Source organism: Pantherophis guttatus, chromosome 5 (assembly GCF_059756535.1).
Source record: "Pantherophis guttatus breed Tessera chromosome 5, ASM5975653v1, whole genome shotgun sequence".
In the NCBI taxonomy this organism is placed as follows: domain Eukaryota; kingdom Metazoa; phylum Chordata; class Lepidosauria; order Squamata; family Colubridae; genus Pantherophis; species Pantherophis guttatus.
In genome coordinates, this window is record NC_142067.1 from 60,606,031 (window position 1) to 61,182,746 (window position 576,716).

General features: G+C 40.1%; 5 protein-coding genes, 2 long non-coding RNA genes and 2 pseudogenes across 22 annotated transcripts; 5 read left to right on the forward strand and 4 right to left on the reverse strand.

Moving 5' to 3' along the window:
- Positions 1-4,070: 4,070 nt before the first annotated feature.
- Positions 4,071-121,572, reverse strand: USP9X (ubiquitin specific peptidase 9 X-linked). Of its 6 annotated transcripts, none has more exons than XM_087895221.1 (47): positions 120,415-121,572; positions 117,363-117,420; positions 115,349-115,688; positions 86,329-86,582; positions 84,419-84,564; positions 83,806-83,885; positions 83,272-83,384; positions 81,530-81,748; positions 80,764-80,879; positions 78,010-78,261; positions 77,780-77,918; positions 77,011-77,163; positions 74,961-75,065; positions 72,648-72,854; positions 69,001-69,137; positions 66,809-66,942; positions 66,234-66,321; positions 65,088-65,430; positions 63,073-63,168; positions 62,254-62,465; positions 54,603-54,843; positions 54,259-54,408; positions 54,048-54,168; positions 50,750-50,880; positions 49,462-49,740; positions 47,817-47,942; positions 47,480-47,605; positions 45,198-45,364; positions 43,405-43,513; positions 41,209-41,355; positions 40,883-41,029; positions 39,963-40,185; positions 38,712-38,929; positions 35,790-35,980; positions 33,685-33,858; positions 32,919-33,060; positions 31,790-32,540; positions 31,071-31,194; positions 18,473-18,698; positions 16,951-17,080; positions 15,448-15,633; positions 14,406-14,626; positions 13,212-13,300; positions 10,414-10,570; positions 9,927-10,139; positions 8,590-8,685; positions 4,071-6,636 (listed from the first exon to the last, which is right to left on the reverse strand). In XM_087895221.1, the coding sequence occupies exons 4-47, from the start codon at positions 86,422-86,424 to the stop codon at positions 6,502-6,504; spliced, it is 7,656 nt and encodes a 2,551-aa protein (XP_087751347.1). In that variant the 5' UTR covers positions 86,425-86,582; positions 115,349-115,688; positions 117,363-117,420; positions 120,415-121,572; the 3' UTR covers positions 4,071-6,501. The 6 variants fall into 6 exon arrangements, with proteins under 6 accessions (XP_087751347.1, XP_060550059.1, XP_034279731.1 ...); XM_060694076.2 differs by having other exon boundaries at positions 84,419-84,576; positions 120,415-121,480; XM_034423840.3 differs by lacking the exon at positions 115,349-115,688 and having other exon boundaries at positions 120,415-121,513.
- Positions 38,829-43,370, forward strand: LOC132712474 (uncharacterized). The gene is made up of 3 exons (XR_009623125.2): positions 38,829-38,913; positions 39,693-39,734; positions 43,063-43,370. It is a non-coding gene; the product is annotated as an uncharacterized LOC132712474 (long non-coding RNA).
- Positions 86,784-92,467, reverse strand: LOC117669420 (uncharacterized). The gene has a single exon (XM_034423841.3). It carries the CDS (start codon positions 91,699-91,701, stop codon positions 90,787-90,789), a length of 915 nt encoding a protein of 304 aa, XP_034279732.2. The 5' UTR covers positions 91,702-92,467; the 3' UTR covers positions 86,784-90,786.
- A 13,670-nt stretch (positions 121,573-135,242) lies between the features above and the next one.
- Positions 135,243-150,588, reverse strand: LOC132712473 (uncharacterized). 3 transcript variants are annotated; one of them, XR_009623124.2, is made up of 3 exons: positions 150,384-150,588; positions 148,626-148,855; positions 135,243-135,945 (listed from the first exon to the last, which is right to left on the reverse strand). It is a non-coding gene; the product is annotated as an uncharacterized LOC132712473 (long non-coding RNA). The 3 variants fall into 3 exon arrangements; XR_015734491.1 differs by having other exon boundaries at positions 135,243-139,031; XR_015734492.1 differs by having other exon boundaries at positions 135,243-139,031; positions 150,425-150,561.
- A 27-nt stretch (positions 150,589-150,615) lies between these two features.
- On the forward strand, positions 150,616-249,854 carry MED14 (mediator complex subunit 14). 8 transcript variants are annotated; one of them, XM_034423832.2, is made up of 31 exons: positions 150,616-150,989; positions 151,795-151,821; positions 160,214-160,319; positions 165,717-165,890; positions 166,759-166,888; positions 167,631-167,759; positions 168,053-168,160; positions 179,901-180,033; positions 181,766-181,916; positions 182,453-182,564; positions 185,119-185,244; positions 194,122-194,200; positions 201,995-202,154; positions 203,917-204,111; positions 204,732-204,866; positions 206,109-206,185; positions 206,854-207,014; positions 207,098-207,244; positions 209,085-209,176; positions 212,489-212,641; positions 213,377-213,646; positions 222,172-222,306; positions 224,655-224,766; positions 225,097-225,228; positions 235,836-236,018; positions 242,352-242,587; positions 243,681-243,860; positions 244,345-244,452; positions 244,548-244,673; positions 246,887-247,076; positions 249,288-249,854. In XM_034423832.2, the coding sequence occupies exons 1-31, from the start codon at positions 150,808-150,810 to the stop codon at positions 249,359-249,361; spliced, it is 4,323 nt and encodes a 1,440-aa protein (XP_034279723.1). In that variant the 5' UTR covers positions 150,616-150,807; the 3' UTR covers positions 249,362-249,854. The 8 variants fall into 8 exon arrangements, with proteins under 8 accessions (XP_034279723.1, XP_034279724.1, XP_034279725.1 ...); XM_034423833.2 differs by having other exon boundaries at positions 224,658-224,766; XM_087895223.1 differs by having other exon boundaries at positions 150,621-151,132.
- LOC148113404 (uncharacterized) lies at positions 170,871-173,417 on the forward strand (annotated as a pseudogene). The gene has a single exon (XR_015734493.1). The product of XR_015734493.1 is annotated as an uncharacterized LOC148113404 (transcript).
- An 853-nt stretch (positions 249,855-250,707) lies between the features above and the next one.
- C5HXorf38 (chromosome 5 CXorf38 homolog) lies at positions 250,708-271,840 on the forward strand. Its single transcript, XM_087871547.1, is given in 8 exon segments — positions 250,708-250,752; positions 253,509-253,646; positions 253,648-253,699; positions 253,702-253,740; positions 262,576-262,580; positions 262,712-262,861; positions 271,677-271,773; positions 271,776-271,840. Coding segments are annotated over 8 exon segments (591 nt in total).
- Positions 271,841-276,961: 5,121 nt separating this feature from the next.
- On the reverse strand, positions 276,962-303,688 carry ATP6AP2 (ATPase H+ transporting accessory protein 2). Its single transcript, XM_034423831.3, has 9 exons — positions 303,404-303,688; positions 297,613-297,743; positions 297,163-297,291; positions 294,422-294,517; positions 294,127-294,264; positions 288,568-288,621; positions 287,668-287,817; positions 285,571-285,687; positions 276,962-280,132 (listed from the first exon to the last, which is right to left on the reverse strand). Exons 1-9 carry the CDS (start codon positions 303,450-303,452, stop codon positions 279,938-279,940), a joined length of 1,059 nt encoding a protein of 352 aa, XP_034279722.1. The 5' UTR covers positions 303,453-303,688; the 3' UTR covers positions 276,962-279,937.
- Positions 303,689-488,841: 185,153 nt separating this feature from the next.
- On the forward strand, positions 488,842-492,532 carry LOC148113406 (uncharacterized; annotated as a pseudogene).
- The last annotated feature ends 84,184 nt before the right edge of the window (positions 492,533-576,716 follow it).

The following is a 576,716-nucleotide window of genomic DNA, read 5'->3' on the forward strand; positions in this document are numbered from 1 at the left end:
GATCCAAAGTAGTACACCAAATACGTTGCAGACCCTTTAGCCCTCCAGATGTTTCTCTTGGCATTCTTCACTGAGCTAGTCCTGTCTCAAATTGCCATTGAATAAATTCTGGAGGATTATTACTTGCTACTTGCAAATTAGAAGTTACAATGTTCAAAACAGCAAAGTTTCAGTCTTTTTAGAACTATTGGTCAATAATATTGACAGCATTACCTGAACAATCTATTATAGCTGCAAGAGCCTATGTCTATTAGGAAAACAGAATATTTATTAAGACGCTAATAAATCTTGCTCATTTTTAAAAAAATGTATTTAAATACAAAAACAAAACATCAGAATTTAAATCATGTCAGGTAAAAAGGTTAAAAAAAAGACTGATTGAGAAAGCATGTAGCATTTATAAAAAAGAAAACACATTTCAATATTTAAAAATAAAAATATTGCAATATATTTTGAATAATTAGTCCCAAAGAAAGAAAAGGTTATCATACCTGTACTGAAATCATAGCCATGTTCATTGGATTTTAGTTCCAGCTCTTTACTTAAATTCCCCTATGTCCTTTGTAAGTGATAATATAAACTCTTGTAACAGGAAATCCAAGTTTACACCCACTGCACTATTAGCCCTTCTTTGGTGGGAAGACAAGTGGGTGCATGTGGATATGCAGACACTGGACCTTCCTGGATGCAGCGCCCATTTGTGAGGCGACTTCAGTGGAGGGAGAAAGCCCTGGATGCAGGATAGCACTTAGCAGTAGCAATAGCACTTAGAATAATATACCATTTCACAAAGCTTTACAGCTCCCCTCTCTAAGTGGTTTACAGAGTCAGCATATTGCCCCCAACAATCTGGGTCCTTATTTTACCCACCTTGGAAGGATGGAAGACTTGAGCCGGTGAGAATTGAATTGCTGAACTGCTGGCAGCTGGCAGTAGCCTGCAATACTGCATTCTAACCACTGTATCACCATAGCTCAATACAAAGAAAGCACTTCACTGAGCTAAGTGGTTTAGAACAGTTATTGTTCAAAAGTTACTATTTTAAGAAATCAGTCAAACAACCATAATACTGCACTGAATACGACACATTATTTTCTGAGATTCAAAAACAGACTTGAAATTATAAAAAAAGGTAAATTAACCAATATTGCATTATTATTCAGAGGTAAGCCAGTATAGAAAAAGAGGCATACAGAAAACACATGTGCAGGAACAATCAGAATCTTTTAGCAATTAAAGTAATTAAAAAAAGAAAAGAAATAACAAAGTACACCATGAATTTAGTGAACATTTAGCTGTTTACACTAAGAGCAATGGATGCATTTTAAAAAAGAACAAAAGGATGAACTACCAAAAAGATAGCATGTTTAGAAAAGCAAAACAATAAAAATGTCATCCAGTTTGTCCCAAAAATTAATTTAGTAAAATCTTGAAAATACATTATTTTTCTTTTTAAAGAGGTCAGAAAATTAATCCATATCAAATAAAACAAAACAAATATTTTTGGCATCATTGTGATGGGGGGGGGACAAAAGCTGTTTAATAAATTTTAGAATTATTATTGGATCAAGAAAAAGCAAAATGAATTAAAAGATCTATAGAAAATATATATAATTTGCTTGGCATACAATTTGACAATTGTGCTTGTGTCAGTTAACAGACATTCCCATGACTTCCTTTGGCAGAAGTTAGCAGCTTTCACTTTTCCGTTGTTAGTCTTATTTGGACTTTTTATTTTTGCCCCCTTCTCTCCCCCTCGCGTAATATTTCTAACTCAGAAACAATCTTGAAGATTGTTTGAAGGCCATTTGATTGACCTTGAAGACCATTTCAAAAAAAATTAGCTATTTTAAACAAACTGAATCAGAGGTATGTTTTGGATCACTGTCTTGCTGAAAATTCAACCTGTTTTCAGCTTTGCTGTGATTTGACCAAAGATGCATACATTTTTTGCACACAACTATAGTACTTTACCTTAATAAAAGAGTCTGACGTTGAAGGAGTAACTTGCCCAAGGCTATCTAGTGAGCTCTGATTTGTAGTTAGGCCTGTCCCAAATACATGTTTTGTAGTATTTATTTTTTTAGACACCTGGAAGCCATTGTGATTCAAATCTACTTCAATACATAATTTATGCAATGTTTTGATTTGGAAAAAAAGAGTAATTCAGTGTAAAATTCCTCACAAAATAGGAAGTATCAGAAATATCTTAATATAATGAACAATATTAATTCTGTAGCCATATTTAAATAATTAGACAAATAGAGAAAAGCCTAATTAATTTCAAAAATAGGAAGTTGAGAAACTAATAAAGACAGAACACATGTAGATTTTATCCATTTTGTTTCAAAATTTAAAATAAGGAAAAACTTTCTTCTTTTTAAATGGTTCAACCAGCCAAACAAAGTTGATAAGAGCCTACAGTCAAATGTATAACTAAAACAGGATTAATAGGTGGCAACTTGCTTCTATTTACAGTATTGGGATGGACTCCTTGGAAAAAAAAGAGTTGGATCTGGTAAACTAATTATAAAAGAAAATGGAAAACAGTACATTTCAGCTACCTCTTCCCCATTCCCCCAAATAGTTTCTTAGAGATAGAAGATAACTAAGTTGAACTGTGTCACACAGAGGAGAAAACTGTTCCAATTCAGATAAAGGATTCTTCTTGAGTTCAGGATAGACTGTTAGAAGAAACAGGAAGAGATAGAAGCTCTCTTCTGTCAACTTTTTTCATTCTTAGGAAAGAAATCATTGCAAAACTGCAAATGTTTCAGCCAAAACATTTGAATTTATGACTCAATAATATACAAATCACCACGTGGCATGAGTATCATGAAATGGTACACATACAAGTGTGAACCTGCCCTATCGTACTTTTCTTCAATTTGCCATAATCTCATTTGAGAGAAAAATGTTTGTACTTTTCTGAAGTATTTATTTCTTGCAGAAATTTCTGAGGGTTTTTTTTTTGGTAAAATAGTTTTTAAGAATGTGAATACTAGCACAACCTGTGCTAACAATATTCATAACGATCTATTTTATATAGCACATACATTTAGCCATATAACATTTGGTAATATTACTTTTTTTTAATAAATATTACATGGAGATCAGTGAGCATTAGGACTGTCAGAAAAACAAAACTGTATTTTAATCAAGCTCCAATGGAATACACAGGAGTGTTATTGGGATAGTTCTTCAGATTATTTCACCTAAGGAATATACTTTTCATCAAAGTGCAACTTCATTTAAGATTGCCTGTATAGCAGTGGCAAGATCATGTATTCTTCTATAAGAAAGTGTTCCAAAAGAGGGAAGAAAAACTATTTTATTCTTAACTCTACACTGACTATTTCAAATACTTACTGTTTTTAATTCACTTATGAACAAAGGACATTCAAAAGTTATCTCTATATATACACATTCTCTATATCATTATTTTGTATTAATTCTGTTTGAAAAGGAAAGCAAATCAATACATGCATTTCTAAAACTAATTCTCAAAACAAACTACATTATGCAATTTAAGGATTATGAAGTTTAAAATTCTATTTTGGATGTTTTTTACTTCTTGCTTGGTTTTCAGAGATCATTGCAATCATGCTTACCCTTATTTCCCACAACTGCTAAAGACTAGAATCTAGTTTTGTTTTGATTTTAATGAATGAGGCTCCTGTGACTTTTGGCATTCAAAAGATCTTTCAAAGTGAAAATACATTAAAAAACAGCAAGCTGGAGCCATGCATACTTATTTAATTAGGATAGAGTTTAGCAGTGAGAATACTAAAACAAAACATTTAGTATTCACTGAGCTCAGTGATAAAGAGTTATACACATATAGAATTGGTCCTATAAAAATGAAAGCTATTTTTATAAATACATTCTGGTAAGAAAATTGCTATTTTTTCTCTATAGCTGTTCAACTTACTTTTGTTTGAATCATAAAATTATTTTTAAAAAGGTAAGATTAACATTAGGTGAATGACTTTTATGGAAGACAGCAGTTTCTCCTTAGGTGTTAAAAAAAGAACAGAATTCAACAATAAAAGGAAAAGTAAAATCAAACATTTAGGCACTTTGAGGACTTGGCTTTAATGTGTGCCATCAATACTGAGGTAATAAAATTACAGTTTTGAAGCTACTGTTGCCATAACTGACAGAAGCATAAATTACTGCAAAGAACATTTTAAAAGGAACAAATCTAACATTTTGCCAAAAGCAAAAAGAATTCTCATGTTTCTGCTACCCATTGACTTCCAACCAGCCATACTCTCGTACAGTTTTCTGTAAGTTTACTAACAACCCTAAGCTGAACATTTGAAAACATGTTCCCCCATGGAGGGTAAAAAACATACAGCATTGTGAACATAAGTTCCACAATTGTGTCACACTTGCTTCTCCCCCTCCCCACCCCCAAGGCTGAAGCAATAACTACCTTGTTTTGGAAGGCAAAAAGAGTCTTTGAAATAACATCTAACAATAAATGCTGGACCAAGGGATTGCTTGAGGTTCTAACACAAAATCAGAGTATTATTTTGTTTAAGCTAGTACTAAATTTACCCAAACGGATGGGTAAAGCTTCAATCAAATGTTGTTAACCAATCCAAGAAAATGCTATTAAAACATAACAAGTATATTAGAGCAAACCTGGAAGGGTAACATAAATACTGTTACCTAGAATAAAAATGTGTTAAGACTCTAGTTACACTAAATCCAAAAGAAATCTGTGATTTCCTCATTTTACTTATTTCAACTATAAATCCTAAATTTGATAAGCAGCATTGTTTATATTAACTTAATAAAAATACCAGAAAGCTTGTGCTCGTTAAATATATATATACATATAAAACATACAAAAAGTACAAGATAGTCACATTAAGAAACTATGACAGGTTTCTTTTTTTATTCTTTGTAAAGGGTCAAATTTCTGTCCACCAAATCTCACTGTGACTTTTGTTCCAGAATTCAGTATACTGCACAGAATTCAACTACCTGTGCATTCTGTTTTTTTTTAAAAAAAAACACACACACATACCACAGGACAAAAATGATCTTCTTAAATCAAATTCTATTTGTGAATTCAGCAAAATAATTTCTATAAAATAAAACAGCAAATATTTAAATAGTATAGGGTGGGCTGTATCTGTTTGCAGGGGTATTTGGTTTTTTGACAGGTTCCAAAATAATTACACACATTCAAGTTACCAATTTTAATTTAAATACAGTATTTACTGATGAGTTCCTTGAAGTCTTAAAACAAATGTTTACTCTGGAACAGATACCTCGGGTTTATATTTGACTAACCAGTAGTTTATTTACTTTAATCAAACCCTGCTCCTAAGGTTAAGATTTCTCTTATAATGGATATAGAGCTAAGACAATTCTTGCTTTCAAGTAGAATTGTGCATGAGCAGAAAATCAGCAAGTTAACTTGGTGCAGTGGCACTCACAAGTATTGTGTGATTTTGTTGACTTCCACTTCACTGCAGTGCAGTATAAAGGAAAGTATTAGAAGTTTTATCAAATAAGCTCTATTGAAGAAACAAAACAAGCACACCAAATACAGTCTGTTATGCTCCAGGCATCCTGGCATAGCAAAATTTGCATATTTGTTTTAAATTTTTTTAATTTCTTATTACTGAAAACTAAGTGTATTTTTTACCCCATCCAGAGACAGAACTGTCAAACATCAGATGTGAGGAACCTATGTGCAACTGAAAGTCATCGGCCACTTTGCCCAACCCTCCCTTCCTGTTTTATAACCCAGGTGTCTGAAGAAAAGGGTTTAAACAGCAGTTGTCATTTTGGACAACTGAAATTTTCTTTCCTCACTGGCTACTCTAACTTGGTGTGAAGCCATGCTAAATGTTACAGCTTAACTATAGCTTCAGGTGATTAACTTAATACCAGAATGGAAAAGGCAATGGAAAAAGACCTAGAAACAAGGTATATCACCAATTTTCCACATTAACCAAAGAATTAAAAGGTTACCAGTCATTATGATGCTCATAGTAAAATGGACTCCAGTGGCAAAGAATTATATGAAAGTATTTTTTCTGGTTGACATGAAGAGGCTTACTTTTTGGGTGGGGCAAGGGTAAGGAGTTGAGTTGATCTAACTGCCATTAGGCAGGCAACACTGGTTGTAGAGCGCAGCAGATATATCAAGAAATTAATTGTTGTAGATCTGTGAGTCTCATTCAAGACAAAAAAAAAGTTTCTTGTTTAAGAATTAACAGTCAAACATTAATATACTATATACACCTTTGCCATTTACACATTAGCATCAGGCCATTTATTACAAAACACTATACACTTTCCACTGCAGGCAGGTTATATATTGACAGCAATTTTCTGCAGATAAGACAGTGAATAGACTCTTCACTCCATGTTGATTAGGAATAGTTTTTCTAAATATCAGCCAGACACAGAGAAAAGTTGGACTGTAAGGCCTGGGTGCACAGTCTTGATGGAGCAAGTTAATTATGTGCATTTTCACTATTCTTTTGTCTGAGGTGGTGAAACTTCTTCACTGCCTTCATAATTTTCTTGTGCTCGTTGGCCAGTTCGCTGAGGATTGTTCATATGGTGTGCTGCAGGACCTGTATATGGTTGTCCATGCACATGGTTATTCTGCAAGAAAGAAAATACATTTTAAGAACAATTATTCGACTTTCTTTACTTAAATAGCTGCTTGGTGGACTAGTTTGTAACAGTCTAGATTAAAACGTATCTGTTAACAACAATAAAACAAAAAATAATTTATAATGAAACCAAAATGTCAATTCACTTTTTAACTATATGCGAGAACTGAAGAAAAATAAAGATGCTATCCAATCAATATAAATGAATAGCTGGGGGAAAAGAAGGGAAGAATATTCAGAATTGAAATGGTGAGAATAGTAGCATTATTTATTAAAGAAATCAGTCATTAATTTTTTTGCCCCCAAGATACCATAGTCTTTGAGTCAAACATAGTAAAATAATTTACATCATATGTATTAACTAAATTAATTTAAAAATTTTGTATATAATAATGTAATATAATCTGGGATCAATTATAATCTAAAATTGAAATAAAAATTAGCTGTGCAAGTTTGGAAGAGAGAAAAGCAATCTCTTGAGAATAAACCATATATTTACAGATAAGGGAGGTGATGAATAAAACATGATCAATTTTGTGACAACTAGATCTACATCTAGAGACATTAGTAAAGAAAGCAAAATGAAGGCAAATAAGCAGGAACTAATACTAATCAATTTAACAAATAGGTTAATAAAGAGAAAACAAACAATGCAATTATTATAAGATAATTCATATCAAATAACATGATTTTACTTTTGCAGAGTATGGTATTTTAGCAGCATATAACATTTAAGAGATTAATTTTATACACTTGCATTTAATGTAATTTCTTTCCTTCATGCCTGTTAAGAAAACTGAAAATTCAAAATCCACCACACAAACTATTCTTGAACTATTTCAGATAACCTTGCAAATGAACTGTAGAATCAGATCAATGCTGACTGAAGCATAACCCTTACCCTGGGCCCAACTCTAGACTAAGACTAAGAAGACACAGGTCTACAGGCACCAAATTGAAAAACGCAGTAAAAAGGCGAAAAGAAATAAAGGCACACTCTTGAGCGTTTAGTATCATTTCCCAGTATAATAGGATGAAATGTTGGAGAAAAGAAAAAAAAATGTCTGGGGCTAAAAAATAAGTGTTAAATCTCAAAAACTTGAAGAAAAAAAAGAAGAGTGCCTTTTTGAAATTTCTAAGAAAACTGGAAGATGAGCCAAACCAGGAGGCGGCAGATTATGACTTTGTATTGTGGCCTATCAGCTCTGGCTGCCAAATCAGATGGAGGCGGTAGAGTGGGAGTCGAGACCAGCATCAAAGCAATCATAGCGAGGGGAAAGAGGGAATGGAGCTGTTAGAGATAGAGACAGAGGTGGAGTCTGGGCCATCCATCAGTCTCCAGATGGAGAGGCAACAGCCCCCAGTTCTGGAGGTGGCTGGTGAGGAAGAGGAGGAACAGCTAGGTCCGGTACCTGATGTGTGGATGCGTTGAAGGCAGAGGAGAGCAGCTGGGAGCTATGGGGCAGTCCTCAGGACCAAAGAGCCACTGCTGCTAGCTAAGCCCCACCCTAGCTCTGGGGATAAAAGACATGGGGCGGAGATGAATAGGTGTGGCAGACAACACTTTGCCTAGGCACCAAAGTATCTAGGGCTGACCCTGACATCATCACTATGTTTGGCAATCAGGACCTAACATATGTTTACCAGCAATTTCTGTAAACTACAGCTTATATAATCAAACCGATTTGAGAATGATAGACTAAAACTTTTGGAGTGTGCTAATTGTCTTCTATTATTAGCAGTCATTTTATGCAAAATGTACACATAGTTTTAGATATTTTGAGGCATTTAGGCTTGCTTTGTCAAATTGCCCTGCAAGCACCAACAAATGTTTGCACAGTGTCCAAAAGGCTGGCTGTGATTAGAAAGAAAGAGATGGAGCTGCCTTTCACTGATGCTATAGTGAAGTAACAAATTCTCTTTAAGATCCATCTTTGCTCACCTGTTGATACTGGGTGCCAGGTGAATGGGGGTACAATGGAGCATCTTCTGGTGGAGAAGACTCATGCTCATCAGGAGCATCTGGATCATCTGGTTCCTAGAAATGAAATCCACTCCATTAAAAAAATTGGCAAAATATTTTATCTGTTTTTTATTTAAAAATGATTATTTTGCTATACATTTGTTAAGCTTACACAGTACAGACATTTTAACTCATAGATCTAATAATTTTTAAATTACCAAATACAGAACCAAGTCATTCCATTTTTGTGCATGCATCACTCTCAAAGTGAGTTTTATATGTATGTACTTAACATCTTGGTACCCTCTTGCCACTAATCTATGACCCATAGAAACATCATTCTACTAGTGTTATGTTTTTGTCATCTACATTTTCTTCACTGTGAGGTTCTGTACTGTACTATAGAGTGCTCCTAATAAAGGTGAAAATAGAAAATGCTGCATATTCTGCCTCTCACTACATTTTCAGGGCTCTGTTCCACTGGAATTAAACCTGTTTGACTATGCTGACTTTTGCCCTATCGTCTATTCTAGCAAGAATATACAATACTCACTTATTTAGTGAGCTTCAAACAACTAGATATAATTCAATATTTATTGATTACTAATAAGTCAAAAAATGTTTGCTTAAATAGATTATTCTCACACTGACTATGCATATGCAGCACTGGAGTAACAAAGGGTCAGGTCAGAACTTCTAATGGTTGCTGAATTAGTTTTTCAGTGGAATATTAATGCACTGATCTTGGCTCTCAGTTTATGTTTTAAATAAAAGCGTGTGTTACAGGACCACTTGATGGTAAACTGGATTTTTATTGTGAAAAGAAAATAATCAAAGTTAAAAACTTTGAACTCTACTATGGCTTAATTTGTAGTATGGAGAAATCTTGATAAAATCGAAGAAATAAAAACCTGCAAATTTACAGAACAACTGGTGCTTAAAGTTAAGAGTAGAACTTGGAAAAGAATGGAAATATAAGATTTAGTGATCTCCCTTTTTATGTAGGATTTTTTCCTCAATATGTTGTACCAAGGGAAAACAGCATCTTGGTATAATGTAGTATTTAACATTAATATTTTCTATCCCATGTTAACATGCAAGTCATCAGCTCTTTTTCAAGATTTAACCCAATCAAAATAACTTAATTAACTTACTGCATAAACAAACTATAAATTTCCGGTTTTAAAAGCTCATATTAAAGTGTAATATCAAAGTCTCAATCCATATATCTATTATATAAGCTGTAATTTTATTAAGAATTTTGTGATAGATTATCTGTGTACCAATGAATTTCAAAATAACATTAGATTTCTCACCTCTTCGGGGCACAGTTCACAAGCCTTTGCTAGAGTCATTCTTGCACTGTGAGATCTCTCCAGAAAATAACCATTTGATGTTTCATTACTCTGTACTGGTGGAGACCAGTTATTGTATGTATACTGTGGGTTGCCAGTGTAAGGCCTACGTTCTAGCTCATCTCCAAGCCACTCTACTGCCCAGGTCCATTTCCTCTTCAAATCTCCATTACTCTGTAGAGATAAAATGAAGTCATTTCATATTTGAAGAATTATTCCAACTCTTCCATTCCGTTCAGCTTTTAATATAATGTATTGCTTGTGGCTCATGACTGAGAATTAAAGAAATACTAAAAATGGTCTTTCTATGGGGAGGCAGGATTTCACTAAAATAATAACTTGATTTAGCTAGTTTATTCTGCTGAGAATTCAGATGTGACCAAAAAAGCCTCCATCAATCCATGGTTTTTTTCAGTGAGCACCACACAAACAATATCGAAACAATTACCTGTAAAATTTGATACGCCACAGGACAGTTGCTGAAGAGAGCTACCATACATTTTATACACTGGTAAGCCCTTTTTTGATAATGGTTCTTGGATCGTTGAATGGTATCAAACAACCCATCACGATCATCTGGAATTCCTTTAAGTGCATTGTGAATCCTTAGGGAAGCCAAACAAATCAAAAGATCAGAATTTCACAAAGGCTGAAAATCTATATAACTGTCTGTTATAAAAAGGTAGTTTTGTTCCTTTCCAACTTCTCCTCAGAGCTAGATCCAGTGTTGTTATTTCACAAAGAAAGAACTGACATTCAGCAAAGGCAAATTTATGCTAATTTCTCTTTATAACAATTTTTTCATTAATACTCTGAGCTACAAAAGAAGGAAGGATTCATTAAAATCACCTTTCCTCACTCTTCTGGGATTTGTTTTAAAAAATAGCAACCAGCTTTGTAATTAAACATAGTGGATGAGTATCACTTTCTTAATATTAGCAGAAACTTCTCTTATATAATAAATAAAAGAGAACACAGAATATATTGGAAAATAATTGCAGAGGACCAATTTAAGAAGCAACAAAAATCATAATCCTTGTAACCTTTATGTCTGAAACTGTAACTAATGTTGATAGAATATCCACTTATCTATATTCATTAAGACATCTAAATAGCAGAACGTTAAATATCTATTATATAAATATCATTGTGCTGAAACAGTACATTATTAAAAATGAGAAGATGGAGCAATATAAGTTCTATATAGCTAGATTTAATGATATGTTAAAGTATTGAAATAATTATATCCTACTACTTTATGGATGTATAATTTAATTACTCTTTTGTATATTCTTTATTACTCTGTGTGCACAATTATTAGGCAAGTTAGTATTTTGACCATATCATCCTTTGTATGTCATCCTTTATATTTTCCACCTCCAAGCTGTATAAACTTAAGTGCTTGGTGGATATAAGCAAATCAGGTGATCTGTATTTGTGTAATGAGGGATGGTGTGGCCTAAGGAGATCAACACCTATATCAGTGTGTGCATAATTATTAGGCAGCTTCTTTTCCTCAGGCAAAATGGGCTAAAAAAGATATTTAACTGACTCTGAAAAGTCAATAATTGTAAAAAGTCTTCCAGAGGCACTCTTAAAATTGCTAAGATATTGGGGTGTGACCACAGAACCATCAAACGTTTTGTTGCAAATAGTCAACAGGGTCACAAGAAACATCTTGAGAAAAAAAGGCACATTAACTGCCAAAGATTTGAGAAGACTCAAATGTGAAATTACCAGGAATCCATTATTCTCCAGTGCTGTCATATTCCAGAACTGCAACCTACCTGGAGTGCCCAAAAGTACAAGGTCTTCAGTGCTCAGAGACATGGCCAAGGTAAGGAAGGCTGAAACCCAACCACCACTGAACAAGATACATACGTTGAAAGGGCAAGACTGGACCAAGAAGTATCTGAAGACAGATTTTTCAAAGGTTTTATGGACTGATGAGATGAGAGTGACTTTTGACGGACCAGATGGATGGGCCCGTGGCTGGATCAATAACAGGCCCAGAGCTCCACTTCGACTCAGACACCAGCAAGGTGGAGGTGGGGTACTGGTATAGGCTGGTATTATGAAAGATGAACTAGTTGGACCTTTTTGGGTTGAAGATGGACTCAAAATCAACTCCCAAACCTACTGCCAGTTTTTAGAAACACTTTCTTCAAGCAGTGGTACAGGAAAAAGTCTGCATCTTTCAAGACCAGCATGATTTTTATGCAGGACAATGCTCCACTGCATGCATCGAAGAACTCCACTGTGTAACTAGCCAGTAAAGGCCTTAAAGATGAAAGAATAATGAGTTGGCCCCCTTCCTCACTTGACCTAAACCCTATTGAGAACTTGTGGGCCCTTCTTAAACGGGAGATTTATGGTGAAGGAAAACAGTACACCTCTCTGAACAGTGTCTGGGAGGCTGTGGTTACTGCTGAACAAAAAGTTGATCATCAACAGATCAAGAAACTGACAGACTCCATGAATGGAAGGCTTATGACTGTTATTGAAAAGAAGGGTGGCTATATTGGTCACTGATTTTTTGTTTTGAAATGTCAGAAATGTTTATTTGTACATTTTGAGTTGTTTGTTTATTATTCTCAACTTAGATGCAAATAAACGAGTGAGATGGACATATTTCCCTTTTTCATTTAGTAGCATAATAATTCTGCACACTATTAGTTGTCCAATAATTGTGCCCACATATTCTCCTAAAAAATCCAAAACCTAACTTTTGCTTCCTTAAATATTCAGGTTTGAGGTTTATTAACATTTTGGATTGACCGAGAGTACTGTAGTTGTTCAATAATAAAATTAATCCTCCAAAATACAGGTTGCCTAATAATTATGCACAGTGTATATTAGCAATGCTATATTTTCAGTTTCACTTTGACACATCTTTAGTTATAATACTTTACCAATAAAATATTTAAATGTCAGGAAGAAGAAACAAATTTTGCCTTAGAAATATAATTATCCATTACCTCCCCCCGCCCCCTACAAATGCATACATAAATTTCAAATCTGTCATTCAAACTTGGACTGACTTTGAATAAATCCCAACCAATTATTAACTGGTCTTTTTCTGGGGCAATAGTGTGCCCCATCGTCACCTGAATATCTCTTGCTCAAATACATAATTTACATTGTTACAGAAGTAAAATTTGCATTTGTTAGGCAACTTAATAATTAATTTTAGGCTTCTAGTAGTTTTTCAAACAGAAGAAAAGACTAAGAATCTCAAATGCTAACCTGTGAGTCTGCCAAGAATCCTCAATTAGTAAGATTTGGAGAAGTAGATCCAAATAAGGTCGAAGTTCATATGTGTAAGAATAAGCAACCTTGAAAGGAAAATATTTACATACAACTTCTGATAATTCAAACGTATATCACAAATAATATGTATCATGAATTAGTATTATGAACCTTTTTAGGTCATAACAAACTATCGGCAAAAAGCCTTTAAATAAGATTTTATAATTAAATGATTAATTACTCTTCCTGTACATATGCCTATGAGTCTAGGTATGTATGTCCATGTGTAATCATTCCCCCCCCCCTCTCTGTGTGTGTGTGTGTGTGTGTAAAAATCACTGAACTTTATTAGAATAAAAATACTAAAAACACACAAGTATTTTCCAAAGTTTTATGCATTCCCACTAGATTAGTTCACATTAATATCAAATCAATTATCAAAAATTTGGGGAAGTCTATTTTTCCTTCTCCTATTCATATTCTAATTCTACTAATACATGACTACAGCTTCTGATTTTAGAAAGCCATTAAAATAAAATATAGAAGAGCCAACTTGTGAGTTTACTGTATTGTAATACCAAACCAAGAACTGCAGCTACATTGCAGCTAACTGTGGTTTTTCTTTTTCTTTTGACATTACAGTGAACGTACTAATTGCAAAGGGAAGGTCTCCATTATTTACAAATGTGTATTATATATAAAGATTCATTATTACAGCAATTTAGCTCATCTGCATGAAGACACCATAATGAAAAGTTGTATCATTTTAATGCATAACATATATGTCATAATTTCATTATACAAATTAAGTAAACCACTGTGGAAATATGGTCTATCTCATGTAAAATCATTTGTTAATTGAGTTTTGCCATATAGTGTGAATTAAACTGTCTGAAAACTATTTATGAATTGCTTCCCATGCACTGAAGTTGCTTCTTCAAGAGTAAAAATCGATCCTTAAAGTTCAGTGCGACAAAAGACATAAAGAAAACCAATTCCTGTGAGCTGGTTCACAAACTTCAATTCTGCTATTAATTACTTGTTTTAATATGCTGGAGCCATTTTGCTTGGAAATATATTTGAGATATGGGAGGCAAATATTTTATATGGATATGAATCAAACTGTACATATATCAGTAACAATGATATGACAAAGTCATTTCCATAGGATATCCTTTTTTTTGCTTTTACCTGCCAAAGTAATTCACTGAGAACTGTAGATGAAAACTGAGGATTTTCCCAACAGCAGAAACGAAGAAGTTTGATAGTCTCTTCTGAATTACTACAATCTTCTATAATTTTTTTCACATAACTGGTCCGCACAAACAAAATGTCTGCCACATTTTGCTGCAGTGCCATTATTGGTTGTGATAAATTAGGATCGCCATATGGATTGCTAAGTGGAGGATTACCTAAAATAAGTATGCAGTACTTTATTTTTTGCTCTTAATGATATATATTAATAACATCAAATTCTAAAACCCATGCTAACACACAAACATACATATCTCCTGTTTAACAGAAAACTCGTGTATAGACCTAGATCATGGATGGGCAATTAATTTTCCGAAGCAATTATTTGCAGGAACATCAGTTAGTTATGTAAAATGTCATTCCAGAATGTGGTGGGTTTTTTTAGTACTGCAATGCTCTCATATTGGAGCTAACTATTTGGTAATGTTACTTGACAACTGTATTAAAACAACAGTAAAAGGAAGTTTTATGTATCACTGGCATTGATTTCTATTTTACTAGCAAATTTAATAATAGGATTTTCTTTAAAAGTATAATTCAAATTATGATGAAATTAACACAAGGAAACTAGTGTTAAAGTAAAAGCTAGTACTTCTTCTAAAGACAGAATGCAGTCCACAATTCTAAGTGGAAGCATTCACCAAAAGTACGGTTGTACAATGCAATCAACTCTAGGAACTAAAATTTTCATTTTCTACTTCAAACTGATTCATGCTGTTTTTGAAGAAAGCATCTCAGAGCCTGATCACTCTTACCTCTTTATCAGTACAGAATATACATCACTCTATAAAAATATTGATATAATATATTCAGTAAGATCTAACAGTAATGAAATTTCTAATGCATAACAGCTGATTTAAATTTCTCATTAAATAAATTTCTCATTATTAAATCTATAAGAAACGTAGCAAAATTTATCCAAATCCCATCAGACAGGTTTCATACTAAATACATTCTTTTATAAACCGCAAAATAGTACCATTAATAGAAGACTGCATTCGTGATGCCACATTGCAACAGCGGATTAGTTGGGACACCACAGTGTATAGTTTGCCCAATTCAGCATATTGGTATTTGATTGGAGGACCTGGGCCTTCATCCAGTGCTACAAGCATAAATGTTGCAGGAACATTTAATTTTAAAAGTTGTGTTTTTTCTGCTACACCTAAATGGAAAGGGGATAAAAAGGAAAAATCATTAGGAATCTAATTATATTTTATCAAAATATTATCTACAAAAATTCATACATATCATAATTAAATCACCGGATCATGTCTGGGAAAAAAATGGAAATGTGAATATAACCAGATAGCAACACCTAGTTGACCCTAGTAGATTCCAAAAAAGCATGATCAAATCTAATTAGCATTTGAATGAGGACTACATGGAATCTGAAAACTATCAATTGAGAGTGTCATGTCAGGAAAACATCCCAGAAGAAATAAATTGCAAATTACTTCCATGCATATGTCAAAAAATTAGATACATCCACAAAAATTCAATCTCTTCAGTTACGCATCACAACCAGTAAATCATTCAAATCAGCAAACAAATCTTTCACATTCAATAAGATACAATAGAGTGTTCAGATGCAAAAGATCAGGTCCACATGTGAAGGTTCAAGTTTCTTTATTCCTTTCTCTCCAAGTTCCCTAACTTTTCTGCTTCGCCTTCATTAAAAGAAGTATCCAGTTAATATTTTATTTGCATTTTACCAAATGTGCTTGCATAAAAATTGAATAATAATACTACATCCTTGGTTTGGACTTGAATTATTAAGTTTCCATCAATCTTAGACTGTGAATCTAACTGCAGATTATGCACACATAATAATTTATTAAATTTATACACCACCAAACTTTCAGCGACTATGCGATTTACAATTCTTAAAACATAAAAAAATAAGACAGAAATCATAAAAACAGCTTAAGACAAAGATACAACGATGGCACAGGGAACAGAACTGAATATCTATTGTCCTCTCCAAAGGCTTGAGTGAAGAGCCAGGACTTTAAAGCCCTTTGAAATCCCAGAAGGGTAGGTGCCATTTAAATTTGGGAGGGGGGGGAAACCCTAATTCCAGAAGGTAGGCATTGTTATAGAGGAGGTGTGCTTCCAGGATCCTAATAGGTGGCATTGTTTATAATCAGTGCAACTTGGAGCGTGCCAGTTCTGACAGATCTTTTACTCCCTCAAGCCTTGGATTCAAATGTACATTGGTAATACATATTTCAAAGAAGCCTCCCAATTACTGTTTTTTTTTCACTGAAGAATTGGAGGGAATTTCTAGAAACTTAAAACCACAGCTTTCATTGTAAAAGAGTTTCTGCAACACCTAATGGGCTATATTAAAAATGGCATGAACCTTTAAATGAGATTGGATTTTTTCAAAGGGAAGGGAAACAGGGAATAATATGGCATAATCAAATGAAATTATCTGAACATTTAGTTTAATTGCTTTTAGAAAGAAACAGAAAATTACCTAAGTTGGCATACATCACGAACAAATTGAAATATTGCTGCAAATGGCGTCCATGCTCAGACACTTCCCTTCTAAGAAGATTCAGCACAGCTCTTAACAAATGGTCACTCAAACTTAAATTGTCATATGCCTATAAAAATGAGGTGAGTTAATTTTTTATTTACAGGCTAATTATATTAGAACATAAATTACAGTTTTATTAAATATTTTTAAGGGACCAACTGGACTAGGAACAAATCTCAAATCACAATGTACTGCTGTGAAGATCTAGTTTAATGTATCCACACTGTATGCATATAATGTAGACAAATAATAATAATTGTCTGACCAACTATAATCAAACAACATCTGATTATCTCAGGTCCTTAGCAAAGTCTTGATAGATTGATAAAAAGCCAAATTCAGTTTAAACATCTGGCTAAGTGGGCAACCAACCACAATAATGATAATAACATTCCACCTCTTTATCATTACACACACCCCAAATATATATTTGTATATTTGGTTAACTCAAGGCAGTCAACCTAGCTACAGATAGCCCTCGATGTACAACAAAATGAGGCCAAAATTTCCATGCTAAACAATGCAGTTGTTAAGTGAGTTAAGTTGTTAAGCAAATCGCTGCAGCTAAGTGAATTGTGCATTCATTACATAAATTTTGCCCCCCCCATTGACGTTATTTGTTGGGAGCTGGCTGGGAAGGTTATAAATGGTGATCACATGACCCGGGACAGTACAACTATGATAAAATACATTCCAACTGCCAAGTGCCCAAATTTTGATCATGTGACCACTGAGAAAATGCAACGGTCATAAATGTGAACAATATAAAGCCATTTTTTCCCAGTACCATTGTAACTTTGAACAGTCACTAAACAATCTGTTGTAAGTCAAGGACTACCTGTAATAGTCCTGCCTCCTATTTTCCCCACAACTTAAGTGATTATCTCTCCCTCTCCAAGCTAAATCAGCTAAATATTAAGCAGATATCAACTGCCAGTAATATTCAGGAAGTTAATATAGGTAATTCTTGACTTACAACCATCCAACAAATTTTGAGCCCAAAATTTCTGTTGCTAAGCAAGATATTTGTTAAGTGAGTTTTACCCAATTTTACGACCTTTCTTGCCACAGTTGTTAAGTGAATCACTGCAGTTGGTAAATTAATAATATGGTTGTTAAGTGAATCTGGCTTTGTCATTGACTTGCAAAAGGGGATCACATGACCCTGGGACAATGCAACCATCAAATATGAGTCAGTTGCCAAGCATCTGAATTTTAATCACATAACCATGGGGATGCTACAACAGTTGTAAGTGTGGAAAAACAGCCATAAATAACTTTTTTCAGTGCCATTGTAACTTCGAACGGTCACTAAATGAAGAGTTGTAACTCAAGGACTACCTATATAAGCAACATGAATTCATAAACAGTTAACCAACTACGATGCTTTGTATCAAAACAGGTTATTATACTATTGTATATAAACTAGTTTTTTTCATATTGCATTTTGGTTGCATACCTGACTAGAAGGTCCAGGTGAAGCAAAAGGAGAAGGACATGGTCCATCTTGTAATGAAAAGTGTGCAATAAATACTATCAATTTTGCAAATGCTCCTCTTACTTCAGCACTAGGGCATTCCAAAAGATATTCAGAGAAGCGATTTGAAACATTGAAAAGTACATTGTGTGCAAACCAAAAACGAACATTCTTGCTATGACGAAGGAGAATGCACAAAGCATCATACCTGAAAAAATATTTAAAAGATATCAATTTCCAGAATATTGAACTATACATATGAATTATAGTTAGTTGCTAATAATAAAAGTAATCAAAATTATTAAGGCATACTAAATATATCAAAGATATAGAATTAATATTATAGAAAATTTGTACTATCAAAGATTTCCTGCTTCTTTTCCTAAAATCCTTCAAATTTCCTTTGCTCCTTTCCCATTTTCTTGTGTTACATTCACTTTGCTAACTATGTTTTAACAATAACTAGAATCCCTACCTAACGAATTTTCTTCAGCATCTTCAAACTCTTGCTTGCATTAACTGTATTTATTGTTCTGTTTTAAGAAACCAAAACCAGAACCTCTGATGGCAGTTAGAACCAAATTCAAAAGAGCCACATTTCAATCTGTATATCATCAGATAAAGCTGTTCAAATGATAGGCAGATTATTTTGAAGTAGATAATATTCAAGTTGCTGATCATGTCAATTGATGATGACAAATTCTTCTTACTATCTTTGCTAATTGTTATGAAACTTTGGCTACATCCTGCTGGAATCATATGGCAATTAAAATATTAGTTTCTTTTGTTTACATCTATGAACCACTAGAGCAAATGGCAGACAGATAAGGGAAGATTCTTTATACAGTGTCATTCAGTGTGTCTCTTATCTGGCTTGTTAATAAAATGAGTCTCTCGGTTTAAGTGATAAAGGAAATTCTGTGCATACACTCTTTCAATGTCGTTTAGATGGAAGTACAGTTTCCTTATTCTATATATTTCTTAATCTATCTTTTACTTCAAATGTAATAAATATCTCCCAGCATTCACTGATAGCTGGGTTAAGTCTATACTCTGCAGTCAAATTTATTATAATTATGATCCAGATTTTAAAAAAAACATAAAACATAGTATTTAATGAATCATTTTATATTGTTTACACCTGATAAGCCACAAATATAACAAGCTCAGCAGACTCAAACAATTTATGGTTTATATAGAAAACAAATTTTGAACAAAGCACAGATTTTATATTATGATAATAGATGAGAATTTATGAATAGACAAATATTGGATTATTTAAACATAAATGGGATTATTAATGAGAAACCTGTTCCTTCACACAAAATAAAATGGATTAACAAAAAGAATTATACAACCCTGTGAAAAAATTAATGTACAAAGATTTGTTGAATGCACGAGGAGAGCTAAAATCAAAACAGGAGTTGAACTCCCAGGGATTACAATTGGATTGGTGGACCTATCTACAGATTCAATCAAAATATAAAAAAGTCAGAGATAGGAAAGTTATAATTGTTGATTTGCAGGAGTTAGATAAGATTTTGATGGGCCAGGAAAAAGGCATGATTTCTAAAAGTTATAAACTATTGATGAGGTTAGAGATTGGCGATGAGATAATAAAGGACACAATGATTGCCTGGGGGGAAAATTTTGGATACTCAATTCATCTGGAAAAATGGCAAGAGATTTGGTGGGGGAATATGAAACTAGTAGTTTCTACGGCATACAAAGAAAATATTTACAAGATGCTATATAGATGGCATCTCTCCCCCGATAGAATGGCTAAAATGTTCACTGGACAGTCTGCTGAATGCTGGAAGTGTGGGTTTGAGCGTGGCACTTACTATCACCAATGGTGGACGTGCCCAGAAGCAGTAAAATTTTGGGGAAAAATAAAAAAGTGGCTTAATGAGATTTTAGATCAAGAGATTGAATGGCGACCAGAGACATGCTTGCTCGGCTCCAAACCGGAAAATATTAAAAAAGATTCATGGTATCTTGCGCTACACATTATCACAGTAGCGAGATTAACATATGCTCAATTCTGGAAAAATAAAAATACCCCATCAGAGGAAGCAATTATAAAGAAGATTTTGGATTGTGCGGAAGCAGATAAATTGACGAAAAAACTGAAAGATAGAGACCAAACACAAACATTTTTATCTTGGGAAAAACTATATACTTGGCTATCAAAGAGAAAAATAAAACCCAAACCAGATTAGGAGTTGTATTTATTGAAAAATTTATATTATACAAGTAAAGTGAGGTCGGATAGACCTAAGTGATTTATAAATGTAAATTAGTTGCTCTATCTCCCTCGGAATATATTATAGATAAACTGTACCGAATATTAAGTTATTAAGGTACTACTTATAGGCATATATGTTATCTGTCTTATTGTTCTGTTTGTCATTTATATGGTGTGTTGTCTTCTTTTTTTATTGATAAATGTAAATAAAGATTATTTAAAAAAAAAGAATATTTCTGTGTATATACTGGTTGACACAAATTGAATGAAAAATAAGTAGGGGAACTATTTCAACAACCAAATTTAAATCAATCCTATATTATGCTATCAATCAAATACAAATAAAACAGATTTGAAATAAAAAATAGGGCTAAAAATAAAAAGAAACTAATACAAATTTTCAGATGTAGGGAGAAGTACATATAGAGGCATGGAACTGGATGATCGAGAAAGATATAATTAAACAATGGTCAGATAGAAGTAACAAATAGAAATCATGTTCTTTTCCAGTCAATTTATTCAGGTTAAGGCAGATAAAATAATCTGGCATTCCCATTGTTAAAGCACTTGCAGAGAAGCAAGCTTTCATTCATGGCCAAGAGGAAAGGGGTGAAACAGATGGACTGGGAAAGAATGCTCCAAAGCTGCCAATTCATGAAGCCCAGAAATGCAATGCAATAGCAAAAGAAGAGATAAGAGATTTTGACACCTAGCAACTTGTGAAATTCCCCTGCCACAGGAAAAGAAATAAAGATTTGACAAAGCTGTGGGAATCAAATCCAGAAAAAGTGTTTTTATTGTAAACCGCCCAGAATCACTTAGGCAAGATGGGTGGTGTAGAAATGAGATAGATACAATCATGTGAAAAAGAAAGTGCACCCTTTCTTTCTAACCATGAGTTATATGGTTTTAGTTATCATGCCTAGTCCTTAACAATATTAAAAATAGATAAAATACTGCCTCAATGAACAACTCATGACATATTACACCATGTCATCATTTACCTTACAAAAAGAAAGCCAAAATGGAGAAGCAATGTGTGAAAAACAAAGTACACCTTATAACTCAACAGCTTGTAGAATCACCTTTAGCAGCAATAACTTGAAATAATTGTTTCCCATATAACTTTCTCAGTCTCTCACATCATTGTGGAGGAATTTTGGCTCAGTCTTTACAATATTACTTCAGTTCACTGAGGATTGTGGGATTTGTTGATACACAGCTCTCCTGAAGTTCCACCACAGCATTTCAATCGGGTTGCAGTCTGGACTTTGACTGGGCAATTGCAACACCTTGATTCTTTTCTTTTTCAGCCATTCTGTTGTAGATTTGCTGGTGTGCTTGGGATCATTGTCCTGCTGCATGACCCAATGTCAGCCAAGCTTTAGCTGTCAGGCAGATGGTCTCACATTCTGGAATACTTTGGTATACAGAAGAGTTTATGATCAATTCAATGGCTGCAAAGTTCTCAGGTCCTGTGGCTGCAAAACAAGCCCAAATTATCCCCCCTCTACCACTATCCTTGATGGTTGATATGAGATGTCTGTGCAGATATGCTGTATTTGGTTTTTGTCAAACTTGGCATTCTGCATGAGAGCCAAACATCTCCACTTTGGTCTTGTCTGTCCAAGGGACAGTGTTCCAGAAGTCTTGTATTTTGTTCAGATGCAACTTTGCAAATCTAAGCCATGCTGCCATGTTCTTTTTAGAGAGAAGAGGCTTTCTCCTGGTCACTCTTCCAAACAAACCATACTTGTTCAGTCTTTTTCTAATTGTACTGTCATGAACTTCAACATTTAACATGATAACTGAAGTCTGTAAAGTCTGAGTAGTAACAATTGGATTTTTTTGCAATTTTTCTGAGCACTGCATGGTATGACCTTGGGGTGAATTTATTGGGACATCCATTCCTGGGAAGATTGGCAATTGTCTTGAATGTTTTCTACTTGTGAATAATCTTTCTCATGGTAGAATGATGGACTTCAAATTGTTTGGAAATGGTCTTATAACTTCCCCAAATTGATGGACAGCAGTAATTGCTTCTCTAAGATAATTGCTGTTGTCTTTCTTCTTTGGCACTGTGTTAACACACCTCAATGCTGGAGACCAACAAACTCCTAAAACTTTGGCTTTTATAGAGGTAGTCATATTTGCTGATGATCAATTGATCAAGGACACTAGATTAGCAGCACTTGGCTGCTACTTAGCTTCTTCATTCCTATAGAAGCAATAAAGATGTACTTCGTTTTTCACATATAGCTTTTCCATTTTGGTTTCTTTTTGTAAAATAAATGATAACATTGGGTAATATGTCATGTGTTGTTGTTCATATAAGGTTGTATTTACCTACTTTTAAGAATCACTAAGGACCAGACAATTTTTATTATGTTCTGATACATAAAACCATAGAACTCAAAGAGATGTACTTTCTTTTTCACATGACGATAGACAGACAGACAAGCAGGCAGGCAGGCAGGCAGGCAGACAGACCAATGACTCCACTTGAGAGTTTGGGCATTTACCTCAAGGGCACTGCTGAACTAATTGTATACATGTATACAACCTTAAATTAATTATATACATGCCCAAGGACTGGGCTGAAGATAGAATTGACCACAAAATAGTTGTCCCTCTATGGTAGTGAAGCTTTTGTGGCCCATCGTCTGCCAGTAGAGATAGCTGCAGAGTCAGAAGAGGAGGAGGTTGAGGGAGAGCCTGGGCCAGCTTCGGAGCCTTTGGAAGGCTCTGATAAGGAAACGGGATCAGAGACAGAGGCAGAGACAGGGCCTTTTGTCCTCCCCCAGGTGGATCAGCAGTCTTCAGGGGAGGAACAGATGGGGTCCATCTCAGATGCGCGTATGCGCAGAGAAAATGAGAGTTGAGCAAAGGAAAGCAGGGAGAGGCAGACACAGACGATAGCCAGCCCCTCCCTGGCTGGGAAATAAATAGGAGGGGTTTGGGAGTGGCTGGTTGTCACAGACAGCCGTTCGTTTCTAGTATACAAGCAATTCGGATTTCTTGGATAAATCCAGGTTTGCTGGGACTAATTACGTTTGCTTTTTTTTGTTTATCCCTGTGAATAAGAGACTGTGACTGCCCTGTTGTAAAAGGGGGTTTGTTTTACTCATCAGTAAACATCACTTCTTGTGAAGGCTGGGTCCGAATAGAAGCAGTCGGGTGGGTGAGCAATGAATAAACCATTGTGTCACTGTCCTTCACCAAGGCTGAATACATTTCAGGTAGTAAAACTAATTGCCAAGCCACACAGTTTACAAATTGCTAGAGGATTTTGTTATTACTGAATCCAAATGTTTAGAAATGCTTGAGGAAAATACACTGAATAGTCTTTATGAAAACAAAAAGATTAATTCAAGAGTAAAGTATATTGACACCAAATGGCACTATGCATAGATGTACAAAGGCAAGGACTTGTCAGTGTCCATAATTGTGCCACAGAACAAATGAGATACAATGTGCTGATAAAGTCATCACCCTGAGATCAGTTCCAGATGACTGGGGGTTTAGGGCCCCTGTTTGAAAGGGATACTGGAGTTTGCTTCATCGTTCTGCACTTATGAGCCCTTTACTCATTAAGTCAAATGGTAAGAGATATATACAAAAGTTCTTTACACACTGTGGAAGTATCTGTTTCTCACCTGGCCTATTAATATAATGAACGCCGTTTCTCCGGGGGCTGCGGAGTGGGTCAGGAGTGGGATGATCCAGTTGGTCTGGCCAGTCATTGAGTCGAATAGTTTTGGCCACGCCTCCTTGTGCCTCCGTCGCCTCCAGGTTTGTTTGACGAAGCGAGATCTAAAAGACAGCCTCTGCCAAGAGTTAGCAAGAAGTTGTGGAAGAGTCGCAGGTGGGAGGGGCTGACCCACTCTGCAGCCCCCGGAGAAACGGCGTTCACGGTAAGTCCAATGCCTCTTCTCCCAGAAAGCTGCGGAGTGGGTCAGGAGTGGGACATACCCAAGCTCATCAGCCCTACAGGTGGGAAGCCTGCGAACTAGGAGGCCTCGAGGCCCGGTGTACCTGTTGGAGTACTCTCCTGCCGAAAGAAGCCTCCGCAGATGCGAAGACATCCAAACGATAGTGCTTAATGAATGGAACAGGAGTAGTCCAGGTAGCTGCCCGGCAAATTTCCTCGAGGGAGGCCTGCGTGGCCCAAGCAGCGGTGGTAGCTGCACTGCGAGTGGAGTGAGCAGTGACACGCCTCAGAGAAGGAATAGACTGTGCTTCATATGCCTGGGCAATGCAAGCCCGGATCCAGCGACCTATGGTGGCCGAAGATACCTTAGATCCCAACGAGGCGGGTTGAAATGATACAAATAGTGCCTCAGAGCGTCTGGAAGTGGCAGTCCATGAGATGTAGATCTTAATAGCTCTGCGGACATCTAGTGTGTGCCATTTGTGTTCCAGTGGGTGAGCTGGTCTGGGGCAGAAATTTGGAAGAATAATTTCCTGTTCCCGATGGAATCGGGAGTTAATTTTTGGAACAAAGGACGGGTCCAATCAGAGGACCACTCTGTCCGTGTGGATGATACATAGGTCAGGCCGGATGGAGAGGGCCGCCAGCTCCGAAATGCGCCGGGCGGAAGTAATTGCCACCAAGAAGGCTACCTTTAGTGAAAGGTACCTGAGGCTCAATGTGCGTAAAGGCTTGAATGGTAGTTCGGTGCGGGCCTTTAGTACTTGTGGTAAGTCCCAGGAGGGATACCGGTGAACTACTGGGGGACGGAGATTCCGAACCCCACATAAAAACCTGTGAATGGATGGATGATGAGACAGCGGTGCTCCGTCCCTGGGTGACAGTACCGTGGAGAGCGTGGCAACATGGCGTTTAAGTGTGTTGAGCGCCAGTCCCTTACAGAAGCCATCGTGGAGGAACTCCAGGACTTGCGGAACAGAAGCTGAAAGGGAATTAATCTCGCGCGCAGAGCACCAAGAAATAAATACCTTCCAGGTGATATTGTAGAGTCTGATGGTGGACTGTCTCCTGTCCGCCTGCATGACTCGAATGACGTCCTCGGAATAGAGTGCCTCTCTCAGAAGGAGCCCCTCAATCGCCAGGCGGTCAGATTGAGCCATTGGGGCTCCAGGTGGTTGACTGCCCCCTGGCTGAGTGACACCCTCTCGGGTGGAAACCGCCAAGGACGCGCTATCGAGAGGGCCACTAGGTCCGAGAACCAAGGCCTCCTCGGCCAGTGGGGGGCGATGAGAATTATGTCCGCTTCCTCCGCTAGTATCTTGCATATCACTCATGGGATTAATGCTAGAGGTGGAAATGCATAGAGGAGCCCCGGTGGCCAGGGGCAATGGACAGCGTCTATGTCCTCCGCTCCCGGCGATGGGTAGCAAGTGATAAAACGTGGAAACTGAGCGTTCACTGATGTGGTGAACAGATCCACTTGAGGTTGTCCGAATCGGTGACAAGTGTCTTGGAAGAGACCGGAGTGGAGACGCCACTCCGACGGTTCCACCATGGTGCGACTGAGGAAGTTCGCCTGGAGGTTGTCCTTGCCGGCGATGTGATCCACCCTGAGGGAGAGGAGGTGAGCCTCCACCCACGTCCCGACCTTGAGAGCCTCCAGCATTAGTGTCCTGGACCTCGTCCCTCCTTGGCGATTTACGTGGGCTTTCGCCGCAACGTTGTCGGTAAGTATTAAAATATGGTGGCCCGGTATGGTTGGTTGGAAGGTCCGAAGGGCCATGTAAATTGCTCGAAGCTCTAGCAGATTGATGTTGTACTGCATCTCGTTGGGAGGACCAACGACCCTGAGCTACTTGCTCGTCCAGGTGCGCTCCCCATCCTTGGAGGCTGACATCTGTCATAATGACTATCGGACGAATGTCTGTGAATACACATCCCTTGTCCAGGGCTGGGGATATCCACCAGCGTAATGACCGGCGAACCGACAGAGGCACCCTCAGCTTGGTACGGGAAGCAGCAGTCTTGTTCCATTGATATGGTAGCAGGAGCCATTGGAGACTGCGTGCATGGAGCCGGGCCCAAGGCACGATATTTATGCAAGATTCCAGTTTCCCTAACAGTTTAGAGAGGGCGAGTTTGGACATCATTGGCTCCAGGAGGATTTGACCGATGAGTAGTCTGAGATTGTCTCTCCTCTCGTGAGAGAAGAACACTTGTCCCGCCTGGGTGTCGATTATTGCCCCAAGGTGTGTTAAGCGGGTTCGGGGTTCCAATTGGCTCTTGGGTAAGTTGACTAAGAACCCGTGTTCCCATAGGACCTGCAAGGTTAGTTGTAGGTCGGCTAGCGCCCATGGAAGGGTGGGGGCCTGAACTAATATGTCGTCCAGGTAGGCTTGAAGCCGTACTGGGACGGAGCGTAAGTGCGCCACCAGGGCCGCTAAGACCGTTGTGAAGCTGCGCGGTGCCGATGCCAGGCCGAATGGGAGGGCACAATATTGAAGGTGTCGCCCCACGTAGCTGAATCTGAGATAACGCTGGTGGGCCGGTGAGATAGGGATATGTAGGTAGGCCTCGGAGAGGTCTACGGAAGTTAGGAAGTCTCCCGCCCTGATCCCCTTTAGTATGGACTTCAGAGTGTTCATTTTGAACCTCCTGTAGACAAGGTGGGTATTTAGTGATTTTAAGTTGAGTATCGCTCTACAGCCCCCAGAGCGCTTCGGCACCACGAAAAGGATTGAGTAATATCCCTGTCTCCATTGGGCGGGGGGAACCTCCTCCACAGCCTTGATCTCTAAGAGATGTTGGACAGCAAGCTCCATGAGTCTGCACTTGTGAAGGGAGTTGGAGACAGGGCATGGTACAAAGCGGTTCGGGGGGCTGGAAAGGAATTCCAATGGGAGTCTGAATTCGATGGTATGGAGGACCCATTGGTCGGTCGTGATGCAGGCCACCTGTCCACAAAGAGGCTCAGCCTGCCTCCTATGGGGGGAGTGGGAATTGAGTCATTTCTGACGACAGAACTGGCGGTTGCCAGTTCCGCGAAATGGCCGTTTTGAAGGGGCGTATGACTTTGGCTTGTCCCGAAAGGAACCCCTGTCCTGTTGGCGAAAGGAGCCCTGGGAATAAGGGTGTTGGTTAGAGCGCTCCAGGGGAAAGTATCGGGCAGACTGCCTGCGGTAGTATGGGGTTGCCCTGCGATCCGCTCTTCTAGTGGCGGAAGGCAAAACCTTCTTCCTGTCCTTGTCCTCAACTAATAAAGGTTCGAGGGAGTCACCAAATAACTTAGACCCCATCTACGGGGCTGATGCGAGTCGCCATTTGGCTTTTAGGTCGGCTGGCCATTGGCACAACCATAATAGGCGTCGCGAGGTGACTGATGATGCCATTGCTCTAGATGCGTATTTGGCAGCGTTGAGAGTGGCATCGGAGGCAAATTGAGTGGCTGCAATGATTTTATTAAGGTCCTGGTGGACCCGGACCTCTTGGGCGGGTAAAGGTGATTGCAGCTGTTGCAGCCATAGTAGTGAGGAACAGGTGAAGAAAGAGGCCGCAGTTGCGGCCTGTATTGCCCAGGCTGAAGCCTGGTGTTTTTTCTTAAAGGACAGGTCAAATTTCCTGTCCCCAGGCTTAAGGCCCTCAGACGTGTCACCCGAGATATAGGGGGAAGGAGAGGAAAGGGCAACCATAGGGCCATCCACAGAGGGTACCTGTAGAATGGTGGTCAGCGAAGGATCCATATTGTAATTGCGACGGTCAGTGCCGCTGGGCGTAGGGAGAGATGACGGATTGGACCATTGTTTTCGGACCACGTCCGTGAACAGCTTGGGTGCCAGGATGAAAAACTGTTTGGCAACTGGTTTGGAAAAGATACCAAGGCCGGTTGAAGTTGAAGCAGAATCAGTAGTGGGATCCAAGAGGCCTGAGGTGACTTTCGTTTTGTGCAGCAGTGACTTGAAGAGTCCCTGAGGAAATAGGACCATGAAGGCTGGAACATCCGGGGGAGCACCTTGGTCATCTGAGAGATCATTATCTCTCTGTGGCTTGTCATCCAGGCCGAGGTCAGCGCTGCCCCTAGATCTCATTGGGGACCTATCAGGGGATCCAGTGAGGCTGGCAGAAGGCGAAACTCGGGTGCGTCGTGAATGAAGGCTTTCCGAACCCACAGAAGCTGAGCGGTGGTCCTGTAGGGTCGCTGCAATACCATGTGAGATGGCCCTAGCAATCAAATTTTGGACCACCTCAGGCAGATCTTACAATTCCAATGCGTTAGAACGCTGGGTAGGTGGTGGTGCAGGTAGTTCCTGAAGGGTAATTGCGCAAGCGAAGGGGTCCCCCTTATTCTGGTTCTTGGAAGGTGGAGAATCAGAACATTGCTGGTCAGGTCTCTCTGGGGACAAAGCTCTGGAGAACTCAAGGTTATCATTGGCGTCCTGGTCAATAGAACTAGAGCGGGCACTTGCAGTGGAAACCTCAAGATCAGCTCTCTCCCTTTCTGCTTGCAAATATTGTTGCTCCAGTGCCCTTTGGCGACGTTGGAGGTCTTTAATTTCAGTCTGCGATTGGGTAGATTTTTTGCCGGAAGCAGACTTGGAAGTGGCCTTGCGGCTAGTCTCAGTCTTGTTGTCAGATGAACGTTCCGCCATTGAGAAGCTGGCTAGAAGGACGAGGGCAATAGCCTGCGCTCCTGATGAACAATGGGCGGCTTCTCCAGGTATCTGGACACACCAGTACCAGAGGGGCTAATGAATGGTCTAAAGCAAACTGCAGTGGCAGAATTGTAATTAATTTTTTAAAAAAATGGCCGCCTGAGGTGGAGAGGTGGTAACAAAATGGCCGCCCCAAAAGAAGCAAAGTGGCTGCCCACGGTGAGTCTACTCACCGTGCCTTGAAATGGCCGCTCTGGAATTCGGCTTGACCGCCCAGTCTCGAAAGGCTACGTTGGCCGCCAACAACAGCAAGGTAAGAACCCCTTGAATATGGGGTGAACTCCATTGGTAGGAGTGCTACAGCCTTCGTGATCGCGCTAGTAAGAAATGGCCGCCGGAACGTCAATTCAAAATGGCGACCGTTGGCGCGATATTGGAGGCGCGATTATGGCCGCCGCTGGTGAAGTTCCAGTGGCTATCGGCTGAGGGAATGGCTGACGAATCGAATCGGCTGCTGGTGCTGCAAAAATAGCCGTCACTTAATTGCAAGCAGCGAAGTGATGGGAGCGCTAGCACCAATCAGCTGTGGAGCGGGTGGGCGGCGTTGGCAGCATTTTCAGCCTAAAACTGAAGTGGCCAGCTCGCACAGTGCAAAAATCTCAATCTTCAAATTTGAAGCAAAAATAACGTTGACAGTGTGTCAGGAGTGAGAAGACTCGAAATTCCGTCTGGTCAGATAACTGAGTCAAATAAAACTGGAGGCGATGGAGGCACGAGGAGGCGTGGCCAAAACTATTCGACTCAATGACTGGCCAGACCAACTGGATAATCCCACTCCTGACCCACTCCTCAGCCTTCTGGGAGAAAAGGGAAATTCTCTCTTAAGATGTAATTTATAGACAAGAAAAGCATCACTTATTCTATTTCTCTATCTTTTACTTCAAATATAATGAAAAACTATTAGTGTTCAGTGATAGATAGGTGCAATTATACTGTGCATCCTAGGAAACTATATTATGAATATTTTTCTTTTTGAATGGCATTTGTTGTTACTCACCTACTTTCTATTGTTTTAGCTCTCTGCAAATGCTCAGAAACATGCCCGCTAACAAGAGATCCTGAGTTAATATACAACTGACTAGGCAGTAGTTAAAATAATAGGGAAAACAGCCATTTATCCCACTAGACATATGTAAACAGTATATGTTCTAGCCACTAAGAAGAGGCATGTCAAGCACATGCTCTCTATATCTCTGGAACTTACTGGTCTATGTTGCAGAATACACATTTGATAGATGCTACTATGTAATGAACAGAAATATTCATTCTCTTATTGCCATTAGCCATAAAGGCTACTAGGTAATTCAAAGCCAGTGTATCACAGTCTGATTTGAGTGACAGGGCTGATGTAAAAACAAAGTTGAATACTAAGAGGTTCTGGAAAGGACAGAAAAAAAATCCTAATACATTATGCATTATTAGAAAAACATATATTAACCCTAACCTTACAAGTTTTTTTGGTTTTACTGTCCATTTTGTCCCCTTCTGTTTAATCATGTCCGATTCTGGACACGAGAAGTCCCTGCAGTTTTCCTGGCAAAGTTTTCAAGAAGCGATTTGCCATTGTCTTCTTCTTTTTACTAAAATGGTATTGACTGATTAGCAAAATACTAATACTAAAATACTATCATATGAGAACTACACTAAAACACTGAAGGTATAACTAATGAATACTTTTAAGTGAAAATTTACCAATCACTGGCAGGACCACGAACTATTTTCTTTGTGTGAAATCCTGTGGTAAACAGAAATCTAGCAGCAAGTTGAACACTTATCATTGTAATTTCTTCTGCTTCAGGCAGTAAATGATCTTGTCCTAAAAAGAAAATGTAGAACATTGTAATTGAACGTGTAAGCACTGAAATCTCAAAGGTCAGCCTGTCTCAAAATACTTCTTAAATCAATCAACTTCAAGTGTTTTTTTCAGCAATACTGCCTGATACCTAAAATATACTTTGTGCATGCATTTCAGTCAGTTTTGACTCCTGATGACTACCAAATTAGTCCCTGCAGTTTTCCTGGCAAAGATTTTCGGAAGTGGTTTGCCACTGATTCATTCCTAGAGCTGAGAGTGATTGGCCCAAGGTCACCCCACTGGCTTTGTGCCTAAAATGGGACTAGAACTCATGGTTTCCTGGTTTCTATATCTAACTGGCTCTCCAAGAACAATTAAGCATTTTACTTAGCCTTTTGTCTTCCAAGATGAACATGGAAGATAATGATCATAAGAAAGATATCCATAGTGTATTGAAAATAAATTTAGTAAACATTTTAAAATTAATCCCAAGGAAAAATGGTAAGATATACTGAAAATATTAAAAATTAAATCCAGGGATCTGAAAAACGTTAAATACTTTCTATTTTTATATAACAATGTAATTAATTTTCACTAGGAATATCCAAAAACTTACCCGGAGGGGGATTTAGGTAGACACTGTTACATGTCAGCAATTTTTTTACAAACTGAAAATATTCCAGGCTGTACTGCATTCGGTTATGCATGAATTGTACATTTTGTTTTCGTACACTCCGTTCAATTGCAGATGGCATTTTAATTTGATGGGGTTTAGTGGTCATTGCAAGTTCCGAAATATATTTTATAAGCTCATTGTCTTTCTCTACTGTGTCCATGCGTTCATAAAAAAGAATGTAAGCATTCCACCACCTCTTCTGACGTCTGTAGGACATCCGTTTCATCATATGATCAAATACTTCTCCCATGTATTCTCCACCAAAACACTGATTTTTCATTTCTTCATCATCATCCATTTTGCATTCAGTTACATCACCATCATCAAATTTATACCATCTGTTTTTCTCACCATCTCCTCCATTTCTTTGAATAATGTAAGAGTAATAATGTCCACCACTGGCTTGACCACTGTGCACCAATACACCCACTAGTCTGTATTTTGTACTTCCAGAATGTTCATTTTCTGATTGTTCATTCTGTATTAATTGGTTTTCAGGATTTACATCATCCCCTTCTAATTTAGCTACTCCTGCCACAGTATAAGGTTCCATATCCAACTCACGGGGAAACTCAAAATAATCATTGAACTTGATTGCACATTCCCTTTCCCAGTCATAGTCAAATCGTTTTAGCTGTATGGCGAGAACTGGAGGCAGTTTTTTAATCAGCAAGCGTTTCACTGTATCAACCTGGAAAATAAACAGTTATTTCTGTGAATTATCAAAAGCAACAAATTCTAAGTAAAACTATAATCATTTTTCTTGACCAAACTGCTATAATCAACTCTCTGCTCATATAAACACATTTTAAATAACATGATTAAGGAAGTGATGGCCATATATGGTACCTCTAAATTCATGATATGTACCAAACTTCGTAATTAAAAAAATGAAGATACTGGCCATCATCATTCTAAAAAATATTATAAAATTCTGACTAAAATATGAATAGTAGCTCTCAATTCTCTTACAAAATAAAAATCTACATTGTTCTATTACTGACCAATGACAGTTGCTACTGAAGTCAAACAAATCTAGAGCACTGTTCTAAAGGAAGGCCAAAATTACCTTCTTGTTGCATTTTTCACAGTGATATGCATTTGCACCTTCTAGTAAGTCTCCTTTGACATATTGTTCCAAGGAGTCAAGTAGATTTTGGTGATTTCTTATATCTACATTCAGTGTTGTAAAAGATTCTTCACATTCATATCTGTAAAGATAGAAAAATAATTTAATTTTGCTAAATGAATTATTGAATAAATATCTTTTATTATTAAGCAACATAATTTTAGGAATAAAATAAAATGTATACTGAAAACTTAAAATATATACTTAGAATAGAATAATTTAGTCTGACAACTGCAATTATAAATCAAAAGCTACCCACTGGATAAATGGCAGCATTGCATTGTTATTTTTTTTATGTAGAAAGGTTAATAAAAGTTGAAAAACGGTTAGAAGCTTTCATTTTGATTTTTTATTTAGAAACAAGGAAGCTCAAAGACAAACTATTACTGTACATATGGCTTTTCAATATGATTTTATCAATGGCAGAAAAGAATAGCTGTAAAAGCTTCTGTCTATATAGCCATATAAGATGTATGAACAAGTATCAACAAAATCAACCACTGGATCTGGACTAAACCTCAAATGATCAGCAGTATAGAACTCACATGAAAAATTAAATTCAAGGAATTAAAACATTCCAGTATTTTTATTAAAGTTACAGTGTGAGATATTTATATATCACCAGTTTTCAAAACATCATTTAGAATGCTAATACAAGAAGTATACATATTTTATACAATGGCCTATTAGATAACTAAACACATACCTATGAGGGCACCCTTGACAGATTTTCTGATCGGCAAAGGATCCTCCCAAAACTTTACTTAACATTGCTGGATGACCTAAGGCTTTTAAAGCTTCATCTAGACTATCCACCAAAGAATTAAAAAATTCTAAAGCATCATGTTGTTCTCGCAGATTTACAGGTTCACCCCAGAGTCTAGAATAAGAGAGATTTTTCTTTAATAAAATCAGATTTGGGGCAAGTAACATTGCATGGAAATAAATTTAATTGTTTACCCAACTTTACAAGTTTAAAAGATGCATGTTACAGGTACACAATGATCTTCAAATTATATACTGATTCATTTTCAAGGAGGACTAAATTACTGTCACCACCCAAATCAACCTGTTCATTTATGAGATAATGTGATCCTTAAAATAATTAAGGATATAGGACTTAGAGTGGTGACCCTTGACTTCATCCTTTTTTTTTCTTCCTAGAATGCTTCAAGAAAAATGCCAGTGTGTCCATGCTAGGTGTCAAAGGGTAATGTTTCTAGACATATTTCAGGAACAGGAGATGGATATTCTGAGAACTCCATTCCTGTTTCTATAGCTACCTATTTTAAAATATTTTAAAAGAGGAAAATTAAAAGATTTTTCCATTAAAAAAACAAAAGAATAAAACCTTCCTTATCTGACATTCTAAGTTTTTCCCTTTATAGTAAATCTGAAGTGAAAAACAATAAATATGTTGTTAAATTGTATATACAAAGGTACAAACTTAAGATCCTGTCCCTTTTCCAATAATGAACAGAATTTTCACTGTTTGCCTGGACATGAGAATCTGAGGTCACATAGGAACGAATAGAGGTAGTTATGGCTAAGTTATCCTCTTTGTTAAGCCTCTAAAGAATGATCAATTAAAAATGGTGGTGTCATTAACTATAATGCCTGACACAAATATGCTCATTGCTTATTTGGTATCCTTAAAAGGCTGTATCTAGTGAGATAATTATGTTCAAATAGGTAAAGTGACGTCTCATCTGGATTACTACAGTGTAGTAAATGATGCTGGTTATTCTGCACATTTAACACCGCTATTCTGTGACCTGCATTGTTTCCGGGTACAATTCAAGGTGCTGGTTATCCCCTTTAAAGTTCTTCATGGCTTAGGCCCAGGTTACTTTAGGGACCATCTCTCACCAGTTGTTTCTGCTCATCCGATCCTGTCAGGATGGGCATGCCTCAAATCCAATTGGCCAAAAAATGCCAATTGACAGAGCCTAAAAGACATGCCTTTTCTGTTATTAGTGCCCAACTTGTAGAACATTCTCCCTCTGTGGACTAGAATCGCCCCAACCCTGCTGGCCTTTTGTAAATCGCTAAAGATTTGATTATATCCCTAGGCAGGGATCTGTTTCTTTGTTGTGTTAGTGATTTGGTTTGTTGTTTCTTGTATTTTGAATTTTTATAATGTTTGTTATTATTTCTATTCTATTTTATTCCTGTTTGCCACCATGAGTCATTCATTTAGATGGGCAGCCATATAAATTGGATCAACAAATAAATAAAAATACAGCTCAGATATCTTTTATCCTTGAACATAAGATTGAATCTTTTCGAGAGAACTATAATTGAAAATAATACCTGTGATATTTCAAACAGTAGTTTTTAAGTAAATCAATTATTATTGGTTTGATTTATATTGCTCTCATTTTTATTTATCTTTATTTGAAACTTATTTTCTTTATTATATATTCGACAAGACTATAAAACTATAAAACAAAAGCCTGGATTAAATGGGAACATTGTGTTCCCAGTATTCTAAATTCAATCTTGTAATACTTATTTTTGTGCTTTCCATTAAACTTATAGGCAGAAACTTTATTTCCCACTCAAGGATCTTCATACCATGATGGAGCCATTTTGTTGTATCAACAATCTACACCAAGATTTTCTCTGAACTACCCAGTAACTTGTTTTACTTTGAGAAATTTTAGCTTGCTTTCTACATATGTTAGAAGGTTCACATAAAGCTATTATCAATTTAGAAATATAATTAAATTCTCTTAATGATTTATCAAGTGCATGCTGCTTGTAACATATCATAGAAGACATTTCAACAAACATTAATTTCTCATTTACCTGAACTGTTTCCAAAATCCTCTCGGCACATAGTATTGTAATCTAGAAGCTGCTAAGTGGCCAAATATGACCTGGAGATGTCTTAATACACCTATGTTGTACTCTTTTCTGTCTTCTGTTTTACTTAAAGTTGGTTTATCTTCATATGGATGGGGATAGCCAAATACTTCATCTCGTGGGTCAACATTGCTCTTAAAAAAGAATCATATATGTATACATGAAGACAACTGCAAAGTAGAGTTTGGTAGCTGGACTTATAATGAACTACCCTTTTGTCACAGGATGATGGAGCTGATGCTCAAGGGACAACTGTCACTCTTGAAGAGAAGGGAATGCCAAAACAATTTTTGCATTCCTTGCAGAGGTGCTTGCTTGTCAATTACATGAATGGACTTCAGATAAATTTGTCAATGCCAATGGTGTTCAAGTGGTGCGCCAATTGTTTTGATATTGCACCCAAGGCACCTATTACTATTGATACTACTTTGTTTTTTTGCCACAGTTGTTCTATTCCACCATCACCATTATCATTTCCACCCATTTTTTAAATACATATTTGGTCAATTCAGGGTGGGGAATATAACTAATACTCTTGTCTCCTATTTTCCCCACAACAATAATCATGTGAAGTGGGTTGGGCTGAGCGACTGTGACTGGCCCAAAGTCACCCAGCTGGATTTTCATATCTAAGGGAAACCTAGAACTCACAATTTCCTGGTTTCTAAATCAGCACCTATACAAAGCTGCTGATCTGCGTTTGTTTACCAATTATATATTAGCCATAAACATTTTAAAAATGATAATTTTTAAAACATAGATCAAACTTCCCTTCCTTCTTTATAAGGAATTTTCTCCCCTTTCTTTGGAAGGACTTATCACCCGGTGATCAGAAAGAGTCATCATTAATCTAACCATACACGTCTATCCACTATTTTGGGTAGACAAATCAATACAGCTGAGATTACACAAATATATAACCATAGTATTCCTCCAAAAAGCAGACTACAGCTTTGTGACAGCACTTTTTGAAACGCTGTGTAATCTAATGGTGTAACTGATGAGTCCATCTGTTTATCTTGAATGGGCTAATGAATTTTGAATGAATGAAAGGTAGACATGATATAAGTGTTAATCAGTGAAATCCCTACTCCTAGTACTATTCTTTACCAAGTTAATATTGATTATTTTAGGCCAGAGTTCAAAGTGATGCATTCTCTTTATCCAAGGGATAATGTGGTACCTATTTGACATAGCTCCTAGGTTGTACCATGATAATGGGTTGCTCATAAGGGCATTAACCCTTCATCAATTAAATAACCTGAGATGAATACATTCTGTGCCTCTTATATATAACCAAGTATAGTTTTTCTGCAACATTAAAAATACTAATTCAGAATGAATGCATGCATGTAGAAAATTATTTGCCCTATTAAATTTCTCATCTATTTAAGACAACAAATGCATTCCAGCTTCAAGTTGACAACTGAGACGCCAAAATAAAGTGGCATAATCCTATTGTTTTATGGCTATCTTGTTTTTTGTCCTATAAGTATAGCTTATATGGCTAATGCAAACATATTACGTTATTGAAAACAGCCTGATCCCATGAGTAATTATTAATGTTTTATATACAGATGAATAAAATTTATTTGACAACCATCGTTGGGGGTGGATGGGTGAATAGACATTGTGGACATAATGACAATGCAATCTCTTTCTTGTAAGTCTATTCATATATGTTCAGAAAAGAAATATTGCAATTTAAGGGTACTATATTCAACATGTGTACATTATGGACATCTTTGGATTCTATGCTTATGTACATAGCATGTGCCATATTGGATGTATAAGGCATATTCCTAACTTTGTATGTCTTATCAAGTTGATGCACTGAAATAATTTATTCACTCCTATCTTGTTTCAATATAATAAGTAATTCAAAATTCTGTTACTTGAAAGAGAAATGTTATTTTTTAATCCAACAAAGTTAGCACTTTACTGAAATCACCCCATGTAACAGCTCTACTATAATTTGCAAATAGGCAATGTATTCTTTTTTGCAGACAATAATAACCTCAGACAGAATGACAGATCAGAATACAATGAGAAGTACTGAGCTTCAGACTCATTCGCTAAAGTATTATTTGCCAAAATATTGATCCTTGAAATCAAGATCAAACAGTTGACTGACTTGAAAGGTAAATATAGTTTGCCATAAACGGTAATTAAACTTCTTCTCCTTTCAAGCAAAAATGTGGGAGGGGGATGACAAGGGTTCATAGCACATCACTGTACAGTCTCTTATGTCTTGTTATATTTTTCCATGACCAAAATCATGCTCCTTCATCACTCCAGTATCTTTCCCTTTTTATCTTTTTTAATAATCAGATTTATATCCATAAATATGTTGTGTCCATACTGTATTGAATGCCATTCAATAAGTTACATCATATTTTGAAACATTAACATAGCTTACAGTTCAGGAAATGCTTGCTCAAAGACAGTATCAGAAAATTATAAGTATCATTCAAGATGTCAAATTTAAAAAGCCACTGTTTGTAAAGAGAGAACATTGAAAGTATTTTAAAGAGCAGACAAATTGTTTGAGCATAATGAATTATAAGAAGAGTTTAAAAAGATAGGCCACATTTAATGTATTTGAGAAAGCGAGAAAACATCATCAAACTTGTGTAACATAGGATATTGTGTTTAAAATTGCTGATATTACTAAGAACTAACATAAAAGCATAGAATGCATTTTTTTAATTGTTGGTAGTTAAAAACGTATTGCGAAGCATATATATATATATATATTTATATATATATATATATTCAGAATAAAAGCCCTTAATAGTCAGACTTAAAGAACAAAGGAAGCACAGTTGGATACAGTATCATATATTAAGCAAACCGCAGTATTACCTCATCTTGTTTCTCATCTCCAGACATGTCATCATCTACATCACTGCCTGTTCCATCAATTGCAAGAATTCCATTCCTGATGGCAGGAATCATATATAATTGCTGAATGACAGAATTCATGTAACAAGTGGCTCCAGCATTTTTAAGCCCTACAAATCCCTTTGGTGGTCGTGGTCCAACAGGTGGCAGATATTCCCATTCTGTGAGTGCTTCACACGCTAGGACAAATTAAACATATTAGACCATTAACAGCTTATAACTCAAAATATACTAGTAGGCTAATTGCTAGCGCTCAAAACTATATTCATAAAATAAGTTTATTTCAAATACAATTCCATTTTACATTTGCATTTTACATGAAAATGTGTAAATTAGGAATTATATTCCTCAGCATCTTATTTCCTAAGTACAAATAGACAAAATAAAATCTATAGTCAAACGAAGCACAAAACTATATAGTAAGCCCCAGAGGTGGGTTCTACTTACCTTTACTACCGGTTTACAGCGGGGCTGTGCGCACGTGTTGTTCACGCGCTCTTCTGCGCATGCGCAGAAGCATTTTGATGATGTTGGGGTTGGTGGGCAGAGCCTCCCGCCGGTTTTACTACCGATTCTATAGAACCGGTGTGAACCGGGGACAACCCACCACTGGTAAGCCCTCTTTAAATAATTTATCTGCAAGTTATTTTAAGATGATTTAAGATGACTTGAAAAATTGCTAATTTGTAAAACAATACATTTTAGTTTGCCAAAACTGAATAAAGACTTGGGACAGGATCCCAAAATTAATGTTTCTAGGTTCCTCAAGCACAGGGAACTAATAATACTTTGATGTTTCCTTTTCCAACTGCAATTATTCAAGTCACTGCAACCAGTCACTGAAAGCCTTCGAAGAAGCTCTAATGTAACAGTTTAGAACTGAAGCCTCTAAGAATACAGTACCTTCCAGTCCTAACCAGATTTAATCTCTATTACTTTTAGGAAGTATGATTATACTACCTAGCAATCATCTCGGAAAAAAAGGTTAGTTCTGGATTTAAGCAAGAAACAGCATATTTTCTTTCTCATTCAACACTAACAATCTTCTGTATAATTTTTTAAAATGCTCAAAGACTACAATCCAGAGAAATGGGCCTAATATTCTGCTAACCCAACATTTTCCCCAAATAAATTATGAAAATATATAAAAGTATATGAAGTTGTCCACATTAAAATTCATAGAAAAATGTTAAAATATGAAACAATACGTACTAGTTATTGCAGTGCCTATATAGTACATTTCAGTCAAAGTATCTACTATTTGTTTGAGGTTACGGACACAGCCCACTGCTAAGGCTACTAACAGCTCAAATCCAGCATTAATGGTAGCTGGGGAACTACAGACTGGTATTGCCTGCTCAGCGGGTAATTCTCCATTTCTCATGTATTGCAAGTAAACATTTGATGCGGGAAAGATGAAATCATCTATTAATTCCTGAAAAATAGTAAATAAAATATATGTTATTAATTTAGGAACTATCCAGATCAAAAGTAACATCACTTAATGTCACACTGTCTTAGATTTTTAGAAGAGAGGATTACTTACCTGCAAGAAAGCAAGAAAACCTAAATTCCATAACTCCATTATGTAACCATAATGAATCATTCAGAAGACTGTAGATTATTTTAAAATTTATATGAAAAATGCCAGGGGGTTGTTAATAAACAGTTTATCAAACCTATTTAGCCACAGCTGAGAGGCCAGATAATAACAACAGTTACTTGAATATTTGCCCTAATTTTCAAAGAGCAAGGATTTACATGCCCTTAATTTGATCACAGATTTCTTGCCCCATTCATATTTCAGTTAGGATTCTAGCATGCTTAAGATGAAATGAGTTTTTTTTGTATAGTGCATTATGTTACATTTACTCCAGTTACATAAAGGACTCTTTATTCAATGACTTACCTTATTTAGAACTTTATAAAAATTGAGAAAGGATAAGTTTTTCCCTTCCTTCTCTCAACAGAAATTTTGCTGTGATTTAAATATAGATCTACATATTTTGAAAATTCCAACATTTAATCAATTTAAATTATGTTTTTTGTAAATATTAACATTCATTATAATTTGTATATTTTTCACTTTGCTACTTTATAATTTTAGAATATTTTGTACAGCAGTAACTTACTTTGATAAGATTAGCACCACCTTTTTCACAACCAATGTGGTATTTTTTTTCAGGAGTTTGGAATGCCAACAATTCTTTGGTAACTCCAAGATGACCTTCTAGAATAGTTTCCTCTACACCTGTTTCTCCTGTCCTTTTCACTTCATCCTAGGGAAGGAGAATACTCAGACATATGAATTTTCAAACAATATTTTTAGGGAAGCACATATCAGTTAATTTACTATAATTATTCCACTTTTTATTTTACATATTTGGATCCAAGGCAATTAACACTTAAATTTAAAACAAATTACAAGTGGTGACAAAATAGCAGGAAAACAACTTACCCTGATCCTTTTAAGCCAGTCAATTTCATTATTAAGCAGAACTTCAGCATTGGGCACATTAATATTACTATTGTAAGCATAATTTAGAAGATGTCTTAACAGAGTAAAGTAATCTCCTGAATGTTTAGCACGTTCTCGTGCAGTACTCTGAAAGAAAATATCAACATAGTTGAATATATACTTTCATTAATAGTCATAACACAGAATATTTCTTAAAGTCTATGTTCAGTTCAGACCTCCTGATAAGCAAGATTCCATTAAATAAACCTGCTCTCAAAAGTGTACACATACATAACACACATAGACACATGCTATATCATGAAAGTTTGCACTGTTAGAAATATTATAGATTTTCCTCTACTACCACATACTTTCTATCATATTCTAGATAGTTTTCAAATGTATCCTAACTCTTTGGAAATATTCTTTAGCATGTGATGCAGGAATATCTTGGTACATGAAAAAAATGTAGTTGTATAATTTCTGGATGTGACCTAAAGTTCCAATTCAAAGCACATTTCATGCTCTTACAAATATCTTGATTTATTGCTTTAAATAATGGAAGTAGTTTCTTTTGACTGTGCAATCCACCAGAGTTCAGTAAAACCATTATTTGGAAAACAGCCCACATGTATTCAACAAGCTTCTTTACCAGTACTTATTAGTAAAATAACCACTGGTAAAATTACCATTGTTAATAAATCATACTTCTAGGCTACTCTATTTTGCTTAGGTCAGATGACCCCTGCAATATTAAGTCACGTTATCATATTTTTTGAAGCCCGTTGACACTCTGCAGCATGTCCAGAAAAGAGCAACCAAGATCGAAAGTCGTCTGGCGGGAAATATGTACAAGTAGTTCTTGCTTAATGACTGCCTTAGTTAGCAATTGTACAACAGTGATGAAAAAGTAACTCTATGATCAAATCTTTTGCATATGTGTAAAGGAAAGCTGAAGATCATAAGCAGAGTAAGTTTCACTTAGCAATCACTTCTCTTAATGACCAAGTTGCTGATCCCAATTTAGTCACTAAATGAGGACTATCTGTAGGAGTTTGAAGTCCTTCAATATGTTTAATCTAGACAAAAGTGGGAGCACATAAAAATTGTTGTTTTGTCAATTTTTGTCAATTATCATGTAGAAAGTAGAGCCAAATTGTTTAGAGTTCTACAAAACAGAACAAGAAAAAAATGGATTTTAATTAAATGAAGATTTCAGCTGGACATGAGGAAATTGTTCTAATTCAGTGGTGGAACAAACTATTTCAGGAGGTAAACATCTGATAGGGATGTTGTAGTAGATTCCTGCACTAGATAGGATGTGGGAGTATTATAACTCCAAGGTCTCACCAACCTTTATATCTTATGATTCCTTGAGTCCTAGCTATCAGTAGCAATATATGAAATATGGTGGAGTGTAGTAACATTTGGAGTACAAGAAATGCTCTGCTCTACTATATGCTGTAGACAAAGCTTGCTCAAGAAAGCAAAATTAAATTTAAATAAAAAACAACAACAATGCAAAAGATGGCAGTCTGTAATTACTTGAAAAACTGTTAATTTTAGAAAAGCTTTTTCTATGATTTATGTGAATCAGTTCTGAAAATCACAGCCTCAGCTTTTAATACAAATGAATATAATGAAGCAGTCAAAATGCTCACTAGTAATAATACAGTAATTTTAGGATTTTATTTTCAAGTTGCATTTTATGTTCTACTTATTTTATACTAATATTACATCTTTAAACAATATCCTAATTAAAATATTTGAACAAGTATGTTAACATCAACATATTGAAGCTAGTGAAATCGACAAATTTCTAATATAACGAAAATTTGAATCTTCTTCAAACAGAAGTTTAATATTAAAGAGAAAAAGACTGAAGAGCTGCTCTAAGTAAAACTGTACCAGCATCACAGCAAATTACCCATAGATGTCTAATATATAATCATAATACAAGTTGCATGGAAGAACTGTCCATTTACAGGTTTATCATACAGTGTACATCTTCAGAAGATAGCAATTTACAAGGCAGAATGGCAGAAAATCTACCTTTTTTGAATAAAGCCTTTTCATGTATTGATTTGTTAATGTATATTGAGAAAAAATATGGAAGTATGGTAACAAAAATTAAATATGTATTATTTCCTATGATATTGGAATTATATCCAAATGATAAAGTTTAAAATGTCTTACCCCTAACACAGTAAATAAGAGAGTTATAAAAAAAAGAAGAGGTCGTTGTCCCATACAACATCGGGTAGCCATTAAGAAGAACTGCTCCTGTGCCATTTGCCGAACAGTTCTAAAAATTTCAACCAGAAAAAAGAGAGATTAATATACGTATTTTAAATAAATAATCTTAAAATTATATAAAGGATAATACACTATTACTTTCTCTTTTTTGTCCCTGGTGCAATCCATTATATCCTTTATATACTCAGCAAATATGATCTAGATCATTAGAGAAACCTCTGGAGCTGACTTTAAGAGAACATGGGAGGCTGCAATCATCCTCTCCCTTCTGGCAAAAGAAAACTGCTTCTACTGATGAAACATTCAAAGGAAATCTATCACAAGTGTTTATACCTATTCATACTCAAGAGCCCCATTTCTTCTTCTTTTTCACCACCATCAGCACTACTACCACCTGCCTATCCCAGGACGTTGGGAAGGATAAAACATTTGGCTGGCTGTGTGACTAATATAAAAAGTTATTAAATATCAGACATAAGGAAAGGAACATTGTCCACCTAAGCAGCATATACCGTATTTTCCGGCGTATAAGACGACTGGGCGCATAAGACGACCCCCAACTTTTCCTGTTAAAATATAGGGTTTGGGCTATACTCGCCGTATAAGACTACCCTTCTTCCAACGCACACCAAATAAAAATTAAAAAACATCAACTGGCTTACCCACAATGTAAAAACAGCTGTGCTAGACCCAAAATGGCCCCTGCAACAAGCAGGAACCTCACACAGCCACAAAAAGCTCCAAAAAACAACTTTCACACTTTACACACACAAAATTCCACATACAGCTTTGTGAGATTTTGTGTGTTTGTGTAGTTAGAGTGAAACACTACAGAAACACACTAAATCTCAGAAAGCTGCACAAATATTATTTTATTTTTATATGTAAACTAAATTTAAAACTTCCTAAACTTTAAATGGCTAGGTCTAAAAAAGAACAAATAAAAAAAACCCCAATTAACTATTTTTTTTAAAGCTCCCAAAGGGGAAAAAAACTTACCCAATAGAACAGGGGTCTCCAACTTTAAGACTTGTAGACTTCAACTCCCAGAATTCCTCAGCCAGTTTTGTTTTGCTAGCTGAGGAATTCTGGGAGTTGAAGTCCACAACTCCCTGCCTGCTTGATTGCAGGCAGGGAGTGGTTTGCTGATGGAATGGATTCAGGCAAGCGAAGCAAGGCAAGCGTTGCAACTAGCAGCTAAGTTAAGCAAGCTGGAGGGGGAAAACTTTTTTCCTTTTACATGGCTCTGGCATCCCAGCTGAGTTGCCTGATTAGCAGATCGTCAAAGCTTGGATCGCCAGAGCCATTTAAGGCTCGTCAGAGCCTTTCGGGCTGGTCTGCCTGGTTACAGGAGAACGACACCCGGCGTATAAGACGACACCTGACTTTTGAGAAGATTTTCATGTGTTAAAAAGTCATCTTATACGCGGGAAAATACGGTAAATAAAATTATATCACAACACTGCAGTAATACAATAAATAAAATGCAAATTACAGTCCAATAGTTGTACATTATTTACTATACTGTCCACCTGCAATTGCTTTTGGAGGCATGGGTGTCCAATGAGTTTGCTTTCATCAGCATCATGCCACAGCATTCTTTTGCACGTATATATGTGATATTACAAGGAAAGGAATTGGCACCATGTGATTTTTGTCATTCTGTCTGCCCTCAAGGATATTACTGACTGGGGAGCAGTTGATAAAACAAATGAAATATTAAAATCACTTACTTGCTGTGACAATGCAATAACAAATCAATGATAAATGTTTGCCATGCTTTTTCTTTACTTAATGCATCCAGTGCAGTTGGAATTAAAGCAAAGCAAAGTGTCATTGCTTCAAGTGCTTCACAGCAAACTTGTTCATCTTCTGAATCTGGTTCATTGCCTGCATTTGTCTATAAAATAAATCAGAAATAAGCAGCATAACATATATGATAAATATGAAGGATAATTGATCCTTCAATCTCAAGGAAATTACACAAACTACTTAACATCACAAACTTAATGGTATACTAAAATCAAATCTGAAAATAGAATTAAAGATTTGAAGAGTTTATAAAGCGTACTGTGAAACAATAATCTAACTATGCTGAATTGAAATAGATTTCACAGGAATTCAAATTACACACAAGGGATTGATGATGATGAAAATTGCACAAGGGAGGGAAGTAAATACAACCCTTGGTCATGATTGTCTATTTGTGATTATCTAAATCTAATTTTAGCACTTTGTCAAGAATCAAACATTTTGAGAAGAGGTTTTAATTAATTATCTGGACTTTGTGTTTATTAGATAAATCAGTTTCTCAAAGGTATACCTTTTTTCCAAAACCATTCACGTTCAGAGGAGAAATTGACAACACTCTATCCTTAAGATTTACTACAAAAATTCAAGCTACAGAATTTAGCCTAGATCCACCACAAGCAGTAGCCATACTTCTTTTCTGAAGTTATACAATTATATGATCAAATTATTATTTTAGTTTTACTAAAAAATAATAAACATTTAAGGCTGAATATATTTATTTTCAGATATAGCATAGGGTAAGATGATACAACAACAGATAAATATCTGCTTTTAATTAAAATTATTTTAATTAATATTTTAGAAAAGTAAAATATTTCACAGCATAAAAGAAATCCCACTGGAATACATGAATTTCACTTGAAATATGCATATAAATATAGATTTTATGTGCATCTACAGCAGACATGTCAAACTCAAGGTACGTGGGCCAGATCCGGCCTGCGATGGGTTTAGATCTGGCCCATGGGGTCGCCCTGGAAATGGTGAGAAGCAGCCCCGCTGCCTCAGTCCACCCCACCCTGGCACTCCCCCTGGGTGTGTGCACAGGAGGCGGTGAGCATGTGGGGGCTGGTGGTGCCCAGCAGCAGCTCGTTGGTCCTTCAGCCACTCATTGGGAGGTAGCAATGGCCAGCTGGATGAGCTGGGATGTCCAATAAGCCGCACTTAGCCCCGCCCCAAGTGCACCATACTCGTGCACCATCAATGTTAACCGGGCATCTGGATCCTCCTCCGGGTGTGTCTGCGCCTGGCCTTCTCTCTACTTGCGCTGTGGCATTCCATCGGCCCCACGCCTTAGTGCGTGGGGTGCACCGGTCCTTCTCCATGGGGTGGCTCATGCATCGCTGTGCGCCTGCCTCTCAGAGGGTGCGAGTTTTCTCTAGCATGACGGTGAGAGACCATCCCAGTGAATTGACACCATCCCAGAGAGATCCCAGAGTGAGTAGACCCCAGGCTTCCCACTCCCTGACGTGACCACTGTGAGTGCCACATTCCCCTCTCTGGCTTTGCCACGTGGTGGAGAGGGCAACCTGGAGCCGTCCCCCACCAACACTTGGCTTGTGCCACCCTGCACTCCCATCTCCCCATCCGCGGATTCCACTTTTGTCCCACGGGCCCAGTGGCAATAGTCTTGCAAAGACTACCGCCACTAGTAAGGATTGCTTATATGAAAAAGATAAATGAAGAACATGCCTCTTGGCCTTACAATTACAAGGTAATGACAGAGCACAATCATACCACTGACTCAATCTTTTTTATAAAGTTATACAATGGATATTACATTCCAAATCTAAAAAGTTGGTGGAAATTGCAAATAAAAAAAACCTGAAGGAATATAGTTACACAAATTAGATTTAACATAGGTTTAACAATCAGAAAAGATGTTTGGAGCCTGGAACATGGAAAGTACTACTTCAGACAAGAGATTCAATTAGTAAGCCCCCCTTTAGGCCTCGTGTCCAGGGGACTGCAGGGCTCCTCTGGTGGATAAGGCTTTGGCACTCACTCTGCTCTCTCCTTCCTCTGCTGGAGACCTCCAGATGCCCCTCCCAGCCTTGCCTCTGCCCCCCTTGCCGGTGCTCCTTGACGTGAGCAACAGTAGCAATGTCTACTATTTATAAATAGACCACATGAAGTTCAGTTTATTAGTATGATTCTTCCTATTAAAACCAATTAAAACAGAATGCTGGTTCAGCTTTCTTACCTTTTCATAAATTTTACTAATATCTTCATTTGAGCTGAATACCAGTTGTACTGATCCACATCCAGAAGCCCATACTATTTTTTGCACTGCTCTAATAACACAAATATCAGGAATAAACTTTGAAGCCTGAAAACCAAAACAGACAAATATAATAAGTAATTACCATTTCACACATTATAAGTATGTATTTAAAAGCGAATCCATGCTACAGCAGTCCATAGTCTTGCATCAGACTCACAGAAACACAATTTAGTTACTTAGCTTAATCATCTACCACAGCCACTCCCAGTCTTCAAGCCAGAGAGTTTGGAAGTGCTCAATATTTAATCATACTAACCTCGTCAGATATTTGCTGTGCAAGGCGTATTGCTACATTTCTTAACATGCACTCTGAAGTTGGATTGGGAATGTTCTGCAGAGCAGTTTGCAACACCACCGCCTGATCATGAGTCGCTTGGTTGATCTGCAACAATTTATTTTCAGTATTATTAAATGGATAATAATTCTGTCCAACAGTAAAAGTATATTCAGAACATTTTTTCCATTGGTTTTATGCAAATACAACCAAAAATATTAATATTTTCTCCTCAGGGTGCCGTCGGTCAGGCAATGTCGGCTGGCGACCCCCAGGGGAAGAGCCTTCTCTGTGGGGGCACCCGCCCTCTGGAATGAGCTACCGCCAGGGATACGACTGATCCCGGACCTCCGGACCTTTTGCCGGGCTCTGAAGACTTTTTTATTTCAGCAAGCTGGGCTGGCTTAAAATTTTTAAAAAAATTTTAATTGGCTAATTTTATGGGTAAGGGGTTTTAAATTGGGGGAAGCCAATACAGATTTAATTATGTTTTAAATTATTTTAATGTTTATATTGTATGTTTTTTAATCCTGGCTGTTCACCGCCCCGAGTCCTTCGGGAGAGGGGCGGTATAAAAATTTAATAAATGAATGAAAAATGAATAAATGAATATGAATGTTCAGTTATCCTTATGATAATGAAGTTTATTAAAATAGAACTGTACTGATAATTTCTCCATGACAAATTTCATCTCGTACAAACTTTTACTATCATATCTTATTATAAATCTTAATGCAACTGAAAAAGTCATTTCACTTTTTTCAGTGCTGTTGTAACTTTGAACGGTCACTAAATGAACTGCTGTTAAGTTGAGGACTTTCTGTACTTTCTTTCCTCCACAAATCCTGAGTTGTTGTCTGTCTGTCAGTCTGTCTATTTACAAGTCTATGATGTTCAATGCAAACAAGACATTAAGCAACTTTCAAAATAGTGCAAATTTTGGAATAAAACAAATGTAAATTTTATAGCATAAACCAAGCATGATATTAAGAAAACATTTCATATTCATCATCATTCCAAGAAATCACACTACTAGTAAGCAGCCAATCACTGGATATAAGGGTCGGAACCTATCATTTTATCAGTCCCTAACGGCTTTTAAATAACCAGATCTTAATGGTTTTCCTAAATGCCAGCATAGTTATTGATGATTTGAATGCAGGTCAGATTAAGCTTTATAAATGTTCACTTCTCACTTATGCTATTCTCTGTTTACTTATTTACTATCCTTCCACTGGCACCTTACCAACTGTGATCATTAAATGGCTCCAGATGGAGAAATGGACTTTATGTGATCGAAATGCCCAAACAATTATTTCAAATTTAAGATAACAGCCGGAAGCATTCATACAGAAAATAATGAATGCTAACAAAATGACAAAGGAGAGGAAATGAAGCCTAGTTTCCAGAAAGATAAATTTATTTGGTTTAAATGCCAATGGGAAAATTAAATGAGAACAGGATTTGCATAGATATTTTTTTAAAAAAGGATTGGAAGCTGTATCTTTAACTTTTTTCTTTATTTGTATTGTTTCTAACACTTTTTATTTTTCTATTTTTTAAATATATCCTTTTTGGTTGTTTAGTTATACAAAAATAAAAACTATACAAAAATAATTATGGTTACCGGTGACATTGGGCTTGTACCCTCTACAACTGGTTGACAAGCTTCTGCCACAGCTCTCACGTGGCCATAACCGATTGCAGTCAGCAATAGCTTTGCTATTTTTAAAGCATTTAGGTAGGCCCCCCTTCTTGTTTCCATATCTGCATTTGGCAAGAAATTATTTCTAGTCAGCATACTCAACACCAGAGGTAAGCCACCACTTTTTAAGAAATTGAACTGAAAGTCAGTAGCATCTTCTCCCAGAGGCAAATTGGCAGGCATTAACAAGGCATAAACTACCTGGAAAATATAGAGAAAAAAATACAAAAATGTCACTTTAATAAAACTGCTTTCAAAACTCAGACATTAGACAGCAGGATGGTATGATATATATAATTATTCATATTCATCAGAATAATCTGATAATTCATTAATATGATGATGATAATAATATCAAGATCCAAAAACTGAATTTGAAAGATTGTGATATAAACTGCCTGTGATTCGACACACTGGATGCAATACCAAAAAAATCTTGGACAGCACTTAGTAACTATATGATTGACAAAATTTCCATCTGTCAATTGCAAAAGGCAATGCTGCTTGATCTGCACATATACTACACTGATATACTACGACACACTAGTTGGAAAGAATTAATTGCATATGAAGATCAACATTGGCTAAAGAACTGGCAGCTGTGATTTCACATTTTTTATACATAGTAATAATAATTGTATTATATGTTTAAGGCCACTCAACTTCCAGAGACCCCAGGTTTCCCCTATGTTCCTTGTCTAAAAATCTCAAAATTAATAATGTAAGGAATACATAAGCCCCCCTCTCAAATGATATCTACAATTCCCCAAACCGGACTCCAGTGACATTTCATAACATAAGAAGAAAAACTTTTGGAAAAATGTAGTATAAAAATAATACACTTCTGGAAAATGTATCTCAAAATAATTACAAGCTTCTTTATTTCAGTTATTAAAACAATGCCTAAATACCAGCAACAATTTTTAAAAAAAATCAAGACTGGAGTGATACATGTCTTTTTTTTTCTTCCATTCAATTATGTCCAATTCTCAGAAATTGCCTGCAGTTTTCTTGGCAAGGTTTTTCAAGAAATGGTTTCCCATTTCTTCCTTCCTATGGTTGAGAGAAAGTGACTGGTTCAAGGCCACCCCAGCCAGCTTTATGGCCAAAGAGGGACTAAGACTTATGGTCTTCTGATTTCTATCTTGATGCTTTAACCACTAAACCAAACTGGCTCTACACTTAGCCAAAATATTAACTCTACACAAACCTCTGTAAGATATAGCACTTGTGAAGCAGAAGGTCCAAAGAACAGAGAATCAAGGGATGGACTAAGGCTGCTGTCACCAAGTTTTGCATGGTCTAAACAGATAGCTCTTAATTTCTCTATAGTAGTATTATCTGAAATACATAAAACAAAATTTAAAAATGTTTCTTCCCCTCAAATATTAAGAAAAACATATTGATTTCTCAAAACATCTTTAAAACTGAAATACACTGAAGTTACCTCAGAAATTAAACATCAAAAACATTTCTGGAACATGTTTTGACTTTATAACACACATTTTTCAGGACTACATGACTACAGTACTGGCCCAAGAACACCAGTTTTTAAAGATACTGCTATCAGATATAACAACTATGCTCATGCCAGAAAGTACTTTTCCCTTTTTGGATCTAAGTGCAAACCTCTACTATATAATGTGCTAATTTTGAACTTTAATGAGAATTAAGCAAGTAACATTGATTATTGTGGAGTAGTATGTTTAGCAGCATACAGTACATATGAAGTCTGCACACTCCTGTTAAAATATCAGGTTTTTGAAATATAAAAAGAAATCAGACAGAGACAAATCACTTCAGAATTTTTCGACCTTTAGTACAACATAGAAGCTGCACAATTCAATGGAAAAATAAACAAATCTTTCAGGGCAGAAAAATAAAAATAAAAAACTTAAAATAACATGTTTACAATAAATGTGCACATCTTCTTATAAATAGGAATATAGCTGTGTTCAGAATTAACCAATCACATTCAGACTTATATTAAACAGTAGTCAGTACACACCTGCCATCAATTAGTGTCTCTGATCAAGCCCATATAAAGTTCAGCTGTTTTAATAGGATTGTCCTGACATTTACTCAGTTGCCTCTTAGAGCAAAAGCCACGGTCTGCTAAGAGTTTACAAAGCATCAAAGGGATCTCATTGTTGGAAGGTATCAGTCACAAAAGAAGGGTACAAAAATTTCTAAGGTATTGGCTATAGCATGGAACACAATGAAGACAGTCATCAAGAACTGGAGAAAATATGGCACAACAGCGACATTACCAAGAACTGGATGTTCCTCAAAAATTCATGAAACAAACAAGAGGAAAACTGGTTTGAGATGTTGCCAAGATGCCTACAGCAACATTAAAGGAGCTGCAAAAATTTCTGGCAAGTACTGATTGCGTATTACATGTAACAACAATCTCCCAAATTCTTCATATGTCTGGGCTGTGGGATAGGATGGCAAGAAAGAAGCCTTTACTTACAATAAAAAACATCCAAGCCCAGCTATATTTTCCAAAACAAAATGTGTTACCTACATCAAACGTGTTATGGTCTGATGATTTTACTAGTGATTTAAATTGTGATTTAAATCAACTTGATTTAAATCAAATCCACCCTGCATAATTCCAAAAAATATGTTTGGCACAAAAACAACACTGCACATCAAAAGTACATTGTGCCCACAGTGAAGCATGGTGGTGGCAGCATTTTGCTTTGGGACTGCTTTTCTTCAGCTAGAACGGGGACTTTAATCAAGGTGGAAGGAATTATAAACAGTTCCAAATATCAGTCAATTTTGGCACAAAACCTTGAGGCCTCTGCTAAAATGAAGATGAATTTCACCTTTCAACATGACAATAACCCAAAGCATACTTCCAAATCAACAAAATAATGGCTTCATTAGAAGAGGAAGATCAAAGTTTTGGAATGGGCCAGTCAGAGCCCACACCTGAATCCAATTGAAAATCTGTGTGATGACCTTAAGAGGGCTGTGCACAAGAATGCACAAGAATGCCTTCAAGGAATTGAGAGGGACAAAACAGATCAAGAGATATCTAAAGCACCACTGGTGGAAGACAAGGGTGAACAATTGAATACAGGTAAGAGCTGCTATTAAGGCCTACCTCATGGCAATTCAGGTGGTGAAGCATTGAGTACTTATCTGCACCAATTGCATGTGCATGTATTGACCAGCGACCCTCTTTAAGGTGAGCCGTTTCCTCCTGGGAAAGGAGGATACAAAGGTCTATCTGAAGGGGTGCAGTAAGGAATTTGCTGATTTTCCGGAAGGCAAAATTGCTCAGCTTTGTTCCCAGTTAGATGCCAGCATGATTGCTGGTCCAGTGGAGGAACCTGGGGCAGGTTTTTGCCCAGTTACGTGGGAATGGTTTGATCCCATTGCTCCTGAGGAAGTAGGCAGGGAGTATAAGTGCAAGAACCTGTATTTTAGATCCATGCCCCTTGTGGCTTGTGAAAAATTCCCAGGAAGTGACATGTGGGTAGGTTCTGGTGGTGATTAATGCTTCCCTATAAGAAGGGGTGATGCCCCAGCATTTTAAGGAGCCCTTCGATACCATCAAACATATTATCCTTATTCTCCTTTCATGGGTTGGGAGTGGGGAGATCTGTGTTGTCTTGATTCACTTCTTTCTTTTGTGGCTGCTCTGAATTGGTGTTGATAGGAAGCAAGATATCCAGCCTTTGTTGCTTGCTTTATGGAGTCCCACAGGGCTAGATACTCTCTCTGCTTCTGTTTAACATCTACACGAAGCCCCTAAGTGAGATCATCCACCACTATGGACTGAGATATCATCAATATGCTGAAGACACCCAGTCTCAGCCCTTCTCCATGGAGCCTCCCTCCCTTTGGAACATCATCCCCACAGAGATTAAATTGCTTCCCATTTTGACACTCTTTCATAAAGTCCTGAAGACCTGGTTTTACCAACAGGCCTGAGGAATCCAAAGTGGGATGGAGCCTATCAAGTGGCTTATCTGATTGATTGTTGTGGCCAGGGGAGTGGGTGATTATTTTTATTGTTTGTATATTAGGTTTTAATTTTTGTAAGCCACCTACAGTCACTTGAGAGCAGGGGGGCAGCCATATAAATTTAAATAAATACATCAACAAATGCATAGAAAGCATTTGCAAGGAAGAGTAAGCAAAGTTTCCCAAGATGTGCCATGCTGATAGGTTCTTACCCCAAGACTGAATGCTATCATAAAATCAAAATGTGCTTTAACAAAATATTAGTTTAAAGGTGTGCACACTTATGCAACCATGTTTTTATGAGTATTTTTATTTTTCTCCCTCTGAAAGATTTCAGTTGGACAACTTATATGTTATATTAAAGATGGGGAAAAGATCTGAAGTGATTTATATTGGTCTGATATTTTTCCATCTCAAAAACATTGCATTTTAACAGGGGTGTATAGATTTTATATACATACTTTATGGTCTTTCCATTTGCAAATATATATTTCAATTGAAAATTACAGAACAAAAAAAATTACCTGGTGGCATTAATTTCATAAGGATACGTGCACCATCTCTAAGTGATGGCATATTTAGACTACTTCCTAGGTCTGCAACTTGCCAAAGAAATGAGATGTATCTAGGATGCAGTGACATAATCTACAATAAAAATAAAAACTTGTCATAAGATGCACATTTTAAATGTTTGCCTAGTATTATAAATTTAGATGCATGTGTTCTTTTACTTACAACTCCGGGCAAGCAACTTTCAACTTCTGGATTTGGACCATCACTATAATGATTGCCATGGTTACCAGGAGAACCCGTAGAAGAATCAGAGGAACTATCAGGGCTTGAAGGCATATTGGAACTTATCTGTGTAAGCTTTGCTGTAATTAACTGCAGACAGAGTAAAATGAAGATGTAAATTGATAAAACTACATCGTAGTGAAGCATGGCTATTTTTAAAAGCTTCTGAATGTATTAAACCACAAGTGTGCAAGTTTATTAATGCATAATTCTATCATTACAGATTATATTTATACCGTTATGGGCGCACATTTTACCAGTATACAATTTTTCTTAGTACTTACTGTTTTATCTTTCAGATTCAATTGTCCAATTAATTTCCTATCATCTACGGGATCTACTAGTTCGCCTCCAATAAATAATTCTACTTTGGTATGTGCACTGTTGGCTTTAATACGGTTGAGAATGCAACGTCTGACTGAACCAATGGTATCATTTGTATGAGACCAAACATCCAAATCTTCCACCTGCCGACCTTGGTTTGGAAAACGAACTACTAGAGAGATGTGCTTACCACGAAAAGCTCTGAAAATATAAGGAAATGAAATTCTAGTTAAAACTATCCTGGATATTTAAGGATGTTAATATGGTAAACACAGTTAATAAATATTTTTACTCATTTTTAAAACATTGACAATTTGCTAATAAGAAAGTGTGTTTACTTCTGAATTCTTCTGAAAGGGATGACTATTTATTTTATAAGTCAGATAAAAATAATATTTTCCTTGCATGTATCAAGTATAATAAACATGACATTTATAATTTTGTTGAGCTGCACATACAAACCATTATATTTAGATAATTGAGAAAATAAGTTGATTAGCATAATCCTAAGCATATGTATCCTATTGTAATAGCTATATAAAACTATTAAGTTGAATCATATTGTCAGGCCTGGAAGCCATCTTTTGCATTGGGCCTGCTACATTTACTGCTGTGGGAAACTGGGAGGGGGGATTGTATGGAGCAGTGGTGATATATAGTCATGATAACATTCCTTTCTCTGAGAGTCAAGGACATCTTGCCCTGCACCTGGAGTGGTGTGACTGAGAGGCATCTCCAGTTGGGATGGTGCTTTGATTGGACCATGTGATGGATATTTATTTATTTTATTTATTATTCATATTTCTATGCCGCCCACTCTCCGAGGACTCTGAGCAGCTTACACCAAAGACAGTATACTAAATAGCATATTGCCCCCAACAATCTGGGTCCTCATTTTACCCACCTCGGAAGGATGGAAGGCTGAGTCAACCTTGAGCCAGTGAGATTTGATCTGCTGATCTGCTGAACTAGCAGTCAGCTGAAGTAGTTGCAGTACTGAACTCTAACCACTGCACACTTCGGTTCGGATATGTGGGTGCTGGGCAGGGACTTGGACTTTCTTTTGGGTGGAGAAAACCTAGAAGCTTTCAGATTCAGGTTTTCCCAGATGTGCCAATATGACATCTCTAATAAAATGCAACTGGCAGCATGAAGACTCAGGGAAGATGGAGGAAGACAAAGCGGCCACGGAGGAAGCCACAGGGGCTGGTTCGGCGAATTATATCAAGACCATCTACTCCCCTTCCCAAGCCGTGGTGGAAGTGGAGACTGTAGAAAGGGAACGCCAGCTGGGTGCCCGGCCCAAAGAGCCAGCACCTGAGCAAGCCGCGCAGCCGGATCTAACCCTGTGGGATGAAGCTGTGGGAGCTGTGCCACTCCAAGAGATGATTTAATTTAATTTAATTTAATTTCCAATTTATATACCGCCCTTCTCCCTGAGGACTCAGGGCGGTGTACAGCCAAAATAAAAACATAGAATACAAATATTAAAAAACAGTTAAAAATATATATAAATTTTGGCCCGAAAGTTAAGAAATCACAGACTGATTAAAAGAATTTAAAAATTTCTTCTTAAGCCAACCCGGCTTGCTGGAAAAGATGGGTTTTAAGGGAACGACGGAAGGCATTGAGGTCATGGATTCTCCTTATCTCAGGGGGCAACTGATTCCAGAGGGTAGGAGCCCCCACAGAGAAGGCCCTCCCCCTGGGGGTCACCAGCCTACATTGTTTGGCTGATGGCACCCTGAGGAGGCCCTCTCTGTGGGAGCGCACGGGTCGATGGGAGGTCGTCGGTAGCAGCAGGTGGTCTCGCAGATAGCTAGGCCCTATGCCATGGAGCGCTTTAAAGGTGATAACCAATACCTTGAAGCGCACCCGGAAGACCACCAGGAGCCAGTGCAGCTCGCGCAGGCGCGGTGTTACATGGGAGCGCCATGTTGCTCCCATCACTACCCGCGTTGCTGCATTCTGGACCAGTTGGAGCCTCCGGGTGCTCTTCAAGGGGAGCCCCATGTAGAGAGCATTGCAGTAGTCAAGGCGAGAGGTGACGAGGGCGTGAGTGACTGTGCACAAGGTGACTGGGGCGATGCTGTCGGAACCGCGGATGGGAGGAAGCAGAGCGGAGCAGATCCCAAACTTCGAGTGGAGGGTACCGAGGCAAGCATGCCGCAAGCACTCCCAAGAATGGGGATTCCCGCTGCCGTCGTGCAGCCAGTCACTAGCCGGCCTCCCGGAGCAGTTTGGCCAACTCAGCATGGGCAGCACCACTCAACTCCTTGGGACCAATCAGCCCAAATGGGCCCTGGCTCAGCCTACGTTCACCTTCCCGAGCCAGAAAGCTGCAGCACCACTGAGCAGGATGTCTACCTCCTTTTACTTGGCATGTAACGGTTCATTCCATAGCCTCACACATCGGGCCTGATCTACTGGGGTGACAGCCCCCATGGGAATGGCAATGGCGCAGCAACAAAGCTCACTGAACTAGCCCGGCCCGGTGCTACAGGGGCCACAACTGGGGCTATTGGGACCAAGTACTCCACCCAGCAACCGGTCTTCAGACTGACTCCAATAGTCCAGATGCCTCCCGGATGGGCATTCTACCCTGGCCAGGGATGGGTGCAGTATCAGTGGACACCTGCCCTGATCCTGCAGTCCGGGCCCATCCATCAACCCATGCACTTTCAGCTACAGGTCATGGCCCCACAGCCGGTACTGGCCCAGCCACCACTGCAGCTCCAACAACCACACCCTCCCACGTTTCAGAACAACATTTGATGGAACCCCAGGAAGGCTAGCCTACTTCCTCAACTGAGACTGGGCTTACATCAACCAAATTGGGAATCAATACCCATCGGATCTGGAATTGATTTCAGCTATTGCAGATGGCATGAACGAAGGAGAAGCAGTGGAGTGGATAGCAGAACTTCATGACAAGGAAGCCCTCAAGCTGGAAGATGTTGACGAATTCATCCAACGGTTGTGTGGCCAGTTCGAGGACATGGCCCACGGACTAGAAGCTGAGGCCCAGATTAAGGCACTGATGCAAGCTGGCTGGCCTCCCAAGGAGCTAATTTGGGAGTTTTGAAGACTGGCTGGGAAACTGAGGGACTGGCCGGACCGCCTCCTCGTCCACCACTTCAAGGAGTCCCTCGACCCAGACCTTAAACAACTTGTGGCATCACAGGTGTACTGGAATGCATATAGGCATGATACAGCACAGCCGTAGCCATGGATCTGGAAATCCACCACCATTGAAAACCAACTGCAGAGAAACCAATGAGAAGACCCCTGGGTCACTGAACCCTGGTGAAACTGCTCAACGCACTGCAGCCCACACTGTCCAGGACTATCAAATGCTACAGGTGTGGTCAGCACAGGCACTGGGCTTTCGAATGCTTGGCTCCAGCCTCGGTTCCCCAAGCCTGGACTCCAGCCACACCCCAGGCAAGGAGGACCCTGCAGAAATTGCCTGATAAAGGAGAATTGCCAAACAGGCTGTGGAGATTCCACTCCTTCCCAACGAAGTCGAGGGAACTTCAGCCAGGGAAACCCCTCCAGGGTCCGCTGAAGGGAGCAGCGGGGACAACGACCCGATGGTAAATAAAGCCGTCCACCCCTTTACTATCAAAACCAGGATATTAACGCCAGAAACGGGGGTCCAAGGGGAAGTAAAAGCCATCATAGACATTGCTGCACCAGATGCCTAACCAGCCTCCCCATAGTTGAACAGGTAGGCATACTCACAAGACCCCTAGCACGCCCCATCTGCTTTGAACAGGTTGATGGGACACTAATCGGCGGGGCCCCTGCCACCCTAGTCACAGAACTTGTCAGGCTAGAAATGGGCCATCACTGAGAACTCATCCGATTTGTCATAGCTCCAAAAATGATTGAATCAATCATATTAGGGCTCGTGTGGCTAGACAAATGGGGACCGACCATCACGTGGGAGGACAGCTACAGAAAACTAAACATAGGCATCAGATCACTACCGCCCAGAAAACCAGACCCATGCCAAAATGCCACAAATCCCAACAGCACCAGCGAACCAGAAGCCACAGCCCCCACCACAGATGGACTGCCTGGCAGGTGTCAAGAGAGTATCAAGACCTGTCGGGAGTCTTTAGCAAGGAAGATTGCAACTTCCTCCCCGCCACTGCCCAACAGATTGTGCAATCGAATTCGTGCAGGGAGCCAAGCCGCTAAGCCAAAGATGTACTCCATGACTATCACTCAAAGAAATGGAGGAGCTGAGAAAGTACATTGATACCAATTTAGCACGGGGCTTCATCCAGCCTGCAAAACTCAGAGTAGCTGCCCACCCCAGTACTATTTAAAGAAAAAAAAAGATGGAGGGGGGGGGGATGAGGCTTTGCGTTGATTTTCATTGAATTAATGCATTTTGCATGGAGAATACCTACCCCCTCCTCCTCATGAAGGACATGCTAAGCAAGGTGTTCACAAAACTGTACTTGAGAGAAGCCTACTACTGCATCAGAATCAGAGAAGGAGATGAATGGAAGCCCCAGCAGTCTTCATGCAATTAATTAATGAAGTGCTGCATGAGCACCTATACAAAGGGGTCCTAATTTACCTGAATGACATTCTCATATTCAGCAAAACTCTCGATGAGCATGTAAAGCTAGTGCGGCAAGTGCTGAAAAAACTCCTCGTCGCAAAGTTCTACGCAAAACTGTCAAAATGTGAATTCCATCAAACCTCCCTAGATTATCTAGGCTACCGAATATCCAGTGTAGGGGTGGAAATGGACCCAGGAAAAGTGAAAGCAGTGCTAGACTGGCAGTCCACACACACCCGCAAATGACTTCAAAGCTTCCTGTGATTTACAAACTTTTACAGGCAATTTATACCAGCGTTCGCAGAGGTGGCCCTGCCCCTAACAGAACTGTTAAAAATGGGGTCTCCTCCTGCAACATGAAGCTGAGCCAACCGCTTGCTTGTTCAGTAGACTGTCTAAAAGCCTTTGAGAAATTAAAATGGCTCTTTGTCGAGGAACCGATCCTCCAGCATCCGGACCCAGAACAGCAGTTCATCATCCAAGCGGACACCAACAACATAGCTGTGGCAGCTGTGTTCCAACAGAAGGACTCACAAGGACAGCTCCTGCCCTGTGCCTATGTGTCCAAGAAGCTCACCAACACCGAAAGGAGGTGGGCCATTTGGAAGAAAGAAGCCTACGCAGTCTGCTGGGCCCTCCTCTCCTGAAGACATTTCCTGGAAGGAGGGAAGGTGCCCTTCAAGATCTGGACTAATCACAAAAACCTTGAAGCTCTAAAAAACCCCAGGAAACTATCTCCCAAACAAATCCGCTGAGCACAATACTTCAGACGGTTCAAATTTGAGCTGAAGTACATCCCGGCGGGGAAACATCTGCTAGCTGATACCCTGTTGAGAAAACCCAAATTCGATAGCCACATCATCATTCCCCCCTTGCAATCAGCCGCACAAGTCACCACCAGGGGCCAAGCCAGGCAACAACCCGATTGACAAAATGACAGCGAAACTGAAAGCAGCACTTCCAACTGCCATAGATTTTATTTATTTATTTATTTATTTATTTATTTATTTATTTATTTATTTATTTATTTATTTATTTATTTATTTGATTTATATGTCGCCCTTCTCTGGAGACTCAGGGTGGCTTACAATGCGTTAAGCAATAGCCTTCATACTTTTGTATATTTATACAAAGTCAATTTATTGCCCCCACAAACTGAGAGATGGAGTGGCTTGGAAGGGATTAAAACTGTATGTACCTGCCAGCTTGAGACTGGAAGTGCTACAGTGCAGCCACAACTCCTGACTGACTGGCCATTTCGGATTCTTGAAAACCCTATATCTAGCCAGGAAGCAATTTTGGTGGCCAAAAATGAAAGCTGATGTAGAAGACTATGTGAAAAGCTGTGCCACTTGTGCTGCCATGAAGATAAGACCAGGGAAACCTCCTGGGCTCCTCCAGCAAGTAGCTAGCCCCAGCAGATCTTGGGAGGAGATTGCAATGGACTTTATAGTCGAACTCCCAGAGAGTGAGGGAATTACAGTTATTTGGACAATAATCGACTTATTTTCAAAACAAGCCCACTTCACAGCCTGTTCGGGATTGCCATCAGCGAAAAAACTGGCGAAGATGTTCATCAAACTGATTTACCGACTGCACAGAATGCCCCGCCAGGTCATCTCAGATCACAGAGTCCAATTCACAGCTAAATTTTAGAGAGAGTTCCTGAGATCAGTCAGATCCACGCAACTACTTAGCTCAGCTTTCCATCCAAGTACAAATGGAGCTGCGGAATGAGTGAACGCAATGGTGGAACAATATACTGTATAAAATGCTACATGGATTATCAACAAGAGAACTGGGCGGACCTGCTGCCATTTGCAGAAGTGGCTTACAACAATGCCATGCACAGTAGCACCAGATTAACCCTCTTCCAGGTAACCAGTGGCATGGACTTTGTACCCATGTCCGAACCCCCCTCCTCCATGACCCTGAATGGAGTTGCTGATGAAGGGATGGAAGAATATTAAAAAACACTAGCGGAGGCCACTGAGGCATATAAAAAACAAGTGGACAAACACTTATCTCTTCAACCTCCCTTTTGTGTGGGAGATCGGGTTCACCGATCAACTGAATACATAAAACTAAAGCTGCCTAGTAAGAAGCTGGGACCTAAGTTTTTAGGTCCATTCCCAATAGTGAAAGTAATTAACCCAGTGACAGTTCAGCTTAACCTTCCCTTTAGGGAAAGTGCATCCTGTTTTTCACTGCAGTCTGCTGAAGCCAGCCATAGGGTTCAGATTAAGACCGCAGGCTCAACTGCCCCCCCAAGCCTATGGTGGTGCAAGGGGAAACCCATTACGAAGTTAAAAAGTTTTTAGACTCTAGATTATATAGAGGTTGACTGCAATATTCCAATTACAGTACATTGGAAGGGGTACCCTTTGTCTGAAGCTACTTGGGTTAAAAGCTGGGATGTGAAAGCAGACAGGCTAGTAAAACAATTCCATGATAAAATACTGATAAGCCAAAAGGTCCCCCTGGGGGGGGGGGGAAGAGTGCTGGTTAGTCTTTTGAATTAACCCCGTGTTACTCTTGTTGCAGGACACAATCTTCTGATGTGGGGGGAAGGGGGGAACGCCTGTCAGGCCTGGAATCCATCTTTTGCATTGGGCCTTCAGGCCTGCCACATTTACTGCTGTGGGAAACTGGGAGGGGGGATTGTATGGAGCAGCGGTGATATATAGTCATAATAACATTCCTTTCTCAGAGAGTCAAGGACATCTTGCCCTGCACCTGGAGGGCTGTGACTGGGAGACATCTCCAGTAGGGACGATGCTTTGATTGGACCATGTGATGGACATGTGGGTGTTGGGGAGGTACTTGGACTTTCTTTTGGTTGGAGAAAACCTGGAAGCTTTCAGATTTGTGTTTTCCCAGATGTGCCAATAGGACATCTCTAATAAAATGGAACTTTGAGGAACTTCAAGCCTCGGAGTCTTTTTTTCATTGGGGGTGTTACTTGAAACCCTGACATATATCTAATTAATAATCCAATCACTACACCCTAGGAAATTGACTTTTCCACAAACCTTGACATTGGTAGAATTGTTCGTTCTTCATGGTAATCACTGTCACATTCATTTATATACTCTCTTAAAACAGTCAACACTCGCACCATTCTTATTGCTTCTTGTCTTGCACAATTAATACTATCTTTATCTCCATCCAATACACATAAAGTATCATAGGATGCCTTCAAACGATCAAAACAGGACTGAATGAAGTCCTCATGGATAACTACCTGTATAAATGCGAAAAGAGCCATAATTTATCAATTATTCAAAAAAAAAAAAAAAAAAAAAAAAAGGAAAAGGAAAAGGAAATAACATGAAAAACAAACAGAAACCTTCAAAAAAATTACATGTCGAAGTGCAGGTTTTCCCAATTTTATAATTCCAAAAATTATTTTAAAAGTTCATTAACAAGCCAAACGTAATTTACTCTAGTGGTATAAGCACTGCCCCAAATATAAAAAGTATTAATTATAACTGTCAAGTAGTCTGACAGAACGTCAATACTTTATCCCAGTTAACAAAGATTAATGTCAAAATGGCAGGTCTTCACTAGTCGAACCCTTCTTGCCACAGAACATTACATTATTCTAAAATAATAAAAATTATGCACCACCCAAAGTAGGTAAATATATCTGCTTATGTCAGAGAACATTTGAGAGCGGGGGTATAATATATTATTAACCATGTCTATATTGTGAAAGCAATATTAAATACGTATTTATTGTGGTTTAGTCTTCACTGGACTCTTTGGTTGACTATTTACAAAAAAAAGGTTTTACTCTTTTGAAATTGCAACAAAACTTCCTAGAGAAAGAAGTTACTGTAATATTTTACCTGATTAACTTGTAATCTTGGACCAAGGTTAGTATAAATCTCCTTCAGCAGATCTATTGCTCGACTGGCAATATCATCATTCCCTTGAATTACAACCTAAACAACAACATAAAGCATATGTTAAGCTAAAATTGTACAATCTTTTGTACAATTAATTCTATTTAAAATTATCTAAAATAGCACATGCCCAACTTATGATTTTGGAAATGGAATGTTTTTAAAAACTTTGGAATATCCATACCGTTTTACCCATTCTTGAACTGGTATGGCATTTTTCAGATTTAATGCTCCAAACAATAGCAGTTTCTGTTATTCTAGGGATATTCTGGTTCTATTACAGGTTATTTCATCCAAAATAAGACAAACCAATTCTGGTTTTTAACTTCTAGAAAATGGCAGACCATATACAAAATGGCTGGAGTAGCATGATACAGAGAGCACTGTGGATTTTTCCAGAATATCCTAGTATATGATCATCTACACTACATCCAACATTCTCATAAGAAGCTACAAAGAAACTTTTAGAAAGCCAACTCATTACTTAAAAAGCTAATACCAAGTAAATACTGTAAACATGTTTAAATCTAGATCTTCTAGATTTGTTAATGGAATACTGTTTTTATTTGTTTACATTTTGGTTACGTTGCGATTTTCCAGGCAAGCACAGGTATGAATTTACTATTATCTTAAATAACCGTGGAAGAATTGTTAAGAATAATGGGCACACTTCAAATTTTCTTATTATAAAGATTTAGTCATTGCATCTTTTCTCTATAATTTGTAAATAATAAAATCTTCCTTTAATGGAGTACTCTGAAGAAGGGGTTGTCCATTATTCTCAAATGTCTTTAAAGAATTTATATCATTGTGACAAATTATTTCATCTGTGTGATATCACATATGAAATAATTTGTCACAATGATTTAATGGTCAACTGCCATTAAATCAACTATACTATTATATGACATAAATTACTTACGAAAATTACATACGAAGTTCATTAAGTCAGTCAAGGTTTTGCTATATAGTTGATAATGAGGGGTCCTTGGTGCTCTCTGAGCTTGCTTTTTTTCTTGCAGATGTTTCATTACCCCAACTAGGCAACATAATCAGTGCTAGCATCCCTCATTTCAACCCTGAGCTACAAATATTCTCCTTTATTGATTTATTTGATAAATTTGTTGAAAACAGCTGTACAAAATTTTATTATGCTGGTAGTAGTTGAAGAACATTTTCAACTAAAATTGGATAATTCATCAAATTAAAAAAACCTTATTTATATGCTCTTTAGGGGCCTTTTAGATCTATGACTTTTTAAAGTCTTAAAATAGTATGCAAGAGTTCCATACTATCTAGAAATAGATTCAGAAACGGAGTTAGTTAAGGACTGTATGATAAAGTGGGCACAAAATATTGAAGAACCAATAATGATGGAAACGTGGGAAAAAATATGGGTTAGAAATGTGAAGTTTACGCAAGCCCAAAATTTAAGAGAGAATTTTTATAAAATGATTTTATAGATGGCATCTAGATCCTAAAAAGCTAGCCTGTATGTATCCAAGTGTGCAACCTAAGTGTTGGAGATGTGAATGTGATGATGCTACGTATTATCATATATGGTGGACATGTAAAAAAATTAAGGCATTTTGGATAAAAATATGGTGGACTATTCAAAATATTCTTAAAAAGAAGATAAAGGAGGAGGGAAGGGGGGGAAGAGGGATGGGAAAAATGGTTGTAATACTTGTTAAAACTTTTTAATAAAAAAAAAAGAGTTCCATACTATCACAAAACATTAAGCTTTACATCTGAACATATGAGAAGTATAAAATAATGAAAGCACATTTAAAATACACAATGATGCTTCATTCCATATATATTCCATATATATGTAATTGTTGATTTGTCTACTTTACAAAAATAGTGTTTGCCATTTTTTCAATACCGTCAATACTATTAACAGAAAGTAAATGACAGTCTCAATTTGAATAGTTAAGAGTATATTTTTTACTTACTCTCCAAAGATAATCTAGTCCTATTAACTCCAAGTCATCCATCATATAGGCACGTCTCTTTGCTACTAACTTCCCTTCCCGGCAGTTCACAGCTTTGAAGAAACGTTCAAAACATTTCATTCCATTTTCTGTTAAGAGTGAAGGGTCCAATTGAAGAACATTGCTTTCAAAAAAGTCTTTATTAATGTCAGGGTCTAAGTCCGGTTCATCTCCCATTAGTTTAGAATACCATTTAAAACAGGCTTCACGATCACACAGGTAGACTGCATTTTCAGCTAAACATTTCCATATTTGTTTTGCCTGAGGAGCACAGAGCCATAATTGACCATCCTTCAGTAAAAATCTTGCAGAAAACAAAGGAACAAATCATTAGAAATATGTATTAATCCCATGAATACTTTAAAAATGAAGTTTACCACATTTACCTAAATTCCAAAAATTTGAAATTTCCAAGAGAGATAAAAGATAATTTAGCATTATTACATAATGTACACATCACATACTTTCACATTACTATTCTTAATGTATATTCATAAAAGGAAGTTACTGTATTTAATATTCTTTGACTACTATAAAAGATTAAGGGGATACATACAAGAAAATCTGGGCAGGTACATAAACTGAATTTCTGTGATCTTCATTTAAGATATTTCCTTACAAAACCTGACATGCTAAGTTTCTCTTTTATATTTACTAATCTCTTATCCTTAAAACTAGCTATTCAAATGTTTTTTGATCAATCAAGAGATATCAAGATCCATTTATTCAAAAAGGAACCCTACTTCATTTTCCATCCTTCTGGAGCAGCTTGGCTATGAAGTAATTGTTCTAACTGCAGGAACTCTAGTGAAAACAATGTACTTGAAATGGGTCCATCTGAAAGAGGTTACGGGTAGGTATAGCAATATTTTATTAAATGAATGGGAATTAGGATGACAGGATCAAAATTAAGAAGCAAGCAGTCTAATTTCTTGCTAAGGATCTTTCTGCAATAATGTCTACAAATCAAAATAAGCTTATACTACATATATTGCAATAAGAATATACAGTTCTTCACCTAAGTAAACAAATTTATTTTCTCTGCTTAAGGAACATTTATTTTATTCTAACACCCCCCCCCCCAACACAAGCTGTGCTTAAACCAACCGTAAAAAGTTCAACCGCTCTTGGACTTCTTGAACATGACTGTATCTACTTCCTGGTCTTACAGTTTGTGGATCATATTCTCCATGCTCTGCAATTTTTAAGAAGTAGATGTTATGATTTTATATATGTTTAATTATCAGTAAAATGAATTTTACATGTTCCTCTATAGCAGTGATGGCGAACCTTTTCCGACACGGAGAAACTCGTGCTTATCGGAGGCGCATTCCAGAAAAACCAAACTTTCGGGTTCTAGCGTGCATGCACGCCCGATGATCAGTTGGCCGGCGCACATGCACACACCAGTTTTTGGCACTGTCACGTGCACAGGCAGCTGATCATCGCACATACAGGCACGCCAGAAACCCGAAAGATAAACAGGCAAGGCCGCACGTGCTGGGTGACACGGCTTTGTGTGCCACTTTGGGCACACGTGCCATAGGTTTGCCATCGGTTCGCCATCAGGGCTCTATAGAGTAGGTGATCTCACATTTCTCAGATTAAAATACTAACTTCAGTAGCTAACAATGTTTAGGAGAGAATTTTAATGAGCTAAACAACTTTAAAATTTAACTCACCTTTAGCATACTGTCTCATGCTTTCCATATATGCTGAAAGATTTTCTGCAACTAAAGTTACTAGAGCATGATTGTGCTGAAGTTGATTGATTAAGTCATGACGATAAAATACATGGGGGCTTCGCTGAGTTTGACTGCAATTAAAAACATAAAGCCTATAGGTGAATATTTAATATGAATATTTTCATTCAATACTAATAACAAAGTAAATGACAGTCCAAGTGTTATTACATTTTTAAACTAAAATCCCATTCATAACTGAACATTCATACAGGAAGTCAATTTAAAATTCAATATATAACAGAATAAACATCAGGAGCTATAGCTTTATATTAAAGGCACTCTCTTTATAAAATTCGTCATGGAACAATTTTCATAGCTTAATGAATTGTTCAACAGTAGTACTCTCTATTGCATAATACAATCACTTGAAAATCTTCTGAACCTGTCAGGTCCCATATTGGGACGCTGTTGGGACGCTGCCATTTTGGTGGGGAGGGGACCTGGGTGCATTGTTTAGTTTATAGCCTTTTTCCTGATGCCTATTTTTCCTGTACTTTGATTTACCTTCGTGGGAATGTAAGGGGGGAGGGCCATCTGTTTTGTCTCAGCTCCGGAGCCTCCAGCAAGAGACACCTGAGAACAGCTTTTTATCACCTTCTCAGCCTGTGATTCTCAAAACAAGTTCGCATCTGTGGACTGGCTTATTCAACACCGGACTGATGGGAGAGGTTTCTAACTGCCTTAACCTAACAGAATTGCGGGGGAATCCTCAGATCCTACTTCCTTTGTCTTGCTATGTCTTTCCTTCAATAAAAGACTCCTTTTGAAATGCTAATTGTTTCAAGAGTTCTACTTTCTTGAACAGAGAGGAGAGGCAGGTCCTTACAGAACCATAGTTTGTCATCTAGAAAAAATTATTAACAAATTTAAAATCCAATATAAAAATGAATGCTGTTTTCTGGCAGAAGAAAGATGCAAATCTAATATAGCTGATAGCTCCTTAGAACCCTAGAATCACATCACAAAAATCCAGTGACAGAATATGAACAGGGTGACTTCAATCCATTTTTAGCTGTTTGGGGTAATTTTATGGATCAAACATCTTGACCATTCTTCTCTTCTGGTGAGTACAGATGGTTCTTGCTAAATGACCACTCATTCAGTGACTGTTCAAACAAGTGCTAGTTAAGTACAAGGATATAAGTCACAATATCCTACGATCACATGATTGTCATTTGTAACCTTCTTTGCTGGCTTCCAACAAAGTCAATGGGGAAGCCAGGAGGTCCTTAATAGCAACCATATGACATTTAATTTGATGATTGCATGGGCTTCGCTTAATGGAAACCAGAAATGCCAAAATTTCTATTACTAAGTGGTGTGGTCATGTGACATTGCACTGTGCTGCTTAGCAATGAAAATTCCTGTTCCTTGTTAAGTGAAGACTACCTATATGTTCTTTGTTCTCTGAAGATCAAAGGACTGAATTGTGACCCTAATCCTTGTAAAACTGCCAAATCATTTAATGAAGGTAAATAACTTCTTAATTACTACTCTTTCTCAATTTTTAAAATAATTTGTTATCAAAATAACTGACATGAATATTTATGGCAACTCAGCTTCAGTATTTCTATTAACCCATACCACATGCAATTTATACTCTAACAATTCACATCTTAATAACATACAAAGGTTTAAATGACCAATAGTGTCTTATTTCAAATTCCTTAGATCAGACTTCTCCAAAATGGTCAATATCAACTTCCACAAGTCAATGGGGTTATCCATTATTATTTTGTTATTATTATTTATATTATATTACTTAAAATATTATTTTCATACAATAAATGTGTGTGTGTGTGTGTGTGTCAGACTTTATTTTGCCCCATCAATTTTCAAAGGTCACATTCTTGTCATACCATTTGAAGGAGGCTAATAATTAGGTAATTCTGTGATATTTCTAAACTAATTACTTACTGATTTATTTTATTTAAATATTTATATGGCTGCCCAAGGTCACAACATATAAACCTTAGCTATTTAAATTTGTTGCATGAAGGGGTTATATGCATTCTACAGGAATACTTCCTATTACCACATAACTAAACAAATACAAATACATCATCATGTATTCATGCACTGTACTAGATTTTATTATAATTAACTATATAATTACCTTAACTTCTCACCTTAAGTTTTGTGGTGCTTCTCCAAACAAACTACAAATTTCCCTAATTTGTTTCAAGGCTGGAATGACCCATTTGTCATTTGTGCGGAGTTCTTCTATAAAACGATCTATCCACTGTATTTTTTGGGTATCTCTATCCTTCAGGAAAAGAAAAGGAAGCATAAACATGAAGGAAAGAGGATAAAGATAGGCCAAAAATGAGCTAGGAAAAAGTAAGATCATCCTGGGCAAAAGCAGAGAAAACCTATTCCTAAATAATATATGCCAACTATAAGTATAACATCAAGTTGCTTCCTTATCCAGCTTGTACATGGAAAACTTAACTTTTGTCAGAATCTGGGCCAGCTATTATTTCTGTCCCAAAGGAGCAATATTGAAATTTTATAACAATGCACCATTTATTTATGTAATATGGCCCTCCATCTCATATACGTGACTCTGGGTGAATAGCAATTAAAACAAAATAAAAACAGAATAAAATGAAACCAATAATTAAAAATGTAAATAACAGGTGCAAGCCATCATGTCTCTACGAGTAAAGCTGGATCCCTCTCAGAGCTCAATCCCAATTCTGTCTGCAAATTTGGACTGCTATGGAACACCATATAGGCTAGGATAGGATAATTTTATTTCTATACCGCCCCTCCCCCGAAGGACTCGGGGCAGTGTACAGCCAGGTAAAAACACAATACAGATACCACAATTTAAATTTAAAAATTATTAAAAGTATTACATTCAAGGCCAATTAGCTAAAAAAACCCAAAAATTTAAGAATTCCGAATTTAACTCAATTATGAAGCTAGCCCTGCCTGTCGGAAGAGCAGGGTCTTAAGAGCACAGCAGAAAACTCGGAGGTCAGAGATCTTGCGTATGTCCAAACATATGAGGGATATGTTTCCCATAAACCTATAATGAAAGAGCCACGGTGCCGCAATGGTTAGAATGCAGTACTGCAAGCTATTGCAGGCTACTTCTGCTGATCACCGGCTGTTTGCAGTTTGGCAGTTCGGATCTCACTGGCTCAAGGTTGACTAAGCCTTCCATCCTTCTGAGGTCTGTAAAATGAGGACCCAGATTGTTGGGGGCAATATGCTGACTCTGTAAACCGCTTAGAGAGGGCTGTAAGCACTGTGGTATATATCCTGTTTCCCCCAAAATAAGACATTCCCTGAAAATAAGCCCAAGAAGACTGGCAAGCTCAAAGCTAGATTGCCACTGAAACTATAGCACTCCAAAAGATTAAATAAAAACTATATTAGACCGCTGATTCAAGAGCAATCTTCCACTACATAGACACAAATGGAGGAATGAAAGAGCAGCCATTAGTTAGAAAGAGCCATCATGTACTATTTTATATCTCATATTGCCCACACTAATTGATGCTACATCTCTTGCAAAAACTGTTCTTATAATCATAGGGGCCTGCAAGGAAGGGGATGAGGAAAGGGCAGAGATTTCTGAATATTCTCTAAAAATCAGCATGTGTCATTGCCTGTTTCTATTGCTCTTAAATATTCTTCCTTGCTCCCAGATTCACCCCTTTCCAATACTGTCATGTATTATTTTCACCTCTACCTGTCAATTTTGCAGACCAATCTAGCATACTATATGCCTTGCGTATAAATTGGTGCCCTCTTCACAGCCACTTGTATACAACTCAGACATTCTAGCTTTTTCTGCAGCCTGCTTGCCTGCAGTTTGTATGAGAGGTGCACCCAAACACATCTATAGTAAGGTATCTGCAGAGTTCAGCAGACAACCCACACAACCAAGCTGCCAAAGGGTCTCTGGAAGTTTTAATCCTAAAGTGTAGGATAGAACTGTGACTCAAAAACCTATGAAGGAATAATAGTCCCGCTTCCTGGCAGGGTAGGGGTGGGGAGAGAGAAGGTAAGAGCCCTGGATACCAATCCCTAAGAGGATATTCATCGAAGAAATCCCAGAATACCATGTTTCCCTGAAAATAAGACCCGATCTTATATTTTTGTGCTCCAAAATAAGCACTAGGACTTATTTTCAGGGAAACATTATCAGGGTGATCAGACCAGCTGAGTGCTCCACACACACCCCCAGCACACGCACAAAAGGCGGCAAGTGCACAGGGACAAATCGTATCCAGCAGCAGCTGCAGCATGCACAGCACAGGTGAGCTGATTCCCTGTTCAAGCAGCAGACGGAGGCAGAGGTGTGGGAGAGGGGAAAGCAGACAATCTGGACACGCCACACAGGCCATGGGAAAGCTGAGAGTTGGGCCGGAGCGGGAAGCTCATCCTCGTGTGGTGGCACCGGCAATAGATGGGAGGCAGAGGCGGGGGAGGAAGGCAGGTGATCCTGACACACAGCGCAGGCCGCAGGCAAGCTGAGACTCTTGGCTTTCCCGCGGCCCGTATCTGGATCGCCTGCCTTCCCCCCAGCACCTCTGCCTCCATCTGCTGCTGGTGCCACTGGGCGAAGATGAGCCCACCCCGGCTCCGCCCTGACTCTCAGCCTTCCTGTGGCCCAAACAGCGCGTCCGGATCGTGTGCCTCCCCTCCGTCTCCTGCTTGGACAGGTGATCAACTCACCAGCACTGTGTGGGCTGCGGCTCCTGCCGTAACTATCAGCCCGTGAGCACTCGCCGCCTCCTTTGCTGGTCACACCCATCCTCCTTCACTAGGGCTTATTTTTGGCATAAAGTCGTGATGGCGAACTTTTTAGACACCGAGTGCCCAAACTGTGTGCGTGCACATGCCCAAATTGAAAGGTGTGCGCGCAAACGTACGCATACATGAACATACACATGGGCACAAATGTGCGCATGTGCAGCAGAGACCTGAAGACCAGCTGACTGGCAGGGCATCCCAACACCGGCAGCACAGCAAGATCTTTTTCTTTCATGAGTTTGTTTCGTCGTTTGCAGGGAAACAGAAGCTCATGAAAGAAATGCCATGGAGATCTGACCTGGGACCATGGTGTGAGTGCCAGCAGAGAGGGCTCTGCGTGCCACCTCTGGCATTCGTGCCATAGGTTTGCCATCACAGGCATAGGGCTTATATTAGGCGCACACTTAAAAATCAGGCTAGGGCTTATTTTGGGGATAGATCTTATTTTCGGGAAAACATGGTAGCTAATGTTTATTGGGCTGTTCCACTTCATAGTGAAGTGGAATTATTAATGGCTGGTTGCTGGATCCAGACTCCTGGTAGGGCCCTTTGCTCTCAAGTTTCACATCCACTCTTATATTGGGCATGAAAAATCTGCAAGCACTTTACAGCTATTGGGAATATGCAGTGGTAAAACCAGAGCTACCTTCTGCTGAAAATAGTGAAGCAACTCTTCCTTCCTGGCTGACCTAAACAACTTGCTATTTGCTACTCTCGATACATGTGCAATGAGGACAGAGTAAATACACTTGTCAATATTCCTGGTTACCCAGCTTGTGCACATAGAGCCAGAGTCCTATGAGGACACCCAGACAGATTGGGACCAAGTTGTCATAGTGTTCCAGCTTTGTCTGTGGAAGCACCCAGGAAGTGCAAACCTCTCTTGAATAACCCACCTACAATTTAAAAATTCCTGCTTTAGAGGATTGTGGGGGAAAAAACAACATAATTTTTAATGAAAGACTAGCAAGTTCATTTTAATAGCTAAATAACAATTCATCCTTACCTGTGAACAACTGTAATCTAAAATTTTAATGTGGGCACTGAGAGCCTGATCCATGATATCAACTGGAACATCATCACTATGTGCTAAATTCCATAGAAGATTTAGTACTTTGTGTGCCATCACACCATCTTTATCATCTTCTGCAAGACGTCGGATTAGCTCAAGTAGCTTTTCCCGTTGTTTTTTACTTGCATTTGTCCAACTTGCCTAAAAACCAAAGGGAAATCAATGGAAAGTTAAAAATACAGTCCTATAAATAGTAAGAAAACTTTAAGAAACTGTAATATTAAAACACAAATTAACATTATTTAGAATTTACATGTAACTATTTTAAATAACATATATAAATAAATATTTTCTTCAACCATACTGAGCAATTAATAGTAAGAATTAAGCTATTTTAAAATAATTTTCAAAGATTAAATCTGAGTGAAAGCCTCTTTTCCAGCTCTTCTAAATCAAAGCAAATTCATAGTCTTACAAATAGAATACCAATTTTTAATATCATTTTAATGTCCAATAACAATCAAATTTAGTGCCACTTATTAGTGAAACGTATTTGACTGCATAATTATTTTTACAATTTTTCAAGAAAATGCAAGAAACTCATTGGTTTTTTTACCCATTAAGAATTCAACAAATCTAAACTGTACTTAACTAACAGAAGAATAAAGTACTTCTTAAAAGACAACTGGTTTCCAGTGTGATTTCTTCATAAGTCAACTGTAAATTATCTGATTCTACTATATCATTTGAAATGTCAATATGTCTCTTATATCTGTAGTAAAATATCAATGAAATATAATTGCTACATTTTAACATACAATTTTAAATACTATAAACAACAAAGGGGAATTGACTAAAGGTAAAAGAAATTTCAGGAAGCTGAATCTGAAGTTTATTTACTATATTAAACTTAACAGAATAACAAAGTTGGAAGGGACCTTGGAGGTCTTCTAGTCCAACCTCCTGCTCAGGCAAGAAACCCTATAACAGTGATGGAGAACCTTTTCGGCACTGAGTGCCCAAACCAGAATGCAGGTGCATGTGCGCGTGCCAGAGCATCGGAAATCCAAAGACCAGCTGGCCATTGTACATGTCTTTTTTGGCCATTTTCAGACTGTTTTTTCGGCCATTTTTGGGCTGTTTTCAGGTACTCCAGCACCTGCGAAGACCAGCTGGCTGGTGCGCATGTGCGCACCGGAAACCAGAAGAACTGGCAATGGCGCGCATGCCCACAGAGAGGGCTCTGCATGCCACCTCTGGCACGTGTGCCATAGGTTCGCCATCACGGCCCTATACCATTTCAGACAATGGTTATCCAATCTCTTAAAAACCTCTAGTATTGGAGCACCCACAACTTCTGGAGGTAAGTTGTTCCACTGATTAATTGTTCTAACTTTCAGAAAATTTCTGCTTAGTTGTAGGTTGATTCTTTTCTTGATTAATTTCCATCCACTGCTTCTTGTTGTGGCTTTAGGTTCTTTGGAGAATAGGTCGATCCCCTCTTCTTTGTGGCAGCCCCTCAGATATTGGAACATTGCTATCATGTCACCCCTAGTACTTCTTTTCATTAAACTAATCATACCCAACTCCAGCAAACTTTCTTTATATGTGTTAGCCTCCAGTTCCCTGATCATCTTGGTAATTCTTCTCTGTATTCTTTCTAGAGTCTCAACATCTTTTTATATCATGGCGACCAAAACTGGATGCAGTATTCCAAGTGTGGTCTTACCAAGGCATTATAAAGTGGTACTAACACTTTACATGATCTTATTTATTTATTATTATTTATTATTGAATTTCTATACCGCCCTTCTCCCTGAGGACTCAGGGCGGTGTACAGCCAGAATTAAAAAACATGCAGTACAAATATTAAAAAAACAATTAAAAGATATATAAATTTGGCCCAATTAAAACTCACTACCAATTAAAACATTTAAAAATTTCTTCTTAAGCCAGCCCGGCTTGCTTGAAAAAATGGGTTTTAAGGGCACGACGGAAGGCACTGAGGTCTTGGATTCTCCTTATCTCTGGGGGCAGCTGATTCCAGAGGGTAGGTGCCCCCACAGAGAAGGCCCTCCCCCTTGATCCTATCCCTATGTTAATGCAACCTAGAACTGCATTGCCTTTTTTGGCAGCTGCAGCACACTGTTGGCTCATATTTAAGTAAATGTCCACTAGGACTCCAAGATCCCTCTTGCAGTTACTACTATTGAGCCAGGTACCACCTATTAACATCAACATAAATTGAAATTTGATTATATCCTACTTAAAGGAGTTCAATGAATAGCAAATTAATAGACTAATTACCTTAAAGCAATCAAACAAATGGTCAAGCTGTTCAGGAGAGAAATCCCAGGCCAATTTTGCAAGAAGATCATGTACATTTTTCACAATGGCTTCATGTTTTCCTGCCTTGAAGAGTAATATATAATAATGTTATTTGTAGAAAAAGGTACACCATGTTGCAACATTATTATCACAAAGTACCATTTTAAGGTAAACTGATTAAAAGTCAAGGATTGGTATGGTAATTTATGATGTACCTGCTGCTTTACAAAGCTATCGTCAAGAAGCTATAAAATAAATGAAGGGGGGAGGGAGAACATGAGAATCTTAATAATGCATGGTTTCTTCTACTATATGTATCTCAGCTTGAACAAAACAGCAACCAGCATCCTTTGAAGAATTTCAAATTATACCTAACTTCTGGGAGAAAGCTAGAGCATGAAATGTGATGATAGAAAACTAGTATTGCTTCATTATGTAACATCAAGCAGATGCTTGAATTTTTCCTAGAAAGTACCTTGGAAGCTGTTCAGGACAAAATGTGAGAACTGCTTCAAGCTTCATGAGACCTCTGGTTGAGAATGATAAAGCTGAATGAGTGAAGGTTATTAGAACAGATATAGGTAGTCCTTGACTTATGACCACAATTGAGCCTAAAATTTATGTTAAGTGAGACATTTGTTAAGCGAGTTCTGCCCCATTTTATGACCTTTCTTGCCACAGTTGTTAAGTGAATCACTGCAGTTGATAAGTTAGTAACATGGTTGTTAAGTGAATCTGGTTTCCTCATTGATTTTGCTTGTTAAAAGGTAATCACATGACCTTGGGACACAGCAATGGTCATAAGTATAAACTAGTTGCCAAGCATTTGAATTTTGATCATATGATCATGGTGCTGCTAGAAAGGTTGCAAGTGTGAAAAATGATCATAAGTCCCCTTTTTCAGTGCTGTTGTAATTTTAAATGGTCACTAAATGAATTGTTGTAAGTTGAGGACTACCTGTATGTTCTATAAATAAATGCAAAGAAAGAAGAATGAGATCAGAAAAGATTGGGAAAAGTTTAAATAGAATCTGTAAGCACACTTAGAGGTTCATGAAGATGCTAAAAGGTATAATTAGAGTGAGTGGAGTGAGAAAGATTAGTATTTGGATAATGAATTTCTGGATGGACATAAATTAATGAAAGTGACAAGACTGCAATGCTTAAGATCAGAGTAGGGGTGTGCAAGATCCAAAGTATGTATTTTGTTTAAAATTTTTATGAACAGTTTCAAAGCAGTCCCATTTCAGTAAAACAAAACATTTAGACTAAAACAAAATCTGGAGGGATCTCAGGGTGATTTTTTATGGGATGAATAGCAATAACATTTAGACTTATATACCGCTTTACAGCCCTCTCTAAGCAGTTTACAGAGTCAGCATATTGCCCCCAACAATTTGGGTCCTCATTTTACTGACCTCGGAAGGATGGAAGGCTGAGTCAACCTTAAGCCTGGTGAGATTTGAACTGCCAAATTGTAGTCAACTGGCAGTCAGCAGAAGTAGCCTGCAGTACTGAATTTTAACCACTGCGCCACTGGGGCTCATAAACAAAGAATAAAGAAAGGCTGCTTTCCGCCTGCCCCTAGAATTTCATATCCAACTTGCCTTGTCAATCCTTAATTTTGCCAGAACTTCCCTTCCCTCCTTCCCCTCAGGCATTGAGGATTTACTGCCCTATATACCACTATGTACCAGTTCCCTACTATAATTGTCCCAACAATAAGAAACATAACCTAAGCACATCTTCCACAGCCTCTTCTGATCTTCCCAGAGCCTGCCCTCCTAAACAAATGGTTGTAAATTGAGGACTACCTGTACTGAACAATTTGAACTAGAGCTACTACTAAAAATACTTGCAGTTTATTTGAAACTTGAAAAGTTAAATTTTTGCACCCTTGTAAAGGGATAGGAAAATGTTTTAGAGATGAAAGGATTAAATGTTTAACATTGCAGTACAACAGATAGACAAAACATGGCCACGCAAAATAGATATAGTCTCACTCAAGATGATAGTGTTTAACTCTTACCTGGGCAGCCCAAATGTTGTCAAGATCTTGCAAGGTTAAGGCCTTTTCTTTGATGACAAAACGAAGAATTTTCTCTAACTTTTCTACATACTGAGGTTGATGTAGACTATCTCTCAACACAATTGATAAAATGTTATTTTGCTGGATCCATTCCTAAGCAGAACATGAATGTATTGGATACAATTAAAATATATACACATTTCCCTTCGTTTTATTTTAGATGAGTGAAGCAATGCATATAAAACTCTTGGGGATGGGAACCACAATTTGAAAAAAGGAATACTAATAATATTCATCAACTTTTTCTTCCTAGAACAAGCATATTCAACTGGCTATTCCAGATTTCACAATGACTAGGCACAGTATAATTTTGCTATGTAAGCATGTAGCAAGATATAATGTGAATTAGATTAGCTCTATCCTTCTTGATATTCTGGAAGCCACTCGAGATCTGGTTATGTCACCAAGTCTGGGGGTCCAGGGAACTGGAGGCATATTTAGATGGTTCTATTATTGAAGTTTATTCATTCTCTTTCTCTCTACTTGGGTTTCTAGGTATTTTACTTTTAATTTTTGAATGCTGACTTTAATATTTTTAAATGTTTGCTTTTATATATGTAATTTCTTTATTTAATTATTGTACACTACACTAAGTGACTAGAGTCACTTCTCATGAAATGGGTAGTTATATAAATTTGATAAATAAAATAAGTAAATTGATGCATATTCTTTAAACAGCTTCCCACTAAATTAAAGCAAAAAAGCTTACTGCCATTCTTTCTGCTGTAAGCCATTCCTCCTCTTCAGGATTGCCATGTCGATGGGTGTAATATGACACACTAGATATCACTTTGTTAACTTCATTTAGTGCATTCATTTTTCCATTGAAAGATGAAATTTGTAATAACCTATGAAGAAATGTTAAAATATTATTTTAAGGGGAGCAGAACAAGATAACTCAACTCCTAAAAAGCATTAGCACAACTGAAGAGATCTTACCTAAGTATCATTTTTAATCTAAATATTTCTAAGTTTTTAACAGTTTCCTCTTGTCCTGGAACTCTTGAGGCTAAGTTCTTCAGAGATTTTATTATCATTGACAAAGCATCATTTTTGGCTTCATTCTTAGCTTCTTTCTTCAGTTCATCATCAGTTAAGTTCTCTAAAAACTGTGGGACCATTTCTATAATTGGAAGGAAGTATTTCTTCACTGTATGCAGTGTTAAAAACTCATAGCATTGTCCAAATGGTCTGAAAGAAAGATATCAACGTAAAGGAAAAGCTAGTTTGAAGTAGTAAGTTAAACAGCCATATTTATAATTCATTTCACAAAAATTAATCAAAGCAAAATTTACTATGACTGATTGAAAAATAAACTGTTTAAGCACTTTTAATGGACTGGATTGTTGTGTATGAAATATGAACTGTATTTACAACTTCAGGGTAAATCTGATTGATTACAATCTTAATACAGGTAACAACTACTGTTTGCCAACCAAAGTTTTAAAAAGTAAAACAGCAAGAAGCTCTGTATCTAATGGCAAGTGTTGGGTGGAGCCTAAAGAATGAAGTTAGGAAACAGGTGGGAAGCCATCTCTGATCTCTTCTGCAGAGGTAATCCACAATGTTTTTGCTAGGTAATGAAGAAATGTGGAAAGAAAATATAAGCATAGAGGCTAAACTGAGGTAATATGTGTATAACGTATAATCTCTGGAGGGGCAAGACATTATGTGAGGTGAAGTGGGTAGAACTCTGTGCTGGCACCATTTACTGCATCTATGGAGCAGATGATTTTTAAAGTGCTAGTTCTTATAATATTTCTACTAACTTTGTCCTTATCTTGTTACAACAACTTTGGTGCTGATATAAATCACCTGCTTAGAGTTAGTGGCAATAGAACCTCTACAATAAACTCCAAGTAACTTTGGAAAGTTTGAAACTGTAAACTTCATTTTAGGATATGTCAGGGCATTCAACACTGAATGAAACCTGAAATCAGTTGGTTATAGCACATTACACAAGTTCAAATCCATGGCTATATCTAGTCTGTTCCCAGGAAAGCATGGAAAAAACTAAGCAATTTTGGAACACAGGGAATCCAAGGCAAATGTCACTTAGGAGTTTTGGGGTGGCACAATCTTCCTCACAGTCAGAACATTTTGAAAAAAGTGTATCAAGGCTATATGACTAAGGAGCCTAAAAGTGAAATGAAAAAGAAAATGTAAATGCCATTAAATTTTTAATAATGCAAAACGAAGAGCAAAGAAATGGAGAAGGAAAGCCAGGACTGGACAAATCACAAACTCACCAATATGACAGAAAAGAAATGAGTGTATTTTTAACAAGACAGAACTATTTATATATATAAATATATAAACTCATATAAATTCATCACTGTGATGGGATGCATTCTATGGAAGAATGAAGTTATTCTTCCTTGCATCCATCTTATCACAGTGATGAGTTCAATAAATCTATTGTCACTCTGATGTTTACTTTTGGGGAAGGGGGAAAATAGAACTTTCAGCAATGATTTTGATACACATAATTAAGAAAATGTCATTTTCTCTAAGCAAGATAAATATTTTCTATCAAAATTATTCTATTAAGCTTAAATGAGTATTTAATTAGTGCTTATTTTTTGTGTAATAAAACTAATTTTTAAATATATCTTGAGAATTAATGTATAAGTTAAACTCTACACTACAGAAAGCTGTAAAAACCTTTGGATTATTGCAGCATGGTGTACATGGGGCTACCTTTGAAGAGTGTTTGGAAGCTACAACTGATCCAGAACACAGCAGCGCGGACAGTTTTGGTAGCCCATAGGGTAGCACATATAACACCACAGTTATGCAAACTGCACTGGCTGCTGATCTGCTTCCAGGTACAATTCAAGTTTATTACCTTTAAAGCCCTTTATGGCATTGGTCCAGGATATCTGTGGAATAGTCTTTCCCCAATGTGATTGGCCTGCCCCACTCGTGCTGGCAGAAGAGGCCTACTGCAGATCCCATCATTTTGGCTGGTGGGATCCAGAAGAAGAATCTTTTCTGCCGTGGCTCCTGACCTTTGGAACATCTTGCCACAGAAGGTAAATCCCCCTTTTTAGTCTTTAGGAAATGCCTTAAAACCTGGCTATGCTGGCTAGCATGGTGTCCTGAAGGAGAAGCTGTTAGCTAGAGATGGTTGGTACGTTAACAGAAGGCATCCCATCTCCCCTATAAACCCTTGTTCTTTAATCCATTTTTATATTTATAATTGTTGAATATTTTATTTATAAAATTTATAAAATATTTTTATTCAGTCACCTGAATCATAAGATGGGCAGCAAATAAATTTGATAAATTTATCCCGTTGCGAACCAGTGGTAAAGATAAGTAGAAGCCACCCCTGGAACAAACTGATATGAACTATCTCTAAATTACCTCTTTCGCAGTCAAAAACTATTTTTGACAGCATATGGGAATAGATAGAAAAACCAGATATTCTGATTTGTTAAGAGAAGAAATGTTTTCTACAGGGTCAAATCCACTATTGGATATAAACCACCGTCCGAGTTTACTTATTAACACTATGTATTCTCATGTTCTTATATTTCAGAACTGTGTAATCTTCTTTGCATTTTGAGAAGTGTGGAAAAGTGCATATAATAGTAACTTTATCATACAATATACAGAAAGATATTTGAATTAAAATGAGTTTCTGTTGTTCAGATGACAAATTCCAAACATTTCCTTAGAAGAACTTACTTGATGAGAGCTGCAATAATCTGAACGTTCAGTGCTGATCCACTCATAAAACGATCGTGTAGGATTTGAAATCCATTTAAGGTGCCAAACTTGTTGATGAGATCTACTAGCCAACCCTGCAAAAAATGTTTTCTCCTTTAAAAATAATTTCAACCACCAAGACATATATTTACTTCACAACATATTTGATTGAAATTAGATGCCAGTATCTTTAAATTATTGTTCTTTTACCTTTATCTAGTACTATCTTTTAAACTTCATTGAAATTTGAAAATTTGAAAAATTATATAATATGAAATTCAGTCTTTAATTATGACATTTTAAATGTCAGAATAAGTATTTTTTTTTGGTCAGAAACAAAGGTAGGAGGATTATCTTTAAAAATCTATTTATGTTAGGTTCCATAATCTAATTTAGCTAGAATAAATTTATAAATTGCACTGAGAATAACAAAAACTAATTCAAGTATTCAAGTGCTTTCTCCACAACTACTGTTATTCATTTTAATACTCTGAAAAAGTACTGTTTGCAGTACAAAGAGAAGCTGAATTATCAAAATTGTCAATGATATCATTACTTAAATATCAGACTGAAATCATATTCTAAAAACCCTCTGCATAGGCTTCTGTTGAAATAAGTGCAAAAATTCTAGTTTTTTTTGATTCAAATAACAAACCAAAAGAAATCCAGTTCCTGTAGTTTTCCCTTATCTCTGGAAATTACTTTTCAGAGATTTCATCTATAGTTCCAATTTCAATCAGCATACCTTTGGTGACCTTGGGTCTGGAGGACGAGCATAAAGTTCATCTTCAGCTAGCTGAGCTCCAGCAGGAACAGTTTCTGAGGGACGTGTACCATTATAAAGATGGAATTTGCAATGAGGATTTAAGGCCATTGCAAGAAGTTCAAGAAGAGGAAACCAATCTTGGGCCAGCTTTGCCACACAAAGTTCAACAAGGCGATGGGTGTTGTTAATGATACATCTCTATTTAAAAGAAAATGATTTTAGATATGCTGCCTTGTGTTCAAATTCTGCCACTAATCTTATTACAGTAATAAACACAATGTTACACTGCAGTGTGTTTTAGGTTTAAGCTAACAATTACCAAACAAGGGTCCCTGAGGAACTGCAAAATTTTTACAAGGGCCCTGTGACACACACCAAACATGGCAAATAAAACAGAACAGTCACTGCTCTTCTATTCACAATCACTGATCAAAAAATATTCCACTGCCTAGGTAGAAAATCGAAAAGAAAAATACCAGTGGATCAAGGGCAACCCTTTTTTTCCAATGACACTTCTCTCCCATCCAGCATAGACAGTACATGCATGATTTTTCTCTTTAATGGCACTGTTCCTGCATGTCATGGTCAACTCTGACTCAGAGGAGCCTGCTAAGTGAATTTCAGCCTGTGGAAGCTTTGAATATTCAATGACATGAGGTTGGTTCACTCAGCAATCACCAGGACCAGCTGTGCCGCCTCCCATAGGATGAGAAACCAGAAAGACCATCCAGACCCACAATACACTTTTTGCAATGGAGGAAACTTGACTTCTCTTATTGAGAAAACCTGCAATGGTACTCAGAACTCTGTGACCTGAGCTCATGCCTGTGGAAAATCCTCCTTGGGACCCCAACTAGCTGATTACCAACCTATGATAGGTATACTGTGCCCAATGATGCTTCTGTCTCCTGCTTTGGACTCCAATTACTGAAAACTTTACCGGCAAATTTCCAAAGATCTGGGGGACTGCTCAAAACTGATGTGAAAGCGAAATTCCGTTTGCCACTGCCTGTATTTGAACCATTTAAAGCAGACTTCCTCAACCTTTCCAGCTTTGCGGCCCAGTGGGAGGGGATGGTTCTGTGCAACTGGCGGCAAAGCATGCACGTACAGCTCCATTTGTGTGAGTGGCAGGTATGTGTACACACTGCTTGCGCAAATGGAGTGTGCGTGCATGTGCTCTCCTGCTGCTCATGCGAGTGGGGGTATATACTCTCTCCCACCACTTCCCCGGCCTGGTTCCAAATGGCTCAAGGGCCAGTAGTGGGCCACAGCCCAGGGGTTGGGACCCTTGTTTTAAAGCAAAGTCTGCAACCAAATTCCTTTATGTATATCTATGCATCTATTCTGGGTCAAGATCCTGCATTGCGCCTACCTGCTATCCTGTAAACTTCTTCCTCACTTTGGCACAGCTGTTCTCAACCAGTTCCTACTGTTCTCCCTGTCTTTCACACAGCCACCCAATGACTTTCTGTGCATGTTACATCCCATATTTTTCTTCGTACATTTTCACACCCCATATCGTCAACCCAATGACATGTATACAATTACTATCATGAGGAAGACTGCAAAAAGTTTAATATTAAAAGTATTTCCCTATTCAAAAAATTTGAGAACTATTGGTTTAGAAAGCCAGGGAGTTTGGGAAATTAAATCTCCTTTTTTTAGCACACTGGATTTGCTTATTATCATATATTTATGAGTAACTAACTCCAACTTACATGAATTTCAAATTTCCAGCCACTCACTGCCTCATCTGTAAGTATTTTTGTGAAAGAAATTGTTAACCCATCTCGGAAAAATCGCTGACATGCCTCACTTTTAACATCAAGTCCTATATAAAAAAACAATAAAATTATTGCTATGGAAATTCAATCCTCAAAACACCAATGACAACAGATCATTCAAAATCTTTTTTCAAGATTTAAAGCCGTTTGTAGCTTTAGGTATCTATCATACTTTATCAAAATTGAATAAAAGTGCTAGTTTCTTTAGTAAATCTAAAATATTTAACACCACAGGAAAAATCCGAAAACCTAGAAGAAAAAATAATCAGAACACTAATAGCTGGGGATGGAAGGTAGACTTATAAAAACTAAATGTTTTTGAGGGGTTACAAAAGAAACAGGAATACAAAGGCACTAAGGTAATGTCTGTTTAAGACTATTCCCAATTCATATAGGTAAACCATTTTAAAATGTAGCCAGAATTATTTATTATATCCATTTTTCTTAATGTTTTATTTTTCAGCTTACCCTTTTTACTAAGTTCAATAGCAGCTTCTAGAAGAACTTCTAACTCTCCCTTGGGCAACACAGGAACAACCCATCGAGGTCTAGGAAAACGTAAGAATATAATTCATTTTACATTACATCTAGGTTTTCCCCACTCATGTATCCCGAATACATGGGTCATAAATTCAGAAACACTTAGAAAAAATCTGCCATAATTTGATACTGTTCTTTGTAAACAATTCAAGTTTTACGTTCACTCCTTGTTTAGCAACTGAGTTTTGTTCCAACGAGCAGGTTGAATACATGACTGAGAGAAGATAGATGCTGTGAAGATCACTGGGTTTCTGTCATTTCATATAAATCAAGTTCTCATACAGCTACACCAGCATTACTCTTATTCCAGCATGCATTGTTGTCATGAATATAAAATTTAGTCATAAATGTACACATTGGTTGGAAAGTATTTTTTTTTACTTTTTGTCATATTTCAAATAATCAATAACCAAAGTAGTTGGAAAACAAAAAGTGGATGTATTTGTTTAAAAGCTACTGAAATAAATCCAAAATGCCAACAGAAGTTAACTGCACCACTGTTAGAATTTTTTAAAAATAAAATTTTTTTTAAAAAAAAAACCTGTTGATCATGTCATCCAATTTTGCCAAATCAGTGTGTGGAAATGCAGGCTCTTCATCTTCAAGTTGTGGTGGGGCATCACCTTGACCCTGTTCATCAGGGGGAGTAGCTGGGGAATTCTCATTTGAAGAATCAGGTGAAGAAGTCTGAAATGGAAACTATGGATTTCTATGAACTATTCAAATTCCATCGTTTTTGTTTATAGATTCATATGAACATTTAAACATGACTAAACATTGAGGTTCTGGAAAGGTTAGGAAGATAGATTACCGTTTTCTGTTTATTTAGGTTTTTATATTCAAGATTGCATTAAAACTTAACCATGTGGTAACATTTCCAACTGTGGTCAATGACAGGCCTGCTTGTTCTTCCTACAACCACATGAATACATTTACCACTCTCATTCCACTGCAACAAGTACACTGTTTATTTTCACTTCATTTATCCCAAGTTTGTTTTATAACTTCTGACTACTATAATGGTATCTAGATATATCATTTTTCTTTTTGACACAATACTAAATTTTTTATTTAAAACATTATTCCTTTCCAAAATCAATGAAATTTTAATATGATACCCTTTTCTAATATTGATTGCTGAAAAGTGTGATCATTTTAGGGTCTCTGTATTATCTAACAAATAAAATAGCACTCATGCTATTTACACAAAAGAAATCTTTGATAAAGCTTAGGTTCAGAATCTCATGTATCTAAATACTTTGCATGCCAAGCAAGCCTCCAGGTGAGCAAAAAATTATACCATCTACAACTGTTTCTCTCTTAAGCCCTGCTGATTGCCTCACTGCCTCTTGTATGATTTATACTGTTTATCTTAGCTCAATTTCTCTGTTGGTATATAGAAGCACACATATTGTCCGGAATGGTAACAATCTTCCCAGTCCACTAAATGCATTACTTTTACTGTAGGCTCATCAAAACATTAATACAGTTACCTTTCTTATAGAGCAAAACTGATTAGATTATACTGAACAGCTAAAATACACATCTATTCTCATTTTGGCATTGAACATAGTCATAGAAAACAAAAACATTTGATTAGCAAATCCAATCAGAACTTCTGGAGTCTTGTTTATTAGGCAGCTTAAATTGTGAATATTTTAAAAAAAGAAATTACATTATACAGTGTTTCCCCCAAAATAAGACTGGGTCTTATATTAATTTTTACGGATAGGTCTTATTTTGGGGGGAAATACAGTACTAAATGCCTCCGTCTGCTGATGATCTTAAATGGGGCTTATTTTTGGGGTAGGGCTTATATTACAAGCATCCTGAAAAATCATGCTAGGGCTTATTTTCTGGTTGGGTCTTATTTTTTGGGAAAACAGGGTAGATAGTGCTCCCTTACCAAAGTTTATCAGGTCTAGAACTCCATTGTTAAGTGACATGGTCATAATGATGTCACATAACCCCATGAATTTATGATAGCATTTCTAGCAGTCCCAGTTGCTGTCATTATTAGGCCAATCCTTGCAGGCATAGTGTCCCACAGATACACAATTACGATCTGTGATCTCTTCACAGCTTTCCCATTGACTTTGCTTGTCAGAAGCGAGCAGTGAAGGTTGAAAATGAAAATCATGTGATCACGGGACACTGCAACATTGTAACTATAACCCAATTGCCAAAGGCCCAAATCACTATATGACCCAGGAAAGCTACAATGGCCACAACTATTAGGACCTGTTGTTAAGTCCCACTCATTTAGCACTATGGTAATTTAGAACAGTTGCTGAATGGACATTAAGCAAGAATTATCTATATTTGCAACCAACAGTAGCCTCCGATTATCAATTCTGAATTTCATATAACAGCAAGAATTGTAAAATAACTAATTAGAACTCTGTTATATTCAGATGAAGTATGTATATTGCAAAGACATATTTAACATACCTGATTCTGCTGGATAGGAGGCTGGGACTGTCCATCAGGAGCCTGTCCCTGACTGTCATTCCCTCCTACTGGAGAGCCACGAGTCGTGGCTGTCATACTCGAAACAGGGCAGATTTTTGCAATTTTGTCTGCTTATGTAGTTGTTGAGAGAGAAAAACTTATAGTCGGCTTAATAAAGTTGAAGTACCAGCGTAGATCTGTTTTAAAAAGCTCCAACTCAAGAACAAGCCATCTTGCAGAGACCATTGCATAATCTGAAAGATAATTCAATATATCATGTTATTTTAAATATTATCCTGAAGATATAAAAATGTCATTTGAGGAAAAACATTCTCTGTTTCTTATAAATCCAACGAGAGTCCCAAATAAAAAAAGAAATATTATATTTCTCCAGAACTAAACAATTAGAATAAATGAATTTACTCCATAAGGTTCAATTTTATGACCCAACCATCTTTCTTTTCTCTTGTATCTGTTTTATATTTTAGGAAAACATAATTTGGCATTGTAAAAACAACACTGTATCATCACGGAACACTTAGAAATGTTAATCCATGGCCAACATTGGGCTACTTTTAATTAGTGGTTCCTTACTGATTCTCCTGATAAGGCTCCATTTCAATATGAAAGTAAAATATATGTGTCCAGCCAACCTCTGCTGATCTAAAATGTTAACGAGAACCAAATGGATGCAAGACCATCAGAAAATATTAGGACTGTATGGTAGACTCAGAAGTCAAAACGAAACAAAAAGACTCAGAACCAAGCAATAGCGAATCCTTTACATACTGTTGCCAAGACAATTCCACAGATGTGTCCAAAATATCATAGGAGACTACCTTAACTTGAAAGAGACTTTAACATGTAGAATACCGGTAGTCCTCAACTTATGACAAATCTCCCCAGGGCTACTTATGATCAAAGTTCCAACAACTGTCTCCTGGGTCATATAATCTCAATTCAGCACTTGGCAACTATACATGAAAGTCAGTTGACAAGATTTGAGCAATCTATATTCAACTATTAAACCAAATGGTTTAAGTTTACTAGAAGCATTTAAAATAGACACGAGACTGCGCTAAAACATATTCAAAATCTCTCCAGTGGCACAATCCTTTTTCTATACATGCTGCAAGATATCAACATGAGTATGCCACATTAGAATTATTTAATAAGTATTTTATTTGAATTGGTACACACCAATCCACAGAATGGCAAAAACTAATCATTCTGATGTTTACAACATATTTTGAGCTGTATTCACTCGTCCTACCATGTCAAAGCATTTTAATGAAGGCTACAGAACAAATTTAGGTGGATACAGACAAGTAGTCTTCTACTTACGACTGGCTACTTCACGAGTATTCAAAGTTATGACAGAAATTTCTGAAGGTACTTTACAATCCGGGTTCAAGGTTCTGACAACTGTGCACACCATGATCACACGACCGCACTTACAGGGCTCAGCAACCAGGCTGCATTTACAGCCATTTGTAGCATCCTGCAGAGATGTGACTACATTTTAGGACAGTTTTGCCCCAAACTGGCATGTACTTTCCATTTTGGGCAGAAAAACTGTGTCCATAGTGAACTACTGGTTTGCTTTGCATCTACCACATTTGTTTTATGGCTGCAAAAAAAGGTGATAATATCAGGTTGACCACATAGGTGACTCAATTTATGACCATCACAAGTTACAACAATGATGGGCTGGGTCCATTACAGCTGGAACTCAAATATTACCTATAGATGGTTTCAGTGTTTACTAATATAAACAATCCAAAATAGTCTAAAGACAAACTATAACATTTATATCAGAAAGACAAAACTGAAAGTAAATTGCTTGCTTATACCAGTGGTTCTTGTTAACAGTTCAACAACAGTCTGAATCTGTAACAGTTCTGAATGGGAAGTAGTTATGACTGGTGTTCAAAGTTCTGGCCAGAACAGTGCCCCTGCGATCACATGACTTCAATCCAGGAGCTTGGCAGATAGTTTGGATTTCTGACTGTCACAGCATCCCACAGATCCATGAATGCTAGCTGCAACCTTCCCTGCTGGCACAATCACAATTTCTCACAAGCAGAGGGAATATGGAAGCTGGCAGGAAGCCGTAATCATGTGAAATCCTCAATTAACAGTGTAATGGAGACTGCTGGAACTGTCATTCATTAAGCAGTGTGATCATGTGACATTGTACTTTATGACCATATCACTTAGCAATGGCAGTTTCAGTTCAAATTACCATCATTAATTGAGGACTATCTGTATTTTCTAAGATAAACTTCCTCCCCAAAATTACATAAGACTATTCTATTGTTTCAAATATTAGTAATTTTGGAGATTCAAGATTAAATTCAAAAGGTATTTGTTTTCCTTATATACGGTACATGCAATACAGGTAGTCCTCGACTTACAACCACAATTGAGCCCAACATTTTTGTTGCTAAGCAAGACAGTTGTTAAGTGAGTTTTCCATTTTACAACCTTTCTTGCCACAATTGTTAAGTGTATCACAGCAGTTATTAAATTGGTAACACACTTAAGTGAATTTGGCTTCCCCATTGACTTTGCTTATCAGAAGCTTGCAAAAGGTGATCACATGATCTCAGAACAGTGCAATTGTAATAAATACAGTACATGCCAACTGCCAAGCATCCAAATTTTGATCACGTGACCATCGGGATGCTACAATGATCATAAGTGTGAAAACTGGTCATAAAGTCACTTTTTTCAGTGCTGTTGTATCTTTGAATGGTCGTTAAAGGAATGGTTGTAAATTGAGGACTACTTGTATCAGGTTTTGGACTGGAACCAGAGAAACTCAGGATTTACCCATAGCAGTTCACTGGTGATTTTGAGCCATTTACTGTTTCTCAGCCCAACCCAGTGGTATTTGAGTTTGTGAACCTGTTTGAATTTTCAGCATTTCTGCATGAACTAATTCAAGGCAGCTTTTGACAACATCTCAAAGCTAAGACTTTGGGACACCCTGAGCAGATCCTCCAGATAAAGGTGAAATGCTTTAAACACTTGGGCATAGTATTTGCCTAATGCTTTAAATCAGGCCTGTCAAACTGGTAGCCCTTGGGCCAGCCCAGCTCCACAAAGGCAAAAAACATTATGATACGTCACAATACAGCCCATGATGCAATTGGGTTTGACACCCCCGTTTTAAACACTTGGGCATAGGCCTCAAGAAAATTAACTGTCCAGGTGCAAATTATCTCTCTTCTACTGCCCAAAAGAGCATACAAGCAATAATTACAGTTCATAGACAACAAGGGGCAAATTATATCCCAGCAGCAGTTACAGTTTACAGCTAAAACAGCTGCCCAACTATTATATGGTATACAATTTGGGCCATACATAAACTTGAAGGCTTATGAAGCCGTCCAATCAAATTTTCTCAAGATCTTGTTTGGCACCCCAAAATGCATCCCAATGAAGTACCGAGGCTTGAAGCCAATGTGCCAAGTATTAAGGCTCAAGCCTGGACCAGGATCCTTACCTCAGGTCTTAGAATCATGTTTGAGCCTATAGGCCTGATGCCTTTGCTGTCAGACAATTACCAATTCCATTGGCACTGTACCTGCATAGAACTCTGCTGTCTTGGCCTCTCTCCTGAATATGTAGAGCAATTAACCCTGATTTGGAGAAGGCCAAATCAATAGTAAAAGTGTGAATTAGAGACACATCAATAAAATGATATCACTGTGAAAGTAAAGCAAATAGCAATAGCACTTAGACTTATATACCGCTTCACACTGCTTTACAGAGTCAGCATATTGCCCCCAACAATCTGGGTCCTCATTTTACCCACCTCGGAAGGATGGAAGGCTAAGTCAACCTTGAGCCCGGTGAGACCCGAACTGCCAAACTGCTGGCAGCCAGTGATCAGCAGAAGTAGCCTGCAGTACTGCATTCTAATCACTGCGCCACTGCGGCTCACAGATGTGCCTTTTTTAGAACATGCACGTTTTGATGCCTTTCCATGAGCCCTACTGGAGGGAAGAATTCCCAGGACCCTTATTCACAGAGACTTTGCCTTTGTAGTTCTAGGGAAGCAGAAACTCCCAGCTACTTCTCATACGGTGCCCCTTGCACAATGCCTCAAGACTTGCTTTGATTACACCAATCATTTATAAATGTGTGGGCCATACAGATAAATTTTATGATTATTATTTTTTAAGGAACACTAACTCATTAGGTGGCCATTTTTTCACCAAGTCACATAACTGCAGTTTTTTTAAAATAAGACATGCTGTTTTATTATCCCATTGTTTTTCCCCTTCCCTAACAACTGATTGTTCTATTAAACCATTCTTTCTTTTAGTGTATTTTTTAAATTGTAAAGGATGGTCAAAGAACATAATAAAGATATTTGATTTGAACATTGAAAAATGCAGTTCTTTTGATGTATCTGTGAAGAGCCCTCCTGATGTCCAATGTGTGCCATCATTCTTCTAAGGGATGATTAGGTCCCAGACAAAAATCGGGCAAAATGATCTCCTGGGCCCTATGGAACCAGTTCATCTTGGGCAGAAAGGAGGGATTTAAACGCAGAACCACCCTGTCTGAATGGAAAATACAAAGATCCTCATGTACTGATAAGGCCGCTAATTCTGAGATCCTCCTGGCTGAAGTTATGGCCACGAAGAAGGCGACCTTAAGGGTCAAGTACCAGAGGCTAGAGGTCCTCAACGACTCAAATGGTGTGGAAGTAAGTGCCTGGAGCACTAAGGCCAGGTCCCACGTGGGATAACGATGCACCACCGGAGGCTTCAGGTTAGCAACCCCTTTGAGAAAGCTGCCGATCCTTGGATGGTGAGTGAGGGGTTGCAGATTCTCACAGGTCAATACTGTGGACAAAGCTGCCACCTGTCTCCTAAGGGTGTTGGGAAACAGACCCCTGTCCAATCCGATTTGCAGAAGGTCCAGTATCTCTGGGACCGATGCCACTAATAGGTCAATGTGTCCCTTAGAACACCATTGACAGAAAGCTGACCAAGTTGCATTGTAAATCCTATTTGTTGAGGGCCGTCTGGAAGCCTGGATGGTCTGAATCACTTTCCCAGAGAGCTTGTCTCTCCTTAGGAGGTTCCTCTCAAGTGCCAGATGGTCAACTGGAGCCACTGAGGCTCCGGATGGACCACGACCCCCTGGTTGAGGGAAATCTTGTCCCGGGGAATTCTCCAGGGACGGGAGACTGAGAGGCTGACCAGATCGGCATACCAGGGGAGTCTGGGGCAATGTGGGGTGAGAAAAAGAATCTCCGCCTTTTCCTCTAACACCTTCCTGATGACCCTTGGGATGAGGGGAATTGGAGGAAAACGTAGAGCAGATCCTGAGGCCAAGGACTGCAGAGAACATTGACCCCTTCCACCTCTGGTGTTGCGAACCTGGAAAAGAACCACGGCAACCGGGTGTTCATCGAGTGAGCAAATAAATCCACTATCGGGTGGCCTAATCTCTCACACAGTTTGTTGAAGAGATCCGTATGCAGGCACCACTCTGATTGGTCTATTGTCGTCCTGCTCAACCAATCTGCCTGTATATTTGTTATCCCAGATATACGCTCTGCTCTGATGGACAGCGTGTGTCTCTCCGCCCAGAGCCCTAACTTCTCCGTCTCTGTCGTGAGAGATTTGGAGTGTGTGCCCCCCTCCTGATTTATGTGAGCCTTGGCGGCCACATTGTCTGTTAAGATTAGAACATGGTGTCCTGCCACTGCTTCCTGGAAATGACGTAGGACCAGGTGGACTGCCCGGAGCTCTAGCCAATTTATATTGTTCTTGAGGTCTGCCAGAGACCACCGTCCCTGGACCACCTGGGATTGGCGCCCCAGCCAAAGAGGGTTGTGTCTGATGTTAAGAGTGATGCGTTGGGGCTCCTTGAAGGCGCATCCCTTCCTTATGGCTCATGATGTCCATCAGTGGAAGGAGCGGAGGATCTTCAGTGGCTGTTTCCGGCCCTCTGATGGGGCAGAAGAAACCACTGGAGCATCCTGGCATGCAGTGGTGCCCATGGCACGATCGTTATGCAAGAGATCATCCTCCCCAGGAGCTGTGAGAGGAGATCCAAAGATACTGACCGTAGACACCGGATCCGGTCCACTAAGGACTTTATACTTTCCTGGCGATCCGGAGAAAGGTATATTTCGCATGATTTGGAGTCTATCACTGTGCCCAAATGTAGAAGGTGGGTGGTGGGAACCAGATGGCTCTTTTCTGTATTTACAGAAAATCTGTGGTCTTGAAGAGTCCGTATTACGGTCTGGAGATGCTGTTCAACTCGAGATAGTGAGATTGACTCTCAAAATGTCAATTAGATAGCACTGTAACCTTACTGGAAGTGCTCTGATGTTTCCTGCCACTGCTGCCAACAACTTCGTGAAGGTCCTGGGGGCCGACGACAGACCAAATGGCAGGGCCCGGTATTGAAAGTAATGTCCTGTGTATGAGAACCGCAGGAACCTTAGATGGGAAGGACGAATGGGGACATGTAGGTAGGCTTCCTTGAGGTCTATCGATGTTAACAGGTCGCCTTCTCTATTGCAGCCCAAGATGGATTGAAGGGACTGCATCTTGAAGCGTTTGTACACCACATAAGCGTTGAGCTTTTTGAAATCTAAAATACCTCTCCAGCCCCCCAAACCCTTCTTCATGAGGAAGAGGATGGAATAAAACCCCAGTCCCTCCTGACCTTTGGGAACCGGTTCAATGCCGTGGATATCTAACAAATGTTGGATCTCGGCTTCCATCAAGTTTCTTTTTGCAATGTTCATGGAGACTGGACAATGGATGAAGCGGTTTGGAGGGTTGGAGAGGAATTCCACTGCGAGTCCCAGTCGCACTGTCTGTAGGACCCATGTGTCTGTTGCGGTCCTTTCCCATTGGCATGTAAAAAATTGCAGTCAATCACCAATGGGGAGGTTGGAATGGTAGTCATTTTCCTTGACAAAATGGCCTACTGCTGGACCCTCGAAAGGGCTGCTTGGCCGGAAGTTGCCTTCTCCCCGTCACGATAGGTAGATCTATCTGGAAACCTTTCGTGTCCCTGGGAATAGGACCACTGAAACTGTGGGGTGCTAGGACCAGAGTCGGCCGATCGAAATGGCTGCCTTTGGTAACAAGGCGAAGGCCTACGGTCCGCTCTCCTGGTCATGTAGAGCATGATCTTCCTTTTGTCCTTATTCACTATAAGGATAGGATCTAATGCCTCCCCAAATACATTGGCTCCTTTGTAGGGAGCTGAAGCCAACCTCCATTTGGAGTGCATGTCTCCCTGCCAGTGGCAGAGCCAAAGCAGGCGACGCAATGTAACAGAAGCCAGAGCTCTAGAGCAAATTTAGCCGTGTTGAGCGTAGCATCGGCCGAAAACTTAGTAGCTGCCATCAATTTGTTAACATCCTGATGCAGCCTGGTTTCTTCAGGAGGAAGCCTAGCTTGCATCTGGCAAAGCCAGATCAAGGAAGCTTGATTAAAGAAGGAAGCTGCTGTTGCTGATCTGATTGGCCAGGCAGCCGCCTGATGCGTCTTGCGGAGGACCAATTCCACTTTCTTATCCTCTGCCTTTAATCTCTCAGCAATGTCAGCGGGCAAGATGGCCAATGATGTAAGAGTTGCCACCGGAGCATCCATTGTTGGTAATTGGAGGAGCTCCTCAAGATCTGGGTCTACACTGTAAAGCCTCCCGTCATTCCCACTGGGGGCTCCGATGGAGCACTGCAAATCCGGCTGCACTCCCCAGCTGCACCCAAAAACTGGTGCAAGATAGAATGCCCTGATCTCCTAGCGCTGTTTGGAGAAGCAAAGCCAGCAAGCAACCAGATATGTTCCTGAGCGCAAAAGGGGTAGCGCCACTGCGCCTCACTCCAAACCGTGCCTCACAGCTGATTCAAAATGACGTGAGAATGGCGATTCCGGCTCTCCCAGGGCTGCGCGGCCAAATCAAAACTGAAAACTTCAGAGTATGACTGCACGAGCCGGACAGTGACCCTGGAGCCGCCCCCCAAGACTGGAGATTGAAAAGGGTGGTGGCAGTTGTGCCGGTGGACCGGTAAACCAGCTCACTCACTCACCAGCAGCGATAATGGTGGAGGAGCCGGCTTCTGCACTCACGGGGGGATCTCCGAAGAAAGAGTTGGCCCCAGATTTGCTGCCTCCAATCCAAGGTCTTCTGGGCAGTGGCGGTCTTGCCAGGGGCGACCAGCACACTCACCCGCAACGTGCAGATTGAATTTGGTGAGTAAAAGCCCTGAAACAACTGAAATCTTCCTCTGCCTGCTCCCCTGACTAGACTCTTATTTTGAAGAATCCAAGTGTGATCCTTGCTTAGAGCTGAATTACTGGAGCAAACTTTTCCACGTCTCTTGGCTGGACTGAGTTGGAAAACTGGAGCTCAGCCGAGCAGAGGAGGCGTGGCCAAGAAAGTTCTAGCAACTCAGTCTCTGGCAATAGGATGGAAGTCAACCCATGCTTGGATTCTCCAAGCAGCGCACTGGAGAATAGCTAATGTATTACCTATTTGTGGTTTATCTGAATGCAATAAGCATGCTATTTTGATTGGCTTTGTTGGAAAAACTACAATGTAAGAAGGCTACGAATTGTTTAGAACTATCCATAAACCTCAAATACAGTGACCTAAATGTAATCAGAGTTTGTTTATATATTGATAAAGTATTACAAAAACACTAAAAACAATATATCTTTTCATGTATTTATTGTATCTATTGAGCCAACACTGTCTTTGTTGAATAAAATATATACCTTAGATTTAGAAATCATTTAGCAACAATGACTTTGGCCAATGTTTCCTGTATATGTCAATCAAGCTTCTATAGGGTTTTAAAAATAACACAGCACTTTGTATCAGATCCGGAAGCGTATCTGTAATTTATGCAGCAACTTAACAACTGATGTGATATTATGTTAGTGAGATACTGCTGCCAATAATCTAGTCACCACATTCTGTACCAGCTGTAGCTTCCATGTTATTTCCAAAGGCAACACATTAGAATTGAGTGGGGACTGATGATCCAAATAAGGGGGTAATTGTCACATTAGCTGAAGCTGGCAAATGTCCCCCTGCTTTACAGAAATCGAGAATTTAGGAACGCTCTAAAGAAAATGGACCACCGTCATTCAGGGACAGTGAACCTATGATATGGTTTTTCTTTTTTCTCAGATTAGGTAATTAGACTTTCTCTCTAAATGTAATCTGCTGATAAATATTTTTCTTCATCAAAGATAACAAGCCTCTTCAGAAGCCCTTCTGTGGATTGCTATTTTTTTTCTTGATTTGCATAATCTGCTGCATAAAACTTCTCTATTAGCACCGAAATATAAAAGTCATACAATAACCTTTTATGTTTATTCTGCAGGTTAACTTTTGGATGCATATCACATCAACAAACCAGAGAGACATACCTTCCAAACCTAGGGCTTTTCAAACTTCTTAAAGTTTCAGTATCTTTTAATTTAAAAGTTACCCTGTTAACGAAGCTGTAATCAAGAGACAAAATTCTAGTGATAGAAAATTGGCTGTGATTAGTTGAACATCGAGCAGCTCCTACTCTCTCGTGACTCCCATTAAATTCTCAGTCAAAAGGGCACTGCCAGAGGATGCATTCATGGTATTAAATAAGCCTTAAAACATACTGGGTTATACAAAGCATCTATTACTACTTATTTATCATAAACAAAATAGTATTTTCACAATTTTAATCTTAAAATGGAAGAAGTTTAATGAATTCTTACACAGACTCCACATTAAGTTTGCAACTTTAAAGACACACAAGAAAATAAAAACCAAAATCAATAGAATGCAATTCTGCAATTCTAAAATAATTCACATGATTTTAATATATATTGGAAATTGATGATCAAATTCATTTTATTGTTCTTGCATTATTCCATAAGTCCACACAATTAATTTATAATGAAGAATATGATAGGAATTTCCTTTTAAAATGAAGCAACGTAAGTCAACAAATAAATAAAACTTTCAAAGTTACTGTCCGCTTTAAACACCATGAAATGACCTTGTTGGAATGACCTTTTTCATCCTTAGAGGATCCTGAAGTAGAATGAAAGAGCAGATATATTTGAATCATTCAAAGCAAAGATGCTATGCACCAATACTTTTAGAAAACAAAATAAAATCATAACATATATCCTCAACAACATTGTTCGGTAAAAGGTGTGTACAAAATAGAAAATGTGCTTCGTACCTTGGGACTAAACATCCCAAAATGTTCTAATAAAAGCTTTCAAAGTAGTGTTCCATCAGAATAGTAGTAGTGTTCCATTTGAAACATTTCGAAGTGTCTGTCCAAAGGAAACAATAAAAACTTAGGTCCAGATGCCCCTTTCTTGTTTTTCACCCCAGGGCCACAAGAGTACAATAATATCCTCAGTTGGTATACCCTCCCCCATAAATGTTTTTATATGTAGATTATAGACTTAATTTTATTTCATTGAAATACATCCAACAAATTTTGTACACATTTACTTACAAATCTAGAATTTAAAGAAATCTCATTTTTACGACCCTGTAACTCCTTAATTCGGGGTAGAGTTGGGGTGACCGGATGGAGCTGAATGTTTACTGGCCAGATGCCCTTCCTGATGCCAATGCAGAGTTTGCAGCAGATATTTTTTCTTTGCGCCTTAGGAGACAAACATCTGCCTCTACCTAGGATCGAACTCAACCTTTTGAGTGGGAGATGAGCATCTTCACAAGGTCACCAGTCACTCACAAATCTATATTTTCCACAAATCCTGATTAGTTATGCTAATTATTAGCATAAGAAAATAAAAAGCACCCTGCATAAAAATATTTCTTCATTCCCTTTGTCTAGCATATTTATTTTTAAGAAAACTTTTTAAGCATAGCATTCACCCATTTTTTTTCAAACTATATTTGACCTGGAAGCTAGTCCAAATATCTTTAGTGTTGAACAGTGATTTATTCAGCGGACAATATAAAAATATAATAAATTTCTTGTTTAATAATTGTCTTATTCCATCAAATACATGTAACAAACCTGAACTTGGGGGGACCTTAGATTTTTCTTTTAGAAATACCGATACTAATAAGTACCATTAATAGTTCCATTTATTTTCTAGAATCCATGCTTACACATACACACACATATATGAATTTTGGACATTTTCAATATTTAGTTAAATATTCCAAAATAAAAAGAAACAGCTTGAAAACGCACATTCAGAAAAGTACTCCCTGATTTCCCTTTTATGAGAAATACATACCATATTTCTACAATTCAATCTTTTGGGATGCTCTTACCTAAAATATTTACTAGAAAAATTTGAAATAAGTAAATCAATTTTAGAAAACTCATTTTTGAATCCAGCTATTTGGCCTAGAACTTTTTAAAAATAAAAATCATTGCTCATCTTTATCCAAAGTAGACCCTAATTGTAATTGAACATTTAATAAAAACTGCATATATAGGCACTCAAAAATAGTCTGATTTTGTCAAGTTGAAGAAAACATAAGGAAATAAAGTTGTTAGTTTAGACATGAAATATAAATCCAGGCATTCATCAACTTAATGGCCACTTGTTCAGCAGTTGTTCAAAATTACAATAGCACTGAACGAAGGAACTTACGACCCATCCCCGATATTATGGCTCTTGTAGCATCCCATGGTCACATGACCAATATTTGGTGCTTGGCAGATTGCCCACACTTACAACTTCAGAGAGGATTGCAACTCCTCACTGCGATCCCTTCTGTCTATATCTTTTTGGGCCCAGCCACCCTGCCTTGTGGAATGGCAAGCAAACCCAAAATTGCACAACTTGCCTAGCTTCTTTTTCTGCCAGTTCTGCTCGACCTTTGGACAACCCCAGTGCCTGAAACAGTGTCACTTCCTCTGCAGCCTCCTTTTCACTACTTATCTGCCTCCTTTATAGACCTAGCAATCTTTAGCATAGCTAAAGCTAGCACTGACTTTGAACGTTTTTTTACTGGGTCATTCCATGTCAAGTGGCCTGGGGCTCAGTGCTCAACTATCACAGATTTCGATGAAATTTGATGTGAACATGCACACACGTCTCCAGTGAACACTGGTAAAGTTTGCCAATGCAATACTTGTGGAGATACAGTCATTTGTTTGACTCCATATCGCAGCCTTCTACAGTATGACTCTGAGGTTTCAGCAACTTTGAGACATAATATCTCCAGCAATATTTTGTTGAGAGAAACAAAACTTGGCCTTCTTGTACAACTTGTTGTGCTCTATTAAACAAAATAATAAAAACATTCTCATGAGCGATTTCAAATAATTTTGAGCAAAGTTGGCTGAAAATGACTGCAGCGCGAAAAAATGGTAAAGTTTGGCTTCTTATATCTCTGGAAGGAAAGGTATGAGAAACGTGAAACTTTGTGTGTAGTAACCTAGCAACACAAGGTTGTTGAATATAAAATTTCATTCTCCTACTGTTTTCCAATAGTTCAGAAATTGAGTGTAAAGGTGACAGTTTTTGTATAAACGCCAAAAATTGGGTATTTTCAGCCCACTTTTACAAAAAAGACCTTCTGGAAACTCTTATTAAATCATTCTCATTAGAAAGAGCATGTTTCAAACCCCCTAAAAAAGTAGAGTTGGTGTTTCATTGCTGACATATAAAGCCCTAAAAATAGGGACAAAGTTGAGGACATTGCTATGGCAGTGTCACATGCATTCTATTATTGTTTCGTCTTGTTTGTTTTATATAGACATCATTACTACTATTATATTACGTTGGTCCATGGTGACATTGTCACTACCAGTTCAGGCACTTGACCCAGCAACCCCTTCGCCATAGGGGGCATGCCTGATAGCCATGCAATACCAGCCACGGGTGGGTTTCTTGGTTCAGGATCCCAAGCCTGTAGTTTGGTTTCTTCCTCGAGGTTCCAAAGCCTAAAGTGGGTATCTTATATAGTTCCCAAGCCAAAGTCCATATTGTTTGTATGGACTGCCAAATTCCAACGATTGCTTATTTATTATTGAATTTACGCACCACATTCTTTAGCGTTGCTTCTGGGAATTGATATTGTCGACCTGACAATGTAACTGAAAGCGCTGGAAACACGCAAATAAGATGTGGTTCTGGAACCCAACAAACATCTTGTCTTTCAAGCCAATACAATGAATGAGCAGGGCCTTTTCTCTACATATTTTGACTCTACTCAAAATAGGTCATCTTCATTCAGTTCTATTACGTCCTTTCTTTCAGTTTCATATATTTATTTTTTTTAATTAACCCCAACATTTACCATTTATTCCTTTTGTAACACAAGTTGCAATTTTTCCTATACCAGAGTTATCACTAGACCAGTCTATCTACCTACCTACCTACCTACCTACCTACCGTATCTTCCTATCTAGACCTCTACTAACCACCACAGTTCTAATCAATCATATTTTCACACAAAACATTTTAGAAATATTGAGAAGCTACATATTATTTCACCAGCCTTAATCACATACATACTACACATACTGTATTAACAATAAGGATATAGTAATAAATTTTGGCCAGTATGCCATAAGCATAATTAAACACCAGTATTACGCCAAGCAAATGCTCACTATGTTATGCAAATAGGATCTCTATTTCTACTTTTTAAGACAGCATACTATCCCCTATATTCCACCAACCAATATATAATGGGAATGGGTGCCTTAAACAGGGTATGTAATAAAATAAAAAGGGGTCAATAGGTGATGGATAAACATATACTGAATATAAAAATGACTGATCAGTTTGTTGAGGTAATTTGACTATATAGAAACAGGATCAACTCACAAAACAAATACATGAAAAAAATAGTTCAGAGAAAGGAAAAAACAAAAAACTTGTGGTTGGATAATGTTCATGAGAACCTCAGAAAGGGAGCAATGAAAAAATTTAAAAATAAAAGGTAGTGTAGGTAGTCATGGTGAAATTAAGGTGTGGTCCAGGCTGTGGCCCCTGCCCTCTGCAATATCCTCCTGTTGGAGATGAGATCCAACCCCTCACACTTCTGGCCTTTTGGCAGAGCCTGAAAATCTGCCCAGAGTCACAGTGAGATGGGTGGCATAAAAATTTAATAAATTTGCAAAAATAGAATGGTATGAAGAGATACAGTGAATCATATAAGCTATAGCTATGTATCATTTTGTTTTTCCTCTCTCTTGGTGTTTATTTCTTTGGCTTCCTATTTCTTACTCCTTTCCTGGGTTTGTGTAAGTTTAAATATCCTGAAAAACAATAGTATGATAGATGATGTATTGATGTACCTTATGTTAAAATTTAGCTTTTATTTAATACCTTTTTGCTTCTGTGCCCTGACTCTTTTTATTTTTTTTAATTAAGTCCTTGGCATATATTAGAACCTTGGATTCAGAAGTCAGTTTGAGGTAAGATGGGTGACATATACATTTTATAAATATACTCTTACAATAGCACATCAACAGCTACGAGGCAATCATAGCTACAAATAGAGCACTGAATTGTTGCCAACTATTAACCAACATTCAGTACAGTGGTGGGTTGTTCCCAGTTCACAAGAACTGGTAGTAAAAATTTGTAGTAGTTTGGAGAACCAGTAATAACATTGGCTGGCCACGCCCCCGGCCCAGTGCCCGGTCGCTGCTCACTTACCTCGCCCACCTCATCAGAGACTTTTTAAAAAAAAACTTTTAAAAGCATTTTTTCTACAACCTCTTCGGCTGAAATTCTAGCGTGGTCACTAACGGGTTAACTTCCTCCGATGCTGACGGATCGGGTCTAATAGCTGAGAAACTCCTCCTCCATCTCTGGCTCCCCAGCTTTTAGACTCGATCCGATTTCGTACGGACACGGATTGAGCTGCTTAGCTATAATTGCCTATATTCTGCCCTCTTTTACCTTTATTAGCCTCCTTTGGCTCTTATGCTCCAATCGACTTAACTCCCTAACGGAGCTTCCAGCGAGAAGGGCTTCAGCCCAAGACCGCTGAGGGCCACTTTGCAGCGGGTAGCAGGCCTCCCTTTGGACGTGCCTCCTCGGCAGCACGAAGTGTTCACGCCCGATCCTGCTGCCTACAGCAGAATTCGGCCCTGACCCTCCCAGCCAGGCTGGTTGCAGGCTCCCGTTTAAATTAATTCTCCTCGGCTGTTAGCGCTTCGGCAGAGCGCTATTTCGTTGGAGCCTCCCAGCGCTGCTGGTCTCCACAAGAAGGCGGCTTGCTTCGCCGGTGCACCGTCCCACTCCCTACAGCGCCACGCGCGTCTACGGCTTGCCCTTCACAGTCGTCGAGCGATCGAAGCCGCTGACGAGCCGGTTGACATTTCGGCGAGCAGGGGGCGATCGAAGGAAGCCACGTGGAGTCCCAACGCGGCGCGAGACGGCCTGCCAGACAGCGGCAATCAGGAGCTTGGCTCTTACGCCAGATTCGGAAGAGTGCCTGCGATTCCTCTTTCGTAAGTCTCCCTGGGCTTGTACTTGGATTCCGGGGTTCTTTAGCCTCCCCTTGTCCTCGTGGTTGGGCGCCATTTTAACGTCCTTCTTCTTGGCCTAGGACCTCACCTGTCCGCCATTTTGTTTCCAGTTTAGGTCCGTTTGGCCTATCCAAAGATGGCTTCCTCCAGGCAGACTAAGCCTAAGAAGCATGGCTGCCCAGACCTTGAACTGCCAGGGACTTCTTCTTCCTCAGGGCAGACTAAGAGATCAAAAAAATCCTCCAAAACTTCGGACAGATCTAAGGAGGAATTGAGGAATTTTAAAAGTAAAAAAAAAAAAAAAAGCCTGATGATTGCGTGGCTTAGCTGGGATCGTCAGAGGCTTTTAAAAGCATTTTTTCCTGCAACCTCTTTGGCTGAAGAGGTTCTAGGAAAAAAAATGCCTTTAAAAGCCTCTGACGATTCCAGCTGAGATGCCTGATTGCCAGAGGCTTTTAAAAGCAATTTTTTCTGCAATCTCTTAAAATTGTAGAAAAAATGCTTTTAAAAGTTAAAAAAAAAGTTGGCCAGTCACATTACCCCCCACCAAGCCACGCCCACAAAATAAGCCATGCCCACAGAACCGGTAGTAAAAATTTTTAGAACCCACCCGATTCAGTAGTGAATTTTTAACATAATTTCAAATAGAAGACACTGATATACATTCAACTTTTAAAAGTTATTAGCCAACTCAACTGCTTATTTACAGCAGGAACTCACATCCTGGTATTTTAACTGGAATAATCACTTTGAAATTCTTAGAGCTGCACTTTTGTTTATACAGTAATGATTCCCAAGAAAGCAGGCAATGTTCTCCAATCTGTCAATTCAGCCAGCTGTTGTTGGGTCATAGCCCCTCTGCATTGTGATACACTTCGAAGATGACTCAAAGGTGGATCCATGTGACTGTACCCCCCCCCTTTGAGAGAGGAAGTGGTTTCTTCAGCCTGGAATGCAGCAATGGTGCATCCCTTTTTTATTTAGCCAATGTTGGACCCATCCACTCTAGACACCCATTTTCAAACTTCCCTTTGCAGGAAAGGTTATGGAGAAGATGCTAAGATGGCAATTAGAGTGATTCTTCTATGGCAGTGATGGCTAACCTTTTTTCCACTGCATGCCAGGAGAGGGGAGTTTGGGGGGGGGGTCACGCACGCATGTGCCCACACCCATAATTCTCTGTGTCCTGCCACCACGCATTCATACATGACCCCCTCTGCTACCGCCATTCCTGGCACACAATGGCCCGGTAGGCCCATTTTTCTCTCTCACCTGGCTCCAGAGACTCTCTAGGAGCCTAGGGAGGGCGAAAATGGCCTTCCCCACCCCCCTGGAGGCCTGAAACGGCCCATTTGTTAACTTCCAGTGGGACCAGAAGGCCCGTTTTTGCTGTCCCCAATCTCCAGAGCTTCTCTAGGAGTCTGGGGAGGGCAAAAACGGCCTCCCCCCACCCCCACGGAGGCCGTCCAGAGGCCAGAAACGGCCTGTTTGCCAACTTCCGGAAGATAAGCAAGGGCTGGATGACTGATCTGTTCCTTCTATAGTCCACTATAAGATAAGTTCCTTGGTCTTATTGGTGTTAAGGACCAAATTAGTGACCATTCAAAGTTACAATAGCACTGAAAAAGTGATTTATGACCGCTTTTCATAATCATGACCTTTGTAGCATCCCCATGATCACGTGATTAAAATTCAGATGCCGGGCAACCGGTTCATAATTATGATGGTTGCAGTGTCCCGGGGTCATGTGATCCCCTTTTGTGACCTTCTGATGAGCAAAGTCAAAATCTAGGGAAGCGAGAGTCACTTAACATCTTATCAAGTGCAGTGATTTGCTTAACAACTGTGGCAAGAAAGGTAGTAAAATGCAGCAAAACTCACTTAACAAATGTCTCATTTAACCACAAAATTTTGGGCTCAATTGTGGTCGTAAGTCGAGGACTACCTGTCAACTCTGAAGCTGGCCTGACTGATGCCATCTTGGAGGTGATTAGGGATAGGGAGGGGAGAATAGAGGTAGTTTTTTGTAACCAAAACAAAATAGTTTCTCCTGAGAACCAAGGACATCCCCACAGGTAGCTGAAGAGAGGAATAAAGTGTCCAAGCAACCAGATACCACCTTGATTGGATCTTATGACTGTTAGGTGAAAATCCTGGGAACCTTTAGAGTCAGTTTTCACCAGTCTGTGCCAATACAATATATCCATTAAACCTGTTCTTTGAGGAACCTAGAGTTCTGTTTGCTATGGGTGTATTACTTGTACTGTAGTTCTGTATACAATTTCTTCAAATTTTACTTTATACATAATTAGTATTTGCTGGATATCTGTTGTCAATCATGTGATATAAAATGAAACTGGTCCCAGATAAAAAGTTCAGGAGCAAAATATGTTTTATTTGCCATCTCACCAGTTATTTATAAATGTATATACATCTCAAATACATACGATATTAACTTTGAAACAAAACTTTTATATTACTATACAGGTAGTCCTCAATTTATGACAACTGAGCCCAAAATTTATGTTGTTAAACGAAACACTTGTTAAGTTAATGTTTCCCATTTTACAAGCTTTCTTGCTTTCTTATAGTTGACTTTGCTTGTCAGATCATAAAATGTGATCACATGATCCTGGGATACTGCAACCATTATATGAGTCTGTTGCCAAGCATTTGAATTTTGATCACGTGACTATGGGGATGCTGCAACAGTCATAAGTGTGAAAACTGGTCATAAAGTCACTTTTTTCAGTGCTGTTGTAACTTTGAAGAGTCACTAAATGAACTCTTATAAGTGGAGCACTACCTGTATTAAAAATAGATGTGATTTTAGCACAGATACACAATAATATAATATATAATAACTTAACAACTGCGGTGATTCACTTAAAAACTGTGGCATATCTAATATACTAAAACAAAAAAAATGCCATTTGAACTTTACTAATCAAAAAAGTAAAGGCCTTTAAAGTAGTTTGCTCCCTTCAGTGGCAGTCTAATAAACTTAATTTAAAACCTGGTTTCACAAATATGCAACTAAAAAGAATCAATGTTGCTGTTTACAAAACATTGTAGCAATTTACTGTATATATAAAAATGTTTTATAATAATTTTTCTTTTAACAGAAAAGCTTATTGATCCCTTTTAATTTCATTGCTGTAATATCTACAACATATTTGAAAGTTAGTATTAGTATTGTGTTGTTATTGTAACACTATAGCATATAGTTTAACTTTATAAGTCTGCAATTATAACTTTAAAAATTTCAGTTTCAGCAACTCTAAATGAGCAAGCCTGCCATATTTACTTATTTATAAATCACTCTAAATTAATTTTCACATTCATAAAATTTGTATTGATTTTTAATTTAAAATTTATCTTACCTTAAACACCATTCATTTTGAATGGTCTCAAAAACTCAAGAATTGAAAATGTGTAAAAGGGCAGCTATAGTTTTAGTAAGAAAAAATGCTAATATTTGCAGTTTTATATCTTAGAAGAGAGGAATGTATGGGAAAAGGGTGATTGTATAAACTTTCCATAGCATAAAAAAGACAGGAAGAATCTTGTCTCTTAATTTTATAATATCAGAGTTTCTGTATGATAGGAGTTACAAGACACAAAAGCTAGGTTCAGTCATAATGTAGTCTATTTGATTTTGGTAACATGCTTTTGTATTTTCTTTTATATCACCAGACTCACATGCTGTGAATTCTTCTTCTTATACAATTCACAATCCAAATATTACTAAACATGTTTATGTCAAAGCAAATATGCACAATGATGCATATTATAGAAACATGCAAGAGCATTCAAACAAATCTTTGTTCAGGCTTTTGAAAAACTGCAACTGATGCAACGTGGAATAAAATAAGTTATGGCCATAAAAAGTTCAAAACTGGAAAAACTGAACTTCAGACATTTAGTCACTCTTTATGAGTATCCTGCTGGCATCAGATGGCCAATATGGAAACAATGCTAGACTGTCTAGACCTGGTCCAATCCACCAAGATTCTTACATTCTTTTTATTAATCTCTCAAGTGAAAACAGCAGCCAACTGACCCAGATCTCTGCTACAATTATGGCATTCAATCATAGAAAAGAACTGGTACTTTGTCCTTTTGCAAGCAATTATTCATATATTAACACATAGAGCATATATCAATAGTTGCATGAGCAGGATTCTTATATATAATCTACACCTAACAAAAAAAGTCGTACAAAAAAGATCTCGTTAAAAGGCAATTACAGATCTAATGATCACTCATTCAGTTACAGTGGTGCTTAAATAAATGATAGTTACATCTGGTCCACAAAGTTATAGTCCCATGATGGCGAACCTATGGCACAGGTAGCCATATCAGTGGGCATGTGAGCTCAGCTCTGCCAGCTGATTTTTGGGTCTTCTGGACCCACCAGAAGTAGGGAAACAGGCCCTTCCTGCCTCTGGAGGGCCTTGGGGGGTGGGGGTGGGGAAGGCCCGTTTTTTGCTGTCCCCAGCCTCCAGAGCCTCTCTAGGAACCTGGTGGAGGTGAAAACAACCTCCTCCCCCCTGGAGGCCCTTCGTAAGCCAAAAACAGCCTGTTTGCCAACTTCTGGTGGGACCAGAAGGCCTGTTTTTTGCTGTCTCCAGCCTCCAGAGCCTCTCTAGGAATCCAGGGAGGGCGAAAATGGCCTTTCCCACCCCACCCCGGAGGCCCTCTGGAGGCCAGAAACGGCTGTTTGCCAACTTCCGGTGGGCCTCTGGGGGCTGGGAGAGGGGAAGGCTGTTTTCGCCCTCCTGACTCCTAGAAAGGCTCTGGAGCCAGGTGAGAGAGAAAAACGGGCCTACAGGGCCATCACGTGCCAGGAGCAGGGGGGAGCGGGGTGTGTGTGTGTCACGCACACATGCGTGGGGACAGGGTGCATAGAATTATGGATGTGGGCACGCGCGGCCTCCCTCCCACCCACACCCTCCTGGCACCGATGGCAAAAAGGTTAGCCTTTAATTCCTCTCACCCCTTTATCTGTTCCCCATTTTTGCCCTTTTGACTGTCCCGCACTCCACTACGTCTGCCACCCATAGCTAGCCTTTGTCATGTTTTTTCTCTTGCTGCTAACAAGGCATGTCCAGCCTAACCCTTTGCAAGGGAGCTGCTGGCCACATCAAGACTTCTTCCTGAAGATGCATGTGAGTTGGGCAAAGTGCAACCATGTGCAGCTTTCTCACAAGGTTCTGAAACCTTCCAAAGCCTTGTGAAAATGCCACACACCATTTGAACAAGGTTGCATACAGCATCAGTAAAATAGCCTGGTGCAAATAGCAACTGTCTTGTGAAGGGCCAGATCAGGCATACCTTGTCAGCAGCAGAAAGAAGAAGACAGCAAAGGTCAGCTGCAAAAGAAGTAGCAGAATGCATGGTGGCTAAACTGATTAAATTTGCAACAAGATGAAATAAATACATTTTACATCTATTCTCAATTGCCAAAATATGAGTTTTTCCTTATTTATTAAATGCATTTATAGTGCCAGCTATAAGAAAATACACATCTAAAATTATAAGCATAAAATTTGCTTTTCTTGCAGGAATACTATTATTAAAACTGATCAAAGAAAACCTACTGAGATTCCCATATTTGGATCTTGTTTTCTGATTTTTCATCTGTGCAATTGTTGTAGTTGTTACAAATACTGTATTAAATAGTAATGAAATGGTATTTTGGAAGCATGATTAAATGTCACTGTCAATAGTAAATTAGCAAATACGCATCACCTTGGCATTACGATCTATATTTCGTGCTTTTGAACATTTATTGAAATAACTTAATGTTGTTTTATTAAAAATTATCCAGTTTTGATAAAATAAAAATGTCATATAAAACATTATTATTAAATAAAAAATGTTAAAAAATATTAAAGTAATGTAAGAGATAACAGTTCATTTCTAAATAAGAAATAAGAAACCAAGTATGAAACATTTGACTTATAATATCTAGGATCAACTCACAATTCAGTATACTTTACATTGGGCTTTCAGAAAGCTTTAGGAAATGCCAGTATATTTTTGCTTTTTCGTGAGAATGTTACAGAAACAGATCAATAGATAATGTGCATTCCCTGTCTAAAGTGAGAAAAATATTAAACATTCAAATAAGCCTTACATTAATTTATGCTGGCACCTTAAGAAAACATACTGTCATTGAGTGGATGCATCTCTATTCTACTTATTAAATCTTTCAATATTTTTACTTATTTTAAACATCAAATTTTTTAACATTCAACATTTTCCACATTATTATGCATAAAAAGTAGAAAATTTTGCATAACAAATGGCACTATTTTACATAAATTACAGGCAGCCTCCATAAGATTCAAGTTCAAATGAGCAAATTCTCAGCCATCACTACTACTCTTTCTCCCATGTGGAAGAAAAGATAGTCCTGATCATTATTTAAAAATTATCTGTCAGCTCACTAGGATGCCAAACAATAAACACATCTCCATTTTTCATATACTAGACAAAAGCTAAAAATATTTCCAAGAGTCAAAATATTACATCTCAAAAATTTCAAGAACATAATGGAAAACATTCCATTTGTTGTCAAGGTTGACCTCTAACTAAAAAGAAATTAATTTTCTCATAACAGGTACATAAGATTACTGAGAAGAATATTTACAGGAGGGAGAGTCCCTACTAGTAGGAGAGGAGGAGAGAGAAAGGCTAAACAAGGAAATTACAATTGAAGAACTAAGAGTGGCAATTTCAAAACTTAAAAATAACAAAACACCAGGCCCGGATGGTCTCCCAGGAGAAATTTACAAAAAATTTGACGAATAATAACACCAAAACTATTGGAGATATGTAATGAGGCTCTATTGGAAGCAAAAATACCAGATTCGTGGAGGGAAGCATATATCACACTACTTCTGAAAGAAGGTAGAGACCAAAAACAAATTAAAAATTACAGACCGATCTCCCTTTTAAACATAGATTATAAAATTTTCATGATCATAATTGCGGAAAGACTGAAAAGAATATTAAATTCCATTATACACCTGGATCAGAACGGCTTCTTACCTGATAGACAAATAAGGAATAACATAAGAATAGTTGTGGATGCTCTCGAATATTATGAAGTCCACCCAGAGAAGCAAATGGCTCTTGTATTTTTAGATGCCCGAAATGCTTTTGATAACCTTAATTGGAAATTTTTGATTGAACAAATTAAAATAATGAAATTCGGAACCAATATTGAGAAAATGGTAGAAATAATTTATAAATTACAAAGGGCGAGAATAATAATAAATGGGGATATGACAAATTCATTTCAAATTAAGAAAGGTGTAAGACAAGGATGCCCGTTATCACCTCTGCTATTCATCTTGACACTAGAAACACTATTAAATAGAATTAGGAAAAACAGCAAAATAAAAGGATTAAAGATTAGGGGAGAGGAGTATAAGACCCAGGCTTTTGCGGACGACGTAGTACTCATCATAGAGGAACCGTTAGAAACAGGCCAGAGAATTTTGGGAGGAAATAGGAAGGTATGGGGAGGTAGCCGGACTTAAATTGAATAAAGGGAAAACTAAATTGTTAGTCAAAAATTTAACAGAAACGCAAAAGAAAGAATTCGAGATTAGACCCGACAAATAGTAAAAAAAATTAAATATTTAGGGATATGGATATCAGCTAGATGTTCAGCTCTGAAAGAAGATAAGTACACACCTCTGGTTAAAAGAATAAAACAGGATTTGGAAAAATGGGAGAAAGTGCAATTATCACTCTTGGGCAGGATAGCATCGATAAAGATGAATATCCTGCCCAAGTTACTATACCTATTCCAAACGATACCTGTCATCTTAGACAAAAAATTTTTCACAGAAATCAACAAAATTATTAGGAAATTCATTTGGGCCAGGAAAAAAACGAAGAATTAATTTGCGATCACTACAAGACAACAGAAGCAGGGGAGATTTCGGACTCCCAGCGTGGGAAGTATATTATAAAGCGGCCATCCTAGTATGGATAAGGGAATGGGTTAATTTAAGAAACAAAAGAATCCTAATTTTGGAAGGGCATGATCTACAAAAAGGGTGGCACGTCGTCTTGTGGGACAAAAAGAAAAAGATAAAAATGTATTTCCATAGGCACAGGATAAGAGAAGTATTAATACAAGTATGGGAGGAAATTAGAAGAAAATAAATGAAAATCCCGAATTGGCTATCGACAATGGAAGCCATGATATACCCAGAGATTAATAAAATGATTAGTTACAAAGAGCTTCTAGATAATCAAGGAAATCTTATAAGTAATCAATCGCTAGGCAAACAGGGAATACATATTGACTGGTGGCCATACTTACAGATTCAATCTATGTACAAAAAAGGAAGAATTTGGCATTGAGATGGAAACAAACAGATTAGACAAATTACTAATAGGCCCAGAAAAAAAAGTACTATCTAGATTATACAATTATTTATTAGAATTCGATAGGGCGGAAGAGGTAGTAAAAGAGCCAATGATATCGTGGGCCAAAAATATAATATAATATAATATAATGATATAATATAAATTTGGACGAATGGGAGATGATTTGGAATAGTAACTATAAATTAACAAAAGCGACAACATACAAAGAAAACCAATATAAAATGCTATACAGATGGCACCTAGCGCCTGCGAGATTAGCAAAAATCTATCCAAATGTAAGCCCCAAATGTTGAAAGTGTGGATGTCATCAAGGTACCTTCTTTCACATGTGGTGGTCCTGTCCCGAAGCGATGAAGTATTGGAGAAAAATTCAAAATTGGCTACAAGAATCAACCAATGAAAAAATCGAATTGATACTTGAAACATTTCTCCTGGGAATACTAAAGATGAAATATTGAGGGAAAAAAAAGATATCTAATCATACATAAACTCACTGCAGCAAGAATAGCTTACACCCAATATTGGAAAGGAAAGGACACACTACCAGAGGAACATATTATTCAGAAGGTTCTAGAATGTGCCGAAATGAACAAATAGTTCACTTAGAATTAAATGAGAAAGAAGACTCAGAATATTATACGGTGTGGGATGATTGGTACAGGTGGATTGATAATAGAATAAAGAATAGATAAAAGTTAATATAAATCTTAAAATGCATATGTAAATTACGTTATATTACGAAAAGTAAAAGAAGAATCAATCTAACCTGACTAGAAAAATAACACTGTCTGACTGATTGTACTGTATTGTATTATAATAAATTTCAATAAATTTTTTTAAAAAAAAAGATTACTGAGAAAGTAACAGTTCTGAAATTGGGCCTGATTACCAGTTTGGATATTCCATACTCTAAACAAACAAACCAACAGACCAGTTTGGAAGATAATGTAGGATTGTGCTAGTACAAAATTATGAAGGATTTTTCAATCTGAATAATTCTCTAAAGTAAATGACACAATCAATTCCAATGTAGTAACTATCCAACGGACAAGATCAGAAAGGGAGAGAGCAAATGAACCATCATATTAAAATTATAAACTGGAGAATAAGAACAATAATTAATAAATTAAATGGAGTAGTGTTTAAAGTGTGGGAGTATAATCAGAATACCCAAGTTTATCCTCTGCTAGGAAAGCTCACTATACAACAATGGGCTAAACATCCACTTTACAAAGTTGTTATGGGGAAAATTTTGTAGAATGAGAGCTATTAGAGCTCCTGGAAGAAATGAGTTTTAAAACTGAATGGCAATTTAATCCCTAGTAACAGTTTTCTGCCTGTATGAATCTGAAAACAACTTTTTTAAGTTTAAAAAATATTTTAAAAACTTCTATCAGGATTGAAATATAGAGCACTAGTATAGCATTCACTGTTGTCTAGAACATGTTACTACAAAATGAAACAAAAATATGTGCATATGAATCAAAACTACCCATAATTCTTTATATTTGAGTAGTGCAATCCTATTTTCAGGGCAAGTCAGTTGCGGAGCAGGAGTACTTGACCCAAAATTACAGTATATCACAGAAGTGAGTACACCTCCTCACCTTTTGTAAATATTTAAGTATATCTTTTCATGTTTTTTTTTTTTTTTTTTTTTAATTTGATTTATATGCCGCCCTTCTCCGGAGACTCAGGGCGGCTTACAATGCGTTAAGCAATAGCCTTCATCCTTTTGTATATTTATACAAAGTCAGCTTATTGCCCCCACAAACTGGGTCCTCATGTGACAACACTGAAGAAATGACACTTGGCTACAATGTAAAGTAGTAAGTATACAGTTTGTATAACAGTGTAAATGTGCTGTCCCCTCAAAATAATGCAACACACAGCCATTAATGTCTAAACTGCTGGCAACAAAAGTGAGTACACCCCTAAGTGATAATGTCCAAATGGGGCCCAAAGTGTCAATATTTTGTGTGGCCACCATTATTTTCCAGCACTGCCTTAACTTTCTTGGTCATAGAGTTCACTAGAGCTTCATAGGTTGCCACTGGAGTCCTCTTCCACTCCTGGTGGATGTTAAGAGACCTTGTGCACCTCCACCTTCCGTTTCAGGATGCCTCACAGATAATAGGGTTTAGGTCTACAGACATGCTTGGCCAGGCAATCACCTTTACCCTCAGCTTCTTTAGCAAGGCAGTGGTCGTTTTGGAGGTGTGTTTGGGGTCATATCATGTTGGAATACTGCCCTGCGGCCCAGTCTCCGAAGGGAGGGGCTCATGCTCTGCTTCAGTATGTCACAGTACATGTTGGCATTCATGGTTCCCTCAATAAACTGTAGCTCCCCAGTGCCGGCAGCCCTCATGCAGCCCCAGACCATGACATTCCCACCACAATTGACTGTAGGCAAGACACACTTGTCTTTGTACTCCTCACCTGGTTGCCGCCACACACACTTGACACCATCTGAACTAAATAAGTTTATCTTGGTCTCATTGGACCACAGATCATGGTTCCAGAAATCCATGTCCTTAGTCTGCTTGTCTGCAGCAAACCGTTTGCGGGCTTTCTTGTGCATCATCTTTAGAAGGGGCTTCCTTCTGGGACAACAGCCCTGCAGACCAATTTGATTCAGCATGCGGCATATGGGCTGAGCACTGACAGGCTCACCCCTCACCCCCTCAACCTCTGCAGCAATGCAGGCAGCACTCATGCGTCTATTTCCCAAAGCCAACCTCTGGATATGACACTGAGCACGAGCACTCAACTTCTTTGGTCGACCATGGCAAGGCCTGTTCTGAGTGGAACCTGTCCTGTTAAACCGCTGAATGGTTTTGGCCACCATGCTGCAGCTCAGTTTCAGGGTCTTGGCAATCTTCTTATAGCCTAGGCCATCTTTATGTAGAGCAACTATTTATTTTTTCAGATTTTCAGGGAGTTCATTGTCATGAGGTGCCATGTTGAACTTCCAATGATCAGTATGAGAACGTGAGAGTGATAACACCAAATTTAACACACCTGCTCCCCTTCACATCTGGGACCTTGTACCACTAACGAGTCACACAACACCAGGGAGGGAAAATGGCTGCTTGGGCCCCTACTTTGAACATTATCACTTAGGGGTGTACTTACTTTTGTTGCCAGCAGTTTAGACATTAATGGCTGTGTGTTGCATTATTTTGAGGGGACAGCACATTTACACTGTTATACAAGCTGTATACTTACTACTTTACATTGTAGCCAAGTGTCATTTCTTCAGTGTTGTCACATGAAAAGATATACTTAAATATTTACAAAAGGTGAGGAGGTGTACTCACTTCTGTGATATACTGTATATCCAAGGTTTTTTTTTAACCATTTCGCATCTCTTCTAGCATAAGAACAAAATCTAACACCATCTAAATCAGTAGTGCAAAAGTAACAACTTAGACCAGTGGTGGGCCGACACTCATGTGCAGCTTGACTTGCATGAGCAGCAGACCAGTCTGCACGCAACTCAACTTTTGCAAGTTGAGTTGCGTGCACGCTGGCCCACTACTTGCAAAAGTCAAGCTGTGCATGCAAGCGTACGCACCAGTCCACCACTCGCAGGGCCCAGAGCCTTGATAGCACAGTGGTCTAAGCACCCTGTTATTAACACAGCTGCCTGCAATTACTGCTGGTTCGAATCTCTCCAAGGCTCAAGGTTGACTCAGCCTTCCATCCTTTCTAAGGTAGGTAAATTGAGGACCCAGTTTGTGGGGGCAATAAGCTGACTTTGTATAAATATAAAAAAAAAAATTTATTAAATATAAATAAAAAAAAAATAGGCCACTGCCTGGTAGTGGACTGTGGCCTGGAGGTTGGGGATCCTTGATTTAGATCACTAATCTGTTTAACTGTGGCAACGCATATATCATAGACAGTTAATATACAGACAGCTAACAATAAAGTTTACAAGGCATGTAAATATCTGAAAAAAATCTAAACACAAATCAATACCTGCATTATTAAAGGCAGATAAAATTAATAATTAAATATTGTATGAAATTTGACCAAAACATCTTGAGTAGACTGAAAGAAGACTTGGAAACACAGGGGAAAAAAACTTTCAATAGATTTGAAAGATAAATATAACATAAATGCTATTACCGGACTTTTTAACCAACTGTCTGTACAAGTAGTCCTTGATTTATGAACACAATTGAGCCCAAAATTTCTGTTGATATGCAAAAGAGTTGAGTGAATTTTGCCCCATTTTATAACCTTTGTTGCCACAATTGTTAAGTGAATCATTGCGGTTTTTAAGTTAGTAACATGGTTAAGTGAATCTGGATTCCCCATTAACTTTTCTTGTCAGGTCGCAAAAGGTGATCATATGATCCCATGACACTGAAACTGTCATAAATATATGCCAGTTGCCAAGTGTCTTAATTTTAATCACCTGACCACGGGGATGCTACAGTGGCCATAAATGTGAGGAATGGTCATAAGTCACTTTTTTCAGTGCCACTGTAACTTGTAACAGTAACTAAATGGTTGTAATCAAGGACTACCCCTACTACCTGTAACATTGAAACAATAGAGCAATGGCAATTTGTTCTATTTTGGCTTAACATGGGTCTGCAACCTTAAACGCTCAAAGAGCCATTTGGACCAGTTTCCCACAGAAAACACCAGGAGCCACAAAGCCTGGGTTGGTGTGGCCAACTCAACATCACTACCAGTCACATGACCCCCAGCCACGCCTACCAAGGTTTTGTGGCTCCCCATGTTTTCTGTGGGAAATGGGTCTCTCTCCCCCACTCCCTCCCATTTCTGTTTTTCTATCTTTCCTCTCCCTCTCTTCTTCCTTTCTCTCCCCTTCTCTCTCATGTTTCCCTCTTTTCCCTCTCATTCTCTCCCTCCAGCTCTCTCATTTCTTTCCCCCTCCCCCTTCTCTCATTTGTTTCTCTTTTGCCTCTCATTCTCCCTGCATTTTTCTCATTTCTCTTTTCCTCCCCTTTTCTCTCTCATTTCTCTCCTCTCTCTCCTTCTCTCTCCCATTTCTCTCTCCCCTTCTCTCTCATTCTCTCCTGCCATTCTTTTCTCATTTCTCTCTCTCTTTCTCCCTTCTCTCATCTCTCTCTCTCTCGCACATACAAGCTGGATACCCTCCTGGGCCGGGATCACGGTGGCGACTCCTCCCGCTGCTGCCACTGCGTGCTCAGGTGTATAGCCAGCCGCGCAGGAGAGCCGGAGCTCTTGCTTTTCTGCATCCGGCGGCGGCAGCTGCTCCTCCCCGTTCCCCTCCTTCCTGAGCCAACACGAAGGGGACTGCGATTGGCACTAAGCTGCCTGCGAAGGATGTGGAATCTCAAAAAACAGCTGGCTGCAGGCAGTGTGGAGAAAACGCTAGGGGTGCTTCAGTTGCGCGGCTCTGCAGAGAGGCTCGCGTCTTCTTGGGGCGGAGACCAGGTCGTGCAACTGGGTCAGCAGGGAGCTGCAGGAGAGGGGTCAAAGAGTCACATGCAGATCTGGAGCCGCAGGTTGATGACACCTGGCTTAACATATTCTAGGAACCCTATGATTATAGTCTGTATTTTAGTAATACCAGTATGTACAAAAATATACACGTGTCCTAGAAATAATTTTTAAGGTAAATAATAACTTAGTACAATGTGTGAACCTCTAAAAAAAGTTGCTAATAGAAAAGGTTATGTAAACATTACTCAAGCAGACAAATCTTTGCCAACATGGGATATAAATCTAATAATAATAACTTCTCAAGTAATCACAGAATGAAAATAAAAAAAGATCTCTCAATTTGCCCACCATCACAGGAGCTATTTATTTGGAGATACTTATTTTAACTTTTTAAACACAGGCCACTCCCAGTATTGTTAGATAATGGGTAGAAATGGTAAAAACACAAGTCTGGTGTATAGCAAATAAAATATTGGACTAAAAATAATTTATTATGCCAAAAAATTCTATATCACTTATAAAAGGTGGTACAAAAGTCAAAAGCTGGGAAAGGCATGGCAGAAGTCAAAAGCTGCCATGGCAGAAGAGGAGAGAATATTTTGCACTATCCTATGTACATCAATAGCACTACTGTTACCCTTACAATGATAAAACAATGCAACCAAAATGTGGACATTTATTTCAAAATCTAGGTGCAAGCTCCTGTAGAAGACAGACAATATGAAGTTATTTACATTTATATAACTATGGGTCACAATGTAGATAACTGCAAAATAAATCTACAGACAGAACACCAGATCATAAAGTATAGTTCAGCAATTTTTACCTGCTGCCATTTACCATAAAAGAAATATATACATATATATGTACAGCATAATATATATATACATAATATATATATACAGCATAATCAGTATGACCTGAAATGTTATAGAACAAAGTGTGTAACGCATGTAAGAATATTATTGCTAAAGATAGGCAATTACTAACATATATAAATTCAATTCTTCATAAATTCAGATCTGCATGCAGTAATAGGTACTTCATAATTTTAGAAATACAAGTAGTCCTCAACTTACAACAGTTTAGTGACAGTTCAAAGTTACAACAGCATTGAAAAAAAGTGATTTATGATCATTTTTTCACACTTACAACCATTGTATAAATGCCACAATAATCCCCGTGGTCACTTGATCAGAATTCAGATGCTTGGCAGCTAATTCATATTTATGATGGTTGCAGTGCCCTGCAGTCATGTGATCACCTTTTGCAACATTCTGACAAAGTCAATGAGAAAGCCAGATTTACTTAACAACTGTATTACTTAACATCTGCAAGTGATTCACTTAATAACTGTGGCAAGTAGGTCGTAAAATAGGACAAAGCTCACTTAACAAATGTCTCACTTAGCAAAAGAAATTTTGGGCCCAATTGTGGTCATAAATCTGGGACTAGGTTGAGGACTATTTGTACTAAGTAACTGTTTACTAAGTAGTTACTATTATTTCATGCAGATCTGAAATTATAAAGAATTCTTTGCCCAAAGAAATAAAATTTATTCAAGTGCAGAGTGTGGAAAAAGGAAAAATATTAATGGGTTTGATGTTGTTCCATTACCAAAAGAATGGTTTAATTTAAACAATGTATATTGCCACAATCCAAACTTAATATATATCATTAAAAAACTTACTTTCAGCTATGGTGTTTTGAATCCACGTCACAATTAGCCCGAGTCCCACTGGTCTCAACTAGAGAAATGGTAATTGCAAAAACTGAATACATATACACAACTACAATAATAGGACAAAACAGATACAGTATGAAAAATCAAACTGATACAGGGTATAAATAATGGAGACATGCTATTTTTATAAAGAGGTTTTTTTTTTAGAAAACACTAAGACTGCATGGACTCCAGAGTTTTACATCTAAACCTATATCATATGAACTAATCATATGAATTTGAGAAGCACTCCAAAGACAAAAATACAAAAGAAAACAAAATATTCATTCCTATTAAGTGTTATGCTTGAAAATCATATATAAAAAGAATTTTTACGAAGGCACTTCAAACACAGTACATTCTTTCAAGACTTTAAAATATCACTCTCCAATGTATTTATTACCAGTGAAGTGCTTTTAATTCTTCAAATAATTTTAATTTAGTGTTACTTTTTTGAAACAAAATCTGCTACATTTTTTAAACTTTAACTGCCCAACTCCCACCTCTCACACAAAAGAACAATTGCTATATATACTCTTGACTATAAATACCATGATAATCACCTGGCACAATTTATTTCCCCAATTATGTTTGGTATGCCTATCTTTGGCGTTTTCAAATGAATATTTAAGGTAATTAACACATTTACCTAAAAGTAACATGACCCTAATTTAAGATATCTCGTCCTCAAATATTAGAATCCCCCTCCACATTTGTTCTTGGGTGAATCCAAGATGATCCTGTTTTAAAGGTAAGTTAGTTTGGTCTTTCAGTTAAATAAAGTGAAAATCTTCTATATCTTTTCCCCCAGCTCATCCTTCCTTTTCATATTGAGCATTACTATAAAATAATTGCTTTTGTAAAAGTATTTCAAGAAACTTATTTTAAAACTTTAATTTTTATTTGATTTCAAAAAATAAATTATAGATTCTTCATTAAGAAATATTCAAATACATTGAATGTGAGCAAGCTAAAAGTGAACTAATGACAGAGCCACTTGAAGTTTTGTGGGTTTCCTTTATCACCTATATTTACGAAAGGCATGGAGAAGGAAATCAAGTAAACCAAAAGACACTATAATTTTGCTTTTACAGAACATCCTATGCAATATTATAAGCAACTGCCATTGATTTCAATGATATACTTCTAAGCAAATATAGTACTTTAACTCTTAGATTAATGTGGTTTCCCTGTTTAAATACAAAACTTGCTAGTAATTTGTTTTATAAATATATGAAAAAATAGGATGGCAACTTATTCCTGATTTTATTATATAATTGCATTAAAAGTAATTCATAAATTTCAGTTATATGCCATTCTTAGGTCCAGATATGGCAGAAATATTTTGGTATAAGGGTGTTTGCATTTGTCCAATTTTCCTTTCAATTATTAAAAAATAAAAACACAATATATACCTCGACAATGTAAGGAAGTATTAAAACTGTCACAACCCATTTCAAAATTGTTCATTTTCTGAAATGGAACACGTTTTAATATCCCTACAACTTTTATAGTACTGATGAATTCAATTCTGACAAAAGATTTATTGTAGCACACAACTCAAATGTAATATAGGAAAACAGAAAACCAATTAATACATATATGCTAGCATACATTGCACTAGGACTAGTTATAGCTACATAAAAAAACGAACAGACATAAAATGTAACTAGGCCATGTCTGATTATGCACTAAATAGAAACCACACCCCCTGATTTCACATTTCTATCAACACATAAGTCCATCCAAACAATCTGTACCAGAAGCATAGTTTAAAATATGTTGTGCAAAATTAGGATACTGACAGAACAGCCCAGCACTGAAAAGATTTCGAAGTACCTTAGAAAGCTTAATATGAGAATAATCTACCATTACTATAATCTACCACATACATATTTATTAGTGGTTCACTGAGTTACATTAGGCTTGATTTAGCAGTCCTCACAGAATTACAGCTATGTTTTTTCTATTCATACTTAATACCTATTCTGGACTGTGTACCAAACTTATTAGTTTGTTAATATTAGTTTGTTATAGCCACAAGCAGACTGTGTTAAAATCAATGGGAGTTCTTCCACCAATTCTTTAAAAGATAAAATTCCACTTACAAATTTCAAGTATCTTACAAAAGTAGTCTTGTGTGCTCAGGAAAATCAATTTTAAAGCCAATTTGCTGTAAAGATACCTATGAGATTCTGAATTTCTCAGTTTAGTCTCTTACCCTATCTTGTAGATTCATCAGTTTCATATATAAAAAAATTCCAGACAATACTTACAATGTAGATTCTGTCCAATAAAAATTATAAAACTCACATATTCAAAGAAGCAATCTACGCTCAATGTAAACTTAACGGAGAACAGATACTGGTAAATCCTATAATATCGCAGCTTTACTGGAAACGGTGTGTGCAGCCATGACACAGCCCACCTGCACCCATGACAATAATGTTTACAACGAAGGCGAAACCGCTGGGCCGCAACATTCGAGACCGGATTTAGAAAGAAAGAAGAGAGCTTGTGCAGAGCCTTATTTCCTGGGGTGGACTAGGCCCACACGATTCCAATCACTCCACCTCAATAATGGCGTTTGCTATGAAGTGGAACGAGAATCAAAAGGAACTGAACGCCGGGAAGGTCTACCGGGTATTCCTTCTACTCTCTTCGCCAATTATCTTCGCTATTTAAGGAAGGGCCAGGCCAACAGCCGGCCAGCTCTGCAGGTTGTCTCTCTTTCTTCCTGGAACTGCGGACATAGTGTGTGCGCGCCCCATTCTCCTGCAAGGCCCAGTTCAGGCCGGGCAGAAAGAATGAGGACTGAGTCGTCAGCCATTTTCCCTCCATACTCCACGACACTGACACACGCACGAACAGACATTACTCACTCCAAGATACGCTAACTCACGAACGAAGAGATAAGATCCACAGCGAAAGTCTCCCCTCATGGAATTTACCCCCTTGCTTACCCACCGAATGACCCTTCCTTTCCCCGAAGGACCAGCCCCTTTTCCCACTCGCTTACCCCCACACAGCGTCGCCTTTTCCTGCTGCTACTCTTGGTTCTAATGCCGAGGCCCGCTCTGCTCCCGGGCGCCGCTGCCGATGCAGGGAGGAGGAGGCTGCGGCGGGTGTGGCCGAAGAGTTTCTCATCCCAGGCGGCACAAGCCGCCGCCGCAGCAACCAACGGGGCTGCGTCTCATCCCTAGGAAAATCAGAGTGGCGGTGGCTGCTAGAGAAGCCGGCTTTCCTACGCCGGGTTTTGCACGAAGCTGTCCCGTGTCACTTTCCTGACTGCGTGCGACCTTTTCTAGTATTCTTTTAGTTTTGCGTCACTATCTTTTCGGGACCGCCACAGTGCCGGTGTTGCGTTGCGTCTTTCTCGTCCTGTAGCTCCGTTAGGCTGAGCTAGGCCTCCGGGCTCTTCTACCTCATCCGCGGAAATCGGATACCTTCAATCCCTGGAGAAGGGAATAGAATAAGAGAAAGGAAGGGGGGGACTGGACTGGCAAGGCCAGCAGAGAGAAACCTACGAGACTGCCTTAAGAAGAGGAAAAAGAAATCTGTACTGCGTCTAAGAGCAAAGTCGCGACGGAGACGGCAGCACCAGCAAAGACTAAGCGTCTGAGTCCCGGGCAATATGGCGGCTCTAGGAGGGCTCGGCTCACAGCATATGCAGCGCAGACTCCGACTCAACGCAACGGCGCCGGCCCCGCCACCCAAACAGCGTTTGCGGCGGCCAGCGTGACTCCCTCCCTTTCCTGATTGTCAGTCAGTCAATCACTCCCACAGCCCCGTTCCGTGCCCAAAGCAGAGCGAGGACCATCAGCACTCGCTCACGCCTTGCTTTATGTGAGGCTAGGGTCGCCGCCGCGCAGTGGCAGGGTCTGCTTGGTGTGCCGTGTGTAGCCGGTGGGGGAGGGGCCAAGGCCTGACGGCTTTGGTGGCTGGGCTGGATGTCGACGGCGGCCGAGCGGGGCCCGAGTTAACGAGGCCAGGCCGCGATCTCTGAGGCGGGTGGCTGTCCGGCCGTTTCGGTTGAGCTCCGTTTCGACTCCATTGTGACCCGCAGTGTGAAGAGCCCGGATAATGACGTCACCTTTCGTCTTTGGGAAGGGAGAAGAGGAGAGGGGCGGAATTGGTCCTCCCTTTCCTTTCCCCTCCGTCCCAGGGGCCAGCCAAAGGCTGACGCGCGGCTAGGGGCGGGGACGAGGGCTTGGCAGCCAAGCTGCTGAAGAACAAGGCAGATAGCATTAGCTTCCAGGGCTTCGTAGGAAGGCCTTAGCCTATTTTCCCTTGAAACTTTAGCTTTTTGTCAGTTTGAGAAGCACGCATTGTGCATTGTTACTATCAAGAGACGAACTATCTTGTACTCATCTTTGATCTGGAATAAAATCTGGGGAAAGGTATTGAAGACGACTAAACAAATGCTATAGAAATGAGAAGAGTCGGGGTCTTAATCAAATACTTTGGAAAATTGAGAAAACACATTGCTATGGTGTTGAGAAAATTAACCATTTTGGTCAACTGGCATAATGCAGAAATATTACAACTAAATATGTATGTGGTCTTTAGGAGTAAATCACTCAGAGTGGAGCATGATTTATTGCATAGTTTCTGAAATTTCAAGATAAAATCTGCTGTACACTGGCTGTAATCAGGCAAAACATTACAGCTACCAACTATGATTTGCAAACCATTATGGCCAAGCCAAAACCAGACTATCATGCTACTTTATACGGTGGTGTTTTGATTTGGTAAATTCTAAGAACACAATTATTGATGTATGATTCAAAAGGATGCATGAACAGCCAGCCATATTGATTCTCTTCAGTACTAAAGGTCAAGGTTGATTCATCCTTCCGGTGGGTAAAATGAGGATCCAGATTGTTGGGGGCAATATGCTGATTCTGTAAATCGCTTAGAGAAGGCTGTAAAGCACTGTGAAGCAGTATATAAGTCTAAGTGCTATTGCTATTAGCGTTAGAATGACAAGTTTCAGCATATATCTATTCCATCATTTTTCTAATCGTTTCATATGACTATGATTTCATTTGTTGGCTTTCTGAAATAAAAGACCATAAACTGATAGAAGGGTGGTAATTTAGCAGACATGCACGAAGCCTAGGGTTTATAATCAGTAATTTTATCCCAGTTTCAATTCGAAACTATAAAAAAAATACAAATCATAATTAAGAAACATAAGCAAGCATTGTTCCATATTCTATGATTATCATTGAAAGTACTCATGGTTCTCCGGGCGATAATGTTACATCAAAAACTAAGCAGCATCAGGTTTGGGCTGGATTAAACCTGTTGGCTAACTTGGGAAGTTGCAAAAACATCTCGCCGGAAGGCAAAAGCAAATCATATTAATGCTGCTATAAAGTAAACTGCATTGGCATATCCATGAACCATCTAGGAGCTAAGACTGAGAATGGAACACCTTTTAAAGAAATGTACATCAAGAACATTGGAACATTTTTTTCTTTTGATTTTTGCTTAGAATTATATTTACTTTTAATGACTATATCACGTTTTCAACACACTGCATGCATTCAATAGGAGTAAACTTGTTGCTGATTTTCATTTGTAGTCCATGTTTCATGCATCTCACTGCAGCATCCAACAATAGTCAGCCAGCATTGATGGATTCCAGTTGCCCTGATACCATTTTTCCATTGTCACAATGTCCTGATGAAACTTTTTTTTTTTGTAAATATTTTTTATTTATTTTTTCAAATTTAAACATAAAAACATAACTTTCAAGAGCAAAAATCTCGATCCGGTCATAGATGGTTACCACACTTACATTCCTTTCACAAGCTCAATTCACAATTTCCATTACATCTTTTATAAATAAACAAAAGAAAAAAAAGATTAAAAAAGAAATTCAAAACTTAAGAAAAAACCAATTTTACCTCAAATTTAACATTTTCATCTATATAAATCCATTATATCTATCCAAAATTAGTTTCAAATTCACTTTCACTCATTTTTACATCTGCATAACAATTCTAAACATATCTTCTTTACCTTATATCTTATACAAGTCATATCAAAATAATTTTTACAATATTCTAACCTCTTGTTAAGTGTTTACAATTTTATCACCATTTATTCTTAGTTTCAATTCAATACCACTCCATTTTTATTATATTTTATAAAACAACATTTTGTCTAATTTTAATCCTTTGACCCTTATCCTCAAATCAGTTTACCTTAGTTTTTTTTTTCTCCCAGTTTACATATTACACAGATTTCTCACAAAGGCATATTTTATTTACTCCAATTTCTAATATATCTTCCACTATATCTCCCTCTAATATTTAACTATCTTCCAGCTTGTTCTATTTGATTAATTCTCAGCTTGATCCCCTCCAAAACACCAACTATTTAGTTGATTTCAGAATAGTTCCTCAATCTCCTCCAACTCTCCTCCTATTTGTTTGACTGTTTCCAGCATTTTGTGGGCTGATTTGCAGCATAGTCTCCTCCTTAACTCCCTCCAATGTTTGTCTGATTTCCAGCATAGTCTCCTCCAACTCTCCTCCTATTTGTTTGGCTGTTTCCAGCATTTTATGGGCTGATTTCCAGCATAGTCTCCTCCTTAACTCCCTCCATTGTTTGGCTGACTACCAGCATAGTCTCCTCCAACTCTCCTCCTATTTGTTTGGCTGTTTCCAGCATTTTGAATTAATTTCCAACGTATTTCCACCGAGTCTCAAACTCTTATCTAGTTGGTATCCATCCCACACATTTTAACTGTAATATAATTATCTGTTTTATATCATTTTTCCATCCTGCTCTTTCAATTTAAATCTCAGTATATTTCATAATGGTCATCATTTCCAACTTGTATTACCTTAATTCAAGACTAATCACTAGCTTCTGTGTATCTTGTATTTTGTTCAATCAATCCTTATTCATCAGTTTAACATTTGTTTGCAAATTAAAATTAAAACATATTACATCAAACAGTACATTTTCTTAAAATTTTCCTGCCTCAAAATATATTCTTATTATTTTTATCCCCTTGATATCATCCACTATTTTAATAGCCACCTCTTATTTTCTATTTTTATTATTTCACAATAATGATGTAATGAATAATGAAATAATGATGAAACTTTTCACCATGTTTGTCACTGACTGCACCTAGATTTTCATGAAAAAAGTCCAAGTGTGAAGTCCAATATGTTACAGAAAATTAATCTTCTGTAACATATTGTACTTCATGGTCTTGTATGCTGTAAGAAGTTTGTCAAATAACTAAACTTAGTTTGATGATCTAATTTTCAACAATATCCTTGAATAATTTCCAGATGATTTTCTCTGGCCCCAGTAACTGATCTTTCAACTATTTGTCATTGACATATCTGATCTACAGATCAACAAAAATGCCTTCCTTAATCTTGGCATCAGTTTTTCTTGGAAATAGCTATCTCAACCTTCTTCATTCGTCATTTTTACAAAAATTTTCACCAGTCCGAGTTTTATGCGAAGCGGAGGCAAAAATATCTTTGCTGGATCAATGAATTGTTCATGTGCATGTTTATCTGTCCTAGAATCAAATTCTTTCATGGTGGTCATTTGTTTTTAAGTGTAATGTGACAATCTCGCATGACTATCCCTTTCACATATGTGTAAGAACTATATTTGGTATAGTTGCTGCATTCTAAGTAGAAGACCCATTACTTTTAGATATATTCCATTTGTATTTGATGGTAGTGGATGAGCTTCAATTACAGTTCCATGTTTCTTTAATGTGTGCAGCATGGCCAACAGGTATTGAAAAGTATAAGTTATTGCATTCTAAAATACTACAATGGGATTATAGATCTATTCTACTTATGGGAGATTGGAATGGAGTAATAGATCCTAAAATAGATAAGAAAAGCTTGGCAAAATCATGTGTCAAACTACCACAGTTTTTTTTTTATTTGAAAGAAGATTTGGAATTGAAAGATATTTGGAGAGTGCATAACCCAAAAGAATTGGATTTTACTTTTTTTTCAGACAGACACAGATCCTTTTCCAGGATTGATTTTATTTTACTTACAGTCGATTTACTCTCAAAAACAAAGAAAACAAAGATATTTCCGAGAACTTTATCAGACCACAGCCCGGTATGGATAGAAATAGAAATGGGAAAGAATGAGAAAAGATCTTGGAGAGTAAATGAAAATTTGTTTAGATATGAAAAGAATGTAAATGAACTTAAGAAACAAATGAAGGAATTTTTTGAAATGAACTTGAATAAGGGTACCCCTATTGAAATTGTTTGGGATGCGAGCAAGGCATATATGCGGGGGGTACTGATCTATATGAATTCTAAACACAAATCAAATCGACAAAGAAAAAGATTAGAATTGGAAGGAGAGATAAAGAAAAAAGAGCAGTTGCTTATAAAAAATCCAACAGATGAAAAATTACAAGGAGTTATAAAACTTTTGAAAGATCAATTCCATATGCTTACAGCGGAACAAGCAGCAACTAATTTACAATTTGCAAAACATAATACATTTAGTAATGCTAATAAACCGGGCAGATGGTTGGTTTACACATTGAGGAAACAGCAGAGTATTCGGACTATTGGGAGTATTGAGTATAGAGGAAAGGAAGTATTTCAACAAAGACTAATTAAAGAAGCCTTTTTAGATTATTATTCTAAACTATATGCTAAAGATGATATACAGAATGAACTTATAAATAAATACTTAGAAGAAAAGAGAGTTATAAAAATTTCTAATGATCAAAAGGAAAGAACAAGTTTACCAATAACAGCTGAGGAGATTATTGTTGCTATTAAACAACTGAAAACAGCTAAAACTCCAGGAACGGATGGTTTAACTGCGGTGTATTATAAAATTTTACAAGCAGAAATGATTGAACATCTTAAAGATTTATTTTGTAGCATACAACAAGGGGGAAAAATACCCCCTTCATGGAAAGCAGCTTTTGTTTCTCTGATACCGAAAGAGGAGGCAGGCTCTATAAAACCGGAAAATTTTAGACCAATATCTCTCCTGAATACGGATTATAAAATTTTTGCGAAAGTATTAGCCAATAGATTAATGCCAGTTATTCAAGAGGTGATTCATCATGATCAAGCAGGATTTATAGAAGGCAGATACATGAAGGATAATGTGATGCAAATTATAGACTTATTGGAATATCTTGAGAAGAATAAACAGATCTCTGCAGTGCTGGTGTTTTTGGATGCGGAGAAGGCCTTTGATCGAGTGAATTGGAACTTTCTATTAAAGACTTTAAAAAAGATGGACTTTGGGGATCAGTTTGTACAGGCGGTTGCAGCAATTTATCAAGAACAAACAGCACAAATTATTATTAATGGAAGTTTAACTACAAATTTTAGTATAGAAAAAGGCACAAGACAAGGTTGTCCGTTATCCCCGTTGTTGTTCATTCTAACTTTAGAAGAATACAATACGGGACTCGAGTACTTTGAAGGGAATAGTGATACGGCAAGAGGATTACAGAACAAGGGCATTTGCAGAGGATCTGGTTGTTACCCTAACACAGCCGATGGAATCAATAATTCAGATGAAAGACATTATAGAAGAATATGGTATAGTATCAGGATTTAGACTGAACCAGAAAAAAACCAAGATGATAGTTAAAAATATGACAGCTGATCAAAAAAAAGAATTGGAAAGGAAGGCAGGCTTTGAAATAGTATCAAAGGTGAGATATCTAGGAGTGCAAGTTGCAGATTCAAATATAAAACTGTTTCAAAATAATTATGAGGTGTTGTGGCGAAAGGTACAAAAGGATATGGAAACCTGGAAAAAACTTCAGCTGTCCTTACTTGGAAGAATAGCAGCAGTTAAAATGAATGTTCTACCTAGATTTTTATTTCAAATGATTCCGGTGCTTAAAAGTGACAAATACTTGATGGAATGGCAAAAAGGAGTGAATAAGTTTGTTTGGAATGAGAAAAAGCCAAGAGTTAAACTGAAAATTATGCAAGATGTTCGTGAAAGGGGTGGTCTTAAACTTCCAAATCTGCGATTGTATTATGAAGCTGCAGCATTTACACAAGCAAGTGACTGGTTTGGAAGGACAAAGACTGGAATATTCAATATAGAAAGTTATGATCTTGAATTTGGTTGGCATGCATATTTATTTTATGAAAACAAGGTGGATAAAGTATTCAACAGCCATATACTTAGAAGCTCCTTGATGAGAGTATGGAAGAAGCACCGACTCAAATGGGATTATAAAATACCGTTGTGGTTGGATCTTGGTCATATTATATGGAATATAAATACAAAGTCACTCGGGGGAAGTTTATACAAAGAAGTACTTTTTAATGATGGGGGCAGATGGCAACTGAAGTCATTAAACACACTGTTGGAAGAAGGGATTAATTTAATGTGGTTACAGTATAATCAACTTCAACTGAGATGGAGAGAAAATCAAAAAATTGGATTAATGTTGCATGAAGAAGAATTGGTTAGAGAGATAAAAGAGAAAGGCCCAATGCATATTAAGAGGGTTTATAATGTTTTGTTAGAAAGCGATTCAGAAAATGAATTGGTTAAAGATTGTATGATAAAATGGGCACAAAATTTTGGAGAACCAGTTATGATGGAAACTTGGGAAAAAATATGGGTTCAGAATGTTAAATTTACACAGTCGCAGAATTTGAGGGAAAATTTTTATAAAATGTTTTATAGGTGGCATTTAGATCCTAAGAAACTGTCCTGCATGTATCCTAATGTTCAACCGAAATGTTGGAGATGTGATTGTTTAGATGCTACATATTATCATATATGGTGGACATGCAAGAAAGCAAAGGCTTTTTGGATAAAAATTTGGTGGGTTATGCAAAATGTCTTGAAGAAAAAAATTCAATTCTCAACTGTTTTTATTGGCTATAGTTAAGGGTTTTTCAGTGGGGGAAACAAAATTGATATTGTATATGGTGACAGCAGCTAGGTTATTGATTGGTCAATATTGGAAAAGGGATGATATGCCTACAATTCAAGAATGGACTTTGAAGATGGCCAATTTTGCAGAAATGGCGAAGATATCAGCATACTTAAAAGATCGGACTCAAGAGACCTATGCATGGGAGTGGAAGAAATGGATAGATTATGTGCAGAATAAATATCAAACTAGGAAGTACCAGATAGCTTTTAGCTAAATGTTGTGTAGAAATGTATAGTTTATAGGGGGCAAAATAGCTTATTGTTATGAAGAATTGTATAGTACACAGGGTGGGGGGAGAATAGAGGGGTGGTAAACTCTGATATAATAAATGCGGATGGATTTCACCTTGGGGAAGTCATGGGGGGTGGGGAGGGCTTGGGGGGTTAAGGGAGGGATGGGGAGGGGAAAAATGGGGGAAAAATTGATGTTTGTAAAACTTTTTCAATAAAAAAAAAAGAAAAGTATAAATTGCCATTATGTAAAAATAGAAGATTTCTATAAAATGGTACATGATAGGTTAAATTACAAGTTTTTGTGATTAGCAGCCAAAAATCTATAAAATACACCCAAAAGTGTTCAGAAAGCAAAGTCTTTGTTGTCCAGTGTTATCAAATGCTTCTTTCCTTATCCGTATCCTGAAATTCTGTTCATTTTAGATAAAAAGCATATGTTTGCTTTCTTCAAAATATTTAAAGTAATCAGACATCCTTTCTTTTTAGAATAGAATAGCCAAGTGTGATTGGGCACACAAGGAATTTTAAGATTTCTGCTATCTATTTAAAAGCAGAAATAGTCTGAATTTTTGTCTGAATTGAATGAAAAAATATAGAGACAGTTATATACAACATTAAACAATATGAAATGTGTGGATGCCAGAAAATCTAGTTTGCATTCCTGCAAACTCTAAAAAATTTCTATAAATCTAGAAAGATGCAAAGTCAAACTAATGCTAATATTTTTCAAATGAAATATAGAGTCTGTATCTAAAGTACTATATATGTAAAAAGTACTTTGTGTGCATGAACATTCCATATAATTTCTTCAGAATGTATTTATTTGATTTAAATGTTTTACAAGAATTGGAAACATTTCAAAATGAAGGATGCTGGTATATAGCAAATTACTTAAGAGTGGGAAGTATTGCAGTTCAAGTTCTTATGCAAATGCCTTCAAACATTCAATGTTTGCATTTTTTTACATTTAACTTCTTATTTCTATCCATCTAGTATAAGAATTCTGCTGGATCAGACTTAAATCCTACATGATCCAGAGACGTACTGTATTTTCCAGATATCTAACCAGAGATAATAAGAACCCACTTATTGCTGCATTCCCCCCATTAACTGGTATGGAGAAGAACACTGATTCTAATTACATTAAATAAACAATGATTAAGGCCAGTCAAATATGTAAAAATTAATGTCCCGAATTTTTATTTCAGTCGTTGTCCAGCATAACGTTGCATAAAATGAATGCCCTGTTTTAAATACTGTATTCAATATATGAAAAAGTGTTTTGTGTACCTCTGATCATTTAATTGGATCTACAATCTGGAATTATGACAGAGGAAATAATGTTTTCCTTTATTTTTTCCCCTAACTCTGTCTATTTACTAACTGTTCTTAACTTTTATTAAGAAAAGTTCTTAATTCTTATCGCAACCCTTTCCACCCTTTTTCCAAAGGAAAGTGTCTCATATGTCTACTACAACTTGTTTTGAAATAGTTATCTTTTTCCTACAACCTTACTGCAAAGCAGGAAACAGTCTCATAATATTTATCCATTTGATTTTTTTCATACTTCTAACATTGATAATTTGCAAAAGTACTCGGAAGGGTTAAAATTGGAATGTATTTATTTATGGGCTATACTTCACTTTTCTATGTGTGTGGTAGTACAAGCAGCTTACAGTAGCAATAATACAAAATGTAGACCAAATAATATGACTAAAAGTTAAATACATTACAAATATTAAAATTAATGCTTTAAAAGCTCAATGAAAACAATGCTAGAGATTAAAATATCACTAGCCTGGTCTCTTTAACTAGAAATGGGCAATTAATTTTCCCAAGGGGCCACATGAGAAACTGGGACTGTTGTGGAGGACAGAATAGGCTGAAACTAATTCTGCTCAATAAACGGCAGGAATTCCTCCAAGCATAGTCAGAAAACTATCTGAATCTATTGGGAGTCTAGGTCAGACCATTTTAGCTGATCTTCTATCTGTGTAGACTAGTTTAAAATCTTCTAGTGTTTCCATGAAAACAGAGTTACAAACAATTCCTCCATTTTCTGATCCCGAGCTCCAACCAAAGAAAATACCATGTCCAATGCTTGGCCTACTACATGAATGAGGGTAAATAACATTTGGTGTAGGTTGTCATAGCAAATATGAAATTTTCAGCGATTCCTTTTTTTTTTTAATTTAAATTATTTTTAAAACCTTTATTGTTAAAAAGAATTTGTACATGGTGGAACTGACTTGGTGCTATCTCCACCATACAAAGTATAACACATTCCTGATTAGGTAACCTCAGCATGCATGTTAAATCCCCCAGGATAAGAAAACTTGAATATTGTTGTGTCATGCAAGAGATTACTTCCAACTATTTTAGGAAGAGACCCATTTCCCTGAAAAGCCCTACCCCCCCCAAAAATAAGCTCTACTTAAGCACCTGCACAGCTGCCCACCCGCCCATTCTGTCTTGTTGCTTGTGGTACTGCCAGCACAAGGTGAGGCAAGAGGGGGGTGGAGCTGCCCCATGCGCCCTGCACCGGCTTACCTCAGGACCCCTGCAACCAATCCATCCATGCCCCCACAACTGCCTCATGGCCATGGCACCAGTGCATTGCTCGGCCTCCTACTCCATTTTGGCTATGAACAAGCAGCAGAAGTGGGCCAACAGCCATGCAGGGTCCTGCTGGATGGGGCTGTTGGAGCTGCTGCCATGAGGTGAGGCAGGTATCAGGGCATGGGTGGCTTGGCTGCAGGAGCCCTTAGGTAAACCAATGCGAGGCACATAGGGCAACTCAATCCCCCTGCCTTGAGGTGGCGGCACTGACACACCACATAGCCTCCTGCCCCACCACAAGCAAGCAGAAGTGGGACTCCCATACACGGGGGAAAAAAACAAGACATCCCCTGAAAATAAGCCCTAGTGCTTTATTTCAGAGCCCAAAAGAAAATAAGACTGGGTCTTATTTTTGGGGTAGTACACGAATGAAACTCCCTGCTAGTCCTGACCCTGAAATGTTGCAAATAGTAAAAATTAGCAAGGTAGTTTCTGCTCAATAAGATAGATGCTAATTAAATTTTATCTTAATTTTTCTAAGAAGTCTACAACTAATAATGAAACACGAGCTCCAAATGCATATATATATATATAGTCCTTTTGCCTGTTTATTATTTATGAATAATTTCATATGCTACATAAAAATATGATGGCAATAGAGTAATTTATATTATTCTATGATTCCTGTATGTAGAACTATAGCTATGAAAACAAGGGAAAAATTAATGAATCCTTTACGTATATAAATCTTGAATATAAATTTATAAATGAAGATGGCATGCTAAAATATAATAAAACTTTCTCTTGGATCTATTTCCTCTAACCAGCTTATAGTTGCAATGCATACCCTCTACTAATCTAAAGATGAAGTGTTCATTGAGATTGGACGTTGGTCTTACCTGATACGTCCTTTCTCTGAGAGGGGGGAACGGCAGTCAGGCATGGGTTAACTCGTCTGTACAACTATAGGACTGAGTCTGCTGATTTCTTTAGCTCCGTTCTCTCCTGGTAGCTTCCAGTGTTTCCGCGAGGATGTTGACGCAGACTGACGTGTCTTCCTGCAAAGAGAGAAAATTAGTGCCTACTGCCCCCCCTCGAAGCCAGGGCTGGAACCTGTAGGGTAGGGCTGACTGCCGTTCCCCCCTCTCAGAGAAAGGACGTATCAGGTAAGACCAACGTCCATTCTCCATGTCGGTGGGAACGGCAGTCAGGCATGGGACATACGAAAGCTGCATGTCCTACAGGGTGGGAACTACCCGGCCCTGTGATCCTGTGCTAAGATGGACAGCCTGGAGCACCCTACGGCCGAACGCCGCATCCACTGAGGCAAAGGAGTCCACCTTGTAGTGGCGGATAAATGGAGTCAGGCTAGTCCACATAGCTGCCCTGCAGACCTCCTCCAGGGAGACCTGCGTGGCCCAAGCTGCTGAAGTAGCCGCACTTCTGGTTGAGTGCGCTGTGATATTGTGCGGGACCAGTAGAGCATGCCGTTGGTAAGCTGTAGTTATGGTCGCTCTGATCCATCTTCCCAATGTAGGCCCCGTGACCTTGGTTCCAATGGACGCCGGTTGGAATGAAATGAACAGAGCTTCTGTCTTATGTAGGGCCATGGTCCTGGCAATGTAAATTTTGAGGGCTCGCCGCACGTCAAGAGTGTGCCAGGAACGTTCCAACCGATGGCTCAGCTGTGGGCAGAAATTGGGAAGGACAAGTTCTTGTGCATGGTGAAAAGATGAGTTCACCTTCGGTAGGAAGGTGGGATCCAGCCGAAGCACGACCCTCTCGATATGAAAGATGCATAGGTCCTGACGGACAGACAGGGCAGCCAACTCCAAGATGCGGTGAGCCGACATGACAGCAATGAGAAAGGCCACCTTGAAAGAGAGGAACTGTAGGGAAACCAGGTGAAGTGGTTCGAACGGAGAAGATGTTAAGGTCTTGAGGACTGTTCAGATTACATGTGGGATAGCGATGGACAACTGGCGGACATAGGTTAGAAGCGCCGCGCAAGAAGTGTTGGATAACCGGGTGCCTTGAAATAGTATCGATAGAACCGCAGGCCAAGACTGAGGAAATGGCCACTTGTTGGCGAAGTGTATTGGGACTAAGCCCGCTTCAAATCCATCCTGTAGAAACTCTAAGATATGAAGAATAGATGCTGCCATGGGCACAATGTGTGACCTCTGGCACCAGGTGACAAAGGTTCTCCAAGAAGCATCATACATGCGATTTGTAGATGCCCTACGAGAAGCCTGGCTGGTGGAGATGACGTGTGCGGGTATGCGGGCCTCTGTCAGGAGGCACCGCTCAATCTTCAAGCAGTTAAGTGATATCATGTGGGGTCCGGATGCTGCAGAGCTCCCTGTTTGAGGGCGATCTTGGAGTCGGGAATCCGCCAGGGCCGGGTCATGGATAGGGATACTAAGTCCGTGTACCAAGGCCTCCTGGGCCAGTGAGGAGCCAGTAGGACCAGTTCCGCCTCCTCCAACAGTTTCCTGATGACCCTGGAGATTAATGGGAGGGGAGGGAAGGCGTAGAGACCTGGAGGCCAGGGGCTGTGCAGGGCATCCGTGGCTTCCGCCCCAGGATCCGGAAACCTGGAAAAGTATCTCGGAACCTGATGGATGGTAGCCGATGTGATGAGGTCGACTGAGGGAAGGCTGAACTTCGATGCCAACTCCTGGAAGAGAGGGGCTGTTAGGCTCCATTCTGTGTGGTCCACCCAATTGCGGCTGAGAGCATCTGCTTGACTGTTCACCACTCCTGAAATGTGGTCCGCCCTGAGGGAGTTGAGATGGGCCTCAGCCCAGAGACCAAGGCATAAGGCCTCCTGCATAAGGGCCTTTGAGTGGGTACCCCCCAGTTTGTTTACACGAGCCTTTGCGGCTACATTGTCTGTTGAGGACGAGGAGATCCTGGCCTCTCCCAATGTCCTGGAAATGGAGAAGAGCCAGGCGAATGGCTCGTAACTCCAAAAAGTTGATGTTGTGGTGCCTCTCCCGTGTGGACCACTGACTTTGCACCATGCAGTGTTCCAAGTGCGCTCCCCAGCCCGTGAAGCTAGCGTCAGTGGTGAGGAGCAGATGCGAAGGCTTCCGAAATGAGCAGTCCCTTGAAATCGCGTCAGATGTCCACCACTGGAGGGAGGTGAGAACTGCTGGAGGTAGAACCACCCTGGTCATAGAGGTGCTGCACATGGCCTTCTGATGAGGTAGGAGGACCCACTGCAATTCCCTGCTGTGGAGGCGAGACCAAGGAACAATGCTGAATGATGAGACCATTTTACCGAGGAGTCAGGACAGTCCTAGCACTGTGGACAAGCGGGTTGCAATACATTGGTTTGCCAGGACTCGGAGGCTGGCCTGGCGGTCAGGAGAGAGTGAGACTATGGAAGTCACTGTGTCAATGACTGCTGCCAGGTGGAGGATGTGGGTGAAAGGAACCAAGTGGCTTTTGGCCCAATTGATCGAGAAACCATGATCTTGAAGCACCCGGATGGTGGTTGCTAAATCCTGCCACGCCGAGATGGTTGAATGAGGATATCATCTAAATAAAATTGGAGCCTAATGGGCAGGGTGTGAATGTGACCAATTAGGGCAGCCATGATTTTTGTAAATACTCAGGGGGCCGAGGATAGGCCAAATGGCAAAGCCATATATTGATAATGCCCCCCGAGATAATGGAAGCAGAAATATTTGCGGTGGGCAGGGAAGATGGGACGTGGAGGTATGCCTCCGTTAAGTCCACCGATGAAAGGAAATTGCCCCTGCGGATGCACTCCAGGATCGTGTGGAGAGATTGCATTTTGAACCGACGGTAGATAATGTACCAGTTCAAAGCTTTAAGGTCCAGGATTGCCCTCCACCCCCACCTCTCCGAGGATTTCCTCAGGATAAAGAAGCGAGAATAAAACCTCTGGCCATACTGGTCCTGAGCGACTCACTGGATAGCTCTGATATTTAAGAGGTGATCAATGGCCGAGGTAACTAGCGCCCGCTTGGTTTTGCCTTTGGATACTGGGCAAGTGAGGAAAACAGTCAGGGGAGGGGAGAAGAACTCCAGGGAGAGGCCCCAACGGACCGTCTCCCGGGACCCATGCATCCGTTTTTTTTTTAATTTTAATTTTTTAAAACAAAACATAAAACCCATCATCCATTACAAATACAAACAGTGTGTCAGTTGGTTACAAATCTTTTGTGCTTCATCCCCATATTCAAAATTTACTAATTATCTAATTTCTCATATTGTCAAACAAATCAACATCCTCATTTATCATTTATTTAACTATGGCTTTGTTGCTTCAAAAATTTTATTTTCAAATATTATATTTATAACATTTCATATTTCATATTTCATTTCCATCTTTTATTATCTAGCCATTGATAAAATAAATCCCGTATCTTGTAGTATTGTTTATCTTCTTGTTCTCTAATTTCAAATGTCAATTTACTCATTTCAGCACATTCCATGATTTTCTTAATAATTTCATCTTGCGTTGGTATTTTCTCATTTTCCAGTTTTTAGCAAACACAATCCCAGCAGCTGTTAAAACATTTACAATCAAATATCTCAATTGTCTATTGTATATTTCTGGCACAATCCCTAATAAAAAAATCTCTGGCTTAAAGTCTATATGTTTTTTTGTCATTTTTTCCAACCATGTGTGGATTTTAGTCCAGTATCTTTTCGCTTCTACATATGTCCACCATATATGGTAATATGAGCCCGGTATCTGATGACATTTCCAACACTTCTCAGATTTGTTCTTGAACATTCTCGCTATTCTTGTCGGGGGTAGATGCCACCTGTAAAACATCTTATATAAATTCTCCTTATATGCTGTTGACATTGTCATTTTATAATTTTGCATCCACAATTTTTGCCATTTCTCTAGATCAATTCCATAACCAAAATTTTTCCCCCATGCAATCGTTTCTTTAACTTGTTCTTCTTCCAATTTTACCTCTAATAAGTAACCATACAATTTTTTAATTACATAGTCATCAGAACCTATTAAAATTTTATCTAAGTTAGTCAGATTACTATAAAAACCTTCTGTCTTAGAATCTTTATCATATCTAGAATGTATTTGCATAAACAAAAACCAGTCCATTTTTATATCCTGTTCTTCTAGTTTTTGCTTTAAGTTCACCCTTTTCATTCAGTATTTCACTATATCTAACAATTTGTTCCTTTCTAAATGTTATTGAATATGAGAATACTTCAATAGTAGATTGAACCAGACTGGAATTTTTAAATAATGTTGTCTTTTAATCTCCTCCCAATTTAATAGCAAAGACTCTCGAATAACATGTCTTCTAAAATACCCCTGTGTTTTTGTTCCCTTGTACCATAAGAAAGCATGCCAGCCCAACTAGTCATGTCCTTCTAAAGTCAACAATCTAGTATTCCTTAACATAATCCATTCTTTGAGCCACATCAAATTAGTTGCTTGATAATATAGTTCCCAATCCGGCAAACCAAAACCTCCTCTTATTCTAGCATCTTGCAGTAATTTTAATTTTATCCTCGCCTTTTTACCCTGCCAAATATATTTTCACACTATTTTATTCAATTCTTCAAAATAGTCTTTTCCCAACCTGATTGGAATTGTCTGGAACAAATATAAAATTCTAGGCAATATATTCATCTTAATTGTTGATATCCTCCCTATCAATGATAATTGCAAATTCTCCCATTTAGCCAAATCTGTCACTATTGTTTAAGTTTATTGTAATTATTCTCCTTGAGTGTACTGCATCTTGCTGTCAAATATATCCCCAAGTACTTAACCTTGTTCGTGACCTGCATCTTCGATACATCCACCAATTCTTCTTTTTGTTTTTTTAATATTTTTGTCAAAATCTTTGTTTTATCTTTATTTATTTTCAAACCTGCTACCTTTCCAAATTCTCCTATTTTTCAGTTTATTTATTGATTCAAATGGATCTTCAAGAATAAACACCAGGTTATCAGCGAATGCTTGCAATTTATATTCTTCATTTTGAATTTTCATTCCTTTTATTTCTTTTTTATCTCTAGTATTTCTGTTTAATACTTCTAATGTTAACACGAACAACAGTGGTGACAGTGAACAACCTTGTCTCGTTCCTTTTTGTATTTCAATAGATTCTGTCAATTCTCCATTTATCATTACTTTTGCTAGACATTCCTCTTGTAGTTCGACCAGTGACTCTTCCCTTCTTAATTTTACTTCCTTCTCTCTAAGATATTCAGCATAAAATGCTTTGACTTTATCAATTGAGTCTATTTTAAATCTTTGCAATTGCCATGTAAACATCAGGCCTTCTGGTATCAGCCATCTATAGTTCACACCTTTCTGGAGCAATATTTTCATCAAGAATTGATATTCTCTTCTCATCTCCCTCACTCTTCTCGGTATTTGCTTCAGAACCACAATTTCCTTGCCCTTGTATTTCAGTGTTTTCTCTTTTGTAATCTGCAATATTTGCATTTTAATTGATTTCTTGGTGAATCTTATATGAACTTCTCTTGGTAGTTTATTTCTCATTGCATATCTTGTCTAAACTCGAAATATCTCATCTATGCCATCCATCATCTTTTCTTTAGTAATTTCTAATGCTTCTGCTAAAATTTTATCATTTTTTCTGCCAAGTTTTCTCCCTTTTCTTCATCTATATTTTGAAATCTTAAGTAGAATTCCGATTTGTCCATCTCCCATCCTATTCCACTCTTATCACGTTCAACCTCATCTAATCTGCTATCCATATCTCTAATTTTTTTGTCTCTTTGTTCTTCCTTTTCTTCAATTTTTTGAAGCCTGTCCTCGTATTTCTTCATCATTTGTTGTATGTTCTCCACTTTTTCATCTGTTTTTCCTGTTCTTTGTTCAATTTTTTCTGTTCTTTGTTCAATCTTTTCTGCTCTCTGTTCAATGATCACTATTTTTGATTGTATGTTTTATATTCCTTGCAAAATCATCTGCATTGTCGCATCCTTTTCCTTCTCTCCTTTTCCTGTTGCAACATTGTCTGTATTGATAGTTGTTCTCCCGATGGTGAAGAAGAGGGAGTCAATGTAGAAGAACTAATAGCTGCTGCCTTTTTACTCATGTCTATAAAATGGTTACAAAATATTCAAACAGTCAAAAAATCTTCAGGTTCTTCTATACCTTAATCCGTTTTTATAGAGGACAGATATTATCCCAAATAACAATAAGAAAAAGGAAGATCCAAAGAAAGCAAAGTCTTCAGGCTCTTGTATGCCCTAATCCAATTGAATAAAAGAATAAAAACCAAATTAGCAATCTCCAATCAAAGAAAAGAAAAAACAAACCAAAAAAAATTTCTTCAGGCTCTTGTATGCCTTATTCCAATTAAACAAAGGGATATTGAACGCATTAATAATCTCCCGTCAAAAAGGGGGAGAAAGGGAAAAAAAAGAGAAAAAGAAAGAATAAAAACATCAAAAATTTAAAAATATTAAAAGTCTTCCAAAAGCAAACACAATCCAATTAAAAATAATTAAAAGAGGGAGAAGTGGAGCAATAGAAAAATAATACCCAAAAAAGGAAAATAAAAAAAGACTTTCTATCTAAAAAAAGAATCCACAACTGTGTAGTATCCAAAAGTTCTTTTATAAGTCTCACCAAGTTTTTACAGCTCTCTTTCCAGAGTCACTGCAATCTTCTTCTTTCAAGTCTCAGCCGCCTGTCAGTAATAGTTTCTCAGAAGAGCACCTGAGTAAACAATCCTGCAGACAGTCTTTGATGCTCTTCTAACTATCTTATCTATGAGCAAGCTCAGAGTCCTTGAAATGTAACACAGTTGCTACTTTCTTTTGCCAATGAAAAAAATACAATGTTTCAATCCACTAGATGGCAGTGTTTCTTGTTCATTCCACTTTCCCTCTATGTCCAACAGACGATAAAACAAAATAAAAAAATAAAAAGGTAGAGAAAAGAAAAATAAGACTAAACCAAAATAATATAAAACTAAAAAGGCAGTAGAAATTTAACAATTAAACAGATAAAAAGGAAATCTCCAATCCAATCCAATCCAGTCAAACTTTAAAAATAAAATCCTCCATAGGCATCCACAAATAAAAATAAGTTGCAATGTAGAAAAAACTAACTTAGACTCAGGTTCAATTCCGCCGCTTAACTTCTTCTATCTTCAATTTTAATTATCTTTTCACCCCAGGGTGTTCTTAATTAGTCTATTTTAAAAATCTCTCACCAAGCTGACACACTTTCACACATTCTCTTTTGTTCCGGAACTGTCCCAACTTCAGCAGCTTAATGGCTGCCTCTTCACCGCCGGAAAAAAGGGCTTCTCCTGGATCAACCAGGGACTTTGTGGTGTCCCTGGGATCGGCAGGATGTGCCCTCTTCTATCACTGTCTCTACGGGACAGTGAGGTCCAAACTGGACCGTCCAGCAGCAGAAATATCGACAGTGATCTCGGAGCACCGAGATCGTCCGTTGTCTCATCGCGACGTCAGCTCCGTCTTCCTCCCATGCATCCATTGTTGAAGACTCCCATTGGCTGGCAAACAAGGCCAGACGATCCCCAATGGGAGATTCTGGGAGGGAGCTACTTGGACCTGCAGAAGGGTCGACCCCTCCCTCCCCGAAAAGAGCACCTGGATTGGAACTTGCCTCCCTGTCTGACCTGGTTATCCGGTTGGTGAGATCTGGGCTGGAATGATCGTTGATAGCAGGACTAGTAGAAGCTGCTGTCAAAACTCCAAAAGGACTGTGAACAAGAATAAGATGTGTAGTGAGAGTCACCTCTCCGGGAAACTGAAGGCATAACCTTGCATCTGTCTCTCGTCTCGATCAGGATGGGATCCAGCGATGGACCGAATAGGCTATTAGCAGCATAGGGTGTAGAAGCCAGCTGCCATTTACTCCTGGCATCTGCCTGCCAATTCCTGAGCCACAAGAGTTGGCAAGATGTGATAGTGGACCCAATGGATTTTGCAGCGAACCTGACAGCATTTAGAGTAGTGTCAGCCGAAAATTCCAAGGCAGCCTCAATCTTACTGAGGTCCTGATGAGATTTCATGTCCGATGGAGGGAGTCTATCCTGTAGCTGTTTAAGCCATAGAAAAGAGGCCCTATTGAAGAAAGATGCTGATGTCGCGGCCTTGATGTCCCAGGCCACTGCTTGGTGGTCCTTGACTAAAACCTTTTCCGCCCACTTATCTTCTGGGTGAAAAGAATCCTCTGGAGGCCCCGTGAGGTAGTAGGAAGTTGAAAGAGCAACGATAGGGGCATCCACTGTAGGTATTTGCAAGAGAGTTGAAAGATCGGAAACAGAATGATAGAGGCGTTTGTCCAATCCATTAGGACTGGGCCCTGAACCTGGGAGAGAACATTGCCTCTGAATAACATCTGAAAAAGTTTGGGAGCAGGAATGGTCTCCGGTTCTACAGCAGGCTCAGCGAATAGCGAGGAGGCTGGGTCACTTGCAGTCGAGGTGGAGTTGCTGGTCGATGGTACACCGCCGAGGCGCATGGTAGAGAGTGCTTTGAACAGAAGGGACCTGAAAACCTGGGGTCGGAAAAGGCCGATGAAGGAGGGCTGCCGGGAGCCAGGCCCTCATCGTCTGATAGGACCAGATCTCTGGTCCCTTCCTGCTCTGAAATGGAGCCCTGATTAGAATGAACTGGAGATTCAGCCGGTTCCTGATCTGACATGGAATCCTTGAGGTGCTGAGATGCATGTTGGAGACTTTGATGTGCTGTGAAATCAGGGATAGATGGAAGAGAGCCCTGTTGGAGGCACTGAGCCACGCCCTGTTGGATAGCCTTGGCCAGGATGGTTTCCAAAGAAGCTGGCAAAACAGTCTTGTGGTTGGGGAGGCGGGCATGATGCTGGGGAAGACCATTCAGGCGCAGAAGCCTCCTCCCCTGAAGACTGGCGAGGTATGGAAGTGGACAGGGTATGGAATAGAGGCTCACTCCCTGGTGGAGGAAAAGGGCCGCAGGGTGCTGGTTGGTCTGGGGATAAATCCCGTCTAGATTGCCCTGGCCCTTGAGGAAGGGGAGATCCAGGCCTGTGCTGTGGGGATTCAGTTGAGGTAGGCCTCGATCCCGACGTGGCGACCGTCTTGGTCGCTTGCTTTTGTGCCTTTAAGATGGCCTTTTCTATCGCCTTGTGCCTCCTCTGTTCTTCTTTAGAAGGTTTGGCAGGCTTGTCTCATGGCGGGGGGGGGAACCCTTCTGGATCCGGGGCCTTTTGGGGCGTAGTGGAAGCCCTGATGGACCCTTGCCCAGGTCACTGTCATGTCTCTGCCGCCCCCTAGAGGCTGCTCCCTTAGGAGAGTGAGACCACATGGCGTCCGCCATTTTAAAACGTTGCCGGGGAAGTTGCGATCAAAGGTAAGTAATCGGAAAAAGGCAAATAGCCCAGAGTCACTCACTATTTAACTTTGAGGGATAACACCCCTGCTCAGCTGGTGAAGAGATTCTGAGGAGTAATGGAGCGTGGCTGCCCTGCAGATCGCTAGCTGTCCAGCTTCAAACGCGATCAAGATTAGCGCCGATGCTCCCACTCGCGCTCTCGCTGCTAGGCAAATGCCGTTAAAACGCAACCAAATTTCTCACCCGATGGTCTGGGGAGCCCTGGGACAGCATGAGAATGAAATCAAGCCGCTGCCTAGATGGAGCTGCCAGCCAGTTCAATGCTGCTTCGCGGCCTTCGGCGTTATCAGGTGAAAAGCCCTTCACGCCGGAAAGCGTTGTGTCCAATTAGGACTGAAGAAGGGAATTCAAAATTGAAGGGAATTCGAAGGAAATTTAAAGAAAAAAATGATCCAAAGGGTGAAGAAACAGCTAGGCTGGGAAGACACATCTGTCCAGCATAGACCAAGTCGAAACACTGGAGGCTACCAGGAGAGGGTGGAGCTAAACAAATCAGCAGACTTGGTCCTATAGCTGTACAGATGAGTTAACCCACCCAGCTGCCCTGTTTAGGGTGACCCGCTCCTTACTTCATTTAGGAGTGCGGGAAGACCCCTTGCAGGGTAGGGCTGAGGATTTTGTGCAATACCTGCATGACAAAATCGCTCAGATTCGGGAAGGCCTGGACTCCGACTGGGTAGGTTCAGGGGGGTGATGGAGGTGAGTCTTGAGAGTGTTATCTGGGAGGAGTTTGACCTTGTGACTCCCAAGGACGTGGACAGGATTCTGGGTAGGCTTAGCGCTGCCACATGTTTATTGGACCCGTGTCCCTCCTGGTTGGTACTGGCTTCCCGGGCGGTCACACGAGGCTGGCTCCAGGTGATTATTAACGTTTCTTTGAGTGAGGGTTGCTTCCCATCTGCCTTGAAAGAGGCAGTGGTGAGGCCCCTCCTCAAGAAGCCTTCCCTGGACCTGGCTGTATTAGTGAATTATCGTCCAGTCTCCAACCTTCACTTTGTGGCAAAGGTTGTTGAGAGTGTGGTGGCGCGACAACTTCCCCAGTACCTGGATGAAGCTGTCTATCTAGACCCGTACCAGTCGGGCTTCAGGCCGGGGTACAGCACTGAAACGGCATTGGTCGCATTGGTTGATGATCTCTGGAGGGCTCAGGACAGGGGTTGTTCCTCTGTTCTGGTCCTCTTAGACCTCTCAGCGGCTTTTGATACCATCGACCATGGTATCATGCTGCGTCAGTTGGAGGGGTTAGGAGTGGGGGGCACCATGTTGCGGTGGTTCTCCTCCTTCCTCTCTGACCGTACGCAGTTTGTGTTGGCAGGGGGACAGCGGTCGACTTCGAGGTGCCTTGTTTGTGGGGTGCTGCAAGGGTTGGTCCTCTCGCCCCTCCTGTTCAACATTTATGTGAAGCCGCTGGGTGAGATCATCCGTGGTTTTGGGATGAAGTTCCATCAGTATGCTGATGATACTCAGCTGTACATCTCCAACCCGGACCACCCCAATGATGCCCTTGAAGTGATGTCCCGGTGCCTGGAGGCCGTGCGGATCTGGATGGGGAGAAACAAGCTCAGACTCAACCCCTCCAAGACCAAGTGGCTGTGGTTTCCGGCGTCCCGGTATAGCCAGCTGGTTCCATCGCTGACTATTGGGAGTGAGATTTTGGCCCCCTCAAAGAGAGCTCGCAACTTGGGTGTCCTCCTAGATACACGGCTGTCTCTAGAAGATCATGTGACGGCTGTGGCCAGGGGGGCTTTTTATCAGGTTCGCCCGATTTACCAGTTGCGTCCCTTTCTGGACCGGGACTCCTTGCGCACGGTCACTCATGCCCTCGTCACCTCCTGTCTGGACTACTGTAATGCTCTCTACATGGAGCTCCCCTTGAAGAGCACTCGGAGGCTCCAACTGGTCCAGAATGCGGCCGCGCGGGTGATTATGGGAGTGACACGGTGCATCTATGTAACACCTCTCCTGTGCGAGTTGCACTGGCTCCCAGTGGTCTTCCGGGTGCGATTCAAGGTATTGGTTACCATCTTTAAAGCGCTCCATGGCTTAGGACCTGGGTACTTACGAGATCGCCTTCTGCTACCGATAGCCTCCCACCGGCCAATACGTTCCCACAGAGAGGGACTCCTTAGGGTGCCGTCGGTCAAACAATGTTGACTGGCCACCCCCAGAGGGAGAGCCTTCTCTGTGGGGGCACCTGCCCTCTGGAATGAATTGCCCCCGGAGATACGGATGATCCCTGACCTACGCGCCTTTCGCTGTGCCCTCAAGACCTTATTGTTTCAACAAGCTGGGCTGGCCTAAACATGAATTTTAATGGTTGTTTTAGTTTTTTAATAAGACTGGGGCCAAATTATTTAATATATTTTTAAATTACTTTTAAATTTTTTGTATATATGTGTTTTAGTGTTGGCTGTGCACTGCTCTGAGTCCTTCGGGAGAAGGGCGGTATAAAAACTTAAATAATAAATAATAAATAAACCCATGCCTGACTGCCGTTCTCACTGACATGGAGAAGAACTCGGATTCTAGTGATTTTATGGATATGTTCATTTAGGGCTTTTGGCAATAATGAAGAACTAGTTTGCCATTGTTTTTTCTGCAGTATTTGTTAACTTCCCAATCTAGATTACACATGTAGAATTTCCTAATGATCATCCAACCAAGTACTAACCAAATGTAATTCTACTTATATGTGCAAAATTGACCAAAGCCTTGCCTACCGGACCATGCTCCCTACTCCCCTTGTTCCAACTGGCTAGCAGGCAGGGCAAAAATGGCAGCCAGCAGACATACTATTCACATGGCCTCATTCTTCCCTCACATTTTCTTTTTGCAACAAGAAAAAGAAAACAAAAATCAACCACTGTGTGAAGGATCAGCAAAGCGGCTCCTCAAAACAAACATAAAGATAGGAACTGCTGCTTGACTTTGGAAAAGAAGAACCATAAAGACAGGAACTGCTGCTGACTTAGGGAGAGGGAGGTGGATTTGGTGGGAATTCACCTGTGCTGTGGATCCAGAGAGAACACTAAAGAACTATTGGAATTTAATTAGCTTTTTTCTAGAGCTTGCAATAAAATCAATATAGAGAGAGAGCTGTATCCCTAAATTGTTGCCTACAGGATTTATTATAGTAGTATCAGTGGGAATAGCTGTTCCCTGCAAAACACTACTTTGCTATTTTCATTTTCACGTCCATATTCCTTGCTATATCATACAATTTATCTGTAAAGGTTTTCTGTGATTGATTCTAGAACTAAAAGCCTTACAGGCAGTAATTCAAGGGTATAGCTTTTGGATAAGTTAGGTTTATAGCAAAGAGTGGAAAACAGTTAATGAAGAAATCTGACAATTACAGACTGCAAGACACAATCTAATCTCTCCCTCAGAATCTAACTTCAAAATTTATACTTCATTCTCAAGCATAATGGGCTGAGCATATATGACATTTAGGTTGATGCAATAATTTATACCAGTGTATTATGAATAAAAATAATTGGTATGGTCTCAGAGTCTTTGCTTCTAACAGACTGATCTAACCCTTACACTCTGACATTTGCAGATATCTTCCTCTAGCAATAACCAATAAGATAGCATCATATGCATATAAATTATATATACATTATTGACCCCACAATGTCATCAGAAGCATTTCTTGAACTATTTTTTATATTTGTAAATTCATTAAGTAATCAAGGAAATCACATAATCTTACTCTTTACTGATGTTGAACTAGACCCGTACCAATCGGGCTTCAGGCACGGACACAGCATGGAAACGGCATTGGTTGCTCTGGTGAATGATCTCTGGCAGGCCCAGGATGGGGGTTATTCCTCCATCCTGGTCCTACTTGACCTCTCAGCGGCTTTCGATACCACCGACCATGGTATCCTACTGTGACGACTTGGGGGGTTGGGGGTGGGGGGCACTGTTTTGCAGTGGTTCTCCTCCTACCTCTCGGATCACATGCAGTTTGTCTGGGCGGGGGGACAGAGATCCTCCCCGAAGCCCCTCACTTGTGGGGTGCCTCAGGGGTCGGTTCTCTCCCCCTTGCTCTTTAACATCTATATGAAGCCGCTGGGTGAGATCATTCGCAGTTTTGGGGTGAGGTATCAGAGGTATCATCAGTTTGCTGATGATACCCAGCTTTACATCTCCACCCCGGACCAACCCAGAGATGCCCTTTCCACGATATCTAAGTGCCTGGAGGTGGTACGGGTCTGGATGGGTAGGAACAGGCTCAGACTCAACCCCTCCAAGACGGAGTGGCTGTGGTTGCCGGCATCTCATGGTCTAGTGGCCCATCACTTTTGATGGGAGGGGAGTTACTTACTCCCTCTGAAAGGGCTCGCAATCTAGGCGTCCTCCTGGATTCGCGGCTGTCCTTAGTGGACCATGTGACAGCCGTGACCAGGGGGGCTTTTGCACAGGTTCACCTGGTGCGCCAGTTACGCCCTTTCCTAGACAGGGATGCCCTCCATATAGTCACCCAAGCTTTTGTTATCTCTCGTTTGGACTACTGCAATGCCCTCTACATGGGGCTGCCCTTGGGGTGTACCCGGAGGTTCCAGCTGATCCAGAATGCGGCCACGTGGGTTATTACAGGAGCTTCCCATTACTCCCGTGTTACACCTCTTCTGCACGAGCTGCACTGGTTACTGGTGGTCCTTCGGATCCGCTTCAAGGTGCTGGTACTTACGTATAAAGCCCTACATGGCATGGGCCTGGGGTATCTGCAAGACCACCTTCTGCCTGCCTCCCATTGCCCTGTGCACTCACATAGGACTGCCCTCCTCCGGGTGACAATGTTGGCTGGTGGCGCCCAGGATGAGGGCGTTCTCTGTGGGCGCACGACCCTCTGGAATGGGTTACCCATGGGGCTCCAGACGGCCCCCGACCTCCGCTCTTTCCGCTGTGACCTGAAGACATGGCTTTTCCAACAAATTTGCTGATCTGATGGGTGATTTTTAATTGGGAGATTTTAATTGATTATTTTAGTAGCTATTTTTATTGTTTTCATCGTTTTAATTTCTGTGAGCTGCCCCGAGTCCTTTGGGAGAAGGGCGGCATATAAGTATAATAAATAAATAAATAAACTATTTGCTAAACATTCCATTTATATTCATGCATACATTCATTCTTCTATCATCATTCTTATCACACTCAAAATCCAACTTTAAATTCCATACTAATACAAATTTTCCATAATTCAATAATTGAATAGTCTATTCACCATCATATATTCTCTAAATCAGCAAACATGAATATACTGCATTTATTTTATTTTTTTATTTTTTTAAATTTCTATACCGCCCTACTCCCGAAGGACTCAGGGCGGTGAACAGCCACAGGATAAAACACATAAATACAAAAATTTAAAATAGAATAGAATAAAATATATAATTTAATTTCTTAATGACCTGCCAAAGAACAAAAAAACAAAAACATATCTAATCTGCATATATCTCCTTCCTACACTACTCTTCCCAAATTTTGTCCTTGACATCCATCATAGTCAGAATTCTGTCACTTTCACAGATATACTTATCAAATTAATCTCCTTTAGCTTCAAATGCATTATTGCTATTTATTTGTATAGATCAATTACTGAACTTATTAATGAGTTTTGTTTACCAATGCAATCCAAAAATATTTTAGGTAGTATAAAGACACAACAATAAAAACCACAACAATACAATATTATTAACAATCAGTTATTAACCAAACCCATTCACATGGCACTTTTCCAATTGTGAAGCACACATGTCTTTACACAGACATTAAGTTGCAATGCAAACCACTTACATATTTTACTATTTACATTATGTACAACTACATTCTTACCATCTTCGCAGAATATATTTCTTCCTTTTCATTATTTTTCTTCCATATTACAATTTATAGCATTGAATTCCAATATTCCAGTATATCTCTATCACATAAAAATATCTAAAATATAGTTACAATTATTTGTAACTATATTTTTCTTTTTACGTACATTAAACAATAGCTCCCTCTCATCCAATTTTTTTGCAGAAATCATTCTTGGCTATGCATTTTTTCTCCCCCACAGTGCAATGGAATATTCTATGCCTGGAAATAGGAATGACAATTTGCAAAGTACTGTATTTCAGGGCCAGAGCATTTGTTAAGTTCCTTATCAGACAAATGGGTAACAGAATCTTCTGTGTCAAGACACAGGTACAAACTGGGTCAAAGGGACCAAAGAGGCCCCACCTTTGCAGCTTATTTGATAAATGGATGCTAAAATACCCATAATCAGTTTTCAAGATTCTGCAATCTTTTCTTTTTAATAAATCTGATTGAGACACTGAAAATCTAGCTTTCTTCATTATGAGCAGCTTTAGCAACTTGTTTTCCACTTTGTTATACCACCATGCATCTTTTTATACTTCCTATTAATGTAAGCCCACAGTGTTCTGTGGTACTTTCTAACATTGTCATGGCTATGATCAATTTGAGACTTTAAGATAAAGTTCAATGAGGTTCATCTGCATATCCTGCTAATCATGGTGCAATCTGCTCTTCTAACAATTTTTAGAGGACATTTAAAGTTGATTTTGGCTTCAATCCATCCCCAGCATGGTGGAGGCAACTCAAAATTATGTCTTTAACTGAATTAATTTATTAGTTTAATATCCCACCTTTCAACTAGAACTGAAGATGGTATTCATAATGTTCCTATAACTATTCTCCAAAGCAATTAAACTATAAGTAGTAACAACCTATAAGTTATTGACTTAGTTTACGTATCACCCTACATTATGGTTTGTAAAACAAGCTATCATGATGGCCTACTTTATAAAGCATACTAAGTGAAGGAAGTAAGATGTAGATTGACTTTCTTGGCTGGATCATAGCTAATACTAGTACACTATTGAAAGATTTGGGGCACTTCCACACTGGCAGTTTTCACTCACTTACTTTGATTGATTGATTGATTGATTGATTGATTGATTCAAGGCTGCATGACTCCAAAAAAACTGAGCAGATAACACTTTTAAAAGAATATATATAAAAAGAAACACATGAATCAGAGGTGGGATTCACTTACCTTCCCTAACGGTTCGCAAATGTGAGTGCACGTGCCACCTCTGCGCATGCGCACAGTCTCCTGCACATGCACAGTAGTCGCGCATTACGTCCGGGTGGGTGGGCGGAGCCTCTTGCAGTCGCCGCTACTGGTTCGCATGATCCGGAGAGAACTGGCTGAATCCCATCACTGGCATGAATGCTCATACACTCTTTGCTGTACTCAGCCATAAAAATCAGACTCAGAATAGCCTAGTCAAATGGTTCCACATAGAAATCTTAAAACTCAAGTTTGAGCCAGCAAACACTTCTCATAAATAACAAGAAATGCAAAAAATAAAAGATATTACTGCCAGATAGCATCATGCTGCCTCCCTGTCTTTACCTTTCCACTTTGATGTTTGCTGCTGAAAGAACAACCAAACAACTGACTATTGCTTGCTAAGGTGCTTGAAGCTTGATGGAAAGACACCTATCACTACAGTAGCTTAGGTGATGACAGCAGAGGAGAGAAACTAAGATGGTCATCCCAGGAGCAAAAGGAGGACATTGGTGAGACATACTGTGTTTCCCCGAAAATAAGACCCCGTCTTATATTTTTTTGAACCCTGAAATAAGTGCTTGGCCTTATTGCCATGCACTCAAAAGCCCAATTGGGCTTATTATCAGGGGATGTCTTATTTTGGGGGAAACAGGGTAACAGTAATAGGCAAAACTGCCTATTCCTGAAGCCTGCAGAGGCCTTACAAAATTTATAATAGAACTTTTGCAACTTGGGAATTTGGGTCAGGTATTATTTGGGCAGAAGTATCTTAAGAATGCATGAAAGGCAATACATAATAACTGGGTGGGAAAGGTCATGCCAATCACAAGCTAAGTATCTAATAAGAGCAAGGCTGATTCCAGCCCCTAGCTACTTCATCAGCAGTGATGCATTACAGATCATTTATATGGCACAACCTCTATAACAGGGGTGTCAAACTCACGGCCTGCAGCCCCGATGCATCATGGCCATGGCCATGCCTGGTTTAGCAAAGGGGAAAAAAGTCGCAATATGTCACATGACGATGCCACGACAATGCAAGTTTGACAACCTTGCTCTATAAGAATACCAAAACCTTTACTTAAAACTCAAATAGCTGTCTATGATTTTGAGTTGCCTCCCCCATGCTGGGGATGGATTGAAGCCAAAATCAACTTTAAAGTCTAAAAACAATATGCTTAATTAGACTGAGTTTGTTGTAAATGGAACAAAAGAGACATTTCTGCCATCCAGAAATTACTTGTTTAAGGCTGCTACATCTGGTTAGCAGACACTGAGTTGACCAATATGTAAAGCAGATTTAGAATTTTCTGTATCTCTGCTATTATTTATTGGTAGACCATACTTAGCACCAGATTACTTTCTGAAATATTTTACTTTAACTTTATTTCAGTTGAAACTACATTTTTAAAACAAGCCCTAATACACTCTATTCCTTACAGTAAATTAATTTGATACTGAGAAAATGCATTGTTCCTCGTAATGTTTAATAATTTACTGTAATAACAGCAGAAAACACTTATTGGTTTGCAAAATTCCAAACGACCACCAGTTGACCGTAAAGAGATACAGTACTCTAGTTGTTTGCTGCCCTCTAGTGAACGTTTGGAGTTTTGCAAGTCATGTCTGCTAGTGGTACGGACGGGTGTCTTCATGAAGTCTGTAATCGAATTCGAATCGAGGGGGTCTTTACGGCTTATATAATGCAATAAGTTAAAATTGAATTATGACATCTACCTCGGTTTTATGATAACACAACGTTACGGTTTCTTTGCTACCTTAAAATGGATTTGTTCTTGTTCTTGCTGTCACTTCTTGTCCCTGAATATCAAAACCAAAGATTTTGAACCCAGAAGCTTGGAACTATTGTTGAAATAAAACAAAAGAAAGAAAATGAGAAATGATCTATGATACATATAGGATCCCAGACGGGATTATTTCCTGTCCGTCACTTTCTCGGATCACTTCCGGTGCAGTGTTCAACCCCGCCCCTTTTAGCAATGGCGGTGTCACTGTCGCCAACCATGGCGCTGGCTGGGCAACGAAGTGCGTTGTGAGCACTTTTCTACACTTGAAGCCTTGCCAGCGGGTGCCTATCTGGGGTGCGAAAGGACTCTGGCAGCGCGAAGGGGTTTGGTTGGTTTCTTCTCGCTTTGCCGCGATGGCGCCGGTGCAATTGGAGAGCCATCAGCTGGTCCCGGTGGGCGGTGGGCCCGCTTCGGCTCCGGCCCCACCGCCCCCAGGGACTGCGACCGCGGCAGCTAGTCCTGGATACCGACTCAGCACTCTCATCGATTTTCTGTTGCATCGGACGTATGCCGAGCTCACTGTCCTGGCCGACCTGTGAGTCCTGTATCCCAGCAATAATGTATTCTCCGGCTTTGCTTGCGAAAATCCTTGCTGCTTAGACACTTCTGGTTCTTTTTGGAGGAGGATGGTGATCTATGTTAAGTTAAAGTTATGGAGAAAAAGAGCAGATTGTAGTGGTGCGTAATCTTCCGACTCTGGTAACGAAACTGATTTTCACAATAAAAAGAAATAAAATGAGTTTCGCTGCCTAAGAGACCTAGTCCGTTATGCTATAATGTAAATTTTAGCGTGACAGTAAAATTTTATGTGGTTTATATTATGTGAAGCAATTATTGGGAGATTAGGAATAGGAATTAGAAGCATTTAAATTGCAGATGCCATACTGGGATTATATTTCATCCATTTAAGTTTGTATAAACTTGGTAACAATGTCCTTTTGCATAGTATAAACATTTTAGATAAAATAAATATGTATAAATGTATTTTCTAACGTGATTGGATGCGTGATACATACTATAGGTATTCAACCGAAGATGTGCAGTTTACCTTTTCTTTCAGTTTTATATATTCTGCATAGAGTTTGTCATAAGAAAATGACTCATTTATTGTTGAATCTTTAACAGTTATGCTTATCTGAAAGTATTGTATATGTGTTTATTATTTGTATAATTGAGATTTCTTTTATAAACAAAATGTAGGCTCATAATATATTGGCATTTGCATATATTTTGGAATGTAGGGCAATATACCGAGAGGATACTTTTTGTAGTCTAAAATTTAATATTCTTGCAATCTTTTATGTCATAGTGTTTATTCTTTTTTTTTCTTTTTAAACCAGATTACCAAGAAAAACTGATATGGAAAGGTGAGTAATTATTGTTGGTTGTTGGTTGAGTATGATGGTTGTACAACTCAATGAGAGATAGTTGAACTTTGTTGAGCTATAGAAATATTGCTATAGAGCAATATTTTAATGCAAAGTTTGAAAATCAAAATACATTTGACTGCTTTACACATATGATAGCTTGATTCTGTGGAAATAATCTATTTGCTTACAGTGCAAATCGAAACTACAGTTTTGTATTGCCTGTAGATCATAATGTTGATTTGTGCTTATTCTCTATTTAAAGATTACTATGTTTAAAAAGTTTCTGCAGCTATCAAGGAAAAAATGTACTGATAGATTACTATTTTAAAAGAATCACATTTGATGAAGACTCTGCTGGTTTACAAGAATTTATCTGATGGGTGGCACAAAATATCTTCTTTTTGATAGCAAAATAAATTGCTAGTTTTATTTTCAGGCAGTTTAAGAAGCATTTCATTACAGTAGCTAAATAAGACTTTCCCCCACTCTTTTGCTTCTCTACAACTTTTCTCATAAGCAATATAGAAACAACAGAAACAATTATTTATGTAGCTAGCCAAACATTTGAAAGTTAATGATAGGTAGTCTTCGACTTAAGACCACAATTGAGTCAAACATTTCTGTTGCTAAGCAAGGCAATTGTTAAGTGAGTTTTGTCCTATTTTATGACCTTTCTTGTCATTGCTGTTAAGTGAATCTCTGCAGTTTTTAAGGTAGTAACACTGTTGATAAGTGAATCTGGCTTCCTTGTTGACTTTGCTTGTCAGAAGGTCACAAAATGTAATCACGTGATCCTGGGATACTGCAACCATCAGAAATATGAACTAGTTGTCAAGCATCCAAAATTCTATCATGTGATCATGTGGGTGCTGCAATAGTTGTAAATGTGAAAAATGGTCATAAGTCATTTTTTTCACTGCTGTTATAACTTTGAATGGTGACTAAACGAACTGTTGTAAGTCAAGGACTACTTGTACTAGATATTTGTTCAGTCTCCCATGTTGACTAAGTGCATGTAGTGCTGTTTCTAGATTCCATTTGTACTTACAGTTAAATAAAGGGGTTAATTCTACAGATTGGCAATCTCTTGAGCTAGTATGATGTGCTCTTCCTCTGTCTCTTTCATTTCCCCTGAAGCTATCTATATTAGGAATAAATCTTTCTTACCACCGGTTTATCGGGGTTTTTGGTCCATCTGTCTTGTTTCAGTTTTTTCAAAACAGCCTGCAACAGGCTAATCTTCAGCAGTGTAACATGCACACACCATCTCAAAGTTGCCAGCTATCTTTTCTCCTTTCCAGATGTCCATTTAACTATTTCAAGTTTTACCAATTCCTCCCTCCCCTTTGTCAGGACAGCAGCAATTCCTCCTGTCATTTTATATTCTGTTTTATCTTTAATTGCTACTCTGTTGCTCTCAATTTAAAAAAGCAGTGTGTATGTTTGGGTGACTATGTGAAAAGATGGCAGCAACTATGGCTATAACATGCTATCACACACATAACCATGTTTTTTTTTCTTCCTAACACAAATTTCACAGACTACTACATCAATTTAAGATAGCACCTGATAAAAAATATTATTTTAGATTCTATAGTCCGATGTTAATTATAGCTAAGAAAATAGAAAATCCTAACTAAGAAGCATTCACAATTTCAAACTATCATTTTAAGTGGGATTATAGACAGTGGTTTAACATTTGTTTTATTTATTAATCAAATTTCTAGACTGTTGATGTTGAGCAACTCATATGTTGAGTTTAACATATGCAAACCATACAATCAAAATAAAATGCAAAGATAGCATAATCTATAGGGAACATCAGCCAAATTTTCTCCTCCATCAGCAGACAAAACAACAACAGATATGCTAATCCAAGTTTTCCTTGAGAAAAAGTTATATTTATAGTGCTCTTTTAAAGGCTGGTAAGGTGGGGGGGGGGAGCGTCATACAAATTTCATGGGGATGCTATTCCAGAGGGTAGGTGCCATTACAGAGAAGTCTGCTTCCTGTGTCCTATAGGTAGTTCTGAAAGCCCATGTGGATATTTTTCTTTTGCAATTTTGAGAATATTTTTTCTGTTTCTTTCATAATATTTCCTAATTCTGCCCTTAGTGACTCAAGTTCTCTTTTTCAGAATAAGTGCACCACATTTGTTCATTATATTGGTAGTAGATTTTGTCTCTATGCTTTTCAGATTGGATAAGACTTCTCAACACACCTATTTCCTTTAATTTTCTGAGTTTAATTGATAATTAACTGATTATTTGTACCAATAATTACTGGCCTGTACCACAATTTGCATCTGGAAATATCCTGGTTGATTTGGAGTTCACTTCTCTGTCTTGTGTTTTCTACAATGTACTCTACTTGATTTTGATGTCCATGTAGGAAAAAATGTCTTAATATTGAAGCAGCAGTTGGTCAAACTCTCTTAATCTATGTTTTACATTATAAGTAATCCTTGACTTATGGTGGTTATTAAACCCACAATTTTGTTGTAAATTGTGATATTTATAAAGTGGGTCATCATGTGAGCACACCCGATTTACAAGCATTTTTGCAGTGGTTATTAATTGAATGCAGTAAAGTGAATGCCGTGGTTCATAGAAGGACCCGTTGTTCACTATGAGGCAGAAATAAAGGACTGTTTTCAAAAAAATGTTGTAAAACAGTCATGTGACCATGTGATGCTACAAACAGCTGTAAATGAAGGCCAGTTATCAAGTGCCCAAAATGTGGTCACATGACTGTGTGGGGGTGAACAGTGGAATTTAGAATCTAGTTTGTAAGTCCCTTTTTCAGGGTTCATCAGAACTTCAAATGGTCACTAAGCCACCAGTCATAAGTCAACTATCTGCAGTTTACCCAATTCAAATCATGCTGTGATTGGAAATTCCACTATATTTGTACAATTTTTTCTTCACATTTATTTCTTTAGTACTGTAGATCCTTTGCTTTACCTTTTATCATGCCTATTTTGCATAAAAGGATCCCTTGGTCTGAATTTCTCTTCGCTTTTTCATTCAATTGTTATCCCAACTAATTGTTTCTTATTTAGATGAAATTTATTATCTTGCTCATGTTTGGAACATAGTATTTAGTTGGGCAAATTTTCCTTTGTTGCCTTTTGTACTCTGCTTTTCTTTACTATATTCAACCTGTTGTCATTTTTTCTTTAGTTCTTTGCATTTGGAAATTTTTGCTTAGTCTTTAATGATGCCACAATTTTAACCCAGAGTTCTTCAAGCACCTTGTTTATCTAATCCATTTATTAATTATATAGAATATATAATTATAATCCTGTCTTTTGGGGCTGATGATTTATTTAGATAACATCTGAAACATAATCAGTATTTTGTGTTATTTTTTCTGATTAAACACAGATTTTCCATCTTTGCTATGTAATCAATTGGGTGTTGTCAGTCCAATAAGTTGCTTTTTGTGAGTGTTGGATTTCTTGACAGAATACTGTTTTTTGTTTCATTTCCTATAAGACCATTTTCCCTATTTTAGATCCTATTCTACTTAAAACATTAGCATCCCAGTTGATGCTATCAAACGAAATAATAGTTTTAGTGTTATGTTTATATGGTTTTGCAAATTGTCATAGAATTAGAACAGTTAAACTTCCATTTCCTTAGTGTATGTATGTATGTATGTATGTATGTACCATATTTTTCGGAGTATAAGATGCACTTTTCCCCCCCCTAAAAGAGAGTGAAAATTTGGGTGCATCTTATACACCGAATGTAGCCCCGGCCACCCACCGGCCCCCACCCTTTGGCCTCTGCCTCCCAGCAATTTGCCTCCTTGCAGCAAACAGTAAACATCTGGTTTCAGCACAGCCTGATTAGCAAAAGCAGCTGATTGTCAGTTGGATCGGCCTCCTGACCATCGGCTATTTCAGGCTGCAGGGATTGCCATTGCAATTGCCACCTCCGCGCACCGCATTTTCGGTCTCTGCTGTTTGCTGTTTGCTGCAAGGAGGCAAATTGCTGGGAGGCAGAGGCAGACTTTTTTTTCTTGTTTTCCTCCCCAAAAAAGGTAGGTGCGTTTTATAGTCTGGAGCGTCTTATACTCCGAAAAATACTGTATGTATGTATGTATATGGGTATAAGTATATAAATATGTATGTATATAGCATGTGTATATGTGTGTTATGTATGTGTACACTTATGAGAGCAAGCAAAACAATTTCATTTTTAATGTGTGCCAGTGTGCCCACAGTAAAAATGACAAAGGTTATCTATGTGTGGTTGGAGTTAGATTTAGTATTTACTAATGATTGGTTAGCATTGAATTCAGATAATTCTGTTATTGTAGAGATTGTATCCTAGTATACACTTTGACACTTTTTTGTTAATAATACTGGGTACTCAATTTCTTCTATTATTTTCTTCTTCAGTAGATGTCATATTCCCTTAATGGGAAATAAACCATTCCAGTCTAGTTTGCTGATTTTCAAAAAAATTAATGTTTCACTCTCGACATTTCTACTTTGACAATAGTTTTGACATTCCATATTGTCAGTGCTATATTATAGATACCTTTCTTGCACAAATCCTTCCGTAGGGAGGCCATTCCATTAGAAGAGGGATGCAACTGGAAAATATGTTAGGCTGTTGGTTTGAGCTATGGGCTTGGCAATTTGGTTGCAAATGTTTCATCACCATTTGAGGAGACATGATCAGTGCACTTTGAATTGTGCTCATCTGGCAGAACAGTGGCCGTTAAATACCTTTTTATGTGATACAAATTAGTCTGAATGTTGTTTGTTCAGATATTTCTGAGTCATATCCAAATAAACAACATTCAGACTAATTTGCATCACATAAAAAGGTATTTAAGGCCAGTGTTCTGACAGATGAGCACAATTCAAAGCACACTGACAATGTCTCCTCGAATGGTGATTAAAGGTTTGCAACCAAATTGCCAAGCTCGGAGCTCAAACCAACATCCTAACTACCAACCCGAGCTACTAATATTCAAACACATTTCAACCATTGGAAAATATTCTCAGCAAGGCCTTGTCCCCTTCATTTCACATAAGTGACAGGTTATTAATAGATGTTGGTAGTTTATAAAAACTAAGCAAGCTGGATCTCTAACTATATCAACAACTGGATGTTCTCTTTAACCAAACCATATCAGTGTTGCTAATGTACTTAAAATCTGCTCTTCATTAATGGTTTAGATAGCTTTTTACATGGGATGGCTTATTATAGCTTATGTGGACATTTTCATTACTGTCAATGTCCATTTAGCTTCCTTAACAGAATACCGTATTTTCCGGCGTATAAGACGACTGGGCGTATAAGACGACCCCCGACTTTTCCTGTTAAAATATAGGGTTTGGGCTATACTCGCCATATAAGACTACCCTTCTTCCAACGCACACCAAATAAAAATTAAAAAACATCAACTGGCTCACCCACAATGTAAAAGCAGCTGTGCTAGACCCAAAATGGCCCCTGCAACAAGCAGGAACCTTACACAGCCACAAAAAGCTCCAAAAAACAACTTTCACACTTTACACACAAACAACACAACACAACTGGCTCACCCACAATGTAAAAGCAGCTGTGCTAGACCCAAAATGGCCCCTGCAACAAGCAGGAAGCTCACACAGCCACAAAAAGCCCCCCAAAACAACTTTCACACTTTACACACACAAAATTCCACATACAGCTTTGTGAGATTTTGTGTGTTTGTGTAGTTAGAGTGAAACACTACAGAAACACACTAAATCTCAGAAAGCTGCACAAATATTATTTTATTTTATTTTTATTTTTATATGAAAGCTAAATTTAAAACTTCCTAAACTTTAAATGGCTAGGTCTAAAAAAAGAACAACTAAAAAAAAAACCCAATTAACTATTTTTTTTAAAGATCCCAAAGGGGAAAAAAACTTACCCAATAGAACAGGGGTCTCCAACCTTGGCAACTTTAAGACTTGTAGCTTTGTTTTGGTGGCTGAGAAATTCTGGGAGTTGAAGTCCACAACTCCCTGCCTGCTTGATTGCAGGCAGGGAGTTGCTTGCTGGTGGAATGGATTCAGGCAAGTGAAGCAAGGCAAGCGTTGCGACTAGCAGCTAAGGTAAGCAAGCTGGAGGGGGAAAACTTTTTCCCTTCTCCATGGCTCTGGCGATCCCAGCTGAGTTGTCTGATTAGCAGATCGTCAGAGCTTGGATTGCCAGAGCCATGTGAAAGGAGAAAAGTTTTTTTCCTTCTCCATGGCTCTGGCGATCCCAGCTGAGTTGTCTGATTAGCAGATCGTCAGAGCTTGAATCGCCAGAGCCATGTGAAAGGAGAAAAAATTTTTCCCTTCTCCATGGCTCTGGCAATCCCAGCTGAGTTGCCTGATTAGCAGATCGTCAGAGCTTGGATCGCCAGAGCCATTTAAGGCTCGTCAGAGCCTTTCGGGCTGGTCTTCCTGGTTACAGGAGAACGACACCCGGCTTATAAGACGACCCCCGACTTTTGAGAAGATTTTCATGTGTTAAAAAGTCGTCTTATACGCCGGAAAATACGGTACTCAGTTTCCATTTAATTCTCCAATGAATTGTATTTATCTACATTATAGAATATAGCAGTCACATGACCTCATTTCAGCCACTTGGCAACTGACTCATCTTTATGGCTGGTTGCAGCAATTTGTGGTAATGAGGTGAAATTTACAACAATTTTTGCTGGTTTCTGGCCTTTTCGCTGCTTTCCAGAAAAAAAAAAAACATTCACAGGAAGACATTGATTTGCTTAACAATCACTTAATGTTCTTTGTGTTTAATGTCTGCTGTACAAAAAGTCACTAAACCAGGTTCAGTCACACAGGTACCTCAACTTACAACCATCATGACTTACAATGGAAATTTGGGGCTCCATTATAAGTCAAAATCTACCTAAATGGTTACATGCCTTGAACAGTGTTTTATTTAATCATTTGGGATAAAGTATTGTAGCTCATTCCAATCCATTTGACATTATTCATTCCTGAAGCAAACAGATAAGCTATATTTCTGCTTTGACAATTTCAAGTTATCTTTTATTTATGCTTCTCATATTCCATGTTCTGATTGGATATGTCTGATTCCACAGTACATTTTTATAATTTAATATTAAATCCTTGTTTAAGCAGCCCATATATTTTGAATCTATATTGCATGTTAGTGGCATTTTTTATTTTTTCAATGTACAGGTTCTTAGCTAATACCTTTATGGGTATAATTAGAATATACTTTTTTATATCAGTAGCAGGAGTTTCTGTGTTAAGTGTCTATATTGTCCTGAAATTGCACTAGAGTTGTCCATATCAGTCTATGTTAAAATAAAGTTGTTAATAACATGTCACTGTGAATACTTTTTGTTGATGTAATTCGGTTTTGAGGTTGGTCCCTACATTTCAGTTTAGTATTTTAATGCATGTTTTAATTAAATAGTAAATGTCATTGGTGTCTCCAATGCTGTAGGAGCGTTGATTAGACACTTATGCCACAAACTCTCTAAAATAAAAATATTACTATACAATATTATACATTTATTATTTCTTTTTAAAACCAAGACCAGGAGGATTTAAACTTTATAATAGTATTATCAAGAAAATGGAAAAATGCAGTTTAAAGTTTAAACTGTTTATATCTTGGCAAAAGAAAAAAGCAAATATATTTGTTTTCTACTATAGTAACTAATAATGAAACGTTCAGCAATTCTCCTGGGGAACTAGTTTAAGAGATATGGTGTCACTATGGAAAAAGCTTTGTCTTATATCCTGAAGATTTTACTTCAGAGAAACAAAAGAAACATCAATTCCAGTTGTACACAAAAACTGTTCAGAGAAACAGGCATAGCTAATGCAGTAGTGGTAATAGATTTGATGTGTTTATTTTCTTGATACTTGTGCTTTTATATAGGATAATTGTTTAGGTTAAAATGTAAAATGTAAATATAAATATATGATGCAGCTAACATTTTGATGTTAGTGGCAAATAATTCTTGGTCTGATTTATTATAGAATACCTGACAAACTGATATTACTTTTGAAAGCAGTTTGCTAAACCCAACTTTGCAATAAAGTTGTAGATAAATAGATAGTCAAAAAGAAATCTTTTTAACTATATATAATAGAAAAATCTTTTGTGACAGTTTCTTAATACTGTAATTCAGTCTTCGAACTGAATTAATCCAGCAATGCATTTATTTAAAATGCTTATTGTATTTTACTGCAACTACATTCCCAGTCCAGTGATGAGCATTAATTTTATCTGGTCATAATTATTTTCTAATATGCCCTTCTACAGCTGTTGTAACTTATTTGATCTTTATTGTTTTTCAAACTAATTTAACTACATAGTTTCTAAATAAATTTTTGTGTTGTTTTTTTTTTTTACAGGAAAATAGAAATAGTGCAGTTTGCAAGTCGTACACGGCAACTGTTTGTCCGATTATTAGCCTTGGTAAAATGGGCAAATAATGCTGGGAAAGTTGAAAAATGTGCGGTAAGTTTGAGTGTCCATGAGTAATGCCCAATGTTAGCTGGTGTCACAGATAGATAGGAAAATACTACTTCCTTCAGATGTTTTGGATTTCAGCTAATGTTTGAGGAGGTCTTGAAAGGTGTATGCTGTCATTCCAAAATACTTTTTCAGATGTCCAAATGTTGCACATCCTGTAACTGTATGTGAGATTGACCTTGGGAGACAGGGCAACAAGATGTAGCCAAGGGAATGATCAGATAAAAGGCAGCTTAGTCCATAGCAGGAATGTGGGTGGGGCAAGAGACTAAGAAAAGAACAATTTTCTTGGCCTGTAAAGGAGGGGAGAGAAGATAAACACTTTCAGAATTGCAAGATTTTATTAATGTAAACTTAGTTCATTTGGTGGTATTTTGTGTCTGGTCTACCTACTAATACTGACACATCCCTACTTATTTCCAACCCTTGAAATGCTTAGGCTGACTTGATTTTTTTTAAAGTTAGAAATAACTTATTTAAATAAACCTTCTTCCTGGAAATGTCAAATCCAAATTTCCCAGGGCAATGCTTCAGATTCCTAAGAATTATCAAACACCTTCTTGTAATTGGGTCCCCATGTAAGTTTGGCTTCTCTAACAATCTTGGACAAATTTCATTCAGCCTGTAACTAGACTATTTGGATTAATTGCAGATCTCTGGTTTTGCTTTGGACTGTTTGCTTTCTGTAGATTATGACTAAATTAGAATGCTTCTTAAACAGAAAATTATGCCTCTTGCATGGGGAATGAGTTGAATCTGGTTCCTGTCAGCTTCTAGTCTGAATCTGTGACTAGCCAAATGTTGCCATCCTAGTACTGTATTGCTTAGAACATTGCAGTAGCATTTCTTGCTAGTATCCTCCAATCTTTTCTGCTAGAAGGCAGATTTAATAAGATGACCTATAAGGAATGTGTCTAAAATTGTGCTTAAGGGGTGATTAAAACACGGGAGCAGGTCCTGCTGTTCTGTGAGTTTGGTAGTGATCTGAACAATAAACTTCTTTTTTCCTGTTATAAAACTTTCCAGGTCATTCAATGATGAATTCTTGCTTGTGTGTTTAATATATATGTATGTATGTATGTATGTATGTATGTATGTATGTATGTAGGTAGGTAGGTCTTTGGTTATTCGGGTTTTCTCCCGCGTAAAATTGGAAGTGTCTTGGCGACGTTTCGACGAAGTCTCATTCTTCATCTTCAGGCTGGTGTTTTCGGCTTCGTGCTTCTAGGAGCAATGTGTGATCGCAGCTGTTTCTTCCTTTTAACTGCCAGTGGGGGTGTGAACTGATTGGGTGGGAGCTTGACTGTGTTCTGATTGGGTGGAGGTGTGTTCTGATTGGTTGGGGGCTTGGCTGTGCTCTGATTGGATGGGGGGTTGGCTGTGCTCTGATTGGATGGGGGTGTGTTCTGTTTGGGTGGGGGCCCATCCAATCAGAGCACAGCCAAGCCCTCAACCAATCAGAACACACCTCCACCCACTGTTGTGTCATCCGCAAATTTAATAATTGCGTTCGTGTTATACAATGGGGTGCAGTCATGTGTGTACAAGGAATAAAGGAAAGGGCTTAGCATACAACCCTGGGGGGCTCCTGTGCTTAGTATCAGAATAGAGGAATGGTGAGATTCCCATCCTTACTGACTGTGGACTATCTGTCAGAAAATCCTTTATCCACAAACAAATCCTCTGATTTATGCCCAAATTGGACATTTTAAGAAACAACCTGTTGGCTAAACTGGTGTTAAAGCCAGAGCTATAATTCACAAATAACAGCCTCGCATATGTCCCCTGTTGTTCCAAATGATTCAATACAGTATGGACAACAATAGACATAGCATCGTCAGTTGATCTATCACTCCTATATGCAAATTGGTATGGGTCCAAAGTAGATGGAAGACTAGCCTGAATATAATTCAACACCAGCCTCTCAAAACATTTCATGACAACAGATGTTAAAACTACTGGTCTATAATGATTAAGGGATATCACTACTGTCTGCTTAGGGACTGGCACTATAATGGATGTCTTCAGGCAGGTAGGGATGGAGCACTGCGACAGGGATAGATTGAAAATATCCGTGAACACTCCACCTAGCTCTGCAGCGCAGTCCATATACATATACATATACACACACACATACACACATATATATATATATATACATACATACATACACACGCACGCACGCACACACATAGTTTATTGTCATTGTACGTATATACATAGTATACCCATACAATGAAATTCACATAACACCCAGAGACCAAGCCACATGACAATCCCTAGACACACCCCTACCCATCAAAATTCCCCATCCCTAAACCACCCAAGGTGATTTACCTGTAAGGTGGCAAAATTTTGTATAGCATAGAGTGTGCCAACAGTTGCCAAAATTGGTTATTCATCTCCCTTAGCATTTGTAGCAATTAATCCCCCATTGCTTTTTTATAACCATTAGTTCTACTATATATATTATTATCTTGTCTGGGTGTTTTAGAGGTCATTTTAAGTTATTGGTCTTTGACTGTTAAAAAAAAGCATTCATTCATTGTTCCTAAGTGATCTGTGTCTTTATGACCTTTTTCTCAGGATTTCCCCCCACTCCCTAGTTTTAGACTTAACAACAAAGGTGTTGGCAAAGGTGAGGAACTGACCACTGTAGTATCATGATGCAAACTCCTCCTCTTGGGTATGTTTGTCACAGGCTTTCATGCATGCACATAAGGGCAGAAACTAGTAATGTTTGTTTTATACTGATAATACATGTTTGTCTATAATTGCACTTTAAACAAATTCTAGAGCAGTGTTTCCCAAACTTGGCTAATTTAAGATGCATGGACTTCAACTCCCAGAATTCCCCAGCCAGTATGCCTGGTTGAGGAATTCTGGGAGTTGAAGTCCATACATCTTCAAAGGGTCAAGTTTGGGAAATACTGTTCTAAAGTAATGTGCAATAATTAAAACTGCAAAATAATACATACAGGTAGTCCTGGACTTACAACGGTTCATTTAGTGACCATTCGAAGTTATACCAGCACTGAAAAAGTGATTACAACTATTTTTCACACTTACAACCGTTTGCACCATCCTCACAGTCACATGTTCAGAATTCAGATGCTCGGCAACTGAGTCATATTTATGACGATTGCAGTGTCCCAGGGTCATGTGATCAGATTTTATAACCTGATAAGCAAAGTCAGTGGGGAAGCCAGATTCGCCTAACAACCGTGTTACTAACTTTAAATTCACTTTTTAAAAAAAATTTGATTTATATGCCGCCCTTCTCCGGAGACTCAGGGCGGCTTACAATGCGCTAAGCAATAGCCTTCATTCTTTTGTATATTTATACAAAGTCAGCTTATTGCCCCCACAACTGGGTCCTCAATTTACCTACTTTAGAAAGGATGGAAGGCTGAGTCAACCTTGAGCAATTAACAATTGTGGCAAGAAAGGTCGTAAAATTGGGCAAAACTCATTTAACAAATGTTTCACATAATGGAATGGAATGGAATAGAATCCTTTATTGGCCAAGTGTGATTGGACACACAAGGAATTTGTCTTTGGTGCATATGCTCTCAGTGTACATAAAAAGAAAAAAATACATTCATCAAGAATCATATGAGGCAACACTTAGGGACAGTCATAGGTTACTAAATAAGCAATCAAATCATACTAGGAAGCAAAACAATATAAATCGTAGAGATACAAGCAACAAGGTTATAGTCATAATTGGGAAGAGATAGGTAATAGGAAGGATGAGAAGAATAATAGTAATACAGTCTTAGTAAATAGTCTGACAGTGTTGTGGGAATTAGTTGTTTAGCAGAGTGATGGCATTTGGGAAAAAACGCCTTCTGTCTAATTGTTCTGGTGTGCGGTGCCCTATAGTGTCATTTTGAGGGTGGCCGTTGAAACAGTTTATGTCCATGATGTGAGGGGTCTGTAGATCTTTTCACAGTCTTTTTGACTCGTGCAGTATACAGGTCCTCAGTGGAAGGCAGGTTGGTAGCAATTGTTTTTTCTGCAGTACTAATTATCCGTTGAAGTCTGTGTCTGGTTTGGTTGCAGAGCCAAACCAGACAGTTATAGAGGTGCAGATGACAGACTCAATAATTCCTATGTAGAACTGAATCAGCAGCTCCTTGGGCAGTTTGAGCTTTCTGAGTTGGCGCAGAAAGGACATTCTTATTGTGCTTTTTTGGTGATATTTTTAATGCTGGGTGTCCATTTTAAGTCTTGAGATATGATAGAACCTAGAAACTTCAAGTTCTCTACTGTTGATACTGTGTTGTCTAGTATTGTAAGAGGCGGTAGTATAGGAGGGTTTCTCCTAAAATCTACCACCATTTCTACGGTTTTGAGTGTGGTTAGTTCAAGATTGTTCTGGTTGCACCACAAGGCTAGTTGTTCAACCTCCCGTCTGTATGCAGATTCATCATTGTCTCGAATGAGACCAATCACTGTAGTATCATCTGCAAACTTCAGTACTTTAACAGAGGGCTCTTTTGAGATTCAGTCATTGGTATATAGAGAGAAGAGAAGTGGAGAGAGCACACAGCCTGGGGGGAGGGGGGGGTTGTCTGTGCTAATTGTACAAGTATCTGATGTGATTTTGCCTAGCTTCATCTGCTGCTTCCTGTCTGTTAGGAAGCTTATGAGCCATTTACAAATGTACAGCAGAAGAAATTTTGGGCTCAATTGTGGTCGTAAGTCGAGGACTACCTGTACTCTAATAAAGATATCACAATAGCATTGGTTTATCTAGCCTTTTGTTTTTGATTTCGACTTCAACTCTCACACATTAGATGTGCTTTTTCTTTTCCACGCTTGGGCAAACTCTCATATATTCCCTGGTTTGGCTGTCTGTTTTGGTAGAAGCCAGGGTTTTCTCAATATGGGGTTCCCTACCCTTCTCACTGAGCTTGTCACCTGTCACAATTCTGTGCCACTGCTTCCTTGATTTCTTAGACAAGTCAACCCATACATGAATAGTAGTAGTAGTGCTGCTTAGACAAGCTATACTGCCAGATAACTATACAAATATTTCTTTAATAGGTTGTTATTTCTCCTTCTTTTTCCATGGTTCTTCAATAATTAATTTCCAGATTGTCTCACAAATGCATGATCTTGTGCATCCAACAACTGCACTTTCTTAATATAATTTGTGTATTTACTTAAGAAATATAATGTATAAGATTAACATTAATTATAATGTATTTTCTTATAATGACTCCAATATTTATTTTACCATAAATCTTGGCTTTTGGAATAGGTGACTTATAAGTAGTTGTGCTTCATAGGAACTTTAGAGATAAGTTAAGAATAAATAATTAGAGAAAGATTTTCCCCCCCCTCTAATATATATATATATATATATATTAACAGATGATATCAAGCTTTTTAGATCAACAAGCTATTCTGTTTGTGGACACTGCTGATCGGTTAGCCTCACTAGCCCGAGATGCTTTGGTTCATGCCCGTCTGCCAAACTTTGCTATCCCATATGCTATCGATGTGCTGACAACTGGATCCTATTCACGATTGCCAACATGTATACGGGTAAATTACTCTGCAATTTTAAATGGCTTTAAATGCCCTTCGCACATTATTGCAAGTGTAGTTTTCTTCATAGCTTTGTGTCATTTTTGAATATAGCCTTTTTGAAATAGTTTTAATTATTAGAATGTACACTAATTGGAAAATATATGCCAAATATTTCTCATTGATCTTAAGACACCTTGCTGGAATACATGATAATTGCCCACTATCAAATACAACATTAATATTGTTATTAGGCCAACTTAAAAATAAGATAGTTTTAAATTTTTTAAAACTATTTTAATGTTGTAAGCTTCCCAGACTTACTGTATATAAGTTGGGCAGCCATATAAATTATTTAACATATAAATAAAATAGTAGTTTGTAAATTTCTCCAGAACTTTGTATTAGGCTAGATTTAACAATATGCTCTGGTTATTGTGGATGAATAGTTTAATTATGAAAGCATTTGAATAAGATTATTGCTTTGAGCTTATTAGTATTTTATTAAATAATCATTCTATTATTATTTAATTGTTAATTATGTTGACTGTGATTAATTTCTAATTAAATTATTTAGTTTTATGATATGATATACTTTGTACCAGTTTAGTTGGGTTTACAGTTCTGTAATCTCTCAGGCTCAGTATATCCTAATTTCTGTATTTACTGGTTCTAATAACAGTGCACTGAATTTCTCTTGTTCATTTCAAAATTGCATGAAATTATTGTAAATATTTTAACTAAGCCTAGTATTAGACTCATGACTAATATTAGTCTATAGTATGAATGCCAAGGTTGGTCCTTGAAGTTTTATCATATGTGTTTCCTACTGAAATGCAGAGTAAGTTAAATTGGTATGATTTTAAAATTCACTTATCCGCAACAGGACAAAATAATTCCTCCTGATCCAATAACAAAAATTGAGAAACAAACAACGTTGCATCAGTTAAACCAGATTCTCCGCCACCGACTGGTAACCACAGATCTTCCACCACAGCTGGCTAATCTTACAGTAGGTAAGAACTGAAATTACTTATTTATGATTATACAGGATTTAATCTCTGAAAAATCCAAACATTCAGGAGAATGAAGCATGACTAAAGGATATGAAAACCTTTATTGATACCTGTCTACAAAATTTTATGTCAAAAAATAATTTGTTTCTTTCTGAGTTAAGTTCCTAAATTGATTGATTGCCAACTGATGAGCTTTATGAAAATAAAAATAATAAATAATGGTTGAGGATGAATGGCCTTTGTGGCCTTGAAAAAGTAGCAATATATGTCTGTCTACTGGCTCTGCAGGCTTTTGGATCCAAACTTGGTCTAACTTGACCAAGTAGTGGATGTGAATATGTGTCTTTAGTAGTGAAGTGGAGAAGAACATTATTCCACTCTAATTATTAGGACCTGTGTTTTAGCTAGCTTTCCTTTTAATTTCAAAACAAGTTGGAATTGGGTTAAAGGGAAGTGATATCTACAGTGGTAAGGAAATTAAAAGGGAATAAAATTAGATAGAATTTAGGTAAAGAAAGAAGACTAGAAAAGAAGATCTATTTAGGCATTATGAAAGAATTACATTGTCTGTAGTATGATGTCGGCAATCATCTATACCTCTTCCCCAATCTTCCTTTTTAGCAGCCTCTTCTGTTGACCCTTCTCAATTTATAGAAAATTATTCTTGGGTCTTTTTAATCTGTTTTTCTTTTTTTGCTTTGTATCTTGTTTTGTTATTTATTTTATTGAATTCTGTTTTTAGCTAATGGTCGTGTAAAGTTTCGTGTGGAGGGTGAATTTGAGGCTACTTTAACTGTGATGGGAGATGATCCTGATGTCCCATGGCGCCTTCTCAAACTGGAAATTCTGGTTGAGGATAAAGAAACTGGAGGTAATGCCAAAAGACATTATCTGATTGAAAGCTTACTTCTGAACATTTGTCCACAAGAGGTACACTTCGTTAGTCCTTCAATCAAAATAAATTTTAATGATTCCACAATCATCTCAAATCCTTCTGTCTCTGAAAGTTCACTCTTGGTTTTCTTGAAGTATTGGTAGCCACTTTTCAAACACTAATGAAATTGTTTTATGTTCCTGTAAAATATAGCACTTAAACCAACATTTTAAGTAGTATAAAGTCATCTTTTAAGAATATTTAGCCTTTTTATTTTATTTTAACGATAGATGGCCGTGCCTTGGTTCATAGTATGCAGATTAATTTCATCCATCAATTGGTCCAGTCCCGGCTGTTTGCTGATGAGAAACCTCTGCAGGACATGTACAACTGCCTACGTATCCTTTCAAGAGACTTGCTCCCAATTGATATGGATCCTAGAATACTTTTAGTGGAAAAATATATTTTAAACACAAAATTTAATGTTATAACAAAGAAAAAAGGTGTCTATTAAAACAAAATGTCCATTCAGCCCAAAAGGGATTTTAAATATTTTTATTTTATCATTCATAAAATGGAAATGCAATTTTATATATGTATAAACTGAATGACCAGGAGTGCTTAATATATAGGCAGATTTTACTAATTACATCTGAATCCACTACATCAAGATCTTGTAAAATGGAACGATTTGTCTGTTATATTGTGAAAAACTATTGGTTAAGAACAGGTAGTAAAATTAAATGAAAAGAAGAGCAATTCAGATATTTTAATCAATTTATAATGTCTTTATATGAAAGTTAAAGACATGCTTACCACAGAATTATGGTTCAGTAAAAAGAAAATATATTTCTGTGAAATTAATGAAAGAATTACAACTTTGTAGTTATTCATTTGCTTAGACTCCATACACATTGAGGAGTCCACATGGGCAAAGACATGCAAAAATCAAGATAACCTGAAAGGGATGTTTATTTCACAGAATTTTAGTTGTATTTGGGATTTGTGAAATATTTAAAACCAGTTATTATAAAGCATAATCCCTCTATATAGATTTTTAATATGCCATAACATTCTTCTTAATAACAACTTTCTATTCTGTTGATCAAGAATAGTATTATGATTTAGAAGAGATAGCAAGTTTTAGCTACAATGTAAGACTGAATTTACCACCAAATTTGTTGTTGTTAGTTGTGAAGTCGTGTCCGACACATTGCGACCTCATGGACAACATTCCTCCAGGCCTTCCTGTCCTCTACCATCCTCTGGAGTCCCTTTAACTTCATGCCTACTGCTTCAGTGACTCCATCCAGCCACCTCATTCTCTGTCATCCCATTCTTCTTTTGCCCTCGATCTTTCCCAGCAATAGACTCATCTCCAGTGAGTCATTCCTTCTCATTAGGTGACCAAAATATTTGAGTTTCATCTTCAGAATCTGGCCTTCTAAAGAGCAGTCAGGGTAGATCTCCTCTAGGACTGACTGGTTTGATCGCTTTGCAGTCCAATGGACTCACAGGAGTCTTCTCCAGTACCATAGTTCAAAGGCCTCAATTCTTTGGCACTCAGCCTTTCTTATGGTCCAACTTTCACAGCCATACATTGCAACTGGGAAAACCATAGCCTTGACTATATGCATTTTTGTTGGCAGGGTGATGTCTCTGCTTTTTAGTATGCTGTCTAGATTTGCCATAGCTTTCCTCCCCAAGAGCAAGCATCTTTTAATTTCTTGCCTGCAGTCCCAATCTGCGTTGATCTTGGAGCCCAGGAAAATAACATCTGTCACTACCTCCATTTCTTCCCCATCTATTTGCCAGGAATTGAGATCATGCCATGATCTTAGTATTCTTAATATTGAGTTTCAAGCCAACTTTTGCACTCTCCTTCTTCACCTGCATCAAGAGGCTATTTAGTTCCTCTTTGCTTTCTGCCATTAGAATGGTATCATCTGCATATCTGAGGTTGTTGATATTTCTCCCAGCAATCTTAATTCCAACTTTTGATTCATCTAACCCCGCCTTTCTCATGATGTGTTCTGCATATAAGTTAAATAGGCAGGGTGACAGTATACAGCCTTGCCGGACTCCTTTCCCAATTTTGAACCAATCAGTGGATCCGTGTCCCGTTCTCACTCTTGCTTCTTGACCCACATATAGGTTTCTCAAGAGACAAATGAGATGGTCTGGTACTCCCATCTCTTTAAGAACTTGCCACAATTTGTTGTGATCCACACAATCAAAGGCTTTAGCGTAGTCAGTGAAGCAGAAGTAGATGTTTTTCTGGAACTCCCTAGCTTTCTCCATGATCCAGCGTATGTTGGCAATGTGATCTCTAGTTCCTCTGCCTCTTCGAAATCCTGCCTTTACTTCTGGTAGTTCTCGATCCACATACTGCTGGAGCCTAGCTTGTAGGATTTTAAACATAACTTTACTAGCATGTGAAATGAGTGCAATGGTGTGATAGTTTGAACATTCTTTGGCATTGTCTTTCTTTGGAATTGGAATGTAAACTGACCTTTTCCAATCCTGTGGCCACTGTTGAGTTTTCCAAATTTGCTGGCAAATTGAGTGTAGCACTTGTATTGCATCGTCTTTTAAGATTTTGAATAGCTCAGCTGAAATACTGTCACTTCCACTAGCTTTGTTGTTGCTCAGATTTCCTAAGGCCCATTTTACTTCACATTCTAGGATGTCTGGCTCGAGGTCAGTGACCACCCCATCGTGGTTATCAGGGATGTTAAACTCGTTCTTATATAGTTTTTCTGTGTAATTTTGCCACCTCTTCTTAATCTCTTCTGCCTCTGTTAGGTCTCTGCCATTTTGGTCCTTTATCATGCCCATCTTTGCATGAAACGTTCCCTTCATATCACCAGTTTTCTTGAAGAGATCTCTGGTCCTCCCTATTCTATTGTTTTCTTCAATTTCTTTACACTGTTCATTTAAGAATGCATTCTTATCTCTTCTAGCTATTCTCTGGAATTCTCCCTTGCGCTGCTTACAGAGTCCATTGAGTGGGAGATTCCTCATCCGATTGGCCTCTGACTGAGTAAGAAATTAGACTAAACACACCTCCTTTTCCTGTTTAGCCCAGTTCCTTACTCAGTCCGAGCCTCAGATACTTGTGTTTTCCTGGAACTCCACTCATTGGACTCTCTAAAATTGAATTCTTTCTTGTTTGTGCGCTGGATTTCAGTCCTTTTCAAAGAATATTGGCAGAGGGGAGGAATTTCGCCAAACGCTGATCAGCTGTAGAGCGCTCGCTTCAGCAGCAGCTCTTATCGCTTCTAACAACCCAGCTATTTGATCGTGAGTTACCGGAGGGCGCGTGAGGGGCTGTGTTGTCGGCCTCGCGCTGTTATTGGCATTATTGATGTGGTTGTGGCGAGGCGTCAGAGGCTGGGTGCATATTGCTGTTTTTCTAAGTGTTTTAAGTGGAGAAGAGGGCGTGTGGGAGGCTGTGTTGCTCAGCCTCGCGCTGAGGGAATAGACAGAAGCCTCGTGGTGCCATGGCTCACCTCTTCCCTGTATTGCCTCGCAATTGACTCAAATAGCCGTTTGCCTCTTTTTTTGGCGTGTTGGTGTGACTGTTCCGTCGGTCCTGTGACATCCACTCTTTTTTTGAGCTAATTGCCTCATTATTGCATTTGTGTTGGGGAATTTGCTCACCTAACGGCTTCGCGCCATTTCAGAGCAGAACTGTGTTGTCAGTTTTCTCGTTTTAGCCACCATTTTTTTCCCACCTTTTCAGTGCTGCTGAGTCATTCGGCGCCATTTTGTTTTTCACCTGGGCCTTTTTTAATTTAGCCTATGTGTTGTTTGACTGTTTTCTCTATTGCCTTCCTGCATATTTCCTTCTGGGTTTATTAACTTTCCTGACATTCCCTGTTATTTCAGATCCTTTTGGGGCAGCGATACAGAGCTTCTTCTAATCCTTCTGATTGATCTGTTCATTCTTACTTCTATCCAAGCATGGCTGATCGCACCCGTTCCACCAGAAGTGCTAAATCTTCATCTCAGCACAAGGGAGGATTCAGATCCAACCTCTTATGCCTCTCTTTCTGCTGCTGCAGAGAAGGATGCCCAGAGGAGGCACATGGCTCTAAATAAGCAGTTTGACAAAGCAAAAAAGCAGGCTGAAGCCATTGTGCATTCTCCTCCCTCTGTCTTGCCTGTTCCCCTTGATCTCATTCCAGAGCAAACTCCGGAACCACCTCCCATCCAAGACTCCTCTTCTTGGTCTCCAAACATCGATTCCACGGCTCAGGGAGATCAATCCATGGTGAGAGAGGTTTTTGCGCAGGGAACTGAGGTCCCTTCTGCTGCTGTCAATCAGCCTTCTGCCACGTTCACTCCTACAGCGGCGGGGCTCCGCCCTCAGGAAGGTCAGTCCTTTGCCATTCCCCAAGAGATGTATGACATGGTTGCTCAGTCGGTGGCAAGAAGCATTGACTCCGCCCTTTCACAAAGGGGTATTTTGGCTCCTTCTTCTGTGTCAGCTCCAGCAAAGCCTTCCTCCAGGTCTTCTTCGCACTTGACTCAGGAGGCCCCTGCAGCTTCTCGCTCTCCTTCTCATTCTCATCACAGTGACCAGTCCTTTATTGATGATGAAGAGACCTTTGACTACTGTCTTTCTGGTGATGAGGAGGATCCCTCTTCCAGCAGTTCTCCTTCCACAGGCCTTTTCCGTCACGAGATGTTCAAGACTTTGCTGCACAAGGCCAAGGTCACCACTAACATGGGTCTGATTCAGCCTCCATCATTACCTGCTCTGGATTCTTCTGATTCCAACACTAGTCTTTTCACTGAACGGGTCGCTCAACAGGGCACCGTTCCTTCTCCAAAACTATTTGTGGACACTGTTCAACGTCAATGGTCACAGCCTGGCTCTATCTCCAATCCTAGTGGCCTGGATAAGAAGTTGTACTCCGTTGAACAGGAATTTGAAGAGCTTTTAAAACTTCCTGTCATTGATCCTCCTATGGTCAACCTGACTTCCCCCAGCATCCTTCCATCTGATGCGGCTGAAGGCCTTCTCATGGAGGACAAGCGAGCTGAAATATCTACATGTACGACTCATCTCGCCTCTGCATGGGCCATCAAGTCGGCTACCACTGCCTCCTTTTTCGCCAGGACATCCCTCATCTGGCTCAAGCAAATGCAAGCTAGAGTATCTCCAGAGGATACCCGTCTACACCAGGATATTAGCAAGATAGTTGCTGCCACTGAATACATGGCGGACGCGACACTCAACTCTGCCAAGTTCGCCTTCCGCGCCATGGCTTCCAACATCGCTTCACATCGCCTTCTCTGGCTCCGTCACTGGCAAGCGGACATGAAGACCAAATGGCGCCTGGCAGCAGCCCCCTTCAAAGGGGGGGCTCTGGTGAGGCTTTGGATCCTGTGTTAGTGGAAGGTAGGGACAAGAAGAAAGTCCTTCCCTTTTCGTCCAGACGATATGACAGACGATCTACCTTTCCTTACCGCAGGCAGTCCTTTCGTACCACTGAAGAGAGGTTTCAGAACCCACAGCCTGCAAGACAATTCGGTCATACCTCCGACAGACCTCAGGAGCGTCAACCCTTCAGAGATCGCAACCGTCAATCCCAGGGCAGATGTCCCTTCAGGGGATCTGGTTTTCGGCCCTATCGCAGAAAATAGCACTGTCACTCCCTCACATCCCATTGGTGGTCAGCTCACTCACTTCGCTGATGTTTGGCGTACCACGGCCACAGACGCATGGGCCATTCAGACGGTGTCCATTGGAGTCACCTTGGAATTTGTTTCTTCCACTCCACGTCGATTTATCCAGTGTTCTATCCCCTCGGACATTGGATAAATTCCAAAAGAGCGTCGATGGAAGCTGAGATTCTACATCTTCTCTCCATTCGAGCCATTGAACCAGTCCCTCCAGAACACCAGGGCTCTGGGTTCTATTCTATTTTGTTTCTCATTCCAAAGAAGTCGGGGGGGTTATAGGGCCATATTGGACTTGAAGCGCCTGAACATTCATATTCGTTATAGGCGTTTTAAAATGCACTCGCTACATTCCATCCTGAGTGGCATTAGATTGGGAGACTTATTGATCTCCAGGAGGCCTATTTACATGTACCGATTAGGCTCTCCCACAGGAGGTTTCTTAGATTTTGTTATGGGCACGCCCATTATCAATACAGGGCCATGCCCTTTGGCCTTTCCTCCGCCCCCCGTATTTTTACTAAGCTTCTAGATGTGGTGACGGCCCATTTACGTTCCTTCCCTATCAGACTGCAATGCTATTTAGACGATATTCTTATTCAGTCTTCCTTATTTCAACAGGCCAGTGAGGATGTTCGACTCACCATCGACGCTCTCCAGCAACACAGTTTTACCATAAATTGGGAGAAGAGCCAGTTAAGTCCTGCCACCGACTTGGTTCACCTGGGAGCCCACATCGACACGGTGTTGGGTCGGGTCTTCTTGTCACAGGAAAGACTTCTCAACATCAGGACCATGGTCCGACAGGTCAGAGCGCTCCGCAGGGTTCCACTTCTCCTGCTCTCCCAGTTGCTAGGGCAGATGATTTCGTGCCTATCAATCGTTCCCTGGGCAAGGCTGCACTCGAGACCCCTTCAATGGTTCCTCCTTCCAAGCCAGAAGATAGGCAACAGCAACTCATCCCTTCAGGTCAAGGTTCCTCCCAAGCTCCTCAAGTCGTTGCTCTGGTGGATTTCCCCCGCCTTGAGGAAAGGGTCCCCCTTTCTCGAACCTCACTGCCTGGTGGTTACCGCGGACACCAGTCTGGTCAGTTGGGGGGCTCACTTCTACTGCCAGTTCACCCAGGGGCGTTGGACTGCCAGAGATCTCTGCAACGACATCAACTGGCTGGAGTTGCGGGCTGCCCATCTGGCTCTCTGTTACTTCCAGAGTCATCTGTCGGGGCATCACGTTCTTCTACAAATGGACAATGTCACGGCAAAAGCCCACGTGAATCGCCAGGGTGGCACTTGCTCCAGAGTTCTCATGGACGAAGCTGCTCAGCTGGGTCTTTGGGCAGAGAGACACCTGCTCTCCTTACAAGCAGAGCATATAGCGGGAATCCACAACACTCGCGCGGACTGGCTGAGTCGCACTGACATCGATCTGGCGGAATGGCAGCTGCATCCCTCCCTATTCCATCAGATTGTCCAACTCTTCGGCCTGCCAACGGTGGATCTCTTCGCCACCCCGGCCAATGCACAGGTGACCCGATTCTTCTCCAGGTACTGGACACCGGGAGCAGAAGGCACAAATGCTCTATGCTGCCAGTGGCCTTCAGGTTGACTCTATGCCTTTCCTCCCATTCCTCTGATTCCGAAGGTCGTACGGAAGATCTTGGAGGAGAGAGCGGAAGTCATCCTGATCGCTCCCTTCTGGCTCCGGCGAGCCTGGTTCGCGGATCTAAAAGGTCTATCAATTGTTCCTCCTTGGAGGATTCCACTGGACCAAGTGTCTCTGCTTCAAGGGGCGGTGACACATCCAGACCCCCAGTGGCTTCAACTAGCCGTTTGGCTATTGAAAGGGACCTACTGAAGCGGGAACTTTTTTCCGAGGAAGTTATAGACATTCTCCTTGCATCTCGTAGGAATTCCACCACTTGCATCTATGAAGCCACCTGGTCCGCCTTCCATCGCTGGTGTGCCTCGTCGCACGTTGATCCTACACGGCCTCCATCCCGCAAGTCTTGCAATTTCTCCAGGTGGGTCTCAAGGCAGGTCTGGCGGTCAACACCCTTAGGCGGCAAGTTGCAGCCCTGTCTACTGTTATTTCCTGTAAGGGTCACAGATCCCTGTCCCTTCATCCCTGTGTCAGGTGTTTTCTGCAGGAAGCGGCCAATTTACGCCCTCCCGTCATTCACAGATATCCTTCCTGGGACCTGTGTCTGGTTCTGCAAGTCCTTCTGGAGCTGCCCACTGTCAATCTAAAGTTTCTGTCCTTCAAAGTCCCCTTCTTCGTGGCCATCACCTCAGCTCGCCGAGTTTCCGAACTGGCCGCTCTTTCCGTACACAGGGATCTATGTACTTTCCACTCGGATTGGGTCGTCTTACGTTTGGACCCCACCTTTCTCCCAAAGATCAATACCTACTTCCACAGATCAGAGGAAGTTATTCTTCCGGACTTCTGTCCCCACCCCGTTCACCACACAGAACGTCGCTGGCATAAATTGGATGTTCGTCGAGCGCTCAGTACATACATCTCCCGGACTGCTCCCTTCCGCAAGTCGGAATCCTTGTTTGTTTCGTTTCAACCTACCTCACTTGGCTCCAAAGTTTCTTCATCCACCATCGCCAGGTGGATCAAGGCCTGCATCACCCTGGCCTACGAGCATAGGAATAGACAACTTTCTGGTCGTGTTACAGTTCACTCGACTCGTAGTGCCGCCACCACCGCAGCCTGGGCGACACAGGCCCCTCTTCTTGAGATATGCCGGGAGGCTACCTGGGTGTCGCCAAATTCATTTATCCGTCATTACAAGTTGGACAGATTTGCGTCAGCTGAGGTGGCCTTTGGCCATAGGATTCTTCAGCGCGTCCTCCCTATGGAGGGCAGTTCCACCTCCTCTGTTTCTTCCCGCCCTGGGGATATTTAGCTTGGGTATATCCCACTCAATGGACTCTCTAAGCAGCGCAAGGGAGAATGAACTTTGGACTTACCTGAAGGTTCTTTCTCCTTGCACTGCGCGAGATTCCATACCTGCCCTTGCTGTGTTTTCTGTCTGGGTTTTTTTCCTTCTGTTTATGTTTCGCTCAGGATGTCAGTTTCTTCAGATTCAGACTTCGTGCGGAACTGGGCTAAACAGGAAGAGGAGGTGTGTTTAGTCTAATTTCTTACTCAGTCAGAGGCCAATCGGATGAGGAATCTCCCACTCAATGGACTCTCGCGCAGCGCAAGGAGGAAGAATCTTCAGGTAAGTCCAATGTTCATTCTGCATTCAACTGGGTGTATCTTTCTCTTTCTCCCTTGCCTTTCGCTTCTCTTCTTTCCTCAGCTATTTGTAAAGTTTCCTCAGACAACTCAGCCTTCCTTTTTCTTCGGGATGGTTTTAACTGCTACCTCTTGTACAATGTTGCGAACCTCTGTCCATAGTTCTTCAGGCACTCTGTCTATCAGATCTAATTCCTTAAATCTATTTGTCACATCTACTGTATATTCATCAGGGATATGATTTAGTTCATACCTGAGTGGCCTAGTGCTTTTCCCTACTTTCTTCAATTTAAGTCTAAATTTTGCAACGAGAAACTCATGATCTGAGCCACAGTCAGCTCCTGGTCTTGTTTTTACTGACTGTTTAGAGCTTCTCCATCTTTGGCTGCAGAGCACATAGTCAATCTGATTTCTGTGTTGACTGTCTGGTGATGTCGATGTGTAGAGTCGTCTCTTGGGTTGTTGGAAAAGAGTGTTTGCTATGACCATCGTATTCTCTTGACAGAATTCTATCAGCCTGCGCCCTGCTTCATTCTGTACTCCAAGGCCAAACTTGCCTGTTATTCTGGTTATCTTTTGGCTTCCTACTTTAGCATTCCAATCTCCCATGATGATAAGGAGATCATTTTTTGGTGTTAATTCTATAAGGTGCTGTAGGGCTTCATAGAATCAATTTCATCCTCTTCAGCACCAGTGGTTGAGGCATAGACTTGGATTACTGTGATATTGAATGGTTTGCCTTGGATTCAAACTGAGATCATTCTGTCATTTTGGGGATTGTATCCCAGTATTGCTTTTCCTACTCTTTTATTGATTATGAAGGCTATTCCATTTCTGCTGAGGGATTCTTGCCCAGAGAATGGTCATCTGAATTAAATTCACCCATTCCTGTCCATTTTAGTTCGCTGATTCCTAAGATGTCAATGTTCAGTCTTGTCATCTTGTTTGACCACGTCCAGCTTGCCTTGATTCATGGATCTTATATTCCAGGTTCCTATGGAGAAAAAAATCTTTAGAGCAGTGGTTCTCAACCTTCCTAATGCCTCAACCCTTTAATACAGTTCCTCATATTGTGGTGACCCCCAACCATAAAATTATTTTCGTTGCTATGTGTGTATATGTCAGCGATGGTGAACCTTTTTGGCGTTGAGTGCCAAAAGTCTGAGCGTGCAAGCGCTCATGCGCTCTCGCGTGCCAGGATCCATAATGCAATGGGCGCCCCCATTTGCGCATGCGTGCATGACCCCCATGCTCCTAATGTGCACGCACCTCACACTGCATATGCACATGCAACCCGCACTGTGCATGTGCGCACCCTCCATGCATGCACCCCCACTTTTTCCAAGAGGGCCGGCGCACCTCTTACCGGAGGACAACCAGTTACCGGCCCGTTCCCTGGCGAGACAGCTTTTCCCAAGCCAGCAGCAGCGCTCGGCCCCGCCATCTCGGCAGCGCCATATGCTGGCCGGGGAAGCTCATCCCTCCACCTCGGGGCCCGCATGCAGCACGCAACCGGGAGATGTGTCACCTGATATCGAAACCTGACAGCAGCGCTCTTCCCTGAGGGCTGCCTGCTCACCCACCCGCTGCCCGGACTGGTCTGAAAGTGGTGCATCACCTTGCACCCGTCCTTGTCCTCCTCCCACCTGGCCGCCGGCTTCTTGACGCGAGCAGAGGCTGCTGGTTGGACGGAGGGGAACTGTAGTGCTGGGCGGCCACGACTGCAAGTGCCAAGCATTGCTAGAATTGGAAGAAAAGGCTGCGCGGCTATGGTGGAAAGAACCAGAGCAACACCTGGCAGTTTGGATGAGAAGGGGCGAGTGAGGCGGCCGTCGCTCTCACTGGTAACTGAGCCCACCATGCCAATTTGCAGGCTCAGTTACTGGCAAGAGCAGCCACTGCTTGAGAATGACACACCGCTTCCAGGCCAGTTTGGGCAGAGACCTGAGAGCTGTACGAGGACGGCTCACCCGAAAGAACTACGGCAGAGCCTTGCAGCTTTTATCTGCCAGCTGGCCTCTGGGTAATCCCCCACCACCTCCTCCTCTCCCCTTCCCCTTCCAGCAGTGTACTGTTTTTCCAAATACCCAGGCCAGGCTGGGCAGCAATTCCCAGGGAGGCCCCCGATCGAGGAGGCTCAGGCTTGCATAAACCGCTCCCCCCCCCTTGGGTTCTCTTGGGTGCCCAGGGCCAGCAAGCAGTTCTTCTTCTGAGAAAGGGGGGAGAGGCAGGTGTGCCGGCGGAGACAGGCTTTGGCTACTCGTTCTGCTGTGACCCCAAACCCTTGCCTGGGCTCCTCCCTGCTGGGTGCTGGGCTTCCTGGGAAGCCCCCTGCGCCTTTGCTGCCTCGGTCAGAGCCTGATTCCAGAAGTGGCCCGGGGAAGTGTGGAGGTCGGGACTCAGTTGGCGAAACGGGCACTGCGCAGGGGGCTTAAGGCAAGGCGCTGCCACACAAAAACACTGTTGCCGCGATCTCGGCAAGCGTTTTCGGCCGGTAGCGCTGCAATCCCCTCCCCAAATCTGCGCTGCCGCATGAAAATGCTTTCCTCCCTGGAAATGCACATTGCAGAGCCGCGCGTCCTTCTCCTCTTTCTCCACAGATTCACTTTCTCTTTCTTCTTGGCTAGATCTGCCACCCGAAATATATGTTTTCCGATGGCCTTAGGCGACCCCTGTGAAAGGGTGGTTTGACCCCCAAAGGGGTCACGACCCCCAGGTTGAGAACCGCTGCTTTAGAGCATCGGACTTTCCTTTCACCACCAGATATATCCACAGCTGAGCTCATTTCGGCTTTGGCCCAGTCGCTTCACTCTTTCTGGCACTACTAGTACCAGCCCTCTGCTCTTCCTCACTAGCATATTGGACACCTTCCGACCTGAGGGGCTCATCTTCCGGTGTTACATCTTTTTTCCTTTTGGTACTGTCCATGGGGTTTTCATGACAAAGATACTAGAGTGGGTTGCCATTTCCTTCTCCAGATCACATTTTGTCAGAACTCTCTGCTATGACCTGTCCATCTTGAGTGTCCCTGCAGGGCATAGCTCATAGCTTCATTGAGCTACGCAAGCCCCTTCGCCACGACAAGGCAGTAATCCATAAAGGGGATCAGATTTGTAGCAATGCATTTTATTTGTGCATTTTGACTTTGATGATGTTCTTTTTAAAGAAGCTCAAAATATTTACTTAACCAGACCACTTTAGATTCCTTCTGCCTATCCCTGCAGTTGGAAGTTTTACATTCACAGACTCTAATGCTGATCCGAGAACGCTGGGGTGACCTTGTACAAGTGGAACGCTACCATGCAGGCAAATGCCTGTCCCTCTCTGTTTGGAAGTAAATAAAATCATTATTGTCTGTAGATATTCTTACAATCAATACAAACACAATTCTACTTATAATTATTATTTGTTAAGCAATTTATATCTTTCCATGTAACAATATTATATTGTTGGAAACCTTGGTAGGAGCCTTGGTAGTACAGTGGTTTAATGCACCCTGTTATTAACACAGCTGCCTGCAATTACTGCAGGTTTGAATCTTACCAGGCTCAAGGTTGACTCAGCCTTCCATCCTTTCTAAGGTAGGTTAAATGAGGACTCAGTTTGTGGGGGCAATAAGCTGACTTTGTATAAATATACAAAAGGATGAAGGCTATTGCTTAACGCATTGTAAGCCGCCCTGAGTCTCAGGAGAAGGGCGGCATATAAATCAAATTTAAAAACAAAACAAAACTGATATTATGAAAACTCATGCACTCTTGAATTAGGATAATGTGATATATAGTATGTAATTTAGGTTGTATGGATTTCTTAAATAAGTTATATACAATTGAATTCTGGAATGAGGACAAATAGTTAACAAAATGAGAGCAAATATCTTGACCTGAAAATAATATATTAAATTATATTAATGTGGGTATTTTAGAGTCACAACTTCCAGAACAGCTGGAAGGGTAATTACAGTCATCAAATTCTGTTTCATAGACAAAGTTTTCACAATATAGTATTATTGCTTTTGGAAATGCATGTCCTAGAAAAGCTAGATCCACACCTTATATAATTAAATAGGCACATTTGAAATCTACAAAATCTTCTTAATCTTTATGCAATTTTATGAGTCAAATTTCTTATCATTGAGGTTTATCACGGTATGTATGTATGAATGAATGTACATATATTCAGTGTAGATCGTAGTGAGAAGTTGCAACTATCCATATCAAGGTGTAATGGAAATGCAGTTTCTGTTTTTGTGAATTTATTTAATGGTTGGTTTTTATTTAAGAAGTTAGGACCACTAATCACAGCTACTTGAATATATAAACGTGAATATTTAATAGTATTATTTCATATACTGTACAATGAGAAGTGAAAGCAACATTTTGTCTTCTTTAGAAATGTATGAATATGGTATGGTATTTCCAGGGCAGCACATATATCTGAAATTTAAAGAAGACATTAATACTTTCCATCTATTATATTTGTTCTTCGTGTTTTGTGTTGAATGTAAAGTGTTGGTATTGGCTTTGTCCCTTGTTTAGGACTTAAAGGACAGCTAACAACATTTTTTAAACCATGTAATCTAGCTCATGGTTTGAGATTAATCTTGGAGTTCAGGCTGCTTGTTCACTTGCCGCTAGAAATACATGACAATTTTAGGCCACAAACCTAAACAGTAATAAACAGAAACACATAGCCATAGATCTTCAAATGACTTTTAAAACTTATTTGACACAAACCATTCTTTTAATCAATGCTTTTGTGATACTGATCCCTGAGTTGGTTAAATGTGCCTTATATACTCTTGCAGTGGGTCTATTATTGGAAAGCAATGAGCGAAAGTGAACAGCAAAGCTAAAAATATATTAGGCACAATTGTCAAGAATTTCAAACAACAAAGAATTATTAAGATTGTGATTGTGTGCCTGTTAGAAAAGTTTGAAAGAGTTTCTTGAACTTTATACAGAAAATGGTTACATTCTTGTTTAATATAGTAATAATATTTTTACCAATTTATTTGAATGTTCTACAAAAATAGATTTTTATTTAACATAGTATTTCTTTATTAGCCAACAAATTGTTGGGAGAAAAACTGGAACAGCATCTCTTCATAAAGTTACCATTAAGATTGACGAGAATGACGTATCAAAGCCTTTGCAAATTTTTCATGAACCTCCCCTTCCAGCATGTGATTCCAAACTAATCGAGAGAGCTATGAAGGTAAACTTAAGCAATTTAAATTGTCTCAATTTAAAAAGACTCTTTTTTAACAGATATGTTTATTGTTAAAATATTGGGATATAAAGAAAATAGAAAAAAAAATATTGAAATACCAAAAAGAGGTTACAAAAAAGGTCCCCCCCCCTTTTCTTTTTTAAAAAAGGCTTTTAAATGGTGGCAGTTTAGAAATGTAAAATTATTTTGCAAAATGGTTTGCCAGGGCTGGAAAAATGTATATATAAAATTTATTATTAGCATGAAATATAAAAATTTACATAAAATATATAAAAAGAATTCTGACATGAACAGATACTCTTGTTCCATTACCTGCATTGTATCAATAATTCTTATCTTGAAAAAAAACTTGCTTCATTTAAACTAAGATTTTAGAAGATATTTACAATGGACCAGCTACTTAATTTAGATGAAACAATAATAATACCAGTGCTTGAACAGCTGCACAATATCCCCTTAAAACTGCAAATTCTTCAGAAAGTTTTGTTTTTTAATAACTGATTTCACTTTGATTTTTGTAGATAGACCATTTGTCAGTAGAGAAGCTTCTAATAGACAGCGTCCATGCAAGAGCACATCAGAAACTCCAGGAATTGAAGGCCATTCTTAAGAGCTACAACACCAGTGACAATTGTATGTGGCAGTATCTCTATAATCCTTTCTTATCTTACTTCAAGATAAAAGATTTGATTCTGAACTAAATGAAATTACTCTGCCAATTTGCCTCTGTCTCATGTGATAATACAGTAATCATAATAATAACCATAATAATTAAATTTGTTAATTATACTGAACTGAAAGGGTTTTTTGGGCAATCATTGCCTTGAATATGACATAGAGAAGTAGTTAAAGATTTTTTAAAATTGGGATTTTGATATTTTAACAAAAAATTTAACAATTTTTTTGTGAGGAAAGTGAAATGATATGAATATTCAGTATTTTTATGTTAGAGGTTATTTCTTATATCCTTTTGAATTTGTTTTGAATACTTTCCAAATTTTTATCAGCTAATGAGCCACGGTGGTGCAGTGGTTAGAGTGCAGTACTGCAGGCTACTTCTGCTGACTGCTGACTGCCTGCAATTTGGCAGTTCAAATCTCACCAGGTTCAAGGTTGACTCAGCCTTCCATCCTTCCGAGGTGGGTAAAATGAGGACCCAAATTGTTGGGGGCAATATGCTGACTCTGTAAATCACTTCGAAAGGGCTGTAAAGCGGTATATAAGTCTAAGTGCTATTGCTATAACACACATTTTCAAGGTTTAAAATATTTTTAACAATTGTTATATTTATTTTAATGTGCTTATTCAAGGGGGGGCATACATGAAATTGTACCAAAAGTTACCTAAATCTGATTTTGGCGGATCCCTTCAGGCTCATACACCCAAGTCCTTTTCATTTAGGCAAATATGCTAACCTTTTGGGAGATGTTTTGGGATGGATTATAGAGGATAAGAGAGAATACTTTATTGTTATAAAATATGCAATGATTTTTTTTTAAATGAAGTATTTTGATTAAAAACTATTACTGGAATCAGGATTTGTGCTTACTTGTTTCATACAAGAAGCTGAGTTTCTATGCTCCTTCCTGCACCTAGTTCTCTGTAGATAGTTTGGTTCACTAATATTCATTTATAGTTTTTTAATATATAGTTTTAAGCTGTTTTAATCATTTAATCTATGAGTTAATGAACAAAAAATATTCCGGAAGGATTGAATGAAAAGTAATGCCTCAAGTAATATAAGTAACAAGATGGCAGTATTGGTGCACTAGAAGCTGATGTGTTCTTTATTATCTTATATTTCACTTCAATTGAGGGGAATTTGCTGTGGAAGAAGATTGTGTTACTGATTATGAAATGGTAGCCTGTTATGAAAACTTGTTTCATGAAAACAAGTTCATGAAACCAGGTTGAATTTCTAATTGCCAAAGGACTTGCTGCAGATGAAATTCACTGTGGAATTCATTTATGTTTATGGTAATGTTTATATTGAAATGTATATTGTGCATTGCTGGGCCAAAAGATGTAAAGATGCTGATCCAGTAAGAGCTGGCTTATGTGATCAAGACTAAAGTAGATGACCTGTAGCACAGTAACTATTTTCATGTGAGAACAATTGGAGAAATGGTTAACCACAGTTGGGTGATCTTAAAGGGAAATTGCTGTCAAGTTTGGCATTTCATAGGAATGTTTATGTAAGGTGGATTCCTTACATGTCAATGGCAAAAGTAAAAATTTCAAGAGTTGATATTTGCCAGCACTGCTTGTTACACTACAAAAATGAAGGTGAGGATTTTTTTTTCCATAGCATTGGGATGGCCAGTGAAACATGGGGTCATCATTATGATGCAGAAATGAATTGTTAGCCCCTGGAATATCATTACAAGACTTTGCCTATAGGGGCGGGGGGAATTCAGTTTCCTGCCTTTGGTAGGAAAACTCTTTGGGGATGGAGATTGTGTTAGTCATTTCTTTGAATCTGACATCATTATCAACTGAGTGGTACATTGTAATACTCAAAATTTTGAAACAATGATTCAGCAGACTTCAGAAGTAAAGAAGGAAATTATGCTGCAATAGAATAGGCCTTACAGGTATCAAGCCACCCAAGAGTCAATTTCAAAGTTGAATCTCATCTTACTCCATCTTCCATGCAGTTCATATTTGGTATCATGCAATTACTACTTTGTCCGGACATGAAAGTATACCTTTGCAGCTATATTTGACTCGGATGACAAAGTCAAGAGGATTATCAAGACCTGATTGATTAGAGAAAATGTAGAGTTCTTTCATGATGGCTTGCCAATCTTTGCCAGAAGTATATAGCAAATAGTTGCAATTATATGGAGAAGTAAATACGGGTAACATTTTAGGGATTATTTTCCCATTTGTTTATTAAAATACCCCCATTTAGACTAAAGTTATGGATGGAGGCATTATTTTCCATTCAATTTTTATATGTAGAAATAGTGAAGGATAAGTTGGTAGCAAAATGACATTCCTTGAAAATACAATTTTATTGATGCTCATTAAGCTGAATGTAATTTACTAAAATAGTTCTATTGAAAAAGGATTTATTTTGATTTTTTTCTTATGATTAAAGCCTGCAGAGGTCCAAAGTTGCATTTAATCTTGAAATTTCCATAGTTAAAATTCCATCGCATCTCATGAATTCTCAATTCTTTAGCTTTTATAGAAACAGCTCTCCCCACACTTGTTATTTCTATTCTGGAGCCTTGCGGGCGATCTGAATGCTTACACATATTTGTAGACCTTCATTCTGGGATGTTTCAGTTAATGCTTTATGGAATTGGTAAGTAAATAAGAGCTCTATAATAATTTAAGATTCATTTATAATGATTATATTACAACTTGCAGAATTTAGCTGTTTTTCTTTGGGCTGAAAATTAAAAGTAAAGATTTTTATCATAAAATTTGCCAGTGTATTAAAAAGTGTTGTGATGTCAAATATAGATCTATAGGTCATTTGGTCAGTTAGCATGTAGTAACTTGCAAGCACAATGCAGTGAAAATTGAAAAATTATTTGCCAGAGAAAATAATGATTATTAATACCAATAGGAATGGGGAAAATTTTGTTTAACATATTTTACAAATGAAATGGCTTGGTCATGATCATAAATTGGCATAATACATTGAACTTAATATAAGGCTTTTCCTCCTAATATTTAAAATAATTTTCTTAAAAGTTATACCTCAAAATAAAAAACACAAAACTTACAAATACAATTCAAATTTATCTGTAAAAGTCAAAATAATACAAATTAGCAACTAGCATGAAATCTTTATGCAGATCTGTCTGTCTGTGTCTGTCTGTCTATCTATCTATCCATCTACAGTATCCGTCTATCTATCTATCTATTGTATCTATCTTTCTATCTATCTATTTTATACATAGCCCATCTCACTATTGAAATGACTCTGAATGGTTTATAGATTAAAAACAATATAATTCATACAAAAGACAAAATTAACAGGCAGAGTTAGAAGGACAAGTTAAAAAGGTGGAGGGAATGCCCGCAAGCCATCTGTTACCCCAATGACTGCATATTCTTGGTTAAAAGACATGTTTTAACACTTTTCCCGAAGAGTAGAAGGGTGGAGTATAGTTTTACCTCAGGCAGCATAATTATTACAACTTTTTTTGTTGTATATGTTTTATTTGTAGTTTTCCTTTAACAACCAACATATTTTGTGGACTGTGTATTGACTGGGTCAATATATTTTTACACAGTGCTAACAATAATAAAGAATTAAATATACATAATCTTTGTCTTCCAACTTCTAACCTTGATATGCTCATTGTAATTATAATAGATTATGTATCAATATATATAATATTTCACAATTTGCTCTCCCCCCCCTTTTGTTGGGGTTCTTATACCTTCACATATTTGCCTTTAAACAATATCATTCTCTCTTTATGATTCTTTATCACTTTCTCCATAAATATATTTAAACATCAATAACATTTCTTTATACAATGTATTTGTTGATCCCTGCTGAATCACTAATATTTAATATTTTAGATATTACTCAATGTTCCACCATAATTCCAATAATTCAATTTTCTATAAACACCAATAAAACCAATTATTGATAAATTTTGATTAGTCCCGGGATTATATCTCTAAATCCCCTGAATTTATAGTCCTTGAAAGCTATAAATTTCAAAATATTTTTTACACAGTTAATAATAATAATACATTTAAATATGCCTAATCATAGTCTTCTACCTCCTAGCCTTAGTATATTTGTGGTTATAACAAATTCTATTATATATCCATATGTGTGTTACTATTTTCCCAATTTATACTTTCTACTTTTTTCTATTAGTTTTTAATACAATCACCATATTACAAGATATTTTATCTCTATCCATTATCTCTTAGCCTTTTTAGAATTTCATCATTTATTGATTTTTTGGTGACTTTTTAATATTTCTCTCTTGAGATCCTATATTTCTTTCTAACATTTTTGCACAAACTTAATGTTCCCTCTGCCTTACCCCTTTTCTCCTTCTGCTGCATCATTTGGAAAATCTTCCTTTTTTCTCTCTATTCTATTGTAAACTCTTAAGGAATTATCTATTTGATTCTTAGTGCTTATTGTTACTGTCTCTTCAGTGTTTTTATCTTCTTGTAACTTATTTTTATTTGTTTCTTCCACCATTCCTTCAAATTTCTCATCTGTTTTCTGAATATTATGTTCATCTTTCCCCACCCTTTGTTGAGGATCTTCTACACTCACATCTTTATCTTTGAACAATCCCATAATCTCCTTATGATTCTTTGTCACATTTTCATAAATACTTTCAAGCATCACTAACATTTCTTCATAGAACTTTATTTTCTCCTGTTGGGTCATTTTGTATCAGTTTAATATATTAAAAATTACTCAATATACCTCTAATATTCCAGTATCCCAATATCTAAAAACTCTAAAGAAGTCAATTATTAATACAATTTAGTCAATCCCAGAATTATTCCTCCAAATCCCCTAAATTTCTATTCTTTCAAAGCTATAAACTGATAATTTACAGTCTTTATAATATTCCAGTTTACATCTTCTCAGTTGTCCAAATTTTAAAGTCTTATTTATCTTTTCTTTTTCTTTCTTTTTTTCCTTCCATCACCTTTCTTCTTTTACCTCATAGAATGTTTTATCAAGTAGCATTAGTAATCTAAATCCAAATTGGCCCATCAAGTTCCCTCAAGTCTTTCAAATCCACTTTCCAGTAAACAATTTCAATAGGGTTTTAGTTATTTGCAATTCAGTTTGTCTTAGAGATCTTCAAAAAGCTCGCAAGATATTTCCAAACATCCAAATTGCCTACTGAATTAGAATCAAGGTCAAGTGGCCTTGAAGTTATTTACTTTCACACCTTTTCTTTGTGTATCTTAAACAATTATCACTTTCCCACACTGCAGTAATCTTCTTCCTCCAGTAGATGGGTCTCCTGCTCCAAATCCATTAAACAGTTTGTGGCCGGGGGGTGGGGGTGGGTAGAACAGCTGATTGTCAACTGATTGGGGGTGGGTGGGTTAGAATTTTTTTTAAAAACAGTTTCTCCCACTAATCACTTTTCAAAGTATTGTTAAATCTTTTCCAAGCTTTCTATATTTTAAAGTTTCTATTAGATATTTTTTTCACATCTGGGTTTTTAATCTTCCTCTTTCTCCATCTATCCAATTGCCGCTTTTCAAAAATTCAAATCTTTATTGTCAGTGCAAACATATGTACAATGAGATTGGTTGAGCTCCCTCAGTGCACCCCCCCCCAACACAATATAACTCACAGTGAAGACAGAAAATCCCTAACCCAATAAATCATATTAATAACCACCCAGTCCTATTGCACCAGTGTGAACATGTTACATGTTGCGCCGGCCCTGGAAGTCCATCGTACTACGTAGTTATGATGTTATTTCGCATTCAGGAGTCTGACAGCCCACGGATAAAAACTGTTCGTCAGCCTGTTTGTGCAGCTAGCTATGCTTCTATATCTCCTTCCCGATGGTAGGAGGATAAAGAAGTGGTGACCAGGGTGTGAGTTATCCCTGAGGATTTTCCTCATTCTTCTAAGGCAGTGAGCCCTAGCGATCTCATCTAGTGGTATCGGGGGACAGCCCACAATGTTTTGTGCTGTGCTCACTTCCCTCTGTAATGTTTTTCTATCCACGGCTGTTAAACCAGCATGTGATACCGTGATGCAATAAGTGAGGACGCTTTCTATTGTGGACCGGTAAAAGGAGGTCATCAGTTGTTGTTCCACCCTGTTTTTACGCAAGACCCTAAGGAAATGGAATCTCTGTTGGGCCTTCCTGGCCATCTGGATCGTGTTGTTTTTCCAGGTGAGTTCTTCGCTGAGATGGACTCCCAGGAATTTAAAGGAGGAAACTCTCTACACAACCCCTCTCGATGTAAAGTGGGGAGGTTCCTCTCTTCCTCCGGAAGTCCAACACCATCTCCTTGGTCTTGCTGATGTTCAGGTGCAGGTTGTTTTTTAAGCACCATGTGGATAGTTTTTGAACCTCCCCCCTGTACGCTGTTTCATCTTCACCTGTAATAAGACCCATTACGGTGGTGTCATCTGCGAACTTAATGATCACAGTGGATGGGTCAGACGTTACACAATCATGTGTATAGAGTGAATACAGGTAGGGACTAAACACACAGCCCTGTGGGGAGCCAGTGCTAAGCTTCAGGGAGGTGGATATGACAGCCCCAACCCTCACTGTTTGTGGTCGGTCCCTCAGAAAGTCTTTGATCCAGGCGCAGATGGAAGAGGGAAAATCCAAGTCAGTCAGCTTTTCGATAAGGATGCTCAGCAGAATGGTATTGAAGTCCGAGCTATAGTCTATGAAAAGCATCCTGACATAGTTCCCGGGTTTCTCCAGGTGGCTCGCTACAGAATGTAAAGTTAGTTAGTTAGTTAGTTTATTTGATTTGTATACCGCCCTACTCCCGAAGGACTCAGGGCGGTGAACAGCCAACAATAAAATACATAAATACAAAAAATTTAAAAACCCGATAAAATCAAATTAAATTATTTGGCCCAGACAAATTAAAATACCCCAATAATTTAAAAACAGATTAAAATTTACGTATTTAAAAAGGGAAGAGATCAGGCCAAGCCCGCTTGATGGAATAAAAAGGTCTTCACAGCACGGCGGAAGGAGCGCAGATCCGGGATCCTCCGTATCTCCGGGGGGAGCTCGTTCCAGATGGTAGGTGCCCCCACAGAGAAGGGTCTCCCCCTAGGGGCCGCTAGTCGACACTGTTTGGCTGACGGCACCCGGAGGAGTCCCTCTCTATGAGAGCGTACTGGCCGGTGGGAGGCTATTGGTGGTAGTAGGCGGTCCCGTAAATAACCAGGCCCTAAGCCATGGAGCGCTTTAAAGGTGGTAACCAAAACCTTGAAGCGCACCCGGAAGACCACCGGGAGCCAGTGCAGCTCGCGCAGGAGAGGTGTTACATGGGAGCGCCATGTTGCTCCCATTACCACCCGCGCGGCCGCACTCTGCGCCAGTTGGAGCCTCCGGATGCTCCTCAAGGGGAGCCCCATGTAGAGAGCATTACAATAGTCCAGGCGGGAGGTGATGAGGGCATGAGTGACCGTGCGCAACGAGTCCCGATTCAGAAAGGGACGCAACTGGCGAATCAGGCGGACCTGATAAAAAAATCCTCCCGGTCACGGCCGTCAAGTGCTCTTCTAAAGACAGCCGTGAATCCAGGAGGACGCCCAAGTTGCGAGCCCTCTCCGTGGGGGCCAATGATTCGCCCCCAATAGTCAGTGATGGCGTCAACTGGCTATATCGGGACGTCGGAAACCACAGCCACTCGGTCTTGGATGGGTTGAGCCTGAGCCTGTTCCTCCCCATCCAGATCCGTACAGCCTCCAGGCACCGGGACATCACTTCAAGGGCATCGTTGGGGTGATCCAGGGTGGAGATGTACAGCTGGGTGTCATCAGCGTACTGATGGTACTCCACCCCGAAACCACGGATGATCTCGCCCAGCGGCTTCACATAAATGTTGAACAGGAGAGGTGAGAGGACCGACCCTTGTGGCACCCCACATATGAGGGGCCTCGGGGTCGACTTCTGTCCCCCTGTCAACACAGACTGCGACCGGTCAGAGAGAAAGGAGGAGAACCACTGCAACACAGTGCCTCCCACCCCTAACTCTTCCAACCGGTGCAGCATGATACCATGGTCGATGGTATCAAAAGCCGCTGAGAGATCTAACAGGACCAGGACAGAGGAGCACCCCCTATCCCGAGCCCTCCAGAGATCATCAACCAACGCGACCAATGCCGTTTCCGTGCTGTACCCGGGCCTGAAGCCCGACTGGAACGGATCCAGATACGTCGTTTCATCCAGATGCTGAGGGAGCTGTTGCGCAACCACACTCTCAACAACCTTCGCCACAAAACGAAGGTTGGAGACCGGACGATAATTTACCAACATTGCCGGGTCCAGGGAAGGCTTCTTGAGGAGAGGCCTCACCACCGCCTCTTTCAAGGCGGCAGGAAAGACACCCTCACCCAGCGAAGCATTTATAATCCCCTGGAACCAGCCTCGTGTCACCTCCCGAGAAGCCAGCACTAACCAGGAGGGACACGGGTCCAATAAACAAGTGGTCGCGTTCAGTCTACCCAGAATCCTGTCCACGTCCTCAGGGGTCACAGGATCAAACTCATCCCAGATAACATTCTCAAGACCTGCCCCAGTCCCTCCCCCTGAGACTATCCAGTCGGAGTCCAGATCTTCCCGAATCTGAGCGATTTTGTCATACAGATATTGAACAAAATCCTCGGCTCTACCCTCCAAGGGGTCCTCCCGCGCTTCCTGGTGGAGCAGGGAGCGGGTCACCCTAAACAGGGCGGCCGGGCGATTATCTGATGACGCAATAAGAGCAGCAAAATAGCTACATTTCGCTGCTTTTATCGCCACTAGGTAATTCCTAATATGAGCTCTTACCAGTGTCCGGTCAGATTCAGAAAGACTGGCCCTCCAACTACTCTCTAGGCATTTTTTCCGGCGCTTCAACTCCCTCAGCTCCTCAGTGAACCAAGGAGCTAAATGAGATCGGCGCCGGGTCAGAGGCCGCAAAGGCACGACCCGATCCAGAGCTCCAGCGGCCGCCCTATCCCAGGTGGCCACTAGGTCTCCAGTCGAGGCGTGTGCCAGATCCTCAGGGAATGGCCCAAGCTCCATCTGGAACCTATCCGGTTCCATCAGGCGCCTGGGGCGGAACCATCTTACCGGCTCCGGCTCCCTGCGGCGGGGTGTAGCGGTTCGAAGGTCGAGACGAAGGAGAGAGTGATCAGACCATGACAAGGGCTCGGTGACTATATCCCCTATCTCGAGATCACTCAACCACTGTCCAGAGACAAAAACCAGATCCAGCGTGTTTCCCCCCGTGTGGGTAGGGTCATGAATTAACTGGGTCAGGTCCATGGCTGTCATGGAAGCCATGAACTCCCGAGCCACCTCAGATGCCTCACCAACGGACGGCAAGTAGTAGTAGTAGTAGCTATGGTATCATCTGTCGACCTGTTCCCCCTGTAGACAAAGTGATGTTTGTCAAAGTCCGGTGGGAGGCATGTCCTAAGGTGTTGGAGAACCAATCTCTCGAAGCTTTTCATCACTACAGACATTAATGCGATGGGTCTGTAGTCATTTAGGCAGTTAATTGCTGTTTTCTTAACATTTAGAGATTTTAAAAAAAATTCTTTTACTTGGATTAGGTCTCTAGAATAAAAGTTGGAAGTTGTCTCACCCAGTTTTAATGTTCTGTCCACGAACCGCTCCAGCACAAATCTTATTGTCCCGGTTGTCACAGATTGTGACTTGCCAAAAATGGTTGTCGTCCCTGCTGCCGTTTGGGAGAGCTTTCTTCGGACCTAACGAGGAAATTGCGGTTTCCTCGTGGTTGATGAAGCACCTCTCCTTCCTTCACCACTCCTCCAGGGCAGCTTTGAACCCTTAGGGTCTCCCAGCAAGCAGATACTGGCTGGTTTTCATGGTTGAAGAACAGGGAACACTGTGTTCTGCACAGCAATCAGTGTGAAGTCCTTGCAATTATTAAAGTTTTGAAATACTGGACAATGGGTTCTTAGCAAAATAATTCTTTCTTCCCATGGAGTGTTTTAAAATCTGTTAGTAGATTTTATGGTTGGTGCCCATTTGAGAATCTCACAGAGTGGAAAAAGTGGAAGGTCAATTATACTGGATATTGGATAGAATCCATTGAATTGGATTAGAGCCAGATTTAGTCATGCTTATTACTTTTTCTGACATTAATGAGAATTAAAGTAGATCTAATTGATTTTCCATGGGTCAATTTGAAGCATAATAATACCTAATTCTAACCTTCTGACAATACATGGTTTGGGACCAGGTTACCTGAGGGATTACCTTTTTCCAAGAGTTTCTTCCTGTCCATCTTGATCTAGAAGAATAGGCATGCTGCAGATCCCATCAGCCAAAGAGTTTGCTGTCAGAGACTGAAAAAGGGTCTTCTTCCGCAATGGCCCCTGTTCTACTGAACATCCTCTCTTTGGAGATCAGAATGACCCCTATTAGCCTTTTGTAAGGCCCTAAAAACCTGGCTGTGTTCCCAGGCCTGGGGTGCTGAATTGTGTCAAGGGCCCTGTTTCCTGGCTGTATTGCTAACTGGCCAAGTATCTCAGCTGATATGTATATTTTGGATGTTTTTAATCATTTTTATTTGTTTTAAAATGTTTTAATGTCTTAATTGTAGTATATTTTTGAAGCCGCCCAGAATCAAAAACTGAGATGGATGACTACAGAAATTGAATATCAATTTACTTCATATAAAACAGATGAATGCAAAACTTTTGGTTAAGAACCACACAGAATCTTTGTATTGTATTTGTGTTATATTTTGTGGTATTCTAGGAATCTGAATATAACACAAATGAAACTGAATCATATTTTGTTTTATAGCTATCCTTGAGTGGGATGGGGGGGGGCTTTAAGAAGGTCCATGCAGTCCTAAGTGTATAGAATTCTAGTACAGTTTACAAAGAAATAGCCTTCACTGATTTCTGTGGCAAATGTTTGCCTCCTGTGATAAAGTGATCACAGGAGGCAAACGTTTGGTGATCCTCTCTCTAGTAATCTTCAGATTGAATTCCAGGAGGATACTGTTAATTCAGAGGCTTTCAATTCATGACCATTTTGTCTAGGTAAAACAAGGCTACTATAGACCTTAAAGTACAGGCTGCTTCTTTACTCCCACCCAGTTGAAAATTCTGTATTTTAACATCCTCAATACATTTGAAGAAGTGCTGCTTCTTGCATTATGCTACATTCATTAAATCTTCATAAGAGAACTTTCTTCATGTATAATATAGTAGGAAAAAAATTCACTATTAATTTACCAAAGAAAAGCTTTTCTAGATGACATTTCCCATTATTGTCACAAATGTACTGTAATGATTGAATGTTGTTTGATTAAAAAGTATGTCTTTTTATAATATATGCATTACTCTGGAATCCCTTCTGTATGGAAATTGATTTATGGGTTGTTTAAAATAACAGAACCAACAGAAATCTATTTTGACTTAAAATCCTGTATTTTATTTAAATATATGTAAATAATTATACTGTAAATAATAACTAAAACCTTTTCTTTGTAGATCAGCAGACTCTGGATGATGTAGAGAAGTCTATCAATGATGATATGAAGCGTATCATTCCTTGGCTTCAGCAGCTCAAGTTAGTAAAAAGCAATACCAGGAAATGTACATCTTTGTCATTATAAAAACAATTTCACTTTTAGAATAATTTTCTATGATCTCTGCTTTGGCTGTCTTTTAGTAATTGCAACAGGGAAGGTTTAATGTTAATAGAACAGAACAGAACAGAATAGAATAGAATAGAATAGAATAGAATAGAATAGAATAGAATAGAATAGAATAGAATAGAATAGAATAGAATAGAATTTTATTGGCCAAATGTGATTAGACACACAAGGAATTTCTCTTGGTGCATATGCTCTCAGTGTACATAAAAGAAAAGATACGTTCATCAAGAATAATAAGGTACAACACTTAATGATAGTCATAGGGTACAAATAAGCAATCAAATCATATTAGGAAACAGTCAATATAAATCATAAGGATATAAGCAACAAAGTTACAGTCATACAGTCATTAGTGGAAGGAGATGGGTGATACAAACGATGACAAGATTAATAGTAGTGCAGACTTAGTAAATAGTTTGACAGGGAATTATTGGTTTAGCAGAGTGATGGCGTTCGGGAAAAAACTATTCTTATGTGTAGTTGTTCTGGTGTGCAGTGCTCTATAGCATTGTTTTGAGGGTGGGTAGGATGTGAGGGGTCTGTAAATATTTTCACAGCCCTCTTTTTGACTCGTGCAATATACAGATCCTCAATGGAAGGCAGGTTGGTAGCAATTGTTTTTTCTGCCGTTCTAATTATCCTCTCAAGTCTGTCTGTCTTGTTAGGTTGAAGACCAAACCAGACAGTTATAGAGGTGCAGATGACAGACTCAATAATTCCTCTGTAGAACTGTATCAACAGTTCCTTGGGCAATTTGAGCTTTCTGAGTTGTCTCAGAGAACATTCTTTGTTGTGCTTTTTTGATGATGTTTTTGATGTTAAGTGTCCATTTTAGATCTTGTGATATGGTATAACCTAAAAATTAGAAGGTCTCTATTGTTGATATTGAGTTGTCTAGTATTGTAAGAGGTGGAAGTATGGAAGGGTTTCTCCTAAAGTCTACCACTATTTCTACGGTTTTGAGTGTGTTCAGTTCCAGATCGTTCCGGTCGCACCACGAGGCTTGTTGTGTCATCTGCAAATGTCAATAGTTTAACAGATGGATCGTTAGAGATGCAGTTATTGGTATATAAAGAGAAGAGAAGTGGGGAGAGCACACAGCCCTGGGGGGGGGGCACTGTGCTAATTATACAGGTATCTGATGTGATTTTGTTTAGCTTCACTTGCTGCTTCCTGTTTGTTAGGAAGCTTCTGATACACTTACAAGTGTGTTCAGGTACCTCTAGCTGGTTTAGCTTAGTTAGAAGAGTGTCTGGAATGATGGTAATGAATGCTGAACTAAAGTCTACAAAGAGGACCCTTGCGTAGGTCTTTGGAGATTCAAGATGTTGTAGGACCATCATGGTCCTGGCACACGCGGTGGCGCCCATTCCTCTTCTGGGTTTCCAGCGCACGCATGCACACCAGCCAGCTAGTCTTCTGGTTACTGGCTCGCATGCACATGCGATGATCAGCAGGCCTTCACACATGCGGCTGAGCCAGAAACCAGAAGATCAGCCAGCCAGCTGATCATCCCGCACGCATGCTCACCAGTAACCAGAAGACTAGGTGGCTGGTGCGCATGCGTGCACCGGAAACTGGAAGTTTATTTTCCGGCACGCGCATGCCCACTGGGCAGCTCCTTTTAGCGCGCATGCACACTGGCTATGCCATCGACAGCCACTGCCCATTGGAGGCCGTTCGCATCGGCAAAGCAGCGCTGCCTCTTTGCCTGCGCCGCTGCCTCTGCTCAGGGTTTGCCTTCTGGGGGGAGAGAAAGGTCCTGGTGGGGGGGATCCTCTTTGCAGAGGCAGCGGTGGCTCCTCCTCTTCCCCCTGCCAGCCTTGTTGTAAATCTTGGGGTTTGCCTTATGGGGGGGAGAAAGGTCCTGGGGGAGGGGAATGTCTGTGGGGCCAGTGACTATAGCCACGCTCCGGAGAAGCACCAATCAGCTGTGTGCAAGGCGGCGGCCAGCGCAAGAGAAGCGGGATGCCAGACGCTCAGCTCTGCAGCCCCACGGAGCCGGTCAGTTGATTGCCGGCATGCCGGCGGGGCGTGAAGCTTGCCTACATATGTTTGCTGGCGCTGCTGCTTCTTTGCTGGCATGAACGGCCTGCCGCTGCTGCCTCTTTGCAGAGGCTGTGGCACCAGCAAAGTTATGTAGGGAAGCCCCGCCGGCGCAGGCCATGCCGAAAATCGCCTAACCGGCTCCGTGGGTGTGGCGTGCCAAAAGCAGGGGGAGCGCGGGGGGGGGTTGCGTGCAAGCCTGCCGACTCCCATAATGCAATGCACCCCCTGTGTGCCCTGCCCCCCACACATGCACATGTGACCCTTCTGCACTACCCCACCCCCTGCGCATGTGCCCACTCCACCCCAGCACATGCGCACGACTCCTTCCCCCGTTTTGGTGCTAGCAGGCCTCCCTGAAACCTCCTGGGACCAAAAACGGGCTGGGGGGGTCATGTTGCACCCCCCACGCCCCATTTTGGTGCTAGCAAGCTTCCCTGAAGCCTCCTGGGACCAAAAACAGGGATGGCTTTGGCTCTCTCCTAACGGGAGAAGATCAGCACCCAACCTTGACTTGAAATGATGAGCCGCTCCGTATTTTCATTCCCCAAATGAGTTTTCCCCACTCAATGTGTGTTTGTGGGGGAGGCCAAAAAGAGGGAGCCAAAGCCATCCCCAAGCTATTACAGTAAAATATTCCAAGCACTATGAATCACATGCTCCCTTCAGATACTTATGAAAAGGATTGGGAGTTCTCCCTCCCAGTCCATTGGAGGAGAGGTGGCCAGACAGGCGGCCTCTCTCAGCTGCTGACAGGTTAGGATAACTCCCTAAAAAGCCTGCTTGCCTCTTCTTCCCACCCATGAGTGGGAATCACCGAAAAAGGGGCCAGGAAGGTGGCGGCACTTGGTCGCAGCGCGTTTGCAAGCTGCCTGAAGTTGAGGTGTCTGCCTGGTGACGTAGGTATAGAGAAGAGCAAGAAGTGGGGGGCTGTTCGTTTGTTTTTTTGCTTTAATTTATATGCCGCCCTTCTCCGGAGACTCAGGGCGGCTTACAATGCGTTAAGCAATAGCCTTCATACTTTTGTATATTTATACAAAGTCAGCTTATTACCCCCACAATCTGGATCCTCATTTCACTTACCTTTGAAAGGATGGAAGGCTGAGTCAACCTTGAGCCTGGTGAGATTTGAACTTGCAGTAATTGCAAGCAGCAGATGTTAATAACAGTGCTTTAATCCTCTGTACTGCAGGCTCTTTCCGGAAAGATGGGAGGGGGACAACGGCCATTGCCCCTTCACCCCTTTCTCCATGCCACCTTTTCTCTTCCTATGTGCGCATGCGCCTCCTAAGCACCTTTGGCTTGAAAAATTGCAACAGATGAGATCTCTCTGAGATGGTTAATTAACATTGCGCTCCACCGGCTGCTTCTGAGAGCTTTTTGCCTGTGCTGCTGCCTCTTTGCAGAGGCAGCGGAGGCTCCTCCTCTTCCCCCTGCCAGCCTTGCTGTTAATCTTGGAGTTTGCCTTATGGGGGGGGAGAAAGGTCCTGATTTGGGGGGGGCGTCAGTGGTGCTAGTGACTGCAGCCAAGCTCCGGAGAAATCTGGTTGGAGCCGGTTAGGCGGGTTTCCCTACATAACTTTGCTGGCGCCACTGCCGGCAAAGTAGCGGCAGGCCGTTCATGCCAGCAAAGAGGCAGCAGCGCTGGCAAACTTATGTTGGCAAGCTCCGCAGCATGCCGGCAATCAACTGACCGGCTCCGTGGGGCTGCAGAACTGAGTGTATGGCATCCTGCTTCTCTTGCGCTGGCCGCCGCCTTGCACACAGCTGATTAGTGCTCCAACAGGGCTTCTCTGGAGCATGGCTGCAGTCACTGGCCCCACAGACATTCCCCTCCCCCAGGACCTTTCTCCCCCCTGTAAAGCAAACCCCGAGATTTACAACGAGGCTGGCAGGGGGAAGAGGAGGAGCCACTGCTGCCTCTGCAAAGAGGTTTCCCCCCACACACCAGGACCTTTCTCCCCCCCCCCCATAAGCCAAACCCTGAGCAGAGGCAGTGGCGCAGGCAAAGAGGCAGTGCTGCTTTGCCGGCGCAAACGGCCTCCAACATGGATCCCGGGCAGCAGCTGTCGATGTCATCGCCAGTGTGCCTGCGTGCTAAGAGGAGCTGCCCAGTGGGCATGTGCGTGACAGAAAATAAACTTCCAGTTTCCGGTGCACGGATGCGCACTGGCCACCTAGTCTTCTGGTTACTGGCGAGCATGCGTGCGGGAAGATCAGCTGGCCAGCTGATCTTCTGGTTTCTGGCACAGCTGCATGCGTGAAGGCCTGCTGATTGTCACATGCGCATGCGAGCCAGTAACCAGAAGACTAGCTGGCTGGCGCGCATGCGTGCGCTGAATGGGTGCCGCCGCGCGTGCCACGCAACATGGCACACATCCCATAGGTTCACCATCACGGGTCTAAAGTATTCTTGCCTCTAGTGGGACAATTGACATGCTGGAAGTATTTTGGTAGCTCTTTCCTTAAGTTTGCCTTGTTTAGATCTCCCAAAATAATGGCCAGTGAATCGGGGTATTTGGCTTCAGCCTCCATAATTTGGTCAGCTAGAGTTCGTAATGCCTTGTTTACACAGGCTTGTGGCGGGACATAAACAGCAATTACAAGAAATGAGGAAAATTCACGAGGCAAATAATATGGTTTGCAATTGATAATTAATGTCTCTAAGTTTTTTTCACAGAATTTATATATTATAGTTATATCCTGAGACCAGCTGTTGTTGATATATAAACAATCCTTATTTGAAAGGATTGGATCTATAGCTCCTAACATGTTATACAGCATAGATTTTTATTAGCAAAGATCTAGAAAAGTCACTTTTCTTTTGTTTAATATAATCTTGATTGGTCAACATGAATTGTGGTTAAAGCCTTCTTGATTCCTGAACACTATTGGGATCACTTAAAATATTGTCGTACATATGTATCTGAAATGCAAAGCTCTTAAGTGGAGTATTTAATAATGCACATTCATTTGCCAGTTTCAAGCTGCTAGTCTAGTAATTACTAGTGTAGTAATAATTCTGCTTACAGATCAAAACTCATTAAGAAACAAAAGCAGAGAATAAATAAACTGATTTCACAGTGGAAAAGAGAGTTCAAATTTTCATCACAACCAGAAACAGTTTGGTAGCTTTTCACCCCATATAAGGTTACAGACAAATATATCTTATTCCCATAACTCACCACTTATCTATAAACAAATTGATAAGACTTTTCAATCCTGGTGTCAGCCAAAAATCCATAAATGATTGCCAGAACTTTACAAAAATATTTTTATTTTAACCTTGATCAAATAAACCATCTTTATATTTTTTCCTTTTACTTCTGAAAATCTTAATCTTTAATTCATTCAAATAGTGTTGTAAGATTTGATCCATTGCTAGGGTTTCTTCAACTCTCTTTTGTAAATTTAGTAAAAAGACATTCTCTTGGTATCACTTGTATTTTATCTTTAATTTTAAAACCTCAGCTAGCTTTTTTTTGAATATCCAGTAAAAAGTCCTTATCCAGATCATTATCTTGACCTTCCACTTTTATTTGCACTTTAAATGCCTTCTCTATCTTGCAATCCACACTTTTAAAAATCCATTATTTCTGATTCTAGAGTTTCACATCTAGTTTCATTAACATCTTTGGACAGAGTTTATCCATACAAGCAATCATCATTACTGATATTGTTGATATTGTGGTTACTAATTTCTGGCCTCATTTTTCGAAGATCTTTAATATTTCAAATATCACAGCATATTGTATCATTTTGTAAATTCCAATACTAATCAAAAACTTGTTTACATTTTTTTTCTTTTTTCTTTCTTTTGTTCCCTCTAGTATCCAAATGAAATAACAAAGTCTCTAATCTTTGTTATGACCTACCTACAAAAAATAATTCTGGTTCCTACTATATTTTATATAGTTTGTTCCAAAATCCAAAAATACTTTTTTCAATATTCTAAATTTGTCTGGTCCTTTATAACTTTCTTAGTTCAAAGTCTTATTTAGCTTTCTGCCATTTATTTCAAATTCTTTAAGTTCTTAAACCTACAGTTAATTTTTCTTTTGTTCAGAAATAAAGGTAGATACACCAGGTCAGAATTGCTGTTTCAAAGACTGTAATAGCTTTAAGATACTTAGATAAGTAATTTCTGAAGGTGATCAGAAAGCAAGGTTAGTAAACTCAGTGTTCTTTAAAAGGCTTTGCTGCAGTTGTGAGCTTGATGACTGATTCTCTCATCTCCCACTATTCAGACCCATAGAAGACTGTTGTCCTACAATATGCTCACAAGGATCTGCCATCTGGAGCACATGTGAGCGATCTCATTTCCTCTCTTTGTCCAGAAAGGTCCAGGGAACCAATTCTTTGGAACTTTGCCCAAGTTGCCATCTCCACTGTCCTGGAGATGTGTTTAGCTCACAATGCCTTAGAAGTTGCAGTCAGACTTCATTAACAAATTAAGATATTAATTTACTCTTACATGTATTTTTATATACATGTGTACATATACCCACACCAGAGGTGGTATTCAGCTGGTTTGCAACGGTTTGCGCGAACCATTGGTGGAAATTTGACCAAGGTTGCTGAACCAGTAGCGATGGCCAGCTGGGCACGCACCCGAACCAGTCCCCCAGTCACCACTCGCTTGCCCCGCCCGCCATGTTCGTTGCCGCCATGTTCTTTGTGCATGTGCATCCCATTGCCTTGCAAGTCCAATGTGATGCACATGTGCAAAGAACATGGTGACAGCAGAGCTTTTTCTGCGACCTCTGGTACTTTTCGGCAGCCTGCGGCCAGCTGTCACAGCTGCAAAGCTTGGAAGGCTTCTTTGCCAGCCGCTTTCCAGCAGCGGTGACTGGCTGGGGGGCCACCGAAAACTCCGGTCAGCTTGCCTTCCAGACTCTGGACCAGACGCCGTGGAAGGTAAACAGCCCAAACAAAGAGGCGGTGGTGGGGGACGAAGCGGGGCTAGGGCAGGGGCCGCTAAAGGAGGGGAAACGGGGTCAACTGACGAAGGGAGGCGGGGGTAGATAGGTGGAAATTCCCAAAATTTTTCTATCTTTTCCTGAGGGCGTGGCTAGGTGGGGGGGTTATGTGACTGAGTGGGCATGGGCGTGAGTGACATCAAGTTGGCCACACCCACTCAGTCACATGCCCCCCACAGCCATGCCCACTGAATCAGTAGCGAAAATTTTTGAAACCCACCACTGACCCACACACATGAGTATACGTATACTCAATGTGTGTGTATTTTGTCTGTATGTAAGCCAGTTTGGTATGGTGGCTAGAGTGAGGTCCTAGAATTCAGGAGAACAATGATGGTATTTTTATCCCATCTTTTTATATGTAACTCAAGGTGGCAAACATACCTGTATTCTTGCCTCCCATTTTCCCCAGAACAACCCTGTGAGGTAAATTGGACTGAGACAGAGTGACCAGACCAAGTCCCCCAGCTAGATTTCTGCCTAAGGGAGGCCTAGAACTCACATTCTCTTGGATGTGTATCTAAATACATTAATTTGTACAGTGGCTTTTGAAAATTTTGCTTTTTAACTGGAAGTTCTTACTATATCTGCATAGCTGAAGCCAAGACTACAGAGTAAATGAGCTTTGTTCTAATGAATACCACTATTCTTGCATATCCTGTTTGTTTGTGTTCACTTCAGGTTTTGGCTTGGGCAGCAGCGTTGCAAACAATCAATAAAACATTTGCCTACAGTAAGCAGTGAAACATTGCAGCTAGTTAATCATGCTACTCATCCTGTGGGAAATCTTTCCAGCCACAAACTTTTCATCAAGCTTACCCGACTTCCACAGTATTACATTGTAAGTAAATGAGATTTCATCATAAGAATGTGGTCCTCTGAATAAAAAATTGCCACTTACTTGGAAGGAAGGCAACTAGGAAACAAAGAGAACTTAAAGAGGTTAAGAAAAAGAGAGATTGCACAAATGGAGATGGTAAAAAGGAAAGAAAAATGATGTAATCCAGTGCTTCCCAAACCTGGATAAATTATTCAAAATTGGGTAAAAATGATTTTTCTTTGAGTCACGATATATAAAGCCACTATCCAATCATAATAGGATAATTGAAATTGACTTAACTATTTTACCTTTTCTGCTAAGCAGTTGTGGGGTAACAAAGGAAAATGTTTGAGAAGCATTGATGTTAGTAAATATAAAGCAAAAGAAAAGTAATAATGTGGTACCCTTTGCGATAACCATTAAAGAGTTAAACAGTCATTCTGTAATAAAGCCATGAGATGTTTTGAGGTTATATCTGTTTGACAGAACCCAACTTACCTCCTATGCTCTCTGTTCATGCAGTATTATTTTAAATAAAACCTTAATTGCCAATGATTACTTTCTGTAAATAAATGAGAGACAGTATATCATAATCCTTTTCTACATCTAAGATACTAAGCTATCATAACAAATAACAAAGGTGTTAATATAACATTGAATCTCAATATAAGAACTCTTAATTTAATTCTTTTGGTGAAAATGAGATTTTGAAGAATATTTATATCCCAAATTTCCTAACTGTTGCCCAGTTAAATTCAAGTTTCATCGTGCTTACTGCTTTAATATAAAGGTGTTTGCAGCTTTTCATTATCTGTGTCTTTGAGCCACTGGATTTCTACAATTAAAAAAAAAAGTTGTAGTAGTCTGTAAGACCAGAAGCCAGCAGATGTCTATGTTCTTTGTTGAATGACGGGAGGATTCCATGGAAACCTAAATATATATATTTTAAGTAGAGTACAAAGTGTATAAAATGAAACATAATAATCATTTAAAAAGACGCTTGTGCCAAAACTGAAAAAGGAAAATATATGCAGTTGTGAAATACGCCAAAAGTTACTTCAGTAAGAGTTTTCATGATTCTTACAATACTTTGATTACTTTTGAAACCATCATTAGGGACCAGAATTTACAGAGGTTGAACTTGCTTCAAGGATATCAACTGGCCACATAAATATGACACTCACTGAATGATATCTTAAGTTGACTAAGTCTTAAGAAGGTTATTTTTATGACATTGGTTTTTATGTGTATGATTCTAGATTTTTACATTCGTATTTTTTTAAAAATTAACAGGAAACCTTACATTTTAGAATGCTCATGTCAGTTTTAAAAATGTGTTAGTATAAAACATTGGAATAGAATAGATATTGACTACTGTTGAAGAATTTACAATCTTAAACCCAAACATTTTTAATATAATCTGCTTCATGTTTCAATAATTGATTTGCTTTTTCTTCAGTTGTTTAAAAAAGATTTCAAAAAATAATTGCTGACTACACTGTAAACATATCATTTGATGTGGTATATAGTTTGTTGTATTTGTGATAATAATATTCATATATTGAAATTTAAATTTAATTTGGATGCGTTGATATCAGTGAAACCCGATTTAGTCTTACCTAACTTAAATCTCACTTATTTCAGTATGATCTGCTCTCAGTAAGTTAAATCCAAATTTCTCTGAAGTTGGCTTAGAAAATCTGGATTTCTTTAAAATTTAATTATGATGATATATTAATTTGGAGTATATTTCCAAGCTTAGTGTGACTTTTCAACATCCTAGGTAGTGGAAATGTTTGATGTTCCCAATAATCCCACACAACTACAATACAAATACTACTTTCTTTCTGTGAGTTATGCTGAAGGAGATGATAGCCCAGCCACTGCAGTTTTACTCCAACAATATAAGCCAAATATTGAAGAATTGGTTTTGGACACAAAAAGTAGCAAACAAGCAAAAAGTGGCGCAAAACGCAAGGTATGGATTTGATCACTAACATTTACTACTTTCAGTGGATAAGAGATAATTTATTTCTCTTAGCTGAAAATAAAAGGCTGAATACTGCAACATTTTGCTTAATTAGATAAATGAATAGCTTATGATGACAAAGAATAAATCTGCTTGTTCTGAGACAAAATAGAGAGAAAATGTGTTTGAAGTAGAATCTTAAATATTACCTCATGTAATAATAAAGTTGGCTATATTTCTAGTGTTTTGCACTTTTGAAACAAGTTAATATTTTCTTTATAAAAGTGTACTTTCAGGTTATTTTTTAGCACTATTTGCATCTACAAAAGTTTATAATTGATTAGAACAGTTTAGACTCTAAGTGCTGCAAGCTTACTTGTAATGTTCTTTCTAATATACTCAAGCTCAAAAAGAGCACAATTGAATGGATGTTTAAATTAATGGTTAATATTTGTTTCCAAGTAGCTGCACATATAGAAGTATAGTCTAAACATAGTGGGCATGAATTCTGAATAGCTTATACAAAACAAGTGAATTTCCTACTGTGATGTCTATTACTTGTGATTTATATTTTATTCTACCTTTGGGTTTGAAAGAATCTTTTAAAATATTTTTCTGTTCTTTTGTAGTTGTCTGATGAACTATGTCCCACAGAACCCAAAAAACCAAAACAGTCTGGAGAAATGTGTGCATTCAATAAAGTTTTAGCTCATATTGTAGCAATGTGTGATACAAATATGCCCTTTATAGGACTCCGCATGGAGGTAGGTAACAAATTGTATTTGCTGAATTGGAACAGTTAAAACGGATTGTCTATGAAGTACCCAATTTAAAAAATAAGAAGAAATAAGACTGGCCTGTCATTTATTATTAAACCATAATATGATTTAACTGTTTTTGATATAGTATAATACAGAATCCAAACTTGACAGTAAATCAGGCCATAGTGGCTTGATAAAACAAAACATTTTTTTGTTCAGTATTACATGTGAATAAGGTTACAGCAGTTGTGACATGAGGTGAGAGGGACCCTTGACCTGCACTTCTTAAATATGCTGTCTGTTGCTTTAAGGAAATATTTAGTTTTTGATCAGAATTTGGAGTATTTAATCACAGACTAAGTGTGTGTGTGTGTGTGTGTGAGAGAGAGAGAGAGAGAGAGAGACAGACAGACAGACAGACAGACAGAGGGAAGATAATTGATTGAAAAAGGAATCTAACTTCTGCCCAGCCTTTACCAGCAGTTGCCATTGGAAAGAGTTGTGCTTTCTTCTGTGTAATAAAGTAACATGCTGTGTCTACATATATTGCATTTTTGTTCTCATCTATTGCTATATCCATGTGTGTGTGCGCATACAGGAAAGCCTGTCCTGAGTCATAGGATTGAGAGTTTGGGCCTTCGAATGGAGGAATCACTAATATTCCAAGCTATTGCTCAGTTACTTCTCCCATAGGGGACCATTGAGAGAACAGGGGGAGGGATTTCTTCTCAGCCCCCTACCTGACCTAGCCTATTTTTTAACTCTGTCTTGGTGGTTTGTCCCTCCACACACTGAAGATGCCCATCACAATTCAATAACCACCGTTCCTTTTCAATGTGCCTTTGTTTAGGTGCCCATCTAACTACTGTACATTAGCGTTCTTTGATATAATATTGTCTCATATTATAAATATTTTAGATGTTAAATGTTAGGTAACTATTTTATCCTATAGATAATTAAATACAAAATTTAACATTATTGTTCCATATACATATACCTTGTTTATGGTTTTATGTGTTTTTAGTATGAGATTGATTAATGTGCTGTAACACAACTTGAAGCAATTGCTTTACTCATTTTACATGTAAAGAGATTATCCTTTCTCTGGTTGGATTTTATTTCTTGCACTAGTTACTACAAACTGAAAGATTCATATAAGTGACAAGAAATACTATGCAGCTTGAATTTTAATTTGCTGTGAAAATGCAAACCTAAATTTTTTAAGATTTTTTTTTTTAATTTCAGTTATCCAGTATGGAGATCCCACATCAAGGTGTCCAAGTTGAAGGAGATGGTTTCAGTCATGCTATTCGTTTATTAAAGTAAAAAAAATTAATGTAAAATTCCACTTATGCTTAGAATATTCTATATGAATCAAAAGGAAATTATGTAATATTTCAAAGAATTCATTTTTTTATTATTTCCACATTAGTATTTATATTGTGAATTTGTTTTTATGATAATTGTACAGCAACCCCCCCCCCTATTTTAAGAACAAGAATATTGTTCTTTATTCCTGAGGAAAACAACATGCGTACAAGCTTGGCACTTAGGTGTATATCTTCATGAAAAACATAGTGCTTAAGGAGTAGGTATTACTCAAAGGTATTATTAAGCCTAATGACTTTCAGATTTTAGCTGGCCATTTTGACCAACTTTCATTCTTATATAAACACAATACAGGAAAGCTAATCTGAAGTTTTTCAAAGTGTTCCCAGAATCTAACTTTGTTTAGTAGGTTGCAAATTCTGTGTAAATCTCTTCTACTGTATATTGTAAACATTAAAAAAAACCAATCAGCTTGCATTAAATCTTCCAATTCTGGCCATACCTTATATATTAATGCTATTTAGTAAAGTCATAAATGCATTATTTAGATTGAAAAAACTAACTTGAATACTTGCATTTCTTAAATTGCATGCTTTCTTTCAGAGTTTGAAAGAATTAAATAAATCTCAGTGTATTGTTGCATCTTGAACTTTTTTCACAGAATTCCTCCATGTAAGGGTATTTGTGAGGAGACCCAGAAAGCTCTGGATCATTCTCTTCTTGATTGTACTTTCCGATTGCAAGGTAGAAATAACCGTACGTGGGTGGCTGAACTGGTGTTTGCAAACTGCCCGCTTATCAGCACTTCTTCCAGGGAACAAGGTTAATTTCTCAATTGTTCTGCATAATGGCATTCTTCTTATACTTTTTGAGTACCAAATTGGCCTCTCCCTTTCATTTTGCAGGACCAACTCGTCATGTTTATCTGACATATGAAAACCAGTTGTCTGAACCAGTTGGTGGCCGAAAAGTAGTTGAGATGTTTCTAAATGACTGGAATAGCATTGCCCAATTATATGAATGTATGTTGGAGTTTGCTCGATCTTTACCAGGTATATAATGTCTTGTATACATTATATAATTGTTTCATTCTTGTATTGATGTAGAAAAGAAGCAGGCCACTTTCTATTGACCTATTGCCATATTTAAAATGAGAGTGTCCTGTGGGCAGTCACACAGACTGGCCATGAAGCGACTAATATATTCACAAAATGAATATTCCAATATATAATATTGGAGATGTGGTCGGTCACCAATCCTTGATTTTTCAAAGACAGCCTAGTACATTTTTAGCCCAGTGAAATTTCTTTAACATTTTTAAGTTACCTTGGTTGTTTTTTTGAGAAACAGATATGGACAAACTTCCAAACAAAGCACCACACTATGGTGATTAACTGCTTTTATTTTCTGAGAATGCCTTTGAGGTCCTTGTGAGGTATCCTTGAAAATAAAAAAATATTTAGAAGCTGTTAGTTGTAGCAGGTGTTACCTCCTGTTCATTCCTTTTCTGTATTTGGAAGCTAAGTGTGATCAAGCCTGGTTAATACTTGAAAGGGACATGTCTGAGGTATAGGTTAGACCATGAGTGTCAAAATCACATTACCGTCAAATGACATTTGGCGATGTTTTTTCCCCTTCCTGGAGCTGGGGTGGGCGTAGCCTGCGCATGACACATCTGGTCCACAGGCTGCCAGTTTGACACCCTGGGCTAGACTAAGAAAGTGAAAAGCCAAACAACTTCTGTCAATGTCCTGCTGCCAAGAAAACTAAATCAATGTGCCTTTGAGTAATTGGGGATCTTACTGAACAGGATGGGAATTATAACCTCTAGGAACTACTGCTTTGTTTTAAATTAAAAGAAACTAAATATCATTTAAAGGGCATCTACATTTTACTATTTTTCAGGAGTCATTCCATTCAGGCTTTCAGATAGGTTGTTAACTGTTTTGATCACTACTGTTGAAAACCTGGGTCATTGTTTTACATTCTTAGAGTTTGAGAGTCACTGTTTCAGATGGGATTATGCATTTCAGAAGCCAAATGTACAGCCTGGAAGTACTTTTGACCTTCAGGTCTCAGTGAAATTACATGTGGCAGTTCTGGTAAAGAACACCTTTGCATAATTATCCCAGCTGCAACACATCCTGACTTGATTAAATCAGATCAGATCAAGATTTGGCAATGGTTACCCACAGATTTGGGTACTGGTTACCCACACTGTGGTCACTGCAGTGCACTCCATATGAGAAGTGTCTGGAGTTGTAATTGATGCAAAATGCAGCAGTCAAAACTGAGCTGAAAGATCATCTCCATTTTAAAATTGCTTACTGAGCACAATTTAAGAAGTTGGTATTGACTTAAAGCCATAAATGGCATAGAACCTAACTATTGAAGGGCCATCTTCTTCCTTTATGAAACTATTCAATTCTTAACAAACCCTTACAAAGACGTTCCTACTGTCAGAAGCCCTTCTTCTGGCATGTTCAAGAAGACTGTTTTCTCCTTTGCTATCAATCTATGGCACATTTAGAGCATGCATTTAGCTCTCACTCTTTCACTGTTTAGAAAATCTGTATACATGTATATTTTTCACCAGGATTTTAATTATTGTTAAATAGTTTAGGGGCCTATTTGATTATTACTTTTAATCTGTATTTTTAATTTATTTTATTTGATTTGGTTTTTAAAAAAAGTTAGTATTTTTAAGTGATTATCAGATTAGAAAGACAGGATATGTCAACTGAAGTCAAATGAGGAAAAAAGTTGCTGGATGCCAAAGAAAGTGTTCTTAGAAACATTACTTTCCAGGAGTGATAGAAACTCTAAGTTTAATACTTTTTCTCTTTTTAAAAAATACATATTTTGTCTCCCTCGCCCCTTTATATTGTTAAGAAATACCAAGCCATCTAAATGTTTTCTCAGAAGTTCGGATCTATAATTATAGGAAACTAATTCTTTGTTACGGGACTACCAAGGGAAGTTCTGTAAGTATCTTTGATCTTTCTCTTAAAGCTATGTTAATATTGTATAGTTATTGTCTTTAAGTATAGTGTCTCTTTATTTTAAACATAGTTATTAAGCTGCTACCATCCATACTAACATATGTGTTCAGTATTGTGGTCTTAGTAGTGGTAATTGTCTTTTTTCCCCCTTTAGCTTATCATTAGATGTTTTCCCAAATTAGCGTTTGATGATAGCTAGCTATGTAGGTTCGATTAGAATCTCGAATCTTCTCTACTGAATTTCCCTTAATAATATTCTTAAGGTCAAGGGATTGTAAAGAAAAGATGTGCGTTATGAACATCACTAATCAGAAAAGAAAGTACATAAGTACAGTACAGAAAGTACAGTGGATAATAGTTTGTGTGTTTATGAATAAATTTCAGTCTTTACCCTCATTTTACATATTCTTCTCTATTAAGTTTATGCCACAGGTTATATTTTAATCAAATGAGAAAACTGCTGTGCAACAGACCAAATATAGCTTACCATGCAAAGCATGGGAGGAAAGGAGTTTAGAGCTCATTCCTGTAGTTCCATAATGACATTCCATAGCTGCTGTACTACCTAAGAGTCTCTGATGCATTAGGAGTTGTATTGAATTTATATTTTATTGACAAAGAAATAAAGGTGGTCTTTATCAGTAAAATATAAATTCAAAACAAAAATAGTTTGTCACGAAAGCAACTGCCTGTGAAGGCTCCTGGATTGGGGCTGAAAGGTGAAAGCGGAAACAGTATACTCCATCCCATAGTTGGGTAGACCAGGTTGCCCTGACAGACCGGTTTCACTGGAAAAAACACATTAGTAGTTGTATTTTTCTGGCGTTTTCCAAAAATATGGCATGATTTGTTTAAAACCTTTTTTGTGTTAAAATAGTTAAATTTTCACTGAAATATAAGGATTAGGCATTGACACATTTTGGATACCCAGTGAATTCTTAGTAATCAGGTAGCAAATATTATAACAAATTAGAGGTAGGCTTGCAAAAAATAGAAATACAGATATTTTCTTGGCTTGGTTATATTCAGCTTTAAACAAATATGGAAATATTCATTTATTCTCAAACTTAAGATCGAAAAGGACATGGTGTCTATAAGATACTGTTTATCTCTTATGTCCTCCCTATCTCTGTAAAGAGAAAAACATTAGAACTATAGTGACCAAATTTTTCCCAACTGGATTTCCTTCAGCTTGAAAAGAAGAAGATGTGTTTTTCTTTCTGCAACTTTGTTTTTCCTGGAGTGTGCAGCACATAAAGACTAGAATCACCAGCCATCTGAGTATTCACTGATTCAAACTGTTTTGTGTAGTCCAGTTTTGTCCATTTTGACTGATAGTAGTTCTCTAGCATCTTCTAGTAAGCAGCTTTAATAAAGCAAGATCCTTTTTGTAACAGAGATTGAGCTCATGATCATCTGTGTACAAAATCTGTAGTGCTGCACTGAGCTGTGATTTAACTGATTACATGCAGTTAAATATTTACTAGATAGAAAATAATTTGCTTGGAATATAGAAAATACAGTGGGACAAAAAAGTATTTAGTCAGCCACCAATTGTGCAAGTTCTCCCACTTAAAAAGATGAGAGAGGCCTGTAATTGTCATCATAGGTAGACCTCAACTATGAGAGACAAAATGAGAAAACAAATCCAGACAATCACATTGTCTGATTTGGAAAGAATTTATTTGCAAATTATGGTGGAAAATAAGTATTTGGTCATCTACAAACAAGCAAGATTTCTGGCTCTCACAGACCTGTAACTTCTTCTTTAAGAGGCTCCTCTGTCCTCCACTCGTTACCTGTATTAATGGCACCTTTTTGAACTTGTTATCAGTATAAAAGACACCTGTTCACAACCTCAAACAGTCACACTCCAAACTCCACTATGGTGAAGACCAAAGAGCTGTCAAAGGACACCAGAAACAAAATTGTAGACCTGCACCAGGCTGGGAAGACTGAATCTGCAATAGGCAAGCAGCTTGGTGTGAAGAAATCAACTGTGGGAGCACTAATTAGAAAATGGAAGACATACAAGACCACTGATAATCTCCCTCGATCTGGGGCTCCACGCGAGATCTCACCCCATGGAGTCAAAATGATCACAAGGATGGTGAGCAAAAATCCCAGAACCACACGGGAGGACCTAGTGAATGACCTGCAGAGAGCTGGGACCAACGTAACAAAAGCTACCATCAGTAACACACTACGCCGCCAGGGACTCAGATCCTGCAGTGCCAGACGTGTCCCCCTGCTTAAGCCAGTACATGTCCGGGCCCATCTGAAGTTTGCTAGAGACCATTTGGATGATCTAGAAGAGGATTGGGAGAATGTCATATGGTCAGATGAAACCAAAGTAGAACTGTTTGGTAGAAACACAACTCGTTGTGTTTGGAGGAGAGAGAATGCTGAGTTGCATCCAAAGAACACCATACCTACTGTGAAGCATGGGGGTGGCAACATCTTGCTTTGGGGCTGTTTCTCTGCAAAGGGACCAGGACGACTGATCCGTGTACAGGAAAGAATGAATGGGGCCATGTATCGTGAGATTTTGAGTGCAAACCTCCTTCCATCAGCAAAGGCATTGAAGATGAAACGTGGCTGGGTCTTTCAGCATGACAGTGATCCCAAACACACCGCCCGGGCAACGAAGGAGTGGCTTCGTAAGAAGCATTTCGAGGTCCTGGAGTGGCCTAGCCAGTCTCCAGATCTCAACCCCATAGAAAACCTTTGGAGGGAGTTGAAAGTTCATGTTGCCCAGCAGCAGCCCCAAAACATCACTGCTCTAGAGGAGATCTGCATGGAGGAATGGGCCAACATACCAGCAACAGTGTGTGCCAACCTGGTGAAGACTTACAGAAAACGTTTGACCTCTGTCACTGCCAACAAAGGATATATAACAAAGTATTGAGATGAACTTTTGATATTGACCAAATACTTATTTTCCACCATAATTTGCAAATAAATTCTTTCCAAATCAGACAATGTGATTGTCTGGATTTGTTTTCTCATTTTGTCTCTCATAGTTGAGGTCTACCTATGATGACAATTACAGGCCTCTCTCATCTTTTTAAGTGGGAGAACTTGCACAATTGGTGGCTGACTAAATACTTTTTTGCCCCACTGTAGATACATTTCTGTATCATCTCTTTCTCTCTGTCTCTACACACACACACACACACACACACACACACACACACACACACACAGAGAGAGAGAGAGAGAGAGAGAGAGAGAGAGAGAGAGAGAGATTCTTGCTATCATTGCATAATTTTCTGAAGCTTTTTGTATTTATAGATCAGCATTCAATGGAACTCTGTGCACCAAAAATTCCATATATCTCTTGGAACCGTTGGACCAAACTCAGGTTGCAGTAATTGTCACAATACTATTCTGCATCAGCTCCAAGAGATGTTCAATAAATCACCAAATGTTGTCCAACTATTACAGGTAACTTTTTTTGTCAAAAGAGAGTTTTGCATTTGAAATAAGGAAATCATTGAAAGGATGATGCTTTTGCATATGAGATCATAATACTTTATATGGGAATAAGCAGGAAGAATTTAGCAGCAATTATACTTCTGTTTTGTTCTGCATTCTTACTACTATAATATAGGTAGTCCTCAACTTACGACCACAGTTTAGCCCAAAATTTATGTTGCTAAGTGAGAAATTTGTTAAGTGAGTTTTGCCTCATTTTATGACTTTTCTTGCCACATTTATTAAGTAAATCACTACAGTTCTTAAATTAGTAACATGGGTTGTTAAGTGAATCTTGTTTCCCCATTGACTTTGCTTGTTGGAAGGTCGCTAAAGGGGAACACATGACTCCAGGACACTGCAACTGTCATAAATGTGGGTCAGTTGTCAAGCATCCAAATGTAAACCATGTGATCATGAAGATACTACAATGATCATAAGTGTGAAAAATGGTCATAAGTCACTATTTTCAGTGCCGCTATAACTTCGAACAATCACTAAATGAACAGTCCTTGACTTATAGCAGTTCATTTAGTGACCGTTCTAAGTTATAACAGCATTGAAAATAGTGACTTCTGTAATGCCATTTCTTCATTTGGTTGTTATGAATAGAAGCATAGAAGCAACTGATCATATTTATTTCTGGAGAGTCAATATCTGTCATACAGTTATTTATAACTAAACAACTGTTGCTTTTATTTGCAGGTTTTGTATGATACTCAGGCTCCATTAAATGCTATCAATAAGCTTCCCACTGTGCCAATGCTAGGACTGACACAGCGTACTAACACTGCTTACCAGTGCTTCTCAATTCTGCCTCAGTCACCCACACACATCAGACTGGCCTTTAGGAATATGTATTGCATAGACATTTATTGCCAGAGCCGTGGAGTAGTGGCAATTCGTGATGGAGCATATAGTCTTTTTGACAACAGTAAAATTGTGGAAGGCTTTTATCCTGCACCAGGATTGAAGGTGACTGTTCTTTATGTATTTATTCTGTAGTACAATTAGAATATTGACTGGGATCATTAATGTTTCAGATATCTTCTGTAAGTGGTGAAATTATTTGGAAGGTGCTTTCAAATACATGTTTAATGTTGAAGCTTCTAACACATTCAGTGGTAAGGAAATAAAGATAATATTCACTTATTATCTTGTCTTTGGCACTTCAGAATTGTGTTCTGGCTTTCTAGAACCTTTGCCTGAGTAGATTATAGTTCAGTTAGTTTCTGGATTCACAATTTAAACATTCTGGTAACAGGATTAGACAATTTTGTCTAAATTTTGAAGAAATGTTTCCAGGAACAGCACAAGGTTGAATAAATGAGTCTGTGATTAGAACTTTTTATTAATCATTTTATTAAAACTTTATTTTTAAAAACTTTAACAAATATGAGTTCTGATAATGCAGCTAATATCACAATATTTTCAGTAACCTGGGCCAAGTCGTATTTTTTTATTTATTATTTTTTTTTATTAATTTAATTTCTATACCGCCCTCCTTCTGAAGGACTCGGGGCGGTGTACAGCCAATTAAAACATAATATATACATCAATTTAAAAACCAATTAAAAGTAATAAATAATTTTGGCTCAGAATTAAAACCTAATTAAAACACCCATTTTAAAATCATTCACAAAGATAGCCTAGCCTGGCGGAACAGTAAGGTTTTAAGAGCGCAGCGAAATACACGGAGATCAGAAATCTTACGTATTTCCGGGGGCAGTTCGTTCCAAAGGGCAGGAGCATCCACAGAGAAGGCTCTCTCCCTGGGTGTCACCAGCCGACATAACTTGGCCGATGGCACCCTGAGGAGCCCCTCTCTGTGGGAGCGAACTGGCCGGTGGGAAGCTACTGGCGGCAGAAGTCGGTCTCGTATTTTTGAAATGGTAAAATGGTTTATTGCAATGGATCTTCATAAATGAAAAAGATTATTGATGCTCAAGGTGGTAAAAATCAAGTGTCACAGTAATATGTCATTTCTGATCATTTGTAACATACAATTCACACTATTACATATTAACCTTTGGAGACCTAACAAGGCACTGCTGTAAATATCTGAAATATTAATAATTTAAAACTGTAGCATATTGCTATTGAGATTAGTGTATCTTGAAAGATGTAATGACAATATATATAGTTGTATTATGTTATTGTAAACCTCTCAGAGTCACTCATGAGATGGGCAGTGCAAAAATTTAATAAATAATTAAATACATGTTGTCACAGGTTCCTTTTGTCTATACCCCATTCAGTGGGCTCCCACATCCCAGAAGGCCCACTCCAGCCTCCCTGGCCTTTAGGCAACCTACACACCAGCAGATCCTTGGCTAGTAATTCCAGTTTGTTTTCACACCCTTCTCAGATCTACCACTACTTTTTACTATCAGAAGTAAACTGCAGCCCTCCTAATTTGAAGTTTCCTATATAGAATAGTGAAACCCACAACCTTTCTCACTCCCAGAACTCTTCAACACCATCTGCTCCACCACAGCAACTACAAACACCATCATACTATCACCACACCCAGCTGCTTTGCTGCTGGTCTTTTATAGCTGCTCTCTGCTAAGTAGCTGGGCTGGCTGGGGAGAAGTCTTAAAGGAGCAGGGCCCCATCAGCCCAGGGGCTAACTAATCTCAAGCAGCCTGTCCTCCCTCATACATCACTCCTTTATATATATATATATATTTAAAAAATTGGGCATGCGTTTGTGTCCCTCATCTTCTGTAACCATGTGAGGGGCTGGTGGTTGGTAATCACTGTGGATTCCCAAACCCAGACGTACCCTCACAGAGCATTGATCACCCATTTCAATGCATACTCCTCTTTCTTGATGGTATTATAGTTCTGTTTTCATGGAATGAGTTTCTTCGATAAATAAATTACAGAGTGTCTGTCCCTTCGGGATTTTGCATCAGTGCTGCACCTAAACCGACATTGGATGTGTCTATTTGTACAAGTGGTTGGGTAAAATCCAGTCCTCAGCACTGGTTTTCCACATAGAGCATTTTTTATCCTTTCAAATATCTCCTGGCATTCTTCTGTCCACCTTATCTTGGAGGGCTGTATTCCTGATTAGGTTTGTTAAGGGCTGACAATTGTGGAGAAATGGGGGAATAAAGAGTTGTTAATATCCTGCCAACCCCAGGAAAGAATGTTCTTTCTTTGTTTTGGGGGATTTTCCAAAGTGCGGCTCCAACATTCCACGTATGGGTTAATCTCACATCTATTTGCTCAAGACTGAGTGTAATTTTTTTCTTTTTCCATGACCACGCCTCCTACTTCCTGTGGTCTTCAGTCTTTTCACTCAGTCTATTAATCAAGACTTGAGTTTCAGTTCTCTGGCAAATAGATGCCAGATTAACCTATATTTCTTGTCTTTTAAAAAAAAAATTGGGGGGGGGTTGTTTATTTGGAATTTCTTCGTTGTAGTTACTTTAAGATTTTTTCTGGAACTGTTACATGGAGCCTGGAGCTGCACATTTAAACTAGGTAGGAGAATTTGATCTCCTTTGCTGCTGGTGGTGGGTTAGACGTCTCTGGGAAATCCAGATCGTCTTCCTCCACCCTGATTGTTTATTTTTTTGAGGAAGCAGCAGTCCAGTGTGTGTCCCGTTTGGGTGCCTCCAAGGTTTGTGTTGCCACTGGTGTATGTGTGGGGTGACTGGGAGTTAACAGAGTCCTTACCACAATCACAGCTCCAGCATGTGTTGAGCGGCTATGGAGTCACTGACCAGGACTCCGGTGCAAACTCCGTCGACCAGGAAGTGCTTCACAGCGCTTGAGAGGCTTTGTTTTTGCCTCCGCGCTTATTTAGAGACTGAATGCAGCAGCGGCTCTTCAAAGAGGCAGTTGTAGTGGCTGCCATTTGTTGGAAGCGCGAAGGGGTTTCGCACTGAAGAACAGCTGTTTCTAATTGCGCAGACGCAGGGGGCTTCTTCCTGCCTGCACTCGCCATTTTACAGTTTATTTTGGGCATCGTTGGAGTGAAGTGAGCCAGGAAGCTCATTTCTTCAATTGCAAGCCTGGCTTAGCTCCAACAAAATTGCGAAGCAGCGTTTAGAGTCCTTTGGCTCTGTGCTGAATTGCCTGGTCGTTCTTCTGCCTGGGATCTTTCTGCAGATAAGGATCTTGCAGTCTGCATCCAGTGCTGAGAGCAGCTTCTGGAAGGACAGGTTTGCCTGGGAACAACGTGTTCCTTATTTGCTGTGTTTCTGAAGCCCAGTCATCCTTTGAACTGGTATTTTCTGTGTGGTAATTGGGAATTTCCCTTACCTTAATTTTTCTGCATACAGTCATATTCCTGAAAGGAATTAATTTCTGGACTTATTGGAAACAATCTATTTATCATGTCTGCCTCTGATGTATCTTCTGACTTAGAACCTACTGTTAGCCCTCCAAGGCTCCATAGGGTCACAAGGGCTGGTTCTAAACATACTTCTAAATCTACCAGAAGTAAGTCAGCCAAAGGTAGACCTTCATCAGGAGGATCTGCAAGACGGACTGCAGGGGCAGACAAAGATGCGGGCAGGCACCACAAGGCCTTAGAGAAACAGTTTGATAAGGCACAGCGCACTGCCTTGGTTGCAGAACATCTGCGTGCTTCCACATCTGCTGCCATATCAGCTGCTCCAGCGGTGTTACTTCCATTGCAACCTGTTGCTGCCACTGCAAGCCAAAGTTGGGCTACATCTGAGCCTGGAATGTCTTCCCAGCCATTGCCTGAGATTGTGCAAATTGTTCCTGGGGCAGGCCAGAGCACACCACAGGTGGGGACTAGTGGTCAGTTGGCACCTGGCCGTCAGGTTCCTGAGGCCACATTTACTCCGACTGCAGCAGGGTTGCGTGCAGAAGAACAGTCTTCGTCTGTTCAGCCTTTGGATATCCAGGCTTTGATTTCTGATACCCTGTCCAAAATGCTGGCAGCGGGTATTCAGCACGCCAGTCAGATGCCTTTGCTGGCAACCAGACCTATTCAGCAGATTCAGCCTGTTGTGACTGGCAGACAGACTTCCCCTTCACAACACGAGTCTTCTAGTGGTGAAGTTTCTTCGCAAGCAGAGGAGTGTCCAGAAGTGATGAAATTTTCGGAGGATGAAGGGCTGAGACCTGATAGGCCAGCCTTTCGTGGTCTGTTCCACCTATCGCTCTTTAAGTCCTTACTCCATAAGGCTAAAGTAGCTACCAATATGGGACTACTTGAGGAACTTCAGGAACAAAGTCTGGAGGTTACCTCACCTAATGATGATTTCTTCCTTATTCCTAAGAAGGAACAGGATTTCATTCCTTACCCAAAACTCTTTTCTGAGGTGGTTCAGCAGCTGTGGAGTCAACCTGGTTCACTAGCGGCTCCTAGTGGCCATGATAAGAAAGTTTATTATTCGGCTCCAGACCTTGAGGAATCTCTCCTGCTGCCATCTGTGGATGCACCAATTGCTGCACTGACCTCCTCTGCTCTGCTTTCAAGCAATATGCTGGAAGGTCTTAAGCCTGAGGATTGTAAAACAGAACTGACTTTCCGTAAGTCTCATGAAGCGGCTGCTTGGGCCATTAAGGCTGCTACATCAGCTTCATTTTTAACCAAGCTTCCTTGGTTTGGCTTCGTCAATTGCAAGAACATCTGCCTCAGGATGACATTGGCCTACATCAAAAGGTCAATAAACTAATTTCAGCAACGGAATATTCTGCAGATGCATCTTTAGATGCAGCGAAATTTGTTTCTAGAGCCTTGGCATCCAATGTTACATCATGCCGGCTGTTATGGCTCCACAATTGGAAGGCTGACTTGAAGTCAAAGTGGAAGTTGCACTTCAGTGCCTTACAAAGGTTCAGCCTTTTTTGGAGAGGTCTTGGAACCAATTCTCATAGAAGATAAGGACAAACGGAAGGTTTTACGTTCCTCATACAAGCAATCTGAACGCAGATTCACGCCTTATTCGCAACGGCAGCCATTTCGTCAGGAGCCGGGGACCAGTGGGTCCTATTTCCAGCAGTCCTATGAGCAAGGATATGACAGGCCCTTTGACAGGCAGTCTTTCCGGGATCAGAGGAGACACCAAGCTCCACAAAAGAAGCCCTTTCGAAGGGGCGGGTCACGGCCCTTTCATCGTGGCAAGTGACGCCATGTCACCTCTTCTCATTGGTGGACGTCTACAATATTTCCACCAGCAGTGGGCATCCGCCATGACAGATGCTTGGATTCTTTGGACGGTGGAGTATGGTCTCACCTTGGAATTCCTATCCAGCCCCCCCCCAGCCGCTACCTGCTGTGTCCAGTTCCGCACCAGCATGGCAAGAAACAGCTCATGGAGGCCGAGATTCAAGATTTGCTGGACATCAGGGCCATCGAGCCGGTACCAAAAGGTCAAGAAGAGACAGGTTTTTATTCCATCCTTTTCCTGGTACCGAAAAGTTCGGGGGGCTGGAGGGGAATCTTGAATCTCAAGCACCTCAATCAATTCATTGTATACAGGAGGTTCAAAATGCAATCCTTGAAATCTATTCTGGGTTGCATAAGGGAAGGGGACCTGTTACAGTCATGGGCCTCAAAGAAGCCTACCTACATGTCCCAATTCATCAGGCGCATTGCAAGTTCCTCCACTTTGCATATGCCAATCGACATTTCCAGTATCAGGCCATGCTATTCGGTCTGTCGTTGGCTCCGTGAACATTCACCAAGTTGTTGGCAGCAGTGGCAGAATCTGTCCGGGTGATTCCAACATGCATCCTATGTTACCTGATGACATTTTAATCCTGTCTCTTCACTATCGCAGGCAGCAAAGGACAGCGCGACAGTGGTTCACATTCTGCAACTACATGGGTTTACCATCAATTGGCCAAAGAGCCACTTGCAGCCTACCACCCGAATTCTACACTTGGGAGCAGTGATATACTCGCTCAAAGGCCAAGTCTTCCTGTCTCCCGACCGTTTCCGCAGCATTAAGGAGTTGGCGTTATAAGTAGTCTCCAGCAGGTCCGTTTCTGTCCTTCTGCTGTCCCAACTGCTCGGAAAGATGATTTCCTGTATAGCCATTGTGCCCTGGGCTCGCCGTCACGCTCGTCCACTTCAATCGTTTCTATTACCTTTCCAAAAGGTGGGGCGCAGCAATTTGAAGGCCAAGGTGAAGGTAACATCTCGAGTCCGGAGTTCACTTCACTGGTGGACCTCGGCGGCCCTGCTTCAGGGATGTGTGTTCCACGAACCCGACCAGGTCGTTCTGATGATGGATGCAAGTCTTCACGGTTGGGGCTCTCACCTTCTGTCACAGGTGGCTCAGGCACACTGGTCTCCACTGGAACGTAGGAACAGAATAATTGGTTGGAATTGAGAGCAGTGCGATTAGCCCTCCGTCACTTTCAGACCAAGGTGACAGGTCAGCATGTGTTAGTGTTGATGGACAATATGGCCACAAAGGCACATATCAATCGAGAAGGGGGCACTCAGTCCAGGGCTCTGATGGCCAAAGCAGAGAAACTAATGTGCTGGGCAGAGAAGCACACACTATCAGTCAAAGCGGAACACATCTCCGGAGCATCCAATGTCAAAGCGGACTGGCTGAGCAGAGAGCACCTGGACCCGAGTGAGTGGCGGTTACATCCTCTGTTGTTCCAGGAGTTGTCTCACAGGTTCAGAATTCCCATTCTCGACCACTTTGCCAGTCCGGAGAACGCACATACCGAGGTACTTCTCCAGGTTTCGGGTTCCAGGAGCGGAAAATTACAACGCTCTTCGGTGCCACTGGCCGGGGGGACTGCTCTATGCATTCCCGCCCATTCCACTCATTCCAAGAATTCTTCACAAGTTGTTGACAGAATGAACAGAACTTCTTCTGGTCGTTCCTCATTGGCCTCGCCAGTCTTGGTTTGCAGACCTAGTCAGTCTCTCTGTGTCTCCTCCATGGAGGATTCCATGAGACAGGATTTTGCTCAGCCAAGGGGCCGTCCTCCATCCGGAGCCCCAATGGCTCCATTTAACCATTTGGCACTTGAAAGGGTCCTTCTGAGCAAGACCAACCTTTCCGACAAGGTGATACGCACGATGCAGGCATCCAGACAGGGATCTGCAAACAGGATTTATGACACTTCCTGGTGAGCCCTTTGTCAGTGGTATGCGAAGGTACATGTAGATCCTACATCGGCTTCAGTTCCGGAGCTTTTGGAGTTTCTGCAAGTGGGACTAGACAACGGTTTGGCGCCAGCCACCTTACATTGACAGGTGGCTGCCTTATCGACAATTCTTACCTGTGATTCCCATCAGTCCCTTTCTCAACATCCGAGGGTTTGTTGTTTTCTCCAAGGAGCTGCCAGTCTCAGCCCTCCTGTGGTGCATCGTTACCCTACGTGGGAATTGTCTCTGGTGCTTCAAGCCCTCACATTTTCTCTGTTTGAGCCGTTGGGTTCCATCAGTCTAGTTTTCTGACTCTCAAGGTTGCCTTTCTTCTAGCAATCACATCAGCTAGACGAATCTCGGAACTGGCGGTCTTATCAATCTAGAAGGACCTCTGTATTTCCCAAACTAACAGAGTGGTTTTACAAATGGACCCGGCCTTTCTGCCTAAGGTGAATTCTTGGTTTCACGGGGCGCAGGAGCTTATTTTTCCTGATTTCTGTCCAGATCCACAACATCCAACGGAACTCAGGTAGCACACATTAGATGTTCGCAGGGCTTTCTGCAGGTATATAAGAAGAACGGCTTCCTTTCGTCGAATTGAAGCCTTGTTTGTATCCTTTCATCCTTCGTCTATGGGTCGAAAGGTTTCTTCTGCTACAGTGGGCAGGTGGCTGAAAGCCTGTATCATGAAAGCATATGAGCTCAAGGCCAAACCCTTACCTGGACGTATTTTGGCCCATTCTACTTGTAGCGCGGCTACCACGGCTGCTTGGGCCACTCAAGCTTCTATTTCAGACATTTGTAGAGTGGCCACATGGTCATCCTTGTCATCTTTTGTCAGACATTATAAATTGGACACCTTTGCCTCTGTGGAGTAGAGTTTTGCAAAGTGTCATTTCCACCCAGGACCAGGGGATCAGTCACACCCCACCCCAGTGTCCGTAAGCTTGGGTATGTCCTATAAGTAGAATGTCGGAGCAGCGCTTTGAAAAACGGACATTGGCTTATCTGAATGTCCATTTTCGAAGCGCTGTGAAGACAGTCTAACCCGCCCTGTAGGCTGCGTGATCCTGGCAGGGGTGGGTGTTCCTTCTTTTGTTTCCTTGTAATACAAGTTCTTGGATGACTACATCTTCGTGAAAAGACTGAAGACCACAGGAAGTAGGAGGCGTGGTCATGGAAAAAGAAAAAAATTACACTCAGTCTTGAGCAAATAGATGAGAGATTAACCCATACGTGGAATGTCTTCGCAGCTCTTCGAAAATGGACATTCAGGTAAGCCAGTGTCTGTTCTACTTGTCTCGGTGTCTCCACCTTCCATGTTTGTAACTTCAGCCTGTCCTCTTATACATGTCTTCTCATAAATTTGAAAACATTGAATTCACAGACCTTCCTGAACATGTTCGTTGACAGCAATCAAGATGCACGAAGACGATCAGTCAATGAAGATGATAATCCACCATCTCCTATTGGAGGGGACATGATGGATTCATTGATATCACAACTTCAGCCACAGCAGCAGGTAGCATATATGCATGCACACATTTAGTATTTCAGACTAAATATTGTTAAATTGATCATTTGGGACAAATGTCTATTCTTATTCCAATCTGGTAAGGTAATACAAATGGAGAAACAAGGGGAAAACCCTAGCTTGGTAACTGAAGATAATACTTTTTAAACAAAAAGGTCAGTGGCTTGATACCATTCTCAAAAAGAGGATATATTAGATTTCGGTCTAAAATCCTGGAGAGATGACATTCAGTTTAGATAACAGAGTTGGTGATGGTTCATTGGTGCAATGGTGGAATGACCTTAGGAGACAAGAGGAAAAGCTACTTGTTAAACTGCTCTAGGTTGATGCAAATTCTGTCTCAGCTGTTATGTTATTTGTATCATGATATTCTGCAAATTGGTAACTGTGTACAGCTATTTACTGCTAGTGTTGCAACAACACTGCTGCTGGCTGGTTGAGGAATTTCCTGAGGATCGGAAGCCGTTTCCAAAACTAGGGAGATTTTCTGCCAGTCTTTGGAAGAGAGTAGGAGATTGTAAGATTAATGCCAGCCTTGCGAGGTAGTCCCTACAAGAAGCACACCTAGAAGTACTAGCAAATTTTTTTTTTTGTAAAGTTACGTTAATATAAACTTTGTAATCTCATTTTTAAAGTCCTAGGGAGGGTCCTTTCTGAGATGTTTACTATGCCTCCATTCTTTGTAGATTCAGCTGCACTTGTCTGACCATTGTCTAGTCTGGGCTCTTCCTTCTTTCTCCCAAGATCATTCCCACATACCATTACAATTGTGTCTGATGGCTTGGTATAAGACAGTTGTTTTATACCTGAGCTGGTACCTATATATGGTGTATCCAAAAAGCGTTATTTTTAGAATAAATTTGAATGGATATTAATTTTCAATGTTCAAGCAGTATGTTTATGCTGGCTGACATGGAAAAGGACATCCATATTAATTTGGAAATTAAAAGAAAAAATGACTCCGAGAAGCAAAAGCAAGAAACAAAAGCTTCTTAGAAGCAAAAGCTGATGGGATTTCAAGAATGGTAGATAAGATAAAGTACAGGATGTGATAAAATCATCCTTGATATTACAATAAGGAGGAAAATACTATTCTATGGAAATAGACATGCATATTTTATTTATTCAGCTGTCAAAGTCTGTCAGTGTTTTATGTAAAAACAAATTTCATATCAAGCCACGACATGTCTATAACAGTTTTGTCATTGGGTTCAAAAATGTTTGCCTATCAACCAAAACTGAAGAAAAGAATTCTGTTTCTTTCCTCAACCAGAGTGAGACTTATGTTCAGAAATATCCCCAAACTCTTCTTTATAGAATGGTGCAATTCCATTCAGTTTAGGCCGATCTACCACCTTTCTGGATTATGGTTCCTCATAATAAACACCATTTCATCTGAATTCAGTTCCAAGTTTTTTAGGTGAGGATTAGCCAATTAATAACTGCAGAAAGGAATTCAGGGGAATTCCATTATTGTCAATATACTGGTAGCACCCAGGTTCAAATCTCCTGATCATTTCCTACATATAAAAAGCACTGGAGACAGAATGAAATCCTGAAAGGCACTGTATAATAATTTCCATTTTGAGGGTACCTGTCTGGAGGCCATACAATCCAGGCAATAGAAACAGAAGATTACAAAAGCATTCTTCCTGTTCCCAAATCTCTCAAGCAATCCAGAAAGATAGCATGGTTGATAGTATTGAAAGCTGCCAAGAGGTAAAAAATAACAGTGGAGTCACACTCTCTCTATTAATCCCCAAATGTCATCCATCGGACCAGCCAATAACATGGTCCATCCTTAACCTACTTTGAAATAAATCAAGATAATCTGTTTCCTTGAAACTATCAGCAGTTGAAAAATTCCCATTCTTTCTTTCGAATAACTTTTATTAAAGACATTAGTTACACTACTAAATGCAAATACAAATTAAATTAAAAGAAACCACCTTATCCAAACATGTTAGTTAAAGACTGGCCTATAATTGTAATAGAAAGTATGGATGACCATGGGGGACAAGAGAAAGAAATGTGGTCTAAGGAACAAATAGACAAGAGGGTGGAGCTCGCAGTTGCTTAATATTCAGAGAAAACAACCCACTCGAACTGATCAGATAGTTAACATTTTCAGTGAGAGGTTTGGAAAATTCTGTTAATGTTACAGTAAAGCAGATTTAGTTCATCTAATCGTGTTTCCTTTTGGGATTACTGACAATAATTACCTATCCTTGAGAAAGAATCATCGCTTAGGAATGAATTGTTTCAAATATTAGATGTTGATGAAGTAAACATTAAATCTGTATTTTATTATATATCTAATAATATGTTTATATCAGCAGTCTTCAAAACAGACAGGAGCACCAGCAGCTTATCCTTTGACATCCCCTCCCACATCCTATCACAACACTGTTACTCCTTCACCTTCAATGATGCTTACCCAGTCACCAGGTAAAATGTTTTTTTGGGTTGGCTGGACTGGTGTAATCACAGCTTTGTTAATTAAATCACAGGATCAGTGAACAAAGAAATTGTAGTTACTAAAAATGCTTTAGCTGTTTGTTCTACATAATGTAGCTTATTAGACAGAGTTATGATCATCCTGTCACAGCTTTTGGCAATAGTATGAATGACTTTTTCCCTTCTTACAGTCTTTAGTTAATGAAAAATGCCATATTCTGTGCTTATATAAATTATTATCTCTTCACATATTTGTATCCTCAAAGTTTAAAAGGAGTATTTATAAAAAACAATTGCTTGTTATTTGTATATTATATTTAGGAACTTTACATGCTGCAAATTCTCCGAGTGGAGCATTAAGAGCACCATCACCAGCATCATTTGGCCCAACTACTTCTCCTTCATCACTTGGAATCACAATGGGACAAAATGCAAACTTTGCCAGCCCCCATGGTAAGTCCATTATCTCTTTGAATAGATATTGATCGAAAGTTGATACTTTAGATGTCATCAAATGAACTACATTATTCTTTGTTGGCTGGATTTCAGATCTTGAAAATATACCAATGTATTCTCCATCACACTTGCCCAGGTTTCCCTGAGTAAAAAAAGGTTTTACCCAACCTTAAACATAATCAAGGTAGAAATTCTAGAAGAAGTAGACTTTTCAAGGAGTTAGTTTCCAAATCTATTGATTCAATATGTGTCCCTATCAAACTATAGAACACTTACATCAAGATTATATTGCTTGGAACGTGTTGCATGTGAATACATTTGAAAGGAGAACTACCCTTCCTCCTATACTATACTAAGTTCAATTTGTCGGACTTTTTAAATGTTATCTACAAAATCTTGTTGTTTTTTCCAGTCAACAAAGAGAAGATTGAAAATACCTGCTTCTATTTTCATTTGTATGCAGTTTATTGTTACAGCCAACATCTATGACTACTACAGGTAGTCCTCGACTTAAAACAGTTCAGTTAGTGACCATTCAAAGTTACAAGAGCACTGAAAAAAGGGACTTATAACTGTTTTTCACACTTACGACCATTGCAGCATCCCCAAGATCACATGATCAAAATTCAGATGCTTGTCAACTGACTCATATTTATGATGGTTGCAGTATCCTGGCATCCTATAATCCACTTTTGTGACCTTCTGACAGGCAATGGGGAAGTCAGATTCGCTTAATAACCATGTTCCTAACTTTAATAACTGCAGTGATTCATTTAACAACAGTGGCAAGAAAAGTCGTAAAATGGGGCAAATTCACTTAACAAATGTTTCACTTAGCAACAGAAATTTTGAGCTCAATTGTGGTCGTAAGTTGAGTTTCAGATTTCCAAGTGATGAAACCCATTCAAAAAAGAAATATGCAAAGTCCATCTTCCAAATAAATTTCTTTTATTTAGATAGGCATCAGATTGGCAAAGACTGTTGTAATTCTGGATCTGACACAAACCAGAATTACACCACATAATATTGAAAATTAGAAACATCCCACAAAAGTCACATTCCCCAATAAAAGCAAAATCAACATTGCCCAATGTATCAAACTCCCCCTCCAGCTCTCAGCAAAGACAGCCTCCATTCCCACGGGAAAGAAGATCACCTAGCCAAAACAATGCTCACTATCTATTCCCTCCTCCCTCCTTAAGAATGTGGTGAGCCCGAAAACCCCCCTTACAAAACAGAGAGAGAAAGAAAAGGAATAAACGAGTATAACATAAAGCTAACTAAAATGGGTACACATATGTCAATTTTGGGTTCGACATCGAGGACTATCTATATACAATTCTAACCCTGTAGCTTGCCTGAAAGAGATCATAAAACACATTTTGATGTTTACATGTTCAGGTAACCTAATTAAAAGTAAAAGCAATGTTATTGTGATTTATAATAATAAATTGTGAAAAATCAGGAGGAGACTGGTAGCACCTTTTTTAACTAACACATTTGATTAAAAGGCATAAGTTTTTATGAGCTGCAGCTCACTTCATCAGATACAGATATATTACATCATCTGCAAGTCACAAAAGCTTCTGCCTTTTAATCAAATGTGTTAGTCAGTTAGAAAAGGTTCTACCAGACTCCTCCTGATTTTCTGTCAACATAGACGAATGTGGCTCTCCATTTGCCATGTTAAATTGCAGGAAACTGAAATAGATGTAGTGAAATGAGTACATAGTTATATGTTATGTTGGAACAGTGATGTAATGTCCAAACAATTCAAACAATTGTTTGTTTTCATTAAGATCAGACAACAACCCTGGATGACATTTCCCCCCCAAAAGTTTTGTTTTCTGAAAAACCTTTGTGATTATGGTAGACCCCTTCAAACTGAACACAAATATAATTTTAAAATGACTGCATCACATAGGAATCCCGAGAAACATGAAATTAGCTTTTAATATCTATAATGTAGTAATTACATAATATTTCCAACATGCTTCATTGGTTCAACAGGGCTGAAAGTGTTCTGCTGCTGATTTTTGTTTGTACTCGGTGTCTGATGCATCTCACTGCAGTGTCCAACAGTAGTCAGCCTGTGTTGATGGATTATAGTTTCCCTGATACCATTTTTCCATTGTGCCAACAATCTGGTGAAATCTTTCACCAGGTTGGTCATTTACTCCATTTAGATTTTGAGGAAAGAAGTCAAAATGTGAATGCAGAAAATGAATCTTCAGTGACATATTGCACTTCATGGTCTTGTATGCTGTAAAATGTTCAATCAGCTGAACTTAGTTTGATGGTCTCTAGTTGCCAAGAAAATTCTAAACAACATACTTGAACGTTTTCCTGGTGATTTTTTTCTGACCCCACTAACAGTTCTTTGAACCACTTGTCATTGATGATATATCTTATCTGTAGACCAACAAAATTGCCTTCCTTATTTTATTTATTTATTTATTTGTTTCCATTTCTATACCGCCCTTCTCCAAATAGGACTCAGGGCGGTGAACAGCCGAAGTAAAAAACAGAACATACAAAATTTAAAAAACAGTTTAAAATAATTAAATATTTTGGCCGTAAATTAAAACAATCCAATTTAAAATCAATTTAAAATTTAACTCAAGCCAGCCCAGCTAGTTGAAATAAATAGGTTTTCAGGGCCCAACGAAAAATCCGGAGGTCTGTTATTGTACGTATCTCTGGGGGGAGGTTGTTCCAGAGGGTGGGCGCCGCCACAGAGAAGGCTCTCCCCTTGGGGGTCGCCAGCCGACATTGTCTGGCGGACGGCACCCTGAGGAGGCCCACTCTGTGCGAGCGTACTGGCCGGTGGGAGGCTATTGGTGGCAGAAGGCGGTCTCGTAAATACCCCGGCCCTAAGCCATGGAGCGCTTTAAAGGTGGTCACTGTCAGGGCATTTATTAATCCCATGTTTGGCTCTGGGACTAATTACCCTGGTTTAGAGTAGATGAATTGAGGCTTATCCTTGTTTGCAATATTCCGAAAAGAAACGCGAGGAAGGTTTCTAATAAAACTCATTTATTTGTTATAAAGAAAATAAAACACCTCACTAACTAAGAAAAGTTAATTGTTACATTTTTGAAAGTAATTCGGGCCGGCTATCTTTCAGCCGGACCTTTCTGGAAAGAGAACAAAGGAAAAAGTGTGAGAGCAAGTGAAGGAATGGAATGTGGGTGGATACGGAAACACGTAGCTTACTGATAAGAAGTTGGCAAAGCTACGGAGAGTCTGACAGTCCAGAAATAATGAGCTCAGCTGGTAAATAAAATAACGCAGTGACATTCCCCTTCTTTGCCAGTTGAGCGAATATCAGTTCATCATCAAATAAGGCACATCTTCTCACGCAGATACTCGTGTTGAGCTGCTGGAAGTGGTTTGTTGAGCATATCAGCAATTTGATCATGTGTAGATACATATTGCATTTTGACAAAACCTTTTTTCACTAAATGTTTTATGTTTTGATAACGGATGTCAATGTGTCTGGACCTAGAACCTGTGAAATGAGATTCAGAAATATAAACCACCGATTCATTGTCTTCCATCACGGTGATCGGTCGGATCGGGTGTGTCCAAATATCTGTGACTAAAGCATCAAACCAAGTTAGGGAATTACATGCATCTGAAACACAAGCATATTCAGCTTCAGTAGATGAACAAGAAACAAAATTCTGTTTACGTACTTGCCAATAAACAGGACATCCATTTAAGAACATCATATAACCTGAAGTACTTTTACGTGATTTCTTATCACTTGCCCAATCAGAATCTGCATAACAACATAATTCTGCATAATCAGTATGTGTTGGTTCTAACAATAATTTCATGTGTTTAGTGTATTATAGGTATCTCAATAATTTCTTAATACATGTCCAATGAAACTGTTTTGCCTTACCTACCTGTCGAGACAAGAGATTAACACTAAGTGCAATGTCGGGTCTGGTCTAACTACTAATATACAACAGTGACCCAATAACTGAACGATAAAGTGTTTGATCCTCCAACTCAGGACTTGCTTCTTGTGTCAAGTTGTGAAAATCTGTTTGCATGGGTGTCTTTGTTGTGTTAGCATCTTTCATGTTGCAATGATGCAAAATTTGTTCAATTTTATCTTCTTGTGAAAGACTAAACCCCTTCTGTGTCTTTTCAATCTGAACACCTAAATAAGTGCTGATATGACCTAATGATTTCAATGTGAAGTATCTCTGCAAAGCTTTGGCAAAAATTTCACTCATTTGCTTATTTGGACCAATATAAACAATATCATCAACATAAACAAGAACTATCTCATATGCATTGTTAGATCTTTTTGTGAACACGCACTCATCAGTTTCGGACTTAATAAAGCCCATTGAATTTAGTTTGTCAGTAAGACATAAGTACCACATTAAACCAGATTGTTTCAGACCATAGAGACTTTTGTTTAGGAACCAGGTATCCCCTTCTTGCTGTCGGAATCCTGGAGGACTTTTCACGTAGATCTCTTCATCTAGGTCTGCATGTAGATAAGCTGTGACAACATCAAACTGGAAAACTTCTAAACCAAGGATAGTTGCAGTTGCTAAAGCAATTTTTACACTCTCAGTTCTGACTGTCGGTGAGTAAGTATTTGTGTAGTTCTCAGGATAACGTTGAGCGAAACCCTGAGCTACAAGTCTGGCCTTGTACAGTGACTCACCATTTGGTTTCTTTTTGATTCTATAGACCCATCAAGTGCCAATGACCTTTTTGTTTGCTGGAGGTTTTGCAGGTGTAAATACTTTAAGTTTCTTTAGACTGTCCATTTCAGCCTGCATTGCATCATACCATTTGTCTTGCTCTGAATCAGGGAGCTGCTTGATTTGTGTGAAATTATCAGGTGGAAGTGTGACATTGCAAATCAAAGGCAAGGGTGCTTTTGTCAGTTGCCAAGAATATCGTTGTGGAGGGATCCCTTTTGTGGCCCTCTTGGAACATCTCGGGACAACTGTCCAGTCTTCTTCTGCTTCGTCCTCGTCCTCACTTTCGTCGCTAGCGTCAGCATCCGCGGCTTGCGAAGACGGAACATCGGGTTGAGAAGAATCAGTGAAATCTTGATCATCAATCTGCGTGGCATCAGCAGTATCATCTCTAGGAAAATAAACTCCAGGATCATTGGAATGAATCCTGGACCAGTCAATATCTTCTTCAAAATTAGCAGATTGGGAAATCACAATTGCATGTTTAGAGTCAATAAATTTGCTCCACTTTGAATTATCATCAATACCCATAAATCTCAGTCTCTTTGCTGCTGGACTTCCTTTTCTTCTTTGAGCTAAGGGAATGTTCACCATAGCATATGAACCAAAAATATGAATGTTTTTAAGATCGGGCTTGTAGCCATACAACATGAAGAAAGGAGTCTGATTTGTTACACTGCTCCAAGTACAGTTGACAATGTAATTTGCATACTTGATAGCTTCACCCCAGTATATCATATCAAGGTTGGCGTCTTCTAGGAGACAACGCATCATGGTTTGCAGTACCTCTCCGTTGTGAGCCGATGTGTCAGGGGCCGAAGTCTGATGAAGAATTCCATTCTTACGCATCCAGTCCTGGAAACGCTGAGACATGAATTCGGCACCACGATCACTCTGGATTCTGGCGATGCGAACCTGGTGTTGGGTAGAAACAAGGGTTGCAAAGTCTGTAAAGATCTGAAAGGTCTCTGATTTTTCTTTCATAGGATATACATATCCATATCTAGAGTAATTATCAACAATTGTTAGAAAATATTTTCTACCACCAAATGATGGCGGGAAAGGACCAACTATGTCAATGTGAACCAAATTAAAAATGCGTGTTGACAGGCGTGTAGCGCGTTTGGGAATGGCTGCTGCTTTGGATTTGGCCTTCTTGCATACAGCACAATCCAAAAACACCTTACACCCCTTTAGGTCCAAACCTTTTGCGAACTCCGGCATCTTCCTAAGAACACGGAAACTGGCATGCCCCAATCTTCTATGCCATTTGTGGATACATCTGGAATGCAAAGGTTTACCTGTTAGTGAATTCTCAACATTAACATTTTTATGCGGAACCTCAGGCTTGCTCTGAGCAACCTGTTTACCAATTCTATTTTTGTTGGCTCTAGGAGCCTTAGGAATAGCAACAGGATCTCTCTCTGGAGCATCTCTATCTGGGCCTGTGCCTTCCCTTTTTGGAGTTTGCATATTTGCCTGTGTTTGTGTTTTAGGCTTTGGCTTTAAGTAATAAACACCACCAATTAATATGGTTTCAGCAACAATATCTCCATCTTTAACTATGTAACTTGCTTTTTCAAGGTGGTGAACCTGAAGCTTTAATGTTCTAGACAAGTGACTCTGACTAAGCAAATTACTGGTTGCTGTTGGTATGTAATAAACATCAGGAATGAATGCATCGAGCTCTTCAACATAAACAGTTCCTTTTCCTTTGACCTGGCAAGGATGATTTGAAAAAGAATAAAGTTCACGTAGTTCTGGTTCTGGCTCGTGCATCTCTGTGAAAAGTTCCTTTCTGTAGGTAACATGCAATGCTGCACCACTGTCCAAAGTCCACAGGAGTCGTCTGTCATACTCTGGTTGAGGTTGTGGATCATTGGTTAAAGCCAATGTGGCGAGTGGAGTTTGTGGATCACGCCGGGGACCACGACGACCTTGTCTACCGCCTCTGCCTCTGCCTCTGGAATCTGTTCCTCTGGGCTGGTATGTGACGGGAGCTGGAACTCGGGGACAATCCCGGGTGGCATGTCCCACACGATTGCAGGTGTAGCATCTTGGCATCCTTGGAGCGTAGGTCCTTCCTCGGAAGGGGCGCCTAGCTGGAGCTCTTGATGCGGGTGGTCCTCTCAAGTGTGGCGTGGCCAACATGAATGCCTCTTCTTCAATTAAAAGTCTACAGACATTGTCCACTGTGCGTTGAGCAATTGGGACTTGGTTAATTTTTGTAACAGCATCTTTCCATTCATAATTCAAAGAGTTAATAATGATGCTGATCATTTGAATATCTTCAATGTTATGGCCTCTTTCTCTCAATTCTGTTCTCAGACCTTTCAGTTTGGTCAAATGTCCTCCAATTTGTTCACCAGGTTTCAATCTCGAACCGTGGAGTTCAGACATGAGTAAACATGAAGATTCAATTGAGATCGGCCTGTAGCAATTTTCCAATTCAGCCCAAATTTGTCGGACTGTTGTGTTTGGTGGAAAAGTGACCTGCAGTTCAGTATCCATGGACATCAATAATGTTGTGCGAGCCCTTATCTCTAAATCTCTTATTGCAAAGTCCCATGGTTGAGCAGGTGGGTTAAATACCATACAGTGCGTGCCTTCTCTAAGAAGCAATAGTGTAATCTCACTGACCCAGGCTTTGTAATTGTGTCCTGACATTTTTAGTTTTGACTCACCAGTTAGTGGAGAGACAGAAAATGCCTGGTAAGGAGCCTGCACTTGGTACGCTGGCTGTGCTGGCAGAAATGCCTGTGGTATTTGCTGTGCCTGTTGTGGACCTAAAAATGGTCTTGGTTGTGCCATTGGAGGTGGGCCAGGAGGTGGCCCTCTTTGCACTTGTGGCTGGGGCACATATGCAGGCATTTGTAGCTGCTGTGGCTGATGCACTGGAATCTGCTGTATTCCAGTTGCCATTTGTGCTTGAGCTGCAATATTGGCATGACCTGCTGGAGATGCAGTCATTTGCCTTTGCTTCATTGAGTTTAATTGTGTTCCATCTAAAAGGACACCAACACCGCCAGGGGGTGTTTGAGTTTGGGCCTGTGGAAACACTTGTGGCATTTCAGCTTCCTGTAGTAAATTACTTTTGCCAGCAGATGGTGCTGCACCTTTAGCTTCGGGCAGCTTTGCATACGGGGCATTGTATGCTTTAGAGTAGGAGTGGTTATTTAAGACATGTGTAACTTGATCAGGGAGACTTGCATGTGACGTATGCAGTGCTCTTTGCCTTAATTGGCCTGACACAGGATCCACCAGGGGGAGTGTCTTTGGCTCTGAGCAAGAAGACAATATGGCGCTTTTTGAAAAATTTAAGTTATCTCCCTTATCTTGCTCAAGCATAGATATAGCCATTTTTGCCTGGAATAGCTGCTGTTCATAGAGTTTTATATGGTAGGCTTTCATGGCCAGCTCATCCAGGGTGAGCTTAGAGCTTCGAGGAGAATAATGAATTGTTTCTCTCTCTGCGTGGGAGGAATTTTGCTCAGCAGTGTGCTTTGGCCTTGCATCGAGCGTTACAAATGCAGAAGGTTCTGGGAAGACTTTTTCAGAGCTTGGAAGATCAGAAGAAAATGTTACTGACCTCAGTCGTAAATCATCATCTTCAAAAACAGCTTCTGTCTTATCTGTCTCCATTTCTGTTCCCACGGCTTTTTTTTGTTCCAGGCGTGTGGCTGTAGTAAGGGGCTGGAAATCTGGAAACCTCCTTTCTGCCACCTTCTCAGCAAAATACATTTTGTATTTGTTTTACTTCTGTTTCGGCATCTCAGCAATATAAATAGTGTACCTCAGTAGCTAAAAACTAATTGCCTATGCGCTCTTATCAGAAGTAACAAAAACAAGGAAAAAACCATAAATCAGACCATCCTCGTGCTACCAGAATGTCAGGGCATTTATTAATCCCATGTTTGGCTCTGGGACTAATTACCCTGGTTTAGAGTAGATGAATCGAGGCTTATCCTTGTTTGCAATATTCCGAAAAGAAACGCGAGGAAGGTTTCTAATAAAACTCATTTATTTGTTATAAAGAAAATAAAACACCTCACTAACTAAGAAAAGTTAATTGTTACATTTTTGAAAGTAATTCGGGCCGGCTATCTTTCAGCCGGACCTTTCTGGAAAGAGAACAAAGGAAAAAGTGTGAGAGCAAGTGAAGGAATGGAATGTGGGTGGATACGGAAACACGTAGCTTACTGATAAGAAGTTGGCAAAGCTACGGAGAGTCTGACAGTCCAGAAATAATGAGCTCAGCTGGTAAATAAAATAACGCAGTGACAGTCACCAACACCTTGAAGCGCACCCGGAAGACCACCGGGAGCCAGTGCAGCTCGCGCAGGAGAGGTGTCACATGGGAGCGCCTCGTCGCCCCCATAATCCCCCGCACGGCCGTGTTCTGGACCAGCTGGAGCCTCCGGGTGCACCCCAGGGGGAGCCCCATGTAGAGAGCGTTGCAGTAGTCCAGGCGGGAAGTGACGAGTGCCTGAGTGACTGTGCGTAGGGAGTCCCGATCTAGAAAGGGGCGTAACTGGCGTATCAGGCGAACCTGATAAAAAGCCCCCCTGGCCACGGCCGTCAAATGATCTTCTAAAGACAGCCGTGCGTCCAGGAGGATGCCCAAGTTACGAGCCCTCTCCGTGGGGGCGAGTGATTCGCCCCCAATAGCCAGCGATGGCATCAGCTGGCTATATCGGGACGCCGGAAGCTACAGCCACTCGGTCTTGGAGGGGTTGAGTTGGAGCCTGTTTCTCCCCATCCAGGCCCGCCTTCCTTAATCTTAGCATCAATTATTCTTGGAAACATCTGTCTCAAATAACAAAAACCTTCACTTTCCTTGATTGTTGCTTTCATAAAATTTTTCATCTGAGTTTGAGTTCATGTGTACCAGAAGCAAAAATAGCTTTGCTGGATCAACAAGTGGTTCATGTGCCATGTTTTTCTGTCCTGGAACCAAATTCTTTTGGGGTGGCCATTTCTTTTTCATGTAATGTGCCTCTCATGTATGGCTGTCCCATTTGCATATGTAACAGCGGTACTTGGTATATCGGAAATGCATTCCAAGCAGCAGAGCCACTACGTTTAGATCTCCCCAAATATTCCAATTGTTCTTGGTGTACTAGATGTGCTTCAACAACAGTTCCATGTTTTTGTAAGTTTCTTTCATGTCTACGGCATAGCCAACAGGTATTGTTATTGTGTTGGAAGCACCCAGAGGCTTCTTGGATGAAAGGATTAGCTGGTTACATTGTCGTTGCCCAGGGGACACCCAGTTGGGGGCTCTTTTTATATCTCCATTAATGAGCCCACTGAAGTGGTACCTATTTACTCACATTTGCATGCTTTTGAACTACTAGGTCAGCAGGAGCCTAGAGCAAATGATAAGAGCTCACTCCGTTACACAGCAGCATTCAGGTCTCGAACATGGGCTTACAGATTGTCACTCTTAAGGGGTACATTGCCATTGTGTAAAAATAGAAGATTTCTATAAAATAAGTTAGATTACAGTATATTTTTGTGATTAATAGGCAAAAATCTATAACATATACCAATAATGTTCAGGAAGCAAAACCTTTGTTGTCCAGTGTAACTTGTAGCTTATTTTTCTCCTGGCTTGTTTCAGTAAACCATAGTTTAAACAAACCTAAATTCCTAATTCTTATGTCATGTGTGATAAATTGCAGTTAATTGAAGTAAGTGGGCACTTCCAATTTCTTCCTCTTGATTATAGTAGAGTGAAAGCAGGCACAGCAGGAGGTTTTATTCTATTTTGGTACCCAGGTTCAGGTAGACTATGGCTGTACCATTCTGATATTCTTGTAGTTTCTCAATTCTTTTACCATACATCTCAAGATGTTGGAATTTTCACAGGCACAATAGACCCTAGTTCACCATACACAATGATGTCACCCAGTCAACGTGCCGGGAATTGGCCAGGTTCACCTCAGGTTTCTGGTCCCTCTGCAGCAACACGTATGCCTGGAATGTCACCAGCCAATCCTTCCTTACATTCTCCAATACCAGATGCATCTCATTCACCACGAGCAGGAACAAGTAAGTATGAACAATAGCTGGTTGCAGAAACAGCTATCTGTTGCATTAAAACAAGTAACAAGTCAATCCTACTTAGTATTTCTTTACAATCCACATCAATTCCCTTGCTGATATCCATAGCAATAGAATTAATAAAAGGCTGGTGGGACTTTATTTATTGACTTGTTAGCCAATTCCAAATAACTAGCCTAGTACATTCATCAGTCTTCCTATTGAAATATAAGTTCCAAGGTATGTATTTCTCATGATGTACCCATCTCTCACTTCCAATGGGCAGAAGCATGCTGTTACAATAATTTTCATTTCCTTTGATAAACATTGATTCATTGCAGTGGACTATATAATTCCCAAAGCTTTTCTATTTCATTTTCCCTGAAATTTCTCTGTCCATTTTCCCATCTTCAAGTAAAGATTCTATCAAATTACACTATCTATTTGCTCTAGATTTTTGCCATTTTTATATAGCCTGTATTTTGTTATTCAATTTCTCTGTCAAATACAATTATCTTGGACTTTTATACAGTAATTTTCAGATCCATGTTTGAGCCATATTTTTGTTGTTGCATTGTGCAGGCCTAACATTTGCTGGAATGATTCAGCCAGTGATGTCATTCATCTGCTTATAAAATACACATGCCAACTACAGTATTTTTCGGAGCATAAGATGCACTCCCCCCCCCCAAAGAGGGTGAAAATTTGGGTGCGTCTTATACACCGAATGTAGTCCCACCCACTCGCCAGCCCCCACCCTTTTGGAGGCTGCAAATGAAGCCTCCCAAATAGAGACCCTCTCAAACAGTCTCCAAAAGGTCCGTTTGAGAGGCTGCTTTTGCAAAGAGAAGCTCCTTTGCAAACAGAGCTTTTGGAGGCTGCAAATGCAGCCTATCAAATGGAGAGCCTCTCAAGCAGAATTTTTTTTTTCTTATTTTCCTCCCCCCAAAATAATGTATGTCTTATACTCTGGAGCGAATTATACTCCGAAAAATATGGTATATCTCCAATTAACTTCTAACATCACCAATTTTCTATAAATATATTAGGCATATTAAGGAAACATCACACAAGCTTATTTTTTTTTTAGTGTGGAATCATTTGCTAAACATTCCATCTATTCTAACTCAGGTTTTATTTCCATCATATTATTAAATTAGCACATTCAGCAGCCAGTCTTGAATTACATATTAATGCAAAATATTTAATAATCCATACCCATTCACATTATCATACACTTTCTGTAAATCAAAAAATATACAATGAACTTCCATTATCACATTTGTATATTTTTCAGTAATTTGCTAAAGAACATAAATTTAATATGCACACTCCCTGCCTTATATAAAGCTTTACTCCTTTTCCCAAGTTTTGTTCATTATCACCTCTTGTCCTTTGAATTAAAATTTTTGCCAAGTACATTCCCAGGCATTGTTAACAAATTAATTTCTTTTTTTAGTTTTTGCATTCACTCTTGCTATCTTTCCCATTATAATAGAAAACAGTAACATCCTTCCAGTTGTTAGGTGTAGATGCAATCTTTGAATATATATGATATAATTTGCACTTATTTACTTCAATTTAGAAATTGCCCAACTCTAAACTGACTCTGGCTGGCTTACAATATATTAAGCAATTAAACATAATACGAAACAAAAAAAAAGGAATTGCTTACTTAATATAAATATATATACAAAAACACATCCAACAAGAGGCTTCATCCATTCTAACCCACAGCCTGGGAGAACAGTCAGATTTTTAGGGCCTTATGAAATGCCAACAGAGTGGGATCTACATGAATTTCAGAAGGGATCTCATATCAGACAGCAGGTGCTGCAACAGCAAAAGCACATTTACTGGGTCTAGATAGATGGCATTGTTTAATCAAAGGAAGCTGATAGCATTCACCAGATTTGTAGAAACTATGAGAGATAGGCGATTTTGAAATAACCTGGCTTTAGGCCATGTCGACTATATGGATGATGACTATATAGTCATCTTTGATTTGAATCTGGAAACATACTGACAACCAGTGCAGCTCATGAAATAGAGGGATCATGTGGACATAGCAAGGTATGTATATAACTACATAATCACTCCATTGGTAAATCACACCCTGGTTTACTTCTCTGTGTTCTTGCAACCTATCATTTTTCAATATTGAACAAATAGCATTTGTGGGTTTCTTTTCATCAGGTTTTTCTTAGGCTCTTTTATAGCATTATTTTTTTCCTTCAACATAGCACTACAAATCACTATAAAATGAAGTGAAGGAATGCTGAAAGGGTTTTTTTAAAAAAGGAACCTTTCCCTTACATCATTTTCATCCCAAACTGCATCATTTGGGATGTCTTAAAAACAGTCCTCAAATATTTGAGAAGTTTGATTCGTTACAAACTTCCATGTTCTTCAGCTAAATAATTTAGATCACCTCATAAAAGCCAGAGCTTTTGTTATACGGTAATTGAGAAGCTGTTTGGGTATCCAATGGCAGGTGAGATCACTGATAGGATAGAAAGCATTGCTGCTTGATCAACATGTGTAATAGCACATTCACAATGGGGAAGGCCATTGTGTGTTAAGGATCCAAAATATTTTATTCACAAATGGTTCTGTGCATGGAAGAGCTGTTGGCGGGAGGAGGGGGGGGCTGTATACTTGATTTAAAACATTTTGAATGTTTTGGTCCATGCTTGGAACAGAACATTGGTGCAGTTTTCCTGTAGGTTTTGAGAGGCAGGGAGCAGGGAAAGTCCCAAGTTAATTGGGGCTAAGAGAAGGAAAGGCAGTGGGAAATTGGAAGAGAGGTAGGCTGCTGGTTTATTCTGCCACCCAAGCCTCAGAATAGTGGCGGCGGTTGAGGTGAGGCTATTAAGGGACCAAAAGGGCTGGGAAGGTGGAGCGTGCCTTTGCACTCCTGGCAAAGACAGGAGAGGAGAAAAAGTTTCCCTAGTTGCCCCATCCAGATTTTTTTTTTAACTGGAAACCTAAGAAAAGCAAGAGTATTCTGGGTTTTAGTTCTGACAAATGTGTATGATCCAAACCAATTCAGCAGAACTTCTGGAACCCAGTGGTTTGTTCAGAGTTCAAAACAAAACATTTCCCCAAATTTGTGTACCTGCCTATGTTACGGAAATGCAATGTTTAAATAACAGCAGGGCTAAAATGCAGCCTTGTTTTACTCCCTTGGGTGTTGGAGTGACATTAGATAAAGGAATACTTTTAACACGTGGAATAGTTAAATGAAGTCATTAGATAAGGAGTAAGACAGCATTGTCAATGATAATCCTCAGATTTTTTTCATAAGTTATCTCATAAATATGAAATCAAAGGTGGGTTTTCATTAAAAGCAACCTACAATGCTCTCTCCACCTTAGCTATATATTTCTTAAGTATATGTTGTAAAAGAAAACATTGGTAATTGCCATAGCCGATTGGCTTGCACTGTGCTATTTTCCTGGTAATTTGTTTTCAGTTCAGTTCAGTCAGTTTTCAGTTTAGATAACTTAAATAAATTTTGTTACTGACACTAAATAAATTCCTAGCAATAATTATTTAGTTGGATTGTAAGAGCAACAATACTAAACCCTGGTGGTAATTCTTTGTTTTGTTTTTCCTTGTTTATTTTTTTGTTCTATTATTTTACTTTAGCTTTGTTTAAATTTCCTTTTTATTTGTTTGTTTTTTTATGGTTGTGAGCTGCCTAGAGTAGCTCCATAGCTAGATAGGTGGCAAATAATAATAATAATAATAATAATAATAATAATAATAATAATAATAATAATAATAATAATAATAATAATAATAGATTGGATACTTAGGATGCTATTTGTGACACATTTTTAAGATGTTCAGTTGACTGAGTTTCAAATAATAATAATAATAATAATAATAATAATAATAATAATAATAATAATAATAATAATAATAATAATAATAATAATATGAGACGCCAGAGTCAAAGAAAAAGAACTGGGGAAAAAAATCACGAAATATTGTGATCTGGTCATCAAAAGTACACGACTATGGATGAAACATGTAACAGTGATACCCATTGTCATCGGGGCACTTGGTACCATGTCCAAGAATTTTACAAAATACATCAATAAATTGCAGCTTCCTGCAATAACACAGTGGAACTGTAAAAAACTGCGCTACTTGGAACATCATACATCTTAAGAAGGTATTTGGTCGATACCTAGGATGCTGGCAGCAACCCGTATCAACCATCAGTGCCAGTCAATAATATTTGTCATACATTTTTAAATGTTCAGTTGACTGAGTTTCATGTTTAATGAATTAATAATAATAATAATAATAATAATAATAATAATAATAATAATAATAATAATAATAATAATAATAATAGCAGCAGCAGCTCTGCATTTGGAGTTTTCTCAAACTTAACAGAGCAATCAATTTGATTTTTTTCTGATGGATAATAAACTGCCAGTTTGGAAGTGAATTAAGAGTGAATTTAGAAGGCTCAAAGGATCAAGGGACAGCAACAAAATATAACAAGTGTGCAATTTCCAAACACCTAGAAACAAATAATGTATACAAATCTACAAAGGTTGTGTGTTCATGTTTATACTTTTGGAAGCTAGAAAAATGCTAAGCAGTTTAGAATTTCAGAAATACTTATTTACTTATGTGTGTGACTTCACAATCACCAGGAGTCAATCCAGCAGTATTGACTCCCGGTGATTGCCTAAACAAGTCCCTACTGCTTTCTTGGCAAAATTTCAGAATTGGTTTGACATTGCCCACTTTGGCTAAGAGAATCACTGGCCCAAGGCAGGGGTGAAATCTAAAATTTTTTGCTACGGGTTCTGTGGGCGTGGCTTAATTAGTGGGTGTGGCTTGGTGGTAAGGTGACTGGCAGGACGTGGCTTGTTGGTCAGGTGGGCGTGGCCAAGTCATTGTCATTTCTTTGCCCTTTTTTAACCTACAAAACACAACACAAAACAACTGGCTCACCCACAATATAAAAGCAGCTGTGCTAGACCCAAAATGGCCCCTGCAACAAGCAGGAACCTCACACAGGCACAAAAAGTCCAAAAAAACAACTTTCACACTTTACACACACAAAATTCCACATACAGCTTTGTGAGATTTTGTGTGTTTGTGTAATTAGAGTGAAACACTAGAGAAACACACTAAATCTCAGAAAGCTGCACAAATATTATTTTATTTTATTTTTATTTTTATATAAAAGCAGCTAAATTTAAAACTTCCTAAACTTTAAATGGCTAGGTCTAAAAAAAAGAACAACTAAAAAAAACCCAATTAACTATATTTTTTAAAGCTCCCAAAGGGGGAAAAAACTTACCCAATAGAACAGAGGTCTCCAATCTTGGCAACTTTAAGACTTGTAGACTTCAACTCCCAGAATTCCTCAGCCAGCTTTGCTGGGAGTTGAAGTCCACAACTCTCTGCCTGCTTGATTGCAGGCAGGGAGATTCAGTTGCTTGCTGATGCAATGGATGCAAGGCGTTGCGATCAGCAGCTAAGGTAAGCAAGCTGAGGGGGGGAGGAGGAGGGATTTTTGCTACTGATTAGCAGGCAACAGCTGGGATCGTCAGAGCTTGGCTGGTCAGAGCCATTTAAAATGAAAAAAAAAGGCTCTGATGATCGCGCGGCTCAGCTGGGCATGAGGGGCGGGGGCAGGGATTTTTGCTACCAGTTCTCCGAACTGTCCGCCGCTATCGCTACCTACTCGCCCGAGCCGTCCGAACCGGGAGCATTTCACCCCTGGCCCAAGGTCACCAAACTGGCTTTGTGTCTAATGTGACACTAGAACTTATAATTCCACAGTTTCTAATCACTACACCAAACTGGCTCTACTCACTTAGTTACTTAGTTACTGGATTTATCTTCCACCATAGTCAACAAGCTCTCAGTAGGTACTGAGTGATATACAACAGTGATAATAAAAATATCCATTTAAAATAACATAAATAGCAACAATAAGTAAATGAAATAATATAATAAATGGTGTGATTTTTTAAAAAATCAAGAAAATGCTCATACAGAAATAGTATTTGATTGTACATTTACATTCTGTTCAGCCTCCAAAGTTTAAAATTTGTTGATAAGGTTTTCATCATTTCGGTTATATACAAAATAATATCAGGCTGTTATAAATATGAATTTTTTAAATTGTTATTGTAATAATAATTACACAGTCATCCAGATTTTTATTATGTCTGGGATCAAACTGAAGAAGAATTGCTGGTGTTATAGGACCCGAGGAAAAATCTTGTTGAAATTCACCAAGTAGTGTGAGTCTGCAATTCCTCTATCTAAGGGCAGAAAGAGTAAGATCTTTGTTTTTACTAGGTTCTCAAGCAGTGCCAACCAATATGCCTCCACCGCGTAAACTACCTCACCGTTCCTGGGCTGCATCCATACCAACAATTCTCACTCACAGTGCCTTGAATGTTTTATTGCTGCCCTCACCAACCCCTGGACTCATGCCAGGACTTGCGGGAAGTTATCTTTGTTCACCACTTGAACGTTTTCTTGGATCGGTTATTATGAGGAGGCATCTCCAAAGGATTATTCAGCAGGAAACGGTACCAATAGGATTAAAATTTTTAATTCCATTAAGCAGTTGCTGAAAGGCAAAGCTTCATTTTTCTCCTACCTTCAGTATGCATGGAAGTAGAAATTGTACTTTTGGAAACCATGTTTTTAATTGTTTGGAAGCATATTAAATAATACATGTTTATCCCAAATTACCATATTACCAGTCCTTTTATTAAAAAAATCCCTAGGAAAGTTCCTAGGAATGCAAATTGGAAAGCATCTTGTTTAATGTTTATACAGCTAGTCCTTGATTTACATCAGTTCACTTGGTGACCGTTTGAAGTTAGAACAGCACTGAAAAAAGTGACTTATGACCATTTTTCACACTTATGACCATTGCAGCATCCCCGTGGTCACATGATTTACATTCAGACACTTGGCAAGTGACTCACATTACTTTCCTGGGGTGAAGTGATCCCCTTTTGCGACTCTGACAAGCAAAGTCAGTGGGGAAACCAGATTCACGTAACAAATGTATTACTAACTTAACAACTGCAGTGATTCACTTAACAAATGTGGTAAAAAAGAAATAAAATAGGGCAAAACTCACAACAGATTTCTGACTTGGCAACATAAATTTTGGGCTCAATTCTGGTCGTAAATTGAGGACTACCTGTATTTGGAAACATTTGGTCCAAATTATGATTCCTTCATGAACTTGTTTGTTGTCCAAGTTGTCATAAATCTGTTATAATTAATAGCAAAATAGGAATTTTATGAAAGATATATTTCATATTTGAAGAGTTGAGGAAAAATATGTGTTGCCTTGTTAAGATATCAAATAGACTATGCCCACTGCTGACTTGATGTAAAGTATTTTCTTGTGGTAGGAGTATAAAGCAGTATGCAGTTCTTCACAGCTTAAATGTTCAGATAAGTTATTTTTGTAATGCTACTGTACTGATCATTAAGCAACTTATTTATTAATTATTGACAGAAGGGAACTTGTTAAATTTCATCAGCCAATAGCAATGATGCCTTTCATTTCCATTTAAATAAAACTTTCTGTTGTTCAGACCATAATAAAGCTGGATAAGAACTTTCATTTCAATCATATATCTTGGCTTTTTTTTAAAACAGTTGCAGCTAATCAATTCCAATGAACCTGGAGTGATCATGTTCAAAACAGATGCTCTGAAGTGCAGAGTTGCCCTTAATCCCAAAACTAACCAGACCTTGCAACTAAAAGTAGCACCTGAAACTGCAGGCCAGTGGAAGCAAGAAGAATTGCAAGTTTTGGAGAAATTTTTTGAAACCAGGGTATGTATTTGTCCCATGTTATTGTAATGCAGGGCTGTCAAATTCCCGGCCCACGGGCCGGATGTGTCATGAGCTGGACATGCCCACGCCTGGTTTAGCAAAGAGGAAAAAAGTCCCAATACTTCATGTGATGCCGCTGTGACAACATGAGTTTGACACCCCTGTTGTAATGTAACTGAGGGCTTAATGAACAAAGTAGTTAGGGTGCTGTGATTTTTCATGGTAAGAGGTCTTTGAACTAATTTCATGGAAAGAGCAGAAGCCACTGTTCTATGATCAGGAGCAGAGAAACATTGAAAAAGATTTTAAAAACTGTATCCAACCATGGGCATCTGACCCAGCTTTTCCCAGTTTCGTGGTGTTCCTTTGAACTAAACTACAACTTTCACAATGTTACTAATTAGAGAAATTACAATTTATTCTGGAGATAAAGCCAGGGAAAACCTACCTAAGAAACATCATAAAAATACTGCATTTATTGCAGGTTGCAGGGCCACCATTCAAAGCCAATACTTTAATAGCCTTTACCAAGCTATTGGGAGCCCCTACACATATTCTTCGGGATTGTGTACACATCATGAAACTAGAGCTGGTAAGTCCATTTTATTATCATTATTGCAAATATTTTCTCTTCTTAAATTGAAAGTGGATTATTTATCTATTTCAATGGCATGTTTTATTAAATAGTTTCCTGATCAGGCAAGCCAGCTGAAATGGAATGTACAGTTTTGTTTGACAATTCCTCCAAGTGCGCCACCAATTGCACCTCCAGGAACACCTGCGGTTGTGCTGAAATCGAAAATGTTGTTCTTTGTAAGTAAAATTGTAGGTTCTAATGCTGATAATTCTATTTGTTGTGGTCTTTAAGAACACATGTAATAAAGTTAATCCACTGCTTTACCTGAGCTTAAGTATGACTAGTATAACCTATATTAATAACATCTTTTGAAAGAAGTGGAACTAGTGTAGTTACTTAGATTAAAAAAATAGTTCCTATTTAATTTGTGCTGATAGTGCTGCCTTCCCTAAACTAATACATTTATGGACAACTTCCAGAATTCCAAACAGCAGGAAAAAATCAATTAAAAGGTACCTATTTTCTTCTGAAACATACTGAAGCTTTTTAACCTCGTATATGCAGACATAGCTATTACCAGCAACTATAACAAGCCCTAACAATATTAAAATGGCACCTGCATCATGATACAGGTACAAATGATACAATTACATACAGTTGCAAGAAAAAGTATGTGAACCCTTTGGGATTACATGGAGTTTTGCATGAATTGGTCATAAAATGTGCTAAGTCACAACAATAGAAAAACACAGTCTGCTTAAAATAATACTACACAAACATTAGATGTTGCCATGGTTTAATTGAACATAACATGTAAACATTCACAGTGCAGGGAGGAAAAAGTATGTGAGCCCCTAGCCTAATGACGTCTCCAAGAGCTAATTGGAGCCAGGAGTGAGCCAACCTTGACTCCAATGAGTGTGATGATATTGGATGTGTTGCTGACAGCTGTCCTGCCCTTTAAAAACACACACCTGTTTTGGGTTTACTGGTTTCAAGAAGCACTGTCTGATGTGAACCATGCCTCGCAGAAAAGAGCTCTCAGAAGACCTACGATCAAGAATTGTTGACTTGCATGAAGCTGGAAAGGGTTACAAAAGTATCTCCAAAAGCCTTGATGTTCATGTGTCCACGCTAAGACAGACTGTCTACAAATGGAGAAAGTTTAGCACTGTTGCTACTCTCCCTAGGCGTGGTCGTCCTGTAAAAATGACTGCAAGAGCACAGCGCAGAATGCTTCATGAGGTAAAGAAGAATCCTAGAGTGTCAGCCAAAGACCTACAGAAATTTCTGGCACATGCTAACATTTTTGTTGACACATCTACAAAAAGGAAAACATTAAACAAGAATGGAGTACATGGGAGGACACCACGGAGGAAGCCATTGCTGTCCAAAAAAAATATTGCAGCACGTTTGAAGTTTGCAAAAGAGCACCTGGATGTTCCACAGCACTACTGGCAAAATATACTGTGGACAGATGAAACCAAAATTGAGTTGTTTGGGAAGAACACACAACACTATGTGTGGAGAAAAAAAGGCACAGCACACCAACATCAAAACCTCATCCCCACTGTAAAACATGGCGGAGGGAGCATCATGGTTTGGGGCTGCTTTGCTGCCTCAGGGCCTGGACGGATTGTTGTCATTGATGGGAAAATGAATTCCAGAGTTTATCAAGACATTTTGCAGGAAAATGTATGACCATCTGTCCGCCAACTGAAGCTCCGCAGAGGATGGGTGATGCAACAGGACAATGACCCAAAGCATACAAGTAATTCAACAAAAAAATGGCTTCAACAGCACAGAATACGCCTTCTGGAGTGGCCCAGTCAGAGTCCTGACCTCAACCCGATTGAAATGCTGTGGCATGACCTTAAGAGAGCGATTCACACCACACATCCCAAGAATATTGCTACACTGAAACAGTTTTGTGAAGAGGAGTGGTCCAAAATTACTCCAGATCGTTGTGCAGGTCTGATCTGCAACTACAGGAAACATTTGGTTGAGGTTATTGCTGCCAAAGGAGGGTCAACCAGTTATTAAGTCCAAAGGTTCACATACTTTTTCCTCCCTGCACTGTGAATGTTTACATGTTATGTTCCATTAAACCATGGCAACATCTAATGTTTGTGTAATATTATTTTAAGCAGATTGTGTTTTTCTATTGTTGTGACTTAGATGAAGTTCAGAGCACATTTTATGACCAATTCATGCAAACCTCCACGTAATCCCAAGGGGTTCACATACTTTTTCTTGCAACTGTATATAAATTGCATCATTTGTATGAGATTATGGTGCATGTATCATTATTTGCTCGTCTTGCTTTTCCATGAACACCTCTAGTAATTCTTTACTAGAATTATTCAGCAATTAAATATTAAATATGATCTTAAAACACTGTATAGATGCAGAATTACTATGGTAACATTGTATATATTCTGTTTGGCAGCTTCAGCTAACACAAAAATCTGCAGTTCCACAGGAAGCCATGAGCATAATCGTTCCAATCATTTATGACATGGCTTCGGGTACCACACAGCAGGCAGACATTCCCCGGCAACAGAACTCTTCAGTTGCTGCTCCCATGATGGTTAGCAATATTCTAAAGAGGTTTGCAGAACTGAATTCACCACGGCCAGGTACTGTACATGTGCAGTAGGTCAAATCATCTGCATGCTTGAGTTGCCAGAGTCTCAACAGTTACACTTTAAATATTGCACTTTATCATGACTCTTGCTTTGCCTTCATTGGTTTTATTAAAACCTGGTTTCAATTAATGCATGTACATGATAAACTGTCTGAATATACTGCTCTGTGGTGTCAGAAGGGTTGTATTATTGACATGACATGGACTGTATATTATTGACCAAGGAAGTGTAATGCACTTGATGATTCGACTTATACTACTGTGGTCCTAGTTACGCTATTTTAAGCATTACCATGTGACTCGCTGTATATACTTATGTAAAATATAGTACTTATTAGTCATCCTGCACTATAGGAATATATCTTCCCATTTATTGTAATTTATTTGTTATGAAGCTGGTTGCCTATCTTGTTCTCATTTGTACTCTTTCAAGGAAAGTCGGGGAGCCAGCAAGATGGACTGATTTATAAATTATTTATAAAGTAACGTATTATAGTACTAGCTTTATTTTCTGTATTTCATAACTAACATCTTGTCTTGACTGTATCTTCTCTTCTGTGCTGCCTTGTTTTTGTGAGATACTTTTGTATTCAGTTTCTCTTTTTCCCTTAATAAAAGTGTTAGAAACTTTTGAAATGCACTTTTTTTTCAACAGTTTTATTCTTGGGTTTGCAATTTCTGCCCAAGACACTATTCTCTCAGACTTGGTTTGAAATAGAAATAATTATATTGGCTTTATAGGGTAGTATGATCATACTGATGAGCAGTGATTCTAAAAGTGCACTATATACACTACAACTATATGCAAGCAGTTTATAGGATTGAGGTGGTATGGATGATGCCTCGTCAAATGCTTGCCTTTGTTTTTGGTAATACTCCGTCTGAACCTCTGATCGTCATGGAGGTAAATGATTTTGGGACAGTAAGCCATATATTTCCACCAAGGTGGTTCAAGGTGAATTATCCAACATTCATGCAATAGTCGCTAGCATTTGGACTATTATGTGGGCTACCTGTAATTCATGCATGCTTCAGAGAGTAGCTTAACTGTGAGTTACTTAAGCAGTGATGCTTTTGGGAAGGGAAATGAAGTTATAGTTTGTAATTGAACAATTAGTCATCTGACTCTACACTTGGGGCTTAACCAAAACTGGAAAAAAATAAAATTAGCATAATTGTTTTTAAACTTGCAACATCTTTTCTCACATTGCTATAAAACATAATGGCATCAAAATAATTATTGCATGCCTTCTAAATGGAAGCTTTGAGACAACTCCGTGGCTACTTTTTATTGCTTTGTCATATTAAAATAGTAAGTTGAAGTCCAGTGTGCATTTAAGTAACATATATACTCTGCTAGAAACCTTCCTGTGTTATAAAGGCTTCACAGATTGTATTCCTTAAAGAGTAAACACAGCAGCACTTTCAAAAGCTGTAGGCATACAGTTTGTGGAGTTTTTGCCAGGTTAAAAATAAAAAACATTCTGCTTGAGTTATCACTTTTGAAATTGTGGATTTTCTTTTGTCTTTGAGTCCCTTGTCAAGAAAAGTGCTGGGATTCTCCTAGAGTTTTTTTTTAATGGTTTGTTATAGTGTTGATATAATTAATATATCAACTGACTTCTTATTCTGATTTAAAAATAACTTTTTCATTTGAAGATTGAAAAATATTACAGAATAGTTAATGTAACTGTTAACAGCAGTGCCAGCAGTAGCTGTCCAATTGTTTTGCATTTTCTAATAGTCATCAAAAGTGTACTCCAGTATTATTAGCATGAATTGGTCATTCTTTGGCAATATAGTTTAGCATTCACATTTCCTTTAAGGAGCATAGGATAATATACATGGGAGACTAAGAAAAATATTTACAGCCAAATAGAATTTGGTTGCTAATCCACAACTAACAGTTTGGCTTTTGGCTCTTTTAAATGCATGATCTTTCCTGCATATAGAAAATCTCATTAGCTTGGATGATATTTGTGCATATTATGTAGTAATTGGTATTTAAAAGATATACCTTTTATTTTCTATACCAACTGTACACTTTCTAGTAAGTTAGAACAAAGCAGAAATATAGACAATTGGAATTCTGTTTATGGTGCATAAATTGTATATTTGTTATTGTTAGATGTTTACATTTTGTATTTATCACTGCCATAATGTAATTCACTTCGCTAACTTCTTTTTCTTTCCCTTGTTCTAGGTGAGTGTACAATCTTTGCAGCTGTTCGTGATTTAATGGCTAATCTTACATTGCCCCCTGGTGGGCGCCCATAGGCTTTTTATACAAGGGTAAAAATGAGATGAAATGGAAAAACTCTGAAATAAAGCCTTTGGTTACTTAGAATGGAAGAGACATTTTCACGTGTCACAATTTTAAAAGAGCTGATACAATGGATTGGCCTACTTTCAGGGATGCACTTTCATCAGTTTTTTTCCCCCTTCGTACAGCACTCTTATAATGTTTTAAAACATTTCAGACTCATAATAAATTTATGTATCCACTTGCAAGTAAAGAGTTAATATTCTGTTTTATACTTCAAAGATTATGAAAATGCCAAATTTGTTTATTTAAATGTTTTTTTTTTTGATGTCTTGGTGTAATAGTCTTTTTTAAAAGCAGAGCTGTCATTTTTTGAATATGTAAAACTATGAAAAACTTTATATTGAAACTGTATTTTAATATTACTGCTTTGAAATGTTAAAAATGGACTTGTTATAAACATGTCCGCAAAAGCAATATTTAATAAACTAGATTTTTTAAAATAAAGGGTTACTTTTAAAATGTGCATTTATATAGGAAAAAAAACCTGAATGGCTGTTTTTTTCCTCAACTTTATTGGTTCTCAGACAGTACCTTGCTTTCAGCTACCTTGAGTTCTAGTAACCAGTGGGCCTTCTGTACAGCTTTTTAAATTTATGCATTAAATGACAGATGAATTTGAAACAGGTCCTTTTTAAATAGAGGGATTTATTTTGATTGAATATGAGGGGAAAAGGTGAAAATCATATTCAGTATTGCTAAACGAGAACTACAAATATACTCTGTATTGGTTATTCTTCATCCAAGGGGAATAATAAAGAAACCTGCTTGTAATAGCATCTTAAAATGATCGTTCCATTTTGCAGCTATATTTTGTCAATTAATTTATAGTGTCCAACTGTTGGACATCTTAATGGCATGAAAATGCTATGTATTGAATTTAGGTTTACCAGATATCTGCACAGACGAAGGGAGGGACAATTGAAAGATTGACAAATGGGAGGAGGCACACTCTTTCTTGCATCTGTTACAAAAATTATGGTGAAAAACTACAAAAGCAAAATTTATTTATGTCTACATGTATATGGATGTTTTCCAACATCATAAAGCCTGGTTTTTGAATTGCAGGAATAGGCGAGAACGAGTTGGAGGCAAAAGCCTTCCATGATAACTGATTTAGCTGTCAACAGGATAGTAATCAAGCAATAAAAGTCAGAGAGCTGAGTTGGTTAACTTTCAGTTTCTGCTTACTAGGGAAGCTTGCCTCACCAAGAAAAGCTGCTTACAAAAAATAAACCTGTTAAGATACTCAACACGCTGGACAATATTTGTTTTTAAGGCTGCTTGCTGAATATAGGACATGAGGACTAAAAAGAGGACATATCCTCCTGTTGCTAGATGTCAGGTAACTCTAGTTGAACTCAAGAACTAAATTAAAACAGTACTGTAACTTCCCAAAAAGATGGAGGTGGACAAGATCTCTAGGTACATCAGCCTGGGTAAATGCTGGTGCAGAATGCAAAAAGAAAAGCCAGCTTTTTATTTTTATTTTTTTAGAAAAGTTTTTTTTTATTATTATTTTTTAAAACATAAACATAAAATACATCTTTCAAGAACGAAGCATTGATCCGGTCGTGAATAGGTACAATCGTTACCCCTCTTTGTCAAGCTCTTACCCAAATCTCCGCCATTACATCTTTTAAAATTAACACCAAAACATGAATTTTTCCCCACAATTATAATATCTTAATCTAAACATTTACCATTCCATTATTTCACCAAAAATCTTAATTTCCAAATAACACAACTCAGTATTTAATTACAATTATTTACCCTAAATTCTATATGTCCATCCCATGACCCATTACATTAAATCTTTAAATCCTAATCTCTTTTAACTAACATCAATATTTCTTAAACTTATCACATATTACACTCTTCATTATACACAGAATCATTTCGTTATCACAATCTTATTATCTTCATTTGTTATTCATATCAACGTAACCATCTTTTTTTTAATGCTAATCCCAACATAATCATTTTATTATTACTATCAATTCCCACTTAAGTTATATTTGTTTTTACCTTTTTATCTCTTAATCATTTTCTTTTGGCTGTTTTCCAGCATATTCATTTATTGATTGGCTGATTCCCAGCATAATCTTCAAGTATTTTGGCTGTTTCCCAGCATATTCATATTATTTTGGCTGTTTCCCAGCATATTTACCTTTGTTTTACTTTCATATCCAGTATACACCTCTCCCTCTATTATTATGGCTGTTTCCCTGCATGTTCATCTATTATTTGTCTATTTTCAGCATATTCATTAAACACATTTTTAGTTTTACTGTTAATCTCTGTGTAATCCACTATTTTATTATACCTTCCATCTAGATGTTAGTTCTGTATATTTAATCTTATTATCATTCTCAGCTTTGTTTACAATTTAACATTGAGGCTTCGTTCTTACATCAAACATCACCACATATAAATCAATAAAATTTCTTGGATTTTTCTCATATTCATATACAATCTTATTCACCTATAAGAAACTCCTTTTTATCAATACATTCCATCTTTACTACATTTTTCTATTTTAGTCACATTATTTTATTTCCCATCATTATATAAATACCTCCTTTTATAATTAATATTCATCTAAACAATACAGTTCAATTATTAATCAAACTATTTTTATATTCTTCTTTCCAGCCGTGTGCATTTTATTTCATTTCCTTGTCTAGCAATTTATAATCCATGTCAAATTCAATGTTCCCAAAATTGTTTCTTCATATATCATTTTAGTTCTTTTTGTTACTTCAATTCCCTGCAAAGTGTATCAGCTTTCCTTCTTTTGTTCCTGCGCCGTTTGACTTCTTTTGTTCCTGAGCCAATTAGTCTCAATTATAAAAGTTCCATTGTATTTCCTCTTTCTTTCCACCAAAAAAGCCGTCTGCAGACAAAGGAAAACCTCCACCACCAACCTCTCATGGCTATTATAAGTAATTTCATGATTCTCCAAAACAAACGGCAAGTTATAATGTTTCTTTTTAAAATGGAAGGTGTTGCTTCACAATCCACACTTTCCCTTAGTCACGCCAGTCTCCATTTTGTTGTGATTATATAACAGTCCAATTTAGCTCTCCTCTTCTTTTGGGTTTTAAAGGTATTAAGTCCCTTTTTTTCCCCTTTTTTCCAAGTCCAATTCTAATTTAAAAGTTCTTTCCAGGCTTTTCAACCTGCCTCAATGTTTAATTGGTCCAATTAATTCAATATCATAATAATTTTCCTTTCGGGTCTTTTCCTTCTAAAGTCACTTTTCAAGATCTTCAAAGCCCCTCAAATCTACAGCCACTGTTTAAGGTTAGGGGTCTTACAAATAACATTTATTGCTCTAGCGTTGTTTCAAGCCTAGGTTGGTGTCAGTCACCCGGCTTCAGAGAGCTTCGTTCTTTTTCACTTTCCTCCTGCACATCTCTTGTTTCGGTTTGTCCCAGCTTTGTGGCAGCTGCCATGGCTGCCGCCCCCCACTGCTGACTCACAGAGAGCTCCCTCTGACCTCCAAGGAACTTGTCTGTTCCTCTTGGTCGTCGGAGGCGCCTCTCTTCCTACCCCGTCCCTGCAGGACGGTTCTGGTCCAAAGACCCATTGGCGGCGGTTCAGCAGTCGGGTTTTTCACGGGACTCCAGAGAGCCCACTATTTCCCTGACTGTCTTGCTACGACGTCAAACTGGAAATTGAAAAGCCAGCTTTTTATATAGAGGGTATGTAGAAGCCACATTCAGAATGGTGAAATGCTAAGCGTTTCTTTGCATTTGGAAATATGCTTGGAGGGTTAGGGAAATCAAACATCCAAGGAGGGAATCGAATTAGGGAAGGCTGTGCTACAGTAATTTTGCTGTTCTGTTCTGCTGTAGGGTGCTATTTTCCAGGCAATTACTTGGACATGGAATTATCCCGAAAATGTAACAGTAGAACGCAGACCCCCTATTAGGACTCATGCAAAAGAAAGATTGGATCGCGGTGGGATGACTTTGCTAAATCTTGAGAATCGAGTAGTGGCTATTTTATTGAGAAACACTATGAAGTAACTATTCGAGGAAAAGGGAATCTCTGGATTGTTAAAGATAGTCGAAGGTGTCCACCCTTCGCGAATAGCTGACAGAAATCCATCCTGCTTTTTTACGGCTTAAATCTGGCCACTCCCTGGCGACGCGAGTACAGGCTTGCGCTGGTGCTGGCAGAACTGGCTACGCCAAATATAAAAACTGGCTGAAGGCCGGGCACAGCCACCTCAATCTTGAAAGTTGCTCTGCAGCACTTCACCAATGAGCAAATTCACATCTTCCACATCTTATCGCGAGCGACTCCACTCACTTAATTCCATCAGGCTTTTAGTGTGGTGGGCATTGCATCCCTCGAGACAAGCAGATGAGGCTTCCCAACCCACTCTGGCTATTGCACGGGCGGATGATGTCACGCCACATGTCCTCTGCAGAATCGATTGCTCCCAGTTTGCACTGAACTTGCCTGGGTTGGATCCCATTCTGGGATTTAGACTCTTTCGGAAACAATGGACACGTGTTCGCTAATTCGTTCCTGAAGAATACTTGCATCTTTGTTTGCCACCATCGCAAACTTGCATCTTTCCTCCCTCTGGTGCTGGGAAAGATGCAAATCCTGTCCAACAATTTCCAGGCGGGCTTGCCGGAGGAAGTCTGTGTGGAACAAAAATTTGCCCCACCAACCAGCACCGTCTTGTGTGAAGGGAAGGAGTGAGAGACTCCATCCCGCTAAATACTTGCCATTTGGCCTTTCCTTTTACATAGCGTGTGATAGATTCTCCGTAATTAGTTAGAATGGAGGGCAGGTTCTCAACTGGTCCCTGGTTTCGGGGCATGAATTCCAAGTTACAAAACTGAACCTCATTTTAATTTCTAGCCCTCATAATAAATATCTAGCTTAGCAACTTATATTTCAGCAATTCATAAATTAGCGCAAAAGATATAATAAAGACATGAATATCTCTTATTTGAAAATATCAAAACAAATTATGTAATTGTATTTTTTTAGGTCAAAATTCCCCTTCATGGACTACTGCGTTGTTGTGGCGAAGCGGCTTGCGTAGCTCAATGAAGCTATGAGCTATGCCCTGCAGGGACACCCAAGATGGACAGGTCATAACAGAGAGTTCTGACAAAATGTGATCCACTGGAGAAGGAAATGGCAACCTACTCCAGTATCTTTGCCATGAAAACCCCATGGACAGTACCAAAAGGAAAAAAGATACAATGTTGGAAGATGAGCCCCTCATGTCGGAAGGAGTCCAATATGCTACTGGGGAACAGCAGAGGGCTAGTACTAGTAGTGCCAGAAAGAGTGAAGTGACTGGGCCAAAGCCGAAATGACGCTCAGCTGTGGATGCATCTGGTGGTGAAAGGAAAGTCCGATGCTCTAAAGATTTTTTTCTCCATAGGAACCTGGAATATAAGATCCATGAATCAAGGCAAGCTGGACGTGGTCAAACAAGATGACAAGACTGAACATTGACATTTTAGGAATCAGCGAACTAAAATGGACAGGAATGAGTGAATTTAATTCAGATGACTATCAGGTATACTACTGTGGGCAAGAATCCCTCAGAAGAAATGGAGTAGCCTTCATAATCAATAAAAGAGTAGGAAAAGCAATACTGGGATACAATCCCCAAAATGACAGAATGATCTCAGTTTGAATCCAAGGCAAACCATTCAGTATCACAGTAATCCAAGTCTATGCCTCAACCACTGGTGCTGAAGAGGATGAAATTGACCGATTCTATGAAGCCCTACAGCACCTTATAGAATTAACACCAAAAAATGATCTCCTTATCATCATGGGAGATTGGAATGCTAAAGTAGGAAGCCAAAAGATAACCAGAATAACAGGCAAGTTTGGCCTTGGAGTACAGAATGAAGCAGGGCACAGGCTGATAGAATTCTGTCAAGAGAATACGATGGTCATAGCAAACACTCTTTTCCAACAACCCAAGAGACGACTCTACACATGGACATCACCAGACGGTCAACACAGAAATCAGATTGACTATGTGCTCTGCAGCCAAAGATGGAGAAGCCAGTAAAAGCAAGACCAGGAGCTGACTGTGGCTCAGATCATGAGCTTCTCATTTCAAAATTTAGACTTAAATTGAAGAAAGTAGGGAAAAGCACTAGGCCACTCAGGTATGAACTAAATCATATCCCTGATGAATATACAGTAGATGTGACAAATAGATTTAAAGAATTAGATCTGATAGACAGAGTGCCTGAAGAACTATGGACGGACATTGTACAAGAGGTAGCAGTTAAAACCATCCCAAAGAAAAAGGAAGGCTGAGTTGTCTGAGGAAACTTTACAAATAGCTGAGGAAAGAAGGGAAGCGAAAGGCAAGGGAGAAAGAGATACACCCAGTTGAATGCAGAATTTCAGAGAATAGCTAGAAGAGATAAGAATGCATTCTTAAATGAACAGTGTAAAGAAATTGAAGAAAACAATAGAATAGGGAGGATCAGAGATCTCTTCAAGAAAATTGGAGGTATGAAGGGAATGTTTCATGCAAAGATGGGCATGATAAAGGACCAAAATGGCAGGGACTTAACCGAGGCAGAAGAGATTAAGAAGAGGTGGCAAAATTACACAGAACAACTATACAAGAACGAGTTTAACATCCCTGATAACCACGATGGGGTGGTCACTGACCTCGAGCCAGACATCCTAGAATGTGAAGTCAAATGGGCCTTAGGAAATCGGAGCAAGAACAAAGCTAGTGGAGGTGACAGTATTCCAGCTAAGCTATTCAAAATCTTAAAAGACAATGCAGTAAAAGTGCTACGCTCAATTTGCCAGCAAATGTGGAAAACTCAACAGTGGCCACAGGATTGGAAAAGGTCAGTTTACATTCCATTTCCAAAGAAAGACAATGCCAAAGAATGTTCAAACTCTTGCACCATTGCAGTCATTTCACATGCTAGTAAATTTATGTTAAATCCTACAAGCTAGGCTCCAGCAGTATGTGGATTGAGAACTACCAGAAGTAGAGCCAGGATTTCGAAGAGGCAGAGAAACTAGAGATCACATTGCCAACATACGCTGGATCATGGAGAAAACTAGGGAGTTCCAGAAAAACGTCTACTTCTGCTTCACTGACTACGCTAAAGCCTTTGATTGTGTGGATCACAACAAATTGTGGCAAGTTCTTAAAGAGATGGGAGTACCAGACCATCTTATTTGTCTCTTGAGAAACCTAGCGTATTTTCTGGCGTATAAGACGACTGGGCGTATAAGACGACCCCCTACTTTTCCTGTTAAAATATAGGGTTTGGGCTATACTCGCCGTATAAGACTACCCCTCTTCCAACGCACACCAAATAAAAATTAAAAAACATCAGATTTGATTTCAATATGGTAATTTTAATTCAAATGCTTATGACATGCAGGTACTTAGCAGGAAAACTGTCACTTATAAACATAAGGCTGTTTGTCATCAAACATGTAAACATAAAACAGTGCAATTGGATTAAACTTTTCCTAATTCACTCTAAAGCTGAAAGGAAGGATAAGACAATAAACCCATGGGAGCTGCCATGCTGTTTGTTTTCTAAGCTGTCAACCAAACTGGAACTGATGATGATAGGAGGAAGATAACAAACAATAGAGAGCCAGTGCCGGGCAAGTCCCTGGTGAGTCAGCAACGCCCATCATAACTGCAAGCTATTTTTACAGGTTTTGCTGGCGTGACAGTTTCCCTTTAAAAGCCTTCAAAATCCTCCTGTTCGTCATCTGATATCATAAGTACATCAAGGACATCTTGTGATACATTTGTAAGGCAGTCATCATATGGATCTAATTCCGTATCAGATGGTGTGGTCTCAGCTTCGGCTTTCTCTTCATCTTGCCACAAGTAGTCGTCCTCCATACCATCTAATGAATTTGATATGCCACACTTCTTGAAAGACTTGATTACTGTTTCTGCATCAATATCATTCCAGGCTTTTATGACAAACTTGCACAAAACATCCAACTGTGGAGCACGCATGTTTCCTCCTTTTGTGAATGACTTTTCACCACTAACCATCCACTCATTCCACTGTTCTCGAATGCGATCTTTAAATGGCTTGTTTAGGCACACATCTAGTGGCTGTACCAACGATGTCAATCCTGCAGGAATAACTGCCGCATCTGTGTTTATTCTTGCAAGCCTTTGCTTGGTGCTGGGAGTTAAATGAGCCCTGAACATATCCCACACCAGTAGACTACGTTTTTGAATAAGTCCACCTGGTCGCCTGCTCCATACATTATCAAACCATAGCTTTACCCCTTCTTCATCCATCCAGCCTTTTTCATTCACATGTACAAAACAACCAACAGGGAACTTGAGTTTCGGCATTGTTTTTCTTTTAAAAATAATCATTGGTCTCAGTTTGGAGCCATCAGCTGTGCATGCTAGTACCACTGTAAAACTGGACTTCTCATGTCCTGTTATTTTAATTAAAATTGTTTTTTCACCTTTTGGATGGACAGTTTTATTTCCAATCATATCAAAATTCATTGGAGTTTTATCCATATTTCCGATACTACTTAACGCATAGCCATGTTTATTGCGCTGTTGTATTACGTATCGATGGAAACTATTTACTTTGGCATCAAGATCTGCAGGTAATTTTTGTGCAATTTTTGTCTTTTGCCTCAGTACCAAATTATGCCTTTCCAAGAATCTAGTACACCAGGATACAGTGGCCTTAAATCTGTTGCTGTGATCTGGGTTAGATTTGGCCCACTGAAGTGCAAACAAACGTATTTTATTTTGTGTCACTACATAACCGTTTTGGCGATGCTCATTCACCATGTCTGCTACATGTTTTTCAAGTTCTGGCCAATGTGGGGTGCCTCTTCTTAATGCACACTTACCCCTTGGCATACTCTTTAATGCTTTTACATTTGCTTTCCAGTCCTGAACCATCTTTTCTGTTACTCCATATTGTCTTGCAGCAGCACAGTTATTATGTTCCATGGCAAAGTTTACAACTTTAAGTTTAAAACTGGCTTCATATTTCTTTCTTCTTGCTGGTGGAGCCATGATGGGGTCTTGACTGTTAGCTATTTGTATACTGTACTCTATATACTGTTGCTGTACTGTATGTATTGTTGCTGTACTGTAGAGATACCTATGAGCCAGGCTGCACATCTGCCTGTCAAGGTAATGGGCTACCCTACGTGTAGTGGCAAGAGGGCTATTTTGTACCAGGTTTTTTTCCTTCACCCATGCAGCCTTGACGAGATCGGCACAGCTTCCCGAATCTGAGTTGCTGGCGCTGACCGATGATGCTACGGGAGCGCCGACAACATTGAGGGGAAGCTGTGCCGATCTCGTCAAGCCTGCATGCCACTCAATGCTGGAACCAGCTGGTTGCTGAGCGGAGCTTTCCCCAGGCATCCAGGGGGATATTACCGACCCTCCGACTTCCCCAGACAGGTGGGGCTTGCCATCACTGGGGGTCATCTGGGGAAGTCGGAGCGTCGGTAATATCCCCCTGGATGCCTGGGGGAAGCTCCGCTCAGCAACCAGCTGGTTCCAGCATTGAGGGGCATGCAGGCTTGATGAGATCGGCACAGCTTCCCCTCAATGTTGTCGGCGCTCCCGTAGCGTCATCGGTCAGCGCCAGCAACTCAGATTCGGGTACCCGGCGTATAAGATGACCCCCGACTTTTGAGATGGTTTTCCTGTGCTAAAAAGTCGTCTTATACGCCGGAAAATACGGTATATGTGGGTCAAAAAGCAAGAGTGAGAACTGGACACGGAACCACTGATTGGTTCAAAATTGGGAAAGGAGTCCAGTAAGGCTGTATACTGTCACCCTGCCTATTTAACTTACATGCAGAGCATATCATGAGAAAGGTGGGGTTAGATGAATCAAAAGTTGGAATTAAGATTGCCGGGAGAAATATCAACAACCTCAGATATGCAGATGATACCATTCTAATGGCAGAAAGTAAAGAGGAACTAAATAGCCTCTTGATGCAGGTGAAGAAGGAGAGTGCAAAAGTGGCTTGAAACTCAATATTAAGAATACTAAGATCATGGCATCCAGCCCTCTCAATTCCTGGCAAATAGATGGGGAAAAAATGGAGATAGTGACAGATGTTATTTTCCTGGGCTCCAAGATCAACGCAGATTGGGACTGCAGGCAAGAAATTAAAAGATGCTTGCTCTTGGGGAGGAAAGCTATGGCAAATCTAGACAGCATACTAAAAAGCAGAGACATCATCCTGCGAACAAAAGTGCATATAGTCAAGGCTATGGTTTTTCCAGTTTCAATGTATGGCTGTGAAAGTTGGACCATAAGAAAGACTGAGCGCCAAAGAATTGAGGCCTTTGAACTATGGTGCTAGAAAAGACTCCTGCGAGTCCCTTGGACTGCAAGGCGATCAAACCAGTCAGTCCTAGAGGAGATCAATCCTGACTGCTCTTTAGAAGGCCAGATTCTGAAGATGACACTCAAATATTTTGGCTACCTAATGAGAAGGACTCACTGGAGAAGAGCCTAATGCTGGAAAGATTGAGGGCAAAAGAAGAATGGGATGACAGAGAATGAGGTGGCTGGATGGAGTCACTGAAGCAGTAGGCATGAGCTTAAAGGGACTCCAGAGGATGGTAGAGGACAGGAAGGCCTGGAGGAATGTTGTCCATGGGGTCACAATGTGTTGGACACGACTTCGCAACTAACAACAACAACAAGGTCAAAATTAGCACAGCAAAACATACACAAGAGGGATACTTACTATTCTTTTAGCTATTGTCCTTTTTAAGACCATTGAAACTGATTAAATTGTTACATACCAATTTATATTCCATGACAGTTTTTCAAAGTTTTCTTAACTACCATCAGCATTAAAGTCTTCACATCTACTCTTCTTTATTCAGCAGAATCACACAAGCCTTTTTATACATTCAAATGCAGGTATGATTTGTATTTGAAGTTGAGTTTTCAAGTGCATTGAAGTATGCAGAGATCAAACACGATTTGCTGAAGATTTTTTTCACAGTGTGATGAATCTTATCCCTGCTTTACCTACATGGACATTTCAGGATGTCTTTCAGGCGAACCTACACAGTTTTAACCACAATTAAAAACTCAGCTCGGTGACCTTAATTAGTTGATTAGAACCCTCCCACAATGAAACTGACAAGACCTTAATGAGTTTCACACTGATTGTCAGTGGTAGGAAACTTAATCCTAAATGTGCACATTGATTAGAAAATTACTAACTGAAGTAGCCACTAAGTGAGGAATGGCTGTATTTCTCCCTAGTCCTAATGTTTAGATATAAATAAATAAAATAAACAATACAATATAATCAAATCCTGAACTGAACCTTTTGAAATAAAAAAAAATCATCTTTTTGTGATACTATGGTATGGAATGAAAAGGCACTGTAACATGAATACTTTACTTTCAATCAGATAATTTGATTTGCTAGGTATAGGTTTAAATCTGATTGGTTGTAGGATTTTTATTTGCATGCTTTGAGTTGGGAATGTTTCCTGTGGAGTGCTATGCATATTTCCTTGGGCAAAGATTATGAATGCAATCTAGAACATTACAGTAACAGAGTTGGAAGGGACCTTGGAGGTCATCTAGTCCAGCCCCCTGCTCACGCAGGAGACCTATACTAGGGATTTTTATAATTATACTTAATTGTGAAAGGATATAACTGATTTCTGTAGTTGATTGTATATGCTTATAGATGTCAAATAGCACACAGTGTAATAAATGTAAGATTTTTGTGTGAGGGGTCACTAAAAAGAGTATCTTCCTTCATGGACTATAACTTTTGAATGTATTTTCCACATGGAGTGTTTATGAGCTGGTAATATTGACAGCATTATGTTGTTCTGGCATGAAATATGTGTAATTCAGAGCTGTAATTTGAGAAGTGGATCTCACTTGCCATTGCCCATAGCAGATTTACATAAATCAGGGGTCTGCAACCTTAAACACTCAAAAGAGCCATTTGGACCTGTTTCCCACAGAAAAGAAAACACCGGGAGCCACAAAACCTGGGTGGGCATGGCCAACTCGATGTCACTTCCACCAGTCACATGACACCCCCCCCCCAGCCATGCCTACCTGGGTTTTGTGGCTCCAGGTGTTTTCTGTGGGAAATGGGTCTTTCCCTCCCTCCCTCTCTTGTTTTTCTTTTTCCTCTCACTTGCTCCCTCTTTCCTTTCTCTCCCCTTCTCTCGTTTCTTTTCCCTCTCTCATTCTCTCCCTCCAGTTCTCTCATTTGTGTCCTTCTCCCTCTCTCTCCCCCTTCTCTCTCATTCTCTCTTTTTCCTCTCTCATTCTCTCCCTCCATCATTTTCTCATTTCTCTCTTTTTCTCCCCTTTTCTCTCTCTCATCTCTCTCTTTCCCTCCCTCTCCCCCACTCTCTCTTTCTCTCTGTATGTGTTCCCTCTTGAACCATTTCCAAAAACAGGCAAGAGGTGGGTTTTTTTGTTTTTGTTTTTTGCTGATGTTGTTCTTTCTTCTTTGGGTGCTTTTTACCATGATTTAAATCAAGAGTCATTTCAGGTTCCCAGATAAAAGTCTTTCGTCCCTCCCTGTTGGCTGAACCCATCACTGGCTGGCCCCGCCCCTCCGCTCCCCTCCCACTCACTCCTCGCCTGGTCTGAGAAGGTAAGGGCGACGGTGAGCGGTGCAGACTCGCTCCATATTCCAGAGTGGGAGCGAAGTGCCCCTATACTTGTCATATCTTGCAGGCCCTTGTAGGTTTTGGGTGCATGTTGGTCGCTCAGAGAGACATGCAACTTGCTCTCCGCCCTGAGACACAGGTTTGCCTGGCTGCAGACAACGCCGCTGCTGTTGCCACCTCCATAGTCTGCCTACTGCTCTTGCAGCGCCTTGTGCAACAGAGTTAAATTTAGCACACTTCACAATGGGGGAGATGGTGTCCCCTCCTCCTCCTAGAGACCATTATGACATGGAGCATTAGCTGCAGCCGGGTCGGGCCAGTGTTTCAGGGCAGAGAGCAAGTCGCACATCTCCCTGAACGACCGAGGTGCACGCAGCACCAACAAGGGCCAGAAGAAGCGCCCACAAGATATGGCAAGTACAGGGGTGCTTCACTCCCACTCTGGAATATGGAGTGAGTCTCCATCTCCCGCTATCACCCTTACCTTCTCAGGCCAGGCAAGTGACTGGGAGAGGTGGGCGAGGGGTGGGGCCAGCCAGTTGTGGGTTCAACGGACAGGGAGTCACAGCAGGGGGACAAAAGAGCCTCATGCAGCTCCGGAGCCACAGGTTGCAGACACCCATTTTAGGTGATAAAGTGCCACAATGAACTAATGCATTCTGCAGACATGAAAGTCTCTTTTTCCTGGCTGAAAGAATTTGGAAATCATGTCCAAAATTTGCTGACTGAATTCTACCAGGTTCCAGAGACTCAGACAGCTTGCCATAGGATAGAAAAGGTAATACTTGCAGGTTTTCTAACATATTATATGGCTGCAATTATTAATATTTCTTCCTTAGTTTGGCACTCTAATAAATATTGGACAAAATGACACACTGTATTTTATGGTCTAAAGCAGTTTTTATGGCAATTTTTTTCAGGCCATAAAAAATCTGTTAAAAAATTCCTAGAACCTCTGATCCTCAAAATAACAGCTGTGGTTATTTTTGTGGGAAACAAGACTTATCTTTTCCAGTGTTTCTTTGAAAAAATACTTTGGATGCCCTGGCTGCGTTGAAGTCGTTTGTTTGACTCTCAGTCGCCTAGAGTTGCCTGATGGTGAGATCAATGGCATATAAATTTAATGAATAAATAGTTAATCATGGCACCCCTTAAAGTTCTTGTGGAACATATTCTGTGGAGCACAACTGGAAAAGCCCTACTCTAAGAAAAAAGCTGATGTGTATGAGTGGGTTCCTCTCATGTAAGATTTTTCTATAGATTTTAGTATAGATTCAATTAATTTCAGTTGCCATTTACAAATTCTACCAAAAGGATTTCTATCAGGCTATTTTAGAAACTGTGTGACATACTTCATTGTAGAGAAATGCTACAAACACTGTCCAGGATGCCAAGAGTATATTGTTCACACAGCAGAATCTTCTGGCTACTCTCAGAAGCTGAAGGGAATATTAGAAAATAGCTTACATTAGAACAGGAAATCTGAGTGCTTCTGGCCCAATAACAAATAATGCTGAACATATTTGATATTTGGATACTGTTTAAGCATAAAATGTACTTTCATTAAGGGCTTACTTTCAGGCAGCTATCAGAACAGCAAGGTCAGCATATTACCTGTGTTTCTCCGAAATAAGACTGGGTTTTATTTTGTTTTGGGCCCCCAAATAAGCACAGGGCTTATTTTTGGGGGTGTCTTATTTGTGGCTGGCTGCCCATTCCCTCCCACTATCTGTCAGGCGTGCCTCCTTTCAGATTTCAGGAAAGAACGACCCCGACTCCATTTTCATAGATAAAGGTACTTTTACTAAAATTGAATTGAATGCAGCCAAGGAAAGCAAGATCTGAGGCAATAGGCGCGAAAATCACATATACAAAGCATCCCCTCCCACTGTCCAGCGTAAATCATCCAATCCAAAGGTCCTCCAGAGGTCAGGTGGAATCACACATCTGGCAGTGTCATCAATCTGGAATGTCAGGACCGTTAACTTGATAGCAGCTTCAAAGACACAGGACTGCAGCTAAGTTTCGCTTTCATTTCCCCTGTCATTTCCTCCTCCAGCATGTTTCCCCATCTAGCAACTTTCTAGCTCCCCCCCCCATTACCATGGCAGCCGACAAGCAAGCATTGAAAGATCGGAGGCTGACATTCGGCCCCCCTTCAAATGAGACATTCTTCCTGGAAAAGATAAAAGGGATATAAACATACAATATACAATATGTACATTGAGTAAATGATTAAGGTTTATCAGGATATTTGGTATGAAACAATTGTACTTTCTTCAAACATCTTTTTTATTTACCCATTCAGCTTTTGACAATGGAAAATGTTTCCAGGCCACCAAATACTGCACCTTACCACGATGCTTCCTGGAATTCAAGATTTCCTTGACCTCAAAATGCTGTTCTCCTTCAATCAGAATGGGGACAGGAGGAGATTCTTGGTCTGGGCGCAAAGGGGACAAGTGTTCCGGTTTGAGCAAACTGACATGGAATACCGGATGAATTCGACGTAAATTTTTTGGCAACTCCAATTGAACTGTGACTGGATTAATGACCCGAACTATCGGAAAAGGGCCCACATATTTGGGTCCAAGCTTTTTTGACTTTTGGGTAGTTTGCAAGTATTTGGTGGAAAGGTAAACCATGTCACCAATTTTATAATCTCGTGCCTGACCCCTTTTTTTATCGGCCTGGGCTTTATGAGCTCGATGCGCTTCATCGAGTGCCTTACGAGTACTGCCCATGTGCCTCATAGCTGTTCGATCCAATCAATCAGAGGGGGGTGTTTTGGATTCTCTTGGGGCAATTCTGGAATTGGCACAAAGTCTTGGCTGGAGGCCACCTTGAAAGGGGTGAACCCAGTGCTACTATGTATGGAGTTATTATAGGCCACCTCTGCGAATCGCAATAACTCTGCCCAGTTATCTTGCTGATAATTGACATAACACCTCAAATACTGTTCCAGTACGGAATTGGTTCTTTCACAAGCCCCATTTGTCTGAGGATGGTGGGCGGAGCTTAATCCCTGGGCGGAGCCTATTAGCGCTAGGAATTCTTTCCAGAAATGGGAGATAAATTGGACACTCCTATCAGAGATTATATGCTTTGGCGGACCGTGTAACCTGTACACATGTTGGACAAACATTTTCGCAAGTGTTTTAGTGGAAGGAATCTTGGGACATGAGATAAAATGCACTTGTTTTGAAAACAAATCAGTGACCACCCAAATAACTGTGCTCCCCCCACTTTTGGGCAATTCCACAATAAAATCCATGGAGATCTCTCTCCAAGGGGCATCGGGCCTGGCAATGCTCTGAAGTAATCCAGGCGGCTACCCCGGAGGTCTCTTGGCCGAGGCACACACGGGACAGCTAGCCACATATGCCTCTATGTCTTTCTTGAGTGCGGGCCACCAGAACTGTTGTTTGACTAAATGTAGAGTTTTGACAAATCCGAAATGCCCAGCAACTTTGGCATCATGAGAGTGCTGTAAGATCGTTGCTCTCAGACTGGCGGGAACATATAACTTGGCTCCCACCCAAGCCGGACCATCGCGCAGTGTACACTCATTCGAGTGGGCTTGAAACCACTCGTCGGTCTTTAGAGCTTCTTGTATTCGCTTAGTCGCCCGATAAAGCTGGATCTGCCTTAGCCTGTGCTCGAGTAGTTACTGGTGCCGCCAGCTGAGTTGAGGGGATGATTGGCCGAATCACTTCCTCTCTAGCACTGCTGTATTGCGGCAATCTGGAAAGTGCATCTGCCATAAAGTTCTTCCCTCCAGAAAGATAGCACAGGGAAAATTTAAAACGTTTGAAATGCTGAGCCCAACGGACTTGCTTTGGGAATAGCTTATGGTGTGTTTTCAAAGCTTCCAGGTTCTTGTGGTCAGTCCACACCTCAAAGGGGTGCTTAGCCCCTTCAAGGAATTGTCTCCACGTTAACAGGGCCCAACGCACTGCGAAAGCCTCCTTCTCCCATATGGCCCATCTCCTCTCGGTCTCCATTAGTTTACGGGAAGTATAAGCACAGGGTTGCAGCTTTCCATCTGCATTCATTTGCAGAAGTACTGCTCCTACTGCTACATCACTGGCATCAGCCTGTACAACAAACAGTTTTTCCATGTCGGGATGCTTAAGGACTGGTTCAGCAGCAAACAGGCGTTTTAGTTTCTCAAATGCCGCCTGACAGTCCATAGTCCATTCAAGGGGTCGGGAGGGCTTTGGTTTTAGTTCTCCTTTTGTTTTCAAAAGATTGGTAATCGGCAGAGCGATTTTGGCAAATGAGGAGATAAACTGTTTATAGAAGTTGGCAAATCCCAGGAAGCTCTGTAGTTGTTTGCGGGTGCGTGGTGGGGCCCATTCCAACACCACCCGGACCTTTTCCGGATGCATCTCTATTCCTTCATGCGAGATGCGGTATCCAAGATAGTCAATTTTGTCTTGGTGGAATTTGCACTTTGAGAGTTTGGCGTATAGTTCAGCAGCCCTGAGTTTTTTCAGGACAGTCCTCACCAATTTCACATGGTCGTCCATGTTCTCAGTATAGATAAGAATGTCATCCAAGTAGACCAGCACCCCCTTGTATAAGTATTCATGCAGTACTTCATTGATTAATTGCATGAACACAGCAGGGGCTCCTTGAGGTCAGAAAGGGAGCACCCTAAACTGGAAACATCCCAGCGGGCACTTAAAAGCCATTTTCCACTCATCCCCTTCCTTAATTCGAACTCCGTAGTAAGCCTCTCGTAAGTCAAGCTTGGTGAAGATTTTCCCCTTGCCTAGGTGGGCCAGCATGTCTTTCATAAGCGGCAGGGGGTAGACATTTTCTACGCAAATTGCGTTTAAATTTTTGTAGTCAACCACTAGGCGAAAGGACTCATCTTTCTTGTCCCAGAACACTACTGGTGCTGCCACCCTCGGCCTGGCTGGTTGGATAAAACCCCGTTCTAGGTTTTTGTCAATAAAGTTCTGTAGTTCCCCCAGCTCCCGAGGGATCATGGGGTAGATTTTTGGCTTAGGGAGCTTCACTCCAGGAAGTATTTCAATGGTACAGTCTGTCGGTCTATGGGGAGGTAACACATCTGAGGCCTTTTTGCTGAAAATCTCCCGGAGGTCTCAATATTCCTTTGGAATCTTCTCCCCCCTCTCTATGTGGTCTATTGCTGTTTCCGCCTCCTCGTATTCCCCTTCGTCCTCCGAAAGGGCTTCTTTCCTGTCTTTTCATGGTTTCTCGGAGCGAATGCGCAAAACTCCTGTCCTCCAATTTATGTGCGGGTTCCATTTCTGGAGCCATGGTAATCCAAGTATGAGGGGCCGCTCCATGCCAGGGGCCACAATGAAACTAAGAGTCTCTAGATGATCCCCCAAATGCATCTTGATGGGTTCAGTCACAAAACTGGCTGGGCCCCCTCCTGCCACTGATCCATCTAGCTGACAGAAAGTGATGGGCCTTCTCAATGTTTTTAGCCTTAGGTCCATCTTTTCCACCACTTTTGGGCTGATTATGCACCTAGTGCATCCAGAATCTAGGAGGGCTGGCATCTGCCCGTGAGCTCCGGTGGATGGCATCCTTAATTCTACAGGGATGATCATGGGGCCCCCATTGTGAGTCACCAGTTCGTCGTCAGACTCGGTGTCAGTCTCGCTGTCGTCCGTGATGGTTGGAGTTCCCAACTCACCCTGTTTTCGGGGAGCGAACTCAACGACTTCTCCTTTCAAGGTGAGCTCGGGGGCTTTTGCGGGAGCTTTGTCGGCCTTCCCTCTGGGGCCGGTTGATTTTGGCGCTGGCTTGGTGGAACACTCAGCCGCTCGGTGTCCTTCCTTGCCACATTTGAAACACATGAAGGATTTTGGCTTGGGTTTGGGGTCTGTCTTCCCCACTGCTGTCTTTGGTGCCCCCTTATGGAAAGAGGAGGATGACTGATCCCAGGCGCGGCCATCACGGATCTGGCTTTGGGCCAGGTCGATCTCTACATCCACTGCTACCATGTACCAGCTCTGCAGATCTTCGGGGACCCCGCATGCTCTGCAATCTTTGTAAATGTCCTCATTCAATCCATCTTTATAGTTTTCTAATAGGGCCACCTCTGACCACCCTCTCATGAAAGGGGCCAGCTCGCGGAACTCTTGAGTGTACTCTGCCACTGATTTCCGGCCCTGGTGAATGCCCTTCATCCTGATTCTCGCCTTCCACTCAGCTAGGAGGTCCTCAAAGCGCATTCTGAGGGCTCCCATAAAGAGGTTGTAATTTCTCAGCAGGGGGGAGTTGTTATTGTGAAGGCCCACCATCCATTTGGCTGCCACTCACTCTAGTGCATTTGTAACGCACCTCACTCGTGCTGCATCAGACAGATAGTCCTCCCCCCAGTCCTGCATGTGGTTCCACACTTGGGTTAAAAAAAATGCCAAGGTTTTCGGTTCTCCTCTGAACTTGTCTGGTGGGGGAGGTGGGATTTTTGGCTTTCTTCGCCTCTGGGGTGGGGTCTGCAATGCTGGGGCCCCCTGGACTGCCGCATCTCTTGTCTGAGATTCAGAGGCTTGAGATGTTCCTTCCCCAGCTTTTTCTTCCCCTCCCCCACAAGCAGCCATCTCTGGGTCTTCCCCGGGGAGGTCTCCTCCCTTACCAGTTGGGTAAACATACCTCTCCTGGGCCCGGCGGCTATCTTTGGCATTTTTGAGAAGTTGCATAGCTTGGGTGACCATGAGGCTTTCTTTCTGCTTTTGCATCCAAGCCGATTCTCCCCTTTGGGGTCTGGCACTTGTTACTCCTTGGGGGGTCCTTCCCCAGTCTGGTAGCCTCCCCACTCCAGTCGACCATCTGGCTTGCTCCGATTCCTCTCCCAGTTGTAATTTTTCCATCCATTCCGAAGTCCCCCCCGCCCCGAGTGGAGAAAGGAATTGTAGAGCCAGCAGCTCCCATCTGGTCCTGATCACTGTCTTGATCAGACATCATTTGGTTTCAGCCCCCTCGGTAGTTATCCGGGATGGCTGTAAAAGTGAGATCTTGCTTAATATCAGGCGTGCCTCCTTTCAGATTTCAGGAAAGAACGACCCCGACTCCATTTTCATAGATAAAGGTACTTTTACTAAAATTGAACTGAATGCAGCCAAGGAAAGCAAGATCTGAGGCAATAGGCACGAAAATCACATATACAAAGCATCCCCTCCCACTGTCCAGCGTAAATCATCCAATCCAAAGGTCCTCCAGAGGTCAGGTGGAATCACACATCTGGCAGTGTCATCAATCTGGAATGTCAAGACCATTAACTTGATAGCAGCTTCAAAGACACAGGACTGCAGCTAAGTTTCTCTTTCGTTTCCCCTGTCATTTCCTCCTCCAGCATGCTTCCCCATCTAGCAACTTTCTAGCTCCCCCCTCCCCCGTTACCATGGCAGCCGACAAGCAAGCATTGAAAGATCGGAGGCTGACACTATCTGCTTTCCTGCGGCCACAAGGGCTTATAGGGATTCCCAGGGCAGACGCACTTTTCGCCCGGACGGAGAAATGATGGAGACTCAAAGCTTTGTCTGCTTGGAAATGGAATGCTTTGAAATGGAACTGTACATGTTGGGATTGGCTGCCTCCCACCCACCCCCTCCCCGGCCTCTGGCTCCGCCATGCATTTTTCACCCAGAGGGAGATGAAGCTTCGTCTGCTTGCAAATGGGATGCTTTGAAACAGAGCTAATTGCACAAAACTTTGAGTCTCCTTCATTTCTCTGTCTGGGCGAAAAGTACATCTGACCTGGGAAGCCCTGTAAGCCATTGTGGTCAGAGGAAAGCAGATGGTGGGAGGGAGCAGGCAGGCAGCTGCCTCCCCCCCACCCCCATGCCTCTTCCTCCACCTGCTGCCAGTGCCCCTACGCAAGCCTCCCATGAGCCAGGCAGCCTCGCAGCACGTCCAGATCGCCTGCCTGCCCCCTCATGCCTCTACCTCCACCTGGCTCCCCCATGCACTTTTCACCCAGAGGGAAAAAGAGAGCCGAAGCTTTGTTTGCTTGCAAATGGGATGCTTTGAAATTGAGTGATTATCCCATCTCACTCCAGCAGCTACCCAGAAGTAAGAGGGTGTCCAAGTGAGAAGTGGGGTCATCCTGGCTGGCCAGGCACCAAAGTGCCACCAGCGCCCCCACAAGAGAGACAGAGAGCGATCCAAGCAACCTCTGTGTGTATGTTTGTGTGTATATGAGAGACGGAGAGATCTGATCCAACCTCGGAGAGTTATACCAGGTTGGATCTCTCACTCTCTGTCCCTCCCTCCCTCCTCCCTCCCTCTCTTTCACACACACACACACACACACACGTTGGATCGCATCACTCTCTTGCTGCTGCTGTGGTGGTGGTGGTGGTGCTTTGGTGCCTGGCTGGCCAGGATGGCCTCATTTCTCACTCGTCCACTTTCCCTCTTTGTTCTGCACAGCTGCTGGAGAGAGATGGGGCCGCCCAGATCCCCTCGCTTCTTCCCCAAAGCATTCCTTTGCTAACCTGCTTTCCAGCTCCATGGTGTTTCTCTGCAGCCACATGCAGGGCAACAAAAGAAGTTTGTGGGACTAAAAAAAAAGTTCAATCAGACCTTCCAACTTGCAAAAAAAAAAAAATTAAAAAAAATCTTGCAGTGGGGAAGTGCACTGGAGCTGGAAAGCAGGTGGCAAAGCAAACTCAACAAGGGCTCCAGGCGCTGAAATAGGCCTGTCTCAAGGCAAGGGGAGCATCTACTGAAATGCAGCAGCAGAGCTGCAGGCCTCCAAAGCTGCTGCCTTTGAAAAGGCGAATGTGGACCAGGCAGCATGAGGTGGTGCTGCAGAACTCAAGCGGCAGGTGGAGGTGGAGGTGGAAGCCACCACTGGGCAGGTGATTTGCAGGGGGGGACAGACACACAGAAGAAAGCCCCTCCAGTGGATGCGGCTGATGCTCAGTGGCAGCGGAGGCCTTTCGCCATCACTTCCCCTAGTTCCAAAACATCAGAGGGGGGCCAGATAAGGGGACTCACTCACCCATCCTCCATAGCATGGCAGTCCAGCTCAGGAAGGGAGTGAAAGGGAAGAGGCAGGCGGTCAGCTGGGTCATTGAATGGGCAGGGGGAGGTTGCCAAGCGGGGAGTGGCCTGGCTGTGGGGGCCTTGAGGTGCACGGGTGTGGGGTATATGTGGCAACTCCCCTGCCACCTGCCTCGCCTCACCTCATGGCAGTGTCACGTGTCCTTCTGCCGTTGCAGCTGTGAGCAACCAGACAATGGGACAGAGTGGGTGGGGCTTAACTAGGGCTTATTTTTGGGGGTAAGGCTTATATTAGGTGGAGGTGTGAAAATCGGGTTAGGTCTTATTTTTGGGGTAGGACGTATTTTCTGGGAAACACGATATTAAATAATGTGCTAACATCAATCGGGGGTTTGGTCTTTATCTTTTGGTTTCTTAGAACAGTTCTTTCCAGTCTGTGTGATCATCAATATCCAGTTATTAGTCATTGTCTAGTTTGGCATTATGAGAAATACAAACCAATAGATTTGGATTTCATCAGATGGGGAATGTCTGCTTCTATCCTTGATTTTCTCACTAGCTTTTTATTTTATTTGTGTTGTTTTTAATTATCCCAATAGTTCTTGGAATCTGATTGGAATGTTCACATAGCAGGAGATCAGCTTGATGGAATGGAAGGTGAAATGAGCCCGAGACTAATCAGAGAAACAGAACTAGACCTGAGAGATTTGAGGAAATCCGTTTTCTTGCAGAATATGGAATGACATCAGAAGATGTGACTTAATTGCTGAAAACAACAACAAGAAAAATAGTATTATACTTATACTTAGATTTTGAAGTTGATCATTGATTCGCTATAGGAGTATAATGGAAAAAGGCATTTCAGATTACCCTTCACATTTACTGCAAGAAACTATATTCAATAAATCTGAACGTTATTGTTCTTTAGTTTTTTACTAGAAAAGAGGGCTACTTATCCAGAGCACACATAGTGCTTAATTAATTAACTTGTATCTAAGTATTGTTGACATGTAGAAGTTGTTCTGCCTCCTATCCTTGACTTTTCCATGAAGTTCTTAGTTGGCAATCTTTTATGATAAACAGGTAATTTAAATATCGAAGTTTATAGTTTTATAGGCAAAAAACGTGGAATTCCTATTTTATAATTTATTAGCTTGGTACAGCTGTTTCCCCAGTACTGGAGTATTTCACTTCTATTTTTTAAAAAGCCTCTTTATTTTAGTGGGAAAAGATTAACTCAGATACATTTTTCAACAGAAATATTGCTAGTCTGTGTAAGAATGGAAGACTAAAAGGTTTTGCTTTTAGCCTATAGAAAAGTCTGAAAGAACTCCAAGATGGTAAAGGGTTTGTAACCCAAGTTTTGTGTGAAATTGCTGAAAGCTAGGTGGAAGATTAAGGAAAGATACAATACCAATCTTTAATTATCTCAGGGGCTCTTCTACAGCAGCTTTGTTCTCTGATGCTTCAGAGGTCACACTGAAAACCAAAGGACTTGTGTTAAAAGTAGATACCCTTGGAAGGTAGTAAATTTTCCTTTGCTAAACACATTTAAGCAGAATTGGACAAACCTATATTACAAACATATATCTGCATTTTTATGATGAATCCTGCATGACTTAAGAGTTAGATAACAATCACTTTCAACTCAGTGTTTGCAAGTGTAAGCTCTGAATCTTGCTTTGGAAACAGAGATTGGAAGCATTGTTTACCACAGAGCTATAATTGTTATTTTGCTACTAAGAAAAGAGGTAATTTCCCATGATATAAAACTGACTTTCTTACTTTACCAATAGCCACCAATACCATTATTGCTTGGTAATGGTATTACTAAGCAGGAACTTAGGAACTATTTCTAGTTTAAAGGAAGACTACATAACCAGCCACTTGATTAAACAAAGCAACTTGAAAAAGAAGTTTCATGTGCTTAAGTCACTTACCTGTATTTAAAATATGAAACTAGGTTGGCTGAAGAGCATTTTATTGCTTTCACCTCCCCACCGTGGTGAAGAGAAGTAGTGGTGAAATGACTGACACGGTTGTTAAGAATGCCGCAATGGGCATAAATGTGAGGATGGTCATAAGTGTGAGGACCAGTCAGAAATGACTTTTTTCAGCCCTGAGTAGTCCCTATGCACACAGCCGCGCCCACCCGTCACATGACCAGCTAGCCATGCCCACCCAATCACATGATCACCAAGCCACACCCCCAACTAAGCCACGCCCACAGAACCGGTTGTTAAATAAATTGAATCCCACCACTAATTACATATCATTTCCATAATTTCTTCAGATTCCTGCATTTCATATCCCTGCTTAGTGATTGGGTTCTTACACTGTGTTAAATTTTAAAAAACTGATTTATAGAATAAGCTAAATTGGCCTGGTACATAAACTATAAACACAAAACCATAAATTATTAGAGCTGAGTTTGCATATAGTATTATTCAAAATATAATTTGGGATTAGCATATCTGCAACCATACCTTATAAACTATGGTCTTATTTACAAATCATGGTTAAAAATAATGATCTAACAGAGTCCCAAAACCTGGTTATGTCCTACTTCTTTGAACTATTTTGTCTTGGCAAACTTTCCAACATTTCTTCCTCTTCATCAGTAAAATTTTGTCAGAATCTCTTCTAGATAAATTCCTTTATGCCATTTCCCTCAAGCATTGTTTCTAATTTGTGTTTCTTTCAATTTCTTCTTAATTCACTAACTACTAAAATTATTTTAGCCGCCATATCCAACTTCTTTTTCTTAACAGCTTTTTATGCCTCAGCTTCTCTTCTCAATCTGCTGCTATGATTCAGCAATCTACTTTAAGGGGTGAAAAGTAGTATTTTCCTGAACACTGATTATTCTTGGATGAGATTAATCAATGAGAATCCATTTTGCAGAAATTCTTTACACTGAAGATAGTTCTGAATGACATTGATTGTATATTTGGGGCTGTTGTCTTGCTGCAGAATAAATTTGCAGCCAATCATACGCCTCCCTGATGGTATGGCATGATGGATAAGTATCTGCCTGCATTTCTCAGCATTACAGACACCATTGATTCTGACCAAATCTCCAATTCTGTTTGCAGAAATGCAGCTCCGAACTTGCAAGGAATCTTCACCATGCTTCACTGCTGCCTACAGACACTCATTATTGGACCGCTCTCCAATCTTTCTATGAACAAACTGCCTCCTGCTACAGTCAAAATATTTCAAATTTCAACCCATCAGTCCAGGGCACCTGCTGCCATTTTTCTGCATCCCACTTATGTTTTCATGAATAGTTAAATCGCTTAGCCTTTTTTCCATGTTTGGAGGTATGGCTTTTTGGCCACAATTCTTCCATGAAGATCACTTCTGGCCAGACTTCTCTGGACAGTAGATGCGTGCACCTCATCCACTGGTTTCTGCTAGTTTTGTGCTGATGGCACTGCTGGATATCTTCCAAAGTTGAAGGGAAGTAAGCATGATGAGTCTTTCAGGTGCTGCATTAAATTTCCTTGGCCAACCAATACCATCTACAGTCCTCAACGTTGCCCATTTCTTTGTGCTTCTTCAAAAGAGCTTGAAACCTGTCTACTTTGAAATGTTTGCCTGGGAGAGTTCTGGCTGATGCAGTATAACTACCTTTTGTCTTATTCCTGTGCTGTTTTTGCCATGGTGTATGTATGACCTGTGATATGAAACTGTCTTACACAACCTCACCTTAAGAGCCTTGATAGTACAGTGGTCTACACACCCTGTTATTAACACAGCTGCCTGCAATTTACTGCTGGTTCGAATCTCTCCAAGGCTCAAGGTTGACTCAGCCTTCCATCCTTTCTAAGGTAGGTGAAATGAGGACCCAATTTGTGGGGGCAATAAGCTGACTTTGTATAAATATACAAAAGTATGAAGGCTATTGATTAATGCATTGTAAGCAGCCCTGAGTCTCTGGAGAAGGGCGGCATATAGATCAAATTAAAAAAAATAATAATAGCAGAGTTTGGCTGTTCCTCACCTAGTTTAAGCCTCCTACAAAGCTATTTGTTTCAAACCTGTAATCCTAAAAAATCCCTGACTTTGTGCAAGTGTAAGAATTGATGCAGTTTTGAAGGCTGAGAGTGGTGACACCAAATATTGATTTGATTTAGATTTCTGTTCATTTACTTTACATTTTGTTAATTGATAATAACCTATTAACACTTCTATTTCTGAAAGCATTAATTTACAGCATTTTTGCACAACTGCCTAACATTTTTGCACAGTACCATAGACAAAACATTAAAAATTTGCATTAAAAAGGACAAAAGACAAACACACACATATATATTATCACCCCGGTTGACTACTGATAAATATATATCAACAATGTTGGTTTCTGCCCCTTGCAAAGCAGGCTAACAATTTATAAACTTCTACATCTATTTACAATCAACTTGGCCTGTCCTCTATCTACTATATGAAAAAACAAAAGTAGTTAACAGGTAAGTCAATAGCAAAGTTAAACTTCAAATCCCTCTGTTAGCAATGTTATTGTATTTAACAATAACTGTCTACACCAGCTTCTTATCTGCCACAAATCACCACAATCATGATCTCTGATCCATCCAGGATCAAATATCTTCTTTGGTTCTTAATAATAAAACTTTCCCTTAAAATTTTTATTGGGGGCTTTCCCAACAATTTTACCTCATCTTCCAAAATCCTAAACCTCTGCTGTAAATATCTCCACCACATCCATTGTTGAGACAGTCTCTCTATAAACTAAAATACAAAATCTCTTATCAGTTATCTGGTTATATATAATAAATTCACTTTCCAAACTCAAGCCATCTTCCCAGGAAAGTCCAGTCCAAATTATTTTCTAGTAGGGTATAAGTCCATTTTCTGTAAAATCCAGATCTTTCAGACTTCTGCAACAGGTCGCCAGTTTTCTAGCCTGTTGCTTCTTCATATCTGCCAGCAATGGCTTAGCTGCTATCGTTTGCATCTGGGTACCTTCTTGATTGGAAAACCTGGTAATTTTATCAAGCTTTTTACTTAAGTTTTCAACTTGAGCTTGTAGATTAAAAGGCATTTTTTCCGATGTCTTCTCACAAGGCTTATCTTTAAATTGGTGCATTGTTTGCATGTTTGATATACTTCAGATTCTCCTTTTTCTGAGTTTACACAATCAAAAAAAAATAATTCCTTTCAAAGATAGAGAAGTTAAAGATACTCTAACAAAATGGCTGCAGAAAACATTGAAATAATATTTCTCATAATGAAGGTGCGAAGAAAAAAAAAGTTCCATTATTCCTTTTTAAAAAATGAAGATCTAAAGTTTTTAAAAGTTAAAAAATGAAAATTCTGATATACAGTGGATGTAAATCCAATCTGGTCACTTTCACTACTCAGAAAGTTGCCCTGGGCTGCCATATGGAAAGTGAAAATAGTTCACAACAGAAAAGGGGGAAAACACCAGTAAAGAAACAAAAGTAAGTTGACCTTAAAATACAAGGGGTTGGAGCAGGCCAGTCAAACTGGCAGGTCGGATATGTCCCGCACAGGCCATGCCCACCCGGCTCCGCAAAGGCAAAAAACATCCTGATACGTCATGATATGGCCCACGATGCAATCGGTTTTGACACCCCTGGGTTACAGTAAATCAGCCTTCAACCAGTCAGTTAACTTTCAAAATTAGGAATCTTAGTAAGAGAAAAAAACATGGAATACTTTATAATTTCATTATAAAGGGGAAAAGTTGTAGACATTTTTAAAAAAAATTTCATTTTGGATACATTTTATAGTCAGCATTATGGAACAAATGAAAGATGTATTACTCTCCTAGTACTACATCTTGGAGGCCTCAAAGTTTAAATGGGTTGCTTTCTAGCACATAAAGAACTGCAGTCTGTTTGTATAGAGAACATAACTTTATTTAGCGACTGAAATATTTATTCTGAACCCAAAGAAACCAAGGATCCATTGCAGTTGGACAGCCAATAAATTTAAGTTAACAATAGGCTCAATAATTACATATATTTCTTTTTGTTTTCCAAACAATAAATTTAAAAGTAGTATCTAGTAGGTAAAGGGCTGTAGTTTTCTCCATACTTATATAGGAACAAACCCTCATGAACTAAATAGTACTATTTCCCAAAGGATTGAGAAAAAGGATTTCAATATTGGATAATTATGCAGAAAATAAATGGCATACCTTTACTTTAAGATTGCCTGGGTATGAATACAGAAGAGCATATTAATTTTTTTTTTAAAAAGATCTTATTCATTATGCTACCAACATCCCATAATGCATGCATGATTATTTTAAAGTCGGAAGCAGAAGCAGACATTTCAAAAGATTCTATTACAGTATAGGATTAATATTTAGAGGAGCAATATTTGATTAAGTTCTTCAAACTTCAACTGTAAAGCTAAGGTTCTTGAATATGAATGAGTACATGTTGTTCCTTCAAACGTTCCTTTATAATTTAGCCCAAGTTAAAAATATTTTGGTGTCAGATGTGCCAACAGTATTAGGGCAAACTGATCTTCTCTCAGTTGTTGTAGTAATACACTGAATAGTTTATGCTTAAGAGTTTTAAAGCAGATGTTTTGTCATATCCAAGGCCAATATTAACATTGATCAATTCTATTAATATTGAAATTATTCATTTCAATATGTGTCAAACTGGTGGCCCACAGGCCAGATGCATCACGCGCAGGCCACACCCACCCCAGCTCCGCAAAGGGTAAAAAGAGCACGATACATCACATGATGGCAACGTGACACTGCAAGTTTGACACCTGTTTTAGATGAATTATTAGAACCTATAGACATCACCTCTTAACAAATCTTTTTATTCATATCAGTATTGAACAATTTATAAACTGACACTACTACAGGGAAACCAGTGTCTAATTTTTGACCCTATCATGCTATTATTGCTAGTGGCCTACAGTATTATTTTTAATACTATATGATGTTACTAATGTAATAGTACTATTATATCAGTCCCTTACTTGCCAGTTTTCCAATTGGAACTTGTTTAAATACATCAGTTAAATATTATTTATTTTCTCAAGTTTCAGATTAATTTCAGATCTGCAGACCAACTCCTTTTTTTCCAAAAACTACTGAGAGAAATTTGTTTTTTTTAAAGAGGTCAGATTCATCAGAAAGAAATTATAACTCACAATTCTGATCATATAGCTAAAGCAAAGCAAAACAAAACAAATGTTTTTACAATGGGAAATATTGTCCCAGCTGGAACTAGAATTCAAGTATTTTCAGTCGTGTGTATGGTTGTGAATTTTTTTACCTATATGTGTTTACATTAACTGAAAATACACCTGTACAGTTTAACTAGAACATAAGTAACCAAGACCTAGCATATTCATAGTGCCACCTACAAGATCTAGAAGAAAATTGGACATCCCTCTTATAGCAGTTGAATATCAATATACCAATGCACCCAACCTTGTAAATTAAAGAATATTAATGTATACAACTAGTACAGGGGAGTCAAACACAAGGCCCAGGGGCCAGATCCGGCCTGCAGGGTACTTAGATCTAGCCCACAGGCCTGTCCTGAAAACAGTGAAGGAGCGGCCCGCAGTGCTTCTGCTGGCAAAAACGGAGCTCTGTTTTCTCTGGCAGAGGGTTGCAGGAGGATGTAGGAGCTGAAAATAGAGCTCGGGTACCTGTTTTCACTGGTAGAGTGCTTGGGCCACCACAGGCGCACCCAACACAAGTGACGTCAAGCTGGCCACGCCCACCCCGGCCTCTGGAGGTCAAACACAACCCTGATGTGGCCCTCAATGAAATCGAGTTTGACACCCCTGCACTAGTATAACATTTAATTAAGTACAGTTACAAATGGAATGTTAGTTGACTCTCTATGCTAAATACTTTATATTCTCTGTAGTAGAACATCTGTTCAGTTCCTCACAGTAAATGAATTTGTGCAGTGTTACCATAACAACAATCTTTCAAACATCTCAAGCCATTACATTTGTTTAATATTAATTCTGCACTGCAAGCAGATTCTATTTGATGTCAAGGCCTATACCATCTTCAGTGCTATGTTTATACCTAGCATTTGATGCCCAATAAAACATTCCACTCAAATATCAGACTTTTTGGGTTTTTTAGCGTATATCAAGAACTGAAATACATCATGTCAAGTACAGAACACAGGCCACTATGTACCATTTGTTAACTGATCACGTGACAAAAGAACATGGTATATAACTGAATTTTTCATCAGAATTCACTACTCATAAATACCACAAGATCCTACATTCCTACAATTATTAATACAGATGCTGCACCCATATGTATTTCTCTTCCTTCATGAGTATTTCTACTTCATTATTTTAAGAAACACAGTAACTTTGAATAAACATTTAGGGTGAATATACGTACATGTACAGCAAGGTTGTATTTTAAAAAGGTACCTCTGCTTAAAGAAACTTTTACAATGGATAATCAAGCTTAATAGGTTTAAAATCCTAACATTTGAAATATTTACATCATGAATTACTTTATTTATCTATAACACAGTTCAAGAAAACATCCTAAACTTTCAGTGTAAGAAAACTGATAGAATATTAGTCGTAAGCAATATAAAGAAACACCCTTACAGCAAAATGCACACTGCACGGTCACAGGGTAGAATAAATATATATTTCAATTTGAATTAGCTCATGGTTGTGTAGTCCTGCTCATTTTCAACTCTGCACATTAGCTATACCCACTATTACCCTTTAATATATCCTCACAAAACAAATGTATACTTCATAAAAATATTCACACTATGAAGAGTCCATACTGAATGCTGCCAGAATACTGAAGAAGCATTTCTCCTCTAAGATTTTCATTTAAAGGTTAATCCATTCTAATTTTCTGGTTGGTCATTCTATAAATGATGCTGTCATAGCCTGGATCCATATTCCACAGATTGTAGGAGATAACCACCACAGCTATCACCAGTCCAAGCATGATCCAGAAAATTATATTGAAGACAACAGCATAATTAAAGTTGTATGCATATCCTAGGTTATATGGATTTTCAGTCTTGCTCTATAACAAGGAGAGAACAAAGGAATGAGTAAGTATATACAATAAATCATCAATCACTCTAAAGAAACACAAGGTGTATTCTAGATGATTAATTGTAAAATGTCAGTATATAAGGGTTCATGAATTGGAATAGACATGGTAACAGGTCAGCCAATGGGGATTGTTTGGTGACCCAGAAGGATCGGAACCTGGGCGTGGCTTATATATATATATATATATATATATATATATATATATATATATATATATATATATATATATATATATATATATATATATATATATATATATATATATATATATATATATATATATATATATATATATATATATATATATATATATATATATATATATATATATATATATATATATATATATATATATATATATATATATATATATATATATATATATATATATATATATATATATGAATGCTTCTGTGATTCTTCTGTGTTTTCCCGAAAATAAGACCCTGTCTTATATTTTTTTGAACCCCAAAATAAGTGCTTGGTCTTATTTTTGGGGAGATCTTATTATTTTGGGGTGCGTGGAGCAAGATGGGGCTCCTCTTGCCGTCTTACCTGATTTCCAGCTCTGCGTTTAAATATTTTTGGGGAGGGCTTATTTTTTGGGGAGGCTTATTTTAGCGCATGCGCTCAAAAGCCCGATTGGGCTTATTATCAGGGGATGTCTTATTTTCGGGGAAAGAAGGTATAGCTTCTGTGATTATTGATTCTGTACTTCAGGATTCTGAATTCTGGTTCTGGCTTCTGCTGTATGGTATTGTATATAAAGAAGTTTCTTATATAAATGAATCCTGCTGAATTGTTTACTTGTGTGCTGGTTGGATTGCTGCAAACTCTTAACAGGTTATGGGCCCAGAGCACACCAGATACAGTAAGACTGAACTGTAATTAAGCTGAAGAACAGCCTGTGTTAAAAAAGAAAAAAGAACAAAGCAGAGAAGGCTTGCATGATGGCTGTTGAATTCAAGGACAGCTCTCTGCCTCGATTGGAACAGAAGAATTATATTATTTGGGCTGCAAAAATGGAATGCTTCCTGAAGGCTAAGGAGCTCTGGGATATTGTTATTAATCCACCCCAAGCACCATTAGCAGCAGCAGATCAAAGGCAGCATGATAAGGCACTGGTCTACATCATCTTAAGTTTAGAAAATGAACAATTCCTGAATGTAGCTGAGTTAAAAACTGCAAAAGAGGTTTAGCTGAAATTAAGAAGTGTGCATGTGAGTGCGTCAGTATGCAATATTGTGCAATTATCGAGACAATTATACAGAGCCCAATTGCAACCACAAGAGAATGTGGAAAGGCATTTGCTGCATATGCAAACTTTATTCATTGAGTTGGAACAGCGTGGCATGCAGATCCCTGAATCTCAGAAGATACTGTTGGTGTTAAATAGTCTTGATGAAACGTGGGACATTGTTTCAGCTGTTTTTGAGTGCAAACCAGAACAGGACTTGAGAATGGAAGCTCTTAAAGCCTGTTCGATTTCAGAAGAAAACGAACGCCATTTTAGAAAAAGTCACGAAGAAAAATTCCTGAGATGGGGGCCCAAGGAGCAGAGAGAACAGCAACAGACAGCATGTCTGCAGAGATGATGTCTGCAGAGACCCGAGTAACAGAAGAGACCAGATTACAGCCCAGCAAAGGTTTTCTACAAAGAAAGCAACAGAACGGAGGTGTCTCATCTGTAGTGATAAGACTCATTTGAAGAAAGACTGTTTACAAAGAAAAGATACCACTGATGGATAGGCTGCTGTTGCAAAAGTTAGCTATTGTAATAGCAGGGACAAAGTGGGGCTAGTCAAACAATTGTTAATAATTCTAAATTGTTTTTCAGAATAGATCCAGCTGGAGGAGATGCAGTAGCCTTGGCGAATGGCCAGAAGGCTAAAGTCACTGGAAAAGGCAGTGTGGTGATTCCATGTCTGAAGGAAATTAGGCAACATATGTGTGCTTGAAATGGAGCATAATTTACTGAGTGTCTCTAGTCTAGACCAAAATGGGTTTGAGACCACATTTGTAAATGGGAAGTGCCTTATAAAGAGAAATGGGAATGTATGTGCACAGGGCATAAAGCAGGAAAATCTTTATGTGTTGCAGGGACAAAAGATTCAATGTGCTCAAACATTTGGAAATGTGGCACAACATGATCCATGCATTCATCTCTTGCATAGAAAGCTTGGCCATGCCAGCTTCAGAGTTTTCCAAAAGATGGAACAGTTTGGAGAAGGGTTAAATTTAAAGGGATGTAAGGCATACTTGGACTGTGCAGTATGCAAATCATCAAAGTCCAAAGCATTCCCAGTAAGCAAGAGTAGTACATGGCAGACAACAAGAGCTCTAGAGCAGATTTGGTAGGGCCAATGCAATCCAGTTTGGGAGGAGCAAAGTATGCACTGGTCATTGTAGATGACTACAGCAGATTTGGGTTCTGCTATTTACTAAAGAGTAAAATAGAGGTGCTACAGAAATGTAAGCAACAGGTAAGCTTTGTAGAAAGGAGATATAAACAACAGGTATGTCAGCTGCAAACTGACAGAGGTTCAGAATTTATGTCAGAAAGTTTTCAACAGTGGTTGGGACAGTTAGGAATAAAACACAGATGCAGAAATCTGTACACAGCAGCTGAGAATGGCGTGGTTGAGAGACAGAATGGTGTTTTACAAACAATGAAGGACTCACTGCTGGAGGATTCTGGTCTGAGCAGCTCATATTGGGGTGAAGCCATGTTGACTGATAATTATTTAATCAATAGGCTGTGGAGTTCCTCTATTAATAATACTCCATATGCTGCGCTATATGGGAGAAAGCCATCTCTGGCACATTTAAGGGTTTTTGGAAGCAATGCATGGGTGCATATTCCAAAAGCAATCAGGAAAAAAGCTCAACCAAAAGTTAGAAAGCTCAGGTTTACAGGTTATGAGCCTGGCTCAAAGAGCTATTTTAGCGATGGGAGCAAAAGAATAGTCATTTCCAGGTCTGCTAGCTTTGCAGAGCAAAATTGGAACATAATTGATGCAAATTTTTGGAGTGATCTACTTAGTGACAGTGACCCACTTAGTGACGGTGTCAGCGTTCAAGGAAGAGAAACTGAAGGAGAGCAAGAAAAGGAGTCAGGAGAAGATGATGACTTGGATATGAAGCAAGAGAGGGTTGAAACACAAGAGCAGTCAATACCACGCAGGTCAGAGCGATGGAATAAGGGATTCCACCTGACAGGTATTCTGCTAAGGTGTGTAATGTGTGGTATGAGCCAAGAAACTATCAGGAAATATTGGCATTACCCAAAATTGAACAAGTAAAATGGAAAGAAGCCATGGACAAAGTACTGCCCAACAATGAGGTACAATATAAAGCAAGGTTTTTCACAAAGGAAAAACATGCACTATAAGGAGGTATTCGCGCCAACTGTAAAGAGTAAAAGCATAAGGTTGGCACTAGCATCGGCAGAGGCAGAATTTATTGCTCTGTCTGAGCTTTGCTCAGAGATAACCTGGTACGTACAGCTGTTAAAGGATTTAAACATAAAAGTAACTGAAGCTGTAACAGTGTTTGAGGATAATGCTGCTTGCATTAAAATGGCTACAGGTGACACAGTAAAGAATAGAATCAAGCATGTGGATATTAAATACTGTAAGAGAAGCCATCAAATGTAAATTAATTAGCTTGCTTCACTGTTCTTCAGAGGACAATCTGGCACATATAATGACCAAGCCATTGGTGGAGTGCACCATGGGAAGAATATTAAGTTATTCGGTTTTATGTCTATTGCAGTCATGAAGGGAGGAGTGTCAGTATATAAAGGTTCATGTATTGGAATAGACATGCAACAGGTCAGCCAATGGGGACTGTTTGGTGACCCAGACAGCTCGGAGACTAGCTGTGGATTAGGTCCCCTGATCTGTATATATATATGAGTGCTTCTGTGATTATTGATTCTGTACTTCTGGATTCTGAGTTCTGGTTCTGGCTTCTGCTGTACGGTATTGTATATAAAGAAGTTTCTTATATAAATGAATCCTGCTGAACTGTTTACTTATATGCTGGTTGGATTGCTGCAAACTCTAACATAAAAAAATGTCAATTTATTCAATGTAATTTTTTTCCTATTAAGTTATTGAGTATCGGTTGGAAGAATCTTCATCTTAATCCAAATTAGAAATCTACTAAATAATCCCTGACCAGTAGTTATCTAGCACCTATATGAAAATTTCCAAGGAGGAAGTCTACAACTGCTTAGGTAGATTGTTCCACTGGTTAGTAGCTTTTATCTTTATGGAATTCATTCTAATATTCAGCATTAATCTAATTTCTTTTAATAGCAACCTTTTGGTCACTGTCCTGCCTCTTTAACAGAGAACAGTCTGCCCCTCATATAATGGACAGCCTCATGGGCATATCATTCAAATCTCCATTTAATCTTACCTTTTGAAAGTATAATACATCCAGTTCCTCATGTGGGCTAGTTTCCAGACCCCTCAATATCATCTAAACCTGCTCCAATTTTTTCAGGCCCTTTTAAAAACAAGCTGCCCCTCATTAGACACAGAACAATGTCTGGTCTAAACAGCACAAAAACAGTATTTCCTTCTGTGATCTGGGTGCAACGTTTCTATAAATGCAGCCCGAGACTGCATTGGCCTTTTAGCAATTACAGCACATTGCTTACTCACACTCAACTGGTAGACCACCAGGACGCCTAGATCTTTCTCACGTTCTCTAAATGACAATGTTCCAATGCATCTGATTTTTTTCCTACCCAGATTCTATATAGTATTTACCACAGCTGAACACCAATCTGTTGGATTTAGCCCAGTGTTCAGGCCTATTGAAATATTTTCAACATAAAAAACCAAGCAATCTTTACATGCCAGTGTAATTCATGGAATTAAGGGCATGTTGCACCTAATGAAAAATTCCAACAAAATGTTTGGAAAATAACAGATATGTATATTTTATAAATTCATCAGTAATCTGTGATATTACATTATTTTTAAATTTGCTTTAAACTTCACAGAAGTAATTTGGAAATCTAGTGACAAATAATTTCAGTAAATCAAATGTTTTCCTAATTTCTGAGGTTCAAAGAAAAATGCTGTAGATTATTATGTCAAATCATTAAGTCACAAAAATAGAAATGATAGACAAATTGAATAATTATTCAACTTTTGCATTATATTACTCTGAGACTCAAGTGACTATACTCAAGTGCATTTACAACTACTGTTTTTTATTCCAAGAATTATTTTACTGAGGGGCTAAAAAAATAAAGTATAAAGCACAGAGTAAACAGGTTATTATTAATACTCTGCATTTTTCTGTTTAGTTATTCTACTAAAATGCATGAGATTTTCAAAAAAAGATGTATTATCCAACTACCAAAAGAAATGCAAAAGTTTGTATAACCTCTGAGGATTGTAGAATAGATCTGGATTTTCTCACAAAGGGAGTATCAAAAGTCTTCACAGTTACCACTTCTACCACTGCATTCCCACTGTAGATGTTGTACATCTCATCTGCAAACTGAAAGAGCCCAAAATTCAGAATTTGCCAGCTGAAATTAGATTCAAATGATAAAAGGCACACAACTCAAATATTATAATGGAATAACAGTTGGAAGGGACTTTGGAGGTCTTCTAGTCCAACCCCTTGTTCAAGCAGAAAATGCTGTACTAGGCCTGTCAAACTGGCGGCCCACAGGCCGGATATATCACAAGCAGGCCACGTCCACCTGGCTCTGCAAAGGCAAAAAACATCGTGATATATCACAATCCGGCCCGTGACGCAATCGAGTTTGATATCCATGCCCTATACCAGTAGTCGGCAAACCATGGCTCGTGAGCCACATGCAGCTCTTTGGCCCCTTGAATGTGGCTCTTCCACACTCGTGATGCCCTGGCCGGCTGTGGCTGAGCCGGGAGCGTGCGCATGCGCAGGGAGACCCTCCTCAAGCGAGCACCAAAGCTCAGGAAAGGTGCGCGCAGGGTGGGCAGTGGCTTGCTTAAGGAGGGTCTTCCCACGTGTGTGCATGCTCCCGGCTCAGCCACAGCTGGCCAGGCATCACGAGAGTGGGAGGAGGAGAGTGCAGGAGAGAAGCTGCCTTATACCTACCTTCACGCCACATTTGCACGTAAGGCAGCCTTTGCTTCTTGCTCTTCAGGCTGGAGTTCACAGCCTGGGCGGGGGAAGTGTAAACGGCAGCTACCTTGAGCAAGCCGCAGCACTATTACGCAGGGCTCCAAGTGATTGGAGAAGCGGCAGAAAGAGCAGCCAGGGCTGCGTTTTCAGCGGGTAAGCAAAGCTGCTTCTGCTGCGAGGAACTTTGGAGAGAGGGTGGGGCAGGCTAAGAGCTGGCGAGAATGGCCACAGCTTTCGTCTGCCCACTCTCTCCAAAGTTCCTCGCAGCAGAGGCAGCATTGCTTACCCGCTGAAAGCGCAGCCCTGGCTGCTGTTTCTGCCGCTTCTCCAACCACTCGGAGCCCTGCGTAATAGCGCTGCGGCTTGCTCAAGGTAGCTGCCGTTTACACTTCCCCCACCCCCCCTTCTTCCTCCGTCTTCACCTTGAGTTGGAGCCTCGTGGCGTGACCGAGACTGAGGAGGGGTGGGATAGTAGCTACACGGAGCCCCTGGCGCCGTCCTTGTCCCCTGCCCTGCAATAATGAACCGCTTTCCGGTGGTTTCCGGTGCTCTGGTGCGCATGCACCTTCCGGTTTGGGCATTCTGTGCCTAAAAGGTTTGCCATCACTGTTCTAACTGTCAGGAAATTTCTCCTCAATTCTAGGTTGGTTCTCCCCTCCACAAATGGGCAGGACAAAATGGCGACTACAATAGAGCCACCTATCACACAGCTTCAGGACAAACTGCTGCCTTACCAAGATCTGCACAATGCTGCAGAAACTTTCTGTAGCGTTCAGAAGTTTCTGCAGCACTATGCAGACCTCTCTAAAGCAGCAGGATGAAGAATTTCTTTAGTAGCCTCAAATGGGCAGGACAAAATGGTTGCATTTTGATTGCTGCCATGCAATCCAGGGACACATGGCCTGTTCTCCTTCTACAACATGAACTCCGGATAGCTTCAGAAGCTAAGTGTGGGACATGATGGATATGTGGAGAGTAGGCAATGCTGTAGGGTTCCAGAAGGGTGGGATGAGGGGAGAGAGGTGGAAGAACACTGCAGCAACCTTATGGTAAATCATAAGGGCAAACGACTGCAGGCCTGCTGCAATAACTTTGAAATAGGGTCATATGTTTTTGGGGTCTGTTATAATTTCAAATGTTTGTTAAGTGGCCTGTTGTACCTCAAGGATTACCTGTACATATGACTGAAGAATGAATTAAGACTATATCTTTATTTGGCCAACAACTATAAACTGAAGAAAATTTTATTTGAAAAAATCCAAACAGGTATCAGCAATAAAGCACTGCATAATCTACTCATGCCTGTTTCTATATTCTAAGTTAAGAAAAAGTTACATTATTTACCAGCATTTTTGCTCTACTAACCTTTTGCAGAGAGTCTGCAAGAATCTGAGAAGCATCCTTGAACTGCTGTGAATCTTCCCCATACCTTTTACGTATTTCTTCCAACCCAGAAAGTTCTAGAGAATATAGATCTGGTGAATGATCCTTGGCCAGATGTTTGTGTCTAGAAAGCTTGGGAAGCAGTAGGTAAAAATTGTTAAAAGAATATCAAAGTAAAAAGTAGGCATTTCAATTTTAGAAAGCAACGTTTTAACTATTTTAAGTAATTGTTTTCTAGAATCTGTATCCTACAGATGAATCTACATGGGGTGGAAGTTAATGGTTGATGTTAATGACAGGCACACTGGTGCAATCTAAGCCATGATCCTTTTGTATAGCCCCCAGAGACAAGACAGAGATCTCTTAGCAAGTGGAAGCAGCTTGCCACTGTCTTTCTGGGAAAGCAGCAAAGAAGATTGCAAATGGAATCACATGTTGACAGGATGCTTGGCAACCAGTCATAAGCACAAACAGTTTGCTAAACACCTAGATCATGGTCACAATACTGAGGGGGGGGAGAGGTGGATATGACATTTTGCATGTGGTCAGAAGTGCACTACAGGACATAAAGCACCCTTTCTCAGGTGGTCATTAATTCGGACCATTAGAGATAGTCATAAATCAAAGATACCTTTATATACAAAAGATGTAGAACTAGAATCATGGAGCATGACATTCCATTTTAGTGAAAGTGCTGGAACATGTTGATACTTTTTATCCTATATTCTGCTTCTCCAGGAATTTATCAAGGTCCAGTTTAGCCAATAAACTACACATTCTGTGTTCTTTCTAATTTAAAATGTTCTAAATCAGCTGAATAATTACAGTCAGAAAATATACAGTCAACCACATAGTAGAATTTTGCTTGCAGAATTTGCTTACCAAGCTTGTGATATCATTCAAAACTTGCAATTCTGACAAGAGGAGGAGATCAACCTATGAAATAAACATGTATACATAAAAACAAGCACACATACAAAAAGGTGAATTGAAAAAGCATTTCAATTTATAATAAAAAGACTGAAAATCAATTCTGATATTAATTTAGCATGGGTAGCACATGCAGGACTTACCCATACATTCTCTTAACAAATGAAACACTTAATATAAAACTGAAATAAACTGAAACAGAGAAAAATATTATTTTGTTGGGATAAATCAGAAGGGGTGATACTTACCATGAGCAAAGATTTAGGCTGAATTCCACAGAGAATAGAATAGGAATAGGAATTTTTCTTAAAATTATTTTCATATTTTCCTCATTGTCACTATTTGTGTCCCTTCACTCAGAATACTTTTAATTCCTTCCTCAGAAATATTTAATAAATTATTCTCTGAATAGTTCTAGCATTAACTTGTGCTAAAGAGCAACAGTAGGAAGGGAGCTTGAAGGTCTTCTAGTCCAACCCCCTGCTTAAGCAGGAAACCCTATACCAGGGATGGCTAACCTTTTTGCCATCACATGACAAAAATGGGGGTCGTGTGGGGGGGGGTCACACACATGCATGCCCACACCCATAATTCTATGCGCCCCACTCCCCGCGCATGTGCTCGCGACCTCCCACGCTCCCCCCGCTTTTGGCACGTGATGGCACAGTGGGCCCTATAGTCCAATTTTAAACCCTCCACAGACTCCACAAGCTTTCTAGGAGCCTAGGGAGGGCGAAAACAGCCTCCCCACCCCCCCAGAGGCCCTCCAGAGGCTGGAAACAGCCCATTTGTGGGTCTGGAAGGCCCATTTTTTGCTCTCCCCAGGCTCCAGAGCCTTTCCAGAAGGCACGAAAATTAGCTGGCCGGCACACACATGTGCACCAGAGCTGAGCTTGCGTGCCCACTGATATGGCTCCGCGTGCCACCTGTGGCACATGTGCCATAGGTTCGCCATCACAGCCCTATACCATTTCAAACAAATGGTTATCCGGTCTCTTCTTAAAAACTTCCAGTGTTGGAGCGTTTACAACTTCTGGAGGCAAGTTGTTCCACTGATTAATTGTTCTAACTGTCAGGAAATTTCTCCTTAGTTCTAAGTTGCTTCTCTCCTTGATTAGTTTACCCATTGCTTCTTGTCCTACCTTCAGGTGCTTCTTTGTGGCAGCCCCTGAGATATCGGAACACTGCTATCATGTCACCCCTAGTCCTTCTTTTCATAAGGCGAGACATATCCAGTTCCAGCAACAATTCTTTATATGTTTTATCCTCGAGTCCCCTAATCGTCTTTGTTGCTCTTCTCTGCATTTTTTCTAGAGTCTCAACATCTTTTTTACATTATGGCGACCAAAATTGGATGCAGTATTCCAAGTGTGGCCTTACCAAGGCATTATAAAGTGGTATTAACAGTTCACATTATGTGGAGTCTATCCCTCTGTATATGCAGCCTAGAACTGTGTTGGCTTTTTTGGCAGCTGCAGCACACTGCTGTCTTAGAAAGCTAAGAATTTTTTGATCAGATATAAATTAATTCCAGATTCATGTGGAGAAATGGGTATAGAAAAGAAGTTAGTCGTTGAGCAAGACCTCAAAGGAGGCATTGAAGAAGACGTGGCAGAGAGAAGTAGAAAGAAAAGAGATGTGGCCAAGACAGTTGTACAGGAATCTATTACAGTGCTTAAAGATGGAGATTAAATCTATCACATGGAATATTAATGGAGCAAATGCCCCATGTAAGTGTAAAAAATTATTTCACTATTTGAGGAAACTTAAATTGGATATAGTCTGTCTTCAAGAAACACATATTAAGAAACAATACAAGAAATATTTAATAAATAAATGACTAGGAGATGAATTTATATCAGCTGGTGTAAAAAAAATTAATGGAGTTGTTTTATATATAAAACCCCATTCAAACCTAAGTTACTTGTAGCAAATGAATATGGTAGATTTGTAGCAGTCAAAATTGAACTTAATGGAATAAAATCAATAGTGGTGAGCATGTATAGGCCCAAATGATGATAGAAGCAAATTTTTTGATCATTTAATGGATCAGTTACTGCCTTTCTCATATGGAAACAGGCTTATGTTGGGGGATTGGAATTAAGTGACTACACCAGCTTTGGATAGAACAATCATCAAAGGGGTTAAACGCTTACAGGGTAAATTATCTAAGATTTTCTTTGAGATGATGGATAATTTAGTACTAATAGATTCATGGAGATATAAAAATGGAGATGCCAGAGAATATACCTTCTTTTAAAACTCTTTTAACTTTTTTTAAAACTTCTTTTAAAACCCGGACCACACGTTTTCTGAATAGTTTTTATCCCAGAGCTATAATTGCACTCAACAACAAATTAAAGGGCCACCATCAGTGAGCTGTTGGACAGCATTACTTGGTCTGCTGTGTGGATGTTTGGGTGGTTTAGGGGTGGGGAATTGTGATGGGTGGGGGTGTGTTTGGGGATTGTTATGTGTGTTGGACCTGATCTTTGGGTGTTAAGTGAATTTCGTTGTATGGGTATACTGTGTATAAACATACAATGACAATAAAATTATTATTGTTGTTATTATTATTCTGAAAGAGATAAATCTTTTTCAAGGATTGACATGATATGGATATCTAAAATCTTGCAAATAAAATTCTGAAAGTGGACATTCTGCCTAAGTCTTTCTCTGACCATAATCCTGTGCTTTTGGCTTTAAGAGGAAAAAGCTCGAGTTTCAGATGGAGATTAAAGAAGCTATTTTACAAAAGGAAAAGATTGTAAAAGACTGTAAAAAGAAACTGCAGGAATACTTTGAGAATAATTTGGGTAAAGGACAAGCTTAACAACAGTATAGGAGGCTAGTAAACCGGTTATAAGGGGCTATTTTATACAGTATAATCGCTTAAAGAAGAAAAAATCCCAGGAAAAGACGCAAAGAACATTGGATGAAATTAGACAGAAAGAAATTCAGCTGCAAAAGACATCTATGGATCCTAAAATTTTACACCATATTAAATTGTTACATCAACAATTATCTATGTTAGCTGTACAGGATATAGAAACCAAATTGAACTATGCAAAACAAAGACATTTTGAATTTGCAATTAAAGCAAGCAGATGGTTGGCATATAAATTAAGAAAAGAAAGAGAAAAGACAATATTGGAAAAATTTGCAAGGCAATAATGTAATAACAGACAATGAATTCATTAAAAAGTCCTTTCATAGTTTTTATTCAAATTTCTATAAAAGATAGGAGATTGATATGTTAAAAATAGATAAATATCTTTTAAGACAACAGTTACCTACCTCTAGGTATCACAAACCTAGAGACAATTTATGAATGATCCGATAACTGTTTTTGAGGTATCAGAAGCTATCAAAAAAATGAGGCCAGGCAAAGCCCCAGGCCCAGATGGTCTCACAAGTCAATACTATAAGTACTTCGAGGATTAACTTCTTCAACCACTAAAGGACACAATGAATGATATACTACAGGGGGGGGATATACCCCAGATGTGGAAAGAAGCCAATATTGTGCTGCTCCCAAAGGAAGGTCAAGACATTACAAAGACAAAGACTTATAGACCAATTTCATTATTTAAATGAAGATTGCAAACTCTTCGCTGCCATTCTGGCAAAAAGACTAAAGAATATTCTACAGGTATATTATACATGAAGACCAAGCAGATTTTCTACTGAAAAGACAGCTAAGAGGTAATTAGAGGACTGTCTTAAATATTATTGAATAGTTACAATATCATAATTAGAAACAGGCTGCCTTAATATTTTTAGGTGCAGAGAAGGGCTTTGACAACATAAATTGGGCTTTTATGTTTTAAGGTGCTGGAAGAAATGGACTTTGGAGTGAATTTTATCTGAGGAATTAAAGCAATCTACACATCAAGAATGCAAAAATTGTCATAAATGGTGACTTAACTAACATGCGAAATTCAAAAGGGTACAAGACAAAGATGTATTTTGTCCCCTGCGCTATTTATCTTGGTTTTGTAAATCCTGAATAAAAGTATTAGACAAGATGATACAATAAGGTGTATAAATATTAAGAAAGAAATTTATAAATTGACGGCCTTCACTGATGATCTGGTTATATTTTTACAGGCTCCAAAAATAATACAGAATACTTGATGAGGAAACTGAAAGAGTTTCCTCATCAAGTGGAAGGTTGATGAGGAAATCATCCTCATCAACCTGGGGGATTTGGTAGGTTTCAAATAGATAAACAGAGAACAATGCTGATCAAGAATATGTCTTCTCAGAATAGTGATATATTAAATAAAAACTCAGGTTTTAGGGTTGAGAGAAAGGTGAAATATTTAGGGGTTATGTTGACAATTACAAATATAAAACTGTTTCAAAATATCTATCCCTTCTTTGGAGGGATATTAAACAGGATTTTCAAAGATAGGATAAATTACTAGTGGGTAGAATTTCTGTAATCAAGATGAATATCTTGCCAAAGATGCTTTTTTTTATTTCAGACGTTACCAATACTTACATCTGATAATTTATTTAAACAATGGCAGAAGGATATTTCTAAGTTCATATGGCAAGGGGAAAAAACCAAGAATTAGATTTAAGCCACTGCAAGATGCTAAGGAAAGAGGGGGGGTTGGGTCTATCAGATATGAAAATGTATTTTGATGCATGCTGTTTGACCTGGGCAAAAGAATGGGTGAACCTCCAGATAAGAGGTTACTTGAACTAGAGGGCCATAAATTAAGATTTGGATGGCACGGCTACTTATGGTATGATAAAAGTTAATGTTGATTTTAATAACCATTTTGTGGCAAAGCAGACTGGTTGATGTACTGTAAAATTTTATCTTTCAACTCTGATTACCCAATATTAAAGCCGAGGGAAGAACTTGAATCAGGTGGTTATGTTTGCCATTGGTTTACCTATCAACAACTGCCTAAAAATGGAAGGACACTTTGATTCCTACTATGGACAAATGGTTGCAGAAGTTGATGAGTTGGCTGAAATGGCAAAATTGACCACTTTGATTAAAGAAAAGAACTTAAGTACTTTTGTTTTTATATGGACACCACTTCTGAACTTTATGCTTGATGTGGCAAAGAATGAAACTGACTTTGGTTTTACAAATCAGACTGATAGATCTTTATAGAAATGGCTTGTTCATATTATTATGAAAAAGCAAAAAGTTGTGATTTGATGTTAATGCCTTATTTTACTGTAACAGAGAGTTGGAAGTCAATGCTTCTTTTTCTTCCCCCCCTCCCCTTATCTTTCCTCACTTCTCTTTCCCTTGCCCCTACCCCCACTGCTTTTCTATTTACTTTGTATTTTGTATTTTATAATACTTTATAACTCAATAAAAATGTTAAACAGGCAAATGTAAAACTGAAACTAATAAATACTCCATGCCCTGAAACAGACCTTATCTAGAATATAGATTTCACAAAATGGGATTCCTTAACATACATAACATCAATTTAAAATAGTTGTCAAGCAAGACAATTTGATTGAGTCTTTCCTTACCTCATTGTTTCTGCTTAATGAGTTGAGGGGAAGAGAAGCAAGAATGGAATTATCCTGGAAAAGTCTGTTCCGAAGCTGCCGCAGTGTGACAGAAAGATCTTCAAATACAGAATTTGCTTTTCCCACCATATAAACTCTCTGAAAGAACCATCATTATGCATTATAATCTTGCACTGTTATAGGAGTCTTCAATTAACTCTTTCCTAATATTGAAAGTTCTAAGAAAAATCTCTACTCAGAAGCATTTAAAGATCATAATTTTTGATGCTTTTTTTAAAAAAAATATGGAACTTACTTCTTCACTAGGAGCTAGTTGGACAACTACTGGCGTTTCCTCAGAAAATAAAGTATGTATTGCATTTGCAACCCCATCCAGGCTGAAGGGAACTGCCTAAAATAAAACGCTAGTAAATTAAAATTGAAATCTATAGAAAACAGGAAAATAATAACTTTCAGCATATATTATTGTTTCTGTATGGGTAGTCCTTGATTTACAACTACAATTGAGCCCAAAATTTATGTTAAGTGAGAAATTTGTTCAGTGAGTTTTGCCCCATTTTACAACTTTTCTCGCCAGATTTGTTAAATGAATCACTGCGGTTTATCTTAGTAACACGGTTGTTAAATGCAACTGGTTTCCCCATTGACTTTGCTTGTCAGATGCTCTCAAAAGAGGATCATATGGCTACAGGACACTGATCATCATAAATGTCAGTCAACTGTCAAGCATCCGAATGTAAATCACGTGACCATGGGGATACTGCTGTTCTGACCTAGGCTTCCTTAGAAATTAAACTTGGTCCTGGCAAACCTCTTTAATTCATACGGCTGTAAATTTCCTTCATTTACAGTCTGCAAGGCTTGATAAACAGTCTTTCAGAGGAAGGTTATCAACACCCACCTATCTCACGTGGAATGCTGCCAAAAAGCTAATTTCCAGAGGCAGGGCAAGGCCTGCCTCTGGAAATAAGCAGCCTTGGTGGCGCAGCGGACTAAAGTGCTGTTAAGTAGCACTTAGCTGCCAGCTGCCTGCAATTACTGCAAGTTCAAATTTCACCAGGCTCAAGGTTGACTCAGCCTTCCATCTTTCCGAGGTAGGTAAAATGAGGACCCGGATTGTGGGGGCAATAAGCTGACTTTGTATAAAAAGAACACCGCTTGGGGGGGCCAAAAGCCCTACTAAGCAGGTATATACAAAAGTATGAAGGCTATTGCTTAACACATTGTAAGCCGCCCTGAGTCTCCGGAGAAGGGCAGCATATAAATCGAACCAATAAATAAATAAATAAATAAAATAAATAAGACCAAACTTGGCACAGAGTCACAAACGTTTCAAATATTGAATCAGCCAGATGAACTAATTGCTTCCTGCAAAAGCTTACATGCTGTTCGCTTCTCTTTTATGTCTTATGGTAAGTCTTATGGAAAGTCAATCATTTCCAAGCCTTACTCCCAAGTCGACCCTGTTTCCTTAATTGTTCCTGTCTCCTAGCAGCTCTGTGCATGCACACACTGGGAACAGGCTCACGCTGTTCTTCTGCCTCGCTGATATCAGACTCCAGAGGCAGCAAAGAACTACCAGAAGCCTTGGCCCCCTCTCTGCCTCTGTCTCAGAGCCATCGTCAGAGCCTTCCCCAAACTCCAGGACTGGCCCACGTTCCTCCCCAACCTCCTCACTGTCCGAATCTGCTGCCAGCTCTGCTGGCCGCTGGCGGGCCATAACACCTGCAACGTTGTGAAAAAGTGTGAAAAATGATCCTAAGTCACTTTTTTCAGTGCCATTGTAACTTCGAACAGTAATTAAATGAACTGTTATAAGTCAAGGACTACCTGTACTGTCCCAAGGAAAACAAAAATCGACATGAAATATATTTATGAAGACTTTTAATTGCATGTAACTACTAGCTTTCCCCAAAATAAAGAAACATGTAGTTCTAAAAAATAACAGGTTACATTTCAGACTAGAATGCATAAAGTTGTAATTATCTGAAGTAAGGAGAGTAAACATTAGTTATATTTTCAGTAGGGCTATCTTAGGATCTTTTAAGATTAGCCAAACATTTCTGTCATGGAAAATAATGAAGATTTCAGAATCTTCAAGTAACTTATTTTGATGAAACTGAAGAACAAACAATAAGAAATAATGCATATTCAAATAAGGTAATACAAATTAAGGTGTACAGTATTAACATTCAGATTAAAGTGGATTATAGAAAAATCATGCCCAAATTACATAAACCAGTGTTTTTATGAAGCCTTGCTTTCTAACTGTATATAGATCTTTCCATTTAAGAGATAATTATTATTCTATAATCTAAAAATACCTGTTTTAAAGGAAGAAAGTAAAACTTTACTCAAATAAAAATTTATTATTTAAATTGGCCTTAGCTCATATATACCTCCTGTCTAGCTTTTTTTTTCTTTGATTTATTGCAGTGTTAGTCAATAGAGAACTTTCCAAAGGTTCTGAACTACAGTTCCTATCCCACCCACCCCCACCACCACTGAGTAAGTTTGCTGGGGTTCCTGGAAACTGCAAAGCATCTGGAGGGCCTTAGGTTGTCTAACCTCAATATATTATATTTCCATGTGCCGGATTGATTTTTTTTACTTCAGTATATAAATGGCATACATTTCCTATATTCCTCCCAGTACACGAATAGTTTATTCATGTGGGAAGAAAAAGAAAGCAAAAATATGTTAATTATTAAGATCAAGAAAAAAAATTACTTTCTGCTACAGTTGATATAAAAAGAAAGGGAAAATTTCTGTACATTCTCCATCTCAGATGGAAACCTCTACCAGTACATCATTTCCATACAGAGCTTCTAGAAAGAACTGCTGTATAAATTTACTGAAATACAAACATTCTAAATGTTCCAAGAAAAAAAAGTATCTTCTATGTGACTACCAAAATTTACATTCTGTTTCTGTACACCAACTCATAACAAAAGCATGCAGTCTCGAAACCATACTTTCTTGTTCTTCTATATGGAAATTTTGCTACTAATACACTGGAATCTATAATGTACTTACATTTTCAACTGGGTAAGATACTCCATTCTTAGGCATTGTTAGCTTGTCTATCCCTGTTACAGTAACAAGAACAGTAGCTCGCGGACGCCGAAAGAGATCACCTACTGCTAACCCAGGCCAAGAGAGATCCTGTAGCAATGCAATTTTTTAAAATAAAATAGTTTATATTTTCCAAAAAAATATTTTATGTGAATTTATGTATAACTTAATATGAGGCATTAGAAACTGTATTAATGAAATCATTACACTATTTAAATGAAAAGAACAGATGCAGTACTATTCATCAATTCATGATTTTGGTAAACATGTTGGACATACCGGTAAGTATAAATAAACGTATAATCTGATTTTGAATTTCCCTAGATAGTGCCGTAACACAGATCTGCAACACTTTAAAAAAAAGGCAAGGAATTCTGTGGCCGAAGAGATATACAGTAATGAGTCACATACTTCCTCAATAGAGAAGCCCATGGATAAGGCTGCCACATCTGGGATCCGTTCTCCAGGAATTGGCCAATTTCCTTCTCGAAATATAACAGATTCAGGAGTTCTTAATACACTGAATTCATTGGCAGAAACAACTGAAAAAAGAATGCAATATGATAAAGTCATTTCCACAAACATGTAAGGCAGAACAGGTAGCCCTCAACTTACAACCATTTGTTTAGTGACCATCTGAAGTTGCAACAGCACTGAAAAGAGTGATTTATGGCTGTTTTTCACACTTACAACAATTGCAGCATCCCTATGGTCATGTGATCAAAATTCAGATACTTGGCAATTGGTTTATATCAGGGTGGATTTGATTTAAATCAACTCGATTTAAATCATAATTTTTAAAGAGCAACTGTCATCTCTGCTACTCCTTTGACCCACTGTTGACTCATTGATAGTGTTGCAGAATATACAGCCTCATGCTACATAACTAAGCTCCATTTCATGCTGAATAAACTAAATTATTTATGTATCTTAAATAGAATAGCAGTTGTCATTGTTCTCAAATAGTTTAAATGTACGCAGATATAAAATACATAATTTTTTTCCAGTAGGAATTATTCTTTTAATTTATTTTTTTATTTTATTTTATATTGGATTTCTATACCGCCCTTCTCCCTGAGGACTCAGGCACTGTATCAAATGCTTTCTACCTCTGTAGCTTGAGTTGAATGAATTTAGGTACAGGTAATCATTGATTTATGACCACAATTGAGCCCAAAATTTCTGTTATTAAACGAGACAGTTAAGTGAGTTTTGCCCCAATTTACAACTTTTATTGCCACAGTTATTAAATATTGTAGTGTAGTATTGTACTGTAGTTAAGTTAGTAACACAGTTGTAAAGTTATTTATTTATTTATTATATTTCTATACCGCCTTTCTCCCGTAGGACTCAAGACGGTGTAGAGTCAAGAAAAATATAGACACACAACATCATAAAATTGCTAATTAAAATTATTACTTAGTTTGGTCAATTAAATAAAACTCAGAATTAGATAACATTTAAAAAATCATTCACATGTTCATATGTTTAGCCCTGCCTGTTGGAACATCAGGGTCTTGAGGGCACGGCGGAAAGCACGGTGATCAGGGATATTCCGTATCTCCGGGGGCAGTTCATTCCAAAGGGTTGGAGCCTTCACAGAGAAGGCCCTCCCCCTGGGAGTCGCCAGTCGGCATAATTTGACTGACGGTACCCTGAGTAGTCCCTCCCTGTGAGAACGAACTGGTCGGTGGGAGGCTATTGGTGGCAAAAGACGGTCTCGTAGGTACCCGGGTCCTAAGCCATGGAGCGCTTTAAAGGTGATAACTAACACCTTGAATCGCACCCGGAAGACCACGGGGAGCCAGTGCAGCTCGCGTAGGAGAGGTGTTACATGGGCGTAACAAGCTGCGCCCATAATCACCCGCGCGGCTACATTCTGGACCAGTTGGAGCCTCCAGGTGCTTTTCAAGGGGAGCCCCATGTAGAGAGCATTACAGTAGTCCATACGGGAGGTAACTAGGGCATGAGTGACCATGCACAAGGCGTCCTGATCCAGAAAGGGACGCAACTGGCGGATCAGGTGAACCTGATAAAAGGCACCCCTGGCCACAGCCGTCAAATGATCTTCTAAAGATAGCCGTGAATCCAGGAGGACACCTAAGTTGCGGGCCCTCTTTGTGGGGAGCAAGATCTCATCCCCTATTGTCAGTGATGGTACCAGCTGACTATACCGGGACGCCGGAAGCCACAGCCACTCAGTCTTGGAGGGGTTGAGTCTGAGCTTGTCTCTCCCCATCCAGATCCGCACAGCCTCCAGGCAATGGGACATCACAGTAAGGGCATCATTGGGGTGGTCTGGGGTGGAGATGTATAGCTGTGTGTCATCAGCATACTGATGAACACTCACCCTGAAACCACGGATGATCTCGCCTAGCGGTTTTACATAAATGTTGAACAGAAGGGGTGAGAGGACTGACCCTTGCGGCACCCCACAAATAAGGTGCCTCGAGGTCGACCTCTGCCCCCCTGCCAACACAAACTGCGAACGGTCAGAGAGGAAGGAGGAGAACCACCGAAGCATGGTGTTCCCTATTCCTAAGCCCTCCAGCCGGTGCAGTAAGATACCATGGTCGATGGTATCAAAAGCCGCTGAGAGATCTAATAGGACCAGGATAGAGGAGCAACCTCTGTCCCGAGCCCTCCAGAGATCATCCACCAACGCGACCAATGTCGTTTCCGTGCTGTATTGTGACCTGAAGCCCGACTGGAATGGATCCAGATAGACAACTTCATCCAGGTATCGGGGTAGTTGTCGCGCCACCACACTCTCAACAACCTTCGCAACAAAGCGAAGATTGGAGACTGGACGATAATTTGATAATATAGCCGGGTCCAGGGAAGGCTTCTTGAGGAGGGGCTTCACAACCGCCTCTTTCAAGGAGGCAGGAAAGACACCCTCACTCAGAGAAGCATTTATAATCCCCTGGAGCCAGCTTCGTGTAACCTCCTGGAAGGCCAGTACCAACCAGGAGGGACACAGGTCCAATAAATATGTGGCAGCGTTAAGCTTGCCCAGAATCCTGTCCACGTCCTCAGGAGTCACAGAGTCAAACTCTTCCCAGATAACGCTCTCAAGACTTGCCCCCGTCTCCTCCCCTGGATCTACCCAATTGGAGTCCAGGCCTTCCCGAATCTGAACGACTTTATCATGCAGGAATTGTACAAAATCCTCAGCTCGACCCTTTAAGGGATCTTCCCGTACCCCCACCTGAAGTAGGGAGCGGGTCACCCTAAACAGCGCGGCTGGGCGGTTCTCTGCAGATGCAATAAGAGCGGAGAAGTAGCTAGACTTCGCCGCTCTTATCGCCACTAGGTAGGTCTTAATATAAGATCTCACTTGTGTTCGGTCAGATTCAGATCGGCTTGTCCTCCAATCGCTCTCCAGGCGTCTTTTCTGACGCTTCATCTCTCTCAGCTCCTCGGAAAACTAAGGAGCTAGACGAGATCGGTATCGGGCCAGAGGCCGCAAAGGCACGACGCGGTCCAAGGCCCCAGTAGCCGCCCTGTCCCAGGCGACCACCAGGTCCTCAGTCGAGTCGTGAGCCAGAGTCTCAGGAAATGGCCCAAGCTCCATCAGGAACCTTTCGGGGTCCATCAGGCGCCTGGGACGGAACCATTTGGTTGGTTCCGTCTCCCTGCGGTGGGTGGAAGTGACTTGAAAGTTCATGTGAAGGAGAGAATGATCAGACCATGACAAGGGCTTGAAGTCTATATCCCTTATTCTTAGATCATTCAGCCACTGATCAGAGACAAAAATCAAGTCCAGTGTGTGATTCCCCAAGTGGGTGGGGCCTTGAACTACCTGGGTCAGGTCCATGGCCGTCATGGAAGCCATGAACTCCCGAGCCGTCTCCGACATCTCACCAGTGGATGGCAGGTTAAAATCCCCCATAACAATAAGTCTGGGGGTTTACACCGCCACCCCGGCTATAATGTCGAGCAGCTCAGGCAGGACCGCTGTTACGTGGCAGGGAGCCAGGTACGCAATCAGTAGGCCCATCTGAATTCCCCGACCCCACTTCACAAGGAGGGACTCACATCCGGCTATCTGAGGAACAGTGGCCTCCCTCGGGCAAAGACTTTCTCTAATGATTGCTGCCACTCCCCCACCCCTTCCCTGAGTCCTTGGCTGATGGAATGCATGTTATCTGGGTTCCCCATTGATTTTGTTTGTCAGAAGGTTGCAAAAGGTGATCAGATGACCTCAGGACACTGCAACCATAATAAATATAAACCAGGGTGGATAAAAATCAATGATTTTTTTTAAAAAATCAGATTTTTTTGATTTAAATTGGATTTTTTTGATTTTTATCGAATTTATTTTAATAAAAAACTTTTGGGGTAAAAATCTATCGTAAGATAGTTTTCTCACCTGGATTCAAAAACACTACTACAGCATTCTGATACAGGAAAAGACAAGATCTCTAGTTACAGTAAACATGTTATGATTTAAATGATCTACGCACAAGATGTTCCTGAACCTGTACTAAAGTAGCAGAATGCACCCATATATGTAAACATACTGAATGACCAGCTATCAAGTGGTTTCTACATCATGCACTTCAGGAAAGGATCCATGGCTAAGTAGTATAATTTATTATAATTTTTTTAAAAACAATTTCAGATTTACTCTAAAGCACTTCCATTAAGTTCATTAGAAAATACCATTGGCCACATGCATTTTAATCCTCTGCAAAAAAGTACAAATAGGTTACGATAGACAAAATATAATCTTCTAATATTTGTTCAAGAATTTTAGTTCTATGTTGGCAATTTAAAGGCTAATTTACACACTTCAGTGGGCAAGATTTGGTCCAAACCTCAGTTTTCTTATTCTTGTTAACCTGCTGTAAAGGTAAAATGGATCTTCCTTCAGAATCATGTTTTACTCCACACACAAACCTCCAGTTAGTATAATTTAGTTCTTGTTATTTTGACCATGTTAACCTTGGAGGGAGGTCAAAACTATATCCAAGGCTGTATTTAAGCAGAATAGGTATTGACAGTAAACACATAGGATTCTATAATACTAATTTACACCAACAGCACAGCATCAGTAAATATTAGCTACCAGTAACTAATATGTCATTTGAATTAGTAATGTAGGACAAAGGTTCCATTTCGGAGTGTCCACAAAAAATTAGACAGTTTGCTATAATGATTAAGGCACTAGGCTAGAAACCAGGAGACTGAGTTTCAGTCCCATTTTACACTCTTAAAAGAAGCTTCAGTTTGCTAAACTATTTTAAGTGTTCAGAAAAGGTAATCACAGGTTATCCACATTTAATCTGTTAATTTAAAACATTTTTGTCCTCTAGCATAGTATAAAAACAATTGATCCAACATAGAGAAACAAATGTATTTGCTTTCTAAATTATATCTTAATTCAGAATTTCTTTTTAAACTTGATTTTTGGGGAAAATTATAATTTAAATCTTGATCAGTATCATTTAAGAGAGCTACATATAGTCTACAAGAATCAGTTTGGTTTGATAGCTTTTAAAATAAGAGCCATCTCTCAATGGGTGGATATTAGTACAGGAATTTTTCCCTCAAGTTGTTTGCACTCAAAACTGTAACCACAGAAGCTGGGCAACAGATACAGGGTCTATGGTTTCAAAAAAATGCATGAAGCAGAAGCTAAGGACAAAGCAACAGCATCTATTTTCATCTGAAGGAAAGAAATCAATAAAGTCACCATGACATACAGATCAGTTTATTGACAATAATTAAATCCAACGCCAAATGAGCCCAACAACTGCATAATTTAGAACAGCAATATAACCACAGCAAAGCAACCCCACTATAACATCCGTCGCCGCCATAACAGCCGCCTTCCTGAGCCAGGCCCTCCAGCAGGAGCCACAACTCATATCGTCTCCTGCCATCAACTCTGGAGATAACAACTCAGAAAAACGGTCTCCTTCGGCTATCGGCCTCCGGGCCCCCCCTTAAACACTCTGCGACGCTTCGAATTGCTGCAGCCCGGCCTCGCCTTCTCACCGGTTCTCATGACTGACAGGAGGTTCTCCGACCACGCTCGCCCTCTCCCGTTTCCATCCACATCCAGCGGCTGACCTTTCCGCCTTTCAGCTTTCCCCCTTGCCCGAAGGGCGACTAGGGCGAGCTAAGCTTCGCGGGCCCGTCGCCTCCACCTTTCCCGCCTCCAGTTCCGATGAAAACAAGCCTGGAACCTTACCTGCCAGAAGCACCGAGGCGACCCACAGCACTCCCCACCTAAGCGCCATCACCCTCACGTCTGCCCCGACCGCCGTTCCAGTCAGGGCCAAGAAAAAGCATCCGGCGCCCAGATGCCGAATGTCCCGCCTTTCGTCGTAATTGACCTCATTATCAACCACTCAGAAACCTTATATCATGAAGGCAGCGGAAAGAAGGTGTGGCCACTCTCTGAACGGCAAGTCTGTGTTGCCTCTATGTGTGCTGGTGAAAATCTTGCCATCGCAGCGACTTCTCGCTGTCATGCGGAAGAGGGGGGGGGGGAGATTTAGCTTGAGTGATTGATCGCTTGGCCATTCACAATAAAGAAGGGTTTTTTAAGAAAAGCTCAATAAATTCCATAGGAAAAGAGAATCATAGGACACTGTAGGACCGTGAGGTTCGTGTACATCGGCAGGAAATACTGCAAGGATCTGGGAGTAGGAAGGAAAAGCGGGACCGGTGCAATCTAGTGACGAGGCATCGGGCACTCTCCCAGACCTAAATTTTTGCGAAGGACAGGCTGAGATAGCCGGAATATTGACAAACTGGCCAATATTCGGGATAAGCCGCTGCAGCGTTCTAATTGACTGTAGGGCTGGAGGAGAATAAAGATAAGGTCGAGTGACAGACAGGGAAGCTGATATTTGACACATTTGCACGCAGCGATAATGCATATGAAAGAGGATTTAACCAGCCTTTGCCATATTTGCAAAGAAATATGAGTAAGAGTCAATTTGGGCAAGTGGTTAAGGCATCAGGCTAGAAACGGAGATCTCCCGCCTTAGGCACGAAACCATCTGGGTAATCTCTCTCTCTCTCACAAATTGGCCTCATACCTTACCACATACCATAGTTTATTGTCACTGCCTCTGTAATCTTTTCTGTATTTTTCATTGATTCCACGAGTTTATCTTAAAAATTGGTAGTGCCATGGGAATGTTTTCATTAAATATCCCATTTTATATAGTGCTAAAGTTTCCTCTCTTACTTTTTAAATGATATATAGTTTAAGAACATGAGAAAGTGCATTAGGTTAAGTTAATTCATTAGTCCATCTTATTGAGGAGCATCACTATTTTACTCTCCACTCTGTCAGGAGGTTTAAAATGAAGCCAACTTGTAATAATCTCTTTTTTCCATTAACATTTTATGTGTGCTTTCCTGGCAGATATCTGAGTGATTGCCATGAGGGAAAACTCTTTAATTGCAAAACCACCACCTCTTCTGTTTCTGTTTAATTTCAAAGTCATTGGATTCTTTGAAAATATCAGTATTTTTACAAGGTGTATTTCAACATAGGCCTAATCATGGATGATTTTTGTTGCAGCCTCAGAAGTGATAGGGCAGTGCTCACATTGATGAGTTTATTTTACTGTTTATAGATCCTTACAGCTGTTGCCTGGGATATTTTTCAAGGATTATCTTGAAATAAAGTTTGGTAGGGATTGTTTTAAACTGAAATATGGTGAATAGAAAAAATAACTTTGCCTTGAGGCTAGGAGTTAAGAGATGTGGTGATGCATTTTTTGTCTTCATATATAAATCATGACTAAATTTTCAATCAAATGAAAGAAAACTTTTGGTAATTTGTCTTAAATGATTTTAATATTTTTCTTGGAAATTTTATCCAGTAGTGATCACTCCCTTCAAATCCCTCATCAAACACCAATTTTAATAAGACAAACCAGTTAACTTTCCATAAGTTGTTTATAAAACAGTGGTTTGTCCTCATTTGGGGTGTACGTTCCCAGTAAGTTCCATGCCTTTCAACTTCTATCCCAAGAAATCTAGCATGCTCATCAATCAGTACAAGTTCTAGTTTTAGTTGGTGACTTATATACAAAACAATTCCATTTTTTTGTGTTGTTCTTCTTGCTGAAATTTTTATAAAACAAATATTTTATGTTCTTTTTTCTAACATTTATATCTTGTAGATGTAGACAAATTATCTCCCATTTTAATTTTTTCAAATAATGATTATTTTTCTCTTTTGAGGAGCTGCTCTTCCATTTATATTCCACATTAAGCATCAAGTGTAAAAATTATAAAAATCAATACCTAATTCAGTATCCTCCCTTTTAGTTTTCTCTTGCACCTGTTGGAGTTTTATGTAGTATCCTCTGACATCTCCATTTGAATTTCCTCCAATTCCTTTTTGAATTTTTCTGGAAATTCCCTTGCCTTTCGATAGGATTGAATTGAAACCTCTGCTGTTTAAAAGTTGGACACCTACCAATATGTCCCATCAAAATAGGATCTTTTTCTGCTTTAATCTCTCAATCAAACAAGAATACTCTTTTTGCCTATGCAAAATTTTAATAGAAATTTCTTTAAGAATGATTATACAGGTAATCCCTGAGTTATGACAGTTCACTTAGCAACCATTTGAAGTTAAGACCTAGCCCCCCCCCCCAAGTACTTACAACCCAGTCCGAAAGTTACGAATGTTGCAGCATCACAGCCATTGTTCACACTTACGAACAACGGCAGAGGCGTTGCAACATTCACCCTGCCTTTTCCCTTACCCCATCCTGCCGGGACTTACCTTGCAATGATCTAGCAAGCTGTTGGTTCCTTTGCCTGCTTTGGTGCATTTTCAGAAAACAGAGGCCTAAAGTGAGAGAGCATGCGAGATCAGTAGCGTGAAATCTTGCGCTCCTGATCGCGTGTGATCTCACACTACAGTACTTTAGACCTATGTTCTCTGCGAACTGAGGCTGCACAAGATCTGGGGCAAAAGGCTTTGCAAACAGAAGGAAGGCATCTTCATTTTCAAAGCCTTTTGCCCTGGATCTCGTGCAGGCCTCAGTTCATAGAGAACAAAGGCCTAAAGTACTGTAGTGAAAGATCACGTGAGATCAGTAGCATGAGATCTCATGCTAAAGTAGTTTATGTCAGATATATATTGATGGTCGTGCTCATTTGGTTCTATGAGGAAGTTATTTGGTCCATACAGCTTCAGGTTCAAAAAGTTGTTTTATTATTTACAAAATATATACATGCATACAATAATGAACAAGGTGTCCTGTTGCACCTTTTACCCTAACTGTATGACTCAGATGTTGAGAGGAGAGATAAGTTCACTTGTTGTCTTGCTGAGAGATAGATGAGAGAGAGAAAAAACAAGGAAGATGTCCAAGTCGTTTCTGGGTAAGAGTCCAATAAAAGAGTTCATTGGCTGATATAGTCACATGTGATGTCTGTAAAGACTTAACCCCTTCTAGTCTCTGGTACATCATATGCTGGCAATATTCTGACAGACCCCTTCTATTGCCAAGTGTGATGGAACAGTGTTCAAAGATATTAATAAACACAAGTATAAGAAAAAATAAATTATAAGTACAGTCCAACTGATTTGCAGTGGTTCCAATGTGTTTCACAAGGTACAGGTTTAGTTAAGAAATCGGCAATTTGGTCTTTGGTATCACAATGAACAAATTCAACAAAACCCTTTTTAACTAGGTCTCTCACATTTTTATAACGTCTATCAATATGGTGAGATCTGAAGCTGACATCATCCCTGACTGAAGAGGCTATGATGGACTCATTGTCCTCGTGGAGAGTAATAGGTAGTGAAGGTTGTGTCCAAATATCTGAAACTAATTCGTATATCCATGTGAGAAGCATGCAAGCATCAGAAGCACTGGCATATTCAGCTTCGGCCATGGAATTAGCAATGAAGTTTTGGCGACAAACGCACCAGTCTATGGGACAACCATTTAGGAAGTATATAAAGCCTGATGTGCTTTTTCTTGATTTTTCATCCCCTGCCCAATCGGCATCTGAATAACAGATAAGTTCTGGGGTGACTCTTTTATCAGGTTCTAATAATAAGACCATATCTTTTGTATTATGCAAATATCTGAGTAACCTTTTCATAGCAACCCAATGTTGTTCTTTAGGCTCATCTACTTGTCTAGATAAGAGATTTGTACTTAATGATATATCGGGTCTACTCCATCTGCTGATATAAAGGAGTGATCCTATGATGGATTGATATTGAGTTTTATCGTGATGCTTGCTACCGTCTAAGCAATTTTATTATAACCAGTGCGCATGGGTGTATCTGTGGGGTTGCAGTCTTCCATGCCACACCTTTGTAACAGGTCTTCAATCTTATCCTTTTGTGAGAAGCAAAAACCTCTATCAGTTTTAAAAATTTGTACGCCCAGATATTGGTCTATATGACCTAAGGTCTTTAAATTAACATGTTCTCTTAATTTGTTTGCAAATTGTTCGCTGGATTGTATGTTGGGCCCAATATAAATCAAATCATCAACATAGATTAAAATAATTTCTTTTCCCCCTTCATAAGGTTTTGTCATTACGCACTGGTCTGATCGAATTTGATTATACCCCATTGATTTTAAAATTTTGGTAAGGCAGTCAAACCAGAGTTTGCCTGATTGTTTTAAGCCGTATAACCCTTTGTGTAGCCTCCATGTTTTGCCGAATTCAACTTGGAATCCTGGTGCCCCATTGACATAAATTTCCTCCTCTAATGGTGCATGGAGGTATGCAGTTTGGACGTCAAATTGGTAGACTTCTTGATTTGAGACAATGGCTGAAGTCAGTGCCGTTTTTACGCTTTCTGGTTTTACTGTGGGGGAGTAAGTTTCATCGTAATCTTTAGGAAAGCGTTGGGCAAAACCTTGGGCTATGAGGCGTGCTTTGTATAGATATGTGTTGTCAGGGAGTGTTTTAATTTTGTAAACCCATCGAGTGCCAATCGGGTGTTTGTGTTGTGGAGGTGTTGTTTTTGTGAATACTTTTAAATTTATTAAACAGTCCATTTCTTTGGACATAGCATCCCACCATTTTAATTGTTCTGATTCCGGTAATTGGAGCATGTGTTTAAAATTTTTTGGAGTGATGGGTATTTGGTTTGTCTGTGTCACATTGTTCACGTCAAATCTTTTAGGTGGGATGCCTTGTGTAATTCGTTTGGATTTTCTGATTGGTAGTTGTGTATCTGTGTTGTTTGTTCATGGTGTAACTTTTGGTGTTGTTGTTTGTACATGTTGAATTCTCTGTGGTGTATCTAATGTATTTGTTTCTTGGGTTAATATGTATGAGTCATTTGAGTGTATTTTGGTCCAGTTGTGGTTTTCTATGAATGTGGCTGAACGGAAAATTATTACTGTGTTGTTGTTTTTTATGAATCGATATGCTTTCGAACCTGGTGCATATCCTACGAAACGTAATTTTTTGGACACCTCATTCCCCTTCCGTCTGAGTGGTTTGGGGATATTGACGTATGCATAGCAGCCAAAAACACGAAGATGTGTGAGGTGTGGTTGCGTGCCATATATAAGAAAGTAGGGCTTTTGGTTGATAACCTTATTCCATGTGCGGTTAAAAGTGTAATTGACATATGCAAGGGCTTCTGCCCAATAGCTAGGGGGTACATCAACATCTAACATGACGCTGCGCATCATGGTCTGTAATATTCCACTTTTTCTTTCACAAATCCCATTCTGCTGTGGGGTAAAAGGACATGTTTTGTAGTGTATAATGCCTTTGGAGTCAATCCAGTTTTGAAATTGTACAGATGTGAATTCGGCTCCACAATCTGTTCGAACTTTTTTTAATTTGATGTTGTGTTGGTTTTGTATGAGAGTGTAAAAATTTTTTATTTTTTGGAATGCTTGAGATTTTTCAGTAAGGGTATAGATATGTCTGAAAGATTGAAATCATCGACTAAGTTCAAAAAATATTTGCGTTTGCACAAAGAAAGTGGAAAAGGGCCTACAATGTCAACGTGTACCAATTCGTATATGTGTTTTGATCGTCTGGTGCTGGTGTGGGGAATTGGGGCTGCCTTTGATTTTGCAGCTTCACAAATCTCACAGTCAAGTTGGATAGGACAATCCTTAGTGTATATGCCTTGGGAAAAATTTTGAGTATTGTCTACAGCAACAGTATTGGCATGTGCTAAACGTCTGTGTAATAAATGGGCACAATTATCATGTAAAGGTTCACCTATATGAGTTTGAATTTTTGTTTTTGAGGTTCGTTGGTTTTGTGATGTGGGTGAAGTTGGAGAGAGGTGTGTTGTGTTGGTCGTTATGTGATTCAGAAGTGTCATGTGTATTGGTATGGTGAAGTGTGGTACCTTCGTGGTGGGTGCCTTGAAAGAGGCGGTAGTGAGGCCTCTCCTCAAGAAGCCTTCCCTGGACCCGGCAGTGTTGGCAAATTATTGTCCAGTCTCCAACCTTCGCTTCGTTGCGAAGGTTGTTGAGAGTGTGGTAGCGCGACAGCTCCCCCAGTACCTGGATGAATCGTCGTATCTGGATCCGTTCCAGTCGGGCTTCAGGCCTGGGTACAGCACGGAAACGGCATTGGTCGCGTTGGTTGATGATCTCTGGAGGGGTTGTTCCTCTATCCTGGTCCTATTAGACCTCTCAGCGGCTTTTGATACCATCGACCATGGTATCATGCTGCACCGGCTAGAGGAGTTAGGGGTGGGGGGCACCGTTCTACGGTGGTTCTCCTCCTTTCTCTCTGACCGGTCACAGTCCGTGTTGACAGGGGGGCAGAGGTCGACCCCGAGGCCCCTTGTATGTGGGGTGCCACAAGGGTCGGTCCTCTCGCCCCTTCTGTTCAACATTTATGTGAAGCCGCTGGGTGAGATCATCCATGGTTTCGGGGTGAAGTACCATCAGTATGCTGATGATACTCAGCTGTACATCTCCACCCCGGACCACCCCAATGATGCCCTTGAAGTGATGTCCCGGTGCCTGGAGGCCGTGCGGATCTGGATGGGGAGAAACAGACTCAGGCTCAACCCATCCAAGACCGAGTGGCTGTGGTTTCCGACATCCTAAAATAGTCACTTGGTGCCATCACTGACTATTGGGGGCGAGTCATTGGCCCTCACGGAGAGGGTTCTCAACTTGGGTGTCCTCCTGGACTCATGGCTGTCTTTAGAAGAGCACATGACGGCCGTGGCCAGGGGGACTTTTTATCAGGTCTGCCTGATTCACCAGTTGTGTCCTTTTCTGGATCGGGACTCGTTAAACACGGTCACTCATGCTCTCGTTACTTCCCGCTTGGACTACTGCAATGCTCTCTACATGGGGCTCCCCTTGAGGAGCACCCGGAGGCTCCAGCTGGTCCAGAATGCGGCCACGCGGGTGGATATGGGAGCAACGTGGCGCTCCCATGTGACCCCCCTCCTGCGTGAGCTGCACTGGCTCCCGGTGGTCTTCCGGGTGCGCTTCAAGGTTTTGGTTACCACCTTTAGAGCGCTCCATGGCATCGGACCGGGGTATTTACGAGACCGCCTTCTGCTACCAATAGCCTCTCACCGACCAGTACGCTCCCATAGAGAGGGGCTCCTCAGGGTGCCGTCGGCCAAACAGTGTCGACTGGCGGCCCCCAGGGGGAGAGCCTTCTCTGTGGGGGCACCTACCATCTGGAACGAGCTCCCCCCAGAGATACGGAGGATCCCGGACCTGCGCACGTTTCGCCGTGCTCTCAAAACTTTTCTATTTCAGCAGGCTGGCCTGGCCTAACTCTCCTCTTAAATTTTTAATTCGTGATTTTATAAATAGGGTGTTTTAATCTGTATTTCGGCCAAAATATTTAATAATTTTACGGGATTTTTAATATTTGTATTATCTGTATTTTATCTTGGCTGTTCACCGCCCTGAGTCCTTCGGGAGTAGGGCGGTATAGAAATTTCATTAATTAATAAATAAATAAATAAATAAATAAATAAATAAATAAATAAATAAATAAATAAATAAATAAATAAATAAATAAATAAATAAATAAATAAATAAATAAATAAATAAATAAATAAATAAATAAATAAATAAATAAATAAATAAATCAAGAGATACTTTAAAACCGATTTTACCTAATTTTGAAGTACTCAAATATTGTGGCCAAAGGTAGGTGTATAGAGCACTTGACTAATTTCCCCTATACCGGGTATAAAGATAGATCCTTCATATTTAACTGTATTGGAAGTACCATTTGCTGCTGTAATTGAAATATTGGTTGGGTGAATATCATATAATATGGATTTGTCATTGGTGGTATGGTGTATGCTTCCAGAATCGATGACCCATAGGTGCGTGGTGTCATGCAGGTATTGTTGGGTGTTGGGAAAGATGCCGAATGTTTGGGAATCGGAGTTAGAATATATAGATTGTTCAGTATGTTGTCCCCTTCTGTCTTTATAATCTTTGTGTGTGGGACCCTTTCTAATGTAAAATTCAGTGGCCATGGATCTTTTAGGTTCAGTATGTTCTTTCATAGTATGATTTCTTTTGTTAGTCTTGTCTGTAGGGGTGTATCCCCTTGTATCATGAGTGTGGGTGGTGTTGTCACTGTGTGGAGGATGGGAGTTGTAGGTATGATGATGTCCTCTATAGTTACAATAATTAAAATTACTTTGATATTGAGAGGGGTGTTTCTGCCAGTTTTGGTAGAATGGTTTGTGTGAAGAATGGGAAGGATGGGAATCATGTTTAGGGTAAAAAGGGTGGTCAAAAGAAGTAGGGTATGTATCAGTATGATAGAGTCTTCTATCTTCGTCTATTAATTTGGATTTGATTTCAGCGACAGTGTACATGGGGGGGGGGGTAAGGAGTGGAGACTATTAATGAATCCTGACCAACCAGGAATGTGTTTGATAGAATTGAAAATGATACCAATCATGGCAGTTTCAGGTACAGGATGATTGCGTTGAATCAGTTGTTTTCGCATGGATTCGAGGTGGAAAAGATGTTTGGCCATAGATGTGTCAGGTTTATATATGGTGCTATAAAAGTCACCGGCAAGAGTAGCGATAGTTGCAGGCGAGGGTTTGTTGTAATGGTTTTGTAAGTATTGCCATACTTCTTGTGCAGTAAAACCTGTAGGTATAGAATGAACAAAATCACTTTCTAAAGTTGACATAAGAGTGGCATAAACACTGAAGAAGAAAAGTTAAGTCAGATGACCAAGGTTTAGTAGGGGGAGATTCAATTATAAGAAATGTGCCTTCTCTTAAAAGATGTAAATGAATTTCTTGTTCCCAAGTAGGGAAATTATTACCTGAGGTTTGTAATTTTTTGAAGTTTGGTGATAAAGGTAATGGGCCATGTTGTTTAAAATGTTGCAAAACAGTTTCAATTTCTAAAGATAAATTTACATTAGTAGATAAAGACAAAGAATGATTAGTTTCAATATTTAAATCATTACAGTTTACAGTAATAGAAGGCTGAAATGAGTTACTGTCAGCAGAGATAGATAATTGAACGTCGGATTGTTGATTGGAGTCGTTCGGTGTGAGAGAAGATGTTGCAGGTGATTCAACGATAGGAGGAATAATGGAGGTGGTGGTTGTAGTTTGGTTCGGAAGAGCTGCTGCGACGGCGTCGGCTGCTGTAGAAGGTAGGTTGGCTTTTGATGCAAAAGCTGCAAAAATCGTGTGAATTTGTTGTTTGGACGGGGCATCTGTAGTGTTGGAGGTGGCAGCGGCAGCGGCGGCATCTTCGGCGATAAGGGGGGGAGTGAGGCGGCGGCTGCAAAGACTGAAAAGGATCTTTTTACATTGGAAACAATATTGGTATCAGTAGAAATATATGCAGCTGCTGCAGCTGCAGCGGTATAGATGGGGAGGTCTGCAGCAGCAGCAAAAATAGAAAAGTTCTGAAAATTTTTAAAAAATTTGTGAGGATTCGAACTCGGTGCTCTGGATGAAGAAGGTAGGGAATCAGTCTGAATATCTCCAGTTGTGGGGTGGGTAGTAGGATGTATGGGGGTAAGGGGGTTGGATGAGACCTTGTGGTCTGAAGTGGTAGACGTCATTTTGTTTAAAGTGTGGTCATATAAATTTTGTGGACCACATGGTGGAGTGTGGGGGGTGGCCATTTTGTCAGCCATTTTTGAAGCCATGCTTTCGGGGAAGGTGGAAGCCATATTGGAAGCAATAAAGTCAATAGGTGGGGAGGGAGGATTTTTAATAAAATGGGTGTTTAAAAGGTCAGTCTGGGAATCTATGGGTTGAAGCAAAAAATTGTCGCTTACCAGGTCTGGTGAAGTTTAAAGGGTGTTCAACAGTTCAAGAGTTCTTTGAGGAGTCCAGCCTGCATTTAGCAGGCCTGTCGCATATAAAGCTTGATATAAATGCTGTTTTGGAGAAGCTTGAGAAAATAAAAGTTGGTCTGAAGTTATAGGGTTGGAACAGACAAGGTATTCAGAAGGTTGAAGTCCTTGATGATAGTCATGAGGTGGAGTAGAATTGAGATTGAAGCAAGGTTGTTGTAAGCGTGTGTTCTTTCGGTGTTCGGGTGAAGAGGAGAAAAAAAAATTGGGTTCTTTCGTAAAGAGGTTTGTACTTGCTGCGTAGCTTCAATAGAAAGTTTTTTTAGTCTTTTGGATAATGATTTGTGCTGTTTTGTTAAGGATATGGTTAATGCATCAATCTCTTGTAAAGATAATTCGTTCAGGTTCAAGGATTCCATGTTAGGAAAAATCGTTCTATGATTTTAAAATTTACAAAAAAATTCATAGACCTGAGCAATAATTTTTCATCGTCTGCTACCATTTGTCAGATACATACATACATACATACATACATACATACATACATACATATATATATATATATATATATATATATATATATATATATATAAAATTTGATTTACATGCCGCCCTTCTCCGGAGACTCAGGGCGGCTTACAGTGCGTTAAGCAATAGCCTTCATACTTTTGTATATTTTATACCAAGTCAGCTTATTGCCCCCACAAACTGGGTCCTCAATTTACCTACCTTAGAAAGGATGGAAGGCTGAGTCAACCTTGAGCCTGGCAAGATTTGAACTTACTTTAATTGCAGACAGCTGGTGTTAAATTACAGTGCCTTGTCTGCAGAGCTATCCAGGCTCTGGTCGTGCTCATTTGGTTCTATGAGGAAGTTATTTGGTCAATACAGCCTCAGGTTCAAAAAGTTGTTTTAGTATTTACAAAATATATACATGCATACAATAATGAACAGGGTGTCCTGTTGCACCTTTTACCCTAACTGTATGACTCAGATGTTGAGAGGAGAGATAAGTTCACTTGTTGTCTTGCTGAGAGATAGATGAGAGAGAGAGAGAAAAAACAGGGAAGATGTCTAAGTGGTTTCTGGGTAAGAGTCCAATAAAAGAGTTCATTGGCTGATATAGTCACATGTGATGTCTGTAAAGACTTAACCCCTTCTAGTCTCTGGTACATCATATGCTGGCAATATTCTGACAGTTTAGGCCTCTGTTCTCTGTGAACCAAAGTCTGTACCAGATCTGGCTGAAGAGTGCTTGCAAGCCGACGAGACTTAGGGGCAGTGAAATTACATTGCTTCAAACCTCCCCTTGGCTTGCAAACACCTTTCACACTGTTCCAATCTCGACATGAAGAGTGTTTACAAACTGATGGGAGGCTTGAAGCAAGAGATTTCACTGCCCCAAAATCTTGTTGGCTGCAAGCACTCTTTGTGCCGAGACTGCAAGAAGGCAAAGAAACTGTGGGAGAGAGACTGGAGACAGATCTTCACAAGGTAAGTGACCCAGCGTGGCAGGATTTTGGGGGGGGAGCAATTGTGAGGATCCCAGGGGAGGAAGCATGGGGTATTCTAGGGGGTTGGGGGAGGCCTTGAGTGGTCTGAAGCAGTGGCCTGTTCCATTGCTAGGCCCCCATGGCCTTCCCCCACCCTGAGATACCTCATGTGCACTTAACGACCTGTGCATTCGATTAGCGAATGCGTGGGTGAAAGCAGGGTGTGATCACGGTCAAGTTATGCGATTCACTCCTATGAATCCTCAGGTTACGAATGTAATTGGCAGGCTCCATTACATTTGTAACTCAAGGACTACCTGTATTTGTATTACCACTCTTCAGTCTTATATTGAAATGCTGCTGTCCCTTGGTCCCTTGTCTTCTTCCTGACAAAGTGCACCAAAACATCCCTTGTAATATTTCACATTCCCTTTACCAATTTCTGCCCCTGTATCCTCATCCCAACCCCAAAAATATTACTATCTTTTCTGTAATATCTTCACCAGAATATCAAACAAAATTCCTTCTTTCTCAATTACAATAGAGCCAGATTATATATTACTCTTTCTAGCTCTCTGCCTATAACTTCTATCTTATTCTCCAAAATTTCCACTTTGTCATTAATGTGTTTTACATCTTCAGATACTTAGAGCTTTCCATTTTCTTAACTACTTTTATCTCCTCTTTTATCTTTACAAGTCTTTCATCATTCTTTTTAAAAATCTGTCAATTTAGTATCAAGAGATTCAGCTAACTTAATGGCCAGTTGTCTAAATATTTTCTGAAGCAACACCTCTCCCTGTGCTTCCCTCTATTTTTGCCACTGTTGTTGTTATTGTGGTGTAATAACCCCAAAATTAAAGTGTCTCAAACTTCTATGTTATCAGTAAGAGAAATAGAAATAAAAATGAATTATGTAAAGGAAAAGTTTATTTGAGTTTGCAAATAAACCGGGGAAGTGGCTAGCATATAAATTGCTAAGGAAAAAGAAAAAAATTATGTTGAAATTATAAGAAGACATTGTATTAATGGATAATATTTTTGTAAAGGTTCTATCCCCTATGGGAAAATTTAATACATAATATTACAAATATTTAAAAATAAATCCATAATCCATTCAGGCTGCTGCACATATTCTATCATGTCTTATTAATGTCTCTTTTGCAGCTCTGGTTTGAGTATTGCAGTTTCAAGAAAACAATTGATAGTAATAGCATTATCTGTGAACCTGAGCAGTATAGTATTTACTTCTAACTACTGTCCCATACCAATTTCATCTTTTGGTTGTGGGCTTTGGAAGATTTAGAAAACAAACTGGCCATACAAAAATTATTTAAACAATATTCCAATTTGTATAAAGGAAGTGAGAGCTCCCTAGAGAAAATAGATGAATATCTAAAGGAATAGAGTTTACCAAGGATTACAGGGGACAGGGTCAGCTTATGAATGGGTCTATGACAATAAGCAAAATTTCTAAAGATATAAAGATTAAACCTCAGAAAGTTACCTAGTCCAAATAGATTATCAGATTCTTATTATAGATGTTATAACTTTAACAACCTTCATAAACTTGATGAACCCTATCTTGCAGGGAGAGAGGACAGGCCAATATATCATTAATACCTAAAGAGGGACCAGATTTAACAAGAAACTATAGGCCAATATTATTATTCAATAATGATTACAAGGTGTTCACAATGATTCTATCTGATACACTGGAAATAATTTTGCAAGAATTTATTCATGAAGTTCAATGTGTTTTTAACTAAAAGACAGTTAAGGGACAATGTAAGAAATGAGTTGGAATATTTGGAACAACATAATGAAAAATAAGCCATATATGATTTTCATAGATGAGGGAAGGCCTTTGACAAATTGAACTGAGTTTCTTGTTCAAGGTTTTGAAAGATATGAATTTTGGGGAGAACTTTATAAAATGTGCAAGATTGATTTACATGTCACAAAAAACACAAATAATTTTGAATGGAGATCTAAGAAAATCCTCTAAGGTATAAAAAGGAACAAGACTACTTCTTCAGGTAGTGGCTTCTTCTTGAACTCACAGCATAAGGTTACTTCTGCTGCTACTATTGCCAGCCAGGCCACTGAAAAAGAAACCCATCCACTCAACTTGAATGGTTGTTCCCACTGCTGAACTAAAGTGTAATCCCTCATCCTTGAATCAGCAGAAACTCTTTTGCTGTCTCTATTTCTAATTTCTATTCTGCCTCTACTGCATTTAATCTCAGTCACTGCCAGATGATGTTTTCCTGACTATGTGAGTACAGTGTGTGATAGGCAAAGCAACTGACTGAATCCTCCAGCTTTGCTGCTTCCCTCTTCAGGATATCTTCTGTGAAAAGCACTTGCTGATCACAGCACTGCAGCAGGATGGGATGGATATAAACGCAAAGACTCTGTCAAATGTCTCTAGGCTGCTTTATGTACTACTGTTCCAACATCTTATTCTGTCACAACACGTTATGTTTAATAAAGTGTTTTTAAAAACAAATAGAAATCACAAAAGAAATTAGGTCACTCCTATCACTAGCTCCTGATTTTATCTGCAAATCTGCTCAACTGCCAGTTCATATTATACAGCCTTTTCCAAACTAGTTTCCTTTACATATGTTAGAATGCAATGTTATGAAGCTGCAGACTGTCATCCTGAAGGCCTTATAACATGAAATATATTTAATATAATTTAATTTTGAAGAAGTATTTGATTAATGGTGCACAAATTTAACTTTGTTAGCTGTTGCAGGCCTATTCAAATCTGGGATTTTTCTGTTTTTTGCCACTTACTCAAGGCAAGCTTGCATGATCTTAAAGAAACCTAAGCAGGATCAATCAAGGATATAATATTACCGATTTTCATTTTTACTCATACCGTGTTTCTCCAAAAACACAACCCACCCCAATAATAAGCCCAACCCTAATATTTGGAGGGTGGGCCTAATATTACCCCTACCCCGAAAATAAGCCGGGGGATGGGCATGGCCAGCATGAGTGGCAGCACAGGGGGGGGCAACTGTCCAGCTGCAGCTACAGCCCGCTGGCTCCTTGGGGGAGCGCAAATATGCTTTTGTCCTTCTCTTTCTGGGCGCAGCACTTCTGCTTGTTGGGCCACTTCCCCAAAGCCAGCAGCTCTGTGGCGAGCTGCTTTGCTTTTTCCCTCTTTTTGGGAGGCTTGTGGGAGGCTTTTTGACAAACAGGAGGAAAATGGGGAGGGGGATTTTCCTGCCTGCCATCCTTCCCACAGTCTCTGCTGAGCTTGAGGAATGGATGATAGGCAGGAAAATTCCCCTCCCCATTTTCCTCCCATTCACCAAAAAGCTTTAAGGTTCGGAATGGAGGCAACGGTGTGTCCAGCTCACCAAGTCTGGCCTGCTGCACCTCAAAAAAAGTAAGACCAACTCAAAAATAAGCCCAAGTGCTTATTTTCAAGTCTAAAAGAAAATAAAACTCGGTCTTATTTTCTGAGAAACACAGTAATACAAATGAAAGCTAAGATGATCTGAATTTCAAATTCCACATCAGATGCTAATCAGCACAGTTGTTCTCTCTGTGTATATATTTAATGGTGCCATTGTTGGAAGAAATGTCCATCTGGGTTCAGTTCCAAGTGGGGAGAAAGACACTGGAAACATGGAGGCTATTTGGAAAGATTGTTTAATGGTGGGCAGGACCGCATGGTTTGAGGTCCTGGGCAATTGAGCATATGGGTGTGTGAGAGAGATATTTATACCCTCTTTTTGGGCTTTGAACTTGCTTCCTGTTCCTGTGAAAGAAATCAGTGGTGGGTTCCTCCCGGTCCCACCCAGTTCCACCGAGCCGGTAGCGGTGACAATATGACTTGGGAAAACTGATCCTGTACTACCCAATATAACTGAGGGCATCTCCATTACCACCAATTGGAATTGCTTATAGTACCCACTTCCCTATTCTTCACAGGAGGGCCAGAAGGTTACCATGGTCAATGGTATTGCACACAGCTGAGAGATACAGTAGCATCAAAAGTATTGCACTTGCTGCATCCTAAACTCAAGGGAAGTCATCAATATAAGTGGCCAAAGGAATATTAGTCCTATACTGGGGGTCTGAAATCCAGCTAAAAGAGGTCTAGATAAGTGCTTCACCCAAGACTCTTTGCAGTTTGGACCAACTTTTCCAAAACATTTCACACAAACACAAAAAAAACATCTAAGGTTGGACACAGAGGAACATTTTTCCACATGGTTGAATCAAAAAGTCACTTTTTCAAATGGGAGTACACAACTGCCTCCTTCAGGGCAGGAAATACAATCAGTGGTGGGATCCAACTAATTTAACAACCGGTTTGTCCTAAAGACCGGGTGGGCATGGTTGGGGTGTGTGTCATGTGACTGAGTGGGTGTGGCCAACTTGATGTCACGGCAAGGTGGGATGGCACAGGCGGGCGAAGCGGCAGCGACTGGAGCCTGAGACTTACCTTTGTGCAGCAACAGCAACGGTGATTCTCCGATACCTCATCTCTTGCTGGGTCTCATTGCCCGACAATCAGGGTTTTTAAAAAGGTTTTTGCAGCAGGAAACAGTGGGTGCCTACTTCTGGCCTCTGTTGGTGCAGCTGGGCGCACAACCCTGCCCTGAGATTCTGTCCTGCAGCTGCCGCCACTTTTTCGGTGCGAGAAGCCTGCAGCCGCTGTCTCTTTTCAGCATGAGAAGCCTGCAGCTGCCACCTCTTTTTCAGTGCGAGAAGCGTGCAGCTGCCGCTCTTTGCTGGCACGAAGGGCCTGCAGCAGCTGCCTCTTTGCTGGCTGAAACCGAGCCGGCAGCAGTGGCTGGAGCCTTCTCGCGCCGGCAAAGACAGGTGGCTGCAGGCTTCTCGCGCTGACAAAGAATGGCAGTGCAGGCTTCTTGCGCTGGCAAAGAGCAGCAGCTGCATGCTTCTCGCACTGAAAAACACCAGTGGCTGTAGGTTTCTCATGCTGGCAAAGAGCGGCAGCTGCAGGCTATTCGCGCCAGCAAAGAGTGGTGGCTGGAGGCTTCTTGTGCCGGCAAAATGGTGAGGCCCTGGTCTGGGCTTCCGCCTGCTCGACCTCCGCCTCGTATCCTGCTCGACCTCCGCCTCGTATCCCGCAGCCAGCCTCCAGTATCATGTCAGTACAGTACAAGTAATCATGTCCCTCCAGTACAAGTAATTGTCTATGTCTCATTCTTTTAGTCAAGTAAGGGCAGCTGCTTGGTAATATAATTCCCAGTTTGGCAACCCAAAACCTCGTCTATTGGTAGAGTCTTGTAGTACTTTTAGCTTAATTCTTGCCTTTCTACCTTGCCAGATAAATTTGGATACTATTCTATTTAGTTCTTTGAAAAATTTCCTTTCTAGCTTTATTGGGATTGTTTGGAACAGGTATAACAGTCTCGATAAGATATTCATTTTGATGGTGGTTATTCTTCCTAACAATGATAGTTGCATGTTTTTCCACTTTTCCAAATCCAGTTTAATTTTCTGTGTTAGTTTTAAATAGTTGTCTTCTTTTATAGTTACACATCTCGCTGATAGGTTATTTTCCAAATATTTTATTTTTTTTACTATCTGAATGCCTATCTTTTCCATTAGGTCTAATGATTGGTATTTAGGGCAGCTTTTTGAAAACAAAGAAGCTTTTTGTATTTTTGTACAGCAGGGGTGTCAAACTCGCATCATCATGGTGGTGTCACATGACATTGGGACCTTTTTCCCCTTCACTAAACTGGATGGGGGTGGGGCCAGTACGTGACCATCCGGCCCTTGGGCCGCGGGTTTGACACCCCTGTTGTACAAGTGATCCTTGACTTACAACAGTTCATTTAGTGACCATTCAAAGTTATAATGGCACTGAAAAAAGTGACTTATGACCATTTTTCACACTTACAACCGTTGCAGCATCCCCACAGTCACGAGAGGCCGGGCGAGGCGAAGCGCCCCTCGACGTGAGTGATGTTGAGTTGGCCACACCCACTAGTCACATGACCACCCAGCTACTCCTACCCAGTTGGTCATTAGGGCAGAGAACTGGTTGTTAAATTATTTGAATCCCATCTTTTCTTTCTAGAGTTTTCTGAACTACATTGTTAACTGTAAGAACAATAAAAAGTTCCTTAACTTTGTTTATAATTGAACTTTATTTTAAAGATAATACTTCATATTTCACATCACTAAACCGTGTTCTTCCTTATCAGAATCCCCCTTCTTTGTCCACAAGGAAGTGGTGACTGGAATCAATAGTTTCTTTGCTATAGCTTGAAAATAGGAAATTCATTCTAGCTTATTTTGCATCAATGAAAAGCATCCATAAATATCAATAAGAACTGGATTACATCCACAATTTATGTAGAATCTTAATGTTATGGTTTATTGTTAGAAATAGGGATTCTAGAGAACTGGAGTCTTTTATAAATCCTTCTTTAAATCAAAATGCTAAAAAACCCCAACCCAGTCAATACACACCTGCACAGTCAGAAGAAAGGATGAGAAAGACCATTCCATAAGTAAAGGCTTATCACAGTTTATTTTTAAAAAACAAGCAAACCAGGGTAGGCTGCTATTGCTGCTGCTACTGATGATGCTACTGAAAGTATGTTAGTACACACACATGTAGCAATAATTAAAACCCTGCCAGAATTTCTATTATATATTTTATAAGGTATATTTAATATTGAAATCTCACTGGCTTGATTTTTTCCAAAAACACCTTTTCATTCTGCATGCAAATTCAAATCAGAAACACCCTTATTTCTTTTTTTTAAAGTTTTTTTTATTTTTTACACACACAGACAGACACACACATACAATGTATTTTTTCTGAACAGTATTGGGCGGTTCACAAATTTAAACAATTTTTAGTCATTTCAACACAATTTATATATTCCCTTTTTGCCATAATATTTATTCTCTCTATTTTTTAAAAAATCAATATTACTCATTCATCTTAACTCTTTATATAACAGTTTTTTTTCTCTTTATATAATAATAATAAACCAAATTACTTCCTTAAATCTTATCTCTAATTTTCAAACACTTTGTCAAACATATATATTTAAATCTCTTCAAACAACATCTTAATCATTTCTACTCTCACCACAATCTAGTTAATTCATAATACAATATCATTTCACCCTCTTTTCTTTTTTGATTAAGTTCCAAATATGCAATTAAAAATATTCCAATTGTTACAATTTTCCTGATTAAATTTGTTCATATTTTTAAAACTTGTCATTTTATAAACTCCAACAATGCAATTAAAAATATTCCAATTGTTACGATTTCTCTAATTTTAGGTAAAACATATTTAAACACCCTTATTTCTAAGCACATGTTTAAAATATTTGATGTTTTTCATATAATCTATTCATAGAGCTCTTTCCCATGAAGTAGGCTCAGGGTTGGCTCTAGGCTGAATAGACACGGATCTAGAGGTGCCAAATCTTAGGGAGTGCCAAAATTGAAAAGACTTCCCAAAACAATAAAAAAGTGAAAAGCAATAACAGGTAGACTGTGATGAGCCAAACGATACGATGACTTTGCCTATGGTGCCAAAATGTTTAGACCCGAGTCTGGATAGTTTGGAGTACTTAAGGTTTTGCTTTTAGAGAACCACCAAAACTGGGAAAGAGGAATATGCACAGCTATTAAACTTAGGTTCATGGATGAAGAAGCAGTGAAGTTCTAATCCAACTCAAGATATCTTTTGACCACTTCTCACAGGGTAAGAAAAATAGTAGCATTGCTCCAGGTGAACATAGGGAAACATCACAATCATAGAAAAGAACTGCAACTGTTCTTATATAGCAGTGATGGCTAATCTTTTTGCCGTTGTGTGCCAAAAGCGGGGGGAGCACAGGGGGGTCATGTGCGCGTGGCACGTGATGGCACAGTGGACCCGGTAGGCCTGTTTTTCACCCTCTCCAGGCTCCAGAGGCTTTCTCGGAGCCTGGGGAGGGCGAAAACAGGCTTCCCCACCCCTCTGGAGGCTCTCTGGAGGCCAGAAAAGGCCCGTTTGCTGACTTCCAGTGGGCCCAGAAGGCCCAAAAATCAGATGCGTGCGCTGGAGCTGAGCTAAGGCAACACTCGCATGCCCACTGATATGGCTCCGCGGGCCACCTGTGGCACACATGCCATAGGTTCGCCATTACGGTTATATAGTGTCCCTTTTTCTTACTACTGGTACTTTTCTTTAGCAAAATGAAAAAAGAAAAGAATGAGGTAGTTAGTATCCACTGAGCCATGGTGGCGCAATGGTTAGAGTGCAGTACTGTAGGCTACTTCTGCTGACTGCCGGATGCTTTCAATTTGCCAATTTAAATCTCACCAGGCTCAAAGTTGACTCAGCCTTCTATCCTTCTGAGGTGGGTAAAATGAGTACCTAAATTGTTGAGGGAAATATGCTGACTCTGTAAACCGCTTAGAGAGGGCTGTAAAGCACTGTATATAGTGGTATATAGTCTAAGTGCTATTGCTATTGCTATTCTACCACTGGTAAAAGAATGAAGTGCCTTCCAATGCCTGAACCATCTGTAGCATGTCACTAAACTTCATTTCTTCATTTTAATTACTTCACATTTTACTTCACATTTTACTCTATTGTGAAGTAATTGTTTTAAGTTAATTTATAAAAAGGTAAAAATAAAATTAAAATATAACAAATGGTCTTTGGCACTGAAAGTAAGATGGGCAGTTTAGAGATAGGAAATATAAATAAATAAATGAACTTTCCCATGTGCTGCTTTGCCATTAAACATGTCCAATTTGGGGAATATCAGTAAACACTCTTGGTATTTTAAAAAAGGTGCTAGAATTGCACTTGAAGAGGAGTGCCTATGGAGATTCTCAGTCATTCAGGTCATGGTTGTCCCAAAGGTGTTTTTTCGAAAGGCAACTGACCTTGTTTTTTTTCCTTGAAGGCATCTTGCTTTTCATTCAAGAAGCTTCTTCAGTTCTTCTTGGATGAGAAGCAAAATGTTAAGAACTGAAGAAGTTTCTTGGATGAGAAGCAAAATGTCTTCAAGAAAGAATAAAGTCCACTTGCCTTTTGAAAAAGTATCTTTGGGACTTGAAGCAAGCAGGTTAAAGAAGTGAGCAGACTCATTAAGAACATAACTTTGCTATTGATTTAAACTTTATTAAAATGTTTTAATAAATGATTGCTCTCCCTGCATTTAGTAATTGTTTCCTTCTGTCAAACTAGAAATTGAAAGGGGAGTAGCTTTGGAGCTGGTACAAGTTCTCTTTTGGGCAGATGAGTTGGCCAGTTCAGAAAGCAGAAACTGAACAGGCGATGATGAGTAGCCAATTCAGTAGTTCCTCAATTATTCTCCCCAATGATCTCATCCATTCCTAACTGTTGAAGGACAGAATTGTGTGTGCAACACTGACACACATCCTGCTTCCTGTAAATTGGCTCCAGCCCATGGCTATGAAGTTCACAGAGTATCCTCTCCTATTATGTAGCCAAGGGAGTATTTGGATGAGATGTATCTTTCACTTTAAGCAATAAAATATTTTTGGTCACCTCAAAATAATTTCCCTGTTCTATATCAAGGATTACCTCCTTTCATGCTAGTGTAGGAAAGATAGGGAAAAATGAAACATGTTTGAAAAATATGTATTAACAACAACAAATGTGATTAGTCACTTTCTCTTGAATTGAAAGCAGCTCTAAATTTTAATAGTGTTGGTGAGCTGGGCCCCTTAATGTCAGCTCCACTGAGATGAAGATGAAACCATTTCAGAGCTTCAGGTGATATAAGGGCAATGGTTGCTTTTGTGACAGGAGGAATGCTGAAGAAAGTCCCAGCCAACTTTCTTTCCTTCCTTTCCTAGGATTGATTATGTGCTATCAAGTTGTTTTTTATTCCTATGACCACATAGATAGATTTTCTCCATGGCAAATTAATTTTCTCTATTCCTTTCCGAAGGGAAATGTTTTTCAAACTTGCCAATTTTAAGGTATGTAGACGTCAACTCTCAGCATGCTGGCTGGCAAATCCTGGGAGTGAAAATCCGCACATCTTAAAGTTGCTAAATTTGAAAAACACTGCAGCAGGAAAATGAAATTTTTGTTGCTGATTGATTTGCAGCATTTCTTGGCAGGCTAATTGTTTTCCTACTTTTTTCAGCATTTCAGATTAGCAGAAGTGAAGACAATATGGGTTGCCTTCAAACTGTTTCTAAGAGGGACTTCCGGTGGCACCGCAGACACTGACAGACACTCCTTTCGGACAGTCAGCCCTGCGATTTCGTTAAAACCGCCAAGACAGCGCAAATCAGCTGTCTGGTGGCTTGGAAACCTTCCCCTCGGGAGAAGAGACGAAGGAGAGTAGATGGACTAAGGTAGAGCTCCCCAAAAGCCCTAGGAGCAATTCTGGGGCTTGGAGGGTGAGAGCTCCCTGGTAGTCTGGCTGAGCTCCGAATCTGAGGCTTTTCTGCTTTAAGCAGAACAAGACGCCACGACCACCCCTTCAATCAACATTCAGATTCAAAATAAGCTCAAAGCAGGCAGAACAAAAACAGGAGTCCTGGACTTCCGGCGGCGATCTCAGCGCGTTAGGGACGAAAGGGGCGATGCTCCGCTCCTGAGTCCCTAACAATCCTGCATCTGGAGCCGAAACAGGTGCTATTGATCTTGTAGTGATCAATAGCTTAAAGGGGAACATCTTAGGACCTCAGAGGAGATCGCAACTTCTCTGAAGGTACAAGATTAAGCCCTTAATCCAGAGTGAGGAAAAACCAGCCTTACGGGGCTGGCCAGAGGCGCTGATAACTGTATAAGAGGGAAGCGAAGATTGAAAACTATAAGAGGTCATCAACAGAAGACTATTATCTAGAAAAACCCAAAAAACTATTTGATAATAAGAAGCAGCGCTGGTGGAAGAGAAACCCGAAAAAAGAAAGAGGATAAGCGGCGACGGAAGATAGATCGGAATGGAGCCATTTTGAAAGCAAAGTGACAGCGCAAAAATCTGAACAGCTGAGTGTACAGTGAGAGTGGAAGAACGGAAGAAGGTAATTCCTATGAACACTGCGACGAGAATAGTGAATAATTTAAAAAGATTTTGATATTATTATTGGACTCTATGAGTGTGGACTGGATTGAGCGGAGAGAGTTGGACAAAAAATAAAATAAGAACGGACCGTGCAGCACCGGAGCGAGCGGAGAGAGCGTGTGCAGTGTGGAGTGCCGGAGATCGGAGGAGAGGAGAGGAACCTGGACGGATTTTTACAAATTGATCGTATTGGATTTTACTGATGTGGAGTGGCCAGAGTGGATTGAATTAGATAATTCGAGGAAGAAAAAGTTTGTGGGAGAGTGCGGAGAGTTGGGACAAACCCCGGTAAAATTGATTGGAGTGGATTTATACAAACTATGTTTTAGTGATATCCTAGATTAGGATACAAAACTGATACAAAGTGTGAGGGACTTTGATTATTTGACTACTAGAGACTGAACTGTTTGGATTGAACAATTTAAATATTGACTAATAGCTGATGAACCAGATGATAAGGACTTAAATAGAGGATACAACATTACACTCTTGGGACCGGATGTGGATTCTAATAACAGGAATACAGAGGACTATAGATTAAATTGGATAGTGGAATAATCAAAGTGAACAGGGTGACTCAGACCTTTGGAACCGTATTTGGGTGGAAGAAAGATAAGTTTACATAACACCAAGAAAGATAAAAGACTATAATTAATGGACAATATATATATGCTTGGTTCGATTTAAGTTTATTCTACTATATATCATAAGATACTAGACCCTGAAAATAACCTTTAATAACTTATTAGTTTTTCTCTTAAGCAGTTTGTCTAATTTGTCTATTTGAAATTAATCAAACAATTATAGCATATTATCTTTAATTATATTTAATCAATTCATTCATATACAGTAAATGAATTCAAATAATTAGATAGAACTATAATAATTAAACTGATATTGATACTATTTTAGAACTATTATAATAAAATACATTTGATTCTGTAAGTAATTGAAGAATAAGGTAATTAATGAATTGTTAGAAGCCTACATTTTCCCCATTGTTTCCCCCTTCTCTTGCTTCCCCCCCCAGCTTTCCTTTTTGCTGTTTTCCCAATATCATATTATTAATCAGAAATACTCTGAAAAAACCTTGTAAAAATAATCCTGCATCTAGGTTATAAACATTATACGTGAGAATTTTATGAAATTGTGGGCAAAAATAATAAGCATAATAGATATGGCAACCTGAAACATACCAACTACTATTAAATCAACCAAGAAAATACCCCCAACCCAAACACTATTGGTGGTTTCCCCGGTCCAGCAGAAGACAGGGGAAACAACAGATAAAGAAAAGACCAACATAGGTATTCAAAACATCCAAGCTGCCCTTGCAATGATCCAGGAGGGAATGAAAAGGATGGAAGATAAGATGACCCTGAATCATGATGAAACCAAAAAGAACCATGAACAAATGTGATTGGATGTAGGGGAAATTAAAGATGAGGTTAGAAATATAGATGAAAAAATAGAGAAAATTCAACAAAATATAACCGAAAACGAACAGAGAATCCATAAAGTTGAGGAAAAGGCGGAAGCCACAGCTACCAGGTTGGAACAGATGGAGAACCAACAAGCGACAAGAAGTCGAGACACAGAAGATGCATTGACATTTCTTGAAATGGAAAAGGCATCTTTCTACTTAAGATTTCAAAATATAGAAGAACAGAGAGAGGAAGACTTGGGCGAAATTATGGTTGGAATCTTGGCAGAGGCGACACATAAGGATAAAGATGAAATAAGAGGTGGTATCGACGAAATTTACAGGGCCTTCACAAACTATGCCAGAAGAAACAAACTCCCTAAAGAAGTACACATCAGATTTACAAAAAAAAAAAAAACAATGAAAGAAGAAATATACCGAAAGATGAGAGAGGAGACAGTTATGTACAAAGGGAGGGAAGTTCTAACACTAAAACAAATACCAAGAAGGGCCAGGGATAGGAGAAGAGAATATAACTTCTTAACCCGACAGTTAAACAAACTCAAGATAAAATTTAGATGGCTTATACCAGAAGGAGTACTCATTTCTTGGGAAGGAAGAAAATTTCGAATCGACACCATAGAAAAAGCCCAGGACTTCGCAGATCAACATTTAGGATATGAAGGAGAACAGGAGAGCAGAGGAGGCAGAGAAGATTCAAACCCCAGTGACCAAGAAGAGCAACCAACAAATAAGGAGGACAAGGAGCGGAAGAAGGGAAAGCTGGGGAAGGAGGAAATGACGGGGATCACACAAAGAGTCACAAGAAACACATCAAAACTTAAAATAACAGACAAATAAACAACACCAGGAATGGAAGAAGAACTAAAGCTCATTTCTATAAATATAAATGATCTAAACTCACCAAGCAAAAGACATCAGATATTCACTAAACTGCAAAAATTAGGAGCAGATATAATCACGTTACAAGAGGTACACATAAAAAAACAACAGAAAAAATTACTCGAAAATAAAAAATTAGGAGTAATGTACACATCCTTAGGCGACTGTAAAAAAAGGGGAGTGGTAATATATGTTAGAGACCATATAAGAACAAAGCCGATATATGTGGACAAAGAGGGTCGAGTCTTAATAATAGAAGTAAAACTGGAAACAAAAATAATACTGTTAGTAGCCATCTACGCTCCAAATGGAAACCAAATAGACTTTTATAAAAAATTACACGATAAATTAAAAGAGCTGGATTATGAAAATATCTGCATTGTCGGAGATTTTAATGCAATTGTCAACACACGAGAAGACTACTATAGTAACAGGAAGAATAAAATCAAAAGGAAGACACTGCCACAAACATTCAAGAATTTGGTACAAGAAATGAGTCTACATGACACTTGGCGAGAATTAAATACTACAACCAAACAGTACACATACTTTTCTGGCCCACATCAATCGTGGTCAAGATTGGATATGGCCTGGATGACACCCCAACTAAGTAAAGAAACACACGACGTAGAAATTATGCCCAACATATGGGCTGACCACAACCCCATCAAAATAATTTGGAAAGGCTCCCGAAAACAAAAAAGATGGAAAATGGACACAAGTATTATAAAGGAAAAAGAGTATCTACAAATGATGGAAAAGGAGATTAAGGTATTTTTCCAAATTAACACAAAGGACCAAACGTCGTTACAAAATCTATGGGACACGACGAAAGCATATATTAGGGGCCTAACCATTGCATACGTGGCAAAGAGAAAAAAAAAGAGAAACAAAGAATCAGGAATGACTTATTGGAAGAAATCAAGATAGAGGAAACTAAATTACAACAGCACCCTACTAATAAGATAGCACAGCAAAAACTTAATTTGGCTAAACACAAATTGAATTTGACTGCAAAAGTTGATCTGGCACAAAAAATAAAAATGGCAAAACAGACCAACTTTGAACATGCAAACAAAACTGGATGCTGGTTAGCCCATAAATTAAAAAAGCAAACAGACAAAAGAATTATACACCAACTCCAGGACGAATCAGGAACTTTATTCCACACACACGTAGATAAGAAAAACATAGCCAAAACATTCTTTCAGAATCTCTATCGGCGGGAAGATGTCCCGGAAGATCAAATTCGAAAATATCTTAGTAAAGTGAATATTACACAATTTGAAGAAGAACATAGAGAGACCCTGAACCGCCCCATAACAATGACTGAATTGACTGAAGCTCGTAAAAAACAAAAGAACAATAAAACTCCAGGACCAGATGGAATTCCTACTGAATTTTATAAACACTCCCAACAAGAAATAGACGAAATATTGCTACAAGTCTTCAACGCAGCATTATTGACAGCTGAAATCCCAAAATCATGGACAGAAACCATTATTACGTTAATACATAAAGAAGATTTAGACCGGACCCAAGTTAGGAATTACAGACCCATTTCATTACTCAATGTAGACTACAAACTATTCATGTCAATATTAGCGCAGAGACTTAAAACAATAATTCATAAATACATACATACAGACCAAAACGGCTTCATACCCAGGAGGCAGATTAAAAATAATTTGAGAACGATCATAGATATACTGGAATACTATGATAAGAAGATAGATAAGGAAATAGCTTTAATATCTCTCGACGCCCAGAAGGCCTTTGATAACTTAAATTGGTCCTTTCTTACATCACAACTTGAATTAATGAATTGCGGAGAGAAATTCCTTAAATTGATAAGAAAGATTTACTCCTGTCAAACAGCCAAAATTGCAATAAATGGTGACATGACACAAACTTTTGACATTCAGAAAGGAGTACGACAAGGTTGCCCCATGTCACCTCTATTATTTATAATCGCACTGGAAGTTTTACTAATGGAAATCAGGAAGGAGGAAGACGTAGAAGGCCTTAAGATCTGGGGAGAGGAGTATAAATTACTTGCCTTTGCAGACGATGTGATTTTCATATTGGAAAACCCAATACGATCTGGAACCAGGTTGATGACAATGATAGAGGAATACGGGGAAGTTGCGGGCCTCAAAATAAATAAGCAGAAGACGAAAGTATTGACGAAAAATATGACCCAAACACAACAGTTGAAATTAGAACAAGAATTAGGACTTCAAATAGTAAAGAAAATAAAATATCTAGGTATTTGGTTGACAGCAAAAGCAACTACAATTAAAGAAGATAATTATACCAAATTGTTAAAACAAATCAAAAAAGACTTGGAAATTTGGAGTAGATTACAACTCTCATTGATGGGCAGAATTGCCTCAATAAAAATGAATATATTACCAAGAGTACTATATTTATATCAAGTGATACCAATACACCCCGGAAGAGATTTCTTTAAGAACCTCAACAAAACAACAATGAACTACATATGGCAGGGAAAGAAGGCCAGAATTAAAATCAAAGCCCTACAGGATTCACGGGACAAAGGAGGCCTAGCAATACCAGATTGGGAACTCTACTATAAGGCATCAGGATTGACCTGGATTAAAGAATGGATGGAACTGGACAACAAAAGAACTTTATATTTAGAAGGCTTTGACTTAATAAGAGGATGGTATGCTTTCCTATGGGACGGATCGGATAAAAGACACATGTACTTCCAATGTCATATAATTCGAGCTTCATTATTCAAGATCTGGCAGGATATTAAGAGAACTCACTATACTAAAATACCAAAATGGTGGTCCCCGATGGAAGCATTGATATACCCGAACACTCTCGAAATAGGAAAAATGATGCGGTACCAAGACTTATTGAATCATGAAGGCGAACTCATCTCAAGACAGCAACTCCAAAACTCCGGCATAAATATCGATTGGTGGCCCTATACTCAAATACACTCAAGACACATAGCAGACAAAAAGCAATATGGAATCTCGAATAGTTTGAACGAATTGGATAAGATTTTACAAGGCCCAGAACAAAAAATGATAACCAAATTATATAACTACTTACTTAGATATAAATTATTGGAAGAAACAGTAAAAGAAAATATGATAAGATGGGCCAGGGACATAGGGCACAACATTCAATTGGCAATCTGGGAGAAATTGTGGAAACAGAACATCAAAATGACAAGAGCCATACCCTACAAAGAAAATCTCATAAAAATGTTTTACAGATGGCACCTAACACCAGCCAGATTAGCTAAAATACACCCGAACACCTCCCCACACTGTTGGAAATGCAAAACAAAAAAGGGGACATACTACCATGCCTGGTGGAAATGTACAAAGGCCCAACAATACTGGAAGGACACAAAGGAAATTATTGAAGAAATAATAAATCAACAAGTAGAAAACACTCCAGAATTTTTTTTATTTGGAATGATAACAACACAACACAACAAAGAGACAAAATACCTCATCATACACATTTTGACAGCAGCACGGTTACTGTTTGCGCAAAACTGGAAATCAGATCAACTCCCAACCAAAGACAAACTAATCTCAAAGATAACAGAATGTGCCGAAATGGATAGACTGACACTAGGACTCCAAGATAAAGAAGAAAGTGAATTATATCTTGTGTGGCACCAGTGGTATCAATGGCTGGAAAAGAAAATCAGTACAAATATAGATGAAAGAAAATAGGGTAGAAAAATTAAAATCAGAAATAAATAAACAAAGAGGAGATGCAAGATTATTTCTAATCTAAAACACCTGAATTGACAATGTATCACGTATATATCATATATATATATTAACTTATAAACCAATATATATTCTGATGATGATCAAAACATATATGTAAAGTATGGTGTGGGTAGGTTGGTGGTGGGAACTCGTTTGTCTTTGTAATGTCTTTGTATTTTTTTGTATTGTCTTTATATCTCTGTTTAAAACTCAATAAAAAAATTAGGAAAAAAAAAAAACGAGTCCTAGCAACTGCAAGTACTGAACTTTAGCTCTGTGTGTCTATACTTCTTCCTTCTAAGACTTTTAAAACGAAGCAAAAATGGTGCCTGAACTGTAACAGGGCGTGAAAGTGAAAGTATAGTGAAAGTGATAGTTAACATCGTTAGCGCTTCCAAGGCTTCTAAGGCTATTTAAGATTATTGGATTCTACACCAAAGAAAGAAAGATTTAAAGTGGAAAGATGGCGAGTACGAAATCCAGAAGAAAAGGATTTTACTTTTTTTTCTGACAGACATCAATCCTTCTCCAGGATTGATTTCATATTGATTACTAATGATTTCTTTTCTAGGGTAAAGAAGACGAAGATATGTTCAAGAATTTTATCTGATCATAGTCCGGTGTGGATGGAATTAGAGCAGGAAAAGGGACCCAGAAGGTCTTGGAGGTTAAATGAAAACTTGTTTAGATATGAGGAAAATGTGAAAGAATGTAAAAAACAAATGAAAGAATTTTTTGTTATGAATATGAACAAAGGTACACCTATGGAAATGGTCTGGGATGCAAGTAAAGCATATATGAGAGGAACCTTAATACATTTGAATAATAAATATAGATGTAGACAAGAAAAAAAATGGAGGGATTTAGAAGAGGAAATAAAAATGAAAGAGCAGGCACTCATATTGAACCCAACAGATAAGAAAATAAAGGAAACAATAAATTTGTTACGAGGGCAGTTTAATATGTTGATGGCAGACCAAGTGACAACTAATTTACAATATGCTAAACATAATACTTTTTGTAATGCAAATAAACCAGGTAGATGGTTAGCCTACTTGTTAAGGAAGAAACAAAAGCTACGGACTATAGAGAAGATAGAATTCAAAGGTAAAGAGGTATATCAACAAAATATGATTAAAAAAGCTTTTTTAAAATTCTATACAAAGTTATATGCTAGTGATACAATTCAAGGTAAAGACATAGACAGATATTTACAGGAGGAGAATATTCCTGTAATTACATCAGAGCAGAGGGAAGGATTGAACCGACCAATAACTTCAGAGGAAATTATTTTAGCAATTAAACACTTGAAGGGGGGTAAAGCTCCAGGCACAGATGGATTAACAGCTGTTTATTATAAAAATTTGCAGTTAGAAATGGTAGAACTGCTTGAGAAACTATTTCAGAAGATCCAAGTTGGAGATGTACCCCCTTCTTGGAGAACAGCTTTTATTTCATTGATTCCAAAGGAGGACCAAGATCATAGTCAACCTAAGAATTATAGGCCAATATCGCTTTTAAATACTGATTATAAGATTTTTGCTAAAATACTAGCAAATAGGTTAATGGTAATTATGCAAGAAATAATTCTGCAAGAAATAATAATAGAGCCTGGATAGCTCAACAGACAGAAGCACTGTAATTTAACACCAGCTGTCTGCAATTAAAGTAAGATCGAATCTCGCCAGGCTCAAGGTTGACTCAGCCTTCCATCCTTTCTAAGGTAGGTAAATTGAGGACCCAGTTTGTGGGGGCAATAAGCTGACTTTGTATAAATATACAAAAGTATGAAGGCTATTGCTATTGCTTAACGCACTGTAAGCCCTGAGTCTCCGGAGAAGGGCGGCATATAAATCAAATTAAAAAAAAAAAAAAAGATCCATAATGACCAATCTGGATTTATAAGCAGGAGACAAATGAAAGGTAATGTAAGACAAATTGTAAACTTATTGGAATATCTGGAAAGGAACAACCAAGTCCCTGCAGTGCTTGTCTTTCTGGATGCGGAGAAGACATTTGATCCATTGAATTGGCAATTTTTATTGAAAATAATAGAAAAGATGCAGTTTGGAGAATACTTTACACAATCTAGTAGAGCAATATATCAGAGACAAACAGCACAAATTAATGGTGGTTTAACAGAAACTTTTAAAATTGAAAAAGGAACAAAACAGGGATGCCCTTTGTCACCGTTATTGTTTATTTTAACTTTGGAACCTTTATTGAATAAAATACGAGGGACAAATAAAATAAAGGGAATTAAAATTAGACATCATGATTATAGATTAAGAGCATTTGCAGATGACTTGGTTGTTACCTTAACCCAACCAGTACAATCAGCTATAGGTTTAATGGATATAATTAGCCAATATGGACAAATGTCTGGATTTAAAATAAATAAACAAAAAACAAAGATAATAACTAAAAACATGATGGCAAAGCAAAAAGAAGAACTAGAAAGATCAACAGGATTTGAAATAGTAAAAAAGGTTAAATATCTAGGGGTATATATCACAGCCTCAAATGTAAAATTATATAAAAATAATTATGAAATGTTATGACAAAAAATACAGAAAGAGATGGAGAATTGGGGAAAACTACAATTATCCCTGTTGGGAATAAAATGAATGTTCTACCTACGTTTCTATTTTTGTTCCAAATGATACCAATACTCAAGAAAGATGAAAATCTGAGGGAATGGCAGAAGGGTATTAATAATTTTGTTTGGGCAGGGAAAAGACCGAGAATAAAGTTAAAAATAATGCAAGATATACGTGAAAGAGGAGGTCTTAAAATGCCTAATTTAAGATTATACTATGAAGCAGTTGTCCTAACAATAATTAGTGATTGGATTAACTCAACAGAAGAAAGAATATTGAATATTGAAGGATATGATTTGTTATATGGCTGGCATGCTTATTTATTATATGATAAAAAGGTGGATAAGACCTTTAAAAGCCATATATTAAGGAATGCCTTGTTACAAGTTTGGAAAAAGTATCAATATAAGTTAAATTATAAGATACCTATATGGGCAACACCCAGACATGCAATAGAGAATATAAGTATAGAACAAAAGCAAGAGATGATTACTTATTTATTTATTTGTTTCCATTTCTATACCGCCCTTCTCCAATAGGACTCAGGGCGGTGAACAGCCAGAGTAAAAAACAGAACATACAAAATTTAAAAACAGTTTAAAATGATTAAATATTTTTGGCCGTAATTTAAAAACAACCCAATTTAAAATCAATTTAAAATTTAACTCAAGCCAGCCCAGCTAGTTGAAATAAATAAGTTTTCAGGGCCCGACGAAAAATCCGGAGGTCTGTTATTGTACGTATCTCTGGGGGGAGGTTGTTCCAGAGGGTGGGCGCTGCCACAGAGAAGGCTCTCCCCCTGGGGGTCGCCAGCCGACATTGTCTGGCAGACGGCACCCTGAGGAGGCCCACTCTGTGCGAGCATACTGGCCGGTGGGAGGCTATTGGTGGCAGAAGGCGGTCTCATAAATACCCCGGCCCTAAGCCATGGAGTGCTTTAAAGGTGGTCACCAACACCTTGAAGCGCACCCGGAAGACCACCGGGAGCCAGTGCAGCTCGCGCAGGAGAGGTGTCACATGGGAGCGCCTCGTCGCCCCCATAATCCCCCGCGCGGCCGCGTTCTGGACCAGCTGGAGCCTCTGGGTGCACCCCAGGGGGAGCCCCATGTAGAGAGCGTTGCAGTAGTCCAGGCGGGAAGTGATGAGTGCCTGAGTGACTGTGCGTAGGGAGTCCCGATCTAGAAAGGGGCGTAACTGGCGTATCAGGCGAACCTGATAAAAAGGCCCCCTGGCCACGGCCGTCAAATGATCTTCTAAAGACAGCCGTGCGTCCAGGAGGACACCCAAGTTACGAGCCCTCTCTGTGGGGGCGAGTGATTTGCCCCCAATAGCCAGTGATGGCGTCAGCTGGCTATATCGGGACGCCGGAAGCCACAGCCACTCGATCTTGGAGGGGTTGAGTCGGAGCCTGTTTCTCCCCATCCAGGCCTGCACAGCCTCCAGGCACTTATAAAGAGCTTCTTAAAATGGAAGGGGGGGTATTGCAGTTAAAATTTTTAAACACATTAAAAGAAGAAAGAATAATTCAAACTTGGTTTCAGTATGGTCAGTTGCAAGCTAGATGGAAAGAAGATCAGAGAATTGGTATCATGCAGAACGAGGAAAATTTGGTAAAGCAAATTAGAGATCAAAGTCAAATGCATATAAAAAGATTATACAATGTATTGATAGAAATAGATTCAGAAACGGAATTAGTTAAGGATTGTATGATAAAATGGGCACAAAATATTCAGGAACCAATAATGATAGAAACTTGGGAAAAAATATGGGTTAGAAACGTAAAATTTACGCAAGCACAAAATTTAAGAGAACATTTTTATAAAATGTTTTATAGATGGCATTTAGATCCTAAAAAGTTGGCTTGTATGTATCCGAATTTACAATCTAAGTGTTGGAGATGTGATTGTGATGCTGCCACTTACTATCATATATGGTGGACTTGTAAAAAGGTTAAAGCATTTTGGATTAAAATATGGTGGATTATCCAAAATATTCTTAAAAAGAAGATAAAGTTTATTCCATAATTGTTTTTGCTGGATATAATCACAGATTGTACAGTTATAGAGACTAAATTGATTTTAAATTTAATAACTGCAGCTAGACTTTTGGTGGCGCAATATTGGAAGAAGGAAGATTTGCCTACTATTGAAGAATGGACATTAAAAGTAGCGAATTTGGCAGAAATGGTGAAGATTTCGGCGTATTTGAAAGATCACTCACAAGAAAGATATATATCGGAATGGAGAAGATGGATTGATTATATTCAAAACAAATATCAGACTAAAAAGTATCAAATAGCTTATGAATGAATCGAAAAATTAAGAGTATTGATGCTTAGTTAGTAAAAGGGGAGTTAAAGTGTGAAGGGGGGGATAGGAATCCTTAGTTTATTAGCTTAGTTTAGCATATGATTGTCAAATGTACACCCTGTATTTTGTTCTGGGAAGTTCGGGGGGTGGAGGGAGGAAGGGAGGGAGGGATGGGGAAATACTTGTAAAAAATTTTTTGTTTTTGTTTTCTTTCTGTAAAACTCTTTAATTAAAAAAAACTGTTTCTAAGAGTTTGGAAAGAGAAAATAGTGATAGCACGTGGTGCATGTGCTATATTATATGCTCATTAAATAAGAAAATGTAAACAAGCAGTTGATATGCTTAGTTTTTCTCCCTTCTCTAAAAACCCGCCTAGAGTTACTTGATAGTAAGATGGGTGGCATATAAATTCAATTACTAATAAATAAAAACTTCTGGGTCCCTGATCACAGATTTGGAAAGGCAAAAGCAAATTAATCAAAGCTTCTGTACCATACCACACCCACACCACATATACCCTATCTTACCTACCTGTAAAATCCTGAGCAAAAATTAAGTACTTCTGTTAAAATGACTGCCTCCTGTGATTCCAGCCAACTTTGCCAACTTACTTCAATATATTTGACAAGATTTAGTTTTAAGTTTTAGAAATTAACAATAGTTGGCAGTGATAGAGGAGCATATCGCAAAACATGACCATTCAGAGACGAAAACAATATTTCAAGTAATTACAACACTATTTGAAGCAAGCCATCATTAAAGTTAGATACTCTGCAGCTTAGGTCATCCACTATCTGTCAGGGTTCCAAATAACACCATCAATGAAAGAAGACTCCAAGGTCGGAAGTTCCTCAAAGTTCCATTTTATTAGAGATGTCATAATGGCACATCTGGGAAAATCCGAATCTGAAAGCTTCCAGGTTTTCCCCATCCAAAAGAAAGTCCAAGTCCCTGCCCCAGCACCCACATGTCCATCACATCGTCCAGTCAATGCACCATCCCAACTGGAGATACCTCCCAGTCACACCACTCCAGGTGCAGGGCAGGTTGTCCTTGACTCTCAGAGAAAAGAATGTTGCTAGATATCTCTCCAACTCCATACAATTCCCCCTCCCAGTTTCCCACAGCACTAAATGTGGCAGCCCTGAAGATCCAAAGTAAAAGATGGCTTCCAGGACTGACACTAGCTAGCACTTCATGCAAAATTGGAATGCAGTTTATTAAAACAAATTGTATTGTTTCATTTCCCAATTCTAATTCTGCATATGGTTGGTTAGGGCAAACTACAGCCAAAGTTAAATTAATTTTAAACAAGAAATGTGGAACCTTTGGGGTATCCAGGCCCATACTTATTCTTGGAGAGAGATGCTAAGATTTACATTCCTTTAACCCAGGGGTGTCAAACTCATGGCCTGCGGGCTGGATGCATCACAGGCTGGCCACGCCCACCCCTGGTTTAGCGAAAGGGGAAAAAGTTGCGATACATCACCTGACAACAATGTGACATCGTGAGTTTGACATTTGTGCTTTAACTACTTGGTTAAGACAAAAATTAAAATTAAATTAAGTGTGTATTTAAATTACATTAGATTTATTTAATCTGCACATATTTTAATCTTGTATTTTATATTTTACATTATATAGTATGCCTTATTTTAATTGTGCTGCTTCTGACATGAAAAACAATTATGTTATATTAATTAAATACAATTTTTTTTAAAAAATTTGATTTATATGCCACCCTTCTCCGGAGACTCAGGGCGGCTTACAATGCGTTAAGCAATAGCCTTCATACTTTTGTATATTTATACAAAGTCAGCTTATTGCCCCCACAAACTGGGTCCTCATTTAACCTACCTTAGAAAGGATGGAAGTCTGAGTCAACCTTGAGCCTGGTAAGATTCGAACCTGCAGAAATTGCAGGCAGCTGTGTTAATTATAGGGTGCATTAAACCACTGTACTACCAAGGCTCCTACCATTTATACCATTACCATTACTTTTTTTTTTTTAAATTTGATTTATATGCCACCCTTATCCGGAGACCTAGAGCGGCTTACAATGCGTTTTTTTTTTTAATTTGATTTATACGCCGCCCTTCTCCGGAGACTCAGGGCGGCTTACAATGTGCTCAGCAATAGCCTTCATCCTTTTGTATATTTATACAAAGTCAGCTTATTGCCCCCACAACTGGGTCCTCAATTTACCTACCTTAGAAAGGATGGAAGGCTGAGTCAACCTTGAGCCTGGCGAGATTCGAACCTACAGTAATTGCAAGCGTTAAGCAATAGCCTTCATACTTTTGTATATTTTATACAAAGTGAACTTATTGCCCCCACAATCTGGGTCCTCATCTGGGTCCCCAATCTGTGGGTCCAGATTGGACCCACAATCTGGGTCCAATCTAGATCCCCACAATCTGGGTCCTTAATTTTGTTCTTCTGCCACACTAAAAATTACAATTTACTTGCAAAGTTTGGAAATGTCAACCAATATGTAGCTGGCAAGACCAAGGGTGCAAGACTGGCATAGATTTCAGAAAGGTACATTTTATATTAGTCTACAAACTCTTGAAAACTGTAATATTTCTGGCCTCTGCTATAGTGAGATAATTAGTTTAGTTTAGTTTAGTTTATTGGATTTATATACCGCCCTACTCCCAAAGGACTCAGGGCGGTGAACAGCCACAAAGTAAAATATATATATACAAAATTTAAAAGCTGAATAAAACCGAATTAAACAGTTTGGCCCCAGACAGAATTAAAACACTGTTTTATAATAAATAATTTATAACAATAATTTAAAAACAAATTAAAATTTACATTTTAAAAGGAAAAGGGGAGAAAATGAAGATTAGGCCAGGCCAGCTTGATGGAATAAAAAGGTCTTGAGGGCGCGGCAGAAGATGCGTAGCTCCGGGATCCTCTGTATCTCGGGGGGGAGCTCATTCCAGATAGTAGGTGCCCCCACAGAGAAGGCCCTCCCCCTAGGGGCCACCAGTCGACACTGTTTGGCCGACGGCACCCGGAGGAGCCCCTCTCTATGAGAGCATACCAGTTGGTGGGAGGCTATTGGTGGTAGCAGGTGGTCCAATAAGTAACCAGGTCCTAAGCCATGGAGCGCTCTAAAGGTGGTAACCAAAACCTTGAAGCACACCCGGAAGACTACCGGGAGCCAGTGCAGCTCGTGCAGGAGAGGTGTTACCTGGGAGCGCCATGTCGCTCCCATAACCACCCGCGCGGCCACACTCTGCGCCAGTTGGAGCCTCCGGGTGCTCCTCAAGGGGAGCCCCATGTAGAGAGCATTACAATAGTCCAGGTGGGAAGTGACGAGGCATGAGTGACTGTGTGTAAGGAGTCCCGATCCAGAAAGGGACGCAACTGGCGGATCAGGCGAACCTGATGAAAAATCCTCCCGGCCACGGCCATCAAGTGCTCTTCTAAAGACAGCCGTGAATCCAGGAGGACGCCCAAGTTGCGAGCCCTCTCTGTGGGGGCCAATGACTTACCCCCAATAGTCAGTGATGGCGTCAACTGACTATATCGGGACATTGGAAACCACAGCCACTCGGTCTTGGATGGGTTGAGCCTGAGCCTGAGCCTGTTCCTCCCCATCCAGATCCGCACGGCTTCCAGGCACTAGGACATCACTTCAAGGGCATCATTGGGGTGGCCCGGGGTGGAGATGTACAGCTGAGTGTCATCAGCGTACTGGTGGTACTTCACCCCGAAACCATGGATGATCTCGCCCAGCGGCTTTACATAAATGTTGAACAAAAGGGGCGAGAGGACCGACCCTTGTGACACCCCACATATGAGGGGCCTCGGGGTTGACCTCTGCCCCCTGCCAACACAGATTGCAACCGGTCAGAGAGAAAGGAGGAGAATCACCGCAATACAGTGCCCCCCACCCCTAACTCCTCCAACCGGTGCAGCATGATACCATGGTCGATGGTATCAAAAGCCACCAAGAGGTCTAATAGGACCAGGACAGAGGAGCAACCCCTGTCCCGAGCCCTCCAGAGATCATCAACCAACACGACCAATGCCGTTTCCGTGCTGTACCCAGGCCTGAAACCTGACTGGAACGGATCCAGATACGTCATTAAGGCATATTAACGTATTAATTAAGGCAATGTCCCTGTGAAAAACTTGTTCCTGGATCTCTCAGCATTCAAAAGCATGCCTTTTGGGAGATAATCATTCTTGTCTGATGTGTCCCCAACTTTCCCACAATCTGTCTCATTGAGGGGACTGTGTTACTGGCATATAAATTCTCTTAATCAGGGTTCTTCCAACTGTGTTCCTTGCAACACAACAATCTGAAAAAGATTCAAGTTACACAGGAACTTGCTCTTCCTGAGACCATCGTCTGTGAACTGTTCCTAAATACCAAACTTTTCTTCTTACTATGTTACAGAGCCCCTGATTACGACCTCGACGATGCAAACAAGCTAACTGCACTACTAACATGGGCAGCCTCCTGCTCACACCCTATTATCTTTCTTCGTGACCTCAATTTACCTCTAATTACTAATTTACCTCTGTAACCCCAAGTTCGACGTATTTAGTTTCTAGAAGAACATCGGAAGATATGTCGGCGACGGGGAAGACGCCCTCTATGCAGGCTCTTCAAAATATGTTACAAGCCATCCAGGAATCAATGGCTAAAAACCAAGAGTCGACATCTAAGAACTTTGAGGACTTGGGAGCAGATGTGAAAGCGGAAATGAGAGGGGTTAAAGAAGAAATTAAACAGGTGCGAAGTGAACTGGGAAATATACGACAGACATTAATACAACAAGAGGAAAAAATGAAGGAGATAGAGAAGAAGACGGAGAAATGTGAAGGACGGATGGACAGTTGGGAGAAGAGACAAATAACGAATAATAGAGACTTAGAAGAAGATATAATTTTTCTGGAAATGGAGCGATCTTTTTTTCTTAGAATACAGAATGTGGTGGAAGAGAAAGGGGAAAAACTGGATGACATTGTAGGAGAAATAGTTGCAGAAACTTTGGAGGCAGATAGACTCATGATCCAACGGGATATTGATGAGGCCTTTAGAGTATTCACTAGCTATGCAAAAAGGAACAATCTTCCTCGGGAAATTCATGTTCGTTTTAACAAGAAAGCTTTGTGTGAAGAATTTTATAAATGAACAAAGGATCAAACTATTACATATAAAGGCCAACCGATGATAGTTTTGAAACAAATCCCACGTCGGGTAAGAGAACAGAGACGCAGATACCAATTTTTGACGACTTTCCTGAGGAAAAATGCAATTTCATATCGTTGGTTATTACCTGAAGGTTTATTGATGACATGAAGGGATAAGAAAGTGAGGATTCGGAGTCCTCAAGAAGCAAGAAAATTCATGGAACAACAATTTAATTTGTCAGAATTAGATGTTGAAGGAGAAGGGGAAAGTAGAAGTTTGGAGGAATTGCAAGAGGAAGAAGAGGTAGAGGAGAGGAGAGAAGGAAAGGCAGGAAAGAAGGGTGGGGGAACACGAAAAGTCGAGGAATTAACAGCACCTCAGAGGGAGACAAGACAAACAGTTAAGAAGGCTATAACAGCGGGAAAGTAAAAACTTAGGTGAGAAAAGGAAATGGGGGAATTAGTGCATTTGATATCTGTAAATATTAACGGTTTAAATGCTCCTAATAAGCGTAGTAGGATTTTGAATAAATTAAGAAAGGCTAAGTATGATATTGTCTGCATGCAGGAGACCCATATAAAAAAAGATCAAAACCATTTGTTAGAATGCCGGGCATTGGGTAAAACTTATACCTCATTAGCAGGTCAAAAAAAAAGAGGGATAGTGGTATATGTACAACATCATTTGAAATCCCAACAGGTTTTTGCTGACCAGGAAGGCCGGGTTCTCATGCTCAAAATAGAAATTGCCCAGTGGAAGTGTTTATTGGTTTGTATTTATGCCCCTAATGACAATCGGAGGACTTTTTATCAAAACTTATATGTTAAATTGGGGAAACTGGAATATGAACATGTCTGTCTAGTGGGGGATTTCAATGCTGTAATGGATAGAATGCAGGATTATGTCCTGGGAAACATACAAGGAAGATTGAAGGATATTAAGAGAACATTACCAAAAATATGTAATGATTTAAGGGAGGAATTTGGATTACAGGATATATGGAGGTTGAGAAATCCCAATAAAAATCAATTGTCAGCCTCAGCTTTCCTGCTTTAGCTGCCATAAGAAACGGGGAGGGATTAGGTATGGAGCAAAGGGGGGGAAGAGAGCAGGAGGGGGTTTGTCTTTGTAGGAGGGGACTTCGTGGGAATCGAAACTGGATTTCAGAAGGGGATGGCTAACCAACTGTCTCAACATTCCTGATGGATGACGCTGCCAGACGTGTTGCCACCTGACCTTTGGAAGACCTTTAGATTGGCTGAGAAAATATAAACACGAGGGGGGGAAGAAGCTTAGTAGATGCATTTCGCGCGTTTTGGTCACTTCCAGCTTTTCACTGGGGTGTTAATCTTTTCATATTCAGTAAAAGTACCAAATTCTTCAAAATGCTTGAGTTTGGGGTTTTCTTTCCTGGATACTGAAGGAAGCATACCTGACATTAAGCTGGAAGTCATCTCAGTCATCCCGGACAAAACCCGAGGGGACTGAAAATCCAAAGTATGTCAGATCGAGGGAGTGATGAAGAAGGGAAGATGGGGGCAGCGAGTTCAACCGCCCTCCAGTCGGAAAGAGAAACTGCAGAATGGCTGGAAAGACTCCGTTTGGAACCGGAGGAGGCCAGATGGTCAAAAGGTGTGGGGAGACTGCCGGACTGGGGGGAGAACCCCTGGGGAGTGACGACTTCCAGACCCTGAAAAGGGGAGGCAGTGTGGATGCAACAGCAGAAGGAACGTCTCATGATAGATCAAGCCTTGCAGCTTATCCGTGATGTGGAAGAAAGCAGAAAAAACCGTGAGTCTTTTGAAACTCCTGTGGAGAAGGGGGAAGCAGACCCCAGGGGGGAGGCCGAAGAGACAGGCTGCGGGGGAGAGGAAGAGTTTGAGGAGGGAACATCCCAGGCTTCGGCAGCTCGAGGAAGAGATGCAGCCGGCCAGAGAACCCCAGCCCTGCAGGCCCCCCCCCGCAGACGTAAAAAGCCAAAAATCCCCCCCCCTTCCTGGGAAGTTTGATGGAAATCCTAAAACCTTGGGATTTTTCCTGACCCAAGTGTGGAACCACATGCAGGATTGGGGGGAGGACTACGAAACGGATGCGGCTAAAGTCAGAAGCGTTGCGAATGCCCTAGAGGGAGTGGCGGCTGAGTGGATGGTAGTTCTCCACAATAACAACTCCCTCCTGCTGAGAAATTACAACCAGTTCATGAGGGCCCTTAGAAGACGTTTTGAAGACCATTTAGCTGAACGAAAGGCGAGACTCAGAATGAAGAGCATTCAGCAGGGTCGGAGGCCGGTGGCAGAGTATATCCAAGAGTTTCGTGAACTGGCACCTTATATGACAGGCTGGTCAGAAATGGCGCTTTTGGAGAGTTTCAAGGATGGACTGAATGATGAGATATATCGAGATTGCAGGAGCATGGGGGTCCCCGATGATTTGGATAGATGGTACATAGTAGCTGAGGATGTGGAGATCGAGCTGAAACGGAGCGAACTCCGAGGAAGGCGGATGGGGGACCAGTCATCCTCTTTCTACCGTAAGGGGGCGGCCAAGATGACTGGCGGGAAGACCGAATTCAAACCCAAGTCAAAGCCCTTCACCTGTTTCAAATGTGGGAAGGAGGGTCACCGGGCGGCCGAATGTTTCTCCAAACCACCGCCAAAAGCCACCGGGGCCAGTCAAAAGAAAAGCGATAAAATACCCGCCAAAACCCGCGGCACCGCCCTGAAAGGAGAAGTCGTTGAGTTCACTCCCCGGAACCAGCGTGAGTTGGGAACTCCGACCAACGATGACGACAGCGAGACGGACTCCGACTCGGACACCGATGAACGGGTGAGTCACACGGAAGAACCCTTACTCATCCCCGTAGAAGTAAGGGTGCCCTCCACAGGAACTCACGCGCAATTGTTAGCCCTGTTGGACTCGGGGTGCACTAGGTGCATAATTAGCCCCAAAGTAGTGGAGGAAATGGGACTGAGACTGAAAACTTTAAAAAGACCCATTGCATTTTGTCAATTAGATGGGTCGATTGCAGGAGGGGGCCCAGCTAGTTTTATGACCGAACCCCTTGAACTACAGTTGGGGAATCATATAGAAAAGCTCAGCTTCATCGTAGCACCTGGCATGGAAAGGCCCCTAATTCTAGGACTGCCCTGGCTTCGTAAATGGAACCCACGAGTAAACTGGAAAACGGGGGTCCTGCGCATCCGTACGGCAGAACCACCTCCGGAAAAGGAAGGCCCCTCCCTAAGGGACGACATAAGACCAGAAGGGGCCGCAGTAGCCATTAACTATATTGAGGGAGAAGAGAAAATTCCGAAGGAATATTGGGACCTCAAGGAAGTGTTTAGTGAAAAAGCGTCTGATACTCTGCCTCCCCACAGGGCCACTGACTGCACCATTGAAATACTCCCAGGGGTGAAGCTTCCCAAACCAAAAATATACCCCATGACACCTCGAGAATTGGAGGAATTGCGGAATTTTATTGACAAAAACTTAGAACGGGGATTTATCGAACGAGCCAAACCCAAGGTAGCAGCGCCAGTAATGTTCCGCGAAAAGAAAGATGGATCCTTCAGATTAGTTGTTGATTATAGAAACATGACCGCCATTTGCGTGGAAAATGTCTATCCCCTCCCACTTATGAAGGACATGTTGGCCCATTTAGGAAAGGGAAATTTTTTTACCAAACTTGATTTAAGAGAGGCATACTACCGAGTGAGAATAAAAGAGGGAGATGAATGGAAGACAGCATTTAATTGCCCACTGGGGTGTTTCCAATTTAGAGTACTCTCTTTTGGACTACAGGGGGCCCCGGCCGTATTCATGCAGTTGATCAACGAAGTGTTGCATGAGCATCTATATAAGGGGGTGTTGGTCTATTTGGACGATATTCTAATTTATTCTGACAACATGGCCGACCATATAAGATTGGTTCGAGCGGTCTTGAATAAACTCAGAGCAGCTGAACTCTATGCCAAACTTTCTAAATGTGAATTCCATCAAGACAAAATCGACTATCTTGGATATCGTATATCGCATGAGGGAATAGAGATGGACCCGGAAAAGGTCCGGGCAGTAATGGAATGGGCCACACCACGCACCCGTAAACAGTTACAGAGTTTCTTAGGGTTTGCTAACTTTTATAGACAATTTATCCCCTCTTTCGCAAAAATCGCACTGCCAATTACAAACTTGCTCAAAACCAAAGGGGAAATAAAACCCAAACCCTCGAAACCACTAGAATGGACTATGGACTGTCAGGCCGCTTTCGAAAAACTGAAACGGTTGTTTGCAGCTGAACCTGTGCTCAAACACCCCGACATAGAACAACCTTTTGTAGTACAAGCGGATGCTAGCGACGTTGCCGTAGGAGCAATACTCTTGCAAAAGAATGAGAATGGAATATTACAACCCTGTGCTTACACATCCCGTAAGCTATCTGAGACAGAAAGGAGATGGGCCATATGGGAGAAGGAAGCGTTTGCAGTTAGATGGGCGCTGTTAACATGGAGACAATTTTTAGAAGGGGCAAAACACCCTTTCGAGGTATGGACTGACCATAAGAATCTAGAAGCATTAAAAACACCACGCAAATTGTCACCCAAACAGGCACGCTGGGCCCAACATTTCAAGCGTTTCAATTTCACTTTACGTTACGTTCCTGGGGGGGAAAATTTCATGGCGGACGCACTTTCCAGATTACCACAGTACAACAGCATAAAGAAGGAACTGGTTCAACCAATGATCCCCTTAACGCAATTGGCAACACCTGTCACTACCAGAGCGCAGAGTAAAACCGATCCAGAACTCTCAGGGGATTTACTCGAAAAGTTACGAGAAGCGCTAAAAACTGACGAGTGGTTTAAAATCCATTCGAATGAATGCACACTTCGCGACGGACTAGCTTGGGTTGGATCAAAATTGTATGTTCCGACCACATTAAGACCAACCGTATTGAAATATGCGCATGATGCCAAAGCCGCAGGACACTTTGCGTTTGTCAAAACTTTACATCTTGTTAAGAGACAGTTTTGGTGGCCTGCACTAAAAAAGGACATACAGGCATATGTGGCTAGCTGTCCAGTATGTGCCTCGGCTAAAAGACCTCCAGGGAAATCCCCTGGATTACTGCAAGGTGTGGCTAGACCGAACGCCCCATGGAAGGAAATATCTATGGATTTTGTTGTGGACTTACCCGACAGTGAGGGCTGCACTGTCATTTGGGTAGTAACTGATTTGTTTTCCAAACAAGTACATTTCATACCTTGCTCAAAGATCCCTTCAGCAAAAACCCTCGCAAAATTATTTATTCGGCAGATTTACCGACTACATGGGTCTCCGAAAAGAATAATTTCTGATAGGGGTGTGCAATTTACTTCCAGGTTCTGGAGAGAATTTTTAAGATTGATAGGCTCCGCACAGGGGTTGAGTTCCAGTCACCACCCTCAGACAAATGGGGCTTGTGAAAGAACCAATGGGGTGCTCGAACAATACCTTAGGTGTTACGTGAATTACCAACAGGACAATTGGGTAGACTTGTTGCCATTTGCAGAAGTGGCGTATAACAACTCTGTGCATAGTAGCACCGGATTCACCCCTTTTAAGGTTGCATCGGGCCAGGATTTTGTACCCATTCCCGAGTTACCTCAAGATGATCCCCAAAATCCCTCCTTGATAGATTGGATGGAACAATTAAGGAGCACCTGGACAGTGACTCGGAAGGCATTAGATGAGGCACACCGAGCTCATAAGGCACAAGCCGTTAAGAAAAGGTCCCCAGCTCACATTTACAAAGTGGGGGATAAAGTCTATTTGTCTACCAAATACTTACAAACCACCCAGAGGTCTAAAAAGCTGGGGCCTAAGTATGTAGGACCATTCCGTGTGATTAGACTGATAAATCCAGTGACAGTTGAATTAGAATTACCAAAAACCTTGAGACGGATACATCCTGTATTTCATGTTAGTTTATTGAAACCTGAACACTCATCTCCCCTAAGGGTTGATCATAGCAACCCTCCAATTCCCATCCTCATAGAAGGGGAGCAACATTTTGAGGTTAAGGAAATCTTGGACTCTAGAAAACACCATGGTAAAGTCCAATATCTAATTGCCTGGAAACATTTTCCACTATCTCAGGCTGAATGGGTAAATAAACGGGATGGCCGAGCTCCCAAGAAAGTACAACAGTTCTATGCCAAATACCCTGATAAACCTTGATCATTGTATATATTCTGTTTCTGTTTCTCTTTCTTCCTTTTATTTAGGACTAACGTCTCTTCTGCAAGAGGGGCCGAATGTCAGCCTCAGCTTTCCTGCTTTAGCTGCCATAAGAAACGGGGAGGGATTAGGTATGGAGCAAAGGGGGGGAAGAGAGCAGGAGGGGGTTTGTCTTTGTAGGAGGGGACTTCGTGGGAATCGAAACTGGATTTCAGAAGGGGATGGCTAACCAACTGTCTCAACATTCCTGATGGATGACGCTGCCAGACGTATTGCCACCTGACCTTTGGAAGACCTTTAGATTGGCTGAGAAAATATAAACACGAGGGGGGGAAGAAGCTTAGTAGATGCATTTCGCGCGTTTTGGTCACTTCCAGCTTTTCACTGGGGTGTTAATCTTTTCATATTCAGTAAAAGTACCAAATTCTTCAAAATGCTTGAGTTTGGGGTTTTCTTTCCTGGATACTGAAGGAAGCATACCTGACATCAATATACTTATTTCTCTCCCAGACACCACTCGTGGACCCGAATAGTTATGATATGGATTTCTCTTGAGTTGAGGGGGCTGGTCTTGGAAGCGGAAATAGGGCCCAACCAGTGGGCGGACCATAACCCGCTAATGGTAACTTGGAAGATCCCACATTGTAGGAAGGGTAGATGGAGAATGAATATAGGTATTCTGAAAGATGAAGAATTCATGAGTAAATTTAAGAAGGAGTTATATCTTTTTTTCCAGGAAAATAAGAAAGAGGATACTTCAATATACAATACATGGGATACGGTTAAGGCAGTGATGAGGGGATGGTTAATCAAATATATGATTGATAAACGTAGGGCGGGTAAGAAACACCGAGACAACCTCTTGAATAAATTACAACAGGTGGAAGAAAGGATGCAAAATGGATTAACCTAGACAACATTGATAGAGGAAAGGGAGTACTGGCAACACCAGATTAAATTATTAGATCAAGAGGAATTAGCAAATAAAATAAAGTGGACTAAACAAAATTTTTTTGAAAGGGCGAATAAAACAGGAAAATGGTTGGCTTACCGGCTTAGAAAGGAACAGGAACAACGGAGAATAGAAGGGCTGAAAGATGTAATGGGGAATCTTCATTGTACTAAGGAAGGCAAGAGAATGGTAGCTCAGGATTTTTTCACACAGCTTTATCAGAAAGGAGAGGAAAATATCTGTGAAATTCGGAAATATTTGGAAAAGACAGACTTGCCTAAAGTCTCGGAAACAATGAAGGAAATTCTTAATGCAGAATTTACAATGGAGGAAGTAGAAACAGTTATGAAAGCACAGGCGAATGGCAAAACCCCGGGTAGAGATGGTCTTTCAGTTGAATTATACAAAATAGTGTTTGACGTGGTAGGAAGACACATGACGGATTTATTCAATGCGATTATGAAAGAGGCTCAGGTTCCAGTATCTTGGACTGAGGCTTATATTTCTATTATCTCAAAAGAAGGAACTGATCTATCTCTTATTAAGAACTATAGACCAATATCATTACTAAATTCCGATTATAAGATATTTGCGGGGGTTCTTGCAGCCAGGCTTAGCTGCTTTCTTAACCAATTCATTCATTCAGACCAAAACGGCTTCCTTCCTAATAGATATCTACGAGATAATCTTAGAATTATCATGAATACACTAGAATTTTTCAAAAATCGCCCGGATAAACAATTAGCTTTAATTTTTGTTGACGCCCAAAAGGCGTTTGACAGAATCAGTTGGGAATTTATGATTTCTCAATTGGAATATATGGAGTTTGGTGGGAATTTTATTCGGGCAATTCGAGCTATCTACCGGGAGCAGACTGCAAGAGTTCTCATAGATGGAGAGGAGATGGAGAAATTCGTAGAGGTACAAGACAGGGATGTCCCCTTTCCCCATTGCTATTTGTATTAACTTTAGAGCCCCTGCTTAGAGAAGTGAGAGGAAACATGGAAGTAAGAGGAATGAAGATTAGACAGGAGGAAGTTAAAGTCCAGGCTTATGCAGATGATCTTGTATTTATCTTGGATCAACCACTGGACTCGGACCTGAAATTATTATGCTTGATTAGAGAGTATGGGAAGGTAGCGGGGTTACTGATGAATGAAGAAAAAACTAAAATCCTAGTGAAAAATATGACTCAGATGCAAAGGCAACAGCTGGAGCAGTTAATGGGTTTAAGAATAACAAATAAAATTAAGTATCTGGGTATATGGTTGACCGCCAGATGCTCCTCCATAAAGGAGGATAACTATCTTCCTCTTTACAGCCAGATGCTCAGAGACTTAGAAAGATGGAAAAATCTCCAGCTATCAATTTTGAGAAGGGTGGCAACCATTAAGATGTGCGTGTTACCCAAATGGTTATTTCTATTCCAAACAGCCCCGGTAAGGTTGAATAAAGAGTTTTTTACAAATTTGGATAGGAGTATATCTAAATTTATCTGGCAGGGAAAGAGGCCGCGGATTAGACTTAAAATGTTACAAGAACCCAAAAATAGAGGAGGATTTGGACTCCCAAATTGGGAGCTCTATCACCAAGCAGCGAACTTGATTTGGGTGAAAGAATGGATGGTCCTACAAAAGAGACAACTTTTGACATTTGAGGGAGCCGGTCTTCAGCATGGCTGGCACTATTTTCTATGGCCGGGAGCATCCGGCCGCCCTAGACACTTTGATGATCACTATTTACGTAGGACGCTTGGGTACACTTGGGAAAAGGTTAGAAGAAGAGTATATTCAAAAGTTCCATGTTGGATTTCGGCGCAGGAAGCTCAGATTTACCCGACATTGTATAAAGGGGAGAAAACCTTGATGTATGAAGGTTTCTTGGATGTTCAGGGTAATCCGAAGTCACGAGAATTATTAACTCTTCAAGGATATAAGATAGACTGGTGGTCTTATTATCAAATGCACTCCAGGTATAAAAAAGATTTATATAGTGAAGGAATCTATTGTAAAAGACAAGAATTGGATAAGATCTTATTAGAAGGAGGGAAAGGGATATTATCTAAATGTTATGCATATTTATTGTCTCTGCAGATAGGACAGGATGTAGTGAAGGATTGTATGATAGCATGGGGGCAAAATTTTGGATATCCCCTTGACTTCCAGCAATGGGAACAGATTTGGTTGAAAAATATGAAATTAACCATGGCCTCCTCATATAAAGAAAACATATATAAAATGGTCTACCGGTGGCATCTCCCCCCAGTGAGATTAGCTAAAATGTTTCCCGGGACATCTGCCTGCTGTTGGAAGTGCGGTTACAGTAATGGAACCTATTTTCACCAATGGTGGACCTGCCCGCAGGCGGTTAAATATTGGAAAAAAATACGGCAATGGATTTTGGAAATTACACAGACTGGAATTAAGACCTGAGATTTTCCTATTGGGGGCAAAACTTTTGAATGTTAAATCAGATATATGGTTCTTGTTGATTCACATTATCACTGCAGCAAGATTAGCGTATGCGCAGGAGTGGAAAAATCAATACTTACCGATAGATTTGAAAATAATATATAAAATTAATGAGTGTGCGGAATCAGATAGATTAACTAGATTGATCAATGGTAAAAAAGATTCAGAATTTTATAACAGTTGGAAAGTATGGTACGATTGGGTTCAGAAAAGGTGGGATAGAATAGATATATGATGATGTATATATATGATCGCAAATATGTATGTATAAAGGAATGACTTTATACTTATGGACAATGTAATCATATTATACCATGGTGGCAGGATTGTATATTTTATTTGTGTAAAAAAAAAATATATATATTGCTAGTCCATATATGATATGCCATAAAAAAAAAATACCTCTAACCCCTAAACGAATGTACAACTAAACCTATACATGCAACCCTGTACAATACCGTTATTACTCTGTGACTGGATCAATTAGTAACAAACAACACTAGACTCAACAACTGCCTTGATCTCATCTTCTGCAACAGTTAAACTCAATTTATGGACTACAAATAAAAGAAACTTTTTCCAACAGTGACCACAGCATGATTGACTTTTGTCTCAATTTACGTCCTTGCAGAGAAGATCATAATGATGGGACTCCAAATTATAACTGTAAAAAAGCCAACTATGATCTCATAGCTGCTGACCTCTCATCTCTTGATTGGCACATTCTGTTCACTGGCTGTAATACTGCTGAAGACCATTATAAAACTTTTTTGTTCGAAGTCAAAAGAGTCATTAAACTATATGTACCAATAGTAACCCCCAAAGCCAGAAAAAATAAATTACCCATAACAATAAGGAAGCTCCAATCCCCCCCCAAAAATCTCTTTGGCGAAAAAACAAAACTGGCTAGTAGCTAACTTTAAAAACCACTACAAAACTTTATGCCGCCAGATAAAGGCAGAATGCACCAATTACTACTGCAAACAGGAGGAAAAGCTGTTACACACAAAATCCACCCGCGCCTTCTATAATTTCGTAAATACCAAACTTAAAGACTCAAAAACCATGCCACCCCTAAAAGGGCCTAATGGGAAAGACTGTAATCTACAACTTTATGTAAAGTTACTTGGGTGAGATCATCCGTGGCTTTGGGGTGGAGTTCCATCAGTACGCTGACGACACTCAACTGTACATCTCCACCCCAGGCCACCCCAACGATGCCCTTGAAGTGATGTCCCAGTGCCTGGAGGCCGTGCGGGCCTGGATGGGGAGAAACAGGCTCCGACTCAACCCTTCCAAGACCGAGTGGCTGTGGCTTCCGGCGTCCCGATATAGCCAGCTGGTGCCATCGCTGGCTATTGGGGGCGAATCACTGGCCCCCATGGAGAGGGCTCGCAACTTAGGCATCCTCCTGGACGCACGGCTGTCTTTAGAAGAGCACTTGATGGCCGTGGCCAGGGGGGCTTTTTATCAGGTTCGCCTGATACGCCAGTTGCGTCCCTTTCTGGATCGGGACTCCCTATGCACGGTCAGTCAAGCACTCGTCACTTCCCGCCTGGACTACTGCAATGCTCTCTACATGGGGCTCCCCTTACAATCCCCAAAGTTCTCTTTACTAGAATAGGTAAACTGGCACATCTGGGAAATCCCGAATCTGAAAGCCCGGGCTTTCCTTTAATAATAATAGTAATAATAATAATTTTATTTCTATACCGCCTTCTCCCAAAGGACTCAGGACGGTGTACAGCCAATTTAAAAACACAAGACAAAACAATGATTAAAAATTAAAATAATTAAATAGATTTGGCCTGGTTTAAAACCCCGAAAATTTTAAATACCCCAATTTAAAATGTTGATAGCCTGGCCTGGCAGAACAACAGGGTCTTCAGTGCGCAGCAAAACACCCGGAGGTCGGAGATCTTACGTATTTCTGGGGGCAGTTCATTCCACAGGGCTGGGGCTCCCACAGAGAAGGCCCTCCCCCTGGGTGTCGCCAGCCGACATAACTTGGCTGATGGCACCCCGAGGAGACCCTCTCTGTGGGAGCAAACTGGCCGGTGGGAGGCTATTGGTGGCAGAAGTCGGTCTTGAAGGCCTCGAAGCTCCCAAAACCATCCCACTTCTCCCCTTTCAATCACATGCTCAAATCAACAACCATTTCACCTCGACCCAGCCCCTAACCTTGACCGAAAGGAAGAATGTTATTATGTCTACTAATTCCCCTCTCCTAAATCCCCCCTCCTACTTTCCCACACATGAGGAGGTGGCAGCATTGAAGCTTCCGGCCTAATATAGCTTCCAAGGCTGACAGCGACCTTGACTATGTGTCAGAATGGTCGAACAACTGGCAACTTCAAATCTCAATCAATAAAAGCTCTGTCTTACACATTGACAACAAAAACCAAATACAAGCTGGGCAGATGCGACCTCGTAGACAGCCTTCACTCTGTCAAGGACCTAGGAGTACTCATTTCAAAAGATCTAAGCCCTAGCGCTCATTGTAACAGCATCGCCAAAAAGGCATTAAGAGTTGTTAACCTAATTTTGCAAAGCTTCTTCTCCGGTAACATTGTACTGCAAACTAGGGCATACAAAACCTTTGCCAAACCAATTCTCTTTCTTTTTTAAAAAATATTTTTTATTTTTTCAAACATAAACTTAAAATATATCTTTCAAGAATGAAGTCTCGATCCGATCATAGATAGGTACTATCGCTTACATTTCTTTCAAGCTCCATTCACAATTTCCCATTACATCTTTTAAAATTAAAAATCAGAACATAAAAAAAAATTAACATGAATTTAACATCTTAATCTAAACCATTCTATTATATCACCACAAATTCAATTTCCAGATAAACTTAACTCATTTTTATACCCATTTATAAATCCAAATTATATCTGGTTCTTTCCCAAGCTCCCTTCATTACATCTTTTAACATCAATATCAAAACATAAATTTTAAAAAAATATTCTAACCTCTTAATCTAATTATTTACCTTACAATTTTATCACCACAAATCTTAGTTTCAAATTAAATACAACTCTATTTTTATTTCAATTTATAGGACAAAATTCTGTCCGTATTTCTTAGTCTCTAGGCCCATTTCATCAAATCTTTAAATCTTAAACTTTATCAATTTATCTTTAATTTTCTCACGCTTATCATCTATTACACTTTTCATTTTACACAAATTTATCTCAAAAGCCATATCCTCCTCCATATCTCCTACTATTATTTGGCTGATTTGCAGCATATTTTATTTTGGCTGATTTCCAGCATAATCTCCTCCATACCTCCAACTATTGTTTGGCTGATTTCCAGCATATTTTATTTTGGCTGATTTCCAGCATAATCTCCTCCAAACCTCCAACTATTGTTTGGCTGATTTCCAGCATATTTTATTTTGGCTGATTTCCAGCATATTCTGCTCCAGATCTCCAACCCTTGTTTCGCTGGTACCCAGCATCTCTTATTTTAACTTTTTCCTTGCAGTATATTTGTCTATTATTTGGCTATTTCCCAGTATACTCTTCCAAATTAATTCTCAACATATTTCATAATATTAATCATTTACAGCATATATTGAGTTCAATCACAATTCATTACTTAAGTCTGTGTGTCTTATGTTTTCATCCAATAATGCATTAATCAATCATATTTACCATTCTCAAGTTTGTTTACAAATTAGAATTAAAACATGTTACATCAAACAATAAATTTTCTTAAATTTATGTCATATTAGTATATACTCATATGTTTTTATAAAAATATCATTTTTAACCACCTATACATCAATCCTCTATTTTAGTTACCTTTTTTTATTTTCCATCTTTGTTACTTCAGAAGTCCTCCTGTTTTTATCTAAAAATCATTTATACATTTAAGCTTTTAAACATTACATTTTAATTTTATCTGCTTTATTTCTTCATTTCCCTATCTGTCCATAAATGTTCCACTTCAAAATCCATATTTCCATATTAGAAACTCTATAGAAACTCACCTTAATTCTTTTGTAACATCTGCTCTCTGTAAAATCCATCAGCTTCCTTTCTTTTGTTCCTGTGCCACATCTTTTGTTGCTAAGCCAGTTAGTTTCGATTTTAATAAATCCAGTGTATTTCTTCTTTCTTTGTAAAATCACCCAAAGACAGAATAGGAATCTCCAAAATCCAAGTCTATAGTTAATTTCAAAGTAATCCAAGATAGATAGCAATTCAAAGTATTTCTTTTCCAAACAGAAGGAGGAACTCTACAATCCACATTTCTGCTTAGTCACAGACAATCTCCATTTTAAAGCTATTATATAACCATCCGTTTGTCTGTCTTCTTTAACTTTCCAAAGGTGTTAAATCCCGATATAACGCTTCTCAAATCCATTCCAATTAAAAGAAAAACCCAAATTTCTAATTTATTAAAAGCCAATTCTTCCAACTCAGTTTATACTAAAGCAAAATCTTTAATGGGTTTTTGTTTCCGATTGTTGCTTTACCAAATCCTCAAGCCCCAAAGATCTACAGCTGCTATTTAAAATTTGGGGTGTTATTTATAAAAATCCATGCTGTTACGTTGTTTCTCGCCTGGATTGGTGTCACTCACCCGGCTTCAAAGCACATCGTCCTTTCTTCTTTCCTCCTGCACAAATCTTTTCCCGGTTTGCCGAGGCTTTGTGGCAGCCACCATGGTTGCCTCCCCCCACCGCCGACTCAGAGGATTCCCTCTGGCTTCCGAGGAACTTGCCTGTTCCTCTCGGCTACTCAAGGCGCTCCTCTTCTTCCCCCGTCCCTGCAGGACGGGTTCGGTCTGAAGACCCATCCATCGGTGGTTCGTCAGTCAGGGTTTTTTGCGGGGCTCTATTTCCCTGACTGTAACGCCGCAGCGCCAAACCGGAAGTCGCCAGACCAATTCTTGAATACAGCTCGTCTGCCTGGAATCCACACTGTATATCGGACATTAATACAATTGAGCGAGTCCAGAGGTATTTCACGAGAAGAGTACTCCACTCCTCTTCTCGCAATAGAATACCTTATACCACCAGGCTTGAAATTTTGGGCCTGGACAACCTAGAACTATGCCATCTATGGTCTGACCTAAGTTTAGTACACAAAATTGTCTGCTACAACATCCTACCTGTCATTGACTGCTTCAGTTTCAACTGCAATAATACACGGGCAAATAATAGATACAAACTCATAGTAAACTGCTCCAAACTCGATTGCAGAAAATACGACTTTAGCAACAGAGTGGTCAATGCCTGGAATGCACTACCTGACTCTGTTGTTACATCTTCAGACCTCCATAACTTTAACCTTAAACTGTCTACTGTAGACCTCACCCCATTCCTAAGAGGTCTGTAAGGGGGTGTATATAAGCGCACCAGTGTGCCTATCATCCCTGTCCTATTGTTCCCATTTATTAGTACTCATTTCTTACGTTTATACTTATGCCTGTTTATACTTATATGTTTATATGTTATGTTTATACTTATACTTATTTTCTCATACATGCTTGACAAATAAATAAAATAAAATGAAATAAAATAATAAAATAATACAATAAATAAAATAAAATAAAATAAAATAAGGGATAAGGGCTTCTGCTGTTCCTCTAGTTATGGTGGATAGAATATTCTGTTTATTTGGCAAACATCTGGCAAATAACTCTGATTGCACTTAGAGGCCTATCCATAATCTGAAACTGTACATTTTCCTCCTCTTCTGTTCAATTGTGTTCAATATTTGGAGATGGCCTGGATAAATCCTGCAGTTTTCTTGGCAAAGTTTTCCAGAAGTGGTTTGCCATTGATTCCTTCTTAGGGCTGAAAAAAATGACTCACTCAAGAGCATGCAGCTGATCTTGTGCCTGGCCTGCAAGAGAGGCATTCCAAAAATAAAGGTGCCTCATTGAGAAGGCATCTCCAGCATCCCATATAATATAGCTCTCCCAGCAATGGGATGCTTTTGAGGGCCCTCATGATTCATTTTTATATTTAGGCTGGTACCTGCTGAGATACGGTAGATACCCACTTCAATATTGGAGTCACAAACCATTATGAATGTTAAATGATATTAATATTTGAACTTCAAGATTTTAGCAACATATAGGCTATTAGTACTGCAGAATCTGTGTTATGGCATCTCTAAAGATAACTTAATGCCAGATTTTACATTAACTGCAATTTCAGAGTTGCTTTTAATTGCATGCAGTTAATTGCAGTTCCCAAATAGGAAGTTATTAGAGAGCATCAACTATTCTACCCAGTCAATCCCTGACCAGGAAGAGCTGTAAATTATCAGACCAGACACAGCTGATTGAATTTACTCCAGATCATCAATATCACCTTGGGGTTAAATGGTAGATATGTGGACACACACTAAGAGCTTTTTGGAGAGAGTACAACCCTCTCTAAATTGAAGGCATTAAAAATTTAGTTGTTAAAATGCTTTAAAAGTTTACTTAGTTAAGGCTTTCTTAGTTAAGATTTGTCAAGAAATCAATTCAGGATTAGAAACTACACAGAACCAGAGATGACCCACTAGAATACAGAGGAAGACATCTTGTAGTACTCAAACAAGTATCTAGAAGGGTGAGAGACTTAAGAAGGCCTTACCAACACCTAACTTCCAAATTGACAAGACAAAACATTAATTTTAGATGCCTGACGCCTGAAGCAATTATAGTGTCATGGCAGGAGAAAAGATTCAGATAAAGCAGAAGAGTTTTATAGACAGAATTTTGATAGTGATGAAGAGTTAGAACAGTGTTTCCCAAACTTGGCTATTTTAAGATGCATGGACTTCAACTCCCAGAATTCCCTAGCCAGTATGCCTGGTTGAGGAATTCTGGGAGTTGAAGTCCATACATCTTCAAAGGGTCAAGTTTGGGAAACACTGAGTTAGAAGAAAGAGAGTTAAGAGAAGAAGGTGCAGTAAGAACTTAAGCCATGAAAGTAAAGGAACTTCTAACTAAAGAAAAGGAAAGTGGGAAAGGAGAAGAAGTGGATAAGGGAAAATATGATGACAGTAGACTTAAGGAATTTAAAGAGGCTAGACCAACAAAGGTGACAAGATCTAGATATAGGTAGAGACCGGGGTGAAATGCTCCCGGTTTGGCCCGGTTCGCCCAAACCGGTAGTAAAAAATGTTTTTTGAAAAAGTTCTGACGATCAGCTGAGCGACACGCGATCATCGGAACTTTTTTTTTTTTTTTACTTTTTTAGCATTTTTTTACTACTGGTTCTCACTGCAGGATGAATGTTGCAGAGCCCCTGCAGTTGTTTGTAAAGGCGAACAACTGTCATGGTGCTGCAAGATTCATAGTTTCGGGACTTGTTTATAAACGCTAGGGGGCTCTTATCGTGTAACTTCAAACGTTAGCTAAGAGGATGCTCGTAACCCAGGATTACCTGTATTGCCCCATCCTATAGGATTTTCATAAGGTTAATTGAGACAATAACATAACATGCTTCAGGTGCTTTGAATTACATAATAACTACTTAATGTAATTAGTAGATTTTCTCCTCTTCCTCTATGTAACCAGAGCTATCTCAGTCTCATTTTATCACGACCCTTACTATTTTGGTGTGACACTTAAGTAATATTAAATATACATCCAAATATTATTAATTTGGGAAATATTGTTAGATATAAAGATATTTTGTCGGAAAAGGGGGAACTTAAAATGAAATGTGAACTGGAAAAGCAGGGGATTGATATGGATTGATATACACAGTTGCAAATACAATCTAGATACGAAAACGGGTGGGTTCTAAATTTTTTTACTACCGGTTCTGTGGGCATGGCTTATTTTGTGGGCGTGGTTTGATAGTCATGTGACAATTCTTTAGGATTTAGCAGAGATACTGGTCTACCAGGCTTTTAACTGCTTGCAGAGCTGTACTGGTCTAACCATTTGTTCTTGGAGCGTTCCCGTCTACCCATTTGTTTTTGGAGGCACCGGTCTACCCATTTGTTTTTGTTTTTTGGTTTTTTTATTAAAATATAAACAAAAAAAAAATAAAGACAATACAAAGACAGACAAAACCCCACCACCTACAAACCCACACAACATTCTACATATATGTTTTTTGTCATCAACAGAATATATAATATATTACTTTACGTATTAATAAGAAAATAGTATTAAACTCTTAATTCAAATGTTTTAAACTAAAAATAATCTTGCATCTTCTCGGTATTCATCTCCTACTATTGATCTTTCACCCTATTTTCCGTCATCTACAGTTGTACTGATTTTCCTTTCCAGCCATTGGTACCATTGGTGCCACACAAGATAGTAGTCACTTTCTTCCTTATCCTGGAGTTCCAGCGTCAATCTATCCATTTTGGCACATTCTGTTATCTTTGAGATGATTTTATCTTTGGTTGGGAGTTGGTCTAATTTCCAATTTTGAGCAAATAGTAATCGTGCTGCTGTCAAAATATGTATAATAAGGTATTTTGTCTCTTTGGTGTATTGTGCTGCTATCATGCCGAATAAAAAAAATTCTGGGCTATCTTCTACTTGTAGGTTCATTATTTCCTCGATGATTTTCTTTATGTCTTGCCAATATTGTTGGGCCTTCGTACATTTCCACCAAGCATGGTAATATGTCCCCTTTTTTGTTTTACACTTCCAACAGAGTGAGGAGGCATTCGGGTATATTTTGGCTAATCAGGCCGGTGATAAGTGCCATCTGTAGAACATTTTGATAAGATTCTCTTTATAAGATGTGGCCCTTGTCATTTTAATGTTTTGTTTCCACAATTTCTCCCAATTTGCCAATTGAATATTATGCCCTATGTCCCTAGCCCATCTTATCATGTTTTCTTTTACTGTTTCTTCTAATAATTTGTATCTTAGAAGATAGTTGTATATTTTGGTTATCATCTTTTGTTCTTTGGATAAGATTATAAAATCTTATCCAATTCATTCAGGTTGTTCGAGATTCCATATTATTTTTTGTCTGCTGTATAACTTGAGTGTATTTGGGTATAGGGCCACCAATCAATATTTATGCCACAATTTTGAAGTTGCTGTCTTGGAATAAGTTCGCCTTCCTGGTTTAATAGGTCTTGGTACCGCATGATCTTTCTTATCTCTAGAGTGTTTGGATGTATCAATGCCTCCATCGGGGACCACCATTTTGGTATTCTGGTATAATGATTTTTCTTGATTTCCTGCCAAATCTTGAGTAGTGAAGCTCGAATTATATGTCGTTGGAAATACATATGTCGTTTGTCTGGTCCGTCCCATAAGAAAGCATGCCATCCTCATGTTAAATCGAAGCCGCCTAAATATAGAGTTCTTTTATTTATTTTATTTTTTATTTTATTTTGAATTTGTATACCGCCCTTCTCCCTGAGGACTCAGGGCGGTGAACAGCCAAGTAAAAACATCAAGTACAAATATTAAAATACAATTAAAAGACATATATAAATTTGACCCCATTAATTAAAAACGATAAACAAAACAATTAAAAACACTTAAAAAATTAGGCCAGCCCAGCTTGCTGGAAAAAGAAGGTTTTAAGGGCACGACGGAAGGCACTGAGGTCTTGGATTCTCCTTATCTCTGGGGGCAACTGATTCCAGAGGGTAGGTGCCCCCACAGAGAAGGCCCTCCCCCTGGGGGTCACCAGCCTGCACTGTTTGGCTGATGGCACCCCGAGGAGGCCCTCTCTGTGGGAGTGCACGGGTCGATGGGAGGTCGTCGGTGGCAGCAGGCGGTCTCGAAGATAGCTAGGCCCTATGCCATGGAGCGCTTTAAAGGTGATAACCAACACCTTGAAGCGCACCTGGAAGACCACCGGGAGCCAGTGCAGCTCACGCAGGAGCGGTGTTACATGGGAGCGCCATGCTTCTCCCGTCACTACCCGCGCTGCTGCGTTCTAGACCAGTTGGAGCCTCCAGGTGCTCTTCAAGGGGAGCCCCATGTAGAGAGCGTTGCAGTAGTCAAGGCGAGAGGTGACGAGGGCATGAGTGACTGTGCACAGGGAATCCCGATCAAGAAAGGGCTGCAACTGGCGAATCAGGCGAACCTGACAAAAGGTCCCCCTGGTTAGAGCCGTCAGATGTTCCTCCAAGGACAGCTGCGTATCCAGGAGGATTCCCAGATTGCGAGCCCTCTCTGTGGGGGCCAACGACTCGCCCCCAATAGTCAGTGATGGAGTCAACTGACTATATCGGGATGCCGGGAGCCACAGCCACTCAGTCTTGGAAGTGTTGAGCTTGAGCCTGTTCCTCCCCATCCAGATCCGCACAGCCTCCAGGCACTGGGACATCACTTCAAGGGCATCGTTGGGGTGGCCTGGGGTGGAGATGTACAGCTGGGTGTCATCAGCGTACTGGTGGTATCTCACCCCAAAGCCACGGATGATCTTGCCCAGCGGCCTCACATAAATGTTGAACAGGAGGGGCGAGAGGACTGACCCCTGAGGCACTCCACATATAAGAGGCCTCGAGGTCGACCTCTGCCCCCCTGCCAACACGAACTGCGACCAGTCGGAGAGAAAGGACCGTAACACGGTGCCCCCCATCCCCAACTCTTCCAACCGGTGCAGCATGATACCATGGTCGATGGTATCAAAAGCCGCTGAGAGGTCTAACAGGACCAGAACAGAGGAGCAACCCCTGTCCCGAGCCCTCCAGATATCATCAACCAATGCGACCAATGCCGTTTCCGTGCTGTGCCCGGGCCTGAAACCCGACTGGAACGGATCTAGATAGGATGTTTCCTCCAGGAATTGCGGAAACTGTCGCACAACCACACTCTCAACAACCTTCGCCATGAAGCGAAGGTTGGAGACAGGACAGTAGTTGGCCAATATTGCCAGATATTGCCGAATATTGTCCAATTTCATCCATTCTTTAATCCAGGTCAGCCTTGATGCCTTATAGTAGAGTTCCCAATCTGGTATTGCTAGGCCTCCTTTGTCTCGTGAATCTTGTAAAGCTTTGATCTTAATTCTGGCCTTCTTTCCCTACCATATATAAGTCATTATTGTTTTGTTAGGGTTCTTGAAAAAATCTCTTCCCGGATGTATTGGTATTACCTGGTATAGATATAATACTCTTGGTAATATGTTCATTTTTATTGAGGCAATTCTGCCCATCAGTGACAGTTGTAATCTATTCCAAATTTCCAAATCTTTTTTAATTTGTTTTAGTAATTTAGTATAATTGTCTTCTTTGATCGTAGTTGCTTTTGCCGTCAACCAAATACCTAAGTATTTTATCTTCTTTACTATTTGGATTCCTAATTCTTCTTCTAATTTCAACCTCTGTATCTGAGTCATATTTTTCATCAGTACTTTCGTTTTTTGTTTATTTATTTTAAAGCCCGCGACTTCCCCATATTCCTCTATCATTGCCATCAGCCTGGGTCCAGATAGTGTTGGGTTTTCCAGAATGAAAATTACGTCATCTGCGAAGGCGAGCAGTTTGTACTCCTCTCCCCAAATCTTGAGACCTTTAATATCTTCCTCCTTCCTGATTTCGTTTAATAAAACTTCCAATGCTATTATAAATAATAAGGGTGACATGGGACATCCTTGTCGTACTCCTTTCTGAATATCAAAAATTTCTGTCATGTCGCCATTTATTGAGATTTTTGCTGTTTGGTGAGAATAGATTTTTTTTATCAATTTGAGAAATTTCTTTCCACAGTTCATGGATTCAAGTTGTATTGTAAGAAAGGACCAATTTAAATTATCGAAGGCCTTCTGGGCGTCGAGAGATATTAGAGCCACTTCTTTGTCTATCTTCTGATCGTAGTATTCCAAAATATTTATAATCGTTCTCAAATAGTTTTTAATCAGTCTCCTAGGTATAAAGCCATTTTGGTCTGGATGTATGTATTTGTGTATTATTGCTTTGAGTCTCTGTGCCAGTATTGACATGAATAGTTTATAATCCACATTGAGTAATGAAATTGGTCTATAGTTTCTAACTTGGGTCGGGTCTGTGTCTTCTTTGTGTATTAATGTAATAATGGTTTCTGTCCAGGATTTTGGAATTTCAGCTGTCAATAATGCTGCATTAAAAACTTGTAGCAAAGTTTCATCTATTGATTGTTGGCAATGTTTGTAAAATTCAGTAGGAATTCCATCTAGTCCTGGGGTTTTATTATTCTTTTGTTTTTTGCGAGCTTCAATCAATTCGAACATTGTTATGGGCCGGTTCAAGATCTCTCTGTGTTCTTCTTCAAAGTGTGTGATATTAGTTTTACGAAGGTATTTTCTGATTTGATCTTCCGGGACATCTTCCTGTCGGTATAGTTTTTGAAAGAATGTTTTAACTATGTTTTTCTTATCTAGATGTGTATGAAATAAAGTTCCTGATTCATCCTGGAGTTGGTGAATAATTCTTTTTTCTGTTTGCTTTTTTAATTTGTAAGCTAACCAGCGTATAGTTTTATTTGCATGTTCAAAATTGGTCTGCTTTACCATTCTTATTTTTTGTGCCAATTCAGTTTTTGTAGTTAAATTCAATTTGTGTTTAGCCAAATTAAGTTTTTGTTGCACTATCTTGTTATTAGGGTGCTGTTGTAATTTAGTTTCCTCTATCTTGATTTCTTCCAGTAGATCATTCCTAATTCTTTGTTTCTCTTTTTTCCTTTTTGCCACATATACGATAGTTAAGCCTCTAATATAAGCTTTCATCATATCCCATAAATTTTGTAATGACGTTTGATCCGTTGTGTTGATTTGGAAAAATATCTTAATTTCCTTTTCTATCATTTGTAAGTACTCTTTTTCCTTTATTATACTTGTGTCCATTTTCCATCTTTTTTGTTTTCGAAAACCTTTCCAGATTATTTTAATGGGATTATGATTGGCCCATATGCTGGGCATAATTTCTACATTATATGTTTCTTTGCTTAATTGAGGTGTCATCCGAGCCATATCCAGTCTGGACCACGATTGGTGTGGGCCAGAGAAATATGTATATTGTTTTACTTTGGTATTTAATTCTCACCAAGTGTCATGTAGACTCATTTCTTGTGCCAAATCCTTGAATGTTTGTGGCAATGTCTTCCTTTTAATTTTATTCTTCCTGTTATCTCGACTCCTTATCGCTTGTTGATTTTCCATCTGTTCCAACCTAGTGGCTGTGGCTTCCGTTTTTTCTTCCACGTTATGAATTCTCTGTTCATTTTCTGTGATGTTTTGTTGAATTTTCGCTATCTTCTAATCTATATTTCTAATGTCATCTTTAATTTCCCCTACATCCAATCACATTTGTTAATGATTCCTTTTAGTTTCATCATGGTTAAGAGTCATCTTATCTTCCATCCTTTTCATTCCCTCTTGAATCATTGCAAGGGCAGCTTGAATATTTTGCATACCTATGTTAGTTTTTTTTTTTTATCTGTCGTTTCCCCTGTCTTCTGCTGAGCCGGAGAGGCCACCAATAGTGTTTGGGTTGGAGATATCCTCTTAGTTGTTTTCATAGTGGTTGATGTGCTTGAAGTTGCCATATCTATTATACGTATTATTCTTGCCCACAATTTCATAAAATTGTCAATCACCTAGGTAATGTTTGTAATTTAGATGCAAGATTATTATTGCAAAATTATTTGAGAATACTTCTAATCAATAATACAATATTATGAGTGGAGCAAAAATGGAAGTGGGGGGGAAGGCAAGAAAGGCGGAAACAACAGGGAAAGGGCAAGCTTCTAGCAGTTCATTGATTACCTTATTCTTCAATTACTTAAAAGATAAAATATATTTCTCTAATAGTTTTATAGTAGTTCTAGAATCAAGTCAGTATCAATTTATCAAATTTATATATTCTATATGTACCCTTTTACCAATTAAGTTCTAACTATTTTGATTATAACTCTATCAAATTATTTAAATTGATTAGCTGTAAATAAGTAAATGTATCAAGTATAATACACTATAGCTATTGTTAACTTTAAATAAGCAAATTATTCCGTTGTCAATACTTAAAAGAAAAACTAATAAATTATTAAATGTTATTTTCCAATTCTAATACATTATAATATAGTATAATAAACTTAAACCAAACCAGCAATAACTATATTGTCCGTTTGTTCTCTATTTATGGTTTGAATTTATAGTATTTTGTCTTTTTTATTGTTATGTAGCCTTATCCTTCTTCCAATCAGACACCATTCCAAAGTCTGGATCACCCTTTTCACGTTGAATTTATTTCAATATCCAATTTAGTTCTATAATCCACTGCGTTTCAATTTGTAAAATCAAAGTCCGGGTCCAAGAATATAATATCCAGTATCTAATATCCTCTGTTTAGCTCCTCGTGTGTTCTTGTTCACCAAATGTCCAACTTTTGTCCAGTTAATCTGCCAGTTTTTCTCTGTCAAAGTTATATCCAAATAGTTCAATATTTGATAGCCAAATAGTCAAAAACTCTCTCGCTTTATATCCTAATCTTCAAAAGAAATATCACTAGAAATGTCGAAAATGATGATAATGATGATAATTTGTAAAAATCCACTCAAATCGGGTCTTCCAGAGTTTATCGCGCCTCTCTCCACACTCTCCCACAAACCGTTTCATTCTCAGGTTGTCCGGTTCAGTCCAATCAATCCAATCGATGCCAATATAATCCGGTACGATCAATTTATAAAGATCCGTCCAAAATCCTTTTCTCCGGTCTCCAGCACACCACACTCCTCACACTCTCTCCATTCACTTCAGTATTGCACGATCTGTTCTTGTTCTATATTTATCCAATTCTATCCACTCAATCCAGTCCACATTCATAGGATCCAATAGTATCAAAGTTTTAAATTATCCACAAGTCTAGTCGTAATATTCGTAATTAACAGCTACCTTCTTCCACTCTCTCCATACACTCTGGCTGTTCAAGTTTTTGCGCTATCACGTTTCCGTTCAAAATGGCTCCGTTCCGATCAATCCTTCCATCGCCGCTTGTCTTATCTCTTTTTCCGGGGTTCTCTACCACCAGTGTCTACTTCTTAGTATCAGATGATTTTTGGGTTTTTCTAAGTTTTAGTCTCCTGTCGATGATTTCTTTTCGTTTTCGATCTTCGCTTCCCACTTGCACAGTTATCAGCGTCTCCGGCCAGCCCCGGAAGGCTGGTTTTTCCTCACTCTGGATTAAGGGATTTATCTTGTACCTTCGGAGAAGTTGCGATCTCCTCCGAGGTCCTAAGATATTCCCCTTTAAACTATTGATCACTACGAGATCAATAGTGCCTGTTTGGGCTCCAGATGTGGGATTGTTAGGAACCCAGGAATGGAGCTCAGTCCCTTTCGTCCCTAATGCGCTGAGGTCGCTGCCGGAACTACCCATTTGTTTTTGGAGGCACCGGTCTACCCATTTGTTTTTCTTTTCTTTTTTTATTTAAAAAGTTTTAACAATCATTACAACAATTTCCCCCCTCCCGCCCCCCATCCCCCCTCTCCCTCCAACTCCCCTCCCCCCACCCACCCCGGACTTCCCAGAGCAAAAACAGGGTATAGCATAACAAACATAAGCTAAAATAATCTAACTTTCTGTAGTCTCCAAACTCCCCCTTGCTCTTTAACTCCCCCTTCAACTAACTAAACATATTCAAAAAGGAAATATAGATTTCATTCATAAACTATTTGTAACTTTTTAGTCCGATATTTGTTTTGAATATAGTCAATCCATTTTCTCCATTCCGATATATATCTTTCATTTGTATGGTCCTGTTGTGGCTCCGTTGCCTGAGCCTGGGCTATCGACAGATGCAGACTCTGAGAGTGAGGGAGAGGAATTGGCAAGGCCTCCCTCTCCAGGACCCTCCTCTCTGGCAATGCCTCTGGAGGACACCGAAGGCCAAAAGATAGGCTCAGAGCCAAGCACGTCCCCGCAGCCACAGGTGGACAGTGATGAAGGAGAAAAGTGCTGGCTGGACCCTTGCCAGAGGTGCAGGGAGAAGCGTGCGCAGCAGAGGGGAAGGCGTGCCAGAGATTATCTGAGTCACTGGACCACACCCCACAGGGTATAAATGTGGGTGTGGTGGCCGGTTCAGTTTGTGACAAGCAAAAACTGGAAATACTCCATGATATCTGATTTACTGGACTTTGCCTGCTTTATCGGACTGCATTTGGATTAATCTTTGTTTTGTGTGAGTAAAGTCTGAATTGGCAGCTAGCCACTGGGTTGCTGCCAGCATTATCATCAAAGAGTTTTGTCGTGTGGCTTATTAACTCCGGGCCGTCTGTGGGGGTGTGTGCGTGGTATGGGGACAGAACAGGTCCTTCAAATACATTGAAATTTTGGCCATCTCTGCTAAATTCACTACTTTTAGTGTCCATTCTTCGATAGTAGGCAAATCTTCCTTCTTCCAGTACTGTGCCACCAAGAGTCTGGCTGCTGTTATTAAATTTAAAATCAACTCAGTTTCTATAACAGTACAATCTGTAATTATGCCTAACAGAAAAAACTGTGGAGTAAATTTTATCTTCTTTTTGAGAATATTTTGAATAATCCACCATATTTTTATCCAAAATGCCTTAATTTTTTTACATGTCCACCATATATAATAATACGTAGCATCAATCACAATCACATCTCCAACACTTAGGTTGCACACTTGGATACATACAAGCTAGCTTTTTAGGATCCAGATGCCATCTATAAAACATTTTATAAAAATTCTCTCTTAAGTTTTGGGCTTGTGTGAACTTCACATTTCTAACCCATATTTTTCCCCATGTTTCCATCATTATTGGTTCTTCAATATTTTGTGCCCAATTTATCATACAGTCCTTAACTAACTCCGTTTCTGAATCTATTTCTAGCAACGCGTTATACAACCTTTTTATATGCATTTGACTTTGATCTCTAATCTGTTTTACCAAATTCTCCTCATTTTGCAGAAAACCAATTTTCTGATCTTCTCTCCATCTAGCTTGCAACTGTACATATTGAAACCATGTTCGAATTGTCCTTTCTTCTCTTAGTTGATTCAGAGATTTTAATTGTAGTATACCTCTTTCCTTGTTAAGAAGCTCTTTATATGTAATCACATCCTGCCTTTGCTCTACACTTATATTCTCTATCGTGTGTCTGGGTATTGCCCACAATGGTAACTTCTCGTTTAGTTTATACTTGTACTTTTTCCAGACACGCAATAGAGCATTCCTTAATATATGACTTTTAAAAGTCTTGTCCACTTTCTTATCATATAATAAATAAGCATGCCACCTGTAAACCAAATCATATCCCTCGATATTCAATATTCTTTCTTCTGTTAAATTCATCCAATAACTCATTGCTGATAGAACAGCTGCCTCATAATAAAGTCTTAAGTTAGGCATTTTGAGACCTCCTCTTTCACGTATATCCTGCATTATTTTTTGTTTTATTCTCGGTCTCTTCCCTGCCCAAACAAAATTATTAATACCCTTCTGCCATATCTTCAAATTCTCATCTTTTTAAAGTATTGGTATCATTTGAAAAAGAAACAAAAATTTAGGCAAAACATTCATTTTTACTGTTGCTATTCTTCCAAGCAAGGATAATTGTAATTTTTTCCAGTTTTCCATCTCTCTTTGTATTTTTTGCCACAATGGATCATAATTATACTTAAATAATTTCGCATTTGATGTCATAATATAGACCCCTAAATACTTAACCTTTTTTACAATTTCAAATCCTGTTAGTCTTTCTAGTTCTTCTTTTTGCTTTATAGTCATATTTTTAGTTATTATCTTTGTTTTCCCTGCATTTATTTTAAATCCAGATACTTGTCCATATTGATTAATTATATCCATTAGACCTACAACCGACTGTAATGGTTGGGTTAAAGTAACAACTAAGTCATCTGCGAATGCTCGTAATCTATAGTCATACTGCCTAATCTTAATTCCACTTATTTTGTCCGACCCACGTATCTTACTTAACAAAAATTCAAAAGTCAAAATAAACAATAATGGAGACAAAGGGCATCCTTGTCTTGTTCCTATTTCTATATTAAAAGTGTCTGTTAAACTACCATTAATTATTATTTGCGCTGTTTGTTTCGGATATATTGCCTTAATAGATTTTGTGAAATGTTCCCCAAACTGCATCTTTTCTATTATTTTCAATAAAAATTGCCAATTCAATTGATCGAATGCTTTCTCTGCATCAAGAAATATCAGCACCGCAGGGATTTGGTTGTTCTTCCCCAAATACTCTAATAGGTTAACAACTTGCCTTACATTACTTTTCATTTGTCTACCATTTATAAAACCAATTTGATCATTATGAATCATTTGTTGCATGACTGTCATTAATCTATTTGCTAATATTTTAGCAAAAATCTTGTAATCTGTATTTAAGAGTGATATGGGCCTATAATTTTTTGGCTGGGTATGGTCTTGCTCCTCCTTTGGAATCAAAGAAATATAAGCTGTCCTCCAAGATGGGGGTACATCTCCTCCAGATTGTATATTAGTAAATAATTCTTTAAGTGGTCCCACCATTTCTAACTGCAAATGTTTATAATAAGCAGCTGTCAAGCCATCTGTCCCAGGAGCTTTACCCACTTTCAACTGCTTAATTGCAGACATAATCTCCTCAGTAGTTATTGGTTGATTTAAACCCTCCATTTGCTCTTTTGTAATTGTAGGAATATACTCTTTCTGTAGGTATCTACCTATATCTGTACCTTGAATTTTATCACCAGCATACAACCTCGTATAAAATTCTAAAAATGCTTTTTTAATCATATTTTGCTGATAAACCTCTTTACCTTTATATTCTATTTTCTCTATGGTCCGTGACTTTTGCTTTTTCCTTAACAAATATGCTAACCACCTCCCTGGTTTATTAGCATTACAAAAAATATTATGTTTGGCATATTGCAAATTAGTTGCGACCTGATCTGCCATTAACATATTAAATTGCCCGTGCAATAAATTAATTGCCTCTTTTATTTTCTTATCTGCTGGATTTCAATATCAAAGCTTGTTCTTTTTTCCTGATTTCCTCTTCTAAGTCCTTCCTTTTTTTTTCCTGTTTACGTCTATATTTATTATTCAAATATATCAAAATGCCTCTCATATATGCTTTACTTGCATCCCAAACCATTTCCATAGATGTACCCTTATGCATATTTATAATAAAAAATTATTTCATAAATTTTTTACATTCTTTTACATTTTCCTCATATCTAAACAGATTTTCATTTAACCTCCAAGACCTCTTAGATCCCCTTCCGTACTCTAATTCCATCCAGACTGGACTATGATCGGTTAAACTCTTGGATAAATCTTCGTCTTCTTCACTCTGGAAAAGAAATCATTTGTAATTAATATAAAATCAATCCTTGAGAAAGATTGATGTCTATCAGAAAAAAAAGGTAAAGTCTTTTTCTTCGGGGTTTCTCTCTCGCCAGATATCTCTCAGTTCCATATCCTCCATCATTTCAAAAAATGATTTTGGCAATCTGGCACGCGTTGAAATGTTCTGCAAGAGCCCCTTCTTATTTTTTTTAGTGTCCAAAACTCCATTCCAATCGCCCAATAAAATACATGATTTATAATCCCATTGTAATAACTTGGAATGTAAAAGCTTATAAAATTTTTCCTGTTGTTGGTTCAGTGTGTAGACTCCAATTAAAAGTATTTTTTCTCCTTTTATTAACAGTTCAATTGCTATAAATCTTCCTTGATCATCTGCTTCAATTAATTTGGCAATTAAGTCTTTTTTTAGGTATATAACTATACCATTCTTCTTCTCTGGAGCAGATGCAACAAAATGTATACCTAACCTTGCATTTATTAAATATTTTTGATCTTTACTTCTAATATGAGTCTCTTGTAAACAAATTACATCATTTTAAAACTGTTTCAAATAATGAAATATTTTTCTCCTCTTTTGTGGTGAATTTAGGCCATTAACATTCCAGGTCAAAAATCTAGTTGCCATTCTTGGCTCTCTGAAGCACTTGGAGCATCTGCTGGAAATCTCCATGCATTTTATTTTTTGGCTTTGCTCCTCCCACTGCTTCTGTTTTTGTTGAATCATTTGAAGTTGCTGCACTCTTAATTCTTCTTGACGCTTGGCTGCCGCTCGAGTCTGTCTTTGATCCTTAGGTTCTTCTATCTCCAAAGCTTGAACAGTAGTCGAAAATTGTATTAATTCTTCTTGAATAATCAAATCACCCTTTTGGGCCTGTGCCAACAATTCTTCTTTCTCCCCCTTTCTTGCCCCTTCCATTTCCGTCTTCCTTCTAGCTTCCTGGGGCTGAGGGCATCCAGCCTTTAATACATTGGAATAGAAATCTCTTGCCTTCCACACTGAATTGAGACGGTATCTTTCTCCTGAATAATTCACCACCAAACCAGCTGGAACTTCCCATCTATACTGTATCTGACAGTATCTCAATTCTTCCACCAGAAAGGCATAATCCTTTCTGGCTCTCAACATTTTGAGGGGAATTTCTTTCAGTGTTAAAACCTCCTGCCCCTGCACTTGAAGTTTGTTTTTAAAAGTGACTTGTAGGATTTCATTGCGTAATCTCCTTGTTGTAAAATAAACTACAATGTCTCTTGGTAGATGTTTCTGTCTGGCCACCCATGAATTGACACGATAAATTTTGTCAATTTGCCATTCAAAATTTGCTTTTTGATCTTCCATTAACTGTGCAAATGCTTCTGAAAAGATCTCTCTCAAATTCTCTTGCTTATTTTCCTTGAGGCCTCTTATTCTCAGAGCAAATTCCATGTCTCTATATTGTATCATTATCACATCCACCTCTGCTCTTTCCATCTTGTCCTGGACATCCCCCATTTTGTTTTCCAAGTTCTCATTAGACTGCTTAATTTCTTCCACTTTTTCATCTATTGCTTCAATGTGTCCTGCCAATCCTTGTACTGCCAAAATAATATCTTCTCTAATTTCTTGGTTTCGTTTTTGAATAGTCTCTTTGACCTGTGCAATTTCTTCAGCAACTTCTCTAGTTTGCTCCTGAAACATTGAAGCAATTTTTGTTTCTGTAACAGAGGCTTGTGTTTTGAGGGCTTCCTGCAACATTTCAAATATTAATATTGTTGGTTCCGTTGGAAAAGAGAGAGATTGCAGTTTGGACGTTTGAGATGGAGAAGTCCCAGCACTTTGGGGGACAATAGCCTTAATTTATTTTGAAGCCATTTTTAGTTTCCAATTTAAATTCAGTCAGCTGCCAGAACTGTAAATCCACCAAATCCAGAAATCAGTCTTTAAATAATATCAGTCCTTTTTTTTTAAGGATCACTGCTGTAATCTCTAATCTTCTCCTTTTTTTAAAAACCCCCCACAAATCTCTAATTTTGAACAGGGGCTGCCAACACTAAAAGAAACTTTCCTTTTTAACTTTCGCTTTCACGCCCCATTAAAGCACAATCGCCATATTGGTTTCACTTTCTCCCCTTAATAAGTCAGAAGGAAGTAATGTACATTTGGAGTTAAAATTCAGTACTTGCAGATCTCATCTCTCCTGAGTTTGCTCAGCCTGCTTCCGAATGATGTTTATTCAAGCGTTGTTTGCAGGGGTGGTCGCGGTGTCTTCTTCTGCTTGAAGCAGAAACGTCCCGGATCTGGAGCTCTGTCGGGCTTCCAGGGAGCTCTCACCCTTCAAGCCCCAGAATTGTTCCTGGGGCTCCTTGGGGAGCTCTACCTATGCCCGTCTGCTCTCTTCCTCCCCTTTTCCCAGGGAGAAAGTTTTCAAGCCGCTAGACAGCTGATTTGCACTGTTCTAGCGACTTTACGAGATCGTGGGGCTGGCGCTCAAGGGAAGAGCGTCCTCGGCGCCTGCGGTACCACCGGAAGTCCTACCCATTTGTTTTTCGAGCACACTGGTCTACCACCACACTGCCTTTTAACACTGATCAGCTGTAGGGCGCCCCTTTCAAGCCCCAAGGCAAGAGTTTAAACAGTTTTTTTCCTTCTAGCCGATCAGCTGGGACTTGGGAGGCAGCGAATAGATTGGGGGCAGGGCAAAATAAGAGGTAAGAATAACGCGGGGGGGGGGGGGGAAGGGCCCAGCTCCCGAACAAAAAGAACTGGTTCGGTGACGTCATATCATCACCACTATTGGCTCGGCTGAACCAGGCCGAACTGGGAGGAACCCACCACTGTACGAAAAGGACACTAAACTTTATGGTTTTTATATGGAACTGACAGAATTGGATAAAATATTGACAGGAATAGAAGAGAGAACGATAAAAAATTGTATAGTTACTTATTGAGCATTAAATTAGAAGAACAAGAAGTCAAAGAAACAATGATAGCATGGTCAAAAAACTTTGGTCACACGATAGAGCTAGATAAATGGCAGCAACTATAGGACAGGAATTACAAATTAACATTGTCATCTGCATACAAGGAAAACTTATATAAGATGTTTTACAGATGGCACTTATCACCCGAAAGACTGGCAAAAATGTTTAAAGTTAAATCAACTAAATGTTGGAAATGTCAACAGGCACCGGGCTCATATTATCTTATGTGGTGGACATGTGTGGAAACAAAAAGATATTGGGCAAAAATTAGTATGTGGCTGGAGAAGATGAAGCAACAACGTATTGATTTAAAACCAGAATTGTTCCTCTTGGGGATTTTACCGGGAATTTATAGTAAAGTAACTGTATATTTGATTATTCATGTAATAACCGCAGCTAGAATTTTATTTGCACAAAACTGGAAAAGCGAAGAGATCCCTATAGATGAAAAAGTGATTAAGAAAATATTATAATGTGCAGAAATGAACAGATTAACACTTGCAATTCAAGAAAAGGAAGAATCAGAATATTATAATATATGGGAGTTATTTTATCAATGGTTAGAGAATAAATATGAGAGCAATGTATTGTAAAAATAGATAAGTAAAGAAAAGAGATGTTAGGTTTATGTTACTTTATCAATATTATTATTATTTAGTATTAATATAAGAATGAATGTAAGAAATGAATATGATGGTAAGTTTAACTGTTAAGACACAAATTCTTTTATACCCAGATGACACACTGTTTAATGACAGATGGAATGTTTGTATTAAAAGAAAATAAAAAAATTAAAGCCTAAAAAAAAGTAATATTAAATAAATATGTATTTGAAAGAGAATCAAGTTGCAGAATGACAGTAATTTACCAGCCAACAAAATATTACTCAAATTCACTATCATTTAACAAGTCAGATTTGATCCTGTTTGCTATATCCCAATCAGGTAGTAATTAAAAACTTAAAATTAAAAATGTGTTATTGTGGTATCATAGGGTTCCTTTAGATGTCCCCATAAATGTAGCACAAAGATGCCCTGCTAAGCGGTCCATTTCCCTCCCCCCATTTTCTGATATTATCTTCATCTCATTGTTGGGGGCAATATGCTGACTCTATAAAGTCAGAGAGGGCCGCTTAGAGAGGGCTGTAAAGCACTGTGTATATAAGTCTATTGCTATCTCATTCCCACCTCACAGTGAAGGTAGCATAATGCTCTTTTTTAGCTGTTCTGGTTTTAAAGTAAGGGCTTCCCTCTTTTTCCAATAGTTTTTGCCATGCTTTATCAAAATGTGGTTTTCTGGTCAGAGATTAAGATCTGCTCAGTTTCTATGGTACAATAGACCCCTCTCCTCTGGTTGCTAGGCAGAGGCCTCCAGAGCCCCTGCAGGAAAACAAGATACCTGGCTGATTTCTGCAAAGGCATCTGCCCACAGTAGACCTGACCTGCTTTTCCTGAAGTTCTTGTCTGATCTTAAGCAGGCCCCTTTTAGACATCAGTTTAGCATTCTACTAATGCTTTTTAAAAAGAGACTTAGATCTGTGTTTAAGAAGTGAAGGGACATAATAATAATAGAATAGGTAGAATTAGTGGGACATAATAGTAGAGTGTGTAGAATTGGTTTGACTTGCTGTTTTGCTTCTGTAAGAATTGCTTTGCTAAGAATTAGAATTGTGTTTCTACCAGCGATCTCACCTGTGTTATCTTGTTTTTCTCTACCACTCTGCGCCTGGTGGATATCAAGAAGCAGGGTTGATAGGCATTCAGCCCCCCTACTCCTGCTCCTTGCTGCACAGCCAATCCAGGTCCACAGGGAAGGCATGGGCCAGAATTGGGTATTCTGAAGGTATAAAAGGATGCCATACCTTCCGCAAGGTAGGTATCCTCTCATGCATTGTATCTGTATGTTCTGGATATAGTCCCACCCAGTATTTTGGTTTTGGCCATAAATAAAATCTGCTTCTTTTTGCAAGCCTCGTCTTGAGTCTTTCTCTTTGGCATTCTGATGACTCAAGTACATTTTGGGACCTTACAGAGGCAAAACTAGTACTCCAGCTAGCATCAATGCTGCCAATAAGGTCAATCTAAACAAGAAAAAGCTGGCTTGGGCCAGCTGCATACTGCTCCTTCAGCCACCAATGAGTACATTACAAATTTTCCACTGCTTCTGCTCACATGACGTTTTGTGTGACTGTACTCTTTATTGTTTTGTTTTTATTACCTAGGAGCAGCCGTGTCTTTTTGCCTATTGTGTGAGTTACTTCCAGGTGTTGCTGGCCATGACTGCTCCCTACCAGCATTCCCATTCCCTTGCAGCCCTAGTTGCAGTGCTTGATTAGTGTCCTTTCTTCCTGCTTCACTCTGGGCCATTTTATCATATTGAGGCTATCAACAAAAATAGCCGAGCTGACAAGAAACAGGTGCAGAGCCTGCAACCTGTTACCTGGATTACTTGACAGATGGCTAAGCCAGACATTCTAGGCCCCTGCCTGCATTTGGCCAGGCCTACCCTCTACATATTACATGGAACAAAGGTGGTTGATTTTGTCACTGGAAGGTGGGATGAGAAACTAAGGTCTCATTGGGCTTTCAGAAATAGAATTTTCTTCCAGGGTATGTGTCTTCTTCCTGTACTGCTGGGGTGTGCTTATTGTTTGTAGGGAAAAGGTTTGTAGGGAAAATCTAAGGTGGTACGCTCTGTGAATTGAATCAGAAAAAGATTGGTAAATAGTTCACGAAGGGAAGTTCACAAAATACTGGTAGCAGCACAATTCCAGGAAAATACATGTTAGAATAAGGAGGTACCAGGAGTATACCTGCCCTTTCCAAAGGACCTTTGGAAGGGCAAGTCCTAAGGCAGTGGGAGGGGAAGGGGGAGAGAGAGGGGGGGGGGGAAGAGAGAGAACATCAGACAATCTTAGTATGGTTCTTGTATATTTCCATCAAGGTCATCTTCTTTGCCCTCTACATCTTTGTTTTTGCAAACCTGAAATATGTTTCAAATTAATTTCAAATTAATACTCAATCCCCATTCTTTCAGGACTAAGCTGCAGCCACAAATCCTTTGGAGATAGATATCATATAATATCATAATTCAAAATAACTTAAACAGTCTTGAATACTGGACCAAATCTAACATGATTTGGGGATCTGCCATAGTCAGAATTATACATTTGTTATGTCATGAATATTCAGAATTTTATGTAGACTCTGAACTTATGATTAAATTAATTTTACTTCATTTTAAAGACTAGGAAAAATGTCTCCCTCAAAGAAGTATATTATGAGAGATGAATAAACAATTCTGACATCCTTTTGCAAGCAAAATTAATGTGCTTAACCAAGGGACTATTCTATGCATCCTATAGGATTATGTTCCTGATACTGAAACAACAATATTTCTATTGCAGGGACACTGGTTTTGCATTAATTTTGCAAGTTCCGGTATTGTGTGGATACAGCTTGCTAAACTGTTTTGGTTCCAATCACAGTGACCAGAGGAACAGTAATAAAATATAGATGTGTCATACACTTCCAGCAATGGCTGTTCTACAGTACAATTTCCAAATATTTGAAAAAATGTCATCTGCATAGAACTTGAGGCAACCTTCTACAGAAGATGTTTTCTCTCAAATTTCTTTTTTTCAGAGGTTTTCTAAGTACAGAAGCAGTTGGAGGTGGCAAGCTTTGCAAATTTCTGCATAGCTTTCAGACCTTTGTGGTCTGTTGCCCAACAGGAAAGCTGTTCAACATTTATTTCTTTAAAGGGCTGGTGACTCATGTGACTGGGCTTTGACTGATGTGGCCCTATCTGGCTAAAAACTGATTAATCTTTTCCCTTTAAGCCATCTAACTCTGGTTGATAATTGTCTCTTGTAGGAAGGGAACTACTCTGAGATCGTATTATTTTAAGAACCCCTATTGGGACAAAGTTATCATTAAAAGCTGAACTAGAAACCAAATAGAAAACAAACTGCAACCAAATACAAACAAAGAAATAAGAACTCTAAGCACATTAGAATAGGAAAAAGGCTATAAAGCAAACATCCAAAGGAAGGAAATCAAAGTAATTAAAACCTTAGGCATGTGAAGAAAAAGAACATTTACAACACACCAGAACACAGGCAAACATATATAAACAACCGAACAGGCAGAGTAAAGAAAAACAAACCTTAGGAAGCACAAATAAAAAGCCCAGGACGTTGTAAAAATGCACAGACAGATTAATTACAAAGAACAAAGGGCTAAAAGCAAAAAAGTTGGATTATAAAACAATTACTCACTCGAACAGACTAGCGTTTGCATGCCTTCCACTCTACAGAGATTGCCCCTGAATGGAAGAACCCGATCACAGGAAAACAAGATTCTGACACCATAGGTCAATCATACATGGAACCAAAAGACTTTAAAGCAGCGGTCACCAACTGGTGGTCCATGGACCACTGGTGGTCCGTGAGAAAATTTTGGTGGTCCGCAGAAAAATTGTTTGATTTTTTTATATTGCACTAAACCAGGGGTCCTCAAACTATGGTCCCTGGGCCAGATACGTGCAATGAATATTTGTGTTGCTGCAGAGTCACCCCTGCTCAAGCAGGAGACCCTATACCCTAGACAAGTGACTGTGTAGTCTCTTCTTAAAAACCTCCAGTGATGAAGCACCCACACTTCTGAAGGCAAGCTGTTCCACTGGTTAATTGTCTTCATGGTTAGGAAGTTTCTCCTTAATTCCAGATTGCTTCTCTCTCTGATTAGTTTCCATCCATTGTTTCTTGTCCTGCCCTCCAATGCTTTGGAGAATTATTTGGTCCCCTCTTCTCTGTGGCAGCCCCTCAAATACTGGACTATTGCTATCATGTCACCCCTAATTCTTCTTTTCTCCACACTAGCCAAACCGAAACCTGCAGCCATTCTTCATATGTTTTAGCCTCCAGAACTTTGATCATCTAAGTTGCTCTTCTCTGCACTTTTTCCAAAGTCTCAACGTCCTTTTTGTAGTATGGTGACCAAAATTGGTTGCAATATTCCCGATGTGGCCTTACTCGGGTTTTATAAAGTGGCACTAATCCTTCACATGATAGAATATGGAAGGGACCTTGAAGGTCTTCTAGTCCAACCCCCTGCTTAGGCAGGAAATCCTACATCACTTCAGACAAATGGTTATCCAACTGACCCCATGCTGAGTTGCCTAAATAAATGGAATACATTTTTGTATCCTGAATGTGTATCTCACAAATAATTCTATTTAGACAAGGGAAAAAAAGATGAAAACCAGATTGTACCATTACAATTCTGTCAAGTGTCAAGAAAAAAGTAGATTTAGACCATACACATTTTTTGATTTGCTTCTTAGACCCAAAACATCAAAGATGAAGCATCCTTCTTGGCTGGGCAAATCAAGAATCAGTGTGCCCAAAGATGCAGGATTTCACATATTTTACATATTCTGTACATTCTGCAAAACCAGAGATAACATAACATGATCTCTTGGTTCTTAGCCTGGTATTTTAACCACTACACCAAACTGGCACATCTTAATTATTAGAAACTCTGTAAATATGAATGTTTCGGAATGGGACTTTTTGGCTCCTACCCTTGGCCATGGCTGCTTCTCTGCCAGGGTTCTGCCTCAGGGCATTCACCACTAGCTTTTCTCCTTAGCTGACATGCCCCCATTTGTTTGCCCTGGTCAGTGGGCCACAGCCCTTCCGTCCCACATGCTTCAGCACGGCCCATTCGCCAAAGCAGGGTTGTCCTGTGCTTTCACTGCCCGGGACAGTTAGCCGCCAACCAATCAGCTAGCTGCAAATGCTCGCAGCCAGAAGCCATGGTGTGATTGATCACAGGGGTAGGGTGGGGGGTTGGGGGAGGTGTTGCAGCCAAATGGTTTCAAGCGCTTGTTAGGAGAAGGAACGGAAGGGTAGAAGCTCCCCTGCACCTGATCATGCTTCCCTGATAATGAACAGGAAGGGAAGAGGGGGAGGGGAGGTGTAAGTATGCCGGCTTCATCCAAAGGAGTTTTTGTTTCGAGTGGGTATCCTAGCCTTAGAAAGAGAGAGGGAAGGAGGAAGGGAAGGAGGAGAGAGAAAGAGAGAGATGGAGAGAGAGAGAGAGAATGGAGACAAGACAGAAAAGAAAGAAAGAAAAAGGAGAGAAAGAAAGAAAGAAGGAAAGAGGATGGGAAGGGAAAGTGAATGAGATATGGAGGGAGGGAGGGAGAGAAAAAGGAGAGGAAGGAAGGACCACAAACCCTGGCACTAGACGAAGCTTCAGAGGATGCTTTAAAACAGCACAGCAATCCAAGGCCGGAAGGGACCTCGGAGGTCATCTAGTCCAACCCCCTGCTCCAGCAGGAGACCTTATATCTTGGTTATTTTGGTGCCTCTAACACAGAGGAGAAATTCCCAGAAAAGGGAAGTATATTAGGCAAGGCTGCCATGCAGACGAAGGCAGAGATAGTCCTCGATTTATGACAACAATTGAGCCCAAAATTTTGGTTGCTAAGCAAGAGCATTGTTAAAGTGCGTTTCGACTCATCTCACCCAATCCATCCTCCAACAGTGGATGTCAATCACTGTGGGCCAGATTGAGAATTTGAGAGCAAAGGCCTGCAGGATTACCGGTGATTGACACACTCATAAGGGAAGGGGAAGGGTACCCCATGACTTAACCCTAACCATCCCTTTATCTATCCATCCATCCATCCATCCATCTATCCATATCTCATTCACTTTCACTTCCCTCTTTCTCCCCTCCATCCCTCTCTCCCTTTCTTTCTCCCTTCCCTCCCTTTTCTTTCTCCCTTCCTCTTTCTTTCTTTCTTTCTTTCTCTCCCTTCCCTTCCTCTTCCTTTCTTTCTCCCTTCTCTCCCTCATTCTCTTTCTTTCTTCCTTCCTCCCTTTCTTTCTCTTTATTTTCTCCATTAACACTCTCTTTCATTTTCTTTCTCTCCCTTTTTTCTTTCTTTTCTTTCTTGTCTCCCTTCTCTCTTTTTCCCTTCCCACACTCTTTCTTTCTCTCCCTTTTCTTTCTTTTCTTTCTTGTCTCCCTTCTCTCTCTCTCTCCCTTCACTTCCTCCTTTCCTCTCTCTTTTTCTTTCTTTCTCACTTCCCTCCCTCCCTCCTTTTCTCTTTTCTTCCTTCCTTCCTCCCTCCCTTTCTTTCACTTTCTTTCTCCCTTCCCTTCCCTTCCCTTCCCTTCCCTTCCCTCCCTTTCTTTCTTTCTCCCTTCCCTTCCCTTCCCTCCCTCTTTCTTTCTCCCTTCCCACCCTCTCTTTCTCTCTCTCCCTTTTCTTTCTTTCTTTTCTTCCTTGTCTCCCTTCTCTCTCCCTCTCTTTCTCCCTTCCCTCCCTCCGTCCCTCCCCCCTTTCTTTCTTTTTCTTTCTTCCTTCCTTTCTCCCTTCCCTTCCCTCCCTCTTTTCTTTCTCCCTTCCCACCCTCTTTCTTTCTCTCTCTTTTATTTCTTTCTTTTCTTTCTTGTCTCCCTTCTCTCTCCCTTCCCTCCCTTTCTTTTTCTTTCTTTCTCCCTTCCCTCCCTCCCTCTTTTCTTTCTTTCTCTCTTTCTCCCTTCCCTTCCCTCCCTCCCTCTTCTTTCTTTCTTTCTTTCTCTCTCGCTTTCTCTCTCCCTTTTCTTTCTTTTTCTTTCTTGTCTCCCTTCTCCCTCTCTCTCTCCCTTCACTTCCTCCTTTCCTCTCTCTCTTTTTCTTTCTTTCTCACTTCCCTCCCTCCCTTCTTTTTTCTTCCTTCCTCCCTCCCTCCCTTTCTTTCACTTTCTTTCTCCCTTCCCTTCCCTCCCTTTCTTTCTCCCTTCCCTTCCCTCCCTTTTTCTTTCTTTCTCCCTTCCCACCCTCTTTCTCTCTCCCTTTTCTTTCTTTCTTTTCTTTCTTGTCTCCCTTCTCTCTCTCTTTCTCCCTTCCCTCCCTTCCTTCCCTCCCTCCCTCTTTCTTTCTTTTTCTTCCTTCCTTCCTTCCTTTCTCCCTTCCCTTCCCTCCCTTTTCTTTCTCCCTTCCCATCCTCTTTCTTTCTCTCCCTTTTCTTTCTTTCTTTTCTTTCTTGTCTCCCTTCTCTTTCCCTCTTTCTCCCTTCCCTCCCTTTCTTTTTCTTTCTTTCTCCCTTCCCTCCCTCTTCTTTCTCTTTCTTTCTCTATTCTTTCTTTTCTTTTTCTTTCTCCCTTCCCTCCCTCCCTCTCTTTTCTTTCTTTCTCTTTCTTTCTCCTTTCCCTCCCTCTTCTTTCTCTTTCTTTCTCCATTCTGACCCAAAACAAAAACTCCTTTGGATGAAGCCGGCATACTTAATGCCCCCCCTCCCTTCCCTTCCAATTCGTTATCAGGGAAGCACGATCAGGTGCAGGGGAGTTTCCACCCCTCCCCTTCCATCTCCTAACAAGTGCCTGAGACCGTTTGGCTGCAGCACCTCCCCCAATTCCCACCCCACCCCTGCGATCGATCGCACCGTGGCTTCTGGCTGCCAGCATTGGCAACTAGCCGATTGGTTGGCGGCTAACTGTCCTGGGTGGCGAAAGCCCAGGACAACCCTGCTTTGGCGAATGGGCCATGCTGAAGCACGTAGGAAGGAGGGGTTGTGGCCCATTGGCCAGGGCGAACGAATGGGGGCGTGTCAGCTGAGGAGAAAAGCTAGCTGTGAATGCACCAAGTCAGAATCGTGGTGTAGAAGCAGGTGCGGCCAAGGGTAGGAGCCAAAAAGTCCTAAAGCCGAATGTTTTCCCCAATATTTGGTTATTATTGTACAGCCTTATAAAAGAACCTCGGGTGGAGAATTTGAATGAGCATGGCTAAAAAAGAGCATGAATCAATATTTAATACTGGTGGGGAAATCACCCTAAGTCATAGTGTCCTTGTTTCCTGTGAGAAAATAATAGGTTTTCCCCCCTCCCATTTACTTTACTAGGTCTTGGGTATTTCTCAGCTCTGTTTAGTTAGAATGTTTTACTTTCAGATAAGGATAACCTTGGCCCAGGTTATCATAGTTTCTTTAACTACCTCCTCCTCCATTTTATATCTCAATAAATAATTGTAAACTTTCTTAATCAATTTGTCCTCTGTGCCTCGTAAAATCTTATCTAATTCTTGTTCTTTTTGAAATCCATATTGTTCTAAGTCCTTCCTGTATCTAGTTTGGATCTGCATGTATGGCCACCAATCGATGCCTATGCCCTGTTCTTTTAATTCTTGTCTTGTTTTCAGTACCCCCTGGCCAATTAGTAGATCTTTATATCTTTTTATTTTATTGATGTCCAATACGTTTGGGTAAATTAATGCCTCCATCGTTGATAGCCAATCTGGAATTTTGATATAATGATTTTTCTTTATTCCTTGCCATACTTGTAGCAGCGCGTCTCTAATTAAATGTCTCTGGAATTAGCTATGAAGTTTATTTTTCCCATCCCATTATGGTGGAACAGGCAACAAATAAAATAAAATAATAAATAAACACGGGTCCAGCTAAATAGTCACTGAAGGGCCCTCTTTGTTCTTAATACTGTAAGAGAAAAATTGCTTGCAATTATATTCAGAACACAAGCAGGGACATTCCTTTCCGGTAGGACGCTTACTTCAAGGCCTCTCAGTTGTTACAGATAAGAACAGTCTAGTGATTTACACCTTGAAGGTCAAAGTAACAGAGATGTCCACATTGTTGTTTCAACAAGAGATAATTTGAAAAATATGCTTGAGTAACTTTTTAGAAGAATTATTATAACTGTTCTGCAAACTCGGTAATTAGGAAATGTCAATTAAAAATGATAAATGTATAGACCATATGAATTGCTGACTCCACAGAGTCCTTTGTTTGAAACTGTATAAAAGTTCTGAGTAGGTAATCACATGGCGTTCAAATCTCCTCTTGATAGGTTTGATCCTTTATTGCAATAAATAATTAAACTGATTCTGTCTGCTCTATTGGGATGTTTCTTAATTTCTCATCTCCACAACATCTCCACAACAATTTTGGCACCCGGCAGAGGGGACTTTGAGAAGCAGAGATTTTTTCCTTCCTAGGCGACCTGCCCCAGCGGGACCGGCCTTTTTGCATCAAAGAATCAACAGCCGGCACAAGACTCCTTTGAAAGTCTCTAGAATTCTTCGTTGGGAGACGGCCGTATGCTCGCTTGCGAAGCAGCTTCAGCCAAGGACCCACAAGAGGGCAGACAAGACCCAGTAAATACGCAGACGGCCGAAGGAAAACAGCGCCTGACAGGCAAGTAATCATTTAAACGGGGAAAAAGATAGGACTGTCTATTTTTGAGACAGAAAAGGGGATCTGATCAATCTCCTGAGAGGGAAAAACGGTGTTTTTCAACCCTCTAGATCAGGCTGTGAAGGGTGGTTAAACCAACGCAGTTTCTGAAGGTGACTGTGAGTGTCCAGCGCCCCAGATCGTTGGTAGTGTGTTAGAGATGGGAGGAAAAAACAGTGTCCAGCGGACACCGTTACAAGGCATGCTAGCCCACTTTCAAACCGCTTTTTCTGAATCTTACGGAGGTCCTCCATGCAATTCTGACAAGTTAAAACACTTCTGCCTCAACGTTTGGACAACTTTAGGTGTGAAATGGCCAGCAGGGGGCTCGCTCGATCCAATAATAATTTCAAAGGTGCATAAAATCATAACACAGGAGGGGCTTTGGGATCAGTTTCCGTACATTGATCAGTGGCAGCTCATTCAAATGGCAAACCCCAAATGGCTTAAAAAGTATCAGTTGGAATGTGTGCGTGTGTGTGTGATGGCAGAACAGAATAAGAAAACCAAACAGGGAGTTAAAACTAAGATTTTCAGCCAGGAAGATGAGGAAGAGACAAACCGCCCCCCTCCCTATGCCCCACTTCCTGCAGCACCAAGACAAAACATTCATTCAGTGCTGCCTGCAAACATTCCACCTCGGAAACCTAATTTACAAGTCAAAAGAGAAGTTAAGAGTGAAGGAGAACAAGAGGAGGTAGAAAGCCCTGTTAGTTCCCGGACCAGATATCAGACAAGTCTTAAAAAGGTAGCAATTGTAGCTCCTTTAAGGGAGATGCTGGATCACGGACAGGACCCACAAGGCCAGCCTATTATTAGGTCATTATTACAATATCAGCCTTTTACAACAACGGATCTTTTGAACTGGAAACATCAGTACGGTCCGTTTAGCAAAAAACCCTTTGATTTTGTCGACCTCTTCAACACTCTTATGCAAACTCACCGACCCACGTGGGGAGATATCCAATTGCTGTTAAATACATTGCTTTCTATGGAAGATAGAGAGAAATTCAAACTTGCTAAAGGAAAAGTATTAAACCGCATGTTTCCTGATGCTAATCAGGCGGCCGCTAAGATAGCAGCTGCCGCAGAAATAGACCCCAACTGGGATGCTAACCACCCCCCACATCAAATGCTGCTAAATAACTACCGCCTCTTATGTGTAGAAAGTTTGAGAGAGGCTGCAAAGGGTCCTGTTAATTATGCAAAGACCGCCACTGCTTTGCAGGAAAAAGATGAATCCCCGGAAGCATTTTTAACTCGTTTGATTGAATCTTATAAAACTCATACAGGCATAAATGTTGAGGATCCTGCAAACAGATTTATGTTAAATGAAAGGTTTATCAGCCAGAGTGCTCCTGATATCAGACGCAAACTTCAAAAGCTAGAGGGCGCTCTTGGCAAAAATACTTCTGAATTGCTAGAAGTTGCTAAGAAGGTTTATTTGAACAGAGAAAGAGAGGAAGAGAAAAGACAAGTTGCTAAGGACAGAAAGCAGATGGAAATGTTAGCTTTGGCGCTCGGTGGGGTCATTTTAGGACCAACTCAGTGCGCATTTTGTGGGGAAAATGGTCATTGGAAGAAAGAATGTCCCCGTAGAAGGATGGAACCCAGAGAAGTATCCTACGGGCGTGGATTTCAGATGGTGAGAGGAAGTCATAGAGGAGGATTTAATGGAAGGTCTGTGAGAGGGAATATGAGAGGAGTTTTCAGAGGAAGAAGAGGAAATGAGAGGCAATTTATTTCACCCAGCCAGTCAACCCAGAATCCAGAAGTTATCGGCTTAGCTGATATGGACTGGGACGATTGAAGCTGCCTAAGCTCCGCGGCTTCACCCCACCCCCTGGAGCCATTGATGGATTTATGGGTGGGAAAACATCGCGTACACATGCTGGTTGATACCGGAGCCAGTCGATCAGTAATTAACACACAAGTGGCTCCTTTGTCAGCTAAGAAGATTAGAGTCCAAGGCGTTTCTGGCAATGCAGTTACACACAGTCTCCTGAAACCAATTAAATGTAAAGTTGGAAACGGCTTAGTAGAGCATCAATTTTTGTACATGCCTAATTGCCCAGTTCCACTGATAGGCAGAGATTTGCTTTCTAAACTACAAGCCACTATCTCTTTCAATGATAATGGACAGTACTTAACAGTAACACACCCAGTGGAAGAAACGTGGCGATTAATGCTAATGCAAGACACACTCATTGAAAGCAATTGGGAGAAATTCAATGTTCCTACCTTGTGGGCAGAAGACAATCCCCCTGGGCTTGCTATATTTGCATCTCCAGTTGAAGTCAAGCTGAAACCAGGATGCCAGCCCATTAGAATACCCCAGTATCACATTCCACAGGATGCAGCTACAGCCATCCAAGTCTTAATTGACAAATTCTTAGCTGCAGGCATATTAAAGGAAACTAAATCCCCATGGAACACTGCAATATTACCCATAAAAAAAACCAGATGGGGGGTTTAGACCTGCACAAGATTTAAGACCCATCAATAACCGGACTGTAACGCTTCATACAATTATGTCTAATCCATATATTTTGCTTGGAACTATCCCTCCTTCAGCAACATGGTTTTCAGTCATAGACTTGAAGGATGCTTTTTTCACAATTCCCTTACATCCTGATAGCCAGGATCTATTTGCCTTTGAGTGGAAAGACCCTAACTCACGTCGCCATTCTCAATATACATGGACTAGGTTGCCTCAAGGGTTTAAAAATTCTCCAACTCTTTTTGGTCAAGCCCTTGCTTTGGACTTACAACACTTTCACCCAATTCAGGAAGGTGATTGTCTCCTTCAATATGTAGATGATGTCCTAGTGACAGGAACCACACAGGAGAATTGTTTCAAAAATACCCAAATGCTTCTGGAATTACTGAGAGACTGTGGTTACAGGGCATTCAGAAAAAAAGCACAATTAGTTAAAAAGGAAGTTACATATTTGGGATATAATTTGTCTCAAGGCCAAAGAAACTTGGGCTTACCTAGAAAACAGGCAATTTTACAGCTGCCCCCACCTAAAACCTGAAAGGAATTGAGAGGCATTTTGGGAGTCATGGGCTTTTGCCGTTTATGGGTCCCTAATTTTGCTCTCCTGGCCAAGCCTTTGTATTCATCGACTCGAGGCGCCGAAAACGATCCTTTTGAATGGGGCAAGGAGCAAGTAAATTTCTTTGAGCAATTAAAGACACTTCTCACATCCTGCCCTGCTCTCGGCTTGCCAGATCTCACTAAGCCCTTTCGTCTCTATGTAGACGTCCGTCATAATGTGGCTTTAGGGGTGTTGACACAACAGCATGGGTCATGGCAACGGCCTGTAGCTTACTTATCTAAACAACTTGATGCCCCGGCCCAGGGATGGCCGCACTGTCTTAAAATGCTGGCTGCTGTCTCAGAACTTGTGAAAGATACAAACAAACTGACTTTTACTTCAGACGTAGCAGTTTATACATCACATGCTCTGCAAACTATTTTAGAACATAAAGGACATTTGTGGTTGAGTAACCAACGGCTGCATACATATCAAGTACTCTTGCTAGACAATCCTCAAATTACTCTTCATCAATGTGCAACCATTAACCCGGCTACCCTCATGCCTATCCCAGATGCATCTCTCCCACTGCATGACTGTTTATATGTTTTAGATCATCAATATTCCTGCAGACCGGATTTAACTGACACCCCTCTTTTACATGCCCAGCTCACTTGGTTCACGGACGGATCCAGCTTTGTAGAACACGGGACTAGATATGCGGGCTATGCAATTGTTAGTATAAAAGGGGTCATTGAAAGTTCGTCCCTTCCTGTGGGCACCAGCGCACAAGCAGCAGAATTATGGGCTCTTATCCGTGCATTGGAATTAGCCTCAGGCAAAACTCTTAACGTCTACACTGACAGTAAATATGCCTTTTTGACTATTCAAGCACATGCTGCTATTTATAAAGAAAGGGGCTTCACTGATTCTTTGGGCAAATTAATACAACATGCCTCTTTAATCAAAAGGTTGATCAAAGCTGCACAGTTTCCCAAGTCTTTAGCTGTTATCCATTGCCCAGGTCATCAGAAAACAGACACCCTCATTGCCCAAGGCAATCGATTTGCTGATAAAGAAGCTAAACTTGCAGCACATCAGCCTATAGACAAAACGAATTCTCATCTCTATTTGGCACATGAAATTGAATCATACATTGAGAAATCCCATCCAACCTATACACCTGTGGAAAGGGAAAAAGCTGTTGGGGATCTCAAAGCCACTCTTGTGAGGGGATGGTACACACTTCCAGACAATCGCCCAGTGATACCAGTTTCCCTTGCTTGGCCCCTAGTAATGGAAGCACATCAAACATCACACATCGGCAAAACTGCTTTGGCCCAGCAATTACAGGCTGCTTTTTACATTCCTAATTTGCAGAGCCTGGTGGCCAAGGTCACTTCTCAGTGTTCGACTTGTGCTCAAGTAAATGCCAGGCAAGGACCACGTTTACCTGAAGGACAACAGCCCATCTCTTACTTGCCAATGGACTATTTAGTAGTAGATTTCACTGATATGCCCAGATGCAATGGTTATAAAGCTTTGCTCACTTTTATTGACACGTATTCTGGTTGGCTGGAAGCCTTCCCTACTCGAAACAAGTTAGCTATACAAGTTGCACGCTTTCTTTTAAAGGAAATAATTCCAAGATTTGGCTGCCCATCCCACATCAGTTCTGATAATGGCCCTGAATTTGTACAACGTATAAATCACCACTTAGCTGAAGCAGCAGGTGTAAAGTGGAGATATCATTGTTCTTTTCGTCCTCAATCGGCTGCGAAAATTGAGAGAGCTCATCGCTCATTGAAAGCAATCATTACCAAGTTGTGTCTAGAAACACATTTGCCATGGCTTCAAGTTTTTCCTATGGCTTTGTACATTTTTAGAACTACCCCACGAACCAAATACCAGTTATCTCCTTTTGAACTTTTATATGGAAGACCCCCGGCTTTGTTCAAACACCATTTTCAAGGTTGGCCTGATTAGCTCAGAAAGGGGGAGTGGAAGCCAAAAGATTACTTTTGCAGTTACAACAACATAACAATCATGTTAACCAATTAAGGCATTATATGCAGGAGTGCAGACCACCCCCTATTACAACAGCAGGTCATGATTACAAGCCAGGTGATAGAGTGTGGGTGAAACATTGGAAAGATGAACCTTTAAAGCCTAGATGGAAAGGACCATATACTGTTGTGATGTGTTCACCTCTTGCAGTTAAAACGCTAGAAGGCAAATCCTGGATCCATTGGACGAGGCTGAAACCGGCGAACCAGGCTGATCCAGTGACGTACGAGGTGATACAGATGGAGAAACCCCTAGTGCTGAGATTTAAGAAGAAGAACACGCCCTGCTGAGTCCTACCAGCAACCGGCTCTCTACGCACGGTGGTGATCGTCAGCCCTGCTGAATCACTCCGGAAGCTGATTCTCTACGCACGGCGGAAGATTCATCAGGAGGAAACGACCTTCACAGTGCACATATACATTTTCTTAGCTTTAATATAACTCTTTCTTACACATGCTAATGTTATTAGAAGTTTGGGAGTACGTTTTGTGGGTATTTGTTTTTCTAATCTTGCTAGTAATTTTGTTTTATATATATAAGGAACGTTTTTGTGGTAGACCTAGGATTTTTCTTGCTACTGCTATATCCCAAACCACACGCCCCACTAACCCTCTCCCTAACGTTGTGAGCTACACACCACAGTGATTATGTTTTGTTTATGGCTTTGGACATTATTTGCTCTTGCATTCTCAAGTAACCATGTAGGGAACATTGATTCCCTAGATGACTACACTTTAGGTCAAGTTCACTCACGCCAAAAACGCATTGTATATGCACGAGGTCGTTACCTTAGACCTAAGACAACTCCACCACCTAAGGTTCCTATCTTGACATACCCAGCTGAGGGGGGAGTAGATAAGGAAAATGGGCCTTTGCAACAATTACATAGAGGAGATTATATATCACGGATTCTGGAATTAAGTCAAGATCTTGTTAATCAGTATAACCCTACCCTAGGTCAGAAATGCTGGTTATGTCTATCTGCTGACCCTACATCTTATCATGCTATTCCTGTAAAATCACAACTTTGGGTCAAAACAAAGGCTACAATTCTCCTTGAAAGGGATAGTAGAGATAAAGTACCTGTCTCACCAATACAAGGAGATTTTTATGAAGCATTCAAACGATTGGGAAAAAGTCGTCTTCCTATCACAGGCCCAATTGCTACAGGTGTAGACCTCATAGGAACACCTTCTTTGTGTGTAAAGAGACATCAGAAACGTGGAAGGCCTGTAGGATCCCTGACAGACGAACAATGTCAGTCAATAATATATTTTGGCCCTAAAATAAACTTGGTGGACATAAAATTAACAAAGGGAATTTTTCCCTCTGCTTACTGCAAATTTCAACAAAGGGTTACTTTCACAGCTCCACCTGAACTGAACTTTAGAAAGGAAAGGTGGGGTGGAGGGAATCTGTCCTTTGAAAGCTGTCCAAGACCATTTCGACCTCCAAGATTTCCCCTTTGGTTCAACTTACAATCCAAATCAGGTTTATGTATCCTTTTTCCACCTGGAAATACTACCTCTCGATATGTTTTTGAAGGTCCAATCCTCAGAGATAAGCAGACAGACCCTTCACTAGAAATCCCATTACAACCTTTAGCAGGGATGTTTATAGCAGGTACTCTAGGTGTTTGGACTAATGAAAACAACCGAAGAATCCATGCCTTTTCCATGAACATCGGAATATGCGTGGAAGAAAAAGGAGTGTTTTTTCTGTGTTGAACTAATGCATATTTGTGCATACCAACAAACTGGACTGGAACTTGTACATTGGCCCACCTTTTTCCTAAAATAGGTGTGGTCAGTGCAGAGCATGCTATTCCTGTTCCCCTTTTGGGACATGTCCAGAAGAGGGTCCCTATACTCATCCCACTGTTAGTGCTTATAGGCATGGGTACAGCTGTTGGAACAGATATAGCCGGAATCACACACTCAGTAATTCAATTTAGACAAATCTCAGAAGAGCTACAAGGAAGTTTGAATCGAATCGTTGGCACTTTGATAGAGGTCCAAAATCAGATAGACTCCTTGGCAGCAGTGGTGTTACAAAACCGACGTGCCTTAGACCTCCTGACAGCAGAAAAAGGAGGAACATGTATATTCTTAGGTGAAGATTGTTGTTTCTACATGAACAAATCAGGTGTGGTCAGAGAAGGTGCTCGGGAATTACAGGATAGGGCTTCCAAGATAAGTCAGAGGTTACAAGCTTCTGACATGTGGTTTTCTTGGGTGCCTGGGTCCGGCTGGATTAAGCAAATGATATTTTTCATTCATTCCATGTGTAATACCACTCCTCAGACAATTATCCATAAAAGCAGTAAAGGAACTTAAAGTTGAGAGGGAACTAGCTCTGACAGAACAATTTCTTAATCAACTTGGTTCCTACCCTATGGAAGGACCTACAGATCCTGCTGTAGATCCATATGTGGAAATGGGACCAGTGGAAAGATGGAGAGAATCTTCCTAAGACTTAGAAGAATGGAAACAATCATATATAATCTTTTATATGCCTTTAATTCTTATATTTTGTTAGCATTTTTATATCATAGAGTTGTTTATTGGAACTTTTTATACTCAGTAGTTATACTTATAAGTAAGTTGTGAGAGTTTATGCTTAAGACAAACTCTCAGAGGGGGGAGTATGGTGGAACAGGTAACAAATAAAATAAAATAATAAATAAACACGGGTCCAGCTAGATAGTCACTGAAGGGCCCTCTTTGTTCTTAATACTGTAAGAGAGAAATTGCTTGCAATTATATTCAGAACACAAGCAGGGACATTCCTTTCCGGTAGGACGCTTACTTCAAGGCCTCTCAGTTGTCACAGATAAGAACAGTCTACGTGATTTACACCTTGAAGGTCAAAGTAACAGAGATGTCCACATTGTTGTTTCAACAAGAGATAATTTGAAAAATATGCTTCAGTAACTTTTTAGAAGAATTATTATAACTGTTCTGCAAACTCGGTAATTAGGAAATGTCAATTAAAAATGATAAATGTATAGGACCATATGAATTGCTGACTCCACAGAGTCCTTTGTTTGAAACTGTATAAAAGTTCTGAGTAGGTAATCATATGGCGTTCAAACCTCCTCTTGATAAGTTTGATCCTTTATTGCAATAAATAATTAAACTGATTCTGTCTGCCCTATTGGGATGTTTCTTAATTTCTCATCTCCACAACATCTCCACAACACCATAGAAAGGCATGCCATCCTATCTGCAAGTCATGCCCTTCTAATGTCAAAGTCCTATTATTTTTTAATTCTATCCAGTCTTTAATCCAAGTGAGTGTCGTTGCCTGGTAATATGTCGTTGCCTCCCAGTCTGGGAGCCCGATGCCTCCTCTTTCTCTACTATCCTGCAGTAATTTTGTTTTGATCCTAGGTTTTTTCCCTTGTCAGATATATTTCGCTATTAGTTTGTTTAAGTTTTCAAAAAAATTCTTCCCCAATTTTATTGGTGCTACTTGGAAAAAGAACAATATTCTTGGTAAAATGTTCATTTTGATAGAGGCTATTCTTCCTATGAGAGATAATTGTAATTTTTTCCACGTTTCCAAATCCGTTTTTATCTATAGTATTAATTTGTTATAATTGTCCTCTTTAATTGATGTACATTTAGCTGATAACCATATTCCTAAATATTTTACTTTCGCCTGTATGCCCATTCTGTCTTCCAATTCTCTTTCCTGTTTTTTGGTGAGGTTTTTCGTTATTGCCTTTGTTTTGGATTTATTGATTTTAAGTCCTGCTACTCTACCATAATCTTCTATTTGTTGCACTAATTTAGATTCTGTCTCTAATGGTTGTTCTAAAATAAATACTAAATCGTCTGCAAATGCTTGGACTTTATATTCTTTTTTTATTTATTTTCTTTTTTTTATTTTCAGGCCCTTTATTTCTTGTTTGCCTCTAATTTTTATTAGCAATACCTCTAAAGTTAGGATAAATAATAAAGGTGATAGCTGGCAATCTTGTCTCACTCCCTTTGCAATGTTAAATCTTTCAGTGGTGTCTCCGTTTATTATTATCTTTGCTGTTTGTATTGAATATATTTTTTCAACCATCCTTACAAATTTCTCACCAAAATTCATGTTTTCCAAATGTAAAATAATAAACCTCCAATTTAAGTTGTCGAAAGCTTTTTGGGCATCTAGGAAGATTAATGCAGCTTGTTTTCCAGGATGGGCTTCGTAGTACTCTAATGTGTTTATTATTGTTCTCATATTATTTTTTATTTGTCTTCTTAGTAAAAATCCATTTTTGAATCTTTCCAAAATTATAGATGCAAATATTTTGTAATCCGCATTCAGTAGTGAAATGGGTCTGTAATTTTTAATCTGTTGTTGGTCTGAATCTTCTTTTGGGATGAGAGTGATAAGTGCTTCTGTCCAAGAATTAGTATTTTAGCTTCCATAAGTGCTTCATTAAATATTCCCAACAATAATTCATCTAACGGTTCCTGTATAGCCTTGTATAGCTCCACCGGAATTCCATCTGGGCCTGGTGTTTTATTGTTTTTTTTGCTGCTTTCTCGCCTCCACTAATTCCATCATAGTTATTGTTCTCTTGCACCTTCTCTTTCTATTCATTCTTTTTCCTGTTTCCTGTTTTCTTCTTGTTACCCCTCATTCTCCTCTGTTTGGTATTCCTCTTGGCTCCTGCTCTCAACTTCTTCTCTGCTCTCCTGCAGAGAAGAAGTTGAGAGCAGGAGCTCTCCTTTGATCTCTTCGTGATTCCTTTTTGTCTCTTCACAATTATTTGCTATTGCTTCTTGTGTTTTGGTCATTGCCTCTTGTATCATTAATAGTGTAGCTTGTATACTCTGGATGTTCAGCGTTGAGCCTGATTTCTCTGTTCCCAACATCCTCTCTATTGACTGTTGGTGTGCAGGCAATGAAGTTGTAGATGCAGGGTTTGGGGTTGTTTTCTTACTTATCTTCATAATGGTTGTTGTGCTCATCATTTTTCCTACTCGAAAAAGGATTTTCCAAAATAACATATAATATTTTAGCTATACGAGTATCTCCTTTCGACCTCCACAATCCTATATTTCTTATGCTGGATTTATACAATAATAATGAGAAGGCATTCAGTATGCCCTTAATTATGTAGATATAAATAATATAAATATAGATATGAGTATAGCTATAAATATATAATATATACATATATATATATGTATGTATATTTTACTGTAAATATAGAATCCTTAAGTTCTAGAATCAGTTTATATAAATATAAATGTGTGTATATATATATATATATGCAAATATATAAAAATTATATGCAGTTGTTAGTTAAAGCTAATGTATAAAATATTCAAATTAATGTAGTGTTCTCATTTTAATAACCCAAGATTTACCACTTTAAGACCACTTTATATTAATTTACAAATAAGGATAAACATATATAAATATATAAATAAGTAAATATGAATATATGTACAGACTATATAAACCTTTTAATTTGAAAGTCCAGCAATTAGATACTTTAAATTAAACAGTTATTTCATCTTTTACAATCAGTTCTATTTCTTATATTTCTTGTAGTATTATTTATATTTTTATTTATTTATACTTGTGTAAATATCTTTTGTTTTTTCCTTTGTGTTTTATTGTCCTGCAATGTCCTCCAATGTCCTTCAACAAGATTCCTTTTCTTATTTAATAAAATTTTTTAATAACTTTCTGCTGTACATTGAATTGGAGGAGGAGCAAGTAAAAAAAACAATGATAGCTTGGGGAAGAAATTTTGGATATTCAATTGATCTTGAAAAATGGCAACAATTATGGAAAAGGAACTATTAATTAACGATGTCCACTACAGATAAGGAAAATCAATACAAAATGTTTTATAGATGGCATATGCCACCGGAGAAGTTAGCAAAAATATTTAAAGATAAATCAACTAAATGTTGGAAATGTCACCAACTACCAGGATCTTATTACCATATGTGGTGGACATGCCCTGAAGCAAAAAACTATTGGAATAAAATTAAAACTTGGTTGGAAGAAATGATACAGCTACGTATTGAACTTAAACTAGAGTTGTTCCTATTGGGTATCCTGCCTAAAAAAAATTAGTAAGGAAAATATCTACTTGATTATACATGTAATAACAGCTGCAAGAATTGTTTATGCTCAGACTTCCGGTGCAGCTGTCAAAGCGGAAGATCGGCGCGGCACAAGCTCCGTTGTGCCGATCAAATTTCTTGAAGCTCCGTGGCTTTTTTTAGCCACTCCCAGCCCCGGAGAGGCAGGGGGAACAGAGGGGCTTTCTTCGGAGGCGAGGAGAGGGTGTGCGACCCCCTCGCTGCAACGAAACGTGAGCGCCGAGGATCCGGAGATCAAGAAGAAGGCCGCGTATAAGCGGCCCCGAAGCCAATGACGCTGCGGTTTTGACCAGCACGGGGAGACAGGACAGAACGTGAGGGGAGAAGAAGAAGAAGGAGATTGGAGCGAGAATCGCAGGGGCTGTACAGCAACTGGAGAGAATAGCGGCAGCCCAGATGAGAAGGGAAGGAAGTTTTTATTTACGAAGTTTTTGGTGATCTCACTGCTGAGGAACTGGAGAGAAACGGAAGGGCGAGGGAATTGGACTAAGTGTTGGCGACTATTGGAGTGAGTGAAAACTCCTAGCTGGGATAAGATCTAAAACTCAGCCGACTAAGGAGCAATATATAATGATTAACTTTATAAAGCCAATGATGATTTGGGGGTGAATTTCTTTTCTCCGAACCCCCCTTCCTCCCTAGGAGTTTAGTGTGACAGCGAGCCTTTTCCTGTTTATCTTAATCAATTGGACAAACGGAAATAAGAGTGGGGATTAAGGAAGCTTTCCTTTTTCTTTGAAGATATAATCAATTCTTAGTATAAGTGTATATAATAATCATGGTCTAATAGATTGAGTATTTAATTACCTACTTAGATTTATTTATTACTTAACATAAATTGATATAACAATCTGTATATATAGCCATATAGATTTTAGCTAATTATAGATATATAAGATAAGATTGAATTGACATACGGTTATAAATATTGGAATTTGAGAGGGTATTTTGATAGGAATGAAATAAGGGAGAAAGTGGATTGAATGTGCATATTTAAATAGACTTCATAATAATACTTAATAATAATAATACGTAATAATATTAGTGTATGATAATCTGGAAAAGCTTCCTTTGTTTAGCAAATATGTCAACCACAGTAACCTCCACCAAAGTGACTAAAAAGCATATAGCTTCTACAGTGGCATCCTCACCGATTACAACGCCTCCAGGGCTAAGAAAATCAGCTGAAAATTTACCAACAGCAGAAAACCAATCACAATGCAAGGAATGCAGATGATGTTCCAAAATATCCAAGAATTAATTGAAAAGAATCAAGAAGTTACATCTAAAAATTTCGAGGACCTGAAAACAGAGATGAGTGAATTAAGAGGAGAGATGAAACAAATCAAAGAGACATTGGGAGAGATGAGAACAACTCTGACTAAACACGAGGAGAGATTGACTGAGGTTGAAAAAACTACTGAAAGAGTTGAAACTCAAATAGACAATTGTGAAAGGAGATGTGCTCAAGCGGTCGGGAAACTCGAAGAGGAAGTAGTATTCTTAGAGATGGAGAAGTCTGCTTTCTTCCTACGTTTGCAAAATGTGGCGGAGGACAGAGAGGAACGGTTGGAGGAAATTGTGGGAGAAGTGATTGCAGAAGTAGTGGGGAGGAAGAAGGAAGAAGTCTGTGGCGAGATAGATGAGGCTTATTGTGTTTATACCAACTATGCGAGACGGCATAATCTGCCCAGAGAAATCCACATAAGACTTACTAAAAAGGCGCTCAGGGATGAAAACCTTCATAAGGCCAGAGATCAGAACATTACATATAAGGGATGGCAAATTACATTTTTAAAGCAGATCCCTAGAAGGGTGCGAGAACAGAGACAGAGTTACCAGTTTATAACCTCGCAATTAAGAAAACACAATGCGCCTTATCGATGGTTATTGCTGGAAGGACTTTTGGTGACTTGGCAAGACCGAAAGATAAAAATTGAAAACATACAGGATGCACAGGATTTCTGTGAAAACTTCTTTGGACCCACTGAAAGTGAAAGAGAGAAAGAAACAGTTAAAAAGAATCAGAAAGATCAGAAAGAGGAGTGGAGAAATGAGAGAGGAATACAAGTGTACCAAGGAAAGGGGAAACGAAATGGGAGGAAGGGGGAGGAAGGAGAATTAGAAGAATACGGGGTTGAAACTCGTCTAGCAGCTAAAATTAAAGGGACCAATAGATAGGGATGGACCAAGGAGTGAGATTATTGACAGTAAATGTCAATGGCCTCAATGCTCCGGCAAAGAGGAGACGTATATTAACTAAAATTGTGAAAACTAATGTGGATATTGTCTGTATGCAAGAAACACACATCAAACTGTCACATGTTAACTTACTGAAATGTCCTAAAGCAGGGAAATTGTTTGTAGTGGCCTCAGAGGAGAGAAAGAGAGGCGTTGCAATGTATGTAAAGGAATATTTCTCCCCGAAACAACTTTTCGCAGATGAAGAGGGACGAATATTAATGTTAGAGGTGGAAATATTTCAGAGTAAAGTTTTATTGATAGGAATTTATGCCCCAAATACTAAACATAAACTGTTCTTCCAGAAAATACAAAGAGAAATCCGTGACTTGGACTATGAGCAGGTATGTCTTCTGGGCGATTTCAATGCAGTCGTTAATAGGACACAGGATTACAAAACAGGGGAAAGTCAAAAAAGAAACGGAGGACAAGATAGGATAATCTTACCAGTCATCTGCAATGAAATGAGAGAGGAATTAGGACTGAAAGATACATGGCGCGAGCACAATCCGACCAAAGAACAATTTACTTATTACTCATCTAGACACAAATTGTGGTTCAGGCTGGACATGATTTGGTTGACACAAGAACTTAACTCTTTAGTAGCAGAGACTAGAATTATGCTGAATGACTGGGCAGATCATAATCCAGTACTAGTTACATTAAAGAAAGAGGAGAAAAATAGAAGGAGGTGGATGATGAGGTCAGAGATCTTAAAAGAGACTGAGTTCATACAGAAGCTTAAAATAGAAATACCCCTGTTCTTTCAAGAGAATAAAACACCGGGAATGCCACTTCAAACAATATGGGACACCGCTAAAGCTTTTATAAGAGGGTTTAGCATTAAATATATGGCCAATAAACATAAAAAAGAAGAACAAGAAAGAGGTGAGCTAATAAGTAAATTAATAAAAGCTGAGGAACAATTACAAGATAACCCACTCTCTGCAGGGGCAAAAGAACAGATAATACTACTAAGGCATCAGCTTAATCTCCTGGAATTGGATAAATTGAAAGATAAGATAAAGATAGCAAAACAAAAACACTTTGAATCAGCTAATAAACTAGGAAGATGGCTGACATTTAGATTAAAAAAAAGAAAAACAGATTAGACGAATTGACCAATTGGAAGACAAGGATGGGAATCTATTAAAAGATAAAAAAGGAAAGGAAAAAATTGCAGTGGACTTCTACAAAGAACTGTATAAAAGGGAGGAGATCTCATTAGGTGCAATAAAAAATTATATAGAGAATTCGGACTTACCCAAGATATCTAATTTAACGAAAGAGATACTAGAGGAGGAAATTACCTTAATGGAGATTGAAAAAGCAGTAAAGAAACAGGGGAATCTAAAAACGCCTGGCACAGATGGACTTCCAGCAGAACTATACAAAACAATGTTTGAGGTTATGGGAGAGCATATGAAGGATCTATTTAATGAAGTAGTGGGAAAAGCGGAAGTTCCCCATTCATGGAGAGAGGCAAATATTAGTTTGATTCCTAAGGAAGATCCCCCCCCCATCAGATATTAAAAACTACAGACCAATTTCCCTTCTGAATTCAGATTATAAAATTTTTACTACAATTTTGGCAAATAGATTAAAAGGGTTTTTGAATGAATTCATACATATGGACCAAAATGGATTCCTACCATCACGACAATTACGGGATAATATGAGATTTATGCTAAACACATTGGAATACTATGAAGAACACCCAGGCAAACAGGTTGCGTTAGTTTTTATAGATGCCATGAATGCATTTGATAGAGTTAATTGGGATTTTATAATAGTGCAATTAGAATATATGGGCTTTGGGCAGAGGTTTATAAATGCGATTAAAGCCATCTACTCTAAACAAATGGCCAGATTATTGATAAATGGGGACTTGACGGAAGAATTTCCTATTGGTAAAGGCACAAGACAGGGATGTCCCCTATCTCCCTTACTCTTTATTTTATCATTAGAAACTCTATTACGCAAAATAAGGAATGAAGAAAAAATTAAAGGCCTTAGAATTGGACAACAGGTATATAAAACCCAGGCCTTTGCTGATGATATGGTTTTTATTTTGGAAGAGCCCACAGAATCCTGTTTATACTTATTAGAGACAATTGAAGAATTTGGGGCGGTAGCAGGGTTATTAATTAATAAAAACAAAACAAATATACTAACTAAGAATATCTTAGAAGAATCTAAGAGAGAGCTACAGGAGGTAACTGGACTAAAAGTAGTTAATAAAGTTAAATACTTCGGCTAACTGGTAGATAATTTGGCTAACTGGTAGATGTTCAAGTATACAGGAGGACAATTACAATAAATTACTAATTCAAATTAAAAAAGATTTAGATAGATGGGGTAAAATACAACTCTCACTACTAGGACGAGTTACAACAGTGAAATTCTATGTTTTACCGAAGTTCAATTTTTTATTTCAGACTGCTTTTTTATCTAAAAAAAAATTTATGGAGTTGAATCGAATAATATCGAAATTTGTTTGGCAGAGGAAGAAACTGCGGATCAAAAGAAAGATGATGCAAGAAGTAAGAGAAAGAGGAGGTTTAGGATTACCATGTTGGGAGAATTATTATTCAGCTGCTTTATTAACTTGGGTAAAAGAATGAATTACCTTATCTAATAACCATCTCCTTAAAATAGAAGGTTTTGATATACAACAGGGTTGGCATAAGGCACTTTGGCGTGAGAATACCTCACAGAGTAAATGGTTTACCCGACATTATATAAGAAAGATTTTAATCCGAAATTGGGAAAAAGTCAGTAAAAAATATTACATTAAAACGCCTTGTTGGCTAGCACCTTTAGAAGCAGTGACATATCCTAATTTATACAACGTGGCTAAAAAATTAACATATAAAGACTTGCTGAACATACAAGGGAGATTAAAGTCTAAACAGGAATTAACCTCTCAAGGAGTGCAAATAGATTGGTGGAGTTATCTGCAGATTCAGTCTAAATACCAAAAAGATAGGGATGGAAGAGGTATAGATGGCGAATTGCAAGAACTAGATAAAATCTTGATAGGACAAGAAAAAGGCATGATTTCAAAATCTTACAAACTGCTTAAGAAATTAGAGATAGGTGAGGAAATAGTCCAGCATAAATATCGATTGGTGGCCCTATACTCAAATACACTCAAGACACATAGCAGACAAAAAGCAATATGGAATCTCGAATAATTTGAACGAATTGGATAAGATTTTACAAGGCCCAGAACAAAAAATCATAACCAAATTATATAACTACTTACTTAGATATAAATTACTGGAAGAAACAGTAAAAGAAAATATGATAAGATGGGCCAGGGACATAGGGCACAACATTCAACTGGCAAACTGGGAGAAATTGTGGAAACAGAACATCAAAATGACAAGAGCCATACCCTATAAAGAAAACCTCATAAAAATGTTTTACAGATGGCACCTAACACCAGCCAGACTAGCCAAAATATACCCAAACACCTCCCCATGCTGTTGGAAGTGCAAAACAAAAAAGGGGACATACTACCATGCCTGGTGGAAATGTACAAAGGCCCAACAATACTGGAAGGACACAAAGGAAATTATTGAAGAAATAATAAACCAACAAGTAGAAAACACTCCAGAATTTTTTTTATTTGGAATGATAACAACACAACACAACAAAGAGACAAAATACCTCATCATATACATCTTGACAGCAGCACGGTTACTGTTTGCGCAAAATTGGAAATCAGATCAACTCCCAACCAAAGACAAACTAATCTCGAAGATAACAGAATGTGCCGAAATGGATAGACTGACACTAGAACTCCAAGATAAAGAAGAAAGTGAATTCTATCTTGTATGGCACCAGTGGTATCAATGGCTAGAAAAGAAAATCAGTACAAATATAGATGAAAGAAAATAGGGTAGAAAAAATAAAACCGGAAATAAATAAATAAAGAGGAGATGCAAGATTATTTCTAATCTAAAACATCCAAATTGACAATGTATTACTTATATATTAACTTATAAAGCAATATATATTCTGATGATGATCAAAACATATATGTAAAGTTTGGTGTGGGTAGGTTGGTGGTGGGAACTTGTTTGTCTTTGTAATGTCTTTGTATTTTTTGTATTGTCTTTATATCTCTGTTTAAAACTCAATTAAAAAAAAAAAAGAAACTAGCTTTTACATTAGTCCTAGTTTAATCAGGAATATTTTCCCCTGGCTTCAGCTTTTGAGTCTCCTTTGGGTGGTGTTTCTTTTCTCCCTGCTTCTTCCTTTTGCCCTATAATAAACTGTTTAAAAAGCAGAACTTTTGAGAGAAAAAGTGAAAAAAAGCATTCTTTGCTAGGTTTATTCCAATCTGAATGGAATAACAAAGAATGACTTTTAAATTTTTACATTGAAATATTTAGGGCTGTTTAGTTGAAATAGAAGTATGAAAATCTAAAGTGTGATTCTCTCAGGAGTCAACTATGATATTGTCCAGCTCCTTTGAAGTCCATGATACCAGCTGTCAGCTCCTCAGTTTTTGGCCTACATATCTTAAAGAAGCATTACTTCCCTCTTTTCAAAATATTATACTGTACTCCACTAATATAAAATAAGGAAAATGCAATAAAATAGAGAAAATAAGACATTTATTGTTTTCCAAAATCTTCCAGATTCCAAAATCTCCCCCAGATTCCTAGAATACAGTGATCAGGTAAAAAGCAAGAATAAATTGAAAGCAACAGCAACACTTTGGAGAGTTGATTATTAGAGGTACAAATATCAAGATCCAGAATTTTTTTTTGTTTGGACATGTCATTACAGAAAAAGTTTAATCCTCCAGAAGATTTTTGTCTATCTGCCTATCACCCAGAACTGTTGATCCTGTAATGGGATTGATGGGAGATAGACTCCAATAACACCAGCTACTTTTTTACTTTGAAGGCTTGGCCTGTAATGGCCAAGTCCATTTTCCCTGAAATGGCAGAAGTCCGAGAGGGGAAAGAGAACTAACCTGGTTTGTTACAAAGGGGCTGCTGTTTGTAATGTTTTACCCACAGAGGAAATGGAATTCTAGTCACATTTTCCTTGTTTCCCTAAATAAAGAGCCTGTAAAGTTTTCAGGCTTCAAAACACTTCACTTCTGCAAATCCTAGTCATTCCATGTTACAATGGCACTAGTACACTAAGATCAGTTTGACAGTTCGCATTACGTCTGGCTCATTGGGTGAGCAAATCTGAAGGGGGCCTCACGGGACTGTAAAAACAACTGTCACACCTGTTCTTGTTGCTAGTGTAATCCAGCTGGCTCAGTGTGGTCTTGGGAATGATACCTCTCCCTGCACGGCACATACCGTACTACAACAGCATCTTTTTTCCAGTGCACATATTGCCTGGTTAACTGAATCAGCATTTCCAGAAGAAATCTGGCAAGGATGAGTATGAAATGTTTGCTTTTGTAGTAACTACAGTCCCTCTCTTAATTTTCTTCTCTTTTTTCCTTTATACATAATACGTATAAATAGTTTTGATGTTTATATTGATGTTTATTTGGCTTGGGTATTGCTTCTTTTTCAGCTAGAACAATTAAGAAAAAGCATTTATATCTTCTGTTTCTTAACTTCTATATGTCTGAAAAATAAATGTACAGAGATAAAGGGGAGAAAATGGCTTGAATTATCAGACTATTTTGTAGTCTATAATAACATAAGATATAATTTATATTCAGTGTAAAATGACTCTGATGCAAAAGCATCTAAAATCACTCCTGATTTCTGATAGACATTCTGAAAGAACAGAAACTTGAGAGCAATTTCATTTGCAATTAAATTAATAATAGTTTTAGAATAACAATTATAATATCCATGCAACATTTCCTGATGTAATCCTGTAGCTTCTGGGATCTTCTCCCAAGATGAATGGGCTTTCTCCCTGTATTTATTTATTTATTTATTTTTTATTTATTTGTCAAGAATGTATTTGGTAATAAGTATAAGCATGGATTGGATACAAAAATAGATACAAATAGAAGAAACATTAGGACAGGGACGGTAGGCATGCTGGTGCTCTTATGCACACCCCTTAAAGATCTCTTAGGAATGGGGTGAGGTCAACAGTAGACAGTCTTAGGTTAAAATTTTAGGGGTTTTAGGATAAAACCACAGAGTCAGGTAGTGCATTCCAGGCATTGACCACTCTGTTGCTGAAGTCATATTTTCTGCAATCAAGTTTAGTACGGTTTACCTTAAGTTTGTATCTATTGTGTGCTTGTGTATTGTGGTTGAAGCTGACAGGTAGGACATTGTAGCAGATAATTTTATTAGCTACGCTAAGGTCATACCGAAGGTGGTGTAGTTCTAAGTTTTCTAAGCCCAGAATTTCAAGTCTGGTGGCTTAAGGTATTTTGTTGTGACCAGAGGAGTGGAGGATTCTTCTTGTGAAATATTTCTGGACACGTTCAATTGTATTAATGTCTAATATGCAGTGCAGGTTCCAGACAGATGAGCTGTATTCAAGAATTGGTCTAGCAAACGTTTTGTATGCTCTGGTTAGTAGTGTATATGTATGGTTATGTATAGTATGCAGAGTGTTGGTCCTAGAACGCTGCCTTGGGAGACACTGCTATTAACAGGTGCAGGATTTGATAGTGTGCTCCCTATTTTGACCACTTGTTGTCTGTTTGACAGGAATGCAGTTATCCAGTTATGTAGGGGTCCAGAGATGCCATAGTATTTTAGTTTTAGAAGTAGTTTGTCATGTACCACTGAATCAAAGGCTTTACAGAAGTCTATGTAAATTGCGTCTATTGCTTTGCCCTAATCGAGATTTGTAGTTCATATGTTCTTGCAGTGTAGAAGTTGTAGATTACAGGATAATTTTTTTCTGAAACCAAATTGTTTATTAGAGAGTAGGGGGGTTTTTTGAAAAGTTTTTTTTTTATTTTTTAAAACATGAAACGTAAAATACATCTTTTTAGAGCAAGGATTTGATCTGGTATAAAGTAAATACAATTACTCACATTCCCTCAACCAATTTTGTTCCAAATTTTTATCCATTTACCTCTTTAAAAAAAAAAAAAGAAAAAAAAAAGAAATCTTATTCTAAACATTTAGATTTTAAACATTCTACTATGTCACCCTAAATTCTAAACAATTATTTCCAAATAGACATCATTCCAAATCTTTGTCATTTTAACAATCAATATTTCATATATATTCATTTCTAAGACCCATTACATCGAGTCTATATTGTACCTCTTTTAAATGACAACTAATATCCATAATCTTGACAAAGAATATTTTCCTCCTCTCTTAATTGTTTCTAAATCAATCAACATTTCCATCTAAAATTTGTCAGTCCCAAAATACTTTATTTTAAAGTCTAATATTTAACTGATTCATAATTTAAATAGCTATTTCCCAACAGTGTTTTCCGCCACTTCTATCTCTATTTAACTGGTTCACAGTTTGGCTTAACTATTCTCCAGTATTGTCTCCTCCACTTCCTCCTGAGTTTATTTTTTGGCTGGTTCACAACTTAATCAGTTGTTTTCCAGCGATGCTTTCCTCCACTCCTAACCTTACTTATTTGAGCTGGTTCACAGTGTAATTTTAACTGCATACCAACGTTATCTCCTTCAATCCTCCTAAATCTATTATGAAACTGGTTCGCAACTCAAATAGTTGCTTCCCAGCAATGCTTTCCTCCGCTCCAACCTCTATTTTTAACTGGTTCACGACTGTATTTCAGTTGCTCTCCACGTATATTTTCTTTCACTCCTAACTTTTTATTTTTTGACTAATTAACAGTTTTGCTTTAACTGTTACCTAGTGTATGCTTCCCACCACTCCTAACTCTAATGGCTTCACAGCTTTACTTTGGTTGTTTTCCAGCCCGTGCTTTCCTCCACTCCTAACTCTTATTTTTATTTTTAACTGGTTCCCAGTTTTGCCTTAACTGTTCTCCAGTATGATGCTTTCCTCCACTCCTACCTTATTTGTAAGACTAGATCACAGCTTTACTTTCACTGTTCTCCAGAATCATGCTTCCCTCCACTCCTAACTTCATTTGTTTAACTAATTCATAACATTTTATTTTAATTATTGTCCAGCTTTATGTTTTCCTCCATTTCTACATCTCTTATTCAATTATTTAACTTTAAATTAATTCACAATATATTACTCATTCATTTTTAAATCCATTCTCCTCCATGTCTTTAACTGATTAAAAATAAAAAAGTATATCGACAAATATTGTAGCTCCTATTCTCTCCTAGGCTTTCTCCCATGCCATATTTATTTCCAGTGAATATCAACATTTTAAATCACTTTAAAATCAATTTTCTATAGAGAATAGGTTTTTGTTTCTAGGGTAATGGTAATGTTTCTAGGAGGGTAATGGAATGATTGATTCCATGACTGTGCAGGTGTCGCAGCATAAAGAGTTTGGTCTGTAATTTTCAATTAGGCTGGGGTCTCCCTTTTTGAAGATAGGGATGACCATGGCTAGTGACCATAGTTTGGATAGGGAGCTGGTCCTGAAGGATTTTTCAAAGATTATGCTTAGGGCAGGGGTGGGTTCCAAAATTTTTTACTACTGGTTCTGTGGACGTGGCTTGTTTGGTGGGCATGGCTTGGTGGTCATGTGACTGTATGGGCATGGCTTGGTGGTCATGTGACTGTGGGCATTGCTTGGCGGTCATGTGACTGTGTGGGCATGGCTTGGCGGTCATGTGACTGTGTGGGCATGGCTTGGCGGTCATGTGACAGAGTGAGCGTGGTTAGGTGGTCACGATCCTAGTTCCCCCTATGAGGATTCCCCCATCAGAATCTTTTGCAAGCCCCCAAAGAGTCAAAGGAAACCAGATTCCATACAGCTCTGAACCCTTAAGGCAAACCAAATACAAGTGGTCTTCACTTAATGGCTGGTTGCTTAGCAAGTGTTCTAATTTACATGTCTAGTTTAATGACAAGAAGGACTAGGGGAGACATGATAGCAGTGTTCCAATATCTCAGGGGCTGCCACAAAGAAGAGGGAGTCAACCTATTCTTCAAAGCACCTCAGGGTAGAACAATAAGCAATGGGTGGAAACTAATCAAGAAGCATCTTAGAACTATGGAGAAATTTCCTGACAGAACAATTAATCAGTGGAACAACTTGCCTCCAGAAGTTGTAAATTCTTCAACACTGGAAATTTTTAAGAAGATGTTGGATAACCACTTATCTGAAGTGGTGTAGGGTTTCCTGCCTAAGCAGGGGATTGGACTAGAAGACCTCCAAGGTCCCTTCCAACTCTGTTATTCTATTCTATTCCCTCTCTCTCTTTCTCATCTCTCTCTTTCTCCCCCTCTTTCTCTCTCATCTTTCTCCGTCTCTTTCTCTCTTATTTTCTCTTTCTCCATCTCTCTCTCTCTTTTTCATTGCTCTCTTTCTCCCTCCTCTCTTTCTCTTGTTGGTGTGTGTTGGTGTGTGCGTGTGTGTGCGCATGCGCATGTATCCAAACCTGATAGAGGACAGAGCCATCCACTTCCCTGGCACAGGAAGGGATTTGAGACCGCGTCGCGGCCCTGAGTGCCAACATCACAACTGCTCCTTCCTCTTTGACCCCCCTCTTGTTGCGGTCTCTCTCTCTTCTTCTTTTCTCCTCCCCCACGAGCTTGCCCTTCCTCTCGCGGTGCCTGCAGGGCTGAAGCCCCCTCTTCTCTTTCCCAAGGCGTGGGCTTTAATGGAGGGGAAGCAAAAGTGACCAAACGGTGCACGTCCTCCCAGAGCAACAGCTGCTTGGCTTGCCCTGACAGATCGCCTTTTTTCTCCCCTTGTCTCATTTTTTTAACTCACTGCTTTAGAGCAGAGGTCTTCAAACTTGGCAGCTTTAAGACTTGTGGACTTCAACTCTTATGCTGGCTGGAGAATTCTGGGAGTTCAAGTACACAAGTCTTAAAGCTGCCAAGTTTGAAGACCTCTGCTTTAGAGGCAGCATATATAGGCAAAGCCTGGGAGGCATGTGCGCAAGGGGCGCCCTGCCCCCTCCCCTCTGCTTTTTTCCCCCGCCCTCCTTTTCGCTCAGGAGTGAGGTGAAATAAAGAGGCCAGCAGGTAAAGGTTCACTCGCTTGCTTTGCTCACCTGCCTCTGCTGCCTTTTCTCGGCTCCCCTCGTCTTGCAGCCAGCTTTCTCATTTAGGGAGAAGCTGTAGTCTCAAAGATCAGGAGGGCCATGCAGCAGGAGAAAGGGCAGTGAAACTTGCAAGAGCAGAGATGGGAGAGTAAAGCAAGCAATGCTTCAGGCTGCATTGCATTGCTCCCAAGGCAGCTGGGTAGCACAACACAAGGCTGTTTCTGCCCTCTTCCAGAGCTGATGCTGCCATTCCAGAGGGTGGGGGGACAGTTGGGAGACCAGGCACTCCCACATCATGATTGGGCGGGTGAGCTTGGTTTGGCTGGCAGAGGACAATTGTTCCTTTGCTTGCGGCCCCTGGGGGACTGGCCAGGAGCGCCTGGTGGGCTTGGGCTAGACAGCCTGGCTCGCACAACAGGGATCACCGCTGAGGGGGGGTGTACTGCCGGGCCTGGATGCGGCGAGCTGCTGGGCCTGGATGCGGCGAGCTGCCCTTGCCCGGGCGGCTCCAAAATTAAATGAGGAAAACAGCATACCATGGGAGGGAGACCCACTCCAGGCCTGCCCGTTTGGCCAAAGAGCTGCCTCGGAGGCAACGTGGCAAGGCTTGGCCTCCTTTCAGGCCGGCTCTTGGCTGCTGCCTCTAATCTGCAGTTTACTCATGAGCACCATTGGCCTTTCTCCCTGCCTCCACAGCTAGGATCTCCTGCGTGCTTCCCTCCCTCCCCATGTGCATCGGTCCACCCACTGCTGGTATCCCTCCGCCAGCTCTCCCTCTCCCGCCTGCTTACCTTCTGTGGCAGCTGGTCCAGAGTCAGGAAGGCAAGCTGACCAGAGTTTTCAGCGCCCCCCAGCCAGCCACCACTTCTGGAAAGTGGCTGGCAAAGAAGCCTCCGAAAATGCTTCTTTGCCAGCCGCTTTCTCCGCAGACCGCTGAAAAGTACCAGCGGAAAAAGCTGCTGCCGTTGTCACCATGTTCTTTGTGCATGCACATCCCATTGGACTTGCAAGGTAATGGGATGCGCGTGGGCGAAAAACATGGCGGCGACGAACATGGCAGCCAGGGTGAGCGAGCAGCGACTGGGAGACTGGTTCGGGGGCGTGGCCAGCCAGCCATTACTACCAGTTCTGTGACCGATGACAAATTTTTACTACCAGTTCTCCTGAACTGGTGCAAACTGGGAGCAACCCACCACTGGCTTAGGGGTTCTGCTATATAGCAGTGGACAGCTTTTTTAAGAAGTATGCACATAGTCCATCAGGTCCGATAGATAGAGATGGTTTTAGTCTGCGTAGTGCCTTTTCAACGTTATCTTCTGTGAAGTCTATTTGTGTTAGATCATTGTAATTATTTGAGGTATGACTAGGGAATGTTGGGCATGAGCCATTGCTGTTTACAAAGATTGAGCTGAAGAATGTGTTGAAGAGGCTTGCTTTAACTGTTTCATCATTGCATTCTTTACCGTTAAGTCCTTTTAGGGGTAGGATGGATCTTGAGTCTTTAAATTTGTTGTTTACAAAATTATAGAAGGCATGGTTGGATTTCGTGCATAGGAGGTTCTCTTCTTGTTTGGTGTGGTAATTGGTGCTTTCAGTCTTTATTTGGTGGCATATATATTTGTAGCGGCTTTTAAAGTTAGTTACATAGCCAGTTTTGGTTTTTTGCCAGAGGGATTTTTTTTTTGGATTGGAGTTTTCTTATTGATATGGGTAATTTGTTTTTCCTGGTTTTGGTGGTGATTAGTGGTACATATAGTTTAATAACTCTATTGATTTCAAGCAAGAAAATGTTATAATGGTCTTCAGCACTGTTACATCCAGAGAATAGAATTTGCCAATCGAGATGAGAGGTCAGTGTCTATGAGATCATAGTTGGCTTTTTTGAAATTGTGGTTGAGTATCCCATTATTTTGATGATTTTTGTAAGGGCGTATATTGAGACAAAAGTCAATCATGCTGTGGTCACTGTTGGAAAAGGGTTCTTTTATTTGTAGTCCATAAATTGAATTTAAGCTGTTGCAGAAGATGAGGTTGAGGCAGTTGTTGAGTCTAGTGTTAGTTACTAGTTGATCTAGACCTAGATTTATAACAGCATTGTATAGTGTTGTATGAATGGGTTCAGTTGTACGTTTGTTTATTGTCCAATTAATAAGAGGTAGGTTGAGGTCACCAAGAAAGATGAGAGGGTATGAGCAGGAAGCTGCCCACATTAGTAGTAAAGTTAACTTGTCCACATATGCGATATCGTAGTCAGGGACTCTGTAACATAGTAAGAAGCGAAGTTCACGGATGATAATTTCTAGAAGAGTGAGTTCATGTGCAATTTGAATATTTTTTAGGTTTAGTGACTTTTTGTAGAAGATAGCTACTCCACCTCCTTTGCGGGTTTTGCGATCAGACCGGTAAACGTGATAGTCTCTTACTGTGATAATGGAGTCAGGGAGGGATGTGTTTAGCCATGTCTTATAGACAAATATAATGTCAAATGTAGCAGTATTTAATAAGAGGAGTTCAGGCATTTTATTAATGCTTCTTGCGTTTATTAGTTTGCATTTGCGGTCAGTAATGGTTGGTGTTGAGGAAATAAGGGCCGTGCGTACCTAGTTTTGGATGATAGATGGGTGGATGTTTTGTGTGATGGAGGGTTGGATGTTGAGGGATTGATTGTGTGTCATACTTTTTATGCAGTCAGCACGGTAGTCGATGTATAGATTTGTGTCACCTAAGTCTTGGTGAAGACACAAAAAGGGAATCATCTTGTATGTCCATCAACTTTTGTTGCTCTGCTGTTCCCATCTTGTCCTCAAAAAGCCACTGCCAGGATCAATACTTCTCCAATATCTGCATCTATACCATCCAGACAGAATCTAAACCACCTGATGGCTATCTAAATAAGTCCCCATCTCTTGCTTATAATGGAAAGTAAACATTATCACCCCTCCTCACCCCTGCTTCATCATAGTCATTACTGCTCTGCCAGTTTGCAGCCAAGAGTGGGCTACTAGTTGCTTGTCAGATCCATCTGAGGAAAATTCTGGGTTGTTCTGTCTGGGTCATCAAAGAATTGCCATATGGACTTCCGGTTTGCCTCCTGCCGCTGAAAGACGGTCCCGTTTTTGGACCGCCAGCCCCGCTGGCGATCAAGAGAAGCAGCTCGGAAGTTCCCAAATCCTAAAGGATTAGCGGAAGAGAGTGGGTGAGAAGCAGGTTGAGCCCCTGTGAGCCCCTAGATAGCTATCGTTTGCTTCTGGGGAGGAAACAGGCGCGGCTCCCTTTCAGCTTGCCGAGACTCCGGACAGCGTGGGACGATTCTACCCAGCGTAGAACAAGGCGGCAGGAGCAACCTGCCTACTGAAAACAAAGCAAATTCAAACAACCAGGGTGGAACAACAACTTGAACCACGAAACTGCAAGTATTACTAGCCCTGTGATTAATTTTAAAACAGAAGAGTGAATGAGTGAAAGTCTCTTAAAAATGGTGCCTGGCTTCAGCGTTAATGAGCTGAAAGCGAGAGTGGATTAGCAAAGTTATTTCAACAAGTTACAAAGTAGCACTGACTGCAACAAGTGGAGGAAAAGAAAATCCTTTTTAAAACAAGCCTGAATTTGTTTCAATTTCACCTTTAATTTGACTAAACCTGGGGGATTTTTTCAAAGGATTTTGTGGTGGAGGAAAGGGAAAAAGGATTTCCTTTTTTGGAAAAGCTAGGCTACATGGCAGGATGGCTTCTAAGCAGACTAAACAGGATGTGAAGGCGGCAGGGGGGGGGATCCCCCACATACAAACTTGAACAGCAGCCTCCCAGCCAGCAAAGTCAGAAAAAAGAGATTGATCTTGAAAGTTTAAAGGATTTTATTGCTCAGGCTTTGATGAGGCAAGATGAAAATTTGGATGAGAAATTTAAAAAGTCACAACAGGAAATTAAGCAGGAGATTAAAGAAATCAAAGAGGTGGTGCAAGAAAAATATGACAAGGTGACCCAAAAATTAATGACAGTGATGACTGGATTGTCAGAAGCAATTATTAAAACTGATGCTAAGGTGGAAGAATTTAGATCAGAAATGGATGTTAAAATGAAGGAGACTGATTATAAAATCTTTGATGCTGACAATAAAATGCAGAGACTTGAAAATGAGATTACAATGATGCAGTTCAGGTCAATGGAATTTGCCATAAGGCTGAGAGGCTTAAAAGAGAATGATAGACAAGACCTGAGACAGACCTGTGCTGATGCCCTAGCTGTGTTGTTAAAGATTAGCGGATCTTCTTGCGCTGCGAGATTCCCCCCTCTCGCAGATGTGGCCCTTATTGTTATCGAGGGCCCACCTCAATGATGGGCTTTGGGACCCAGAGAGGTGGCATGTGAAAACTAGGGGGTTGAGGGCTTTTTTATCAATTTTTTTAGTTAAATTTTTAAGGGGTCTCAGGGAGGGGGAGGGTCAAATTAGAACTCAGGTTGTGGGTTTGGGGGAAAACCCACAAGGGGGAGGGTCGGGGTCGGGTCTGGCCGCGAAGCACGGTGGGGGGGTTGGGCCCGGGATCGAGGGGGGGGGGGTTAGAGCTCATCCGGATAGTGTTTTGAATATCAATACTGTGGGTGGGAGAGGTAGATATGGCGGGAGCAGGGGGGAGCGCGCACTCGCTGTTTACGAGCAATGGCATGCTCTGGCCCCCAAAGCTCCACCCGTCTCCCAGGTTGCATAGACCCTCAGGGCCCGGGCCTTCGGCTGATGCTGTGCAATGCCAGGTCCGTAGTAAATAAAGCCCCCCTCATTTGTGATCTTATTCAGGAGGGGGGTGCGGACCTGGCAGGTGTTACGGAGACCTGGTTGGGCCAGGAGGGGGTGTTCCCCTCATTGAAATGTGCCCTCCAGGTTTCCTTGCTTTCCATCAGCCGAGGTCACAGGGGAGGGGTGGGGGGTAGCGGTTATCATTAAGGAAGGTCTGAAACCGAGGGAGGCCACTGTCCCTCAGACGACCGGCTGTGAATCCCTCCTTGTGAAATGGGGCCATGGGGTTCAGATGGGTTTGCTGATCACGTACCTGGCTCCCTGCCACGTGGCAGCAGCCCTGCCCGAGCTACTCAATGTCATCGCTGCGGTGGCGGTTGATATCCCCAGCTTATGGTCATGGGGGATTTCAACCTACCGTCCGTGGGTGAGGCGTCTGAGGTGGCTCGGGAGTTCATGGCTTCCATGACAGCTATGGACCTGACCCAGTTAATTCATGGCCTTACCCACACGGGGGGAAACACGCTGGATCTGTTTTTTGTCTCTGGACAGTGGTTGAGTGATCTCGAGATAGGGGATATAGTCACCGAGCCCTTGTCATGGTCTGATCACTCTCTCCTTCGTCTCGACCTTCGAACCGCTACACCCTGCCGCAGGGAGGCGGAGCCGGTAAGATGGTTCCGCCCCAGGTGCCTGATGGAACCTGATAGGTTCCAGATGGAGCTTGGGCCATTCCCTGAGGCTCTGGCACACGCCTCGACTGGAGACCTAGTGGCCGCCTGGGATAGGGTGGCCGCTGGAGCTCTGGACCGGGTCGTGCCTTTGCGGTCTCTGACCCGGCGCCAATCTCATTTAGCTCCTTGGTTTACTGAGGAGCTGAGGGAGTTGAAGCGCCAGAAAAGATGCCTAGAGAGTAGTTGGAGGGCCAGTCGTTCTGAATCTGACTGGACACTGGTAAGATCTCATATTAGGAATTACCTAGTGGCGATAAAAGCAACGAAATGTAGTTATTTTGCTGCTCTTATTGCGTCATCAGATAATCGCCCGGCCGCCCTGTTTAGGGTGACCCGCTCCCTGCTCCACCAGGAAGCGCGGGATGACCCCTTGGAGGGTAGAGCCGAGGATTTTGTTCAATATCTGTATGACAAAATCACTCAGATTCGGGAAGATCTGGACTCTGACTGGGTAGTCTCAGGGGGAGGGACTGGGGCAGGTCTTGAGAATGTTATCTGGGATGAGTTTGATCCTGTGACTCCTGAGGACGTGGACAGGATTCTGGGTAGACTGAATGCGACCACTTGTTTATTGGACCCGTGTCCCTCCTGGTTAGTGCTGGCTTCTCGGGAGGTGACACGAGGCTGGTTCCAGGGGATTATAAATGCTTCGTTGGGTGAGGGTGTCTTTCCTGCCGCCTTGAAAGAGGCGGTGGTGAGGCCTCTCCTCAAGAAGCCTTCCCTGGACCCGGCAATGTTGGTAAATTATCGTCCGGTCTCCAACCTTCGTTTTGTGGCGAAGGTTGTTGAGAGTGTGGTCACGCAACAGCTCCCCCAGCACCTGGATGAAACGACGTATCTGGATCCATTCCAGTCGGGCTTCAGGCCCGGGTACAGCACGGAAACGGCATTGGTCGTGTTGGTTGATGATCTCTGGAGGGCTCGGGACGGGGGTGCTCCTCTGTCCTGGTCCTGTTAGATCTCTCAGCGGCTTTTGATACCATTGACCATGGTATCATGCTGCACCGGTTAGAAGAGTTAGGGATGGGAGGCACTGTGTTGCGGTGGTTCTCCTCCTTTCTCTCTGACCGGTCGCAGTCTGTGTTGACAGGGGGACAGAGGTCGACCCTGAGGCCCCTCATATGTGGGGTGCCACAGGGGTCGGTCCTCTCACCTCTCCTGTTCAACATTTATGTGAAGCCGCTGGGCGAGATCATCCGTGGTTTCGGGGTGGAGTACCATCAGTATGCTGACGACACCCAGCTGTACATCTCCACCCCGGATCACCCCAACGATGCCCTTGAAGTGATGTCCCGGTGCCTGGAGGCCATACGGATCTGGATGGGGAGGAACAGGCTCAGGCTCAACCCATCCAAGACCGAGTGGCTGTGGTTTCCGACGTCCCGATATAGTCAGTTGACGCCATCACTGACTATTGGGGGCGAATCATTGGCCCCCACGGAGAGGGCTCGCAACTTGGGCGTCCTCCTGGATTCACGGCTGTCTTTAGAAGAGCACCTGACGGCCGTGACCAGGAGGATTTTTTATCAGGTTCGCCTGATTCGCCAGTTGCGTCCCTTTCTGGATCGGGACTCGTTACGCACGGTCACTCATGCCCTCGTCACCTCCCGCCTGGACTATTGTAATGCTCTCTACATGGGGCTCCCCTTGAGGAGCACCCGGAGGCTCCAACTGGCGCAGAGTGCAGCCGCGCGGGTGGTAATGGGAGCGTCATGGCGCTCCCATGTGACACCTCTCCTGCGCGAGCTGCACTGGCTCCCGGTGGTCTTCCGGGTGCACTTCAAGGTTTTGGTTACCACCTTTAAAGTGCTCCATGGCTTAGGACCTGGTTATTTACGGGACCGCCTACTACCACCAATAGCCTCCCACCGGCCAGTACGCTCTCATAGAGAGGGACTCCTCCGGGTGCCGTCAGCCAAACAGTGTCGGCTGGCGGTCCCTAGGGGGAGAGCCTTCTCTGTGGGGGCACCTACCGTCTGGAATGAGCTCTCCCCAGAGATATGGAGGATCCCGGATCTGCGCACCTTCCACCACGCTGTGAAGACCTTTTTATTCCATCAAGCGGGCTTGGCCTAATCTCCTCCCTCTTTTAATATGTAAATTTTAATCTGTTTTTAAATTATTGGGGTGTTTTAATCTGTCCGGGCCAAAATGATTTAATTTGATTTTATCTGGTTTTTAAATTTTGTGTATTTATGTATTTTATTGCTTGGATGTTCACCGCCCTGAGTCCTTCGGCAGTAGGGCGGTATACAAATCAAATAAACTAAACTAAACTGAAGAGATTTTTTGCAAAATGGATAAAGTGTACAGAGTGAATTTGTGGGTGGCCAGACAAAGACAACTGCCCAGAGATGATGTGATATATTTTACAGATAGAAAAATGAGAAATGATATTCTGCAAAAGTCTTTTCTCTCTACTGTGCAAGTGGAGGGGAAGGAGATTGGAATTTATAAAGAGCTACCACCTAAGATGTTAAAAGATAGAAAGGACTTTGGATTTTTAGTGAATGAATTAAAAAAACAACAAATTCCATTCAGGTGGGATGCTCCAACTGGTATAATCTTGAGGTATAAGGGAGAAAGATACCGATTAAATACTGTTGAGAAGGCGGAAGAATTTTATTCTAATGTTTTTAAAGAGAGCTCACCATTCCCACGTACATCTTCTGTGTTGGAGATAAAGGAGAGGGATAAGGAGAAGCAATCTCAGCGAGAGATGGAAGAGCAGCCTTAGCAGCTGGAATTAGAGGCAATGGAAATGCAGGGAGCTACAGGAGGTTTTCTGGATGAGCCCCTGCTAGATCTTCCTTCGAAAATTGTGACTGAACCACCTAAGACTACAAGAGAAGTGGCTTTGGACCTAGCCAGGATGTGTGAAGCTAAAGATCAGCATATAACCCGAGCAATTTCTAAACAACTCAAAGAAAAACAACAACAGGAAAGGCCCAAGCCACAGCAATACAAGAAAGGAGTCAAGGGTGATACACAAGAATCTGAAGCCATGGGGGGAGCAAAGCCGAAGACTACCAACTCGGAAAATCTTCGGCAAATGTGCTTGTCGCTTCAAAAAAGTTTACATGACGATTAAGTTTTTATCTTGGAATGTGAATGGATTAAATTCACCACAGAAAAGGAAGAAATTATTTACATACTTGAGACAATTTAACAATGATATAATTTGTTTACAAGAAACTCATGTTAGAATACAAGACCAAAAATATCTGATAAATTCAAGATTAGGAACACATTTTATAGCTTCAAATTTGGAAAAAAAGAATGGTGTGGTTATTTATATAAAAAAAAGACTGTCAGCTAAAATTATAGAAGCAGATGAATGTGGTAGGTTTATAGCAATTGAACTGCACACAGCAAATGGCCCAATTCTAGTGATTGGAATTTATGCTCCTAACCAACAACAGGATAATTTTTACAAAACTTTGCATTCTAAAATACCGCAATGGGATTATAGATCTATTTTAATTATGGGAGATTGGAATGGAGTAATTGACTCTAAAATAGATAAAAAGAGTTCGGCGAAGTCAAGGATTAGACTACCACAGACTTTTTTTGATATGAAAGAAGACTTGGAATTAAAAGATATTTGGAGAATATATAACCCAAAAGAACTGGATTTTACTTTTTTTTCAGATAGACACAGATCTTTTTCTAGGATTGATTTTATTTTATTATCAGCTGACCTACTTGTAAAAACTAAAAGAACAAAGATTTTTCCAAGGACTTTAACTGACCATAGCCCGGTATGGATAAAAATTGAGATGGGAAAGAGTGAGAGAAGATCTTGGAGATTAAATGAAAACCTGTTTAGATATGAAAAGAATATAACAGAACTTAAAAAGCATATGAAAGAATTTTTTGAAATGAACTTGAATAAGGGTACCCCTATTGAAATCATGTGGGATGCAAGTAAAGCGTATATGAGAGGGGTACTCATTCATATGAACTCTAAACACAAATTGAATCGACAAAAGAAAAGATCTGAAATGGAAGCAGAAATAAAGAATAAAGAACAGTTACTTATAAAAAACCCAACAGATGAAAGAATACGAGGAGCTATAAAACTTTTGAAAGATCAATTTCAAATGCTTATTGTAGAACAAACAGCAACAAATTTACAATTTGCGAAACATAACACATTTTGTAACGCTAATAAACCAGGCAGATGGTTGGCTTACACACTAAGGAAGAAGCAGTGTACACGGATCATTGATAGCATTGATACTGGAGGGAAGGAAATTTCTCAACAAAAATTAATTAAAGAAGTTTCTGTAGATTATTACACTAAATTATATGCCAAAGATGATACACAGAATGGACTTAAAGAGAAATATCTAGAAAATAAAAGAGTCACAAAAATTACTAGTCAACAAAAGGAGAGAATGAATCATCTTATAACAGCTGAGGAAATTATTGCCGCAATTAAACAATTGAAAACAGCTAAAACTCCTGGGACGGATGGTTTAACTGCGGTGTACTATAAAACCTTACAAGTAGAAATGATTGAACATCTTAAAGATTTATTTTGTAGTATACAACAAGGGGGTAAAATACCCCCATCATGGAAAACAGCTTATATTTCATTGATACCGAAAGAACAAGTAGGTCCTAAAAAACCTGAGAATTTTAGACCAATATCTCTTCTGAATAATGACTATAAAATATTTGCAAAAGTATTAGCCAACAGGTTGATGCCAGTTATTCAAGAGGTGATTCATTGTGATCAAGCGGGATTTATAGAAGGCAGATACATGAAGGATAATGTAAGTCAAGTTATAGATTTACTAGAATATCTCGAGAAGAATAAACAGATCCCTGCAGTGCTGGTCTTTTTGGATGCGGAGAAGGCCTTTGATAGAGTGGATTGGAACTTTCTATTAAAGACTTTAAAAAAGATGGACTTTGGGGATCAATTTATACAGGCGGTTTCAGCAATTTATCAAGAACAAAAGGCACAGATTATTATTAATGGAAGTTTGACAACAGACTTTAATATTGAAAAAGGAACAAGACAAGGTTGTCCGTTATCCCCATTGTTATTTATTTTAACATTAGAAGTCTTGTTGAATTCAATACGGGACTCGAGCACTTTGAAAGGAATAGTGATAAGGCAAGAGGATTACAGAATAAGGGCATTTGCAGATGATCTGGTTGTTACCCTAACACAGCCGATGGAATCAATAATCCAGATGAAAGACATTATAGAACAATATGGTACAGTATCAGGATTTAGATTGAACCAGAAAAAAACTAAGATGATAGTTAAAAATATGACACAAGATCGAAAACATGAACTTGAAAGCAAGGCAGGTTTTGAGATTAGTACCAAAGGTTAAATATCTAGGAGTTCAAGTTGCAGAATCAAATATGAAACTGTTTCAAAATAATTATGAAGTGTTGTGGCGAGATGTACAGAAAGATATGGAGACCTGGAAAAAACTGCAGCTGTCTCTACTTGGAAGAATAGCAGCAGTTAAGATGAATATTTTGCCAAGATTTCTTTTTTTGTTTCAAATGATTCTGGTGCTTAAAAGTGATAAACAACTGAGAGAATGGCAAAGAGGACTGAATAAGTTTGTCTGGAATGAGAAAAAGCCGAGAGTTAAACTGAAAATTATGCAAGATGTTCCAGAAAGGGGGGGCCTTAAACTTCCAAACCTACAATTATATTATGAAGCAGCAGCTTTGACGCAAGCAAGTGATTGGTTTGGAAGGAAAAAGACTGGAATATTGAATATAGAAAGTTTTGATCTTGAACTTGGTTGGCATGCTTACTTATTTTATGAGAGCAAAGTGGATAAAGTATTTAAAAACCACATACTTAGAGATTCTTTGATGAGAGTTTGGAAGAAGCACCGACTCAAATGGGATTACAAAATACCGTTATGGCTGGATCTTGGTCATATCATGTGGAATACAAATATAATGTCACTCGGGGGTTTTTTATATAAAGAAGTTCTTTTTGCAGATGTGGGCAGATGGCAACTGAAGACTTTAGAAACGCTGTTGGAAGAAGGGATTAATTTAACTTGGTTACAGTATAATCAACTCCAATTGAGATGGAAAGAGGACCAAAAAACTGATATAATGATGCATGAGGAAGAATTGGTTAGACATATAAAAGAGAAAGGTCCAGTGCATATTAAAAGGGTTTATAATGTTTTGTTAGAAAGGGATTCAGAAACTGAATTGGTTAAAGATTGCATGATAAAGTGGGCACAAAATTTTGCAGAACCAGTGATGTTGGAAACATGGGAGAAAATATGGGTTCAGAATGTTAAATTTACACAGTCGCAGAATTTGAGGGAAAATTTTTATAAAATGTTTTATAGATGACATTTAGATCCTAAGAAATTGTCGTGCATGTACCGTAATGCTCAACCAAAATGCTGGAGATGTGATTGCTTAGATACCACATATTATCATGTGTGGTGGACTTGTAAGAAAGTGAAGGCTTTTTGGATAAAAATCTGGTGGGTTATGCAGAATGTTTTGAAGAAAAAAATTCAGTTTTCTCCACAATTATTTTTATTGGGTATAGTTAAGGGTTTTACATTGGGTGAAATAAAGTTGATATTGTATATGATAACAGCAGCGAGATTACTGATAGGACAATATTGGAAAAATGAAGCTATGCCTACTATTGAAGAATGGACTTTGAAGATGGCCAGTTTTGCAGAGATGGCGAAGATTTCAGCATATTTAAAAGACGGCTCACAAGAGACTTATGTATGGGAGTGGAAAAAGTGGATAGATTATGTGCAGAATAAATATCAAACTAGGAAATATCAGATAGCTTTTAACTGAAAGAATATATAGGGATAGAATAATAGAATTTTGTGAAGATGTGAAAAATATACAGGGGGTGGACGGGTTCAAGTTTTATAAAAAGGGGATTTTGATTTGAATTATATTATGAGGAAGTCTGGGGGGGAGGGTTAGGGGGGTTAGGGAGGGTTAGGGAGGCCAGGGAGGGTTGGGGGGGGAATTGGGGAGAAAATGTATTTGTAAAACTTTTTCAATTAAAAAAAAAAAATTGCCATATGTATGTGTTCATTTTGAGAGGGGCATGGCCAGCATTGCAGCGGTATGGCATGGATTCCGGGGCTCTGGGAAAATGCCGAAATCCCAGCCGCTTTTGGGGATCCCCAGGGATCATAGCTGTCCTGTAGGGACAGTGAAGAATGGAGGCACAGGCTGGCATGGACAGGGAAATTGCAAGTTCCCTGAAGTGCTGGTGACCAGCCTCCGACCCAGTGGTGAGGGAAGGCAGCCCTAGGAGCTGTCAAATGCTGGGGCGGCCACAAGCAAGAAAAGGAAGAAGAACGAGGTGTTCATCTGGGTGAGAGAGTGACGTCTTGGAAACAACATTCCTTTTACATATTTTTTCCTGAACTTTTAAAAACTATCTAATTTAAGAAAACTGGCAAAGAGGAGAGGGGAGGGAGTGGAATAAGGCTACCTCCCCACTTCTGGAATAGCGGCGAAGAAGCAGAAGCCATTAATAAAGAGTAATTAATGAAAGCTGAAAAAGTAACTTAATGAATTGAAAGCAGATTGTGAAAAGAGGCTTCTCTGGTTAATGAATTGTATTTTGAAAATTTGAGTTTTGTAGCTGGGAGTTCAAAGCTGAAAGAAGAAAAATAAATTGATATTTTTTAAGACTATTTTGAGTGAATTGCAGTGCCATCTAGTGGTGACAGAGAAAATTAAAGAGATATATTGAATAAAGGAGAAGATGAGAATGGAATGACCTTGGGGAATGTTTTGGAAACTGTCAAGAAGATTTTGATAAGAAGTGGTTTTGTGATTTTGTAACAGAAGGGGAAAGATATAGAAGAAAAGAAAAGAAAAAGAATGAAAGCTGTCTGTTTTTTCCTTTCACTTGATGAATATTATTTTTTCTTTTCTGTTTTTTCTTTTTGTTCTTTTTTCTCTTTTTTTGGTAGAAGTTTCTTCTTCCTGTTTTTAAAGTTTTTATGATTGGCATGGTTTTTGTTTTTTCTATTTTTTAAATTCTTTCTGGGAGATTATTGTATATACTTCTCCATCTTTTTATTGCTTGGTTGGAACTGGTTTTTTCTTTTCTCTTTTTCCCCCATTTTTGCTTTTTTGGGCGTCTTGGTTGTTTTTGGGCTTCCTTTTTGGTTTTTTTGACACAGCCTTTCTATATTTTTAAAATATGGATTATGGATTAAACCTTTGTGGATTAGGGTATCAAGAACCTGAAGAGTCTGATTGGGCAGTTTGAATTTGAAGAAGTTGATTACTTCTTGGATTATAAATTGGGCAGTAAGACTTGGAAAACCAAGATGAAGAAAACAACACAATATCTATCATCACCATCAATATCAACAGTGACTGGTATCACAGGGCAAAAGACAACAGAACCCACACCACAGCAACAGAAAATCAACACAGAATTTAAAAAATATGCTACAGACTATATATGAAGACCGCAAGACAAGATTAGACAAAGTAGATGGGAGAATGGAAAAAATAGAAGGAGAATTGAAAGAAGTTAAAGAGATGATAGAGAAAAATGAACAACGATTATAGCAAGTGTAAGAAAAAACAGAAACAACGGAGAAAACAGTGGAAGAAATGGACTATAGATTTACAATTACTGATAAAAATCAGGAAAAAACAAATATAATTCTGGAAATGGATAAAGCTGATTATTATTTTAGATTCCAAAATATTGAAGAAGAAAAGGGAGAAAATTTAGCAGAGAAAATTACAGAGATAATAGCAGAAGCAATGGAAGAAAGCAAAGAAATGATATTAAATGGGAGCGATGAGATATATCAAGTGCACACAAGATATGTGATGAAAAATAATCTGCCTAGAGAAATTCACATCAGATTTATCAAGAAAACACTGAGAACAGAGATATTGCAACTGATGAGAAACACGACGATAGAGCACAAAGGGAGAGAAGTAGTGGCACTGAAACAAATTCCAAGAAGAGTGAGAGACCTGAGAAAAGAATATCAATTTCTCATGAAATGTTTGATAAAGTGAGGAATAAATTTTAGATGGTTGATTCCAGAAGGAATATTGGTGAATTGGCAAGAGCAAAGATATAGATTAGATTCAGTAGAGAAATCAGAGTTATTTTATAAAGAGCACATAGATTTTCAAGAAAGATTGAGAGATGAAAAAGGGGATGGATGACAGGAGGAGAAGAACAGCCAAGAGAGATAACGAGAACAAGAAGAGAGAGCGATAAGAGAAGGAGCAAGAACGAAAGAAGTTAAAGAACAAAGGGAGATAAGAACAACTAAATCAACAAAACACATAAATAAATAAGAAATGGAGGAAGAAATTAAAATAATATCTCTGAATATAAATGGACTAAACTTACATGGATACTTCCAGAGACATTGTGTAAGGAATGGCTTGTTAGCAGTGTGGGAGAGAGTAAAAGAAAAACATTATATGGAAATACCAATGTGGCTTTCAACAATAGAAGCATTGACACATCCAAATATGATTAATATAGACAATATTGTAAGATAATAGAGAAGGGAGAACTAAAACAGAAGCAAGATTTAGAAAAAACAAGGGATTGAGACTGATTGGTATACACGGCTGCAGATACAATCAAGATATGATAAAGATTGTACGGATTGTACAGTTATAGAGACTAAATTGATTTTGAATTTAATAACTGCAGCAAGACTGTTGGTGGCACAATATTGGAAGAAGCAAGATTTACCTACAATCCAAGAGTGGACAATGAAAGTTACAAACCTAGCAGAAATGGCAAAAATCTCGGCGTACTTGAAGGATCATTCAAATGAAAGATACTTAAGAGACTGGAGAAGATGGATAGATTATATTCAAAATAAATACCGGAATAAGAAATTGCAGATAGGTTATGAATGACTATATAGATATTTGGTGTGTCTTTAAGTAATCAAGTTAGGCGGGTAATTAGGGAATTGAAGGAACAAGAGATGTGGAATGTTATAATTATTTAGACTAGGATTGATCATGATTGTTGAAAGTTATACCCTGTAATTTGTTCTGGGAAGAGGAGGGGGGAGGTTGGGGCAGGGAAGGGGGGGAAATATGTAAACTTTTTGTAAAACTTTTCAATAAAAAAAAAAGATATGATAAAGATTTGAAACAATAGGGTTTTAATTTGGGGGAATCAGAGTTGGATCAGATAATGACCGGAAAGGATGAAAAAATGATTAAAAGATTGTATAATTATTTGTTGCAAATTAGACTAGAAGACAAAGAAGTAAAAGAGACAATGATAATATGGGCGCTTTATTGGGTATTCTGTTGTAGACTTGTATTTGCACAAAATTGGAAGACAGAAAAAATCCCATCAGAAGGTAAAGTAATAAAAAAGAGTTTAGACTGTGCAGAAATGAATAGATAAACTCTTAGAATAAAAAATAAAGAGGAATCGGTATATTTCAAGACATGGGGAACATTTTATGTATGGTTAGAAAAGAAATATGAATAAAAGATGACAGATAAATGATTTAGAAAATAGAAAGTTAAAAGAGGGAGAGGACAAAAAAGAAAAAGAAACCCAGATGACACCAGAGTAAATGGAAAAGGGGGTTGGGAGGGGGGAAAAGAAAGAAGATTATAAGTATAAATGTACAATTATGATGATAAAAGTGACAGATTGGGTAAAATGAAAAAGAAATCGAAAATAAAGTATATATTATTAGAATATTGGAGTTGCTCGGATACCAAACAGGGAATATATTCCACAACAAAGGAGAAAGAAAGGAGAGAGTAGGAGAGGGTAAGAAGAGGAGAGGGAGAGAGAGGAATGGAAGAAAGGGGAAAGGAGAGGAAGAAAGGACAGAGGACAGAAGTAGGAGAGAAGGTGAGAAAGGGGGAAAAGGGGAGGAGTGGGAGAAAGGAAGGGGAAGTAAAAAAGAGGAAGGAGAGGAGGAGGGAGAAAGTAGAAGAGGAGAGGAGTGAGGGAAGGGAAAGAAAGAAGAAGAAGGTTTGTTGTGAAATGAGGGAAAAGAAAGGGTAGAAGAGCAACCCCAAATGTAATTAAAATGCCTTATTTTTATGCTTTCTTTAAGAAAAATATGTCTATATATGACCAATTATGTATAAGAGAATGTACATTTACATTATATGTATAAGAAATAAAAATAAAAAACTTTTCATATGTATGTGTTCATTTTGATCTTCATAGATTAATATCAAAAATGGATCATATTGTCAGCTCTATATAGTAGTATGGGAAATGTGGGTGAAGAGGTAGCTATTAATGGTTTGCGTAAGGTCACAAATGGCTGGTCTTAAAAAAAACTAAGCAAAATCAGATCTGGTTAGAATTGAAATGACAATCCATCCAAAAATCTCAAGGTGTAGGGTGGTAGGGTAAAACCACAAAGAAAAATAAACAGAAGGAGCAAGTAGCAAAGCAGCTTCATGTTGTTGCTAAGAAAACAAGACCCCAGGAATTGAGCTTGACTCTAAGAAGTCTTTTTCTTGATACAGTTTAAGAAAATCTTCTTGTGGCACATTCACCATTTGAATGGGGAATTCCTAAATTAATCTTTCAGCAACCATACCATCTCATACTATATCACTTCACTTGGCAATACTTCTATAGAAGATTTAAATTTAACACATATTATACTTTATGTTGATTTATATTCACTTTTGAGAGGTAAAAAGTGCAAGCAGAACATCTAGTATCTTTTGCAAAAAGTGCCATATGATTTAAAATTTGGAACAAATGCTCCAGACTGACCACTGAGTTGTTCTGGAATCTTATGACTAGCAATGCATAATGTTTCCATTAGATATCTCTAGTACCTTGAAGTTGAAGAAAAAAAAGGAACAATGAAAAATTAACAATTATATAAATTAAAAAGTGGTGGCTTGGGGAACTAAAATACCTAAGCATTTGATCAAGCCATTCAAAGTATATAGCATGAACATTACGAATCATTTGTATAGAAAACAGTATTTTCTTGACTATAGATTTACATGTAATTGAAAGATAGAATTTGCTGTCTTTTTCATTTGAAATGGCACAAAACTAAAAAGTTTTCAAAATGCTTGATGGTGGCTGCAACAAACTTTTTTTTAAAAAAAGCTTGACCAGAATATTTCTAAAATTTATTTTAAATATTTAACCAATAGAATTACTTTTCTTGCTTTTCCTTCTTAAAATTACTGTTTTAAATTCAATTTCACACGTTAAAGCAATGGCAGTTACTTTGCCAAAAGACTTTTCAAACATGATACTAGATTGGTAGATTCTTTGAGAGATGATTTCCTTAGAAGAGTCAATCTTGTTGTTACTCAAAGGGATTAATAAAACATTCCAAGGTCACATGGGGAATAAGTGTAAGGTGACCAGATTTTAACATTGGTAAAGAGGGACATTGTGGGCGTGGCTTATTTTGTGGGCGTGGCTAGCTGGTCATGTGACTGGGTGGGCGTGGCTAGCTGGTCATGTGACCGGGTGGCCATGGCTATGTGTATAGGGTAAGGTGAACAGATTTTAACATTGGTAAGAGGGACACAATTGTGGGCGTGGCTTATTGTGTGGGCGTGGCTTGGAGGCCATGTGACTGGGTGGGCATGGCTAGCTGGTCATGTGACCAGGTGGCCATGACTATGTGTATAGGGACTACTCAGAGGGCTGGAAAGTCATTTCTGACAGGTCCTCACACTTTTGACTGGTCCTCACACTTATGACCATCCTCACATTTATGCCCGTGCAGCATTCTTAACAACCATGTCACTCATTTCACAACTGCTTCTCTTCACCATGGTGACAAGATAGGGCAAAAACGTAAAATGTGAGGACAGTCGTAAGTTCGAGGACTGGTCAAAAGTGTGAGGACCAGTCAAAAATAACCTTTTCAGCCCTCTGAGTAGTCCATATGCACAAAATGACTAACCGGAGGGCTGAAAAAAGTCATTTCTGACAGGTCCTCGCACTTTTGACTGGTCCTCACACTTATGACCATCATCACATTTATGCCCGTGCAGCATTCTTAACAACCATGTCACTCATTTCACAACTGCTTCTCTTCACCATGATGACAAGATAGGGCAAAAATGTAAAATGTGAGGACAGTCGTAAGTTCGAGGACTGGTCAAAAGTGTGAGGACCAGTCAAAAATAACTTTTTCAGCCCTCTGAGTAGTCCATATGCATAAAAGGATACAGTAATAGAGAGGGATGAAGGAAGGGAAGGGAAATTAGAGTAGGAGTGACGGTAAGAGAGGGAGGAAGAGAGGAGGAGAAGGAGAAAGGAAGAGGAAATAGGGAGGAGAAGAAGAGGGTGGGGGAAAGAGAAAGTAAGAAGGAAAGAAAAGAGAGGTGGTAGGTTTGAGGAGAAAGATTGCTGTACAATAAAAAAGATGAAAGGGAAGAAAGCCAACCCCAAACAAATATAAAGATATTAAGATAAAGAATGAATTGTTAAACTTTAAAGAATAAAAGAGAACAAATATGAATAAATAGCAATAATTAGAAACACACATACAAACATACAATGTATTTTCTTTGAACAGAATATTTGGCTGGTTCACAAATTTAAACAGTGTTTAGTCATTTCAATTAAATTTACAATTTCTATATTTCCTTTTTGCCATATTTATTCCTCATCTATTTTTTTAAAAAAACAATATTACCCTTCATCCTCATCTCTAATCTTAATCAAATTCAATTTTTCCCTTCTATTCTATATTATACCCCTTCCCATTGTCATCTATTTTTATATCCATCCTCACATTGGTTAATTATGTAATTATGTAATACAGTTGTTTAATACAAATTCAACATTTTAATATAAATCAATTAGTTATATAACTATCTTTTTTGTATATTAATCAATATGAACATGAATATTCCAATTATTTCCATGCAATCCAATTTCTTACAAATCAATTAATTATACTTACCAATAATAATAAACCAAATAATTTCCCCCATATATTCCTCCAAACCACAACTTAACCGTTTCTGCTTTCAACACAGTATACAATTAATAGTATCTCAATTATTACAATTCCCTAGTTAAAAAGAGCTTTTTTTTCTTTTGTGTTTTAAAATCTTGAACTCTCCTCTTTTGCCCTAAATAATTTCCCATTGTTTGCATCTACCTTTTTTGGTGAGGAAAAGGAAAATAAATCTGCTGCCTAATTTTCCAACGTTGCAAGCAAACAGCAAAGCCAACAGCCTGTTTTACTTTCAGTTTCGTTTTGAGCTTGGTTTGCACAAAGAGAAAAAAAAACTGCTGAGCAATTTAGCAAGAGCAGAGCCCTGCGCAAATCAGCTGAGAGGGGGAAGCCGAGCTAATCAACGTAGGGCGGCCCTTTGAAGCCCCGCGGCAAGAGTTTAAACAGGTTTTTTCCCTCTAGCCATCAGCTGGGACTCAGGAGGCAGCCGGGACTCAGGAGGCAGAATGAAAAATCGGGACTTTTTAAAAACGCCGCGGGACGTGGGACAAATTGCTCAAAAGCGGGACTGTCCCACCAAAAGCGGGACATCTGGTCACCTTAAATAAGTGGCAATGTGGCACTGAAATCACAAAAGTCACAGTCTTCAAACATCACTTCCATGGTGGCCTTCATGTTAATCTTTGGATATACAAGTGATTTCAGCAACATTTGTTCAACTGTTCACTGTTCCAGCCAACCAACCAGCCACATCTGTAAATTCCATTCCTCTTTCTCTGTGATATCCATTCATACATATTAGCTGTAAGCATTATGTAGTATTCTAAGAAACTGATTCTTTTAAAAAAAAATTGGGGGGGATTATTCTCCTTCATTTAGCCTGAACAAGAAATAAACAAACAGACTTCGGTGGTACTGTCGGGGCGGTGCAGAAGGAAAAGGACGAGCTCCATCCTTTACCTCTGATTTTTCCGCATTGGGGACCCTTCGAAGGCACATGGAGTTTGTAGAGTTGCGCAAAACAGAGGGGAATCCCAGAGTTCGGCGTGGCAGTGGGCAGAGAAGACGTTTCATCATTCTATCAGATATGGCGGCCCCGAGGCCGTGACAACCCACAAGAGGATCAGAAGCAAGTATTGTCAGCAGATTGTGTCTATTTCCCCTGATGAGAAATTCTCCTTTGTGTGGTGATTGGATTTGTCAAAGTAAGTTAATTTAAAAACTATTTGGGCAAACGGAAGTGGCTCTGATTGTAATGTAGCGGCGACAGAGAGATGAGCTGTAATTCATCAAAAAAGAAATTGCTGAGGGAAGAAAACGAAAAGGAAAGTGGGATTTGAATAAGATTGTAAGCATGAAAACGAATGTAGGAGAGAGAGCGGAGGACAATGGTGAAAAGAAATGGGAAGATTTGGAGTATTGGGGAAAGTGACATCAGAAAGAACAAATTGATGATTTTCAACAAGAAAAAATGGAGTGAAGAGGAAAGGAAGTGACTAGCCTAAATTGGATGCTACCGGCAGAAGTAAGAAAGCCATGGAAAAGCAGTAAGAGAGCGACTGGAAAAAAGAAGGAGAACGGCAAGGATAAGGAGACTTGAACATAATATAACACGATATAATATTAAGTGATTAAATAGAAAAGAGAACAGTGGTGCTGCGGAAACGAGACTGAGATCAGTCAAGAAATTGGAACATCTTCCGGTTTGCTGGGACTTCCGGTTTGCTGGCCGCCAGCGAAGACGGTCTCTTCTTAAGGACCACCAGCCCCGCTGTCTGTAGAGCCGCTTCGACATCGAGAAGCGGCTTGAAAACTCCAAAATCCGGAGGATTGTAGGAGGAGAGAAGGCAAGGTACTGGTTGAGCCCCTGTGAGCCCCCAGAGAATCGCTGCTGGGGAGGAAACAGGCGCGGCTCCCTTTCAACTTGCCAGACTCCGGACGGCGTGGGACGATTCTGCTTTCTGCAGAACAAGCTGGCTGCTGCAAACATTTTAATTGAATGAAACCAACCTCAACATACAGTGGAAGTATCAACTTGAACCCCCAAACTTGAAAATCGCAAGTATTAATGCTTTGGTGACTTTTTAAATTAAGAGAAAGTACGATCGAGTGAAACTGATTTGAAAAAAAAATGGCGCCCAGCAGCAGAGTTAACGAGCTAGTGAAAGTGATTCTGTGAAGCTACTTTGAGTTGTTACAAAGTTGCTCTGCCTGTAATACAGAGGAATAGGAGAAGAGGAAAAACTCTTTCTTTAAAATCTGAGTCTGCTTCAGTTTAGCTTCTATTTGATTAAACCTGGGGGACTTTTTTAGAAGTCTTTGTGGAGGTGGAAAAGGAAAAAGGATTTCCCTTTTCAGAAAAACTAACCTACGTGACAGGATGGCTTCAAAGAAGCAGGAAGGAAAGGCAGCAGGGGGGGGGATCCCCCACACACAAACATGAATTGCAGCCTCCTTCCGCCCAACAGACTCAGAAAAAAGATTTTGATTTTGAAAATTTAAAAGAATTTATCTCTCAGGCTTTGGATGATAAATTTCAAAAATCTCAACAGGAAATAGATGATAAACTTCAAAAATCTCAACAGGAAATTATGCAGGAAATTAATGAAATCAAAGATATGGTGAAACAGGATTATGGCAAGGTGACTAAAAAAATACCAGATGTGGCGTCTGCCCTTGCAGAATTTATTATTAAAGTGGATTCCAAAGTGGAAGAATTCAAATCAGAAGTCGATGTTAAGATTAAGGACAATGATTATAAAATTTCTGATGTTGATGATAAAATGCAGAGAGTTGAAAATGAAATTATAATGATGCAATTCAGGGTGATGGAATTCGCTATAAGGCTTCGAGGAATCAGAGAGGATGACAGACAGGATTTGAGACAGATTTGTGCTGAGGCTTTGGCAGTGATATTAAAAATTAATCCTGATGTGGTTTTTTACAAAATAGACAAAATTTACAGAGTGAATTCCTGGGTGGCCAGACAAAGACAATTGCCTAGAGATGTGGTGATATATTTTACAGACAGAGCAATAAGAAATGATATCCTGCAAAAATCTTTTCTCTGCTCTGTGCAAGTGGGGGGGGGGGGCTCAAATGGGAGTTTACAAAGAATTGCCACCCAAAATGCTGAAAGCCAGAAAAGATTTTGGCTTTCTAGTAAATGAACTGAAAAAACAAGAGATACCATTCCGGTGGGATGCCCCAACTGGTATAATTTTGAAATATAATGGAGAAAGACATCACTTGAATACTGTGGAGAAGGCGGAGCATTTTTATTCTACTATTCTTAAAGAAAGAACACCATCTCCACATACATCTACAGTGCTGGAGATTAAGGAGAGTGATAAGAAGCAACTCCAGCAAGAATTGCAAGAACAGTCTAAGCAGGTGGAGTTAGAGGAAACGCAGGGTGCTGTAGGGGGTTTTCTGGAGGAGCCCCTGTTAGAATCTTCTCCAATCTTGGACCCGGCTCGGATGGTTGAAGTTAAAGATCAGCGTATAACTCGTGCAAAATCTAAGTAACTTAAAGAAAAGCAACAACAGGAAAGACAATACAAAAAGGGAGCTAAGAGTACTACACAAGAGACTGAAGCCATGGGGGGAACGAAACCGAAGATTCCGGAAGATATTCGGCTATTCTGCTAGTTGCTTCAAAAAGATAAAGATGACAATTAAGTGCTTATCCTGGAATGTGAATTGGTTGAATTCAGTACAGAAAAGGAAGAAGTTATTTGCATATTTGAGACAATTTAATAACGATATAATTTGTTTACAAGAAACTCATATCACAACTCAAAATCAAAAATACTTGATAAATTCCAAATTAGGAACACATTTTATAGCTTCAACTTTGCAAAAAAAGAATGGTATGGTTATTTATGTAAACAAAAGATTAACAGCTAAAATTATAGAAGCAGATGAAGATGGTAGGTTTATAGCAATTGAATTGCTTACAGTAAACGGCCAAATTCTTTTGATTGGAATTTATGCTCCCAACCAACAACAGGATCACTTCTATAAAATGTTACACACTAAGATACTGCAATGGGACTATAGATCTATTTTAATTATGGGAGATTGGAATGGAGTAATTGATTCTAAACTAGATAAAAAGAGTTTGGCGAAATCCAGGATCAGATTACCACAGACTTTTTTTGATATGAAAGAAGATTTGGAATTAAAAGATATTTGGAGAATACATAACCCAAAAGAATTGGACTATACTTTTTTTTCTGATAGACATAGATCCTTCTCTAGGATTGATTTTATTTTGTTGTCAGATGATCTACTTGTTAAGACAAAAAGAACAAAGATTTTCCCAAGAACTTTGACCAACCATAGCCCAGTATGGATAGAAATTGAGATGGGTAAGACTGAGAGACGCTCATGGAGACTAAATGAAAACTTGTTCAGATATGAAAAAAATATAATAGAACTTAAAAAGCAGCTGAAAGAATTTTTTGAAATAAATTTGAATAAGGGTACCCCAATTGAAATTGTGTGGGATGCGAGCAAAGCTTATATGAGAGGGGTACTCATTTATATGAATTCTAAACATAGACTGAATCGACAAAAGAAAAGATTTGAATTGGAAGTAGAAATAAAGAACAAAGAACAGCTACTTATTAAAAACCCAACAGATGAAAGAATACGTGGTGCTATAAAACTTCTGAAAGACCAATTTCAAATGCTTATGGCGGAACAAGTTGCAACAAACCTACAATATGCGAAGCATAATACATTTTGTAATGCCAATAAACCGGGCAGATGGTTGGCCTACACATTAAGGAAAAAGCAGAGTATACGGACTATTGATAGTATTGATATCGGAGGGAAAGAAATTTTTCAACAAAAGTTAATTAAAGAAGCTTTTGTGGACTATTATACTAAATTATATGCTAAAGATGATATGCAGAATGGACTTATAGAAAAATATTTAGATAATAAAAGAGTTACAAAAATTACTACTCAACGAAAGGAAAGAATGAATTATCCTATAACAGAGGAGGAGATAATGGCAGCAATTAAACAATTAAAAACAGCTAAAGCTCCTGGAACAGATGGCTTGACCGCAGTGTATTATAAAACTTTGCAAGCAGAAATGGTGGAACAACTTAGAGACTTATTTTGCAATATTCAACAAGGGGGTAAAGTTCCACCATCATGGACAACAGCTCATATTTCTTTGATACCAAAAGAACAAGCAGGTCCTAAAAAGCCGGAGAATTATCGACCAATATCTCTTCTGAATACTGATTATAAAATTTATGCAAAAGTAACTAGCCAACAGATTGATGCCAGTAATTCAAGAGGTGATTCATGATGATCAAGCGGGATTTATCGAGGGTAGATACATGAAGGATAATGTAAGTCAAGTTATAGATTTACTGGAATATCTCGAGAAGAATAAACAGATCCCTGCAGTGCTGGTCTTTTTGGATGCGGAAAAGGCCTTTGACAGAGTGGATTGGAATTTTCTATTAAAGACTTTAAAAAAGATGGACTTTGGGGACCAATTTATACAGGCGGTTTCAGCAATTTACCAAGAGCAAAAGGCACAGATTATTATTAATGGAAGCTTGACAACAGAGTTTAAAATTGAAAAAGGAACAAGACAGGGATGTCTGTTATCCCCACTGCTATTTATTCTAACACTAGAAGTCTTGTTAAACACAATTCGGGATTCTAATATCTTGAAAGGTATAATGATAAGGCAAGAGGACTACAGAATAAAGGCATTTGCAGATGATCTGGTTGTTACCCTAACACAGCCAATGGAATCAATAATCCAGATGAAAGACATTATACAAGACTATGGTAAAGTTTCAGGTTTTAGATTGAACCAGAAAAAAACTAAGATGATAGTTAAAAATATGACACAAGACCGTAAATACGAGCTTGAAAGGAGGGCAGGTTTTGAGATTGTACCAAAGGTAAAATATCTAGGAGTTCAGGTTGCAGAATCAAATATGAAACTGTTTCAAAATAATTATGAGGTGTTGTGGCGTGAGGTACAAAAAGACATGGAGACCTGGAAAAAACTGCAGCTGTCTTTACTTGGAAGAATAGCAGCAGTTAAGATGAACGTTTTGCCAAGATTTCTTTTTTTGTTTCAAATGATTCCGGTGCTTAAAAGTGATAAACAACTGAGAGAATGGCAAAGTGGAGTGAATAAGTTTGTCTGGAACGAGAAGAGACCGAGAGTGAAATTGAAAATTATGCAAGATGTTCCAGAAAGGGGAGGTCTTAAACTTCCAAACCTACAATTATATTATGAAGCAGCAGCCTTGACTCAAGCAAGCGACTGGTTTGGAAGGAAAAAGGCTGGAATATTGAATATAGAAAGTTTTGATCTTGAATTTGGATGGCATGCTTACTTATTTTATGAGAACAAAGTGGATAAAGTATTTAAAAGCCATATACTTAGAGACTCTTTGATGAGGGTTTGGAAGAAGCACCGACTCAAATGGGATTACAAAATACCATTATGGCTGGATCTTGGTCATATTATGTGGAATACAAATATAATGTCACTCGGGGGGGGGGGTTATATAAAGAGGTTCTTTTTACAGATGCGGGAAGATGGCAGTTGAAGACATTAGAGACACTGTTGGACGAAGGGATTAACTTAACTTGGTTACAATATAATCAACTAACACTGAGATGGAAAGAGGACCAAAAAATTGGTATTATGCTGCATGAGGAAGAATTGGTTAGACATATAAAAGAGAAAGGCCCAATGCATATTAAAAGGCTTTATAATGTTTTGTTAGAAAGGGATTCAGAAACTGAATTGGTTAAAGATTGCATGATAAAGTGGGCACAAAATTTTGCAGAACCAGTGATGTTGGAAACATGGGAAAAAATTTGGGTTCAGAACGTTAAATTTACACAGTCGCAGAATTTGAGGGAAAATTTCTATAAAATGTTTTATAGATGGCATTTAGACCCCAAAAAATTGTCGTGTATGTACCCTAATGTTCAGCCAAAATGTTGGAGATGTGATTGTTTAGATGCTACATATTATCATGTTTGGTGGACTTGTAGGAAAGTTAAGGCTTTTTGGATAAAAATTTGGTGGGTTATGCAGAATGTTTTGAAGAAAAAAATTCAATTTTCTCCACAACTGTTTTTATTGGGTATAGTTAAAGGTTTTACATTGGGTGAAACAAAATTGATATTGTACATGATAACAGCAGCGAGATTGTTGATAGGTAAATACTGGAAAAATGAAGCTTTGCCCACTATCGAGGAATGGACTTTGAAGATGGCCAGTTTTGCAGAGATGGCGAAGATTTCAGCATATTTAAAAGATTGTTCACAAGAGACTTATGAATGGGAATGGAAAAAGTGGATAGATTATGTTCAGAACAAATATCAAACTAGGAAGTATCAAATAGCTTTTATTTGAAAATGTTATATTAAGATAGAAATATTTTAATGTAATGAAGATGAAAAATTATACGGGGGAGGGAGGGGTTCAAGTTTTATACAAAGGTTTTTTTTTACTTGATATGAGTATATTGTGTGGAAGTCCGGGGGGAGGGGAGGGCTAGGGAGGGTTAGGGAGGTTGGGAAGTTTGGGGTGGGTTGAGGGGGGGGGGAAAGGGGTGAAAATGTAATTGTAAAACTTTTGCAATAAAAAAAAAAGAAATTGGAACATCTGAGGGGGGGAAGGGAAAAAACTGAATGTTATAACAGAGGCTTTGTCTTGTGTGGAATATTGACAAGGTAGATAAATTATAGACAGTGATTAAGGATTTGGAAATAGAAATTCCCCCTTTTCTTCCTTTTCTTCCTTTAAATAATTTTGTTGGTTCTTGTTTTGATATTTGATATTAAAAATATATAGATTAAGTATTATTAGTATTATTAATAAATATTGATTATTTAGATTATGGTGAAGAAAGCAGATTTAATAGAGAAATAGTTATAAACTTTTATAAATTCTTGTAAACTAAATATTTAAGAGTAGAAATACCTATTATATTAATTATATCCATATAATATAATTCAACTTTCTATAAGTAATTAACTAAGCAATTAATTTGTAACTGGATTGTAATTATATTGTACTTCATCTTTATGTTGGGTTATTGATATATAATTGTAAATCTCTGATTAAATAATTAAGAATAATACAATAGAAATAGAAACTAGAGCATAAAATATATATAGATTATAAATAATAGATAAGCAACTCAGTGACAACAGTGGATGGTAATTTGGGCAAAAATTTACAATATTCTGGGAGAACAAAGTAGAATCTTAAAAGAAATGACTACTATTACTACCAGAACCCTAAGAGCAGGGAAAAAGGCAGCATCAAATCCGACGGTGGTGATGGCCTCCCCATCAAACCAGAAAACAATAGATACGATGCTCCCGGCAGAAAAACCTAATACTAACTTATCAGTTCAAATGATGCAATCTATACTGGTTACAATACAGGACACCATGATGAAACTCCAAGAGACAATGGTTAAAAATCATAGTGATCTGAAATTGGATATATAAACATTACATACCAAAATGGATTCAATTCAACAGGCAATACAAAAAAACAAACAAAGAATTAAATCAGTCGAAATCAAAACAGAACAAACTGAAAAAATATTAGAACAGGTAGACCAAAAACTAATTGTGGCAAATAAGGATTTGGAAAATTCCCTGATAGATCTTGAGATGGACCGAGATGCTTTCTATTTGAGGTTACAGAATGTAGTTGAAACAAAAGAAGAGAATTTAGGGGAGATAATGGCAGAACTGATTGCTGAAGCTCTGCAGAGAGACAAACAAAAGATTAGGAACAAACTTGATGAAATATATCGAGTTCAAACTAACTATGCAAGATGTCACCACTTCCCAAGAGAGGTGCATATTAGATTTGCACACAAAAAGATTCGGGAGGATGTATATAAACTACAAAAGAAGAACCAATATTCTATAAAGGGACAGAAATCATAACACTAAAACAAATTCCTAGATGGATCCGAGAACCAAGGAGGGATTATAGGTTCCTGGCATCACTTCTGAATACAAAAAAAATTCTATTTAGGTGGATCATCCCAGAAGGAATGATAATAACTTGGCAGGGGGAAAAAATTAAAATTGACAACTTGGACAAAGCCCAAGAATTATTCGATCAATTGACAGGGGTGGAGGAAAGCTCAAGCAGCAGAGAGCAATTGGAGATAGATAGTACAGAAGAACAAACACAAGGATCTGGAAGTGAGGAAATGGAAGAAAGAACTAGGGTGACAATGGAAAACCGAGATGAAGAAAGGAAACTAGGATCAGACCAAAAAGAACTACTAGGGCAACCAGAAATCAGAGACCGGCAGACAAATAAGAAAATAGAGAAAAGAACCCAACTACTATCAATAAACATAAATGGACTGAATGATCAGACAAAAAGGAAAAAGATACTTTCAAAATTAATGAAATAGAATGTAGATATAATATGTCTTCAAGAGGTACATATTAGAAAACAAGACAAGAAATATCTGGAATACAATAAATTAGGGAACTTGTTTGCAGCATTATCAGAAAAAAGGAAGAGAGGGGTAGTGATATATGTCAGAAAAGAAATAATAGCTAAAGTAATTTATGAGGATCCCAAAGGAAGAGTACTTATGATTGAAATGATAAGAGGAGAAACTAGGATGTTATTAATTAATATTGACGCTCCCAACAAATAACTGAAATACTTTTATAGGAAATTGCATGATATGATTATTGAGGTGGACTATTCAATTATATGTATAGTGGGTGATTATAACGGAATAATAGATATAAGAAATGATTATATTTCTAATATAAAAAACAAAAAAAGAGGAATGTACTGCCAAAAAATTTTAAAAATATGGCTGAAGAATTGAATCTAAATGATAAATGGAGGTTTTTAAACACCCCCCCCAAATTACTTTCTATTCCAATCCACACAATTCCTTTTCAAGAATATGATATGGGCAAATAAAGAAATAATTAAAGAAATTGAAAATATAGAGATTCTCCCTAATGATTGGGCAGACCATAACCCCCTGAGAATGACTTGGAAAGGCCAAAAAAGGAAACCTAGGAGATGGACACTAAATACACAAATACTACAGGGAAAGGAATATTTAGAGAAAATAGATAAAGAACTGATCGTATTCCTAGACATAAATAAAAAACACCACACATCATTACAGAATTTATGGGATACGTTAAAGGCATTTACGAGAGGAATAGCATATACATTGATGAGGAACAGGGGAAAAAAGCAACAGCAGGATATACTATTGAAAAAATTAGACTATCTACAAAATAAATTTCAATTAAACTTAGATGACCCCCAGATTAAAGAAGAATTAATACCAGTTAAACATAAACTAAACCTAATTGAACAAATAGACCATATCAAAAAGATTAAATATATGAAACAATATCAATTTGAAAACGCAAATAAACCAGGGCGGTGGCTGGCATATAAACTTAAAAAAGAAAGAGAAAGCAGGATAATTTACCAATTACAAGATGAGGTGGGTGATTTACAAAATAGCAAGGAAGAAATTAGAAAGATAACATTAGAATATTTTGAAAACTTGTATAATCAAGAGGAAGTGAAGATGGAAAAAATAAATACTTATTTACAAGAGGAAGGTATGCCCAGAACAGATGCGATTAAATAGAGAGATCTCTTTGGAAGAACTAAAAGAAGCAATTCATAGCCAAAAAAATAACAAATCTCTGGGACCTGATGGGCTACCAGGTGAATTTTATTAAAAATGGGGGAAATATTAGAACCGATACTCTTAGATTTGTATAATGAAGTATTGTTGGAAGCAAAAATGGCCAATCCGTGGAGAGAGGCATACATCACAGTCATCATGAAAGAAGATACCGACCCAACCCAGATTCAAAACTACAGACCAATTTCTCTTTTGAATACTGATTACAAGATCTTTATGACCATTATGGCAGGAAGGATGAAAAAAATATTGAATGGAATTATCCACTCCAATCAGAATGGCTTTTTCCCAAAGAGGCAAATTAAAGATAATACAAGGACGGTTTTGAATATATTAGAATATTATGAGGCGCATCCAGAAAAACAAGTACCCCTTGTTTTTCTAGATGTGCAGAAAGCCTTTGATAATTTAAATTGGACGTACATGATAAAACTAATTAAAGAAATGAAATTTGGTACTAAATTTGAACAGATGATTGAAACAATTTATTCCACCCAAAAAGCAAATACTAAAATTAATGGGGAAATTATAAAATCATTTGAGATAAAAAAAAGGAGTTCGCCAGGGATGCCCATTATCACCTCTGCTTTTTGTTTTGATATTAGAGTCATTTTTGAAAAAAATTAGGGCAAACACAGAGATTAAGAGGACCAAAATTAAGAGAGAAGAATATAAATTAAAAGCATTCGCAGATGATTTGGTGTTTTTCATTGAGGATCCAAAAGAGACAGGCCCAATATTAATAAAGGAGATAGAAAAATATCGAGAAATATCTGGCCTTAAAATCAACAAGACAAAAACAAAAATAGTCAAAAATATGACAGAACAAGAAGAAAAACAATTAGAAGGGAAATTAGGATTACAAAACACTAATCTAGCCGCCGTTATTATGTGAAGTATTAAATATTTTATATCATTTCTAATGTTCTTTTTAAATATGCCTAATAAAAAAATTTCGGGTTCTAATTCAATTTCACAATCTGTTATTTCTGTTATCCATATTTTTATCTTGTTCCAATATTTCTTAATTTCTGGGCAGAGCCACCAAGCGTGATAAAAAGTTCCCTGTGCTTTTTTGCTTCTCCATAGTGTAGAAATGGGAGGTGCCAGTCTGGGATTCAGTATGCTCTAGCTCTATGTCCTGAGTTGAAACTTCTGAAGATCCGCCTCCCTGGTGACATCTCTTCAGTTTGTTTCAACTCAGCCTAGCTCATGGTTGCAACCTTAAGCTCCTGAACTTTGAGTTGGATTTAATTGATTTATTATTTCATTTTTTCCCTGGATTTTTTTTCTCTCTCTCTCATTGACTGTGATTGCCAGAAATAGCAGGTACGGCTAAGGGGACTCTCCGTTTCAGGATTGAGTGTGGGGGGGTGGCTGTCGCTCTCCCCCCAACCTCCCCTACAATTTAAAGGCTCTGAGGGGGCTAGCTGGCTGGCTTTCGCCCCGGTCCCTTATAATCTGTTTATTTCTAACTGCAGGAGGCTGCGTTTGAAGCCTGGGGACGTGCGCACCATTTCGGCTTGCCGCAGCGTCCCTTTGATCGCCGCCTCTCAGCTGAGAGGCGCAACGGCTTTTTTCTTGCTTCTCTGGCTGTTTGGGAGCCATTTGCAGTCGCGCCAGCCTATTTCAGCCTGGGCACTGCCTTTTGCTTGTTGCTTGTGCCGGCCTGCAATCCTAGGAGCTGGTGAAGCTGTGTCATTCTGAACTTCTCTAAGTCGCGACGACTTTCGTTCCCGCGCAATTTCTGGCGGCAATTTGTCCGGGTGGCTTTGAACGTCCCTGGCCTTCCTAGAACAGCGCTGGTGCTTCCACGCTTGGCAGAAGGAGCCTGGACACTGACCAGCGTAAAATTTGGCCTTTGTCTGCAGGCTTGCTTGGCGGCCTGACCTGCTGCCTTTTGTTTGCCCTCGGAGACTGCATTTTTTGAACTGTGGCAGTTGGAAGTGGCCATTTTGATTTCACCGGCAGCCATTTTGTCAGCACTTCAGGCCGGTATAATTCCCTTCCCTCATCAGTTGGGAGAGACTTTGTTTACTCTGTGGTTATCTGACCAGGGCAACAGACTTTAGAATAATGGGGGATGCTGACAGGCAAGCAGCCTTTTCTGCTGAGGGCTCTTCGTCCCCCCCTCTTATCAGAGGTAGAGCTGCTTCTAGGCCACGGACTGCCAGCATTGCTGCAGCTAACAAAATCAAGGCCAAGGCCAGGTGTCAGCCTCAGCTTTGCCTGCTTCAGCTGCCATAAGAAATGGGGGGGGGGAGGGACTAGTTAAGGGGGCGAAGGGGGGGAAGGTGCAGGAGGTGTTTTTTCCATTGTAGGATGTGTCTTCCCAAGAAACGAAAATGAATCTCCAAAGGGGCCGGCTGACCAACTGCCCTACATTCCTGATGAATGACGTTGCCAGACGTGATGCCAGACGTGATGCCACCTGACCTTTGGGAGACCTTTGGATTGGATGAGGGTCAATGGACACGGGGGGGGGAGAAGCTTAGTAGATGCTATTTCGCGCATTTTGCTTACTTCCAGCTTTACCTGGGTTGCGATCATTTCATATTCAGTAAAAGTACTAATCTCTTCAAAATGATTGAGTTTGGGTTTTCCTTTCCTGGATATTGAAGGAAGCATACCTGACATTAAGCTGGAAGACACATCCAGTCATCCCGGACAAAAACCGAGGGGACTGTAAATCCAAATTATGTCAGATCGAGAGAGTGATGGAGGAGAGCAAATGGGGGCAGCGAGTTCGACGGCAGCCGCCCTCCAAGTGGAGAAAGAGAATGCAGAATGGTTGGAAAGACTCCGTTTAGAGCCGGAGGAAGCCAGATGGTCGAAAGGAGTGGGGAGGCTACCGGACTGGGGGGAGGACTCCCGGGGAGTGACGACTTCCAGACCCCGTAAAAAAGAGGCAGTGTGGATGCAAGAGCAAAAGGAACGTCTCATGATGGAACAAGCCTTGCAGCTTATCCGTGATGTGGAAGAGAGCAGAAAAAACCGTGAGTCTTTTGGAATTCCTGTGGAGAAGGGGGGAGAAGGCCCCAGGGGGGAGCCAGAAGAGATAGCCTGTGGGGGAGAGGAAGAGTTTGAGGAAGGAACATCCCAGGCTTCGGCAGCTCAAGGGAGAGATGCAGCCGGCCAGAGAACCCCAGCCTTGCAGGCCCCTCCTCGCAGACGTAAAAAGCCAAAAATCCCCCCCACTTCCTGGGAAGTATGATGGAAATCCTAAAACCTTGGGATTTTTCCTGACCCAAGTGTGGAACCACATGCAGGATTGTGGGGAGGACTACGTATCAGACTACGCTAAAGTGAGAAGTGTCACGAACGCCTTAGAGGGAGTAGCCACTGAGTGGACGGTGGTTCTCCACAATAACAACTCCCTCTTGCTGAGAAATTACAACCAGTTCATGGGGGCCCTTAGGAGGCATTTTGAAGACCATTTAGCTGAACGAAAGGCGAGACTCAGAATGAAGAGCATTCAGCAGGGCCGGAGGCCGGTGGCAGAGTATATCCAAGTGGTTCCCGGCATCCCGATATAGTCAGTTGACTCCATCACTGACTATTGGGGGCGAGTCTTTGGCCCCCACAGAGAGGGCTCGCAATCTGGGAGTCCTCCTGGATACGCAGCTGTCCTTGGAGGAACATCTGACGGCTGTAACCAGGGGGACCTTTTATCAGGTTCGCCTGATCCGCCAGTTGCGGCCCTTTCTTGATCGGGATTCCCTGTGCACAGTCACTCATGCCCTCGTGACCTCTCGCCTTGACTACTGCAACGCTCTCTATATGGGGCTCCCCTTGAAGAGCACCCGGAGGCTCCAACTGGTCCAGAACGCAGCAGCGCGGGTAGTGACGGGAGCAGCATGGCGCTCCCATGTAACACCGCTCCTGCGCGAGCTGCACTGGCTCCCAGTGGTCTTCCGGGTGCGCTTCAAGGTGTTGGTTATCACCTTTAAAGCGCTCCATGGCATAGGGCCTAGCTATCTCCGAGACCGCCTGCTGCCACCGACGACCTCCCATCGACCCGTGCGCTCCCACAGAGAGGGCCTCCTCAGGGTGCCATCAGCCAAACAATGCAGGCTGGTGACCCCCAGGGGCAGGGCCTTCTCTGTGGGGGCTCCCACCCTCTGGAATCAGTTGCCCCCTGAGATAAGGAGAATCCATGACCTCAGTGCCTTCCGCCGTGCCCTTAAAACCTTCCTTTTCCAACAAGCCGGGCTGGCCTAATTCTTTTTAAGTGTTTTTAATTGTTTGGTTTATTGTTTTAATTAATGGGGCCAAATTTATATATATTTTTAACTGTATTTTAATATTTGTATTTGATGTTTTTATTTGGCTGTTCACCGCCCTGAGTCCTCAGGGAGAAGGGCGGTATACAAATTCAAAATAAAATAAAATAAATAAAAAAAAGTTTCATGAACTGGCACCCTATATGACAGGCTGGTCAGAAATGGCTCTTTTGGAGAGCTTCAAAGATGGGTTGAATGAAGAGATATATCGAGACTGTAGAAGCATGGGGGTCCCCGAAGTTTTGCAGAGATGGTACATAGTAGCTGAGGATGTGGAGATTGAGCTGAGATGGAGCGAACTCCGAGGAAGGCGTATGGGGGACCAGTCATCTTCCTTCCACCGTAAAGGGACACCAAAGATGGCTGGGGGGAAGACCAAATTCAAACCCAAGTCAAAGCCCTTCACCTGCTTCAAATGTGGGAAAGAAGGTCACCGGGCTGCCGAATGTTTCTCCAAGCCACTGCCAAAAGCTGCCGGGGCCAGCCCGAAGAAAGGCGACAAAATACCCGCCAAAACCCGCGGCACCGCCCTGAAAGGAGAAGTCGTTGAGTTCGCTCCCCGAAACCAGGGTGAGTTGGGAACTCCGACCAACGATGACGACAGCGAGACGGACTCCGACTCCGACACCGACGATCGGGTGAGTCACACGGAAGAACCCCTACTCATCCCCGTAGAAGTAAGGGTGCCCTCCACAGGGGCTCACGCGCAAATGTTAGCCCTATTGGACTCGGGGTGCACTAGGTGCATAATTAGCCCCAAGGTAGTGGAGGAAATGGGACTGAGACTAAAAACTTTAAAAAGACCCATTGCATTCTGTCAATTTGACGGGTCGATTGCAGGAGGGGGCCCAGCTAGCTTTATGACCGAACCCCTTGAATTGCAGTTGGGGAATCATGTAGAGAATCTCAGATTTATTGTAGCCCCTGGTATGGAGAGACCCCTCATTCTAGGACTGCCCTGGCTTCGAAAATGGAACCCACGAGTAAATTGGAAGACGGGGGTCCTGCGCATCCGCACGGCAGAACCGACTCCGGAAAAGGAAGGCCCCCCCCGAGGGACGACATAAACCCAGAAAGGGCGGCAGTAGCCATTGACTATGTTGAGGGAGAAGAGAAGATTCCAAAGGAATATTGGGATCTCAAGGAAGTCTTTAGCGAAAAGGCATCGGATGCTCTGCCTCCCCACAGGGCCACCGACTGCACCATTGAAATACTCCCTGGGGTGAAGCTTCCCAAACCAAAAATTTACCCCATGACACCTCGAGAATTGGAGGACTTGTGAAATTTTATTGACAAAAACCTAGAATGGGGATTCATCGAACGAGCCAAACCCAAGGTGGCAGCGCCAGTAATGTTCCGCGAAAAGAAAGATGGATCCTTTTGTTTAGTGGTCGATTATAGAAATATAAATGCGATTTGCGTAGAAAATGTCTACCCCCTCTCACTCATGAAGGACATGTTAGCCCATTTAGGGAAGGGAAAAATTTTCACCAAACTTGATTTAAGAGAGGCATACTACCGAGTGAGAATAAAAGAGGGGGATGAATGGAAGACAGCATTTAATTGCCCACTGGGATGTTTCCAGTTTAGAGTACTCCCTTTTGGACTACAGGGAGCCCCTGCTGTATTCATGCAGTTGATCAACGAAGTATTGCATGAGCACCTGTATAAGGGGGTGTTGGTCTATTTGGATGACATTCTGATCTATTCTGACAACATGGCCGACCATGTAAAGTTGGTACGGACGGTCTTGAAGAAACTCAGAGCGGCTGAACTCTATGCCAAACTTTCTAAATGTGAATTTCACCAAGACAAAATCGACTATCTTGGATATCATATATCACATGAGGGAATAGAGATGGACCCTGAAAAGGTCCGGGCAGTGCTGGAATGGGCCGCACCACGCACCCGTAAACAGTTACAGAGCTTCTTAGGGTTTGCTAACTTTTATAGACAATTTATCCCCTCTTTCGCGAAAATTGCACTACCAATTACAGACTTGCTAAAAACAAAAGGGGAAGTAAAGCCCAAACCCTCGAAACCACTAGAATGGACTATGGACTGTCAAGCCGCTTTCGAAAAATTGAAACGGCTGTTTGCGGCTGAACCAGTGCTCAAACACCCCAACATGGAACAACCTTTTGTAGTACAAGCTGACGCCAGTGACGTAGCTGTAGGAGCAATACTTTTGCAAAAGAATGAAAACGGGATATTACAACCCTGTGCTTACACGTCCCATAAACTATCAGAAACGGAAAGGAGATGGGCCATATGGGAGAAAGAGGTGTTTGCAGTTAGATGGGCGCTGTTAACATGGAGACAATTTTTAGAAGGGGCGAAACACCCTTTCAAAGTGTGGACTGATCACAAGAATTTAGAAGCATTAAAAACACCACGCAAACTATCACCAAAACAGGCTCGTTGGGCCCAACATTTTAATCGTTTCAATTTCACCCTACGTTACCTTCCAGGTGGAAAAAACTTCATGGCGGACGCACTTTCCAGATTGCCGCAGTACAACAGCATCAAGAAGGAGGTGGTTCAACCGATGATCCCCTCAACCCAATTGGCAACACCGGTCACTACCAGAGCGCAGGGAAAAACCGAACCAGAACTCTCGGGGGATTTACTCGAAAAATTGCGAGAAGCGCTAAACACTGACGAGTGGTTTAAGAACCACTCAAATGAATGCACACTTCGTGACGGACTAGCTTGGGTTGGATCGAAATTGTATGTTCCGACCACATTAAGAACAACCGTATTGAAATATGCTCATGATGCCAAGGCCACAGGACACTTTGCGTTTGTCAAGACTCTACATCTTGTTAAGAGACAATTTTAGTGGCCTGCACTTAAAAAGGACATAGAGGCATATGTGGCTAACTGTCCAGTATGTGCCTCGGCTAAAAGACCTCCAGGAAAACCCCCTGGATTACTGCAAAGTGTGGCTAGACCGAATGCCCCATGGAAGGAAATATCTATGGATTTTATTGTGGACTTACCAGAAAGTGAAGGCTGCACTGTCATTTGGGTAGTAACTGATTTGTTTTCCAAACAAGTACATTTCATCCCCTGCTCAAAGATCCCTTCAGCAAAAACCCTTGCAAAACTGTTTATTCGGCAGATTTACCGACTACATGGATCTCCGAAAAGAATAATTTCTGACAGGGGTGTGCAATTTACTTCCAGTTTCTGGAAAGAGTTTTTGAAGTTGATAGGCTCTGCCCAGGGGCTGAGTTCCAGTCACCACCCTCAGACAAATGGGGCCTGTGAAAGAACCAATGGGGTTCTAGAACAATACCTAAGGTGTTACATAAATTACCAGCAAGACAACTGGGTAGACTTGTTGCCATTTGCAGAAGTGGCATATAATAATTCTGTACACAGTAGCACCGGATTCACTCCTTTTAAGGCCGCGTCGGGCCAGGATTTCGTACCCATTCCCGAGCTACCACAAGATGATCCCCAGAATCCCTCCTTGATGGATTGGATTGAACAATTAAAGAGCACATGGGCAGTGACTCGGAAGGCATTAGATGAGGCACACCGGGCCCATAAGGCGCAAGCCGATAAGAAAAGGTCCCCAGTTCACATTTATAAAGTGGGTGATAAGGTCTATTTATCTACTAAATACTTACAGACTACCCGGAAGTCCAAAAAACTGGGCCCTAAGTATGTGGGACCATTTCGTGTGATTAGACTGATTAATCCAGTAACAGTTGAATTGGAATTGCCAAAAACATTGAGACGTATACATCCTGTATTTCATGTTAGCTTATTAAAACCTGAACACTCGTCTCCCCTAAGGGCTGACCAAAGCACCCCTCCAATTCCCATTCTCATAGAGGGGGAGCAACATTTTGAAGTTAAGGAAATTTTGGACTCTAGGAAACACCATGGTAAAGTCCAATATCTGATAGCCTGGAAATATTTCCCTTTGTCTCAGGCTGAATGGGTGAATAAACGGGATGTCCGAGCTCCCAAGAAAATACAGCAATTCTATACCAAATACCCAGATAAACCATAATTATTGTATATATTCTGTTTCTCTCTCTTTTCCTTCCTCTTATTTAGGAATAACGTCTCTTCTGCAAGAGGGGCCGAATGTCAGCCTCAGCTTTGCCTGCTTCAGCTGCCATAAGAAATGGGGGGGAGGGACAGGGCGTTGGAACGCTCAGGGCATTCCAAGGCCAAGGAAAAGACTGCCCAAGTTAGACAACGTGCCTTGGACAGAGAATTCGCAAAGGCCGCTGCCATTAATGCACCTGCAGAACTCCCTCCAGCTTCTGTGTCTGCTCATCCTATATCTGGTCAAGCTGTGGACACTGCTGTTCCTCAGATGGCCCATCTAGACAGTGGTCTCCAGAGATACAGCCTGAGCCTCAGCTTATCCCGGGGCCTTCTGGGTCCAGTAGACATCCTGAAGCTACCTATACCCCCACTGCAGCTGGCCTTCGCCAGAGTGAAGGGGGGGAGCCAGATGTTTCTACCTCCATGAAGGCTTGGGTAGAGCAGGCAATTAGACAGGGCATTGCAGAGGGCATGCAGCTTCAATCGCAGGTTTTTGCCCAAATGTACGCCTTTAGGCCTGAGGCTGAGACCCAGGGTTATGACCCCCCTGAGGACTACCAGGGGCTGATTTCCCCTTCCCCATCTGAAGTAGCTGACTATGCAGAGGACTATCTGGAGGAAGGGGAGATATCTGATGGGGATCAGGACCAACCACCTAGGCCTGCATTCAAAGGGTTATTTAATCCAGCCCTTTTGAAGCCCCTTCTGTCAAAGGCCAGGGCCACCGCTCGCTTGGGCCCTGATCCAGCTCTCTCTGGTTCTGGGGGTGCTGGAGAGCAGGATGATTACCTTTTCACTGAGCAGGCCGTAGAGGCAGATACTATCCCTATCCCGGGGATGTTTCTGGACATGATCTGTAGACAGTGGGCGGCCCCAGCTTTACCTTCCAGGGCCTCAGGTCTCGACAACCAGTTGTTTACGGTTGATGCGGACATGATTAACTTGTTGGAGGTCCCCAAGGTAGACACTCCGGTGGCGGCTCTCACCTCTTCTTCTGTTTTACCACCTGATGCAGAGGACGCCTTGAAGGCTGAAGATAGGCGAGAGGAGATGGCACTTCGTCGCGCGCACCAGGCAGATGCCTGGGCTGTGAGAGCTTCTTCTGCTGCATCCTTTCTCACCAGGGCGTCGGTCAGATGGCTTCGCCAGCTGCAGGGCCATTTGGCACCAGATGATGTTCGGGCCCATCAAGACCTTTCTAAGATTTTAGCAGCGGCTGAATATATGGTGGATGCTACCTTGGCAGCTGCCAGGTTCTCTGCCAGGGCCATGGCTTCGTCAGTAACAGCTAGACGTATGCTTTGGCTACGTCATTGGCGAATGGACGGGAAGAACAAGTGGAAGTTGGCTTCCCCTCCCTTTGAGGGGGGGGTTCCTTTTTGGCCGAGCATTAGATCCCCTGCTCATAGAGACGAGGGATAAGAGAAAGATTCTCCTGTCCCAGGGTAGGCGAGCGGATTTCCGTTCGTTCCCTTACTATAGGCAGCCCTCCTTCCGCCAGGGGGGAGCCGGGCCAAGCTTTCTCCATCAGCAACGGCCCTTCCACTTCTCTAGACCTAGTTACCAGGCAGATAGATCAGCCTTTCCCCGTGGTCGCCAGCAGCCGTCCAACAAACCCTTTAGGGGCTCTGGCGGCAGAGGGGCCAGAAGATCTAAGTGACTGTCCGTCTCTGGCTCCTATTGGGGGCAGGCTCACCCTGTTTGCGGACTGCTGGGATGACCTGACAACAGACAATTGGGTGAGGGAGACTGTGAGAGCAGGGGTCTCCCTCGAATTCCTTTCACCTCCTCCGAGGCGTTTCCTCCCTTGCCCCGTTTCTGGAGACCCGTCCAGACGGGGACTCATGGAATTGGCTATCCAGCATTTGTTGGATATTCGGGCCATTCAGCCGGTTCCACTGGGGCAGAGGGGGTGCGGGTTCTATTCCATCCTATTTGTCATCCCAAAGGCCTCGGGGGGGTGGAGGGCAATTCTAAATTTAAAAGGTCTGAACGAGTTTATCGTTTACCGGAGGTTCAAAATGCACTCCCTGCATTCCATCTTAGCGGGAATCAGGGAGGGAGACTTTTTAGCTTCCATAGATTTGACCGAAGCATACCTCCACATCCCAATTCGGCTGGAGCATCGTCAATACCTGAGGTTTTGCTATTCAGGCCGTCACTACCAATACCTTGCCCTGCCGTTCGGGCTGGCCTCCACCCCCCGGACGTTTACCAAGGTTCTTTCTGTCTTGGCAGCATATCTCAGGTCTCTTCCCATCAGAATTCAATGTTATCTCGACGATCTGCTCCTACAGGCGTCCTCCCAGCAGCGAGCGGAACAGGACTTGGCCACTACAATACAGGTATTGAAGGACCATGGGTTCTCGGTGAATCTGGCAAAGTGTCATCTGGTACCTTCCACAAGGTTAGTTCACCTAGGGGCCCTGATAGACACGTAAACGGGGCAGGTTTTCCTGTCCCCAGACAGACAGGACAGTATAAGGGCACTGATTCATTCCCTTCAGGGGTCCCAGACGGTTCAGATAGACCAACTATCCCACCTGTTGGGGAAAATGATATCTTGTCTGAACATTGTTCCCTGGGCCAGGTTCCATGCAAGACCACTACAGTGGTTCTTGCTCCCCTTTCAGAAGGCAGGAACGAGCTCGTCCAAGACCAGAGTTCAAGTTCCACCACGGGTTCTACGTTCCCTGACCTGGTGGACGTCAGAGGCCATCCAGAAGGGGTGTTACTACAGGGAACCCCACAGGGTGGTAGTAACATCAGATGCCAGCCTGCTGGGCTGGGGGGGTCATTGCGGATCCCAGGTGGCCCAGGGCCGCTGGTCACACCTAGAACTGTCTCACCAGATCAATTGGCTGGAGCTCCGAGCTGCCCGTCTGTCTCTCCAGACCTTTCTTCCACAGGTGAGGGGGCAGCATGTGCTTCTTCTCACAGACAATACAACGACAAAAGCCCATATCAACAGGCAAGGGGGGACTCGTTCCCGGCCTCTCATGCGGGAGGCGGAGGCCCTTTGTCTTTGGGCAGAGACTCACCTTTTGTCCCTGACAGTGGACCACATTGCTGGGACAGACAACGTCGAGGCCGACTGGCTGAGCCGAGCCACTGTGGACCCCTCGGAGTGGAGGCTCCATCCCGGCCTGTTTGCGGAGGTAGTCGACTGGTTCAGTACCCGGTAGTGGACCTCTTTGCCTCTCCAGCGAACTCACAACTTCCTCTTTTCTTCTCCCATTTTCCTGCCCTTGGAGCGGCGGGGGTGGACCCTCTGTGGACCCCGTGGCCCAGGGGCCTCCTATACGCCTTCCCTCCCCTTTGGGAAGTGGGGTTCCCTCACTAACCATCTGAGGGTGAAGATTTTTCTGCGTGGAGCGGCTAATTTAAAACCCCTGCCTCTTCACCGTTATCCCACTTGGGACCTCTCTAAGGTTCTTCAGGCATTAACAAAGGCACCATTTGAACCGCTGAGGGAGGCTAGTCTTCGGCTCCTCTCGTGTAAAGTAGCTTTCCTTGTGGCCGTCACGTCTGCCCGACGGATCTTGGAGTTGGCGGCCTTATCGGTGCGGAAAGACCTGTGTGTTTTTCACCCCAACAGGGTGGTCCTGCGACTGGACCCTGCCTTTCTTCCTAAGGTCAACTCCTTGTTCCACCGAGCACAGAAGTTGGTCTTGCCAGACTTCTGCCCTCGGCCTAGGCATACCTTGGAGCAGACCTGGCACACCTTAGATGTAAGGAGGGCCCTCCGTATTTACATTTTTAGGACCGCTTCTTTCCGAAAGACGGAGGCACTCTTTGTCTCCTTTCAGCCGTCAACTCTTGGCCACAGGGTGACCTCTTCCATGGTGGGGCGCTGGCTTCGGATGTGCATCTCATCTGCATATGAGCTTCAAGCTCTCCCGGTGCCTCAAGGGATAACGGCCCACTCCACCCGCAGTGCTGCCACAACTGCGGCCTGGTCAACTCAGGCGTCAGTAGAGGACATCTGTAGGGCAGCCACGTGGACTTCTCCCACGCCTTTCATCCGCCACTATAGACTTGACTCCTTCGCTTCGGCGGAGGCTGCTTTTGGGAGACGAGTACTGCAGCGGGTCCATGAAGATCTGGGGTCGGCGGCCCAGGACAGCTCCCACCCTTAGGGCTGGTCAGTCTTTGGTATATCCCAGACTGGCACCTCCCATTTCTACACTATGGAGAAGGGACGTTGGTCTTACCGTGATACGTTCCTTCTCGTAGTGTGAAATGGGAGGTGCCAGCCCCACCTTGTCTGTGTCTGCCTGGCCCGGCTCCCCTGGTGGAGCATGTTTCTTTCAGACTGCGCACCATTCACCTTGACTGCGTACCATTCACCTGGGCTTCGTTGGCACAAACTCAAGAGACGTCACCAGGGAGGCGGATCTTCAGAAGTTTCAACTCAGGACATAGAGCTAGAGCATACTGAATCCCAGACTGGCACCTCCCATTTCACACTACGAGAAGGAACGTATCACAGTAAGACCAACGTCCCATTTCCAACAGGTCGGATTTACATTTGGTTACATTTTTGCTAACCTTGCGGGGGCCAGATACCATTGATACCACATCTTATAGTGATTTTCTTTGTAAGCTACCGATTTTGTCATGCTATAATTGTATTATAGATTTTTTAGATGTATACAATCTATAATATATGTATAGATTAGCGGTAGCACAACTTTGAAAAACAAATCGATTGCCAACCGATCAGGAGCTAATACAAAAGATATACACATGCGCAGAAATGGACAAATTAACTTTAGAGTTACAGGATAAGGAGGACTCAAAATATTTTACAATATGGAATAGATGGTACCAGTGGCTAAAGCAGAGAAAGGCAAATGGGTAGAGATGAAATCTAGAGGAAATTAACATAATTAAAAACTGCACTGTCAGATAGAAAATGAAACATGTCACTGTAGGTTTGTATATATGTATATATAATAATAGAAATTAGTTAGTAGTTGAAGTTGTGTATTGTATATGTAAATTTGTTTCTTGATTAAGAGAAACTTGCATGTTTTAAATGTTTTTTAAGAATGAATAAAGTTTTGTTTTTAAAACTAAAAAAAAAAAGGATTACAAAACGCTAAAAAAATTAAATATTTAGGAATATGGTTGACGGCGAGGTGCTCCTCAGTAAAAGAGGATAATTATACAAAACTTATACAGCAAATAAAATTGGATTTAGAAAGATGGGGTGCACTACAAATATCTAAATGGTTTTTTCTTCTTTTTTCTTTTTCTTTTTTTCTTCTCTTCTCTTCCCTTTTCTTTCTTTTTCTTTTCTCTCTCTCTCTCTTTCTTTCTTTTTGTATCTCTTGTATTCTTTTTTTATGTTTTTGCTTGTATTTTTGTATGTACGTTTTTGGTTTCGTGTTTATCAGAAAATTAATTTAAAAATTTATTTTAAAAAAAGAAATAAACAAATAAATCACAAATCACAATGCATATAGTATTTCTGCAGATTGCAAGGTTCTTCCAAGCTTGCTGTTATTAATCCTGATATATAGTATGAGAAATTATATTCTGACAATTTAAATAATGGCACTCAACCCAACAGAACCAACATAATTCATTATCACATGCTTTAGAAATGGTCCCCAGTCTGTCATTTTAAAAGGATTAGAGAAATTCCTAAAGAATAAAACTAACAGCTATTATTAGTCATCATAGTTCGATATGGGCTAGAGGAGTCCTCTAACATTTAAACGGGGCCAAGTCATGGTCGCTCAGATAGTTGGGGGGCCGGGGGCCAATTTGGGGGGCCAATTCACGGTTGCTCAGACAGTTGGGGGACCAGCCAAGCCAGGTGTGCGTGGCCAATTTAGCAGTCCATTTTGTCAATTTAGCAGTCCATTAAACAAGACACACAAATTAAACTTTAATTTGTTTTGCTCCTGGGGGTGTTTTATTTGCTTTTGTTTGCAGGTTGCTCTTTTGGTTGACTTTTCTTTTTACTAGATCATTTTTAAGTTGTTTAGGAGTCTAGTGGTCCATTTCAGGAAACTCAGTTTTGCAGCAATTCTTCTCAGCCCCAAAGAGTTTACAATCAACAATTCTCTCTCTCTCTCCTCTCTCTGTCTCTTTCCCTCCCCCCTCTCTCTTGTCTCTCTGTGTCTCTTCTCTTTCTCTCTGTGTGTGCCTTGTCTCTTTCTCTCTTTCCCTCCCCCCTCTCTATGTCTCTGTCTCTGTCTCTGTCTCTGTCTCTGTCTCTCTGTCTCTCTCTGTCTCTCTGTCTCTCTCTCTCTCTCCCTCTCTCTCTCCTTTCCACTATTTGAGCTCCTCTGGAGAAATTAAGATTTCAAATACAACTAAAGTTTAGCTCTCAGGTACATTCAAAGACTTTTACATGTTATATCAAAGAAAAGGAAAGTGTGCTAGAAGAGCAAATGGGGGTGGGGAAGAGAAACCAGGACGTGGAATGCTTGATGAATACAGAGATGAGACTGGCTCCTGGGGCATCTTCTGCTGCAGTATTCCCTTCAATCCTGGCAGTGCCCTGGAATACCTCACTGAATTCCATCCCATCCCATCCCATCCCATCCCATCCCATCCCATCCCATCCCATCCCATCCCATCCTATTGCTATTTGTTATATACCAAGTAAGGAAGTAAGCTGCAGGCTTCACTCAGGTCCTCCAAATAGGCAGGAAAATACTTGAATCTCATTGGCTAAGCCATCTGGCAGACCTCTATAAAAGAGGACACTGCCAGACAAGCAGGTTGTTGGGTTGTATTGGTCTACTATTAAAGAGCTGTTGTTACTGAAGAACCCTGTCTGTCTTTTCAATCACCGAATCTAACACTGGCGACGAAGGTGGGATTGGAAGAAGCAGTACAAGTAGACCAGAATCCCAGCGGGGCAGAAGCGCAACTGGCATTGCTCACTGCCTGCAGAATCAACTTCTGCCAGCATGATGACCGCATACACACCACCTGCTCCGTTCAACCCATCACTCGACAATTGGGATTCCTATATGAATCGCTTCAAGTGTTTCATGGAGGCAAACAACCTCCTGGGACTGTCCGACAACCGAAAGTGAGCACTGTTCCTTAGCTACTGTGGAATGGACATGTTTGACATGGCAAAGGCACTCGTTGAACCAGTCGTGGTTCAAGCGGTACCATGGACCACCCTACAAAATACACTACAAGCTCATTATGCTCCAGTGCAGTCGAAATTCATACGAAGGTGCGAATTCCACTGCAGACTGCAGGAAGAAGGGGAATCGGTGAACCACTATGTAGCAGCGCTCAGAAAAGCCGCCGCATATTACGAGTTCCGAGAGCTGGACGATGTGTTGTTAGAACAACTCATCAGCAGAGTGAGGGATGTTAGCTTACAACGGCAGTTGTTAACCAAGCCGGCCCTCACTCTACAAATGGCCTTAGATGAGGCCATACAGCAGAAAACTCGCAAAAGTCAGCTGCATCCTGCAAAGAGCGGGAAACGTGCCAACTTCATGCCCAAACGCCGCAGTGCATCAGGAGAGTGCCAAGCTGATAGAGTCATCTGAAGACGAAGATGACATTTACCGACTCCAAGACGAAAAGGGAAAAGCCTACCATGATGCAGATAGGAGGCAACCCCTGTGTGCAGGGTGTGGAGGGCCCCATTCCAGAGCAGCATGCAGATTTAAAAACACTGTGTGCCAGAGGTGTGACCGTAAGGGGCATCTGGCTAGAATCTGCCGTGCAAGCATGCCATCTGCATTCAGGGCTAAACCGCAACCTGCAGTGGAGAAAAGGAGATCTTGACCATGGAAGCCCAAGCAGAAAGAAAAATCTCCTGTGGCTGACAGAGAGGCGTACCAGACCAACGTAAGACAAACCAGATCGACAGCAAAAAATATCCATGTTACCGTCCTGATCGAGGGGACAGAGTGTGAGATGGAAATAGATACAGGGTCATCTCTGACTATTGTTGCTTGGGACACTATTAAAAAGACAATTCCAGACTTGAAAAAGAAGGATTTCAGACCCCAACGAATACAACTAAAAGACTATCAGGGGAACTGTATCCCTGTAATTGGCAGCGGAAAGTTCTGGGTACAATTTAGGGGTTTTGCAAGCCCCTTACAGATCACTGTGGTCAAAGGAGCATTGCCAAGCCTGCTTGGCTTGGATTGGTTCAAGGCCCTGGGCATGGGAGTAACAGGAATCAACACCATTTCAGATGACGGCCCTGACGACCTCATCAAGGAGTTTGAAGACATCTTCAGCAACGGCCTAGGCAAGTACAAGGGAACGCCTATTTCCTTCAGCCTAAATCCCAAGGTGGCTCCAATTAGGATTAAACTGAGAAGGATATCCCTTGCAATTAGGCCTAAAATCGATAAGGAACTAGATAAGTTAATTGCCCAGGGAATCCTTGAGCCAGTGGATCATGCCCATTGGGAAACCCCAATAGTCACGCCAGTCAAAGCTGACAGCTCAGTCCGCATCTGCTTGGACTACAAGTGTACAATCAATAAGGCCTTGCAGCAGAGCACCTATCCTGTTCCCATCGTTCAGCACTTACTGCACTCATTGGGAACTGGAACCATGTTTGCAAAACTTGATCTCATGCAAGTGTACCAGCAGTTGCCAGTTGATGACAGCACGGCCGAAGCACAAACTAATGTCACATTTAAATGCCTCCACTTGCAATTCAGTGTCAGCGTGGCACCAGGTCTGTTCCAAAGTCTCATGGAATGGATTTTGTAGGGCATCCCTGGGGTGGTGCCCTATTTTGACAACGTCCTGGTGTCTGCTACCGATAAACCAACCCTGTTCGCCTGCTTAGGACAGTCCTGACCAGATTCAGGAAGGCGGGTCTTAAAGTTCAGTGCAAAAAGTGCCACATTGCTGTGCTTGGATAGAATTCCTGGGATATATGAACAACAGCTCAGGGATTCACCCAACCAAATCCAACATTGCCACTATTAGGGATGCCCCCACCCCCCAAAATAAGTGGGAGCTGCAAGCCTTTGTAGGGTTGCTAAATTTTTATAGCATATTTTTGAGGCATAAGGCCACTGTTGCCGAACCCTTACATAGGCTGCTGGGAAAGAAGGCTTCCTGGATATGGGGCCAAGCCAAGGCAGCTGCTTTTACCGCCATAAAGAACCTGCTGACTTCTGACAGTGTGTTGGTGCATTACAGTGACTCCCTGCCCCTGATTTTGGCTTGCGACACTTCCCCTTTCGGGGTTGAGGTTGTCCTCAGCCACCAGCTTCCTAGTGGCCAGGAGGCTCTCTTGTTTTCTATTCTCGCACATTGTCTGCCGCCGAGCAAAATTACAGCCAGCTGGACAGAGAAGCGCTGGCTGCAGTCGCTTGAGTCCAGCATTTCCATAACTATTTGTATGGCAGACAGTTCACCCTCATAATGGACCACAAGCCCCTGTTGGGTTTGTTGGCTGGCGACTGCCTGACCCTGAACATACTACCCCCCCAATGGTGCGCTGGTCACTGTTTCTTGCTGCCTACAGCTACCGGCTTGTTCACCATCCCAGAAAATCCCTGGGGCATGCAGATGCTCTTAGCCTTTGCCCTCTGCCTGCCTTGGTTGAGGACCCTGCGCTGGTCTGCCAGATCCTTCTGCTTGAGGACATTGCTGCAGGTCCTGTCACCTTGGCTGAAATTGCTCGACTTACTGCTAAGGACTCTGAACTATTGCAAATTTTAAACTATGTATGGAGGGGTGGCCTGGCAAACCATTGTTGGAGTCTGCACAGCCTTATTTCGTGCGCTGAAATGAATTATCAGTGTTAAAAGGGTATTTATTATGGGGGGAAAGGGTGGTCATACCTTCCAAGCTAAGGAAGGAAGTGTTAGAAATTTTGCATGCTGGGCATCCTGGTATAGTCAGGATGAAAGCCCTGGCCAGGAGTTACGTCTGGTGGCCTAAAATGGATCGTGACATAGCGGAATGGGTCGCCACCTGCTCCCCATGCCAGGAATCCTGACCAGCTCCACCTGTTGCCCCACCAAAAACATGGGAGACCCCTCAGGCACTGTGGGCCAGAGTGCACATTGACTTTGTGGGGCCAGTTAAGGGGCAAACTTTCCTAATTGTGGTGGACGCTTACTCTAAGTGGTTGAAAGTAATTTTAATGACATTAGCCACTGCTGAGGCTGTAATCAAGGCACTTAGAAAGCTGTTCACCACACATGGCCTCCCCAATGTGCTAGTCTCAGATAATGGCCCACAATTGACAGCCATCCCATTTGAAACATTTTTAACTGACTTGGGCATCAGACATTCCCTGGTGGCACCATTTCATCTGGCCAGTAATGGGCAGGCTGAACAATTAGTGAGATTTACTAAGGAAGCCTTGGCTAGAATGGGACCGGGGGATTGGGAGGCCAGAATTGATAAATTCTTATTAGTACAGCACATTACTCTGTGTGCAGCCACCAACAGAAGCCCCTCGGAACTCCTCATGGGAAGGAGACTCCAATCACAATTGGATCAATTGCACCCAAATTACATTGCAGATACTCCTCCTGATTCAACAGGAAAAATTCAAAAAATTTGAGACTGGGGACAAGGTCTATGCCCACAATTATGCAGAGGGACCCTTTGGATTCCTGGTACGGTCATAGGAATATCTGATCCTCATTCCTATCAAATCGAGTTAGGGGACGGCAGATTGGTGTCGGTACTTGGACCAACTCCGAGGCCGACTTTCTAACTCTCCATTCCGAACACCAGACCTAGCTCAAACCGACCAGCGGCCAATCCCTGACTGTACTAAACTGTTAAATCCAATGTCTAACACTGACTCAAACCCGATTGTACAGCTTGAACACCCACCTGTGGAACCAAGACTCCAGCAAAGATCTCCAGAGGGGTTGGGCCTTCCAGTCCAAATCCACGCCCAAAGACGTGTTCCAGGAGGTTCCATTGGTGGGCTTAGAGACAGCAACTAATCTACCCGCTCAGGCCGACGCTCAGGACCATACTGAACTGCGCAGGTCAACTAGGACTCATACTAGCCCCGCCTGCGTGATTACGTTTGTAAATATGTAAAAATGTAAATTTGTTCTAGGAAGGGAGGGGTGTTATATACCATATAAGGAAGTAAGGAAGTGTTGTGACTACGACCCCTGAGGCCGACTTATCGGAGGGAGAAGGCTCCAAACATGGAGAGGAGTTGGCCAGGCCTCCCTCTCCAGGACCTTCCTCTCTGGCAATGCCTCAGGTGTTTCCCGCAGGAGAAGAGATTGGCCAGGAGCCAGGTATCTCCTCGCAGTCGGACAGTGACGGAGATAAGTCTTGGCTGGATCCACGCCAGTGTCGGAGAGACAAGCGCACACAGCAGAAAAGGAGGCGTGCCAGAGATTAAGCTGAGTCACTGGACCACACCCCACAGGGGATAAAAGGAGGTGAGGTGGCCATTCAGACTCTGTGACGGACAAAACTAAACTACTAGCGAGTCACATTGTATCTTTGGAAACAACGTTATCTGCCTTGGATTTAATACGGACTGGACTTGACAATTCTTTAACTGTGTGTATCTTGTTTGGGTTTATCTGCCAGAGGAAAAACCCCTCCCTTTATGAGTAAAGTTCTTGGCAAGCAGCTACTGGGTTGCTGCCAATCCTCTTATCGAAAGAATTTGTTGTCTGCCAGTTTTATTTAACCCCTGGCTGTCTGTTTGTGTGCGTGTGTGAGACGGGGACAGAACAGGAAGTAAGCTGCAGGCTTCACTCAGGTCCTCCAAATAGGCAGGAAAATAATTGAATCTCATTGGCTAAGCTGTCTGGCAGACCTCTATAAAAGAGGACACTGCCAGACAAGCAGGTTGTTGGGTTGTACTGGTCTACTATTATAGAGCTGTTGTTACTGAAGAACTGTGTCCGTCTCTTCCATCACCAAATCTAACGCTATTGCTATTGCTATTGCTATTGCTATTGCTATTGCTATTGCTATTGCTATTGCTATTGCTATTGCTATTGCTATTGCTATTGCTATTGCTATTGCTATTCCATCCCATCCCATCCCATCCCATCCCATCCAGTGGTGAAACGTAAAATTTGTTACTATTGGTTCTGTGGGCGTGGCTTGGTGGGAGGGGTAATGTGACTGGGTGGGCATGACCAACTTTTTTTTTTACTTTTAAAAGCATTTTTTTGGCCGAAGAAAAAATGCTTTTAAAAGTAAAAAAAAAAGCCTCTGATGATTGCGCGGCTCAGCTGGGCATGGGGGGGGCAGGGATTTTTGCTACCGGTTCTCCAAACCACCCGCCGCCATCTCTACCGGATCAGGTGATTCGTTCTGAACCGGGAGCATTTCACCCCTGATCCCATCTCTTCCTATTCCTATTCCTATTCCTATTCCTATTCCTATTCCTATTCCTATTCCTATTCCTATTCCTATTCCTATTCCTATTCCTACTCCTACTCCTACTCCTACTCCTACTCCCATTCCTATTCCCATTCCCATTCCCATTCTCTCCTATTTCCATTCCATTCTATTTTATTCACATCACGGCAGTCTCAATCCACTTTTGGAATCTCGCTGGCTGCCCCAGAGGTTCCTCTGCACATGCCGAACGCACACAACAAGCTCGGGCAAGGGAGCCACACGTCTGGCAGGCAGGATTGGACTGGGCAGGCATTGCTCAGAGCAGATCTGGCGAGGAAGCCCCAAGGCAGAGGAGACAGCCATCCTCCTTCAGGGGCAGGCAGCTTCGCCGGCCGCCGGCCAAGAACTGATGAGCACCGAGAGAGAGAAGGATGGGCAGCCAAGTGGCAGTGGCGGGCGGGGAAGAAGGTAGTGGGGGTGGCTGTTATGATGCCTGCTCTGTAGCTCACTTGCATCTCACCAGCCCCCCTTTGCCAACAGGTAACTGCCGGCTTTCAGGAGCCTCTTTCGGGTTGAGCCAGGAGCTCCACGGCTGCCGCAGCTGCTTGCCTGCTTGGAGCACACAGATTGATCCCCACCTCGAGTCCGGGGATGGATGGACGGAAGAAGCTCAAGCTAAGAAGCAGAGGCGGAGGGTGCCATTTTCCCCTCCTGGGGCCTCCTTGTGTCCAGTTTTTGGCCTCCCTGGCCCCCAGTAGCACTCTGCTGGCCAAAAATGGGACACACATATCCCATTTTTGGCCTCCCTGGCCCCCAGAAGCACTCTGCCAACCAAAAATGGGACCCGTGCATCCCATTTTTCACCTCCTCGGCCCTCAGAAACACTCTGCTGGCCAAAAACATTGGCCTTATCTTCTAATTGCCCAAGATGGCGCTCTGGCGCTGAGTCTTGGATCCTTGGGGGGGCGATGCCTCGGCTTGGGGGGGCCTCAGGGGGGTCATTTTGAACATCCATGACCCCCCGTCCGGGTGAAGCAGCATCTGGGGAGCCCGTTGGGAGCTTTGCTGGCTCTCTGGACCACCCCAGCTCCAACGAGGATGACGTCGGGACGGCGGTGGGTGTCGGCGTGATCAGACGTGGCTGCGGCCTGCGGGGGAGCGGCGCTAGCAGCGGCGGCCACGGGTGATCATGGTAGTGGCGGTAGCGGCCCCTGGATGACGTCGACGTTGTGAGGCCCCTACGGAGGTTCCCCACGCCCCTGGATGCCTCGAGGTGGATCTGTGGAGGCAGGGGGCGGCTGGAGACGTCCGTAGGGGGGCCGATGGCGACGATGGTGATGGGGACTGCGGCGGCCACGGTGGTGACCATGGTGATGGCGGCTGATGTCGGGGCGGCTCCTAAGGGCCTGCAGACCTCAAAACAGATGGCACAGGACCTCTCAGCAGCGGACTTAGACCCGATTTCTGGGTGATTGGAGAGTGTATGACCCTTGGGGGAAGGGTTACCTCCATGGAGACCCAGAGACTCCCCCAGGGTGAGCTGGACAGGGGGGAACGAAATAGGGGAGCTTTACCCATCAGAATGGAAGGTTGAGGGTTTACTGGGGTCGGAAAATGATTACAAACTTATGCGGTTTGAATTTCCCCTCCCTCCTCCTTCCTTTGGACTGAGTTTTGGCCTACTGGCCTTATTACGGTTATAGCTACCCATCCATCTTGGCCTGCTGAATTATTCCTGATTTTTCCCCACTTCTATCTAGCCTGTATGGATTCCCTGCCATGTAGAACTTCTATGACAAACATTTATGAACTTAAACCTCCTTATGAGCAGGATGCTGGATTCCCTGATGCTGCTAATCCCAGGAGGGATACTGGTTCTATGGACACAAGGCCGGTGGAGGCGGAATATGGCTATCCTCACCTCTGAGCTTTCCATCAAAGTTTCCATGGGTTGGCCTAGGTGAGAGGACGGCCGCCCTGGAAACTTTCGGGGTCGAATGATATGTACCTCCTTTGCCACTGTCGTGAGAGGACAGTGGAGCTTGGCGGCCTGACCATGGACTGGAATTTTCCCTATGTCTGTAACATCAGTGGTCCCCCACCCTTGGATTTTGTTTCCCCTGATGATTATATGTATTCGATGCTGGAACTCCTTGCCCTGTGAGATTCTCCCCTCTCGCAGGTTTGGCCCTCCACATTATCGAGGGCCTATCTCGATGACGGACTTTGGAGTCCGGAGAGATGGCATGGAGCAAGGAAGAACTTGTGGGGTTTTTTAGGGAAATTTTTTAAGATTTTAAGGGGTTCTGGGGGGGGAGTTGTAATAATCCTTTTAGAGATACTGGGAAGACGACTATGGCGGATGCGGGGGAAATCCACCAGGGTCAGAGCCGTGCCCGGCACAGGGTAACGATTTGGGGGGCACTGGACGAGGGATTGGGAAAGGGATGGGGGACGATATCTACGAGGGTTGTACCATCGGCACGGTAGATGGGAGGGGCAGATATGGCGGGAGAAGGGGACCATATCAGGTGTTGGGGGCTCGCACTCGCTGTCTGAGAGCAATTGCTTGCCCCGGTCCCCAAGGCTCCGCTCGGATACTAGGTGGCTTAGACACTCAGGATCTGGGCCTTCGGCTGATGCTGTGCAATGCCAGGTCCGTGGTCAATAAGGCCCCCCTCATTCATGATCTTATACAAGAGGGAGGAGCGGACCTGGCGGGTATTATGGAGACCTGGTTGGGCCCGGAGGGCGGCGTCCCTCTGATTGAAATGTGCCCACCAGGCTTCAGAGCATTCCATCAGCCGAGGGCCCAGGGGAGGGGCAGGGGGGTGGCGGTTATTATTAACGAGGATCTGGGTCCGAGGGAGACCACTGTGCGTCAGATAGCCGGATGTGAGTCCCTCCTTGTGAGGTGGGGCCGTGGGGTTCAGATGGGCTTGCTGCTTACGTACCTGGCTCCCTGCCGCGTGGCAACAGCCCTACCTGAGCTACTCGACGTGATAGCCACGGTAGCAGTAGATACACCCAGGCTTTTAGCCATGGGTGATTTCAACTTGCCATCCATTGGTGAAATGTCTGAGGTGGCTCGGGAGTTCATGGCTTCCATGATGGCCATGGACCTGACCCAGTTAGTTCATGGCCCTACTCACAGGGGAGGTCACACTCTGGACTTGATTTTTGTCTCTGGCCAGTGGTTGAGTGGTCTTGTTATAGGGGATATAGACATGGAACCCTTGTCATGGACCGACCACTCACTCCTTCGCCTAGATCTTCGAACCGCGACCCCTCGCTGCAGGGAGGCAGACCCAATTAGATGGATCCGCCCCAGGTGCCTGATGGATCCTGATAGGTTCCAGACGGAGCTTGGGCCATTTCCTGAGGATCTAGCACATGACTCGGCCGAGGACCTGGTAGCCGCCTGGGATCGGGCGGCTGGTGGGGCCTTGGACCGAGTCGTGCCTTTGCGGCCTCTGACCTAGTGCCGATCCCTTGCGGCTCCTTGGTTTACTGAGGAGCTGAGGGAAATGAAGCGCCAGAAAAGATGCCTGGAGAGCAGTTGGAGGGCCAGTCTCACTGAATCTGATCGAACACTGGTAAGGTCGCATATTAAGGCCTACCTAGTGGTGATAAAGACTGCAAAGTTTAACTACTTTTCCGCCTCTATTGCATCATCAGGGAATCATTCAGCCACCCTGTTTAGGGTGACCCGCTCCCTGCTCCATCCGGGAGTGCGGGAGGATCCCTTAGAAGGCAGGGCGGAGGATTTCGGACAATACCTGTATGACAAAATCACTCAGATCCGGGGGGATTTGGACTCTGACTGGGCAGATCAGGGCAGGGTGACGAGGAATAGTTTTGAGAATGTTACCTGGGAGGAGTTTGATGCTGTGACTCCCGATGATGTGGACAGGATTTTGGGGAGACTTAGTGCGGCCACATGTTTACTGGACCCGTGTCCCTCCTGGTTGGTACTGGCTTCCCGGGAGGTTACACGAGGCTGGCTCCAGGGCGTTATTAATGCTTCGTTGAGTGAGGGTCACTTCCCCGCTGCCCTGAAAGAGGCGGTGGTGAGGCCTCTCCTCAAGAAGCCGTCCCTGGATCCGGCAATATTGGCCAACTACCGTCCTGTCTCCAACCTTTGCTTTATGGCGAAGGTTGTTGAGAGTGTGGTCGCGCAACAGTTTCCACAATTCCTGGAGGAAACATCTTATCTAGATCCGTTCCAGTCGGGTTTCAGGTCTGGGCACAGCACGGAAACGGCATTGGTCGCGTTGGTTGATGATCTCTGGAGGGCTCGGGACAGGGGTTGTTCCTCTGTTCTGGTCCTGTTAGATCTCTCAACGGCTTTTGATACCATTGACCATGGTATCATGCTGCACCGGCTGGAAGAGTTGGGGGTGGGAGGCACGGTGTTGCGGTGGTTCTCCTCCTTTCTCTCCGACCGGTCGCAGTTTGTTTTGGCGGGGGGCAGAGGTCGACCTCGAGGCCTCTCATCTGTGGAGTGCCGCAGGGATTGATCCTCTTGCCCCTTCTGTTCATCATTTATGTGAAGCCGCTGGGTGAGATCATCCGTGGCTTCGGGGTGAGATACCATCAGTACGCTGATGACACCCAGCTGTACATCTCCACCCCAGGCCACCCCAACGATGCCCTTGAAGTGATGTCCCAGTGCCTGGAGGCTGTGCGGATCTGGATGGGGAGGAACAGGCTCAAACTCAACCCTTCCAAGACAGAGTGGCTGTGGCTCCCGGCATCCCGATATAGCCAGTTGACTCCATCACTGACTATTGGGGGCGAGTCTTTGGCCCCCACTGAAAGGGCTCGCAATCTGGGAGTCCTCCTGGATATGCAGCTGTCCTTGGAGGAACATCTGACGGCTGTAACCAGGGGGACCTTTTGTCAGGTTCACCTGATTCACCAGTTGCGGCCCTTTCTTGATCAGGATTCCTTGTGCACAGTCACTCACGCCCTCGTCACCTCTCGCCTTGACTACTGCAACGCTCTCTACATGGGGCTCCCCTTGAAGAGCACCCGGAGGCTCCAACTGGTCCAGAATGCAGCAGTGCGGGTAGTGATGGGAGCAACATGGCGCTCCCATGTAACACCGCTCCTGCGCGAGCTGCACTGGCTCCCGGTGGTCTTCCGGGTGCACTTCAAGGTGTTGGTCATCACCTTTAACGCGCTCCATGGCATAGGGCCTAGCTATCTGTGAGACCGCCTGCTGCTACCGACGACCTCCCATCGACCCGTGCGCTCCCACAGAGAGGGCCTCCTCAGGGTGCCATCAGCCAAATAATGTAGACTGGTGACCCCCAGGGGGAGGGCCTTCTCTGTGGGGGCTCCTACCCTCTGGAATCAGTTGCCCCCTGAGATAAGGAGAATCCATGACCTCAGTGCCTTCCGTCGTGCCCTTAAAACCCATCTTTTTCAACAAGCCGGGCTGGCTTAAGAAGAAATTTTTTTAATTCTTTTAATCGGTTTGTGATTTCTTAAATTCTGGGCCAAATTTATATATATTTTTAACTGTTTTTTTAATATTTGTATTCTATGTTCTTATTTTGGCTGTACACTGCCCTGAGTCCTCAGGGAGAACGGCGGTATATAAATTGGAAATTAAATTAAATTAAATTAAATTAATTCCAGCCCACAGCACTCACGAAGGTAAGGCTTCTGCTCAGCCATAGGGCGGGGGCTGGCGGGTGGGCAGGGTGATGTGGGTGGGGCAGCCTTTTGGTCCCAGGCGGGATGGATTAATGGCTTCGGTGGGCCATAAACGGCCCGCACGCCATAGTTTGAGGACCCCTGAGCCAATATTTGTGTCATCACAGCTATACTTGGCTTTGTTTCAGCAAAAGGCTGGAGGGAGGGAACATACTCCAAACAGTAAGCCAGATCTAATATTAAAAAAAGCAGGAGGCATCAGGGCACACTATTAAAAAAAAATCTAAAATTGAACATAAATTAATAAATTAACACCCCCCCCCACTCGTGCCCCTCCTCCATTTTTTTGCTGGCCTTAGTAAATATCATAAGATCAGTTTACTGAAATTTTGGGCAAGATGGCAGGAGGTTTTGATGGCTATTCCAAGGCCTTCTGGACACTGTGAGCAGTCAAAAATTGCTTATTTCTCCTATACATTGATTCTTCTTGGTATAGATTTCTGAGAAACATAAATGATATGTTTCAGAATGTGACTACCTAGTTTTTCAGTTCTGTGGTAGCAGCAACCTTCTTTATACTTTTATTTTTTTTGAATTTGGGTTTGCGAAATAGAGATGGGGTAAAATAGCATATATCTTTTTAGACAACTGACCATTCAATTTAAACCAAGCAGAATAGAATCTTTTGCCATTGTGTGAATTGGTTACAGATCCTAGTGTTTTCTTTATTACCTCTAATGAGAATTGCATTTGAAGTTTCCTCGTTCCCATTCAGCCTATTAATATGGTGCTATTTTTCTGTAGAAGAATATGAAGAGAAAGAAAGCTGTATATATTCTTTGCTGCTGGCTTACTAAAGGTAATTAAGAATGCACATAAATGTTTAAGTGAACAGATGTCTCCAAGGCAAAGAGACAAGGCTAAGAAAAATTGTGAAGCTCCAATTACATTTATTGCAATCAATTTGGGAGCATTGTCTTCCTCCATGCTTCTAATGTCAATAAGCTTCTGAAAGTCATGTACCATGAAACATGCTCAATTTAGAGTCTAATACCAGAACTCATAATTATTTTATTTCGTTTAAAAGAGTTGGGCAAAAATAAAAAGGTGGAGTTGGTATGGAATTACAAAACTAGTTTCTAATCATATCTATATAGTTCAATATTTACTGCTTCCACCATGGCAGCCATTCCTTTATATGGGAAAAATAAAGGGGACTCCTATGACATACAACTGATGTAGAAAATGTTTATGCTTCCTGCCCTTGGTACCTTAATCTTTAAGGGGGTGGCAATCTGAGCTGACATATCAAATATAGAAATACTTAAGGATGCAATGACAACTTTTGAGTAGATAGTCCTACAGTTGTAATATAAATTCAGTTTCTTTGTTGTGGTAAAGTAGTTTCCCCATCTCAAATAAGTAGAATTACAGCTTTTTTCAAATGTATTTCCTGATGAGAATTACAGGAATTGAAATTCACCACCAAGATAATGACAAGAAATTTCTTTCCTTGTATTAGAGAAATAACAAATTCCAACTAGTGAGAGCAGCAAGGAAAGTATTTTGTAATTTTGCAGTTTGAAGTGGAAGAGGGGAGAGAGAAATATTATTAACTAGTATGAACAGAAGGAAAAATTGGGAAATTTATATTATTGTGCTACTCTCTGGAAATACAAAGTTAGATAACAGCTCTGAAGTCTGTTATGAAACTATATTTACTTTCATTCTCTTTTGCTGGCTTAATTACATTTTCTTTTTTTTTTTTTTAGAAATATTTTTATTATTAAAATATAAACATAAATACAAAGACAATACAAACCAAACAGAACTCCCACCACCCACAACACCCACACAACATTCTACATATATGCTTTTTATCATCAACAGTGTATCTAGTTCTTTTCAATATCTATTCATAAGAAAATAATATTTGATTCTTAATTCAACTACTTAAGACTTATGCTAACTTTACATCTTCTCCTTATTGCTAATCATCTTTCACCCTAGTTATTATCGTCTACCTTTGTGTTTATTTTCCTTTCCAGCCATTGGTACCATTGGTGCCATACATTGTAATAGTCACTTTCTTCTTTGTCCTGGAGCTCCAGCGTCAATCTGTCCATCTCGGCACACTCTGTTATTTTTGAGATAATTTTGTCTTTGGTTGGGAGTTGATCTAATTTCCAATTTTGAGCAAATAGTAATCGTGCTGCTGTCAGGATGTGTATAATAAGATATTTCGTCTCTTTGGTGAATTGTGCTGTTATCATGCCGAATAAAAAGAATTCTGGGCTATCTTCTACTTGTAGATTCGTTATTTCCTCAATCATTTTTTTAATGTCTTGCCAGTATTGTTGGGCCTTTTTACATTTCCACCAAGCATGAAAATATGTCCCTTTTTTAACTTTACATTTCCAACAAGATGAGGGGGCGTTTGGGTACATTTTCGCTAATCGAGCCGGTGGTAGGTGCCATCTATAAAACATTTTGATGAGATTCTCTTTATACGTTGTGGCCCTTGTCATTTTAATATTTTGTGACCATAATTTCTCCCAATCTGCCAATTGAATGTTGTGGCCTATATCTCTGGCCCACCTTATCATGTTTTCCTTGACTGTTTCTTCTAATAATTTATATCTAAGAAGGTAATTGTATGTTTTGTTTATCATCTTTTGTTCCGGTCAGTGTAAGATCTTGTCCAATTCGTTTAGGTTGTCCGCAATTCCATATTGTTTTTTGTCTGCTATGTGTCTTGATTGCATTTGGGTATAGGTCCACCAATCAATAACTATGCCACCATCTTTGAGTTGATGTCTTGGGGTAAATTTGCCTTCCTGATTTAATAGATCTTGATACCGTATCATCTTTCCTATCTCGAGAGTATTTGGATGTATCAATGCCTCCATCGGGGACCACCATTTTGGAATTCTAATATAATGATTTCTCTTAACTTCCTGCCAAATCTTAAATAATGAAGCCCTAATTATATGTCGTTGGAAATACATATGTCGTTTGTCCGGTCCGTCCCATAGGAAGGCGTGCCATCCTCGCACTAGATCAAAGCCTTCTAAGTATAGAATTCTTTTATCGTCCAATTTCATCCATTCTTTGATCCAAGCCAACCCTGCAGCCTTATAATAGAGTTCCCAATTCGGTAGTGCCTGGCCTCCTTTGTCTCGTGAGTCTTGTAGAGCTTTGATCTTGATTCTAGCCTTCTTTCCCTGCCATAAATATGTCGTTGTTAATTTATTGAGATTCTTGAAAAAGTCTCTTCCTGGCTGTATTGGTATTACCTGGTATAGATATAATACTCTTGGCGGTATATTCATTTTTATTGAGGCGATTCTACCCATCAGTGACAGTTGTAGTCTATTCCAAATTTCCAAATCTTTTTTGATTTCTTTTAATAATTTAGTATAATTGTCTTCCGTAATCATAGTAGCTTTTGCCGTCAACCAGATACCTAAGTATTTTATCTTCTTTACTATTTGAATTCCTAATTCTTCTTCTAATTTCATCCTCTGTGTCTGATTCCGGCAGCAACCTCAGTGCGTTAGGAACGAAAGGGACGGGGCTCCGTTCCTGGGTTCCTAACAATCCCACACCTGGAGCTGAAACAGGTGCTATTGATCCTGTAGAGATCAATAGTTTAAAGGGGAACATCTTAGGACCTCAGAGGAGATCGCAACTCCTTCAAAGGGACAAGATAAATCCCTTAATCCAGTGCGAGGAAAAACCAGCCTTCCCAGGCTGGTCGGAGGCGCTGATAACTGCGTGAGTGGGAAGCGAAGATTGATAAAGAAAAGAAGTCATCAACGGGAGACTAAAATTTAAGAAAACCCAAAAATCATTGTATAGCAAGAAGTAGATGCTGGTGGCAGAGAAGGGTGGAAAAAGAGATAAGAGAAGCGGCGACGGAAGGATTGAACGGAGCCATTTTGGATGGAAGGTGACAGTGCAAAAAACTGGAACAGCTGAAGTGTATGGAGAGAGCGTGAGAAAGATATTCGTTAATTACGAAAAATAAAACTAGACTCACGCATGATTTAAAACCTTGATACTATTGGATACTAGTAACGTGGATAGCATCGAGTAGATTGAGTTGGACAAATATAGAGCAAGAATAGATCGTATAATATTGAAGGGAACGGAGAGAGAGTGAGGAGTGTGGTGTGTTGGAGATCGGAGGAAGGATTCTGGACGGACTCGCATAAATTGACTGCATCAGATTCTATTGATGGTGATCAGATTGATTGGGCTGAATCGGACAACCAGAGAATGAAATAGATTGTGCGATAGTGTGGAGAGAGGTGGAATAAACTACGAACAATATATTTGAGTGGATTTTTACAAAGTATCGTCATTTCCGACACTTTTGGTGACATTTCTTTCGAAGACTAGGATATAAAGCGACAGAACTTTGGACTATTTGACTCTTAAGCATCGAACTATTTGGATATAACTTTGGACATAACTACGACAGAGGAAAAGTAGCTGATTAACTCTTAGAGAAATATATTTTACTGTTTAATTAATTGAAGAATAAGGTAATTAATAAATTGCTAGAAGCTTGTTTTCCCTCCGTTGTTTCCTCCTCCCTTGCCTTCCCTCCCCCTGCTTTCCTTACTCCTTTAATTATATTATTATATTATTGATCAGAGGTACTCTTAAATAATATCTTAATAACAACTGTATATTTAAGCTATAAATACTAATCAGGTGATTGAGAATTTTATGAAATTGTGGGCAAGAATAGTAAGCATAATAGACATGGCAACTTCAAGTACATCAACCACTATTAAAACAACTAGTAGTATAGTATAGTTTATTGAATAGCCCAAAGGCCTTTTCAAACAAAACAGAAAAGAAAAAGGGAAAAAGATAAAACAGTTACAAAAATAGCAATCTAAAAATATATGATAGATGACATTAAAATTTTACAATATCAAATTTCAATAGCTAAGTTGCCAAGACTAGATAACCCAAATAGGATAGCTCCTCTCTAACTGAGCTCATCTTCCTTACAATCGATAAAATGTTTTTTGATATAACTGGCTCGTATTGCCGTCATTCTTTTAAGGTATCGAGTGATCGCTCTTACCAGGGGAGGAGAGTCAGCCCTCAAGAGAAATGCTAATTTTTGGGTTATATTCCAGTGGGGAAATTTATTTATAATTGGGGACAGATATTGTTTTCTTACTTCTTGATAGAGACTACATTCGAATATTATATGTGCCGTGTCCTCCACGACGTTTACCCCACATATGCATATTCTTTTGTCATACGGGATTATTAAAACAACTAAAAAGATATCCCCAACCCAAACATTATTGATGGCCTCCCCTGCACAGCAGAAGACAGGGGAAACGATAGACAAAGAGAAGACCAATACTATTATAGGTATGCAAAATATACAAGCGGCCCTTGCAATGATTCAAGAAGGAATGAAAAGAATGGAAGATAAGATGACTCTTTTTTTTTATTGAAAAAGTTTTCAAATACAAATTTCCCCCCCATTTTTCTCCCCCCTCCTCCCTAACCCCCCTCACCACCCATCCCCCCCTGAGACTTCTTCACAACAAAAACCTAATTCATAACAGATTATATAATATTTTACCATCCCCTTACTCCCTCCTCTAAATACTGACCCTTACTTACTAATAATATTATTAATATTATTACCTCACCCTTTTACCATACATTTCAAAAAAAACATTCAACTATAACATTGTATGAAAACTTCTAATTTAACATAATATTATTATAACTCCCAATTTAGCAATAATCTGCCCTTTTTCTCCTCCCCCATACTTTTATCTGTATATTATTACAACATTTCAAAACAACCTTCCACTATAAAACTATATAATAAATCCTACTTTAACATTTAATCTTTTGTGTATATTAATATAACATTTCAAAGCAGCCTTCCCCATAAATCCTAATTTAACATTTATTCAACTCTATCCATTTTCTCCACTCCCCTAAATATATCACTTAAACATCCCTTTTCTTAAACTAAACAATCAGTAAACTAACCTATTTCCACCCACTTTCCTACAAAATTGCCATGCACAACAATTCTTAATATCTTTAAGCCACTGCCCGCCCTGCTAAAAAAAATATATTCCGTTATATAGAAAAAAACAATGACTTTAAATTTATAATCCATATAATATCTTCTTTGATATCTTTCCACTGGATTGTTGAGTCCATCATCCATATTAGGGTAACATAGCATCCTGATGCAACAGTTTGTTCAAAATCCTCCGTCATCATCTGCCCCCATCAGCAATGAATATCCTCATATGTATATAAAAGAAAAAAAACAACCACCCGAGTGACATTATAATTATATTCCATATAGTTGTAATTGTGGCTTTCATCAGGATTATTAATTCCCATCATCATATTGGGTAACAACCAGATCTTCTGCATGCCCCAGCATAGCTCTCTTGCCTTATAGCTCAAGATGAATATAATATATTTATCAATAAAAAAAAGAAATCCAAAATAGATAATTCCAATTCAACAATTTAAGGCTCTTTTCACATCCTAAAATTACGGCATTGCAGAGGTCTGTCACTCTCCTCAGGATAATATTAACCAATACTTCGCCTCAACTATCTTTTCATATATTCATTCATTTTTTAAAAAAATAACTGGCTTCACTGTTGCTTAATTTAGAAGTTTTTATTTTTGTGAGACCTATTTCTTTTTTTCTTTTCTTTTTGTGGGTTTGATCTCCATCCTAGTTTCCTTTCTACAAGTTGTATATCAACTGATCGGTTTTCATTCTGCTTTATAACTTGATCTTGTTGGTTTTGTTTTTGTGTCTCATATTTCTTTTTTGCTCCATACTTGTCTGTGACTTGATGAATCATCACGTTAGAGTCCGATGCCACTTCTCTCATATTTGTAGATAATCCAGCTGAGGTGTCTAAAGAATCCAAAAGCAATTTGTCCACCACAGCCTCTGTAATTCGATGTTTTCCCTTTATTTCCAACTCCTTCTGCTTATCCTGTATTGTGCCTAAAGATGTTAAGTTCATTTTCAAATTTTTTTGATAAAATTCTTCCGCTTTTTCAACAGTATTTAGTTGGTATCTTTCTCCTTGATATCTCAATATTATACCAACTGGGGCATCCCACCTGAATAGAATATTTCTTTTTTTTAGCTCAGTCACCAGAAAACCAAATTTCTTCCTTTCCAATAACATCTTGGGCGGGAGCTCTTTGTAAATCCAAATCTTTCTTCCAAACAATTGTAAAGTAGAGTTGAAGGAATTTTGCACAATATTATTTCTAATTTCTTTATCCGTAAAATAAATCACCACATCTCTAGGCAGTTGCCTTTGCTTTGCAATCCAGGAGTTTATTCTATAAACTCTATCGATCCTACAAAATACTTCCTCAGGTTGGACCTTTAAGATCCCAGCCAGAATTTCAGAAGATATTTTCCTTAAATCAACTCTGTTATTTTCCTGCAATCCTCTCAGTCTAATCGCATATTCAGTAAAATTATATTGCATCATTAAAACTTCTCTTTCAATCCGTTGTTGCATGTTTTCTGCATTACAAGTCTTTTGATCAGCCTCCATTTTAGGTTTTTCTTCTGAGCTATTGTCTTGAGTGTTTGTCAAATCATTTTCAATTTTTTGTATTCTATTGTCCAAATTGTCCTCAATTTCTTCCACTTTAGACTCTAATAAGTTAGTATTTGCATCCAACTTGATCATAAATTCTGAAAAGCCATTAGCCATTTTTATAATCTTTCGGTCCAGAGTATCAAACTTTAATTGCACTAATTCTTTAATTTCCTGCTTAAATTTTTCAAAGTTCTGATTCACAATCTCATCCCTTCTTACAATCTCCTCCAAAAGAAATTCAATTATATTAAAATCAGTTTTCTGAGACTGGAGCTTTAAAACTTGTTCGCGTAATTTATTAATGGGGGAATCCCAACCCCACAGCTTGTTTGTCCGGCTTTGCAAGCTTTAATGCCACATTTCCACACAGACAAACTATTTTTTTTTTTAAAAAAAGAGAGGCAAAGAAGAAAAAAAAAGTCTTCTTTCCAACCAAGATCAATATCAGATCTCCAGGAAGGGAAAAACACAAAAATAGAGCTTTATCTTAAGTGTAGCCAGAAGTATTTATTCCGCTACTTTGTATCTTAATGGGAAACGGAAGGACTCTCCCTTTCAGCCCCTTCTCAAGCCTCGGCAATCACCATTTTTAAAAATTCTTTTTTTCCTTTTCCCTTTCCTTCTTCAATAACTGTTGTAAAATGAATAAAATACTTGCGATTCAGGGTCACAGGTCCAGCTCAAATCCTTTTTAATTGTTCTGTTAATTTTTGTAGGCTTGTTCTTGTCGCCTAGCTCTGCATGGGCAGAGGTCTCCCAAAGCCCGGAGCGGCGGCGGGGGAAATAGGGAGCTTCGTCTGCTTCATCCCCAAAAGTAAAAAAAAAACTTTTGGGGCTATGCAGAGAGCTCTACCTGCCCCCGCCGGCTCTATCTCCATTTCCACATGGAAATGGAGTTTTTTCGAGCCGCCTTTCAGTTGTAAAGGCGGCTCTTTACAGGCAATGGGGCGGCGATCCGAAGGGATCGTCTGGTGGTGGCAAGAGGCAAACCGGAAGTCTCGGAAGATAAGATGACTCTTAACCATGACGAAACCAAAAGGAATCATGAACAAATGCGATTAGATGTAGGGGAAATCAAAGATGATATTAGAAATATAGATGAGAAAATAGTAAAAATCCAACAAAACATCACAGATAATGAACAGAGAATTTATAAAGTGGAGGAAAAAACGGAAGCCACGGCCGCAAGATTGGAAAGGATGGAAAACCAACAAGCTACAAGGAGCCGAGATACTGAAGATGCATTGACACTGCTTGAAATGGAGAAGGCATCCTTCTACCTAAGGTTTCAAAACATAGAAGAACAGAGAGATGAAGACTTGGGTGAAACTATGATCGAAATACTGGCAAAGGCGACATATAAAGATAACGATGAAATAAGGAATGGAATCGACGAAATCTATAGAGCCTTCACAAACTATGCAAGAAGGAACAAACTCCCCAAAGAAGTACATATTAGGTTCACGAAGAAAACAATGAAAGAAGAAATATACAAAAAAATGAGAGAGGAGACAGTTATTTACAAAGGAAGGAAAGTTCTAACATTAAAACAAGTACCGAGAAGGGCCAGGGACAGGAGAAGAGATTATAACTTCTTAACGAGGCAACTAAACAAGTTCAAGATAAAATTCAGATGGCTCATACCGGAAGGGGTACTTATTTCATGGGAAGGAAGAAAATTTCGAATAGACACCATAGAAAAAGCTCAAGACTTTGTTGACCAACACTTAGGATATGAAGGAGAACAGGAAAGTAGAGAGAGTAGAGAGGAACTAAACTCCAGTGATCAAGAGGTACAAACAATAAGCAAGGAGGACAGGGAGCAGAGGAGGGGAAGGCCGGAGAAGGAGGAGACGACGGGGATTACACAAAGAGTTACAAGAAACACTACAAAACTCAAAATCAAGGACAAATAAACACTAGCAGAAATGGAAGAAGAATTAAGACTTGTTTCTATAAATATAAATGGACTAAACTCACCAAGTAAAAGACATCAAATATTTACCAAATTGCAAAAATTAGGGGCAGGCATAATTACATTACAAGAGGTACATATAAGAAAACAACAGAAAAAATTACTTGAAAATAAAAAATTAGGAATAATATATACATCTTTAGGCGATTGCAAAAAAAGGGGAGTGGTGATATATGTCAGAGACCACATAAGAACCAAGCTGATTCATACGGATATAGAGGGTCGAGTGTTAATGATAGAACTAAAATTGGAAACAATAATAATATTATTAGTAGCAATTTACGCTCCAAATAGTAACCAAATAGATTTTTACAAAAAATTACACGATAGATTAAAAGAGTTGGATTATGAAAACGTCTGTATTGTTGGCGATTTTAATTCAATTGTAAACCAACGAGAAGATTATCATAGTAATAGAAAGAATAAAATTAAAAGGAAGACATTACCACAAACATTCAAGGATTTGGCACAAGAAATGAGTTTACATGATACCTAGCGAGAATTAAACACCAAAGTAAAACAATATACATATTTCTCTGGCCCGCATCAATCGTGGTCCAGGCTGGATATGGCTTGGATGACACCCCAACTAAGTAAAGAAACACATGATGTAGAAATTATGCCTTGTACATGGGCCGATCATAATCCTATCAGAATAGTTTGGAAAGGTTTCCGAAAACAGAAAATATGGCTTAATTACATTTTCATTACATTATTTCTAATCTTTCTTTCCTTCCTTCCTTCCCAAAGAGCCTCTGTTTGGAGAATAAATGTTACAAGGACACTCAAGTTTTCAGTTTTTTCCCATCTAAAAAAACCCAAAAAGTATTGGAATTTCCCCCAGGTATTCTCACTTATCCAGGGAAGTGGACTAGTTCAATTATAAAGTGATGGTTTTGAAGATTTTTTTGATAAACTTTTCTCAAATTGTGCCTACATGCAGGCTATAATTTTAAAATATACATATGTTTGATTCACAGGCTTACGAAACTAACAAGTGATTGAAGCTGGCTTTTTTGTGTGTAAAAGAAAATATTGCTCTATGAAGATTCTCTTGTGTAATAGTGTGCCCTTTAGACTCTCAGGCAGTATTTTTCAACCTTGGCAACTTTTAAGATGTCTAGATTTCAACCCAGCATTCCTCAGCCAGCATGGTTGGGGAATTCTGGAGTTGAAATCCACACATCTTAAAATTGCCAAGGTGAGAAACACTGTTTAGAGCCTACTGATCGGTGTTCTGGCTGGGTGATCTGTGCTGTGTGGAGGCAAGCCAGCCAGTCCAGCTTCTTTTCTTGACATTTTCTCCTGTAACTATATTGTCTGCCTGATCTCTCCTCTTGCCTGCTATGATAAGTAAGACTGTAGGAATGTTGAGATGGTAAGGGAGAGACTTACCAAGACTAGAGCCAGAATGAATTAGAATAATGTTAGCTCTTACTGCTCTAGATGGCAACCCGGGGTCAGTAACTGAGGCAAGACCAGGTAAAGTTAAACAGGAACGTTTATTGCTAACAGAACAGGTAGAGAGAAACAGAGCAAAGAGCTAAGCGTTTGACAGCTATTTATACTATAGCTGTCAAACCAACAACCAATAGGAATGTAGTATTCTCCCACCAGCTGGATGGTGCGTCTTAGCCAATCAGGGCCGCGCGTCGTAAGTGCGAGGACCTCATCATAAGTGTGAGGACTCAACACCCCTTCCCCCTTGGACGGAGCAGGCATAGTCGGCCAAGTAGGCAGGGCACCTGCACGGCTGGGTAGATCTGCGCAGTTCTGGTTCGGCGGCGGCAGGAGCTGGAGGCGTCTCTGCTATCGGCGGAACTCCCTGCGACTCGTCTAGCACCCTGACGTCAATTTCTTCGGTGGGTGGCTGGAATGGTAAGACTGGTTCTGGAGGCGGGTTTGAGTCAGGGAATATGGGTATGTAGTCAGGGACTGGACTTGTTGCGCTGTCTTCCAGGTCGGCTGGGTTTTCCGGCCTGGGCGTTAAGCGAGCTCTTAGCTGGTTAATATGGCGATGCCATAGCCGGCCATCGGGCAGCCGGACCTGGTAAGAGTAGGGGCCAGTGACTTGTTCGATAGTCCCGGAAAGCCACCTTGGTTCGCCCCCAAAATTCTGGGCATAGACAGGGTTGCCCACGACGAAGCTGCGGTGCCAGCCAGTGGAGTCTGGGGGCTTTTCTGGAGCATAGGAAGGGTGAAGGCGGTCGAGGTCAGTGCGGAGGCATCGGCCGATCAAAAGTTCTGCGGGGCTCCTGTTGGTCGAGGTGCATGGAGTTACATGTTGTGCCAACAGGTAGCTGGTCAATTTTTCTTGCCATTCCCCATGGCCATAATGTGACAGGGTTTCTTTGGCAGACCTCACGGCCCTCTCTGCCAGCCCATTACTGGCAGGGCAAAATGGTGCCACCCTGGCATGGCTAATCCCGTGGTTTGCCAAGTATACTTGGAAGGCTGCGGAGAATAGCTGGGGACCATTGTCCGAGACAATGACGTCTGGCAGCCCATGGGTGGCAAAGAGTCTTTGTAGGGCTCTTATGAGTGCAGCAGACGTGGTAGATGCCATGGTGACTATCTCTACCCACTTAGAATAGGCGTCTACCACCACTAGAAAAGTTTGCCCATGGAAGGGCCCGGCAAAATCCACATGGATTCTTGACCAGGGCGACTTGGGCATTTCCCATTCTTTAACAGGGACGGCGGGGGCCACTGGTCTAGAGAGTTGGCAGGGTTGGCACCATGCAACCCACTGGGCGGCTGCGTGGTCGAAGTTTGGCCACTGGACATAGCTGTGTCCTAGGGACTTCATCCTCCCTATGCCCGGGTATCCTTCGTGCAGGGCTTCTAGGACTGGCTGTTGTAGTTTGGCGGGCAATACAACCCTATTGCCCCATAACAGGCACCCACACAGCACAGATAGCTCGTGCTGCCTAATATAGTAGGGTTTGAACTCAGGTCCCACATTCCCTGGTGGCCATCCCCTGCGCACCCAGTCTAAAACTCTGCGGACAGTAGGGTCCTTGGCAGAGTGGGCTGCGATGTCAGCAGCGGTGATTGGCAGATGTAAAGAGTCAATGAGAAGGACAGGAGAGATAGGAGAGGGGTTGTATACAGAGATGGGAAGGGGGCAGCGGCTGAGAGCATCAGCATGGGCAAGGTGCTTGCCAGGGCGGTGAAGGAGGGTGTAAGAATAGGCAGCCAGGAATTCAACCCAGCGTGATATGCGGGGGGAGAGAAACTGGGGTGTTGCAATGTTGCCAGCTAGTATCCCTAGGAGGGTCTTGTGATCCATCGCAAGAGTGAACGGACGGCCATATAAGTATTCGTGGAAGCACTTGATGGCCACCACGGCAGCCAGTGCTTCCTTGTCAATTTGCCCGTAATTGCGCTCCGTGGAGGAGAGCGTGCGGGAGTAAAAGGCAATTGGGGCTTCAGTGCCATCAGGGAGGACATGGCTGAGGACTGCCCCAATGCCAAAGGGGGAAGCATCTGCTACTAAGATCAAGGGGAGGCTGTCCGTGTACTGGATGAGGACTGCCTCAGATGTCAAAAGAGATTTGACTGCTGAGAAGGACGAGGCTTCTCGGGTGCCCCAACACCAAGGGGTCTTCTTATCTAAGAGGGGTTCAGCAACTGTGGCCTTGTGAGGGAGGAAAGAGCTGTAGAAATTTAAGAGGCCAAGGAAGGCTTGCAGGTCTGTTTTATTAGTGGGTGTGGGGGCCCTTCTGATGGCAGCTACCTTAGATGGTGTGGGGTGTATGCTGGAGGCATCAATTAGATAGCCTAGACATTCTACCTGGGACACCCCAATCCTGCATTTCTCTTTCTTGAGCCTGAGGCCAGCCGTTTGGAAATGGCGCAGGACGATCCTTAGCTTCCCCTTAAGGTCTGCTGGGCTAGAAGCTGCGATGATGATGTCATCGAAGTATGGAACGACTCCAGGCAGCCCCTGCAGGAGTTGCTCCATAAGGCCCTGAAAGATGCCCGGGGCAACGCTTATGCCAAACTGGAGACGATGGCAAAGGAATGCTCCCCTGTGTGTAACAATTGTTTGGGCTGCAGCCATGGCCGAATCAACGGGGAGCTGTTGGTAAGCCTGTGCCATGTCCAGTTTGGCAAAAATGGAGCCCTTGCCCAGGGAGTGCAACAAGTGTTGCATCACGGGCACTGGATATGGGTTGGCCTGGAGCGCCTTATTGACAGAATTTTTGTAATCCACGCAGATGCGGATTGACCTGTCAGGGTTGATGGGTATGACAATAGGGGTTTCCCGGGGGCATGGTCTGTGGGCTCTAGGATACCCTGGGCTATGAGTTTGTCTAACTCCTTGTCAACTAGTGGCTTGAGTGCAAAAGGCACTCGTCGAGGCTTAAGCCTAATAGGGGCAATTTTAGGATCTAGATTATGGGTGATGGGTGAACCCTTATATTTACCTAACTCTTCATTAAAGACGTCTGCAAATTCTGCCAGGATGTCTTCAAAATCATGCGGGGTGGTGGAATGGATGCCTGTGATGCCTAGCCCCAGAGCGCCAAACCACTCAAGTCCGAGCAGGCTGGGCAGAGGATCTCTCACGATGAGCAGGGGTAGCTTGCCCGTGAAGGTTCTGTGTTCCACCAAGAGATTGGCACCACCTAGAATGGGAATGTCGTTGCCTTGGTAGTCTCTGAGGCGAACTTGGCTTGGCAGGAGGGTGCTTTTGCGCATTTTTGGGGCCAGCCGCTTCAGGATGTCCCAGGAGATTAGAGATTGGATGACCCTGTGTCCAGTTCCATCCGGGAAGGGGTTCCTTCAATGGTCACCGTGAGGTAGATTTTATTGTTGGGACTGATTTTTGCTTGGCAGGCCGACCTCGCAGGGGCGTTGTTGGCCCTGGAAATGGCAAAACAGTCACCGCCCGGCTTTGGCCCTTTCTGGAATGGTCTGCTAGGGGGCTTGGATGGTGTGCCAGGTAGATTGGCCTGGCAGACCCGTGCCAAGTGTCCTTTTTTACCACATCTGTGGCAGATGGTGGTCTTAAAGCGACAAGCCGCTCTAGGGTGCAATTCTCCGCACCCTTGACAGGGGGCCCCCACTGTTTGGGAGGTTTCCCTGTCCTTTGACAGTTCTGAGGTGGCTAACTTCGTCATCCTCTTCTTCAGCTACCCCAGGGTCTAGTTCTTCTGAGTGGACGGTGCTGGGCTTGTGGACAGGGGTGCTGGGTTGCGATTTGCGGATCTCTAGAGTGGACTTGCTTGATAATTCACAAGCCTGCGCCTCTTCAATGGCAGTTGTGAGGGTGATCTCTTTTCTCTTGAGTAAGTGTCATTGCACCCTCAGGTCCCTCACACCGCACATGAACTGCTCCAGGAGAGAGTCTTCTAGGTTGGCAAATTCGCAATTTAAAGCAGCAGTTCTGAGGGAGGCAATGTAATGGTTAATGGACTCGTCCTCTGCTTGCAAAATTTGCCTGAAAGCGTACCGGCGGGCGATGCGCAAAGGGGTGGGCTCGTAGTGGTGCTTGAGCTTTTCCCTCAGGACCTCCCATGGCACCGACTGTACTGGAACCGGGGCTAGCAGGGCCATAGCGACTGAGAACATCTCGGGACCACAGGCATTTAAGAAGTGCGCCCTTTTCCGGCTGCTGGTCAGCCCCGTGTAGTCGTTCGCCTCCAAGAAACATTCGAACCGTGCCTCATACGATTTCCAGGTTTCTGTAGCCTGGTTGAAGGGGGCAAATGTTGGAGGTGCCATCCTTTAGACGGATGGGCTCTGTTTCTGAGAGGAATTTCCTCTAACACAACGTCTCGTCGTAAACGTCTCACTAGCTTAGTGCTAGTGACTTCAGCTGTTGACCACCTGTCTCTGTCCTCAGAATCCCATCCTCGTCGCCAGTGCTCTAGATGGCAACCCGGGGTCAGTAACTGAGGCGAGACCAGGTAAAGTTAAACAGGAACGTTTATTGCTAACAGAACAGGTAGAGAGAAACAGAGCAAAGAGCTAAGCGTTTGACAGCTATTTATACTATAGCTGTCAAACCAACAACCAATAGGTATGTAGTATTCTCCCGCCAGCTGGATGGTGCGTCTTAGCCAATCAGGGCCGCACGTCATAAGTGCGAGGACCTCGTCGTAAGTGTGAGGACTCAACACTTACTGCAATGAAGGAATTTAAAGACACAGCATAGATTGTTAGGTTGTGACCAAATATCCTTACCTACCAATTGTATAATCTCAGTTCCTCAGCTGGGCTCATGGTAAACCAAAATCAAAGATGCCATATTGTAGCTCAGCATGCTGTGCAAATCCCAATTCATTATGTTCATAAGCAATCCTAGTCCAACCCTCTCTTGAACACAGTTAAATGTCTTCCCACGCCTTCAATGCCATTGGTCTTGTGAATAAACTCTAGAGAGCTATTTAAATTGGTTGTTTTATTTTTGGCAGTGTTTGTACAAGTTAAAGCAGAAATATTTTTGCTTAGATACTTTATTCACTGGGCCGTGCCAACTTTAAATCTAGTTGGACTTGTACTACTTATAAGAGCTGCATAGAAAACAAAGAATCAACAAGAGAAACTTTCCTTGTGTTCAGCACTACCTGCAGTTCTGACATTGATGGCCAGCCAACATGCCAAACAGGCTGAATCAGAATCACATCCACAAGTGAGACAAGGTTCTTCATCATGTGCAGAATCAGAATGCTGGAAATAAAGCTTTTGGAATCCTTTTAAAATCAAGGAATGGATAATGATGATGATGATGATGATGATGATGATGATGATGATGATGATGATGATGATGATGATGATGATGGACAGCACTTGAAAAACATTGAAGGAAAATGTGATGACAACTTTACATGGGCATGGCTTAAGATGGGAACTATCAAGAAAGAAACGGAAGGTTTAATACTCGCTGCTCAAGAACAAGCACTACAAACTAATGCCATGAAAGCACAGATACAAAAATCCACCGACAATCCAAACTGCTGACTTTGCAACAACAAAGTTGAAACTGTTTCACATTTAATATGTGAATGCAGCAAAATCGCACAAACTGATTACAAAACTAGATATGACCAAGTTGCTAAATTAGTCCACTGGTCATTATGTAAAAAATACGACTTTCCTGTATCCAAAAAGTCATGGGAACATAAAGTGGAAAAAGTTATAGAAAATGGGAAGGTGAAAATCTTGTGGGACTTTCGAATACAGACGGATTGTCACTTGGAACACAACATGCCAGATATCATGCCAGTTGTCGAAAACCGAAACGTACAATTTATTGACATCGCGGTACCAGGAGATGCCAGAGTCGAAGAAAAAGAACTGGAAAAAATCATGAAATATTGCGACCTGGCCATCTAAACTACATGGCTATGGATGAAACATGTAACAGTAATACCCATTGTATTACTGTTACCATCGGGGCACTTGGTACCATGTCCAAGAATTTTATAACATACATCAGCAAATTGCAACTTCCTGCAATAACACCAGCAGAACTGCAAAAAAACTGCACTACTTGGAACATCATACATCTTAAGAAGGTACTTGGTTGATACCTAGGATGCTGGCAGCAACCCGTATCAACCATTAGAACCAGTCAATGGTATTTGTGATGCATTTTTGAATGTTCAATTGACTGAGTTTCATATTTAATGAATAAAGATAATAATATAATAATAATAATATAATAATAATAATAATAATAGAAATGCAAAATGGATCAAACAGGTTGAGGACTCTATTAAAATGCATAAAATGGAAGACGTGAAAATAACAAAAGAAATGGTGCAAAGACAGTCAAGAAAAGTGAAGAACTGGAGTGCACCTGGACCAGATGAGCTGCATGGCTTCTGGTTAAAGGCACTTACAAGTGTGCACAAAAGATTGGCAACCCAGATGAACCAGATCCTAAAAACACCTGAAAATGATGAATGGATGACAACTGGAAGGACATTTTTGATCCAAAAAGATAAAGAAAAAGGAAAGGAACCTGGAAACTATAGGCCAATCACTTGTTTGCCAACAACATACAAGCTTCTTACTGGTATCATTGCAAACCAAATCTATGGATACTTGGAAAGAAATAACTTGCTTCCTGTAGAACAGAAAGGATACTGCAAAAACTCAAGAGGAACAAAGGATCAATTGCTGATTGACAAGCTAATCCTAAAGAACTCAAAGAAAAGTCTAACCAACCTGTTCATGGCTTGGATAGACTATAAGAAAGCGTTTGATTCAGTTTCCCATAGCTGGATCAAGAAATGCCTGGAAATCTTTGGCATCAGCAGCAGCATACAAAAATTCACGAAATCTTCAATGAACCTCTGGAAAACGAAACTTATGGCTAATGAAGAACTGGGTGAAGTTGAAATTAAACGAGGCATTTTCCAGGGCGATTCCCTTTCACCCCTACTTTTTATACTCTCAATGCTACCACTGACAATCATTTTGAAGAAGATGAACTATGGATACGAACTTGCAAAGAAAGGACTGAAAATCTCGCACTTGATGTACATAGATGATTTGAAGCTGTTTGGTAAAACAAAAGCTGAACTGAATTTATTAATTGAAAACACAAAAGAATTCAGCCAAGACATTGGTATGCAGTTTGGAATTGACATGTTGCAATATTTTCAGGATCAGACTCAATAAGATCAGCAAGAGTTAAAGATTTAACTATATATACTTTTATTTACATTAGGCATTCTATATTCACTGAATATTCACAGATAGAAGCAAAGGAAAGGGTGTAGGTAGCTCCTTATATATACAATGGGTGGAGCTATGTGTGGGAGTGGTGAATTATGAATACATTAAGAAGTGAAGAATAAGTTAACCCCTGATACCCTGTCTGTACACTATTTACACATTGGAGAATAAGGCATTTACATCTGACAAATCCCCCTCTAAATGCCGATTCGTTATACAACACCAGTTACATTCAGATTCAGGACAATACAAAACATACAACTTAGAGGTTAAGTATTTATGCTGTTTAGAAGGTAAAGGCTTTGTTAATATATCAGCTAATTGTTCTGAAGTGTCGCAATGCACTGCTTTAATAAATCCATCCTGAGATAATTGTCTCACATGTTTAAATTTTATATCTATATGTCTGGACCTTTGTCCAATGGCATCAGATCTAGATATTTCAATGGCTGCTTTATTGTCTTCATGCATAACAAAAGGCAGAGCAGGTTTTTTCCAGACATCTGAAATTAAATCATTAAACCATACAAGGTTATTTGCGGCCTTGGATAAACAAACATATTCCGCTTCTGTTGTTGAAGTAGCCACTAGTTCTTGTTTACCAGAGTACCAGTAAACTGGACAGTCATTTAAGAGAAATACATAACCAGATGTGCTTTTTCTGCATGAGGTGTCTCCAGCCCAATCTGCGTCAGCATAACACGTAAGTTTTGGTTCTTTAATATCATTAGGCTCTAACATTAAACAAAAGTCTAGTGTACTTTTTAAATATCTTAAAATTCTTTTAACAGCTTCCCAGTGGTACATTGTTGGTTTGCTGACATGCCTAGATAATAAATTGAGTGGTAAAGCGATATCTGGTCTAGTCCAATTAGATATGTAAAGGAGTGAACCTATGATTGATCTATAGAATGTATTGTCCTTCAACTCGGGAGAAGATTCATCAGAATTTCTTAGAAAGTCAGTTTGCATAGGGGTATCACAAGGTTTGGCATTGTTTAAGTTGCATTTATTTAAAAGATCTATGATCTTATCTCTCTGGGTAAGTTTGAATCCCCTTTTTGTCTTATTAATTTGGACACCAAGGTATTTGTTTACCTTGCCTAAAGATTTCAATGAGAAATGTTCATTTAGTTTAGTTACAAAAGTTTCTCTTCTTTCTTTATGTTTTCCTATGTATAAAATGTCATCCACATAAATCAATACAAATTCAATGTAATCATCACCTCTCTTGACAAAGAAACAATTATCAGCAGTGGTAGCGTTGAAGTCCATGGTCTTAAGTACTTTTACTAAGCAATCATACCACCGTTTACCAGATTGTTTTAGCCCGTATAAACTCTTGTTTAACAACCAAGTCTCATTTCTGTTTGTGTATGGACTATGAGGTGCTCTCACGTATATTTCTTTATCTAATTTTGCGTGTAGGTACGCAGTCTGTATGTCATATTGGAATACATCTAGATTGAGTGCTGAAGCTACCACTAGAGCTGTTTTGACACTCTCTGTTCTTACAGTGGGGGAATACGTATCAGTATAGTCCTCCGGATATTTCTGTGCATAACCCTGTGCAACCAATCTAGCTTTGTATAGAGTATTTCCTCCCTCTAAATTCTTAATTTTATATATCCATCTGGTACCAATAATTGTCTTATCTTTAGGTGCAGATGCAGGTGTAAATACATTTAGTCCTTGTAAACTTTCCATCTCTTTCTTCATTGCTAATTCCCATTTCTCTTTTTCTTCGTGAGGAAGTTTTAACACTTCCTCGTATGTATTGGGTGTTGTTGGTTCACCATTCATGTGCATTACATAATCCTTGTATTTATTTGGCATTTGATTTCTGGTGTTTCTAATGATTTTCTCGGGTTTACTATCGTTATCATGCAAATATCTTGCTTCCTTTTTTGTTAGTGTGTCTGTCTTTATTTTGAGTTGGCTATTTGTCCAAGTTTTGTTTTTGTTTTTATATTTGTTGATATTTTGTTTTTCTATAGTCCCTTTCTCATGAGATTTTGTATCTTCATGTTTATTTGGGAATATCTCATTAAGATGTAATTTAGACCAGTTAGCTTGTTCATGGAACACAGCTGTTCTGGAGACTATAAATTTGTTGTTACTATCAATGAATCTGTATCCTTTAGTGCCAGTCTCATATCCCATAAATCTGAGTCTGACACATTTTCTCCCTTTCTTCTTAATTGTTTAGGTATGTGTACGTCAGCTGTGACTCCAAATATATGCATGTGTGCTAATTTTGGTTTTCTATTATACATCACTTCATATGGTGTCTTATTTATAATGCTGGACCATGTTCTATTTTGTGTGTAATTTGAATAATGTAAGGCTTCTGACCAGAATTGTTTGCTTAAGCCAGCATCTTCCAATGTGCATCTAATCATGGTTTGTAATGTGGAATTTTTTCTCTCTGCAATCCCGTTTTGGAACGGAGAAAATGGACTAGATGTGTAATGTAACATTCCTTTGTCTTTTAACCATTGTGAGAATTCTTTAGACATGAATTCGCATCCTCTGTCTGTCATAATTTGTTTTATTTTGATGTTGTGTTGTGTTTCTATGCGTTTGTAAAATTCTTTAAATTTTTGAAATGTTTCATCTTTGTGTTTTAATGTGTAAACAAATCCATAGCGGCTATAATCGTCCACTATTGTCAGGAAGTAACGTTTCCTATAAGTGATTGATGGAGTTAATGGACCAACTAAGTCCATGTGTACTAAGTCAAAAATTTTGTTAGTTGATCTGGTAGATTTTCTTGGCCTGGGACTAGTTTTTAGTTTTGTAGATTTACATACTGAGCATTCCAGATAATTTTCACAATTCTTTATTTTAACACCTTCTGCGTGTTCAGTCATTTTTTGCACTACAGGAAAACTGGCATGTCCTAACTTCCTATGCAATATGTGAGCACACTCATCATGAATTGGTTTACCTATCTTTGGCTTCTTATCGTTGTGTGCATCTGTGTGATCATGAGATATTTTACATTCATCATTGTCACTGTTGCTAACATTCTCATCATCTATTTCAATACAATCTTCCATATTTGAATCAATGTTATGTAACCATTTTTCTTTTGTTATTAGGTAAGGTAGCCCTCCTTTAGTCACTACAGTGCCTACATTTATTTTATTCTTTTCCAAAGTTGCCTTTCCTTTTGAAAAGACAATGTTAATGTCAGAATCTCTGCTTAGTTTTATGGCACTTAATATGTTATGAGGTATTTCAGGTATTAGTAATACCCCCTCTATTTTTCCTAAACCAGGCAAGGTTACATTTCCTCTACCTAATACTTGAACCTTTTCTTGGTTAGCTACCTTAATTACAAATTTATCTTCTGCAAATGAAGACAATATACTTTTGTTATTAGTGGTGTGATTAGTTGCTCCAGAATCAATAAGCCAATTATTGTTCTCACTTTGTTGTGTGTTAGTGTTGTCTTGTTTATTTAATCCATTCAGTGAACCAGACTTTCTATCCTTTGAATTGTCTCTGCCCCCTCTACTCTCTCTGTGATTTGTTGGGCTTCTATATCTATGCCTTTCTATGGAAGGCTGTCTATAATCGTATTCGTTTCTGTATTCTGATCTATATCTTTCTTTTAAGAATTTTGGGCAATCTCTTCTATTGTGTCCCCTGGATCCACAATTATGACATTTAAATGTTCCACTATATTTTTCTTGGAAAGCTACTTTCCTATATGGTTTATGTTCTGTGTGATTGTTAGAGCGATTCCTTCTAGAATTATCTTCTGTTATCAATTTGTTAGATAGACTTTCTATGGATAAATACCCTAGATTGATTGTGTCTAAATGTGACATAAAATTGTCCCATGATGGATCAAGTGAGTTGATAATAACACTTTTCATTGTTTGGTCTGAAATCACCTCCCCCCTCAAGTGCAGTTCAGCTCTTATTTTGTTCAAAGATATTAAATGTTCACTTATGGAAACCCCTGGTTTTATCCTAGATGAAAAGAAGTCTTTAGATATCCTTGTGGTGGTAGCTACACTGTCACTGTGAAACAAATTAAACATGCATTGAATAATTTCTGAAACAGTCAAATTTGGCTTAATGCTGTGATACATTGCAGGAGACACACTAGATATTATTAAGAAAAAAGCTCTATGGTGTAAACAATCTATTTTTAGTGTCCAAGGTCTTTTTGGGGGACTAGTGATAAAAAACAGTAAGTTTTCCTTCATAAAGACAACCTGGAGCTGTTGATACCATTCTTGTAAATTAATGCCATCAACCCTTAGTTTTGGGAAGTCACTGGGTAAATTTCCGACATTATTGGGTCCATTACTTACAACCTGAGGTAGTCCGTGGTCTCGTAAATGCAGAAAATTGCAAAACGGCGTGGGGATGCTCGCTACGAGTCTGCATGATCTTCTCTCCTGTTCATGTCTTCCCGGATCGTCAGCGTAGTTTCGCGCATGCGCGTTGCTCATTTCTTCTTCGGCGTCGTCGTGGAAGGTTCTCCTCACCGCGGCCTGCTCGCTCTGCTCTTCTTCAGATGAGTCGGTCTCTGGTTCGACTTTGGGGGTTCTGGCGACGGTGGCTGTTCTTCCTCTTCTATTGAGAGCGTTGGTGCTTGCTTCGGTCTGCGGCGTAGGGCGGTATCGGCAGGGCTCTCTGGGTTCCGGCGTCAGCGCTCTAGTAGTCAGGATGGGAGCGGGCAGGTCTTGGGGCATTGGCTTGCTCGTTCGCTTTTTTGGTATTTTTTTAGTAATTTTCAGTTTTGGCCCAAATGCAGCAAAGAGCGTTTTCATCGCTGATTTTATTTGGTGTTTTGTTGGATCTTCCTCGCTTTCTGGTTCTGATTCTTCTGAGGTGTTTGAATCTTCCTTTTCGTTTTCGTTGTCTGATAATATTTTTCGCGCCAGAAATTTTGAATTGAGCTTGCTGATTGGCTCTGCTTCGTTCATCTTGGAGGCCGGTTGAAACCAAGATGGCCGCCATTCAAATTTTTGCGCGGGATCATCGTTTTTCTTCTTTGTAATGATTTTCTCCGCAGTCATATTACTCACTATTTTTGGATCTTTGGGTTTTTCATTGATGATGTTTTTCTCTCTCGCTGCTCCGCTGTTCTTTAGCATATCTTGGAGGTTCGCGATGAGGCTTTCATCATTCTTCTGGCTTTTTAATAGTTTTAATATCTCTGACCTGAGTTCGTTATTTTCTATTTCGATTTCCTCCTGGTCATCAATTATTTCTTCGTCTTCAGTGGTGTATTCTTCGGATTCTCTCGAAATTGCATTCGTGGATTCGTTTATTATTTCTTGTTCCGTTTCCATTTCTTTGCTGTAGGCCCTGGTGTTGGGCCTATCTTTCTTAGACATTTTAAAGCTTTCTTATTGAGTCAATTAACCATCCTCTGCTACCAGTTTGTTGCAATATTTTCAGGATCAGACTCAATAAGATCAGCAAGAGTTAAAGATTTAACTATATATACTTTTATTTACATTAGGCATTCTATATTCACTGAATATTCACAGATAGAAGCAAAGGAAAGGGTGTAGGTAGCTCCTTATATATACAATGGGTGGAGCTATGTGTGGGAGTGGTGAATTATGAATACATTAAGAAGTGAAGAATAAGTTAACCCCTGATACCCTGTCTGTACACTATTTACACATTGGAGAATAAGGCATTTACATCTGACATGACAAATGTGCAACAATAGCAACCAAAGCAGGCAAAATCATAGAAGAGGATGGAATAGAACTAGAGAATGAAGAAATGATAAAGGCAGTAAAATCAGAAGAAGGCTATAAGTACTTGGGGATTTTAGAGGCCTCTGACTTAATGCATAATAAAATCAAGGAATTAACCTCAGCCAAGTACATTCAGCGAATTCGTAAGATATTAATGTCCAAGTTGAGCGGAGGAAATATCATAAAAGCCATAAATACCTGGGCTATACCTGTGATTCGATACTCTGCAGGAATAATTGACTGAACCCAGATGGAGTTAGACAATTTGGACAGAACAACAAGGAAGCTTATGACAATGAATCATGCCTTGCACCCTACAAGTGATGTTGACCGATTATATTTAATAAGAGCAGAGGGTGGTCGAGGACTCCTACAAGTAAAGCAGACTGTGGAAGAAGAAAAACGCAGCTTGAATGATTACATCCAGAAAAGTGAAGTACCAATGCTTAAGGAAGTAAATAAAGGAGGCCTTTTAAAGACAACTAAAACAAAAGCAGAATATAAGAAAGAAGTAATTGAACAGCGAGCTGAAAATTGGAAAAGCAAAGCTCTGCATGGCCAATACTTGAAAAGTATTGAAGGCAAAGCTAACCAGAAACTAACTTGGAACTGGTTAAGATCAGGAGTACTGAAAAAAGAAACAGAAAGCTTTATTTTGGCAGCTCAAGAACAAGCCCTAGCCACAAACTGCATGAAGGCAAAAATTCAACATGTTACCACCAACAGCAAATGCTGCCTCTGTAATGAGAAAGATGAGACAGTCGACCACCTGATCAGTGGGTGCAGCAAAATTTCACAAACTGACTATCTACAACGCCATGACCGTGTTGCTAAGATCATTCACTGGAAATTGTGCCAGAAGTTTGGATTTGAGTATAGCAAAAACCACTGGGAACATCAGATTGAGAAAGTTTTAGAGAATGAGAAACAATAGTTGAAAAGAAAAAAGTATGGTTCATTGACATTGCAATACTTGGTGATGCACGGATTGAAGATAAGCAGCAAGAAAAAATCACAAAGTACCGGGACTTGCAAATTGAAGTTGAGCGACTGTGGAAAAAGAAATCGTGTGTTGTCCCGATTGTAATTGGAGCCCTTGGGGCAATACTCAAAGGGCTACCCCGCTATTTAGAAATTCTAAATTTACTGCACTTGAACATTTTGACTCTACAAAAAACCACCTTACTTGGAACAGCTTACATCCTCCGACGATACCTTAACAATTCCTAGGTCCTTGGTTAGGACTCAAGCTGCTGAGCTATTAACCAGTCTCAAAGGCTGTGAATCTCACTAAAGATTAAATAATAATAATAATAATAATAATAATAATAATAATAATAATAATAATAATAATAATAATAATTGATGATAGATGTGAACTATGCACTTGCAGTAGTCCAGATAACATCAATTGAACAAACAAATCAGCTTGCCTACAGTACAGCAGTCATAGTAACAGAAGAACGGGGGATTCAACAGCCGCAGCCCCCTAGAAAATTGACTGGAAAACCGCAGTGGAAAATCAGGTTGGAGCTGAAAATCAAGAGTCTGCGAGCAGATGCAAGCAACTTGAAGAATTTGCAGGAGAAAAAGCTGAAGAACAGTAAGATCAGGAAACATCTGATAGAAAAAATATGGACTCAGCACAAGAAAAATTGTTGAAGCATTGGAAATTGTGAAGCAGCAGATAACAGCGACAGCAAGAAAAATTGAAAGATACAAAGCCAGAGTCATCCAGTACAAACAAAATCAATTGTTCCAATCAGACCAAAGACGGTTCTATCAGAGTCTGAATCAGACGGGGGATACGAAAATTGAAAAACCTGAGAAAACGGTAACTACTCAGTTTTGGAAAGACCTGTGGGAGACTGAGAAATGTTACAATAAAAATGCTGGGTGGATCAGAGATTTTGAGATGAAATTCTCCAAGAACAAAATGGATCAACTGAAAATAACTACTGAAATGATAAGCAACAGAGTGAAAAAAGTCAAGAACTGGACATCGCCTGGCAATGATCAGCTGCATGGCTTTTGGCTCAAATACCTGACCAGCCTGCATGGAAAAATGGCCGAACAATTCAATGAGATGCTGCAGGCAGGAAACATCAGTGAATGGTTAACAGCTGGAAAAACCTATTTGATACAGAAGGATCCAGCAAAAGGGGCAATACCTGCAAACTACAGGCCAATAACGTGTCTGCCAACCATGTTCAAGCTGCTGACCAGCATTATAGCTGACAGGATCCAGGACTACCTAGAAGCGAATAACATCTTGCCAGTAGAGCAGAAAGGAAACAAACGAGGAAGCAGAGGCACAAAGGATCAGCTTCATATTGACAAACTGATTCTAGAGAACTGCAAAAGCCAAAAAACAAATCTGCATACAACTTGGATTGATTACAAGAAAGCATTTGATTCACTACCACACAGCTGGATCATCAAGTGCCTGGACGTCATCAGAATATGCAAGTGCATTGGTACTTTCATTGCAAATGCGATGAAGTCCTGGAAAACAGAACTGTTTATTGGAAGTGAAAGCTATGGACTGATCAACATCAAAAGAGGGATTTTCCAGGGTGATTCTTTGTCACCTCTGTTGTTCTTCATCGCCATGACCCCCCTGTCAACAATTTTACAGAAAACTAACCTGGGTTATCAAAACTGCTAAAATCTCTCACCTGCTGTACATGGATGACCTGAAGCTATATGGAAAATCGGAAATTGAGATCCAGTCACTGACCAATACAGTTTGAATTTTCAGTACTGACATCAGCATGGAGTTCAGCTTGAACAAATGCGCCACAGTGGCACTGAAGAAAGGGAAGATCATAGACAGTGATGGAATTGAAATGCTCAATGGACAAACCATCAAGTGCCAGCAACCTGAAGCCTACAAATACCTGGGCATACTGCAGCTGGACAACATCAAGCACGGGCAAGTGAAAAATGTGGTCAGCAAAGAATACACACAAAGGGTCAGGAAACTTTTAAAAAGCAAACTGAATGGCAGTAACACCATCAAGGCTATAAATACTTGGGCCATACCCGTCATCAGATATACTGCTGGGATCGTGAACTGGACACAGGCAGAGCTGGACAGCCTGAATAGGAAAACAAGAAAACTGATGACCATACACTATGCGTTGCACCCGCGTAGTGATGTTGACAGGCTATATTTGCCCAGAAAAGCAGGAGGCAGAGGACCTTTGCAAGTGAAGCAGACAGTCGAAGAAGAGAAGCATGTTCTGGCAGATTATGGGAAAGACAGTGTTGAACCAGCTTTGATGGAGATCAACAAGAGGAAGCTGCTCAAAGTGCAGCAAACCAAGAATCAATATAGGAAAACAGCGATGCAAACTCGGGCTGACAGCTGGTGTAATAAAGCACTGCATGGACAGTTCCTTGAAAAGATCCAAGGAAAAGTAGATAAGGAAAAGACCTGGTTATGGCTGACCAACAGAACATTGAAGAAAGAGACAGAAGGCCTGATTCTTGCAGCCCAAGAACAAGCCATCAGAACAAATGTAATCAAAGCCAGAACAGAAAAATCTGCTGATGACCCCAAATGCAGACTCTGCAAAGAAGCGGATGAAACCATTGACCATATATTGAGCTGTTGCAAGAGAATAGCTCAGACTGACTACAAACAATGTCACAATACAGTCACTCAGATGGTCCACTGGAACTTGTGTCACAATTACCATCTGCCTGTAGCAAAGAACTGGTGGGATCATAAGCCTGAAAAAGTGGTTGAAAATCAGCATGCAAAACTGCTGTGGGACTTCTGAATACAGACTGACAAAGTTTTAGAACACAATACCCCGGATATCACAATTGTGGAGAAGAAAAAAGTGTGGATCATCAACATTGCCATACCTGGTGACAGCAGAATTGACGAGAAACAACTTGAAAAAGTCACCAGATATCAGGACTTGAGAATAGAACTGCAGAGACTCTGGCATAAACCAGTGCAGGTGGTCCCAGTGGTACTCAGCACACTGGGTGCTGTGCCTAAAGACCTAGGCAAACACTTAAAAACAATTGGCGCTGACAAGATCACCATTGGTCAGCTGCAGAAGGCCACCTTACTGGGATCTGCTCACATAATCCCCCGATACATCACACAGTTCTAAACACTTGGAAAGTGTTTGACTAGTGATTTGTGATACAAAATCCAGCATGGTTATCTCGTTTGCTGTGTATACTGTCATTTTTGTGTATATTATTATTATTATTATTATTATTATTATTATTATTATTATTATTATTATTATTATTATTATTATTATTATTATTATTATTATTATGCCAAGAAAAATAAGGGGCAGAGGACTATTGCAAATCCATCAAACTGTAGAAGAAGAAAAATGAAGTTTGAATGATTATGTGAACCAAAGTACAGAAAAATTGCTGTGCAGCGGGCGTGGCCTGAGACACGGTGGAATGATCAGAACTTTGAGGGTCCGGAGTGAGCGCTGATATCTCAGCTGTTTTGGGGGTCCATAGGGGACCATAGCTGACCTGTAGGATCGGTGAAGAAGGGGGGCAAGGCTGGTGTGGACAGGGAATCTGCAAATTCCCTGTAACGCCAGTGGAGAGCCTTCGACTCTGCAGCTGGGAAGACAGCCATTGAGAGCTGTCACAAAGCCGGAGTGGTCACGAGTGAAGGGAAGGAAAGAGGAAACAAGGCATAACATCTGGGTGAGAAAGAAACTTCTGTCTTGGAAATAAGATCTCTACTTTTTAACAGATAACCTGAACTGTAAAAAAATTAATTAGAAACAAAAAGGAACGGCAAGAGCAAAAGGGGAGGAAGTGGATATCTGGCTACCTCCCTATTTCCGGGTTAATGGCGAAAGAGCGATGGCCACGAATAAAAACTAATTTTCTTAAAGAATATGAACTGATTTGGAAAATAATGGAAAGCAGGTTGGGCAGAGTGAATTTAGATTGAAATACAGATGAATTTTGGACTTTAAAATAGATACTGGAAAGGTTTAAGTCGGAACAAATAGACTTCAGATCAGTAAAAATAAGTTGTGAAGTTATATAGTGCCATCTAGTGGTGAAAAAAATCTTTTTTTGGGGGGGGGGGATGTGTGGAAAGAACAAAGAATGACCTTGAGTAACATTTGAGATAAACTGTTTTATGACTTATTGGGAATAAAAGAGGAGAAGAGGAAAAAGAAAAAAGATTACCAACTGAATAATAGATCAAAGACTATTTTTTTTGAATTGCTATTTTTTGTCTACACGTATTATCTTCTGTTATACTATTTTTGCTAACTATTTGGAGTGAAAGCTTTTGGATCTTTTCTCTTCCTTTCCTCTATTTTTGCTCAAAACCTGAAAAGTTGAAAAACTAAAATTTGGATATTGTATTTTTCTCTTTTTTTTTGGATTTTGCCCCTTTTGACATTCAACATTTTGTATTTTGGATATTTTTTCCCCTCTACTTATTGTTTTTTATTGCATTTTCATATCTATTTTTACTACAACTAGATTTTTATTTTATTTTTTAAAATGTTTGTTTTTTATATTTTTTGGCTGATTTTTGGGTGTATGGTTTTTCTCTCCTTTTGAAATTTCTTGCTTTTGTTCTTCATCTCTTGATCCCTATAATTTTTGGCAGTTTGTAATTCCTTTTTTCTTCCACTGGCTTTGTTTTTCTTTTTCTTTTTTCTTATTTTAGTTTTCCTATGTGGGGAACACTAGCGTTTGGTTTTGTTAACATCATTTTTTAAATGTATGGATTAGGGTATCAAGAACCTGAAGATCTGCAGTGACCAGGTTGACAAACGTGGGTTATAATTATTGATTTACAATATTTGGATTAAAAATTGGGTGATTTGAAAGTAAAGATGAAGATGAAGAAGCTACCACAACATCTATCATCACCATCAATAACAGCAGCACCAAGCTCCACAGCACAAAAAGCAGCAGAAACAGCAACACAACAAGACAAAACCAACATGGAATTAAAAAGCATGATACAGGCAATGCATGATGACCTTAAGGAACAAATAAGTAATGTGGAAGTAGAAGTAAAGGAGATGAAAGAGATGATGGAAAAAAATGAACAAAGATTGACAACAGTGGAAGAGAGAGCAGAAGCAACAGAGAAAAAGGTGGAGGAGATGGACTATAGATTTACAACCACAGATAAAAGCCAGGAAAAGACAATTATACAGTTGGAAATGGACAAGGCCGACTTCTACTTAAGATTTCAAAAAAAAAAAAAAATAGAGGAAGAAAAAAAAACCTACCAGCAAAAGTTGCTGAAATATTAGTGGAAGTTATGAAAGAGAGCTCAGAAAAGATAATGAATGAGATAGATGAAATTTACAGAATGTGCACAAGATATGCAATGAGGAATAACTTATCTAGAGAAATACATGTTAGATTCACCCCCCAAAAAAAAATAAAAAAAAAATGCTGAGAACACCAGAAGGAATTTTGGTGAACCTACAAGAACAAAGGCACAGATTGGATACAGTAGAAAAGGCAGAGCTATTCTATCGGCAATATATAGAACAACAAGAAGAAGAGAAAGTGAGAGAAGAAAGAGGGGCAAGCTGACAAGAAGAGAAAAAAGAACAACTAACAGAGACAACCAAGGAACAAGAGGAAAGAGCATTGAGAGAGGGGGCAAGAGCGAAAGAGATAAAAGAACAAAGAGAAACAAGAGTGACTAGATCTACTAAAGAAATAAACAAGTAAAAATGGAAGAAGTAAAAGTAATATCAGTAAATATAAATGGACTAAATTCAGTAATAAAAAGAAGAAGAATATTCAACAAATTAGAAAAATTAAAATTAGAGATTATCTATTTACAAGAAGTTCATATTAAGAAACAGCATAAATATCTATTGGAGCAAACGAAACTGGGAACATTATATACAACACTTGCTAGTCAAAGTAAAAGAGGGGTAGCATTATACATTTAAAAAACAATTCAATCCAAAAAATTTTGAAGATGAGGAAGGAAGGATACTAATGGTTGAAATAAATATGAATTAAAAAAAACATTGTTAGTGGCAATATATGCTCCAAATGATAATCAAGAAGAATATTATGTGAAACTACATAAAAAAAATAATAGAATATGAATACAAAGATATATATACACTGCTCAAAAAAATAAAGGGAATACTTAAACAACACAATATACAGTAACTCCAAGTCAATCACACTTCTGTGAAATCAAACTGTCCACTTAGGTAGCAACACTGATTGACAATCAATTTCACATGCTGTTGTGCAAATGGAATAGACAACAGGTGGAAAGCATAGGCAGTTAGCAAGACATCCCCAATAAAGGAATGGTTCTGCAGGTGGTGACCACAGACCACTTCTCAGTTCCTATACTTTCTGACTGATGGTTTGGTCGCTTTTGAATGCTGGCGGTGCTGTCACTCTAGTGGTAGCATGAGATGGAGTCTACAACTCACACAAGTGGCCAGTACATCAGGAGACGTGGAGGAGGCCGTAGGAGGGCAACAACCCAGCATCAGGACTGCTACGGAGGTAGCTACCTCCGCCTTTGTGCAAGGAGGGACAGGAGGAGCACTGCCAGAGCCCTGCAAAATGACCTCCAGCGGGCCATAAATGTCCATATGGCAGCTCAAACAATCAGAAACAGACTCCATAAGGGTGATATGAGGGCCCGACGTCCACAGGTGGGGGTTGTGCTTAACAGCCCAACACCGTGCAGGACGTTTGGCATTTGCCAGAGAACACCAAGATTGGCAACTTCGCCACTGGTGCCCTGTGCTCTTCACAGAGGAAAGCAGGTTCATGCTGAGCACATGTGACAGATGTGACAGGGTCTGGAGACGCCATGGAGAAGGTTCTGCTGCCTGCAACGTCCTCCAACATGACCGGTTTGGCAGTAGGTCAGTAATGGTGTGGGGTGGCATTTCTTTGGGGGGACGCACAGCCCTCCATGTGCTCGCCAGAGGTAGCCTGACTGTCATTAGGTACCGAGATGAGATCCTCAGACCCCTTGTGAGATCATATGCTGGTGCGGTTGGCCCTGGGCTCCTCCTAATGCACGACAATGCTAGACCTCATGTGGCTGGAGTGTGTCAGCAGTTCCTGCAAGACGAAGGCACTGATGCTATGGACTAGCCCGCCTGTTCCCCAGACCTGAATCCAGTTGAGCACATCTGGGACATCATGTCTCGCTCCATCCACCAATGCCACGTTGCACCACAGATTGTCCAGAAGTTGGGGGATGCTTTAGTCCAGGTGTGGGAGGAGATCCCTCAGGAGACCATCCGCCACCTCATCAGGAGCATGCCCAGGCATTGTAGGGAGATCATACAGGCACGTGGAGGCCACACACACTACTGAGCCTCATTTTGACTTGTTTTAAGGACATTACATCAACGTTGGATCAGCCTGTAGTGTTTTTTCCCACTTTAATTTTGAGTGTATCTCCACATCCAGACCTCCATGGGTTGATAAATTTGATTTCCATTGATAATTTTTGTGTGATTTTGTTATCAGGACATTCAACTATGTAATGAACAAAGTATTTACTAATAATATTTCATTCATTCAGATCTAGGATGTCTTATTTTTGTGTTCCCTTTATTTTTTTGAGCAGTATATATATATATATTTGCAGTCGCTCCCAAAAGCATCCCCACTGAAACCATTATATGCGGAGTTGAAACCAGCCTGACCAAAATCAACCCCGATGATGCAAACAGAATCAGACTCGAAATCACCAATATCCTCTGCACCAGCAAGCCACCCAAAAGTAACTTACCCAAAGAGGAACAGACAGCACTACTTAACCTGAAAGAAGACACCAGCATAATAATCCTACCAGCAGACAAGGGCAATGCCACGGTGGTTATGAACACATCTGACTACCAAACCAAATTAACCAACCTACTCCAAGACTCCATATACAAACCCCTAAACACAGACCCCACCACCTACCTGGAAAAAACCACCAGATCCAAAATAAAAGCCTCCCCCATCAGCGAAGAGATTCAGCAAAGAATCATACCCAGAGAGAAATCATCCAGATGCCCTAAGCTTTATGGTCTCCCCAAGATACACAAAGAAGGAACCCCACTTAGACCCATAGTCAGCTCCATAGGCTCACCTCTACAAAACCTAGCCAAATTTCTCACCAAACAACTACAGCCCTATGCAGAATCCATCACCTCATACGTAAAAAACTCATTCCAGTTCATAGACATCATAAAGCAACAAAACTTACAGCCCAGTGACCTACTCGTGAGCTTTGATGTCATATCCCTCTTCACCCAAGTACCAATCAAAGAAGCCTTGACAGTTATCCAAAACAAATATAACCCCCCCAAGCACATCTTAGATCTGACCAACCACTGCCTATCCAACACATACTTCATCTATAATGGACAGAAATACAAACAAACAGAAGGAGCACCCATGGGATCACCCCTCTCACCTGTCATTGCCAACCTCTATATGGAATACTTTGAAACCCAAGCTCTAGAAAAATCCGATCACAAACCCAAACTCTGGCTCAGATATGTGGATGACACCTTCATAATCTGGCCACATGGGAAAGAAAAACTGGACAACTTCCTCACACACCTCAACAGCCTACACCCCAAAATACAGTTCACCATGGAAACAGAAGTGAACAACCAACTTCCCTTCCTGGATGTCTTAGTCTACAGAAAATCCAATGGCTCCCTAGGACACACTATATACCAGAAGAAAACACACACAAACCGCTATCTGCACGCACTCTCACACCACCACCCTGCCCAGATCAACTCTGTAGCCAAGACACTCATTTCCAGAACAAAACGTTTAGCTGACGAACAACACCTAAAAACCGAACTACACACCCTCACTAACGTACTCACATCCAATGGATTCCAAAGAAATAAGATCACCAACCTAATCCAAAAAGAAACCCCCACTAAAATCCAAGACAGAGAACAAGAAAACGGCAAGGCCCTCCTCCCATACATAAAAGGCACCACAGACAGAATAAGCAAAATCCTCCACAAACATAACATCAAGACAGCATTCTGCACAAACCGAAAAATATCCACCATCCTAAGGAACCCCAAAGACAAAATTGAGTTAGAAAATCAAGGAGTATATGAAATCCCATGCACCGCCTGCCCCACCACATACATCGGACAAACCAACAGACGAATAAGTGCACGCATAGAAGAACACAAGAACTCAGTCAGAAAAGAGGAACCAACTTCTTCCCTGGTCCAACACCTTAAAGCCACAGGACATGATATTGACTTTAAAAAGACCAGAACTATCGCCAAAACTGAACACTTTAACAACAGAATAATCAGAGAAGCCATCGAGATAAAAAAACGCCCACACAGCATGAACAAACGAGACGATACCTCCCGCCTACCAGCCATTTGGAAACCCGCCCTTATTGACAAACGAGTCCCTAACACAACGAATGACAAAAGACCCACACTCACGAGTGCCACACCTGATGTCACCACCACACATCCACGCAGAAAGCAGACTCAAACCCACACTGATAATGAGCCACGACCAAGGACCAGAAGCCAGACCGCAGCTGCATCATTAGCCACTTTAAACCCCTCCAATCCATATATGAAGCAGACTGACACCCACCATGAAGAGCTCGCACGGCCACAAACACGAAGCCAAACAACAACAATGCAGCTCACCAGCTCAAATCCCCCTGCAACTCGGACTAAGCTGAGCACAACCAAGCCCCCACCCAAACAGAACACAACCCCAGCCAATCAGAGCACAGCCAAGCCCCTAACCAATCAGAACACACCTCCACCCAATCAGAACACAGCCAAGTTCCCACCCAATCAGCTCACACCTCCACTAGCAGTTAAAAGGAAGAGACAGCTGCGATCTCACATTGCTCCTGGAAGCACGAAGCCGAGAACACCAGCCTGAAGATGACGAATGAGACTTCGTCGAAACGTCGCCAAGACACTTCCAATTTTACGTGGGAGAAGACCCGAATAACCAAAGACCTACATATATATATGTATATGTATGTATAGTTAATATTTCGGGTTTCTTCCCGTGTAATTGTGGATATATCCCTAAAAGGGTAGAAGCGACGTTTCGGTAGAATCCCATCTGCCATCATCAGGCTTATGCCAGTAGTCATTTTGCACTAACTGACGTTGGAATTTCAAATCTGGTGCTGGTATTCTGGGATGGCTCCACCTTTTCATTCTGATTGGTTGGGAGTCCCAGTATGTGTTTATTGGCTTGGCTTCGGTATGTATATGTATATGTATATGTATATGTATATGTATATGTATATGTATATGTGTGTGTGTGTGTATATATATATATATATATATATATACACACACACACACACACACACACACACACACACACACACACACACACACATGGGGCTCCCCTTGAGGAGCACCCGGAGGCTCCAACTGGTGCAGAATGCGGCCACACGGGGGATTATGGGAGCGAGGGGGCGCTCCCATGTGACACCTCTCCTGCGTGAGCTGCATTGGCTTCCAGTGGTCTTCCGGGTACACTTCAAGGTGTTGGTTACCACCTTTAAAGCGCTCCATGGCATAGGACCTGGGTATTTGCGGGACCGCCTTCTGCCGCCAATAGCCTCCCACCAACCAGTACGCTCCCACAGAGAAGGACTCCTCAGGATGCCGCCAGCCAGGCAATGTCGGCTGGCGACCCCCAGGGGGAGGGCCTTCTCTGTGGCAGCTCCTGCCCTCTGGAATGATTTGTCCCCGGAGATACGAAGGATATTGGATCTCCGGGCCTTTCGCCGTGCCCTAAAAACTTTTCTTTTCCATCAAGCAGGGCTGGCGTGAACCCCCCCCCTTTTTTTAGCTTTTTAAATTGTCAATGGGTTTTAGTTTGAATGTTTTAAATTTTGGGCCAAAGTCATGTAATTCTTTTAAAAATTTTAAATTTTGTATTGGTATGTGTTTTAGTTCTGGCTGTGCACCGCCCTGAGTCCACTAGGAGAAGGGCGGTATACAAATTGAATAAAATAATAATAATAATATTAGGGGATTTTAATGCAATAATAGACAATGAGTTGGACTATAAACCTACAAAACTTAATAAGATATGAGAAACATTGCCAAAATCTTTTTTCACAATGATAGATGAATTAAGCCTTCAAGATGCTTGGAGACAAAGTCATCGAAAAGAAAAGCAGTATACATTCTATTCAAATAGATATTTGTCATGGTCAAGAATAGATATGATGTGGATGTCAACAGAATTAATAGCTAAAATACAAGAGATTGATATTGGAACAAATATATGGACAGACCACAATCCAATAATAATGACATGGAAAGGGAAAAAAAGAAAAATGAGATGGACATTAAATCAAAAACTATTAAATGAAAAAAACTTTCAACAATATATGGAAAAAGAATTGACTTTCTTCTTTAAAGAGAACAAGAAGATACATCTTTACAAAATGTGTGGGATACTCGTAAAGCATATATCCTCAAAGCAATCCTCATAGAGGATTGATAATGACATATTTAGGAAATAAACAGAATAGGCAAATGCAAAAGGATTTAGAGGAAGAATATAAGAGATTAGAGATGGAATTGCAAAAAAACCCGCATGACAAAAAGATTAAAAATTTGATGGATCTGAAAAAACATAAGATGAATTTAATGGAAAATGAAGAATTGGCGAATAAAATAAAAGCTACAAAGCCATTTTTTTGGAAAATGTAAATAAACCAGGATGATGGTTAGCATATAAAATGAAAAAAGAGAAAGAAAAGAAATTAATAGGTCAATTAATAGATCAAGATGGAAAGATATGTTATAAAAGTGAGGAAAAGAAGAGAATAATTGAGAAATATTACAATGAATTGTATCAACAAGAAACAGTAGCAGAAGACAAGATAGAGCAGTATTTGAAAAAAACGGAACTGCCTAGAATCCCGAAAATGTTTTAAAAACTATTAGAAGAAAGAATATTTATGATGGAACTAATAGAGGGAATTAAAAGACAGAAAAATGGGAAGACACCAGGTCCGGATGGATTACCAGCAGAGGAATATAAAACCTTACAAGATGTATTAAGCAATGTGATGCTGCAAGTATTCAATGAACTATTACTCAAAGCTAAAATTCAGGACTCATGGATGGAGGCATACATAACTTTAATACCAAAAGAAGAGGCAGATCTGCAATATATAAAGAATTATAGATCGATATCTCTATTAAATGCGGATTATAAGATTTTTGCATCAATCATGGCCAAAAGATTAAAGAAATTATTAAAGGAGTTTGTACATGTGGACCAAAATGGCTTTTTACCAAAAAGGCAAATTAGAGACAATATGCGAATTATATTAAATACACTAGAATATTATGAATTACATTCAGAGAAGCAAATGGCGCTGTTGTTTTTAGATGCGCAAAAGGCATTTGATAATGTGAATTGGCAATTTATGATAAAACAGTTGAAAATGATGGATTTTGGAGACAGATTCATAAATATGATCCAAACTATATATAGAGACCAAGCAGCAAAGATGATGGTAAATGATGAAATGACAGGGAAAATAGATATCAGAAAAGGGACAAGACAAGGATGCCCTTTGTCTCCGTTACTATTTATATTGACATTACAGGTTTTAAATAGAAAAGTGAGACAGGAAAAAGAAATAAAAGGAATGAAAATCAAAAAAGAAGAATATAAATTACAAGCATTTGCGGATGATTTGGTGTTTATCATGGAAGATCCAATAGAGGCAGCGTCAAAACTATTAGAGCAAATATAAGAATATGGGAAAGTAGCAGGACTGAAAATCAATAAAGATAAGACAAAAATATTAGTTAAAAATATGAGAGAAAATCAAAAAAGGGAGATAATGGAGAAACTGGACATCCAAATTGTGAAGAAAGTGAAATATTTGGGCATTCATTTGACATCAAGATGTGCAATGCTCAAGGAAGATAATTATTATAAACTGAAAAAACAAATTGAAATAGACCTGGAGAAATGGAGAAACTTACAATTATCATTAATGGGAAGAATATCATTAATAAAAATGAATGTATTACCAAAACTATTATTTCTATTTCAAACTATACCAATAAAACTGGAGAAAAAATACTTTGAAGAGCTGAAGAGAATAACATGGAAATATGTGTGGCAAGGAAAGAGAGCAAGAATTAATATAAAAATACTGCAAGATGCAAGAACTAGAGGTGGGTTTGGCCTACCAAATTGGGAACTGTATTATTAAGGGGCAGTGTTAACCTGGATTAAAGAATGGATTTTATTGAAGAATACAAGACTATTGACCTTGGAGGGCCATGATTTACAGTTGGGTTGGCATGCCTTTCTATGGTATGAGAAACAAAGGATACATGGATATTTCCAGAGACATTATGTAAGAAATGGCTTGTTATCAGTGTGGGAGAGAGTGAAAGAAAAACATTATCTGGACTTCCGGTTGGTGACCCGTGGTGGCATGGCGTTGTGAGAGCGATCGCTGCCCTCCAACGCCACTTTTACACCATATTTTGGGGACCCTTTGAGGCGTGGAAGCTTGGAGAGCTTTGCGGACAATGGTGGGAATTCGGCAAGCAGAGTAGTGAGAGGCAATCACCCTCTGCTGGACCGACCGCCACTGTCAAACCAACACAGTGAGTCTGCCTTCTAATGGCGGACCCGAAGCCGCAGTAACCAACAAAGACGGGAAGCAAGAAATTTTGGCGAAGCTGGTGTCAGAAGAACACTTATATCCACTTTCCCTTGGGCACGTTGCGATTGAAATCGGCAGAATCGAACTGGCTGGGTCGGACGGAAGGTTCCACAGAAAGGAACAAGCGGCGACTGCAAGTGAAGGCACAGCTCGTACTGGCATGGGATCGCAGGCAAGCCGGCGAGGAATAAGCGAGAAGGAGACGGTTGAAGCAGAGCGGTGGTGCTATTAAAGGTTGGGAGGTGCTGTATATTAATCAAAATTTGAGGAGTCTTGGGTGGCCAAAATTGAAGATCGGGCTGATAGAGGAGAAGCGGGAGACCGGAAGTGCGGCCATTGCCCAGAACAGCAATAAGAACACTGAGCGTGCTGAGATGGAGGAAGGAGCACCAGGAAAGATAAACTAGATAGCTGTCAAAACTAGAACTGGGACACGTTGACAGTGCTGGAAATCAATCTCCAAGAGCCGTTATGAACTGACAACAGGGAAGGAACTATTTAAATCATATAGGAAGTAACATACCCTTGTGGAACTTGACTGTATTTGAATACTTTCCTATACCTTTTTATACTTAAAGAGACAAATATTCTAATTTTCATCAAAGTAATTAATTTGTGATAAACTCTTACTAATATCTGCATAGTTTATATATTTATATATTTATATTGATATACTTGCATTCGTATATATTTACATCCATATATATATTTGAACAACATATTTATATAGACGTTTATAAGTTTGGTCATATATAGTGATATACCTATTTTCGAAAATAATTTTATTTTACTAACTTGATTGTTTGCATTACAACATTTAATACTTAAAATTGTGATACCAAGTAACAATAGAATATAAATTAATTAATTAACTATCCATTTATATATCTATATATTTATACATATTTATTATATATACTAATATATTTGAATAATCGTATAGATTTATATAGACTTAGTGATAAATAGCGATATCTTTTTTCTATCTAATTAATTACCTGTATTTATCAAATCAATTATTTGTATTTACTGATTGTGGGATATATATCATAGCTAGAATTTACAAATTATGATATTAATTGGACAATGGAATAGATCTGAATAATAGATAATAGAATACAAATTAATCAATTAACAATAATTGGATAATTCGACAAAACAACACAATTTTGAAAATAGATTTAAGTATCTCCGATGATAATAGTATGAATTAAACTAGCTGTAAATCAAACAAAGCATTAGTTCTTGGAGGGATATAAAATAAAAGACATTTGGAACCATCAGAAATATAAAAAGAAGGCAACACCAAATAAAAGAAAGGATAACTAGTGGATGATAATCTGGAGAAACATCGAAAGGATTGTGAGAGACCAGAAAAAGGTGTTGAAGGAGATGACAAGTCTCTCATCCACAGTCCTCAAAAACAGCAAAGAAAACCGCCTCTAACACAATGATAAGAATGTCATCACCGGCTACACAGAGGTCGATTGAAGGACTGTCAAAAATTGAAAAATCGGCCATGATACCCACCATGCAAGCTATGCAGTCGTCGTTGACTGCGATCCAGGAGACTATGCTCATGATGCAGGAGAAGATGTCTAGTAACCATACAGAGCTGAAGACGGACATCAGAGCCATTGATCAAAAAATGAGTGATATACAAGAGGCAATACATATCAGTGAACAAAAGATAAAAAAGATGGAAACAAAAATTGAGCAAAATGAAAGAAACCTAGATACAGTTGACCAGAAGTTAATGGCACAAAATGGAGCTCGAGGATTCAATCACTCAATTAGAGACGGACAGAGCCTCCTTCTATCTACGCTTTCAGAACATTGTTGAAGATAAGGAAGAAGTGATGGCTGAATTAATAGCCGAGGTTCTGCAACAAGATAAACAAGATATAATAAAAGAATTGGATGAGGTATATAGAGTGCAGACCAATTACGCCAGAAGAAACAAGATGCCCAGAGAAGTGCACATTAGATTTGCACGGAAAAAAGTTAAAGACATCTTTTATAGCATGGTGAGAGAAGAACCGGTGATGTATAAAGGAAAGGAGGTGATAGTATTAAAGCAAGTCGCAAGGAGAGTGAGGGAATCAAGAAGAGACTATAGAATTTTGGCCATTCAATTGAATAAGAGGAATATTCTCTTTAGATGGATATTGCCGGAAGGCATGCTGATTACATGGCAGGGAAAGAAAATCAAAATAGATAGCCTTGTAACAGCTCAAGATTTTTTGGATCAGCTGAGAGGGACAGAGGAAGACCAAAGCAGCAAGGAGGATATGGAAGCAATAACACGGGAAGAGGAAACTATCCAACAGAGAAGATCCAAAGAAGGAACCTCGGAGGAGAAGGAGACAGAGGACAAGGAAAGCAAAGAGATAAAAAAAAAGCAAAGACCGCAAAGAACTACGCATAGGATATAAGATATGGAAGATTGGAAACTAACATCGATTAATGTCAATGGTCTGAATGACAACAAAAAGAGGAAACAATTCTTTATAAAACTAGCCAAACAAAAGGCTGATATAATATGCCTCCAGGAGGTGCATATAAAAAAAGAAGACGAAAAGCACCTAGAGTACAATAAATTTGGAAAAAATTTTACCTCCTTAGCCAAAAAAAAACAAAGAGGGGTGTGGCGTTGTACATCAAGAAGGAAATTGTAGCAGAACTAAAATATACTGATTCCAAGGGCAGGATACTAGCAGTGGAAGTAAAGAGAGGAAATCTTCCAATAGTATTAATAGCCATCTATGCCCCGAATAAAAACCTGGGGGAATTTTACAAAAAATTAGGTGAAAAAATAAGTAATATGGACTATAGTAATATCTACATAATTGGAGATTTTAATGGGGTAGTGGACTCGGACAAAGACCATAAGAATACCAATGACCAAATGAAAAAAAGGAAAAATCTACCAAAAACCTTTTTTGATTTAGTAGACAAATTAAATCTTGCAGATATTGGCGAACCTTACATCCAAATAAGAAACAATACACCTACTATTCTAGCCCCAAAAAATCGTGGTCAAGAATAGATATGATGTGGGTAAGCAGGAATATGGGGATGGAAATCATGTCAGCAGAAATCACACCCAATGTATGGGCTGACCACAATCCGTTAGAAATTAGATGGAAAAGCCTATATAGGAGAAGAAATAAGAGATGGAGGTTAAATATACAATTCCTGAGGGATAAGCAAAATATTGGGAAAGTAAAGGGAGAATTAAAATCATTTTTTGAAGAAAAGGAACCAATAGCGCAAGGAATAATATGGGATACAATGAAGGCATTTTTGAGAGGTTTAGCAATATCATACTGTTCATACAAAAAAAAAGAAAAAAGAAAAATACAGAAGAAATTGTTGGAAGAATTAGGGAATGCAGAGAAGAATGTACAGCAAAACCCAGGAGATGAGGCAGCTAAAAAAAATTGGATGATTATACGACATAGACTAAACATTCTAGACCAGGAAGAATTGGCATATAAGATAAAACGAACCAAACAATACTATTTCGAAAACGCAAATAAACTGGGCAGTTGGTTGTCCTATAAGCTAAAAAAAGAAAGCGAGGAAGGGACCATCTACCAGCTGAAACATTCAGAGGGACGTATTGTGAATAAAGAAGATAAACTTGAGATTGCCCGAGACTATTATGCCACCTTATATAAAGAGGAAGAAATCCCAAAGGAAAAAGTGGACCAATACCTGTCGGAAGAAAAACTCCCATTGGTTGGAGAGGATGAGAGAGAAATGCTTAACAAGGAAATTACAATGACGGAACTGAAGATGGCAATATCCAAACTAAAAAACAATAAGGCACCAGGCCCAGACGGATTCCCAGGAGAATTATACAAAAACCCAGACTTAGAGGAAATACTCCTACCAAAGTTGTTGGAAATTTGCAATGAGGCCTTGATAAGATCTAAAATTCCTGAATCATGGAGGGAGGCATATATTACACTCATACAGAAAGAAGGTGCGGATTCAAAATTGATAAAAAATTATAGACCTATCTCCCTTTTAAATACAGACTACAAAATTTATATGAGTGTTATGGCAGAAAGATTAAAGACAATTTTAAATAATTTGATACACAGTGACCAAAATGGATTCCTCCCTGGAAGGCAGATAAGGAATAACACGAGGGTGGTAATAGATATACTTGAATACTATGAGGAGCACCAGAACAAAGAAATAGCATTGGCCTTCTTGGATGCCCAAAAGGCGTTTGATAACCTGAATTGGGAGTTTATAATTCAGCAAATTAAAAAGATGAAATTCGGATCGAACTTTGAAAATATGATAATTACAATTTATGAAAAACAAAGAGTTAATATTCTATTAAATGGAGAACTAACAAAAACCTTCCAAATTAAAAAGGGTGTAAGACAAGGATGCCCTTTATCACCTCTCCTGTTTATACTAGCCCTAGAAGTTTTATTAAAAAGGATTAGAAATAATATTGAAATTAAGGGATTGAACATTAGAAAGGAGACATACAAGACTCAGGCATTTGCTGATGATGTAACCCTAATTATGGAGGAACCATTGGAAACAGGTGTAAAAATATTGGAAGAATTAGGTAAGTACAGAGACGTATCTGGATTTAAATTGAACAAAACAAAGACTAAATTGCTAACTAAAAATATGGCTGAGGATCAAAAGAAAGCACTTGAAGAATCGCTAGGGCTCCAAATAGTTAAGAAAGTAAAATATTTGGGAGTGTGGATATCGGCAAGGTGCTCGGCCCTAAAGGAAGATAATTATATGCCCCTGATTAAAAACATCAAACAGGATCTAGAAAAATGGGGGAAACTTCAGATATCATTTCTAGGTAGGATCACAGCAATAAAGATGAGTGTTTTGCCCAAGCTGCTGTATCTGTTCCAAACCATCCCAGTCAAACTAGACAAAATTTTTTTTCTAGAACTTAATGCTATTATCAGAAAATTTATTTGGGGGGGGGGAGAAACCTAGGATAGCGATTAAAACCTTGCAAGACAAAAAGAATAGGGGTGGGTTTGGGCTCCCAATATGGGAAACCTACTATAAAGCAGCAAATTTGGTATGGTTGAAGGAATGGGCAACCCTGCAAAATAAAAGGCTCCTGGCTTTGGAAGGGTATGACCTCCAGAAGGGCTGGCATGCCTATCTCTGGGATACAGGAAATAGAACAAGAACTTACTTCCATAGGCACAAAATAAGGGACACACTAATGCAGACATGGAGAGAAATAAGACGAAAACAATATACGAAAGTTCCAAGATGGCTCTCCACAGTGGAGGCCATGATCTACCCTAATATGCTGGAAATGAGGAAAATGTTCAAATATAAAGAAATATTAGACGGGGGAGGGAACCTCAAGACAATTGAAGAATTGAGAGAACAGAGTATTCTTATTGATTGGTGGCCCTACGCACAAATAAAATCCAGATATAAAAAGGACAAGGAGGAGTTTGGCATAGAAATAGGCATTAACGGATTTGAAAAGATTTGGATGGGAACCAACAATAAATTAATAGCCAAATTATACAATTATCTGCTGAAATATGATATGCCAGAGGAGGTGGCCAAAAATTCAATGACAGCATGGGCTAAAAACATTGGGCACAACATAAATCTAAATGAATGGGATACAATTTGGAACAGTAATCTTAAAATGACCAGGGCGGTAGCTTACAAGGAAAATCAATATAAGATGCTATATAGGTGGCATCTAGCCCCCGCCAGGATTGCCAAAATCTACCCTAATATGAGCCCAAAGTGCTGGAAATGCGACCACCATCAAGGCACCTTCTACCCTGTTGGTGGACATGCCCCAAAGCCAAAAAATTTTGGAAAACAATTTGGAAATGGATCTCGGAAACGATAGAAGAAAACATAAATTTTGAACCAGAAAATTTTCTCTTGGGAATCCTGAAAAAAGAATATGAGAAGAAAAAGAGGTATCTAATCATACACATAACAACAGCAGCAAGAATAACGTACGCTCAGTATTGGAAAGAGGAAAAAATACCACCGGAAGAACATGTAATTAGTAAGATATTAGAGTGCGCCGAAATGAATAAACTAACACTTGAGATTAACGAAAGAGAGAATACGGAATATTACATTGTGTGGGAAATGTGGTATAAGTGGATGGAGAAAAGAAACAAAATGCATAGCATGAGGGGCACAAGGAATAATAATGACTAAATAGAATTGAGCATTACCATTTGTACTATCTTTTAAACTATAACCATTATCTGAACATACCAATGTGGCTTTCTACAATAAAAGTGGTGACCCTACCAAAACTGTTGTACCTGTTCCAGACTCTGCCAATAAAATTAGAGAAATTTTTTTTTGAAACCTTAAATAAGATAATTTCTAAATTCATATGGCAGGGAAAACGACCACGAATAAAACTTAAATTACTTCAGGATACCAAGGAAAGAGGTGGAACAGCACTCCCAGATTGGGAACTCTACTATCAAGCTGCGGGGTTATCCTGGATTAAAGATTGGATGGAATTGAAAAATAGTAGAATATTAACAATTGAAGGACATGATTTACAAGCAGGTTGGCATTCCTTTCTATGGGACGAAAAATATAAAACACACAGATACTTTAAAAGACACACAATTAGGAACTCATTACTATTAATTTGGCTTAAAATTAAAAAACAACAATATACAAAAATCCCGATTTGGCTCTCACCATCAGAAGCGTTAAGACATCCAAACCTTACAGAACCTAAAAATATAATTAGATATAAAGACTTAACTGATTATCAAGGGAAATTGAAAACTAAACAACAATTGGAAACAGATTTGAACAGAGAAATAGACTGGTGGACCTTTTCACAGATCCAATCCAAACATAAAGAATACATCAAAGCATATGAAATCTATAAAGATAAACAAGAACTAGATAAAATCATATTAGATTCAGAAGAGAAATTAATTAGTAAAATTTACAAATTTCTGTTGCAATACAAGATGGAGGAGGAAACAGTTAAAAGTACGATGATTAAATGGATGCAAAATTTTAAATATACAATTGATCTGGAGAAATGGGAAGAACTTTGGCAATTGAATACAAAGACAACATTGGCAGTGTCATACAAGGAAAACCAGCTGAAGATGTTTTATAGGTGGCACATGTCGCCTACAAGGCTGGCTAAAATTCATCTGAAAAATAATTCACTATGTTGGAAATGTAAAAACGCACAGGGTACTTTTTACCATTTATGGTGGACGTGCCCGGTGGCGAAGAAATTTTGGTGCAACATCAAAAAATGGTTGGAACAAATTACAAAGCTGCAAATAGAGAAAAAACCAGAAACCTTTCTGCTAGGAATTTTTGCAAAAACATATCCTAAAGAAATAAAATATTTGTTGATACATATTCTAACAGCAGCGCAGATAATATACGCTAAAAATTGGAAGCAGGAGAGAATCCCAACGAAAGAAGAAATAATAGACAAAATCACTCAATGCGCCGAAATGGATAGGCTAACAAAAGAGTTAAAGGAAAAAGAAGAGACAGAGTACTACAAAGTATGGAATAAGTGGTACCAATGGTATAACATTACCATTGAAGAAATACAAATAGAAGGATAGGAATGTAAATATGTATATAAATAATCTCCTATAGGCAGATAAATCTGTAGAGGGAAACCTAAAAATAGAGGTATAAACTTATTTTTACTACGATGGGGGGAATTCTTAGGAAATTACTAGAGAGGGGAGGGGGAAATAGAAAAAAGAAAGTATTAGGTTAAGATTAAGGGGAATGAGTATAATTGTATTAACTGAAAGACCAACACGAAACAATGCTTCAAAAGATTAACTTATTTACATGTTGTTTGTTATGTAAATGTAAATGTTTTTTATAGATGTTTTATATGTGTTTTAATAAAGTTTATAAATTTTAAATACAAAAAAAAAGTGGTGACATATCCAAATATTGTAAATATGGGGAATATTGTTAGGTATAAGGACATCTTATAGATGGCATATGCCACCAGAAAGATTAGCTAAGATGTTTAAAGATAAATCAGCTAAGTGTTGGAAATGTCACCAGTTGCCAGGATCATATTATCATATGTGGTGGTTGTGTAAAGAAGCAAAACATTATTGGGTGAAAATACAGGCATGGTTAGAGGGAATGTTGTAGCAATATATAGAGTTAAAACCAGAGATATTCTTATTGGGAATTTTACCGGAGAATTATAGTAAAGAAGATACATATTTGATTATTCATATAATAACAGCGGCTAGAATTGTATTTGCACAAAACTGGAAAGCAGATAAAATCCTGTTGGAAGGAGAAATTATAATGAAAATTTTAGAATGTGCAGAAATGAATAGATTAACATTGAGAATAAAAGATAAAGAGGAGTCGATGTATTTCAGGACATGGGATAAATTTTACGATCGGTTAGAAAGGAAATATGAATAAGGGTATAGAGATAAAATAGATAGAGAAAAGATGGGAGAAAATAATCAGAAATGGGAGAAAATAATCAGAAAAATAGAAACCCAGGTGATGCCTAGGTAAAAGGAGAAAGGGGGGGGGAGGGAAAAAGTGAGATTATTATAAAAATGTACACAAATGATGAAATAGATATAAATATAAATCAAATAAGAAATTGAAATGAGAATAGAGATAAATAGAAAATGGGGGCAGCTCGAATACCATTCTAGTTTGAACTGAAAAGGGAAACGAGAGAGGGGAAGGATTAGAGCGAGAGGAAGGGAGAAGAGAGGAGAAGAGAGGAGAGGAGAAGGAGAGAAAGAAGAAAGGGAAAAGGAGAGGAAGAAAAGGGAGGGAAAAGAGGAGTAAGAGATGTTAGAAGGGGGGAAGAAGAGAGGAGTGGGGGAAGGGAAGGGGAAGTATTGCTTAACGCATTGTAAGCTGCCCTGAGTCTCCAGAGAAGGGCGGCATATAAATCAAATTAAAAAAAAAAAGTAGGAAAGAGAAGGAGAGGAAGAACGAAGAAAGTAGGAGGAAATAGAGAGAGGAAGAGAAGGGGAGGAGAAGAAGAAAGGTTGTGGCAAAATAAAGAAGGGTAAATGGTAAAAGAGCAGCCCTGAATAAGTAAAAATTAAAAATGAAAGTTAAAAGATAAGATGAATGAAAAATGGTGGACAAATGATTGTACATGTAAACATGTTTATGAGAAATAAAAATAAAAACTTTGTTGAAAAAAAAAAGAAAAATTGCTGCAGGCTATGAAAACAGAGAACATTATAAAACCAACAGAAACAAAGGCAGAATATAAGGAAAAACAGCTGGATGACAGAGTAAGTAGATGGAAAACCAAAGTTTGCATGGACAGCACTTGAAAAACATTGAAGGAAAATGTGATGACAACTTTACATGGGCATGGCTTAAGATGGGAACCATCAAGAAAGAAATGGAAGGTTTAATACTCTGCTCAAGAACAAGCACTACAAACTAATGCCATGAAAACAAAGATACAGAAATCCACTGATAATCCAAACTGCCGACTTTGCAACAACAAAGTTGAAACTGTTTCACATTTAATATGCGAATACAGCAAAATCGCACAAACTGATTACAAAGCTAGACACGACCGAGTTGCTAAATTAATCCACTGGTCATTATGTAAAAAATACGACTTTCCTGTATCCAAAAAGTCATGGGAACATAAAGTGGAAAAAGTTATAGAAAATGAGAAGGTGAAGATCTTGTGGAACTTTCGAAAACAGACGGATAGTCATTTGGAACACAACACGCCAGACATCACAGTTGTCGAGGGCCAAAGCTTACAGTTTATTGATATCGCTGTACCAGGATATGTCAGAGTCAAAGAAAAAGAACTGGAAAAAATCACGAAATATTGCGACCTGGCCATCAAAACTACAAGGCTATGGAAGAAACATGTAACCATGATACCCATTGTCACCGGGGCACTTGGTACTATGTCCAAAAATTTTACAAAACACATCAAGAAATTGCAGCTTCCTGCAATAACATCAGCAGAACTGCAAAAAACTGTGCTACTCAGAACATCATATTGTTTAAGAAGATACTTGGTTGATACCTAGGGCTCTGGCAGCAACCTGTATCAATCATTAGCACCAGTCAATCATATTTGTGACACATTTTTAAATATTCAGTTGACTGAGTTTCATGTTTAATGAATAAAAGAAATAATAATAAGAATTGTACAAGAATTGTACAAAACACATCAAGAAATTGCAGCTTCCTGCAATAACACCAGAACTGCAAAAAACTGCGCTACTCAGAACATCATATATTTTAAGAAGATACTTGGTTGATACCTAGGGCGCTGGCAGCAACCTGTATCAACCATTAGCACCAGTCAATAGTATTTGTGACACATTTTAAATGTTCAGTTGACTGAGTTTCATGTTTAATGAATAAGAGATAATAATAATAATAATAACAACAACAACAACAACAACAACAACCTGAAAACAACAACAACAACAACAACAAGAATAATCTGAAAATATATGTATACCAAGGCTGCACAATAATGGGGTTTACCATCTTCTCAGCAATCTCAAAATGAAATCTCCCCATGAAGTTGAAGGAAGCCCAGATAGTTGGAACAGAGGAACATTTGCTTTGAAAAATTGCCATTTTGCAAAAAAATAGATAACCACTCTAGTCAAGAATTTGTATTTTATATTCTTTTTTCCCTGAATGGCACTAAATTGTCTAATTTCTCTGTATAAAATCAGGACTTCCTCTGTGTTCTGTTCTCTGCATAAGATCAGGAATTTGTGCAATCTCAAGACTTTTTATTCATATTCAGGCTGTACAAGAAGGAATAATATTGTCTTTATTGTTATAATTTGTAATATAAGAAAAATGTTCACAGCATCTCTTCCAAGATGCTGCAAAAGCTAGGATTGTTCTCTTTGTAGTAGATCAGTGCCATCTTGTGGTCCACTTGGACCACTGAATTTTCTTCTGTATTTTTTTAAAGTTGTCAATGATTTAGACAGCTGTATAGTTTATATTTTTCTATATGAAAAGTTTACATTTTAATAATTAGAGTTAAAAGACAGTTGCATGCTATGTTTCCTTTTCTTTTAAGGAAGATTTGGTTTTCTTTATTTCTGATGAGGTTGGTTTATCTTCCAAGGGTGGGATTCAGTATCTAGTTTAAAATGATTGCAAGCCAAAACTTATAAAAGAAAACAATAGTAATTTTATTTACTACTTTGCAAAGAGGGTGTATCACATACACATAGGTACAGTGGACACACCTTAAGCCATCAGTATACTTTCTTTATATTCCCTATCACCATCGCAGGTTTATCTCCCACCTTTTCCTCATTGGCTGAGTACTCAGGCCATCACAATCTATCCAAGGAGCCTAAAATGAATACATTTTTCCCTGCCCCCTATTTATAATTTATCTCTAATAACTATTAGCTTCTAGGATTTATTTCTAATTGTCAACAAATTCAATCTAAAACCAGTTCTGAACATAATAAGAGCCTCTCATCCCTTAATTCCTATGTGCAGCTTTAATCTCAAGCAACATTTATGAGATTAGATAATACACAGTATATTCTTTTCAAATATTAGTATGTCCTTCTACAATTTCTGTAAAAACAATACTCCTTTCTCCTTTCCCACACAAGGATAGAAGGAAAGGCTAATCATGTGATCATACCTCTACAGTATATTGCTAGGAGGTTCCACTATTGAAATTATTTCATTTTTTATTTTTAAATTTTCATTTCCAGAAAAGCAGAAAAATTGTGAAAGCCTTCTTTCACAAATTGGGGCTATGGGGTAGATATCAGACGAGGCATCCCTTGGAAATTAGGTTTGACAGCTGCTGCCTCAGGCAGGCAAGCTGGGCCCTGATATGAAGATCTAGAAGCTTGTGAAAAGGACAAATTGAAAGTCTCTTATCCTATGGGCTCAGCTGATCTGCTACAATCTCTATGCTTAGAAAAGCTTTCTCATATCTTTTCTTGTAAGTCATAACATAGGAGGCATCCTTTAAAAAAAGGAATGACTTGACTACTTGATTCTGATTTTCTAATACTCAGGTTTTCTTTGGGAAAGCAAGATTAGGCAGGAAAAATCTTGCTGATTTGGGGAAAGTTCCATTCTCAAATTAACATGTATACCATGCACAATGGAAAGGTTTTGCAAAGAAGAACCTATAATGTTTATCTTCCTGCTGCCAAACTTTACATTAAAAAGGTAACTGAAGGGCATGAAGGAAATTCTGCATGTGCAAGATTTATCACCAGCCAAATGTCCTTGCTCTGAGCTGAAAACAGTATTACTTTCTTCACTAAGAAATTGCAGCTGCAGCTCTCTCTAACATTTATTCAAGTCAAATTTATAGTATGTGGTCCATCTCTATTTTTCAGGATAGTTGTAGATTTCCTTTCAGGATATGGATTGCTGATGCTTTTAAAGAGGGATGGAAGCAAGAGCCTTCTCTCCATATTGTGAGTCCTTCTACAAAATGGAGGCACTGTTGGGAGGCACTGTTTAAACACAAGGTGGCTGCCATGATAAATGTCACAAGATACTAATGTCAAGCTTTGAAGCATGCTTATGCTGTTGCAACTATTATCATTTCTCAGCTTGCCAACAAACTAAGGGGGAACGGAGGGGGAATATGGAATGTAGGTTCTAGGCATGAGGACAGCAAACTGTGGGAATCAAGGACATTTCAGCAGGTGGCAAAGATCCTCAGAAGTATTTTCTCATAATAATTCTACTGCATTTAGTTGGACAGTGTGACCTACACCAAGACAGGGAGGGAGAATTCTATACTTTAATTATACGGGATTGTGTGGGAAATAGCCAGAGTTGGTTTTGCCTTAATCTCTGCCAAAATGATGTATTCAATAAAGCTTTGCCTAAAAAGATTGGACTGTCTCGTTTGTGTTTGCTCGGTTGGGTTCGTCAATCAGAACCTTGACAACTAATTTATCAAACGGCAAACCTAGTGAGGCTCCTCCCTGCTGCTTTCTCTAGTTGCCCACTCCCTCCACCATCCCAGATACATTCTATCACTTCAGTTCACTTCAATTCCAAAAGCTCTAGCAACTACAGCTGGCCAGGTATGGAATCTTCTGTGTTATAAAACAGCCCTTTCAAAGTTCCAAGAAGGTTCCATAATGATTTGACTATTCCGGTGACTCTGAGGGCACCTATAAACCTCCAAGTGGCCTCAACAACTCTCGAAAAGAGTGCTAATGACCAACGGACTGCAAGGAATATAAATCCTTCCATTCTCCACAATTCAGTCAGAACTGAAGAAGCTTCTTGGATGAGACGTGAAACATCTTTGAGGAAAAACAAAGAAAGTCCAGTTGACTTTTGAAAAAGCACCTTTGGGACAACCATGACCTGGATGACTGAGAATCTCTATAGACAACCTATTCCTTCATTACTTAAGGTTTCTGCCTTTTTCTATATCTATAAATAGAAAGCAGGTGTTTTTAATTAGATAAAAAACTTCTTGATATCTATGGACACAAACCTGAATTTGGTTCATTAAAAAAAAACTGTGAATGTTGAGCAAACATTCTAGGTAACTAGGTAACATCATCTGTGAGAGTGCATGTAAGGTTTGTTCCCCGTTTATATAGAGTAGCTTGCCTGTCAGTTTTAGTGGGGTGTGGTTTTCTTCTCAGTAGTTCCTTAATTTGAAATTTGTATTAGTTTAACAGAATATAAAATACAAAAATACGAAGAAAAATGAAAATAATGGAAAAATAGGGGAGGAAGAGGAAAGAGTGTAAGGGAAAGGGGAAGAGAATAAGCACTGATTTCTGACTCCTTTTGGCGCAGTAGAATAAGGTAATAATATACAACTATTTAACTTTTACACATATATACTAGCCATTTCTATAACAACAAACCTATCTAATCAGCAAAGCTCAAAATCAAAATCAAAATCAAAGCTTCATTTTTTCCACTTCATGCTCAAAGTTTAAAAGCTGTTTCCAAGTATAAACAAAATTAATTGTATTCTTTTCTTTAATCAAAGCAGTCAATTTCACCATCTCTGCTAACTCCATCACCTTTGCAGCCATTCATCCATTGTGTGAACCAAAGTATCCTTCCATTTCTTTCTTTCTTTTAAAAAAAATATTTTTATTGATTTTACAACAATACCACAACATACAAAACACAAACACATGATACAGTATGTGTTTCTTTTTACATATCAGTTTCATTTCTCTTACTTTCTACTATATACATTCCCCATTTTTCCCATCCTTTATTATCATTATCTTTATCATCCCTTTATTTTTAATTTTCTTCATTTACAATATTTTACACACTTGTCACCTTCTTCTCTTCATTGTTTATTCACATTTACTTTCCCTAATCTTGAGCCACTCATACCACTTAGTCCATACTTGATAATGTTCTCCTACTTGTCAGAAACGGCAGTCAGGAGTGGGAAGTGACCCGTAGGCTCAGCATTGGACCGAGTCTGCATCATTTGAATAACTCCGCACTCTGCCTCCATTATCCAGTGTTTTGACTCGGTCTCGAGCTGGACGGTTGTGTCTTCCTGCTATTCTGACTGTGGTTTGTCAAATTTCTCCTTTTTACTGCTTCTGGACTATTTCCTTTTGATCTGTTTGCCTTATTAACTGTTGCCGGCATGAAGGGTCCTTACTCAATACCGCTGAAGGCTGCGCCCAGCATTGGACTGCCGGCTGGCAGCTCCTAGCAGGGGCGATCTTAGGCAGCCCTTTGAATCAATCTCCGCTGCCAGCTAGGACGTCTTGCTGCACTTTTACGGTCTTCGCCTAGCAGCCCGATGCAGCGCTCATTATCTGACTGTTTGCCTTCAATTCAAGTGCTGATTAACCGCTTCTAGCTTCTCTGCTAGTGGTTCCTGGGGCAAATTTGTGTTGGACTCCAGCCGCACCTTGCCATCAGTTTCAGGGGATTCCCTTATCGTTAGCGCCGCTCAATCCACTCTCCAGCAAGCATGGCTGCCTCGAACTCTAGTTAATTTTTGCCGGCGGCCATTTTGTTATGGCGGACACCACGCGGCGATCGCGCCCTGCAACGAAGGCAGCTTCAAAATGAGGCAGGCACCCCTCTGACCCAGGGGAGGGCTCTTTGACGGCTCCCCCCCCATCTAAGTCTGCTAAGCCAGTCAGAGCTCCCGGACAATCTAGGGAGGAATCTCATCGCCATAAGGCGCTGGAGAAGGTGATATCCAAAGCACAGACTCAACAGCACGCAAACATTTTGTCACCTCAGATTGTTCCGCCGCCTCCCACCCCGCCGGGTAGAGATTTGTCCCCTGATCGCCCTGCTGCATGCGGTCCTGCCCTGCCTCCAGGCAGTGAGCCATTCTTTCAGACCTTTCCGGATCCAGAAATGGCTTCGTCCACGTCCTCAGGGGCTCAGGTTCAAGCAGAGTCGGCTCCCTCACAAGCTCCCCCTCAGGTCGACCCTCCTGCCCCGGGGGCTTCTCAGCAAGTTTCACTAGAAACCACTTTTGCTAGGGCTATTCAGCAAGGCTTGGCTCAGGGGTTTCAACAATATATTCTCCCCCTGACTTCTCAGTTGGTCCCTTCCCGACAAGCCTACCCTAGCCATACAGATTTTGCTTCAGTGGAGGACTATGGTTCCGATCTAGCAGAGGAAGGATCTGGGTTGGATGAGGAGGAGTCCAGAGACGTGGATCTATCAGATGATGAGGGCTTAGCCCTGGATCAGCCGGCCTTTATTAGCCTCTTTTGTCCTCAACTATTCCGTTCTCTCCTTTTCAAAGCCCTTTCTACTACTCGTTTGGGAGAGCCGGCTTCTTCAGGGTCTCAAGCTGTCCCAGGTTCCGATCCCGTTTCCTCCTTATTTGTGGAGCCAGCTGTTCAACAGGAGGCAATTCCAGCCCCGAAACTCTTTACCGATGTCATCGTTCGGCAGTGGGCACTGCCTGGGGCTTCTCCAGCGCCCAACGGTCTGGATAAACGCATTTATACTTCGGCTTCTGCGCTGTCCACTCTTCTGCAGGGTCCTGCCATGGATGCACCTATTGCAGCTCTAGCTTCCTCTTCGCGAGTTACGGGCCCTCCCGAGGACCTCCTTTGACCTGAGGATAAGCGGGCGGAGAAGACTTTGATTAAAGCTCATCAGGCCGCAGCCTGGGTGGTCCGTATAGCCACGTCAGTCTCCTTTTTCAATCGTGCAGCCTTGCTGTGGATTAAGCAACTTCAGGACAGATTGCCTCCATCAGATTCACACTCCCATCAAGACCTTAATAAAATCGCAGCATCCTTGGAGTATTCTGCAGATGCCACTTTGAACTCCGCCCATTTTGCGGCTAAGTCCATCGGATCCACCATAACATCTCATCGCCTGCTGTGGCTACGTCATTGGCAGGTGGATGCTCGGAGCAAGTGGCAGCTCGCTTCGTCTGCTTATTCATCTGGCTCTTTCTTTGGTCCCCCTCTAGAACCCCTTCTCATCGAGACCAGGGACCGGCGGAAGATCCTCCCTTCGGTTTCTCGCAGGAGTGAGGCTCGTTATTCCCCATACCCTAGACCTCAGCCCTTTCAGACCTCGGACATCACTTACCAGTCCCGGTTTCAGCGGCCCTTTCAGTCTAGAGCCCAGGCGCAGGATGCTCAGGTCAGGCAGTCTAACCGTTTTTCCTCCAAGCATTCCTTTCGGGGGGGGCAGGGGCAGAACCTTTAGCAGGTCCAAATGAGTCTTCTGGCTCAGCTCCCATTGGGGGTCGGCTGGCCTTGTTTGCTTCCCAATGGGCCCTGACTACGTCTGACATTTGGGTTATGGATACCATCTGTCACGGTCTTTCTATTGAGTTTCGTTCTTCCCCACCCTCTCTGTTTCTTTCTTGCCCAGTTCCTCGGGACCCCCATCGTAAGGCCCTTATGTCTGAAGCCATCAGACATTTTCTCTCTATTATTGCCATTCAGACAGTCCTGTCCGACCAACGTGGCCAAGGGTTCTATTCCCGATTGTTTTTGGTTCGCAAATCCTTGGGGGGATGGCGCCCCATCCTTGATCTGAAATCCTTGAACCAGTATGTAGTTTACTGCCAGTTCAAGATGCACACCCTCTCGTCCATTCTTGATTCTGTTCGTCCCGGGGATTTTCTTTCGTCTATTGATTTGACAGAAGCATATTTACATGTTCCTATCCACCCTTCCTACCATCAGTTCCTTCGTTTTCATTATCGGGGGTCACATTATCAATATGTGGCCCTGCCATTTGGCCTTTCCTTGGCTCCCCGCGTTTTCTCCAAAATTATGGCGGCTCTAGTCGCTCATATCCGCTCCCTTCCTATTCGGCTACAGTTTTATTTAGATGACATTTTGATTCAGTCTACTGCCCGGGGTTCTGCTCATAAAGATATATCGACCACTATTCGTTTACTTGAAGAACATGGGTTTTCAGTTAACTGGCCTAAAAGCCATCTTACTTCTGCAACTTGTCTTCAGCATTTGGGGGCGGTCATTGACACGGTGGCAATGACTGTTTCCCTTTCCCCGGATCGTCAAGCCAGCCTCCGTACCCTAGCACAATGGTATATTACGGACCGATCTTCTTCGGTCCTTGCTCTTTCATGCCTTTTAGGCAAAATGGTATCGGCCTTCGGCATTGTTCTCTGGTCTCGCCTCCACAGCAGGGAGTTGCAATGGTTCCTGCTGTCTTACCAGAAGGTCGGCTCCAACACAGTGCGGAACGTGGTGGCTCTTCCCCCAACCTTGCTCATCTCCCTCCGTTGGTGGATATCTCCAGCCCTGTCTCAGGCCTCTCCCTTCTGGGAACTGAAGAGGGTCCTGCTAATGACGGACGCCAGTCTCTCTGGCTGGGGAGCTCACTTGGGTCCTCTTCTAGCGCAAGGTCAGTGGTCTCCATCTGAAAAGAATCTTAACATTAACCTTTTGGAGTTATGGGCTGTTCGTTTAGCTCTCATCCATTTTCAAGGTTCGCTTGTTAACAGCAATGTTCTTGTTCTTACGGACAATGTGATGGCCAAAGCGCATATAAATAAAATGGGTGGCACCCACTCTTGCAGGCTGATGGGGGAAGCTTGGCTATTGGGGCAATGGGCCGAATCTAATCTTTGCTCGATTCATGCAGACCACATTTCAGGGGCGGTAAACTCGCAAGCGGATGCTCTCAGTCGTCATCAGTTGGACAATACGGAGTGGAGCCTCCCGCCCGACCTCTTCCAGGAGATTGTCGCCCGGTTCGGCCATCCAGCGGTCGACCTTTTCGGCACTGCCTTGAACCATCTTGTACCGAGGTATTTTTCAAAGTTTTTGGACCCAAAGGCGGAGGCCATGGACGCTCTCCACTCACCCTGGCCAACCGGGCTGTTATACGCCTTTCCTCTGTTTCCTTTACTTCCTAGGGTTCTCCGAAAACTGCTGGAGGAATGGTCGGAGTTGATTCTAGTCGCCCCCCGCTGGCCTCGCCGGCAGTGGTATGCGGATTTGCTGTTCCTCTCGGTCACCCCCTCCAGGTCCATTCCCGACGATTGGATCTGCCTCACGCAGGGGAATCTACATCATCCGGATCCGGCGTGGTATCATCTGACCGTGTGGCGATTGAGTGGCAATTGCTAAAAGGAGCCAATGTTCCCGACTGTGTCATTTCCACCATTCAGGCGTCCCGTCGCCAGTCCACGGTTAGGATCTATAACGCAACTTGGGCTTCCTTTGTGACTTGGTGCTGTCGTGTTTCTGTCCCACCTCTTTCGGCTTTGATCATCCATGTTCTACGCTTTCTCCAAGAAGGCTTTGACCTGGGCCTGGCTCCCAACACCCTGCATCGCCAGGTAGCGGCCATTTCTTCGATACTGGGGTATGGTTCAGCTGTTTTGGTCGCTAAGCACCCGATTATACAACAATTCCTGCGTGGTGCTTCAAACTTATGCCCGCCTACCGTACACCAGTTTCCCTCCTGGGATCTGAACAAGGTACTCACGGCCCTGTTGGCATCGCCCTTTGAGCCCCTTCGTTTGGCCTCGCTTCATTTTCTATCGTTTAAAGTCGCCTTTCTCGTGGCGATCACGTCGGTGCATTGCATTTCAGAGATTGCGGCCCTTTCCATACGAGCAGACCTCTGTCTTTTCCACCAGGATCGGGTAGTCCTTCGCCTAGACCCAGCGTTTGTCCCGAAGGTCAATTCACTTTTCCATCGAGCGCAGGAACTTGTTCTCCCTAATTTTTGTCCTGCCCTGGGGCATCATTTGGAACGGTCCTGGCATACCTTGGACGTTCGTCACACTTTGAAAATCTATATAAAACGCACGGCGTCCCTACGGAAAACAGACGCCCTTTTCATTTCGTTTCAACCTACCTCTGTTGGAATCAAGGCCACAGGTCCTATGTTAGGCCAATGGATTCGTGCTACAATTGCTACGGCCTACCAGCGTCAAGCTCTACTGGTTCCTCGGGGCATCACTGCCCATTCAACAAGGAGCGCCGCGACTTCGGCAGCCTGGTCTATGCAGGCATCATTGGAGGAAGTCTTTAGGGTGGCCACTTGGACCAGTATTACGCCCTTCATCCGACACTACAGGGTGGACTCCTTCGCCTTGTCGGATGCGGCTTTCGGTCGTCGGGTCCTGCAGGCTGTTCTTCCGAGGTGATGACTATGGCCTCTTGATGCCCATCCGAGGGACAAGCTGCTGTGGTATGTCCCACTTCTGACCGCTGTTTCTGACAAGTAGGAGAATGGACGTTGGTCTTACCTGATACGTCCGTTCTCTACATGGAAGAAACGGCAGTCAGTCCCACCCTGGAGAGGCCTGGTTGGTGGGGTGGTGGTTTGCTAATTCTCTCTTGTTGCAGGAAGCCACGTCAGTTTGCATTCTCGTCCTCGCCGAAACACTGGATAATGGAGGCGGAGGGCAGAGTTATTCAAATGATGCAGACTCAGTCCAATGCTGAGCCTATGGGTCACTTCCCACTCCTGACTGCCGTTTCTTCCATGTAGAGAACGGACGTATCAGGTAAGACCAACGTCCATTCTGTATCTTCCTTTTCATTTATTTCTTTTGTTAATTTATCCATCTCCGCACAGTCCAGGATTTTCTTAATTATTTCTTCCTCTGTTGGGATCTTTTCACTTTTCCAGGACTGTGCGCAGACTATCCTTGTTGCTGTAATTATATGCAGAAACAAATATCTAATTTCTTTGCTGTAAGTTCTGTTCAATATCCCCAGTAAAAACGTTTCTGGTTTCCAATCCACATTATAACCAATTATCTCTTCTATCCAACTTCTAATTTTAATCCAATATTTTTTTGCATTGGGACATGTCCACCAGAGATGATAATATGTTCCGGGGACTTTTTTTACATTTCCAACAATTTGAAGAATTGTTCGGAGACATTTTAGCAAGTCGTTGTAGGAGTCTGCATACGTGCAGGAATTTTCCTATCTTGGACGGCAGACCTCAGATAAGGAAAGTTACATGCACAGCAGCAGGCCAGGAAATGGCAGTAGGAAAACATTTACTATAAATTTATAAATAAGAGGAGCAAGAGAAGAGGAAGTGGGATATATGTTAGACTTTAACTATAGATAAACATTATAAGTGCTTAAGCAAGCAGTAAAGGTTAACCAAGGATCTTATGATTTTAGTTGCTTGGAAGACTTTTGTGAACCAATAAGATTCTGACAAGTACTCTGTGGCTGAAAGTAACAAACTATATAATGTCACTCTGTAAAGCAATAAACACCACATATATCCTCAACCTTTCTGTGTGTGGTCATTCAACAAGTGGTGCTTGAACAGGGACCCCTACTTCGAACGGCAAGGACTTGGTGCACCGACAGCCCTCGTGGTTTCTTCAACCTTTTAAAGGTTTATGTAAGTATGGGGTCTTTGCTTTCTGAGGAACAAAGAAAGCATGCTGAAGAATTAAGCTATTTACTTAAGAAAAATCACACTAATGTATCACAACGCAGTCTCTTACGGCTGGTCCAGGAGATTGCGAATCAGTGTTTATGGTATCCTGAAAAGGGGTCTTTAAAATTATCTGATTGGGAAAAAATTGGGAAAGTTTTACATACTGAACCAGGAGCTAAGGTAGAGATTTTGCATGTATGGCATTTATGTCAATATGCAGTGGAAAAATTTGGAACTGCTGAACTGTCTCTTTTAACTCCTCCACCTCCATGTTACTCCAATGCTGTTGTCTGCCCTCCCTCCTCTTCAGAATATGTGACTTTGCTCCCTTCAGCTCCTACTGATACAGGTCAGACTTCCAAAAATACTGAATCTGTTGTCCAATCTTCTTTTCAAAAAATGGTGGAATCCTGCAAAAGGGATTCCTCCATGCCTGGGGCAGAACTTGCTGAATTGTTGTCTGTATGTCCTGTACAATATCATCAGGGCCAGAGCCAATTGGCGGGACAGCAGATAGCGGAATGGGAAGGGTTACCTTATCAAATTTTAAGAGAACTAAAAAAGGCTATCACTGATTATGGTATTAGTGGCAATTTCGCCAGAGGCTTGGTAGAAGGGATAAAAAATGGATATACTATGATTCCTGAGGATTGGAAGCAAGTTTTCCGAATGATTTTGACTTCAATGCAATATGTTGTTTGGGAAAGTGAATTTATGAGACATGCTCAAGCCGCTGCTCTGGGAGGTGGGGGAGCATACATGGTAGAACAACTTTTTGGCTCAGGTCAATTTGCTACAATTCCTGCCCAAACTGTGTTTCCTCCAGCTACGTTAACCATAGTATCTGAATGTGCATTTCGTGCTTTTCTGAAGATACCGCAGGCTGGGGAACCATGAGCAAATTTTTCTAATATTAGACAGGGGGCTAGTGAGCCCTATGCTGATTTTGTAAGCTATTCGTCAACAATTTGATCATCAGGAAGCGGCAGGGGAACTTCTTCGGCAATTGGCTATTGAAAATGCCAATGCTGATTGTAAATGAGCCTTGCAGCCGTTAAAGGCTATGGATCGCTACACTCTAGCTGATATGTTGTGGGTTTGCCAGGATATTGGTTCTCAAACTTATAAGATGCACCTTTTAGCTGCTGCTATACAAAAAGGGCAACATCCTGCTGGCAATTGCTTTAAATGTGGTAAACCTGGTCATTTTCAAAAGGATTGCCATTCCGCCCCTACTACTCCTCATAATCGCCCTTCTAAAAAATGCCCAATTTGTAAAAAAGGATTTCATTGGGCTAATCAGTGCCATTTTCGGTCGGGAAACTTGCCAATGGGGGCAGCACCCACCCAGAGCTAAAAGAGTGCCTTTCCTGTAGTCATGTCTCCCCCTCCAGCCTCTCTTCCGCAGCCACAGCCACAGCCGGTAGCGCTGGGCTCGATTTAATAACTCAGGAATCAGTGGAATTTAAATTTCCTTTGGAGGTTAAATTGATTCCTTCTCAATTTAAGGGCCCTCTTCCCTCTGGTTTAGTGGGCCTTATCTTGCCTTGATCTTCAGCTCATAAAAAGGGGTGCTTTGTAGTCCCTGGTGTTATTGATTCCTTTTACACTGGAACTCTTTTTATTCAGGTTTGGGTGAACCTTCCTCAAACTCTTCCTGCTCAATCCTCTATTGCTCAATTACTTTTGCTTCCCTATCAAGTCCCGTGTTCTGGCACAGGGGCAAGTGGGGATGTTGGTTTTGGTTCTACCTCTCCTGTGGCTTTCCTTCAGTCCGTTACTTCCTTTCGCCCTTTGTTAACTCTCTATTTGAATAAGCACCTTTTTCAAGGGTTGCTTGATACTGGAGCCAATGTTACTGTTATTTCATCTTTACAGTGGCCTGTACAATGGCCTAAGAAAGCAGTTTCTTCTTTATGGGGTATAGGTGGTTCCACTGCAGCCTGGCAGAGTGTGCACGATATTCAATTCTCCATAGCAGCCGGTAAGTCCTTTGCCCTGCAACCTTATATTTTGGATATTCATACTAATATCTGGGGTCGGGATCTTCTTTCTTTTTTAAATGCTCAATTGATTTTGGATGATGGCTCTTCTCCTTAAGTGGTTCTGTACCACCCCCGTGTGGGTGGAGCAGTGGCCCCTTTCAGTGGAAAAATTATCTGCTTTACAGCAACTTGTTCAGGAACAGTTGACTGTGGGTTATATTGAACCCTCTACGAGTCCTTGGAATACTCCTGTTTTTGTTATTAAAAAGAAAAGTGGGAAATGGAGATAATTCTCAAGGACAAGCTATTGTGGAATGTGCCCATCGAACCATTAAGTCCTTTTTGCAGCGACAGCTACAGCATGAGACTGGTCCTTACCATTTGCGAAAAATTCAACATTTATTATCTGTTGCCTTATTTACTTGGAATTATTTCACTCTTGTAGAATCTTTTTCAGATGTTACTGTTAATGTTCATTTTCCTGCAATAGAACCACTGACAAGACCACTAGTAAAGTACCGCCTTGCTCCTAATCCTGAGTGACAGGGACCTGCTCGTCTAATTACTTGGGGATGTGGTTACGCGGCGGTTGAACTCCCCCAGACTCGCCAACCTTTGTGGATCCCTGCTTGGCACATTCGACCCTATCATGGCTTGCCATCAGGGTCTGCACAACCCAATTCCCAACTTCAATCTGAATCTCAAAACGGAGGTCCGTCTTCCAAAACATCAACGACCCCCGCTAATCACATGGGGGCAAGTGAAGGCCACAACATACCAAGCTCAACAGCAATTGGCTCAAGCCGACCTACCTCAGACTGCTGAAAATCTAGTTGCTGCTGTTTTTGCTATTATTACAGCTAATTCTGTCACAATTCTTTTTTGTATTCTCTTGTCTTCTCTTGGTTCTGTTACTGCTTTGAATGACACTCACCCTATACAACTTAATCCTAATCTCTGGGTTCATCATGCTCAATATATGTTTTTTGTTCATGGTACTAATATTACCTTATATTATGAGCCTCCAATGGCTTTTGGACAAGTGGCCTTCATCCCTAGTTTGATATCTTCATCTTCCTTTATTGTTTCCCAATTGCAAACCATTCATTATTCTTGGTTGTTTTCTAAACCACCAAAACAACTTAATTCTGTTTATTGGCGTTATCTTCGTACTAATCAATATACTAGAGGTTTATGTTTTTGCTGTTATGCTCGCCATCTTTGGCTTAACAATTGGAATGATTATGCTAAGGCTTGACACATTTTATTGAAAGTAGGGAATTATAGTTATTGTACTGATTATTATTGGCTCTGGGGAACCTTTAATTCTTCTTTGTATGGGCCTAATATTGTGCCTGAAATGTATCCTGATAATTTTCCTATTTTTAACGCTTCTGATATGACTGATACTGGATCCATTTGTGCTGGCTGGCAACTAAAGGATCCTAATATGTGGTTCTTTTTTGACAAATATGCAACCAACGTACACCCTCAGAACTACCAGTGTGCTGCGATTGGTTATTTTTCCTTACCTGTACAAATTGGCATTTCTTCGTCTTCTTCACGACGACGCCGTTCTCCATTAGGTCCTACATGTAATGATGAAGTTAACATTGATACACAACTTTCTTCTTTAAATACATATGGTCGTGCTATCGCTGGAGCTATTACTGGTGTCATCACCTTACGGGCTTACCCTGGGATTATAGCTCAAGAAAATAGATGCTCTATTTTGGGCTTAACATGCCGCTTGGAACAATCAATAAATGCCACAGCCGCTATTGTTCATGATCCCCAGCATGAAATTGAGGACTTAAATCAAGATGTCCTTCAACAACACTTTGCTATCGATTATTTGTTAGCACGGCAAGGGGTTTTTTGTAAACTTGTTGGGCAATGTGGTTGTGCAGTCCATTTTCACTCTTTGAACAAAACCATTGAAGATGAACTTGCTAAACTCCAATCATATTTTCAAAATAATGTTCATGTTATTTCCTCTCCTTTTGACTGGTTGACCAATTGGCTTCCTGATTGGTCCTGGCTTAAGCAGTTGTTTTTTAATGCTGTGGTTATTATTATCATGTTAGTTGCTTGCTGTTGTTTCATTCAGTGTATTCCCTTATTAATTGCTATGTTTCGTCCTGCCCCTCTTTCTCTGCCTCCTCCTCAAATGCGTTATATTCAAAAATCTTTGTTCCCTCAAAATTAAATAAAAAGAGAGGACGTGTAGGAGTCTGCATACATGCAGGAATTTTCCTATCTTGGACGGCAGACCTCAGATAAGAAAAGTTACATGCACAGCAGCAGGCCAGGAAATGGCAGTAGGAAAACATTTACTATAAATCTATAGATAAGAGGAGCAAGAGAAGAGGAAGTGGGTTAGACTTTAACTATAGATAAACATTATAAGTGCTTAAGCAAGCAGTAAAGGTTAACCAAGGATCTTATGATTTTAGTTGCTTGGAAGACTTTTGTGAACCAATAAGATGCTGACAAGTACTCTGTGGCTGAAAGTAACAAACTATATAATGTCACTCTGTAAAGCAATAAACACCACATATATCCTCAACCTTTCTGTGTGTGGTCATTCAACAAGTCGTACTGGTGTGAAGTGCCATCTGTAGAACATTTTTAACTGGTTTTCCTTGAATGCTGTTGAAAGAGTCAATTTAATGTTTTTTTCTCATAATTTATCCCATTTCTCCAATTCTATATTGTAGCCAAAAAATTTTTCCCATCTAATTATGGTATCTTTAACTACCTCTTCTTCCATTTTATACCTCAGTAGATATTGGTATATATTACTAATTAATTTTATCTCTGTTCCATTAATAATTTTATCTAATTCTTGTGGCTCCTTTCGTATTTCATATATCTTTTTATCTTTTACAAATTTAGATTGCACTTGTTCAAATGTCCACCAATCCATCACCCTACCAATTTCTTGTTCCAATTCTTGTTTCGTTTTCAAATCTCCCTGATCATTTACCAATTCCTTATATCTAATTATCTTATTTTTCTCCAATAAATTTGGGTATATCAATGCTTCTGTTGGTGATAACCACATTGGGATTCTAGTATAGTGTTTTTGTTTTGTTTTTTCCAAATCTGTAGCAATGCATTCCTGATCAAATGTGTTTGAAAATATTCATGCAATTTATATTTCTCATCCCACAGGAATGCATGCCACTCAAACTCGCCGCTTGGTGATAAATTTCCCATTCTGGTAACGCCAATCCCCCTCTATCCTTTGTGTCTTGCAAAAGTTTTAATTTAATCCTGGGCTTTTTCCCTTGCCATATACATTTGGAAATTAATTTATTTAATTCTTGAAAGAATGTTTTCCCTAGTTTTAACGGTATCACTTGAAACAGAAATAAAATTCTCAGCAATATATTCATTTTCACTTTGCAGTCCTCCCTAGAAAGAAGATTTGTATTTTTTCCCAATTTCCTAAATCTTTTTTTATTTGGTGTATCAATTTATCGTAGTTGTCCTCCTCAATTGAGGAGCATTTCGCTGTAAGCCAAATTCTCAGATATTTTATTTTCTTAGTTATCTTCATTTTTATTTTGTCCTCCAATTCCTTTTCCTGACCCTTTGTAAGATTTTTTGTTATTAATTTTGACTTATCCTTATTAATTTTGAGTCCTGCTACTTCACCAAATTCTTCTATCTTTTGTATCAATTTAGAACCCGTTTCTAATAGATTTTCCAAATTGAATACCATGTAATCGGCAAATGCTTGAGTCTTGTATTCTTCCTTCCTAAGTTTTAAGCCCCTTATTTCCTTATCTTCCCTAATTTTTGTTAGAAGAGTTTCGAGTGATTAGAAGAGGAGAAAGGGGACACCCTTGCCTAACCCCTTTTGTAATATCAATTTTTTCTATCAACCTCTCATTTATAACTACCCTGGCTCTTTGTTTGGAATATATTTTCCCCACCATTTTTTCAAATCTTTCCCCCAATTCCATATAATTTAATTGTGTTGTAATGAAGTTCCAATTCAAATTGTCAAAGGCCTTTTGGGCATCAAGGAAAACCGGTGCCACTTGCTTTTCCGGATGTCTTTCATAATATTTGAAAATATTCATTATTATCCTCATGTTATTTTTAATTTACTGCCCCATCAGAAAGCCATTTTGGTCCGAATGTATATAATTATTCAAAAAAGTTTTTAATCTCTCCACTATTATTGTTGCAAATGTTTTATAATCTCTGTTCAGCAAAGAAATTGGCCTATAGTTTTGGATTTGTTGTATATCCGTGCTTTCTTTGGGTATGAGGGTAATGATCGCCTCTGTCCAGGTTGCCGGAATTTTTGCTATTTCTATCGCCTCATTATAAGTCTCCAACATTATCCATTGTAGCACCTCTTGTGTATTTTTATATAACTCAATCGGAATCCCATCCGGGCCAGGTACTTTATTGTTCTTTTGTTTTTTCAGGGCTATTTCAAATTCATTTATTGTTATTGGTCTATTTAACATTTCTCTTTGTTCATCAGAATTTTTTTCCAATTTGGCCGCTTCTATGTATTGTTTAACTTTCCCATCTGCTATGTCTTCCTGCTTGTAAAGCTTTGTAAAAAAGTTTTGTGTTATTTCCTTTTTTTCTTCTCTTCTATACTGTATTATACTGTTGTGGCCCGCCAGTGGCCTGCATGGATCGTGGCTGATCCCAATGACGAGGAGGCTGGTGTGGTGTTGTGCCAGCAAGGAGGACAGCGAGGAGGCTGAAGAGGATGTGGTGCCAGAGGCAGAGACTCAGCCAGGGCCTTCAGAACCTCCAGAGGCTCCTTCAAGTGGAGAGAGCGAAGTGGAGGAGCCTCTTCTCAATGCTCGAGCACACAGGGCTGCCAAAAGGCAGGAGTGGCTACTCAGGTGGAGGAGGTCTCCTTGAGAGTAAGGCTTGAGGATAAGTGGCCACTTCCTTAGCCTATTTAAGTCACACGCCTTTAGTAAGTTTCTTGCTGGAAACAACTTGTAATTATCATCAGAGCATTTTTGGAAAAGTCTTATCATATCTTGCTTTCTGGGCTGATTGCCAATCTTTGCCAGACTTTGGTTTATTCTTGCTACTTAATAAATTTGATAAGGACCGTTGGCGTGTGTCAATATCCTCAGGAATCCAGAGCTGGGGCAGAACATATACCATTCTCCATTGTGGGTGGAGACAGCAGCCAGTGTGGATAATCCTCATCCAATCAGCCTGAAGGACTGAGTCTATCCAAAAGATTAAATACCGCCCTTGTTGCCAGGTAGACCAGCTTTTGACTCAGTCCTTCAGTCAGGACTGGCGTGTGGTCTTTAGCTGTCTCTCTTTTAGCTGAATTCTAATTGCTGTTTGATCTGTTTTTGGTGTGACTTACTCTGGACTGTTTTCTCACTACGATTTTTGGACTTGCCTTTGGATTCTGGTGAATTTGGACTGTGCAGTGAGTGTTCCTTGTTGCGGGGGGCTGTCCCTTTGCCTAAAGGTGTTTTCTCTGGAAAAGGAGTGGGAAGTTCCCCTGGACTATTTAGTTTGGCACTTCCTAGCTTACAGGGGAGATCGTTGGGAACCCTTTGGAACTTTGCCTGGCTTGATCGGTCCCAGCTCCCTGGTCCCTCGATTTCAGCCGTTTTTCGCACCGTTTGAGTGGCAGCGGCCATTTTGTTTCATCGGGGGTGCAGCGTGGCTTCGTTTTCTGACTGCTTGACCCTAATTTTTCAACTGTTGCTTGAATTGCTCGCCTCCTTACCTCCAGCGACTGGATTGCTGCATAGTGACCTGCCTGCTGTCTCCCATAGCCTGCACGATCACGCGGCCACGTGGCGAGCTTCCCTCTTACCGCCTGTCAGCTGGGAGCGGTTTTTTTGCTCTAATTATGTTTTCTTCTTCCCTGCTTGCTATCTCCTGCGGTAGGCGGTATAGAAATAAAAAGGGCGGTATAGAAATAAAATTATTATTATTATTATTATTATTATTATTATTATTATTATTATTATTATTATTATTATTATTATTATTATTATTATTATTATTATTATTATTAAAGTCGCTGGGAGAGACTTCTGGGGCCTTCAGCTTTAACGCTGTGTAACTGGGCAGGCTGATTCAATTGGACCTTACCTAGCCTCATTCATTTACTGACGGCCGCCATTTTGTTCCATATACTAACAGACATGGCAGCCATTTTGTGGAGTTTCCACACTCCCCTCTCAATTGCTGGACTGAACTGTTGTGTGCTGAGGGCCTCTGTGGAGTTTCTGCGCTCCCCCATTGGCAATTGATCGCCCTCATTGTCTGTTCTTGCTTCTTTCATCATGCCCAAAGCAGCCTCTAAATCAAAGCACGGTGGCAAGGCTGTTGCCTCTTCTGCTGGCCAATCAGATGGCTTATCTGTTACCCCTCCTGAGCCTGCCCAGGCCCCTATTGAGGCTCGAGCTCTGCCCCAAAGGCTGCATTTGCATCATACAGGGCATAAAAAACATGGCGGTACTTCCTCTAGAGTGGAAAAGCGCCGAGATAAAGTGCTTACTAAGCTTTGTGATAAGGCATGTGCTGACTGGATTTCTTCTACGGGGGTGACGCCAGTGGCGGGGCGGATATGGGGACTGTCCAGGATGTTCGTCCTGCGACTCCTGACCAGCTATCACTTCGGGATTGTCCAGTTGCAATTTCCACTTCTGACCTGTGGGGTGCTGAATCTTCTACTCCGGCCGTCGTTCCAATTCCTGCGGTGACACAGGAAGCAACCATCACTGTGCCTCCTGTTGTTTCTGCTCCTCCTGCCTTACCTGACCTGTCATCCACTGACTTTTTGCAACAGCTCATCGAAGCGGCGGTGCAGAAATCTTTGGCTGCTAGTTCCCACCCTCACAGCAGGGCCAGTTCGGTGAGGTCTACCTCCTCTGAGCGACATCACACTGCAGAGCAAAGGGTCACCGGATGGCCTTCTTCTCCTTCTGTCTCTCAGGCCACTCAACCGTCTATCTTGTCTGATGTTGATGATGCTGAGGGTTCCGGTTTGTCTGATGATGAGGATCTTCCACCGGATCAACCAGTTGTGTCTGGCTTGTTTCCACAGCCTTTATTTAAATCCTTGTTTTTTAAGGCCATTAACATGGCCCAACTATCGTCTCCAGTGGTCCAGCCCTCTGCTCCTGTTCCCCCCGGGGCTCTGGACCCTATGTTTGCAGAGCCAGCTAAACAGCTATTCCTGCTCCGCCTCTATTTTTGGAAACGGTCAAACGGCAGTGGGCTTCTCCTGGCTCGGCTCCCCTGCCCTCGTCTAATGACAGAAAGAACTTTAATGTCGCTTCTGACCTGGACTCGCTACTACAACTGCCGTCTGTGGATGCTCCCGTGGCTTCCCTTTTATCTAATGCTAATGTCCCCGGAGACCCTGATGAAGGATTGCGACCTGAGGAGCGTCGTTCTGACCTGGTTCTCCAGAGGGCTCAACAGGGGGCGGCATGGTCTATCAAGGCATCCTCTACGGCTTCCTTTTTCAATCGCACCACCTTGCTGTGGCTCTGCCAGCTACAGGAGAAGCTTTCCCCGGATGACGCGCGGATTAAGCAAGACCTCAATAAGATTATTGCAGCAGTCCAATTTTCAGCAGATTCAACTCTGAGCGCTGCCTGTTTTGCGGCAAAGTCGTTGGCTTCTTCGGTGGCTGCTCGTCGCTTGGTCTGGCTCCGCCACTGGCAGGCAGATGCCAGACATAAGTGGCGGTTGGCTGCTATTCCATTTGGAGGGGTCTATTCCATTTGAAGGGCCTTGGACCCCTTCTTGACCAAGACTCGGGAAAAAAAAGTCTTGGCGCCTGTTTTTCGCAGGGGGGAATCTCGCTATGTACCTTACACTGCACAACCTCAATCTCGGGCTTCTGACGGTGGGGGTCCTTCTACTTCTTCCTCCCTTTTCCCTCCGCCACGACCATTCAACAATTTTGGGAAGCCCCGGGATTCCCAAGATAGATTGTCCCGGGGAAGACCCTTTATGTCCAAACAGCCCTTTCGGGGGGGAGGAGGTCGCTCTTACTGACGCTGTCACTAGTCGCATCACTGACCCTCCCATTGGCGGCAGATTGGCCCTCTTCGCTGCCACTTGGGAGAAGTCTATCTCGGATAAATGGGTCTTGGCCACTTTATGATCAGGGTTGGCCGTTGAATTTCTTCCCCCCCCCAGCACCTTTGTCTGCTGTCCGATTTCTCGTAACGCTGAAAGGAGGGCGCTTATGGACACTGCTGTTCAGCATCTCCTTTCGATCAGGGCTATCCAACTGGTCCCTTCTGACGAAATTGGGATGGGATTCTATTCTCGAGTTTTTCTGGTGCCTAAGTCCTCGGGGGGTGGGTGGAGACCCATTCTGGACCTAAAACGGTTAAATCGGTACGTAGTGTACCGGAAATTTAAGATGCAGACTCTTAAATCCATTCTTGATGGCGTTAGGAGGGGCGATCTCCTTTCTTCTATCGATCTTACCGAGGCCTATTTACACATCCCCATTCTACCTTCTCACAGACGTTATTTGCGGTTTTGTTATGGGGGGGTGCATTATCAATATCGGGCTTTGCCCTTCGGGCTTTCGTCCGCCTCCCACACCTTTACTAAGGTGTTGGCGGCATTGGCCGCTTATCTCAGGCTCTCCTCGATCCGGCTCCTTTGTTATTTAGATGACATTTTAATTTTGTCATCTTCCACTCGCCAAGCTGCCCAGGATATTCAGTTTACTCTGAGAACATTAGCTGCCCATGGTTTTTCCATTAACCTGGAAAAAAGCCATCTGGTCCCTTCTACTTCCCTGGTTCATTTAGGGGCCCTAATTGATTCGCTAGAGGGTAAAGTTTTTCTCTCCCCAGAGCGTCAGGTTAGCCTGCGGGATTTGGTGGTTAAAGTCGAGGGATCTCGGAAGGTCTCCCCGTATGTTCTTTCCCAACTCTAGGGGAAGATGATTTCTGCCATAGCCATTGTTCCTTGGGCGCAGCTCCACGCCCGGGAGCTCCAATGGTTTCTTTTACCTTTACAGAAGGCGGGCAGAGGCACATCATCCAGTCAGATCCTGCTTCCTCCTGCAGTTCGCAGATCCCTTCGGTGGTGGCGGTCCCCGGCCCTTTTGGCGGGTTCCCTCTTTCTCAAGCCCCAGAGGGTGGTGGTGACAACGGACGCCATCCTCCGCGGCTGGGGGGCACATTGTCAGGGTCAGCTCACCCAAGGCATGTGGAACGAGGTGGATGCTCGCCATCCGATCAACTGGCTAGAGTTACAAGCCATCTTCCTGGCCCTCAGAGCATTCCGTCAACTACTAGCCGGAGCCCATGTCCTTGTCTCGACGGACAATGTAACGGCCAAGGCGCATCTGAACAAACTGGGGGGCACCCGGTCGAAGTCCCTGTTGTCAGTGGCTTTGAAAGTCGGCCTCTGGGCAGAACGCCATCTCGGATCCCTTCGGGCAGAACACATCTCGGGCATCGACAACATTCAGGCGGACTGGCTGAGCCGACAACAGGTGGACAATGCGGAGTGGCGGCTCCACCCTCGAATCTTCAAGAGCCTGGTCCTTCAGTTCGGGGCTCCAGTCGTGGACCTCTTCGTGACTCCAGCAAACGCACAGTTGCCTCGCTTTTTCACCTGGTTCCCAGAACCTCAGGCAGAAGCTGTCGATGCCCTCCGAGTTCCCTGGCCACAAGGCCTTCTATACACATTCCCACCAACGTCCCTGCTCCCCAGAGTGATCCGCAAGCTCTTGGATGAACAGGCGGAGGTGATTCTCCTGGCTCCACATTGGCCTCGCAGAGCATGGTTTGCGGACTTGGTTTCCCTTTCTGTCACTCCCTCCTGGCACATCCCGATCACAGCAGACACTCTGACTCAAGGTTCATTGAACCACCCAGACCTCCCATGGCTCAATCTGACCACTTGGCGGTTGAGCGGTTCTCCCTGAGCATGGCTAACATTCTGAACGATGTTATACATACAATCCAGGCCTCCCGTCGCCCTTCTACTAACAGAATTTATTCTGCCACTTGGCGATCGCTATCCCACCTGGGACCTGCCTTTGGTTTTGGAGTCTCTCATGGGGCCTCCCTACGAACTCCTACGAACAGCGTCTCTGTGCTTGTTGTCATGTAAAGTCGCCTTCTTGGTGGCTATCACTTCGGCTTGTCGCATCTTGGAAGTGGCCGCTCTATCCACCAGGGCAGACCTTTGCGTGTTCCACACTGATCGTGTCGTCCTCCGCCTGGATCCAAACTTGGTGCCGAAAATCAACTCTGTGTTTCATCACTCTCAAGAGCTCATCCTTGAGGATAATTTGGACAATAAAATACAAAGAATTGAAAATGATTTGATAAACACTCAAGACAATAGCTTAGAAGAAAAACCTAAAATGGAAGCTGATCATGAGACTTGTAATGCTGAAAATATAAAACAACGGATTGAAAAAGAAGTTTTAATGATGCAATATAATCTCACAGAATATGCGATTAGACTGAGAGGAATACAGGAAAACAATAGAGATGACTTAAGGAAAATATCTTCTGAAATTCTGGCTGGGATCTTAAAGGTTCATCCTGAGGAAGTATTTTGTAGGATTGACAAAGTCTATAGAATAAATTCCTGGATTGCAAAGCAAAGGCAACTGCCTAGAGATGTGGTGATTTATTTTACAGATAAAGAAATAAGAAATAATATTGTGCAAAAATCTTTTAATTCTACTTTGCAATTGTTTGGAAGAAAGATTTGGATATATAAAGAATTACCGCCTAAGATGTTATTGGAAAGAAAGAAATTTGGTTTTCTGGTGACTGAGCTTAAAAAACAAAATATTTTATTCAGATGGGATGTTCCAGTTGGTATAATATTGAGATATCAAGGAGAAAGATACCAATTAAATACTGTTGAAAAAGCGGAAGAATTTCACCAAAAAGTTTTGAAAATGAGCTTAACATTTTTATGCACAACACAAGATAAGCAGAAGGAGTTGGAAACAAAGGAAAAATATCGAGCTACAGAGGCCTCTGTAGATGAATCGCCTTTGGATTCTTTAGATGCCTCAGTTGGATCATCTATAAATAAAAGAGACGTGGCATCGGATTCTAACGTGATGACTCATCAAGTCACAGACAAGCATGGAAATCAATTAGTTGATACACAACTTATAGAAAAGAAATATGAGCCACAAAAGCAAAACCAACAAGACCAAGTCATAAATCAGAATGAAAATCGACCAGTTGATATACAACTCGTAGAAAGGAAATTAGGATGGAGATCAAACCCACAAAAATTCAAGAAAAAAAGAAATAGATCTCACAAAAATAAAAATTTCTAAATTAGGTAACAGTGAAGCCAGTTATTTAAAAGATGACTGAATACATGAAAAGATAGTTGAGGCGAAGTATTGGTTAATACTATCCTGAGGAGAGTGACAGACCTCTGCAATGCCGTAATTTTGGGATGTGAAAAGGGCCTTAAATTGTTGGATTGGAATTATCTATTTTGGATTTTTTTTTTTGATAAATGTATTATGTTTATGCTGAGCTATATGGCAAGAGAGCTATGCTGGGGCATGTAGAAGATCTGGTTGTTACCCCATTATGATGGTGGGAATTAATAATCCTGAAGAAAGCCACTACTACAGATATTATATGGAATACAATTACAATGTCACTCGGGTCGTTGTTTTCTTTTTTTATATATATATGAAGATATTCATTACTGATGGGGGCAGATGATAACTGAGGATTTTGAACATTTTGTTGCAATCAGGATGTTATGTTACCCTAATATGGGTGATGGAGTTAACAATCCAGTGGAAAGACATCAAAGAAGACATTATATGGACCATAAGTTTAAAATCATTGATTTTATTTATATAAGGGAATATTTTTTTTAGTAGGGTGGGCAGAAGAATAAAGATATTAAGAATTGTTATGTATGGTAATTTTGTAGGAAAGTGGGTGGAGACAGGCTAGTTTATTGATTGTTTAGTTTAAGAAAAGGGATGTCTAAGAGATATATTGGAGTGGAGGAAATGGATAGAGTTGAATAAATGTCAAATTAGGATTTATTATATAGTTTTATAGGGGAAGGCTGCTTCGAAATGTTATATTAATATACACAAAAGATTAAATGTTAAATTAGGATTTATTATATAGTCTTAAAGTGGAAGGTTATTTTGAAATGTTATATTAATATACAGATATATGTATAGGGGAGGAGAAAAAGGGCAGATTATTGCTAAATTGGGAGTTATAATAATATTACCATGCTAAATCAGAAGTTATACAATGTTATAGTAGAATGTTATTTTGAAATGTATGGTAAAAGGGGGATGTAATAATATTATTAGAAAGAAAGGGTCAATATTTGGGGGATGGAGTAAGGGGATGGTAAAATATTATATAATCTGTTATGAATTTGGATCTTACTTTGTAGAAGTCACAGGGGGACGGGTGGTGAGGGGGGGTTAGGGAGGAGGGGGGAGAAAAAAGGGGGGAAAATCTGTATTTGAAAAACTTTTTCAATAAAAAAAAAAAAGAGCTCATCCTCCCGAACTTCTGCCCATGTCCTTCTCATCCTCGCGAACGTCGTTGGCACACCTTGGACGTTCGACGTGCTCTTTGCATCTACATTAAACGCACAGCGTCATTCTGATGATCAGAGGCTTTGTTCGTCTCATTCTTCCCCGTCTCTTTGGGTCTTAAGGTGTCTTCTTCTACTATTGGTCGCTGGATCCGACAGACCATTGCCTCAGCCTACAACTTCCGCTCTCTGCCTCGACCTTCTCATGTGACTGCCCACTCTACGCGCAGCGCAGCTACGTCGGCGGCTTGGGCTACTCAGGTTCCACTGCTAGAGATTTGTCATGCGGCCATGTGGACCTCTCCGGCTCCCTTTATTAGGCACTATAAAATTGACTCATTTGCCTCTGCGGAGGCAGCATTTGGTTGGCAGGTGTTGCAGAGGGTTGTTAATAGGGAGGTTGTTCCGGACCAGCCTGGCCCCTCCCAGGTCTCGGGACAGTGAATTTGGGTATGTCCCACACTGGCTGCTGTCTCCACCCACAATGGAGAAGGGGCATTGGTCCTACCTGATACGCTCCTTCTCGTTGGGTGGAGACAGCAGCCAGACCCTCCCTTTTTTTGTGCCAGGCTGGTCTCGTGTTTCTTTTTCTAATTTTCTCATACCTTGACCACACGCCGAGTCTGTCCTTAGTTTTGCCAAAAGCTGGTCTACCCGGCAACAAGGGCGGTATTTAATCTTTTGGATAGACTCAGTCCTTCAGGCTGATTGGATGAGGATTACCCACACTGGCTGCTGTCTCCACCCAACGAGAAGGAGCGTATCAGGTAGGACCAACGCCCCTTTTCATCTTGTAACTGTTGTATTATTCTCCTTCCTTTTTCTTTTCTTAATTTATATGTTAGCCATCGGCCTGTTTTATTCGCATTCTCAAAATAATTTTGTTTCACTATCCTAATTTTCTGTGCTATTTCTTTTTGTGTTATCAAATTAATCTTGTTTCGTAATGTTCCATTTTTCCTTTATTTTTTTATTTTGTGGATCCTTTTGTACTTCATATTCAATTTTTTAAAATTCTTCCTGCAAGCTTTCTAGTTGCACTCTCTTTTCTTTATTTTTTTTAGAATTATATGCGATGGTCAATCCCCTTATATAGGCTTTTGTGGTATCCCACAAGTTTTGTATCGAAGTATCTTCTTTTTAATTTATTTGAAAAAAATGTTTTCAACTCCAACATCTGTCTATATTTTTTTATCTTTACACAAATTCTGATTCATTGTCCATCGTTTATTTTGTTTTTGGGTTTTCCATTTTAATATAATTGGATTGTGATTGGCCCAGTCATTTACTCCTATTTCAATTTCTTCTATTTCATTTTGAATTTCTGCTGTTGTCCAGGCCATATCGATCCTGGACCACGATTGATGTGGATATGAATAAAATGTATATTGTTTATGGGTTCTATGTGTCTCTCTCCATAAATCTCGCAGATTGAACTCAGATGCTATATCAAAAAAGGCTCTTGGTAACACACTTTTTTTCTTATTTTTTTACTACTTTTATAGTCTCTCTCGACTTCCACCACCGAATTAAAATCCCCAATCATACAAATCCTTTCATAGTCCATGTCCACTAATTTCTTGTGTACATTTGTAAAGAATTCTTGTTGATTTTTATTTGGTGCATAAATTACTGTAAATAGCATTTGTTTCTGTTCTATCTCCAATTTCACCATCAAAATTCTACCTTTGTCATCTGTGTATCTTAGATTTGATTTGATTTTTGCCTTTACATATATGGCAATACCTCCTTTCTTTTTATCTGCTAAACTTGTGTATAATGTTCCTAATTTTCTATTTTCTAATAATTTTCTGTATTCTTTTTTTATATGAACCTCTTGGAGGCATATCACTTCAGCTTCCAAGTTCCTTAATTTATTAAATATTAGCGTCCTTTTCTTTGGAATATTTAGTCCATTAATATTTACCGAGAAAAGCTTAATTGCTTCTCCCATTTTCTATTTGATCTGTCTTTTTGTGTTTCTAGTCTCTCTTACTACCCTTCCTTTTGGTCCTCTTTCTATCCTTTCTTTTCTTGTTTCTTTTGTAAGTCTTTCTCTATTTCTAGTTCTTCCGAATTCTCTTCCTCCTGACTTCTAGTCTCTAATTCTTCCCTGCTCCCTTGATCATCCCCCTGCACGAAGTGGTGTTCATAAAATTCTTTTGCCTTCTCCAGTGAATCGATCCTATACTTTTTTTCTTGCCGTGTCACAAGTAAACCCTCAGGTATCAACCATCGATACAGTACTTTACATTTAATTAATTGCATTGTTAAAAATTGATATTGGCATCTTTGATCTCTTATCCTTCTTGGTACCTGTTTCAATACTATGATTTCTTTGCCTCTATATGTTAACGTTTCCTCTCTTGTCCTTTTATATACTTTGTCTCTTATTGACCATTTTGTGAATTTAATGTGTACCTCCCTCGCCAACCTATGTCTTCATGAGTAGTTTGTGTATACTCGATAGGTTTCATCAATATCTCATCTTATTTCCTGTTTATCTTTTCCTAATTTCTCCTATAAGGCGCCCACGGCAGTCATGCCTGGGTAGTGACATGTCTGGCATCCAATCGGACCGAGTCTACTGAATCTTAGCACCGCCCCTTCTTGCTTCATCCCAGTTTTTCGACTCGGTCTGTTCCTGGACAGTCGTGTCTGTAGATTTCTCCTAATTCCTTTTCCCTCCAAACAGCTATTTTCTAGTTTTTTTTAGCAAGAAGGGTTCTTCCTGATTCCGCTCAAGCCCTAGAAGCTGCGAGGACTGCCGGCCGGCAGTTCCTCCTCTCCACGCACACGAGCTTGCTTGTCTCGCTCCGCCACGTTTATTTGCCCGTTTGACTCTGCAGCGGCAGATTGAAGCAGCTCCAGCCTCCACTCCACAGCTGACAGGCGCGACGTTGAATTCCGCACTGTTTTTTTGCCACCTTGCTTCTAGCCAGACGGCTAGCGAGTTTCAGACAGACCGCTCTTATCTTGCGGCTGTAGATCGAGGAGGCTCCATTTTCCGCCTCACAGCTGACTGGCGCGATGAAAAATTCCACGCCCTTTATTTTTCTCGCGCTCAAGCCGCACGGCTAGCGAGACTCTGGGCAAGCAGCTGCATCACTTACCTTCGATTAAGGTACATTTTATTACTTTGGCCTTGTTCCTTCCCTTTGGAGTTGTTTCAGCGCCATTTTAACTGCCTGGTGTTTGCAGCCCGCCCAAAATGGCCGCCATTCCCGCTCGTAAAACAGATCGCTCCAAATCTAAAGGGAAACGTCACCATGGGGATGACCCTGGGGAACGCCCTTCCACTGGCCACAAGAGCAAAATCAGGGCTACAACCTCTGAACGCACCACCCATTCTAAGGTTTCCTCCATTTCCAGGAATGAAGATAGGCGCCACAGGGCTATGGAGAAGGCCTTCCAAAAGGTGCACTCCAGGGCGATGCAGGACTCTCCAGCTCCATCTGCCTCTGTTTCTGAGCCTCAACCCAGGCCTCCGCCCTCTTTGTCCCCTGACCGTTCTATTCAAGGTGAATCCACCAGCGCACCTGACATGGCATCAGTGTTCCCTTCGAATTCTGAGGAGCCTCATTTCCCTGTCCAACGGTCACCTTCTCCCACTCACGTTGATCAGGGGCTTTCTTCCTCCATCTCTGATCCTCAGACCCCTCTGCAGGCTGCTCAGTTGCCCGTGGATATGCAGGGTTCCTTGGCCAACCTCATTTCCGAAGCCATCCGCCAGGGAATAGCCCAGGGTCTTCAACAACATTAACCTATGGCCGCTAACCCAGTTAGCCGGCCCATGGCAACCCATTCACGACCTCGTCCTTCTCATGAGGAGCCAGACGATATCTACGACCAGGATTCGGCCAGTCAAGACTCTCTCTCTGATGAGGGGGCTTTACCTAAGCAAGATCTCTCAGAAGACGAGGGCCTAGAGCCTGATCAGCCAGCCTTCGTGGGTCTCTTCAAGCCCCACATGTTTCGTTCCTTACTCTACAAGGCAAAAACGACCACCCGCCTAGGCACCGGTACTTCTGATTCAAAGGTCCCTTCTGTTCCAGCGGATCCTACTTCGGCCCTGTTCCAAGAGCCCACGGTGCAGTCAGAGGTTATTCCGGCACCTAAATTGTTTTCGGAGGTTCTGAAACGCCAATGGTCCTCTCCCAGCTCCGGTCCTATCCCAAACAACTTGGACAGGAAATTCTATAATATGGCGTCAGAGGTCTCCAGCCTTCTGCAGGTACCCTCCATTGATTCCCCGGTCGTGGCCTTATCTTCTTCTTCTCCCTCCATGGGACCATCGGAAGATTATTTACGACCTGAGGAAAAGAAAGCCGAGAGGACCCTCATCAAGGGACACCAAGCCTCTGCTTGGTCTATCCAAGCATCCTCGGCTGCATCTTTCTTTAACCGCGCATCCATTCTGTGGTTGCACCAGCTTCAAGATCGCATCCCTGCCTCCGACCACCGCTCCCATCAGGACATTAATAAAATACTAGCCGTGGTGGAATTTTCCGCCGATGCCACACTTAATGCTGCACGCTTCTCCGCAAGGCCATCGGTACATCTGTAACATCACAGCGTCTCCTCTGGCTTTGGAATTGGCAGGCTGATGCCCAGAATAAGTGGCGCCTGGCCTCTTCTCCTTATTCTGCTGACAAGTTGTTCGGCTCCCAGCTGGACCCACTGTTAATAGAAACGAAGGATCATCGTAAGATTCTTCCTCCAATATCTCGTCGATCCGAATATCACTCTCAAGGCTCCTTTCGTCCTTCTTCCTTTCGAGGCTCTGATTCCAACTACCTCCAGCACCGTTCTCACCGCTCCCTTCCTTCCAGGGCACATCAGCAGTTCGGAAACCAGGTCAGACAAGGGGCTCGGTTTACATTGAAACCTTCCTTTCGTGGGGGGAGGGGTCACCCATTTAGACGGTCCCACTAAGGACCTGCCTGACTCCTTGGTTGGTGGCCGCTTGTCCCATTTCTCTGACCAGTGGGATTTATCTGTCTCTGACCTTTGGGTCAGGGACACAATAAAATTTGGCCTTAGACTCGAATTTCAATCCTCCCCTCCCAACCATTATCTCCGTTGCCCCATCTCTCTATTCAACATCTCCTGGCCATTAAAGCCATTCAGCCTGTCCCTTCTCACCAACGGGGCCGGGGGGTTTACTCCCGTTTATTCCTGGTTCCCAAATCATCAGGTGGTTGGAGGGCCATCCTTGATTTAAAGTCCCTAAATCGGCATATTACATACCACCGTTTTAAAATGCAGTCTCTTCACACCATTCTACTCTGCATTAGGAAGGGAGATTTTATGTCTTCCATTGACTTAACTGAAGCCTACCTCCACATTCCCATATTTCCTTCCCATCGCAAATTCCTTCACTTTTCTTATAATGGCCAGCATTTCCAGTACGCGGCCTTACCATTTGGCCTTTCCTCAGCTCCCAGGGTATTCACTAAGGTCATGGCTGCCCTTATCGGCCACATTAGCTCTATCCCTATTCGAACTCTCTTTTATTTAGACGATATTCTCATCCTTTCCCAAACCCAGTCTCAAGCTCTCAGGGATTTGGCCTCGGTCATTTCCATTTTGCGATGGCATGGCTTCTCTATTAATTGGTCCAAGAGCCATATGTCTCCTACTAAGTGTCTCCAACATCTAGGGGCAGTTATTAATTCCGATACCCTCCAAGTGGCCCTATCACTGGAGCACCAAACCAGTCTTTCTGACATGGCCTCCAAGCTCCGGAGACGAGGCTCCACCTCTCTGCTGGGTCTCTCTAGTCTTCTAGGCAAGATGATCTCTGCTTATGGCATTGTGCCGTGGTCTCGCCTCCACAGCAGGGAGCTGCAGTGGCTGTTGCTCCCCTACCAATGGAGACTTGCCAACACCTCGGCCTTCAGTATCGTCTTGCCCCAGGAGGTTCGAGACTCTCTGACTTGGTGGACATCGTCAGATGGAACAGGGCATGAACATCAATGTCCTGGAATTGAGAGCCATCTATCTCGCTCTCCTCAACTTCGAGCCTCTTATTCTTGGTCAGGACGTCCTTGTTCTCACGGACAATGTCTCAGCCAAGGCTCACGTCAACCGCCAGGGGGGGACTCGATCCCGGTCCCTGATGCGGGAGTCTCTCAAGTTGGGTCTCTGGGCGGAATCCCATCTGTCTTCGATCCGAGCAGAACACATCTCGGGGATGGCGAACATCCAAGTGGACTTCCTCAGCCGCAACCTTATCGATCAAGCCGAGTGGAGTCTCCATCCCCTCCTCTTCAAGGACCTGTGCATTCGCTTCGGCTGCCCTGCAGTGGACTTGTTCGCCTTGAGCAGCAACCATCAGCTTCCCCGCTTCTTCTCTCGCTTCCCCTCTCTGGGGGCGGAAGCGGTGGATGCGTTGCGGAGCCCCTGGCCTCCGGGACAACTTCTCTACGCCTTTCCCCCTCTTCCCCTTGTATCCAGGGTCGTGAGGAAGTTGGTCATAGAACAGGCGGAGGTTCTTCTGCTGGCGCCTCACTGGCCATGCCATCCATGGTTCGCCGACCTTGTGTCTCTGTCTGTCGCCCCTCCGTGGCGGATCCCCAACAATCGGATCTCCCTTCACCAGGGCCCACTCCTCCACCCGGATCCTCAGTCCTTCCAGCTGACCGCATGGCGGTTGAGCGGCTCCTCCTAACCAGGGCCCGGGTTCCACCAGGCGCCATTACCATCATCCAGGCCACTCGCCGTCTGTCTACTCTCTGGATTTACGATGCAACCTGGCATGTCTTTGCCTCCTGGTGTCGCAGAAAGGGCATTTCACCTGCAGAGATCTCAATTGTCCAACTGCTGGATTTCCTTCAACAGGGTTTCGTCTTGGGCTTAGCCCCTAATACCCTTAGGCAACAGGTGGCCGCCCTTTCGTCAATACTTACCTGCTCTTCGTCTAAGTCTATCTCCAATGATCCGCTCATACAGTCCTTTCTGAGGGGTGCTACCAATCTGCGACCGCCTATGGTCCATAGATTCCCGACTTGGGACCTGAATAAAGTCCTTTCTGCCTTGACGGGTCCTCCATTCGAGCTGCTACGGGAAGTCAGCCTCAAGTTTTTATCCTTTAAAGTTTCGTTTCTCGTTGCTATTACCTCTGCTCGACGGATATCTGAGCTCGCCGCCCTGTCCGTACGCCCCGATCTCTGCATCTTCCACACAGACAGGGTGGTCCTTCGCCTGGACCCGGCGTTCGTTCCGAAGATTAATACCATCTTTCACAGATCACAGGAGCTCACACTTCCAAATTTTTGCCCTTCCCCTCGTCGACGCCAGGAATTCGTCTGGCATAAACTAGATGTTCGTAGGGCCCTCAAGATTTATGTGGCCCATACAGCCTCTTTCCGGAGAACGGAAGCCCTCTTTCTTTCCTTCCAACTGTCAACTATGGGATCCCATGTCTCATCAGTTACCATAGGGAGGTGGATTAGGGCCACCATAGCTTCAGCCTACGAAGCTCACTCACTGCCTGTTCCTGCTAACATCACAGCGCATTCCACCAGAAGCGCCTCCACCTCCACTGCCTGGTCCACACAAGCTCCCTTGGAGGAAGTCTGCCGGGCTGCTACGTGGTCCTCGGTGACTCCATTCATCCGGCACTACCGACTGGACTCGTACGCATCAGCTGATGCGGCCTTTGGCAGGAGGGTCCTACAGCAGGTCCGGCCTCTCCCTCCCTAGGAGACACCTTGCTTTGGTATGTCCCAGGCATGACTGCCATGGCGCCTTATAGGAGAAAGGGCGTTGGTCTTACACCTCTTCTCTAGCTGGCGCCCATGGCAGTCAGCCCCACCCTTTCTGGCCGTCCCTGGGTTCCGGTGGGGTGGGAGGCTTTTCATTTCTCTGATTTCTTTCTACAGACACCTTCAGTCTACTGCACAACCTTGCCTCAAAACTGGGATGAAGCAGGAAGGGGCGGTGCTAAGATTCAGTAGACTCGGTCCGATTGGATGCCAGATGTGTCACTACCCAGGCATGACTGCCGTGGGTGCCAGCTAGAGAAGAGGCATATCAAGTAAGACCAACGCCCTATCTCCGCCACGATTTCTGCCATTTTCTCTCCTAAATCTTCTTCTTTCTCTTCAACAATATTTTGAAATCTAAGGAAATAAGAAGCTTTCTCCATTTCCAGAAATATAATCAATTCGGCCAATTCTCTATTTATTTGCATCAATTTCTGTTCCCACATTTCCATTTGTTTGTCAATCTGATCAATTTTTGTTTCCACTTTTTGGATTCTCTGTTCATTTTCTACCATTGTTTGTTGTATATTCCCTATCTTATCATTCATATTTTTATCTCACTTTTCATTTCCCCAATTTCATCTTTAATTTCTTTGTGGTATACTCTCATCTCCTCGTGGCTATCTGCTATGGCCTCCTGGGTCTTCATCATTGTTTCCTGTATTAATTGTAATGCTATCTGCTATCTGTAATGCTATATTTTGTGTACTCATTGCCTGTTCTGTTTTTTCTTTTCCTAACATAGTCACTATCGATCTTTGACTTGTGGAAGAATCTGTTGGTGTAATGTTTGTGGCTGCTTTTTTGCCTGTTTTGGTTATTGTTGCTGTGCTTGACATCTTCATCCCCTGTACAATATTCTTCCAAATTAACATATATCAATATACCAGTATTAGAATTTAAGTTCAAGATGAGGATTACCTCTACTATACTTTAACAGCAATATTTTCCTGTTTTCTCTCTCACCCTTATATGTTATATTTTATGATATTCTTATCACTTTATAACTCTAATCACAATACTCATACCTATACAATTTTCTAAATTTCTATTATCGCTCTTATTTAACTAAGTATATTTCTTTACAATACAATAATATTATTCTTCAATCAATTCACTTATTCAGTTATATCTCTATACCTTAATTCAATTCATTCTGACCATTTCATTTACATCAATGTCTATAATCACTTTCCTTCTTATCACTTATTATCCTCTCTTGTCTGTCTGTTGCAATCTTGCATCAGCCTTCTCTCCAGATTTTCCTTGCCTTCAATATATCCACCACTCCACCAGATGTCTCTTCTTCTTGTCTTCCTTCCAGTATACTCAATGTCTCCAAATTATTCAATAAACACTTCTTTGTGTCAATAATTTCTTGTTTGTAGTTATCTTTTCCTTCCTCAAAGTTCAGTTCCCTTAGTTAACACTTCATTCTCCACTGTCCAATTGTCCCTTCAGCTTTTTATAATCCTTCACATCAGTTTCTCAAAATCCTTCAATTGCCATTTTTCATTCAGTCAATACATCCCAATGGTATTTTCTGTTTCCTCTCCCATTCACAATCTCTTTAATCTGTTTCTAATCTTTTCTTTTTTATCAGCTCCTCTATTTGGATTCTCCCCTTCTTCGTGATTTTCTTAATCCAGTCTGTTTCTCAGTTCTCTGCTTTGCTCTCTTTTAGTGGCCGTCTTCTTGACACTTTGTGTCTTTCCTCTTATTTGCCTTACTAATTTCATGCCGACTCTCACCAAAACCTCCTCACCTCTTTCTGGGATTCCTCACATTTCTGGAATGAAGCTGTCACTTTAAATTTTCATTTCTCACTCTCACGGCCATCAGCGCTCCAGGCCGATCTTGAAGACCAGCTTCTTCTACACTAAGTTTTAAGAGTGCTGCTCCAGTCTACTTGGGGGTTTGCCTTCCACCCGATTCTCTGGAGCTCCCTCTTTAATTTGCCGTTCTCTACAGAATAGGTAATGCCCTAAACAGGCCCTTAGTGAAGATATTTCGAGCTTCAGGAATGGAGCTCCGTCCCCTTGCCTGCTCTCCATGCTGACGTCACCGCTGGAAGCCCCTATCCTTCCATTTCTATGTGTAAAGTATTCTTGCTGCTGATTTATCCATTAAACCTAGATGAAAAGTCTCTGGTTTTATCTTTATATTCAGTTTAAGAATCTTCTTATTTAAGATGTGAATCTTAATTGAAAGTATTCATTCCTCTGACCACAAGAGGATCACAGGTAATATCAACACAAGGAACACTTTATGGGGTTTGAAAGAATTTAAAATAGTAATATCTGGAGCACTACTTGGATACCATCAGCATTGACAAAATTATCAATTGTAAAAGGCAGCTTTATGTGAAACAGCTTATATCCTACGATGATTTCTAAAACCATCAAACAACCACATCTGCTTTCCATTCAAACAACCAAATACTGCTTTCCATTCTGGTGATGCGCTACAGTATAGCGAGGCAAGAGCTAAATTGAAAAAGGGTATCAAGGACGTTAAAGCTACATAACAGACGGAGGATTGAACATCTTTTTGAGAACTCAGACTCTGGTCGGGTATGGCAAGGTCTGCGACAGATCACAGGATAAAGCAATAAAAACAGTTTGTCTAGCAGTAGTGACTCATTGGCTGAGCAGCTAAATCAATTCTTCAGCCATTTTGAGGTGGACACAGGAACAACCATCATTCCAGCATTTACCACTGATAGTGCACCATTAACATCTACCATTGATAGACAACCACTTCTACTGCAGATCTCTGATGTGAGATGCGCTTTCCAGAATGTTAATATCTGGAAGGCAGCTGGGCCTGATGGAATTCTGGGCCAAGTTGTCAGGGACTGTGCTGCAGAGCTAGCTGGAGTGTTCACGGATATTTTCAATCTATCCCTGTCGCACTGCTCTATCCCTACCTGCCTGAAGACATCTATTATAATGCCAGTCCCTAAGCAGACAGTAGTGGTATCCCTTAATGATTATAGACCAATAGCTTTAACATCTGTTGTCATGAAATGTTTTGAGAGGCTGGTGTTGAATTATATTAAGGCTAGTCTTCCATCTACTTTGGACCCATACCAATTTGCATATAGGGGTAATAGATCAACTGATGATGCTATGTCTCTTGTTGTCCATACTGTATTGAATCACTTGGAACAACAAGGGACATATGCGAGGATTATTTGTGGATTATAGCTCTGCCTTTAACACCGTTTTACCCAACAGGTTGTTTTTTAAAATGTCCAATTTGGGTATAAATCAGAGGACTTGTTTGTGGATAAGGGATATTCTGACAGGTAGGCCACAGTCAGTAAGGATGGGATCTCACCATTCCTCTACTCTGATACTAAGCACAGGAGCCCCCCAGGGTTCTGTGCTAAGCCCTTTCCTTTATTCCTTGTACACACATGACTGCACCCCATTGTATAACATCAACACAATTATTAAATTTGCGGATGACACAACAGTGGTGGGGCTCATTAATAAGAACAATGAGTCTGCTTACAGGAAGGAAGTACAAGGGCTGACATTGTAGTGTAATGAAAATAATCTCACACTTAACACCACAAAAACTAAAGAACTTATAATTCACTTCAGGAGGAAGAGAGTTGTACATCTACCATTGTACATAAATGGTGAGGAGGTGGAGAGGGTGGGTAGTTTTAAATTTCTGGCCACTTATATCTCGGAGGACCTCTTATGGACTATGAATGCTAACATGCTTGTGAAGAAGGCACAGAAGAGGCTGTACTTCCTGAGAATGTTCAGGAAAATAAATCTATCTCAGCATCTACTTCTGTCCTACTATCGCAGCACCATTGAGAGTGTCCTGACATACGGCATTCTCGCATGGTATGGGAGCAGCTCTGTAGTGGACAAAAATGCTCTACAGAGAAACATTAAAACTGCCCAGAATAGCATCAGACTCCAGCTACCAGCCCTGGACGACATCTTCGAATCTTGCTGTTTGAGAAAGTTGCATAACATTTTCAGAGACTCTTCCCAGCCTTCTTACAATCTTTTTGGACTGTTGCCCTCTGGCAGAAGATACAGAATAATTAAAACTTGGACCACACGTTTTCTGAATAGTTTTTATCCCAGAACTATAATTGCACTCAACAATGAACTAAAGGGCCACCATCAGTGAGCTGTTGGACAGTATTACTTGGTCTGTTGTGTGGATGTTTGGGTGGTTTAGAAGTGGAGAATTGTGGTGGGTGGGAATGTGTTTGAGGATTGTTACGTGTATTGGACCTGGTCTTTGGGTGTTAAGTGAATTTCGTTGTATGGGTATACTGTGTATACATGTACAATGACAATAAAGTTATTTATTTATCTGCCAATCCCGGGTCCTTGGGAAATACTGAGGAGGTGGATAAAAATGCCAAATCCAGTTTAAACATTTGACTGACTGTGCTACCAACAATAGTAGTGGTGATAGTAGTAAAAGTAATAGTAGTGGTGGTAGTAGTAATAGTAGTACTTAAGGTTGGAAAGTCTCTCTACAGCCTTTGCTCTACAGCATTTCCACATTTATTTGGGAGGGAAAAAATGTGCCACCAAAAAATTCCCATTTTTCTGCTGAATTTTAATAGCACAATTTCTGGATTTTATGACGGAAATGAGAGTTGATTTTCAGGACACTTTCTTCCAACCTTAAAATATGACAAGATTTAGGTTCAGTTCCTCACTTTACATCAGAGGTGTCAAACCTGATTGCATCGTGGGCCGTATCGTGATGTATCATGATTGTTTTTGCCCTTGCGGAGCTGGGGTGGGTGTGGGCATAGCCTGCTTAGGCTGTATCTGGCCCTGGGCCACATGTTTGACACCCCTGCTTTACATAATCCAGTCAGACCTAAAGGAATTATTCCTTCCCCCAAGCAAAGCCCCCCTAATCCTTTCCTTGTTGAAAATAAACAAGTATTGTTGACAGTTAACTAAGACAGAAAGACTTTGGGCAGCATAGATCCAGACCTGTACAACTGATTAGGACAGACCTAATAAGGAAATTATGATAAAGTAGCTGGACAACATGGGCCGAATCCCATCTATATTCTAGTTTATTGACTAACAAGAGCCAATGGTTACTTCCAGCACTGCTGCCGCCTCTAAAATGAATTTTCTTAACAATAAAATGGCTCTCTTTAAACAGTCAAATTTATCCAGTTTTCTCTGTATGGTCACAAGATCCTGACAGCAAATCAGAGTCCTAAAATTTACTACTCTACAATTAAACAATCTCATAAAAAGTCTTGTTTTTCTTGTTCTCTGTTCTTCTCTTTGTGAAGGTGGAACCCAATGATCATTAAAATAAATGTCAGTTATTTCTTCCTAGTGTTGTGCTTTCTTCTGAATTTTCCACTCTGGGTGTTAAGTATTGAATAGATGGGCACAGGAACCAATCAGGAGCCTGTAGCTAGAATGGGAAAATTAAGTGTGTGTCAGTGGCTGAAGCCGCGGACAGCTCCAGTTTAAAAAGGGCTGTCGCGGCTCGGTTTGCCATTGCTGTTACTGGAGCTGAATAAAGTTGTTGATCTGCCGGGTGTGTCCTGTGTGGGACACGCCCGGATGGGATGGGATCTTCAGAAGGACAATAGGACACTAGACAATCCACGTGGCAATTGACGGCCATCGAAACTACAACTGGCCAACACAAGATGTCTTCAATAATTACACCTGTGCCATTCAACCCGGTGAGAGAAGAATGGGATTCCTACATGGAATGTTTCCACATGTTCCTGGAAGCCAATGACCTTTTGAGCCTTTCCAAACAAAGGAAAAGAGCATTGTTCCTCACAGACTGTAGAGCCGCCGTTTTTAAAATGGCAAAAGCTCTAGCCTCTCCTGCAGAATTGAGAACCATGACCTGGATGGCACTACAAGGAATCCTGAGGGCACACTATGCTCCCCAAGCCTCATCCCTCGTGAGATGACACGAATTCTACAGGAGAGACCAAAGGGAGGGAGAATCCATTAGCGAGTTCATTGCGACCCTGCACGAAATAGCCACTGCCTGTGATTTCTCCAACCTGGACCGTTTGGTATTGGGACTGCGAGACCTCACCCTACAAAGCTGATTGCTTGCAAAACCAAGAATAACATTCCAAGAAGCCATGGAGGAAGCAACGGCGACTGAAGCATCGCAAAACTCCGCAGCCATGATGAAAAAGATGAATAAAGTACCTCAAGCAAAGAAAAACTCCACAGTCCAATATGAGGATGTTGAGACTGAATCTATGGTGGATTTTCCTTCCAGACAGAAGGCTCATTTTCTTTCTTTCTTTCTTTCTTTTTTTTTTCCCTATTGCTTCTCCACTTCCCCCCATTTAATTATTTTTAGTTGGACTGTGGCCTTTTGGAGGAAATTTAATTTTTTATACACACATAGATCTTTCTCTATAGTCTTTTTTTTCCATTTCTTTTTCGGGTTTTTTTTCTTTTTCATTCTCCTTCTTTGATTAGAGATTGTTAATGTGGTCAATATCTCTCTATTTAATTGGATTAAGGCATACAAGAGCCTTTTTATTTCCCTTTTTTCTTTTTTTTTTTCTGGTTTTTTTCCTGCTTTGTTTAGCTTCTACTTTTCTTATTGTTACTTGGGACCAGGGGTGAAATGCTCCCGGTTTGGACTGGATCAACCGATCCAGTAGCAATGGAGGTGGGTGGTTCGGAGAACCGGTAGCAGAAATCCCTGCTCCCCCCATGCCCAGCTGAGCCGCACAATCATCAGAGGCTTTTTTTTTTTACTTTTAAAAGCATTTTTTCTACAACCTCTTTGGCCGAAAAAATGCTTTTAAAAGTAAAAAAAAAAAGCCTCTGCTGATCAGGCAACTCAGCTGGGATCATCAGAGCCTTTTGAAAGCATTTTTTACAACCTCTTTGCCAAAGAGGTTGTAGAAAAAATGGTTTTAAAAGTTTTAAAAAATTGGCGATGCCCACCCAGTCACATTACCCCCCCCCAGATCAGAATTTTATCTCTGATTTCAAAATATAGAAAAAGAAAAGGGTGAAAACTTGGCAGAAAAAATGATAGAAATCTTAGCAGAAACCGTAGAAATTACTAAAGAAAAGATGATGGATGGCATAGATGAGGTATTTTGTGTCTTTACAAGATACGCAACGAGAAACAAGCTACCAAGAGAAGTCCATATAAGATTCACTAAGAAATCAATTAAAACGCAAATACTGCAGATCACAAGAGAGAAAACATTGACTTCCAGTTTGGCGTTGCGGTGAGACAGTCAGGGAAATAGCGGGCTCTGATGAGTTCCGTGAAAACCCTAGCTGCCGAACTGCCGCCAATGGGTCTTCGGACCAAACCCGTCTTGCAGGGACAGGGGAAGAAGAAGGGCACCTCGGATGGCTGAGAGGAACAGGCAAGTTCCTCGAAGGTCGGAGGGAACCCTCTGTGAGTCGGCAGCGGGGGGGGTGGCAGCCATGGCGGCTGACACGAAGCTGTGACAACCAGGCAAGAAAAGTTCTGGAGGAAAAATGGAGCTCTTTGAAGCCAGGTGAGTGACAACAGCCCAGGCTTGTAACAACGTTTGGAACATCACTAGTAATTAGAAGACCCCTAGCCTAAAACAGTGGCTATGCAAAAAAGGGGCTTTGGAAAAACTTTTTAAAACTACAATTTTAAAGAGACAAAGACCCGAGAAAGAACTAATTTTGGAACAGAACTAAGAGAATTAATCTGGAGATATGGTTAAAAGACTAAATACTTTAAAATTTGAACTGGATTTTAAAAAGAAGATTTGATATTTTTTTTAATTAAAAGAAGAAGAAATAAGAAGAAATAAATTGGATGGTTATATAATCTATATAAATAAAAATGTAAATGTCCGTTTGTACATAACCGCACATCTCCAAAAGTTCTTCACCGATTGCTTTCAAATTTTGACACAATGTTGCATTTGACCATGGGCATGTTTTTATATACTATATTATATACATGTCACACCTGTGACAGGTAAAAACATGAAAAACATTGGAAAACATTGAAAGACATTGACAAACATTAAAAAACATTGAAAAACAGCACCATGTGCTGGATGTAAAAGCAACATGGCAGTCTCTGAGCCCTGATTACGCTCAACAGATTTCTGCTCCTTATATTTAGACTCTCCATATTGCTTCCAAGAAACTGCACATTTGGAAGGCAGAGATGCCCGAGGGCCATATCCTACCACCAGGCTCGGCAGGTAGGCAGCTGGCTCCCCGCCGGGAAGCCCTCTCATCTGGCGCTTCTAGGGCTGGGCGGGGCCCACTTGAGCCTGGCTCTGACCTACCCCTCCCCCGGCCGCCCTGTGAACTAGCCTCGCCAGCCTCTGCTGCCCTTCCCCCTCACCAGCCGCTCTCGGGGCTCCCTCCAAAGAACACCTGGCAACGAGGCTGCCTGGATCCGCTGAGCAGGAACCCTCCATCCCTCGCCTAGCCCGAATAGCTCCTGGTTCAGCGCTACCACAGGCCCCGAGGTCAGAAAGACCAGCTGCTAACCGGTGCTATGTGAATCTGGTCGGTGAGCGGGAGATGGAGGCAACTGGAGCCTCGGGGTCACCTTTGACCAGCTCTGCCTTTGATTCCCAGGTGGGCGCTCTGGCAGTTCACGGAGCCTACATGAAAATTTCAGCCCCTGGAAGATAAGGGGCTCTGGGGAGGCTTCGGGGGGCGGAAACAGGCAGGAGGGAGGATGGCCAGCCCTCCTTTGTTTTGCCTGGAAGAGCAGGGGATTTAATCATTCCCCTGCCCTTGGCAGGCGGGGGAGGAGAACTGCGCAGCAGGGGTCCAGTGGGGTGTGCGTGGCTCCTGGCTTTGCTGCTTTCTTCCTTTGGGCGGGAAGCCCCAACCAGTCTCGAACCCCTGCCGCACCCCCTCTCTCCCTCCCTTCCCTTCCCTTCCCTGCTATGCATCTCCCCGTTGAGCCCCCAAAGAACATCTGTGTAGGGAGGATGGAGGGGACCCCTGAGTTTCTGCTGTGGTGCAGAGAGCTGCGAAGGCCTGGCCTGAAAAGGTAAAGGTGATGGCAGGGGATGCAGAAGAGGCCAGGCCAGAGACAGAGATAAAAAGAGAGAGAGGGAGAGAGAGACATAGAGAAATACAGAGAGATGGGGGGGAGAGAGAGATACATACAGAGATACAGAGAGAGGGGGTGGGAGAGAGAAAGACAGAGATACAGAGAGAGGGGGGAAGAGAGACATAGAGATACAAAGAGGGGGGGGGAAAGAGAGACCCATAGAGACAGAGGGGGGGAGAGAGAGACATAGATACAGAGAGGGGGAGAGAGAAACAGATACAGAGGGGGGAGAGAGAAAGAGACATAGAGAGATACAGAGGGGGGAGAGAGAGATACAGAGAGAGTGGGGAGAGAGAGAGACAGATACAGAGAGAGGGGGAGAGAGAGACGCATAGAGAGATACAGAGGGGGAGAGAGAGACATAGAGAGATACAAAGAGAGGGGGAGACGGAGGATTTTGTGGTTCCCATTGTTTTTTAGCAACCGGTTCTCTGCCCTAATCACCAGCTGGGTAGGAGTGGCTTGGGGGCTGTCATGTGACTGATGAAAGTGAGTGATGTCGAGTTGACCACACCCACCAAATGTTTGTGGAGAGTTTGGAGCTTCAGCCTCGTCTTTTAGCCCAGTGGAAGCACCAGACTGGGCCACAGCAACGCATGGCCGGGTACAGCTAGTAATAAATAAAATGGAGTCTTGCATGACTAATGGAAATGTGGATTATAGAGAGACACCATCTGGCGCAAAGAGGAACTTTGTAACTTTCCTTTGTTATGGGAAACTCTGAGTTTTATAGATAAAAATTACCGAATTCTGTGGAGGAGGATTTTTCTTTCCTGTATGCAGGCAGTTGATTATGGTGAAAAGAAAAGAAATCTACAATGGAACTCCTAGAGTTGAAATAATAACAATTTAAATGTTGGCACAGGAATAGAAGAAGGATTAAGCACAGCCTCAAAAGAAAAAGATTTGATACATCATATCTGGAATAAAAATAAGAAAAGAGATTTAATGTTATTTATGGAGAAAAAAATTAAAAATTTGGAAAATGGAAGGAAATATACGTTTGCATGTGAGGAAATGAAGATAATGTGATTAAAAATAAAATAAAGTAAAGATGGATTGTAATAATAAAAGGGAGGTTTTTATAGAAATTAAGAATGTTAAAAGAAATTAATACATGTAACAATATGTTTGATGCAAGAACTATGTTTTAATGTCAAAATGTTAAGGAAAAGAACAAGGATAAATATGATTAATTGAAAATGTTAAAAGGAATTTATAAATACAGTTAAAAATACGTATTAAGCAAGAACCATGTCTCAATGTTAAAATGTCATGAATGTCATGAAAAAGGATACAGAAAAATAAGATTATGTGAAAAAGCAATGCATAGATGGATGGAAAAAACAAAGAAAGGTTTAAGTAGAGATTGATAGTTAAACCAACTATGAATATGCTGTGTTCAACAGCCAAAAAGTTATAGCATGCTGTGTTGAACAGCCAAACAAAATAATTATGCTGTATAACAGCCAAACCAAACTGAATATGCCGTGTAATGGCCAAAAAACAAAAATTAGTTAAACCAACTATGAATATGCTGTGTTCAACAGCCAAAAAGTTATAGTATGCTGTGTTGAACAGCCAAACAAAATAATTATGTTGTGTAACAGTCAAACCAAACTGAATATGCCGTGTAATGGCCAAAAAACAAAAATTAATATGCTGTGTTTAACAGCCAAAGGTCATGCTGTATAACAGCCCAAAAATAAAAAAGGATATGCTGTGTTCAACAGCCAAAATAAATGGTTATGCTGTGTTTAACAGCCAAGAAATAAAGAGGACTTCCTGCCTGGCTCCGCAGCTTTGAAGACGCTCTTTTTTGAGCGCCCGTTCTCTGGTTCCGTAAAAGCCCCAGAACAGCCGAAAAACTGCTGTCTGGAGGCTTGGAACCCTCTCCCCGGGCAAAGGGGAGAGAGAAGAGTCGACAGGCGGGGGTAGAGCCCCCCCAAGTGCGCTAGGAGAAATCCTGGGGCGCAAAAGGTGTGGGCTCCCTATTGAAGCCTGTCAAGCCACTCCGGACCAGAAACGACTCCGCTGAAGCGGAGCTAGAAGCTGCGACCAGAATCTGCAGAAAAATCAACAGGGGGGATTTTTAACATCTTTACTTCGATCGCAGACGGAGCAAATCAGGAGAAAACAAAAGGAAATTTGCAAGTAACACTTTAACTCCGCTTTAATATGCAGAAAATGGCGCCTGAGGGTGGGAGGAGGAAACTACCAGGGGAAGCGCTCGTTAAGGCTTGTTAACACTTTACAGCTACCGGATTACACCCTAAGAGAAAGTTTTAAAGGGGAAGCGTCCATGGAAAGAATTTGGTATTGAGGAAAAGAATTTGGTTCTGATTTTAACTAAAATCTGGTCTTTATACTGTGTGGAAAAAAGTTGAATTGTTGTCCTGATAGCTGGATAAATACAAAGTAGCTGAAATATGGCTGACAATAGGGCTGGTGAATCAGCAAATTCCCAAGCCGTGACTGTCCAGGCTTTTCAAGAACTTCTAGACTTTTTTACTTCAGCCCTGCTGAATACAATCGAAAGGGTTTTTTCAAAAAATAGCTTGGGAAATTATAAGCAGGAAATTATTCAGAAGAATTTGTTTTTGGAAGATCAGGAAATGGACAGGATTAAGAGATTGGCTGGTACAGCTGAAACAAAGGATTTGGTGGACGTTTCCATTCCAATGACAGAAAAGCAACAAATGGTTTCTTTATTGCAAGCTGGCAATCTTTATGGCAACAAATTTTGGCTATATGGACAAAGAAATGGATTGAATGATTATACAAACCAGAAGAGACGAGATGAGGATTTTAAGTTAGAAAATCTGACTTCAAGAAGAGAGCGAGTATTTCAGAAACATCAACCTCAAATCACTATTTTAAAAGTTTCCAAAATAAAACTGGGGGGATTGTTGAAAGAATTTATTAAAAAAAAGGATTGGAAAAAATACAAAAAGAAGTGAAGAACAGAAGATTAAGAGAGATATTCTCCTGTGGATTTTGAAATTGGCAACGGGCAAATATGTGTTTTAATGGTATTAAAAGATTTTTAAAATGTTTAACATAAGGTTATATTATTCTACAAGATATATGAGATAAATTGCATAAGCTTTTAGGATGTCTAACCCTTTGAAGCGAAGAGGATTAATGTTAAACTCAGAATTTTATTGTAAACTGATAATTAGTTTTGGATAGTTAAGGGTTGTTCTTTTAAAAAGTTAGAGGTATTAAGACGGTTAATTGAAAAATTGAAAGATACCCTCCTATAGATTCTGAAATTTATATTTGGTAAATAAGTGTTTTAAAGGTATTAAGAGATTTTTAAAATGCTTAACATTAGACTATATTATTTTAAAAGATATATGAGATAAAATGTGCAAGATTTTAAGATGAAATTTTTTTTCTGGTATAGAAATGGAATTTATTCATGATTTTTATTGTTTGTAAGACTGCTAAAGTATCGGATTATGCATTAAGAAAAAGGTTTTTTTTTCTTTTTTTTCTATATAAGTAGGAAGAATGAATTTAATTTAATTGGTATTGAGAATTTATAAAAGGGAAGTTGTTGAATTGGAGCAAAGGGAGTTAAAGAACATGTGGGAGCTTTGAACTTTATAAATTGTTAGTTTATTTTAGCATATGTTTGTTAGATGCTATACCCTGTTTTTGCTCTGGGAAGTCAGGGGTGGGGTGGGGAGGGGGGGATAAGGGAGTGGGGGGAAGTGATGATTAGAGAAATGTCTTAGCAGAAGAAAGTGTATTCTAGAATATAGGAGTTGCTCAGATACTAAAGGAGGAAAATATTTCACAGCAAAGAAGTTAGAAAGGAGAGAGGAGGAGGGGGTAGGAAGAGGAGAGGGAGGGAGAGGAATGGAAGAAAGGAGAGGAGGAAGGGAAGGGAAGGGGACAGGAGTAGGAGTGAAGGCGAGAAGGGGGAAAAGAAGAGAGAAGTGGGGGAAAGGGAAAGGAAGTAGGATGAGGTGGGAGAAGAGGTAGGAGGGAAGAGGAGGAGAAGAAGGTTTGTTGTGGAATGAGGGAAGAAGGAGAAGAGCAACTCCGAATATAATTAAAATGTTTTATTTTAATGCTTTCTTTAAGGGAAACATATATATGGAGGATTTCTTATGTATAAGAAAATGTATAATTTATGTGGGGAAGGGGAAGGGTGGGGGGGGGGAGAAAATTGTTTGTATTTCTTATAAAACTTTTTAATAATAATAAAAAAAACAGCCAAGAAATAAAAATGATTGGTTTAACAACAAAGATAAAGACAATAATGTTGGGTCTTTTTTTTTTTTAGGAAAATATAAAATGAGGTGGGATAATTAAAGTGAAGGGAGGTATGTTGAGAGTGATAGTTAAGATAAAATGAATAATAGGTTTAATAATAGAAATAAAGAGTATAAATTTTGAATTTAATAGTTAGAAAAAAATGGGTATGTTGAAGTTAAACATTTTTGCAATGTTTAAAATAATTGTATGATTTATATTATTAAAATATATCTATCTAAGCAAATGAAAGAGAAAATGGATTGATAATGGGTTAGGATTTAAGATTTAAGTAACGGGTTTTTGGGGATAATGGCATAGTTATATAGATAGATTTGAGGGAAATACCTGTTTTAAAATATTTAGTTGTGTTAATTGAAAAATAAGATTTGTTAATGATTTGCTTTAATATGTGACCGGAGCAAAAGCTTCATTTTGAAGAGACGTGTTTTATGTTTTTGTTTTAAAAATAAAAAAAATATATAAAAAAAAAAGAGAGAGGAAAACATTGAAATATAAAGATAAGGAAATTGTGGTGTTGAAACAAATACCGAAAAGAGTGAGGGAGATGAGAAGAGAATACCATTTTCTGACAAAAATATTACTTAAGAAAGGTGTGAATTATAGATGGTTGATACCAGAAGGCCTTGTGTTTACAAGGCAACAACAAAAATACAGAATAGATTCAATTGACAAAGCAAAAGCATTCTGGGCAGAATACCTTAGAGAGAAAAAAGAGGAGACAAAAGAAGTAGATACACTGATTGAATTACAAGATGAATGCTCTGCAATGACTGAAAAAGAAAAAGGCGCAGTGGGTGGCAACATGGAACATAGAGAGCAACATGAACCGAGATCTACTAGAGCAATAAACCCTTCTTATAAAATATAAATATGGAAGAGAAAAAATTGATTACAATAAACATAAATGGACTCAACTTAGCTATTAAAAGAAGAAAGATATTTCATAAATTAGAGAAATTAAAGTCTGATATAATCTGTTTACAAGAAGTACATATTAAGAAACAGCATGAACAAATATTGATACAGCCAAATTAAGGGAAAATATTTACTTCATTGCCACAATGTAAAAAAAGAGGAGTTGTTTTATATATTAGAGACACAATCCCAGCGGAGCAAATTTATACAGATGATGATGGAAGAATCTTGATGGTGGAAATAATAGATAATAATATGAAAATACTTTTAATAGCAATATATGCTCCAAATGATAATCAAGAAGAATTTTACAGAAAATTACATACGAAAATAATTGAGTTGGACTATGACAATATTTGCATGATGGGAGATTTTAATGGTATAGTAGATGAGAGATTAGATTACAGTACACAGAAAACAACAAAGCAAAGTAGAAAGACTCTTCCGAAATCTTTTTTTAAAATGATAGAGGAAACAAATTTGAAAGACGCATGGAGAAAAAGAAATGCAAAAAATAGACAATATATTTTTTATTCAAATAGACATTCATCAGGGTCTAGAATAGACATGATATGGACGACAATGGAATTGATGTCCAACATAGAAGAAATTGATATAGAAGCAAGTATCTGGGCAGATCATAATCCAATGACAATGAAATGGAAAAGACAAAGGAGAAGATCTAGATGGACCTTAAACAATACAATACTAAAAGAAAAGGAATTTGTACAGAAAATGGAGAAAGAATTGGCTTTTTTCTTTAAAGAAAATAGAAAAGAGGACACATCTATGCAAAATCTTTGGGATACAATGAAGGCCTATGCTAGAGGTCTGATAATAGACTATACAAGGAAAAGAAACATTAAGAAAAGGCAAGCTTATAAAACATTGGAAGATGACTATAAGAAACTTGAAAAAGAACTACAGAAATCTCCACAAAAAAAGGACATTAAAATGAAAATGGACACAATCAAACATAAAATGGGACCAGGGGTGGGTTCTAAATTTTTTTACTACCGATTCTGTGGGCGTGGCTTATTTTGTGGGCATGGTTTGATGGTCATGTGACAATTCTTTAGGATTTAGCAGAGGTACTGGTCTACCAGGCTTTTAACTGCTTGCAGAGCTGTACCGGTCTACCCATTTGTTCTTGGAGCGTTCTGGTCTACCCATTTGTTTTTGGAGGCACTGGTCTACCCATTTGTTTTTGGAGGCACCATCTACCCATTTGTTTTTCAAGCGCACTGGTCTACCACCACACTTCCTTTTAACACTGATCAGCTGTAGGGCGGCCCTTTGAAGCCCCGCGGCAAGAGTTTAAACAGTTTTTTTCATTCTAGCCAATCAGCTGGGACTCGGGAGGCAGCAAATAGATTGGGGGCAGGACCAAATAAAAGGTAAGAATAATGCGGGAGGGCCCAGCTCCCAAACAAAGAGAACCGATTCAGTGACGTCATATTGTCACCGCTACCAACTCGGCCGAACCGGGCCAAACTGGGAGGAACCCACCACTGAATGGGACTAATAGAAAAAGAGGATTTAGAAATTGCCAAACAGAATTATTTTGAAGACGCAAATAAATCAGGTAGATGGTTAGCATACAAATTGAAAAAAGAGACAGAATCAAGAAAAATAACACAACTAGTAGACCAAGGGCAAATTAGATATGGGAATAAATAGAAGAAAAAAATTATACAAGATTTCTATAGGAAACTGTATGAGCAGGAGAATATTGAGGAGGCAGATGTTAAACGATACCTGCAGAAAGTGAACTTACCCCAGATTTCCAAAGATACTGAAATGATGTTAGAAGGAAATATAACGATGATGGAATTAACTGAAGCACTTAAAAAAAAAAAATGGGAAGGCACCAGGCCAGGATGGACTGTCAGCGGAATATTATAAGACACTACAGGAATCGTTGAGTCTCCCATTGTTAGAAGTCATGAATGAAGTTATGTCAAAGATGAAACTACCAAGTCATGGTCAGAAGCATATATTACACTTGTTCCAAAAGAGGATACTGACCCACAACAAATCAAGAACTATAGGCCCATATCCCTGTTAAATTCTGACTATAAAATCTTTGCTTCAATACTGGCAGAAAGACTCAAAAGATACTTAAATAATTTTATACACTCTGATCAAAGTGGGTTTCTGCCAAAAAGACAGATTAAAGATAATATGAGAATAATTCTGGACACTTTGGAAAATTATGAGGCACATCCTGAAAAACAATTGGCTTTGATATTTTTAGATGCACAGAAATCCTTCCATAATGTGAATTGGCAATTTATGCTTTTACAACTGGAGCAGATGGGCTTCGGTAGAAAATTTATTCAAGCCATAGAAGCCATATATCATAAACAAACAGCAAAAATAATGATAAATGGAGAATTGACAGAGTCTATTGAAATAAAAAAAGGAACGAGACAGTTGCCCACTGTCACCTTTGTTGTTTGTGTTAACATTAGAAGTGCTAAATAGAAATATTAGAGAAGATAAAGATATAAAAGGAATGAAAATTCAAAAAGAAGAATACAAATTGCAAGCATTCTCAGATGACCTGGTTTTTATTCTTGAAGATCCATTAGAATCAGCAATTAAATTGATAGACAAGATAGGAGAATATGGAAAAGTAGCAGTTTTGAAAATAAATAAAGACAAAATGAAGATTTTGAGACTGAATCTGAGGACGGAGATGAGGATGAAGTACATTATCTCCGTTCAGAACGGAAGGGGAAACACCAAGAAAAAGGAAAGAAGGACTTCTGGTGTGCTGGATGCGAGGGAAACCATCCCAGGACTGAGTGCAGATTCTGAGATGAGATTTGCGAGCGCTGCGATCAAAAAGGACACATCTCAAGAGCTTGCAGAGCATCACAACCAGTTTCCTGCAGATCCAGACAATCCAATCCTCCACCACATTCCAAGAACTTCCAAACAAGCAACAGGAAACAACCGTTCAGAAGAAACCACCGAAATGAGGATCAAGGCTCAGACAGAGGGGAAACACACCAGACCATAATAGTTGGCCACTCGAGCATGGGAAAAGCAAAGAAGATGGCAGCGACCGTTTCCATCGAAGGGAGACCATGCAAGATGGAGGTTGACTCAGGATTCTACCTTTCTTTCTTTTTTTAAAAAAAAGTTGTTTATTAATCATTCAAAATTAAAAACATCGGACATAGATATGACATCACTGGTTCTAAATATCTTCCAATACTTTAAACTAATATAAATTATGTTAAAGTTAATATTATAATATAATTCTTTAATCTTATACATAACCTCATACTAACAATCTATATCATATTTCTGCACAATTATACATACTTGTCTATTAATCTATAGCTGTATCTATTTATACAATTTACATACATATTTATCCATCATAACGTATATATTTCTCATCCAACACTACACCCTTGTCTTGGCTATCCTCCTTTTGTCTAGCCATTCATAATTTTTTTTCCAGATTATATAGTACTGTGTTTCACATTTATTCTTGAGCTCCAAGGTAAGTCTGTCCATTTCTGCACAGCTAAGGATTTTTAGTAATATTTCCTCTTCAGTTGGGGTATCTTTCTCTTTCCACTTTTGAGCAAAGGCTATCCATGCCGCTGTGAGTATATGCAATAATAGATAATTTATATCTTTCTTATATTTACCCTCTGTCATTCCCAAAAGGAAAAATTCTGGCTTGACTTCTATATTTATTAATAAAATTTCTTCAAGCCAACTCTTTATTAAATTCCAATATTTTTTTTGCCTTTTGGCATTCCCACCACATATGGTAGAAATCCCCCAAAGGCATCTTACATTTCAAAGAAACAAAGACTTTCCCTTATTGATTCATGCTAATCTTGTGGGGGTGGGGAGATGCCACCTATAAAACATCTTGTATAAATTTTTCTTATATGAGGTTGTTAACATAATTTTTAAATTTTTTTCCCATATAGTTTGCCAATTGTCCATATTGATACTATGTCCCAAATATTTACTCCAAATTATCATTGTTTCTTTGTCTTGTTCCTCAATCATATCTTATTCCAACAAATAGCAATATAATTTACTTATGGTCTTACCTTCCCTACTTAATAAAATCTTATCTAATTCCGATAATTCTTGCTTTATACCCCATTCTTTTTTTATCTTTCCTAAATTTAGATTGTATGATATGCCCACCATTCCAGGTCAATTCCTTCTTCCTTTAAAATATTTCTCGTTTTCAATTCTCCTCTTTCATTCAAAACGTCTTTATGGGTAACAACTCCACCCGATTTAATAAAGTTTGAATGGGTGTACATTTCCAATGTTGATACCGAGTTAGGGATTTCCATAATATTGCTTCTTTTAGTCTTAGTCCAGATGTCTAATAGAGCCCTCCTAATATAATGCCTCTGGAAGTGTTGATGAGCTTTATGTTTTTCGTCCCATAATGTAGCATGCCATCCTGTCTGTAAATCATGACCTTCCAATGCCAATAATCTTGTATTTTTGAGATGCATCCACTCACTTATCCATACCAAAGCTGCTACTTGGTAGTATTTTCTCCAATCTGGTAGGCCGAATCCCCCTCTTTCTCTAGCATCTTGTAATAATTTTAATCTAATTCTCAGTTTTTTCCCTTGCCAGATAAATTTTGAAATATATCTTTTCAAATTTGTAAAAAAATCGTTTTTGAGCCGAATTGGTATGCATTGAAATAAAAACAACATTTTTGGTAAAATATTCATCTTAATGGTAGCTATCCTACCCATTAAAGATAACTGTATTTCCCCTCAATTTTCCAAATCTAACCTAATTTGTGCCATTAACTTATCGTAATTATCTTCTTTGAGTGTACTGCATCTTGCCATCAATTGAATTCCCAAATATCTAATTTTTTTCGTTACCTGAATATTTATTTTTTCCTCCAATTCTTTTTTTTTTTTTGCTTTTCGGTCATATTTTTAACTATTATTTTCATTTTTTCCTTATTAATTTTTAGGCCTGCTACTTCCCCATATTTCTCCAGCACTTCCATCAGCCTAACACCAGATTTCGCAGGTGTTATTATTCTTCAATAATAAAGACAAGGTCATCGGCAAATGCCTGTAATTTAAAATTTTCTTTCCTTATTTTTAAGCCTTTGATCTGTACAAACTACGACAGTGGAACTGATTCCAGCAGGGCAAAGGTCCATCAAGGAAATAATGCAAAAGGAAAGGTCCAATTCATTCAAAGACTTACAACAGATGTTACAGACAATGCAGGATGTTATGCTAAAAAATCACCAGGACTTGAAACGAGAGATAGGAGAAGTAAGGAGTGATATGGGAGAATTGAAAGAAAAGATGAGATCAATGGATGATAAATTTGAATGCTTCCAGCAACAAATAATGAAAAATGAGCAAAAACTACAGGAAATGGAGGAGAGAATGGGAAGGGAAGAAAAAAGAGTGGAAGACATGGAAGAAAGACTGATACAAGCCAATAAAGATCTGGAACTGTCGGTTATCCATTTAGAAACAGAAAAGGCAGACTACTTCCTGCGATTCCAAAACGTGAGGGAAGAAAAGAGTGAGGACCTTCCGGAGATGATGGCAGATTTATTGCCAGGTGCACTAGGAATTGGGAAAGAGGAAATGATCAACGAAATAGATGAAATCTATAGGATCCATACTAATTATGCACGTAAGAACAATCTACACAGAGAAGTGCACATTAGATTTATAAAAAAATCAATACATGACGAGATCCTGCATAGGACCAGAGAAGACCCACTGGAGTTTAGAGGAAGACAGCTGGTGGTGCTTAAACAGGTTCCCAGAAGGCTAAGAGAACTAAGACGACCCTCCCAAAAGCTAACATTCAAATTGACAAGAAAAAACATAAATTTCCGATGGTTGATTCCAGAGGGGATTATGGTATCCTGGGATGAAAAAAGGTTCAGACTGGACACAGTGGACAAAGCAGAAGAGTTTTACAGACAGAATTTTGGTAATGAAGGGGAGGTGGAAGAAAGAGAAAGAAGGGAAGATAGAGAACTAAGAGGACAGTCACCAGAGAAGAGAGAATCTCAAAGTAAAGAGAAAGACAATGGGAAAGGAGAGAATGTAGATAATGGGAAAGATGATGATGATGGACACAAAGAATACAAAGAAGTCAGACAAATGAGGGCAACAAGGCCTAAATGCAAGTAGAGGTGTACAAGAGGAGATATCAATTTTATCTGTAAATGTTAATGGGTTAAATGCTTCAGGAAAAAGGAAAATTTTCTTCAATAAATTGTATAAGGTGAACTTGGATATAATAGTTTTGCAAGAAACGCACATAAAAAAGCAACATCAGCATCTATTAAAATGTAATAAGCTAGGTAATATGTTTATATCCTCATCACAGCACAAGAAAGGGGAAATTGTTATGTATGTAAAGGATGGAATTTTGGTTAAACAAATATGTAAAGATGAGGAGGATAGAATATTACTAGTAGAATTAATCTTGAACAAAAGAAAAACGATGTTGGCTGGAATATATGCGCCGAATGAGGGTCAAAAATTATTCTATAAGAAATTGTATAACATAATAGGAGATTTAGAATATGATAATATGTGGATAATTGATGATTACAATGCAATTGTGGATAGAGAACTAGACTATAGGAATGATAGATCAAAGAAAAGTATCAGAAGAATATTACCTAATATTTTTTAAAATGGTGGAAGAATTGAGTCTAAAGGATAGTTGGAGGGAAAGAAACGGGAACAAGAAACAATATACATATTACTCTGGCAGACATCAATCTTGCAAATTGACATGGCATGGGCATCAATGGAATTAAATTTAGAAATTGAGGAAATTAATATTGATTCAAATTCATGGGCAGATCACAATCCTATTATAATTAAATGGAAAGGATAAAAAAAAATAAGGAGGTGGACCCTAAAAAAACAATTCTAAATAAAAAAATAAATAAATTAAAGATGGATGAACAAATAAGCTTGTTTTTTCAAAGTAATAAAAAAGAGGATACGAATAGTCAAAATCTGTGGGATACGGCTAAAGCTTATATGAGAGGAATAGCAATAACATACATGGCTAAAGATAATAAACAAAAAAGGCAATGACAGAAAAATCTAGAGGAGGAGCTTAGCAAATTGGAGAAAGAATTACAGGAAGAAACAAAAAAGCGGGAATTGAAACAGCAAATAGATGTAACTAAACATAAATTGAATATCATTGAAAAGGAGAGTATGGCACAGCAAATAAAAAGTATCAAACAAAACTTTTTTGAGAATGCAAATAAGCCGGGACATTAGTTGGCTTATAGATTAAAAAAGCGAAAGGAAAAAAGCCAGATTAGTAAATTATATAATGAGGAGGGAGAAATAATATGTCAAAACGAGGGGAAGAAAAGGGTGGCCTATGAGTTTTTAAAAAAATTATATGAGGATGAAGGAAAGATAGAGGAAGGTAAGATATTGCAATATCTGCAAAAAATAGGACTGCCAAAAATTCCGACGGAACATAAAGACTTATTAAATAATGAGATAACAGCATTTGAGGTATCTGAGGCCATTAAAAAACAAAAAAGTAACAAAGCACCAGGTCCTGATGGGTTGCTGTCAGAAATTTATAAAAATCATCAAGAAATTCTAGGCCCATTGTTAGTAGAGGTATACAATGACGTATTGAATGAAGCCAGGATACCAATATCATGGAGGGAAGCAACCATTACACTGATTCCCAAGGAAAATTCTGATTTGACTCACATCAAAAATTATAAGCCAATATCTTTATTAAATTCGGATTACAAAATTTTTGTGTAAATTATGGCAGCTAGATTAAAAAAAAGTATTAGAGAAATTTATTCACTCTGATCAAAATGGCTTCCTGCCCAGAAGGCATATAAGGAACAATATTAGGACTGTCTTAGATACTATAGAATACTATGAAGTCCATAATGGGAAACAAATGGCATTGATATTTATCGACGCACAAAAAGCCTTTGATAACGTTAAATGGGACTTCATATTAGGACAACTAGATTATATGGACTTCGGGGGAAAATTCATAAAAATGTACAAAGCAATCTATTCTGGACAGGAAGCCAAAGTGGTAATCAATGGGGAAACGATGAAAAATTTTCCAATTCAAAAAGGAACAAGACAAGGCTATCCACTATCACCATTACTATTTATTCTATCACTAGAGATTTTAATTAGAACAATTTGAGAAGATGAATAGATCAGGATCCTATCTTTCCATGGTCTCCTGGACAATCATCAAATGACCCAGAATCACAGCCAGCGCACTCAAGCCACAGAGACTCACACTTAAGGACTACCAAGGAAACCGAATTCCAATAATGGGAATAGGTTATTTCAACGTAGTTTTCAAGAGTTTAGAGGACAACTACCATTAACCATAGTAGACCGGGACAGGCCTAGCCTACTGGGGCTGGAATGGTTCGAGCCTGTGGGTTTGGTAGTGATGGGGATCAACCAAGTCGAAGACAACAACTGGGAAGAACTCCTAAGGGATTTCACAGACGTCTTTGACGGGAAGCTAGGCAAGTACACAGGGACCCCCATCTCATTTAACTTAGATCCCAATTTACCCCTGTCCGAATAAAGCCTAGAAGGGTTCCATTTGCTCTATGGCCCAAAATTGATGAGCAACTGGATAAATTCGTTGCCCAAGGGGTTTTAGAGTCGACAGACCATGCAAAGTGGGAGACACCGATAGTAACCCCCACGAAGCCAGATGGGTCAGTGTGTTTGTGTGGTGACTATAAAAGTACCCTGACTAAGGCTTTACAGCAGAGCACATACCCTGTGCCCATCGTGCAACATCTGTTGCATTCCCTGGGTCGAGGAAAGATATTCGCAAAGCTCGATTTGGCTCAGGCATACCAACAGCTGCCAGTTGATGACACCACAGCAGAGGCACAAACGATAGTTACAAATAGGGGAGCATTCAAATGCAGGCAATTGCAGTTTGGGGTAAACATGGCACCGGGGTTGTTCCAGAGCCTCATGGAGCACATCCTACAGGGAATTGAAGGAGTCGTCCCATATTTCAACGATGTCCTAATTTCAGCCATTAGTCAGGAACAACTACAACAATGACTAAGGGCAGTATTAACTCGATTCCAGGAAGTGGGGTTGAAAGTAAAAAAGGATAAATGCCAGTTAGCAGTGGAAAAGGTTGAATTTTTGGGATACCTGATTGACAGTTCTGGAATATGACCCACCATGGGCAAGCTAAAAACAATTTGAGAACTCCCAACCCCAACCAATAGAACAGAACTTCAGGCATTCCTGGGATTATTGAACTTCTACAACATTTTCCTGCCACAGAAAGCCACGATTGCTGAACCTTTACACCGTCTACTGGACAAAAAGACGGACTGGATTTGGGGACATAAAGAAGCGAATGCCTTCGAACAAATCAAAAGACTGCTAACATCAGACAGCATCCTAGTACAGTATAGCGAAACATTACCAGTGAGACTAACCTGTGACGCATCACTGTTTGGAATAGAGGAAAACTTAAGCCATTGCATGCCCAATGGAAGAGAAGCCCCCGTTGCTTTCTACTCTCGGATTCTATCCAAACTGGAAAGAAATTACAGTCAACTTGACAAAGAAGCACTGGCTTCAGTGGCTGGAATCAAAAGATTTCACGAATATCTCTATGGGAGGAAGTTCGAGCTGATTACAGACCATAAGCCACTCCTGGGGATCATCGCAGGAGATAGGCCTGTACCCCATGTGTTATCTCCACAAATGCTAAGATGGACAGAATTCCTCACTGCATATACAATTACCAGCTGCTCTACAAACCGGGGAAGTTGATTGACCACGCAGATGCCCTCAGCAGATGCCTGCTGCCGTAACTGGTGGAAGACCCAGTGCCATCCACAATCACATTGTTGATATAGACTCTTGCAAACACACAGATCACAGCCGCAGACATAGCGAGAGCAACAGAAAGAGACAAGACTTTGGCACGGATTTTAAATTGGGTATGGAAGGCGTGGCCAGAGATAGGAGTAGATGATGTTTTCAAACCGTTCAAGACATGACAGACTGAACTATCAGGGCTGAGAGGGTGTTTGTTGTGGGGAGACAGAGTAATCATTCCAAAAATGTTGAGAAATGTTATTCTGGTAATGTTACACGAGGGACACCCAGGGATAGTTAAAATGAAGGCATTAGCTAGGAGTTATGTTTGGTGGCTGGGAATGGACAAGGAAATAGAAAAATGGGTAGCGACGTGCACACCCTGCCAAGAATCTCGACCGACACCACATGCAGCACCCACCCATGATTGGGAAAGCCCTAAGACACCATGGTCCCGCATACACATTGATTTTGCAGGACCCTGCCAGTGAAACACATTTTTAATCACTTTTGATGCATATTTTAAATGGCTAAAAATGAATCTCATGTCATCGACCACAACAGAAGCAGTCATCTGAGTTCTACGGAGACTATTCACAACCCATGAGTTGCCCAATTTAGTAGTCTCCGATAATAGGCCACAATTTACTGCTAATCAATTTGAAATGTTCCTAGCTAGCCAAGGGATCAGACATGCACTATCTGCACCGGGAAAGCCCTCCACTAATGGACAAGCAGAACGGATGGTGAGAATGGCCAAGAAAACACTAGCTAGAATGGGTCCCGGGGACATCCAAGCAAAAATAGACAAACTACTTAGCATACAACACATAACTCCCAGTGCAACCACACACAGAAATCCCGCAGAACTATCGATGGCGAGGAAGCTGAGATCCAACTTAGATAGACTACACCCCCAATACAACACAGAAAACCCAGTAGACTCAACTAGTAAATATAGACAGTTCCAAGTGGGGGATAAGGTATATGCGAAGAATTACAGCAGAAACCCCCTATGGGTTCCGACGAAAATAATCCAAATCATGGGCCCGTTATCATACAGAATAGAAACAAAGGACAGCCAAGGATAGAAAAGACACATAGACCAAATCAGAGGCCGAATAGTTAGAAAGGAACACGGGACACAAGAGGAAGCCCAGGAGTGAGAAAAGGAACAACACATGGAAACCACAGAAATAGACCAGGCCCTACACCATACACAACCAAACGCACAACTACAACACTCAACCCAAATAGAATCAGCGGGCACTTATCTGAGGTCCAACGATGAGTTCCTGAGGTCGGAGACAGTCCACCAGTCCAGCAGGGGAATGAAGAAATAAATATCCAAAAAGATAGGCCCACACCAATGGCTGAGTTTGAGAGAATTCCAGGAGTACTCACAGGAGAGGCACAGAACCCAACCTCTCTCCACAAAGTCACCGAGTCAACTGAACTGCGCAGGTCAAGTCGTGCCCAAAGGCGACATGCCTACTTGCGTGATTACGTTGTCTGATTAGAGCCTGATTGGTCGGTGCCAGCCTAGAGGGGAGGGGTGTTAAGTATTGAGTAGACGGGCACAGGAACCAATCAGGAGCCAGTAGCTAGAGCGGGAAAATTAAGCGTGCGTCAATGGCTGAAGCCACGGACAGCTCCGGTTTAAATAGGGCTGCCACGGCTTGGTTTGCCATTGCTGTTACTGGAGCTGAATAAAACTATTGATCTGCCGGATGTGTCCTGTGCCCTCTGTCTGCACCCACTATATAACACTGGGGATGCAGATTGGATATTGAGAGCTGATTTTGGTCTTTGAGCCATAGCCTTCCAATCTTTCTATTATAGGAACATTTGCCATCAGCTCAAGCATGAAGGAACTGAGAGAGAAATGAAGCATGATGTTGAACAAAAGTTGGTATTTGGATATGTGAGTAACATAGTCTTAATGGTTAAGAGATTCTGCATCTTGTCAGAAAGATGGAATAACTGGTCCTTCTGATTTTCACAGTAACCTGCCTTGCTTCTTTCCTTGCTTTTTCTGCAGCACCAAGCCATAGTGTCTTTTTATATACAGTAGCTTTATAAAGAATGTGAATATGCTCACACCAGCTAGGGATACTATTCATGCCCAGTATATAAGAAGTCAAATCAGTGGGGATTCAGGGGCGCTGTTTCACTTTATGGAATAATCTCTCCTTTTAATCTTGTTGGCTTCTGATTTCATTAAAGAAAGTTGAAAATCAGCCTGAAAACTATCACAGTCTGGTGGCATTTGCAACTATCTTATCTATTGAATCAATGCATTTGGGAACCTAGGAATCCTCCATTTGGAGCTTTAGGCAATGAATTACCTCTTCCTCATACAATATTTTACTGTTTTTAAGAAGCTCTAAAATTTGCATGTAGCATCAATGAAGTATAAATAAATCATTTTTATCTTAAAATAGTGCCTTTGAAACATTAACTCTATTCTTGTTCATTTGTATTTTTAGTGCTCCAGTTTATCTCCTTTGTTCCATAAGTGATGTAAAAATTAGCTCAGACCAAAAGTGTTTAAAATAGTTTTCAAGGACAAAGAGCTCTGTAACACATTTTTCTGAACTCCAAATACTTACTCTACAGAATTCAAGTCATTTCTCCCACTTTCCGATGTGACATAAATACTATCCAAGAGCCAAAATACATTCTCCTTTATAATAGATGATTCACGGCTTAATTAGGGCTCAGTGGAGCTTAAGCCGAAAACCTATTTTCAGAATTACAGATCTTGTAAAGATTTGATGAACATCTCTAATGTGCTTGTTGTTGTTGTTGCATAGCAAATGCTATGAACACCTGAAATCAAAGAGTACTTCCATTTCTGTGTTAGAATTTATAACATTTGGTTATTGAGTTTTCATTTTAGAAATTTGTCATTGCATTTTAGGTGAAACAGGAAACCTGATATTTATGGTATACCATTAAGCTTAAAAAGAACATTATACACTTTAGAAATGAAAGTTTGTTACATTTGTGCCACCATGCTCTTCCAAGACTAGGACTAAAATCTTGAAGTATAAGTTTAGGAGAAAATAATCTCCATCAAATGCATACTACAGAAATTAGCAATTGGCCTATTGTTTTCACTAATATTGTGTCAAAAGCCTTCCCATTTCCTGAAAGTTTTCTTCATTTGCAAAACAAACTTTTATTTTTCTATGTCATCTACAAGCCTTTAGAATGACTATAGGTGTTTTGTGTGGCATTTTTGAATTTATTTTATTGTTCTGAAGCAGCAGAGGATGGTACGTACCATGTTTTAGTTAATTAGTTACATACCTATGCATCACTTTGCAGCATCCCTGCTGCTTTTGCTTCCTGACTTGAAGCAGCCTCATGTGAGAAATTTCATATAACTATTGGAAGCCATAAAATTGGCAGTTCTCTGGAAAGATTCTTGTATAGTGAATAAGACCCTCTCATATTGCTCAGTGATCTCATAACTTAAATATATTTTTAAGCCTACACTCCATGCATGAAAACTTCACCAAAATTTTATTTTCTTGTGTTAAAAAAAAAGATTTCTTCTCCATCACAATAAATACGATTTTTGAAAATCATTGGAGCAATTTTCAGCAGTTTTAGTTTATATTTTTTTCATGTTGTATGATAGTTTCCAAGCCATCCTTGATTAAGATAATTAAAAGAATGAACTGTCAGATGTAAATGCCTTATTCTCCAACGTGTAAATAATGTATATATGGAACATCAGAGGTTAACTTATTCTTTGGACTTTAATGTATTCATAACTTACCACTCCCATTCCTAGCTCCACCCCTTGTATATATATAAGGAGCCACCCTCACCATTCTCGTCGCTTCTAACTTGAATATTCAGTGAATATAGAATGCCTATCATAATTAAAAAGAAATATATTTAAAGCTCTAACTCCTATTATCTTTATTGAGTCTGATCCTGAAAATATTGCAACAAGCTGGTAGCAGAGGATGGTTAATTGACTCAATAAGTAATTAAAAATGTCCAAGAAAGATAGGCCCAACACCAGGGCCTACAGCAAAGAAATAGAAACTGATCAAGAGATGATCAACGAATTCACCAATGCGATTTCGAGAGAATCCGAAGAATACACCACTGAAGAAGAAGAACTAATGAGTGAAAATAATGACCAGAAAGAAATCGAAATAGAAAATAACAAACTCAGGTCAGAGATATTAAAGATACTAAAAAGCCAAAAGAATGATGAAAGTCTCATCGCGGACCTCCAGGAGATGCTGAAGAACAGCGGAGCAGCGAGAGAGAAAAACGTCATTAAAGAAAAACCCAAAGATCAAAAAACCGTAAGTGAGATGACTACTGAGAAAATAGTTGTTAAAAAGAAAAGATGTGATCCCGCGCGAAATTTTGAATGGCAGCCATCTTGGTTTCAACGAACTTCAAAAGAGAATGGAGCAGAGCCAATCAAAACGCTCAGTTCAAAATTTCTGGCGCGAAAAACACTATCAGACGAAGAAAGTGAGAAAGAAGTCTCAAACTCTTCAGATGATCCAAAATCAGAAAGTGAAGACGATTTAACAAAATCTCAAGTAAAATCAGCAATGAAAACGCTTTTTGCTGCTTTTGGGCCAAGACTGAAAATTACCAAGACATCTACGAAGAAGCAAGAAATCAAACCGGCGACTCAAGACCTGCACGCTCCCATCCTGACTTCGAAAGCGACGACGCCCGAGCCCAGAGAGCCATGCCGATTTCGCCCTACACCACAGACAAGATCGAATACCAACGCACACAAAAAGAAGAAAAGAACCGTCGCCACCACCAGAACCCCAAAAACCGAGCCAGAGACCGACTCATCTGAGGAGGAGCGGATCGAGAGAGCTGAAAGGGAGAGAACCTTCCACGACGCCACCAAAGAAGAAATGAGCAACGCGCATGTGCGAAACTACGTAGACGACCCAGAAGGACTTGAACTGGCCAGAGAACCACGCAGACTCATTGCAAGCATCCCAATGCCGTTCTGTAATTTCCTGCACTTGAGAGATCACGGACTGCCCCAGGTTGTAAGTAATGGACAGAATAATGTAGGTAACTTACCCAGTGACTTCCCAAAACTTAGAATTGATGGCATTAATTTACAAGAGTGGTATCAACAGCTTCAGGTTATTTTCATGAAAGAAAATTTACTATTCTTTATAACTAGCCCTCCAAGAAGACCTTGGACTTTAAAAATAGATTGTTTACATCATAGAGCATTTTTCATAATAATATCTAGCGTGTCTCCTGCAATGTATCATAGCATCAAACCAAACCTAACTGTATCAGAAATAATTCAATGCATGTTTAATCTATTTCACAGCGATAGCGTAGCTACAACCACAAGAATGTCTAAGGATTTCTTTTCCTCTAGAGTAAAACCAGGGGTTTCTATAAGTGAGCATTTGATAAATCTAAACAAAATAAGAGCTGAGCTACAATTGAGGGGGGAAGTGATTTCAGATCAAACAATGAAAAGTGTTATTATCAATTCACTTGATCCATCATGGGATAGCTTTATGTCACACTTAGATACCATTAATTTGGGATATTTATCCATAGAAAGTCTATCTAACAAATTGATAGCAGAAGACAATTCAAGAAAAAATCGATCCAGTAACCAAACAGACCACAAACCTTTTAGGAAAGTAGTCTTTCAAGATAAACATAATGAGGCCTTTAGATGCTACAATTGTGGATCCAGGGAACATAGTAGAAGAGACTGCCCCAAAGTCTCAAGAGAGAGACATAGACCAGAATATAGGAGCAAATATAATTACAGACAATCTTCCACAGATAGACACAAATATAGAAGTCCACCAAATTACAAAGAAGGTAGAGGGGGTAGAGAAAATTCAAAAGAGAGGAAATCTGGGTCACTGAATGGGCTAAATAAACAAGACAGCACCAGAACACAGCAGGATGAGAATAACAATTGGCTTATTGATTCTGGTGCAACAAATCACACCACCAACAACAAAAGTATATTATCTTCATTTATAGAAGATAAGTTTGTGATAAAGGTAGCTAATCAAGAAAAGGTTCAAGTACTAGGCAAAGGAAATGTGACCTTGCCTGGTCTAGGGAAAATAGAGGGGGTATTATTAATCCCAGAAATACCTCACAACATACTAAGTGCCATAAAATTAAGCAGA

Coding starts and splice junctions, on each gene's coding strand:
- ATP6AP2 (XM_034423831.3), bottom strand. CDS start 303,452: ATGGCGCTTAGGTGGGGAGTGCTGTGGGTCGCCTCGGTGCTTCTGGCA. Junction 294,518..297,162: donor TATCTTACCCAGTTGAAAAT/GTAAGTACATTA, acceptor GTTTTATTTTAG/GCAGTTCCCTTCAGCCTGGA. Junction 285,688..287,667: donor TTGCAGACTCTCTGCAAAAG/GTTAGTAGAGCA, acceptor GGGCTCTTTCAG/TTTGCAGATGAGATGTACAA.
- MED14 (XM_034423832.2), top strand. CDS start 150,808: ATGGCGCCGGTGCAATTGGAGAGCCATCAGCTGGTCCCGGTGGGCGGT. Junction 209,177..212,488: donor GGACTACCAAGGGAAGTTCT/GTAAGTATCTTT, acceptor TTGTATTTATAG/ATCAGCATTCAATGGAACTC. Junction 236,019..242,351: donor TTCACCACGAGCAGGAACAA/GTAAGTATGAAC, acceptor TGTTTTTACTAG/GTTCTCAAGCAGTGCCAACC.
- USP9X (XM_034423839.3), bottom strand. CDS start 86,424: ATGACAGCCACGACTCGTGGCTCTCCAGTAGGAGGGAATGACAGTCAG. Junction 40,186..40,882: donor GTGGTGCTAATCTTATCAAA/GTAAGTTACTGC, acceptor ACTATTTTTCAG/GAATTAATAGATGATTTCAT. Junction 18,699..31,070: donor CGTGGTCCTGCCAGTGATTG/GTAAATTTTCAC, acceptor ATATTTTTTCAG/GTATGATGCTTTGTGCATTC.
- LOC117669420 (XM_034423841.3), bottom strand. CDS start 91,701: ATGTTCTCTGCAGTCCTTGGCCTCAGGATCTGCTCTACGTTTTCCTCC.